The 576716-nt window shown below is 36.5% G+C and overlaps 7 protein-coding genes and 1 pseudogene across 10 annotated transcripts; 5 read left to right on the top strand and 3 right to left on the bottom strand.

The window, feature by feature from the left end:
• The first annotated feature begins 93516 nt into the window (after positions 1-93516).
• LOC145662256 (uncharacterized) lies at positions 93517-105169 on the top strand. Its single transcript, XM_081727637.1, has 6 exons — positions 93517-93996; positions 97126-97386; positions 97846-98046; positions 99639-99850; positions 102021-102165; positions 104916-105169. Exons 1-6 carry the CDS (start codon positions 93783-93785, stop codon positions 105035-105037), a joined length of 1155 nt encoding a protein of 384 aa, XP_081583763.1. The 5' UTR covers positions 93517-93782; the 3' UTR covers positions 105038-105169.
• A 7468-nt stretch (positions 105170-112637) lies between these two features.
• LOC145662255 (uncharacterized) lies at positions 112638-124271 on the top strand. The gene is made up of 6 exons (XM_081727636.1): positions 112638-113107; positions 116228-116488; positions 116948-117148; positions 118741-118952; positions 121123-121267; positions 124018-124271. Exons 1-6 carry the CDS (start codon positions 112894-112896, stop codon positions 124137-124139), a joined length of 1155 nt encoding a protein of 384 aa, XP_081583762.1. The 5' UTR covers positions 112638-112893; the 3' UTR covers positions 124140-124271.
• Positions 124272-150119: 25848 nt separating this feature from the next.
• On the top strand, positions 150120-158924 carry Nup133 (nuclear pore complex protein Nup133). The gene has a single exon (XM_081727635.1). It carries the CDS (start codon positions 150260-150262, stop codon positions 153731-153733), a length of 3474 nt encoding a protein of 1157 aa, XP_081583761.1. The 5' UTR covers positions 150120-150259; the 3' UTR covers positions 153734-158924.
• A 15168-nt stretch (positions 158925-174092) lies between these two features.
• On the bottom strand, positions 174093-252890 carry LOC145662252 (uncharacterized). The gene is made up of 17 exons (XM_081727634.1): positions 252698-252890; positions 246883-247037; positions 240598-240789; positions 236638-236722; positions 233422-233626; positions 223640-229513; positions 221400-221488; positions 212672-212902; positions 210772-210922; positions 203022-203285; positions 201859-202069; positions 198647-198894; positions 196011-196157; positions 193826-193965; positions 189979-190246; positions 183505-183690; positions 174093-178556 (listed from the first exon to the last, which is right to left on the bottom strand). The coding sequence occupies exons 2-17, from the start codon at positions 247025-247027 to the stop codon at positions 177984-177986; spliced, it is 9009 nt and encodes a 3002-aa protein (XP_081583760.1). The 5' UTR covers positions 247028-247037; positions 252698-252890; the 3' UTR covers positions 174093-177983.
• On the bottom strand, positions 183712-189964 carry LOC145662253 (uncharacterized; annotated as a pseudogene).
• Positions 252891-255834: 2944 nt separating the features above from the next.
• On the top strand, positions 255835-302130 carry Arp6 (Actin-related protein 6). 3 transcript variants are annotated; one of them, XM_081727632.1, is made up of 7 exons: positions 255835-255881; positions 263373-263490; positions 267349-267541; positions 274184-274376; positions 292546-292765; positions 296913-297175; positions 301940-302130. In XM_081727632.1, the coding sequence occupies exons 1-7, from the start codon at positions 255850-255852 to the stop codon at positions 302067-302069; spliced, it is 1149 nt and encodes a 382-aa protein (XP_081583758.1). In that variant the 5' UTR covers positions 255835-255849; the 3' UTR covers positions 302070-302130. The 3 variants fall into 3 exon arrangements, with proteins under 3 accessions (XP_081583758.1, XP_081583756.1, XP_081583759.1); XM_081727630.1 differs by lacking the exon at positions 255835-255881 and adding an exon at positions 256073-256239; XM_081727633.1 differs by lacking the exon at positions 255835-255881 and adding an exon at positions 256889-256907.
• Positions 302131-305222: 3092 nt separating this feature from the next.
• Trhn (tryptophan hydroxylase) lies at positions 305223-424474 on the bottom strand. The gene is made up of 12 exons (XM_081727629.1): positions 424385-424474; positions 382823-382933; positions 340953-341166; positions 339040-339137; positions 336608-336675; positions 334275-334325; positions 327810-327908; positions 326026-326072; positions 322357-322492; positions 319024-319150; positions 317015-317244; positions 305223-313406 (listed from the first exon to the last, which is right to left on the bottom strand). The coding sequence occupies exons 1-12, from the start codon at positions 424472-424474 to the stop codon at positions 313163-313165; spliced, it is 1515 nt and encodes a 504-aa protein (XP_081583755.1). The 3' UTR covers positions 305223-313162.
• Positions 424475-499940: 75466 nt separating this feature from the next.
• On the top strand, positions 499941-572525 carry Aplip1 (JNK-interacting protein Aplip1). 2 transcript variants are annotated; one of them, XM_081727627.1, is made up of 8 exons: positions 499948-500116; positions 511790-512202; positions 525665-525829; positions 536243-536359; positions 550862-551038; positions 556505-556788; positions 567038-567216; positions 572160-572525. In XM_081727627.1, exons 1-8 carry the CDS (start codon positions 500034-500036, stop codon positions 572230-572232), a joined length of 1491 nt encoding a protein of 496 aa, XP_081583753.1. In that variant the 5' UTR covers positions 499948-500033; the 3' UTR covers positions 572233-572525. The 2 variants fall into 2 exon arrangements, with proteins under 2 accessions (XP_081583754.1, XP_081583753.1); XM_081727628.1 differs by lacking the exon at positions 525665-525829 and having other exon boundaries at positions 499941-500116.
• Positions 572526-576716: the final 4191 nt, after the last annotated feature.

Raw genomic sequence — 576716 nt, 5'->3', positions numbered from 1 at the left:
TAATATTGTCCTCCCATCTGCGCCTAGGTCTTCCTAATGGCCGTCTTCCGATTGGTCTTCCAGTCAAGACTTTGAAAGCGTTTCTACTTTCTTCCATTCTAGCTACATGACCCGCCCACCTAAGTCTTCTAGACTTGACGACCCTAACAATGTTGGGTAAACCATATAACTTATGTAGTTCCTCATTATGAAGTTTCCGCCATTCCCCATTCTCGTTCCTCTTCGGTCCGAATATTCTTCTCAGGATCTTGTTCTCAAATACTTTCAGTCTATGTTCTTCCCTCAGAGTAAGCGACCATGTTTCGCAGCCATACAGAACAACAGGCATAATTATCGTTTTGTATATTTTAAGCTTCAAATTCCTCGACAGAATTCGCGACGACAAGAGATTTTGAACCGAATAGTAACACGAATTCCCTGCATTATGCATAGCGAATTATACTTTACTACATACACAATATGTTTATAAATGTTAATAATACATTTCATATAGCCTTCATAAAATGTGTGGGTAAGCTCGTTCGTGGCTAAGTTATTAGTGTATACGCCTTTGGCGTGGGAGACCCGTGTTCGATTCCCGGTGAGAGTTCATGTGGTTCGAATTCCACGTTAATCAGTAGGTCCCGTCTCATATAGTCTCGTTGCTGAAAGGGACGTTAAACTCAAAATCGACTCAACTTAAAATGGGTGGGTGGAAAACCGTGAAAGGTAAGTACGTGGAGAAGTATAAGTTTTACGTCACATTAATGTGCAAATTACAAACCAATTATAGAAAATAAACTTTTATAAAATACATATTACCCTCGTTCTTTCTTTGCTAAAACAAGATGCATGGTTTGAAACTCCAGGATGGTGCATTAGATTCAAATAAATGCGTTAATGTTACTACAACAAATGGAATCATACCAACATCCTTCAGAAAACCAAAAATGAAACTAGTTCTCAATTGTACCATAAGAAACTTTTTCACCTAAAAAAAATTAGTGTCTCTTGTAATTGATGACGATAAAAGCATGGATGACTATAATTGCAAGCAATGGAGATAAAAGCTTGCGAAAACAAAGGAAGGAAACGTGATAATGAATACAAGGATGTTCTTTCAAATGGAGTATTTATTGGGCTCATTATGCATAGTGGAAGGATTTCACAAACAAAACAAGAACAACCTTTGCAGTTGTTAGAGTTACCGGGAAGCTTTCAACCATTTATCATGAAGAACGTACAGAAAAAGAGCGGCCTCCTGCAAAGGGCAAATTTATTGCATTGAAGTGCACAGCGTCTGACAGAAGGGTGGAAAAAAGAAAGAAGTAAAGACAGAGAAAGCCAATAAAGGAAAATGTACGAAAGGTAGAAACACGGAAGGAACAAAATGTTTGTTCACATCAGCTGCTGTAAAATATTTTTCGGCGTAAACCCCGCGAGAGCTTAATGAAAGTTTGACTAAGGCAAAATTGGCAGATGGCATCCCGGGTTCAAGAGCTTTCGGATTCTGTTTGTTTTACTCTTTTTCTACTGAAGGAGGAAATTTGCTATCCTAAAAAGGTCTTCCATCAATTCCAACTGTGCCAAGAGATCTTGGAAGCCTAAGAAATTTAATGTTGGTTGATGGAAACCTAAGAGATTGGATTCAAACTTTGTGAGAAAAAGAAAGAGGATTGAAGATACTAATTCAAGGTGTCTTGAAGTGACTTCTGCACTTTTGGATTAAATACAGACGATTTTATAAAGTATAAAATTAGAAGATAGCACTTTTATCACTTTTGAAAATATTAAATTTATTTTATAGCTTTTAGTTAATTTTCTCAGTAGTATATTACAGATTAATTGTCAAATCTATCCATCACGACTCTCGGACTCATTAAAGGAATAATAAACACTTTTGACCAGAGTATATACACTTATTTATTAAAACTAATATACAGTGTAACGGTTTCGACAACTTATTGTTATCTTGATCAGACGCTAACTCTGATGAAGATAACATTAAGTTGTCGAAACCATTTCACTGTATTTTATTTTTTTTTTAACAAATAAGTGTGTATATACTCTGGTCAGAAATGTTTATTATTTCTTAATTGTCAAAATAAAATGTTTAAATCGCCTATCTTCAGAAAGAATAAGATACCTGAACCGTCAATCCTTCTCAAGGAGTATAAAATGGCGATAACCACAATACGTTTGTGTATACTGTGTTAAATGGTCTCTTCAGCATTGTCTGTGTAATTTTATGGTTCTCAATAAATTTGCTTTCAACCAATAACTGTGAAGTTGTCCCAACCTCTCTACATGGGACTCAAAACGCAAGTAATATAAATCTCATAATTATATAGAAGAGTAAAGTCTTCCTTGTTCGTCCGAGCTTGAATTTTAGTTTCAGCCACGAATAAATATTTGTTCTCTAATAGGTGTTCAGTGTTTTCAACTTTTTTCGAAAAACAAAAATATTTAAAAAGCTTAATTTGCAGGACAAAGTTTGCGCTGCTTTTAGCCCCTCTCCACACAGGTTAAAATATTCACTTCAAGTATACTTAACCCTAGGAAGTCCAACGAGGGCTTCTCGAACCCAGTCGTTTGTATTTCTTAAAAAAACCCTGTCGTAAGTCTTCATTAAAATATTGAGAATTTTATTTATTGTCTATTATTACTTCTTTGATAAATCCACATCATTAATGTGCATTTTTATTTAATAACTTGTAAGTTAAAAATTATTTCAAAGTAGTGGGCTCATCGAACACCCTCCTTGGACTTCCATGTGACATATTTTCTACAAATATATTTCCTGAAGTTAGATTTTTTCGTTTGTGTTTAAAAAGGACTGTGTTCTTATGTTGGAAAACAGCATATCAGCCACGAATAAGTTCTGAACGCTTATTCTATATTCATTTCTTGTTAGATGGCGTTATGTGAGTTATAGTATGTTATACTGTGGGTTCGAGGAACCCTCCCTTGGACCTATTTGAGACAAAAAAAATCTTAGATTTCGTAGGGTTAAGACGTAATCCTGGAACGGATGACGCCAATTTATAATGCAAGGTCCACAGTTCATATATTTATATAAACAAGGTTAATGATTTACCAAAATTCGTATAAATACTGTATCATGATATCACCTTTTTATTTTAGTATGTAACAAATTAAACTTGTACACATCTTAAAAATTATACATGTAGTTTTCACGAGATGGATCCTTTGTTATTATTATTTATTATTTTTTGTTACTATGACAACTAACTCACATCGTCAAATCACTATCATAACAAAATATCATCGCATAATGACCAGCAAATGAAATTACTTCTACTTCTCTCTTCATATTCTTTTCTTCCTTTCTTGAACAGCTTGTGCATATTTTAAAAGCACATTTTGCCCATAAATACAAATAAAGATATAATAAAGATGTTAAAATAAAAGTACCGTTGTATACTTAAATAATTTGTTGGGTCCACGGTACCTCAGTGACAGAGCGCTCACCTCTTGCCTGATGGATTCAGGCCCGTATCCATGGGGTGCTACAGGACCAGGTTCTCCCTAAAATTTTCACGGTAGACTTGCAAACGAGCTATAATATGGTTGGATCGGACCTCCTAACTTATATCGGCCCCCCTACATTTTGGGGCGGGTCTCTGGTTTGATCCCAGCTCCTGCCAAATAGGCTTTGTAATGCACGAGGATTTTATTGCAGTGCTTCCACTTTCGTCACTCTAACATTATCATCAATCACATCATCTCTCTTAGCTTCGGTGCATTATCATGGGACGTTAAACTTCCCAACATATTTCTTTAATTATTTATTAATTACTTTAAGATGAAAGTAATTCGTTTTGAAAAACATAAATACATATTTAGAAAGCAAAGTTGGGAGCTGCCTCTCCTGTTGAAGTATTGGCTCAATGTACATAATAATATTTTGCTTTTCGTAACGTTATATAAATAGTGTAATTTTCTGCTTATGCAGATATAGGTAGAGCCAAATTATGCATGAGAAAGTTTCTCTTACTACCGGATTTAATTTTTAAGATCTTATCATTAAAAATGCTGTAATACAAAATCACTCTAATATAAATAGTTCACTAATGCTGGGTAAAGAGAGGCCAAGGGAAGGATTTCCACACAGCTTCAAGTATGCTAGGTGGAATGGATTTAAGATTCCCAACGCTCCACGCAAGCAGAGGGAGGGAGTTGAAAACCACAAAGATCCACATAAGCTGGATGCCTGGGGTTAGGAGTCCCATAGAGTTCCGAACAAACTAATAGGGTAGGAAGGGAGGCCTAGAGCTCCGCAAAAGACAAAGGCATTTGGTTAGCAAGGGAAGTTCAGGAGAAAGCACTTTCCTGCAGAGAAACTAAAAATGCCATTTGAAAGACCAAATCATGCTTACTACAACAAGGTAATAAATAGCAAGCAACAAACTGTACGGTTGAGAGCTATTAGAGAGATTTAACGTTAAATGCGCGATTGCGTCTCCTAGCGACCTACCGTTATTATGCAGTTTTGATGGTTTGAACTTGCTACTGCTTGATAACTGGGGTCCACTCAGAGACAATTTGTCCATTGCAAGTTGGATGACGGATGGCAAAGACGTAATGGTTGAGAATACACCAAAGAACTGCACATGATTTGTACAACCGTTTGATGTATTTGGATTTCGACTAATTAAAGATTTTGGCAGGAGTTTTGTACATAGTATGAATCTTCTTCATCCGGGCGTCATGTTATACCAACAAGACAATCAAATAAAGCTCGTGTCCATGCAAATGAATCAATTCCGATCACCGTGATACATTGCATTGTTTCAGTTTGCGTTCCACAAGGCAGATTACCGAACAAATTATATACTCTTTGAATCACCTGTCGAGTTTGCTTTTCGCTTTGGTTATGCGAACTGTTTTTTGATATATGCAACACAATTGCACATGTAAAATGTACCTAGTGCAAGGAAGTCTTTTGCCTGCGCCATAGAACAGAAGAACAACAGCAATCTAGTTTTACCTCTAACTTATCATTATTATGAACAGTATAATTACTAACTTTAACTAACAAGCCCGTTAGGTATTGCAAACAGTTTTTTTCTGTTACCTCCGATAGATTTCAATTCATATGTCAATATTTCTTGCTAATGATGTTGTACCCAACATGTTTAAATGCGCATATACTCGTTTTTCATACACACATCCAAGTTGAATCTAACAAACAGTTCTCAACCGTACAGGAATTTTATTAGCTTGTTGTAATCAGCATGAATTGGTCCTTCTAATGGCAGGCTTAGTTTCTCTGCCGGCGAGTACTTTCTCCCTAACTTCCCTTGTTAGGGGCAAAAGTCGCTGAACACTGATTGTAACTGTCAGAAAGGAGCGCAAATAGAAAGTTTTCAAAGGTGACCGCTGAACTTAATCAGCAGAGTCCGACACGACTTGCATAACATGAACATTCATAGTCGGGCAGCCATTTCCAAATCACTGATTACAGGCAACAAAGGAGTGTCCTTGTAGATATATGGTCAGTGTACGCGTCTTCAACGCGGGAGACATGGGTTCGACTCCAGGCGGGAGATCATGTGGTTCAGATTCCATGTTAAGCTGTAGGCTCATGTTTCATATAACTTCGTTGTTGCAAGGAACACAAAACCCTAATGCAACCAATCAGCCGCCACCAAAGATTCAGCGCGGCAAAAATAATACCAAGCACCGTTGATGATTGGAAATGTTTAATATGATCTGATTTTCTCTTATTTACAACAACAAGGTGATTGTAGACAAACAAAGATATACTACGAACTGTCTTCTCTTTACGGTTAAAGGTATTGTCGGCTCAGTGACTCTATGGGCCGCAATTTCCTCACATTCCGTGAAGTTATGAGTCTGAAATAAGCACCTCATAAAGTGGACATTTTAGGTAACCATAAGTATCCTATTGTCCAGGAGTTACTTTCGATTAATGACGCTATTGTCCAAGATAAATCAAGGTCAATTAGAGCTAGGAGCATGTACTTCGAATCTCACGTTAAGCTGTAGATTTACGTCTCACATAGCCTTGCTGCTGAAATAGAACTAAACTGCAATTCTTCGAGCTATTTCCAAGATGACAATACCCCAATCCTCACTACTCGAACTATTAAAGGTGTGGTTTCATGAACATGAATACGACATAGAACTCCTTCTCTGGCCTGTCCGATGCCCCGATCTGAAGACTATTAAACATTTATGCTCATGTCCGGATATCAGTCTCCGGAGCAAACCTCGTTATTCACACTGACGGAAGCGAATGCCGTACTGAATGAGAAACGATAACACATCCCTCTGGAAACCATTTATAACTTATGCGCTATTTATATGGTTTATCAATCATGTAAGTTGCAGCTTCTTCAGGTGTTTCCATTATTTTGATCATTACCTCTATATTAACTGTGTTCTTTAATAGGTAAATAATGAGATGGGTCTAGTGTGAATTTATAATGTATATTCAAGGAAAATCTACCATACACTGATCGAACAAAGGGGACAGGAATAAAAACAGAAGAAAAAAGAAAATTTTGTGAGGATGACAGACAAAATTAAACTTCCATTTTGAATTCTGAAAGAGGAAAGTGTAAAAGAAATATTTTTTTCTGAGTCACCATCTGCATATTCCTCCATCAGCTTGCAATATAAATAACTTACTAGTTCTCTACATTTTCAATATTTCTACAATGTTCACGTTTTTATTCTTTTCCTTAAAACTCTAACGCTTCTTTTAAAAAACCTGAAAAGAGACCAGAAAAAGAAAAATCACTTCCTTCTTTTCTCTTCACTTCGGTACTTCTTAAAAAGACCGTTAGTAGTTTCTTGTAACACTAAGCGTCTTCTTTTTATCAGTGAGATATTCTGAACAAAGGAACGGGGATTTAAAGATAATATATTCTTAGAAAAATACGCTAGTAATATTCTGAAACAAAATGTTTACCGTTAGATCTTCGAAATTCCACAAAAGCTCATAGCAAGTAGTTATATTATTAATGTTATCAAGTGACAAATCAATTCTAAGGACCCTTAACGAACTGTGTTTCCACAAGGAACAATTTTTATTTTACTTCTTAGACTAGTACGATAGGCTTCCAAACTATACGATTCAGTACTCTAATTTGAAGTTTTAAACCTATAACTATGGATTGCAATAGAACAGGCTTTCTCAACCTGGAGGTCGCGACCCGTAGGGGAATCGCGAGAGGGTTTCATGGCGGTCGCTAAGATAAACGGAAGAGATAAATATAACTAGAATCTAATACCGGAAAATATTTTAAACATTGTTCTGAATTTTTTTTGTAATAGGCATATTTTTGTTTTTACACATACTGTTAAGAACAGCGAAAGAAATAGATCTACTTAACATTTTCAACAGTTTTTCTTTTATTATATGACCCAAAATCAAGGGCGTTAGGGAGTTTAAAATTTTCGAATGACTTCCATTTTGAAATCGTATGACGGATCGGATTCGATATTTGTAATACGAATGAACTGACAAATTTGGTTTTACTCTATTTGCTTTTAGGGAAGTTATTGTACCCACTATATATAAGAAATGAACTGTATTATTATAGAAATAGATGGATATTGTGAGATCTCCGCAATAGGTATATTAAAAATCCCACACAAGCTTATTACAAACCAGAAATTATAAAGGGATCGCTGGAAGAGGATGTAATAAAATGGGGGTCCTGATATTAATTAGATTGAAAACCACTACAATAGAGGAACAAGCCTAAAGATAGAGAATGTTCCTCGGATACTGAATCCAAATAATTTAAAAAAAAAAAACATTACTGGCTATCTCTTACCGTTTTTGTTCCATGAAAATTAGTCTTGAAACCGGAAGTACCAGTAAATTTCAACCACTTCAGGATTTGGTAAAGTATTGTACATGGTCAGGTATATTATTTTGACATGCTGAATTGATTCTTAAAAAAACAACCCTTATCGGTATCTATTACTATTTTTGTTCTACAGTGATATACGTTGAAACCAAAAAACGATTGATTTCGACCACTTCCGGTTGGAATAAAGAATTAATGGAGGAGATGGAATATATTCTTGGGACACTGAATTGATTTTAGAAAAACACCTTCTCAAAATCTCTTATCTGTTTGGTCTATGGAAATCAACATTGAAAGCGGAAGATACAGTAAATTTCAATTATTTTCGGTATCCGCAGAGTGATATGAGTACTCATTGTATATCATCTTGAGACGCTAAATGAATTCGCAAAAATAGTTTGTTGGTTTCTATTACAGGTTTTGTTCTATGGTGAAAAAACGAAGCCAGAAATAGTTCATTCTTACTATTTCCGGTTTTAATTTGAGGGTTAACGGAGGAGATGAGACTTATTCTTAAAATGCTAAATCGACTGCAGAATATGACTTCTCAATCAGATTTACCGTTTTAGCTCTATGGCAATCAATATTTAAAGTGAAAATACTTGTATGTTTCAATCACTTCCGGTTTTGATAGCGTAGATGTTTACAGAGACACTTTAATGTCTCATCTGCATGTTGCAAATGGTCGAAAGTTTGCGGCTAGTAGAAGAAACGACACCGACGAGGAACGCAGTGGCCGACCCATCATGGCATCAACAGATTTGAACACAGCTCGCCTAGAAGGGCTGACTCATGACAACAGGAGGATCACGTTACGACATCTGATGGAAGAATTGGGAATATCATTCGGAAGCGTTCATCACTTCAGACGAGGTGAAACATTTCCTGAAACGTGGCTGAACATGCAAAGGCAGTATATTTACCAGGAGGAAATCTTCAAACTCCTCCCACGATGTGACAAGTGCCTCAACCAATATGAAGACTAGGTCCGAAAATAATCTAATATGTATTGGCTGTATTTGTTGTATGAAATAATGTATATTGGCTGTATTTGTTGTATGAAATAATATATATATTGGCTGTATTTATTGTATGAAATAATGTATATTGGCTGTATTTGTTGTATGAAATAATATATGTTGGCTGTATTTGTTGTATGAAATAATATATATTGACTGTATTTGTTGTATGAAATAATATATGTTGGCTGTATTTGTTGTATGAAATAATATATATTGGCTGTATTTGTTGTATGAAATAATATATATCGGCTGTATTTGTTGTATGAAATAATATATATTGGCTGTATTTGTTGTATGAAACAATATATATTGGCTATATTTGTTGTATGAAACAATATATATTGGCTGTATTTGTTGTATGAAATAATATATGTTGGCTGTATTTGTTGTATGAAATAATGTATATATGCTGTAATTGTTGTATGAAATAATATATATTGGCTGTATTTGTTGTATGAAATAATATATATTGGCTGTAATTGTTGTATGAAATAATATATATTATATTGGCTGTATTTGTTGTATAAAATAATATATCGGGTGTTGCAAAATAAGTGTTACAACTCTTGGGAGATGAATCCTGCCACTGAGACAAGAAAAAAAGTTCTCTTGAACTTTCGGCTATCGGACATAGTTTCAGATCTACAAGATGCCGAAAGCGTGCGAAAATGACTTTCGGACGCCAATAGTTCGGAAACTATCCAACGTAAAGAGGGCGGGTAAAAAATTCACTGAAGAAGTCATACCTGCTGTATTGAATTTTGCATGTTTCACAATCCTACCATGCACGCGCAAGGGATTCCCCAAAGGAACGTAGGGAGTCCCGGATAATCTGCTAAATGAAAGTTGGTCTAAATGGATATGAATTGATGGGGTTTCTACCAGGTAACAATAATTCGTTTGTATTAAGTCGATATCTGAAACAAATACAAAATGGCGGACCTTTCATGCCCGTTGTGTGTGCTTGCATAATCGCCAGGTACGCCAACAGTGCCACAATGCTGGCCAACAGTGAAGTTCTGAGTATTAAGTGTAGCGAATTTGTACTCAAATGCTCTAGAAAGACATCTGGAGTGTCAGTAGAGCACAACAGATGGAGCCGGGTGATTCACATGTGTGGAAACACGTAACGAAAAATGCTCAGAAATGCACTCATACTCAGTAAACGTGAGTTCAAAGCGTCGGTAATGTAAGGATTAGCGTCAAGAGCATGAAAGTCAATTCACCAATAATATTTCCTCAAACCGACGCAATATGATGTGCACGGTTGCATACCAGTAAGGATGCAACAACTCAGGACAAGTTGAAATTGTGCAAGGGAACTCACTAAGAAACTGGGAAAACTAATGAATGTCTCTAGTGGGATCACATGATCGATATTGAAATGCGGACAATTTGTGTGTTGATATCGATATGTAGCTAGTGGAGAAATGTCAACATGTGCCACTACTGCTGGGACACCGTTCCACGTGGGAAAAATAGAAAAATAAATACTCGGGTCTTAAATCTGAGGCCGTGGGCTCCCAGTAGGTTGGAAACTGCGACCACGCGAGCGCTCTAGCCCTGAGGATCGACGGAGCCTGACTTTCTCTGTATACATTTCTTTGAGGAGTACCCACTTTGTTTGGCAAGCGCTCTTGTACAGCCTCCCGACATGCTTGTGTGTTACATTTTGTTACTCCTACTGCGCAGTTGTAAACAATCGGAGCTTTAAGACGTTTCTTCCTATTTCTCATGTTGTTTTATTTTCCATATGTATGGTATTCCAGCTGTAGTGTTACATGCGCCAAATTGGTTCATTTTCGTCTTTGTCTTGGCATGTGTACTGTGTGTAAGATACATATTTCTGGAGGTATTTTGATATCGAGTACGTCATATGTCCCAGAAGACGTGAGACATGATACAAGTTTTTTATTTTCACGCTCTATCACAATTTGAACCATGGATTAAGAGATTTCTTTTCATATGTGTCGCTGTGGGACAATGTCCCAAACAAAGTGGGACATTGATACAATCTTTTTCTAGTTACGTTCTACCAAAAAGTGCACCAGATGTAATAGCAGAATGTACAATGTTATTTTCCTAGTTTTCGCATGTGAGACGGTGTCCCAGCAGTAGTGGGACATGTTGACATTTGTCCATTAGCTACGTCACACACATTGGCCACATTTCAATATCGATCATGCGATCCCACTAGAGACATTCATTTAGTTTACCCACTTTCTTAGTGAGTCCCTTTGCACAATTTCAACTTGGCCTCAGTTGTTGCATCCTTATTGGTATGCAACCGTGCACATCATATTGCATCGGTTTGAGGGAATATTATTGGTTAATTGGTTTTCATGTTCTTGACGCTAATCCTTACATTTCCGACGCTTTGAACTCACCTTTATTGAGTATGAGTGCATTTCTGGGCATTTTTCGTTAAGTGTTTCTACACATGTGAATCACCCTGCTTCATCTGTTATGCTCTACCGACACTCCAGATGTCTTTCTAGAGCATTTGAGTACAAATTCGCTACACTTAATACTCAGAACTCCACTGCTGCCCATCGTTCGTACCTGGCGATTATGCAACCACACACGAGCGTAAAGGTGTCCACCATTTTGTATTTGTTCCAGATATCGACTTAATACAAACGAATTATTGTTACCTGGTAGAAACCCCATCAATTCATATCCATTTAGACCGATTTTCATTTAGCAGATTATTCGGGACTCCCTACGTTCCTTTGGGGAATCCGTTGCGCGTGCATGGTAGGATTGTGAAATATGCAAAATTCAATACAGCAGGTATGACTTCTTCAGTGAATTTTTTACCCGCCCTCTTTACGTTGGATAGTTTCCGAACTATTGGCGTCCGAAAGTCATTTTCGCACGCTTTCGGCATCTTGTAGATCTGAAGCTATGTCCGATAGCCGAAAGTTCAAGAGAACTTTTTTTCTTGTCTCAGTGGCAGGATTCACCTCCCAAGAGTTGTAACACTTATTTTGCAACACCCGATATATACGTTTCAGTGGAGGCTTTGTAACCTTAATTTCTGATCAGTCCTCGTACTTCTAAAAATGACACAAACACACACACACACCCTAAGAGTGACACACACATTCCTAACAGTGATGAATATATTACTGCTTCTGTATTACTTTGTGCTGTCCACACCAAGGATGTTATAAATAGAGGATCTGCCCATATGTATCTTCATCCTATTAAATCGGTGAAGCCAAAAAGCAACGAAGCATCGACACGTATGATTGGCTACTCTCGTTTCTACCATCGTCTGATTGGCTACTTTCGTTTCCGCCATGATTATTGGCTCAAAACATTGCGATCCTATTGGGCGGAGTGGGCAAAGTAGGAGTGGCAAAACTGTGACGTATGACTTCAAGATTTTGTTGTAAGGGCAAATCCTCTATTTTATAAGATCCTTGATCCACACTTCATATTTCGATTGACTTTTGTTTCATTTTCCTTGACAATGTTGCATATTTCTTTCTAATGAAATTAGAGAGACATTCTCTGTATGTCAGAGTACTTTATATTCATCACTTTGAATTCGGATCATTTCTCAAGGAAATACAAATATCAGTGTTTGAAAAACTTTTTCAAAGGTAATTTTTTTATATTGGAAATTACAATAAACATGAATTGGGGAATCTTTTAATTAAAGTGTATGAAAACTTATATAAATTAATTGAACTTGCTTCGAGAGTATTCTAAAGGGGATAAAACCTCATGTATTCCGCTAACGGATTAGTATTCATCAAACTTCTGCTCAAACATTAAAGAAAAAGAAGAAGAAGAAGAAGAAAACCTCTTTTAAAACTTTACTTAAATTGAAGGCCTGAACTTTGTAAGGAAGTTACTGCAAAAAGAGGCAAGAAAATTCAAATGGAAGGAAATCACTTTTGTTTTAAAAGTTTCGTCAACATTTCTTAAGTTAAAAAAAATGGAGAGAACCAAATGCATTTGGACAGATAAACAATAATTTTATTCGACGTATATTAATTTTACTTCAGATGTTCTTTTTCTTTAAAACGATAGTGAAAAAAAACTAACAAGGTACATTCGCGTAGTGTCCCCTTGGGAATCGTGAAAAATGTATTCAAATGCAAAGTACTCCACGGTCCATTGTGTGTTGTACTAATTCTAGCGGCCCATACCGGTAATCTACATATTTATGGGTCTTCATATATCCGGAATTCAATCATACACTCGGACATTATAATGCTCGGACACAAAATTGCTTATACTTTCTTTAGTACTAACTGGATATGAATGTGGGCATATGCAAAACAAATTGGATCAAGTACTGCTTCTCTGACACATGCTACCCACCCCAGACGCCATAGTCAGGGATTGAACCATGGACCCCACGTACAATAGATAAACGCTCTACCACTTTTTTTAAAAAAAAAAGTTAGCTGATTTACCGAACGTTCCTCAGTAACTTATTTTTACTTAATTATCATTAAGTTTTACTACATTTTACTCGTTCGTTCAGTAACGAACACACAAACATCGAGGACACTTAAAATTCCAAGCACTCTCCCATCGGGAATAGAACCCGAGACGCCGTAGCGCGCCTGAGCCTCGTATCCCTTGTAAACGACAAGATGTGTAACTTTCATTATCTCCTGTAGTAGCAGAAACAACTTGCAAACCACTTGCTGTAAACTTGAATTGCAAGTTGGCCAAGCTTCTATCCAGCTTGATTGGAAAACGTGCAAGCATGCCGCAAGCTGGATTCCAGTAACAAAGTTACATGGGAGCAACCTTGCATTCCGTGTTCCATTCAACCTTAACACAAGCGTTTTGCAAGTCAAGTCAAATCAATATCAATTGAACGGCCAGTGATGCTATGACGCTTTGCGAAGGATCTAAAGCATTGCTTGCAAGTACAACAAAAGCAGATTGTATGAAAGCATGCGTTTCAAATGCAAGCGTAGAAAGCCAAAAGCAAAGCACGCGCCACGTAGCTTTCTTGCTACTAGTGTCTGCTTTAATAGCAGAAAATGGGATATGAATAACTACGGTTAAAATACTATTACTCTTGAAAAATGTTAACTAAATTAATGAACTCTGCCCAAATAATCGCTCTAGCTATCCGTTGAAACAAAGAAACAGAATTTAAAAAGTCGCTTCCGTTCAAGAGTTATCGTGTGGAGTAACGGACGGACGGACGTCAAAATTGTATATCTATAATAAATACAATTTAAAACACATTATTTTTTTTACATGAATGAAAACAATTTATTAAAGAAAAATGCATATAACAGCTTTAATACTCTAGACATCTAATTGTATAAAATTAATAGGATGCTGATAATCTAATTATACAAACAGGAAACAACTTACAAATGATAAAGAGCAATAAACAAAGACGAAAGGCGAAAATATTTAATGAAATTGATAACCAAAATTTTATACAATATATTTTTTGGATCAAAACATCCAATTTATTTCAATCAAAATTTTCTTGTAGGCCTTATATCTGCAGAACTATAAAGGTAGCCAACAAACTTCTATTGCTTTTCATGAAGGTCTGTGTTCAATTGGCCCTCACACCGTGAGTTTAATGCGAATGGAGATAAGGCGAGGGTCAGTTGCTGGTGTAGGTATGTCCAACACACTCAATGGTTGTGGTAGTTCAGTTACACTGTGAACTTGCGTAAGGACGGAGTGAACATGGGACCTCCACTGAGCATCATAAGGGCGTGTATGCTGTACGAGTTCAAACTGGGATCAAACGCCGCTACAGCAGGACGGAAGATACGCCAGGCCTTTGGTGAGGGTGTCGTGACTACACGGATAGTGCAGCAGTGGTTTAACAAGTTTAAGGACGGTGACGAAACACTCGAAGACGCAACAACGAACCGGAAGACCAACACACGTACAAAAGGAAGATCTTCACACAGCGATTAAGGCGAACAGTGGCCAGATATGTGAGGAACTGGAGCAGAGAAACCATTCGGTAGCACATCTATCAACTTGGGAAGAACTACAAGTTGGGTCCCACATGATTTAACTCTGTGCCAAAAGGCAAGCAGACACCAGTGCTTCTTTGTTGTCTCGTCTGAAGAAGAAGGCAGGACAGAATGTTGACATGTGATGAGAAGTGGGTCCTGTATGAAGCTCCACGGCGCCGTCTTCATTGGTTAACATCCCATGAACCGGTTCCGAAACAGCCGAAACAAGCCTTGCACCAGAAGAAGGTCCTCTTGTTTGTTTGGGGGCTGTTCGCGGCATCGTGCATCTAGAACTGCTACCAGCTGATCAGAGCATCAATGCAACTGTGTACTGTTAGCAGTTGAGCCGTGTTCAAGAAAAACTCAAAACTCTGGAGCTAACACTTCTGAATCGCAAAGGGGTCCTTCTGTTACAGGACAACGATAAGCCCCACTTGGCTAGGATGACCCTGGACACTATTCTACGCCTTGGATGGGAAGTACTATTGCATTTACCATACTCCCCGGACATGGCAGCGTCCGAATATCGCCTGTTCCATTCCTTGGACAATCCCCTTAGAAGACCCCAATTCAAATCCCTAGTAGAGGTGCAAAATGTACTTGACACTTTCTTCGCTTCACGGTGAACCAAATTCTACCGCCATGAAATTCATGACCTTCCAGAACGTTGACAGAAGGTCGTCAATGCTGATGGAGTTTATTTTTGATCTTCCAGGTACGTCTTAGATAATATATCGATGTTCGAAGTGGTGTCTGAAGAAGCGATAGAACTTTCTTGGCTAACTTTATACATATAGTGTAGCCAAAACCAAACTATCACATCACTCAGTATGGTGTGCTTATTGCGTAAAGTATACGGAAACTCGATTTAGGGGCCGTTCAATAATCTTGTGGTGTCTGATTCAAAAACTAATTAAAGGCCAAAATCACAATCTTTTGATGCATTTTTTGGATCATTCCTAAAATTCTTGGCCAATATCGCAATCTTTTGATCATTCTTAAAATTCTTGTTAATAATAATTAGTTACACTGTAATAATTATGTAGCAACAGAAGTTTCCCACTTTTATATTGGTTTATTATTATTATTATTATTATTAAAGTTTAATTACCCTATATTATGGACGCTGATAATGAGACGAATGATAAAAATAAAATGACGAAAGTGGAAGGAAACGGTAAATCCCAAAGAAAACACATGTACACTGCATTTCCGCTTTGCGAGAGATTGGATCAAACCATGGATATCACGCACAAGAGATGAGCGTTAAAACACTAAGCTATCGCAATATCTTCATTGCTTTTATCAAAGAGTATTGGTTGGTTTATAATTTAAATATGTTATATGTGACGGGTAATGAAGATAAGGAATGTTAGTGCTCAATTAGTGCTGACGACCTGTAGTGTTTTAAAGAATGTGCTATTACATAGACGTAAAAAAACGGTTTTGGGTTATGTTCACCCTAGTCCCACCCATTCAACCGATTGAAATTAAATTAATCCACAAAGTTAGTGTTAAATTAGTGCTGATGATACCGCATAGAAACAAAATTACTGCTATTTATCTCAGAATAACAATGAGAAATCAATTATTTTCTTTGATGATACCGTCATTAAAGAATTTCATGTGTCTTTTGGCTTTCTGGTAAGAGCACTAATTTTCTTTCTATGTCGTATTGTCAGCATTAATTTAGCACTAACTTTGTGTATGGGTTTCATCTGAATCGGTTAAGTGAGTGAGGCTAGCGTGAATCTAATCCCACCCAGAATGCTTTTTGTATTTTGACGTTTGTGGAACAGTACCATTATTTTAAAAATTATAGGTCATCGGCACTAATTGGTCATTAATTTTTGACGTTTTAAAATTAGTGCGGATGTGGGTGGGGTCAAGCTCACGGACATAGATTTGAAAGGTTAGGAAGGCGCAGAGTGTTAGGTTGTCCCAACAAGCATTATCACATCAAGGGACTGCAGACTATTTACTAACGAGAAGGGCTTACGTTATTTGTACTCTGTAATATTTTTTATATATATATTTTTGTATCAATATCTTTACCTTGCGCGTTTCATTATAAGACTTTATCCAACATACTTATTCCATGCAGGGGCGTACCCAAGAGAGTCCACCGGGTCCCGAAACATCATAATTTCTTAACTCAACATAGTGGTAGCGGGGAAAGGTCAACGACACGTTAAAGTCCATTTTCGGTTTTTGAGGTATGGTCTATACTTAGATGTCGTCTGCTACTCCGGGTAGTTATCTGAGTGCTATTCCGTGGTGTCATTTGAAACCCCCGTGCGAAAAGTGGGCGAGCCCATACCTACGTCACACTACTTTGGTTCTTCTCGTCATCTGTGAGCTGTATTTTACAGCTACTTATCGGGTACAGAATAATATCCGTTCAAAACTACATAGACGTAGTGGCTTTTACTACTAGATCCCCCCAAAATAATTCTGGATGCGCGCCTGATTCCATGTATAAATTTCATAGTATTTACATTTTTTCTTCCACTTTTGTAGTTACTTTTTGGCGTATCTGGTAATGAATTTTCGTGGAACAGAAACTGAAAACATTTATTTTTGTAACACGACTCATGGTGGAGACACAATTTGTCATATTTGCCGCCTTTAATTGATTCTATGCTTTAATTACCAAAGTGCTCCTAAAGTCAATGAATTGCTCTTTAATTGCAGCAGGCGGATAAAATGTATATGAGCAACGCAATAAACTGCTATAAGAAACTATTTTATGTCCATGAGACAAATTCGCTGCCAATGCTGTCACGAAAAGGGACATATTACAAAATAACGGAAAGCAGGCTAAAAAACACTTCTCTTGAATACGAGTGTTGAAATCACTAGATCTATTTTGATCCTCATAACATGCTTTCCCTGTGATTCCCCTCCCCTTTCCTCTAAGACCCCTGTCACAAGCGATTAAATATTCCTTCCGAGTTGATTAATTATTGAAGGAAGACATTACCAAGTTCTTAAAGCACCGACTCTGATGATGAGGCATTTCCCCAAACACCGATGTGGTTTCACCCACCAACAGCGCCTCGCTACGGTTAATATTCGAACTAACTCAACACAACCAAATCCCCTCCTTCTTTAATAATAATAATAACAACAACAACAACAAATATTACTCGTTGCTATTAATCAAGCCAATGTTTGCAAATGTCGTCTCACTGTAATAAACTTCTTCCATGTTTTTTTTTTTTCTTTCATCCTAGTTTTATTTTCATTTTTCGAAAGCGTTTCGTCAAAATATACTCGGAGCAATTTTCATAAGCCCGATCTCTTCTGGAAATCATTTTCGACCCCCCCCCCCTAATTTTCTGGATAGCAACGTTGGAGGAAGATTCTTTTGGGCAACAACTTTTCTTGATGAAACCTTTGTTGTGTGTATTTATAATTAAGTGGATTTCGCAATGTGTACTTTAGATAGAGCACCGTTTGATAGAGATAATAAGAGAAGAAATAGAAGTAAACAGTATAAAACAGCTTCGGGTTAGAAAACAGAGGTTGATCAAACGCTTGTATAAGAACACTGAAAAACACAGCTGTAGTTTATAAAGAGCTTTTAAAAAATTCGAATAAGGCAGTTTCTGTACAATGTTCGACATAGTACATGAAGGAGATACAAGGAAGTGACCTTTCATTCAGATTATATACAGGGTGTTACAGAAATGTGTTACACTATCTTAAGAATAAATTCCTCACATCAAGATAAGAAAAAAGTTCATATGGACCTGTGCTCAAAAGTGGATAGTTTCGGAGTTATAGGATGCCAAAAACGTGAAATAAATGAACTTTAAAAGTTCATAGTTCCACTACTATTCGACCTACCGTAGTCGGGCCAAGACATCGCTGAGGAACTGGTATGTGAACTATCCAAATGTTCATGTTTAAGAATGCTCCAGTACTTGCACACCAATTTTTAGAGAGGTAGGTGGAGAGTTATTAAATACTCCCAAACAGCCTCCCTAAAAATGATTGTGCAAGTATCGAAGGTTCTGAAAAATGATTATTTGGATAGTTCACACACTAGTTCCTCAGTGATGTCTTGACCCGACTATGATCGGTTCTATAGTAGTCGAACTATGTAATTTAAAGTCATGTATGTTGTTTGTTAGTCTTCAGCGAATAAAATTCAACACTTTAAATTTTACTATAACTCACCTATAATCCTACACACAAAAAAAGGCGTTTAAAATATACAATGTGAGTTATAAGTTACCAGTTCACAATCTAGCCACTTTTTGCGTAAAAAAAAGTTTATTTCTGAAGGCCATCTAGCCTATTTTCTTCAGAGGTTGTTGGCAACACTGCAAGAGTGTAACACCAACCTGGCGGATGAACGTTTGAGCTTTGACGAGCGAGAAGCAGGTTATAAAACGGTACAGGAAGTTTGGGAATGTCACTGTGATTCAGAGACTGGAGACTTGAGTATGGAACTGATTCACCATCAAGTCTAACAATTACCCGTCTGGAAGACAAATTCAAGATTCATGGAACAGTGTGTGATGTGTAGAAAGACCGATTAGGGCGACCTCGCACGACTGCAAGTGCTGAATCCTTAGTTGCAATGCCGGGACTGTTTCAACGTTCATCACAAACAATTTTTAAGACAATAGTCATGTCAGTGGCGGATCCAGGGGGGCGACTGGGGCAATCACACACACACCCAGAAGAGGAAAGTTTTTTTTTAACTTTATGTATAAATAAAACCTATCCCAGAGTTAGGAGCTCTTAAAAGTAGCTCTAAGTAGCAGCATTACAACCCACCGTCCCCCAGAAGTTCGTCCAGAATCAGCCCCTGAGCCACGTGAGAGCGATGTAAGTGCTTGTAGTTTGCTACGCAACGTAAATTGAGTGTGTACATTCCAAGGCTGGTGCAGTAGGTAAGTGACGACGACCCAGATCAGAAGATACAATTTTGTGAATGGATTCAGGAGATGGTTTCACGTGAACCGGAATGATCGTACGGGTAGTGCCATGCTGTGAGGGTGGGCGACGGCCCCGGAAGCCGAAGTAAGGGGGCGCAAAATTTGGAAGGAAAAAGTAGAGAGGAAATTACTTGGAATATTTTAGATCAACAACAGTATTTTTCAATCTAATATTTTATTTGACCAGGGTCAGATTTATACTTTTTGTGTCCCTAGACACTTGCTAAAAGCACCCGACCCGTATATAAAATGAAAGGGAAAAATAATAAAAATGCTCAAAATCAAAGAAAAGCAGAGTTTACTTTTGAAAATTTTCTTATGGTTCTTGCCAACTATGGTGACGCTTTGCAGCTGGTCTGTTGACTTCATTCATATGTACGGGGGTCCGTCGTAGACTCTCGTAACGGGTGCTGATTTTCCACGGCACGGCATTGTGGGTAGCATTGTTCGGTCGGATGAAGCACAATTCAAATTTAATGGAACTGTCAATAGATATAATTATGTGTATTGGGTTCAAGATAATCCCTACATTACAATTGAAAAGGCTGTGAATGTGCCTGGTGTAAATGTATCCTACGGGACTAATTGTTCTTAATGTTTTGACGGTATTGTAACTGATAAAAAGTACCTAACAATGCTTGCTGATTATATTTTCCATGCAACTCATGCAATGTACGGTAATAACAGATGTTATTACTAACAAGATGGCGCCCACTGCAATATCTTAGGGATTTGTGCCTTACTGTTGAGCCCAAATGGCTGGTGTGATTTGATAAATCCCACTATTTTAGATTGAGAACTACTTGTTTCCAACAAAATTTTCTCTCATTTTTATATCTTTACTCATAACTAATTTTGGCTTATAAGTCCGTGCTTTCCATGATATATATACGAGGTGGTAGGTAACTCCACCGACAAACTTTGGGAGGAGATTCCTTATACGAAATGAAAGAAAAAAGTTCTAATAAACATAGGCCAAAAAATGACTCCTTTCAGAGTTATGATCCATTGAAAATTCGAAAAATCATTTTTCAAAACTCCCTAACTTAAAAACTATAGGACCTATCCCAAGCGGTTTAAGGAATTACACAGGAAATAGTATGTTCTCTATCTAAATATCCTTGTTTTGCCATCCTCCGTTATCGGTGAAAGGAACTGTAAAAAGGAAGTTGAAGTATAGGAATACTCCTTTAAGTAGTAATGGTGCGTTCGTTTCGCTGATACCGGTGAATTCTGAAACATCGATATTCGTGAAATGTGAAGATTTCGATGGGCCGAGACTAAAATAGACGGTGATAGTGAAGTGGACAATAATGGTGGAAGAAGAAAGTTGGAGGAAAAGAGACAACTCTAGAAAACCCACGCTCACGTTGTTTGTCCACCACAAACTCCAGCGACCTCAGTCGACAGATATAGAAGTAACAAACAAATCATGGTACATTTATATAAAGATTCACAGCTTTAATGATTCTTCCCATTGTGTTTGTATGTTTATTTTGAATACAAATCACAAAGTTACTTGTAGCAGAAACTTATAGAAAATATATTACAAAACTTTTTATCCTGAAAATAGAATATCGCTTTAAGTGCCCAGCTTAAAATAAGAGAGAGAAAGAAATCCTCATGCGCAGTAAAATTTATTCATTTTTTAATTATTATTTTCTCCTCTAGTATATTCTATTGTAAGGAACTTTATTATAGGATGCAGATTGTAATATTGACATGGCAAATAATTGTGATTTTGACTTTGTTTCTTTAACTCTTCAATCCTTTTGGAAACAAAATCCAGTTTCCTCTTAACCTCCTACATAAAACACAGGTAGAATGAATCACATCTTACTAGAGTACATTTGTTTTATCTTGGCACTCTTCCTGCTTAAAGGATAGATCTGTCGGCAACGCGTTCTTGCCACGCCGCAGTTAAGTTGCGAGTTACAATACGATAGGAAACACAGCAAAACGCCACACCACTCACAAGTCACTGAAAAGCGCTTCTTCGCGTGTGGCAACTAAGCACTTCAAGTACCCGCCAAATAGCAATGATTTCATTTGATGGGCTGACAGGCAACTAGCGTCACCTACACGACAAAGGCAATAAGACGTCTATTGTATTAAAACGTTCACGTGACTGCTAGCAGAAAATACTTTAAAAGTCAACCAAGTGCGTTGGCGGAATGTGTGCTAAGATAAAACAAACGTACTCTAGTAGCGTTATTTCAAACATTCTTTTTTTTTTTTGTGTGTGTGTGTGTGTGTTATTTCGATGGGTTTTTCATAAGCTAATTCTTAGTTTTGTTTCCAAGAAAGTTAACTGGACGAACGCATCTTTTCAGGATACTTGAATCGGCATGAAACAATTAACAAATCGTGTAAAACAGATGGTTACGTTAATCATTGCAGTCTATTTGTAGTTGTGATAACATTGACCCTACTTTCATTGTTTCTTACTTGTTCTAAATTTTTTTTTAAAAAAAAACATAAATAATGTATGAAATTTGCCACTTAAAATTACGATAACTTTCTGCCTGGTAGATGTTTCTTTTTATCTACAACGAAATTATCGTATACATGTACTTCAATATTATCGTTGAATTTCGACCCTTGTCTGTGACAAAAATGCAGGGGAAATGATCCAAACCTAAAGAGAATTCGTAAGGGTCTAGGGCCACTTTTTTGAATTTAGTCTCGGGATGGGAGTCTAGGCTTTTGTGAACAGAACTGCATAATAATATTGAAATGAAATCTTTAGCTTAATGTTCCACGATAATGACCTTTAGGTTAAGGGAATCGAATGATTAAAGCAGGTGAATGAAGATGGATGAATTGGTGGAATGAGAATGTGGGAGAAACGGGAGTACAACGACAAAATTTACGGATACGAAATTGCCCACCACAAACTTACTTGACTGGTGATCGAACCTGGGACCCCACACATCAGAGGTAAACACCACCGTGCCCCGAAGTGTATCAAGTTGTGCAAAACCATAATGTGCTAGCAAAAAATTCAAATTAACCAGGGGTAAAAATGCGGGGGGAACGCAGGGGGACGTCGTCCCCTCACCTGCAGAAAATACGTACTGCCTCCCCCAGTTTCTAAAAAATTACAATGGGCAAAGACAGTGGCGAATTTACGATTTTGTTTCGGGGGGCTTTGCTAACTTTCGGGGCTGGCTTTGCCTGAAAATGTGAAAATTCTGCAATATATTCCATATAGCTACTTTACTATAGTAAGCAAGATTTTGGGGGGCTTAAGCCCGGAAGCCCCTTAAATACGCCACTGGGCAAAGATAGGCAGGAGTACAACGTGACGTCATGCTGCTATCTATCGCCCCCCCCCCACTTTTTCTGACCCACCTTTTCAGATCCCTGACATTAACTAAAAATGAGGAATGAATAGATTATCCACAAAAATTTAAGAAATGAAAGGTCATCTGTAATTTGGAAGCTGTAAATATTAGTTTTGTTTATTTTAGTATATTTTCTATAGTTTTATCTAAAATTCTCCAACTTTTATTTTTTACCAAAAGCTTTCTAATCTTCGACAACAGTACATTTCTCTTATACAGTGGCGTCATCTGGCCTTTGTAAAACAGAGCACTTTAATAACATCACATGTCGCAAGATGGAGCTGGGCTTATTTCGGATTATTGTTAAGAACAGCAAAGAAGAATAGTTTCTTTCTGTATATCTTTTGTCTCCTTTCACGCAAATGTATTGCGTTAGTGGACGTGCTTCATACAACGCAATTGTAGATAAGAACAAGAAATTGCTCCAGTTCGCTAACAGAATACGACTCATTCAATTACTTTTGTCAGGCGAATCCAGAAGAAGCATTCCAATCTCAGCTAGACTTGGATCATCTACGCAGCGAGAAGAAAGAGGAAAAAAAGATGAAAAAGAAACGATCGTTAATTTGACAGAGTGTACGAGGTTTGGTGCTTTTAACTGTAGAACGTCGAGGTCGAAAATTTTACAACCGTGTTTCACTAGTTTCTGCTGATAAAGAGGGCAAGTTTTTTTAATACGTCGAAAGTTGTCTGTACGAATTTTTATTTCATGAAAAACCATTATTAATGCATGCCTTGAAGTTCACCCCTTTTTTAATTTTAGATAGCAATCTTAAAAATATTTTGAAACATAGTCGCAATGAATACAAACTTACACGATAACACGAATTCAATTAAGTTTCAATTCGTTGGTTGAATGAACTCAAAAGACACTCTTTATAGTCTGTGCTAACAGGGTAGTTTTTAATAGTAACTTTATTAGGTGCTTAAACCGTTTTTTGTTAGCTATTTGTAACGTGGACAGCAATTGACTGCCAAATGTAAACTTCAAAATAGTTTATTCTTCGTTGTAAAAAAAAGAAATTGAGAACATGCTATTAAAAAGTGTGAAAAAAATACAGTTTGACAAAGACTTGAAAATCTTATATGGATTATATAACTCTCTTGGGGTTGAAATATAACATAAAAAGGAAACATTAAATTTCGATCACAAATGAAAGCATTTATATTAAGAAATATTACAGCGAAAAAAAGATCATTACATGCAAAACGATCCCTGGTGATATCACTTGAAATGGCTATCATTTAAAGATATAATTTATGATTTAAAAGCATGGCAATATAGTTGTTATCGCACAATTTTCAGAGGATGTCTACGTTTAAAAAAAAAAATCTTTAAACAAATGTTACTATATCATATACGCTAAACACACAGTGTAATAAATAAATACACACATACCTATCTTTATCTACATTTTGACAGTATTACGCGTACATTCAATTTGTGTGATTTAATCGTCATTGGTGAAGTTAGTTTTATTCCCAAACGAAATAAACCAACATCAAATTGCAAACAGTAAGTACTTCGCTGTCACGAAACAAATTAGACTAATGCTTTGGCAACTGGTTATCTGTCAAACACAATGAACACGACATAAGCATTCTTGCATATTTCTCATATGACTTTTATATAAAATAACAAATTCTATCATTATATTAAAGAGACTAAATTTAAACGGAAGACATAATGCATTTGACGGTTTGAAACTACGAATATTTGTAAACTGAATTTCTGTACGTTCGGAACTAATGAGAAATATGACATGAATATTCTAAAAGGTTTAAGGCTTTCAGAGAGTGATGTGGGATAAAAGTCCTTCCTCCGGGAGCTACAAAATTCCACCCGGGGCATATCACTGATCGTGCTCAAAGTAGCTACCAGTAAGTCCACGTCTTACATAGTCTCGATGCTGAAATGAACGTTCAATTCTAATTGAATCAACTAATCTTACAACATGTATTGAAAATTCCGCCGGGACTAGTGATGATTTCAAATTTCCCCCGCGGGGAGAACTTTCAATACGTAAGGGTGAAACCAATCTGTCAAAATATTAGCCCATGTTGAATACTAGCGGAGATATGGCCCGGGAGAAATTTCGTCTCTTCGGGGGAGAATTTCCTTCACGTCACTTCCTGAAATCATCCTTGGTTAGAAGGAGGACTCGTTTTAGAATTACAGATGAAGGCAAGGAGATAACACAGACAATACTTCTTTACCCAATACCTATTATAGGTGGGTAAAACCTCTTACTTGTTTCACAATTCCAACAGACCCGATGAGAACACTAATTGTGAACATAAGAATCGGGTGTTCAGATTGTTTATTAATGCCTGTTTTGTATGTAAGGTAACTAAATAACTCTATGCCCTATGAGGTGCGAGCGTTCCCGGGTTCGATTAACGGTGGGGTCACTCGGTCGAAAAAGTGTAACACGCTTTTTCAGGCCAGTCACCCTGAATGAGGTTTTCCTGGGTTCTCTTCATTCACATCAGGTAAATGCCGGGATGGTACCTAACTTATAGGTCCCAGGCCGCTTGCTTCCTTCCCTAATCCTTTCTTCCTTCCCTTTCCCCAGATTGTGTGCTCGCCGAGGGACGTCATCCCTCCAATCGTGACCGGCTAAATGACCTTAGATGCCGAAAGCCCAGAAATCTAAATCCTAAATCCTAAATCTATGCCCTATGGAACCCGGAGACTCAATGCCGCGTTCACAAAAACTTCTGTCCTTAGCTAACTGGAACCAGTTTCTACTTTGTATTCCTACTTCTGCGAGATCCATTTAATATTGTTCTCCCATCTGATCCTATGTCTTTGTAATGGTCGTTTTTCGATTGAATTTACAGTTAAAACTTTGAAAGCGTTCCTACTTTCTTCCATCTTGGCTACATGACCTGCTCACCTGAACCTCCTAGATTTGATGACCCTAACAATGTTTGGTAAAGGGTATAAATCATGTCGTTCCTCGTTATGAAGTTTCCTCCATTCCCTATTCCCATTCCTCTTAGGTTGGGATATTACCCTGGGATTTTATTCTTAAATAGTCCCTGCAATAGCGAATGGGCGTATCTCGAAATTTGCGTTTTGACACCGATACATTATCTGATTTTACGAGATTTACCGATCAGTGTGAGAACCTGTAAGAATCATAGACGACGGCGCTTCATTGAAGAAAGGGCGGAGCGATCAGTGGATCTCATATCATGGAAGGATCGGTGTTAACTCATTCTCAAATTTTAAGATGCATTTATCGGTTATTCTAAAAACGAAATAATTACATTCAGTCTGCGTTTTGCAAACTTTAGTTGCTGAGCAAGAAGAAAGAAAAAAATTGATCTGCTAATGAAAGATGTTCTGAATTTAAATTTGGAGGGATAACATGAAATTGATCTTCAATTTTATTTAATTATTTCTGCCTAATGTTATTTTATGTACTTCGTAGAGTCATCGCAATGCGTAAGAGCAGCATCTGTCTACAAGTAGGGATATGCGATATTTCGATATATTGATGGATCAAACAATATCTTCAAATATCCAAATATCGAAACAAAATTGTTGTTAATCGACTTAACGATATTCTAATGTTTCAGTATTTTTCGGTACTTCCATATTTTCAGATATACTGGTTTTCGATTTTTTGATATTGATATTTAATATTGTTTATTATTTTAAGTATTTTGGTATATGAGATTTTGATAATTTTCGATATTTCTACTTTTTAACACTAGGTACATGGTATTTCAGTATTTATCAATATAGTTTGCAGCTCCCAGAAACACCCCCTCGGATTAGCTGCCTGCATTATTATCTATTTAAATAATTTTTAAAACTTGTATTAAATTTCACTCAATTTACTGACTCAATTCTAGAAACTTTTAATCTAACAAACATGTTTTAGATGATTAAATTCATTTCATCATTTTGTAAAGAAACGAAATAAAACCACAGACTGAATTCGTTTATTTCGTTATAGGACATTCTATTTGATTTTACTGCACAATGCAAGCATGCACAAACGTCTCATTAGAAAGCTACGTCACGAGTTTCTTCATACAAAAGCAATCGACCTCACCGCGTTGGGAAGTGACATCAAGCTGAGTTTACTTCCATACCCAATCATTTAAGAGCAAGAGGTTGCATCGAAGCCAAACAACCAAATAGGGCTTATAGAAGTTCATCACCGATGAAGCAGTTCACCCAGAAGTGACACAGGCCAATATCGAGTCACCATTATAGAGTTTGTTCTCAATATTTGATTCGTTGCCCTGGCAGTTTTGAGAAATCCATTCATTTATTGCATTTGAAGTTTATACACTTTAGCGCCAGGACATTATTTGGTAATTTGTACAAGTCATTATCACTTTGGAAACAACGAAGGACCATCGAAGGACAACAAGGATATTTTGAATATTTTAATTTTTTTGATATTTCAATATATCAATTGAGTTCTGCTATTTTAACTATTTCAAATTTTAATACCCAAATCCGGTTATCGAACAGCCTTACCTACCTAATGGTTTGATTCTGGCAGGGCTAGTTTCGTTACCTATTATAAACTCATTGCAAAGCTGCCCAGTGGTTCCAAAATGACTGACTAGGGATGATACCATACCGGGACCAAGTACCTGGGTAAAACTAATATATCATCTGAAAGCTCTTGCCATGAGAAGTACGAAACCATTTTCAAATCACGGGCAAATCCGCAACCTGACCCTATAAGCAGTGGTGAAAATTTTCCGGAAAAATTTGAAACGGAAAATTTTCCGATTCATAAAAACATACTCCACTTATTCCTACATCGTTATTTAGCCGTGATGTGAGGTGGAAAATTTTATTCTATATTTTTCCGGAAAATTTCCCGTTCTTAAGAAATATCAGTGATCAAGTAACAGTTCCTCAGTATTCAAAAAAATGACTGAAATCATGTATAGAAATGTTAAAAAAGTGAAAGATGTTATAAAGAATCAGAAAATTTTCATGGCTCAGACAATTTTCAGTATTATATAGGAACAAGTGAAGCAAGTTTTCATGAATCGAAGTATTTTTCTGTCTTGTATGGAAAAATTGAAGAACGTTTTATAAGTCGGAAACTTTTCATCATTTTGAAGCAAAAAGTAAAAAACTTTTTGTGAATCGGAAATCAGCTTTCTTATTATTTATATTTCACTTTCTCTTCTGAATGAATATATGAATAAATAAATGTTTATTTCCAAAAAATGGTCAGTATTTGCTTAAACTCTAATTTTGGGTAGTCAAAAATTTACAGTAGGCACTTTATATTATATCTACGTATTTATAAATGTTGCAGTATGTAAATCTATAAAAGTAGTAAAGCAATGAGAAAACCGTCTTATGCGTATTAAACTGTCGAAATCTAATATTGTAAGATCAAAGGTGGATTCTGAGGTAAGAACGTATTGAAGTTTTTGAAACATTCTTGAAATGAGGAATCGTTAGATTTTCACTCCATGAAACTTTTTAAGACAATATTTATTACCAATAAATTTTACGGCTAAATAACGATGTAGGAATGAGTGGAGTATGTTTTTATGAATCGGAAAAGTTTCCGTTTAAAATTTTCCGGAAAATTTTCATAACTGTACAGGACAGACAATTTTTCGATTCATGAAAATTGTTTCACTTGTTCCTACATAGTGCTGAAAATTGTGAGCCATGAAAATTTTCAGATTCTTTAAATGATCTTTCACTTTTTAACATTTCTATACATGAATTAAATCAATTTTATGAATACTGAGGAATTGTTTCTTGCCCACTAATATTTCTTAAGAACGGAAAATTTTCTGAAAAAATATAGAAGAAAATTTTCCACCTCACATCACGGCTAAACAACGATATAGGAATAAGTGGAGTATGTTTTTATGAATCGGAAAATTTTCCGGAAAATGTTCATCACTGATGTGCAGTTAAATATAATGGAAAATTTTTCACCTAACACCACTATACATAATATCCAAAATTGTCCGGCTTACGAAAAGTTTTATCCACGTGTTTCTACATCGTGATGAAACTTTTCCGATCTATGAATATTCCTTTCACTTGTTTCTACAGAGCAATAAAACTTTCCGATTCACAAAAAGTTGTTTTACTTTTTGCTTCAAAATGATGAAAATTTTCCGAATCATAAAAACTTCTTCAATTTTTCCATATAAGACAGAAAATGTTTATTCATGAAAAAGTGTTTCACTTGTTCCTACATAGTACTGAAAATTGAGCCATGAAAATTTTCTGATTCTTTAAACGATCTTTCAATTTTTAACATTTCTATACATGAATTTAATCAATTTTATGATTGCTAAGGAATTGTTACTTGATTACTGATATTTTTTTAGAACGGAAAATTTTCCGGAAAAATATAGCGGAAGATTTTCGAAAATTTTCCACCTCACATCACTACCTATAAGGAGCCAGTTTTTTGGTGTGTATCGAATATGTGTGGCATATTCGACAGAATAAAAAATGAATGTTACGACGCATCACGCGTAAGCGGCTGAGCCCATCATGCTCCTTTTATGGCTCATTGCTAGAATGTGACTTGGTTAAGGGTTTAATAGTATCACTTTGCACTCCTTTTATGGCTCATTGCTAGAATGTGACTTGGTTAAGGGTTTAATAGTATCACTTTGCACTCCTTTTATGGCTCATTGCTAGAATGTGACTTGGTTAAGGGTTTAATAGTATCACTTTGCACTCCTTTTATGGCTCATTGCTAGAATGTGACTTGGTTAAGGGTTTAATAGTATCACTTTGCACTCCTTTTATGGCTCATTGCTAGAATGTGACTTGGTTAAGGGTTTAATAGTATCACTTTGCACTCCTTTTATGGCTCATTGCTAGAATGTGACTTGGTTAAGGGTTTAATAGTATCACTTTGCACTCCTTTTATGGCTCATTGCTAGAATGTGACTTGGTTAAGGGTTTAATAGTATCACTTTGCACTCCTTTTATGGCTCATTGCTAGAATGTGACTTGGTTAAGGGTTTAATAGTATCACTTTGCACCCTGACGTACCCATTTGGCCGGTGTTGCCAACGAATTGTAAGTACAATGTGGCCGATGGTTTCTCTACCACTGGTGTATATCCATGTTACGTGGCATAAAGATCATTCGGCATTGGAGAAAATATACTGTGGTCGTATTCCTCTTCCAAGTATTTCAGTTTGTCAGTGTTGCCAACCAATTGTAGAAATGAGAAGGTGTAAAACACGTTCCACACGATAAGACATTTATGTACCAAGCTTGGCAGAAGCATCACATGACACTATAGCAAAAATACGTTGAGTGTGACCGCGTCCCAACCATTCTAGGTTTTCAGTGTTGCCAACCAAGTGTAAGCATCATAATGTTGCAAATGCCATGCGTGCCACTGAACTAATAGATAACAAATGTGACATAAGCAACATTGAACAATGGAACATATGGTATGAGTGTTCCCTCTCACAAGCAACCCAGTTTGTCAGTGTTATCAACCTATGCAAACATTCAAGATTTTTGCATGAAGTCTACAGCATTGGCGGACATAATTACACTGTCACCCATGCCAGGTTTCCCATTGTTCAATGTTGCTTATGTCACATTTGTTATATATTTGTTCAATTGGAAGCACGTCATTTGCAACATTGTGTTTTTTACACTTGGTTGGTAACACTGGCAACCTAGAATGGTAGAGAAATGGTCACACTCAACGTCGTTTTGCTATAGTGTCGTGTGATGTTTATGCCAAGCTTGGTGTATAAACGTCTCATCGTACGAACCTGTTTTACACCTTCTCATTTTTACAATTGGTTAGCAACACTGACAAACTGCGGTCCTTGGCAAAGGAATACGTCCACAGTATATTTTCTCTAGTGACGAATGATCTTTATGCCACGTTACATGGATATACATCCAGTGGTAGAGAAATCATCTGCCACATTGTATTTATAATTCATTGGCAACACTGACCAAATGGGTATGCCTGGGTGCAAAGTGATATTATTAAACCCTTGCACGAGTCACGTTCTAGCAATGAGCCAAAACGGGACATAATACTGTCAGGCGCTTACGCGTGATGCGTCGTAACATTCATTTTTTATTCTGTCGAATATGCCACACATAGGGTCACAAACACCAACAAACTGGCCCCTTATAGAGTCAGGTTGCGGGTTTGCCCGTGATTTGAAAACGGTTTCGTACTTCTCATGGCAAGAGCTTTCAGACGATATATAGGTTTTACCCAGGTATTTGGTCCCGGTATGGTATCATCCCTAGTGAGTAAAATTCTCATAGCTGGACAAAGTACACTTCCTACTCCTGCATGTGGCCATGACAAGAACATTGGGAGCCTGACTTCCGCATCATTCGTGCCTTATATCGGTCTGTCTCAAATGGTGTCTTTTATCATTATTATTTTTTATCTTTATTATGTTTTTCGAAGCAAATTACAAGGGGAAGTCGATAAGCTTCCCGTCCCCTTCTCCTGTGAAATAGTAAAGGAATAGGACAAACAAGTCATCGGTTTAATACGAGAACCATTCATACATCATTTGCTGACAAATGACCAAGATCCTGAAGATGGCACTATGGCAGTACTACCACAAAGTTCGAATAATCAGCAGTCCATTCTGTGTTCGAAAGGCATAGAGGTTGGAACAATTGACTATACCTAGGTACCGACAAACACTAATAAGGATGACGTGTTCTATCCGCGAGAAGCAGACTGCTCTTCTTACATCAGGTGCTCACTTTTGGATAACAAGCCAAGGTCACACTCAGTGTTGACAACCCAAAACCATCTTGCCAACCTCTATTGTTGGGAGCGTATTGCCAATACACCGAACAATCCCGACCACGCGGCAAGAGATATCAATCTCTTTCTGGAATTAAAGAAGGTTCTCAATGGAAGGTACTATGGAACAATTGACGAAATTAAGACAGCCGTAGAGTTTTTCCGTATTCAAGACAGGACTTTTCTCAGAAAGGGGTTATAAGTTTTAAGCAGCGACGCAAATCTGTTTTCAACATTGGGAGGGACGGGTAAGACCTTTCGCATATATATATACGCAATGTTCAAAATATTTATATTGAAAAGAAAACAATGGTGTGGATTGATTGGGAGGTGGGCAGATTTGAGGCTTATTCTGGGGGACAACAATTTCATCTCACTTTTCTTTGTGGCAATCGGACAGAAATCATCACATTTCTCCCCAAAAAGAATATTTCAAATCGGATTATCGCGGGGGACAGTCCCACTCAGTCCGAAGATTGGAGGGGACATGTCCCTCTCATCCCTCCGGGATTTGCGCCAATGGTTGTAAGACTATGTGATGTAGTATGACAAATAGACCTTGGTTCTTACCTGGAAAAATAAAGTAAGACTTGTTCTATATTTTTACAGTATATTATTTGTCTTGCATATACACTTTCGTCCATAGCTGCAAAGGGAATCATTTTTCGACTGCCCTCGTATATTGCAATATCCCACACATGGCTCTGTTTACTAACAACCAACACATACTCATATTTATAAACATGAACCATGTACGTTCTGCTACGAATTACTACAATAGCAGACGACAGGTACACCAGTGACACTACTGGTCATGAGACGAGAAAGGACCACCAGATTGCAGCAGCAATAAAACCAGCAGGACCTCAGAAACTACTATCAGTCTTGGGCTAGTCACCTCCAATCGTTTAGTTTACTTGAATCTATAGAAGCTACGTACCTACAAGGGAAGTTCTGGACTAGGGATGCACATGAGACAAGATTTGTGTCTCTCCCGTCTCAAAAATGTGCTGTAAAAGTGATGTCTCGACTCGAAAAATGTATATTTCTCTATTGGAAAAGCGGTGTCTCGACTCGAATTTTGTGAAGAAAATCCTGTCTCGACTCGTCTCGTGCGCTTCCCTAATCGGGACAAAGCACTCGCCGGCAGAGAAACTTATCATACCATTAGAAGGACCAACTCATGCTGATTACAACAAGCTAATAAAATTCCTGTACGGTTCGGAACTGTTTGAGAGATTCAACTTGGAAGTTTGTATGAAAAACTGAGTATATGTGCATTTAAGCGCGTTATGTACAAACATTAGCAACGAATATTGACTTATGAAATGAAATCTATTGGAGGTAACAGAAAAAACTTTTGCAATAACTAAAGGGTTTGTTAGTTAAAATTAGTCATTGTACTGTTCACAATAATGATTGGTTAGAGATGAAAATTGATCACTGTTGTTTTTCTGTTGTATGAAGAAATGTCGCAGGCAAAAGACTTCCTTGCACCATGAACATTTTACATGTGCAATTGTGTTGCATATATCAAAAAACAGTTCGCGTAATCAAAGCGTAAACCAAATTCGACAGTTGATTCAAAAGGTATATAATTTGTTCGGTAACCTGTTTTGTGGAACGTAAACTGAAACAATCCAATGTATCGCGGTGATCGGAACTGATTCATTAGCATGGACACGAACTTTATTTGACTGTTTTGTTGGTACATCATAACGTTCGGATGAAGGAGCTTCATACTATGTACAAATCTCCTGCCATGATCTTTGATTGGTCGGAATCCAAACATATCAAACGGTTGTACAATCATGTGTAGTTCTTTGGTACATTCTCAACCATTACGTCTTTGACATCCATCATCCAACTTGCAAATGGACAATTTATCTGTGAATGGACCCCAGTAATCAAGCAATTGCAAGTTCAAAACATCAGGTCGCCAAGAAGCGCAATCGTGCATTTAACGTTGAATTTCTCGAACAGTTCTCAACCGTTCATAAATTTTATTAGCTTGTCGTAATCAGCATGAATTGGTCCTTCTAATGACATGATAAGTTTCTCTGCAGGCGAATGCTTTCTCCCAAACTTCCCTTGTGACACTTCTTTTTCGTCCACGATTACTCTTCACTGATGTTGTTTTGTCATGAGTTTTGTAGCTTGTCATCACTTTGAACACCGTTCTACGAGACATTCTTAACGTATTGGTTATATTTGATATTTCCACCAACTAACCGAGACCCACAATTTAATTCGTTTGAAATTTACAGATGTCCTCCCTTTTGAATCATCACCACCTCACGCTTCTATCAATATACCCACTTCAGTCCATAGGTGCACATGTGCACCTCTGGTTTTCATTTTTCTGTTTCTATTCTGATGCTTGAGTCGTAGACGTTTGTGTATCTCCCAACTGTGTTTATTTCTAATCTTGTTCTTTAGATGGCATCAATAATCATCATATTTCAAGCGATAGTTGCAAAAACAAAATATGGACCGCTTGGTGCTAGGACTCTAGAGCAGAGGTTCTCAACCTGTAGTACGCGTACCACTGGTGGTACGTGAGACGCAGTTAGTAGTTCGTACGATTTATGGTAGTACGCGTTTGGTGGGACGCCGGTGAAAAAGATTGAGAAACCCTGCTCTAGAGGATACACCTCCGTTCCGGAAGAAAGAACAGTATTGTACAAAATGAATAGCAATATTTTTAAACTAAATAAGAATTTTATTTATCTTAATTTTGACAAATGAAAGAAATATTTTCGTGCGGTGACCCAATATAATATAGCTAGGGAAACATTTAGTTGTTTAGATAAAAGATCCGTTCAATAACTATTAACACGTACTGTATATTAGATTTTAGAAAACAAACAATATAATTGATTTTAAACAAAAGCGCGAAAACAGACAGTAATAAAGCGCTTAAAAGCAGAAAATTATTCATTTCCATTAACTATATTTAAAAAAGTCAAGTCTGTGCCAAGGCAAACAAATTGATATATCATAAAATTACTATCCAAACCAATTTTACGAAGCGCGTTCGGAAAGTAATCTCTGAGTGGTCACTGTGCGTGAAGTATGGGAGGCAGCGCTATCATCTTTGCACAGACGTGCGCGGTAAACCAGTCTGCATCCAGTCGTGAGAGAATTGAGATTATCTGATCATTAGTTCCAATTTTGGAGCGTCTCAAAATGTGTGCTGCAAGAGATAACCACGCCAAGTGTGAGATGCGGTTTTTTTTTTTTAACGGGGGACAACGATTAACAAGGATGTGTACTGTGAAATGTTGAAAAACTTAAATTGGGTTATACAAAACAAACGCTGTGATATGCTGACTTCTGGTAATTTATTTTTGCACGACAACCTTTATCTCACTCTACTTAGGTAACCGAGGACTTTCTGGGCCAGTTCAAATATGACGTTTTTAATTATCCGCCTTACAGCCCAGATTTGGCACCAAACAATTATAATGTCTTCATGTATATGAAGAAGTAGCTTGAATCAAAACGCCTTAATAATGATGAGCTGAAAGATGCGGTCGCAGGATGGCTCAAGGCAAAAGGCGGTAGATTTCTATATTGAAGGAATTTCTAAGCTAGTGCAGATATATGATAAATGCTTGAACGTTTATGAAAACTATCTCTATCTTGAAAATTAGAGCTAAGAACTAGTTTTCAAATATATATATATATATATATATATATATATATATATATATATATATATATATATATATATATATATATATACGCTAATTTTATCCTTTTTAGCCTTTTTAATATATATCTTATTTAATTTGGTGTATCCATTTTAGCCAATCGGGTGTTGCTTTCGAACGGCAAACATATATTAGATATTAGAAGTAAAATTCTGCCTGTTTTGATCTGTGAATCCGAGACATGGGTAGAAAGAATATCAGCCATTCACCATCTGCAGATTACGCAACAACACAAGGAAAGAAGTATGCTATGAATCAGCGCAAAAACAGGGAAAGATTCACGTGGATTAGAGAAATGGTAAGAGAAAGAGATGTTATTGTGAAAATACAAACATCCAACTGGCAATAGGACTGACATATTGCAAGAAGAAATTACGAACAGTAAAATAAGCCCTTACCAAATACTGAAAGACAAGAAGTGATCTAGGAAATGTTCTCACATAAGACAGTATTACGAAGTTGAAAAGTTTTTATTATTACTACTATATTTAGATATTTATATTGTTTACATATGTATATATAGTGGGTTCCACGAATAACACTAAGGTCCGTCTCCTGAAAAAACCAAGACAGATAGAAACATGAAACCTTTTGTAACCTTCAACGGACATAAAAGATAACATTATCCTGATAAGGAGAATCCTCATAACAGGGGCCCATTATAAGATGAGATTTTCCGGCCATCAGCGCGCTACATTACAAGCCGAAGCAGTAGGTCTGAAGGCCGTACGCATGTATTTGTGACGGTGCGTTTGATCCTCCTCCTCCCCTGGGGCCCCCTCATAGGGAGTTCTTATCAGCATAATGTTGTCTTTTATATGACTTGAAGTTTATAAAAGGTTTCATATTTCTGCCTGCTTTGGTTTCTTCAGGAAACGGGCCTTAGTGTCATTCGTGGAACGCACTATATATATATATATATATATATATATATATATATATATATATATATATATATATATATATATATATATATATATATATAATTTTATTATTATTCTAACTTTATCATAACCTTTATTTTAATTTGACAAATCAATTTTGTTCTATTGTATTATTTCCCTTAGCATACGTTAGATTTACATTTTTTTTAGGAATCCTATTCTTGATTACTGTACTCAGTGGCGTATTTAGGTAGGTGGCTTCCCCTCCCGAAATCTTACTTAGTATAGTAAAGTAATTGAAATTTCTTGCAGAATTTTCACATTTCCAGGCAAAGCCCCCCCCCGAAAGTTAGCAAAGCCCCTCCCGAAATAAAATCGTAAATACGCCACTGACTGTACTCCTTATAGAAGAGTACTTTTTCGAACAGCGTTTGTCGACAATTGGCATTTGCGACACATATTTATAAATATACAGCAGCGTTGGAGCTTACGTCCCCATTAAATATCTCAATTAATCAAACTGCGGAATTACAGGGAAAGTAGTTTCCAGAAGATAGTTGGTTCTGGAAAAGGGTTGAAGAGACATTCTACAAGCAGTGGACTAGTAATGGTTGTTTGTTATTATTATTAATAATATTAATAGTGGTAGTAGTATATAGTTGTAGTAATACTATTGATAGTAATAATAGTTATATTAGTAAAAATAGTTATAGTATGTTTATAGCTGACAATTGTATTTCTTAGGCAAAAGGAGCAGATCAAAATTTAGTTGTAATAATCACACAGCCACGCACGAGAAAAACAAAAGTTCTGTGAACCGGATTTCAGGGTATGGATTCGACGAATTTTTATGCACAGAATCCAAATTTCAAAGCCCCAGGAGGATTGATTGCATCATTTTTTTTTTAAGGAAAAACTTGAGCGATTTTGGAAAGGGAGGATACACGTAACAGAGGTATTCGAAAAACAAAATTTCTGTTCAGCGAACTTCAGAGTATGAATTCGATGTATTTTGTCACACAAAATCCAAACTTTGTGTCAATTTGGTTTTATGGGCGAAAACGTTGTGTCCTCCCTATCCAAAATCGCTGAAAACAATTTCCCCCATAAACATTTGGCACAATCAATCGCCCTAAACTTTCGAAATTTAGATTCTGTATAAAAATTACATCAAATCCGTACCTTGAGGTCCGCTGAACAGAACTTTTGTTTCTTTGAACTTTGGTGGGAAGGATGTGTTACGTATATTCTTCCTATCCAAAATCGCTCAAGTTTCTCGCCCGTAACAAAAATTGACACGATTGATCTTCCTGGGGTTTCGAAATTTGAATTCTGTGCATAAAGATTCGTCGAATCTCGGGTCCGGTGCACACAATTTTATTTATTTGTGTTTGTGTGTGTGTGTGTGTGGCTGTGTAATCAAATGAATTCTGGAAAGATAAAACATTAATGTCCTGAGGTTGTTTCAGACCAGTAACGGATAGATCTTGCAGTCTGTAACCTGATGAATTAGAATACCTGATGAATATGTAAGTTTTATAGATAACCCCAATTCTTACTGAGGTGAGTTAATATAAGACAAAAGGATATGTTTACAATAGTTCAAAATACGAAAAGAAATTAACAACTCCTGAGGCCATAAAGATACGTAATCTATACTCGTAATATACCGCGTAAAAAGAGCTTTTTTTTCTATAGCGTAATATTCCCCCTTATGTGATCTCGTAAGTTTTGTTCAGTAGAAAACAATATACGAGTAATTACTTTAGATATAATAGACTTTTTTTTCGAAGAAAATGGAAAGAAGATATAGGGATGTAGAGAGAAAAAATAGGCTCTATTTATGCTTCTTTCTTATATTTGCAAATAAAAAAGGTAATAAAAAGATCTTTATTATCTTAAGCATATTGTCTTTCAATTAATGAAGAAGCTGCTTTCTCTCCTGCGTCATCCTTCATTGTGAAATGATTGATGTAAAGAGTCATTAAGAAGAGATCATTTCTTCAGAGACAGTCTCTTGGATGTTTCTTTCTAATAATCAACACAGCCGTAGCCTTTGGGTAATGTTCTATATATGAGAAAAAAGAAGTAGTCTTCTTCACTGACTCGATGATAAGCTTCTAGGTCAAACTGCTTAAGAGGCCGTATCGCTGCAAAATTAAAGTAACGCTAATTTTACAGTAATTATGTGATATCTTCAAATAGATAAAAGATAATCGAAATGTGGAACAAGAGCGCGGTAGACAATATTATTTTGCATGAGGTACCGTTATCATGAGTCACCCATTACCTTTCCGTTTGCAGCCATTTATAAACGCGAAAATAAGTGTCAATTTTCTAAATGGTTGGAAATCGAAAGCAGATAAGAGTCACTTTAACGGTATCTCAGGTAAAATAATATTGTCTAGCGAGCTCTTGTTGCACTTTTCGATTAATTTTTATCTATTTGAAGATATCACAGAAAATTAACGGTATTTTAATTTCACAGTGATGGGTCCTCTTAACCAAGAAACTTAAAGTTGGACGCTAATTGCCTAATGATATTTTGTGACCTAAAGTAGAATAATGAAGGATGATTTTTTTTTGGGGGGGGGGGGGAATTGAACGTGGAAGCAGAAAAAATGTTGGTTCAAATTATTATATTAGCATTCCGAACCTCACACTGTAGCAATTTGCGACAATGCAACGCAAAATTTGCATTATAGTTTGCGATAATCGACATAGTAGTTATAATTGCTTGTAATTTTTTGCATTGGGTTGCAAATCGCAAATTGTGCGAAGTTCAATACGAAATACGGATTTATATCTCGAAATTCCTTAAGTTCAAAGACATGAAGTTTGAAATTTGATTCATTTAAAATAATTGAATCAGTAGTTTTGAAAAAGTCATGAGTCACGAAAGTAAAGCTATGGAAAAATCGAAGGAAAACCTGTTTAATTTTTTAGTTTGAGACCTCTGTTTGAAAAAGTAGAGTTTTCTTTTCATTGTATGAAATGAACAACTGTGTGAACAATTGGTGTTATAAAATAAATAAATAAATAAAAGTTAGACTAAAGCAAGATCGCCATTTTCTGACTCATGACCTATTCAAAACTATTGATTCAATTAAACATGTATATTTAACCTAGAAGAGATGAGAATGGAATGGAAAGGAAAAAAGATGTCATTCACTAATCTAGCAAACGCTGAAACACGTATTTATTTATTCTACTATTTCTAATTAATTATTAAACTTATTTGCGCGGGATCATTTATGTACGCCTGCCTTATAGAAAGAGTTTGTTCGCCAGCTTGTCTATTTATCTACACATATCAGAGGAAAAACTGTCAGACAAACTGTGATTTATTTTAATGGACTCAATGTCGCAATAATAGATTTCTACCCATTCTTATGAGTCAACTGAAACCGGATTATATCCCTACGGAGCTAAAAGAAAAAGAAATGATGAGAAATGTTTAATATTGTGAATTTCTGCTTGTGCAGGTATAGCTAGAGCATACGTGGAGCAAATTACAGTCCGGAATCGTTTTCCATTACCTACTTTTATTACAAAATCCTTTATAAACAGTATATTACAAACATCACTTTAATGTAATTTTTCTATTACTGGGTTAAGAGAGGTTATTCTAGGCCCGAGCAGTCTAGGATAGGATCCCCACAGAACTTCGAAGCAAGCTAGGTGGAGTAGCTTTAGGATCCTAATGCTCCACACAAGCAGAGAGGAGGTTAGAAGTCACAGAGCCCTGAAGCAAGCTAGTTGACTGAGGTTAGGAGTCCCAACGAAGCTCTGAACAAGCTGAATTGGAAGAGAGAAAGACTAGAGTTTTGAGCAAACTAGAAGCTTTAAATTAGGTATCTCTTAGAGCTCCGAAGAAAGCTAAAGTAGGGAGATGAACAGTTGCAGACTGATACTAGTCGCTGAAATCATCTCGGTTTTATATTTGCTCCAGGTGAGGCGGTGGCGCTGCTGTTCCTTCGTCGTCACGTGACCAGTGATGTTGTTGATGTTCCAGTCGTCTGCAGCTATAGTAATCCGTAATAAGAAGCCCATGGTTGATGTTTGTCAATATAAGCACATGTTGGTTGATTGTAAACAAAACCATGTGAGACACCCCAAGCCAGTTTAGAAACTAAGCCAAAGGGTATCTTTTTTCTTCTAGGAGAGAGATACTGGGGAGCATTAAGCTATGGAATACATAAAAACCACTGGAAAAAATGAATGCACAAAACACTCAAAAATTCACTTCAAGCACTGGAATGATGGTAGGGACCTCCAATTGTGAAGCAAGAACGCTAACCACTAGTTGGCGCATAATCGGTTATAGTATATGCTATGTGGTCATTTTATGGAGTTCCATATTTTTAGAGTTCTCGTACCATTAGATCTGAGGGATTCTTACAGCTTATGTATAGATGAGATTGGTTTTTGCTTTGATCTTTCTGACCAACATCTACGTGTTATCTGAGACGTGGGGTTACAAATTAGCATAAGATCCGCACCGCATAGACTTATATCTTGAAGCGAACATGGGTGTTCTGCGTGTAAGACAAATAAGCTGACAATATTACCACGAGGGAATTTGCCATGATTAAAACTAAGATATTCACTAGCATATGTTAATTAATATGGCAAAATACGTAGAAAGGACTTCTTCCTTTCTACATACCAGATTACACATATATGCAGGTTATATAATGTATATTTCTGTATAAAACTACATACTGTATTTTCCTTTTAAGCTCTGCTTCCAATAATGTGGTTGATCTGTCAGAAACTAAGAAATAACACGATTAAGTATGTTAAATATGTTTGAATGAAATGAATCATGGACTTGATGATCAAAACAATGCATGTTGAGTATATGAAACAGGATCCTCTAAAGCACTGGTTCCCAACCTGGTGCACTTGCAGAGCGTGCAGAGGAAGAGCAAGCTGCTGACAGAAATAAACTACATTCATAACTACGAAGACTTTTCTAAATGGTGTCTTTATTACGAATATTGCAACAAAGAGGCGTATAATTTAATACAGCGGGAAATCGATAATCGAAGCTTAAGGAAATCGATAAAAAAATTCGAGTTATCGAGTTTTTCGAGAAATTAAGGTTCGAAGGTATCAAGTTGACTACAACAAATATCCGAAATACAGAGGTTCCGTGTTCCTCATGAAAATTGATTATATAACTTCTATATCTCGAAGTTTTATTCATTCAACCTCTATAACTCAAAGTTGTGAAAGTTCTTTAAATTAAATAAGATGACAAGTCAAGGGCACCTATTAGGGGAGCAAGGTGGGGCACTCGCCCCTCCCCCTAGAGGAAATTCTGCTTCGGAATATCGAAAATCCAATAACATTTTTACAATAGTTATAGCAAAATTTTGAAACTATATTTGAAATGTCGCTTATACTTGCCCCCCCCCTCCTTGGAAACAACAACATGGGCGCCGTTGTAACTAGTAGAAATAAAATACTAGACACAATTATAGTACACACTATCAATAGTGACAGCACTAGCAACAATAACGATTACGTAAAATCATAGAGCTAGCTTCGAGTAATCGAGGTCACATCAAGAGAAATTCGACTTATAGAGATATGCATTGACTCGTAGAAGTTCGCAAATACGAAAATTCGAGTTACCAAGGTTTTCAAATATGATTATGAAACCTTTGAAATTCAACTTATCTAGGTTGTAATTTTTAAACATTTGACTTAGAGAGGTTATTTTAACATTAAATATCATGGAGAGTTCAAGAAAATGTAAAAATGTTCGAGTTATCGTGGTCCAACTGTATAGTACAAATAGAAAATAATTATTGAGTAAGAACTATGGCTTTAATGTAGTGGTTTAAAAAAAATAATACTGCACTACAATCATATACAGAAGTTTTTCTGGAAAAATATATAAATTTGTGCGAATACAGAATTACTATTATTATTATTATTATTATTATTATTATTATTATTATTACTATTATTATTATTATTATTATTATTATTATTATTATTATTATTATTATTATTATTATTATTATTATTATTATTATTATTATTATTATTATTTGAGAATTTAATGCTGCATCTGAATGCTTCAGACTAACGCAGTGGTTCCCAACCGATGTGTCGTGACACATTAGTGAGTCACGCAGTCTCCTAAGGTGTGTCGCGAAATTTTAGAATTTAAAAATCATGAAAAATTTAATAATAATTAGTTAAAATCGAGACAGATTGTACCAGCCAACACCTCCAGCGGTAGCAATAATTCTCACTGCATGACCGCCCGAAGAAATTTTCATGGGGGGACATCTCCCTGGTTGCTATATTACGTTTGGTATTTTTGCCACAACTGCCATTCCAGGTTCCAGTGCTAGAAATGTACATCCTACATTTTCGTGAGCCAGGGGGGACCCGGACGCCCCTTCTGGCATCCACGATGCTTGTGCTATATAGTCATTATAAAAACTAATAGGTTTCATTAATATAATTGATATTATTATTAATAATAATAATAATAATAATAATAATATCAAACAAATATGTTGCGCTGTTCTGGACATCGTAGTCCGATATAGTGTAGTAAAATATGCCGTTAGTCAAAAAAGTTTGAGAAACACTGGACTAACGAGCATCAAGCAGGGGGAACGTGAAGTATGCAGGATTCACAAACGGAGCGCGAGATAAACAAGGTTGAGAAACACTATTCTGGGAAGATGTAGCTAAGAGAATACGTATTTAAATATTTATAATTATGATACACAATTCAGTACATCACTTTGCATCTTATGAAATTATCAATATTGGGTTTACGAAAATTAACGTAACATTGGAGTTGAAAATATGTCGTGAACATATACGTATTCATAGACTCTTTTTTCGTGACTATAGATTCGCATATTGTGTACGCCCAAGTTTAGGATTGTCTGCAAAGTTCTGAGGAAAATTATTCCTGTCGGTTCAAGACATACTTGGCGCTTCGCCAGTAACAAAGTAATATGAAATTAAATCGTCTTCTGCAATATATTGAATCTAATATCTTCCAAGTATAAAATAATGAGAAGATAATTTTCCTTAAATCTAAACAGCATTAATTAGGAAATGATGGCTTACAGTGAGACAAAAAAAAGTTTGATTTTTATGACTCATTTACTATTTAAGAAATATATACAGGGTGTTTTAAAATAACACCGATAACGTTTGAGAGATGATCCCTGACACCAAGATAAGACAAAAAGTATAGACCAACCTGGGTGCACAAATGCTTCCATTCCGAGTTATAGGCTGCCGAAAACATGAAAAAAAAAAAAGAACTTTAAAGTCCATAGCTCCAAAACCATGGGACCTAACGTAGTTGGGTAAAGACTTCACTTAGGAACTAATATGTGCGCTATCCAAAAATGAATGTGTCAGAATCCTTTGGTACTTATTCAACAATTTTTTTGAGGGAGTTTAACTACGGGCATATAATCTGAAGTACTTACCAACTACCTCTGTAAAAATTGTTGCGGAAGTACTGCAGGATTCTGACATTGGATATTTGGATACGACATATACTAGTTCCTTAGTGAAGTGTTGACCACACTACAGTAGGTCCCATAATTTTGGAGCTATGGACCTTTAAAGTTATTTATTTCATGTTTTCGGCAGCCAAGAAAACATTTGTGCACCCAGGTTGGTCTATAATTTTTGTTTCATCCTTGTGTGATGAATCACCTCCCAGACGTTGTCTGTGTTATTTTGAAATACCCTGTACTTTTATTTGCGTTTACATATTGGCTTATTAATGATAACTACACATGTGCAAAACCTGAGAAGATTGTTCAAATCGTTTTGTCTCAATGTATCTCTACCACGGGACAATCTAAAGTGAGTTTTAACAACAGTACATCTAAAATATCGCTATAAAACTCTTATGGAAATAAAGTTGATACTTTGGAAACAACATTATAAAAGTAACTGCTTAAAATACGTGTAAATTGTAATGTGAACGTTATGGTAATTTCAGTCTGTTTAAATCATTAGATCATAATTGTTATTTATTTCCTAAATGAACACAAATCAAACAGTAAGTAGGATTTCCGTAATCGTTCACTAAACAAAGGATAGTTGATTCTATGTCCCATATATATATCTCATTATACCATTTTCTAGTTTGTTTAAGGGGCCGCGGTAGCTTATTTCTGTATCTCGTACGCTAGTAGATCCTGGTGTTTGGTGTACCATCAATCAGTAAGACGTTTGAGAGGATCTCAGTGCATTAATTTTGAGTGAGAAATGGAACAGAAAAAGAAAGCCTCCTACTCGACTAGGAATAATAGTAAAATTTACTTGCTGGGCAGCACAGACCATGTGATACTAGGTAGCAAACTCCCTTCCAATAAACAGGTCCTGAAATTGTTTCTCCATCATCACCTATTGTTGAAAAAGATTGTACGAGAAAGTTCACACTGTGTAATGCAAGAAGTTGATGAATTTTGGGAAAGAGCACGCATTCCAATTCGTGCGAGGAAGCACACGGTCACCAAAGTTGAACAGTTATTTGAGAAATTGTGCAAATTAAAGAAAAATGCCAGTAGGAAAACTAATACACAAGTGAATAATGAAAAGAGTTTGTGCGTGAATTAGAAAAAAATGTTTGAAATCGCTTGTGCTAATGATTTGGATGTAATGATGAATAAAGAAGACAAAGACTTCCTCATAGCGCAACGACAACCTGGTCGTCCAGGAACAATGGGTGGTGTGAATGCCGTGAGAGAGTCGAGATCTAGAGAGAGACAGGAAAGATTTAACAAAATGAAACAGAAAGAACTGGAACGTCAAAGCAAGGAAACAGTGGTGACTTTGGATGCAAGTATTTGTTCTGATGAAATCGAAGGTGACGACTCAAATGCAATTTCTAATGACACTTTTACTCACAACTTTCAACCAACTCTACAGAAGGTAACACCAAAGAAACGAGCAAGGCAGAATGTGTTTACTTCTGAATTGTGTGCAACATTAGATAGAACTCAAGTGAGTGTTAGGAAAGCAACGTATTTAATAACTGCTACTGCACAGAGCTTAGGACATGATACAACTAAACTAGCTATAAACCGCTCAACAGTTTCACGTAGTCGGCAACATCATCGTAAAGTATCAGCGGAAATGCTGAAAGCCAAATTTCAACCCGAGGGGCCACTTCAGCAAACTAATGGATGACGAGTACAACAATAAGAAAACAGAACGTTTACCTGTGGTTGTTAGGGACTTGTCTAGTAAAACTGAAGACGAAGTGCTAGGAGCCGCAAAATTAGAAAGAACCACTGGTCTTGCACAAGCTCCAGCAGTTGTTGAATTGTTAAAGGACTGGAAAATTGCCGACAGAGTAGCTGCACTGTGTTTTAACACAACTGCGAGTAATACAGGGAACGTATCGGGTACCTGCACGCACTTACAGCGTCTTTTAAAGAAAAAAAAACTTCTTAACTTTCCATGTCGTCATCACATTTTGGAATTAATGCTTGCTAATGTATTTAAAATTTGTGTTTGTGGTAGTGTAAAGACTGGGCCCAAAGTCGCATTGTTCGAGACATTACAACAAATTTGGGACAAACTCGATCTCATCAAATATGAGCCCGGTATCTTAAACAAAGTTATATCTGATTTACTGGGAAACAACGTAGAATCTGTTCTGGATTTTGCACAACGTCAATTGCAGTCAGATCATTACAGAGATGATTATCTGGAACCTCTAGAATTAACAGTAATTTTCCTTGGACAGCAACCACAGAGAGGAGTTCACTTTAGAAGACCAGGTGCGATTCATCATGCCAGGTGGTTATCGAAGGCACTACACTGTTAAAAATACTTTCTTAAATTTGAGAAACCGTTTCTTATCTGTGCACCGAGAATATCTTTTCTTAGAAACAAGAATTTGAAACTATCATTAATGAGAAATGAAGAAAAGTAGATGAGGTTGTATAAAGTGAAACGAGAAAATATACTGTTACTTTCCTTATGAATGAGAATGGCCAAATCTCATTTCTAAGTAAATATTGTCTCGGTGCACAGATAAGAAACCGTTTCTCAAATTTAAGAAATTATTTTTGACAGTGTATACAGCTTCAAAATTTACATGCTTAATTCTCAGCTTCGAATAACCAAACAGGAAGAAAAGGGAATCCAAGAAGTCTGCATTTTTTGACTATGTTTTATGTTAAAGCATGGTTTACAGCAACGCCTGCTGAACTTGCTCCCGCTTGTGATCTGGAACTATTTCAAGGACTTATTCAATTCAAGAGCTAGATCCCACGTGTTGCAGAGGCTGCGCTTCAGAAGCTGATGAGACATTTGTGGTATTTGAGTGAGGTGCTGGTCGGTTTGGCTTTTTTGACCAAACGTTGTCGCTAGAGTGTAAACGAAGAATGGTAAAGGTTCTAAAAGAACGTGAAGGGGAAAATACTCCGTCTCAACGCAAGATTATTCATAACCCAAGCAAATACTTGCATGCGGAAATTGATTCATTTTTGACCAAAAAATCGATTCTGTTCTTCCAGTGGCTTGGCATACCTACGAACTTTCTGCAGAGTGATCCAAGTACATGGGATGAAAGAGAAGACTTTAAAATGGGACTGGCAATTGTTCGGCGTTTGAACGTTGTGAATGATAATGCTGAAAGATCAGTTGCTCTAACACAAGAATTTAACAGAGTGATTGTTCGTGATGAATCTCAAAGACACTTTTTGCTGCAAGTTGTCCAAGAGCACAGACGAAATTTCCCCAACTGCAAGAAAGAACTCTTAGTAAAGAAAATCACTAGGGATGTATGAGTGTGTGTAATTATGTATTATATATAATGTATGTATGTGTAAAAAGTGTATTTACACCAAATGTGTTACGAACAAAATGTTTTCTTCCATTCGGTTACGTAGATCTGCGCAGGTAAGGCTCTCTTGTATAAATGGCTTAAAATAGAAAAAAGCTAATAAACTTTGTTGAGCTTGAGGGACCTCTAATTATTATCGTATCAAACTGAAATTTTGCTCAAATTCATTTTATATGGAAAGGAAAATATATAAGAGGTGGCCCAGTGATTATCTCGAATTTCGTTTTTTTTGGGGGGGGTTATGCATAAGGGACACCCTAATATATATATATATATATATATATATATATATATATATATATATATATATATATATATATATATATATATATATATATATATATATATACAACACTGAAGATCACGTTCGTAGAAATGTTGAATGTTTGTTCGTAGAAACATTGGACCTTATGCAGAATCGTTTTGACGTATAATTAGCGACATACTAAAGGCCTGGCTACTGCAGGAAACATATCTTAGTCGAACTCTTTAGTATGGCACTAATCACGCGTCAGAACGACTCTGCATAAGGTCCATTATCTTTATGCCTTCTACATTACCTTCATATCCTGATACATCATTTGACATAGGTTAAATTTGGGGTTGTCATAAGAACCAATTGTTCCGAAGCTACAATTCTTTCATTAATTATCCCTTAATGCCTTCCAGATTCTTATTTTCTTAGCCCCTGAACATCAATTCCCTACAAGTTTACAATATGCATGCATAAATAATATGTTTACACAATTATATGCTATAAATAATATACACGCAAATTGTATGCCATTAAAATGATTACGGAGGTAGTCATCGGGCCCCTCAAACTTCCATACTCAACAGACATTACACTCTTGTAAGAAAACTGTGGTTCCATTAGGAGAAAAATACTTGATGTATATTAAAGATTTGATCTTACACTATATATGTACTGTTTTTTTCTTATAAAAACGATTTAGTTTTATTATTTTTGCTAAGGATATAGGAGTCAGTACTTTAAGTGCACGGCTATTCGATGCGTTCGCAACGCGTTTTTATAGCTCATGCATACGCTTGCAATACACTGACCATGTATTTAAATGTGGATGGCTAATCACAATGCACTGCAAACGTGAAACCAATAAAAAACGCGCAGAATACGTTGGCTCGAGTGTATTTGGTGCGTTTTGGAGCAATAAACCGCCTGCTGTTTCGGAATCAGTAAAAGACTCTAAAGGAAAGAAAAAAGAAAAGACCTGTTGTCAGGCACGGAGATTTTAGCAAGAAACAGCTGCTTGGAAGATTTTTTGTGCAGGATATTGGAACTCTGCTATTATAAAGTGTGTGTGTGTATAACAAATGAAAATTCACAAAAATACAAGGAAATTCCGAAAAATTAACTAATCACAGAAAAATCGATGTTACACAATAGGCTTATTTCTCGTGATTCGCATATATGAGAATAAGAGTGTGAAAGTAAGACCTGGAACCTCTGACTGGCTCACAGTATGATTTATAGCTCTGGCGAAAGTAAAATTACCGAGTAGCCACCTAGGTCGCGTTCGCTACGGGGTGTAGCGCATCGGAAACGCATCCTTAAAAGGCCATACACTAATGTTACTTATCGCTTTATTGGGTGTAGAATAATACCAGTTTGACACTACATAGACGTAGTAACTACTAGTGGTGGACTCCTCCATACTTCAGACCCCCTCCAACACAAATTTCTGCATGCGCGCCTTCTCATGCGACAAGCATACACTACGTTATGCTAGTTAATCTACAAGATAGCTTTGTATTACGATTGGATGGAAGTGACTCACTTTTTTAACTGTTCTTATGTTCGCAAATGACTTTCATTTTCTTTGCCTATATAAAGCGTTATCATTCTTTTCTGAAGATTTTTTTTTTACAAAAACAGCCTCGTATTTTTCGTGTGTATCGATTTTTTTTTTTTTTTTGTACATACGAGAGTCGTCTGAAAAATAGCACAATCTTACGTAAGTGAAACCAAAGCAACACACTTAGCGATACATGTTGCCAGATGATAGCTACTTCTCCGAGTGCAAGTAACAGAAGCTTTCGTACAACTCTGGTCACTGGTTGTGTATAAGTATCCTGTGCAATGGGCTACCTGCTATAGTGATGTAGGTAAGATAAACTCTGGTAAAGGTAGTGAAAAGGATTAGCATGGATTCTGTAGTTGAAGCAGTCAGTTATTAATTTTGACAAAAGTTCCGTTTATTCATTTGTGGAAAGTAAATGTCAAGAATCACACGCAATAGAGAAATAGTATTTTGACCAATGAAATAAAAAAAATAAAAAAACAGCCAACTTACCGTCGAAAGGGATTACTTCATCTGGATTTCGGTATACTGCTCTCTGTCAAGGAAAATTTGTGGCGATTGACAACACAAATTTTAGGTGCAAATAACATGTTGTTTCTTACAAATCTGCCGAAGAAAGATCAAAACTGTTTTATAATATTCGGTGGGTCAAATACGTCATCCTTTTGGTGACGAACTTACTCCGTGAAATGGGGTAACTTCGTCATATGTGAGTACGTAGTTAACAAGACGAAATTATCCTGCTTATGAGATAGCTTCATTCCACAAAACCATTTTCAACATGAAGCACACTGAAGCCAATCAGGTCTCCTGTACATGCTGTATTCACATTTGCACATCTCACAGAGATATTCATTGGACGATTGCCCTGTACAGCTAGCTTTACCACCAGCACTTCCAATTTACAATGGCTCAATACTTTGACTGGGAACAATATTTTTATCTCTCTTCCTCCTCTGTGTCACAGTACATTGTAAAATATTATATGCCCATATTTACTGACTGATTACCATCAATTCTGGCTGCCAACCGATCACTCTAAAATTTTAGATATTATTCCAAAATGTATGGCTATAGGCCATAAAAGGCCCCATTTATGCCCTATTACCAAAACTTTAACCAGTGGCGTATTTAAGGCGGACTTCCGTGCTTAAGCACCCCCGAAATTTTATTTACTATAGCCTATTAAAGTAAGTGACATATCTTGCACAAATTTCACATTTGGAGGAATAAAGTTAGCAAATTCCCCTCGAAACAAAATCGTAACTACGCCACTGATTTTAACACTAATACCGTAAATTTTAAAAGTAATCGGTTGGCAGCCAGAATTGACGTAATCAGTCAGTAAATGTGACCGTAATTGTTTACAGTGATAGTAACGGTATTTGGATGAAAATTCTGTAACATCTGTGCTACAAATGCTATAGAGTCATCTATCGTTCGAATGACAATTGAAATTGCACCTGCGGTCGTGACGTAATGTCACCTGGTAATTAGTCCACTTTGACACCCAACTTTATTTATTTATTTATCTATTTATTTATTTAAGAAGAAGAAGAACACAACAGGTTATTCTACCCAATTACAGTGTTCATATCAGAGTTACATGGAATATCTATAATATATTTGCGAAATCTATTCTGACTCATACCGTGTACATCCAGAACTTTTTTACATTTACTCAGTTTGTTGTAGACTGCACCCATCCTCCACGTTGGTGACTGTTTTGTTGCATTTGTTTGAGATTTCTTGCAATAAAAGAAATTTCCATTGCCCACACGTATGTTTCCATTGGGTACCCTGAGATGAAAGGCAGAGACCAAATCCTTACTATTTAATTTGTTAATCTAATATTTTGTGCAAGAATACCATGTCATTTAACACTCTTCTGTGATTGAGAGACATTGTGTTAAAATTTTCATTAAGAGAAGTACTATTTTCATTTATTGATTAAAAACAGCGATTTACTTATGAAACATAACTGAGCGAGCGTCAGCGAGCGAATCGGGTTAGAAGCCCCGCATGGCTAGTTTTAATCCATCTTCGTCCCCATGATTATAACGAGTGACAATACCTCACACTCAGCAGGTGATGGAACTTTGATGTAAATCTAACGTAACCCTGTTACATGACCAATTCAATGTTTGTAAGAAAACGCTTTCATCTACACCTGGATAGTACAGAAATATATAAATCTATTGAACGATCTACATTGTCTTCATAAAATAGAATAACTGGATAAATATTATAAATCATCATCATCATCATAGGTATTCTGCCTTTATTGGCAGGTCACTTGCATCAGCTGAGAAGCTTCCATGCTCCACGGTCCTCCGCTAACCTTTTCGTCTTCGCGTATGATCTTTCTGTTTTAATATCATCCATTAATTGTAGTCTCCTTCGCCCCCTCCCTCTCTTTCCTGCCACCATACCCTCTAGGACGTCCCTCATGATACAATCTCTTCTTAGGCAATGTCCCAACCAGTTTCTCTTCCTCTTCCTAATAATATCTAGAAGTGTTCTTTTCTCATCCACCATTTCTAACACTCTCTCATTCGTTTTCCGCTCTACCCAACTAATTCTTTCCATTCTTCTCCACACCCACATTTCGAAGGCTTCCAGTCGATTTTCGTCACCTTTACGTAATGTCAATGTTTCCGCCCCATACAGTACAACACTCCACACGAAGCATTTTATGAGTCTTTTTCTCAACTCTTTGTTCAAGGTCCCACAAAACAGACTTTTCTTTCTTTTAAAGGCTTCTTTCGCCATTCCTATCCTTGCTTTTATTTCACGTTCGCATTTCATGTCATTACTAAGAATACTACCCAGGTATCGAAAACTATTCACTTGTTCTATTTTCTCCCCTCCTACTTTTATATTTGACCGAAAATTATTCACTTGTTCTATTTTCTCCCCTCCTACTTTTATATTTGACACAGACCCCTTCGTTCCAATCACCATGGCTTTTGTCTTTCTAACATTTATTTTCATCCCATATTCTTCAAAGCCCTTTCTCATTTTTTCTAACATTGTATTGATTTTCTTTTCAGATTCTGCAAGAAGCGCCATATCGTCTGCAAATCTTATGCATCTAATCATTCTACCTCCTACCGAAATGCCATCATCATCATATAGGCTCTTTTTCACTATCTCTTCTAGATAGACATTAAATAGTGTTGGCGAGAGGCAGCATCCTTGTCGAACTCCCCTTCCAATTGCACTCTCTTCCGTCAGTTCTTCCCCTATCCTAACACTTACTTGTTGGTTCATGTATAAGTATCTTATGAGTCTTCTATCTTTCCATTCCAACCCTATTTTTGTTACCACTCCCAACAACAATTCCCAATTCACGCGGTCAAAAGCCTTTTCTAGATCAATAAATACAACATACACCTCTTTCCGTTTTTCAATAAATCTTTCACCGATCGCCCTTAATAATCCAATAGCATCTCTTGTGGTCTTGATTCTTCTGAACCCGAACTGTTCCTCCTCAACTTCTTTATTTGTTCTTCCATATAACCTTCTGTTTAGTATTCGGAGCAGAATTTTAGCTGCATGAGATATGAGACTAATAGTTCTATAATCCTCACATCTCTTTGGGTTCGATTTCTTAGCCATCGGTATCATGATCGTCCGTCAAGCTGGCCCGCACAAATTTCATATTCAAACTAAAACAGTACCAAAAATTTGTACCCAATATGTACCAATTTGTACCACCAAAATTAGAATTTGTACCCCCACCAATTTCGAAAAAATTGAGTTTTTGATGGCGGGCCAGCTTGACGTCAAGCTGGTCCGCACAATTTATTTTTGTTTCCAATTCGAACAAAAACGGTACGAAAAATTTGTACCCAATATGTCCTAATTTGTACCACCAAAGTTAGAATTTGTACCCCTAACGATTTCGAAAATATGAATTTTTGATGGCGGGCCAGCTTGACGTCAAGCTGGCCCGCACAATTTATTTTCCTTTCCAGTTCGAACAAAAACGGTACCAAAAATTTGCACCCAATTTGTACCACCAAAATTAGAATTTGTACCCCCGCCAATTTTGACAAATTTGTATTTTGACAAATTTGAATTTTTGTCTTCGGTGTTTATACATTCAGTTTAAAAACAAAGCATTATTTATTCTATTTTTGTCAATTATTTGTTTAATTTTCCCATCCTGGATATAATTCCTTATCCGTCTTGAGCAATAATTTTACGGAACTGAGGTTCATTGTGAGATTTCACAATCTGAGAATTCGTCTATAATGTAATATTTAGTTCAGTCTTCCATTGTTAGTTTAGAGATAAGGTTTAAAGTTTTTGACTGTTTCTATACATCACATGACTTAGCAAGTGCGTACTTCATCCTCCTCCTCTTCCCTTTAAAAAAAAAAAAAACTTGTATCCAGTTCTTATTTCTGTTTAGAGGAATAGAAATAGATCAACCAAGAATTCATCATGCAACCAAAACGAGGCAAACCACCCTCTATTGAGAAGTGTTATATCGAAGAGGAAATCATGAATTATAAGGAGGAAGTAGTTCAAGATGATACGTACCGTATTCTCTTAATTAATAAAAACACCAACTTACTTATACGAAAAGAGTTGTGTTTTGAAGACTCGCATCATGAATTGTTCCTGTCAACTTAAAACCATTTAAATAAAAATGTATGTATACAATACTGTAATAATGAAGAACATTCTATTACTTATCAAATATATATTATAAATTTGAGTAGATACACATATGAAAACGTAGAAATATGTAGAAGCGTAAATGTAGAAGAGGAGTTGGGAATTGTCTGCTGGGGGTGGGGGACAGACCTACCGTACAGTCTCGCAAATTTTGACAGATCTTGGTAGATGGCTATCTTATAAATTTGCCCTTCCCTTGTCAAAAAGTTGGAGGGGCAATGCCTTCCGTGTCCCCATAGCTCCGCCCAGTAAATGAAACACAGAAAGGTTTCTGAATTAGCATAAGCAAGCTGAAAGAGGGAGCGAACCAGTTATATGGATCGTGCTGGCGTCGCAGGTCTGATAACCAACGTCGAGGGCAGTTTCCAGTGCAATGGGAAGGAGTTGGAGTGAAGAGAAGATAACGTTGGCCTCTGAGCATACTTTTTGTTAGCTTTTCAATTCTGGGGGAGATGCATGGAGTTTACAAAATTTCATATTATTTCGTTATCTTTTTTGGTATTTTACCTAAAAATTTTGGGGGGACGCGTTCCCCATCACCCCCGCTAACAGCTCCCATTATCTAAGTCTTATCATCATGGTCAAGTTGCAGAAGGGAAGTTGACTGACGTAGTTTAACACTATAGAATTGAGAGTTGGAAAAATTTCAATTTAGTATAATATATCACAAAAAAAAAAATCTATAACCGATCAACAGGCCTGACGAAATGGTTTCGAGGGCCGGATTTTGTCAGGGGCCCGACTGCTTTTAACCGTAATTAAAACCTAAAGTGTATCTACAATAGTCATAATAATTTTAACTAGATACTTAGTGTCCCCCGGAACTCTGATATGTTTTTAGAGGCTGACATGTTTTCCAGACATGTTTTTAGAGGCAAGTGCACCCCGGAGCTCTGTGAGTGCCTCCGGAGGAGATCAGAATAATACGTCTATAATATAATAATAAGTAGAACAGTACCATGTGAAAATAATAAGTGCTCCTCCGAATACCGTTGAGCCTCCCCCCGGAACATTATTTTCTGAAATAAACACTGCTCAGTGTCTGTTAGTATGTCTGAATGTTCTTACATAGACTGGTGTCTGTACTACTAATATGTATTCTGTGCATACCTTCGCATATTCTATTGAACGTATCATTTAACTTGGGAAAATAACTAAGTTAAAAATAATAATTTCGCTCTAATATAAAGCCAATCAAGAAAAAAAAGAAAGAAAATACATCTACCACGTCTAAACTACTGAAGAGATTGATTAAAGAAGGGAAGCAATACAAATCTCTGGGTGTAGACGAAATTCCTTCCTCGTTAATTTTAGCTGAGGGGGAAGGATTGTGAAACGAGTTACAAAAACTCATTTTCCTCATCTGGAAAAAAGGAGTAACGGCCACAAGATTAGAAGGGATCAATCATCGAAAAAATGAAATGAACTCTTTAGCTTAAAGTTCCACGTTTATGCAAGCTAAGTGCTAAAGGAGACGGAAGTGAAATTGTAAGTGAATGATGAAAGAAATGGTGGAATGAGAAACAGGGAGAAAAGGAGAGAATCCCGAGAAAACCCACGGATACAATTTCGTCCATCACGAATCAATTATTGTTCCGAATCACAAGAAATGCGAAAAGATCGACTGTAATAATTATCAAGGCCAGTGGCGTATTTACGATTTTGTTTCGGGGGGCTTTGCCTGGAAATGTGAAAATTCTGCAAGATTTTTCATTTATTTTACTATAGTAAGTAAGATTTCGGGAGGGATTTAAGCCCGGAAGCTCCCCCCTTAAATACGCCACTGATCAAGGCATCTGTCTTCTGTCAACATGCTATAAAATTCTCTCAAACATAGCAAGACTGACGCCATACGCGGGACATTATCATTGTAGATTTAGGTTCAATTGATCAATTTAATTATTAATCAATTTACCATTCGATTAATACTCGAAAAGAAATGAGAATATAATAATGAGGTTTTATTGAACGCTTGTAGGGACATGGGTTTAGAAATAAATACAGAGAAATCTAAATATATGGAAATTCGCAGGGATTATAATGCTGCATACGGATATGTCAAAATATGAAATAATAATATATATTACAATCAAAAATTGTATTTTTTTCGAAATTGGTGGGGGTACAAATTGGTACATATTGGGTACAAATTTTTGGTACCTTTTTTGTTCGAATTGGAAAGAAAAATAAATTGTGCGGTCCAGCTTGACGTCAAGCTGGCCCGCCATCAGAAACTCATTTTTTTCGAAATTGGTGGGGGTACAAATTCTAATTTTAGTGGTACAAATTGGTACATATTGGGTTTTGGTACTGTTTTAGTTTGAATATGAAATTTGTGCGGGCCAGCTTGACGGACGTGTATCATGATCGTTTTCAGAAAGTCTTTTGACCATTCTCCTGTTTCACATATTTCATTGTATTCATTGTAAGAAAAGGCTTTCATCTACACCTGGGTAGTACAGAAATATATAAATCTATTGAACGATCTACATTGTCTTCATAAAATGGAATAACTGGATAAATATTATAAAACCATACTGTTTTTTGAAATATTTTCAATTGCTGAAACTATTTTAATAAATTGCTAAAATTTTGAGATTTTCAACGTAAAAAATTTAGATTATTTTAGATTTAAAGCGCATCCAGTACGTATTGTGCTAGTACCCTCTATGAATGAGAAATTCAATTAAAAGACCTAAGTGAACTTGATAATAACGTTAATTAGTGAAGCATAGACGCCTTAAAGAACTAACTTACAATTTCGCAATTTATATTTATATGAAGTAATTGATTAGCATATCAAAAAGATTGGAATGTCTAACAGTCATTAAAAATTGTGTTCATAGAGATTGAGATCATTTTACTTCGAATAATAGACTATCCTACAATGCATTAAAATGACAGCTAACTTCTATTTTAAACTCTGTGTCCTAAAGAGAGCCAAACTTATTAGTATTGCGAATATTAATTTTGTGTGTGTGTGTGGTTTTCTCCTCATTGTAAGTTAATCTAAAACAATCTATATTAGTGTCGAAGTAATAGTTTTCGGGGTCGTTGAGTTAATTAGTGACAGCTCCGATGTCATTTACAACTCCAACTTCAGTCTCCAGTGGGGGTAAGACGTGTGGGAAGGGGGAACGTATAAAAATAATCAAAAAATGATCGATATTAGGATAGAATCGAATCCATAGTTTCCGGGTCGCTGAGGTAGATAGTCGCACTACCATTAAAGTTCAAATTCAGCCCCAATCAGGGCTGCAGTCGACGGTGCACGACGGTACACGCCATATACCCTCTGCTTAATCTTAGTCATTAGTGTGTACTTTCTGCTTCAAAGAATATGGTACTTTCTACTTTTGCTTTATTTATATTTATTTATTTATTTATTTATTTATTTATTCGGGCCATGACTCCAGTGATAAAGTGAGTACATAACTTCTTCCCTCCTTATATTCTTAGCAGGTGTTCAAATATTCCTGCATGATATTCCAGGGTTTTCATAGAAATAAAAAATCAATTTCTTCTAAGTACATTGTTTTCTTAATGTTTTTTTAAACTAAAATAGAGTGAAATTTTCGAACATTTTTTTTTATTTCTGGCAACATCAGTCGCGAGTTTTTCTGTTCCTTCTCGGAGTGAGTTGTTCCTTCTTCATTCCTATACCCATTTATGTTATTAATGGTGTGATTTAAGTATGGGGTGTCATCAAGAAAATATCATGAAATACTTTTAGACTATAAAACAGTAATGTAGCTATCCTTTATATATTAATTGAATTAATTAATACATGCATTGTACATTGTTCATTAAAAATGTCTTCTACACCTTTTATGACAATCATAGATCATCACAAAACAGCGTTTACCCTCCGAAAATTTTAGGACTACAACACTGGTCCCAATCGGTGAGAAGGGTTGAAAAAATAATAAAATGTTTAGGGTTACTGACATTCAATGGCGCATTTAGTGGGGGCTTCGGGGCTTAAACCCCCTCCCGAAATCTTACTTACTATGGTAAAGTATATGAAATATCTTGCAGAATTTTCACATTTTCAGGCAAAGCCCCCCAAAGCAAAATCGTAAATACGCCACTGCTGACATTATTACTGAATCCTTAGTTTTCAGGGTTACTAAACTGTTAGATGCCAATTCCGATGACATTATCCCTAAATTTAGGCAAGAACTGGCATGTCAACTAGCTTGGCAATATATATAAATTGTTCATTTATTATGTAGCCAAAAACCACTGGTGAAATCCTCTCATCTAAACAAATAAAAAAAAGCCCATATGGACATAGGGCGAAAACCACGTTGTTTCAAAGTTATGCGATGCCGAAAACGAGGAAAATGTAACTTTCAGGCTCCCTAGCTCGAAAACTATAATACATATTAAAGACGGTTAAAGAAATATCAGTGGAACTAGTACACTCTCTATCTAAATATCCCTGTTTTACAGTTATGTCGTACCGGTGCAACGAATTTTGTAGAGGGAGCTGGGGTACCGGAACCCGGATTTAAGCATGTATAGGAAAAAAGAAGATACGTTTTGATAGAAAATGTCTAATTATCGGTTTATTAAGCTGTTATGTCATATACATGAATATTATCATTCGTAAATTTCACATTATCACTAATTTTAATATCTGCAATTATGCAACCACACATAGCACTGTTTAATATATATATATATAAAGTGGTTGATAACACTTGCAAACCAAGTTCTAACACTTGTCATTTGATAACTTTGATCTAAGCAAGATAAATATCATACAAACAAAAATGATAAATAAATAACTGCAGAGATACAGAAATAGGAAATGCTGTGAAAACGAACATCGGGGCAAGGGATTCGAAAACAAAACTATTTACCGAAGGGCGGGTGTAGCATGGTACATTCACTAATATCTGACTTTTTCTATCCAATAGTAGATACGACAGATATTGGGCGAGTAAATGATGATGAAAGAAATGATAAAATGAAAAGTTGGAGGAAACGGGAGATCTCGAGTTAACCCATTTTGTCGTATTTTGGCTGAACACCCTGTATATATATATATATATATATATATATATATATATATATATATATATATATATGGTTGCTACTATTACAGTTTCAACCCTAATATATATATATATATATATATATATATATATATATATATATATATATATATATATATTAGGGTTGGAACTGTAATAGTAGCAACCATTTATTTACAATGGACACAAAATGGATTCATGTTACAAAAATATGCTGCCCTTCAATGCAGTCGGTTTAGATTTCCCCACAAGTAAACGTCAAGTGGCGTTAGTTCAGGAAACCTGGGTGATCATTCTGCAAAATTCTTGTGGCCAATCCATTAACTAGGAAGCATTGTACTGTACGGGCGTAATGTGCCAGTGCTGCATCCTGCTAGAAATAGAATAAACGTCTCAATGCCAAGGGAATGGCATTCAGATACGGCTGCAGTGTGGCCTCCAGATGATGTAGGTATTGGTTTGATATTGGCAGTGACGTCATTAGTGGGGCAAACGGGGCTTGAGCTCTGGGCGTCGGATTGGGAGTGCGCAAAATGGGCAAATATTTGGGAAAACGTTTTGGTTTGGTTGGTCAGTTGGGCGCTAAGGCGAGTTCTTGCCCAGGATGACAACTAGCGTGTTTATGTCGCTGGATATTGGCCTGTCAGGCAGCAAAACGGAGTCTAATAAAAACGTTACCGTCTATCTGATACCACACACTCATTGGAGGATTAGTTTGATAGTGAGCTTCCACAGTTATGTAGGGGTTATCAATAGACCAGTATACAATGTTGTGTCTGTTGACTGTACAGTTAATTTGTTAAGTAGCCTCATCATTGAATAAAATGTCAGCCTCTAGATTAGGGTGCTGTGTTTATGGCAGGTAGAGTCATTCACAAAACTCTGTTCTTCTGTCTTTATCACAAGGGAAACCTATAGAACAGAATTGCATTAAACTGTTCCACAGAGGTAGCATTAGACAGCCGCTAATGTTGCACAGAAACACAACTCCGATTGATACTTAATTTGATCGCCACTTTACTCTGGTGGTAACGATCAAACTCAACAAGACACTTAGCCTTTGTATACCGCTACGTTCCGACCTTTCTAATTTTGTTCCGTTACCTGACAAGCTTTGTCCTTGAGTTTGAAAGTGAAACAACTACGATCCAATCCTCTGATGGTACATTTCCATTACCTCTAGCAGTGTTTAAATGTTTTGAAACAAAATAATGATCAATGGTGGAGGTGAAAGTATCCCTTGTGCAAAGATCTATATCATGAAGAGATATAAAAGGGAATACGGATGTAGAGTTCAACACCTTAGCCATATTGCAAGTGAGTAGTCAACACGACTTCCTTGTTCTGGGTGGCCCCAGGTACTCACATTACATCGAGGCTGAGTGAACGCTAACACCTCTAGACGAGGAGACGATATTAAATGTATCCGTTTCTAATCATCCTGGAAATCGAAGCCCTATCCTCTGGCGTTGCAGCCAGATACTCTACTGCCTGGCCACTGAGATCAGTGCTGAAAATATTTTGAGTGCGTTACAATGGTAAAGTTATGAAAAGCTTATAGCTCGAATTTGTATCAGATTCAAACTTCCCTACAGAAGTTATTAACAAATTACATTTTTGGCCCTTGAAGAGAAGCGACATCTTGGGATCAACGGTCTAAAATTTGGCTGATACGAATACTTTTCAATGTCTAGTGAAGTGTTGAAAATCACATGTTTCTATCTATTACCGTTCCCAAGATAGCAAAGGTGTGATAGACAATGGAGACGTAATACACAGACAGACAACATAATAACAATAGCGTTCTCTATGGACTACTAATTAAAGAACATAAACTCATGACGGGTAGGGGGTCTTTAAAAATCTTGCAACCCTACAATATTTCTCCATACAAACATAGTATTGAAAGGGACAGGCAACAATTCTTTCATTTTGCAAGAAGTCAAACCATGTTCAACTTTCTGAGTCGTCTTGTTTGCTACCTGCTATCGCTCTCTTACCGACATAAAGAAAAAAAACAGTTTCGCCGCTTCCGGAGCGACGGATTCTTTTGGACGAGGAGGAGAAGAGCGCCAAAATACATGAGGAGGTTCGCTATTTGTCCACCAGAGCACAGTGCTGCGTGGATGGAGATATCTTTCTCGTTTTCAGAAAGTTGTGCATGGTTTACTAATGTATAAATAGTAAATAGTAAGATTTTTTAATGACAGCTACAAAATTCTTGCAGCGTGGCAACTAGCTTCCTAGCTTTATACAATTCAAAGATACTCTATGCAAAAATACCCACTTCTCAAAAATACCATTAGACCCTACTTCTTGTTTAGTGACACCAGTACGAGATAGTAATATCCATAATAAGAGTGTGAGTCTTTTGATGTTAGTATTAGTTAAAGTAATACTATTAGTGTTAGTACGTAACAAGAGGAGGCAATAGTTGCAATAATATGTAGCAATAGCAGCATTATTTTTCACATCATGGATACTTTTTTTTTGAACCAATTTTATCTCTCTACCCGCGCTCTCCTTGCATCCTATGATGCTAATGATTACGACCAAGATTTGCAGTATTCGTTTCTTCTCTACGGCATAATTTATACTTCCTTTTCGTTCAAAAAGTGAAATGAAATCTTCCTGAAGTGAAGTTTAACGTCCCACGGTTATGCCGGTTAGGTTAAAGGAGACGGTGATGATGAGATATGAGTGAAATGAAGAAGGTAGGAGGAATCGGGAGAACCCCAAGAATGCCCACAATCACGGTGTTTGTCCACCACAAGGTCCACACGGCGCGAGCTGGGATTGAACCAGGGACCCCAAGCACCAGAGGTGAACGCTCTACCACTGAGCCACCGCGCCCCCTACTTCCTTTCCGTTCAATTATTGTATAAACGAATACTTCTTTTGTAACACTATGACTGGTAAAGTCGCTTTTTATGTACCATTGGTAAGAATACAAGCGTGGAGCCAAAATTTGCTGGTCCGATTTGAATAATTCCAACACTTGAGATTAAGACCTACCATTTCAAGCAATTTTGCTCTCTTTACTTGTTTTTTTTTTTTTTTTCGTATTTACACTCATAACAAAATTAGCTAATCGCAAGGGACTTTTCTTACACCATGTATATGACTCACATTATGGTAAAAGATACTGTAGGAATAAATCACCCCAAGGATTGCGTTTTTGAAAAGGGTGACATGTGACAATATACCAAAACGCGACCCATAGTTTTCGACTGCGCTATAATAGTGCTAACTCTGACACATCCTTTAACAATGGTCTAACAGTTGGAAATTTTCACTATGGAAATACCTTTAGTAATACAATGTCCTTTGGTCTCGAATATCTTTGCTATTTTATCACAATATATATCTAATGCTCTTTTCTTTGCGGTCCTTGTTTCGATTCCCGGTGGGGACACTCGGTCGATAAAAGTTTAAAAGCTTTCCAAGACCAGTAATTCTGAGTGAGGTTTTCTTGGGATTTCCTCATTTACAAAAGGCAAATGTAGGTATGGTACCTAACATATAGGTCCCAGGCCACTTCCTTCAATTTCGATACTTTATATCTTCCCTTTCCTCGGATAGTGTGATCGCCGAAGGATGACGGGCTAATATGACCACAGATGCCGAAAACCCAAAAATTTAATTAATACTTCCTCTGAAAGTTTCTTCTAACTCTATTCTAAGAATTTTATTAACTTACGCATTTGAAGAGATAGATGCACGGTACCTAACGATATCGTTTTAATTTTGTTGAGAAAAACTGGCAGGATCAGCAAGTATGTTAACACTAAGCAATGACTAAGCATGCAGTAACAGATTTTGACCCATGTTCTAGTGAGTCGATGGCATAAACATTTTAATTTACGCAAAAAAAGAATATTCAACCGAGCAAGACAAATAAGTCGCGCTGGTTGCCTACCATTCAGTTATCTCGCATTCTCTGTACGTTGGCACAAATACTTTTGAACGTAACGTCCAACCCCACCCCCTTTCACAAATGGGAGAGTTTCAAGCCCGATACCGAAGAATCCTGCAGTTTTCTCTACATACAAGTTAGTATTGTATCCTCAAAGGTAATAATTAGATCTATAAATCGATACCCACTTTTGTTTTCTCATAAACATGTTTTTTTTTTTTAAAAAAAAAAAAAAACTTGTTGCTTTTTAGCTACCGAAATCTCACAGTTCGATTGATTCGTATTTACGTTCTTTGTCAACAGGAAGGCAATATAGAAAGGGGCATACTGTTTGAAGTGGAATCTGAAATATTGTAGTATGTTCGATGATCATTCACAGAGAAACGAACCAGCAACCTCGTGCTACAAAAACGCGCTCGTTAGACAGAGGGCTCAAGTGTGATTAAGTTGTGATGTTCCAATTAAGACAAGACAAGACAAGAAATAAATTTTTCTCGTCTCATCTTGTCCCACAAATTTTGTAGAAATATTGTCTCGTCTCGACTCTTGTAGAATTCTTTCTAATCATTTTTCGAGTCTCAAATGTCTTAATTTCATCTAGAAGTTATCACAGTTCCTTCGCTTCATGACAGATCCACAAAAGATGGGATATAACAACATTCAAACAATATTTATTATTGGGTAAATTGTGTAATGACATACGTATCTTTAAACATTGATAGATGCTCTTCATTTTGTTCGTGCAATCACTCCATCAATTTATAGATTTGTACTATGAATCACATGACACTAAAGCAGAGTTTGACATCTCAGATTTGGGTAAACTACTGTCGTCCCGTCTCTAATTTAAAAAGGCACTTCTCACTTCGGCTCTAGTCTCTGGGTATAAATGTGAACTTTGAGTTTAGCTTTCCATTCAGCACTGAGGTTATGTTAGGCGTGCACATATATAGCTTACAGCGGGATCCAAACCATATGAGTTCCCGCCGCGAATCGAACCCCCTTGTCTCCCATGACAAAGACGTATACGCTAACCATGTGGTCATGAGACAAATCTTTCTCCGCTTGTAAACAACACTGTGCAGAGTAGATTACCAAGAATTTGTTCAAAAAATATATGGATATTGATTCTAATTTCAAATCCAAGCAAAAGGGTAATTCTTAATCTTCAAAGGAAACACACTGTTCAATAAAGATTTTATCTTTTTTTAAAAAAAATGCCAATGTTAAACATCTCATAAAATTAGATAAATTTAACTTGTTTCTCCTGAACAACGTCAATCTAAAGCAATTATGGTAATACTTAACACATTCACGGCCAACGATTACATAAGGTTATTTAAACTCAGGCCACGTTGTTTAAATCCCAATGCCACTCACTCCTGATGTAAATCTCCCTCAACTGAAATTGGTTTTGCTCTAGCACTATAAATCACAAAAATTGAAATTTTGTATATATATATATATACCTTTCAAATTAAATCCCACCAAGGTCGGGTGTGGAAGCAATCATGTTAAATCTCAGACGACAGTGAGTAATGAAAATGGTTAACAAAATTTGGCATTTTCATGTTCTTGATGTTTTTTAGATACGTATATTTACTGTGTTTTTTTTATTTTTACCGATTTCAGCCCCAACCAATAAGGATGATAGAGAAAAGTAAAGCAAAATACATAATATAATTCCACAAAATCATATTTTTTTTACGGAAGTTCTCTGGAATATTTCTCTACATTAGTTATAAGCACAAACTTTCTTCCTGGAGTGAATTGGTTCCACTTTACGCCCTTTTGAGTAGCCTCAGAGAAAACATACACTAAGTGCTATTAAATTAAGATAAAATTTGAAACCAAGTCACTACGGTACATGTACTAACATCAACACATACAATATACGTTGTGTCCAAAATGAAATTAAAACTTCCCATGTTTATGCACTGTGGTCTACAGCAGTCGAATGTTCAGTGAAAATGAACTGGTAGCTGTGGCTATGAAAAAATTAGTAAAACAAGAGTGTGGGAGGAAACGAGAGAATGCCGAGAAGCACGGAAACGATGTTATTCACTACATATTTGTCTTAGTAGGGATCGAACTGGACACCCTTCAAACCAGAGGTGAGCGTTCTACTACCGTGATCCCTATGTCATGTCGAGTGGTAGAAGTTACTTTACACTAGCTTTAATAATAATAATAATAATAATAATAATAATAATAATAATAATAATAATAATAATAATAATAATAATAATAATAATAATAATAATAATAATAATATGTGACGGTGCTTCAATTAAGCTAAAATGAACTTCATTGTGTTAATTTTCCACGAGGATTCACTTATCTAGAGGCCAGTGTGTGTCTTTGGTGGGCTCTATTCCAGATAGGAAATCATTTAAAAATTTTGAATACATTACGATGATTCACATTCCATCTTAAACTGTAGCTCCGCGTCTCATATAACCTCGGCGCTGAGAAAAAACGCTATACGTCAATAAAACAAACAAATGGAAGATTATGGATGACCAGACAACTTTTAGTTGTGTCAGATGTAGCGAACACATGAGATATCTTTGTTTTGTTTTGTACCTAAACAAAGTTTTGTACTAATTAACAACTAACTACCAAAGTTTATGTCGTTTCTCAACTGCCTTACAATGCTGAGTAAACATCGTGAATTAGTCCTCAACACCAAGAAGTAAACACAGGACTATGCATAAATCGTTCGATTTCTTGGCACCACCGATGCAATATTTATTTATTAAGATAGTTTCAGATAGATATGTGAGGCCATTTTCACTTGAAACAGCTAAGAAACATGGAAAATAATTTTGTAAAGAGGGTCTCATCCGTAACTCTTAGGGTGAAACTGAAGGCAATAACTATCCAAAATCTTTCCTCAAGATAGATTTGTTCCTGATTCAACCTCAGGACCTCCCATTTGCTAATCTAAAGTATTAATCGTTAATCTGTTCATTGATTTATACTACATTTCATCTTTCTGCAACACCAAGGACATGAAGGCCTGAGTTTTCTATTTATATACAGTATCAACTGCACTGGGAAGCAATCCGAAGGAGTAGATCATTTGATCAAATGATCTATTAATGTTAGATCACCTCCAACACCACAGGACCTTTTTCACTACACTATATTGCCTATAAGAGCATCTGTGTTACAAAATTGAGGTGCTCATTTTATGTTTCTTCTGTTTCGTAACCACCATAACAACGAGAAAATATAATCGCAGTAATTTTTGTTATAGTCCGACACGCTTACTTCACCATGATTTAAGCGGAGACTTTAATTTAGAAGGTATTCCTATTTTATTTTTGTATTTTACTTTTGTAATACTTTTGATAAAGTGGATAGTTTCAAATATCTAGGATCAATATTAACAGAGGAAAATCATATTCACGGAAAAATTAAATGTCGACTAAAAGCAGGGAATTCGTGTTACTATTCGGTTCAAAATCTCTTGTCGTTGCGAATTCTGTCGAGGAATGTGAAGTTAAATATACAAAACGATAATCATGCCTGTTGTTCTGTATGGTTGCGAAACATGGTCACTTACTCTGAGGGAAGAACGTAGACTGAAAGTATTTGAGAACAAGATTCTGAGACGAATACTCGGACCCAAGAGGAACGAGAATGGGGAATGGCGGAAACTTCATAAAGAGGAACTACATAATTTATATGGTTTACCCAACATTGTTAGGGTCGTCAAGTCGAGGAGGCTTAGGTGGACGGGTCATGTAGCTAGAATGGAAGAAAGTAGAAACGCTTTCAAAGTCTTGACTGGAAGACCAATCGGAAAACGACCATTAGGAAGACCTAGGCGCAGATGGGAGAACAATATTAAGATGGATCTCACAGAGATAGGAATACAAAGTAGAAACTGGATGCAGTTAGCTAAGGATAGAAGTCAGTGGAGAGCTTTTGTGAACGCGGCATTGAACCTCCGGATTCCATAGGCCATAGAGTTAGTTAGTTAGTTAGTTTACTTTTGTATTTTTGTATTTTATTTTTGTATTTTACTTTTTTGTATTTGGATTGTACTTTTTGTTGAGCTTCATCTATAAACTTTCGAGGCTCTATGGTTAGAGTAAATGCGTTTGGTGTAGGAGATCCGGATCGCTTCCCGGTGGGAGCTCACTTTTTAGGTTAAGTTGTATATCCACGTCTTATAAATTCTTGATATTCAAAGGGACGTTAAACTCCAACTGACCAACCTTATGTACAGATTAGCACTTACGCTTTAGCCCTGGAAAGGGACCTTCTATCTTACCATAGAAACATTTATTCTTTTAATTCCTAAACGGTCCCAGATTCGATTCCCAGTGAAAATACTCTATCGAGAAAGTGTAAGAGATTTTTTTTTAAGCCAACCATCCTTAGTGGAGTTTTCCTGGGCTTTTCTCATTAACACCAGGCAAATGCCGAGATGGTACCTAACACACAACTCCCAGGCCGCTTCCTTCCTTCCCCAATCCTATCTTCCTTCCCTTTCCTCGGATAGTGTGATTGCTGAGGGACTCAACCCTCATACGTGACGAACTAACATGGACATAGATATTCCTAATCCTAATCCTGTTTTAATTCCTTACCAAATAACTAAAATAAAACAATTTTTGTATACATGTTCCTCTCTTTATATTTATATTTAGAGAACTTCATGATTTGTATTATATAATTTAACATTTAACATTTCAATCTACTTTTCAACTTGTTCTTAAATGTTAGTGTTCCATCGTTCCATACAGCGCTCCACAATCCACGGAGAAAGTCATAAAATGTCTGTAACACCCCCCCACCTAATCCAGCGTTCGGCCCTCTTGACGTTCCCACGTGACCCATAGCCACCTGATGCTTCGAATGGACCCGGGCAAAATGCAACAGTCCACACACCACTTACCTGGAACTCCAGCCGTCACCAGTCGTTCGAATTCGCCTTCCTCCCCAAACATTGCCGTCTTTTAATTTCTTCGACGCCGAGATTTGAGTGCTAAATTTGTGTTCTGTCGCACAAGAGGAGTAAAAGATAACTTTTATTTTTTTTCCTGGACTAAAAAATCACTTTTGAGGGAAGTGTTTTAACCGCGTTTATTCGTGGTTGTGTTCGACCGCGCACACTGCTCTCTCGTTGTCGACTGAATCAGGGGCAGGCGGCCGAGGCGCATGCATGCGTTTTTGCTCTGTCTCCATCTCACCCTGCGAGATTCAGTTGTTCGTTGCCCGGGGTAGCCACCACAAAGACAAGAGGGAAGAAACAGCTGCCATTTCACTTCCAGACAAGTAACGACAAAATATGACAACCTTTCCGATTGTCGATGACACAAGGCGCGACGAACACCCACTGTCACACAGACAGTGCAAGTAAACAACACACGATATAGGACACAAAACTCAGTTCTCTCTGAACCCTTGAAGGACACAAGTTTGGCAAAACTTTCTCTTTCATTGATTCTGCAGTAATATCCGGTCTGTAATCACGTAACTTTCTCTCTGCCAACGATCTAGCTAATTATTACTATAAGAGAAATATGAGTCTTTTAAACATTGATTTATAAACTATTTAAATACCCAGAAACATCTAAATATCGGTTATTTAAAGGATCCACATTTTTTTTATTTTGTATGTGTTAAAAAAATTAGTTGATATGAGCTGAGAAACCAGAAAAGAAGTGAAAAATTTGGATGGATTTTTGTTGAAGTTCTCATCTGGAAGAGACAGTGAAGAAGGAACTGTAGAACGATGGTACATCGATACGAAAATTAGATAGAAATTAAGGCATTTCCTTTTTAAGTACCTAAGGGGAACGGTGGTTCAGTGGTAGCCCTCTCTGCTGGTCTAGTGACTAGCACGCGCCATTGAGGTACGGGGTCTCGTGTTCGATTCCCGGTAGGAGAGCCTTTGGAATTTTAACTGTCCTCGATATTTGTGTGTTCGTGTCCATGTCGTTATCAGTTATTCGAAAAACGATTTAAATGTAGTAAAAACAACTAAAACTGTAGTAATATCGTAGTGATAATTAGATACATAAGTTACCGAGGAACGTTCGGTAAATCAGTTAACTTCTTTTTTTTAAAAAAAAAAAAGTGGTAGACCGCTTACCTCTGCTGGGTGGGGTCCCTAGTTCGATCCCAACCAAGTAAGTTTGTGGTGGACAACATCGTGTCAGTGGATTTTCTCGCGGTACTCCCGTTTCCTTCCACTTTCTCATTCTACTATCATTCACTTGCCTTACTCATCGTCTCCCTTAGCATAAAGGGCATAACTGTGGAACCTTAAACTGAAAGATTTCATTTCTTTTTTAAGTACGCGGCTATATGGGACATGAAACTACAGTTTAGGCTAGAATTCGAATCACAGTAATGTGTTTAATTTCCGATGTTGTTTCCCCAAAAACCAAACCCGGAAGAAAAGGCTGCTAGCCACATTTTTTAAAAAATGTCTCTAACCGGAACTGTTATCAAATTCATTTTTGTAATTAACCCAACAAGACAGAGGCAGACTCTGTGAGAATTGATCTTGCATGATGGTGTGTGCACCCATCTACTTCATAGTATTTAACCTCCCGTCGTGATTACGTCGTTCATATCTTTTGAGTTGAATAAGAACGCAAAACACAACAGCTCGAAACTTAAGAAAAGAACTCTTTACAAGAGAGATTGAATATTTGGCAAGATATCGCCATGAAAACATCTTTCAAATATTAAACTAGGAAGTCGTAAATCTCAGGTCGTTAACAAGTAAAGAAGAATTTATCATGAAGTCATGAGGGTAAACAGTACTCGTGAATAGCCAACTCACACACACACATGAAACAACAATCCAGCATTTAGTAAATAAAACGCATCTTCCGAGATATTGATATGATTAAAGTCACGTACAGTGGGTGAGATAGAAGACATCACAAACATCATCGAGAATCAACAATGTATCGTAGCTAAAAAATATGTTATTTGTTTGCTTATCCTCGCACAGAAAATTAGCTTAGAAAAACCAATTGTTAACATTGCGAAAGATCTTTACCTCGAAGTCCTTTATATATTATTCGTTCAGACATAGGCGATTTTTAGGTGTCGATGGTGGCAAAGTTTTGGTAATAGGTCGCTTACAATTGAGGTGGTCTACATGAAAAGGTCACATAGGAGAAAAGTATGCTTCGAGTAAACGCTAAAAGAAGGTATTAACACTGTATGCTGTTAATAAAATAACTGTTACTGAGTTGACAACAAGCTGCATAGAAAATACATCGTTTTCAAAATGACATTTCCCTATAACACTGTACTGCACTGGTATATTAATAAGTAATACGTACTAGAGAACGGATGATTGAAAGCCATATTAAAAGTTTCAGAAACTATCTTTATTTCTCAAAGCTTCCGCGCCAAAGACTGCTATGCTAACTATAGAGCCTATCACTTTCCTTTAGGTTATTGCATCTCTACAGTTTGGAAGTTTATCTTGTTGAGAATGTAAAACAAAACTTACACGCTTATTCATACGTTTGGCTCGCGGGCCGCTTGCAGTGCTGCCACCTCCCTCGGTTTACAGCTACATGTTCAGATGCTTATTGTTATCTGAGCACGGCGTCGTTAGCTTTGTAAATGGGGGGGGGGATAGTCGGATGAACCAAAATCAAAATCCTCTTTCCGACAAAAGTTATATATATAAAGTAATATTGTTTCTTTAAATATATTTGGGACTCGTTCCCCCCCCCCCGCTAACGACGCCCATGACCTGAGTTGGACTAATCGAAACGTGAATGACTTCAATACAGAACGTTACAAAACTCCACTGAGTAGGTAGACAATATTGTATTTGAAGCACTACCTCTACACCATTGCCATTACAGCGTCCGCAGAGACAACGGCAAGTGTGAAGAACACTAACGGATCTTCGATCAAGTAACCGCTACCGCAATTGCGAGGATAAAAGGACACTAAAAAGCATCATATTTTACATCTGAATTACTACTATAAATAAATGAGTATCGTGTGGAATTTTATGTATTAATAGCGTGTCGCTATAAGGAAAGGGTTACACAGTACTGCTGGAGAGATTTAAGTTCATGAACTGAAAACAAAAAAATCTACAATGCAAGACAAAAAAATGTCAAAAGACTAGACATGTACCAATCAATAGATTTGTATGAAAATTGTTGTAAATAAGATATTTGATAAAGTTACTCCTATCGATTTTATTACCTGTAACTAAAGAATTATAATTCTACATGAAATATGTACCAGCAGAAAATTTCAACAGAAGAATCCCTGTTCTGTTAGTTTGTCTCTCATGTTCACGTTCAAATCTTTCAGTACATTGTGTACATTTTATATGTACACAATATAAATTGTGAAAATAGAGTTGCAACAATCTATGAGATTCTTCTTTGCATAAAAAAAATGACAATCAAATAGCTGATTTTCAACCTTCGCGGCATTTATTACCATCTATAGCAACAATTTCTAACTGAGTGATCTGTGACGTCAGAAGTTACTGTTCCTCTTCTTAGCAAGTCACATAATGAGGAGAAAGAACACGCAGGGCACCTGGCGTTGACCAAGAACAGCGATGGTGACACGCAAAAACAGAAACATTGATAGCGTAAGTCGATTATTTTAGAGGCATACTGTTCATGGATTGATAACTGTTTGCACACTGCCAATATGTGCTTTATTCCACTTGCCGTATTTGGTCCTTTTTATGCTCTAATGATTCTCTCTTCCATTTCTCTGGTTATAAAAGAAAGTTCTTTACATCATACAGTAGTCGGTTGGGAGGCTACTGTAGCTCACTGGTAAAACGTTCACCTCTAGTGCGTGGGGTCCCTGATTTGATCCTAGCTAGTGCTAAATGAACACCGTACGCGTGGGTTTTATCACGGTTCTCCTGTTTCCTCCAACTTATTTCACTCCACCATTATCATCCATCTCATCATCACCATCTCCTGTAACCTCGATGAATAATCGTGGGACGTCAAACGAAAAAGTTATTTACAGCTAAACATACTAGAAGAACTATCAGTGTCACATGCACATCACATGAAGAAGTTTGGTTCATATGGTATAATTTTTCTCAATTAATATTCAAACCGAAAGTGCTACCAGATTTCTACCACTTCCGGTTTTAGTAGATATTAGAGTGGAGAAGAAGCATACTATGGAACGCTTATTTGATCCCAGAACACAAATTCTGTTATCTATTACCATTTTTAGTTAGGTGGGAAGGAAGTTAGGTGGGAAGGAAATGGATCTGAGAATTCCGGAAATTTTACGTTCTTTTACGGGCAAGGAAATAAAAATCACCAGTTAGGAACAGGGTTTTTCGTTCACAAACGAATATTACCAGCAATTAAACGGGTTGAATTTGTTACTGACAGACTTTCTTTTATTACTCTTAAGGGACGGTGGTGTGACATTATTGTTTTAAATATACATGCTCCAACTGAAGATAAGGGTGACGATATAAAAGATAGTTTTTACGAAGAAGTTGAACGGATATTTGACCAACTCCCGCGATACCATATGAAGATTCTATTAGGGGATATCAATGCGAAGGTAGGACGAGAGGATATTTTCAAACCGATTATAGGGGACGAAAGTTTGCATAAGGAAAGTAATGACAACGGTGTTAGACTCGTGAACTTTGCAACATCCAAAAACCTAATCGTGAAGAGTACAAAATTCCCACATCGCGACGTTCATAAATACACTTGGACATCACCAGACGGAAAAACACATAACCAAATTGATCACGTTTTAGTAGATAGAAGAAGACAATCTAGCATAATTGACGTCCGGTCGTTTAGAGGGGCTGATTGTGACACTGATCACTACCTGGTAGTAGCGATAATACGGGAGAGATTATCGTTGAATAAAGGTAATATTCAATGTCCAAAAACGGAGAGATTTAATTTAAAGAAATTAGAAGAGAGCCAGGTAAGAGAGGAATACCAGATTGAAGTTTCGAATAGATTCGCGGTTTTAGAAGACTCGGAGTGCACTAGTGTTGAGGATACTTGGATTGAAATTAGAGATAGCATTAAAAGTTCAGCAATAGAAAAATTGGGACACGCGGAAATACGTAGGAACAAACCATGGTTCGACCAAGAATGCATTAAACTAGCAGAGAAGAGAAAACAGGCAAAATTACGGTGGCTACAAAATCCGAATGAAACAACTACACAAAATTTCGCAGATATCAGGCGGGAAACTTCCAAAACTTTTAGAACAAAGAAACGGGATTTTTTGAAAGCTAAAATTAAGGAACTTGAAGATAATAGTAAAAATAAAAATATTCGGGACATGTATAAGGGGATCAGCGAATTTAAGAAAGGCTATCAACCTCGTGCTTATATATTAAAGAAATCTGACGGAACAGTTCTCACCGATACGGATAGCCTCTTAAATAGATGGAAAGATTTCTTTGACGATTTGCTGAACACGCAGCCAAAAACAAATGTGCATGGAGAAAAGGAGATACACACCGCAGAACCGTATATTCCAGAACCCAATCGAATAGAAGTGGAAGCCGCTATAAAGAAATTGAAGAAACACAAATCTCCGGGTGTAGATGAAATTTCGGCTGAGTTAATTTTAGCTGGAGGCGAAAAATTGTGGAACAAGATACACAAACTCATTCTCCTTATTTGGAACAAGGAAGAATTGCCACAAGAGTGGAAAGAATCAATCATTGTTCCAATTCACAAGAAAGGCGACAAAACTGACTGTAATAATTATCGAGGCATTTCTCTTCTGTCAACATCCTATAAAATCCTTTCAAATATTCTGTTAGCAAGATTGACCCCATACGCAGATGAAATTATTGGAGATTATCAGTGCGGATTTAGACGAAATCGATCAACTATCGACCAAATATTTACCATTCGCCAAATACTCGAAAAGAAGTGGGAATACAATACCCCGGTACATCAACTATTTATTGATTTTAGAAAGGCTTACGACTCGGTTAGGAGAGAAACATTATACAACGTTCTTACAGAACTTGGAATACCGAGAAAGCTAATTAGATTAATTAAGATATGTTTAAGTGAATCCCAAAGTAAAGTCCGGGTAGGAAAATTTTTGTCCACGAGCTTCCACGTCGAAAATGGCCTGAAACAAGGAGATGCGTTGTCGCCATTATTATTTAACTTTGTGCTGGAATACGCTATAAGGAAAATCAAAGATAGTAACCAGGGCCTAGAGTTGAACGGCATTCACCAGGTTATGGCATATGCTGATGATGTAAATTTAATAGGGGATGATAGGAGAACAGTAGAAATAAATGCAGAGATCTTATTAAACGCTTGCAGGGACATGGGTTTGGAAGTAAATGCAGAGAAAACTAAATACATGGAAGTGCGTCGGGACCGTAATACGGCAAATTGTGGAGGCGTTAAAATATTAAATAATGCTTTTGATAAAGTGGATAGTTTCAAATATTTAGGATCAATATTAACAGACGAAAATCATATTCACGAAGAAATTAAATGTCGACTAAAAGCAGGGAATTCGTGTTACTATTCGGTTCAAAATCTCTTGTCGTCGCGAATTCTGTCGAGGAATTTGAAGCTTAAAATATATAAAACGATAATCATGCCTGTTGTTCTGTATGGGTGTGAAACATGGTCGCTTACTCTGAGGGAAGAACATAGACTGAAAGTATTTGAGAACAGGATCCTGAGAAGAATATTCGGACCCAAGAGGAACGAGAATGGGGAATGGCGGAAGCTTCATAACGAGGAACTACATAGTTTATACGGTTTACCCAACATTGTTAGGGTCGTCAAGTCTAGGAGGCTTAGGTGGGCAGGTCATGTAGCTAGAATGGAAGAAAGTAGAAACGCTTTCAAAGTCTTGACTGGTAGACCCATAGGAAAACGACCATTAGGAAGACCTAGGCGCAGATGGGAGGACAATATTAAGATGGATCTCGCAGAGATAGGAATACAAAGTAGAAACTGGATGCAATTAGCTAAGAATAGAAGTCAGTGGAGAGCTTTTGTGAACGCGGCACTGAACCTCCGGGTTCCATAGGCCATAGAGTTAGTTAGTTATTACCATTTTTACTGCATAGCGATCAACGTTAAAACCGGAAGTTGTTGATTTCTGCTACTTCCGGCTTGAACAGAAGATTAAGAGAGAAGATGGTACCTATTCTTAGAATGTTAAATTGATTTTTGTTTTTTAAAATATTACCTCTTATCTGTTTTGCTGTATGTAGATCAATATTGAAACAGAAATTTGTAAACGATCTCAATCACTCCAAGTATTAGTAGAGATTAAATCAGTGGTCGAAGTGAGACGGTATGCGGTGGTATGCCATACCGCCTTTGTTTTTTCAGTGATGAAGGAATGCCGCCTCTGTTTTTTCAGTGGCCAAGAGATACCGTCACTGGAAAGTAGATGCTAAATAATCCATTTTTATCCACGTTTAATAAATCAATTTTTGTATGACAAATAGCTTTACACGTAAAAATATTATATTTCTTATGTAGAAATAATTTCTAAGTTTACAACACCGACATTTTTATCTTTTTTGTACCTTTTGTTTTTAAAAGAATGTGTCTTTGAAGAAGTTCATCTAGTTTATATTTTGATACATTGAATTGTTTCTTCATTATATATGTGTGTGTCTTTTTGCCTTAATGCATATAAATGTCGTATTTTGAGTATGGGCGGAATTAGGGTTGCCTGCTGTGGGGGCCGATCTTCCGGGGTTTGGATTTCCTTCAGTTGAGTGAGGATGCTGAAGTTTTCCCGCAGGAAATTGTTAATATAAAAACCCGGATTTTAAGAATGTTCGTGTATAATTCTCTATAATACAACATAAGGGAATATTTTTCTTTTATTTTGTTTTCCCAGAAAATTGTTAGCAAGCGATCAAAGTCTCCCAACCATCTTGCCCCCCCCCCCCCACGTAACTACAAAGAAGCTCTCTAATAGTTTTCAGTCATTATGTAAATAGAAATGCAATCCTTTAGGCAACATACTGTCACTGTATTTCAACATTTAGATAGCTGGTATGTCGAGTCAAAATCGTAGTAAAACATACCGCCTCTGCCTTTTTCCACTTCGAACACTGGATTAAATGTATCATTGGGACGCTTAAGCGATTGCTTTTCGCTATCTACTACAATTTTTGGTCTTTAGTGATCAACGTTAAAACTAAGTTTTTTTTTTTTTAATTTGTAGCACCACGTTTGACAAACACCTCTGTCAACGAAGTCAATTCTAAACTTTTGATCTTCTGTACAATCTGGCATATATCGATGATGATCTATTAAGTACCGTATTTCTTGAGATTTTTTGTTTCCCAAACGGACAAACACACACACACATACAGACGGTGATAAAGGAGCTTTGATAAACCAAACTCCTTAAAAACATGTCACCAGTGAGCAGGGGTGCACCCACGGGAGGGAGAGTTCACCGGAACCAGATCTCTCTCAAAACTTCCTAACTCAACAAATACATTTGTACACTTTCTTAATAAAATCTTACTTGTTTTATAGGGAAATGATTGATAGAACATGAATATTTGATCTTATATTTCACCTGTACTCTTTCTCTTATAAAAACAATCTAATTCTATTGTTTTTTTCTGAAAGTGGAAGTGGAAGTATTATATCATTACCTGTCATTTTCTCGGGTGCAGAGGGGGCGCGGTGGCTCAGTGGTAGAGCGTTCACCTCCGGTGCTTAGGGTCCGAGGTTCGATCCCAGCTCGCGCCGTGTGGATTTTGTGGTGGACAAACACCGTGCTCGTGGGTTTTCTTGGGGTTCTCTTGTTTCTTCCCACTTTCTTCATTCCACCATTTCACTCATCTCTCATCATCACCGTCTCCTTTCGCCTAACCGGCATAATCGTGGGACGTAAAACTCAACGATTTCATGTTATTTTTTTTCTCGGGTGCAGAATAATACATAGACGTAGGGGCACAGAGTATTGGACCCTGCCTCCAAAGGTTGAACCCCTCCCAATAAAATTTTCTGGCTCCGCGCCTGCCAATGAGACAGAAAATAAAAGGACTGAAACCTATCTGGTGAACAAAAAATGCCTAATACGAGGGGCAGTCAGAAACATTTCAGGAATTTTATTATAGTTTTTTATTAGGCTTTTACTTTATCACTTTCAAAGTACGCACTTCCGGAATACACACAGTTCTTCCACCGCTCCTGCCCATTGCTCGAAACACCAATTTGAAGTCTTCTTTCCGCATCTTCCGAAATTGAGCCATCGCGTTTGTTTTTATGTCTTCTGCGATGGAGAAACGTTTATCGAAGCTGTTTTCCTTAAAGCACTGACTTCGTAAACTGACTTTAAGGCTATCAAAATAGGTATCTGAAGCAGATTTCTCCAATTTGCACAAAAAGTAGATGCTTGAGCTGCAATAATGCAGTAACTGATAACCACAGAGACCTACTCCTCTGTTTAGCTACACTACTCGTAAACTGACTATTATGACCTGTTCACACCTGTCAGATTTATAATTAGGCAACCTAATTAAGGACTATATTGTATAAGATTCGTTGTAATTGCATCACAAATCCCAAAACTACAACATTCCGAAAATTTTTAATTGCTCCTCGTATATATAAATAAGATTAAGGTTACCACCAGCGGGTAAAAGTGAGGGAGAACGCTGCGGTACTCCGTCCCCCACTTTCAGAAAATGTCTATGACATCCTCCACTTTGTAAAAAAAAAAAATTAACAATGAGCAAGGATAGACACGGGGACGTTATGCGTCCCTCTGCCTTTTCAGATCCACTTTTACTCCTGGTTACCACACATACAAAAAAACTAAGTAATTTTGACTTCATTCCTCACATATTTAATTCCATTAGTTTCCCAAATCAATTAATATCCCTCCGATATGAAGAGAAAAAGCCAGATACTCTAGAGAGATAACTTCGAACATTATTAATTTCCAATTAAATAAATCCCACAATTATTAATTCATGATAAATTAGAAGACAAAGTAAAAATCCTTTTGAAACATTTTCATTCCAAAGATATTAAGAGATAAACGCAAAACAAAGTTTAGAAGAAAGAACCAAATATCTTAAGCTTTTGTCTTCTTTTGTTTTTATTATGTTACTTTTGTCGTATTGACCTATTGAAATTCTTTCGCAGGACATAAATGAGCGTGCTTCGTAGGAAGTAAAAAGCCTTTTCTGCCTCGAATAACAAAAGAAGCTTTTCGTATTATTACGTTTGATAGTAGGATGTTCTCGGGGAACAAATCCTCTCCAAAAGAGTGCTTTCAGCGTCTAAAAACAGAATCATTCTTCTCGACTTTCCTCTGTTGATCTGATGAAGAAATTTCGATTCGGTGCGTTATGTTATCTAATGCTATTTACCACTCTTCAGGTCACACCTTCCGTGGCATAGGGATACTGTCAATTACCTTTCCTCACAGTTTTATTCACATTTTCCTCTTCCATATATCTATACTTCAAACTGTTTTCCTTCCGAATCTTGAGATAAATAACTAGTTCCTGTGATAATTTTGATTCCGATTCCAGTGACGGGCTTACTCTCTGCAAAGAGCGAAGCAACAGCCTGCTGTTGATAGGCTGAAATGAGTGAAGGTTTTCCAGTGAATTCTCAAAGCATCACAAAAAAACTTTGTAAAACCATTATTTACATATTCAAATGTTAGAAAGTTTACGTTTATGGCCAATCGTTTCTAATTCAAATTTTCAAAAAAATAGTCACTATTTTTATATTCCACATTTTAGGCGTCGCGTCGTTTTGGCCCTATTGACCCTTGTGATAGGCAACCAGTTGAGGAGCTACGTACAGCGGGTTGATGGACATTTCAGGCGCTTTGCTTTAGTCTGAATGACAAAACCTATTGCAAGCTGGTATCTTCAAAGGCTTATGAACCCGCAATGAAGCGTCCTCGGATATGGAATTATAAGAAAAAATATTTGCATTTGGTATCATCTAGTACTTATCCAAGTTTGCCACAAACTCACCCCAACATTCTATATATTAAAAATTACATTTATATGTTTGTCTTAAGAGTCTTCCAGTCCTTTACTTGTTTTCGTAAAGGGACTTGCACAGATATAGTGAGAAGTGGAAAGGAGATTCACACTCATATTAGAACTGAGTATTGTGTAAATAGCACAAGTTTAGCTAGTAGATATTTATTTTGTAAATAAAATAGATGAAGGGCTAAATACCCGACTTTCATTAGCCTCCAACGAAAATATTGAAATATGAATACAGCTCACATGTGCTGAGAGTAGAACGTCACTTTCCAGGCTATATGAGAGTGAGCTTAGGGCTTCGAGCCACACATACAGAAGCCCCATCAGCGAATCGACGGTAGGATTCCCATAAACCATTAATCTATAAGTGAATTTTATAAGGATTGAATTCGAAGTAAAAATTACATCAAATAAGGTTAGTGAGCCCGTATTAAAAATAAGAAAGACTTAAAGAAGAAAGATCACGTAATAATTTTAAAGTGTACAGATCTACTCCTAAGATTTTTCAAGTGATTAATTTTCCAAAAGTTATTACCTAATTTATATACAATAAAATTTTGACCATTAAGTGACAAAAATTTTGGTGGAATTCAGTGATCATTCGGTAATTGACTACTGGATATAGCTCACAGCAGTTATGTCGTAATTAGTTAATTAATATAATTAAAGCTTAAATTTCCTTATCAACAATACTAAGTAAAAAAGATTTACAGTTCAGTGAGAGTAAATCAATACTCAAGTTAGCATCGGAGGCAGAAATCGCAAATGGGATTGAACCATCAGTCACACACAGTAATAAGCGATGTCTTGTATGAAATCTCATGTCAGAAACTCAAGATATGTAGGCTATATTACAAGCCCTTGTATTCTATACAAAGCTCACCATATGCTGTATCGCATGCTATGGTAAGCAATGTAGTTAGGTTTGATTTGAGTTTAGCGTCCGTTTCAGTAGCGAGGCTATATGAGACGTGGACCCAAAGCTTAACGTGGTATCTGAGCTACATAAGCTCCTGCCGGGATTCGAATCGGGGTCTCCTGCGCCAAGGGCCATCCACATAGCCACGAAGGAGCTCCGGAAATGTAGCTAGGATTCTCCTAGATAACCTCTTAATATCCTGTGATATTATCTCCGACCAAAAAAAAAATTCAAAGTCCCTCGTCATTGGTCCAGTTTGCTAGAGTGTGCACCTGTGGGGACAATTCCAGTGGAAAGGCCTTCAAATTTGAACTCATTATGGTAGTTCGAATTCCAGTTTAAACTGAAGATCTGTGTCTCATATAGCTTCAATACTGAAATAGAACGCTGAATTTAAACCAACGAAACCCAAAAATTTAAAGCCAATGATCATTTCAGGGGGTGGCCCGGGAGAATCCTCTACCAGATACGCAATACCCTCGTGCATATTTCCAATCGAGCTCAACTGCGTTACTAGTATTTTCGCAATCGTGTATTGAAAGTACCCCGGGAGGACAGGGAATCTTCTGAAATCACCCTTCTTAAAAGTACAGTGTGGGCGAAAAGTAACTCCCTATTGTGCATTGTGAGTGATTATTGATTTTATGTGTAGATAGGAAAGAAAGTTATCTTGTTTTAAAGACTAAAGTATCCCATTTTCTTCCCATTTTTTCAGATTATGGGAAGCTTTTGTTGTTCCAATGAAATCACAGAGGTGTCAGGACGGTTAAGCATCGAGAAGAGAGCCAAATTGCAGCAAGGTGTGAGGTGTGGCAGACTGTAATTCAGGTCCAACGGTAGCGGAGGGGTCAACATGAGAGGCATGCTGTTCTGGGGTGGGCTAAGGAAGAAGTGTATCGAAGCAAAATACAAACTCTTGTTGACAAACTTGAGAACAGTATCCTTGAGGTCATAAGTAGTGTTCTTTCTGATTTTTTGAGGAAAGTCGTAGCAAATGAAACTGGTTATTTGAGACAGTGTGTAGAAAATACAGAAGCACACATTCAGTTGTAACATTTGGAAAGGGTATGTAATAAACTACACGTGTGCAAAAAAAAAAATTGAGATTATACCTCCAATATTTTAGGAGAGAAAAATATTAAAAATAGGGAGTTACTTTCCGCTCTCCCTGTGCAACTCTTTAAAGTTCGCGCGAATCTACAATTCAAGCAATTGCCTTCTTAGTGTCTTGATGATATCACACGTATCACATGCGATGATATGTAGCTATTGTAGAGTTTAGAAATGTGTAACTTCTTTTTAAAATTTTCATTCCGTTCTTGTTCTCATTTTGCATTTTTTTAAAGTATTTCTGATATTTCCAGCCCAGTCTCTGTTCTTTCCTATGAGTACTCAACCAATTCTAAGATGCACACATGCAAAACAACCTGCAGAATTATTCTTTTACATATGTTTACTCTTAAAATCTCAATTACGATTATAATAATAATAAAAACAAGAACGTGAAAACAAGAAAAAACAAGAAGAGATAGTATCTGATGAAGCTAAAGTGAATAGTTGACGAAACAATTACACACTTAATAATTTTTACGATAAACGTATGGTTTTGCTCAATGAATAGTTCAAATCTTTAAGTCTATAAAAAGCAATGCTTGCCCAATGGAAAATATTATAAGAAGTTTTGAAAGAATAGTAACTTACATATTTTACCATTAAACCGTTTGGTGCCCAATTTAGGTTTTTTATTATTTATTAACATAATGTCTAAGTGTTTAATATTTTTAGCTCCTGGATATTATTGTTATTATTATCGAAATTGATATGTGTCTCACTGTTAAAAGTATATGCGTCACCAACAGGAAAGGAAAAGCAATCGAGACAATCTGTTCCTTAATAGAGAGCATTTTATTTACATAAACAGTGCGTTTCAACACAATAAATAAATAAATAAATAAATAAATAAATAAATAAATAAATAAATAAATAATAATAATAATAATAATAATAATAATAATAATAATAATAATTATTATTATTATTATTATTATTATTATTATTATTATTATTATTATTATTATTATTATTATTATTATTATTATTATTATTATTATTATTATTATTATTATTATTATTGTCAACAAACAACATATTAAACTTAAGGGTCTTTACTACACCGAAATTAAACTACCGCTAATTTTAGAGTTTTTCTGTAATATCTTCAAAACAAATAAAAAAAAATATACGAAAATCAGAAACGTAGTGAACTAGACAATATGATTTGGCATGTGATACCGTTATCACAACTCATCTATCTGCTTTCGATTTGCAACTGTACATAGATTTAACATTTTTTGCGGGTTCTGTAAATAGCGGTATACCAAAAGCAGATAGGTGAATTGTGGTAAAGGTATCACATGCAAAATCATATTGTCTAGTTCACTACGTTTCTGCTTTTTGAATATTTTTATTTGTTTTGAAGGTATTGGAGAAAAACTCTAAAATAAACGGTAGTTTAATTTTGCTGTAGTGAAGACCCTTAAGAGCCTGACTTCCTAAAAATAATACAAAATTTACCATTTTTCTTTTGCTTGTTTTTCATAGGTGAAAGGAGATAATGAAATGCACCTTATCACAATCATAGATAATGTTATTCTACAATAGAAAATGTGAACCTGAAGAATTTTCAGTGTTACCATACAGTCCTGCCAGAATAACAATTCCCCCCAAAATCTAAGTTAAGACAGCGACTAAAGAAACGATCTTAATTACATTTGATTACGTATCATGTTATTTAGGTATCCTGTGAACTACTTTTTAAATAACATTATTATTTAATTTTAGTAGCTGTATGTTAAAACTATTTTGTTTATTACAAACTAAATACAACTATTATTTAAAAAGTGGTTCACAGGTTCCAAGCCAACATGATACGTAATCAAATGCAGTTGACTTCGATCCTCTAGTCGCTGCCTTGACTTAGATTTTGGGAGAAATTATTATGGCAACACTGTAATTTCTATGAATGGCAATACTGAAAATTCTTTGAGTTCATATTTTCTGTTGTAGAATAACATTGTCTATGATTGTGGTAAGTTGCATTTCATTATCTTCTTTTACTTACGGAAAACAAGCAAAAGAAAAATGGAAAATTTTGTATTATTTTTTGTAAGTCAAGCTCTTAAGCGCCATATTTTTTTCTTGGTATATTGTAAAGATAAACATGACAATTTACTCTCAAGTTCGTGATTTTGTTCAGCTCGATTTAATGTATCGATTGATTTTATGCCTTATCTTTGAACAATATTGTACGTAAGCAAAACTTAATGTTTTTAAGAGGTAATGTCAACTTTGGGTTACATCTTATAAACCGTACAATACATTGTCATCTTGCTGGGATCATAATGAAAATCTTTATAATTATGCTTCAATATCAGTTTCATCCTTGGGCTTAGTGACAGAGCGCTTACCTCTGATACGTGTGCGGTTCCTAGTTCGATCCTTCCTCAATAAAATTTGTCGTGACAGTGGGTTTTCTCGAGATACTCTCGTTTCGCCCTAATATTCGGCACTAAGACACTTTTGATGTGATTTACCCCATACATCTCAGTTTGCGTTGTTAATATTATTTGAATATTTCTAAGACTGTAGCGTCTTTACTTTTTAACACTGTGTAAGATACGTATATGGTATTCTAACACTTCATTTAACACATAGATTTGAAATATGTAATAATCTGAAGCAGTGTCATTTAAAAAGTACGACTTTATATTAGGTTGCCAACAGTGTTTGTCTAGCAAATTATGGATGCGTTAAAAAGTTAAATAATAGTTTGGATAAAGTGGATAGTTTCAAATATCTAGGATCAATATTAACAGAGAAAAATCACATTCACGAAGAAATTAATTGTCGACTAAAAGCAGGGAATTCGTGTTACTATTCGGTTCAAAATCTCTTGTCGTCGCGAATTCTGTCGAGGAATTTGAAGCTTAAAATATACAAAACAATAATCATGCCTGTTGTTCTTTATGGTCCCGAAACGTGGTTGTTTACTCTGAGGGGAGAACATAGACTGAAAGTGTTTGAGAACAAGATCCTGAGACGAATATTCGGACCTAAGAGGAACGGGAATGGGGAATGGCGGAAGCTTCATAACGAGGAACTACATAGTTTATACGGTTTACCCAACATTGTTAGGATCGTCAAGTCTAGGAGGCTTAGGTGGGCGGGTCATGTAGCTAGAATGGAAGAAAGTAGAAACGCTTTCAAAGTTTTGACTGGAAGACCAATCGGAAAACGACCATTAGGAAGACCTAGGCGCAGATGGGAGGACAATACTAAGATGGATCTCGCAGAGATTGGAATACAAAGTAGAAACTGGATCCAATTGGTTAAGGATAGAAGTCAGTGGAAAGCTTTTGTGAACGCGGCATTGAACCTTCGGGTTCCATAGACCATAGAGTTAGTTAGTTTAATGTAACATAATTGTGCACAGGGGGCCGCGGTGGCTCAGTGGTAGAGCGTTCACCTCTGGTGCTAGGGGTCTCGGGTTCAAACCCTGCTCCCGCCAAGTGAACTTTGTGGTGGACAAACACCGTGTGCGTGGGTTTTCTTGGGGTTCTCCCGTTTCCTCCCACTTTCTTCATTCCACCATTTCATTCATTACTCATTATCACCGTCTCCTTTAGCCTAACCGGCATAACCGTGGGACGTAAAACTCAAAATTTCATTTCATTTTTCATGACTGTGCACCTAGACTAAGAGAGAGGATGATAATGAAATAGATGATAATTGTGGATTGAAAAATATGTGAATAAACGGGAGGACCCCGAGAAAACCCACGCAATGTTCTTTGTCCACACAAAGTCCACCTGTTTGGCACCTCTCTCGGGTCGAATGGGGAACCTCAAGTACCATCCTTGAGTGCTCTACAACTGAACCACCGCAGTCCCTGTTGATCTAATGCAGGCACGCATACAGATTTTTTTGTAGACAGGGGTCCAATATTACAAGACACCAGGGGCGGATCCAGAACGGACTTCTAGGGGGCGCGGTGGCTTGTAATACTGCTATTTAGAGCTATTTTAAGAGTTCCAAACTTTGGGATGGGTTTTATTTATATTGTAAAATAAGTTTCCTTTTCAGGGGGGGTGGACAATCCGCCTCTGCAATCCTCTAGTCTATGTAGTATTAAACGGGTATCATTCAGCACCCGAAAAAACAATAAGTAATTGTAAAATACTTCCATCTATATTTTCACACACAAAAAAGATAGAACTAGATTCTTTTTATAAGAGAAAGAGTACAGATGAAGTGTAAGATCAAATTTTTATGTTACATCAATCATTTTCCTGTTAAATAAGTACGAGTTTAGTTTTATTGAAAAAGTGAAAATTGAACAAATGTATGCTGAGTTAGAAAGTTTTGCGGAGGTTCGGAACCAATGGATATCCCGTGGGAGCGTCTCTGATCTAGCGGTATTGCAGAGCATGTAAAAGTCAGTTAATTTTTCCCACTATTGATATTTTTTTGTACAAATGTTCGGCGTTTTTTATTCATTAGTTTAACCCAATAAATGTAATACTAGCAAGAAAGGAGTTACGACAATTTGAAAACGCTTCCGGTAGATAGTTATCGAATACCAAACTAGGTGGCAATACCGTTAGAAGCAATACTAGTGGCGCCTTGAAACGGGGTCATCGAGAACTATATAGCACATACCTCATATAATAACTTTCGAAACTCTGTTTGAAATGTAAATGAACATCTTTTTTTAAAAAGTAAAACAAATTTGGAAAAAATATATTAGTCGACTTCAACAACAACGAAAAAGAAGCAGAAAATAATAGTGAAAAAAGTGCTAAAAATCAGACAATAATTTTTAAGAGAGATGAAAAATTTACTATTATCAATAAATAACTTTTGATGTATGCCAAACCAAATTAATTAATGCTTAATACGTAAAATTATCATTGAAGCTAAAGTTTATATATCAGGTGTTCTAAAAATGGTGAACAAGAACAACAGAGGGCTATTCTTCAGGTCAAAATAAAGCGAGAATTCTACACAAAAGGCATACTCTCCAGGGCCTCGAGCGTTCACCTCTGGTGCTTGGGGTCCCGGGTTCGATCCCAGCCCCCGCCAAGTGAACTTTGTGGTGGACAAACACCGTGCTCGTGGGTTTTCTCGGGGTTCTCCCGTTTCCTCCCACTTTCTTCATTCCACCATTTCACTCATCTCTCATTATCACCGTCTCCTTTAGCCTAACCGGCATAAGCGTGGGACGTAAAACTCAAAGATTTCATTTCATTTTCTCCAGGGCCTCCTTCAGCCGCCATAGGGAATCAAAATGGCAACGTCACAGATTAACCTGGAACCATTAGCATTGCTCTACGAACGCATCAAGCAGTTATATCAATTGTATGGCTAATAAGTGGTGGTAGTGTCAACCTATATCACTTTAACTGCCATCTGCAAATAGATATAGATGTAACTATTTGATAAATTGGTAGATCTACTCTATAGTTCTTTATTTGCGACGATGCCACATTGTGAAATTCGCGTCTCTAGACGAGAACCCGAAAGGTATACAATTATATATATATAGGGTGTTTCAAAATAGCACCGACAATGTTTGAGAGGTGATTCCTGACACCAAGATAAGACGAAAAGTATAGACCAACTTGGGTGCACAAATACTTCCTTTCGGAGTTATAGGCTGCCGAAATCATGAAAAATTGAAATTTAAAGGTCCAAAGCTAAAAAAAAAAAAAAAAAAAAAAAAAACTATGGGACCTACGGTAGTCGGGTCAAAACTTCACTTACGAACTAGTATGTGCCCTATCTAAAGTCCGGAGCAATTTATATAGAGGTAGTTGGTGAGTACTTCAAATTATATGCCCGCAGCCAGACTCCCTCTATAAAAACTGTTGCGGAAGTACCGCAGGATTTTGAAACATGGATTTTTGCATAGCGCACATATTACTTCCTAAGGGAAGTCTTGACCCGACTTCGGTAGGTACCTCTGTTATTGTTGGAGCTATGGACCTTTAAAGTTCTTTTTTTTTTTTCATGATTTCGGCAGCCTATAACTCCGAAACGAGGCATTTGTGAATCCAATTTGGTCTATACTTTTTCTCTTATTTTCGTGTCAGGTATTATCTCCCAAACGTTGTCGGTGTTGTTTTCAAACACCCTGTATATCGGTTTATTTTGACTTGTAGAATACTGTTCTATAGTCCGTAGGCACCATTCTTAGAACATCCTGTGTATATTGGCATTAGTTTCTTTTGGCTTAATACAGACTTAAATTTTTTATTAATACCAGTAATAAATACTTCAGCACTTTCCAAAAAATATTTTATGCTTTTAACGCTTTTTAAAATGGTTTTCTCCTTTCAGTGCTTATGGTTTTAGTCTTATTTATGATCATTTTCTGTTTTTAACGCTTTTTAAAAGTCTCTTAACACATTCTAAAATATTTTGTTGTATTTTTTCATGTTTTCGTTAGCTTAGTGATTTAGGTGCGTAAAGTACACTCATGTCCAAAATTATTGTCGCATGTCTATAAATATGTTGTAGGAATATAATTTGATAACGAATCCGCCTGGTATTTCTTATAATATTAGTACGTGTATAATCGGCAAAGACATGTATGTGGCAAATTTCATGTCAAAAGAGCAGTAAATAAGCACAATAAAACGAAAATAAAACTTTCTTATCCATTTAGCAACATTTTGTTTAACTCATTCTAATTTTCCTATTTATATACTTTTTCCCATGAAATTTACCACAAATATACATTTCCCGATTACACATATAAAGTTCATTCAACGAACCTTCTGATCCTGATATAAACATTGCATAATTGTGTTACTCCGCCAGTCATCGGATGATTGGTTATCGGTCAGCACTTCTTTCGAGAAGTGCGTGTTTGTACCCTGTCGATGTTTTACTTATTTCCCGCATGTGACCATATTGTTAACTGTAATTCGCGCTAAAGTTGGGTCAAAACCACTTTCAATGCATGCGTATTCTCTTTTATTGCATTAATTCAATTTAGTGCTTAGATAAAGTGTTGTTTTTGTTCTCTAATTCTAAGGAATCCTGGTAATGAGCCTTATAAGCAAGGACTATTTTCTTCTGCCGCATGGGTGTTCTAAGGCTCTCTAACCAATAAAATCAAACAATCATCACGTGTATTTTTTTTTTTTTTTTTTTTTACATGAGGTACTGGACGATCCTTGAATAAACTTTAGTATCAGTATTAAAAGTACCCTGCAGAGTCATTATCAAATTATATTTTTACAAGAAACAGTTATAAATATATGACAATGATTTTGGACATGACTGCACCTATTCTGCTGCCAAAATGACTTGAGCCGTGGCAAAAATGCGAACTAACGCTCACACCCTCACACACCCACGCGTTGAACCAATAAGGGTTCAGCTGTTGCTAAGCGAGAGAAAGCGAGTGGATTTCCTTCAGCCGATAGCAGCGCTTGCAACGGAAGACAAGGGATCAAGTCAATGTGGCATATCAATAGCTAAAGGTAAGACACTAATTATACCTATAAAGTAGGTCGCGAGGCATGAGTCAACAAATATTTTTCTTGTTTTTCAAATCGGTCAATTAATTACGGAGAGCTTGCTTGTGCCTACATGGTTAGCGTAGCAGGAGACAGATTGTACCAGACAACGTCTTCAGCGGTAACATCAATGCCGAGTACTACATAGTGTCATTAGTTCATAGAAACTTACAGAATTACACTGTTATAATATAGTTTATTAATAATTTTTTAAAAAGTCAAAAATTATGTCTCGATGTTGTGTGTGTTCAATAAAGTGTGTCGTGAGCCAAAAAGTTTCGTAACCACTGAGTTAAATGAAGGCCTTCTTGAGTGGTTCCAGCAGGATAAGACCCTACCCATTATGACGGCAATACACGCTGCATTTGATGTGGTTGTACGAAGTGGGTCTTACTTCCCTTTGGCATTAATTCTTTTACTTCTTGTGGGATATGCTGAAGAAAAAGTGTACTCAATGAAAATCACTTATGATAATTATATGAGGTATAGTATCATATATTTTTAAAAAAACGAAATTTTTAACATCCCACGATTATGCCGGTTAGGCTAAAGGAGACGGTGATGATGAGACATGAATGAAATGGTGAAATGAAGAAAGTGGGAGGAAACGGGAGAACCCCGAAAAGATCCACCCACACGGTGTTTGTCCACCACAAAGTTCACTTGGCGGGGGCTGGGTTTGAACCTGAAACTCTAAGCGCCAGAGGTGAACGCTCTACCACTGAGCCACCGCGGCCCCTTATCATATATCAAGTCCTCGGTTCAATGGAGGTATGAGATCATTGTGTGTGGTCCTCTAAATCTCGTCATGAAAAGAGAGTCCAACTTCGCATCGTAAATGGTAAACATATTTACTACAGTTTCGCCTTGTGTAAGCCTATGAGCATCCCTTGAAGTCAATACATCAGAGTTGCCAACACATTCTAATTACGTTGTTCCAGTGTCCGTACTTTGAGATTAGTAGGTAAATTTAGCAAAAAGGAACTTTTCTTTAGATAAAACGTGAAAATCTAGGAAAATTCTCTCGCTGACTGATTGACCGATATAAAAGCTGAAACTTTTCTTTGTTCTTCAGGAATAAACTGATATTTTGTTAAGCAAAGAGCCTACACAATACAAAGGATTGTTGCTATATTCAGATTTTATTTTACTTATTGTTTTCCTTATATTTTGGAAATGTACATCCAGTTTTCTTTTAATTTTGGGAGCCCCCAAGAGAGTGGGGCCCTAAGCTATAGCTTGTTTAGATTATACGTAAATTCGGCACTAAGTATGAATATGTGTGTGTGTGTCAAAGTAGCATAGTTGACACTCATTGTTGGCTCGGTGTATTTGTATGTATTTTTGGGGGTTAAAACAGGAAAAAAAAAGGGAACAGAAGCAAAAAGCAAATGAACAAAACAAATTTGGTGGACACTTCCTTTACTATAGTTAAATTAATCTTATCACATAACTTCTTTCGTAGGAATTGGACACTCAACAAAATAGGGAAATTTCGGTAAGAAAAGGGAAAATTTTTGTCAGCCAACAGAAATTTTCTTAAGGAAACCTAAAGTCCATTTGATGCAACTTCTGACAGTGGCTTTCCTTTGATTTTTCCTTCCTGCATGTGGCCATAACAATCAGGCAAAATGAACTGTTTCTATGGCAACAGCACGTTCAGCCTATTATATTGGCTCATTTCTCTCGCTCTGCAATGGTAAACATTCCATCCTTTCCGTACGTTGCCAGTTTGAATATAAACCAATGCACATTCTTTTAGTCGAATGTCAATTTGAGTAGTGGACCTGCTGGTTATTGAGAGCATTCTTTTCAGTTCTCTTTTGTGTCATTTAATTTCATATGAGATTTATTTGCAGTGAGTAATTTCGTGTTTCAATACCCGACGCAAAAGCTGGCAACACACCATTGAGTAGTGTTACCACGAGACGAGTCGAGACGAGACCTCAGGCTGTCTCGTCTCGTCTCGAGAGGTTCTGTCCCGTCTCGTCTCGTCTCGTCTCATCTCGTTTTGTCTCGTAAAAAATATAGCAGCATACCATGGGAACAAAAGTAAAATGTAGCAGGCTGCACAATGCTAATCAAGATACAACTAAGTTACAAACATTACCCAGAAAACACAAGACAAGAAATGTCACGGTAGCTACACCGTAAAGCCTTCACCTCTGGTGTATGTGGTAGTCGGTTCGATCTCGGTTAGTGCCATGTGAGCTTTGTGGTGGACAAACATTGAATGTGTGTGGGGACCGCGGTGGCTCAGTGGTAGAGCGTTCACCTCTGGTGCTTGGGGTCTCGGGTTCGTTCCCAGCCCCGCCAAGTGAACTTTGTGGTGGACAAACACCGTGGGTTTTCTCGGGGTTCTCCCGTTTCTTCCCACTATCTTCATTCCACCATTTCATTCATTACTCATCATCACTGTCTCCTTTAGCCTAACCGGCATAACCGTGGGAAAACTCAAAGATTTCATTTCATATTCGAATGTGTGTGTTTTCTCGAAGTTGTCTAGTATCCTACTACTTTCTTCATTCCACTAATTTTCCCATCATCATCCATTCGGAGTGGGCCAAAGTTGCCTAAAGATCTTAAAAATAAATTCAAATAAGCTCACAAGGCAAGGACAAAAGTTTACAAGATAATATATCTCTGCTGTTAGTTGTCTGAGGCTTCTCGACCCTGGCTTCTTCTTCTTCTTCTTCTTCTTTTTTACATTCTGAAACATTGAAATTTGTTTCACCAGTTTCAATACACGAATATACAGTAAATTGCTCATAGGTACGTCGAAGATGAAGACACTAATGTCAAATAATGTTTACACGACAAGCAAAGTTCGATGTAAAGGTGTCACCATCCCCGACACTATCGTATACTATCAGCCCATTTGCTTTATAGTGTCTGTATATATATATATATATATATATATATTATTAATTAATTTAGTAGGGATTAATTTAGTAAATCTATGTGGCACAGCAAATCTATGTGGCATCCTATAAGTTACAAAGATCCTCACTAAGTGGAAGGACATACACTTGGATATTTATAAAGGGATTTGGTCTTTTCTGTTATATGTACAATTGGCACATTTCATTGTTTATATTAATTGTTTTATTGTATTATTTAATGGATATGATGGTCTGAAGCCAGCTGACAAGGGAAGTTCGGGAGAAAGCACATCTGCAGAGAAATAAGCATGTCATTTGAAGGACCAATTCATGCTGATTACCAGGGACGTACGGAGGAGTAGTAGGGGTCCCCGTATATTGAGCCGAGTCAGCAAAAATTTTTGTGACGTCATAGGTCAAAGGTCAATGACCTTGGCCCGGGGTCAATGACCTAGGGGTACCTAGGACCACCCCCTCTAAATTTTGGCAGGGGTACCATGGCCCACCCCCTAAATTTTGGCAGGGGTACATAGGACCACCCCCCTTAAATTTTGGAAATTGCCAAATCTAAAAATTTGGTATGGTAGCCTGGGACCATAGTATGTACCTCTATCAGTATTGGGTGTCTATGTCGTTCCCTTTCATGGGTAAAAAATTGCCAAAAATTCAAATTTCGAAGGTTTTTGACCTAATTTATCCCCTTGGATGAGGTGTTATTACCCTATATGGTTATATGGGCGTATACAGGGGTCCATTCCCTTTCATAAGACATGCACGAAAGATAGTGATCAACCAATCAAATTGCATCAACAATAACTTTGCCAGTGTTGTAGCATGTATTCCCTTAAGACTATGAGTCATAAGATTCAATAAGGTTAGCCATGTATCCCTGTACACTACCTCATCAAGGTCAATCACGTGGTACATCGTATTGCTTACGTTTATATTTGGCTGTAATAATCAATAGCAATGACGCATTATCAAATTATCGTACAAAGTTTCAATGTACCAATGTCCTGGACTCCTAATCCCATCATAGGTCAATAACTGATCACGTGATCACAATGATTTACCCAATGAATGAGATACTATCCAATTACCAATTATTGATATGACAATAAGAAATGTACCCCCTCCCAAAATTTAAGATTGGTACACAAATACACCTGTGTCTTATGAAAAAGTAATAAAGCCAGTCAATAACCTTTAAATTTTGAATATTTGGCCATAAGAGGAACACCAATGGGTCCTAGAAAACGTTTACCGAATTTTGTTACCTGATAATTCCCAAATTTAAAAGGGCACATAAACATATAAAGGTAATAAACCATATAACATGCTAAATAGGGGTCAATAACCTCCGAAATTTGATTTTTGGTAGTTCTTTACCTATGAAAAGGGAACGATGTGGACCATCCAAATTTATAGTGGTACATATTGAAGTCCTGTACTATGATACCAAATGCTTATATTAAACAATTTCTAAAGCTGAGTGGATGAGTCAAGATACCCCTCCCAAATTTTTAAAGGGTGCGTCAATGTACCCATGTCTTATGATAGGAAATGAACCCATATACATGACCATATAACCATATAAGGTAATAGAGCCTCATCAAAGGGGAGAAATTGGGCCAAAAACCAAACACGTGATACAACGTATTGCTTACGTTTATATTTTTGGCAATTTTGTACCCCTAAAAGGGAACGAGGTGGACCACCCAAATTTATCATGATACATGTTGAGGCATGTACTATGATACCGAATGCTCAAATTGAAAAATTTCCAAAATTTAAGGGATTGACTATGGTACCCATCCCGGGGTGCATCAATGTACCCATGTCTTATGATAGAAAATGGACCCCTATACATGACCATATAATCATATTAGGTAATAGGACCTCATCCAAGTGAATAAATTAGGTCAAAACGAAACACGTGGTTGTACTAAAATTTGGCAATTTTGTACCCATGAAAGGGAACGAGATGGACCACCCAAATTTATAGTAATATATATTAGGGTCTTATACTATTATACCAAATGTTTAAATTGGGCAATTTCCAAAATAAAGAGGTGGGCCAAGGTACCCCTCCCGGGGTGCATCAATATACCCATGTCTTATAATAGGGAATGGACCAATATACATAACCACCCAGGTAACACAAACCAGACCATGAACGTCTTTCTATAGTACCAATATCTTGGAAGACGTCTTTCTAGATATTTAGGCCACCAAAAAACGTACCACTAATGGCATGGTGATGACAACTTTTATTGCCGATGGAGGTACGAATCTGGAACGTTCCATAATAGTCAATATGAATGACGACATTTTTCAATACGAACCATGAACGTCGTTGCATGGACAGTGTGGATCACGTAACCTCTAATGTTCGAAACAGGAAGTACCATGTACGTCTACAAGGTACCATGTCTGTGTCGTGCGCTGTGTGCATGATAACCGCGCATGCGCTGGCTTCGCAGTTTTCGTAGGCGGCAAGGTGGAAGATTACCGTATATGTAGTTGCACCATGTCTTTTCTCGTAGTGGAAGAAAACTCTTGTAGTGATGGTATTCCCATTGTCATCATCCACAAATCGTGGCTCACGCCACGCAAGAAACAAGCTTTCTGGCCGACAAAAGCAAAAGTAAGAAGAAATTTTGAGGCTATACTACTCAAGGGGGAAGAACCAAACGAAGAAGATTGGACTTTGTTCGAAATAAGGAAAATCAAATATGAAACAGGTTAGTATATTTTAATTCAATAATTTGCATATTGTTTTGCGTAAGTTAGGATAAGGTGTTAGTTTATCTTTAAAGAAGTTTTTTTTAGTCATGTTACCGGTCATTCTTAAGATGACAGTCTCGCCACTCGTGCTTGATCATCCCTACCAACAAATGCTACTTCTGCATGTACAGACACACAATCATAGTCAATGTCTTGCGAATAAAATCAGAAAAATAAACACACTGCTGAACAAGACTGCACTTATTTAATATAAAAACACGTGTAAATGTGTTTTTATATTAAATAAGTGCAATCTTGTTCAGCAGTGTGTTTATTTTTCTGCATGTACAGATGATGAAACCGAAGAAAAATGTTGCGGAAAACAGATTCTTCCATATGCATAATCTCTGATGAACATTGACAGAATCAGTTTCCTCCGCTTGTTTCCCTCGCTTGTATCACCTGTAAACACAGAAAAAGTAACATATGCGGGTAGAGATAAAGCAGAAAACATCATTAGTACCTTGCTCACATACACCACTAAACATTAGTACAAGGGAAGAATATGGCAAAAGTTTGCTTTAAGCAGAACACTGATAGGCTCACATATAGGCCTACTTGAATCTATTTTTCTTAAGTACAAGGGTAAAAATATTACTAAATACCATTCCTTTCATCATCATTAAAGAGAACTAACCAGCTTAACCAGACCCAAAAGAAGGAAAGTTCTAGAACGCTGGCCCCCTGTTACAAGAACACTGCCTTAAACAAGGTTTTCGTAAAAAAAAAAAAAAAAAAAAAAAAAAAAAAAAAAAAAAAAAATCCAAAATAATGTTAATTTAAATTTGATTAGAGGTTGGGGTTAAGTGCTGTATCGCCGGACCAATTTTAGGAAATTTACCGGGTCAATTGGAGAATTTATTTAAGTTTGTGAAGAGGAATGAGTGAATAAGATAAGTAAAATAGTAAAACTGAATAAAGTTGCCGTTTTTATTGGTTGTGTTTGATGTAAGCGGCACTGTATTTGGAGGCGGAAGGACTATTTCGCGGAGAGGTGCATTTCTTATGATATAGTAGCACGAAAGGCATGGCGTTGGGGAAGAAATAAGAGAACGTCGAGGGCTATTTAGCGGAGTATTTATTTAAGGAAAAGAAACTCCAGGAAATTGTTGTACACGATTTTTTTCCTGAAATTGGAAAAGTTTACAAGCCTCAGTTTTGAAGGTAAGTGACTCCTAACTGAGCGGGAATGAATTTTTGCAGAATGTACAGAAGCTGTATTGTATGTTAACAAGTGAAGTGTTGTTAGTATGGAACGATGACAAGTGTTATTTAAATTTTTCTGACCGTCAAAACCCACATGTTGTCACTGCCCTCGCTTACGCGTATACCCACCTTCGCTGACACGCCTGCTTCCTTCGGACGCGCCCCCTTGCTCCGCTCGGGCTCTCCTGCTGCGCTTTTGCCCTGACTCGGTTAGATAGAATTCGTGCTTTTAGTGGCCACCTAGTACAGGTTGAGTTGTTTCTTTGGACTGTAGTTTATATGCCCCTAACGTAAAGTAACGTCTTCTAACGTAACTTGATGTAATCCAACAGAATATAGCCGAATGCAGTATATTTTGGTGCATTTTTTCAGTTTTCAAAGTAGTCCGACGATACGGCACTAATACAGGAGGTTGAATATGTTAGGTAGGTTAGGTCAGGCCAAGTTAGTTAAGTTCGGTTAGTACCCCTTGTACAGGTAGGCGGGCCAGTGTTCTAGAAACCTTCCTCTAAAGACAGTAATAGGATTCGTTGTGCTCAAAGTAAACTCTTACCGAAATTAACAAAATAACACCATTCAGCGTCAAAATACAAGTTTCAAAATAGGGTTATTCCGCAACAGCACATGAATATGTGACCATAACAAGAGCAGGTAATTTCCAAATCCCTTTTGGAATTTGAGAGGCATTTTATATTTCTCACTCAGACGTTTCGAGTGGTCTGAGGTTTTACTTTCTAGACTACGTCATGAGTTTTTTTTCACAGGTACATGGATGTAGGCAGTTGTAGAAACGTCAACAACATACTCTCTGAAAAAGATAGTTTGTCAAATTTTTATTACTATTATTATTCCTGACAATCTCGGTACTATTTAAGCGATTCAACGACTTGTTTGTACCTTTCAGTTCCAAACGGAACGTCAGACGTATACTGGATAGATGCAATCTCTGACTAAAAGAAACTGTAGTACAATCTACGCGAATTTTAAATTTCACATGAGGATTATAAGTTTATCGCGGGAGTTTCCCGATTTGTATATAATTCTGTACAAATTTTTTACTTGTGTAACTGTTTATCTTTTTGTCCTTCTGATATGACTCTTGACAATTACATTAACAACCAGGCCTATTACAACGTATCTTTATAAAGAGTCCTTCGTGAGTGAGTCGGCAATCGCATTTATGACCAATTAGTCCCTGTTTCGTGTCCAATTGGACAATTTCTCTTGGATGTAAGCCGAGAAGCGGTTTGGATTCCGCTTTAAGCTTATGTGACCCCTTCCAGCATAACCTTGTTGTTGCATAATAACGCCAAGGCGAAACAAACTAATTTCTGTCCATATTTAATATAAATACGTAGAGTAAATTATTTAAACCAAAAAAAAACTGGTTTAAACTAAAAAACCGGGTTTAAACCAAAAAACCTAGTTTTTTGTTTTTTTCAATAAAAACCATGGTTTTTGCCAACTCTGATAAATAGTGAGTGGGTGTATCTAGCAACACTGGCCAGATTAGCTCCTCCTCTCATACAGCGTTGCGAACGGTGTAAATCAATGTTTGCGCCTACTAGTAAAGTTTACAATCGTAAACACGAAGTACAACCATGTTCAAATGCGGTCACATCATCCCTTGATTTTGCAGGATATTGAGAGTTTTAGCCATCCGGAAAGGCAGTAACGATACTAGTTAAAGTGCATTGCATTTGATACAAGAACCAACTGTCGAGCTTAAAATACATAAGAGATTCGGCTTCATGTTTATGCATATGTACCTGCTTTTAAAACACCCAAGAGAATTCATTTACCATATACTTGACATTTTGCTCACTGTTTCACTCTTTTCCAGGGGCAATCATTAATATTTTTTCCCTTTCTGTTTTCAGATGATATAGAGAAGGCAAGGTCATATGCAAAGAGATTGGAAGATTGTAGTGGCAGTGACATCACAGAGTCAGATGCTGAAGATCGTGTTGGAAACAACAAACGACCTCAGAGGAAATTAAAACCCGTGAACCTTTTTCAACCAAGCAGTATACCTCCCTTACTCTCAGCTGGCACTAGTGTGCCAGAGAAGAAAGCTACAAAAAGGAAGCTTTTTGACATTCAGGGAACGCCGATATTTGAGAACTTGGCTGATGAGGCGGGTAAGAGATATTTTAAAATTATTCTAAGCTGGATATACTTTTTGGCCGTATTGTTAACAGGTTTTAGAAAGCAAGAAATTATGACAGATTTTGAACAGTTTTAGTGAAGCATAAAATTGAAATATGACTTTCTGAAAGTTTATATATGTTCAAGTTAAATAAAAAAGACAACTCAAGTACAAAATCTGTTAACTTTGCTTCTTCACCATGTAACCAAATAATAATTATCGGAAATATTCATTCATTATTAACATACCTTCCAATAGTGGGGTCCTGGGTTCAACTTCTTGCGGGGGCACACATGAATCTGAACCAGCGTTAAACTTTAGAAGCTCCACAGCTCGTTTAGGACTGAAGGGGAGACTATTACTCATTTTTTTTTTAAATATTATCTATTGTTGCTATGAGTTGTCTTGTTATTGTCAACCTCGTAAGTAAGTTTGCTTTCTTTCTTTACAGCTCCTACAGCTGAACACTCATCATCTGTTTTCGTCGTGAGGGAAGAGGAGAGGTTTGCGTCTGGAGACAGAGTGAGCAGTGAGTCGAGTAGATCCCCCACTGGTGACGTGTCTATTCTTGTAGCAGAAGTAAACTCATCGCCTTTCAGTTCGTTGTCTTCACGAACTTACAGCAGGCCAGAGGAAAATAACGCTGGCTTAGGTAAGTTGATGATCTAAGGTTCACAACTGATATTTAATTATGCCCAATGACGTTAGAACTTCTATGCATTGTTCCTCTTTACACTGAACTTGAATTTGATTTAACGTTTTTGAGCATCTGTGACAGGCTGGGAAAGAGGATGTGGGAAGTTTGTCGACCAGGGCCAATTTTGGAAGGTACCATTCCGGCATTTGCCTAGTGTGATTGAGGGAATGTCTGGAAAAACCTCAATCAGGATGGGCGTCCTCTGGGATCTATCCTAGGACCTTCCGAATGGTAAGCTTACACTTTACCAAATGACCAAATGAGATATGACACATTGGTGCTACTTATTGTTTTCCTGTACCTATGCTTGCTTCTGTTGGTCAAAAAAAAAAAAAAAAAAAAAAAAACTTTGAATATTTTTTTTTAACATATTGATTGTTTTCGCGTAACTATTGTTTAATTTTCTGCTGTCTCATGGAAATTGTGCATAGATGTTTAACTGTATGTGTTTCTTTGCATATAAATACTGTAACTAAACAATAATTCTTCTGTCTTCATATTTTGTCGCTATACTTTTCTTTTCCAATTTCATTATCCACTTATATACTTCACTCATCGCACATAAGCCTCCACTTCCTTGTACTTTTCTTGAAAAAAATCCTTTTTTCTAAAGTACTCTGTTTAACATTCTAGTGAAAACAGTTTTTTTTTTTTTTTAACTTTGAGCAAATTTTTACTAAATCAGTTTTCAAAATTATGGAACTAATGACTTAATTATTTGAAGTGTGGAAAATGGACATAAGCACCACTGTTATAATACCTGTAGAAATATTTAATGTTGAGTATTGTTATTGATCTAAAATAAAATACCATGTTTATGATCTAAAGAAAAGGATATTCATGAGATATGATAACTTTGCCAATTTCAAATATTAAATTTGTACTAACTTGCCGTAATTAACACATCCTACTGTATTGTTTTAATCGAGGGGCCATAGCTCAGTTGGTAGAACACTGGCTTCGCATTCGGAAGACCGAGGGTTTGCGCCCACCGGCCAGTCATCGTGACTCAGGATTTTCCAGTGTTTTCTCTCAGTCGCACCAGTTAAATAGCAGGATGGTACCCACAAAACTAGGCCCTGGCCGACAACCTTCCCATGTTCTCCCCTTCCCCATCCCGACCTGTGACGAAGATGCTTAAAAACATTAAATCGAATTTCAATTTAATCTATTGGTTTTAATTTTCTTTTACTACAACACATGTTTGTTTTCCTGAAGATTTCGCCAACTTTTAGAAACTAATATTCAGTATGTATTCCACCGTTATTAAATTTCCGATGTGTACATTGTATGTTTTCACTTATCATACTTTCTTTTTCGTACGAAAGTACATCTTCAACATCTTTATCTCAAGTCAACTTTTGCATTGTACTTGATCACTTCAGTTAGCCATTTACATTAGCGAGTGCCATCTATACTGGTCTAGGATGTATTGTTCTGTTAAAGCCCAATAGTTGGTAAGCAATTCTGTATAGCAATTTGATTTGTATTACAGAGATCTTTTCTATCTGACACTGAAGTCTTTTCCTCCTGACTTTCCATTTCAGATCTACAAAAGAAGCTCCTGTCTTACCTCATAGAAGTTAGACAGCAGAATGTTCAGATTTACAGCTTACTGGAGAAAGTGAACAGCAAGCTTTCCTCAGACATCCAGCGTATACCAATTTGCAACCTACCAGTGGATTTCCCTTTGAAAACACAAGGAGATGTGGAAAAGTTGGAAGAGTTCCTGAAAGACGACCAACATTTCTCAAACGTGGTAAGCTTGCATTCTCACTTCTACGTACCTGTGTTTCATACGTCTTCATAGGTGAAAGTTAAAGAATTCAAAAGCAGCGGAATTAAGGATAGTAGGTAAAAAGAAAAGTCATGGGTAGTTAAGAGAAAGTGATGCAGTATATAGCTGTTAAATGATTTTGTTTCCACACTTCGTCATTGTTTACAGTGAAATTTCTTGTTCATTTTTCCTGCTAGTAAAATAAATTATGGCATGAAATATTGGAGAAAGTCTGTTGTCGAATGGTAGGAGACCAGTTAAATAGCGAGTAATTTCACATACAAGTTACATTCCTACAGGTACAGCAAGATTTTCAACCTAAATCTATACCACTGCGAGCGCGCGGCTTCGAAGACTCAACAGCTGATGTGAAAGACAAAAATTCCGGAATTTTTCCGATCTAAATCCCGTGTTTGTTTCAATTTTGCACAGCTTATAACATTTATCGACTGCTTTTTTTTTTTTTTTTTTCTCAAGAAAATTGTACGAGAAGGCTCAAATCACTTGAAGGTTATCATTTTAAGTACATTTTTGGAGGTGGATTTTTATGGTTTTATTGTGGAATTTAACCGAAGAAACGCACTTTTTCTGGGGGGGGGGCGACTATGGACTGTTGATGCTCATGCAACATATACGAGTGTCTTTATTATACTGGGTTCCCTGTTCTGCGTTCATGTCTGTCTGGTTTCTCTAGATGTCGCCTTGGACGCTTCGTCAGGTGACCTTCGGTAGAACGCGGCGAGTGTCCAGCATAACATACACTGTAATACCACATTAGCTAAAGGAACAGTTTACGGTGCATACAGTTACTGACATAACCATATCATGTTTAGTATGGACCACTGTGATGGGAATATTGCAATCTCGTAGTTTACAGTGTAATTGTCGATGGCACATTCGCTGCGCATTTTTGTCATGTACATGTAAACCTCTTACAAGCAAACCAAACCTTTGTTGCAATAGCGATCGCAACTTGCGCTGATTCCCTTGTCAACTTAAGAACGCTTCGGTGTGGAAAAACAACAAGAACTGCGTTGTGCTAGCTACTTGTCACTTTTTTCTTCGTGGTATCATGTATGTTTCGTAACGGCAAATGTAAAAATATTCAATCTCCATGATGCAAAGGGAGTAGTTGGAAGAAAAGGCAGACTTTGTGTGTAGATCGCCACTACTACAGCGTTGTTCGCACTCACTTGAAATAGCAAATCCAGCCTGGTACTAAAAATTCCTAGAAAAGTCAGGGAATTTGATAGTTTGTTTAGAATTCATTTAGCAGGTATTTCTTATGTAATGAAAAATGTTTCAAAGAGTTGAACAGCTATTACTACTGATGTCAGCAGTTCAATATTTCCACTTTTAAGAAAGCATAGCAGGGCATTCCTGGCATAATGCATGAAGTTGCTTGACTTCTGCATTTCTAATTTTCTTCTATAGTTTATTTTTTAGTAATGACAGAAAAAATTAGAAAGGTTTTAGACTTTTTTCTTACAGAATTCTTTTTTTTTTGGGGGGGGGGTTGATTTCAGTGTTAGTTTTATAGTGATGTATAATTCTTGAAAATAGATCATCCCTGTCCTGTTGCTAAATGAATATACTTGCTTTTGTTGTTACGTTAGCCTCTAGAGATGAGACGATTCAGATTCCCGGAACGAAAGTTAACATTAGACAGTTTTTTTCTTGTTTCCATCAGTAATCCCTTTATTTTTCAATTATTATTATTTTCTAAAAGTTTAAAGAACAATCTATTTACATTCTCCACATATGAAAAGAGACAATATTTTTTTCTTTAAAATAATCAAATACAACATGAGTAGTTCGTTTCAAATATATGAGTACGTAGTGTTGCATTTGCTGTCATTTTTCTTTCGCACTTCTTGTTTTAACAAGTTACGAAATATATTATAAAGAAAATAAAATTGACCAAAGTGAGAAGGAAAATCGCATTATGTGGAGAATCGTCAAGTTACATGTGCAACCAGCATTACAAAATTGAAGGAAAATAGTTTTCCCTCTAATCAGGCCTGAGGGAATTACGAAGGATCTAGTTCACTTTTTTGACTTCTACTCTGAACGACTGTCCAGGTTTATAAGTACTATAACATTTTTTACAACTATTTCCATCTTCTATATATCTCCTGCTTCTTCCTTTCAGTGTTCCTACTTTGCTTCCCTGGGGTCTGGAGTGTGTGGCATTCTACGCCACGTAATGAGCAATGAAGTCGCCATGACCTACAATTTTCGCGGAAAAAAGGAGAAGAAAGCTTTCTGCAACCTGACATTGAAGGCAGCTGTGGTTCGTAAGTGGATTTCCTTAAAGATATTACAAATTACTCCTTAATTACCTAAGTGACAGTTTGATTTTTTATGCATCTATAAAGCATTCGAGCATTTGTTCAGACGATATATAGGTATAACCTAATTTCTTTCTAGAACACAGTTGACGGTTTATGGTAGTTTTTGTCTGTGTATTTATTTGTTTATTGAAAGTACACAAGAAAGGGATCGGGCCTCTAAATGCTAGATCACATTGGCCCTTTAAGTCAGGATTTAAGAAGGAAGGGATCCTGGCCTGTTTAGAGAAGGTACTATCCCGACATTCGCCTGGTGATACTGAGGGAAACCAGGGAAAACCTGTTAGGATGCCGCTATGAGCAGGGTTCGAACCCGCGCTTGACTTGGTCAGTGCCGTGTGGCAGGTGGACGCTGTTATCCTATACCACCGCTTGGATATAAGTAATTTGAGTACAGCATTGAATTTTATGTGCATCAGGCAGGGAAAGGGGGAGGTTGAGAAAATGAAACTGACGATCATAGTTTGCGGCACTGCAGGAAAGTTGTACCGGCATATAAATATTATCTTCGCAAAATTTCAGAACCTGGAGATGATCTGTTATGGCACGGAGTCTGAAATTTCGAAAATTTTATAAATTAATAAATAAATGAAAATAAAATTTTATGGTTCTTAAAAAATTCACAATGCCTTCGCAGTAGTGAGAAGTTATATCTAAGTATTCCCTTTACAAAATTTCATAACCCTGGAATAATATCTTTTGATAAGATCTGAGGTTTTGAAAAAAGATGGAAAAAAAATGTAATTTGAAAAATATATCACATTAATGACAGTATCTCTTTTGGTAGAGATGAGAAATTGCATTCACAGATAGTTAATTTCTGTTGAAAAGTTGAGAAACACAGAACCTATTTTCTGTTCTGACAGTGGTCTGAAATTTAATAAAATACCAAAAGTACGGCTTTACAACATCAAAGGGATTAAGTTTGAAATGTTCAATTTATATACTAGGGTCTAAAAAATTGTAGTTTTTATGTTAACAAACTGAAACGTAGGCCTATTATACTAGTATGTTAAATTTACAGTAAATCGGTTTCGAAAATTGGTAAATGTGTAATTTTAACATCCGGCAATTGTGCCAACGATAGGGCTAAGGGAGACGATGAAGGATGATAAAGGTGAAGGATGAATGAAATGGTGGAATGAGAAAGTGGGATGAAACGGGAGTACCCCGAGAAAAACCACGAGCACGGTATCGTCCACCACGAATTCACATGGTGGGGCCGGGAATCGAACCCGGGACCTGTAGAACCAGAGATGAGCGTTCTACCACTTTTTTTTTATTATTTTAAAGTTAACTGAGCCACCGAACGTGACTCAGCAACTTACTTGACCTAACTACACTGGACTTGCTTTACGTGCTTTACTCGGTTAACTGGCTTACCTAGGAACGACAGGGACACGAACACAGAAACATCGAGGACAATTAAAATCACAAAGGCTCTCCCACCGGGAATCGAACCCGGGACCCCGTACACCAAAGGCGCACGTGCTAGCCACTAGACCAGCGGGGAAAGCTACCACTGAGCTATCGTGCCCCCCTATCGGTTTCGAGTTGTAGGACCTTCGCTTGTAATATCGTTCCCCTCCAAAATTCAAATGAAATTTACAAATACAACAATATTACGACAAAGATTTGGGTACCAAGTCAAACCACTGTTGCAGTAGCATGAAGCATTTTGTAAGACGTAATAATCAGTGCATTGGAAACATTGCTTGCGGTTTACAAGAGCAAGGTAGCTTCAGATAGGCTGTGCACCTGTATCTGAGAATCTGCAAATCGAAATGCGGTTTGCCTATGTGCATTACGGCTTACGGATTTGCCCCAGTAGATTTTATTTGCTTCTCCTGAAAAAAATTATCTGGTGCATTAGCGCGTTTTGATCCGGAGGTCCTTATTTGATCTTAACATTAACAGCAGACTTGTCAAAACATTGTCAAGAAGAAAAAAAATCACGGAGGGAAGTAACGACCGGAGAGCAATAATAGAAGATTAATCTCTCTTGAACGACCCCTATTAGCTCTATGTAGGTGGTGTGGCACCTAACTCGATCCAATCAGGTCATTTCGGAAAATATAATTCTCTCACAACCAAGGTGCTCGTTTGAGTAGGGATCAAAAGTATTTGGTGGATGTGTTTTTTCTTATTCTGTCAAAATTTATCCTACAGATCTGGCTATATGCAATCGCTGAGTGAAAACGCGGAACGTGTTCGAGAGTTTGTTTACACAACGAGACCTTTACACACCATATTGGAATTCATTCATTATGAGAGTGGATACTATATTCAGGTTCCCCATTGAAGTGCAACACTCAATTATAAGGATCCAGCTCGACACATTCACCAGTTCATTATGACCTTTAGGTGCTTGGATAAAATTCATGTCTTCTTCTTTCTCACCACAACCATAGTTTTGTGGACAACATGGAAAATTTTACAACTTTTCTCTTACTTGGCAGAGATGTTCTATAATTTGGTATGGTTTTTTCTTTGTAAGCGCATCAAAATATTCTATCCTGATCTTCCTTTTGCTGGTTTCCCTTCCGCCTTTCCCTCTATCAAGTTGAGTTACATTAACATAATTTATCTAAATATTTCTTACACATTTAAAAAAATATTTGAAGCATATATTTAAATGATATGCAAATAATGATTTTCTCTCTTTTTCTACTTACCATTATATCTTTTCTTTTTAGGAGCAGCACGAAAGCATGACCCAAACTCTACCGAACGAACTTTAGAGGACACAATTAAGACGTGGCTGAAGCATGCCCCACAACGGTTCTCGAAACAAATGGTTCAGAGAAGTAGTCAGTGAAGTTTTTGTTCATAAACTGCTTTTTGTTGGAAAGTGCTTTCACATTTATACTTGTTTGTACATTAGTTACATTTACATTTAATGTGATTTCATATTTGTACTTGTTTTTACATTAGTTGTATTTACATTGTAACATGTTTAGAGTAGTTTCATACAGGCAGCTAAGAAGAAGAATTGCCAGGGAATTGAATGAGGCAGTCAGTGAAATTCTTGGCTCTGGCAATTCCTCTTCTAAGCAGCCTGGTGAAGATTGTCCCAACGCGATAAATAGTTCATCTTCACAGGATGAAATATTTTGGGGTGAATGCCAGGAAGCTGACCCAGAAAGGAGTACAGAAGAGACTTCAGGCCAAATTCCAAATACTGTCTGCACGCCCATAAATTCTGACGAGGAATTGAAATCCTTCTTGTGCACCTGGTCTCTGAAATACAGAATTAGTCACGAGGCCTTAAGTTCATTGCTGAGAGGACTTCATACATTGCACGCGTCTTTACCAACAGATGCTAGAACTTTATTAAGAACCCCAAGGGGAAAAATACACAAGAAGATTCTTGAAAATGGAGAGTATCTCCATATTGGACTTGAAAGCTGCCTGCAGCAGCTTGTGAAGCAAAATGAGGGTGCTCTTAAAAATGATTCGAAACTCCAGCTTATTTTAAATATAGACGGGATACCTTTATTTGAAGCTTCCAGCGTCTCCTTTTGGCCAATCTTGGGACTTGTTTATGGTTTGGAGATTCCTCCGTTTGTCATTGGGTTATTCTGTGGAAGGGAGAAACCAAAACCCTTGGAAATTTTTCTGGAGGACTTCATTAATGAAATGAATGTTCTCAGGCGAAATGGACTCACTGTCAACAGCAAAACATACGCAGTTAATGTCCATAGTTTTGTATGTGATATGCCTGCCAGGGCTTACTTAAAATGTGTTAAATCACATGGGGGTTACTCCTCATATGATAAATGTGTATGTTATGGCACATATACTGAAAGACGTATGGTTCTTGACGACTTGAATTGTCGAATGAGAGATGATAAGATGTTAGAAAACCAGGAGGATGAGGAGCACAGTTTGAGAGTTTCACCCTTGTTGAGATTGGGTATCGGTCTTGTTTCCCAGTTCCCGGTGGAACCCATGCATGCGGTGGATTTAGGTGTAATGAGAAAGTCACTTCACACGTGGGTAAATGGACCTGGAAATGTCAGAGCAGAAGATCGACACTTACAAAGTGGGGCAAAGTTTAGTGGCCAAACAATTCAGTTGGTTTCAGACGAAATAATAGCTTTTCAGAATCATTTTCCTCTGGAATTTAACAGAAGACCTAGGGGTTTTAAGGATTTGGAGCATTGGAAGGGCACTGAATAAGGCACTTTCCTCCTGTATCTTGGACCAGTAATTCTCAAGAAACACATGGAAAGAAATGTATATAATCATTTCCTTCTTTTCCATGTTGGAATAACAATACTGAGGAACTCTAAACTTTTACCCTTATATTCGCAATATGCTCAGATTGTGTTAAAGTTATTTGTTGAGGAATGTAAGAATGTGTATGGACTTTCTTATTTAGTGTACAATGTGCATTCCCTAATTCACTTGGCCAACGATGCAGAACATTTTGGGTCATTAGATTCTTACTCTGCCTACTGCTTTGAGAACTTTCTAGGGCAGTTGAAGCAAGAACTGAGGTCCCCAAGCCAGGCTCTGTCACAGATACACAATAGGATAGCAGAGAGGAATATCGTTCCTGTCGAGGAACTAGTCCGGCAACAAAGACCTACAAACCTTTTGGAGCACAAAGATGGGCCAACACCTTATGGGTTTACTGGTACGCAATATAAGAAAGTAGTGTTTATGAAATTTGTGCTTGTCGCATGTAGTGAGACCGACAGTTTCCTTCTCACGAAGAGTGGACAGGTAGCTGTTCTTTACAACGTACTTCAACCACGCAACAGTAGCTCCTTGCAGCTTGTTGTCAAGAAATTCAAAAATTACGAAAATTTATATACTAGGCCATGTGAATCAAAGAAACTTGACGTTTTTGTGGTGTCTCGATTGTCTGACAATCTTTCAGTTTTGTGTGTGAATGAAGTGGCTGCAAAGTGTGTACTGTTGCCATTGAAAGAAAAGTTTGTTTCATTTCCTTTAATTCATTGTTTTTAATTTTCTAAAGAAAGCGACTTAAATCTGTCAAGGAGAAGGTATAGTTTTGCCTCAGTTTTTTAAATTGCACTCTAGGTAAACTGGAAAATAATTTTCATGCATTAATGTGCATTTCTTATTTCAATAATCAGTACATTTTTAAAAAAAAACAAATGCTACTGGTAGATTCAGGATTGTGTGCGGACACTTTCAGGACATTGCTTTATCCAAAAAGTGTCTACAATCATGTATTAAGTCATTAATAGCATTTTGTTTAAAACTAATTGTACTCATTATTGAAGCACAAAACGAGCCAAAATTACTTACTGTTTTGCTGCCCTGGTATTTAAATAATAGACGTAACCCGAAAATGGAGCGAAAGCCTAGTGATATTCAGCCATAAGGCTACCCATTGAGTGGTGTTTAGAAACGGGTGAAAAAGGTTTCCCTCTGAAATTGGTAAAATTAATATTCATTTTTGTACTTACTTGTTACTTTTCCTTCTAAATTCTATATCAGTTTTCTTTCTAAGCTAAAATTATAAAGGTAAGGAAACCTAAGTATTGAACACGCTGCGTGGATAACATAATTTATACTTACGGCAGGATCCACGCTGATTAAAAACACTTTTAGAAAAATAGTAAAGAAAAAAACGAGTAGCTGCCCTTCTGGCATTAGCATTGGTCTACTCTCTTAGTCCAGACCAATGGTAGCAGCCATATGCCATTGGTCTGGACTAAAAGCAGATGCTAGTGTGTTTTTTTTTCTTTCTTTATATTTTAATCATTAATCGCCTACATTTCCACCACCTGAGGACGATTTTAGGAGAAAATCGAAAAGCTTTGTGGACTTTACATTTTAAAAGTGTTTTTAACCAGCGTGGATCCTGCCGTAAGGAAGGAAACCTGTTCTATTTATAAGTTAAAAGAGCTTGCAGTGGACAGCTTTGACCAACATTACTCTTCTATGTGCTCCTCATTCTTTATGTTATTATTATTATTATTTAGTGAACATTATGGTTGAGCAACCACATAGTATTTGACGTTTTCTTTATATAAAGAATGTAATATCTTTTGGTGATCAGTGTGTGAGGTCAAAAATCGAGAGAGCTTTGTTTTCATGATTCCCTCCACTCCCTAAAAGCAAACATCATGTATAAAGAATATGTAAGTTTGAAGCTGCTCTTATGTGTTTCGCAAAAGCACTTGCAAATTAATATTTGTATGCACGTATATTGATTTTTCTTTTGTTTGTTTCCTGAACGTTAGGGTATCTCTGTAACTTTAACAAACACACATGTGTATGAGTTTCATACAGTAAAACCACTTGTAATATTGTAGTATGTGTATTTAGTGAACATTATGGTTGAACAACCCCATAGTATTGTGACGTTTTCTTTATATTGCAATTAATATTTGTATATTATATTATATTATATGCACGTATATTGATTTTTTTTTTTTTTTTTTTTTTTGTTTCCTGAACGTTAGGGTATCTCTGTAACTTTAACAAACACACATGTATATGAGTTTCATACAGTAAAACCACTTGCAATATTGTAGTATGTGTTCCAAAATTAAATCAATGCATAAAAACAGTAAGTTTTTTTTATTTTGTACAAAGATATTGACCAACAGAACCCATAGTTATCTCAATCAACTCACAATTCCTATTTTTGTACCAGAAGACCTGAAACCTCCTTTCATCTAACATTGATTGGGATTGCGGTTGACGTAACTTTCATCGACCTTAGAAGTTCCTTCGTTAGTACTCTCAAATAAAAATGAAATGAAATCTTTGAGTTTTACGTCCCACGGTTATGCCGGTTAGGCTAAAGGAGACGGTGATGATGAGTAATTAATGAAATGGTGGAATGAAGAAAGTGGGAGGAAACGGGAGAACCCCGAGAAAACCCACGCACAAGGTGTTTGTCCACCACAAAGTTCACTTGGCGGGGGCTGGGATCGAACCCGAGACCCCAAGCACCAGAGGTGAACGCTCTACCACTGAGCCACCGCGGCCCCCAGTACTCTCAAATAAATGAGTAGTTTCGGACAGAGTCGATCCATTTGTTGTGGGTCAAATTAGGTGGCTGGGAATAGTTTATGCTGATACTTCATTGCATGGGTAGACGAGCCATGGAAAGTTCAATTCTGACCCAAAATCCATGCAATGAAGCACGAAAATAAATTGACCCTACCTACCCATTTTGACTCATAACCCATTAGTCGAATCCGTTCCAAATCCACCCATATATTTGAGAGAGCACTTTTCAAGGTACCTCCAAGGTCACCAGACGACTTAAAACGTACGAAGCAATGGGTACCAGGATAACCAAAAGGGTACCTCAAGTAAGTACCAGGATGACGTGATTGAGGTTAAAAAGATGACGTACCATGATGGTACCATATAGGTCATCAGTAGACGTCTACGGACGACGAAATCGAGGTGAAAGAAATGACGGTGCACAAATCGTCCTCTGTAGACGTCTACTGCACCTTACAGAAGACGTCGCAGATCACGTGATATTTGATGACATTATCACCAAAAAAATGACGTAATGTGATACCCTTTAAAAAACGTCTTCTGTTCCAATTTGTGTTACCTGGGCATATAATCATATAAGGTAATAGGACCTCATCCAAGGGGATAAATTGAACCAAAATACCAAACACGTGGTTGTAGTAAAATTTGGCAATTTTGTACCCCTAAAAGGGAACGAGGTGGACCACCCAAATTTATCATAATACATGTTAGGGTCCTGTACTATAATACCAAATATATAAAATGAGCAATTTCTAAAATTTAAGGGTGGGCCAAAGTACCCCTCCCAAATTTTTAAAGGATTGCACAAATGTACCTATGTCTTATGATAGGGAATAGACCCCTATACATAACCATATAACCATATAAGGTAATAGGACCTCATCCAAGAGGATAAATTGGGCCAAAAGAACAAACACGTGGTACAACGTATTGCTTACGTTTATATTTTGACAATTTTGTACCCCTAGAAAGGAACGAGGTGGACCACCCAAATTTATTATAATACATGTTAGGGTCCTGTACTATAATACCAAATATATAAAATGAGCAATTTCCAAAATTTAAGGGGTGGGCCAAAGTACCCCTCCCAAATTTTTAAAGGAGTGCACAAATATACCGATATCTTATGAAAAGTAATGGACCCCTATACATGACCATATAACCATATAAGGTAATAGGACCTCATCCAAGAGGATAAATTGGGCCAAAAGAACAAACACGTGGTACAACGTATTGCTTACGTTTATATTTTGACAATTTTGTACCCCTAAAAAAAACGAGGTGGGCCACCCAAATTTATTATAATACATGTTAGGGTCCGGTACTATAATACCAAATATATAAAATGAGCAATTTCCAAAATTTAAGGGGTGGGCCAAAGTACCCCTCCCAAATTTTTAAAGGAGTGCACAAATATACCCATATCTTATGAAAGGTAATGGACCCCTATACATGACCATATAACTATATAGGATAATAACACCTCATCAAAGGGGATAAAATCGACCAAAAACCAAACACGTGGTATAACGTATTGCTTACGTTTATATTTTGACAATTTTGTACCCCTAGAAGGGAACGAGGTGGACCACCCAAATTTATCATAATACATGTTAGGATCCGGTACTATAATACCCAATGTTGAAATTGGGCAATTTCCAAAATTGAAGGGGTGGGCCAAGGTACCCCTCCCAAATTTTTCAAGGGGTGCATTAATATACCCATGTCTTATGATAGGTAATGGACTCCTGTATACGGCCATATAACCATATAGGGTAATAATACCTCATCAAAGGGGATAAATTAGGTCAAAAACCCCCGAAATTTGAATTTTTGGCAATTTTTTACCCATGAAAGGGAACGACATAGACACCCAATACGGATAGAGATACATACTATGGTCCTAGGCTACCACACCAAATTTTTAGATTTGGCAATTTCCAAAATTTAAGGGGTGGGCCAAAGTACCCCTCCAAATTTTTCAAGGGGTGCATTAATATACCCATGTCTTATGAAAGGGAATGGACCCCTGTATACGCCCATATAACCATATAGGGTAATAACACCTCATCCAAGGGGATAAATTAGGTCAAAAACCTTCGAAATTTGAATTTTTGGCAATTTTTTACCCATGAAAGGGAACGACATAGACACCCAATACTGATAGAGGTACATACTATGGTCCCAGGCTACCATACCAAATTTTTAGATTTGGCAATTTCCAAAATTTAAGGGGGGTGGTCCTATGTACCCCTGCCAAAATTTAGGGGGTGGGCCATGGTACCCCTGCCAAAATTTAGAGGGGGTGGTCCTAGGTACCCCTAGGTCATTGACCCCGGGCCAAGGTCATTGACCTTTGACCTATGACGTCACAAAAATTTTTGCTGACTCGGCTCAATATACGGGGACCCCTACTACTGGAGGGGGGACACGGGGGTCCGGACCCCCCCGAAATTTCGACTTTTTAAAAATTTAGCCTAATTTTAGGGGCAATTTTAGCAATTTTAATATAAAATAGCTTCATATTTAGTTTGGACCCCCCCCCCCGAAATAAATTCCTGGGTACGCTACTGCTGATTACAACAGGTAATAAAACTCCTGTACGTTGAGAACTGTTCGAGATATTCAGGTTGGAAGTTTATATGAGAAAATGAGTAGATGCACGTTTCAACGCGTTAAGTATTCTCTGCCATGGCGAAGCCTGATGGTTTGAACTTGCTATTGCTTGATCACTGGACAAGAGCGCCGATTTCTCTGTAGGGAGGCCCATTCAGATACAGGAGGATTTTAAGACAAATTGCATTCAAATTATGCAAAATATTGTATATTCATAAATACAGTACGGGGACCCACATGAGCTTTTGGGGACCCCTCGGCCCCCCAGGATCGGCGCCCTTGTCACTGGGGTCCATTCACAGACAAATTGTCCATTACAAGTTGCATGACGGATGGCAAAAACCTAATGGTTGAGAAGATACCAAAGAATTGCACACGATTTGTGCAACCATTTGATGTGTTTTGATTCCGATCAATCAAAGATTACGGCAGGAGATTTGTACATAGTATGAATCTTCTTCATCTGGACGTGTACCAACGAAACAATCAAAGAAAGTTCGTGTCCATACGAATCACTTCCGATCACCGCGGTACATTGGATTGTTTAAGTTTGCGTTCTACAAGGCAGGTTACGAACAAATTATAGGCCTATAACTTTTTGAATCACTTGTCGAATTTGCTTTTTGTTTTGGTTCTGCGAACTGTTCCCTTGACGGATGCAACGCAATTGCACATACCCAGGTAACACAAACCAGACCATGAACGTCTTTCTATAGTACCAATATCTTGGAAGACGTCTTTCTAGATATTTAGGCCACCAAAAAACGTACCACTAATGGCATGGTGATGACAACTTTTATTGCCGATGGAGGTACGAATCTGGAACGTTCCATAATAGTCAATATGAATGACGACATTTTTCAATACGAACCATGAACGTCGTTGCATGGACAGTGTGGATCACGTAACCTCTAATGTTCGAAACAGGAAGTACCATGTACGTCTACAAGGTACCATGTCTGTGTCGTGCGCTGTGTGCATGATAACCGCGCATGCGCTGGCTTCGCAGTTTTCGTAGGCGGCAAGGTGGAAGATTACCGTATATGTAGTTGCACCATGTCTTTTCTCGTAGTGGAAGAAAACTCTTGTAGTGATGGTATTCCCATTGTCATCATCCACAAATCGTGGCTCACGCCACGCAAGAAACAAGCTTTCTGGCCGACAAAAGCAAAAGTAAGAAGAAATTTTGAGGCTATACTACTCAAGGGGGAAGAACCAAACGAAGAAGATTGGACTTTGTTCGAAATAAGGAAAATCAAATATGAAACAGGTTAGTATATTTTAATTCAATAATTTGCATATTGTTTTGCGTAAGTTAGGATAAGGTGTTAGTTTATCTTTAAAGAAGTTTTTTTTAGTCATGTTACCGGTCATTCTTAAGATGACAGTCTCGCCACTCGTGCTTGATCATCCCTACCAACAAATGCTACTTCTGCATGTACAGACACACAATCATAGTCAATGTCTTGCGAATAAAATCAGAAAAATAAACACACTGCTGAACAAGACTGCACTTATTTAATATAAAAACACGTGTAAATGTGTTTTTATATTAAATAAGTGCAATCTTGTTCAGCAGTGTGTTTATTTTTCTGCATGTACAGATGATGAAACCGAAGAAAAATGTTGCGGAAAACAGATTCTTCCATATGCATAATCTCTGATGAACATTGACAGAATCAGTTTCCTCCGCTTGTTTCCCTCGCTTGTATCACCTGTAAACACAGAAAAAGTAACATATGCGGGTAGAGATAAAGCAGAAAACATCATTAGTACCTTGCTCACATACACCACTAAACATTAGTACAAGGGAAGAATATGGCAAAAGTTTGCTTTAAGCAGAACACTGATAGGCTCACATATAGGCCTACTTGAATCTATTTTTCTTAAGTACAAGGGTAAAAATATTACTAAATACCATTCCTTTCATCATCATTAAAGAGAACTAACCAGCTTAACCAGACCCAAAAGAAGGAAAGTTCTAGAACGCTGGCCCCCTGTTACAAGAACACTGCCTTAAACAAGGTTTTCGTAAAAAAAAAAAAAAAAAAAAAAAAAAAAAAAAATCCAAAATAATGTTAATTTAAATTTGATTAGAGGTTGGGGTTAAGTGCTGTATCGCCGGACCAATTTTAGGAAATTTACCGGGTCAATTGGAGAATTTATTTAAGTTTGTGAAGAGGAATGAGTGAATAAGATAAGTAAAATAGTAAAACTGAATAAAGTTGCCGTTTTTATTGGTTGTGTTTGATGTAAGCGGCACTGTATTTGGAGGCGGAAGGACTATTTCGCGGAGAGGTGCATTTCTTATGATATAGTAGCACGAAAGGCATGGCGTTGGGGAAGAAATAAGAGAACGTCGAGGGCTATTTAGCGGAGTATTTATTTAAGGAAAAGAAACTCCAGGAAATTGTTGTACACGATTTTTTTCCTGAAATTGGAAAAGTTTACAAGCCTCAGTTTTGAAGGTAAGTGACTCCTAACTGAGCGGGAATGAATTTTTGCAGAATGTACAGAAGCTGTATTGTATGTTAACAAGTGAAGTGTTGTTAGTATGGAACGATGACAAGTGTTATTTAAATTTTTCTGACCGTCAAAACCCACATGTTGTCACTGCCCTCGCTTACGCGTATACCCACCTTCGCTGACACGCCTGCTTCCTTCGGACGCGCCCCCTTGCTCCGCTCGGGCTCTCCTGCTGCGCTTTTGCCCTGACTCGGTTAGATAGAATTCGTGCTTTTAGTGGCCACCTAGTACAGGTTGAGTTGTTTCTTTGGACTGTAGTTTATATGCCCCTAACGTAAAGTAACGTCTTCTAACGTAACTTGATGTAATCCAACAGAATATAGCCGAATGCAGTATATTTTGGTGCATTTTTTCAGTTTTCAAAGTAGTCCGACGATACGGCACTAATACAGGAGGTTGAATATGTTAGGTAGGTTAGGTCAGGCCAAGTTAGTTAAGTTCGGTTAGTACCCCTTGTACAGGTAGGCGGGCCAGTGTTCTAGAAACCTTCCTCTAAAGACAGTAATAGGATTCGTTGTGCTCAAAGTAAACTCTTACCGAAATTAACAAAATAACACCATTCAGCGTCAAAATACAAGTTTCAAAATAGGGTTATTCCGCAACAGCACATGAATATGTGACCATAACAAGAGCAGGTAATTTCCAAATCCCTTTTGGAATTTGAGAGGCATTTTATATTTCTCACTCAGACGTTTCGAGTGGTCTGAGGTTTTACTTTCTAGACTACGTCATGAGTTTTTTTTCACAGGTACATGGATGTAGGCAGTTGTAGAAACGTCAACAACATACTCTCTGAAAAAGATAGTTTGTCAAATTTTTATTACTATTATTATTCCTGACAATCTCGGTACTATTTAAGCGATTCAACGACTTGTTTGTACCTTTCAGTTCCAAACGGAACGTCAGACGTATACTGGATAGATGCAATCTCTGACTAAAAGAAACTGTAGTACAATCTACGCGAATTTTAAATTTCACATGAGGATTATAAGTTTATCGCGGGAGTTTCCCGATTTGTATATAATTCTGTACAAATTTTTTACTTGTGTAACTGTTTATCTTTTTGTCCTTCTGATATGACTCTTGACAATTACATTAACAACCAGGCCTATTACAACGTATCTTTATAAAGAGTCCTTCGTGAGTGAGTCGGCAATCGCATTTATGACCAATTAGTCCCTGTTTCGTGTCCAATTGGACAATTTCTCTTGGATGTAAGCCGAGAAGCGGTTTGGATTCCGCTTTAAGCTTATGTGACCCCTTCCAGCATAACCTTGTTGTTGCATAATAACGCCAAGGCGAAACAAACTAATTTCTGTCCATATTTAATATAAATACGTAGAGTAAATTATTTAAACCAAAAAAAAACTGGTTTAAACTAAAAAACCGGGTTTAAACCAAAAAACCTAGTTTTTTGTTTTTTTCAATAAAAACCATGGTTTTTGCCAACTCTGATAAATAGTGAGTGGGTGTATCTAGCAACACTGGCCAGATTAGCTCCTCCTCTCATACAGCGTTGCGAACGGTGTAAATCAATGTTTGCGCCTACTAGTAAAGTTTACAATCGTAAACACGAAGTACAACCATGTTCAAATGCGGTCACATCATCCCTTGATTTTGCAGGATATTGAGAGTTTTAGCCATCCGGAAAGGCAGTAACGATACTAGTTAAAGTGCATTGCATTTGATACAAGAACCAACTGTCGAGCTTAAAATACATAAGAGATTCGGCTTCATGTTTATGCATATGTACCTGCTTTTAAAACACCCAAGAGAATTCATTTACCATATACTTGACATTTTGCTCACTGTTTCACTCTTTTCCAGGGGCAATCATTAATATTTTTTCCCTTTCTGTTTTCAGATGATATAGAGAAGGCAAGGTCATATGCAAAGAGATTGGAAGATTGTAGTGGCAGTGACATCACAGAGTCAGATGCTGAAGATCGTGTTGGAAACAACAAACGACCTCAGAGGAAATTAAAACCCGTGAACCTTTTTCAACCAAGCAGTATACCTCCCTTACTCTCAGCTGGCACTAGTGTGCCAGAGAAGAAAGCTACAAAAAGGAAGCTTTTTGACATTCAGGGAACGCCGATATTTGAGAACTTGGCTGATGAGGCGGGTAAGAGATATTTTAAAATTATTCTAAGCTGGATATACTTTTTGGCCGTATTGTTAACAGGTTTTAGAAAGCAAGAAATTATGACAGATTTTGAACAGTTTTAGTGAAGCATAAAATTGAAATATGACTTTCTGAAAGTTTATATATGTTCAAGTTAAATAAAAAAGACAACTCAAGTACAAAATCTGTTAACTTTGCTTCTTCACCATGTAACCAAATAATAATTATCGGAAATATTCATTCATTATTAACATACCTTCCAATAGTGGGGTCCTGGGTTCAACTTCTTGCGGGGGCACACATGAATCTGAACCAGCGTTAAACTTTAGAAGCTCCACAGCTCGTTTAGGACTGAAGGGGAGACTATTACTCATTTTTTTTTTAAATATTATCTATTGTTGCTATGAGTTGTCTTGTTATTGTCAACCTCGTAAGTAAGTTTGCTTTCTTTCTTTACAGCTCCTACAGCTGAACACTCATCATCTGTTTTCGTCGTGAGGGAAGAGGAGAGGTTTGCGTCTGGAGACAGAGTGAGCAGTGAGTCGAGTAGATCCCCCACTGGTGACGTGTCTATTCTTGTAGCAGAAGTAAACTCATCGCCTTTCAGTTCGTTGTCTTCACGAACTTACAGCAGGCCAGAGGAAAATAACGCTGGCTTAGGTAAGTTGATGATCTAAGGTTCACAACTGATATTTAATTATGCCCAATGACGTTAGAACTTCTATGCATTGTTCCTCTTTACACTGAACTTGAATTTGATTTAACGTTTTTGAGCATCTGTGACAGGCTGGGAAAGAGGATGTGGGAAGTTTGTCGACCAGGGCCAATTTTGGAAGGTACCATTCCGGCATTTGCCTAGTGTGATTGAGGGAATGTCTGGAAAAACCTCAATCAGGATGGGCGTCCTCTGGGATCTATCCTAGGACCTTCCGAATGGTAAGCTTACACTTTACCAAATGACCAAATGAGATATGACACATTGGTGCTACTTATTGTTTTCCTGTACCTATGCTTGCTTCTGTTGGTCAAAAAAAAAAAAAAAAAAAAAAAAACTTTGAATATTTTTTTTTAACATATTGATTGTTTTCGCGTAACTATTGTTTAATTTTCTGCTGTCTCATGGAAATTGTGCATAGATGTTTAACTGTATGTGTTTCTTTGCATATAAATACTGTAACTAAACAATAATTCTTCTGTCTTCATATTTTGTCGCTATACTTTTCTTTTCCAATTTCATTATCCACTTATATACTTCACTCATCGCACATAAGCCTCCACTTCCTTGTACTTTTCTTGAAAAAAATCCTTTTTTCTAAAGTACTCTGTTTAACATTCTAGTGAAAACAGTTTTTTTTTTTTTTTAACTTTGAGCAAATTTTTACTAAATCAGTTTTCAAAATTATGGAACTAATGACTTAATTATTTGAAGTGTGGAAAATGGACATAAGCACCACTGTTATAATACCTGTAGAAATATTTAATGTTGAGTATTGTTATTGATCTAAAATAAAATACCATGTTTATGATCTAAAGAAAAGGATATTCATGAGATATGATAACTTTGCCAATTTCAAATATTAAATTTGTACTAACTTGCCGTAATTAACACATCCTACTGTATTGTTTTAATCGAGGGGCCATAGCTCAGTTGGTAGAACACTGGCTTCGCATTCGGAAGACCGAGGGTTTGCGCCCACCGGCCAGTCATCGTGACTCAGGATTTTCCAGTGTTTTCTCTCAGTCGCACCAGTTAAATAGCAGGATGGTACCCACAAAACTAGGCCCTGGCCGACAACCTTCCCATGTTCTCCCCTTCCCCATCCCGACCTGTGACGAAGATGCTTAAAAACATTAAATCGAATTTCAATTTAATCTATTGGTTTTAATTTTCTTTTACTACAACACATGTTTGTTTTCCTGAAGATTTCGCCAACTTTTAGAAACTAATATTCAGTATGTATTCCACCGTTATTAAATTTCCGATGTGTACATTGTATGTTTTCACTTATCATACTTTCTTTTTCGTACGAAAGTACATCTTCAACATCTTTATCTCAAGTCAACTTTTGCATTGTACTTGATCACTTCAGTTAGCCATTTACATTAGCGAGTGCCATCTATACTGGTCTAGGATGTATTGTTCTGTTAAAGCCCAATAGTTGGTAAGCAATTCTGTATAGCAATTTGATTTGTATTACAGAGATCTTTTCTATCTGACACTGAAGTCTTTTCCTCCTGACTTTCCATTTCAGATCTACAAAAGAAGCTCCTGTCTTACCTCATAGAAGTTAGACAGCAGAATGTTCAGATTTACAGCTTACTGGAGAAAGTGAACAGCAAGCTTTCCTCAGACATCCAGCGTATACCAATTTGCAACCTACCAGTGGATTTCCCTTTGAAAACACAAGGAGATGTGGAAAAGTTGGAAGAGTTCCTGAAAGACGACCAACATTTCTCAAACGTGGTAAGCTTGCATTCTCACTTCTACGTACCTGTGTTTCATACGTCTTCATAGGTGAAAGTTAAAGAATTCAAAAGCAGCGGAATTAAGGATAGTAGGTAAAAAGAAAAGTCATGGGTAGTTAAGAGAAAGTGATGCAGTATATAGCTGTTAAATGATTTTGTTTCCACACTTCGTCATTGTTTACAGTGAAATTTCTTGTTCATTTTTCCTGCTAGTAAAATAAATTATGGCATGAAATATTGGAGAAAGTCTGTTGTCGAATGGTAGGAGACCAGTTAAATAGCGAGTAATTTCACATACAAGTTACATTCCTACAGGTACAGCAAGATTTTCAACCTAAATCTATACCACTGCGAGCGCGCGGCTTCGAAGACTCAACAGCTGATGTGAAAGACAAAAATTCCGGAATTTTTCCGATCTAAATCCCGTGTTTGTTTCAATTTTGCACAGCTTATAACATTTATCGACTGCTTTTTTTTTTTTTTTTTTCTCAAGAAAATTGTACGAGAAGGCTCAAATCACTTGAAGGTTATCATTTTAAGTACATTTTTGGAGGTGGATTTTTATGGTTTTATTGTGGAATTTAACCGAAGAAACGCACTTTTTCTGGGGGGGGGGCGACTATGGACTGTTGATGCTCATGCAACATATACGAGTGTCTTTATTATACTGGGTTCCCTGTTCTGCGTTCATGTCTGTCTGGTTTCTCTAGATGTCGCCTTGGACGCTTCGTCAGGTGACCTTCGGTAGAACGCGGCGAGTGTCCAGCATAACATACACTGTAATACCACATTAGCTAAAGGAACAGTTTACGGTGCATACAGTTACTGACATAACCATATCATGTTTAGTATGGACCACTGTGATGGGAATATTGCAATCTCGTAGTTTACAGTGTAATTGTCGATGGCACATTCGCTGCGCATTTTTGTCATGTACATGTAAACCTCTTACAAGCAAACCAAACCTTTGTTGCAATAGCGATCGCAACTTGCGCTGATTCCCTTGTCAACTTAAGAACGCTTCGGTGTGGAAAAACAACAAGAACTGCGTTGTGCTAGCTACTTGTCACTTTTTTCTTCGTGGTATCATGTATGTTTCGTAACGGCAAATGTAAAAATATTCAATCTCCATGATGCAAAGGGAGTAGTTGGAAGAAAAGGCAGACTTTGTGTGTAGATCGCCACTACTACAGCGTTGTTCGCACTCACTTGAAATAGCAAATCCAGCCTGGTACTAAAAATTCCTAGAAAAGTCAGGGAATTTGATAGTTTGTTTAGAATTCATTTAGCAGGTATTTCTTATGTAATGAAAAATGTTTCAAAGAGTTGAACAGCTATTACTACTGATGTCAGCAGTTCAATATTTCCACTTTTAAGAAAGCATAGCAGGGCATTCCTGGCATAATGCATGAAGTTGCTTGACTTCTGCATTTCTAATTTTCTTCTATAGTTTATTTTTTAGTAATGACAGAAAAAATTAGAAAGGTTTTAGACTTTTTTCTTACAGAATTCTTTTTTTTTTGGGGGGGGGGTTGATTTCAGTGTTAGTTTTATAGTGATGTATAATTCTTGAAAATAGATCATCCCTGTCCTGTTGCTAAATGAATATACTTGCTTTTGTTGTTACGTTAGCCTCTAGAGATGAGACGATTCAGATTCCCGGAACGAAAGTTAACATTAGACAGTTTTTTTCTTGTTTCCATCAGTAATCCCTTTATTTTTCAATTATTATTATTTTCTAAAAGTTTAAAGAACAATCTATTTACATTCTCCACATATGAAAAGAGACAATATTTTTTTCTTTAAAATAATCAAATACAACATGAGTAGTTCGTTTCAAATATATGAGTACGTAGTGTTGCATTTGCTGTCATTTTTCTTTCGCACTTCTTGTTTTAACAAGTTACGAAATATATTATAAAGAAAATAAAATTGACCAAAGTGAGAAGGAAAATCGCATTATGTGGAGAATCGTCAAGTTACATGTGCAACCAGCATTACAAAATTGAAGGAAAATAGTTTTCCCTCTAATCAGGCCTGAGGGAATTACGAAGGATCTAGTTCACTTTTTTGACTTCTACTCTGAACGACTGTCCAGGTTTATAAGTACTATAACATTTTTTACAACTATTTCCATCTTCTATATATCTCCTGCTTCTTCCTTTCAGTGTTCCTACTTTGCTTCCCTGGGGTCTGGAGTGTGTGGCATTCTACGCCACGTAATGAGCAATGAAGTCGCCATGACCTACAATTTTCGCGGAAAAAAGGAGAAGAAAGCTTTCTGCAACCTGACATTGAAGGCAGCTGTGGTTCGTAAGTGGATTTCCTTAAAGATATTACAAATTACTCCTTAATTACCTAAGTGACAGTTTGATTTTTTATGCATCTATAAAGCATTCGAGCATTTGTTCAGACGATATATAGGTATAACCTAATTTCTTTCTAGAACACAGTTGACGGTTTATGGTAGTTTTTGTCTGTGTATTTATTTGTTTATTGAAAGTACACAAGAAAGGGATCGGGCCTCTAAATGCTAGATCACATTGGCCCTTTAAGTCAGGATTTAAGAAGGAAGGGATCCTGGCCTGTTTAGAGAAGGTACTATCCCGACATTCGCCTGGTGATACTGAGGGAAACCAGGGAAAACCTGTTAGGATGCCGCTATGAGCAGGGTTCGAACCCGCGCTTGACTTGGTCAGTGCCGTGTGGCAGGTGGACGCTGTTATCCTATACCACCGCTTGGATATAAGTAATTTGAGTACAGCATTGAATTTTATGTGCATCAGGCAGGGAAAGGGGGAGGTTGAGAAAATGAAACTGACGATCATAGTTTGCGGCACTGCAGGAAAGTTGTACCGGCATATAAATATTATCTTCGCAAAATTTCAGAACCTGGAGATGATCTGTTATGGCACGGAGTCTGAAATTTCGAAAATTTTATAAATTAATAAATAAATGAAAATAAAATTTTATGGTTCTTAAAAAATTCACAATGCCTTCGCAGTAGTGAGAAGTTATATCTAAGTATTCCCTTTACAAAATTTCATAACCCTGGAATAATATCTTTTGATAAGATCTGAGGTTTTGAAAAAAGATGGAAAAAAAATGTAATTTGAAAAATATATCACATTAATGACAGTATCTCTTTTGGTAGAGATGAGAAATTGCATTCACAGATAGTTAATTTCTGTTGAAAAGTTGAGAAACACAGAACCTATTTTCTGTTCTGACAGTGGTCTGAAATTTAATAAAATACCAAAAGTACGGCTTTACAACATCAAAGGGATTAAGTTTGAAATGTTCAATTTATATACTAGGGTCTAAAAAATTGTAGTTTTTATGTTAACAAACTGAAACGTAGGCCTATTATACTAGTATGTTAAATTTACAGTAAATCGGTTTCGAAAATTGGTAAATGTGTAATTTTAACATCCGGCAATTGTGCCAACGATAGGGCTAAGGGAGACGATGAAGGATGATAAAGGTGAAGGATGAATGAAATGGTGGAATGAGAAAGTGGGATGAAACGGGAGTACCCCGAGAAAAACCACGAGCACGGTATCGTCCACCACGAATTCACATGGTGGGGCCGGGAATCGAACCCGGGACCTGTAGAACCAGAGATGAGCGTTCTACCACTTTTTTTTTATTATTTTAAAGTTAACTGAGCCACCGAACGTGACTCAGCAACTTACTTGACCTAACTACACTGGACTTGCTTTACGTGCTTTACTCGGTTAACTGGCTTACCTAGGAACGACAGGGACACGAACACAGAAACATCGAGGACAATTAAAATCACAAAGGCTCTCCCACCGGGAATCGAACCCGGGACCCCGTACACCAAAGGCGCACGTGCTAGCCACTAGACCAGCGGGGAAAGCTACCACTGAGCTATCGTGCCCCCCTATCGGTTTCGAGTTGTAGGACCTTCGCTTGTAATATCGTTCCCCTCCAAAATTCAAATGAAATTTACAAATACAACAATATTACGACAAAGATTTGGGTACCAAGTCAAACCACTGTTGCAGTAGCATGAAGCATTTTGTAAGACGTAATAATCAGTGCATTGGAAACATTGCTTGCGGTTTACAAGAGCAAGGTAGCTTCAGATAGGCTGTGCACCTGTATCTGAGAATCTGCAAATCGAAATGCGGTTTGCCTATGTGCATTACGGCTTACGGATTTGCCCCAGTAGATTTTATTTGCTTCTCCTGAAAAAAATTATCTGGTGCATTAGCGCGTTTTGATCCGGAGGTCCTTATTTGATCTTAACATTAACAGCAGACTTGTCAAAACATTGTCAAGAAGAAAAAAAATCACGGAGGGAAGTAACGACCGGAGAGCAATAATAGAAGATTAATCTCTCTTGAACGACCCCTATTAGCTCTATGTAGGTGGTGTGGCACCTAACTCGATCCAATCAGGTCATTTCGGAAAATATAATTCTCTCACAACCAAGGTGCTCGTTTGAGTAGGGATCAAAAGTATTTGGTGGATGTGTTTTTTCTTATTCTGTCAAAATTTATCCTACAGATCTGGCTATATGCAATCGCTGAGTGAAAACGCGGAACGTGTTCGAGAGTTTGTTTACACAACGAGACCTTTACACACCATATTGGAATTCATTCATTATGAGAGTGGATACTATATTCAGGTTCCCCATTGAAGTGCAACACTCAATTATAAGGATCCAGCTCGACACATTCACCAGTTCATTATGACCTTTAGGTGCTTGGATAAAATTCATGTCTTCTTCTTTCTCACCACAACCATAGTTTTGTGGACAACATGGAAAATTTTACAACTTTTCTCTTACTTGGCAGAGATGTTCTATAATTTGGTATGGTTTTTTCTTTGTAAGCGCATCAAAATATTCTATCCTGATCTTCCTTTTGCTGGTTTCCCTTCCGCCTTTCCCTCTATCAAGTTGAGTTACATTAACATAATTTATCTAAATATTTCTTACACATTTAAAAAAATATTTGAAGCATATATTTAAATGATATGCAAATAATGATTTTCTCTCTTTTTCTACTTACCATTATATCTTTTCTTTTTAGGAGCAGCACGAAAGCATGACCCAAACTCTACCGAACGAACTTTAGAGGACACAATTAAGACGTGGCTGAAGCATGCCCCACAACGGTTCTCGAAACAAATGGTTCAGAGAAGTAGTCAGTGAAGTTTTTGTTCATAAACTGCTTTTTGTTGGAAAGTGCTTTCACATTTATACTTGTTTGTACATTAGTTACATTTACATTTAATGTGATTTCATATTTGTACTTGTTTTTACATTAGTTGTATTTACATTGTAACATGTTTAGAGTAGTTTCATACAGGCAGCTAAGAAGAAGAATTGCCAGGGAATTGAATGAGGCAGTCAGTGAAATTCTTGGCTCTGGCAATTCCTCTTCTAAGCAGCCTGGTGAAGATTGTCCCAACGCGATAAATAGTTCATCTTCACAGGATGAAATATTTTGGGGTGAATGCCAGGAAGCTGACCCAGAAAGGAGTACAGAAGAGACTTCAGGCCAAATTCCAAATACTGTCTGCACGCCCATAAATTCTGACGAGGAATTGAAATCCTTCTTGTGCACCTGGTCTCTGAAATACAGAATTAGTCACGAGGCCTTAAGTTCATTGCTGAGAGGACTTCATACATTGCACGCGTCTTTACCAACAGATGCTAGAACTTTATTAAGAACCCCAAGGGGAAAAATACACAAGAAGATTCTTGAAAATGGAGAGTATCTCCATATTGGACTTGAAAGCTGCCTGCAGCAGCTTGTGAAGCAAAATGAGGGTGCTCTTAAAAATGATTCGAAACTCCAGCTTATTTTAAATATAGACGGGATACCTTTATTTGAAGCTTCCAGCGTCTCCTTTTGGCCAATCTTGGGACTTGTTTATGGTTTGGAGATTCCTCCGTTTGTCATTGGGTTATTCTGTGGAAGGGAGAAACCAAAACCCTTGGAAATTTTTCTGGAGGACTTCATTAATGAAATGAATGTTCTCAGGCGAAATGGACTCACTGTCAACAGCAAAACATACGCAGTTAATGTCCATAGTTTTGTATGTGATATGCCTGCCAGGGCTTACTTAAAATGTGTTAAATCACATGGGGGTTACTCCTCATATGATAAATGTGTATGTTATGGCACATATACTGAAAGACGTATGGTTCTTGACGACTTGAATTGTCGAATGAGAGATGATAAGATGTTAGAAAACCAGGAGGATGAGGAGCACAGTTTGAGAGTTTCACCCTTGTTGAGATTGGGTATCGGTCTTGTTTCCCAGTTCCCGGTGGAACCCATGCATGCGGTGGATTTAGGTGTAATGAGAAAGTCACTTCACACGTGGGTAAATGGACCTGGAAATGTCAGAGCAGAAGATCGACACTTACAAAGTGGGGCAAAGTTTAGTGGCCAAACAATTCAGTTGGTTTCAGACGAAATAATAGCTTTTCAGAATCATTTTCCTCTGGAATTTAACAGAAGACCTAGGGGTTTTAAGGATTTGGAGCATTGGAAGGGCACTGAATAAGGCACTTTCCTCCTGTATCTTGGACCAGTAATTCTCAAGAAACACATGGAAAGAAATGTATATAATCATTTCCTTCTTTTCCATGTTGGAATAACAATACTGAGGAACTCTAAACTTTTACCCTTATATTCGCAATATGCTCAGATTGTGTTAAAGTTATTTGTTGAGGAATGTAAGAATGTGTATGGACTTTCTTATTTAGTGTACAATGTGCATTCCCTAATTCACTTGGCCAACGATGCAGAACATTTTGGGTCATTAGATTCTTACTCTGCCTACTGCTTTGAGAACTTTCTAGGGCAGTTGAAGCAAGAACTGAGGTCCCCAAGCCAGGCTCTGTCACAGATACACAATAGGATAGCAGAGAGGAATATCGTTCCTGTCGAGGAACTAGTCCGGCAACAAAGACCTACAAACCTTTTGGAGCACAAAGATGGGCCAACACCTTATGGGTTTACTGGTACGCAATATAAGAAAGTAGTGTTTATGAAATTTGTGCTTGTCGCATGTAGTGAGACCGACAGTTTCCTTCTCACGAAGAGTGGACAGGTAGCTGTTCTTTACAACGTACTTCAACCACGCAACAGTAGCTCCTTGCAGCTTGTTGTCAAGAAATTCAAAAATTACGAAAATTTATATACTAGGCCATGTGAATCAAAGAAACTTGACGTTTTTGTGGTGTCTCGATTGTCTGACAATCTTTCAGTTTTGTGTGTGAATGAAGTGGCTGCAAAGTGTGTACTGTTGCCATTGAAAGAAAAGTTTGTTTCATTTCCTTTAATTCATTGTTTTTAATTTTCTAAAGAAAGCGACTTAAATCTGTCAAGGAGAAGGTATAGTTTTGCCTCAGTTTTTTAAATTGCACTCTAGGTAAACTGGAAAATAATTTTCATGCATTAATGTGCATTTCTTATTTCAATAATCAGTACATTTTTAAAAAAAAACAAATGCTACTGGTAGATTCAGGATTGTGTGCGGACACTTTCAGGACATTGCTTTATCCAAAAAGTGTCTACAATCATGTATTAAGTCATTAATAGCATTTTGTTTAAAACTAATTGTACTCATTATTGAAGCACAAAACGAGCCAAAATTACTTACTGTTTTGCTGCCCTGGTATTTAAATAATAGACGTAACCCGAAAATGGAGCGAAAGCCTAGTGATATTCAGCCATAAGGCTACCCATTGAGTGGTGTTTAGAAACGGGTGAAAAAGGTTTCCCTCTGAAATTGGTAAAATTAATATTCATTTTTGTACTTACTTGTTACTTTTCCTTCTAAATTCTATATCAGTTTTCTTTCTAAGCTAAAATTATAAAGGTAAGGAAACCTAAGTATTGAACACGCTGCGTGGATAACATAATTTATACTTACGGCAGGATCCACGCTGATTAAAAACACTTTTAGAAAAATAGTAAAGAAAAAAACGAGTAGCTGCCCTTCTGGCATTAGCATTGGTCTACTCTCTTAGTCCAGACCAATGGTAGCAGCCATATGCCATTGGTCTGGACTAAAAGCAGATGCTAGTGTGTTTTTTTTTCTTTCTTTATATTTTAATCATTAATCGCCTACATTTCCACCACCTGAGGACGATTTTAGGAGAAAATCGAAAAGCTTTGTGGACTTTACATTTTAAAAGTGTTTTTAACCAGCGTGGATCCTGCCGTAAGGAAGGAAACCTGTTCTATTTATAAGTTAAAAGAGCTTGCAGTGGACAGCTTTGACCAACATTACTCTTCTATGTGCTCCTCATTCTTTATGTTATTATTATTATTATTTAGTGAACATTATGGTTGAGCAACCACATAGTATTTGACGTTTTCTTTATATAAAGAATGTAATATCTTTTGGTGATCAGTGTGTGAGGTCAAAAATCGAGAGAGCTTTGTTTTCATGATTCCCTCCACTCCCTAAAAGCAAACATCATGTATAAAGAATATGTAAGTTTGAAGCTGCTCTTATGTGTTTCGCAAAAGCACTTGCAAATTAATATTTGTATGCACGTATATTGATTTTTCTTTTGTTTGTTTCCTGAACGTTAGGGTATCTCTGTAACTTTAACAAACACACATGTGTATGAGTTTCATACAGTAAAACCACTTGTAATATTGTAGTATGTGTATTTAGTGAACATTATGGTTGAACAACCCCATAGTATTGTGACGTTTTCTTTATATTGCAATTAATATTTGTATATTATATTATATTATATGCACGTATATTGATTTTTTTTTTTTTTTTTTTTGTTTCCTGAACGTTAGGGTATCTCTGTAACTTTAACAAACACACATGTATATGAGTTTCATACAGTAAAACCACTTGCAATATTGTAGTATGTGTTCCAAAATTAAATCAATGCATAAAAACAGTAAGTTTTTTTTATTTTGTACAAAGATATTGACCAACAGAACCCATAGTTATCTCAATCAACTCACAATTCCTATTTTTGTACCAGAAGACCTGAAACCTCCTTTCATCTAACATTGATTGGGATTGCGGTTGACGTAACTTTCATCGACCTTAGAAGTTCCTTCGTTAGTACTCTCAAATAAAAATGAAATGAAATCTTTGAGTTTTACGTCCCACGGTTATGCCGGTTAGGCTAAAGGAGACGGTGATGATGAGTAATTAATGAAATGGTGGAATGAAGAAAGTGGGAGGAAACGGGAGAACCCCGAGAAAACCCACGCACAAGGTGTTTGTCCACCACAAAGTTCACTTGGCGGGGGCTGGGATCGAACCCGAGACCCCAAGCACCAGAGGTGAACGCTCTACCACTGAGCCACCGCGGCCCCCAGTACTCTCAAATAAATGAGTAGTTTCGGACAGAGTCGATCCATTTGTTGTGGGTCAAATTAGGTGGCTGGGAATAGTTTATGCTGATACTTCATTGCATGGGTAGACGAGCCATGGAAAGTTCAATTCTGACCCAAAATCCATGCAATGAAGCACGAAAATAAATTGACCCTACCTACCCATTTTGACTCATAACCCATTAGTCGAATCCGTTCCAAATCCACCCATATATTTGAGAGAGCACTTTTCAAGGTACCTCCAAGGTCACCAGACGACTTAAAACGTACGAAGCAATGGGTACCAGGATAACCAAAAGGGTACCTCAAGTAAGTACCAGGATGACGTGATTGAGGTTAAAAAGATGACGTACCATGATGGTACCATATAGGTCATCAGTAGACGTCTACGGACGACGAAATCGAGGTGAAAGAAATGACGGTGCACAAATCGTCCTCTGTAGACGTCTACTGCACCTTACAGAAGACGTCGCAGATCACGTGATATTTGATGACATTATCACCAAAAAAATGACGTAATGTGATACCCTTTAAAAAACGTCTTCTGTTCCAATTTGTGTTACCTGGGTATAAAATGTTCATGGTGCAAGGGAGTCTTTTGCCTGTGTCATTTCTTCATAAAACAGAAGAACAACTGTGATCAATTTTCATCTCTAACCTATGATTATTGTGAACAATGTAATGACTAATTGTATCTAACAAACCCGTAAGTTATTGCGAAACACTTTTTTTCTGTTACTTCCGATAGCTTTCAATTCGTATGTCAATATTCGTTACTAATTATGTTGTACTTAACGCGTATAAATGCGTATATCCTCATTTTCTCATATCAACTTCCAAGTTGAATATATCGAACCGTTCTCAACCGTATAGGAATTTTATTAGCTTGTTGTAATCAGCATGAATTGGGGATTCACATGGAATGCTTAGTTTCTCTGCAGGCGAGTGCTTTCTCCTGAACTTCCCTTGTGAGGGATAGCCAGCAATGCTTTTTTGATGGAACTTTCAAGGGCTGCTCGAAACAATTTGTACAGCTGTACACAGTTCATGCTGACATAGGGAGTTCAATTGAGAACACATAAATCGTACCAATTTTGTACGCACCGCTCCCTGACAAAACTGAAAGTACACTCATGTCCAAAATTATTGTCGCATATCTATAACTGTCTTCTTGTAAGAATATAATTTGATAATGATTTTGCAGAGTACTTTTAATACTGATACTATGTGTATAATCAGGAAATGTATATTTGTGGTAAATTTCATAGGAAAAAATATAAATACGAAAATCATAATGAGTGAAATAAAATGTAACTAAATGGACAGGAAAATTTTATTTTCCTTTCTTTCTTCTTATTCACTGCTCTTTTGACATGAAATTTACCACATACTTGTCTTTGCCGATTATATACATACTAACATTATCTATATATATATAAAAGAGAACGTACAAAATCCTTTGTCCGCTCATCACGCTAATACGGCTGAACCAATTTCTTTCATTTTTGGGGGGTTATTAGGATTTGGACCCTAGATGGTTTTTATCATATCACTTTAATTTTTAATTACCAGTGTCTTGAGATAATTGACCATTCAAGTGTCCATAACGTACAAATCCTTTGTTATTAGTTCATCATAGGTAAAAATAAACGTATTTATATGCAACCCGCATGACCGTGTCACTCGGCGGGTTAACATAAATGACAGGCGATATACAGCGGAAAATAGCTTGAATCTTCTGTTTAAAATTTTTTAATTGATTTGCTTATTTTTACAGACACTTTTACAATATGCCAGCACCGGGATGACCGCAGCGAAGCGGGGCGGGTTAACATAAATGACAGGCGATATAATGTTAAGATTTACTGCAATCTTCTATGGTTTTTATCATATCACTTGAAAGCGAAAAAGTAAAAATTATCTAAGTAACAAAGTTTATTGCGTTCCGGGGTGACCGCAGCGAAGCGGGGTGAACGCTGCTAGTAAGAAATACCGGGCGAATTCGTTATCGAATTATATTACTAGAACAACATATTTATAGTCATGTGACAATAATTCTGGACATGAGTGTACATACAGAGACATGTTTACTTTTGTTAGGAGTTGGTCTGAACAACACCATCCTAAGGTTCATCACGTTTCTTTCATGCTTCTTGGCGTCCGGTAATGTTACGTCTACCAACTTTCTCTCAGGCTAGTGGCAGTCAGCACGCCATCGTGGAAATCAGCACCTTGATATTGACAATCAGCGCCAGTCGTGGCAATCAGCACCAATAATGGCAGTCTGCACCCGTGGCAGTCAGTACCCCACCCATCTTCATACCAAGCCGAGCGGTCTGCGGCGATAGACCATCGGCTTGAAGGCCCCGGGTTGAGTCCCGGAAGGGTCATGTGTATGGATTTTAACAGCATTGGTTTTTTCGTATTGTGTCAGGGGAGAATCGTACGGGATAAAAGGATTTCAGTCAGAAAAAATTGGAGAGAATATCCTCCCCAGGATACTTTCATGGGAGTAAGGAATTAGTAAAAATATAGGATATACATTTTATTGCAGATTTAAAAATATGGTTTGGGTATCCTACTTCTTTTCTGTTAATTATGTTCAATGTTCGAATTTTGATCATTCACATGTTATTTTCTGCTTTCAACGGAGTTCCATGAGTATTATACCAAATATTCTTTACACTCTGCAAGAAATCATTTCTGAAGATAATTCAGGTCCTAATGAATATTATTCACTAGAAAAGGGAAGTATTCCCCTCCTCTCAACATGGAAGCAGAGAGCAATTTCACACTCTGGTCAGATCAAATATTTCTGCGTAACAAAACGAAGGTCCCCCTGTAAAACCTCTTCACTTAAAATGTTATTATTAGTATCATAAATTTGCTGAAAGCAAACAATTTGAAGGGTTCGTCGATAATATCTTTGCTTTCTTTGTCCTTTGCCCGCCTTCCAAACAAAGAGGTGAATTTTACAACATGACTGCTGTATAATAAGCGAGCGATTGGTAAAATGGTAAAAGTGTGTTTTTATGTGTATGTGTGTGTGTGTGAGAGAGAGAGAGAGAGGGAGAGAGAGAGAGAGAGAAGACAAAATTCTAGTTGCAAGATGACATACTTCAATTGCCGTTTTCGGTTCATATAGCAAAAAGAATACCGCCACCAGAGAATAAAGACAAGTGTAGTCTGTTCTGTTCTCTTCCGCCATCTCAGCCGGAACTTTCAACTACAGCCTGTAATGAGTGTAGACCTTACCCAGTTTTCAAATTGAATAGATGGTGGTGGTAGTTCGGTTTCTTGACCTTGTAAAAATCTTTCCTGTCTTTGATTTTGTTTGTCATCATTCCAGCCAGAAATGAAAACAATGAGAATTCCTCAGTTTACAGCAAGGGGCATTGGGGACAAGACATTAAGGATGATATTCCTGGAAGCTCATGTATCACGATTGTTTCATTCAATAGACAGAGGACACTTTTCTATGAAGGCTTTTCAACATGTTTTCTCACAAAGGGGATTTTCCTTTTGCAATCTATATGATTACTGGCAATTTCTATCTTGGCCATTCCCGCCAGCGTTTTCATTTTCGAGACACGAGACGAGACTAGACATTTCACGAGACGTCCCGTCTCGTGTCTCGTCTCGCTTCCGAGACGGGACAAGTAGTCTGTCTCGTCTCGTGTCTCATCTAAAAGGGTTCTGTCTCGTCTCGTGGCAACACTAGCATTGAGTACCACGTGCAAATTGCGAGCTGTCAGAAAGGACAAGTAATATCAAAAGAACATTGCTTCGATTCTTGGCAAAAATAAGTAACATTGTCTCGAGTATACCCTATGATGTAGTTTGATATGTACAGCGCAATATTTTCTCAATTGATATTAAAACCGGAAGTAGTACTACTACGACTTCTGCCACTTTCAATTTCAGAAGGGAGAACAGAGTGGAAACGAAATTTATTCATCAGACGTTTAATTGATCTTTTATTGCTTTTACTCTACACCAATTAGCGTTAAAAATGGAAGTGGTTGATTTCTGTCACTTCCGATTTAAATAGAGGGTTAATAGAGACAATAGTTCATATTCTTAGAACGCTAAATCGATTCCAAAAGACAGCTTCTCGCTACCTGTTAACGTTTTAACTGTATGCTCATCAATATTGAAACAGGAAGATTTAGTGGATTTGTGCTAGTTCTGGAGCTCCCTCTTAACTAAGAAGTTAACGTACACGCTTGTGGCGTTAGAGATCCTCGGTAGGTTCGATTCTCAGTAGGAGCTAATGTAGTTCGGATCCCACATTAAGTTATAATTCCACATCTCACATAGCCTCGCTGTTGAAAGGAACGCTAAACTCAAAATAATCACAATCAGTAATAATGTATTACAATACAACCTCGTTTATCCGGACTAACTGGGACCAAAGGCAATCCGAAAAATCGAAAATCCAGATAATCCGGGTACACTTTATCATGAATAGTTCAGCTACAGTCGTGTCGGGCTGACGCTTCAAGCACGCTATGATGTTTTTTCAGGTGGTACGCAGCATCTACATGTGTCGTCCGCTATTGTGGTGTGATCACTCCCTCCTCGTCTACGTCATCCTCTTCCTCACTTTTAGCTGAAGACGTGATTGCCACTACAATTTCTTCTTCCGTCATAGTACCGTGTCCACCGTTATTGTTGTGTTTCAGCCACTCACTGATATCTTCCGTATTGTTTCGTAACTTTAAAATGGAGAAAGACTTATGTTTTTGTAATTTTAAATTTGTTATTTTTGAAATATTAATTAACATTAAGATATTTAAGGTATTTGATGAAAGATAACGGTCAAATAACTTGATTAGGTTATATTTCTCGGTAGAAATAAAAGAAAAGAGTTATATGCATCTTTCTATTTTCCTTTTTATATAAACTTATATAAAATACTAGAAGAACATTAACATACTGCATATGAATAAAACAACCTGCACGGATGGAGACCTCCTGAATTGCTTGTCTCTTGATTTGTTTTTATAATAAAATCAAGGGTTTTCACTTAGACAAAGAACGGGAAACAGCCTTTTCCAGCATCGTAGTTGACTATTAATTTAACTAACATGAGTCTTTTAGAAAACCACCTCAATTCGAACGAGCCTTTAGTCAGTATTTCTCCCCTTCTTTATCTTGTATGTGTATCCCGTTTATATATTCTTGTTAGGCCTTTCTCCAGTTGTTGTTTTTAACTTGAATCTGTTTTTGTTTTTGACTTTCAATATTCCTCCTAGTCTTTGCTTCCTGGAAAGTGAAAAATCGCCTGTTTTCCAGGAAGCCTTTCTTAAACTTATTTTTACAATTGTATACTTTTTTTTTTAAAAAAAAAAATACACATTAAAGAATTTTTAAAATTAAATCACAATATCAACATCTGAGCAATTATTCCTAACATTTTCAGAAGGTCGTCTGCAGCCACTTGCATTAAATCATCGCTTGCCATTTCGTTTGTAGCACAAATAGCTAGCCACACTTTTTTTCCACGACTTTTTCAAAGAGCTTTTTGTGATACAATCCCAAGCGTCAGTAACCAAGTAAATAACGTCTTTTATATTGATTGATTTCAATAAATCAATCACACTTTTCCCCACCTTCCCCTACAATTATTTTACTAAGCAGTTGTTTAAACTATTTTGATGTTTTCAACGTTTGGCGTACTTATAGTTACGTTCTTGCTATAATAGTTAAGAATTGCTATCTATGTGAATCATTTTAAAAAATGTCTACAAATCTGATCCGGGTAAACGAGGGCTGGATAAACGATATTGTACTGTACTTCCTGATTTAGTAAAGGGTTAAAGCTGGAGATGAAATATGCTGTTGGAACGATTAATCGATTGCAGGAATCTACCTCTCGCTATCATTTATCGTTTTTACTTTATAGCGATTTACGTTGAGAGTTTTGCAGGGATGAGATGGCGCTGTAAACAATAAGTATTGGGGAGGCTTTGCTCTCAATTTTTATTCAATTTTTATTATTTATAATTCATTACTTTTGACAATTTTACTATTTGTGACAATCTTCATACACTGTTTTTTCTATTTTAATATATTAATGTGCCACTTATGCTTTATTATTACATTAACAGTGTGATAAACAATTATATTTCAAACAGGCAAATTCGGCCATTTTGGCTCGTGCCATTTTAATACGTATGCTTACTGCAAACAAATTTGCTTTAAAACAAAGTTAGTGAAACAGTCCACAAGGCTCTACGGCTGGGACTTCCTTTATAAATCTTCTATTATAAATATTATTATTATTATTATTATTATTATAATTATTATTATTATTATTATTATTATTATTATTATTATTATTATTATTCCCCCCAAGTCTCCGGCTCATATGCAAATGTCCTGCATGCTAGCAGCATATCTTGGGATCAGGGGCAGAGCAGATAGTGACATCTATTAACCGACTATGAACTATTAGAAAATAGCGTGACTGACAGACTAGAGTGTCTTGCGTTTAGAATAAGTATTAAGAATATTTTAATATTTTCTCTAGATATTTATGCAACCCGTAACTCTTAAATGATTTGGAGTTTACATATTAACATTAATCGCAAATCAAAGAGCTTGTATTGTAATTATTATTACTAGCAGAAGACCCGTTTTTCGCACGGGGAAAATACGTTTCATTTTGGACATAAAAGGTTAAATTTGAATTTTAACGGTATCAGAAGTGTCACCGTTCATCTCAGCGACCCCGAAAACTATGGATTCGACACTAATATTTGTCATTTTTGATTATTTTTATATATGTTCCTCCTCCTCCAAGTATCGGAGCTGAATTTGGATCTAAATTACATCAGAAGTCACTTTTTGTCTCAGAGAGCCGGAAAACTATTGATTCGACATTAGTATCGGTCATTCTCGATATGTATATATATCGATCATTTTCGATCATTTTTAAACATCTCCTCCTCCCCCTCACCTAACTTCCTCCGTCAAAGTAAAATGATAAAAATCATCCGATACTCGAACCTAATCTATATTGAAAATTTGATCGAGATCGGTCGGGTGGTGGTTCGAGAATTATTAAATCACAAACGAGTCACTTTAATTTTTATTTATTTTTATATGCCTCCCCTTCACCTCCCCTAAGTGGCACCATCAAAGAGAAATGATGAAAAAAAAAATCCACCCCGACACGAACCTAATCTATGTTGAAACTTTGATGGAGATCGGTCGGGTAGTTCAAGAGATAAGAACTCACAACGATAGTCACTTTCATTTTTATAATAGAAAACTATAGAGTAGTAGAAAAAGTATTAACACCTCAATTATTCCCTTTTAGTGCTTCTTATATAAATGTAAGAAAGGAAATTTCGAATATTCCAATTGAAGTTGATAAATTTATTTTGCTCCTAATCATCTTATTTAAATGGCAAATGGACTCTTTTTCTACAACGTACCTTCAATATTTGTTGCAAATAGTCTAAAATAAAATGTTTTTTAAAAAAAGAAGAGAATGACACATGTAGAAAAAATAAATATATGTCGATGTGATACATGTGTTGAATTCGAAAAATGTTTTGTTGTTTAAGGTTGTAAAAGTACGGTAAGAAAACAAATACATTCTCGCTGAACGTGGAATGAAAGTTTTGGTGGATGCTTTGTGAAGAATGCAATACATGATGTCATGAAGACTATTCTTAAAGAATACAAACCAGAATTTTCCTTCCTGTCGACTGAACAAAAGTCGCGAAATGAGAAAGGTTTCTGGGTTTGAATGTGCAACAGGAATCTGTTTGTGTTATGTAGTAGAACACCTTTCGTCTTGGCATCTTTCTATGACGATGGCCTACATCTACTTCGCCACGCGATGTGAGTTCAGTTGGAAGAAATGGCCACACCACTCAAGCTTTACGATGTCATAAAAATACTGTTTCCATAGCAACGACAAGTACACCAAGGAAGGAAGAAGGAAAAGGAATACCAGGAAAACTTTTCCTACTTACCTGAGAGAAGTCACAGGGGTCACAGGAAGAAATGAACTAGTGACAAAGTCACAGATCAGGCAATGCTACCAACATTAAAGCAAATAAGAACAAGTGTATGTTATTCTTACATTGCCCTCCCCGTTGGTCTACTGGTTATCATCTCCTTTAGCCTGAAGTAGTGTTGCCACGAGACGAGACTTCGGATTGTCTCGTCTCGTGTAAAGCATGTCTCGTCTCGAAAAGTTGTGCTCGTCTCGTGTCGAATGGTTCTGTCTCGTCTCGTTTACGAGACAACACTAAGAATGTTTCGTCTCGTTGCAACACTAGAACGGGCTGATGCCCACAAAAAAAAATTTGTTCTGCCAAGTGGTTAAAATTACAACTTTTAACCAAGTTTTTTTTTTTTTTTTTTTTTAACAGAGCACAATACACAATACAACTACAATCTTCCAACAACGATTGCTTAACAGTGTTCATAGGTTTCCTGAAAAACTTCCCCTCGACTGACACAAAATTTTCCCTTTTCTTATCAAATTTTCCCTTTTTTAATTAAATTTTCCCTTTTTTAAACAAAGTTTCCCTTTTCTTATTAAATTTTCCCTTTCTTATCAAATTTTCCCTTTTCTTATTAAATTTTCTCTTTTCTTATCAAATTTTCCCTAGTTCATTCAATGTCTAATTCCTACACGACAAGTTATGTGATAAAATTTATTTAGCTACATTAAAGGAAGCGCCATTTGCTTTTTATTTGGATTTTGCTTTTTTCCTTCAGTTACTTTTAACAAGGGGTTGCGGTGGCTCAGTGGTAGAGCGTTCTTCCCGGTGCGTGAGGTCCCTGGTTCCATCCCAACTCGCGCCAAGTGGAATTTGTGGTGGACAAACACAGTGTTTGTGGGTTTTCATGGGGTTCTCTCATTTCCTCCCGCTTTCTTCATTCCACCATTTCATTCATTTCTCATAATCACCGTCTCATTTAGCTTAGCAGGCATAAGCATGGAGCGTAAAACTAAAATATTTTATTTTATTTTATTTTTTAACAAAAAATACACACAAATACACCCAGCTAACAATACGTATAAATTATGCTACTTTAAACTTACACAAACTATTGCTATTGCATTGGTTTATTTCTGAAGAACAAAGAAAATTTAAGCATTTCCATTGGTCAATCAGTCAGAGAAAAAAAAAATTCCATGGATTTTTCACGCTTTATCGAAAAATTCCCTTTTTCCCTTTTTCCTAAATTTACCTACAAAATTTCCCTTAGATTAGGGAAATTTCCCTCAAACTACGAATACTGTTGCTTAGTTTAGACTGCACAGTAATGAATTACTGCGACAGAAATATTTGTCAATGTTATCGGTACAGTCGAAAGGCAAGAATTCCCCACTTATTCTGAAATCCTTTTGCCAGAACCTGTGGCACCACTTCAACAAATAAGGAGGTCTATGTGACTTTCCTATTTCAAAAATGGCTTTATTTTCGAATAACATCATAAGACAATATAAAGACTAAATTTTATTGTCAAAACCAGCATCTTTTTAAAAGTAAAGAAAAGGGCTGGCACGTTTCTGTCTTTGTTCGGAACGAGGAAGATAATGAAACAATGGTTAATTACTGATGAAACTGCTAAAGACAACTTGTACGTCTATAACAGGATTTTTATACATAGATATCCACACCAGTACCCTGAATGAAATCTTCTGAAACACTGATCTCGATGAATGCATTAACGTTGTACTTAAATCTGGAGCATTATCACAAAACATTAAACTTTAATCGATTGGAAAATGGAAATAAAGCTGTTTGTGAGAATCATTTTTAAAAAATAACCTTAGCTATTCCCTGTTCTTTGTAGGATAGTCCTCATTTGAAATAATAAACGCTGGTATATACTGTATTTCGAAGACAAATAATTTATTCCCAGTTAATAAATTTATAAACAAATTCAAAAACTCTTTGCATTTTTGACACAAGAGACTAGACGAGACACTTCAAGAGACGTCTCATCTCGAAAACGAGGCAACACAAGTAGTCTGTCTTGCCTCAAAAGGTTCTGTCTGGTCTGGTGTCTCGTCTCGTTTACGAGACAAGATAAGACGAGACACGAGAAATGTCTCGTCTCGTGGTAACACTAGCCTAAAGTTATGTAGGGCGTTAAGTTTAAAAAATGCAATTAATACTAGTAGTAGTATTATTATTTTATTACATTGAACTATAAACATAGTAAAGGCTATTGTAAATTACCCGCTTCGCTGGCTTAAAATAAAAAAAATTATTAATATGTTCCGTTAGTCAGTCACTTTTTACTATTACTTATACTAAAACTACAAATTGCTGATCAAAGCAACATTTATTTGTAAAATAATACAGTGAGACAAGCACATTTGTAGTAAAAAATACAAATCGCTGAACAGACAAACCATCGTTAGCTTCGAAATAAGTGCATTGATTTTTTTTAAATTAACATCTTGAATTGCAAGATTGTGTTTTAAAAAATGAGTGACAATAACTTAACAGATGTATCAGTAAGTGAAATAGTAGTTTTGTACCACCCCAGACGATAGTAGCAATGGTCATAGCTATTCTGATATTATTGGCAGGTTACTCGCTGCAACTGAGAAGCTTCGATGTACGGTGGTCTACAGCTAGTCTCTTCGTCTTGACGTAGCAATTTTCTGTTTTAATACCTTCCTTCAACTACACCTCCTTTAATACGCTGGTGAAGTAAACGTCATTTCCGCTTCCTGTTCAGCTAGCTGGTTACAAACAAACCGCTTTGAGCGGGTTATATGAAGAAGTTTACATGGTACTCGTCTATGAAAATGATTTGTTTCGTTTTCGGATCTAACCATAACAGTTTAAGAGGTACATGCAATGCTTTTTTGTTTTCCCAAGAATGAAATTAGAAATATTGTACTATATAAACATATTAAAGAGAAACAAAAACAAAGCCACACTGTACAACAAGCGATATAATGATTAATTATTTATTGGGCGAACAGATATGTCTCAATCTTTTTGAAGAACACTTTCTCTCCTTGCGTATTCTGCCGGAAACAAATTAAAATACACATATTGTTACCACAGCTCCCTTGCTCTATCTTTGTTTGTTTGTTTGTGACATTTTTAGGCTACTCGCTGTTTAATATATACTAATACTCAGTACACTGTAAAATCGTTTCTTAGTAAACTGATGATTGAATCATACATTTAAAGTCATACTATAACCTTCGAACAGTGCCTGCCCCAGCATGGAGTGTGTACTTGCGTGCCTGCTCTTTCTGATCCTCACCAGCGTAAGTTCGTTAACAATTTTACCTTTGTGATTACATATATGTGTAAAAATTTGAAACTCTTGATACAATTGAGATTTGCAGGCAATGGATGATTTTAAAATTGGTAAATCGGTATTACACATATATGTAAGACAACCGCATTTAAGTAATCACAAGTTAACCTGACAGCACCTTACCGCATATAAATTTTGGTAAGAGTAGGTAATATAGTGAAGTTTAAGGCGGACTTGTTAATTTGTCTCATTCCGTTTGACATAAAATATAATTGTTCCATCGTATCGATCTACGCTAAGTACGCATGGAAAATACGGGATCATTATTTGAAAATTTATGTATAAAATTTGTCTAATCTACGAAAATACTTCTGTGCAAGAAAAATATTTATGTAGAGGGAGAACATAGAAACAGCGTTAAAAATGTACCATGGTTACTAAGAAATTGAAATGCAAATCCACTTATAGTGATTATTAACCCTGGCTATTGTACGCTTTTCGTACCTGTCTTTCCTTCACGCATACCCAACTTCACTGATCCGCCTGCTCCCTACAGATGCATCCTTACATTCGCTTGAGCTTCAAGCTGCCCTTTATCATCATAGATGTAGTGTTACGTGAAGTGACCACCCAGCGTAAGTTGGTACGTGTTCTCCTTTGAATTTTAATACATGTATATGCTGGCATGTTACAAATCTGTACGTTGTTTGTGGTAGACGCAAAGAAAATAATTCAGATAACATTAGGACATTATATAGGATAGTTAGAGAGTTATACATTTTAAATTATTTAATTAAATCTGGTGACGCATTTCAACTTTACCAGTGCCAAGCAAAGAATAGACACCCGCTAACAAAAGTATGAAGAATAAATTAGGAAATTATTTCCACGAAAATGCTAAGTTTCTGAGATTATGTATTCGTAATTGTATGCTTTAAGATGCATTGGTTATTCTAGCGCTGTACTCTTTTGTTTCGAACATCTGATCACTAATTTTATAAAAATCAAGTTTCTTCAATATTAAACATTTTCACTGAAGCTAAACAAACAACTGACAGAAGTATATAGCATAACAATTTTCAATAATGTTAATTAAACTCAATCTAAAATTATTATTAAGGAGCGCTCATGTACATGCTTGGGATTTTCACTCACTTGTTGTCCAGCAAGTCATTGGCGATTGAAGGGATTAAAATGTCGAGTAATTTTGTTTCATATTATGATAAATATAGCCTTAATATACGTATAAAGTAAATATATTCACTGCTATTTGTGAAAATGTAACCTTTTATTCATGATTTTAAGTTTGTCTTTCACAAGACTCATAGCTGCCACATACAACGCCATTGAAACTGCCTTAGCAACCACCTTAGCAACAGGTTGTTTGTAACCAATATGGCTGCGCCCAGTAAAATTCACAGCAGACGACTTCAGCAGCGTATACCTAGCGCGTCCCTCATAATACAGTTCCTCCTCAGCCAATGTCCCAATCGATTCTTCTTCCTCCTTTTAATTACATCTAAAATTGTTATTTTCTTCCCCAAATGCTACTATTTTTAACCCCTTCTCGTTCATTTTCCGTTCAACCCCGTTAATTCTCTCCTTTTTTCTCTATGCCAACGTTTTGAAACCCTCCATTTTTTCATCACTTCAGCGAAATATTCATGTTTCTGTCCCACACAGTACGTATTGGAATCAGTAAAACAAACTCTTAATATTTGATTGGAAGTTGGTTCAATACAGAGATTAGTTAATTGTGGTTCAAAAGAAAAAAAACTTGTAAAAATAACTTTGCAATTCATGGTATTTCAGTAATCTATGCCGTCTTGATTTTCTCTCATGCGTCTCAGGGGTAGCCTCCTCTGCTTGGGAACCAGTGGAGTATTGGATGTGTTAAAAAATACAAAAAGATTGCAAAATTGTGATTTATGTTATAAGTAGTGAACCGTGGGCATACATTGTAAAAAAAATAAAGGTCATCGCCTATGTTGTACATTATCATCATAATTATTTACACGAAAGTAAACTATATTACATTTAGAAACAGACATTGTATTTACTTTACTATTGGCGCATTGTAAAATGTTTTATCCCTTATATCCAGAATAAAATTTACCTATGAAAAGCATAAGATTTCTTAAAAGCAAGAGTCTTGCATGCAAGACCAAGACCAAGATCAAGGGTTCCAGTGCAAGATGAAGACAGTCTAAGTCTTGGTCTTGGTCTTGCATTTGCTCATCACTAAGGAAATTTATGAAGACTTCTAAAAAATGAATCTGAAGCAGTTAACACTGAAGTGTTTCGAATAAAAATGTTTATGAGCGTTTTGTGTACGTATTGGAGCAATGACTGGAAATGTACATTAATAATAAAAGGATAAGGTATATGCATGTAACGAATTATTATTCCACGAGGCACATTGACTTAGGTGTCACCTCTGCTGTGTACATTCCCTGCTTCAATCCATGTCTTGGGAGTTTGTGGTGGACAATATCGTGTCTGTATTTTTTCTCGGAACTCTAACATTTCCTCCCACATTCTCAGTCTACCAATATTAATTCACTTTCATTAATCATGAGCCTTATTTTACCTGAAGTACACAAGAACGAGGTGGTTAAATTGAAGGTTTTGTTTCATTTGACGAAACGGATTGAAATAAGAAAACTCAATAGGCTTAATTCCAACTTCTTGCATGTTTAGAAAACAATTAGGTCTCCAGTAATTTAGAAAGCAGTGTGCTGTAGAGCAAGATTACATGAAGGTGTATTGTGGATTTTACACAATTGCGAGTCAATTTCCTTTACAAATTCAAACTCAGACGTGCTGCACATCTGGAATGGTGGTGTATAGTGAATAAACACACTATATGGTGTTGACTTGTGAAATTTAGTGTCGTGCACAATACTGAAATGAGCTCTGTGGCTACCGACCAACAATATATGCTGATAAGCTGTTCAAAAACACCGTGGAAACACACCCTCAGAAAATTGTTCTTGCAGTCACAGACGAATCAGACATACAATATATTCAACCGCTATTCAGCGGCTCTGAGCAATCGGCATTAGACTCATGGGCATCATATGAATTACACAGACCAATAAGGATTGCCATTTGAAGGCACGCCATTCTCTGAGTGAACGGAATAACCGGAAAACATTGGATTGACCAGTCGCAGACGAGTTAGGAATACACAATACCACGCTATTCAGCGGCTCTGAGCAATCGGCATTAGACTCATGGGCATCATATGAATTACACAGACCAATAAGGATTGCCATTTGAAGGCACGCCATTCTCTGAGTGAACGGAATAACAGGAAAACATTGGATTGACCAGTCGCAGACGAGTTAGGAATACACAATACCACTGCTATTCAGCGGCTCTGAGCAATCAGCATTAGACTCATAGGCATCACATGAATTACACAGACCAATAAGGATTGCCATTTAGAGGTGTGCAGTTCTCTAAATGCAAGTAATAACCGAAAAACAACGCACACTTCTGATGAAAAAATGGATCGGCCACGACAACCGAAAACAATCAGGGCAGTTACTGATCATAATCAAAGAACAGAACTTTTACCATAGCCTGCAGAATGTGTTGATGCTGTGCGGAACATTACAATACTGAACTCCATTTAATGTACAGCAAACGGTCCGCAGTTACACAGCAATGATGATTCTCGTTAAGATTAATCTTTGCGTTAAGCCTGGTTTACATCCACCGGTACATACATTCATGAAATCCTGGGATGAAAATAGTCTAATTGATATTTTTTTACCCGGAAAATTCATTATCTCACGAATCTCCAAAGCTAGTAACATGAAACTTGGTACATAAGGTGCCTAGTATCAAAATCCGCCATATCCATTTCGCTTTCAAGGAGACTTACGGAAGTGTCACTCACCGAATCGAATGAAATTTGGCATACTTGTAGAACATCGAAAAATAATCGACACGTATTTTTTTTGTTTCGGCAATGGTGAAGATTTAAGGGCAGAAACTACCCTTTGAACGTTAGAGGTAGTCTCCAAGAATAGACAGAAAACAATCATTTAATATAGGAGAAAATATCCTACCAGGGCGGTTTTAGGACAGCTGAGTCAGAATCTGACGTCAAAATTACAATATTGAAATGGTGGATCCAATGTAGTGAAACATTTACACTACAATTATAAAATGTCTTCTGGTTTGAAATTCTCTGCACTTATCCAAGAACAATTATAGGTGGCAGGGGTTACTACGAGAAGGTTGCAGACCGATTTGAAATCTCTTTCTATTGATTTGAAACACCTTTATTTTAACAGAATGTTTGATTACAGTGAGTCTCTCACCTCTCCCTATTCGGGGTCCTTTTTATAGTGAGTCCCCTCACCCTCTCCCTACGTCAGAACTTCTCATACCCTCAAGTGTTATAATTATGAATTTATTGAGAAAAAGCTTCTCAGTAATGATATTTCGTAAAAGAAAAAAAGAAAAGAAAAAGAAAAAGGTGTGTGATGCATAAACATTGTTTACACCAAGCTCACCTTATTACAGCAATAACTGTGACAAATCGCAAAATGCAGCACAATCTTCCAAATAACTGTTTTCGTATCACGCATATCTAATAAGATTTGCAAATCTGGGAGAAGAAAACTGATTATGAACCAGTGATTTGGATCTAAATTATATTATTACGGAGATGTAAATTTATGTTATAGTTGTAGAAGACAATATCAGTAAAATGTCTCAAGAAGTTTTTCCACGACCTAAAGACGAACACATCAAGAGGCTGAATCCTACCAGTTGTTAGTACTGAATAGTTTCTATTTTGAAGTACTCTTCTGTTCGTAAAATAGGCTGAAAAGTTGATTAATTGTGACCACTCTATGAATTTAATAACAACAAAATAGACTTTGCATTAGGCGCTGGGAGAAAAACTTCTTGAAACTATGATGTCACAAGGCCTGATGTTAATTTTCCGAATTTGATGTTTTCACAAGGACATTTTCAGACTAAAAGAGGTTGTTTTGGACTATAGGACCAAATGTTCCATTCTTTTCCTCCAAAAATTTTAACGACGGTGATAACAGAACACTATTTTCAGAAGTTAAACACTGCATGGTATAGCTGTGAGTCATAGATTTATTGACGGTGCACACTTTCTATTGTTTGTGTCTCTGTAAAGTGTATAGTGAGAGGTGCAGAGACTCACTTTAATCAAGCATCCAATATAAGCACAGAAAGGGGTTTCAAATTGGTCTGCAACCTCCTCGCAGTAATCTCTGCCAACTATAATTGTTCTTAGCTAAGTGCAGAGAATTTCAAACCAGAAGACATTTTGTAATTATAATCACTATATTGGATCCGCCATTTTGAATTTTGTAATTTTGATTTCAGATTCTGAATCAGCTGTCCTAAAATCCCCCTGGCAGTGTTTTCTTCTAAATTTAATGGTTGGTTTCAATCTATGCTTAGAGACCACCCCTATGTTCAAAGGGTCGTTTCCACCCTTAAATCTTCACCATTGCTGAAATATATATATATATATATATATATATATATATATATATATATATATATATATATATATATATATATATATATATATATATATGTCCATTACTTTTGGATGTTCTACGAGTGTGCAAAGTTTCATTTAAATCTGTAAGTGACACTTTCGTAAGTCTCCTTGTTATTTTCGAGTAATCTTGCAAAATGTGCAATGAAACTCCATATACACGCGCACAAAGTCCTATATTTGAACTAGTTTTTTAGCATGAAATATTAAGCTTTTAAACGAAAATGTGTTTCCACCCTATTACTCTAGATCAAACATATACCAAGCGATATAGGCCTATAACTCAAGTTCGGTTAAAAAAAAAAAAAAAAAAAGAATTTGGCGGCTTTTTATACTAGGCGCCTCATATAAACTCCTCATTAAAAATAAACGAAAACGTGTCCCTGTGTTTTTTTAAATTTTTGTTTTAAGGACCAACGGAACATTTCATATCTATAGTATATACAGAGTGTCCCAAAAGTAATGGCGAAAAATTAAACCAAATATTCCTGACACCAAAACAAGCAAAAAAGTTAACATGGCATATAACCTGGAAGTGGATAGGGGTGGAACTATACAGATTCGAATGTGGGGGAAAGGATCTTCACACCTACCTACCGAGAAAATGATAGGAGCTGGATAGGACACAGTGGCCATATAGCTTGTCCTCCCAGATCACCAGATTTGAATCCTCTTGATTTTTGTGTTTGGGGACACCTCAGAAACGTTGTTTACAACTCTCCTATTGACACACTTGCCGATTTACAAAACCGCATTGAAGATGCTTGTGAACAGTTACGCAACACACCGAGGGTAATGGAACGTATTCGAAACTCACTGCAGCTAGAATTAGCTACTTTGCATAGATGTAGGAGGACAGCACTTTGAACATCTGTAGGTACGTTTATTGTCAGCACGTATGACCTAGTAGTTTGTTGTGCTACTCTGTGTTAGATACTAACAGGAGCGTCATTTCAGATTTTCCTTGGAGGGAGGCAAAACCCCTTTATATAAGTAATATCTCGCATTTTCTCTGATTTACTACTATTCTATTGATAAATCTATATACATCTCAAACTCAGGGGAGGGCAAATGCCCCTCCCTGCTCTCCCCCCTAAATGACGTCCCTGGATACTAAGTTACAAGTACAGAATGTCGTCGTGTATTCTGCTTGTTATTTCATTACATTACACGACTATTCACTTGTTCTTATTTCTACCTTCTCTCTGCAAGTTTCTATCTGGAATAGTATTTTGCATTGCTCCCTGCGATCATGCAACCATCCTCAATGGTCTTTGTTTTGACTCTCATTGTACATGTGGCGTGCAATCGTGCCATGGATAACAACTTCTTTCTGAATGTTTTCCATCTTTACTGCACCGTTTCATTATCTTTGCCATACAGACATTCGGTGAATCCCTACATGACGTATGGAGAATGTAACATGTTCTGTCGTAGTTATGTAAGATGTGTTTAACAGATGAAGCTGATATGATTTTTACGCATTTCTGAACCCGCTTCCTAGCTTCTGTCATTATTCCGGTAGGCATGTGTGAAGCTCCTTTCCTCTCATATTCGAAGCTTTTTAGCTACGCTCTTGTCCACTTCCGGATTATATGTCAAATAAACATTTTTTTTAGTTGTTTCGGCGTCAGGAATCTGTGGTTTGATTTTTCGCCATTATTTTTGGGACACGCTGTATAAATGTATGTTCGTATGTATGTATGTTCCAGCACAACTCCGGAACACCTGGAGCAATTTCTCAAGACTTACAAATCTGGAATCAAATATTGTGGACTGGTACAAAGGGTACAAAGGGTGACATGTAAAAATAATCTAAAACGACCGATATTGGTGTCGAATCCATACTTTTCGGGTCGTTGAGATAAATATTGACACTCACCCTTGGTGCCGTATTGTGGGGGTTAGACACCTTTATCACCCTAGGAGGTGACATGCAAATATTATCGGAAACGACTGATATTAATGCCCAATCCATAGATTTTGAGATCGCTGAGATGAATAATCACACCCTCGATACTGTGTAAGTTCAAAATCATTCCATATCTACATGAAACTATGGGAGAGGAGTAGAAATTGGTTGAATTGTAAAAGTAATCGAAAACGACCAGTATTAATGTGTAATCCATAATTTCGGTGTCGCTGAGATGAATAGTAACTCCCGATGACATTAAAATGCAAGCCTTATCGACATGGTGTGAAAAGCTGGTATTACGAATTTTCCAAAAACCCATACTCCTGTGCGAAGAACGGATGTTTCATCTAGTATTATAACTTATAATCAAGCTACTTTAAATTGAAAGATACAGAGGCTTTATACATGCCGTAGAATAGAAATTATAGTAGGTTATGAAATAGACCTACCTGTAATTTTCTCCAGATACCTTCTTTCAAAATTTCTTGTTTCCAAGATTTCATAACTCCGAGTAAATTGACATTTTGGAATGGACGTATGTATCATTCAACATCGCGAGGATTAATTCTCTTTTATTATTAAGTTACAACTGCAAAAATTGAACTCACCAGTTCTTAATACTAGGGGCAAGGTGGCTCAGTGGTAGAGTGTTTACCTCTATATGTGGGCACCCTGGTTCGATCCCCGGCCAAGTAAATTTGTGGTGGACAACATCGTGCCCGTGGGTTTTCTCGAGGTACTTCAATTTCATCCCACATTCGCATTCCACCAATTAATCCATAACCATTCACTTGACTTAATCATGTGTCTCCCTTAGCCTAAAGAGCATAATGGTGGGACGTTAAGCTGAAAGGTTTAATTTATTTTCATTCTGAATAGAGAACTGAGGGGTACAACTAATAATGAAATTATTGAGTCTGTATCCCCCCCCCAATCTACCCTTCTCGATGAAGAAGCTCTGGATCCACCCCTAAATGGACGTACTAATTTTTGTATTTACCTCAGTGTTTTCTTTCTTTCTTTCTTTCTTTCTTTCTTTCTTTCTTTCTTTCTTTCTTTCTTTCTTTCTCTCTTTCTTTCTTTCTTTCTTTCTTTCCTTTCCTTTTCTTTCCTTTCCTTTCTTTCTCTCTCTTTTTTTTTGGGCGGGGGGTCTTTATTCAATAAGAAAAGGACAGCTTAACATCTTGGTTCATTAATGTGGGTTAATTTCTGTAGACGGAAGCCCTAAAATACTAAATTCACGTAGAAATGAACAGAATCAGACGAAATGTCACCATAAGAGTAACAAAAGAGGTAATAAAGGTCACCAGTGTAGGGTGATTAATAGGGGGAAAAACGAAGTGAAATTCTGGACTATATGAGTATTGATGAGATATTAGGTAAACAGGCAATAGAGCGAAATATGGCAGTGTTTTAATCTACTGTCTTATTAACAACCCTAGTACGCGTATACTGCACTAGTGGAGGGAAATATAGAAATATAGAGCGGAAACTAATAATAGTAACAATAAAAGAGAATTGTATCTGAACCAAATATGGTGAAATTTGGGAAAATTTTAGAAGCTACCATATTTTACGGGCCAGAAATTTGTAAACTCCAGTTGTTACTTGATTACGTCCAGGGAAATATGTTAGGCCTACTTGATTTCACAATAGGATTGCACTTTGGACAAATAATCAAAATATATTGGAACTTTATCTCTTATATGTGTAATAAGTTAGAAATAGGAAATGGAAAGACATAATGAACGGAAGTGTTACGTGAAGACAGTATACAAAGTATTCATAGAAGTGTCGCAAAGCTGTGCCATACGTAAGGCGTGTGTTGCATGCCATACAAGGTGTTTTTCCACTACTAGTTTATGGTATACCCAACGTTACTGACGTGTCTGTTCCCTGTGGACGCAGACCCTCGCTACTATTCGAGTCCCTCTGCTGCACTCCTGCCCTGTCTCGGTTAGATAGCATTCATACTTTTAGTAGCAACTTAGCACAAGTTGATGTGTGTTTAAAGTTAATTCGTGGTTTGTGCACTGTATTTTAATGCCGTATGTGCACACTATGTAGCTATACTCAGTCCTCCTGAAGTCAAACTGCATCCATAAATGCAACTTTTCCCTGAAGAAACACTTTCTAAGGCAATAAGAATGCATTTCCTGCTAAGAAAAAAAATCATATTTCATTAATATAAGGATAGGGAGATCCACCCACAATTCCCCCTAAAAATATATTTACATAATATTGTAGTAGGGTGTTGTTTATAGTGCTGGTGTTTTCGTTATTTCTGAATAGTATAGTTTGCAACACTTGACAGTTGAAGTTGAAAGAGGACTAGCTCGGAAGAGTAATGCTCCCGGAAGTAGAAACGAGAAACACATTTCTGATTGGTTGGCGTTATCCACTTCTGCAAGCCACGTTGCATTCAAATAGCAGACAACAAACACTTGCTGTTGTCGGCCTTACTGGCCGAGTGGGCTAGCGCTCTCTGTTAGTAATAAAATCTTTTTTTTGGCGCGAGTTCAAACCCCGCCCGAGGGAAGTTTTTTTTTTTACATTTTTATAACACTTATTAAATTAAAATAATATGAAAATAATACTTTAAAAAGTTATTTATTTATTTTTATGCAGATAAGTAGTTGTAGTACTTATGACCTTGTACTCCATGATATAGGGTCGTTTTGTTCCCCTTGTACTTCATGATATAAATTTTGTGACCAACTTAAAACAACTGGTAGGATAGCGCGTAAAACAGCTGTCTAGAGTAGCGCGCGGAAAAACGTACTTCCGGGAGTATTACTCTCCCGAGCGGGTCGTGTTGAAAGATATTCGTTTTGCAAAGTAACACAATACAAATGAACTCAAATTTAGCGAAGAGCAAAGAAAGCATGAAAATAAAAAAAAAACATGTGATTAACAGTTAAGAATCTAAAACAGAAACAAAAGAAGAGAATTCTAAGTAACATTTTAAAGTTTAAAGCCCTTACACCGAATTGTCCTAGCAAGCTCGATGAAAGTTACGGAAAGAAAGAACTATAGCACTTTCATCACACCATGAATATAACCGTACTGGTACTGGTGAATAGTCTGTGATGCCAGGTGATTCGTTTTTTCAGTTTGTGCCGCCAAATATTTATTGTGGAGTGCAACGTAAATAATTTGGTAAATTAACACATGATAGTATTGTTAATATAAATCTTAAAATGGAAAGAAATATATTATTTTCTGCGAACTCGCCAAATCTTGTAAGATCTCCTAGTTTTGGATCGAGGACGGGAAGACCGGGCATTACTCCCACAAGGAGAAGACCTATTGTGCATGGTTTGAATACCGGCAGACAAAGTCGAGTCAGTTTGAATTCTTCTCACTTATCTACCAGTTCCACTCAAGTAATATACAAAACTGTTCGTCATGCTGTAGAAAGATTCGGTTTGTCTTTGCCTGTACTTGTGACAGAAGCCTTGCACCGTGTAGAAAGAAGTGCCACCGTTAGTGTACGAGTATGTGCGTCAGGATGGGCATGGTTTGTATGTGGACGTCGGCTTCTGATTTGGCAGTATCTACAGGATGATCAGCGGCGTCATGTAAATAGTCAGTGTCGAGAGTTAACTTTACCCCCAAGCGATCTTGCACATCGTGCTGAGTTAGTGTGTGTGTTTACAAGTAAAGATAAACAAGTACCGTCTTGCATTGCAGTTTCACCTGAAGGAACGGTGAGATTCTGGCCAAGCATTGCGCATGAGGGTACATCAGTTGAAGGAAATGCCGAGTTGCAAGGACAAGTGTGTGATTCACTAACAGACATTTCTCCTATTGGCTGTATTTTGGCTACCACCACGACCACTGTAGTGTTAGTGCAACCTCTTCTGTCCGGAGGTCGTTACACAGTAAGCTGTCGAATGCTGAAAACTCCCCAGGGTTGGTTAGGAGGCATTGGCCGTCGTGTATCGTCATTTTTATTTGGTTCTATGCAAATATTGGAAGCAAAATTGGTGAAAGTAGTTGCTATGAACAAACGAGGTATTGGGTTTGATTCTGATGAGTGGCATTTATTTATTCTTGCAGGTCAAACTTTACAGAAATGGGTGCTTACTGATAGTGAGTATGAACGCCTTGTTTATGAATGTGATATTAATCGTATGGTACATGAGGCGTTTGATGCTCATTTAGGACATTATAATGTTGGTTCTCCTGCTGATCAAGATACGTTCCTATTAGATATGCAGCCTGCAAGAAAGGGTATAATGGTATTGGCAGCGGGTGGAAGTAGTCATTTGTCTTCGCAGAAGTACTATGCATTAGGTTTGTTAAATACTGATGATATGAATACACCAGTAAAATTTGCTCACTTTTATGTACTAAAAAATATTGGCAATTATCAAGATGATAGGCGTAATGAAGATTTGGAATTTCAATTTCTTTTGATAGATAACACGGCTCTTCTGTATAATCGCGAAGTTGTATTGGCTGTTCCGTATACATCTTCAACAGATGAACACGAAACTATAGAATTCGCTTCGTCTGGTGATTGTATTTTAGGTGCCGGAATGTCGGGTAATGTACCTGTATTTTTCTCGAAAAAGCATGGGTTGGTGTCTATAACAGTGGACGGTAACAGGGACCTAATGAATTCCAGTCTGAACATGAGCGAAGGGCCTACTTTCGATCAAGCGTCTTTTTCGAATTTGTCAGAATCCTTGAATATGTCTGTGTCAGTAGCTGATCTGGAAGAGTTAAGTGTTCACAAAGATAGCTCTGCGCGATTGAAAGCTGCGTTTCTGCACTATTGTTGTAAGAACCCATCACAAGCGGAAGCGCTTGTTAATGACATGTTTCCGATGGAAGAAGAACGCGTGATTGATATCGACGCCGCGTTAGACAAAATAGTAGTGAAAGTGAGTTACGAGATAGTGAATGATTCTCCTGCTGGGGACCCTCGGTGGGCTGAAATTGAATCCCAGGGATTTACAGGAACTGTTGGAAGTTCTACTTCATTGCAGATACTTCAGCAGTTACAAGACAAACAAAAAGCGCACGAATTGTATGTTACGTTCCTTAAAAATATCGGTCTGTGGAACAGATTTTCAGCAGTAGCCCTTGATGGAATTGTAAAGGCAACTTCTCTTGTACTTTGTGAGCACGCGGAGAAAATTGTGGCAGCCATATCATTACGGACCCTGCAAGCTAAACTGGGAGGACCAGTGGATACGGCTATCAAGTTCGTTCTTGCCGAAAGAAACGTTAAACCCATCGGTGGTCTAACACACCAAGATTTCTTCTACAGGGATGTTTCGAAAATTCATGACATTATTCAGATGTTGTGTAAAAAATGTGATGATTTGGCGCATAGTGATGTACAACTTCAGAATGTGGCCAAATACATAGCAGAAGCAAACACCATCATTCTGACAGTGCTTCAGGACGTAATACAGTACCGACAGCAGAAAGCGGCAGTGTTTACATCCAATTCGTCGTCTACATTGTGTGAATACTTACCGTGGACGTCTGCTCCTGGAAAGAGTGGACTTCGTGATTATTTAACTTCACAGCATATGTTGACATTAAATAATGGTGCTCGCTCGATTGGTGATCTTACGCTGAAAAATCAACTTTATGATCAGGTAGTGAATATTGTGGACATCATTCTTGATGGTCGCAAGTCCCATTTGGAAAGCATATCTGGTACAGAAAAGTATGATACCTATTTACACCAATATGAAATTGATAGAAATGGCCTAATCATGCCATTCATTGAAGACCAAGAATACGAAAGAGCAGCAATTCTTGCCGAGAAATATTGCGATTTCCAGATTCTTGTCCAGATATGTGAAGTGACCGAAAACAGAGAGAGATTAGAGCACTACATGGAGAAGTTTGCTGAGCAGGACTTTTCCAAGTTTGTGTTCGGATGGTACATTCGGGAACAGAAACAAGGACGTTTATTAAACCAGTTTCGTGGGGAGAGAGGCTCTCGTCAGCAAGAAGCCCTGATTGAATTTCTGGATAGCCATCCATCACTTTCTTGGCTGCAGAACGTGTTGGCGGGTAAATATTCACGAGCGAGCACTACACTGCATCAGTTAGCCCAAAAAGAGACAGAATTGTTGAAGCGCAAGAAAACTATGCTAAGCCTGTCAAAATTAGCCTTATTAGCATCTGATGAATCTGGAGAAACCAAAGAGAGGAAGATGGAAGCACTGAATACGGAAATAGATTTGACGCGTTACCAAGAGGACCTTCCAGAATCTGTTCTCACAGCCTTTAGTTACGATGCAGAAAGACAAAAGGTTCTGTCGCCTCAGGAGTTGGTGAGGCTTTTCGCTTCCGACGAAAATAAGGACGCCAACGAACTGGACTTCAAAAAAGCTTTAGATTTGTTAATGTACGTAACCGATGACTTTGAAAAACAAGAGCTACGGCAGTTTATTTGGTGTCAAGCTGTGTTGAGAGACACATGGACTGATATTGATTTGGATAATCCGCTGGAAGTTTGCCAGAAAACTCTTTTCTTTCGGTTGATTGATCTCATTATATTAATGGGTGGTGTTTTGGAGGATGTAATAATACCTTTGGAGAAACTGTTGGAAGCTCCCGAGTTAGAAACTCTTACAAGTAACAGTAGTTTCAAGTATCTTATCAAACTTGGTTATGAACACATGCAGAAAACAGTTTCATAAGTAGTCTTTAACAATGTTCATTTGACAGGATGAAATTGATACAGGTTCATATGATTAGAATGTTCTTTCCTTTAGTGTTTTCTTTGTGTTATGAGTAATTTTTGTTTGGTTTGAAGCAGCTGGAGTACTCCCCCCTTTTTTTTCACATCTTAAGTGCAAGGAAGATTGTTACATTTACTAATTGAAGATATAAGGTACATTATAAAACCTGTAACTTACCTTGTACCTCCATTTTCTTCTTTTGATTGACATTTTCAACCTACGCGGAGGTTTTCAGCAATCATTTATTCTGCGTCATCGGACCATTTCTTGTACAATCACGAACATTAATAAATGGAGGTTGGAGCCGTAAGAAATAATCGCTTCAGCCTCCATTTATTAATATTCGTGGCTGTACATCTCCTTTCAACTTTCCTATAAAATACGGTTTTACACAGAGGATTCCGTAAGTAATAGTCAGTTGGAAGAACTAGTTCTTTCACATAGTAGCGGATGAACTGTTAAAATTACAGTGATAATTAAGAAATCAAAATAAAGTGTAACGTAACGGAATACCCTGTGTGAAGTTATATTTTATACGAAAGCTAAAAATCCAGAATTGGAGACGGAAAGAAAAGGATCCGCTGATGCATAATAAACCGTTGGTGAACAGATTCTCCGTGTAGATTGATTTTTTTTTTTTTTTATTTAATTAAAGGAAGAATATCGAAAGAAATAGGTCAATTACGTTTCTTAAGATTAGTTCTTGTTTTGAAATTCATATGTACAGCAAGATGGTGTGTCATTTATTTTTTCTGTTAATGATTAGTAATACAAGGTGATCCGTAGAAAATCATAAGACATTTTGAAGCAAGTCAACAATTTGAAAAGCCGTGCTACTTCTCTCAGTGACCATCATAATATGGTAATTTCAGTTAGCTGACTGCAATTTTGCAATAATCATGATCAGAAGGTTTTTCAATCCAAAATTTACTCCATTTCTTGAAAAAACTGCTACCCTAGTGTTATACCTAGTCTTTAATTTATACTGTAGTTTTAATTTGCACTGAAAATTCACAATTAACTTCTAAAAGTTTTCTTTTTCTACTGTCAAAATAGTATCTTTTGTTCTGAGTTGAATATTTATGTTTTCATTGCGAGTAAAAAATACTGTTGTTAATACAGGGTGTCTGTCGGTCACGAAATCAGAAAACGGTGATGAAAGTTAAAAGAAAAAGAAATTTACCTTTTGGGTCACGGTTTTTTTAAATCTTACAAATGTAAGTACAGACTGGAAAACGTAAAAATTCACCACCAAAAATGTCTATGGTCGGCTTTAGACGCTAGCAAATCGCAAACAAAGCACGCTTCTATTGCATGCATGAAAATTCGTCCTTGAGAATGTTACGTAATTTTACGGTTTGGTAAAGAAAAAGTCACGAAATTTCAATTTTGAATTTTAGTAGACCCCCTGTAATACCAAAGATACAAAATTTGATACTAGAAAAAGAAAACAAGAAAAAGTTAATTCATTTTCAATGTTAACAGTGAGTACACATACATAGAAATTATAAAATTCTTTTATAGTTAAAGGGGAATGTTTATCTTTCACCTGAGAGTTTTAATGTTTGAAATTGTAAAAGGAAATGGTTTGCATCGGTCGAATAACAAGGTGATTTCTTAGATTATACGTTATAAGACATTACTTTGGCTCATCTTTTGTTTCAGAGTAACATGGCAACTCTAGGCGTTCTATAGAAGGGCAAGAAAAGATTGCAAAATCAAATACAGTAGACTCTCGAGTATCCGGCTCGCGACTATCCAGACTAGTTTCCGGACTACCTTTTCATATGTGTGTGCTGTAAAATTAGTTTGAGTCAATTTTCTTAAGAATTAGACCTACGATTTACGTTAATGTTTTTATCTTTCCTGCATTTAAGTTAGACATTACAGAATTTATGTTACAATGTGAACAGTTTATGTTTATGTAATATATATACTGTACGTATTCTTTAACTTACTCTAATAAATTCTTGAAACGTGCAGTGTAGTACATAAGCATTTATAAACTACCAGCACGGAGCCAAACAAGAAGTGCGAAAGTGCGTACTGTATTATAACAGTGAGTTTTGGTATAAATACTTTGTCTTCAGGTATTGGTGGACCAAAAAAACGAGTTCGTAAGACTCCCTCCTGCCCTTCCGCCACATTAGACCGGATACTCGTGAGTGTACTGTATTGAATTTCGCAGTAGCTCTTTACAGTGAAAAAATTTGGTTTCAGCACTTTTATCAACTTGATTGTTTACCGAGACCACAGAAATACAGTTTTACTGTAATTTTCTCCATTTATCATATGTGAGGTTTTACTGTAGTTCCAGATATAAGGAAAATTGGTAAACCCTAAAGCAGAACGCTTTTCAACTTTCTGCGACGACAGGAAGAATCCAAAAACTTTCTGTAAGCATTTCAGTAATGGTGTAGTAAAGGTTTTAAGCGCATTAAAGGAAAAAAAAAAGTTACAATTCTATTTTTCTAGACTTTTTTTTTTTTTAAATTACAAGGCTTTTATTTATGGAGAAATATACAGGAAGCTTATATAGCTGTATAATAACTAAATAAATAGTCAATCAAAAAATCCGCACATATATTTACTCAAAAAGAATTACAAGTATTTACTTATATATATATATCTTATACCATGAAGGTTAACCATTTCGGTCTCCTTGAATCCTTAGAAGTTTGAATGTCATTTCTTTAGACATCAACTTGTCTCCAGAAATAGGCTCGAAATGGTTGTGGCATTGACTACCACATTTCTGAGCCATTTTCAAAAATTTCCTGTTACTCTTGTAACTAGCCGGCAGTTGTTACATTTATCTGGATGTGTGCGAACATATCAGTTGCCCCAATTTTCTTGAAACGAAAAATCACTGGCTGCAGAGCGGTTAATTATAATATTGTTACTGTCAGCTTTCAGGTAGTCATTTTTTAAGTATCTTGATTACATATAACCATGATGGCAATGCGCAGTGGCTCAGTAAACCAACCCAACACTGAACAGCTGTCTGCTAAAGTCTCGATTCGGCTACAAGCACTGTAGCATTGGCGACTGTGTGTGTCACGTACTCTTCCCTTTTCCGCCTCTCAAGTTCATCGCTATATTATTATGACTATCAAACGTGAATTGTTCTGAATTGTGTTTTATTTACGGAGTACACTATCTTTCTGAGGCAGTCTAGAGATTAGGTAGTGTTTCTGCAACTTTTTTTTTTTTTTTTTTTTTGACATTGTCGCGCCGTCACCTGTTCTGCTTTGGGGTTAGTAAATACTATCTTATGGCATTAATTCGTTTTTCTAGCTCAACGTTGATGATGATCTAAATGTGTTATTCATGGAAATTACATCGCAAGTATGTCAGCAGTTTCTCGATTTTTTTTTTTTTTTTTGCAGATAATAATAGATATGCATGCAAAATATATTGACAAGTTTTAAATTGTATTACATAGTATTATTTATATACCAGTTGAACATTTCTGTCTCTTGTCTATTTCTTTATCAAATATCGTTAATCTGTAAAGTTGGCAGAGTGGATTAAATTTTTTGAACACCATCCGTTAGTAAATATTATTCCGTAAATTTTTGTACACACTGGACTTTTTTCCCCTCATACTTATGATCTGAAATTAGCATAAGGTTATATTTTCTCCGTAGTGTCTTTGTAAATTTTCAAGTGAATTGAGATCTCACGAGTCGTTTCAAGAGCTAAAATGTATTGAAGACTGACGTACCAACTCTTGCTTATTGGTCCTTGCACTTAAATTTAAAACAAAACGAATTCTCTCTCTCTCGTGATGTTCTTTTATATATTTTTATAAATACTGTCTTAAGTGTTCGAATTTAGTTGATTTTCTTGTCTTTGTATCCAATTAAGTGTAATTTCATAATAAATACATATTTCAACACACGTTGGTGTCTTTCTCAGTAGGCATACCTCGTTACATACTGAACTCTTACAACGGTTTCTCTATATCCTGAAGGACTTAACGAGTCGTGAATCATCACAGAAATAAATGTGCGCAGTATACAGGAAAACTATGATCGAATTTTACGCTTAGCAATATTTGAAAATTGTATTATTCATTCTGAAGAATAGTTATTCAAAACGTTCCTCGCATTTTCTGTGGCTGAGTGAGAGAATTTGCTAAAAACTTTCAAAATTGACTAAATGCAAAAATCGATCAGTTTTTCTGTATACTTTCTACAGTTGCTTTTCGGATGATCCACGTGTTTTTTAACTACTTCATGATACAGAAAATCCTTAAATGAGTTAAGTACGTAATGAGGTATAGATGTTGAGAAAGACACTATGTATGTTAAAATATATACAGAGTGTTTCAAAGTCCCCTGACACAGAGTAACTGTTATTAAGATAATTACAACAACAAAATGTAAAGTATGATGTTTTCAATTTAAAGTGACGGATTTTTTTTAAATCGGACGAGCCGTTTGGGCTGTACAGTCTTTATGCGCCCAATGTTAAATGAAGATGCAACGTTGCCATTTATTTGGACCCACAATATAAGTAAATAGTTACTGTTTGAAATGGGGCTGGCCATCGACACGTTAGCGTAAAAGACAATAACTTCATTCAGGTATGTTGTGGGTTCAGGTAAATAGCAACGTTGCATTTTCATTTCACATTGGGCGCATAAAGAGTGTACAGCCCAATCGGCTCGTTCGATTTAAAAAAAAAAAAAAATATCCTTCACTTTAGATTAAAAACATCACATCTGAAGACGGTTTTCCCTCTTACATTTTGTTGTAACTGATAATAACAGGGTTACCCTTATGTCAGGGGACTTTTTAAGACACCCTTTATTATAAGAAATTGCAGAGATTCTTTTTTATTGTTCAATATGTATCCTATAGCATCTTTAAGTAAATAATTTTTGTGTTCATATGAGTAGCTGATTAGTTACGTATACCAATTACATTCAATGGCAATCCTTGATCTTTTAAGTACAATTGTGACATTTTGAAATTGAAAGCAAATGCAAAATGTTGATTTTATGTTCCGAAAGAAAGAAAAAGGAAAAAAAAAATAGGTAATAGCATTTTCTTAAAAATCTTTGTAATCGTTTTGTAATATTTATAATGAGAATTGTTATGTAGATTTTGTGTTAAAATTTAAATAAAGATAGAAAAATATATATTGAAAAGCGTTAATTATACAGTAGTGTCAGTCTGTTGCTTGCTTGTAGACTCGTTAAAAAACTTGTTCTTAAGCATATTTATTTAATGATATAATTTAACGCATATTTTGTATAACTTGTGAAAGTGTGTATTACTAACTGCATAGAAAATTGTACTGTACTGTTTCGACAAACCTTGTCACCTTCATCGGTAGCGCAGGGTAACTTGTGTCTCTTCTCGGGTTGGACTAATTGCGTGTGCCCAATTGAACAGTGATCACATTAAGACTCTTGCTGATGTAGTTGCTGAACGATTGAGGTGTTAAGTTAGAAAATGTGTGAAGTTATAAGTTGATGATGATAACAGTAATCTTTCAAGGCGTTTTCAATGTATACATATGTACTAATGGAAGGAGGAAACAACTGTTTTTTTTTTTATTTTTTATTTTTTTATTTTTTTTTTTCACACCAGATCATCCTTTCATTTTATATATATATAGGATGAGGCAGCTAAAAGTACCACCTGAAATAGCAAAGAAACTAGAAACACTAGCGATGTAAGGTTTGCGAGAAACAATAATAGCAGTAGGGGCATGTAAGACATCTCAGGTGTCTGACAGGCCTTGATGCCTGTATCACAGCTGACGGCCACCATTTTGAGCATACACTTTGACAGGTTTTCGCTTATTACACATACTGTAATGACCATTGTCATTATGCTGTAACACTGTCACATAAATGGTGCTGACGATGTCTCCTCGATTTTTTCTTCCCTGTTATCACACCCTTTCTTCATCTTGTCCGATTTGTTCTGACAGCTCATACATACTTGCCGTGGTATTGACGGTCAAGTGGGCCATTTGTTATTTTGTTTACACATATTCACATGGCCATATCTTCGTTCCTATGTGCAGTACACACATAGGGCCAACGGCATTGTGTTTCTCTGCGTGTGCTCTTTTATATTATGCATGTTAATGTATATCGTTCCATTTAACAAAATATAACTTTGCTCCAGATGCACCATTTGCCGCTCTTTTTCGAACCACCCCATACCTCCATTTTTCGAGTCCTTACTGCTATTATTGTTTCTCGCAAACCTTACATCGCTATATATATGAAATCACAACCGTCATAAGGTGTTCGGTATATGGACACAGGATTATCCAATCACATCAGTCTCTGCGGTACTTCCCCCGTGGTCCGAGATGAGAGCATCGACACGGTGTGCCGGAGGTCCCTGTCCAGTCAGTCACTTTTTTGTATGTTACGGGTATTCAATGGTTTGCACAACTCTACAAAATTATACATTATAGTTATACATTAAATTATATGTACTATTATATAACTAACTATAATTATACATTATAGTTATAAATTAAAGTTATACATTAGTTTTGTCGTTACAAAGGTCTCTAGTGCAAGGTTTATATACTGTATTAGCGGGGCCGGACATGATGTTTCGGCGCCTCTAGGCCAAATATGTGTCCGTCACCACGACCTACAAAATTTTAACACAATAGAAAGTAAAGCAAGTAGCAGTATTACGCGTACAACACGTAAAGGAATTTGGTTTGAAGACTGTATGTATAGTTGGGTTGCATACTGCAAAGGGGTCATAAGGCTACAATTTCCAAAGGGACATATTGGTTCCCCATGTAGTATATACATATATAGTAGATGGAGAACCAATTTTTGATAGTGTTCCATCAAGTAGATCTTGAGACTTCGTTTCCCGGACGGACGGAGACAGGGACAGACAGAGTAAACCTAACACTTTAATAATAAGCTTAGTTTTGTTTCATTGTTTTTATGTAAATTTTATTGAATTTTCATTTTGAATCTGCTATGAAGAAAGATTCGAGTTGAGTTGACTTTCAGTTTAACATCCCGTTCAGTAGCGAGGCTATGTGAGACGTGGACCTACTGATTAACGTGGAATCCAACCTGGATTTCCCACGCCAAAGACGCGTATCCTAACGAACAAAGATTTGCATGTGCAAAAAATTTGTTTCTTGTAAATAAATAAATAAAGTTATGGAAAGAGATTAGTTTTAGCGTAATGGGCATCGATCAGTGATTAAATGCCAATACACTCGGTAAATGAGTTATTATTTGGAGGGTGTCTACTCTATATTTAAATTATGTTTATTATTATTATTCAAATTTTGCAATTTTTTTCGCCTTGATATTAAACTTTTACCCAACAAGCGCCCCATGGCCCGTGCTAGTGGTAAGTCCGGCCCTGTGTAGTAGTATGAACAAGAAGAAATGATTGAAAAGACAAGAGAACGACAATCATTGTTGTAGTACGAGGGATTATTGCTCAATTGGTCCCGTACAATTATGGCAACACGACATTCTGACAAGGGTAAAATTTAGACGAAGCACTCTCGCTGATGTCTTATAGTGTTTTACCATTTTGGCAATGATTATTTTTCCCCTTTGTCGTCCTCCTGGAACTAATAGAGCAGAGGTCGGCAACCCGTGACCAACAACTGATGAGAAGCCAACCGTCAGTGATTTATGAAGTGAAAAGTAGTCTCCAATCTAAAAAAGGTAGGCCAATCCTGGTATACAGGGCTGTTCAAAAAGAATGTTTTTTTTTTTTTTTATCAACTGGCCTTCTAGTAGGGGCTGTTAGCAATAACATTTTTTCTTTGTATATAAAAAAATGAAGATTGGAAAATAATGTGAAAACCTGAAATGTAAAAATATTTAGTACACACGCTGTTCTGTCCTTCATTAAAATCTTTGCAAAGAGAAAAGAAGTAATTTGACTCCCAACTTTCTACATGCATCGACTACAAATGTAGACACTACATCACATGGAAAGCCGTTTCAAGGCAGTAAGATATTTCACATCTTGATCTTAACGAAATACTTTCTTCTGAAATGCCGTTAATTGCGAATGGCACAAATGTAGAAAGTATTGTCACAAATACTGTTTGATAGTGAAATTATTTTATTAAACTGAAATTTCCATGAAGTACATTGCACGAAAAGAAAGAAAAAAAATCTTATGACCGTGGTTTAGTTGGTAGTGTAGCGTAAAAAGATACATTGATTTTAGGATTTAGATTTCTGGGCTCTTGACATTTATGATCATATTAGCCCGTCACATTTGAGGGATGACGTCCTTCGGCGATCATACTATTCGAGGAAAGGGAAGGAAGAAAGGATTGGAGACAGAAGGAAGCGGTCTCAGACCTTTATGTTAGGTACCAATACGTCATTTTCCTGTTATGAATGAGGAAAACAATCAGGATGGTCGACCGAGTGTCCCCACCGGGAATTGAAGTGGGACCGCTCGCACCGAAAAAAAGACATTGATAAAAGGGCCAGAGCAGCCTTGAACCGTTTCTTTGGATGCTAAATTCCAGGGTGCAAAATAATAATAATAATAAAAAAGCTACTAAATATTACGTATGCATCCTACAGCTTCCATAAGTGGACATCGAATAACATTGCTTCTAAACACATATTGTAAATCTCATTTACATTTTTGACTCTATTTTAACTAAAATTAGATTTGGAAATTAACGAACACTCGCCTCCAACGTGCTCTAGCAATCCTAAAAGGAATTTTATATTCCTAGTAGAATTCCGGCAACCAATCCTGTTCGGCTGGACAGTAATGAAGGGCGTCTTTAGAAATACCTTTTACATTTTATTCGGATTAGTCCGTTTTCCACACTTAAATCAGAAGTAAGTTTTTACCGACCACTACAGGCACTAGCCTACAACTAGGAGTCAGTTTTTTGTCTTTCTTTACTCTTATCTCCAATTCACAACGTTGTTCAGTGTGTGTGTGTGTGTGTGTGTCCATTTTCAATTCCTTTGTACGAGCTATTAAAGAGAAAACTATGTTGTTCATTTGTAAAACGAACAACATCCAAATAGTTTTATTTTTTGGATTAGCTCATTTATTTTACTATTAATTTACTTAAAATACAAACCTATTCTTAACCATCTCTGACGATAGACAAAAGCTAAAGTCCGAAAATTTTGTGTGTTACAATGTAAACGGGACTAGGAGTTTCTTAATATAAGATTTAAGTTCATTTATTTGGCAACTAACCGGCAAAAGAAAACCTATTACCTGCAGTCTGTGAATTGACGGGGGAGGAGGGCTGCTAGGACTTTGCTCCGTGACAAACATTTCGTTCCCCTCTAGAGAAGAAAATTTTCGTCCTCGGCACAGACATCTTTTTCCTTGTGTAGATTTTTTTAAAGTGATACATAAAGGTGGTAACAAGGAAATGCTTTTATTCTATGTAGACATTTTTTTATTTTTTTTTATTTACATTATTTGAATGAAAAGAGTTTATGAAGCATCTCGATCTCTATCATTCTGTAGTCGCTTGAATCACATACTTTCGTTTCTTGACATATTTACCTATTCATGCGAAAAAGTTTTTTTGGTCAGAAGTAAACTAAAGAGGCTTGAAGGGGGTGGAAAGTTCAACAAATGTTTTGGTCTGCAATTCCTGGAAAAGCATCCTTGTGTACCGTGTTAGTGTCACGACAGTCATTCAAACGGGAGATGAACTAGTTTCACCGAGAAGCAGCTATTACTATCTAATACGAAGAAAATAATAATAACAATGTGTATAACATTCTTGATTTTATATAGATAGATAGCTCCTTCGTGGCTAAGCGGTTAGCGTACGCGCCGTTGGCGTGGTAGACCCGGTTTCGATTCCCTGCGGGTGCTCATATGGTTCGGATTCCACGTTAATCAGTACGTCCACGTTTCATATAGTCTTGCTGCTGAAAGGGACGTTAAACTCAAAATCAAATTAAATCAGATAGATAGATGGTTATGTATTGTGTGTGTATATTTTTGTATGATGGCTGAGTGTACATTATCAGGGTGTCTATCGGTCACGAATGTCACGAAAAAGCCCCGAAATCAGAAAATGGTCATGAAAGTCACGAAATTTAGCTTTTGGGTCACGATTTTTTTTTTTTTTTTTTTTTTTTTTTTTTTTTTAACTGTTCAAATGTAAGTACAGATTGGAAAATTTTATTCTATAAAACGTCAAAGTTCACCACCAAAAATGTCTATGATCAGCTTTAGACGCTACCAAATCGCAAGCAAAGTTCTATCGCATGGATGAAAATTCGGCCTAATTCGCACCCAAATTCGCTCTTGAAAATGTTAGGAAATTTTATGATTTGGTAGTCACGAAATTTCATTTTGGGATTTTAGTAGACACCCTGATTATTAAAATTCATACCCCCTTTTCCCCCTGGAAAAAATATTCAGTTCACTCACTGAATACATGGATTGACTTTTAAAACATGCTTATAAATATTGTGTTGTTTCCAAGGACTGTATAATCTCTTTGCAGAGTATGCAGTTATCAATTCTGTACTTTTTTTTTTTTTTTTTTTTTTTTAAAGTTCAACTGGAATGGACTAATTTGAGTTCATTTGCTTTGATGTAGAGAAAGAACTCTCAGTACATTGCGAGAAGTTGAGCTTAATTTTGGTCTTTTCGACCCCAAGTTATTAGCAAAACTCATGTTGTTGAGTAAATGCTTCTGATAACCACTATATAAATACTTAATGACGTAATGGGATGAATATTTAAATAAAAATGTAGTCACAAAATCATCTAAATACCAATTCAACGAAAATGTTTCAGCGATAAGATTTCGTCATCCTCAGTGCGTTCCCTTAAGAAATCTACGCCTCATAAGATCATGTAGTCAGGGCTCCCAGCAAGCAACCATTTGCCACTTTTTGCAAAATTTTTTCAAGGATGCAACTATTTTTATTATTGTGCAACTATTTGCATCTACCTGCAACTTTTTCCAGTGTTGTAGCCTATAAATTAAAACAAACAAACAAAAAAAAAAAAAAAAAAAAAAAAACTAAAGCATGTTGAAAACACAAGTTGTTTATGAACAAACCTGCATTTGAATTTCCCTCCATTGTGTACATTCTCTCCTCACTGGTGTTCTGGGAGGGAGTGAATCCGCTCTGTGGAAAAGCCTGCTTCCAACTTGTTGAATCTACGAATTTGCGTTTACTAAGTGAATTGTTTTATTTGTTATTCTTTATATAATATGTTAAAAATTACCAAGCTTTACAGAGGCCATTCTTTTTATTTTATTTCATTGTGTGAATCTTCTAGTTGGAACAGCCATATTGTGTTTCTGTGCAGACTTTTTTAGTGCAAAGATTGTAATTTGAGCGTTGCAGAATCTTTAAGTCGAGGTATCACGTTTTGGATTATTGGTTTCATCGAACTAATGCTTTAGGACACAAACTGTCAACTTGGTTATCAAAGAAGAGTAAAGTGGAAGTATTCTGTAGCGTTTGTAGTGCAACATAAACATTGAAATTGAGTGCAACAAAACCTCTCGAGCATAGACACACACAAGCCCCTGCAGACGAAATTCTAAACAAATGAAGTCTTTATTCCGTGCAGCGCTTCAGGAAGAACCAATAAGAACACGAGCCACAGCAATGCTTCCGCTGAACATCGATGTAAAAACAAACTTGGTTGTTTATCATCGGGACTAATAATTCACCCTCGCGGTCGACCTCTAGGTCGCGATGTAGCGTACATCTTCGGCATGCGCTTACCCATTTGAATCCATGTGTTTGTGCCAGTATCGAGGGTACGACCGCAACTTAAACCTCGACCTCGATCGCTAGGTATCTTCGGCATGCCCCTACCCTCAGAGAGATTAAATATCATTTTCACGTTAAACTAAAGATTTCGCTTTGAACACAGACTATGTAGGCAGAATGCACGCATATTAATCACTGGGCTATTTGAATCCCAATCTAATATTTTTTGGCAGATGAATGATAATGGAGCTGAATTGGAAAGGAGAGAAAAGAAAATATTGAATTATGAACTGTCTTACCTGGTATCACGAAGTAGTTATATTTGAAACAATTTCAGAGTTCACTGACATCTTTCTCGAGACTTCTACATGTTGCTAAACCAGATACTTCCGGGAAGGTTCCTGCCTCACTGTGGAAACTTTCTCTGCAAGAAAGTACGTAACCTTACTTCTGAAAGCTGTAACAAACTGGATGTCAACTGAAAAAGTAGATTTCAAACTTATACTATTAGGATAAGGCCGGCCTATATTAACCAGAGAAAAGTACAACCGAGTCTATGTTCAGTACTTTGAGCAATGCAACAAAGCCTCGTGCGGCATATTCACTCGAGCACGTGCTGGACAAAGGACTCTTCAGCATTGTGACAGACGCACATTGCATTTAGGCCTCTCTCTCTCTCAGCATTCTCCGCTTCCCGCAGTTTGGTTGGCTTTCCTTTTGGCAATATGCGGCCAGGACACACGGTGGTTCAGCATTTACCTCTGGTGCGTGTGGTCCCTGGTTCATTCCCGGCCAAGTAAGATGGTGGACAACATTGTGACCGTGGGTTTTCTCGGAGTACTCCAGTTTCCTCTCATTTTCTCATTCCACTAGTTCTTCCATCATCATACGCTTGCTTTAATCATCATCTTTAGCCTAAAGAGCATGATCGTGGTACGTTAAACTGAAATATTTCATTTTCAGCTTGGCTGGCCTTTCTTTTGTCAATATGCGATCGGCCTAACAGTGGATTCAGTTACCTTGCAATTCATTCTATTTTTTACTCAAGAAAGGGCAGCAAATTAAAACAGTAATAAACATATATTTTCCCCAAGAAGCCAAGTCATTATTATTACGAGGAAGTGAGGTTGTTTACTTTCTCAGAAAGGTTCCACAGAAAGGCAGGAATCGTCACATCCCCAAACTAGTACGCTTGTCAACTTTCTGTGACGACTTGCGAAAAATCCAAAAACCTGCTGCAAGCATTTTTGTAATGATGCAGTAACATTATAACCTAAAATTTTTAAGCGCATAGAAGTTTTTACAATCAATTCTATTTTTCTAAACTTTTTTACTTACAGGCTTTTTATTTATGGAGAAATACAGGGAGCTTATAGGGCTATATAATAACTAAATAACTAATCAAGAAATCCCAACATATATTTACTCAAAGAATTACAGATATTTTTTTAACATCTTAAAACACTGCAATGAATCATTTAAGTTTCCTTCAATCCTTCTTATAACTTTGGATGTCATCTCTACACATTAATTTGTATCCAGAAATAGGCTTGAAATGGTTGTGGCATTGACTACCATATTTCTGACAAAGTCATTGTCAAAAATTTCCTTTCCCTTGTATCAGCCGGTAGTTGGTCCATTTATCTGAATATAAGCCAACATGTAAGTCATGCCAATCTCTTCAAACGAAAAATCACTGGCTGCAAGGCGGTTACTCATCCCTAATTTGAGACGACCAGCTTTCATAAATCATGCGGAGGTATCCATTTTCTAACTTGTAAGTATCACAATGACGTTATATCAACGAGGGCAGTGCTACCAAGCAATGTGCAATAAGTCAGCATACATACAACCACCAGAGAATTGTCTGCTAGAATTTCGACTCGGGTGCATACAGACATAAATAATTATTCTTTGTCTATGACTGCATGCACTGTAGCATTGGCGACTGTAGGTATCGCTTACTCTTCCCTTTCGCGGCTCTCAAATTTATCAGTATATTATCGCGAGTATCAAACGTTGAATTGCTCTGAATCGTATTTTATTTATGGAGAAGAAAATCTTTCTGCAACCGTAATTTTTATTTATAGAGAAGACACTCTTTCTGAGGGAATGATTCTCGTCTAGAGGTTAGCCAATCTTTCTGCAGCCGCAATATCTTTCTACGACATTGTCGGACTGTCGTCTGTTGTTCTGCTTTGGGGCGTCACATATGGCTCACTTTACCAACATTTCAAAGATATCGACAAAAGTCGAATGCTTAGTTTTCGGGGCCGCTGAGACACACGGAGGCACTTCTAATGCCGTTTGAATCCAAATTCAGCTTCGCAACTTGGGGAGGGATATATATATATATATATATATATATATATATATATACAGGGGTGAATATGGATTTAAACGGCATCGGAAGTGTTACTGTTCATATCATAATGAATTCTTAGTTTTTAGGGTCGTTGACATGAACAGTAACACTTCCGATGCCGTTTAAATCCAAATTCACCCCTGTATGTTCAAAGTGAAATGTATTCTCCCCGTACGAAGAATGGGTATTCTGCCAGTATGGTATAAATACGAGGGAGTCAAAAAGTTCCTGGAATCCTGTTGTAGTTTTGGCATTTATGATGCAATTACAATGAATCTTATACAGTACACTCCTTAGGTTGCCTAATTACGAAATTTGACAAGTGTTAACAGGTCATAACAGGCAGTGTACGAGTAATGTAGCTGAATGGGGGAGTGTGCGGAGATCAGTTGAAGCAATCTCACAGCTCGAGCAACGCGCAAACATCAACTTCATGTGCAAATTGCGGAAAATCTGCTTCAGAGACTTTGATAGCCGTAAAAAAAAAAAAAAAAAAAAAAAAAAAAAAAAAAAAAAAAAAAAAAAAAAAAAAAAAACAGTTTAGTATCATCGGATGTTTGACTTTTTCCATAGCTAAAAATGGGCCTTTTCCGTTCCTCCAACGTAGAAGAGATTAAAACTAAGTCGATGCCTGGTACTTATAATGTGATAATAAAGAGTTACAATAAAATTCCGAAAACTTTTCAACTGCTCTTTGTAGTATTTCTAGGAAAGTCCAAAAAGATCAGTTTACTCTATTAGGTGATTTCGTTCGGGATAATTAAAAAGAAAAGAAAAAAGTCAAGCTATTTTGTTTACATTTCATAAATATTTAATTAACCTTACAATATGGCGTAAGTCTTTTATATTGAAAAAATTCTCGAGGACTTGACAGGCATTTCATTAATAATCCTTTACTGTGCCATAAGACGTTTCTATCGAGTTATTGACGAGTAATAGTTTAGACTTGGGGATGAGTTCATTTTAGACTATTTTCTTAGAAGTTGCTGAAGTGAATTTTTTCATATTTAATTAACCCGTAAGCAGTGTTCGAAGTGGAGTAAAAGCAGAGGCGGTATGTTTTATTACGATTTTGACTCTACATAACAGGCAGAGTGAAAACCGAACCGGTTTTGGAGAAAACCGAAATGTCGGTTTTTCGGGTTTCGGTTTTTATGAAAACCGGTTTTGCCCATCCCTAGTTGAAATGGAGTGAGGGTATGTTGCCTAAAACAACTGCATATCTATTTACATAATGACTGAAAGCCATTGGAGAGCTTCTCTGTAGTAACGCGGAGGGAGGGGGATATGGAGAAACTTATTCCATCCAACAACTTTCTGAAAAAAAAAAAAAAAAATATTCCCTTATGTTGTATTACAGCGAATTATACACGAAAATGCTCAAAAATTAAATGAGGATATTAACAATTTCCTGCGGGAAAACTCCCGGTCCCCCACTCGACTGTGGAGTATTCGAAACACCCGGAAGGTCCGCCTCCACAGCAGTCAACCCCAAAATCAGCCCATGCTCAAAACATGGCATTTATATACATCAAGGCAGGAAGACACACACATACACACCAAAGAAACAATTTAATATGGCACATCAAAATATAAACTAGGTTAATTTCTTTGAAGATATCACATTTTTAAAACAAAAGGTAAGAAAACTGTCGCTGCTGTCAACTTCGGAACTACTTTTTTTTTTTTTTTTTTTTTTTTTTTTTTTTTTTTACGTGCAAAGCTACTCTTTAATTACTGGTACTGTATATAGAAATGGATTTATTAAAGGTATTTAGCATGTACTTTCCAGTGACGGTATGTTTTAATCACCGAAAAAAGAGACGGTATGCCTTCATCACTAAAAAAACCAGAGGCCGTATGGCATGCCACCGCATACCGTTTCACTTCCACCACTGCCCCTAAGTACTCGCGCTCTTTTTTGTGACAGCAGTACTCGCGCGGGGGTCCAATAGAACCCCATATTGATATTTTTTTACAATAAAAATATTTTTAAAAAAATAATTTAGACAATGTAGCATAACTCTAGAAGTTTTTAAAAAACATTTTTTCATCAGGACTTCTGGCTAGCAACACAAAATTTACCTGTTTGGGGGTCTGTGAACACTTAAGGCTTAACAATCCTATATTGTGGCGTAATCAATTTCTACAATGGGTATTTTGCACTTCAGACGATTTTTTCAGAAAGCTGTTTCTCCTGAAAAGGTCCACAAGCGGTAGTTTACTCTTGAGGTAAGTTTTCTTGGAGGTCCTCCGAAAATGCATATTACAATTCTGTTCATATTCCATAAATAAAAGCTTCAGTAATAAGGCAGCATAACGTGATTTAATTTGAGAATTCACGTTTTAACTTACTGCTACTCGCACCTGATGATTATATCTCTGTTATAGGCACAGAATAGTAAAAGTGTGTTTTCGCGTATGCGCACCTTAATCAGTGTTTGCCAGTTTAAAGTTTTTTTTAAAAAATCGGCTTTTTTCTTTGACATGCGTCTCGTAGGTCGTTTTCGAAGAACCGTCAACTCCAGGAAACGCCCGGAATATCCACATTGTTCTAGGTCTGTCAATCTAAGACAAGAAAGAAATTGAAATCATTGAGTTTAACGTGTAGACTAAGGGAGATGGATGATTAAGGCAAGTGAATGATGATGGAATAATTGGTGGAATGAGAGTGTGGGAGTAAACGGGAGAACCCCGAGAAAACCCACGAACACAATGTTGTCCAAAATAAGCATAGTTGATTGGAGGGTACAAAATCAAGATTTGTGATTTTCTCGAAAATTGCACCAACAATTATTTTGTTTATATTTCAATTTGTTTATATTACAAACTTACTTGATTGGGTATCGAACCAGGAACCCTACGCACCAGAATTGACAAGAGAGAAAAATCCCTCTCCTCTGCAAAATACTTTCATATCTTTATTTTCACTGATGTGGTGGTAACATTCAGTACCCACTGTGCTTGCAAGACTTGCGCTGCCTTTGTAACTGGTGAAAGTCAAATACTTTTATATTCAAAAGGACTATGCCAACATTCACACGGTAAGATCTGGTAAAACTGTCATGATAGCAGGCCGTAGACTTTGAACGTGCAATGTCTCTTTCATAAAGCATGAACAAAACCTTTCACGCTGAACCTAAAATGGAGTGGGTGTCCATACATAAATTTGTAAGTTCTACTAACACATACACGAGAAACATTCAGAAAGTAATGCCTCCAAGTCTCTAATAGTCCTGCAAAGATTCTGAACTGTTTATCGTTAATGCACTGATGTTTAAGCTAAAGAATGTCACTTGGTTTCACCTTATTTTTTCTCGTTCCAGAGTAATGGACCAATCCATGGCATACAATGGTGACGTCCGGATGAAACAGCGGGCTGTTACTTAATTTCTGACTGCGGCCCAGGTACATTCATCGCGTATGACTGCAGTTTACGAGGATGCCTGTGTTAATGTTAGCACTGTCAGTCGATGGAGTACCGCCACACATCCTCTCCTCCGCCAAAAAATTCAAGGTTGTCCCGTCTGCTGTCACAGTGTTGTTGACCCTCTTCTGGGATTAGAATGGTGTCGTGCATACTGAACTTCTGCGAAACGGTCAGACAATAATAAACTCAAGATTGCTACGTTCACACCCTAAAACGACTGCGGGCCAAATTGCAACGTACTCGCAAAGATAAACAGGCAATTTTGCACCATGGCAATGCTCGTCCGCACACAAACCACAAAACTCAGGAAAACAGGTTCACGGACATTATGCCTCATTCTGCCTATAGTCCAGATCTTGCGCCCTGCGACTTTTGGCTCTCCTTCCTCAAACTTAAAGATCACCTTCAGGGCGCAGTTGTGACACGGAGATAGAAGCAGCAATTCGGCAATAGTGTCGCTAGCAGCCACCACAATTATTCGCCAACAGTATGAAAAACTTTGTTTTGTGTGGGCGCAAGTGTGTTGCCCGTAATGGGACAACGTTGAAAAATGATACTATCATTTGTAGCGGTCATTGCAGGCTTTCCACTGATACCTGATCGGTGCCATCTGTCGAACACAAATCAAGATATCATCTTGGAGGCATTACTTTCTGAATCACCCTCGTACTTAGGCCGTGTCCAAAAGTGCATAGTGCACACTTCGAGGATGCACACTCGAAGTCTACAAATGGAGTGCACACTAAATAGTGTACACTTCGTAAAATTAGCTTTTGATCAGCACTTGGTTACAGCGCCTCGTTGTGGTGGAATATGGAACATTGATGACAAAAGAAGGGAGAATTTCGCGTACTAGAAAAAAATTAGCATGCTTTTTTTTTCTTTGAATGAATGACTTTCCAGTTATATTAAAGATAAATAAACCGTACAGATTGACTATATGGGGTAACCATAAAATGATTTAAGAGTTTTTTTCATGTATGCCAACAGCTTCAGCTTTGCCGTGCCTGCAAATATTTGTCATTTTGGGTATTTCACGCGCAGATTAACAAGAGCGGAGCATAAATGCAATACATATATAATATATGTGTGCGTTGTCTTATGTGCACAATAAACTCGTAACAGCATAAAAAACACTAAACTATTGGCGATATTCTACTTTATTAGGCATGCTTGCGGAGGGAATATTTAATAATCTCCCGAAAGAAGAGTAGCACTGGTGATTAGGGCGCTGAAGACACTTTTGCGAATTAGTTTAGGAATTTTATTGCAACTGAAAGTAGGCAACGTACAAGAGCGTTAGGACACCGAGGGGAGCGGTATTTACAATAATGTGGCACAAAACTACTTTGGGAGAGGGTTGATACTGAGTATAATTGCTTCCTGTACGGTAGATTACACAACAATGACAGTATAATTGTTGTAGTTCTACTGTATTCTTTCAGTTCAGGCATACTGATTGAACTCTTTCTACCATATTGCGCTAATATTGAAGTTCCTTAGATGTTATTCTTTCACTGTGAATTTATTGATTTTACCTAGAAATCATCGAAATAGTGTCTCCGTATTCTTAATCTACAGCAAAAGTTAACACATAGAAGGATGACAAGGAAAGAAATGGTAAAGTTGAACAACATGAGGACCAAAATTACAGGAAAAAGCTATTATGTCGCTATGAAATACCAATTTATAAGGATAATGCATACTCAAGGCGGATAACCCTAATTAAAGTAGTATGGTAAAAATAACAAAAAAAAAGTGAGATTACTATCTTATAAGCCTGCTTGAATGGAGTTCTGTATATTGTATACACTTCAACATTTACGTGCATTTTACTACGCTTTCGGCGCCCTACATCTCTCTTGAAATATACTCTCCTACATGCTTCCCACTGCGAAAATGGTTATTCAGTAACGAAACAAACGTAAAATAAACTACTAAAAATATAATAAGAATTTTATGAAAATTAAGAGACGGTTTTATGAAAAAATACAGTATGTAATGTAATGGCTCTCATTGTTCAACTATACGGAAGAAATTATTTGTTCATAATCTTTTAATACTGGGTACAGTAATGGGATTATATGAATTAAGAGGAAGGCAAGTCTTTACTTTGGACATTTCTTTCAATGAATCGTTCAATGAACCGATTCATAACGAAGACGGAAAAGAAAGTGCTCCGCGGGGTTCCAACCAGCCTTCACTCGCTAACACTCGCTCGTCAATATTATGTGAATTAAATATTATACTTTGGTACAAAAAGGAACCAACCTAGCTACTACCTTATATACAGTATATGGGTGAAGAGGCAAGTTCTTAAAACCGGAACCGAGAGATCAAATCGCTAAATCGAAGAATAAAAAAAATGAAATGGCCATAGTAAAGACTTACCAGGAGTAATTTGTGAAATCTTTGATAAATGTGGAGAAAGGAATTTTTGATCTGTATTTCACTTTTCGGTACCTGTCAAAAATACACAATGTACGGTAATTGGTATATTACAGTCTCTCTCAAGTGCAAGGAAATATGGTATCGTTGAAAGGAATTCGTTTAGAATCAAAACTATAAAATTAGGCTTATGTGTCTATGAATTAACATTTGCGGCTGCGGCTGTAGCTGTAGCTATAGAGAAATGAATAATCTATGTATACTATGCTAGAACTTAATATATTCATACACCATTAAAATTTGTCATTTACGCGCAAATAGCCGCATTACCGATAGTGCAACTATTTCAATTAAGCTACATAAACCATGTAATATTTAAGCACAAATGTCTTTATAGCATTATTAAAGAAACTATTTGTTTGTTTACCCTATACTATTTTAAATTCTATTGCATACTCAAAGAACATAACGTAAAGACATTTGTTATTTGCGTAATATTTTTATATTCGACTTGTAAAATCACTAACTTGTATGTTTATCAAGTAAATTATTATAAAATCAGTCCACAAATATATTTACTTAAACAAAAATATTAAGAATATGCCTATTAAAATTTTATTAGGTCATTCTACGAGAAATCGCCATATTAAGCACACAAGTATACTAACGTAGTGTACATCCTCGCACACTACGCACTATGCACTCGCACACTTGTGAACTTGGACCTTTTGACGCACACTAGGTGACGTCACTTCCGGAAATAAGCGTACTTCAAATGTGCACTTGTATCTTTTGGACACGGCCTTAGTAAAACTTCTATCAACGGGGCATCTAATTCTAGTGCATTCAATGAAGATCCATTATTATACTGAAAACATGTAATTACTTTATGACAAAGACACATATACAAAAACAAGGACAGAAACAAATAAAAAAAAAAAAAAAAAAAACTATTCATCCATTTCAGCAGTAACAAAATTCACTAAATAATACTAATAAAACATACTGATATTACTTATAGTAGTCTCTGTACATTATTTTACAAAGAAAAGTTTTTTTTAAAACTGGATCTTTCATTTGTAATAGGTATAATACATAAAGAGAAATTCTGTATACCATTTTGATAATTATTTTAAACATACAACACAAAAGAATATATGAGTCTATTCCGTTTCGACGAAGATGATATAGTCTTTTTTCGAATTAATGATTTCGTGTGAAACACGGCTGTAAATTTGATTGATATCCATAAATTATTATAATGTTATTGAAATTATACAATGTTAGCCAATCATTATAATATTACTATTATTGAAATTCAATTTTAACCAATCTTCTCTTATAATTAAGTCACTTAAGATGCAAAAGTATTTCGTTGATGAACCCAAGCACAAATGTTCATCTGTATTTATATCATGAAAATGTCTTTTTTGGCTCAAATGTACCGAGTCCTTAACTCCTTGCGTACCAATGACATCCATGTGGATACCAAGAAAATATATAACTTATTAAACGTTGTATTAATCCTGGAGATGCTGAAATTTGTTAGTGGATACAAGGCAAGACTTAGTTCTACTATTTCTTCATAGGTGACAGCACCTTACTGACAGAAAAGACAAAAAAATGTGTTGTCTCAGTAGATAGCAGGCCTAAGGGAGCATTTAATTAGTAATACACATGTGTCTGTTTTTACGTTAAACAATTAGCAACTTCGAGATCGAAAAAGGGAAATCTTTGTTTTTGATCTCCGGCCAGTGTTGCCAACCTAAACGGCATAAAATCCCTTCAAAACATCATAATTTCCCTTTTTCACTCCAAATGTTCCACAATCCAAATAATTGTATTTGAAAGTAATGTAAATGCTCTGCTCAAACGCGCACAATAACTATACCCTATATAACGGTCTAGACAGTATTTTAACAGTAAATGAAACCGGTATTACAGCACGCACATAGGAAAAGGACACCTGGAACGCAAGGGGTTAGTTACCAATTCCAATATAATGCTATAGCACATAACCTTTATTTCTTTTCAACTAGAAAGGGCTTAAGTATTATAACTTTCTAAAAATAAATCTCTGTACATCAATTAAGTAACAGAATAATATAGGATAGATAGACTCTATCCATTAAGTAACAGAACAATATAGGATAGATAGACTCTATCAGTTTTTTCATTTGTGGCAGTCAACTTAGCATTATTCATATTGCTATTATTGACTCCCGATATTTGTACACAAATCTGTATATTTTGAATATTTTGGCATTTAACGGATACAATGTATCTGATGAAGGCAACGATGTATTACCAAAACTGTAACAGACGTCAGTAATAATAGTAAGTGTCTGCTTTGGTCAGATCTTATTTTTATTTAAGGTACGAGGGGCTATCGGAAAATAAAGTTACAAGGCTGATATTTCTTGAGTTTCGTCTGTTATAGAGGAACGAAGCGTGTGCGGTAATTTTAATACATGGAATTGGCAACTGTACAGTTTCACCACCCGCCACCTACGGCACTACTTGTCGATAAACAAATAGCGACTGGTTTGAAAAACGGTCTTGCGAAGAAGTCCGCCCAGTTATTCGATTTTTGTCGGCGAAACATGTAACCGTGGCTGAAATTCACCGGCAACTGGTAGAGGTTTACCTAGCGATTATCAGGGCTTGAAAAATCCACTCGCCTGCCTGCCAGTGGCGAGTACTTTTTAACATTTGGCGAGTGAAGTCACGGAAAGTAAAGTACATTTTAACGAGTATAAAGAGTAACAGCAAAATGGTCTGGCTAGTAGATTTTTTTGGCTGGCTAGTACTTACAAGCAAGATTTTTCAAGCACTGGCGATTATAATGTCTCGTCAGTATGTTGCAGAATGGTGTCGAAAACTTGCGGCTGGTAGAGAAAACGTCACCGAGGAGGAGCGCACAGCCCAGAAGAGCATCACGCTGTTGAAGCAGTTTTTCTGGGACATCATCGACTATCCTCCCTAGAGCCCAGACCTCGCTCCAGGCGACTTTCACCTGTTCCCGCACTTGAAGGAGCACCTAGGATCCCGCTTCGCTTGAGACGAGGAGGTAAAACACTTCGGGACAACGTGGCTAAACACGCAAGAACAGGATTTTTACCAGGCGGGAATCTTCAAACTCATACCACGATGCGACAAGTGCCTTAACCGATATGGTGACCATGTCGAAAAATAACCTAAGGTAATACTATCTGTTGGCTGTATTGCATGTATGAAATAATATATACACGTTTCACTAGAGGCTTTGTAACCTTACTTTCTGATCTCTCCTCGTATCTAATTTCAATAAGTATTCAGCCATTTTCATCTAATTGTTTAAGAATGACTGAATTTCAATACTAATAACTAAGTATTCGTATAACATATTTACAATATCAGAATGCTTGATCATATAATATTCATTAAGTTTTACTCACCTAGTAATGTCATTTCAATTTTTCTTCCAATATTTCGAATGGGCGACCATTCATCCTCATTCAAAATATTAAAATTAAAAGCAACATTACTACGTGAGTAATTTGATGATATTACAATGTGTTCCATACGCTCTATAAGTAATTCATCACGTTATTTCATTTTATATTTCTAATAGACAAATACTATTATGTTTACTGAGTACAGCATTTGATTACAATGTGGAAAAAAATTATCTTTATTTGCATTTTTATAATAAAGTATTAATGTGGATCAATATTCAATGAAATTGTATAAGTGTTCCTTATTTCTTACATAATTATAACTGGAAATATATATATATATATAATGTACAGCATATCTGTTCACACTTCTGACAATTAAAAAGAAATATTACAAATGAATAACACGAGTCAACTCTCATGAATCTTCTCATTATTACCACACAATGATCGAAAAGTAAATACAATTTCAAAATTACTAAAGAAAACATGTTTTGTACTTTGGTAATTAATGAAAATTATTTAGTTATTTTTACATATCTTCACGTTTCTTTCCGAAACTTGATTAAAAAAAAATAAGGTTCATATACAGGCTCTGATGACTTAACAATTATTTTAGATTCTATTAACAATTAGAGATTATTCTCCTGTCCCTCTTACATAAATCAATTACCTTTTTCAACGAAAAAAAAAAAGATATATATTCATAACTCATAAAAACGTGGCATGGAACTATGCCTATCACAGTTGTGTTTGTAATTGGATCCGTATCACAGCATATAGAAACGTAAATTTATTTTATTTTTGATTTATAAACACACAATAACGAGTCTTTATAGCACTATTCAGCAACTTGCACACCCAATACATCATCCGTACTCATTTTCCAAGTCTAAAGGCGGACTTTCATCTTCAACTTGTGTCAGTTTGTCTAATATTTTCTTCCTTGCTGGCAGAACTTGCTTCCCGCTGTTTTCGACGCTTACTGTCACTGGCGGCTTAAAATCTTTTCTTACTCGGTTGGTAGGCTGTCCTAATGTAAGCGTTGGAGCTGGTAGATCTCCATACATTTCTAATTGTTTAATTCTTCTTTGGATATCCTTAGACACCTTCTCCGCTGGCGAATTCGGAACAATTTCAACTTTCCTACTGGTTGTGGGAGTAGTTCTATACGTGGAGGATGAAACGACCTGAGGCGAGTTCCACTTTGATGCACTTCCTCGTTGGACCACATTATTGATTACCCGTTGTTGTATTCTCTGTGCACTTAGGAACTGTTTGCTGGGAACGCTGGAAGGAGACTGCATTGACGTTTGTTGAACCACTGGAGAAAACGGCGACACCGAATTCCTGAATGACCTTCCGATATGATCTGCTTTCTGCTTCCCACTTAACACCAATGAAATTTTTTCCTGGCATAAGCTAACGAAGTTCTCCAAGTCCTAAAAGAAAACGCTGATGTTAGTCATCTTGTATATTGTTCATTATAGCTTTGAAAATATTCGGCATGTATTATTATTATTATTATTATTATTATTATTAACTGCTCAAAACACTAAGTACAGTACAACCACATTTATCCGGACTAACTAGAACCAGAGGCAATCCGGAAAAGCAAAAATCTGGGTAATATGGGTAACAAGCAAAATTAATCCTAAAATAAACAGACTTACCGTTTATTACACGCCATGATGTTTGTCAGCTAGTGTGCAGCATCTGCATGTGTCTTCCGCTGTTGCAGTGAGGGGAAGTGAGGTAGGGATTCAAGGTGAGCTAAAGTCACACTTATTTATAGCTTGTGAGTCAATGCACTTCAACGCCCAATGGCACTGTACTAAAGCTTTCTTAAACTCGATAAAAAGCATTTTATGTACAGTATTACCATAATTTATTGTACAATCTATGCAGGAACTGTACATTTATTCAAAATAATAAAGCGAATGTTTGGCGTACTTATAGTTATGTTCTTGCTAACATAGTTAAAAATTATTATTTATGTGAACATTAAAAAAAAAAAAAATGTCTACAAATTTGGATTATCTACGGATTACAGATCCGAAAAACCGGATAAACGGGGTTGTACTGTACACTATTAGCACTTACGTAACAGTTTCAACAATCTAACAAGTCTGATGAAGGCAAACTAGAAAATAAAGATTCTTGCAAAGTTTACAAAATATAATTGGTGAGTATAAAGAATTATATACGTGCATCTACAATAAGAAAAGGCATTGTTAGTAAATGCTAGCTAGTTACATTATCAATTGATTAATTCCAAATAACCCACGAGTTTGTGATCATCAACTTTCTTATAATTTTTTTTTTTCTGATTGCTTTCATTCCACATGTTATGTGCAGTTGAAAACATGTAACTAATATATAATTAACTAGAAGCTTTTTCTGTTAAATTAAAAGAAAATCGCTTTGTTTTTCAAAACATTCAGAAACTACAATTTATTTTCCTGACCAACGAATATGGAAGTAATATATTCAGTTTGGAACAACATCTCGTCATCAAAGTGAAGAAAAAATACTGTATAAAAACAATACAGCCATGTGTCACGGTTGACATTAATACTGGATGAACGTGTGACTAGGACAAAGTCTGAGTAGATATCAGAAGAGAGGAGAAACCGAGAGGGCACAAGCCGCAAAAAATTCTGTGAAAAAATATAGATATAACGGATGTATTGGGGAAGTGGTAAAGGCAGAATAGATATAATAATTTGTACCTGTACTCTTATGTCCTGCGTGTAATGTTTAATACACTCGTAACTGTACAGTTTCGGCGTTCGCTAATACCTTTTTCAGTAAAGGGTAACTCAAATGCAGTAGAGACAACTAACACTAGAAGGACCAAAATTTTTACCTCCATAGAAGTACCAAGCCGTGCAAGATATATATATATATATATGTTTCATGTAAGTTGTTCTCGTGACAGTACAGGGTGGGCCACGAAAACCCGCCAATATATTAAATATAATTTTAATATCGTTAGTTCGCCTAGAGCACAGTTACATGAAAAATTAAAATAAAGGAAAAATAGTACATTTCTACGTATATAATAATTTTTTACCAATCACGTGATCACTCTACCTGTCCTGTCGACATTGGCTGGGTTACTTCTTTTATAGTTACCCTGAGTATAATACACCAAACTAATTATTTTTATTTCGAACTTTTTATTACATGAAAATGAATTTATGTTTACGATACATTTTATTTCAATTCAAGTTGTGTGCATTGCACTCAATACAACAATAATTTTCTCGCGCTTACACTTGTATACTGTGAGTGGATTTCCTGATTGATCTTCAAATAAGTTTGTACTGAACATATTTCCTTTGTTGTGATTCAAGCATTTTTTGGAAATTCTCTTCTATCTGGACGCATACTACTAATCAAGGTCGCCTTTTTCTTTTCCAAAGATTTGGCTAATCTGTACTTTGTAAGAATTCAGTCCTCTGTAGAGAAAGTATTCATCGTCTTCAGAACAACATATTCGCCTAGCTGTTAAGTCCTGACGTTGTTCTTGGTCCTTTCTCAGGTAGGGAATGCCATTTACTACATATCTTGCCTTTTCACCTGCAAGCAGCCAAACTTTGAATCCAAACTTGTCAGCCTTGTTAGGCGTTATATTGTATGAATTTACATGTCATCTTCGTAGGTACCTGGTCACCGACACAAAAGCTTTCGTGGAGTGTATAGTGCCTGATAGAATTCTCAATAAATAAGTTCCACACAGATACCAAAGCAAACTTAACAGCTTTCAGCCTTGAAGAGCTAGGACACTTTTCATCAAGTCGAAGATACTTCATTATTTCAAAAAACACTCTTTTCATAATTTTTCTGTAAAACATTTGGTCATAGCTTTCGTTCCACAGCTCCTTCACGAGTATATTTGGATTTACACGAAATATCAGTATTGCTAGAAATGAAACGAGTTCTGCAATTGACAGCAGCCAAAGAGAATCTTAATGCTGTCTATGAGCTTCAATAACGGTGCATTTCAGAATATTTCTCAAGATTGTTTCATCTACGAGCAAGCAAATGGCACTAACAAAATCACCATCTTCAATATGATGTAATGCATAATATAATAAACAGGTTTCTCTCGAAGGATTTGTGTGAGGCTGTAGGTCCAACATTATTTTCTGTCCACTTTACTCCAACGTATCCAATCAGCTGCTATAAAGATTGATTACTTCTGGAAGCTTCTGTGTCTGTTTCCTCCCTTTTATCCGAACAAGCAGCTTCAGACACTGCATTCTCGCTACTACTACTGTCTTCATCGGAGGAACCTCTCTATTGTTCTTCCAAGCGAATTTCATTTTCACTCAAATCTTAGGAATCACGCAGCATTTTATCAGGTCTCATGTTGCTTTTTTTAATTCCTCACATGCACCTTGAAGAGAACTTTTATTTCTACAGAGAACAGTATTACCAGCGAAATACGAACATTGTTGAAGAAGAAAATCATCGAAAGAAGTACCATGTATTTTATATTTACAGCAATGAAAAGCAGATATGAAACATATATAAAATAGCAAACTCCCTTAAAAAAGTAACGTAAAATATTTCGAAAGTTATTATTTCCAACAGACACACTAACATATAGCGTACAACCTATAAAACTGTCCACATCAACAACAAAATATAGAGTTTTAAATGAGACAGTCAAATTGACGGTCTGGTCCTTCTAGGAGTACACAATAAAATTATATATTATTTCAAATACACACGTACTGTTTATATGCTATATCAAACCTCTCTTTTAAATAATAAAAGTCCTCAAGTTTGGTTGCGTCAGTCAAAGAAATATATGAGATATAGAAAATTCTTTTAAGCGATGTCATCAACATGACGGCTTGGTCCTTCTAGTGTAAAGGAAAAATAATTGCGAATCATGCTCACTCTGTGTTTTCTCTTCTCTTAATATGCACTTAAAATTATAACCTGGCCACATATTTGTCTGTCATCATATTTAACACAACACAAAATCGCCAATCGTGACACATGACCTTCGTTCTTGTGCAGTATTCTTTTTATTTTCTTAGTTCTTTTCTACAATCTGAAAACAAAATTTTAAAACCTGAAAGTTAGATGCCTTCATTTATATATAAAGTATAGCAAAACCTACCTACCAAGCTAAACTGCAAATAACTACTGAATGAAAATATATGAAGTTCTCATTTACATTTTAGTTCCGACTACATATTCTGCCATATATATTACATTTTCAAAGCTTTCCTTGAACTTCAATAATTTTATGCAATCTTATCTCAAACTTTTTGAGACGACTCTGTGAAGAACATCCGCTGAAATGACAAAAGCTGTACGTTTTATAGGTTCTTCAACTCTTCCGAAATTTTCGGCTTGCTCTACAAACTGATTTATAAACCGCCTGTTACACAAAAGGTGTCCCGTATGTTTAATATAATTTTAAACAGAGAAAATTGCTTTTAAACTTGGTAGGTAGGTTTGGCGCCAACCTATATTTCGTTTTTATTTTTAATGTATGTTGATTTATATCTTCTGTTTTGATTATCTTCTGTCCACGTTGAATTTAGTTTGTTCTTACAGGGTTCCTACTGATCTGGAGAAATCTATTTCCCTGACCTTTGGCAGGAAATTCCCTGATTTTCTGACATTGACATATAAATAAGGAATAAATAACGGTGAATATTTATATATGAAAACATTTATTCTATAGACAAATAGTAATCAATTGCTCGAGCAACGTCCCATACTGTGATCATTAATATCTACCCACAAACATCTGACAATCAATTATTCTGAAGATACGATACTTCTTCTACATTCATTTAATACTAAGAAGGCTTTTTTTTAAAATATCCATATCCAGTTTCAATAAAAATATGTTACTTATCCAATACTGCAATTGAAGGGTTGAACGCAAGAACCAGGTAGGTCCATTTTTTTAGTGAATTTGAAATTTTCACATGTTTCAGTAGGAAAAAATCACTCTACATTCTGTGCAAGAATCGTGTAGATCCAATGATTATATTCAGTGTTATAATGTAAAAGGAAGTACCTACATACAGTGTTCATCGTAAACTTAAGAGTAAGAAGCAGGCAGCTCCAGAAAAATTTCTAAAAGTAGACATACTGGTTCTTGCATCCAATCTTTCAATTATTATATTACCTACGAACATCTGACACTGAAACATACACTACATATGAGAGATCTTATACATTCAGCAATAAAAAGCAAATGGTGAAATTGGCGTACAATTAGTGTTGAAAAAAATATATTTTATAAAAATCCCTGATTTCCAGTCTTTTCCCCTGAGTTTTCCCTTACTTCCCTGACCAGTAGGAACCCTGTTCTAACTACGAATATATATTATTGTAAACACAACTCCTTACCTTTCCTATTTCTTCTCGCAGTTTAGTCACTGCAACTTGCAGATGAGTGTCTCTGGGATTTTGTGAGAAAATGGACAGTTCAGTTGCATATGCACAGGGAAACTTCCAAGAAACGCTCTGCCTCCATTGTAAGTTACTTGCTGCTATAATTGATCGAGGAGTCAACACATCTTCTGCTCCGAATTCCTATATACAAACAAAACATTAGAGATACAACTGACAGTATACAATCCGCTAATTGGCGGTACATTACACCATCGAGACCATGTGAAACATGGGGTATTCCCACCGAACCTGTCTGCCGTTAAGATCATAATGCTTATCCCAGCTTCAAGAAGTAAATTAGCTGAATTATACTGAAATATCGGATCATAACAATCATATTTGTACTTAAATATAAAAACTACTTCAATATATACAAATATAATAAATAAAAACACCATGAAAATAACTGAACCGGTTATTATGTACCATTTAAACATAAACACATTTCCTTTGAGCATATCCATAATGACTGATTCGAATGGCTTTCAATTTCTACTAATTATCAGCTATATTTGGGATACCCTAAAATACAGATAAACTTGGCTTACTTCAAGATTTCAAAGAATATAGTATTACTAAGTTAGATAATTGATCTATATAATACGAGGGTGACTTGGAAAGTTTTGAGATACAGCCAAATGAGACACTGCAGAAATAAAACTTTGCTTGCATGGGAAACACTCTACCTTTGTAAGTGTACTCGACCAGTTTTGCAACGATCATACCATATAATGCAGTAAGCGGCGTTTCAAGCGGCCGGAGTTGCCATCATTATTTGCACCGCAGACATGGAATTAGAAAGAAGGGATTTGCGAGCCATGATTCTGTACAGCCTTAAATGTGGTTTAAATGAGTAGAAGTCGCTGAAAAGGCTGACACGAGCTTTTGGGGAGAGTGCACCGAAGTGTGCAATAGTTTTTTTTTTTTTTTTTTTTTTTTTTTTTTTTTTTTTTTTTTTTTTTTTAAATGGGGTGTAGTGGAAGGCCATGAACAGCAGTGACTGAGGAAAACATTCATGCCGTGGAGCAGTTGATTAGGGACGATGCGTGAGTGACATACAGTGACATTGAGTGTGGCCTTGGAATTCGTGCGCCAAGTTTTTCAACCATCCTGCATGAACACTTGCGTGTGAAGAAGGTTTCATCTCGGTGGATGCTACATAACTTGACTGAACAGCAAAAGCAGACAAGAGTGGAATGCTGTCAGGACATGCTTCAAAGATTTCAGAGTGGGGACTCTAGAAGGGTTTCAGACATTGTGACAGGTGATGAAATCTGGATTTGTCAGTTTGACCCAGAGACAAAGCACCAGTTATCTGGGTGTTTCCTGGTGAAGCTCCACCAATGAAAGTCAAGGGGCCATGGAATGTAGAGAAGAAAATTTTGGTCACATTCTTTTCAAAAAGTAGATATACGGCTACAGTTATTCTAAAAGTTCAACGCACAGTTACTGCCAAGTGGTACACAAGCATTTGTCTACCTGAAGTGTACAACAGGATCAGGAAGAAGCGACCAAGGGTTGGTTGCGAGGAATCCTGCTGCACCATGACAATTCTTCAGTCCATTCTGGCAACCAAACAGTTGATTTCCCTGACCATATCCCTGTTAAACTTTTATTCCATCCGCCCTGCAGCCTCGATCTGGCACCATGTAGACCTTTTTTGTTCCCTGTGTTGAAGAAGAAACTTCGTGGGTAAAAGTTTTCCATCCCCTGAAGATATTGTGAATGCCTACAAAGAACAGTTAGGTGCAGTGCTTGAAAACACAGTGGCACCAATGCTTTCAAGATGGTTTAGGAGGATAAGACGTTGTGTGGAATGTCAAGAAGAATACTTCAACAAGTTAATAATAGTTGAAATAAAGATGTGTGTACCCGGAGCTGCATGTTTCAAAACTTTTCTAGTGACCCTCGTACAGCACACACACTTTTTTTAAAAAAAAAAAAAACACGTGTTATACGTCGTGGAGTTTGAAATAGCTGTTATATTTCGTGAACTTTTGCACGACGTACTATATACAGGGTATCCATCGGTCACGAAAGTTACGAATGTCACGAAAAAGTCATGAAATCAGGAGACGGTCATGAAAGTCGAGAAAAAGCAACGAAATTTAGTTTTTGGGTCACGATTTTTTTTATCTGGACAAATATAAGTATAGGCTGGAAAATTTTGTTTTATAAAACATCAAAATTCACTACCAAAAATGTGAATGGTCGGATTTAGACGCTGCCAAATCGCTAGCAAAACTTGCTTCTATCACAAGCATGAAAATTTGCCCTAATTCGCATCCAAATTCCCTCTTGAGAATGATTACGAAATTTTATGGTTTAGTAACGAAAAGGTCACGAAAAATTCACGAAATTTCATTTTGGAATTTTAATAGACTCCTTGATATAGGTAAAACTGATTTTTAATATAAACTAGTGTGTAAATATGGATACGTTTATGTATTACCACAAACAATTAACTCATTAGTCTAATTTTTATTGCTTTCGAGTTCTATTCTAATTTCTCCACATTTTTCTTAGCCGACCAGCAGCTCAATTTAATTCCGATTCCACGCTAGACAAAGCAACCAATTGCACTGAATAAATATATATGTACAACTCGCATATTTTTCCTTGTTGGCTAGTTCAAGATGAATATAAGCTTATCAATAGATACAAATAATCTCCCCGTGCAGCTCAATAGCAAATTTAAGATCCAAGTCTTGTTATATGTGCTTCGTATTCGACAAACATCGCTTAAGTATGAAAAAAATAGTTATTGGAAGCTCCTTGTTTCCTTATTAATGTTCTACTACTCGTAAAAGTTTAGTCGTTGACTAAAGAGTGGAGACATGTATGCGAAAATGGGTTAGCACATTACATTTAGGGACGGATCCAGGATTTTCTGAGGGGGGTTGCACCAATAACTACCAAAATAATCAAACACACTAAAACTCTTAAAACTGACATGCGATAATATTGTTTATATCGAGCAAGGCTGATACATAGAACGGGAAGGGGGAGGGGTAGTATTTTAAAGAGGGTCGCAACTGATACGCTGGAAAAAATTTCTTCTCCTGGCTTCTGCTTTCTTCCCCTACTTGATAAACGTTTATTGTTTTGTTTGTTAAATCCTTTTCCTTCAACCTTAAGAAAATTGACTTAAAAAACTATTGCTTTTGCAAAGCTCTGCTTTCTCTTAGGTCTCAAACGGAAAAATAATGGCAAAAAATTTCGGAAAGTGTTGCTATTTTCACTTCTAGCTTCTCATTTTAGATAGTGTATATTTACAAAGGGAGGTGCACCCCCTAAATTCGACCCTGTATATTGAGAACAAAATAACATCCGCGGAAAAAGGAGCAGAGACGGAAGATATAGAACATTTAATGACGATTGAACATTATGTACACGTGAAGACAGACCCAATACAGGATATCATTCTATGAAACCATCTGCCGCAATAACAGCCTCTAAACGGTGTCGAAACCGTCGGCAGGCATCATTGAGGTGGGTCCTGGGAATGTTTGTCACGGTATCCACAATGGCTGTCCTGAGAGACGCAACGGTGTTGTCTGGATGCTTATTAGAGGCCCTCTCAACCACAACCCAAACATAAAAGTCCAAAGGGTTGACATCAGGGGAGCTGGGGGCCACATGTCTGGGGTAACGTGGTCGTGAAAATTCGTAGCCAACCATTCTTGGGTTGAATTGGTGAGCCCCGCTGGAAAACATATGGCCTGCCACGTGCTATAGCAGTAATCTAGGGCTGCACAACGATCTTCAACACCGATGCAAGCAACGGCGTTGACTCTGGCACCTTGACTAAAGAAATGTGGAGGCATCACGTCGCCCTCACGACTCCCAGAACCATCACGGAGGTGGGGAACTTGGTGTGTATGACGGTCGGAACCTCCTCGGGTATTTTACACGGCCACCGATCATTTCTGCGGTTCGCCTGCTGGTCCTGGACGAAGATTTTCTCATCCAAGAAGAACCAGAGCATTTCTGGCTGCTCCGGATATTTCAGCTTGTTCAAAAGGTGCCTGGCGCGGGTCACTCTATTCTCCCTGGTTCTCGCGGACATGAACTGGTCTCTCCGCATCACGTACGACTTGTAACGGAGGTCTTCATACACCACACTTCGAATGGTGGCCTCGTCAACCTGCTTCTCTCTTACGAGTGCCCTCATGGACTTTCCTGAGTCCGCTTCGACAACAGCTTGGACGGAAGCGATGAATTTGGGTGTCCTGGTCCTGTCCGAGCGCTAATAATGTCGCTTTCTGCGGGAAACGGTTTCCACATCCACACTGGCGGCCTCCAGTTCTCTCCGAACTTTAAAGACGAATGACAGGGCGACGTTCAGGAAGGAAGCGATCTTGGAATCGGCGTGTCCTGCAGCCAAGGAGACGATGACTGCATGCCTCTTCATTTCCTGGATTAGCGTAGGGTTTGCCATGTTTAGTTGCAACAAAAAGGGATGTGTTAGACATATAGGAAACTGTGTCACTTATACTGTGTGTTCTTAAATAGCTGCCGCACCCTGTATATATCAGTGAAACACTTCGTTAATTGCGTTTGTCAACTTTTATGTAGTTTCAACCACTTGTTATATGACCCTGTTCACCAGCTTAAGTCGTTCATATGAGGATTAAAACACTTCATAAAACACATTTTGCACTTTTGGTGCAAGAGTTCTAAAATTGAAATAAGACCTCGTGATAAACTAGATTTTTAACGGTGATTTCCTTATGAACAACTCTTTAGCATATGCTAACAATGTAAACTCTTGGAAACACTACCAATGTAAGAATCTCTCTCTTAGGTACTACTTCTTCTAGTCTACATGTAACTTATACACATAATTTTGAATGAATGTCTATGCAAAAAATAAATTATAATTGATGATATAAGTATACTACTACTAAAATTCTTTGACATTTAATGTTAACACGTTGTATGTCGCCTTGAACTACGTCATAATCGTTTTACAAAGCGTGTACAAATGAAACCTGCTCGTAATAAAAAAGAAAGTACAGGCCAACACGGGGGAGAACGACATATGCACAAAAGAAAGAGTCAAATGTCTAACAGATGTTGGGGATTAGTAGTCATCATAGGGATCCCACTGCTTCACCAGGAGTCGAATTTCGGCCAAGAAAAATGATTTTACCTGTCCACAGAACCATTCTAGCACTGCACCTTTCACCTCATCATGGCTGTGCAACCTTTTCCTCTTGAGAACTTTCTTTCAATGGCTCGAACAAGTGGAAGTCGCATGGCGACAAGTCTGGGTTGCTGGATGGGTGAACCAGAACCTCCCGTCTTAATGCCTCGTGCGCAATGCCCGCCACATGAGGCGAGCATTGTCATGAAGAATAATGACACCAGACGTTTCTTTCGAATGGAAGCATGCAATTTGTTGAGCATCGTGCTGTAGCGCTCTGCATTTACTGTGCTGCAGGATTCTTTGAACTCCAACAATGGTCCTTGATGGCCGAAAAATGCCACAAGCACAATTTCGCCGCCGGAGGATTGGGCCTATTTTCTTCCCTTTTGACGATGACACATGTCTCCACTACATAGTTCTGTTTTGGTTCAGGGTTCGAAATGGTAGCATTATGTCTCATCACCTGTCACAACGCCCAGAAGAAAAAATCGTCACCATCTTTGTCATATCGACACAAGTGGTGGAGACACGCATCTATGTGGAGATGCTTTTGGTATACAGTAAGAGCTACAGGGACTCATTGTGCACACATTTTACGATACAACAGCTCTTGCCACACAATAGTGTACATTGTATCGTGAGGAACATCAAAACTTCATGGTCAGCGTACGTACTTTTCCGCCGTTCCTGGCGTATGACAGTATCAACCCTCGCTAGGTCATCATCACTCATGATGGCATGTGTCTGGCTTGGAAGTGAATAGTCTGTAAGTGTTCTCGACCTTTCCGGAACATCCGTGTCCAATTCTTTATAGCTGTCTTCGATCCATGTTTCTCCTCATAAATTACTCATTTTGTTGTGAATTCCACTAGGGTGACACTCCTCTCATGACAAGAATTGAATCACAGCGCACAGATCAACACAGGGTGAGTTTGCAATCGGTGTCATACCTTTTCCGTGCCATCATGGTCAAACGCCACGCATTAACAGTTGGTTTGGGTCTGGTTTGTACGCATGTCTATTACTAACTATTGTGTCACTCGCCCAACACATATTTTCCTTGATGTTCAATAAAGTGCGCAGTTACCCGGGCCGGTTTCATTTTGACACATTTCGTACTTTTCTTTGTTGCCAGGTCAAGCTGTAGACAGAAAACAATTTTGAGAAATCACCAAATATTTTATGGAGATTTAATGATGCCCGAAAATCGTCTTCTGTCTACTATTATTCATTAACATCCATTTATTTCAAATATATATCCAGTGCAACTTGCTTACCGTGACTCCTCCCCAGAAAGCAATTCCTATCACTGACAAATCACTGCCTGCAATGTAGACAGTTTGGAAATTGGATGTACCATAGGGTCCTGGGCCAATGTGAGCAACCACGCCTGCTGTGTCGAATTCCCCGTACCATGGGCGGAAATCAGGCGAACAAGCTTCTTCTAATGTTGTATATACACGGGGATGAAAAATAGTGCCAGTGTCGACACTCAACTTCTTGTATTGAGTCTGTCGGCCAGCAGTGACTTGTAGATCAGAGCATCTGAAAACAAAGAAATTGTGTCATAATAATGTTGTGTATAAAGTTAAACCATTATTATTGTCAAGGAATAATTAAGCGTAATGTTATTCAAAGCAATAACGGATAATGATTTGCATGGTCTAAATGCAATGAAAGTAAACCTGTGTCGGTCACCATCGGTTCAAATTTTGTTTTATAGGAAAATGGCAATTGACAGAAGCTCATAGGTTGCCAGGGTCTACGTTGGTTGCTCGATTTGGAAAAAAATGAAATGAAATCTTTAAGTTTTACGTCCCACGGTTATTACGGTTAGGGTAAAGGAGACGGTGATGATGAGAGATGAGTGAAATGGTGGAATGAAGAAAGTGGGAGGAAACGGGAGAACCCCGAGAAAACCCACGAGCACGGTGTTTGTCCACCACAAAGTTCACTTGGCGGAGGCTGGGATCGAACCCGGGACCCCAAGCACCAGAGGTGAACGCTCTACCACTGAGCCACCGCGCCCCCTTGCTCGATTTGGAGTTTAACGTCTTTTTGAGCGCCGAGGCGATAGGGAACGTGGACCTATGGCTTAACGTGCAATCCGAACCACATAAGCTTCCACTGGAAATCGAACCCGAATCTCCGGCACAGAACGAGCGTACGCTAACCAGGTATGGAGAAGGTCGTTAGAGCCTAAAAGCTCGCAACTTAACAACTAGACTAAAGAACAGAGCTCGGTGAAGAAATTAAATAAAAGGAATATATCCCTATGGCCCACCGTAAGTAAAACACTAGTACTTAAAATTGGTACGTATAGTTTACCTCTCCTCATAGGCTGTATCCTGGGTCTATGACTAAGGGACTACTGGAGATGGGGACGCGGCACAAGTCCTAAATGGCACAACACCTAAAAACCATTTCGCGGCACAAGTCCTAAACGGCACTAGACCTAAAAATCTCTTGTGGTGCTACCATCACGTCCGTGCCAAGAATACTATCAATGTGTTAGTTAAAGTTTTAGATATACTGTTTTATATTACAGAAACAGATTCTAGCTTAGTTCTTCAAGTAATTTGTATAAGTAAATATTCTATCGTTCTGAAATAAAAAATAAATAAATAAATAAATAAAGCCTATTGTCCTTTCTTGCTCTTTGCATGATAGCATTTGTATGGTCACAAAATTTTAACTGCCTATCAAATGTGGTTCCCAAATCCTTCATAATGCCTGTTTCTTTCTATTTACCTGGTATTAGTAACATAATGTTGTGTTTTAGTTATATATGTCATAAATTTTGCTTTCTTTGTACTGATTTGAAGTAAATGATTTTTACACATATATTTATTGTACTGAACTCTTTCTGTAGCAAATAATTGTCATACTCGTAATTAACTATTCGTTACTCGTTACCATTATTAATAATAGTTTTAGTATTACTAACATAGCTGTTACCGTTGGAATTATTATTATTATTATTATTATTAATAATAATAATAATAATAATAATAATAATAATAATAATAATAATAATAATAATAATAATAATAATAATAATAATAATAATAATAATAATAATTCAGATATGCTACATATTTGAGACCTAAGCCTTGATTGTACAGTCTGCTGCAAAAAAAACCTGCAACATGAGCATGTAAGTTTATTGTGAAACTACGCCTAAGGGAATCAATGTCTAAGTGACACAAATCAAGCCAGGAGAAACCTCGGCGTCCTCAACTGCACACTTATTTTGGAACAAAAGACTTCGTCGTTTCACAATAAACTCACATGCTCGTGTTGCAGGTTTTTTGCTGCGGACTGTACGTGAAGTTAAAATCAAAGATTGTCACGGACGGCAAATGATGGCTTAACATCCAAAATAAACTCATGGCCCCCAAATGGGGGTTAGTTTGTTTTATGTTTATTAAACGTGTTTAATAATTACAGCACATTAAGAATGTTTTTAATAGAATGTGTAAGAAAACACTTTTTAAAAAAATTAAACTACGTCAACATGTTAAAATAATTAAAAGAACCTAATTAATCATCCACTTTGTACTATAATTGTTTAACTGGACGAATCGAGCCTTAAAGGAAAAGAGTTTTCTGTCCAAATCTCATAAGCAGTGGGAAATTTTAATATTGTAGAAATTGCCCTCCTTCAATCTTAGAAATGTAATTATCAAGACGTTGAAACATATATTTTATTACTTTTAGTTAAAAGTTGAAATACCGAGTTTCACACATTCAGCTTAAGCAACTCCTTTCTTAATGGAAAATTCGAACATTAAAGAAAGTGCCCCCTTTTTCTTTCCCTTTTATGTGTTGAATTTTCAATTTTTTTTCAGTAGAAAGTTTATATGCCAAGTTTCATTTTACTAGCTTCTGAGATTTGCGAGAATTTTGAGTTTTACGTCCCACGATTATGCCGGTTAGGCTAAAGGAGACGGTGATGATGAGAAATGAATGAAATGGTGGAATGAGGAAAGTGGGAGGAAACGGAACAACCCCAAGGAAACCCACGCACACAGCGTTTGTCCACCACAAAGGTAGGAGATTCAGCGATAGTGGCTGTGAGCGGTATTGCTTGGTGTTAACAGTTTTAGAGGCTAAATTTAGATAAAACTGAGTTGGAGGACATGCGGTTCCAACAAGACAGTGCCACATGTTACATTGCACATGCTTTTATCGACGTAATATGGAAGAAGTTTGGTGTAAAAATAATTTCACAAAATGCAATTGTTAGTTGGCCTTGATCATTGCGATTTAACCTCTTTACATTACTTGTTATGGGGTTATTTGAAATCTGAAGTCGATGAAAGCGAACCACAATCCTTAATGATACATGTTAACGAAAACTGCATTCGCCACATCAGTGCCGAGTTATTGTAAAAGTCATCCAAAATTGAGTTCACCGAATTCGCTCGTATGTACGCAGTCGAGGTGTACACTTAAATCATGTGTTATTCAAAATATAATGTCACTAACAATGCTTCAAAATAAAATTTTAAAAAAGTTTGATTGTATCTTACGTAGTTTGACTTCTAGTCAAATCATATTATTCTTACCGAAAAACCCTTTATGTATTTCCTTATGTTCTTTAACTAACTAAAGTATAAATTACAGAACTGTTAGACTATTGTTCGGTTGAATAACTTGGATTTTGATCGGACACACTAAATCTGGATTTTTTGGTTTATATCAGCTGTGTATATTCTTATGTAATGATTTCCATATGATCTCAGGCAACATTTTGTATTTGACTCATTTAATTTTAGACTGATATTAGACAGCTAATAAATCCTATAATGAACACCGTAGCGCAGTGGTTAGAACGCTGGACTCACGTACACGTGGTCCCGGGTTCGATTCCCAGCCGCTGCTTCCCAATTTTCGGCGTCAAACTGGGGAGTCACGTGAAAACAAGGCGTGACGGCCACTAGGTCTATAAAGCTCCTGATGCGCCAGTTAGTGGCCGTGCTCGTCGCTAGACTGGACGTAGTTCAGTCAGTCGTTAACAGATGGCGTTGGAGCTGCTTTGGCCCACAAAATGGGCTGTTACGCTAAGTGGTTTGGTTTGGTTTAATAAACCCAATAATTGTAGATTAACTTATATCTTACCTGACACCCGACGCTGTGACATGATAAAGGCGAATAGCTGTACCTTCTTTGAAAAGTCGTACCACGTCTTCTGATGGATGCCAAATAGAGAGAACAGCTCCTCGTTTTGACTCGGGTTTCTTCGGATCCATTAATCGAACCTGTACAATGCAGCAAAGAATTCTAGAGTAAAGAACCACACAACACAATCAAAAAAATTAGACTAGCTACATAAATGGGACTGGTATAAAATGACAATTAAACTGAAATACTTTATGGAGAAAAGTCATTTAAGTACATTAGAGTTAAAAGGAATAAGAAGAGTCTCTCGATACCAGGAATGTTTGAGGCATTTCCCTATAATAATGAGAAGGAACCTTAATTCAAATTATTTAATTAATTAATATTTTCTCATACAGAGTTCCCATTTACTTGACGAGTACGAATTCCCAGACTTTTCCAGGTGGTGATTTACAAAATTTCAGGTCTACATTGTAATGTAATAGTAGAGACGGTACACAGATTTGTTTCTTTCCCTCACCTTTTTATTACAGAAGTTCTATACAAGTTATATGCTACAAATAAGTAGTTTCCTCTATACAATATTCTTTTCTCTGAGAAGTTGGATCTTCTGCCCGAAGCAGCGCGGAGGTGGCTTGATGTCTCCTGTCCAGTACAGCGCGGAGACAAAAGAAACCTCTTGCTCAAAACAGCAAGGAGGTGAGTTGGTGTCTCCTGGCCAGTGCAGCGCAGAGAGGGAAAGAACCTCCTGCCCAGTGCACCGCGAAGATAGGATAGAAGCTTCTTGCCCGACCAACGCATAAGGTTAGGAATTCTTTCTTGCCCACAGCAGCGCGAAGAGAAAGATAGGAGTGATCTCTTTTTGCTGTCGTCGTGCTCTGCTATAGCCGTCCTTTCTAAGGGAAAGTCTTTAGAAGGGTGTTCGGAGTCCTTCGTGGTTCTTCGTGTCCTTTTTCGTAGATGGCTTCTGTCGACTGCTTGAAGATCTTCGTGGAGAAGCATATGCTGTTGTTTACAAATATGATGGGATATTGCAATATATAATGTAAATATATACATCCGATTAAGGGAACATATATGTATATAATGTGCATGTAGGTACAGATTTTACAAAACAAACTAATTTATTTTATAAAATATCGCCTGCCAAATAGACAAGGCAAAAAGAAAAATGGGTTGTACGTAGTAAAAAAAATCGTATTTAAAATTTCTCGACTTTTCGAGGTTTTTTTCATGAACTTTCCTCACTTTTCCTGGTTTTCAACGTTTTCCAGGTCGGTGGGAGCTACTAATTAAAACATACTGACAACGTATATATTCCATATAATTTTCATGGAAAGTAGCTGAACCTGCGCTCTCTACACAGCGCTTCATTCACATATGAGCATGAACACAACATCTGTACATATTTCTTTACAGACACAAGTGAAAGACGTCCTGGTAAAAATTGGAAAGGGGTACCATAAAGGTGAGATTTTTTCGATTATTTTTTCAATATCTCGCACCGTTTGCAAAATTTGAATTTACTTCCGGTTGGAATTTCTAATTCATGTATGATCAGTGTTTTCATGTGTGGTGTTCATTGGGCAAAACACTCCAAACATTGAAGATTCATCTTGGACTGAAGAAATAGTTGTCCTTCGATTTTCATTATCATTTTGTCACGAAACAAACGCCTGAGAGATATACTAACCCCATAGACAAATGTGTGGTCTTGGAATGTATAATTTGTAGGATATGATGCTTTACTGTTTTAAAATTTCAACACTTCCAGTGTACCCCTAAAAAATGTAACAAAGAAATAACGGTCATTTTTTTTTTCAAATATTCAATTAGAACTTAACAATCTACACAAAATTTTCAATCGATCAGTGAAAACGGCATCTTTCTAGAGCCTATGGTTCCCGAAAACTCACTGTTGAAAGGACCGGCCACAAATATATAAACCTTTCTTGCCCACAAACATATAAACCTAGCATTTTAATATATAGATATTTGTAATTCAACAAATAAGACTTTCAACATTCCAGTCGTGCTTATTTTATTTGACTGACGCCCGAATTGGTACAGCTCTGAAAATCAACGCAGTCAGTGAGTTTGAAACGTCATTCAAGTATAATAAATACGGATCGAATTATTGAATTCTGACAACATAACTAAATAAACTTATCATTCAGATACTAACCTTTAACAAGGGGACGACGTTTCTGGTGGGAGCAGAATCAGTATTGATCCTTTGCCTAATTTCATCCTCCACCTCCTGATGTAGTCTATCTTGCAGATCTCTCTTATATTCGTCAAGAATATCCTGCTGCGTTCCACTCAATATTGACTAAAGGGAAGAAAATTGAGGAAAATCAGTGTAGTGAAGAAGATATGATTTCACCAAGTTCGGGAGAAAGCACTCGCCTCACAGAAACTAAGCATGCCATTTCACGGACCAATTTATGCTGATTACAACAGATTAGTATAATTCCTGAACGGTTGGGAACTTTTCGAGAGATTCAACGTTAAATGCAAGATTGCGCCTCCTAGCGACCTACCGTTACTATGCAGCCTGATGGTTTGTACTTGCTACTGCTTGATCACTGGGATCAATTCACAGACAAATTGTCGATTGCAAGTTAGACGACGGTTGGCAAAGATGTAATAGTAAGGCGCAAGAGATATACTAAAGAACTGTACACGAATTGTACAACAATTTGATGTGTTTGAATTCCGACCAATCAAAGATTCTGGCAGGAGATTTATCTTCTTCATCCGGATGTTATGATGTACCAATAAAACAATCAAATAAAGTTCATGTTCATGCTAATGAATCAGTTCCGCTCACCGCGATACATTGGATTGTTTCAGTTTGCGTTCCACAAGACAGGTTACCCAACCATTTGAATCACCTGTTGAATTTGCTTTTCGCTTTGGTTATGCGAATTGTTCCCTTGAGGATGCAACGCAATCGCACATATTAAATGTTCATGGTGCAAGGAAGTCCTTTGCCTGCCTCATTTCTTCATAGAAGAGAACAACAGTGATCAATTTTCATCTATAAAATATCATTATTGTGAACAGTATGACTAATTTTAGCTAACAAACCCTTTAGTTATCCCGCATATACTCATTTTTTCACATAAACTTCCAAGCTGAATTTTTTGAATAGTTCTCAACAGTATAGGAATTTCATTGGGTTGTTATAAATAGCATGAATTAGTCTTTCAAATGGCATGCTTAGTTTCTCTGCAGGCGAGTACTTTCTCCCGAACTTCCCTTGTCACAGAAACGGATAAAGTTTTGTAAATGGAATTTTGCTTCCCTTCTTAAAAAAATAATGATCTGTCTACAAAATTTTTATCCTCAGTATGCTATCAATATAATACTTTTCTCTTCCAACAGTAATATAAACAAAATTAAGATATCTTAATATGTGCTTAATATGAATTTCAAACGATGGGAACATAAGTTTTGAGGAATTCTTTTTTATGGAATGCTACGTCATAACTTCTATGACTTAAAAGCTTTGAAAATCTGCATGCATCTATGCCCTAAAAAATCACAAAATAACCTACAAAAACATATATGTTTAAGAAAAATTCCTAATAACAACAATTTATTAATAAATTTTCAAAGTTATTTTGTCCTGAACAAATATCTTTTAAGCCCTGAAGTATCGATCACACCACATTGTTGACCCCATAAATAAGAAAACTGAATGGCGTTTTATTAAAAAGTTTACAAAATTATTTTTTCCTTAATGAATGTCTTTAACCCGTGAAGCGTCCATCACAGCACAATGCTGGTCTTATAAATATAAAATATGAACGGTAATAGTGTATATTTTAGGGTGAAAAGTAAAGTATAGTGTGCTAATATTTACACGTGAAAAATTTATACGGGACCTTAATTTATATGGTACCGTACCATAATTCATTCAGTACGGTACAACACGCAATAAAGAAAGTGGACTGCAGAGGAAGAAAAAGAAATTGAAATATTCCATGATTATGCCCTATAAGCTAAGGGAGACAATGATTAAAGCAAATGAATAATGATGGCAGAATTGGTGGAATGAGAAAGTAGAAGGAAACGGGAGTACCTCGAAAAAACCCACACACACGATGTTGTCCACCACAAACTTACTTGGCCGGGAATCAAAACCATGGATGCCATGCACAAGACGTATGCGCTCTACCACTGAGCCACCGTGGCCCCAAGAGAAGAGAAGAGAAACAGAGGTTGAAGTGGCGATTTCTGTTTTCAAAGGGATTGATGGTACGCCAGGTCAAGAACCGTTACCCTTCCTTAAAATCCCGCTACACAAGGCGAATTTATTCTGAAAATGGGAATTCCAAATAACATTGTTGCCAACAGTACAAATATATTTTTCAGCAATAAGTAAAACTTGCCTAAAATGTGAACAAAAATATCCTCTTCTACCACTCCGGGCAAAAAATGATGATTCAAATATGCAGTTAGATGGCCAATAAAAACCACATTTTCGTGTTCACAAGAGCCAGTGTGTTTATCTTCCTTACATTTTTGATTCATTGAAGATCTTTTACGTGTATCATTTATGAAACTTATAAAAAATTAACAAACTTTCAACTTGCTGATGTCAGAAGTCAAACGACACAGTAAACAGCCAAGTACATGTTCTGTATTAGTTTAAAGAACGGAATTGCTTACTGATAGCTGCGTCTTCGAGTTTACAGTGTATTTTCATCAGCCGTTTATAACGTTTACTCAATAAGAATTTGACACAAAATAAAATAAAACAGGTGACATAAATTATTAAATCAGTGGACAACACTGCAACAAATAAACTACCTGTATTCTTGAAGGGTCACTGGCATTTTCTAGCAACTCACACAGCTCCTCTCCGGATCTGATGGCTTTGATATTTCTTTCTGCATTCAATGTACTAAATCCTGAAGTCTTACTTCTTTTGCCAGCGTACTCTCCATGCTTCTTCTCAAACTCAGCGTTCACCTGACTGCATACTGTTTCAAACCATTCTTGACGTTTCCGCTCAAATATCATGACTTCCTTCGCTTCACTTCTCCCGTTTCTTATTACTGTAAATATTACGTCAACAATATATTAAAAATAAATAAATAAAAGTATTTTAAGTTAGTGCTCGTGTTGGGTAAAGAAGAGTAACTAATGAAGTTAACAATGGAAAGAGTATGGCTGCCGGAGAGAACTAAGCAGAAATAAATTGGTATTAATTATTTGTGTGTGTTTTATTTTTGAAGTCAATATTTTGAAATAATCGTGTATTAAATCTCACTTATCTAAACGAAGAAAATGTTAATAAAATCGGCTTGCTATCGGTATCTACTTATCTACTTGGATTTTCTTTAGTTTAACGTCTCACGTTTATGCTCCGACGGTGATGATAATCAATTAAATGGTAGAATGAAGAAAGCGGGAGAAAAATGGAAAACCCAAAGAAAACCAATGACACGATACCTCCAAACCCACACTTTCAAAATGTTCTAATAAAGGGATAGTTTGTAAATTGTTGAAATTATCAACCATATAAGCTGAGAAGAAAACACAATATTGGTGAGTTGATACGTTTAATTGTGTTCTTTGTGTATCGTACTTTACACAATAGACCCAGAGAACAATATGGCTGCTTCAACCGAAAATAATAGAAAAATTACTAACAAGTAATTCAAAATATTCTTGCACCTTAATTAAATCTTAAATGCACCTTCCTCCTTTTCATATCCTATACTAATTGTTTCTAACGAGTATGTCGCAGAATCCCATCAGATATGTTGCGAAATTTTAGAATTTAAAAATCATCAATATTTAATAAGATTATAAGTAGTAAAAATGAATTTTCAGACAGACTGCATCAGTCAATGTCTCCAGCGGCAGTAACAGTGCACAGTATTTCACAATCACTCCTTTACAGAAATTTGTTAAGATTATACTATTATAAGCAAACAAATGGGTAACGAAGTCGTAGGCGTTCAGTAAATTGTCATGTGTAAAAATATATATACAGGGTTATTACAAATGATTGACCCGACTTCATAGATTCACTGTATCGTCATTATTGGGCATATTGTCACAAAACTTTACAGACGTATTAAAAATCTGAAAACGTTTTTTTAATGTCATATTACAAGTGCTCTATATGTGACTCCATTGCGATTCAAGTCAATAATCAAGTTCTTCCATAAGCTACTGCGACTGTGCCGAAAATTCAAAGCGTCTGACTTTGTCATCAGGCGTCATGGCTTGTAGCAATTGCAAGCGGTAAGGCTTCTGCTTCAACAGGGTGTCTACTAAAATTCCCAAATTAATTTTCGTGACTTTTTCGTGACCTTTTCTTCACCAAATCATAAAATTTCCTAACATTTTCAAGAGCAAATTTGGGTGCGAATTAGGCCGAATTTTCAACCATGCGATAGAAACGTACTTTGCTTGTGATTTGGTAACGTCTAAACCCGACCATAGGCATTTTTGGTGGTGAATTTTGACGTTTTATAGAACGAAATTTTCCAATCTGTACTTACATTTCTACAGTTAAAAAAAAAAAAAAAATCGTGACCCAAAAGCTAAATTTCGTGACCTTTTCGTGACTTTCATGACCGTTTTCTGATTTCGTGACTTTCGTGACCGATTGACATCCTGTTCAATCATTTCCGCAAGACTTTCCAAACGGTAAGTTGTGGAATGTTTAGCTCTGATTGTTCTGTTCATCAACTTTTGTGGGCTTCGTGCAAAACTCGCTCGCACGCGTCAATCGTTCTATCAGTCACTGTAGACCAACCACTTGATTTCCCCTTATAGAGCCTGTAAATTGTGTATAAAATCTCTGAATGGACTTGACAGTTGGTGGATCTTTGTTGAACTTCGTTCCAAGTGTCGGTACAGACACTGCTGCACCATTAGGACAGTCTGATGTGAATAAAACTCGAACAAAACATCCGTTTTCTCTGCGCCTATCGCCATTTTATGCCCATTGCTGCGCTCTCGCGGCAGAAATCAGAGGCGAACCCGCAACAACAATAAAATAAAAAGTTTTTCAATACGTCTGCAAAGTTTTGTGACATTATGTTCAATAATAAAGCTGAAGTGAATTTATGAAATCTGGTAAATCATTTGTAATAAACAGGTAATTACATATATATATATATATATATATAATGTAAGAGGAAAAACCGTCTTTAAATATGATGTCTTCAATCTGAAGTGTAGGAATTTTTTGAATCGGAGGAGCTGTTTGGGTTGTACACTCTTTATGCGCCTATGTTAAATGAAAATGCAACGTTGCCATTTACCTGGACCCACAACGTACGTGAATGAAGTGACTGTCTTTTACGCTAACGTATCGATGGCCAGCCTCCATTTCAAACCTGCCCCAAAAATGCCCCATCGACACGTTAGCGTAAAAGACAGTCACTTCATTCACTTACGTTGTGGGTCCAGGTAAATGGCAACGTTGCATTTTCATTTAACATTGAGCGCATAAAGAGTGTACAGCCCAAACAGCTCATCCGATTGAAGAAATTCCTTCACTTCAGATTGAAGACATCATATTTGGAGACGGTTTCCCCTCTTACATTTTGTTGTAACTTTGATAATAACAGAGTTACCCTACGTCAGGGGACTTTTGAGACACCCTGTATAAGAGGAACGAAGTTGACAAGCATTAATTTACTTTTGGACACTTATTTGGTAAGATTCGTTTTGCCTACAAAAAAGCGTGTTCACCACACAGAATCCCAAAACAGCATTATTTGTTTAATCTAGAGCTGAAGTTTGTGATAAGCTTCACATTAAGTGTCAAATATGTGTTCCACCATCGTCTGTTAGCAGCAAATAATAATGAAAGAGAAAGACTCTAATAGCTGAACTGGAAACTTATCAGAAAATCTTACAACTAGCACTTATTTTACAACATATACATTCTGAAATTGTTTGAAAAATGTTTTACTTGCAGCATTATTATAGTTACAAATGCGAAAAGATATACAATGCATAGCATTATAGTTACAGAAACGCCTCTATATACATACCATTCTTATTATCAGGTAACTTTTCAACATAAAGCAGCGGATACACTCTGAACACTAAAGCATCCACGCAACTTGCTGGACCACCTTGGGGAAGGAGTGAGGATAACGAAACAGGAAGAAAAGATGAACGATGATAAAAGCCTAATTTTGTGTCCCATTTTACTCGTCGAGTGGAGTTTGTAAAGATTTTTAATACCACATTTGATGGCATCTGCAAAAAATAAAACAAAATAAATAAATAGTAATACATTACATTAAACTTACATTGTGGTAAACAGTATGCTTAATAGAATATTTCCCACTATGAAACAAACTACAATTCAATTCAACTTCTTTTTCTCACTTTTTGTTTTAATGTACAACAATATAAACGAATGAGATGGGTGAAAATAAATATATTTGGAATTTGTGTGTACTACAACAGAAGCATTCTTCCAAATATCGAGTTTGGTACGAATAACTTTTAAATTACTGACCGAGGAAGATAACGAGAGATCTTCGCATATGATCGAAAATTGTTTTCTTTTTGAAGCGGAGAGAGATGAGCAATAGAAACATTCTTCCGTGTTGTAAGATAGGGTGTTCTAACACAGGGTGTCTACTAAAATTCCAAAATTTAATTTCGTGACTTTTTTTCACCAAATCATAAAATTTGCTAACATTTTCAAGAGCGAATTTGGGTGAGAATTAGGCCGAATTTTCATCCATGCGATGGAAACTTACTTTGCTTGCGATTTGGTAGCGTCTAAACCCGACCATAGACATTTTTGGTGGTGAATTTTGACGTTATATAGAACAAAAGTTACTCCAATCTGTACTTACATTTGTACAGTTAAAAAAAAAAAAAAAAAAATCGTGACTCCAAAGCTAAATTTCGTGATTTTTTCGTGACTTTCATGACCGTTTTCTGATTTCGTGACATTCGTATCCAATAGACACCCTGTAACATCTAACCCTTGTCATTAGGATAAAAAAAGAAACACGAAAAGCAATAGTAAAAATAGCGAAGATATGATAAAAATAGCGAAGATATAAGGTTCCAGAAAAGAAAACAAGTAATATGACCTAAAACAAAGATACATTTGAAACAAGTAAAGAAAAATTCTCACATATTCATATTTTAGAAGTTCAGTCAAACAGTTAAAGGTAAAAATAATGTATACCTCTAAAGGAGAGCAACCATCTTCGCATCCAATTAGCTCTGCTCCATGCGTGATTAATTTAGTACCAACTTTAACTACATCTTTATTAATTAATGAAATCATTTCCTGATCAACTACAGCTTTCACACTGTACCACCCATCCGTCAGTTCCAGATACACAGTTTCCTTTGTTGAACAAGTCTTGTCAGGATTCACCTTCTCATCTGTTTTAGCGTTATCTTTTTCTTGTTGTTGCTTCGTTCTTTGAAGACTATAATTACTTTCCTAAAACAAATTGAAAACTAAATAGTAAAATCTTCCAACAATTACAAATAAAGAACATAATAAGTAGCAGTGTCATATGTACACCACACGAAGGAGTTTGGTTTATGAAATCTTTCAGTTTTACGTCCCACGATTATGCCGATAGGCTAAAGGTGACGGGGATAATGAGAAATGAATGAAATAGTGGAATGAAGAAAGTGGGAAAAAACGGGAGAACCCTAAGGAAACCCATGCACATTGTGTTTGTCCACCACAAAATTCACTCGGCGCGAGCTGGAATCCAACCAGTGACCCCAAGCACTAGAGGTGAACCCTCTACCATTGAGTCTCCGCAGCCCCACGAGTTTGGTTTACATGGATGATATTATCTTAATATTTAAAAAGGAAGTGGTAGATTTCTACTACTTCCGGTTTTAGTAGAGATATTACAGTTGAGATGGAATCTATTCTTGGGATGCTTAATTGGTTGCAGAAAACCGGTTCTCGTTATCTACTACCGTTTTGGTTCTATAGCAGTCGATCTTAAAACCGGAAGTGGTTGATTTCTGCTACTTTCGGTTTGAATACAAGGTTAAAAAAAATATGGTACCTTTTCTCAGAATGCTAACTCGATTCCCAAATAACCCCTTCTCGCTATTTCTAATCGGTTCTGCTCTATGTGGATCAATATTGAAACCGGAAAGTTGTAATGGATTTCAACAAACTCCATGGTTCTGGATAATCACAATAACATTTAAAACACAGTTTCTGACCAGAACAAATGAATTATATGAATAACTATACGTTTTTTTGTTACAGTTTCAAGGACCTAACGTCCTCTTCATCAGACATTTAGAAAAGACAGATGACAGCAAATCTTATATCTTCCTCAGCCGTTAGTTGGCATATTCATTTATATGATTTTAATTGTTGTTTTTTAAATAAATTTAAATTTGTAATATGTAACAATATCATATTATTACATTGTTAATACCTGCAATTTTACAATTACATTGATCTTTATATATATATATATATTTTATCTTTATATAAAATAAAATAAAATAACAGAAATTTGGAAATTATTCAAATTGCATTAATACCCTTTATGCACTTTTCTTTTTACTTTTCTGTAACTTCTAATAATTTCTCGCATTGCTCATTTATATTTATACCACTTATCCAGTTCATTAAGTTCTCCTATTGTTCTTTCTTTATTCTTCTCGCTTCCTTCCATTTCCTAATAATCTTTCTTTTTTCTCTTTCTAAACCTCTAGCCCCTTACCAATCTATCCTATGTCCCGTTTCTTTCACATGTTTATAAATAGCATTATTTTCTCTTTTCATTCGAACATTATCTTTATGTTGTTTTAATCTGTCCATAAGCATTTTTCCCGTCTCCCCTATGTATTTCATGTCACACTCACTACATTTCACTTCATAGATAACTGCTTCTTTTTCCTCCTTTATATTGCTTTCCCTCCTTTTCTTTTTCCTTATACATCTCAACAACGTTTCTCCTCCTTGTCTATATGTCTTAATACTCCTTCTCTTAATAACTTCTTTAACACTTCCGTCTTTTCTCCTATCCTCTGAATTCCATACCACTTCTTGTTTTATTCTTCTTTCTTTTTTTATAATTTCTTCTTTTCTCTTTCCCTTTATCTGGTCTATCCTGTATCCATTATTTTTCAGTTGTTTGTAGAACTTTTCTAAATCTTTCTTCCTTCCTTCTTCTTCATTATTAATGTTTTCTATCCTCCTTTCCATGTTCCTAATGAAGTTCTTCTTAGTTGCTTTGTCTACATCACTTCTCCAGTGATAATAAATACCTGCCCAACACGTTTTTTGATACCAATTGGTAATTATTTTCTCACCTTGGCTCTCTATCTCTATATCCATGAAATTGATAGATTTGTTTTCTACTACTTCTAATTCTAACCTTATACCTTTTTCTTCGTCTTCTATGATTTCAACATATTTCTCCAGTTGATCTCTACTCCCTATCCATATGCCTAAACAATCATCTACATACCCGCTAAAGATGATTAACTTTCCCTTTGCTTCCTTTGTCACTTTTTTCTCCCACTTGTTCATCACTATTTCCGCTAAAACTGGACTCAGCTTGGATCCAATGCTTAGACCTTCTTTTATCCTTACTAGTCTTTCTCCAATTATACAGTAACTATTTTCCCATAACGTTTTAAGCGCTCTTATAACTTTTTCTTTTTTCATTGACCTATAACTTTCCATTTCATTTCTTCTTCTATCGCCTTTGTAACATAATCTCTTCTTGTACTTGTGAACATGGCTTTAACATCTACACTAAACATTAACGTGTTCTCCTGATTCCATTTAATTTGATCTAGTTTCTTCTTCAATTCTTCTGTGTTCTTAATTCTTGCTCTTCTCTGATTTCATCCATTATCTCTCTTAATTTTTCCTCTAGTGGCTCAAAATAGTTACCTCTGCAGTCCATTACTGGTCTTAGCTTAATTTATTTCTTATGTATTTTAGGAAAACCTTTCATGACAGGAATCCTTCCTTTTTCATTTATGAACTTTTTAATCCCTTCCATTTTCCCTTCTTGTACTATCTTCTTCATTACTTCTTCTTTCATGTCTTTGTTACCTATTTCCTCGTTATGTCTGATCACATAACTCTCCTAGTTTTTCTTCGTACCACCTTTTCTCCATAATTACCAACTCTCCTCCTTTATCTGCCTGTTCCACTACAATGTCTTTTCTTTTCTTTAGGCTTTTAGTCCTTCCTTCTCCTCTTTTCTTAAGTTACTCTCTTTTTGTCCATATTCTGTCTAACGATCGATAATGCTTTTTTCCTTATTTTCTCCCTCTTCCCTGTCCTTTATATGTGCAATTCCTTGTTCTACTGTGTACACTAATTCCTTTTTGTCCACTTGTCCACTCTTGTCCTTTTGTCCACTCTTTCGCCTTAAATTTATGCCCTAGACTTAAGCACTTCTTCTCTTCTTCTGATAATATTATATACCTATAACTACCACTCTGTTTCTATTATCCTATTGTTAGGTTGGAGAAGAAAAGGAAAAGAAAAAGGTATAAGGTTAGAATTAGAAGTAGTAGAAAACAAATCTATCAATTTCATGGATATAGAGATAGAGAACCAAGGTGAAAAAATAATTACCAATTGGTATCAAAAAACGTGTTGGGCAGGTATTTATTATCACTGGAGAAGTGATGTAGACAAAGCAACTAAGAAGAACTTCATTAGGAACATGGAAAGGAGGATAGAAAACATTAATAATGAAGAAGAAGGAAGGAAGAAAGATTTAGAAAAGTTCTACAAACAACTGAAAAATAATGGATACAGGATAGACCAGATAAAGGGAAAGAGAAAAGAAGAAATTATAAAAAAAGAAAGAAGAATAAAACAAGAAGTGGTATGGAATTCAGAGGATAGGAGAAAAGACGGAAGTGTTAAAGAAGTTATTAAGAGAAGGAGTATTAAGACATATAGACAAGGAGGAGAAACGTTGTTGAGATGTATAAGGAAAAAGAAAAGGAGGGAAAGCAATATAAAGGAGGAAAAAGAAGCAGTTATCTATGAAGTGAAATGTAGTGAGTGTGACATGAAATACATAGGGGAGACGGGAAAAATGCTTATGGACAGATTAAAACAACATAAAGATAATGTTCGAATGAAAAGAGAAAATAATGCTATTTATAAACATGTGAAAGAAACGGGACATAGGATAGATTGGGAAGGAGCCAGAGGTTTAGAAAGAGAAAAAAGAAAGATTATTAGGAAATGGAAGGAAGCGAGAAGAATAAAGAAAGAACAATAGGAGAACTTAATGAACTGGACAAGTGGTATAAATATACATGAGCAATGGGAAAAATTATTAGAAATTATAGAAAAGTAAAAAGAAAAGTGCATAAAGGCTATTAATGCAATTTGAATAATTTCCAAATTTCTGTTATATTATTTTATTTTATTTTATATAAAGATAAAAAATATATACAGTAGAGCGTCGATTATCCGAACGTCGGTCAACCGAACGACCGCTTAACCGAACTGTGTACTCGCTCGCACCTGTTACTCTCCCACCCTACCGTCCATCATCCCCCTCACTCCCAAACCAAGTTTCCCACAGTAGTCGCCGCACTGAGCCACCGCTGGGGGAACATTGCTTCTAATGGGGCCTTCATAAGGCGCTGCTGACCGGCCAAGCCGCCAGTCGCTGTGTTTCAACAATCAGCACACTTCTGTCGGTTTGCCACTGGCTGTAGAAGTAGCGGCAGTATCAAAGCTGTTCACAGCAACAGCTGCGCCAGCTTAGAGTTGAGGGTGCCGCTCCGCGCATGGCAAATAAACATGTACAGTTCGATTATCCGAACAAACTAGTTTTCCGAACACCCATGTCCCCCAATTACTTCGGATAATCGACGCTCTACTGTATAAAGATCAATATTATTGTAAAATTGCAGGTATTAACAATGTAATAATATGATATTGTTACATATTACAAATTTAAATTTATGTAAAAAACAACAATTAAAATTATATAAATGAATATGCCAACTAATGGCTGAGGAAGGTATAAGATTCACTGCCATCTGTCTTTTCTAAATGTCTGATGAAGAGGACGTTAGGTCCTTGAAACTGTAACAAAAAAACATATAGTTATTAATATAATTTATTTGTTCTGGTCAGAAACAGTGTTTTAAATGTAGTGGATTTGTATCACTAAATATATTGTTGGGACGCATACTTGAGTGCAGCAATCCACTTTTCGCTATCTATTACTGTTTTTGCTCTATAGCGATCAATGTTAAAACTGGAAATGCTTGAGTTCTATTTCTATCACTTCTGGTAGGTGAATCACCTCCATCGACGAATTTGATTCCTAACTTAAGGGTCTTCACTACAGCGAAATTAAACTACCGCTAATTTTAGAGTTTTTCTATAATATCTTCAAAACAAATAAAAATTTTCGAAAAGCATAAACGTAGTGAACTAGACAATATGATTTTGCATGTGATACCTTTACCACAATTCACCTATCTGTTTTTGGTATGCCGCTCTTTACAGAACCTGCAAAAAATGCTAAGTCTATCTACAGTTACAAATCGAAATTAGATAGATGAGTTGTGATAATAGTATCACATGCAAAATCGTATTGTCTAGTTCACTACGTTTCTGCTGTCTGAATATTTTTTTATTTGTTTTGAAGATATTACAGAAAAACTCTAAAATTAGCGGTAGTTTAATTTCGCTGTAGTGAAGACTCTTAAGACTAAACTGATGGTGATCCGTCGAGTGTTCTTGAGATTTCGTGTCTCCTGAAAGAACGGACAGGCACGATAAAGAGGTCTTGGGTTCTAAACCAAACTCCTTTAAAAATGAACTGAGAGTTGTACCTTTAATACAAACACATTTCAACATTATTTTAGAAATCATACATGCAGTTTTTATCTTTGTCTCTTGCATGAGGAAGATATGTTGCTGGCTGCAGAATTTCGCAAGTTCATTGCATTATTCAGCTCTGATTTTAACATAATCATTAATTGATCCTTTTACTTTTTCTTTAACTAAGTTTCACTTTTTCTTTTAAAAAGAGAGAAAGAAAAGAAAACAAGTAACACTTGAAATAACACACATCTACATTGTGCCCTGTGAACTCCTGACAGAGTAACATTCTACTTTACTTTTATATTAGTACCGCTAACTAGCGATTTAGTGTGTGTAGTGATTACTAAAAATTTTAGTAACTTGTTGTTCATTTTAGTGTTTTGCATGGAACAAGGATTAAGTTGAATACCAGTTGGGAATGTTCCAAGAGAGTTGCCAGAACGAATTTAAAAAGAATGGAGAGATGAAGCGGGAAGGATAACTGTGATTATTCCTACATGTAAAAATAAATCTTTTGATCCACACCTCCTTACCTCCTTCTCTTTCTCGCAAAAATTCGCAAAATATCATCTCTCTATGAGTTATGGTTCCCAAGATATGGCTTCTTAAATCTGCGGAAATCGGCCATTTTTTGGCCGATATCTCGGAAACGGTACGACTGACGCAAAAAAGTCCATCACTTTCTCAGAATTTTTGATACTATATCAAATGGAGGACTCAAAATTGAAAAAAAATCGCAAATAACAGACAAACAGAGAGAGAGAAAGAGGGAGAGACAGAATTCAGTAACGAACTTTTTAAGTTCGTTGATAAAAATGTAAAAAAAAAAAAAATTATGAAAAGTCAAAGTTCTTCATTACTGTCTAACTGTCGAAGGAAAAATGAAATGAAATTTTTGAGTTTTACGTCCCACAGTTATGCCGGTTAGGCTAAAGGAGACGGTGATGATGAAAGATGAATGAAATGATGGAATGAAGTGGGAGGAAACGGGAGAACCCCGAGAAAACCCACGCACGCGGTGTTTGTCCACCACAAAGTTCACTTGGCGGGAGCAGGGTTTGAACCCGAGACACCAAGCACCAGAGGTGAACGCTCTACCACTGAGCCACCGCGGCCCCCAAAGGAAAAAGGAAATGAAATGAAATCTTTGAGTTTTACGTCCCACGGTTATGCCGGGTAGGCTAAAGAAGACGGTGATGATCAGTAATGAATGAAATGGTGGAATGAAGAAAGTGGGAGGAAACGGGAGAACCCGTGAAAACCCACGCACACGGTGTTTGTCCACCATAAAGTTCACTTGGCGGGGGCTGGGATCGAACCCGGGACCCCAAGCACCAGAGGTGAACGCTCTACCACTGTGCCACCGCGGCCCCTCGAAGGAAAAAGGATTGGTTGACGAAATTATATGAGGAATATAACAAGCCTTTTAGAATTCTCAGGGGACATTAAACGTAAATGTTAGTTAAATCTTAACAAAATGTGCTAGATGGTATTTTGTGTTAATAAAACTAAAAACTTGAATAGACACTTTTACAGGAACTTTCCACTATATTAACAAAGTATGCATGTTGTCAGGAACGAAATGAGTTATCGTATTCATATTACAGAGAAATTCCGCAGGGTTTAACTATAGATGAAAAGGAGTGTTCATTACTCTGTACTTTAAATCACAATCGTCCTTATATTTTAGGTTATTCTACCACTCTTTTCCGAATAAGGTTAGTAACAAATATTTCAAAGTTCATTTTAAATGCTTATACAGGGTGTCTACTAAAATTCCTAAATTAATTTTCGTGACCTTTTCTTCACCAAATCATAAAATTTCCTAACATTTTCAAGAGCGAATTTGGGTACGAATTAGGTCGAATTTTCATCCATGCGATAGAAACGTACTTTGCTTGCGATTTGGTAGCGTCTAAACCCGACCATAGACATTTTGGTGGTGAATTTTGACGTTTTATAGAACAAAATTTTCCAATCTGTACTTACATTTGTACAGTTAAAAAGAAATCGTGACCCAAAAGCTAAATTTCGTGACTTTTTCGAGACTTTCATGACCGTTTTCTGATTTCCTGACCGACAGACACCCTGTTATACAGATACTGGAGTTGCTTACCTTGATCACAGAGGCTACACACAATACCATAGTTCGCACTGACGTATCATCTCTTTCCAATATCTTCCTCAAAGCAGATCTCTGATTTCTGTCTATTTCCCGGTCATATCTGTACTTGAGTTGTAGCAATACATTGTCTAGTGTTAAGCACCTGCGAAATAGACAAGGGAGAAATTAAGAAAGAATCCTTAACAGGATAAAATAACGTCATAGGAAAGAAAGTAAAAAAACCACTTAAAATATAAGTTCCTCATCGCGCAATGAGCTGTGTAAATACAAAAATGAAATCTTTCAGTTTTACGTACCACGATTATGCCGGCTACACTAAAGAAGACGGTGATGACGAGAAATGAATGAATAAAGTGGGAGGAAACGGGGAACCCCGAGAAAATCCACGCACACGGTGTTTGTCCACCACAAAGTCCACTTGGCGCGAGCTGGGATCAAACCACGGACCCAACGTACCTGAGGTGAATGCTCTACCACTGACCCACCGCGGCCCCCGGAAAAAGTTACAGTGAGACGCTCACTAAAAGATGTGAATGTATGTACATGAAACTGGTTGTTCCATTTAACGACATTTAACGACCACCGTAATACGTTCAATGTTTTTCCACCGGGAATCGAACCCAGGACCACGTGTACCAAAGATGCGCAATAGCAACTAGGGCAGTAAGAAGGGCAGGCCTTATATATACAGTATGTCGGAAAAGTAACAGAACTTCTTTCTTTATAGATAACCACTAACGCCATCTAATGAAACAACACATCATCGAAAAGCTGGATATCTGTTCAACGAAACGAGACCACAATTATGAGAACCGATTAACGGAGTGTCAAGTTATAGCAAGAAAAGTGAATGTATCTGGTGTCATCGCGTTCACAAAAACATGAAGGAGCAAAGAGTCAATATTAAATTTTGTTTCAAGGTAGGTAAAACATTTACACAAACATTGGAAATGATGAAACAAGTGTATGATGATAAGTGCTTATGTCGTACACGTGTGTTCGAGTGGTATACGCGATTCCGGGACGGTCGAGAGTACTTGGAAGACGACCCAAAGCCACGCAGACCGAAAAATAAAAATCGCGATAAGTTAGTGGAATAAGTGCGTGAAATGATCGTCGCGACTTCGACTGTGAGATGAAGGCGGAGGAATTAAATACGACGAAAGACATGATTCACGAAATTTTGACAAAGGATTCACAGAAACGGAAAGTCTGTGCTCGATTTGTTCCGCACATCTTAACTGGCGACCAAAAAAAGATCCGTCGCAGTTAGTGTCTTTTTGGATTAAAAAAAAAAAACTGTGCGCTTCCACATCCTCCGTATTTGCCTGATTTACTGCCGTGTGACTATTTTCTATCCGCCCCCCCCCCAAAAAAAAATGACCACGAAAGGAACATTTTATGACAATGTTACACACGTCCAGTCTGTCGTGACGAGGGTCATTGAAGCAATTCCCAAAAAGGACATTAAAAACTGTATGCTAGCATTGCTTAAACGAGCCCCGTGGTGTATTGACGCGGAAGGGATATATTTTGAATAAAAATAACTACAGTTAGTAAAATACCTCATTCTCTTTAATTTAAAAAGTTCCGTTATTTTTCCGACGTACTGTGTATACATTTGATATCTAAAATAGAGGTTAGAATGCTGTTTTCGAGTAAACCAATGAAATCATAAAAAAAATAACCACATGCTTAAGGTGTCGGAAGCACTAATAAAAATTTAATTTTGTTTTGGATATTTAAAAAAAGCACAAAATTTCTTTACAATTAGAAAGCAGATGAGTACTTCCCTATTACTGATATTAGCAACTACCGACAACATTTACACAAAAAAAAAGAAAAAAAAAGAAACACTATAACCAAAAGTATAATCATATTCTTTACTTACCTTCCACCGAACACATGAGGAAACCTTCTTTCCATCGACGCAAATTTCCAAACAAGCCAACGGTAATGGTTTCGTATCCATCCTTCGGGAACAAGACGTGGATCAACACCAGGACTTGCCAGAAATGCATCCGAGATTTCTTCCACGCCAGCTTTACAATCATCATCCAAAATTACAAAAACACCGTCGCCAGCTGGTATGCCCGAAATATTTTCACGGCACGTTGCATTACTATAATAAACCAAATAATAATAATAATAAAAATAAAAATAATACTAATAATAATACAGCTCTATTTTTGTTGAACCTACAATACCTCATAACTAGGGGCCGAACATATATAAGCACTTTACGAGGCAGGAAGTCTAATAGGCATGAAAATAGATTTGAACTGGCATTAACAAGCAAAATAGACACTATAATTTGCATTAAAATAGAAAAATCTCGAAGTTTCGTATAAACACCTAAATTCCTATGCGCCAAATGCTTAGCTGTTTTTATATATTTTATTCAGAAATAGCAAATTTATTTATTTATTTAATAATCACCAGATACAGCTCAGGGGTCATTTTATACTGGATATCTAACAACAATAACAACGGAAAGGATTTGGGAAGGTATCCGCCAGGGCCTATTTAGTAGGTACCATTCCGGCATTTACCTGATAAGACTGAGGAAAACTCTGGAAAACCCCAGTCAGGATAGTCGGCAGTGGGAATCGAACCCACGACCTCCCAAATTCGAAGCCAACGCTCTACCACTTCAGCTATAAATAACCCAACATACATACATGATTCTTACTTGTTTGGCGAGCAGGAATTATTTAACTTTTCCAGGTTTTCCAGGTTACGATTTACAAATTTCCAAATCTATATATAATGTAAAAAAACAACTATACTTTTCCTGACCATCTACTATGCATGTGCATGTATTTAATAGGGTTAAGATTAGGAATTAGAGTTTTGGGCTGTCGGCATCTATGGTCATGTAACCCGTCACTATCTGAAGAATGACGTTCCTCGGCGAGCACACTACCCAATGAAAAGAAAGGAAGGAAGCGGACCGGGATATTATGGTAGGTACCATCCCGGCATTTGCCTGGTGTGAATGAGGGAAACCCAGGAAAAACTTCACTCAAGATGGCTGGTTTGAAAAAGGTGTTACACTTTTTGGGCCGAGTGTCCCCACAGAGAATCGAACCCGGGACCGCTCGTACCAAAAAGTGAGAGCGTTAGCGACTACGTCACGCGGGGCCACTACATGTATTTAGCTTGTGTGTGTGTGTGTGTGTGCAGGTAGAGAAGTTTTGCAAAGCATACTAACTTATTTTATAAAATATTCTTTACCAAATAGCCAGGTAAGGGAAAATTAGAAATGGGTTGTAAGTAAAAATCTGTACTTAAAATTCCCTGACTTTTCTAGAACTCTTCAACCAGCCGACCGATCTCAATCAAATTTTCATCATAGATGAGGTTCGAGCCTGGAATGGTAACGATGACAGTGCAGCTTAGGGGAGGAAGAGGGAAAGGATATAAATAAAAATGATCGAAAATGACCGATACTAGTATCGAATCCATAGTTTTCGGGGTCTGTGAGATGAACAGTGATACTTCCGATGCCGTGTAAATTCAAATTCAGCTTACAATAGTAATATTTAATTTTTATTTATACAGATTACTTACTATTTTCTGATTTTTCGTTGTATTTTCTTTGTTTCTATCGATTTGACAGTGCTTCACTAATAGTTAAATATGACTGACTAACGGAAAAGAACATATTTAACCCAGCGAAGCGGGTAACTGACGCTAATCCAAATATCTTAATAAAGGTACTAATTACAACATTGAGTTACACAAAACAAAAAGCGTGACTGGGAACAAGAATACACAAATTTTAATAAGACATATTTGGTTTTTCGCTTACCAACATTTGTGACAGGCGTGCCTTTATTTTCCATGAATCATACTTTTGGTGAAAGTAGAAGGAAGCTGTACTCTCATATAACTACGTTTTAATGTTCACATGTTTTCTGTTGCAAATAATCCCCTACAATCTTCTCTAGACTGTCAAGCTGACTATGGACGTAACGTACTGAATCTTGCTTACATATTATGTTGGCTTAGTCTTACAATAGTATTAACTATTTTGTTGTTCATAGTTTGTTCGCACCAAGGAGAACTAAACGATTCATATTCTACCCTTCTTCTTTATATGTGCTTCTCTCTACTAAGTTCATTAAGAAGTTATATAACATGCCAATTCTGATCTGAATACTCTTTGGTATGTATGCATATTCAAGTCCGTAGCCCGTTTGCATAGCCAAGTAGTCTAATAAGGTACATTCGCGAAGTATCCCTTCGGGATTCGTGTAAAATGCGAAGTTCTCCGCGGCCCAATGTGTATTGCACTAATTTTAGCGGTCCATATCGGCAATGTGGTACTTATGGGCATTCATATATCCGGAATTCAATCACACACTACTATAACGCTCGGACATGAAATTACTTTTAGGTTTCTTTCGATGCAACTGGAGGTGAATGTGGGCATATGTAAAACAAATTGTATCAAGTACTGCTTCTCTGACATAAGTGCGTAACCACTCCGGCCGCCATCTTGGATTCAACTTTCGGTTTTACAAATGGAAATAGCTACAAGTGATACATCAAATTCATGTACAATTTTCTCGGAAATTCACTGGTGTAGTGAACTTTGCCGTAGCTTGTACCGTTTGGAAGGTATTGCTTATTAAATCCCTCCAGACACTTCGCGAATAGGCATTGCAAAGTAATATCAGTTACGCTTACGTTTTTGATGCTGACAAATCAAAACAGTTTCTAACTGGAAAAATACTGTAGTATAAACAAACTCTTTACAACACTGGTGTCATAATCTTATTACATTTCAGTAATTGTAATTATTATTTTTTCTATGTTATACTATAACAAGAAAATATATTACGGTCAAAATGCCTAATGTAAATCCAGATACGACGAGATTTGGGATAAGACCTACCATTTCCGTATTGACGTCTGAGTGTCTGTATGTATGTACGTTTAGAGAATATTTCGTTACCGACAAATCACGTAAAAGATTACACATAAACACGGAGCACTGCACGACTTTTCATTTGGTTCAATATTCGTGAAGTGCCTCACATTTAACATGCAATACCTTGCAAACGGTACAAGCTACTGTACAACTCACTACACCAATGAATTTCCAAGAAAATTGTACATATATCACTTAAACCTTTATCTTTGCAAAACCGAAAATTGAATCCAATTTGGCAGATCGAAAATGTCGGCCGGGGTGGGTAACATGTGTCAGAGAAGCAGTACTTGATCCAATTTGTTTGGCATATGCCCACATTCATGTCATTACATCTAAAGAAACTAAAAGCAATTTTGTGTCCGAGCGTTATAGTAGTGTATGATTGAATTCCGGTTATACGAAGACCCACAAATATGCAAATTACCTATATTGGGTCGCTAAAATTCGAGCTTTGCTGGGAATCGAACCCGGGTCTCCCACGCCAAAGGCGCATACGTTAACCGCTTAGCCACGAAGGAGCTCAGTAAATTTGTAGTAGGGTCATTCCATACGAATTCACCAGATGCATGTTGCTTCATAGTCACAGATTTGGCTTTTTTTTTTTTTTTTTTTTTTTTTTTTTTTTTTTTTTTTGTACTGAAAGGTAGTGTGGTCTAAGTAACAGAAATGCAATATGAGAACTTTTTAATAGATACTGCGGAAAATACAGGGTGTTCAAAAAGTAACGAATTTCTCCAAATTGGCCGTTTCTGAAAAACACCCTACGACAGAAAAAGAGCCATATCTCAACAACTATTTGACCAATTGTAATGATTTTGGTCTTGTTTGAAAATGGAAGGTCTGTACAAACCGAAGATGTCATTTTTGCATGCGTAACTCCAAAAATCTCAGAAAAATCTTGTGAACTAGACAAAAAATACTAACCAAAATATCACCCGAAATGACAAGTTTTTAAATGGTGAATCCCAGGTGATAAAACAAAATAATTTGGTACATCACCTTACCAATACATACAAAATAACATAAATAAAAATTAAAAAGGTATTATTTCTGACAATGAAATTATCACAATTTTATTGTACCCTTACCTGGTTGCTGTCTGACGCTTTAGAAGAGTCCATATTTCTGCAAACACAACACATATGTCACAAATTGAACAGTTCTAGCACACCAGAAGATATGTGGAAGTGCGTCACTACTGTGTAAGAACTAACACTCACATAATAGAAGGCAAAATGCTCCAATTATACATCGTTATGAACTAGGATATAACATAATAATCACAGTATGTCCAAAAAAGACAATGGTATGAAGGTACAGGATGTAGAAGCTCCCACCGAGAAATACTTACAAATACTGCTTCTGGAAGAGGGAAACGATATTGGCAGTATCTTCTGTACTGATGTAATATGTTCGTCCTGTTGATGTGATGGGAACATTGATGATCTTCAAGACATGGCCTGTGAGGATCCAGCATGTGTCAGGAGTTGAGGGCCAGGTGTAAGACATAGATGGACCATTAGGATGCATGAACTGTACTTTTACATCACCATTTTCTTGTGAAACATCAATGATCTTTCCGAACCACCATTTTCCACAATAAACACAAGCTACGTACTGCTCTACTTGTAACTCAGTAACTTGTGACTGTACATGCTCCCTTTTACCCAAGTGTACATTGTGTGAATGAAGAGAACCATAAACTCTGTGCACTTGAATTGTTAGTGAATTCGGTATGGGGATGAAACTATGATAGTGCCTGATACCACGAATTGGCTGTGTATTAGTGTACCTTTTCTCCAGAGCAATGGAAGAAGCAGATATTTCTGATGATGAAACATACAATATTTTGATGCCAGTGATATTCTTGTCTGCATAATTGAAGAGATCTTCAGGAGTTAATATCATATTATCTTTTGGGTGTTTAAGACTGTTGTGAGTAGCCATTCGTTTCACAGTGGCACCGATACCATCACATGCCGTTTTTCCATGGCTTGTGCCAAAGAAATGCCACTCCGCCATTGTGCCATGATCTTCCAGATGGTAGCACAAATTTGTGAGGTTTTTGTAATTTTTATACTGTGCTGCTGAGCCGTCACTGAAATACAAAATATGGGCCACTTCCGGAACAACTTTTCTAATATGAGCAACAATGTGTTTCTGAAATGACCAAAATGTATTTGTATCATGCTGCAAGCAGTCACTTATTACGCACATACAGAGGTGACAGACAGACCCAGAAGCATCTCTGTAATAGACCAGAAACGGATGAACCGTAGCTTGACAAGTACTCCAATGAAAACTCTGAATGGAATCCTGAATTACAACGGAATAATTTTCAGAGAAATCAGCAATAATGATAACTGTTTCTTGTGTTATGTTTTCCCTTGATATTTGCAAAAAAAGTGCTCTGACATTTAGAAATGAAATGATGAGCTGTAAGTTTTGAAAGATTGGTAACCAGTTTGTCAATAAAGTCATCCCATGGCTGTTCTATGCATGCAATAGTTGATCTGTCCGTTTCTTCCCACTGGTAGTACTTTATAGTATCTACAAGGTTAAACATTTCGGATTGCAGCAGTTCCGACTTGACAAACTCTTCTGATGGACAGTTTTTGCAGCGATGAATCATGCATTCTTCATTCTCTAATGTACAAACCAATTTTTGGAGCATACCCTTATAATCTTGTATGTGTATGGCTTGTAGCATCAGCTTGACATTTTGATGATATTTACATACACAAACGGAATGTATTCCACGGCTTACAGAGGTCACACACACCTTGGGACGTAACTGGCAAAATTTAGAAAATCCAATTTTTTCTGTTGGATGCTTTTCCTTAAAATATGTAAAGATTTCCTTCAAGTTGAACAATAACAGCCTCTTCTGTTTCAATTCCCTCCCATTCTCAGTCGGCATAGACACACAATCCTTTTTACCAGCACAAACTCGACTTATATCATCATGTAGATAAAATTCTTGAACACATTTTATACTATCATTGCTTACACTTGCACCTTTTCTTTTGCCAGGTTTGGATAGAATACCTTCTGTGTTTCTGATCGTACATGCTTGTCTAACCATGTATTCAGTTGTTTCAAAATATTCCATAGTCTGTGGTATAGTCCATGAGTTAGGAACTAGAGTCAGTATTTGCACCTTATCCGGGATGGTAGATACAGCAAATTTTCTCCTGAGCCCCTCCATCAATGTGTCACAGTCTGAACATGTGGTAGTGCACGGCGTTGGAACACTGTGTAACTCATGAGGAGGAACATGTAATAGATCTGCTGCTGTTTGAACACATTTTGTACTTAAATCTAACAGTTTCTTTTTCATGTATGGTGTACGCCTTTTTCTGGATAGTTTCTTAACTTTGAGAGGTGAACACCCAACAGCAGTGAGGGAGGTGTTCAGTCCCTCCAAAGACGTACTTGGTTCACAAAACTCTATATCTTCAGACTGTGAAGCACATGTATCTTGTTGCTCCGTTTTACCTGCAGTAAAAATATTTTGGTAGCATGTAATGCACACTTTCTGTCCTGGTGCAATGTTCAGATTTGTAAGATTGACTTCACACAACATTTTCAGTGTTATAGTTTTAAGAGATTTCTTTCGTGGTTTATGAGAATGCAAATTCAGAGGGTCACAGCATCTTCTTTGGTTATGTTCATATCTTGTGAGATATTCTATCTTGTGACGCTCACAAATATGTAGTGAAGCAAAGTCACCTGTTTCATTCTGGACAAGTCTTGCTCTTAATTTAAGAAGTTCTTGGTTTTCTGCACTTAAACTAGACACAGAGTACAATGGCTGTATCTCCACATGCTCACCACTACAAAGGAAACAAGTCTCCATTTTTACCCACTCAGACAATGTCAACACTCACTATACTATACAATTTTGGAGTTGTTTCTCATGTAGCTAAGTAGTTTTGTTAATTACCCACAAATGGCAGAACTGAACAATGTACATTCTTCACATATTCAATAGATGGCTCTGATTCATCCAAACCTGGGAAAAGAAAAGAAGCAAGTATACGCCAAGATACTATAAGATGTATATATTTTATATCCTTTATATATTTTAAGGAGAAACATTCACTAGAACATTATTGGATTTTCTAACTTTTGCCAGTTACGTTTCAAAGATTGTGTGGCCCTACATAAAATGTCACGTTGATGCTGCAAACAATTCACATAAAGATTATAAGGATATGCTCCAAAAATTAATTAAAGGGAAACGAAAGAGTACATGTCTTTGCGAAAATACAGACTCTTCTAAAGCGTCAGACAGCAATCAGGTAAGGGTACAATAAAATTGTGATAATTTCATTGTCAGAAATAATACCTTTTTAATTTTTATTTATGTTATTGTGTATGTGTTGATAAGGTGATGTACCAAATTATTTTGTTTTATCTCCTGGGATTCACCGTTTAAAAAATTGTCATTTCGGGTGTTATTTTGGATAGTGTTTTTTGTATATTTCGCAAGATTTTTCTGAGATTTTTGGAGTTACGCATGTAAAAATGACATTTTCGGTTTGTACAGACCTTCCATTTTCAAATAAGACCAAAATCATTACAATTGGTCAAATAGTTGTTGAGATATGGCTCTTTTTCTGTCGTAGGGTGTTTTTCAGAAACGGCCAATTTGGAGAAATTCGTTACTTTTTGAACACCCTGTATTTTCCGCAGTATCTATTAAAAAACTCTCATATTGCATTTCTATTACCTAGACCACACTACCTTTCAGTACAAAAAAAAAAAAAAAAAAAAAAAAAAAAAACAGCCAAATCTGTGACTATGAAGCAACAAATGTTCCTTCAATCTGGTGAATTCATATGGAATGACCCAGTAGACAACATCGTGCTTGTGGGTTTTCTCGGAGTACTCCCGTTTCCTTGCACTTTCTCATTTCACAAATTCTTATATTATCATTCACTTGCTTTAATCATCGTCTCCCTTAGCTTAACAGGCATAATCATAGCACGTTAAACTCAAAGATTTGATTTCATTTCATTTTCATAATACAAATTAAGCAGCAAAGTAGGAGCACGCTGGCTTAATGGTAGAGCGCTCACCTCTGGTGTAAAGAGATCACAGTTCAGTCCCAGGTCATGTGAGTTTGTGGTGGTTGACATGATATCCGTGAGTTTTCTCGTTTTCTTCCACATTTTATATCACCAACTCTTTCACAATCATTCACTTCCAATAATCATCCGTCTTCTTTATTAACGTGGAACGTTAAATCAAAGAATTCGTTAAGTTTTTTCAAGCTGTGAAACTAGGTTTTATCCTTTAAAATTAGAAATTTTGCTTCCCGTGGAATGTACTCGAGAACAGCAAGCATGACAGTCACGGTTTGCAACGCTAGAATATTGAGTTGGGGTTTAGCGTCCCTTTTAGCAGCGAGGCTATATGAGACATCGACCTATAAGTAAACGTGGGAACCAAACCATATGAGCTTCCACCGGGAATCGAACTCGGGTGTTCCACGCCGAAGATTCGTACGCTAACCATATAGCCACGAGAACGCTAGAATATTTTTCATGACAGCATCAAAAAATCAACAACAGAAAAGTTAAACAAATTCACACACGAACTTTTTTTTTACAGCTACATTAACCGAAAACATAATGAAAAAAAAAAAAAAAAAATTGAATCTGACACATACCTGAAAAATTCCCACGCGGAAAATTTAAAATCTTGTGCGTTGTCGGACGAAACTTCTAGTACCTCTTTGATTATTCCATGCTTCAGAAGCTAAAAGGAACATAAAGAATATAAAAGTATTGTCCAATTGCAAGTATTACCCAATAAATTATATCAGTACCTTATCATTTACTGGTGCACTCTTATGATTTTATAAAAATATATTTACTAATATTAGAACGCAAGAAGCATCTAAATATTTGGATGTTAATAAAGAGTGTCTATTTGTTTGTTCTACTAACTTCTTAATGGACATGTCAACTTCCGAGAAGTGAATAAGAAATACCTTTTCAATTTTGGCCGCAAGTTGAACCTAGTTTTACCATAAATGCTATCCCAACTCTTGAGGGTGGCTGTACTTCCGTTCCTACAAGCGAGTGACATCAAGATTGAAGCATGAGTCATTGATTGATGAGCTGAAGAAGCATAAAGGTGTCAGTTGTAAGTGTTCAAATAGAACGGAACGAGCATGAAAATCGTGTGGCCATGATAGCGTTTCACAAAGTAGATAAAACAGCAGGAGAAATTTTCAAAACCCTCCAGAAGCTGCAAATTAGTTAAAAAAAAAAAAAAAAAAAAAAAAAAACGGTGGGGTGTGAGCTACAAAGGCACAATGGAACTCCATTTCCGTGAAAAGGAGGTCAAAACGTGAGCCAAAGTATACCAGAAGACAGTACTTGAGAGAGACCAACACCCTTTTCCACGGACAGAACTGAAGTTTCCAGCAGGACTCAGTCCTAGCAAACAAGGCACGGACAACCAAGCAGTGGATGGAGGCAAACGTTGCGGACTTCATTTCCACTTCAGATTGGCCTTCTGCAAGTCCGGACCTAACAATCTGGACTACAAATTGTGGTCCAAGTTTCAGGAGATGGCTTGCAAGAAGAGACGTCCCAATATTGAAAGTTTAAAGCGGTCTTTTCGGAAGACAACTGCAGATTTTTCAGTTCATGTGTTGTGTAATGCAATTGATCAGTGGCCACAAAGACTTAAGGACTGTGTGCATACTAATGGTAACCGTTTTGAATAATTATTTATGATTTTGGTTTATAATACATCCATGTAACTCATGTTATTAGAATATTAAAATATCTCGTAATCATTTTGTGTCCAAGTACTTAAAACTTTGGAACAGGATTTATTGGAAGACTAAGTATTGCTTTGAGCTTACAAAAATATTTTCTTCCAGTTCTTAAAGCGTAAATCAGTTCCTACTTTAATCCCTAATAATCATCTGAACTATACAGTTAAGATAATTTCTGTCTCCTTTCTTTCATTAGAAGTGGATGTTGAAATGAAACGAAATTTCTTTTTTAACGTACCATGACTACGCACGGAGGCTAAAGCAGACGGTAATGATAATAGCAAGCCAGAGACCTCCGAGATCCACGCACACGGTTTGTCCACCACAAACCTCTGAAAAGTATCCGGAAAATGTTTGTACTATTTGTGCAAACAAAAATGACAGAGAAATAAGAAATTAACCCATTAATGCTATTTATTTTTCACGTTTTTTTTTTTTTTTTTTTTTCAAATAAAATTTTAACGGTTGTTATTTTTGGATGTTATTGCCTTTTGTAATTTTCAAGATTATGCTCAACAGTAATAAGTCACTTTAAAATCCCGAATATATTCGTTCTGTTAAAGTGTGAATATACAGTTTGGAAAATAATTCCTTCACTAAGCATTTCACACACATTTCACGCCATTTACAATACTTTAGGATAAGCCACTTTAAAATCCCAAGAATATTAGTTTTCTCACCGCCACTGACGGTACTCTCACTTTTTGATCCACTGTACTCTACGTCTACACCTACTAAATGAAAATTCTTCGAAACAATCAGAAAAATAAATCGGAAAACACAGCTAACAACCAGGTGTCGATAATCTATTTTCCCCTCTTAATGTTTGAACTTAGCAACAATCAGTTCATTGCAAGAGTGAACATAATCGGCGTGGAATGCTACCACCTTGAAACTATAAACGTAACAAGTAGGAGCATACAATGCAAAATGTGCAAATGCGTGGTTTAAACAAACTTTACAGAATACTTCAAATGCCTCTCGGAATTTTAAGTTAAAGGGTCAAGCATTGAGAAAATAATTATATTCTTTCTTCTATATATACGAGTGACACAGTTCATAGAATTTCAGTTATAATCCCACTTCTTCATATGAATAAATAGAAGTAATCCACCTACCTCATTTGTACTATAATTTACAAGGCGGTGAGAGCCCAATGCTTCTTTCAGTGTCATCTGTTCCTTCTTTCTTCTCAGTTTCATTGATAAAATACTTCCTTTAGACGGCCTCACGAGCTGCTTCTCCACTATTTTCAGTTTTTGTTCTTCCCTAGCTGATTTTCTCCCTTGCACGACAGCCTGAGATAACTGCTTTGTTTCCAGCGGAATCGGTTCTTCGAAGCGCATATCACTACCACTACTATTCACTTCTTCACTTTGCTTTAGCCTCTTTGATAATGGAGACGAAAATAAACACTTGGTTGTCCTTTTCTTTGGAAGACGAGCAACAGCACCATTACCACTGGCTTCCGTTGAGTTACAACCTTCCCGATAAGGTACTTTGAAAGACTTTTGCTGACGTGCATTCTCTTGAGATACTGGTTTCACTTCCACTTTTGTGTTAGATTGTGACTGGTGACGTTTCCGAAATCTATCATGCCGGCCAAGAACGGGACTAGTTTGAATCTCGACGCCAAATTCTTTCTCTTCCACGTCCTCTTCTGAGCACACAAATGCTAAGAATCTATCTTGAATATTTCGATCATCCATAACAGAAGGACAAGTAACGTAGGTTGAAACCCACGAAGGAATATCATTCTCCTCTAAAGAGAAATCTTCTTCATCAGCCAAAAGAGCAGCTGTACTTTCTGACACTTCGTTAATTAGCATGGTTATACTGTTACCTTCTGAGGAGGTAGTTGATACATCATTCTGTTCTAAATTTATTTTTTTATCTCCCATTTCCTTCTGCACTCTTTCTCTACTTAAAGTGCGTACTGTTTTGTCAGCATCTTCTTTAACGAAATAATTGGTCCTTTCTTTCTTTCGTGGATTCTGAATCTCACAAATATTGTTGTTCCTTGATTCATTAAGAATAGATTCATCTTTAGTTTCTGAAAACAAACGCTTGGCTCTCCTCAACGAATCATCAGAAACAGAAACTGTTTGACCACCAGCTGTTGAAAATCCTTTAAGCTTATTAGCTAGTTGGTCTGTTTCTTCCGAAAATAATTGTTTTGCTTTCTTCAGCGAATCTTCCGAAACAGATATTTTTTGACCGTTTCCTGTTGAAAATCCTTCGAATCTATGGCTTGATACTTGATCTGTTTCTTCCGAAAGTAGCTTCCTTGCTTTCTTCAAAGAGTTTTCACTGACTGATATTTTCTGACCATTAGCTGTTGAAAATCCTTCAAATTTATTGCTTGATAAGTTGTCAGTTTCTTCTAAAAACAATTGCTTAGCTTTCTTCACAGAATCTTCTGAAACGGAAATCTTTTGGCCATTAGCTGTGGAAAATCCTTCGAATTTATTATCTGATAACTTACTGGTTTCGTCCAAAAACAATTGCTTAGCTTTCTTCACAGAATCTTCAGAAACGGAAATCTTTTGGCCACTAGCTGTGGAAAATCCTTCGAATTTATTATCTGATAGCTTACTGGTTTCGTCCAAAAACAACTGCTTAGCTTTCTTCACAGAATCTTCAGAAACGGAAATCTTTTGGCCACTAGCTGTGGAAAATCCTTCGAATTTATTATCTGATAACTTACTGGTTTCGTCCAAAAACAATTGCTTAGCTTTCTTCACAGAATCTTCAGAAACGGAAATCTTTTGGCCACTAGCTGTGGAAAATCCTTCGAATTTATTATCTGATAACTTACTGGTTTCGTCCAAAAACAACTGCTTAGCTTTCTTCACAGAATCTTCAGAAACGGAAATCTTTTGGCCACTAGCTGTGGAAAATCCTTCGAATTTATTATCTGATAACTTACTGGTTTCGTCCAAAAACAACTGCTTAGCTTTATTTACAGAACTTTCTGAAACGGATATTTTCTCCCCATTAGCTGTTGAAAATCCTTTGAATTTATTGTTTGATAAGTTAACTGTTCCTTCCGCACACAATTGCTTAGTACTTTTTACGGAAGTATCTAAAAGGGGAGTTTTTTGGTCACTCGATGTTGAAAACCCTTCTTCAATATTTAATTTATCAGTTTCTTCTGAAAACAACTGCCTAGCTTTCTTCAGCGAGTCATTACTAACAGATATTTTCCGACCACCAGCTGTTGAGAATCCGTATTTAGCACCTAATATCTCATCGGTTTTATCCGAGAACAGTTGTTTTGTTGCTTTTAGAGAACTGTCAGAAAGTGATATTTTTTGGTCATTAGCTGCTGAGAACTCTTCGATTTTATTACCTGATAACTTATCAGTTTCTTCTGAAAATAACTGCTTGGCTTTCCTTAGTGAGTCTTCACTAACGAATATCTTCTGTCCTCTACCTGTTGAAAATCCTTCAAAGGTATTGATTGATATTTGATTAGTTTCGTTGGTTGATGCCGAACGCTCTCTAAAATTAGAACTGAAGTCTTGTTCACTTTGATGTGAATATAACTGTTCACTCTTTGCTACAGTGTCTTCAGAGACGGAGAAAGTTGTTCCATCCTCGTTAAACTCACAAGCTCGCCGCTGATCTTCATTTGACAATTCTAGTGGTTTGCAGCATTCTTCTGATATTTGTCTAATGTTTGCTGACACATTCCGGGATTTATTGGCACTACATTTTCTATCATCTTCTGAATAAATGCATTCACGTTTGATTGAAGAGTTCCTACTTACAGAGGAAGATTTTCCATCTCTTCGCAATTCTTTAATATTAGAAATTAACGAAGCTTCCATATCTTCTAGCAACATTTCATTCGCAATTTTTAATGATTTTTCAGACACAGTTATTGGTTTCCCTCCAGCAGTACTAAACATACATTCTTTACCCGACTCTATACCAGCAATCATTGGTTTCGGAGCTGCTAAGAAGGTTTCTTCATTATCTTCTAGCAAGAAATGTTTAGCTTTATTCAGTGAATCTTCGGAAATGTGTATTGACTTTCCGCCAGCTGTAGAAAATCCTTTAAGAATCGGTGGAAAACTATCTTTGGGTAATTTTACAGTTGTCTGAGGCTTTTTAAATATTTCTTCCATATCCTTCCTGTCCTCTGAAGAAATCAGCGTTTCATAATCTCTAGAAACATCCTGTTTTGGTCCCAATTTTCTTGCTCTATTCCAAGAATCACCAGAAACACTAACTACCTTATTACTAACGGTAGCAAGTCTAATATTAGCTGTAGATGTATTCTCAGGTTCAAAAACTTTTGTATTATTTCTCGAATCATTCTCATGTCTTAAAGATACTAATTCGTCACTTGTAAATTGATCATGCTCTAGAAATAATTTCTGTGCCTTTTCCAAGGCATCTTTAGACACGTTTATCGGTTGTCTAGCTGCCGTTTTAAATTCTGAAATTTCAGTTGCCATTATTTCGCTGTTTTCTTCCACGAAAGTATTATTGTCAGAATGTACCGATCTGGGCTGAGATAGCACATATTTTTCACTTGACATTTGAGACTTGACATTTCCACAACTTCCTCCTAATTTATTACTATATCGTTGTAATGACTTAGAATGCTTGGAAGAGCTACTTGAATTAAAATTATTATTAATTGCATTCAACTGCATATTACTGTGCTCAGGCCTTTCAATGTCCTCAAGAAAATAATTATCTTTGCATTTGTTGCTTAAATTATTTCGATTAGCGTTAAAATCACTGAAACCGTTGCTCTGAGAAAGCTTATCAGACTTCTTGCCCGAGCTGTAAATCTTTGGTTTTACAAAACCCAATTTTCTTTTCAACACTGGACTATGGTGAAGATCTGACGATGTTCGAGATTTATTTTCCGAATGGTCATTAGATGCTTCTGAAGACTTCTCCCCAGTGGAATCTATCGTAGAAAGATCATTGTCTATGTTTCTAGTACCGTTTTTGTAACTTGACAAACTACTGATTCCTGAATCACGAAACTGACTCTCTTTTGTATTAGAAGAATATTTTCCCATAAGTTTAGGATCCTTATCCATTTCCTTAAACTTTTTATCATTTTCAACTGTTTTAGGGGAACACGTTTGATCTTGCATTTCACTCAAAGGTTGCCACTGACTGAATGCTGTAGTGGCTAATGATTCTAACATGTTTTGTGTATTTTCTCCGATCATTGGAAACTGGCTTTCATCAGAAAATGTCACATTAGATGGTGATGCACACGTAGGTACTTTATTTTCATTTAAGCCTGTCAAATTTTGCTTACATGTTTTATTGGATTTGATAACACTTTGACTAGTAGTAGCAGGTAATCTGTGTTCAGTAATACTACCACATCCCTGTTTACTAACTGAATGGTTTGAGTTGTTTCTTGTGGCAATGCTCAATTTCAAAACAGGGTTTTTCTGTGAGGAGGGGATTTCTTCTTCGTTGTCGTCTTTTCGCGTTTCTGTTACAGTAAAATTATTTTTCCTATTACTGAAACTTTTTTTACAATCATAAGAGATAACTACAGACGTGTCTTTAAGATTAACTTTTGTGCTCAGGGAAGTATTTTCTTTTTCCTGAAGTAAACCGGTCTCACAAACTGTCTTCGATTTACTTTTATTTCTGCTAACGCTTGTCTTACTAATTTGATTATCTTTTACAACGCTAATGTCCTGTAAATTATCATTTCTTTTATCAGGATCACACTGTACCGTCTCTATCTTAACGTTGTCTGTATTACATTTTTTAACTTTCCTAGTTTCTGGTTGCAACTTTTCTGAGGTGCACGTTCGCTCACCTTGATTTGGATTAGTTTCAGTCAGTGTTTCCTTAAAACTATTAAATGGTACAAAATCTTGAATATTTGCTTCGTTTGTACTTTTATTCACTTTAAATAATGTACTCATGTTTGCTGCATTTGATTTTGGTTTCCAAGTGCTGTCCTCGACGTATGACTTTAACAAATCATCTAGCACCATAGCTTGTCGTGAACAAGCTGAAGGTAAATCACTGGATGGTTTCACTTGTATCGCATACTGAAAAGTCCTCGCAGGTCGAGAGGCTTTGATTGTCTGAATTTTATCTTTTACTGACACACAACTTACTGGGTCTAAACGTGAACTTGGGTCCATTTCCGATCGAGAACAATCACTTTCACTATTTTCTGGGACTGAACGTGAATTTGGATTAATATTTGTGGAAACTGCTTCCGATCGAGAACTATCACTTTCAAGTCCTGACTCATGACCATTGACGTTTTTAATCTTGTCCTTAAAAATGGATCTAAATAACAGTTTCTTCTTTGTTTTGGAATTTAAAGCGGAGGATTTATTAGCGATATAATCAATAGGTGTTGAAGTTTTATTTGTTGAAATCTCCTTTTCTGTGGTTAAGTCATTAAGGAAACTTGTTTCTGGAGAAGGAACATCTTTCTGTTCACCTTCATAGGCCATCAATTCAGAAGTTTGACAAATTTCTTCCAATGTGGCCATGGAAATATCATGTCCAAAATAGTCTTGTGTCGTCTTCTCAGCACTTTCAACTAACATTGCAGTTTTGCTAGATTTTGGAGTTTCCACTGAACACTGGGTTTTTCTATTGTGAGATGATAAATTCGAGTTTTGTAACACTTCATTCTCAAGCACGGTTCTTTCACAAGGTTCTTGGAGCGCAAACGATGGTGAATGAACACGGGATACACTTTTCACTACGCACGGTGATATACTATTCAGGTCATTCTTCACATTATCTTCGCTGTTTATTTTGGAACAAGTTGTATTACTTCGTCGTCGTCTTCGAACAACTTTTCTCTGCAATTCTGGTGATGATAGATACTCGTTATCGCTAACACCACGTTCAATATCACTGGTTTCCTTCTTCTCCGAATGTGCCAACAAGCTGTCCTCAAAACCTGTAATTCCATGGATATCACTTTGGTCAGATTTCCCTTCAGGTGTGAACAGTGCACGAGATAGGACCTAGAAATAGATAAGTTTATGCTCTAGTTAAAAATCATAGTGTTACATGGACAAATATTTTTAAATTAAAAATTTATCTATATAATAAAGGGGTACATTACGAATTCTTTTACTCAATGCTTCATCAGATAGAAAATAAAGAAAAATCCAGTTGAGAATGCTCCAAGAGCATTGCCAGAACGAACTTAAAAAGAATTATTTTTTCTTATTAACTGCTACAGGCTTTATACCAATTATTCTATGTACTTTATTATTATACTCATTAAACAATTCTTGTAATATATCTATCCATTTATAATTCCCTTGAATACTAAATTTTTTCCACATATTTTGTTTAAGAGTTCTATTAAAACGCTCTACGATATGTTGTTTTACGAAGACAACAAACATTACAAATATGCAAAATTTGCAAAATATAATAATAATTACAAATATATATTATGTATTGATATTTTTGCACGATATCTATCTTGTGTTCCGTTAAAAAGAAATGTCATGAAACTGTAAAAACAATAACAAAAATAATAATAATAATAATAATAATAATAATAATAATAATAATAATAATAATAATAATAATAATAATAATAAGAAGAAGAAGAAGAAGAAGAAGAAGAAGAAGAAGAAGAAGAAGTTCCCCGTGTTAGCATACAAACAGATTTAGGTTGCGAGACGTGTTCATATTTGTACATTAAATACTTAATACGATAAGAAATCAGAATCACTCAGTGGAAAAAGTGTAAAAGTTTTATCAGGCTAGCCATCCTGAATGAGGGCAAATCCCGGGATGTAAAATGTGTAACACGTTGGCCGCCATGTGCATACTTCTGATGCACAAATAGTGGGGTACAAAATACTCTGAAATATGGCTTGGCGGCTAACCTGTGTCAAAGAGTGGTTGCTTGTGCTAGCATATAGGTTCTTGAAAAGTTAATATTAACTTTCTGAAAACGAGGCGCAACATTTGACAAAACAAGTGTCAAATATAGGGAGTTTTCAACGTGTACTTCTGATTTATTATTATTATTATTATTATTATTATTATTATTATTATTATTATTATTATTATTATTATTATTATTATTATAAAAGTAAATGCTGGTCTTTCAAGATACAATTTCTGGCAATAAATTGTGAAGGTTTGGGAGCCTTCGGTAAACGATTTTGAGGTGAGTACGGAAAGCCTTTTCGGTTTCAGATCAAGGCAAAATGACATAAGTAAGATCCATTGAGCGTAAAATACCGTACGCACGAGCAAGTTAGTATGTGTGTACGCAAGCTAATATGTGCTCTGAGTAGAAACTAGCTTCAAATATTCAGTAACAGATTTTCTACAAATCGATATTTCAAATGTGACACTGTATCTCATCCTCGGAGTATTTGTAAATCAGTATCCTAAAACTTCTTTCCACACCTTACATCTTGAAAAAATAAACTTGGTTCTTATTAGAAAGTATATAAATGATTGAGGACAGAATACAGAGAAATAGATTGAATTATAGCCATATTAACACTGAAAACCATACACTGGTCTATCTATAATTATCACTTCAGTTTGTAGTGATTTGCATACTGTAAATGGTACGGACAAAATCACACAATTAAACATTACTTTCAATCTGTTTTCCTTTTACTCACTCATTTATTTAATTTTCAAGAATTAAGTTTATTAGTTTATTATTATTTACATACACGATCTAAAAAGAAGTTTTAGGACACTCATTCACAAGCACCCTGAGGATTTCTCTTGTATATTTCAACTGGCAGTCTGCTAAGTGGCATTAATGTAAGTGCTCGTGTTTTTTACTTTTTGCTGGTTTCGTGGCGTAGCAATTTTCTCTACCATTTCCAAAAATTCTTCTTTATACTTGACTTTCGTAACAAAATGAACTTTCTATCCAAATTTCATGTTTCTACCTACAGTAATATCGCGTAGGCGATGGCTACGCCACTCACACTTTTGTATATAATAGTACTAACCTTAGGCTAGCTGGGGAGACTTCGCCTCCAGACCTTCACATTTGCTCTACGGCCTCGCACCTCATATTTCAGCTTTTGATTCCGTTCTTCGCATGGGAAGAATAATTACTACCCCATGTCTACCCTTTTTTGTTGAATTTTCAAAAATCCTTCCATAATGGTACCTTACAAATCCTACGCATTGTCAAAATTTCAAGTTTATGGTCTAAGTGGTTTACCCTGGGCGCAGATCAGTCAATCAGAAATCTTAAGAGATTTCGAGATATGGCCATCCTATTGCAACAATTGTAACTTCACTCTTTTTTCTTCTCTTCCAGAGGAAATATCACAAAACGCTGAAACACGTGTATACTTATTTTAAATAAGAAATCTGTATGCCAAATTACATGTCTCTAACCTTCAGAGATTCCAAGATGGATTTTAAAATAATAATTGCCTCTCCTATGCCCCTTTCCTTGTCAATTTTTTTAAAAAAATTCTTTCTTAGTGGTACCTTGCGTCATAAATCCTATGCCCTGTCCAAATTTCGAGTTTCCAGCTTAAACGGTTTGGCCTAGGCGTTGGTCAGTCAGTCAGTCACTCAATCACTCAGGACTTCCTCTTTTATATATATATATATTTTCTTGTTCACCTCAAGCATAGGGTGGTGGGCAATATGGAAAGTTTAAAACTTTTCTCTCCCTTGGAAAAGCTGTTTTATATTTTGATAAGGTCTCTTCTTCGTAACTGCATCTAGATATTTTATCCTTGGTCTGTCTCTTCCTGGTTCTCTTTCTGCCTTTCCTTCTATCAACACGGTGATCCAATCAGAGTGCCGAATGAAATGGCCAAGCATGCTATTTTTTCTTTTTTCCTATTATCTTCATGATCTGTCGTCCTTCATTAGCTTCTTTTAGTACGTTTTCATTCCTTTTCCTTTCGGTCCATGATATACGCAGCATTCTGCGGCAACATCACATTTCAAGTGTTTCTAGCTTGAATATTTCAGATTTTCTCAACGTCCACTTCTCTGATTCGTAAAGCGCCACGCTCCATACCAGTGTCTTAATAAATCGTTTACGAACGTCCAACGACACATTTCTTGATGTTAGCAGTCCTCTTTTCCTATGGGATGCTTCTTTAGCCTGCACTATTTTGGAAGTTAAGTCTTTTTCACTTCTTCCATTCGAGGATATTATACTTCTTAAATAGGAGAACGTCTTAACGTCTTCCATTTTCTCTCCATCTAGCCATACGTTTGCCCCTTCCTGTCCTGCTCTTGTGCATTTTATCACTTTGATTTTCCTTTTATTTATCTTCATTTTGCATGTTTATTCTAGATGCCAGTTTTTATATAGAGAGATAGAAAAATATCAGTTGATCAATAACAATCAAAAACTTACCTAGTCTCTGTATTTAAAAAAAAAAAAAAAAAAAAAAAAAAAAAAAAAAAACGTTTCGACGAATAATAACCGTCATCACCAACCGTGTTGAAGGATTTTTTAAAGAAGATTGTGTTTTCAGGTTAATTAATTATTCGGATTTTATATAAACTATACCACAAATGAATTTAAGGGAATGCACCATTCGTTTCTTTGGGATATGCACTACAACTGCATGAGTATGGTGTTAAAGTGATCAGTTTTTATTTCAGATTTTTTTTAAGACCTAATTTTTAATTTGCCTCATATATACAATATGATAAATGTTTTTACGCTCATATGTTTCTTGAACATGGTTGATAATGACGGCGGTCATCCGTCGAAACGGTACGGTTATTTTTAAAACATAGACGCTTCAAACGTAAGTTTTTGATTATTATTGAAATATACGTCCATTGATACTTTTTTAAAAAAATATTTGTGGATTTTTATAATGAATATATTTTCGCCTAAAATAGATTTAGTATTGAAAGCATCTAATTCAAATTCATTATATGAGGTACTCACTTCTTTGTTCGTAGGCAGTAGCACTTTCCTTTCTTCTGTATTCAACTTACAGCATGGTGACATTTTACTTGTTACAGGAGTTGCGAACGAGCTAGTCCACGACACGTTTGGTGCTTCAAGATGAGGCTGGAGGCTTGGTGGGACTTCTTCGTCCACAACGCTACCAGCCACAATAGGCGACGGCACTGGTAAAGTAGCATCAAGGCTAAAATAAAAGAAAGCGAAAAATCATTGACACAACTAGTTCAAACTTAGACTGTATTTGGCGCACACTGCAATACCTGTAGAACAACTTTAATTTTTTAAAGTTCTCGATAGCCTTTCTGTTGCTTGCTTCGATACGATAAAAGCTTTCAATACTGCAAAGAGAGTTTTATTCAGTTAGATGTAAAAGTGAGAGAAAACAGTTTCCTATTGAGAAAACTCTTATAAGGTAGATAATTGGACACATCTAATAATCTAAGTGGGTAATTGTGAAACGCCGTGGCTTAGTGGTAGAGCGTTCATCTCTAATGCATGGGGTCCCTGGTTCGATCCCAGCTCGCGACAAACAGTCTTTGTGGTGGAAAAAACATCATGTGCTTTCCAGGGATTCTCCCGTGTCCTCTCACTTTTTTCACTCTAGTATTTCATTCATTTTCATCATCACCGTCATCTTCAGCCAACATAGCATAACTATGGGATGTAAAACTGAAAGATTTCATTTCATTTTCTAAGTGGATAATTTTTAAGGAAAAATATTTCCAACTTGTGTCTTATTATTGTTTTAATGTCACGTAAGCCACTGTTGACAGTGTCTATTTTTCTTCTTGTGATAATTTTGTCTTCAATTACTGATCAATTTTTGGCCTGAATTCAGGAAGATCGCTTTTTAAAATACTAATTTTCAAAGGAGGTAAATATAACATTTATTGATTGTATCTTTAAGAGCTTTCCTAAACAGTTTCGACCACTTATTCTGTGGCCTTGTTTACAAGGTTAAGTCATCCACATGAAAATCTAAATCTATATACCGGTATATATAAAAATGACTATGTTTGTGACTTAATAACCACCGCACCGATCTCGATCAAATTTTCAAGATGAGGTTCGGGCCTAGGATGGTTTTTATCATTTCACTTTGACGGTGAAACTTACGGGAGAGAGGAAGATATTTAAAAATGATCGAAAATGACAGATATTAGTGTTGAATCCGTAGTTTTCGGGGTCGCTGAGTTGAATAGAGACACTCCCGGTGCCGTTTAAATCCAAATTAAGCCCTTTATGCCCAAAATGAAACGTATCCTTCCTGTGCAAAGAACAGGTATTCTGCTAGTTTTTTTTATAAAAACATTCTTCTTTAGCTGCATGAGTTCTAAGTTTGAAACGAAACCTCTTGATAAACTGATTCTTATGAAATACACTAACACAGTCACGTATTCTTACAATCATTTTATTTACAGGTAACTAATTCCTGAAAAAAATTCTAATTTCTAGCTTTCGGCTCTCTCCTGGAGCCTTGATCACGGAAGTTAAACAGAAGACAGGATAATAATAATAATAATAATAAAAGTAACCAGGGTAGAGCAGTGCGAAAAGACACATTATTCGAACTTCTGATCCCTCATCTAATGGCGGGGCAGCAGATAGCAACATGACAGATTCAATTTGTGTGTTCTTTTGTTTGTAGTGGAAGGCTGCCAGCTCATAGCTTTTTTTTTTTTTTTTTTTTTTTAAATGTTGTTTGTATTAGTTCATTACAGCCTCTCATTTCTTACTCAATTATCCCTTGTCTAAATTAAACTTTGGATTTCTTAAACGAATAAACACGTTTTCGAAAACAAGACTCAATTTAATTTTTAAGCCCCTAATAAAATTCTTGAATTATCAATATTGTATTGTGTTTCTTTCAAACGTTTCGGAAACCGGATGTTCTGCTCTCACATCTCTAAGCTGTTCTTTAAACCATATTTTGAGGTTTCTAAAAAAACAAAATGTATTAATATGGAGTTTCAATCTTCATATAGTGACTTAAGAGCGTGCCTTACTAAAAATAATACAAAGTTTACCACTTTTCTTTTTCTTGCATTTCATAAGCGAAACGAGATAATGAAATGCACCTTACCACAATCATACATAATATGAACCTGAAGAATTTTCAGTCTTGCTATCCACAGAAATTACATGAAATGAAATCTTTCAGTTTTACGTCCCCGCTTATACCATGTAGGCTAAAGGAGACGATGATGATGAGAAATGAATGAAATTGTGGAATGAAGAAAGTGGTAGGAAACGGGAGAACCTCGAGAAAACCCACGACCACGGTGTTTGTCCACTACAAAGTCCACATGGCGCGAGCTGGGATCGGACCCCAGACACCGGAGGTGAACGCTCTACCATTGAGCCACAGCTCCCCCCCTTAGATATTACAGTGTTGCCAGAATAAGAATTCCCCCAAAATCTAAGTTAAGGCAGCGACTAGAGGAACGAACGCAACTGCATTTGATTACATATCATGTTATTTTGGTATCCTGTGAACTACTTTTTAAATAACATTATTATGTAATTTTAACAACTGTGTGTTAAAACTATTTTGTTTATTACAAACTAAATACAACTATTATTATTTTTCTATGGACAGCAACACTGAAAATTCTTCAGGTTCATATTATGTATGATTGTGGTAAGGTGCATTTCATTATCTCGTTTCACTTATGAAAAACAAGCAAAACAAAAATGGTAAATGCTGTATTATTTTTAGTAAGGCACGCTCTTGACTGGTGGAGATCAAGGTGGTACAGAGTAAGGTTTGAAACTGTTCAGGAACATGAAACGAAACGAAATTCGTTAGAACATCTCGTTCTAATGTTATTTTTTAAAAAATAAATGAAATCTTTGAGTTCTACGTCTCACGGTTATGTCATTCGGGCTAAAGGAGACGGTGACGATGAGAAATGAATTAAATGGTAGAATGGAAAAAATGGGAGGAAACAAGAGAATGCCGAAAAAACCCACGCACACGGTGTTTGTCCACCACCAAGCTTACTTGGCGCGGGCGCTAGGATTGAACCAGGGACTCAACGCATCAGAGGTAAACTGAGGTACTGTGCCCCCTTGAAAGTAACCGAGTATATCAACTTGTAACCCGTAGTAATAAATTGGCAATAGTACGTTTTATTGGACACCCCCATAACTCTAAAAAGTGCATTTGAACTCCGCTAAATAAAGTAAACTTACCCGCTTGATTTTTGACTAGAAAGCAGAGCTGGAGACAAAGTTGTGTTTCGGACGATGTCTAAAATGGACGGAGATAAACAATCATCTGAAAAGCAAAACGACTTTTAACAAGACAAGAAACACAGAGAATAATAAAAAAAACTTATAAGAAAATTAGCTGGTAAGTTGGCTAGATAAATAAAAAGCTATAGTAACACGTAAATGAAAAGAATGTCGTACTTTCGTATCTTGTTCAAAAGAAAAAACACATTAGAGTATGCTGAAATGATTTAATAACAATTCTTCGAACTGGATACAAATTCTTTATTTAATCTTTATTTATTTAATTTAAATACACCTTATAGCATCTATAAGTAAACTAACACATCTTTAAATCCAGATACTCAAATTATTTCTCATATTACATATTAAAATGCTAGGTTTATATATTGTCTCCAAAGAAAAATTTATATGTTTGTCTCCAATCCTTTCGACAATGAGATCTCGAAAATCAAAAGTGCTAAAGTACGGCAGTTCCGCACATGGACAAAATAATATTGCCAATTTGTCCTTTATACATTCCTATTTTCTTTGGCTTCAGTTCTGAAGAACTAGCCATTGTCACCAATTAATAACAACACTATTCTTAACAGCACACCTAAACACAAAAAGAAAACAAAAGATGTCCCAATAACCAAACACCATCTCACAAGACGTTTCACTCAACTATGCACAAACAAAAGGAAGAATACGGAGCGGCAACAACGTCTGGTTTCCATGCCAGCGCGGTGTCATCTTGGTCACTCATTAGGCCTTAGGGGGGGGGGGGGGGTCAGTGTAGTATCAACCCTCACTCTCTTTTTCGCATAGCTGTCAGAGCCAGAGATACAGTGGCCGTACTATAGAAACGTGCCGTTTTCGCTGGTTGATTCCAAATTTTCTGTAGATTGTCCAGTTCTAACTGAATATTTAAAAATAAATATATATATGGCAGTATTTCTTTATTACTTTTTTTTTTCGGGATACACTGGAAGTGTTGAAATTTTAAGAAAGTGAAACATCATATCCTGCGAGTTATGTAGGCGTTTGTTTCATGGCTAAATGATAAAGAAAAACGAAAGATAACCATTTCTCCAGTCTAAGATGAATCTTTATTATTTGGAGTGTTTTGCCCAATGAACACCATACATCACTGTGTTGTTCTACAATATAATTAACTATGTGTGTAATGCATTTGTTTATTACAAACTGCATGCAAGAAGAAAGAAAACACTGGTCATACATGAATTAGAAACTCCAACCGCAAGTAGGCTTAAATCTAGCAAACGATGTGAGATATTGAAAAAAATCTCCCTTTATGGTACCCCTTGCCGATTTTTATCAAGACCTGTTTTACTTGTGTCTGTAAAGGAACATGTACAGATGTTGTGAGGAATGACAAGCAGATTTAAGCTCATATGGAACGATGTGCTGTGTAGAGAGCGCATATTAAGCTAGTATTACACTAAAAATTAAACCAACGTTGTACGAAAAAGTATTTATAAAATTTTGACATTGAAACTTTGGATTGAAATACATGAGATCACTAATATAATTCGCATATACTCTTGCAGCTGCTAGTTTAATTCTCTTATCATTAGTGTGACAACAATTTTCTTAATAAATTCTACTGAAACTTAAGAAATAATATATAAGGACGGAATACATGGTCAAATATATTTGATGGAAGTGTTGAACTTTACCTACAAGCTTGCACAAATAATAATAATTCTTATCTATCAGTAAAGAGTTCACCTATTTGTACTCCTTAATGCAGAATAAACTTTCCATTTAAAAAAAAAAAAAAAAAATACAAAATCTGATTGTAAATATACAGTTTTAGAGGGTCAATATTTACATAGCTATATTACATGGTAATTTATGTATACAATATATTTTCTCAGAGATTTCTATCTACAACTTCATAATTACGTGCAACTCCATAATCACAGACTACTACGAGTTTGGAAACAAAAACTGACAACAATGAACTGCTGTCCGAAAAAAATGAAATGAAATCTTTGAGTTTTATGTCCCATGGTTATGCCGGTTAGGCTAAAGGAGACGGTGATGATGAGTAATGAATGAAATGGTGGAATGAAGAAAGTGAGAGGAAACGGGGGAAACTCGAGGAAACCCACGCATATGGTGTTTGTCCACCACAAAGTCCATTTGCCGGGGGCTAGGATCGAACCCGGGACCCCAAGCACCAGAGGTGAACGCTCTATCACTGAGCCACCGCGGCCCTCGAACAGCTGTCGGAATCCATATTGGCTGTTTTAAGAAGACGGAAAATTATATCAAGATTAGCGGAGAAAATAATAATTCTTCTACATAGGCCTGAAAAGTTAAAAATAACAGCTTCAATAGGTATAAAGTATGTGAGAGTGCACTCTAAACACATCATTAACTTAAGAGGAGCCAATTGTTTTGACCATCCTTTACATAGAAAGGGAAATTCTAACTAACTGTATGCCCTATGGCACCTGGAGGTTCAATGCCGTGTTCACAAAAGCTCTCCATTGACTTCTATCCTTAGCCAACTGGATCCAGTTTCTCCTTTGTATTCCTATCTCTGCGAGATCTATCTTAATGTTGTCCTCCTATCTGCGCCTAGATCTTCCTAATGGTCGTTTTCCGATTGAATTTCCAGTTAAAACTTTGAAAGCGTTCCTACTTTCTTCCATTCTCGCTACATGACCTACCCAACTGAGCCTCCTAGACTTGGTAAGCGGTATAAATTGTGCAATTCCTCGTTATGAAGTTTCCGCCATTCCACATTCCCGTCCCTCTTGTGTTCGAATATTTGTCTCAAGAGCTTCTTCTCAAATACTTAAAGTCTACGTTCTTCTCTCAGAGTAAGCGACCATGTTTCGCAACCATACAGAAAAACAGACATAATTATCGTTTTTATATATTTTAAGCTTCAAATTTCTCGACAGAATTCGCGACGACAAAAGGTTTTTAACTGAATAATAATACAAATTTCCTGCTTTTAGTCTACATTTAATTTCTTCCTGATATGATTTCGGTCTGTTAGTATTAATGCTAGACATTTGAAAGTATTCACTTTGTCGAAAGTATTATTTGATATTTTAATGCTAAAAGAAGCTAAAACATTTAATTCTTTCAAGAAAATGTTAAAAATTTATTTACTCAGCCAACAAAATTTAAGTTCAGGTACTCATGATTTGTACTCTATCACTTGAACCACGTAAATGAAATCAGACTTGACTTGGTACATATTCTTTATTAAATAATCATGCATTGTAAAAATATTTCATCACCCTCCTCCCTGCATTGTGAATCAGAAGCATATTTTATTTTATCTCTATGTTATTGATCGGTATGTGTTTGTTTTCATGTTCGTATTTTATGCTTTCTTTTTCTTTCTTCACTTGTCATACTTGTGCGTGTGTGTGTGCTTTGTTAAAAGTACCACTTTTTTCTTTTCTTTTTTCTATCATCTTACTGTATACCTGTATTTTTGTTGTATATAACCGTATCTTTTAATTCAGGAGTATAACTCAAAGTACTTCCTTGACAAGGGTTAGGTGGTAGATTAGCAATATGCTGAACCTCGCCCACTTGAATAAAGCCTTTTTCAATTCAATTCAATTCAATTAATGCATCCATAATTTGCTGTAAAGGGAAATTCTTCAAGTTGAAACAATGCGTTACTTTAATTAGAAATGTCCACTGATATTAAAGTAATAAGCAGCTGAAGATATCAATATATAACATCTATTAAGCCTTATTAATCCTCGCTAAATGTTACTCCTGTATGTAACCGAACTGTATGAAAGTTTATTCCGCATTAAGGAATACAAATACATGAGTTCTTTAGTTAAATTGAAGCATGTATTCTATACGTTCTATATAAAAATATAAAAATAATAAGTGTGTTACCTTATACCGTCAATATAAAAATAAGTATGTTACCTTCAAGAACAATGCATCGTTTCGGTGCTGATAGCCCATTAATACCAGCTTTTGACGCCCTTAGGCCTTTGAGTGTCCCCAACGTAGGCGTTTTGAAGATGGGGCTACCAATTGTTCCATATTCTTCGTCAGAACTACCACTATTTTCATTCTTTGAAATATTCGCCAAATCTTCTCTCTCCGGATCATGACCTACAAAATAAATAAAAATATTTAGGTTTATGCACGCATGTTTCGGAATAGTCTTCGATTATATGTGACTTAATGTACCTGAGGAGATATTTAGTAACGGACATTTCATCGTCTTTTGTAAGCAGTAACAACAGTAATAACTAGAGAAAGATTAGAGAACAGCAAAAGTAAAAATTACAGTTATTTGCCACCAGCATTATACTTTTGGTATTAATTCACCTGAACCTTGGGTTCCCTCTGACTTTACTCACAGCTAAGTAATGGTTTCCTTATAGAGCAAAGCATCATAAATTTTCTATGTTTATTTTTGTTTCATTGTCCACTTCGCAATGGTCACAGTTATTATAGATAGCTGACAAACTTTATCAGGCTGTATTTTTGAAATACTGCAACTAAAGAAAGAAAAAAGCCAATTCCCTTACTACTAAACAGAGAAAAATGAAATAGAATCTTTCTGTTTTACGTCCCACGATTATGTTGACTAGGCTAAAGGAGACGGTGATGATGACGAAACGAATGAAAATGGTGGAATGAAAAAAGTGGGAGGAAACGGAAGAACCCTGAGAAAACCCACGAACACGGTGTTTGTCCACCACAAAGTCCACACAGCGCGAGTTGGGATCGAACCAGGGACCCCAAGCACCGGAGGTGAACGCTCTACCACTGAGCCACCGCGCCTTCATAATAATACTGTGATATGATTTAGACTATTAAATGTGTATAAAAAAAGGAGTGAGAGAATTTAATATTATTGTAAAAATAGGATTCACTTTCTCGGAAGCAAAGACTTCTAAGATTAGAGTAAGTCAAACACAAAAACAAATACAAGTAAGTGTACAGCAGGTGAAAGACAAAACGATATATAAACTGAGTGCAAGACAAACAAAAAGGGATTTTTGTTCATATTGGATTGTTGTTGAGTATTCATAATCATAGTGACTCTCTATTCAAGAGCAAAGATGGATAAGGCTGTACTACCTTCTAATTTCTTTCCGTAAGTTGAACCTTAGTTTTGGTTATAGAAAAGAGAACAAATTTACAAGGAGTTCATATGCCAGGAGGTCTCCCTCCATGCAGGTTTTTAATTTAAAATTAAAATGTAAGTATCTATTAAAAATTTCTTGTATGTTAGCATAAAGAAAATAGAAAAAATGCATCTCATTTTTTTCTTTTATTTCTACCAATAGATACAATCTATTTCAGTATTTTGTAATTATCCAACTGCTACTTAAATTATCTGGCTATTTATTTATTATCTCAGAAATTAACTAAACTTAATTCAAAAAATGAAACAATTAGAAATAAAAAGTACCGAAACAATTGAATCTATTGTCAACAGATGGACAGACTGTACGAAGCACTGCGATTAAAGGGGCCAGCCTTATCAACTGTCAAGGAGCCATCATTCAACACACAAGTCTATACATGTGGCTGCCATGAGGTTATTCCTATTCGCACAATACGAACTGAGTTAAAACCCTGGTATGAATTAACACCCTCATCTTGAATGTACACGACCGCTAAGTTTTTATACTTTCAGAAGTAATGAAGATTTTTTTTTTTTTTTTTTAAAAAAAGTCAGTCAAAGAAGAGCAAATGGATGTCTGAATTCACACAACGTATAAGTACCTCCTTCGACAATTTATTAATTGATTATAATGTGTTTTATGTTTTACTTGGAACTGAAATTCAAGAGAAGCATATGCTGACTAGCATTCTTGTTTTAGGCACAAATGCAAGGAACGCATATTATATTCAACAGAAACTACTAACATTTGCTAACGGACCCTATACGATACATCTATCTATTAAAATGCTACAATAGCAATTAAAAACTCCTGAGCTCCAACCTATAACTTTGGCTTTCAAATCTTTCATTTACGGTTATATGTGATTTCACGTATAGCGGGGACTAACATTTTAAGTGTGTGTACTTTAAATAAATTATTTAAATACACCTTTTTCATTAAGTTTATGTTTTAAAATTATTGTTCAAAGCCTTTGTGTTTTAATTAGCCTTCTCCAAAATCAATGCAAATGAACTGTGCTGCCATCTTTGGAGTTCTTTTAGAATATATGTTTCTGGCCAATCCTTTCGACAATGAGATCTCGGAAACTACAGGCTCTAGAAAGATGACATTTTCACTGATCGATTACAAATTTTGCGCAGATTATCCAGTTCTAATTCAATATTTAAAAAAACATGGCCATTATTTCTTTAATACATTTTTACGGGTACACTGGAAGTGTTGAAATTTAAAAAAAAAAAAAAAAAAAAAAAAAAAAAAAAAAAAAAAAAAACCTAAAACATATCCTACGCATTATACATTCCAACACCAAATTGTTGTATATTGGGGCTGTATATATCTCAGGCATTTGTTTCATGGCCAAATAATAATGAAAAAGCAAGGGTAACCATCCTTCCAGTCTAAGATGAATTTTTATTTTTGGAGTGGTTTGCCCAATGAACACCATATATAACTGACATTATAATTAATTGTGTATGTAATGTATTTGCTTATTACATACTGCATGCAAAAAGAAAGAATACATTTATCATACATGAATTAGAAACTTGAACCGAAAGTAGGCTCAAATCTTGCAAACGATCTGAGATATTGAAAAAATAATCGAAAAAAAAATCTCCCTTTTATAGTATCCTTTACGGTTTTTATCACGACATCTTTAACTTTTGTCTGTAAAGGGACATGTACAGATGTGAGAAATGGCAAGGAGATTCATGCTCATATGCGAATGATGCGCTGTGTCCAGAGCGCAGGTTCAGCTACTATTATTAAATTAATTTTAAATTAGAAATTAATAATCTTTAATATTTCAGACTTCTTGAATTCTTTGCAATTGTTTCAACTGTTACGCCTGTATTCTTCTTCAGACAATGAAGTGAGAATTGGTTGAGAGCTATGCACTACAATTTTCTATACACAAAGGATATTATAATGTCCCACGTGCATGTGTTTACAAACATCCAACATATGCTCCTATATACAAACAACCACCACGTGTATTTGACTACGGAGTACTATAGATGCAGGCGACGGAGATGATAGCGACACCCCCGTCACATGACGACGAGAGAAAAGCAGCGCCACCCCCTCACTTGGAGCATCTACATAACCGAGGGGAGTCCATGGGCAGTCATCAGTTTTGACTGCTCAAATCCCCTTTCTTGACTTGCCATGGAGCCTAGGAACTACCTCACCCAAACCCAAACACTTAGCCTGCAGTGGAAAAAATGAAATGAAATCTTTAATTTTTACGTCCCACAATTATGCCGGTTAGGCTAAAGGAGACGATGATGATGAGAGATGAGTGAAATAGTGGAATGAAGAAAGTGGGAGGAAACGGGAGAATCCCGAGAAAACCCCCACGAGCACGGTGTTTGTCCACCACAAAGTCCACATGGCGCGAGCCGGGATCGAACCAGGGACCCCAAGCACCGGAAGTGAACGCTCTACCACTGAGCCACAGCGCCCCCTAGCCTGGAATGGAGTTAACGGTTTCTTTTCTCCTAGCTTGCAGTAGAGCAGCGAATGTCCTACAACCTCTCACGTAGTTTGCTACTGAGGAATTCTCGAGACCATCAGGTCGAAGGGACACCTATACTAGAGAATTTACATTGTTGTAGTATTTCTGTAAATTATTGTTTATAGAGGAATTTATAATAAAAACTGGTAGTGGGAAACGATTCCAGATTGTAATTTGATCTACCTATGCTGTACCTAGCTCTGCACAAGCACAACTTTACAATATACTTCTTATAAATAAATCCTAATTTCACCTTCAAGCTTCAATTTATCACTGGTAATCACGAACTAACTCTCCCTTTAAAAAAAAAAATAAATAACATAATCACTAATAAAATTAAACTTTTTCCACTGAATGGCCATTCAAACTGTTTAGCGTTGGTAAAACTTTTGAAATAACTAATTTAGTACAATCTATAATGCAATATGTAACTCTTTAATAACAGAACTACGGTTGACACACAAGGTAAAGAGGTTCGAATTTCAATACAGATAGTGGAGCTTTGGATAAGGATTGAAAAAATGAAATGAAATTTTTGAGTTTTACGTCCCACGATTATGCCGGTGAGGCTAAAGGAGACGGTGATAATGAGTAAAGAATGAAATGGTGGAATGAAGAAAGTGGGAGAACCCCGAGGAAACCCACGCACACGTTGTTTGGATAAGGATTGAAACACCATTACAAAAAGCCTTATTAATGAAAACAAAATTTAACCAACAAAAGTTTGTAGTTTCATAAACATGTTTTTATCACTAAACATCTAAATACTATATTATAGATCATGCTACGCTATTTGGTCAAACGACTTACCAACACTGAAAAATATGAATGGACAAGCAGTACAGGACGAAAATCATGTACATTTTTCTACCCAGAAGACCATAGTTGCAATAACAAAAGTCTGAACAACTCAAATTAATAATACTATTACAGAGTATTGAAGGTTACTTAGTGGCAGGGTTGGCAAAAACCATGGTTTTTATTAAAAAAACCAAAAAAAAAACCGGTTTTTTTGGTTTAAACCAGGTTTTTATGGTTTAAATGATTTGCTCTATATATTCATATCATATATGGACAGAAATAAGTTTGTTTCGCCTTGATATTATTATGCAACAACCGGGTTATGCTGGAAGGGGTCACATAAGCTTAAAGCGGAATAAAAACCGCTTCTCGAGTTACATCCGAGAGAAATTGTCCTCCATTTGAACTCAGAACCAGGATTAATTGGCCACAAATGCGATACGTCTGCCGACTCACTCACGAAGGAATCCTGATAAAAAAAAAAATACGTTGTACTGATCTTTACATGCTTCTTAATATAACTGTCAAGAGTCATTTCAGAAGGACAAAAAGATAAACAGTTGCACAAGTGAAACCATTACACAGAATTACATATGAACAGTTTCAAAGTACTACGGAGTACAGAAGAACTAATTTAGTTCAAGTTAGTTAACAACGACTTTTATTGGTCCAAATTAAAGAAATACACCGACTTAATCTGCATATTAATAAGAAAAGTGAATAAAGATACGAATTATTTGAGTCCACTTTGGCTCAAACTCATTTATACACAAATAGATACCAAAGATACTTATTTCACTAAATGCCTCTCGTGGGATCTGTATGCCCCCCCCCCACACACACACACAAAGTATGGCATTTTCGATGTATTTTATCAATAGTAAACATTGAAACGAAACAATATTTAGAATTTTTCTTCGATTGCAATTACATAACAATAACAACTACAAAAAATTCACAAAATAAACATTTATAAACTTGTAAAAAAAAGTTGCTTTTGTAGTATAATCTTTTTGAGTAATGAATGGGGAATTTAGGTCTGAATATAATACGAATAATATAGGGAGTGAACGTGATAACCCACAAATGTGTGTTCATCAAGATTTTACAAACACTTACACTTTTAAGAACATTTTTTGTTTTTTGGTTTAAACCAGTTGGTTTTTTTGAAAAAACCAGCTGGTTTAAACCTTGGTTTAAACCATGGTTTAAACCACCTTGGTTTAAACCAGCCAACCCTGCTTAGTGGGGCACGGTGTCTCAGTGGTAGTGCGTTCACCTCTGGTGAATGAAATCCTGGTTCGATCCCAGCTCGCGCCAAGTGGGCTTTCTGGTCGACAAACACCATTTTCGTGGGTTTTCTCGGGATTCCCTCGTTTCCTCCCCCTTAATTCATTCCACCATTGCATTCATTTCTCATCACCACCGTCTCCTTTAGTCTAGCCGACATAATCGTGGGACGTGGGGGACGTAAAACTGAATACTTCATTTTTTTAAGATTATTTATTCCTATTGGATGAATAATTACAGCTAAAAATGTAAAAGATAATAATAACGTAAATAGTTCTTGCTGAAAAATGTATTATGCTAGTAATTCTCTTGCCAAATCATATGACAAAAAATATTTTTAAAAATCCATGTGAATTTCTAATGAAGGATGTATTTGCTACGTTACTTGGTGTGTCACAGAACATGATGTAAAACATCAATACAAGCATACATAAGAAACTATCTGCTAAGACTTACCAGTGATTCTTTCCTCTGGTTCTATTGTGCATAAGTTTCCATTTTCCTCATAGTTAAACGGAGAACTGGATAATGGTCTTTTATCTGTCGATACAGTTACAGTCATTTTCTCTTCATCGGGATCTTTTTCAGAATTTTTAGACATCGTATTTAACCTGAAATAAGACTATATATCAGTAGAATTCAGATATTACCAAAAAAAAAAAAAAGACAACTAAAAGTCACATACCGGTATTTAAATGGTGACTAACAGCAATGAAATAAAAAGTTATTTACTTTTACGTTGTATTGATTTTTATTCAACTTATATTTCATCCGTCTATCTCTCTGCAGTCTTCATCAGAGTTGCAGCTTTCTTAATTTTAAACCGTCTTTTCTATTAGAGTAATCCAAATCAAAACAAATTCACGTGGTCGATTTATATCTGTTCATCCACAGCAATCGAAATGAAACACAGAAAAGATAGATCAAAAGAAAATAGATCTAATTTTAGAATAAACAATTAAATACTCTTTCTACTTATTCCTATTAAATACCACGATCCAAACATGGAAATGGTAAAATGTATTATCCTCCTATATCATTAGAAGAAGGCAAATTAACAAGAAATTTCAACAGCCGTGTATTACGTAATTATGAAGTCTCGTCACCAATCGCTGGTCTCTCACTTAAGTTCAGGGTTTACAGAGCTACAGATAGTTTTGTATTATTGTGTATAGCGAACAGCCACACAACTTTTTCTGAACAAGTCTCAAAAAATTCGCTAAATTACATCGTTGGTTATATAACGATTTATTTTTCAAAATTAAAACCTAGCACATTAACGTTATCTACTAAAACACGAGTAAATGCAAGTTTAACTATTGTCCACTAGGCAACACTTGACATTGGATGCAATCAACTGCAAAAAAAACATGTCGAACATGAGTCGACATCGAACTGGAATGGACAAGCTTAAATGTCGAGCCCAACTCAACAAAGGACCGGAAAAGGTTTAACTCTCCGATTGATGAAAAGCACCGTTTATTGCGTATGTTATTAAGATTTGTAATATCTTTGAATGCTACAAGAAGAAATTACTTCATTTGCCCTGTTTCAGCATCTACTAAATAGGTCTACTGTGTTGAAAAAGTAGCAGAAAGCTGAGGTAAACATACAGGGTGTCTCAAAAGTGTCCTGACATAGGGTAACTCTGTTATTATCAGAGTTGCATCAAAATATACGAGGGGAAACCGTCTCCAAATATGATGTTTACAATCTAAAGTTAAGGAATTTTTTAAATCGGACAAGCCACTTGGACTGTACATTCTTTATACGCGCAATATTAAATGAAAATGCAAGGTTGCCATTTACCGGAAGGTGGATAAATTTTGTAAGAGTATGGTGAATGGGGGCGTCATTGAAATAGGGTGCTGGCCATCGACACGTAGCGTTAAAGACAGCAATTTCATTCACTTATGGGTCCAGGTAAATGGCACTGAGTTTGTTACTTTATCACCGTCTAGAACATATATTATGAAATCCAGTTGTCATCTACCCAGTCTGTTTTATAGGCAAAACAATAAGGTTTGTTACCTGGTATGGATAACCTCAATATTGTTTTTGGTATAGCAGCAATAGCATGCTGAACATTAAGAGCGGCCTTTTGCCCCGCTTTACTCTACTAGAGAAGAAATATCTCCTCCAGTTCCCTCCCAGGCGGCAACGTACCAAGAACTGACGAAACGTTGCCACGTTGGACCTCAATGGAAGGTAACGCATTTAACCAGGCCCCAGCATGGGGGGATGACGCAGCAAGAAGTCTAGCTTTTCCTCTGGAACAGTAACAGATTGTAAAAGAAGTTCATGAAAATGTGCTGCTATTGGTGTGTACCAAGATGCCTGAAAACCTATTTTGCTGATTTCTGGAAGGTCCGTATCTGTTATATTTATCCATTTACTTGAGCCTTCTTGAACTATTTCATCTGGGTCCAGGTGGTAACCTTGTGGAAGGACAGCCTCGATTAAACGAAGAGATCCGTGGTAGGACGCTAAAAAGGTAGAAATGCAAACTATATTGATTTACCAGATATATTAAGTGCTCACCCAAGAAAAATAAATGAAAGTAATGATTAATCTGAATGATCTGATTATGATGATTGATTGAATGACAGAAAATTTAATCTGAATGTTATGTTTTGAATGATTCTTTAATAGATTTCATTTCATTTTATGAAGTTTTCGATTTTTGGGAGGTCGACTTACAATCGAATAAATACAGTAATTTCCAGAATACATTTAGCAACACAGAATTCTTGTCCTTTCATTTCATTTACAATACCCATCTAAGAAGAAACAAACACACATACCGTTAATGAAATCTTTTCATATTGTCTGTAATATGATTCAAATATTACATTTACTTCATCCCCGTGATAAGTTCATCTGACATAGGACACGGAAAGTTCTCTGTTCTTTCTGTCTATAAAATGTGGTCTCATAAAACATAGAATAAAACATCAGACCATAACTAATTGAAAATGCTCGAAGAGCATTGCCAGAACGAAATTAAAAAGAATTATTTTCTTCGAAATTTAAATGAAATTGTATATTAAATTTATTTGAAAATTCAATAAATAATACACCTATATATTTGAAACCCGGAGCGGTTTGGGCGCGGCCGTTTCGACGCGAAACGTTAGGGGCGCATAACAGTCCACGTTGAACTGCTTTTGCGTGATTGTTCGTTCTTGACTGGTCATTGAGAACTCTGTCATACTGTCATTCAGATTTCACATCCTTATTGCAAATAATGTTGTTGTTCTTTCGCCGCCCAATCGTATCGTTCCTTTACGTTAGGACAGAAATTTGTTTTGGAGTATCACAGGCTGCCTATAGTAAATTGTATTTGGCCCATTCTTCCTATCTCAATGTATAGCTAATGCCTATTTTTATGAAATCTGAAATAACTTTCTATTAATACAATAGAGTATCAATTATACGGCCTAATGGACAGATCAAATAACAAAAACATTCAATAAATACTTACATAGTACTTCCCGAACCACCCACAGCATTAAAAACACCATTTTTATTTCACAACTAAATTTTATTTATTTTTTCTGGTCTCTTTGGTACAGGCCAGTTATTGAATAAACATTTCTTATGTTTTTGTACATACCACGCATTTTAATAATTTATTATAGAAAATGAAAGTATGTACAGTATTGATGTCTAACTCAACAAATCAAGTGTACAATGCAATATGAATATCTAGTCTCATCTTTAAAATAACTGAACATTAACGAAAAACGTACACCCTTTTCCACAAATTACATGTCTTTATTACATATATCTTATTTTATTAAAAGAAAATATTCTTTTAAAACTATGCCGCATAGTACGGAGACCGGATAGTCAATAGTTTGCTGCGATTTCTTCCCATTTCTTGTCAACTGGTAGAGACAAGTTGTGCATGATGTGCAGAAACTTTGTGGTGTTCAAGATGTTACTTTTAGTTTTGGCAAAATTATTTGTGGAAGTTTTTTGAAATTTTCAGTGCCTATTTTCATATTTTAGTACCTAAACATCCGGGCTCTAGTTACGAAATACATATGTAGATAAGTAAACCTATTTGGATAAAAGGTTTTGTGCTCAAACGTCTCGCGCCCATACGGCCGCGTCCAAATGTCTGCGTCCGAACGGCTGCGCTCAAATGTCATGGACCCTTTGAAATCTGCGTATTAGGGGATCTATAGAATTAGCTATATTGAACTGTTACTTTTTATGACCGTATAGGCTATATACTGAAAATGCAGATATAAGTTGTCACCGGTTACTACTTGGCACCAAAATGTTCACCATCCTCTTAGGTATTGATCAACAGCAATATCACCTCTCTATGAGTTATGGTTTCCGAGATATGGCTTCTTAAATCCCCCGAAATCGGAACTTCCGCCAATTAGAATCGACTACTTAATATACTGCTAAAAGAAAAAACTGCATGGTCACACTGATCTTCTTTTCTTTTAAATTATAGGCTATACTTTGAAGCTATGATTATGCTATGAAGCTAAAGGAGATGACAGAGAAGATGATGATAAACAAAATGAACTGCGAGAACCACGAGAAAGCTTACCCACGAGCTCATTCATCAGAAAGTACACTTAGTACTAGTTGGGATCGAACCAGGAATCCCCCGCGTCAGAGGAGAGCGCTCTACCACATAGCCACCGTGGCTCCTTCAACCGGATCTGTAAGACTAAGGACCGAATATTCAAACAATATATAAATAAAAAGGACGACAAATTGACCACCAACTTCCTTTGAGGTTGAAGAGGATAGGCCATCTGCTTCGTGTTTATGTAGTACACGGTACATTTCTCGATCCATGCACTAAATGAAAGTGAACATTTTGAAATCCAAATGCTTGCACTTATTTTATTTTATTTATTCATTTCAATAGTTTTGGCTTATTCATTTGGTTATTTCGATTGTATTCTTTTCTTTTCTTTATTTAGGCATTTATTTCGTTAATTCTCGCCAGTGTTTCAACATGACAATAATGTCTTATGAATAGATTAAAATAGGTTTGGTTTCTTTCATTTACTTAGTACATAGGTTTGACGCGTCGGGGCTTGTCGAAACTTTTATTTATATTTAAATAAAATATAACTTTTATTTATATAATATGGTTATAATTGGCTTTCTAAATCCAGGATATCATTGTCTTCTCTGCTGGATGGTTAGTTACCCATTTCCTTCATTCTTATCATCACTGTTTTCTTTAGCCTACACGGAATAACTGGGCGTAAGTCAAAGATTTTCATTTCATTTTATTTACTACATCCCTGTATTCTGTTATTTTAATGTAGAATCTGTTAAAGAATGTAGACATCGAAAGAAATCCTCTTCGTGTTATCTAAATGGGCACCAGCCACAATTAGCTTGGTTTCCAGAACCATCAAGACATAGAAGATTAAGTGCAAACCAAACTATAGAAAACAAACAGCAGAAAGACACACACAATTTAATGGTAGTGCATTTTCTCACGTTAACAACATTCCATGCTAAAGACACACACAATTTAATGGTAGTGTATTTTCTCACGTTAACAACATTCCATGCTAAAGACACACACAATTTAATGGTAGTGCATTTTCTCACGTTAACAACATTCCATGCTATCTTAGTTTAAGTATTCATACTTCATCTCCGTAAAATGGATTACTAGTCCCTTATAAATTGTTTGTTATGGGGAGTGATATACTCCTTGGTGCAGATTCGTTTTAGTACGGCTTAACATATCCTGTAAAAATGAGTGCAAAAAACACGAACTGTATCTGAACCGAGCAAGGGCAGCGCTAAGCTGATGGTCTTGAGCGTAATAGCGTCCTTGAGGAGCAGTGTCGTCAGCGAGAATAATGAAAATACATTGTGTTTCTCTTGTTAGTAGATGCCTTACATGTCGAAGAGCTTTATCATTACGAATTATGACTTAACACATAGCATTTACACAGGGATTCTTAACATGGCTTCCTTAATGACTACTACGTGCTTATTAAAACCATACAATTTCGATTACTAAAACCATACAATTTCGATTACATTTTTAAACTTTATTTGTAATGTCACAGGTAAGACTCCCATGTATTTTAATAACTTATATACCCCTCTTTTGAAATAACATTCAGCATTTCTTTTCAAATTTTACAAGTCTATGGATACCTAAAATAGGATAGCACTCAACATTATATTTCTTTCTTTAGAAAGGATACTGAATTACTGAAGTCTTCCAAAACAATACTAGGATATAGAGACAAGCGGAAAAACGTACCTATTTAAATTCGAAGATCAGCATATCACAATGAAGTTTGTAAGAAACGCAGATCCTGAATATCATATTTATATAGATAAGCATCTGATTACAAATGAAGCTATACAGTTCAATAAATAAATTTGTCACACTTTAACAATATTAAGAAATAAACATTAACTTGTGTCAATTTCCATATGTTTTCTTCCTCAATTGTCGCTTTTCCCGCGTGCAAGTATTCACCTATTGCTCATAAGTAGTTCTGCAATTTTTCTTTAACCAAATAAAAATGTGTTTCTTTCGTAAAATAAAGAAATAATCAAATAAATTAAGAACATTCATTTTTGTAACATCGACGTACTGCATTATTATTAAATAATGGATATTAGGAAAACTTTGAAAGAATTTTATCAAAATATTTATAAAGGTTTAAGAGGTGAGAAACTACATTTTGCAAGTTGTATGTCATTTGTTCCTTAGATTGAATTAGTGATGGGAATTCTGATTCCTTTCTGGTATTCGATTCCTTTGGATTCGTTGAGTTCAAGGAATCATAAAAAGTAACGACTACTTTCGTTACTTTGATTACAAGGACTCATATGTCCCTCTGAATCCCTGTACTCAGTTGCCTTTTGGGTTTCTTTCCCTCAGTTCTGATTACCCGTACTCAAACACGTTTTCAAAAGCTTGATTCCTCGTTTTCGTCAATGTATTCAGTTTGGCTTCGTAGTAGTTCGTGTATCTTCGGCAGCATACTATTCATAAAGCAATCAAGTAGAATTCTGCTTGGGTGGGTGAAAGGGAGAAAAGGAAAGAATATATTTAGGCAACTGACTTTAAAAGAAAATAGCACCTCCCGCTTCATCCTCTTTAGAGGGAGTGACACCAGCGAGCGGTGGAAAATAGTTGTTTTCATTCTTCCTAACTTAATGAATACCCAACGTAGAACTGCCATAAGTTTGATAGTACTATTGTGAATAACTGTGGGGCGGCTAAATAAGACAAAGAATGAAGGGCTGTGTTTCACTATTTTAATATACTTTAAAAAAAAATAGTGTTGATTATTTACATAAATTTGAAGTGAATTAACATAATATCCTTCGAAAGTAAGAAAATATCGGGAAAACAGAATGAAATTTGAGATTTAAAAAATGTAGAACGCAAAACTTTCTGGCCTCCATTACAAATCAAGCCTTTACAAACAATAGCTACAAGTAATGTGCGGACTGCTTGGAGAATACCTTGGATTTCCTCCCCCGGAAAAATTGAAATCTTCCGTGACTAAATAGAACTTGGGTTCTGTCCTCCTTAAATAAATTAATTAGCATACTGACTACAAGTGTCAAATTCGACAAGGTTCAAAAAATTTAAGGTACCGTACTTTCTGCGCAGAATTGTAAGAGTGGCCTCGCATAGCGTAGCCGCTAACACTCTCTCGCCTTTGGTGCGAGCGGTCCCGGGTTCTATTGCCGGTGGGTACACTCGGTCGAAAAAGTGTAAAATCTTTCTGAGGCCAGCCATCCTGATTGGATTTCCTGTTTTTCCTCATTCACAGCAGACAAATGCCGGGTTGGTACCTAATATATAGATCCTAGGCCACTTAATTCCTTCCCCTTCCCCCGGATAGCCGAGGACGTCATCCCTCATACGTGACGGGCTAACGTAGCCATAAATGCTGAAAGCCCAGAAACCTAATCCCTAATCCTATAATCCTAAGGATGAAATAGAATGTTTGACAGCAGGTAATACGTCGACTCTGATGACATTTTAACGTTTTTTTTTTCTTTTGTCTATTAGTTTGTCAAGAATGAAAGCAAATACTGGAATGTGAATAAACACAATCATAGATAATGGTGTTATGCACCAGAAAAGATACATAAAAGCAACCATTAGCGTTGATATATGTAGACATTTGCAGTGTTACCACAAATTACGATTCAAAAAATCTATGTGAAGAAAACGACTAGAAAAATGAATTTAACGACATTAAATGAGAAATTGTGTTATTTTTGCGGTATTTTAAAATATTACATCTACTTAATTCCAATAATTGTATTTCAAAACGATTTTGCTTATTACAAATGTAATAAAAGTACTAGACAATTAGAACACAGCCGTATATTTGACAATTAGAACACAGCCGTATAAGGATTCAAATTGAATTGGAGCTGCTCAAAATGGCAACAGATGGAGACATTTTGTTTCTGCTGCTGTGAACTATCTGGTTCCTTTAGCCATAGCCGGAGAGGGGGCTAGCGTGTAGTTAGCCCCCTACTAAATATACTAAATTTATGTTACTAAAACTGATCAAACGTTAAAAATTGGTGATCAAATTATTTACATAAGAAAAAGTCGAATCGCGGTGTAGGAGGACTGGCCCCCTCATTTTCTAACCATTATTTCTAAGTTAGTAAAGTTGATCAAACGTTGAAAATCGTTGATCAAACCTGATCGAACAATTGGCACAGGGGCGTCATTTAGGGGGACAGGGAGGGGCATTTGCCCCCTGAGTTTGAGATTTATTTAGATTTTACCAATAGAATAGTAGTAAGTCAGTGAAAAACGCGAAATTTTACATATATCAAGGGGTCTTGCCCCCCCAAGCCAAATCTGAAATGACGCTACTGAATTGGCATCGAAAAATTCAGAATCAGGCGTGCAGGGGACTAGCATGTAGTTACTCTCCCCCTACTAAATATAGCTCATATTTATGTTAGTAAATCTGATCAAACCTTAAAAATTGTTGAGCATACCTGATCACACGATTGACATAAAAATAATTTTATTTTTTTGTAAGGGGGGGTGCTAACTGCACGCAGGTGATTGCAATCTTCCAAAGTCTCCCAAATTCTGTTTTTATATGCAAATATGTAAGAAAGACTGCCAGTGCAAATACATTTAAAAACAATTTGTATATCACTAGAGAATAGACGGCACCACACTTTTTTTTTTATTACTTTGTTGTTTGTTCGCTTGTATGGCTAAAGCCGTGGATTCTGACCGCTGGATGTTAAAAGTTGTCATGCCGTGAGAAAGGGGAGGGAAACAGTTTAGCTTCGTCGTCCTGTTTACGAAGCGTGCATAAGGGCGAAGAGGAGAGAGCACTCAACAAGCAGAAGAATCAAGCAATGAAGATTTTTTTTTCTTAACGCATGCGCACTAGTAATACCCATATGCTTCCAACGTGTCTTTTTGTCTGTTTCGTGTGAGTATTCGTTACTAAATCTTGTCAATCTGTCCAATGCAGACGCGAATTGAATCCAGGAATCATATGTCTAACTTTAAATCCGAATCCAAATGAATACTTTGAGTCCTTGGACTCAAAAGATTCTGAAGTGAATCCGAGTCCTTTGAGTTCTTTTCGGTATTCGTTCCTTTGAGTATTCAAGAAGAGTCGTTACTTTGTAACGACTCCGCAAGTAACGACCCATCACTAGATTGAATTTCGGAGTCTGCTTTGTTTTGGAAGTTTTGGTTATCTCTATGATGGATAATAAGATATTTGTGTTTGATAATGGGGCTTACACAGTCAAAGCTGGCTATTCACATCAAGAAGAACCAAAGTAAGTTTTACGCTAGTAAAGATACAATGTTATATTTACTGAATCAACAACGTACCAGCGTCAGGCATTCTGATGTGCGCTAGTAGCTTTTTTCTTGGGCTAGTAAAATTTTGTTGCTTATTTACATCCGTGTGTAAGGTTACTCGAAAGTTGAATTCAGACGCGCACACATTGTTCTTAGTTCAAGAAAATTTTTGCGCGAATACTCACTGTCGCTAACGCGCTTACTCCCAAGGACATACCGTCGCGCTACCTTATATCCCTCCAGATTCGCCCTCCCCTGAATCGGAATAGAAGGAAAGCTAGCTTATGTCTGCCTAGCGTATGCTGGTCCATATTTTACACACTTGTAGGAAGGCTTCTACAAGTACGGGGCAGTGAAACACTACCATTAGTGTGCTGCTATATTGTTAATCTGTGCGCAGTTGGTGGGAAAGCGCCAAGAGAATGAGGGGTAATAGTATACATGAGAACCCCCTGATCTGCGTTTCTTCTGTGTTCTATTACCACTTCTACATGAAATACCATAAATTTTCTACGTAGTGCAATAGTAAGAAGTATCCATGTGCAGAAGACATGCGATATGCGCTAAATTCACCCCCACCCCACACATACACACAGTCATAGATAAAGTACAAGGGCACTACACATGCAGATATAAAGTACAGGTACGTTCTTTTTTATTTTCGTATTAGTCGATAAGTAAATAAAAGTCACTTTGTTACCCCTTTTGTAAGTTTGTACATACTCAATGAATAATCCCTAAAAGTGTGAGCGTCCTGCTCCTTCGGGAACTGATGCAGCTTCATGTATACTATATCCGAATTATGAGGGTTTGGAACGCATTAGGATATGATTGTCGTTAAGAAACGTAATCAGTTCGTATCCTAAAGTGTTCATATATTTAAGTATTGCATCAACATGTGCGGACAATTTGGACTTTTTATGGCGCAGTGGCTCAGTGGTGGTGTTCTTACCTCTAATGTGTAAAGTCCATGGTTTCGATCTCCGGCCAAGTAATTTTGTGGTGGACACATCATGTTCCTGGGTTCTTTTATTGTACTCCCACATTCTTGCGCATAATTGTAGGACGTTAATCTGGAAAATTTCATTTCAATTTACGCATATTCATACTAAGATCTGATAACGCTGACCCATGATACGCATCATTACTAGTCTTGGTTGTACTGTAAAGAGTGTAAAAATTGTAAATATTCTTTTCCTTGTATTTTAGTAGTTTGAATAACTGACAACTTTCGAAATGTGGGTGTGGAGAAGAATGGAGCGAATTAAATGCGCGGAAAACGAATGAGAGAGTGTTAGAAATGGTAGGGGAGAAAAGAACAATTTTAGATATTATTAAGAAGAGGAAGGTAAACTGGTTTGGACATCGGCTTAGAAGGAACTATATCATGAGGGTCGTGCTAGAGGGTATGGTGGCAGGAAAGAGGAGGAGAGGGCGAAGGAGATTGCAATTAATGGACGATATTAAAACAAAAAAAATCGTATGTGAAGACGAAAAGGTTATCGTAAGACCATAGAGCATGGAAGTTTTTCAGTTGCGGCGAGTGACCTGCCAATAATGGAAGAGTAACGACTACGACGACGACGACGATGGTGGTGGTGGTGGTGTTGTTGATGATGATGATGATGATAATAATAATAATAATAATAATAATAATATAATAATAATAATATAATAATAATAATAATAATAATAATAATAATAATAATAATAATAATAATAATAATAATATAGTACTTTAGTAGTTCTTTCAATATGGTACTTTGTTGAAGATTCACCGTAATTGTATTATGCACTCAAGTGAGGTATTTAGTTTAATTAATATTGTTATTTTAATTTTCGTATAGTATATTATTAACCGAATTTACGACCATTGTTTGTTTCCTGTGGTCTTTAGCAGAGTGTAAATGTATGTTTAGTATATTGGGGTGGCCAAAAACAGCGTATCCAACTTGAATTATATTAAAGAAATTTAACATATCGCTCCCGGAAAGCAGAAAGGTGCTAAGCGCCATTCTCCTTGATTTATAACTAGGATATCCTGAATTCCCATTTCATTTTAATGTTGGCAGGAGGGAGACAAGTGGCAGGAGACAATATGAAATGTCTGCAGTGAAAACTGAATTCTATAGAAGAAAGAAAGAATGGGAATTAATTAGTATTTCATTCGTTTTTATGCTCTCCTGAGAAATTTGTAGTTTAGCGCTTAGCACCTTTCTGCTTTCCGGTGGCGATATTTAGGAGGTTAATGACCATAATTCTTAACTGAAATGAAGACTACGACATACGAATTTGAGATTTAGAATGCAATTGAATGTGTAGATTTATGTCGAACGGCTAAAGGAGACGACGGCTGATTAATGAAAATGAATGATTGTGAAAGAATTGGTGGAATGATAATGTAAAGGGAAACAAAAGAACTCCGAGAAAACACTGTCTCGATGTCCACCAGAAGCTTGGAAATGAAAGGGAAAGGAGTTTAACGTCCTACGATTATGCTCTTTAGGCTAAGGGAGACGATGATTAAGACAAGCATCGATGATGGAAGAATTGGTGGAATGATAAGGTGGGAAGAAATGCGAGTACCGCGAGAAAACCCACGAGCACTATGTTGTCCACCACAACCTTACTTGGCCACGGATCGAACCAGGGATCCCACGCACCAGAGGTAAGCGCTCTACCAATGAGCCACCAGAAGTTTGGATTGCCTGGGACTGCTCGCACTTGAGGTGAACACTTTACCACTAAGCTACAGTGTCTCCAAATTTTGAATATGATTTCTTTTTTTTTAACGAAGTTCTGCCTAATGAAGATGGTCATACCATTCACTGAGACCATTATACCTCTTAAAATAACACGATACACCGTGCAATTATTCTTTTCCTTGATTGTGTACCTTTGCTAGTTTGCATAAACTTCTCTACAGCAGAAATACACGAAGGTTCATCCATACGAGCTATGATGTTATTGCTATACCATAGGCGTGCAGGAATTTTCTGATATTTGATCTTTTGTATTCCTGAACTTTTAGGTCTTTTTTTTTTTCAATTATTTTACTTTTCGATCCGTTTCCAGTTTTTTCTCTTCTTTTTCACGCGTCAAGTCACATGACCTGACAACATTGTTTCCCGTAAGCAGTTTTTTTTTTTTTAATCTCCTTTCCTTTAAGGCTAGTTTTATTTTACATATAGGAACTCATAACCTTCCTAACATCTACTGAAATACAGTGTAATTTCAACATCGATATTTCGCGTAGTTTAGTCGAGTATCCATTGTGAGGATCAAATGCAGGCTTGACTCATATTTTACCAAAAAATAAATAAATAAAAAAATAAGCTTAGCAACACGGTGCAAATTTTATTGAAATTATAAGGTAAATTTAATTTGATCATTATAAGGTACCGGTATCAAGTTTTCATTTGATTAATTTCTTTCAAGGTATTCTCAAACTATGTTAAAAGCAATAACTGTAACATTTACTTGGCTTGATTCTGTCAAGACTTGTTTTAATTTTTTAGAATCCTTGCACCAAAAGTGTAAAATAGAGGCTGATGTAACTGAGTGTTAAGAGCGTTCACTTTTGGTGCATGGGGGGGGGGTCTAGTTCGATCCAAGTTCCTGAGCTCCTCCGTCGCTAAGCGGTTAGCGTACGCGCTTTTGGCGTGGGAGACCCGGGTTCGATTCCCGGCGGAAGCTCAGGTGGTTCGGATTCCATGTTAATCTGTAGGTCCACGTCTCATATAGCCTCGCTGCTGAACGGGACGTTAAACTCAAAATCAATCAATCGATCCAAGTTCCCATCAAGTAGGCTTTATGGTGGATAAATACCGCCCTATTTCCTGCCACTTTATTTATTCTACCATTATTATTATTTCTCTCATTTTTACCGTCTCCCTTAGTCTCGGTGCATAATTATAGGATGTTAAACTATATATATATATATATATATATATATATATATATATATATATATATATATATATATCTGTGTGTTTGTGTGTGTGTGTGTGTGTGTGTGTGTGTGTGTGTGTGTGTGTGTGTTTTTATTAAGTTACTCGGTCTTCATGTGAGTGATTTACGGGGGCGCGGTGGCTCAGTGGTAGAGCGTTCACCTCCGGTGCTTGGGGTCCGTGGTTCGATCCCAGCTCGCGCCGTGTGAACTTTATGGTGGACAAACACCGTACTCGTGGGTTTTCTGGGGGTTTCTCCCGTTTCCCCCACTTTCTTCATGCCACCATTTCATTCATTCCTCATTATCACCGTCTCCTTTAGCCTAAGCGGCATCAGCGTGGGACGTAAAACGGATTTTTTTTTTTTTTTTTTTTTTTTTTTTTTTTTTTTTTTTTTTTTTTTGTGATTTACCTGTTGAAAATGCAGAATAAGTGACTGAAAAAGAGTTCAGAAGAATCATTGTATGGTTCGTGTCTAACTGACCTAAATTCTTTCCTTCTGATCTGAATTTCATCAACAGTTTTTGAATTTAATATTGTCAAGTTCTGCTTGTAGAGCAAATTATAGTCTGGAATCTTTTCCCACTACCGTTTTTTTTTATTATTATTATTATACTCGTAAAATCATCTATAAACACTATTTTACAGAAATACTACAATAATATAACTTCTCTAATATAAAGTAGAGAAAGTCCCGAGCAGCCTAGGGTAGGATCTCCAGAAAGCTCCGCAACAAGCTAGGTGGAGTGAGTTAGGAATCCCCAATGCTCCGAAGCAAGCAGAGGGAGAGAGTTACGTCATAGAGCTACGAAGGAAGCAAACCGACTGAGGTTAGGAATCCCGACAGAGCTCCGCAGCAAACTAGAGGCTTTGGGTTATTTTATCTCCTGAAGTTCCAGACCAAGCTAAAGGAGAGATGACCAATCGAGACTGATAGCTGTCGTTGAAATCCTGTCGGTTATATAGGCGCTCCGAGTGAGGTGGTGGCGCTGCTGTTCCCTTGTCGTAGTGTCGCTGTCGTCTATGTTGTGTGCAGCTGTAGTATCCCATAATAAGATGCACGTGGGACATTACAAAATGTTGAGTTATTTCATATTACAACTATATTGAAGAAATGTCGAAGTGTTAGATACGTAGCTTAACAGTACAAAAGAAGTTTGGTGATTGTACATACAGTCTTACGCATTATTCATAGAAATAGTACCTGGCAACAGTGAACAAAATGGACTATCCCATTCAATAAGAGATACTTTAACTTGTATTCATACTTTCCATAATTAAAATATAAATTACCTACATAGGGAAAAGAAGAGGAAACTATAATTATATATATATATGGCTTATGTTTACTATAAGTATATTTTACCTGGAGGATGGGCAAATAAATGAAGTGGCCTAAATATATTAGAAAACTTAATAATCACACAAATATAAGGTAACAAAACATTATTATATTTATGAACTAAGTGCCAATAGAATGGAATAAATCAAAGAATGTTAATGTTTATTGATTCATTAATTGTAATTTTTAGGTAGCGTAAGAAATACGAGGGGGTTGAAAATTTCCTGCCTTTGTTCTCTTTAACTTGAAGTAGAAAAATAAAATTGTAAGCATATGAAAGCCTCATATTTTAATATGTAACTATGTTAAAATCAATTGAATCCTAATTGTACTCTGTCATCGCAGGTAGAAGGTGGGATGCAAGAGGTACGAGGAAGTTCACGTCGTTGGAGCTGAGGTCCGTTATGAAGTTCTTATGGCTTAAGGGAAAATCTGCAAAGGAAATTCATATGGAGATGTGCCAAATACTTAGGGAGATATGTCCTTCACAGAGCTGTCTAAAAACTTGGGTATTACGTTTTAAGATGGGCATTTCACGGTGGAAGATGATCCCCGCAGCAGACACCCCTCAACTTCAAGAGACCAGCAGACATACGACGCTGTCCAGATACTTTACATCTCCAGGGAGCGACTTGGTTGTATTATTACTACAGACCTAAACATGCGCAACCTTTCACCGAAATGGATGCCGAAACATTTGAGTACGGATCAAAAGAAGGAATGTGTCGAAGCATCCAAAGCCACCTTAGCCCATTTTGAAAAGACAAATTACTTTTTGGCTAGACTAGTGAGAGAGGATAAAAACCTGGCTCCATATTTATGATCGGGGAACCAAGAACAGTCAAGGTAATAGCGCCATAGTGGTTTACCCGCCCCCTAAAAGTTCCGTATCCAGAAATCGGGAAAAAAAAAGAATGATGGCGTCCGTTTTCTAGGACAAACATGCCATTGTAATAGTAGACTACCTACCAAATGGCGCCTCTATCAGCGGAGAGTATGCGAATCTTCTAGACCAGCTGAAAGAGACAATTAAGAGTAAACGCCATGGAAAGCTCACAAAAGGAATCATGATGTACGATAATGCACTCGTGCACAAGTCCTATATTGTTGCTGGACTCCAGTTGGTCCACCACCCACCTTACTCACCAGATCTTGCCCCTTCTGTCTGTTTTCTATTTCCCAACCTGAAAAACCACCTGAAGAGTCACTGTTTTGAGGACATTTCTGACGTCACACAGGCTGCTGAGAGTTGATTTGAGGGACAATCAAGTTTTTTTTTTTTCCATGAGCTAGAAAATTTTAACAACGCTGTCAAAAGTGCATTGATCTCAATGGGGAATATCTCACACTGGTTTTTTGTGGTAAAGCCAGGAACTTTTCAGCACCCCCTCGTATATTTTATGTATTCAGTTGCAATGTTATCCTTTCCTCCAACTTCTATAACTTTTGTTGATAATGCACCACGCACTCGGTATCATGCAGAAACAACACACGGTATATATATATATATATATATATATATATATATATATATATATATATATATATATATATATATATATATATATATATATATATATATAAACTTTAAGTGTTCAATTTTTCATCTTATTTCACTTTTTATGCTATTCATCAGCCCCTTTTAATCTTAGCCTGATGATAGGAGCCTATAGTCCTAAGGTTCCAATTAAGACATCACAGAAATGTAACCGTTTTTAAAAAGTAGTTAAATAAGCACATAAAATATACCTAGTAGAATATACCACGATTAACATTTTATTATATTAATTATATTAATAAAATGCTTACCTTTCAGGATAATCCCCAATTGCATTATGAAGGCTAAGAGCGAAAGACGAAGACCCTTCATAGGAGATCAAATTGAAGACTGTAGAGATGCTTCTGGGTTGTTTTATATACTGCCATTTCAAAAGGTTAGTCGTCAAAGAAAACATGGTATATTTGATCTAATACAACCTATAGGAAGGTTTCTTTAGTGCCAGTAAATCAGTTCCATCCATTTCATTTCTACCTAGTAAGCACAGAATTTGAATTTCAATTAAACTTATCTTGTACGTCTGTGTTGAATTTGACAGTTAGATGTTGACTCTTATGATAAACATATCGAGAGAAGTGTTACCGTATTTTCTTGTGCCCTGTTTGTAAATCAAATTGCTGAATATTTGTGTGATATTGTACATTTATTGAGGTTTACTGAATATTAGGTTTGTTGTGAGAAAGAAAGGCTATAAATTCTAAGATAAATGCCTTTTCTATATTTGACACTTGTAGCTATAGAATATATATAGATAAATGTAGATATAGAATAGACCAGAAGCTTTGGAGCGTAAAGAGACGAAAATACGATTGAATGAAGAGAGTTACATTACATATATCAAACAAACCACAAAAGTAAGGAGAATTCTAATACAGGGTGTCTCAAAAGTTCCTTGACATGGTAACTATTATTATTAGAATTACAATAAAATGTAAGAGGGAAAACCGTCTCCAAATATAACGTTTTAAATCTAAAGTGAAGGGATTTTTGCGAGCCGTTTGGGCTCTACACTCTTTATGCGCTCAATGTTAAACAAAAATGCAACGTTGCCTTTGTTGCCTTTTACCTGGGGCTGGGCGAGGGAAGGATAGGACGGGAGGTGGACAAATTTTGTAAGAGTATCCTGAAAGGGGACTGGCCGACACGTTAGCATAACAGACAATAATTTCATTCACTTATGTTGTGGATACAGGTAAATGGCAACGTTTCAGTTTCATTTAATATTGGACGCATAAAGAATGTACAGCCCAAACAGCTTGTCCGGTTAAAAAAAAAAAATCTTCACTTTAGATTGAAAACATTATATTTGGAGACCGTTTCTCCTCTTACATTTTATTGTAACTCTGATAATAATAGTTAGCCTATGTCAGGGGAGACGCGGCACTAAACGACATAAGACCTAAAAATCCCTTGTGGCGCTGCCATCGCGTCCGTGCCAAGAATACTGTCAATCTCTTAGTCAAAATTTTAGATGCACTATTTCATATTACAGAACCAGATTCTAGCTTAGTTCTTACAAGTAAGTTGTATAAATACATATTCTATCATTCTCAAATAATAAATAAATAAATAAAGCCTATTGTTCTTTCTTGCTGCTTGCATAATAGCATTTGTGTGGTGACAAAATATTAATAATCTATCAAATGTAATTCCCATATCTTCTATAATGTCTGTTTTTTCTGTTCCCACACCATTTGACCTCGTATCAGTAACATAATGTTGTGTTTTAGTTATATACGTCATAAGTTTTGTCTTCTTTGTGGTGATTTGAAGTAAATTATTTTTACACATATATTTATCATATTCAACTCTCTCCGTAGCAGATAGTTGTCATACTTGTAATTAACTACTCTTTACTCGTTACCATTATTAACAACAGTTTTAGTATTACTAACATAGCTGTGACCGTTGGAATTAACTATTATTATTATTATTATTATTATTATTAATAATAATAATAATAATAATAATAATAATAATAATAATAATATATTTCATTTATGAGACCTGAGCCTTGATTGTACGTGAAGTTAAAATCAACTGTTATGTCACGGACGGAAAATGATAGCTTATAACCCAAAAGAAACTTGCCCCCACCCCCGCAAGTGAGGGTTAGTCTGTGTTTAATAATTACAGCAAATTAATAATGTTTATAATAGAATGTGAAAGAAACACTTTTTAATAAATTAAACTACGTCAACATGTTAAAATAATTAAAAGAGCCAAATTAATCATTCACTTTGTACTCTCATTTGTTTAACTGGACGAACTCAGACCTAAAGGAAAAGAGTTTTCTGTCCAAATCTCATAAGCAGTGGGAAATTTTAATATTATAGAAATTGACCCTCCTTCCCTTTTAAAATTTTTAATTTTCAAGACGCTAAAAGATATATTTTATTACTTTAAGTTAAAAGTTGAAATACCGAGTTTCACGCATCCAGCTTAAGCAAATCGTTCTTTACTTTATAAATATTTTCTGAATAAGTAATGGGGAATTCGAACACTAAAGAAAGTGCACCATTTGTTCTATCCCTTTTGTGTGTTGAATTTTCAGGGTTTATTTTGTTTGTTTGTTTTATAAATATGTCACGTTCATAAATATGTCACGTTTCATTTTACTAGCTTCAGAGATTTGCTAGATACGCTACTCTTTTTTTTTTTAAAAAAAAAAAAATTACTCCACCCTTTTTACGATACGTATTTCCAAAAATTATTTTTTATATCCTGCTTTCGTAAGAAAATGATTTTTAAAATTAAAATTTAACGACTCTACTTGTAGTAGTATACCCAGAATCACTTATCTTAACTCTTTTATATAAAAGTACAGAAGATAAACACTGTCAAACTCATTGAATTTCATGAACAGTTTCCGATTTCTTTTGACTAACTTATTCGTACATTTCTCACAAGCTGTAGTTTTAAATTCACGCACTGCCAAGACACAGGTTTCAAAAAGGTAAGAAACTGAAAATATAATAATAATAATAATAATAATAATATATGTATTATGTACGTGTGTTATATGTATATATTTATTATCTTAATGAAGCTTTCGTAATTTGGAAATATACCTTTAGTTTACTTTTAATATGTTAAAAAGCCTACTTCCCTAGAAAAGTTTGCAGGCTACACCCCTAAATGACTATGTATTGGTTTCTTCAAACGTATTGCGTTTCATATTACATTAGTAATTTAGCGTTATTAGTTGATTTTTTTCTGGCTTATACATATAAACTCTATCAAAACACTGTGAAATATAATAACTGTCTGCGTTCTTAATATATATAGTCGGTATTTAGTGTTCACTTGTGAAATATCTAGTGGGCTTTTGTCCTACCTTTGCAAAGTTAGAGTAGGCTTTGTTCTACTCTTAATAAAATACGCTCCACAGAGTATATATACGTATATTGCAATTCTGAGTGCTTGCTTGACTTCAGAAAAATGTGGTAAAATATGCTTTTTAAACCTTTTTATTTAATTCTTTTTTTAAGAATTGGTTGTGGTATTCTTGTATCTCCATTTGAAAAAAAACTAATTTCTTAATCAATTATATAATTAATTCTTAGAATTAATTAGGTTATATAATGTAATTCATGTACAACTCCAGAACAGATAATGATAATAATAATTTTAGTAGTACAAACATAGCTGTTACCGTTGAAATTAGCTACGTTCGTAACATTATTGCCAACTAGTTACTGCATTGTCGGAATTTCGTGTGGTGATGGTGAATTTCAGAACTAAAGCAGGTGAATGAAAACGGCACAAGATCTAAAAATCATTTCGTGGCACTAGTCCTAAATGGCACAAGACCTAAAATTTAGACCCAGTGCCGTTTAGAACTTATGAATGTTATCCTGTCAGGGGACTTTTGAGACACCCTGTATAAACTTTATTATATCCAACAATTATTACAGCTACGATAGGTAATAGTACGCAAAGAAAACATATTATCCGAAATGAAATTAGTTCCTAAAATTAAATGTAAAATTTCCCCACTGATCCACTCTTTAGCTCTTCAAAGAAGATAACAATAAGTACTTGTCGAAATTATTAGCTATAGATACAACATTGAATACAAGAATAGTGTAACTTTGTTACAATACCGTTTAATTATCTTGAATAATTTCATTTCTTTATAATTTTTCATGAAACGTTAAACTTTTACAGTTTTTCTCTTCTTGACACTTTACTGAAGTCGTAACTGAAATTTTTAAATTTATTTTTATTGCAGGGTTATCTAGTTAATTGGGATGTTGAGAAGAACGTCTGGGACTATATCTTCGGCAAAGAATGTTTTGATGTTAATTTTTCAGAAACTACGATGATAGTTACAGAACCCTATTTCAATTTCCCTTCCATTCAGGAAGCAATGACCGAGATTTTCTTCGAAGATTACGAGTGTCAGTCATTATTACGAATTAATGGTATGTAATCTTGAAGAAGCCTTAAGTAATCACGGTCTAAAGAATGAATTGTAAGTAGTTGTGAAAATGATTTTGATTGTTGCTTGCCTTGCACACTTTCCAACTTCTTGTAGGATACTCGGCTAAATAGGTAATGTTCACGCCTTTGGTGTAGAAGATCTAAATTCAATTCCTGTTGAGAGCTCATGTAGTTTGGATCCTACGCCAAGCTTATATGTAAGGTTGTCAACTTTTGAGAATGGAAATACCGGACACCCTCCTGGATTACGTATACTCTTAAGATTGTGACATCATCTGGTGTCAACAATGTGAACAACCTGGAAGTGGTTACTTCACATAAAATTGAACGATTCGGAGTTCTAATGTAATAACTTTAGTTACTTTTCAAGCATTTATTAAACTTTGGCACATGCAGTCTACGATCAATAATACATCATATTTAAAACAGAAAAGTAAATATAATTGGCAATATAATTACGGCATGCACAAAATATACTTGAAAAATAAGTAAGTCTTACCAACTTCGCTGGGGGTGGTAATGTCTCATAATACATACATACTTTTACTGAATCTGGATGCATTATTTAATTGAAAGATGTAGCTGAGGATGAAGCACTGCTAGCTGCGCTCTTGAAAATGTATTTTTGTTGACCTTTAGCATTTTTGATAAGTTATTTTCTTACCTTCAACTCTTCAGCAAATTCCGTGCACGACAGGTCGATATCAAAGCGAATTATAAGCTCTGCTTTAACTACGTTCTTCGACAAATGATCGATTTCTTTCTCACTTCAGTGTAATCTGAATAGAACAAAGAATAGGACTAGTAAGAGGAAGAATTACCTGATGTTTAACGTCCGGTTTTGAAGTCGTACCGGATACCGGACAAGGAAGTCAAAACCGAACTGTCTCGTAATATACCAGATGCTTGGCAACCCTACTTATATGCCTCATATATCTTCATTGCTGAAATGAGACGTTAAACTGTTTTAAAATAGACTGTATTTTCACTTAAAGTATACAACATTTTCAGCGATGGAAAGGCTCGTTAGATAGTAAATAAAGCGATTTCTTGTCTGTATCATAAGGAATAATTAATATATTATTATATATATATATTTTTTTTTCTTGTTTGCATATTTTTAAAACTAGAATATTCAGTGATATTCAATGAGCAGCCTCGTCTTTTTGTAATTACGATTACGGATTTTATTTTCTCCCAGAACATAATTAGTTAATTACCGTAAGTAGCCTCCTTTGTGTTTCCAGTGTTGCATTAAGGACTTGCCTGTCGTGATCGAAATGAGAGGCACCTAAGAAGTGCGGGATAACAATACCTAATTTGTATGAAATGAAACACATGGTTCTGATAATATCGAATGGTAGCTATAAGAACGTTAAAAAAAAATAGATGGTAGAGCAAGGATTTGCAACTAATTTGGAATAGTCTCACCCTAATACAAAGTAGATCCAATCTTCTCTCTCCTACTCGTATATGATGATAGGCGTAGACTTGTAGGTAGAGGCGTTTTGAAGATCTCCATGACGACTTATCTGACAATCGACCAAACCATCAAATGCTGGACCGAAGGCACGGTGACGTCTATGTGTTCCCCGAAGTGGTTGAGTTCGAAAACCAAAAGACCAAATGACCACGATCAAGCTTTCTCAAGTGTATTTGTTTCAACTGTCTCTCTGATGTCATGCAGGAAGCGAAGGTTGTCACTCACTTAAAGTCATGCACAGTCAATTACCCCAAATTGACACAACTGAAGTACACATGTCGTCCTGCCGATAACACAGCACCAAGCAGCTATACTTCCTACTGAAGCTGCAAACGTCGTCGGGATACACAGACTCAATATAGGAAAAGAATGACTTCCCAGAGTCAAAGTACTTACTCATTCATCAATATTATTTCCTAGTTGTGTCAATGGTTCCCAGGTAGATGTACGAAGCGTGCATTGATACGATGTTGGTGCAGGGCAATGAGAGCCCAGTAAGAACAAACTTATTGAGAAAGCATCTGATCTAAACAGAACTAAATTTTAGCTAACGCGTGTGAGACTTAGGGGAAAAGGGTAATAGAAAGTGCTACCAATGTTTATTACATTTTATTTACAAATACAAGGACTTCCTTGTAATAAATCAAACAGAAGGTAATTAGTTATTTCCTAGATGAAAATACAATATCAGCTGGCGATGTCGATGGTCGGTATAAATGACATCTAACAGGCGATGAACTCCAACAACGAAGCCTGTTAAGCTGTCAATGTATGATTGACTGGTTTAGATGTAAATAAAGTTGCTGGTCCTGACTTCGCATCCTGTAACACTAGATACCTGGTTATGTCCAAGAACTATTACAATTTCAGTTAGTAGAGAACATGTTTTAATTGAAAATAAAATTTTCTTTCCCGTTCCCCCGTTCTTACACACTTTCCGAACGTGGTAATGGAGTTATCAAAATTATTAAGTACAGATATAACGTTGATTCTACAAAGATAGTTTAATTTTATTAGAGATGTAATTTGAATATCTTCATTTCTTGTTAAAACAAGAATTTGTGAATGATCGCAAAAATGTATAAAAAGATTGCGATCTTGGCCAATAATTAGTTTTTGAATCAGGGGTTACAAAATTTTTAAACGGTCCCTAAATCAAGTTTTCATATTTTCTACGGAATGAGCACATCATACTAAGTTAAGTGATAGTTTTCGTTTGGCTAACATTATATGTAGTTCTTCAGATATAAGACTTACAAGAAAATTTTTGATGAAAATATATTGGATCTTTTGATTTTGATTTTGATTTTAAAAAAATATATTGTAATGAAGATATCACAAGTGCATCTTTTCTCTTGTTGTTTCGTTTATGACATTAGTTTAAGGTTGCAGCTCGTATTTGGGAACAAAGGCATTGTTGAAGATGAAGATTTAACATGGTGTCTACGAGATCGGGTTAATGACAAAGTAAGATAGAAGAAAAAAGAGAATGAGTTTGTAGAGATCTGTGAAAATAATTAAATAATTGAATTGATGCTTATGATTATTGATGGTGAATAAATATTGTAAAGCTGTTCTTTACTGATGTATAATTACTGTAAAAAAAATTAATAGTATTTGACAAGTGCGGAAGTTTACAGGGGCTAGATTAGAATTTCGAATGGGTTTCCTACGATCATTAACTAACTATTGAAGTTACTTTTTAAATAATAGTAAACGCCTGTTTATATTTAAACTGCTTTCTTCACAAGCGTTTCATAAATGTAGTGAAGGCTTCATAAATCCCGTTTATTTCGACTGAAGCACGCTCATTTGTCAAGGTGAAATAGATTATGTATTTTGAAACCAAACTGGATTTTCATATTTTGAAAAAATAACCCGATTTCTACTTGTGAGGTAAGTAATTTAATTGCAAAATAATGTGTTGACAATGTTCAGCTTCCAGTTCTGGTCACATGTTTAGTCGTCACTTACATTATGATGTTTTATATAGATGTTGGGAAATTTAAATATGAAGTTTAAAATCACTATTTCATATCTTAGGGTGTATTTAAAGAGAAGAAGAAAGGAAAGAAGAAGTTAGCATGTGTGTCCCATATTATTCTCGCTTAATTTTACATTTGTCGTGATTTGCATTTTACAGAAGGTTAATTCTATGTGTCCGATCTATTTGCCCTGCTCACAGAAGCGACTAATCCAAATAAACATCAGCAGAAAGCCAAAAGGACTCTAGTATCGCGCCAAGTTTGCATGTGTGTGTTATGTGCATAATAGCACCCAAGGTGAACCCATTGGGAAGACTACGTCTTACTATTTTTCTATCCCAAGTTTTCCATAACACAGAGTCGAAAACAGTGCAGGGAAAGTGAATATGCATTGGGGAACAACGACCATCAAAAACATATTAATCGATATAAACACCACGACGTTTCAACACTTTGTCCACTCAATAAGGGGAGTAGAAAGCGACCGTTTACTGCATTAACTCCACGTGTAGCTCGGAAGTTGTGCCGAATGGCTCTGCAGGAAAACCAGTGTGATGGCAGGACGATTGAATGTGGCACAGTCAACAGTGAACCGGAACAAACATAGCAGATTAAAGCTCCTGATGGTGTTTAACTTGGGCGTATCCTTACTGCAGCCCATCAGAGGGGAGAAAGACCAACTGCAAGCTTCTCTACGAACTCCATCTATCCGGAGGAAAGTGAAAGATTATTGCCACACTCGATGAAGCATGGATTTATCTATCAGTTTGTGACAAAATTCGAGCCGTAACGTACACACCACGAGACGCAGAAACCCGTCCTGACTTCATCCGTCAATGAAAAGCAGATTTCTCGAATGGATTTCTGATTACTGCGGGATACTGCTGTGAAGGCGTGTTAACGATTCGGCAGGTGCGCAAAAGCTGCAGAATCAACTCCGCATTTTATCAGTAACATGTCCTCACACCAATTTATACAGCAGATCTGCCTCGTTTGTATGGAAATGCAATAAGTCAAGTCCGTGCGCATATAGCTAAGGCCTCATCACATATATTCCGTTCTACACAGAGATTTCTGCAACAGATGACGGCAGACACTGGTCCAGGTTATTCCCTTCCACGACAAACCAGTGAAGTCACCTGATGCAATCCCGCGGATTTTTGCGGGTTTGGCGTATTGAAAAGAGCACTTGCATTTCGTCGTGTCAGTACTGTCCGTGGCATCTGGAAAGCCTGCTAGGAGGAGTGCCTCAAGATTCTCGTTCTTGTACTTTAACGGAGCCTCCTACAATGGAAGTTACGGCGTAGGGTTATTTCCAAGACATATGGTGCTCACATTGAGGGCAACCGATGGTGATTTTTTTTTTTCGTAAGGTAGGTAAAACGTCAAAATCGGACACACATACACGGTCATTCTTTTGTATCAAGTAAATACCTTTGTACCCTGAAAATGAGCATCGAGGTTTTACTTGAAACATAACAGTGTGGTTATGACATTAATTTTTCGAATTTATATTTTTTAGTTTTGGATCAGTCCGCTTGCTCGCTAAATCTTGTACAAGTAATATGTATCTTACTAAAGAAAGTTAAATCTAAGCCTCCCTGGCACGAAGCCCCGTACGAAATAAGTTAGCCGGTGACTTGAAATTTGGGACATTAGCATCACCTGTTTCCTCAACCATCTTACCATCTGCTTAGCAGTTACTTTTGTATTTCGTTTTTCTAACTAATAAGATATGTATATGCTAGCTGAAATGCCCGGTCTTGACACGGAGAGAATAGGTTTATAAAAACAACAGATAAAACATCAATTTTGAACGTGTTATCGCGACATGGCGATGAGTCCTGAACTTGGACGTAAGCGGTATCGGAGGTGTCACTTTTAATCTCAGCAACTGCGAAAAATATGAATTGAATTAATGTTGGTCGTTTTGATTATCTTTCCTGTCACACTCGTGCATCACGAATCAAAATCGGTGAAGCGGTCTAGAAGAAGTTAAATACCAAACATCGTTACATTAAGCTTTACTTATATAGATAAAAGGCCTGTCTTCGTCTTTTTCGCTCCTTGATTGATTGGTTGACAGTATGAAAACAGAAAACAGGAAAAATCATATGTGAAAACAAAGAAGTTAGCTGAAGACAGTGGAGAATGAAAGCATCTCAGTTGAAGCAAGTGACCTGTCAAAAATGCAAAATACAAATATCTGTGATGATGATGATGATGATTGGTTGACTGTCAGGTTAAATGTGATAAGTCTGTTTGTCTCTTCGCGGTGGTTCAATGGTAGAGTTCCCATCTCAGGTACATAAGATCCTTGGTTCGATCCCAGCTCGTGCCAAGAGGGATTTGAGGTGGACAAACTTCCTATGCGTGTTTTTTCTCGATGTTCTTCTGTTTCCTCATTCTGTCTTCATTCTACCATTTCATTCACTACTGTCTCCCTTAGCCTCAGACTATAATTGTGGGACTTTATAATTGAAAAAATATCTTTAATATGGATCGGATGGTGTGATTGTCATCCACTTCATAGTTTGGTGGACAGCCAGTGTTTTGTGTTGGGTTGATCGTGTCGGTAGGTTTCGTACTGTCCTTACATAGTTCCCTGTAACTGAAATGTATTTCAATAAGTACACGATTCAAAACAACGACTGTCTACCAGACCCTGAAGTGTGTGTTGATAATGCCGTCTCATGATTGTGTTCTTGATGGATAACCCATCACCGCGCGTAGTGTTGGTGTCCTGCTATCGTTACTTTTTCCAGAAAAAAATTAAGATTGGATACTTTAGAGAGTCACTGTATACACTTCTTAGGTACGCAATATCAAAGCTTTACCTGCTGTTTCAATAGAGACAGCAGGAATTATGCTTCATGTAATTTTTGTGCTTCTATGCAGCCGATAATAATAATTATTGAGCGTGTCTTTGGAGCACTATTTCTCGCTTGTGCTCCATCATGAAGCTATTGAGAAGCTACTTTAATTAAGAATTACGTACACAGTCGAGAAACTCTGAAATAAACATGAGTTTCCCAGCTAAAAGCTATCTGGCCGAACATAGCCCTTTGCCAGGGAGCTTCATGTATTGTTAAGTTGATTAAAATATGAAATGTCAATGAAAATATTTTTAATGTTTTGTGTATTCTTCTTTGCAGCTGGAGACCTGAGTAGTTACCACTACAAAAAGGAATTTCCCAATGAATTGTGTTGTCTGTTGATAGACTGTGGCTATAGTTTCACTCACATTGTTCCTTACATCAAAGGGAAAAAACTCAGACAAGGAATCAGAAGAATTGATATCGGAGGAAAAGTTCTCACAAATCATCTCAAAGAAATAATATCGTACAGGTAAGAAAGATTATCCAATTTAAAATCATAACTTCAATTATTGACGATATAAACGAATTGGAAAGTCGTAGATACAAGTTTAAAGTATGATCTGGTCAGAAAGTTTACAGATAACATTTTACAAAATGTGACTGTCTGTAAGGAAGAACATGGATGGAATTTTTCCTAGTTTTTCTCAAATTCTTGAAATAATTGGCTGTGCGTAGGAAATTTGAGTTGGAATTTTTGTACAAATATTCTTTTTAAGCCGTCGAGTTTGGGAAGAACGGAATTTCTAAACTTCGACCCTTGACAGAATGGGAGGGACCGCGGTGGTTCAGCAGTAGAGCACTCGCCTTTGGTGCACAGGATTTCTAGTTCGTTCCCAGCTGGCGCGAAGTGGGCTTTGTGGTGGGCAGACAACATGAGCATGGGTTTTCTCGGGATTCTTCCACTTTCTTCATTCAGCCATTTAATTCATTATCATCGTCACCGTCTTCCTTAGGCTCATAACATAATCGTGAGACACTAAACTTAAAAAGAAAAGATTGAAAAGAGGTGTTACCTATTCTGTCGTTCTTCACTGCATTATCGCAATTACTTAGGCGAGGAAGTTAAAATTCTATAGAAACATTCTCCTTTCATCCTCAACTGTGGGTAAAATAGGGTTTTCAGAAATTTCATTCAAAAGGCTGGGTAGCTGGATTTAAGTGTTTTGCGGGGCTGCGGTGGCTCAGTGGTAGAGCGTTCATCTCTGGTGCATCTGGTCCTTGGTTCGATCCCATCTTCTTTTTGTACAGAATATTAATATCTCACATCAAGGAGGCAATTTGGCTAAGTTTAAGGAATTGGAAGAAACTACTAAACTGTGATTCTTATTGAAGACTAGCTAAGAACTTTGATTATCAATTTACATGATCTTCCGACTTCAGCTGCAATAATGCATTTTTACTTGATTTTTACTTTGACAAAGTTCATTTAAAAGCACCTTTGGGGAAAAAAATAATTTTCCGGAGGAGGATGGACAGAAGATTTTGTCTGATTTGCATTATATATATATATATAATAAGAAACCGACTTGTCTTGATCCTAACCTCCTGAAAAACTATTTAAGAGCGGAATTCATGTAACTCAGTGAAATCAAAATTTCGACAACTATTATCCTGAAATCAACAACTAAAAAAGTTTGATGTTGTCATTAAAATAATAATATTTAAAAAGATTAATGGTTGACGAATTGAGATTTAGACTTGTGGTCAGTGCTTACGTGAATATTTTCTTCGTCAAACTACAAATCTGATAGCACAGTTTCAGTTACAAGAAATTCCATGTCACGTGAAACTAATCCTGACCGAATTGTCTTTTTAATATTTAAATCTGTTTACAGGGTCAAAAAGAATTTGGTCAACTTACGTAGCGTTGTACAGATGGTGGTTTCAGATTTGTGGTAAGGAATTTGGGATCCTTACCAGCTTAAGAAACACTTCGATGATACCACGCAGTTGTGCTCGATGTGCAAATACTATCTGTTTGTTGTCACTCTTTTTCTCAGTTTCTACTGAAGGAGACAACTTTGAACCACAGTTTGATCAGGTGTTTCCTCGTGGCGAACTTCCCAAAAATCGTCAAGTGTGCGTGGCTATTGACGGCGCAATGCTCGTTTTCATAACGGGAACACTGAAATATTCATGGAGGATGGATGAGGGACTGTAAAAGGCGTTATAGGAGGCATCCATTCCATGCACGTCTCAGTTTACTTCGCCAGACAACTGGACAGCTTCTCCTAGTGAATGACAATGTGAGATGTATCGCTCCCGTGTAGGGATGAAATACCATGGCACGAAAAATTCATGAGCTCCTTCGTGGCTAAGCGGTTAGCGTACGCGCCTTTGGCATAGGAGACCCGGGTTCGATTCCCGGCGGGAACGTGGTTCCGATTTCACGTTAATTAATAGATCCACGTCTCATATAGCCTAGCTACTGAAAGGAACGTTGAATCTACTCAACTCAACGAAAAATTTGTCGCCTGCTATTTACTATTTGGCTATAACTAATGTCGGAAAAGACACATGTGTAGATAGCCCTTCGAGAGGGAGTGATCTTCTTAGCCATGAAACCACACACAACAACCATTCCCCCTCCCTCCCCCTGCATGTTAACACAGCAATTTCAAACTACCTGCTAACTTCTTGGGTATATTCACGCGTCCTGCTACCTAGAGTTTGAATTCGTTAACATAAAGAGGGCTGCTGTGGCTCAGTGGTAGAGCATTCACCTCTGGTGCATGGAGTCCCTGGTTCGACCCCGCTCAAGCCAAATGAAATTTGTGGTGGAAAAACACCGTGTGCGTGGGTTTTCTCATGGTTCTCCCGTTTCCTCCCACTTTCTTCATTCCACCATTTCCTTCATTTCTCATCACTGTCTCCTTTAGCCTAGCTGGCATAAGCGTGGAACGTAAAACTTAAAGGTTTCATTTCATTTCATATTTGAATATCCGAAACTACTAACTATATTGCTGAGACAACATGTTCCTGTCCTAGACTTGTAACCACCTCTGTAGATAATTTGTTGTTGATAAAAGACAGCGGTGACAGGCGAACAAGAACTTCGATAACGTAGTCAATGGTTTGCAGATATACTACTCGTGAGTACACTGCCAACCCTTGCTTTCCTACCTCATCCTCTCCCCCTTCTTTTCTAAGTGTGTTTCTCTCTACTTTTCTCAGATTGAAAAAAAAAAAACTTGCTTCTACGTCATCCATTGGCCAGTTGGAAATGGTTTGTTTGTAATATGCCATTACAGCCTAATGATATTATGTTTTAATAGGAGGGTGCCCGAAATTTTTTGCACCGACTGTACTTGACGTTTAACAAAAAATTTCTGGCTGCTCATATAATTCGTAATATTGTTCATTATTCTATTTCAAATTAACATGGAAAACTGTAAAAAAAAAAAAAAAAAAAAAAAAAAAAAAAAAAAAAAAAAAAAAAATTCATTACGGATTATAGCTTTGGGAATCAATATCTTTATTTATATTTTAAATTAGTTATAAGTCTTGTATATGGATGTGTAAATGGATTATTACAATTCTTACGGTGTCAGTGCTATCCGAAAATATAGATCCACTATTGGATGGAACTTTCAGATTAAATAACCAATCTAAAATTCGACAGAATTTTCAGGACCACCCTTCACCTCTCTTTTAGATACCTAGGTCCTTCTAAAATCTAGTTTAATCCAGATTTTACCAAATTTTATTCGTTTCAAAGCCCCACCGCCAAAATGCTTAGTTTTGATTGGCTGATAAACCCACGCTATGATATTAGGGCGCAATTATTTCCATTCCATGCCGGGAAGTGTTATTGAAGACATCAGTTTTTTTTAGCTCGTAAATGGACTGATTCCTGTAGTGGTAAACGTCAAAATTCAGGTAACATTTGGACCTTATTAACGTCTAAATATCACTGGAAGTCTTAGGAGCCATAAACTATTAAATTTTCAGGAGAAAACTAGACTAAAAAAGGCTGAAATAGTAAGGGCAAGATACTGACGCCATGATTTCATCTGCCGATCGTGATGGACAGAATTCAGGATAGTGTGTGCATTTAATCTCCTTTCCCAAACTCAGGAAATTCAATTCAGTGATTATCCTTTTCACCCCTCCCAATATCATTTACAGTCAAGACCTGTCCGTGCAGTAATTTATTAATATAGATAGTGATTTTTTTTTTTTTTACTAACTCACATGGCGGTATTTTGCATTTTGCAATCTTGGTAACATTATAATGATGGCTTAAGTTAACGCTCAGGGCTCCTATCTGACTCCCAAATTGGGAGTACGGCTTCCAGCGGGATGAGTTGAACATGTAGTTTGTTTCCGGGTTCCTGCCCCTTCAGGGCAGGGGTCCTATTGTTAGCCAATACTTCGATATGTCCCCTCGGGGCATTGATTAAACAGGTCGAGTAAAGAATGTGATTTAATAAATATAAGGGCCAGTTGGCCCTGTTCATTTCTTTCCTTTCGTTACCTTTCATAGAGCCGATTTAACATAGTAAAATATGGGTGCTTTTTGTGTATATTTATTAGTATAACATGTATTAATGTAGTGTGTAGTATGGATGTGGCATGTATGTGTATATTTGTAATGTAGAAACATGTTCTAGTATCAGTGGTAGTGGTAGTTAAGTGATGAAAGAGTGTGTGAGATGGTTGAGCATGGACGGTGTAGTATTTACTATGCAATAAAATTTTTATTATTCCGTCATTAAGTGAACTCATACACAATATTTAAGAGTGAACGTAATATAGTACAATAATTCCGTGTACAAGGTCACATTCGGTGGTTCAAGGGTTGATCATGTCGTCGCTAGCCTCCTAGTGTCGAAAGTCAGTACTAACCGTCATTCTTCTGTCGAGGTACTTAGTGATTTAGTTTTCATGAAATTGACCTTTCTTTCCGAAATAAAACCTAGAAGGTATAATTCCCAGCCCATATGAATGTACAGTTAGGTCAAGTGACCCAAAATTAATATATTCTGAAAATTTCAACATTCTGCCTAGTCTAGAAATCGAAATATTTAAATAAATAAACAATACGTAAATTTTTAACAGAAGTCGGGCGATATGATGCTAGTTCTTCGCTTTGGAATTATATTAGATGTTCATTTTTCTTCGTGGCTGCAGAAGTTCATTGTTACTGCAGAATTTTATAAACATTAAACATTATCGCAGATAATTCTATTTTCAGTGAACATACGTAGGATTTTTTTTTTCTTTCTTCTTAATAAAGCTACCGAGTATTACATAGTATTGTGTGTGGGATGAGAGTCTTGGGTTCGAGTGAGGTTGTCGTGCGGTGATCGGAATGGGAAATGTTTGTAGTGATTATAGATTTTAAAGTGTTAGGATGAAATGCGTATATAGGCTGGGCGTAGATAGAGGAAACAGGGTGTTTGTAGAATATAGCGTCGTGGCAAATGAATATTAATGTGAATATGAATATAAAGTATATGAATATTGTAGTAAATGAATATAGAATATAGGACACCCATATAGTTAAATATATAGTAGCCCAGTGAATACTTCGCCGTGTGTTGACATATAGATATTGAATAGATACGTGTAGCTACAAACATCTCAGGTTCTGACCCCTGCACCATAATATCACGCGGACAGGAGGGCGATATATAGTCGGACTATGGTAATACTTTGTAGTTTTATGTGTTATAATATTAATCAACCATAGTAATACCATCTGATAGAATGGGTAGCATCATATAATCGCTGACTAGACATATTGAATAATAAATTATGAAAAGACAATAGTAGTTATACAACAGGGCTGTAGTGAATTATATTTTCTGGTCAGTTTTAAAATAGAATATCCTGCTCCGTGAGATTTTTTTTTTTTTCTTCACGTTACCTACTCGGGCTAGCTTACAATGTTCATGGAGGCGACAGCTCTGACAGGGTTACAGAATCAAAACAATTAATTATTGAAATTTATTATCGCGTACCCGGATGTCGACCCCTAGTCCCTTTAAGTATTTTCATTTCTTTTCTTAGTTTAATTAGACGAGGGAAATTAACGACATCCCAGACTGTGGCGTGTCTGCGCAGGGTAGCTATCGGTGAAGTTTGGCAATAGAAATCACCGATCCGAAATTCAGTTTATTTAATTTTTTTTATTTTGGCAAATCATTAATTAGGGATATCTTAGCTATTACTCTAATTTCATTACTATCCTGGAATCTTCTAGTTTCCAAGAGGTCGGAAGATTTTTTTTTTCCTCTTTTGAAATCCTAAATTAACGCCGTCTCTAACCTTCCGGAGGATTTCGGGGTCTGCAAGGGTGTTGACCGGATACGGTGAGTGGTGGGATTTCCCTAAAGCCTTTGTCTTTCCGAAAATCCCATCGTGGACACAGACTTGTCTCATCTTCGCAGACAGTTTTATCGGCTAGTTATTTGGTAAGCCGAACCCCTTTTGGCATGTTAAGAATATTTTGGCTATGGATTTTGTTGAGAGCGAAATTCGACTTCCATCTTTGTAGCGTTAGTTATTTCTCACTTAAGTCTTTGGCGCCCCTATTCTTCGTCTTCCTTCTTCTCTATCTCTCTCTCTGTCTTCATTTCTTCAAGTTTTTTTTAACTTTTCCAACCTTCCCCCCCCCCCCCAAGATTTTGAACTTGTTACTTACGATTTATTTAACGTACAACTCTGATCTGAAATTACCGGCTGAGACATTGCAAGACACAATTCATGGATAGAGTAGATAGTGATTGGGTCCTCCATCACATTTTGACCTATCGCCGAAATGAACAAAGACTTCGTAGTTGACGACACTTCGATTACGTTCTGTCACCGTCGTCCTCTTAAGTTATTTTTTAATCCATTGGTCACTTTCCTTCCGTTTTGGTTTTTGTTTACCTTGTAGTTGACCTGGGCCCAGAAATTGTATTTTAGGTTATCTAGTTATATCTTTAGGAATGCTCTGTGTTACGTGCCTGCCTTCCAAAGTTTTTTTTTCTTCATGATTTAAACACGAATTGATTATATAAGAGTGAAAAATTTATAGATGCGCGGTATCAAGTAAAAATCAATTTTCTTTTTCATATGTAATGTCGGAAGTCATTTGTTTTGGGACAATGTTTGCAACCTTGTAAAAATATTATTATTGGGGTGATTAATTTAAATGTGTGCGCATTTATAATATATATATATATATAAAGAAATGAATACGTCGAAATGTATATGTAAGTAGTATGTGAATATGATTTTAAAGTAAAAGTATGATATTAAATGTATTATGAATATATGTAAGAGCGCTCGTGTCTGTCCCCCTAAAACGTGTATTGGTTGCTATAGTTTACCACTGAGTTTCCGACGAATTTAAGAATGTAGTTTTTGTCAAGAATACCGCCGTGCACTCAAGTAATTTTTCTTTTTTTCTGAATAAATGTAAATGACAACTTATGTAATTATGTAATGGCATGTATTGAAAAGTAACGGCAGGTCTAAACGTAACCCACATCATAACGAATATTATCCCTGAACAACTAACCTAAAACCATTGTGGAAAGTGCACCTTGAATCCTTCTCACCATTCATATGTATCCTGTGACTTGACCAGTTTTTTTTTATCCTCAATTTGAACCATCATACTTCGTACACCTGTGGAAGATTTTTTTTTTTAAATCCGAACCATGTATACATATATCCAAAAGTGATCTAAAGGAAAGGTCTCATGACGTGTCCCTGTGTTGAACAAATAAGTAACTTGAAATTATTCGATTAATAAATTTGTGAATGGACTATCTAAGAGGAGAAACATCCTCTGGCGAAAGTGATTATTTTTTTTGAAATCCCAAGATGGGTATAAACATCGCAGTGTGCGAGTGCAGATATAAACTGCGAAGAGTTACAATCGAAATATAGTCGATGAATGTTTTTTTGTAAACCAATAGTTTATATATATATATATACATATATAGAGAGAGATATATATAAACACAAACTAAGTTAAATGGAGCGAAATGTTTTGGACACTATGAGTAGTGCGTGATCTGTGATTTGAACGCTCAAAATTATTAATATTTTATTACCCGATGTGAGGTAGAGACTCATATAAGTTCTAATACAGCTAAAAGTTTTTTTTTCCACTTTTCTTTCCTCTTTGTCCAAATTTTTTTTTTTTTTAGTGAAATAAGTGTCTTTTTGCGTATGTCGCAAATTATAATTTTGCTTTAGCATGCCTAAGATATGATACATGTAATTATATTTTTTTTTTTCATTTGTTAATAGGATTGAATATATAAAAATTTACTAAAATATAACACTTTGTATTCTATTGATATATAACCAAGAACTTGTGCTTTTAATATTTTCTTCATAATTATTTGTTTGTCTTTTCTTTTCACTATGAATGTAATAAACTATTTGTACCCTTGTAGCTAGTTGATTTTCCTTTAAACATATATACACTGTCCTGAGTGAGTGAGCGTGTGAATGCATGATAGATTTAATATAAGTAATTTTAGTGATATCATTTGTTGTATTAACATCTATAATATATGTGTCATGTTTTAATATATGTGTTAAGGTAAATAACCTAGGTCATGAAGGACCGCTACTAATGGTTTAAATCGGCTCTAAGAGTGAAACAAAAATAGCAGGATGAGCCTAAATACGACATCTTTCTTCCAGGAAGTTGAAATTCTTATTGATACGATACGTAAAGTTATATTGAGTTTATAAGTCTGATTTTTTTTTTTTTCCTCTTGGCTAATTCATATGTGTGGTCGATCCTAGAGAACAGAGTTCAGATGCTGGATGGTTATCAATCACCGGTTAGAATAACAGTACAAAGAATGATTTCACTTTTCTCATTTCCAGGTCTAGGTCTGGGCAACCCCACGATCGTGGTGCCTGGAGCTAGGTCTGGGTGGTATGAGGGAACATGTGTCTATTCCGAAGCATTCCCAAAATTGATTAGTCGTTAATAACGTTTAGAATGATTCATCTTCCAACTACTTTCCCGACCTTTTACTATATTTCCAGAATTATCCAGTAATCTGCTTTCTTATTAAAATACCCTATTTCTTTTCTTTCTTCTTTTCCTACCTCCTTCTTTTACCCTTCTACTTTCTTCTCTTTCTTTTCTATTTCTAAATGAAAGAAAACGGAGTCATGATTGAGAGTAGTCGCTATTGGCACGGTCAATAAGTTGTTTAGATGAGTTTTCTTCGGGAGTCCGATATGGAATAATCAACAATAACAAGAAAGTTTATTGGAATTTACTTTATTGGAAAATAATCCGGATTTCAATCAGTAGGTGATGTTTCGTAATCGTCCTCGTCAAAGAGAATTAAATTTAGCGACTTCTCTCCAGTACATTATTATTATTATTATTATTTTTAACGTTTTCTTTCAATATTGGCTAACCGTGACAGGATCTGTTGCCCTGGAAACGGCGGTTTCTATGGCAACGGACAACGTTTTCTTTCAAATTGGCGACCGTTGACATCGGACAGTTACCATGGAAACAATTGTTTTCCCTGGTAACGAATCTGAAATTATTTATTAAACACTGTTAGGATCGAGCACATATTGACTTGGCCACAAAAGGTGCATAATTAAAAAGTTACAGTGAGATTAAATAATTATAGTCATTGGCTGTTCTGCTATCTTTGTCTCTCTCTGTAGAAAGGGGGAAATGAAGGAATTTGCTAAAGTGACTTCTAAAATTTGAAAATGCTGGAAGTTGACCCAAGGAGGGAATTAGATAGGAGTCCCTTAATTTATGAATAGTATCTGATTAATAAGTATTGTTAGTTTATAAGGATATACTTGCATGTGTTTATATTGTGTCTTTTTATATGGAAACTATGGCAACCAATAGGGAAGTAGTATCACACGAGAACGCGGAAGTCTCATGTACACAATGTACTTTAGAAAGTAGTGAGAAAAGAGCTCGCGTCTCTCGTAGGTTAGTGAGGTGTCACGAGTGTGGGCTGAAATGGATACATTTCAGTTGTATTAATTTAGAGGATACTGCTGAAAATGCAGAAAAGGTTCGGGCTGGTGAAATAGTTAAATACTGCAAAGAATGTGAGGGGAAGCTCCACCAGTCGCGTGAACCCATGAGTTTATCCTCTGAGAGAGAAAAGGAACATCCCGATTCGGACGGTGAGCGAGGGTATAGTACCCCGAAGAACCGAGGCCAAATATCTCCAGTGGAGATATCTGACCTCGATGATGATGAAAGAAATGGGGATTCAATTGGTGATAAAACCAAAGAAGAGCAAAGGAAGACTGTGTCATCTAATAATGACGCTCTCTTCCTTTCATTGCAACAAATGCTACAGAAAATAGATCGGGATAATCAACAGATGAGGTATGAAATGAATGAAAATAGCCGGGAGATGAGACGCGAAATAAATGAAAAAATAGATAAAAATAGCCTGGAGATGAGACGCGAAATAAATGAAAAATTTGACACCTCGAAACGAGAAACCGAATCTCGATTCGAGGTGCTAACCCAGAAAATCGACAACATATGTTTGGACTTTGCTTCCTCAATAACCACATTGAGGGAGCAAACATCTACTAAAATTGATTTGGTCAGATGCGAGGCTCAACAGTCCCTAAAGCAATTTCAGCAGGAGACTGAGGGTAAATTAGAGCATGTAAATTCTGAAATTGAACAAATGAATACCAAATTGCATAAAATCGACAATAAACTAGAAACACAGCAGGCCGAAATTGATAGTTTAAAGTCAACCTTGTCGGACTTATCATTGGAAACCAAACTGAAAGTAACTGACCAGAAAATTTCGAAAATTCAAAACGAGATAGTAAAGATTCAAAAAGAAATAACGAAACCTAGTTGCGAAAAATCAGAGGTAACCTATCCTTTCCCCGGTAGCGATTCCTCAGAAATATTACCTGCTATAACAACTACCTGTAGCGCAGGAAAAGAAAATTTAATGTCAGTTGATGCACGGGATATTGCGACGCACTACCCCATGCATCAGTCAGAACCAAAGTCGTGGTTCAATTCCAATAGTGTGCCGAATCAGTCGAGTGTTGTGACGACTACGGTCACTAGCGTGAATGCTCCCTCCTTACATGGAGGTATACAATCACATAGCGTGTTGCCGGGAAGAGGAGATGGGTACCATTCTGAGTCGTCGTTCACGGGTGCGATTGGTCCGGGGATGGAGCCCAACATATTCAATACGACCAACGAAATCCCTTTCACTTACATGGGTAATTATAACACCGCTACTACGTCGTCGGTGGTAAATCCGGTGACGACTCCGATTGTACAGGATAATATGTTAATTCCCAGTAACTATTCCCCTGCTTATGTTAGTATGAGCTCTAAAGTGTCCCTCCGGGATATTGAACATTTTCCCACTTTCGATGGGAACATTGCGAATTGGTTACCTTGTGTTTTCCTGTTACCTAAAAGGTGAACTCACAATTTCCAAAATCTTAAGCTTTTCAACTGTACTGAGGACAAAAAACGGGAACTTCTATCTCAATACCCAAAGTGAATGTTACACTGTCTCATTTGAGTGCATGAGAGTATGAGTGAGTAGTTAGTTTATTAGTATTAATACATGTTAATTCTATTCAACAAAATTTTGTTATTCAAACAAAATTTTTTTTAACGACGCCGGGGAACTGTAATATGCCATTACAGCCTAATGATATTATGTTTTAATAGGAGGGTGCCCGAAATTTTTTGCACCGACTGTACTTGACGTTTAACAAAAAATTTCTGGCTGCTCATATAATTCGTAATATTGTTCATTATTCTATTTCAAATTAACATGGAAAACTGTAAAAAAAAAAAAAAAAAAAAAAAATTCATTACGGATTATAGCTTTGGGAATCAATATCTTTATTTATATTTTAAATTAGTTATAAGTCTTGTATATGGATGTGTAAATGGATTATTACAATTCTTACGGTGTCAGTGCTATCCGAAAATATAGATCCACTATTGGATGGAACTTTCAGATTAAATAACCAATCTAAAATTCGACAGAATTTTCAGGACCACCCTTCACCTCTCTTTTAGATACCTAGGTCCTTCTAAAATCTAGTTTAATCCAGATTTTACCAAATTTTATTCGTTTCAAAGCCCCACCGCCAAAATGCTTAGTTTTGATTGGCTGATAAACCCACGCTATGATATTAGGGCGCAATTATTTCCATTCCATGCCGGGAAGTGTTATTGAAGACATCAGTTTTTTTTAGCTCGTAAATGGACTGATTCCTGTAGTGGTAAACGTCAAAATTCAGGTAACATTTGGACCTTATTAACGTCTAAATATCACTGGAAGTCTTAGGAGCCATAAACTATTAAATTTTCAGGAGAAAACTAGACTAAAAAAGGCTGAAATAGTAAGGGCAAGATACTGACGCCATGATTTCATCTGCCGATCGTGATGGACAGAATTCAGGATAGTGTGTGCATTTAATCTCCTTTCCCAAACTCAGGAAATTCAATTCAGTGATTATCCTTTTCACCCCTCCCAATATCATTTACAGTCAAGACCTGTCCGTGCAGTAATTTATTAATATAGATAGTGATTTTTTTTTTTTTTACTAACTCACATGGCGGTATTTTGCATTTTGCAATCTTGGTAACATTATAATGATGGCTTAAGTTAACGCTCAGGGCTCCTATCTGACTCCCAAATTGGGAGTACGGCTTCCAGCGGGATGAGTTGAACATGTAGTTTGTTTCCGGGTTCCTGCCCCTTCAGGGCAGGGGTCCTATTGTTAGCCAATACTTCGATATGTCCCCTCGGGGCATTGATTAAACAGGTCGAGTAAAGAATGTGATTTAATAAATATAAGGGCCAGTTGGCCCTGTTCATTTCTTTCCTTTCGTTACCTTTCATAGAGCCGATTTAACATAGTAAAATATGGGTGCTTTTTGTGTATATTTATTAGTATAACATGTATTAATGTAGTGTGTAGTATGGATGTGGCATGTATGTGTATATTTGTAATGTAGAAACATGTTCTAGTATCAGTGGTAGTGGTAGTTAAGTGATGAAAGAGTGTGTGAGATGGTTGAGCATGGACGGTGTAGTATTTACTATGCAATAAAATTTTTATTATTCCGTCATTAAGTGAACTCATACACAATATTTAAGAGTGAACGTAATATAGTACAATAATTCCGTGTACAAGGTCACATTCGGTGGTTCAAGGGTTGATCATGTCGTCGCTAGCCTCCTAGTGTCGAAAGTCAGTACTAACCGTCATTCTTCTGTCGAGGTACTTAGTGATTTAGTTTTCATGAAATTGACCTTTCTTTCCGAAATAAAACCTAGAAGGTATAATTCCCAGCCCATATGAATGTACAGTTAGGTCAAGTGACCCAAAATTAATATATTCTGAAAATTTCAACATTCTGCCTAGTCTAGAAATCGAAATATTTAAATAAATAAACAATACGTAAATTTTTAACAGAAGTCGGGCGATATGATGCTAGTTCTTCGCTTTGGAATTATATTAGATGTTCATTTTTCTTCGTGGCTGCAGAAGTTCATTGTTACTGCAGAATTTTATAAACATTAAACATTATCGCAGATAATTCTATTTTCAGTGAACATACGTAGGATTTTTTTTTTCTTTCTTCTTAATAAAGCTACCGAGTATTACATAGTATTGTGTGTGGGATGAGAGTCTTGGGTTCGAGTGAGGTTGTCGTGCGGTGATCGGAATGGGAAATGTTTGTAGTGATTATAGATTTTAAAGTGTTAGGATGAAATGCGTATATAGGCTGGGCGTAGATAGAGGAAACAGGGTGTTTGTAGAATATAGCGTCGTGGCAAATGAATATTAATGTGAATATGAATATAAAGTATATGAATATTGTAGTAAATGAATATAGAATATAGGACACCCATATAGTTAAATATATAGTAGCCCAGTGAATACTTCGCCGTGTGTTGACATATAGATATTGAATAGATACGTGTAGCTACAAACATCTCAGGTTCTGACCCCTGCACCATAATATCACGCGGACAGGAGGGCGATATATAGTCGGACTATGGTAATACTTTGTAGTTTTATGTGTTATAATATTAATCAACCATAGTAATACCATCTGATAGAATGGGTAGCATCATATAATCGCTGACTAGACATATTGAATAATAAATTATGAAAAGACAATAGTAGTTATACAACAGGGCTGTAGTGAATTATATTTTCTGGTCAGTTTTAAAATAGAATATCCTGCTCCGTGAGATTTTTTTTTTTTCTTCACGTTACCTACTCGGGCTAGCTTACAATGTTCATGGAGGCGACAGCTCTGACAGGGTTACAGAATCAAAACAATTAATTATTGAAATTTATTATCGCGTACCCGGATGTCGACCCCTAGTCCCTTTAAGTATTTTCATTTCTTTTCTTAGTTTAATTAGACGAGGGAAATTAACGACATCCCAGACTGTGGCGTGTCTGCGCAGGGTAGCTATCGGTGAAGTTTGGCAATAGAAATCACCGATCCGAAATTCAGTTTATTTAATTTTTTTTATTTTGGCAAATCATTAATTAGGGATATCTTAGCTATTACTCTAATTTCATTACTATCCTGGAATCTTCTAGTTTCCAAGAGGTCGGAAGATTTTTTTTTTCCTCTTTTGAAATCCTAAATTAACGCCGTCTCTAACCTTCCGGAGGATTTCGGGGTCTGCAAGGGTGTTGACCGGATACGGTGAGTGGTGGGATTTCCCTAAAGCCTTTGTCTTTCCGAAAATCCCATCGTGGACACAGACTTGTCTCATCTTCGCAGACAGTTTTATCGGCTAGTTATTTGGTAAGCCGAACCCCTTTTGGCATGTTAAGAATATTTTGGCTATGGATTTTGTTGAGAGCGAAATTCGACTTCCATCTTTGTAGCGTTAGTTATTTCTCACTTAAGTCTTTGGCGCCCCTATTCTTCGTCTTCCTTCTTCTCTATCTCTCTCTCTGTCTTCATTTCTTCAAGTTTTTTTTAACTTTTCCAACCTTCCCCCCCCCCCAAGATTTTGAACTTGTTACTTACGATTTATTTAACGTACAACTCTGATCTGAAATTACCGGCTGAGACATTGCAAGACACAATTCATGGATAGAGTAGATAGTGATTGGGTCCTCCATCACATTTTGACCTATCGCCGAAATGAACAAAGACTTCGTAGTTGACGACACTTCGATTACGTTCTGTCACCGTCGTCCTCTTAAGTTATTTTTTAATCCATTGGTCACTTTCCTTCCGTTTTGGTTTTTGTTTACCTTGTAGTTGACCTGGGCCCAGAAATTGTATTTTAGGTTATCTAGTTATATCTTTAGGAATGCTCTGTGTTACGTGCCTGCCTTCCAAAGTTTTTTTTTCTTCATGATTTAAACACGAATTGATTATATAAGAGTGAAAAATTTATAGATGCGCGGTATCAAGTAAAAATCAATTTTCTTTTTCATATGTAATGTCGGAAGTCATTTGTTTTGGGACAATGTTTGCAACCTTGTAAAAATATTATTATTGGGGTGATTAATTTAAATGTGTGCGCATTTATAATATATATATATATATATATAAAGAAATGAATACGTCGAAATGTATATGTAAGTAGTATGTGAATATGATTTTAAAGTAAAAGTATGATATTAAATGTATTATGAATATATGTAAGAGCGCTCGTGTCTGTCCCCCTAAAACGTGTATTGGTTGCTATAGTTTACCACTGAGTTTCCGACGAATTTAAGAATGTAGTTTTTGTCAAGAATACCGCCGTGCACTCAAGTAATTTTTCTTTTTTTCTGAATAAATGTAAATGACAACTTATGTAATTATGTAATGGCATGTATTGAAAAGTAACGGCAGGTCTAAACGTAACCCACATCATAACGAATATTATCCCTGAACAACTAACCTAAAACCATTGTGGAAAGTGCACCTTGAATCCTTCTCACCATTCATATGTATCCTGTGACTTGACCAGTTTTTTTTTATCCTCAATTTGAACCATCATACTTCGTACACCTGTGGAAGATTTTTTTTTTTAAATCCGAACCATGTATACATATATCCAAAAGTGATCTAAAGGAAAGGTCTCATGACGTGTCCCTGTGTTGAACAAATAAGTAACTTGAAATTATTCGATTAATAAATTTGTGAATGGACTATCTAAGAGGAGAAACATCCTCTGGCGAAAGTGATTATTTTTTTTGAAATCCCAAGATGGGTATAAACATCGCAGTGTGCGAGTGCAGATATAAACTGCGAAGAGTTACAATCGAAATATAGTCGATGAATGTTTTTTTGTAAACCAATAGTTTATATATATATATATACATATATAGAGAGAGATATATATAAACACAAACTAAGTTAAATGGAGCGAAATGTTTTGGACACTATGAGTAGTGCGTGATCTGTGATTTGAACGCTCAAAATTATTAATATTTTATTACCCGATGTGAGGTAGAGACTCATATAAGTTCTAATACAGCTAAAAGTTTTTTTTTCCACTTTTCTTTCCTCTTTGTCCAAATTTTTTTTTTTTTTTAGTGAAATAAGTGTCTTTTTGCGTATGTCGCAAATTATAATTTTGCTTTAGCATGCCTAAGATATGATACATGTAATTATATTTTTTTTTTTCATTTGTTAATAGGATTGAATATATAAAAATTTACTAAAATATAACACTTTGTATTCTATTGATATATAACCAAGAACTTGTGCTTTTAATATTTTCTTCATAATTATTTGTTTGTCTTTTCTTTTCACTATGAATGTAATAAACTATTTGTACCCTTGTAGCTAGTTGATTTTCCTTTAAACATATATACACTGTCCTGAGTGAGTGAGCGTGTGAATGCATGATAGATTTAATATAAGTAATTTTAGTGATATCATTTGTTGTATTAACATCTATAATATATGTGTCATGTTTTAATATATGTGTTAAGGTAAATAACCTAGGTCATGAAGGACCGCTACTAATGGTTTAAATCGGCTCTAAGAGTGAAACAAAAATAGCAGGATGAGCCTAAATACGACATCTTTCTTCCAGGAAGTTGAAATTCTTATTGATACGATACGTAAAGTTATATTGAGTTTATAAGTCTGATTTTTTTTTTTTCCTCTTGGCTAATTCATATGTGTGGTCGATCCTAGAGAACAGAGTTCAGATGCTGGATGGTTATCAATCACCGGTTAGAATAACAGTACAAAGAATGATTTCACTTTTCTCATTTCCAGGTCTAGGTCTGGGCAACCCCACGATCGTGGTGCCTGGAGCTAGGTCTGGGTGGTATGAGGGAACATGTGTCTATTCCGAAGCATTCCCAAAATTGATTAGTCGTTAATAACGTTTAGAATGATTCATCTTCCAACTACTTTCCCGACCTTTTACTATATTTCCAGAATTATCCAGTAATCTGCTTTCTTATTAAAATACCCTATTTCTTTTCTTTCTTCTTTTCCTACCTCCTTCTTTTACCCTTCTACTTTCTTCTCTTTCTTTTCTATTTCTAAATGAAAGAAAACGGAGTCATGATTGAGAGTAGTCGCTATTGGCACGGTCAATAAGTTGTTTAGATGAGTTTTCTTCGGGAGTCCGATATGGAATAATCAACAATAACAAGAAAGTTTATTGGAATTTACTTTATTGGAAAATAATCCGGATTTCAATCAGTAGGTGATGTTTCGTAATCGTCCTCGTCAAAGAGAATTAAATTTAGCGACTTCTCTCCAGTACATTATTATTATTATTATTATTTTTAACGTTTTCTTTCAATATTGGCTAACCGTGACAGGATCTGTTGCCCTGGAAACGGCGGTTTCTATGGCAACGGACAACGTTTTCTTTCATGTTTAAAGAACATTAAAAGAGTGTATCCGGTAGACCGTCTATTGCTCTATAGTAAAATGAATACACCTGAAATAAGTAAATGTGGCACCCCCTTTTTCGGGAAAATGCGTTCAATAATTTAATATTTAAGGTTGTCATACTGAATAGTTAGAGGAAGTGAGTTCATTATATTCTGAGCCTAAAGATGGCGCAACAATCATGGGATGACGAAACAAGGTGAAACGATTGTATCATCCTTCCTTAGCATAAAACCAAAAATAGAAGGCGCTGCCATTTATCATGCGGTTTCAGTAAGATGTGGAACTTGATATTCAGCGATTTACGAAAGCTATATGACAGTGCTTCTGTGCACAGAGTAGTCTCCAAAGCTGCTACTCAACAGTGTAGATTCTAGTTCTTTCCCATTCACCCTAGATGGCAACTTTAGGCTTAGAATGTAATGAATGCTTTTAGTTAGTACCTTCTAAATTTTCAAGTGATGATAATGATAAACTTTAATTCAGTAAAATAATTGATGGGTTAATACCAAAATAAGGAATTTGGCCTGTCTATGTTAAAAGTATAAGGTAATAGGATACATAACGAATGCTATCCTGATACCAGCCTAAACTAAAAAAAAAAAGCCTGGGATTTTGGTATGAAGAGAAATCGTTCACCGTTCTCCTAGACCACCTAATTAAGTATTATCAGTAAAGTTTATTTGTATTATTTTCTTACAAATACACTTTCGAATTCTTTATAGCGTAAGTATACTGTATGGAAAGTAATTATTGATTGTTTCTCCTTCCTTTTAAGGCAGCTACACGTAATGGATGAAACATATGTAATAAACCAAGTGAAAGAGGATACCTGTTTTGTATCTCTTCAGTTTTATAAAGATATGGAGATAGCGAAGAAGAAGGGCCCTGAAAATACAATAGCCAGAGATTATGTACTTCCAGATTACACTACCATTAGGAGAGGCTTTGTTCGAACTCCAGAAGAAACAAGTGAAAAGGGCACAGATGCTGAGCAGGTACAATTTTTTCTTCTTTTTTATTTGAAGATTTTAAGACATAGTCAATAGACTGCTTCATAAATATTTTAAAATAAAAACTCATGACTAGGGTTCGTATTTGTATAACGTAAAAGCTTTTAAAATATGTCCTAAAAATGGATAAGTATAACTTAAAAGAACGATGCAACTTCATATTACTGAAGCACTTCAATTTAGGTATTTGGAAGTGAGGTGAGGTGATTTTGAGTTGATCGTCCCTTTCAGCAGCGAGGCTATAGGAGACGGGACCTACTTCTTATCCTCGAACATTAGCTCCCTCGACACCTCTGCGCATGACAGTAGTAGAAGAGTTCACTAAAAAAAAAAAAAAAAAAAAAAAAAAAAAAAAAAGGTATGTGTATGTACGGACAACAAATGTTCGATGTCTCCTCTGGGAGCGAGAGAAAGAAGGTTGGAAGTTTAAACATAGTTGCCAGCCTACGTAAATTGGTTCCAGGTCAGCAGTACATTCTGGTCAGGCGATGATGCCACGCAGTGAACAGAGCGCGCGCATTTTAAATGCAGCCTAGCGTTGTATTTTAGGGGCTTCGATATTCGGTTGATTGCGCCAACAACTCGCGGGAGGATATAAGTTATTGTCTTTCTCTACAGTAGACATACGTTTGTGCTTGTGCAGTTTACTGTACTTTTCTAGTTCTTTCTCTTATTTGTTTACTGTTTACGCTTTCGTTAGCGCGCGCGTGTGTGTATGTGTACGTGCGTAGTTTTGTGTATATTTTATTATGATAGAGCCAATACCGTCAACCAGTGAAGGCAAAATATTGTGCTTATCCTCTCCTCATTTTTTTTTCATCTTGCACCGTAGATCCCCAGTCATGCCCTACTGACAATAATTTCCGATTATCGTGCTTTCAGTGCTGTAGACCCACTTTGATTTCATTCTCATATTATTATTTATAAAATCTTATCAGGTATAGATTTACTGTGCCGGGTTGGTAACACTGCAAACAGTGCCTTTACCACTAGTGATGGGTCGAAGCAGTTCATTTGGTGGAGCTAGCTCATTCGCTCCGGCACCGATACGGGAGTCGTTCAAAGGTGCCAGTTCCTTTTTGAACGGTTGGGAGTTGTCGTTCAAAGAGGAGCCTCTTCTTTTATTGAATGGTTGGGAGTCGTCGTTCAAAGGTGCCAGTTCTTTGTTAACTGGTGTTGTGTCATTCAAGAGATAACGCAGGGGTGCCCACAAGGGGGGAGGGGCTATGACGCAAACTGCGTCATTGAAATTTTAGGGGGGGGTTAAAAATCTATATAAATATGTTTGAGGTGGTATAAAAATTAATCGAAAAGATTTTTTTTTCATGGAAGAACACCTATGGATAGACAATTAAGGGGGGGTGCGTCATGGACATAAGGGGGGTGGGCACCACTGGGTAACGACTACGTTCACTGAGTTCCCTGTATGCATTCTTACTGGCTTCTGGCTATATCGGTGTCGATAGGCGTGTGCGGTAGTTTCGTGCATTCTTATTGGCTGTTTCGGAGCGGAGTCGTCGTTACTTTGAACTGCTGAAATTGTGTACGGTGCTCTCATGACTCAACTGCTGGTGTCGTCTGCGGAGCTGTCGTTACTTTGAACGGACAGTTCCAAATGTATGAACTAGTTCCATACTAGTTCACATGATGGTGTCGTTCAAAAGAGTCAGTTCGTTCATGAACGACCCATCACTATTTACCACCAACGCGAATAGCCAACACCTTTCTTTCTTTTTAACATTTCTTTCCTTTCATTAAGATAGACTCTCCTTGCCCCTCTGCCAACTAAAAGTCTCAGCCGAATGGGCAAACAGTACTAAGGTGGAATCCGAACCACATGAGCTTCCGCCGGGAATCGAACCCGGGTCTCCCACGCCAAAGGCGCTTACGCTAACCGCTTAGCCACGAAGGAACTCTTAGGCGTTTGGGAAGTGTACTCAGTGATGCCAGATTCTTTCAGACACAAAAACCCTCCAACGAATGTCTAATATTCGCCCGTTCTCTAAAATATCTCTACCTTCAGTGTTTTTAAATAATAATAATAATGTCTTGCCATAAGTGCCAGTGATGATATCTCTGAGAGACTTGCAGGTGAATCCCGTTGTCTCCAATCATACTCAGTGTGTATTATCACTCTTTGAATAGTAGTACTTTTATCCCCCCGTGTATTTATAAAACACCAAATAATGCTTCCGATAAAGTTGATACTTTGAAATATCTAGGATCAATATTAACAGACCCAAAACCATATTCTGGAAGAAATTAAATGTCAACTAAAAGCAGAGAATTCATGTAATCATTCAGTTCAAAATCTTTTGTCATCGCGAATTCTGTCCAGGAATTTGAAGCTTAAAATATACAGTATAATACGATAATCATGCCTTGTTTTGTATGGTTGCGAAACATGATCGCTTACTTTGAGGGAAGAACGTAGACTGAGAACAAGATTCTGATACGAATATTCGGACTCAAGAGGAACGGGAATGAGTAATGACGGAAACTTCATAATGTGGAGCTACGTAATTTATATGGTTTAACGAACATTGTTAGGGTCATCAAGTCTAGAAGGCTCAGATGGGCAGATCATGTAGCCAGGATGGAAGAGAGTAGGAACGCGTTTCAAGTTTTAACTGAAAATCCAATCGGAAAATGACCATTAAGAAGACCTAGGCGCAGATGGAAGGATAATATTAAGATGGATCTCGCAGAAGCAGAATATAAAGTAGAAACTGGATCCAGTTGGCTAAGGATAGGCGTCAATAGAAAGATTTTGTGAACGTAGCATTGAACCTTCGGGTTCCGTAGGCCATAGAGTTAGTATTTACAGTTTCCTCTAGTTGCGGTTAAAAATATTTTCCACCAATATGTAACAAATAAACCAGACTTCAAATGTTATTACAGAGGAGTAGAAATAGAAACAGAGACAGATAAAGGCTAACTAAGGTGGTGATTTCTCTTTTCAAAGGGGTTGATGTTGCGCTAGATCAAGAACCATTGACTCTCACAGCATTCCTTCAAATTGCGTTACCTAAGGCCAAGTATTTCTTAAAAAAGGAAGTTGCAAATAACATAGTTAACAATACTGTCAAATATTTTTCTGATCAACAGTTAAACTCGCGTAAAATATGATAAAAAATTTAATAGAGGATGATAGAACAACGTTATATCCGTGGGATTTGTTAGATTTCTCCCTTTTTCTCCCATGTTCAACGAAGTTAAAAAGTTCGTTACTGAATTCTCTATGTCTGTATGTGTGTCCGTCTGTCTATTATTTTAGATTTTTTTTTTTTTTTTCAATTTTGAGCCCTCCATTCGATAGAGCATCAAAAACTATCTGAGGAAATAATGAAATTTTTCGCGTCACTCTTACCGTTCCCCAGATATTGGCCAAAACATGTCCGATTTCCGGAGATTTAAGGAGCCATATCTCGGGAACCATAAGGTATAGAGAGATGATATTGATGTTGATCAATACCAAAGAGGATGGTGAACATTTTGGTACCAAATAGTGACCAGTGGCCACTGTCCAACTGGCCACTGGTTTGGCCAGTGGCCACCAGTGAATATTGGTACCAAAATGTTCATCATCCTCTTTGGTATTGATTAACACCAAAATTATCTTCTATGACTTCCCGTTCCCGAGATAGTGGGCAAAAAATAGTTCCGATTTCGGGAGATGTAAGGAGCTATATCTCGGGAACCGTAAATCGTAGAGAGAACATATTGGGTAGATCAATACCTAAGAGGATAGTGAACATTTTGGTACCAAATAGTACTGGTCACCGTTCCACAGATGTGTGCCAAAAAAGTTCGAATTTCGGGAGATTTAAGGAGCCATATCTCGGGAACGGTAAAATCATAGATGGGTGATATTTTTCAAGAAACGGAAGAAGATGCGGATTAAAAGGTTTGTTTTTACCTGTAGGAACAATCACAGTTATCCTTCCCGTTCCATCTCTCCATTTTTAAGTTTGTTCTTGGAGCATTCTCAGCTGGTTTCATTATACCATTGTTACCCTAATCATTTACTAACATTCATAATACCTAGGTATATATATCGTTTCATCCACAGGAGATAATCATAGAAAGTAATGGATTTAAAACATGTGTTGTTGTTTTCTTTCCATTACAGATTCTACGGATGAATAATGAAAGATTTGCTGTGCCAGAACTTCTTTTTCATCCCTCGGATGTGGGAATCACTCAAATGGGAATTTCCGAAGCAGTTGTCCATTCCATTGCCAGTTGTCCTCCAGAGACACATCCTCATCTTTATAGGAACATCTTGCTGGTGGGAGGTTGTACGCTGTTCCCTAACTTCTGTGAACGTGTAGAAATGGATGTCAGAAGTTTAGCCCCGGAGGAATATGACGTGAAAGTGTATTCGCCAAAAAAGTACGTACACTGCTTTTGACCTATGCAGCAGCTGAATAATTTATAAATTATTATTTGATATATTTGTTTCTGATTAAGATGTCTAAATTCAGATATGGGATCATTGGGATAACGTGTTTCTTAACGTTTCCGTAGAAGTATACAGAGTGTTTCAAAACAACACCGACAACGTTTGGAAGGTGATTCCTGACGTCAAGGTAAGACAAAAAGTATAGACCAACCTGGGTGCATAAATGCTTCCTTTCGGAGTTATAGGCTGCCGAAAACATGAAAAAATGAACTTTAAAGATCCATAGCTCCAATACTATGAGACCTACCGTAACCGGGTCAAGACTTTATTTACGAACTAATATGTGCGCTATCCAAATATCCATGTTTCACAATCCTACGACACCTTCGCAACAATTTTTATAGAGGTAGTTGGTGAGTACTTCCAATTATATCCCGTAGCCAAATTTCCTCTATAAAAATAGTAGCGTGAGTAACTTAGGATTCTAAAACATGTATTTTTGGATACCACACATATTAGTTCGTAAATAAAGTCTTGATCCGACTACGGTAGGTCCCATAGTTTTAGAGCTATAGACCTTTAAAGTCTTTTTTTTTTTCTTTTTTCATATTTTCGGCAACCTATCACTCCAGAAGGAAGCATTTGCGCACCCAAGTTGGTCTACACTTTTTTATCTTATCTTGGTGTCAGGAATCACCCTCCAGACGTTGTCGGTGTTGTTTTGAAACACCCTGTATATACGAGGAATATTCAAAAAGTTGTGGAACTTGCTTTGTCGCTGCATAATACAGTGTTAGTAACTCATGTACAGTCAAGTCACAGTATATATGTTCAGCCATATTAGTCAAGACGGAAGTGGTGGAGTGATCCTGTAATTTTCTCTTGGAAGCGAGATAGTGTGGTGGGGAAGGGCCTGTACTGCATAACGGTCTGTGCACCCGTCAAATGCACTGAATTAAGCCCCGGTCGTGGTTCGGAGCCCCTGTTATTAGTAGGTGTTGCCCTTCATAACCTTGGGACTAGGACAGAAACTGCACAGATCTGGCCAGAGTTATACACTCATTACGGGATCTTACGCTGGCAACGAATACTAATTGACGAAACGGGTCGCATGTTAAATTTGGGAAGTGGCACAGATCAGAAGCAGGGACTCCACTTAAAGCACACTCTGCTACTTCAGTTTGTAAGGTAGTGATCACGGTATTCTAGAGTTGTGTTGTGATAATCTTGGTTTATTACATACCAGTCCACTGTGGCAAGCGCTTATTTGTTTGTTTGTTTGTTTATTGAAATGTGGCACCTCTTTTCCAGCACCGAGACTATATAAGACGTAGACCTACAGTTTAAAATTGAATCTGAACCACTGTAATGTATTCAAATTTTTCAAGACTCTCCCGGAATCGAACTAACCAGAGACCCCGTGAACCAAGGGAGTGCGCGCTAATTACTAGATCAGCAGGGGCGACAAGCGCTTATTAAATAATCGATCTTGGAAAGCTTCATAATCGACCATTGCTGTAATATCATAATGCAAGACTATATACAGTTTCTCAAACGAAGTAAGTTTTGAAAGACGCGCGCAGGAAATCACTTCTACACATGCTTTATTTCCCTGATTTAACTCCCAGGAACTATAGTTACTTTCCCAAAACTGAATAAACTTCTGCGTGATGTGCGATTTCGTAATTAAATAACTTCAAGCGTTCTATACACCAGTAATTAAAATGGCTTTGATGAAATAGTTCTTTGGAGATGCCTTGAAATATTTAGTCTCGTGCTGGGAGCAGATACAGTTAAAACGTAAGTTACATTAAAAACTACAATATAGTATAGGCAAAGATGATTAAAAATTAATAAACATAACACAAAAGTCTGAGAATTGTGGAAATATTCCTCGTATATTTCTATGTTGGTCAGTTTTCGGTGGAAATAAATCCGTAATTCACAATCGCTATATTGCTAGTAGTACTACTGTTGTAACTTGTTTTCTTTTCTTTCGAAAATGGTCACGATTAGCGATCGAAGCATTTGATGTAATAAGAGAAATACGAGACGCATGTCAAAAAAGAGCCAATAATTTTTATGCGAGGTTAGCAACGCTGACAACGTTGACATGCACAGGAGCATGCCCTAGTATTCTGTGCTTCCAATAAAAATAAAATCATCTGAGTAGAATTGCCTTACTTGCGAGTAGCAATAAAGCGACATCCATCTGGAATCTGACTTACATCCATTGGGAATTGTGTGCCATTTATGGACCGACAGTAATAAGTGAAAGGAAAGTCAGGCAATGGTGCAGAGAGTTTCGAGAAAGACGTTCAAATTTCAATGACCGTGAGTGTAGCGGAAGGCCTATTGTTCAGACGGACGATTTGGTGGAACGCTAACGAAGAATTGTGATCCAGTCGCCGATTCACAACAACTGAACACGCCGAAGAGTTTCCAGAACCAGGATGGGGGAAAAATCATGTTTTTTTTTTTTTAATCATTTTTGTTGATTTTTTTTATTTAAATCGACTTTTTTTGTTTTAAATCATTTTTCTCCCGTATAATACAAATCGCGAACTGAAGAAAAACATTAAGAATTACTATTAAATGTTAATGCCATTTAAATGAAAGTATTGGAGTTGAATATTGAATTAATCTTCAATCGTTAACCTATTTCAATCCCAAACAATGTTACTTAAGCATGAAGGAAAAAGTACAGTAACGTTTATCAACTTAGCATTTTTTCTACAAAAGTTATTATTTGACAGGGACATATTTTTAAAAAATCGAGCTTTCTAGAAGTAGCACGAAATACACATAAAATAATAAATTTCGCCTAAAATTATGTAGTTTCGGAGAGGGGATCGGACTCCCCTAAATACGCTTCTGTTATCTGGAAACAAACTAACAGACGCGCACACAAAAGAATTTTCGTGTTAAATGTCGATGGTGATTTCCCCGTTGGAATAGTTAACGATTTACAAACCCTATGTTACAAAGAGAAGAAAGCAGGATTGCCCCGTTACCCGTTCAAAGCGAGATTTGCCTCCTCTGCATGAAAAACTCGTTTTCATACTGTACTGTACGTACATTTGCGTACAGTATTCTGATTTATACAGTATCACTGTATTCTGATTTTATCTTCCATGATCGAAATAACAGAACAGAAACGGGATTTCGTTATCTTCACTTCAAATTAGCTAATTTATTTCGGAATTAGATTTAAATCAACGATTTTTATTGAAAAAATCAAGTGATTTAAATCGTGTTTTAAATCAGACTGATTTAAATCAATTCACCCTGTCCAGAACCATCTGTGAAAACAACCGGATTGTGACTTACAAGCTGGGTTATCACAAAATTTGTACGAGGTGGCTGCCAAAAATGCTGACACACGTCCACAGTCACAAAGAGTAAAGAATTACATCTTCATTTTTTTTTTTTTTTTTTTCACTGGGAAGATGGGAATGATCTCTTTCCACACGTAATGACGGGGATGAGACCTGGATATCTACGCCACTGAGAAGTCGAAGCAACAGTGAATGCATTGGCGGCACCCTTGTTGTTTTAAAGCGAAGAAATTCAAACAGGCACTACCAGTTCACAAAATCATGGCAACCCTGTTTTGGGAACAGATGGGTATGATTCTTGTGGAATTCTTGAAATCAGGACGAACAATTACAACAGATGTGGATTGTCGAACACTGAATGATCTGCTACGTGCCATCCAAAATCGGCGGAGAGAAATGCTACGCTCCAGAATTCTTCTGATACATGACAACGCCCGCCCATACACAACTGTTCGTACTGTTAAGAAAATTCAAAGATTTCAGTGGGAACTATTCAGTCATCCCCTTACAGCCCAGACTTGGGCCTCAGCAATATATTTTTCTTCATCTGAAAAAATAGCTTGGATCGAAGCATTTCAATGACAATGAAGTGCTCAAAACATTAGTTCTGAACTGCCTGCACTCTCAGGCGACAGATTTTTACAGAGAAGGTATACGGAAGCTGTACCACGCTACCAGAAATGTCTGAAGGCTCATGATGACTACATCGAAAAATAGATAAGATAAATCAGTCACAATATTTTTTTTTCTATTATTTTCTTGCTTTTTAAAAAATCGACGTTTTTTTGTATGCACCTAGTTAGGAATTAGATTTCTGGTCTTTCGGCATCTATGGCCATGTTAGCCCGTCACGTATGAGGGATGACTTCCCTCGGCGAGCACACTATCCTAGGAAACGGAAGGAAGGAATGGAAAGGAAGGAAGCGGCCTGAAATCATTATGTTAGGTACCATCCCGACATTTGCCTAGTGTGAACGAGGAAAACCAAGGAAAAACTTCACTCAGAAAATCTGACATGAAAAAGGTGTTACATGTTTTCAACCGAGTGCCTTCACCGGAAATCAAACCCGGGATCGCTCGCAACAAAGGCGAGAGCGTTAGCGACTACGCTGCGCGAGGCCATTATATGCATTTCGTAGGATAGTGAATGTATAATATACATTTTATATATATATATATATATATATATATATATATATATATATATATATATACAGTGGCGGATCCAGGATATGATCAAGGGAGGGGCTAAACCATAGTTTGCCGTTTTATCCAGTGTAAACCTGAGCGTCAAGGGGGGGGGGGGCTAAAGCCCCTATAGCCCTCCCCTTGGATCCGCCACTATATATATACTATAGATATATATATATATAATGTGTAAATGTGACTTGATGAATGTCTCTTTTAATTTTCTAGCCCTATTACATATTCGTGGAAAGGTGGTGTTTTGTTGAGCAAAGACCCAGAACTAAAGGAGATGTTGGTCACCAAAGAAGAATATGAAGAACAGGGACAAGGATTGTGTTCAGAAAAGTTCTCCATCTAACAGCGTAATTGTATCTATTGTACTATAAACTTCGTAAATATAATGTTTTATATTTTGTAAAGTTGGTTTTTATTGTTTTTAATTTTTTTAAATCTTTAGCCCTAATAATTTTCTTGTTCTTAAAGAAAGAAAAAGCTTTTTAAGTGTTAGGATATTCTGAAACAGTTTCTCTGTGGCAATTGAAATGGTTGTTGGCCGTGAGAACGTGTTTTCACAATGAACGTAAGAGGTTACAAACTCACCATTCGAAGTTCAGGCTGAGGCGACTGGTAATTCAATTTTTTTTTCTTTCTTTAGAACGAGAAGGTATACCCAGGGGCATCATTTAGGAGGGAAGAAAGGGGCAATTGCCCTCTCTGAGTTTGAGATTTATATAGATTTTATTAATAAAATAGTAATAAATCAATGAAAAACGCGAAATTTTACTTATATCAAGGGGTCTTGCCCCCCCCCCCACCTCCAAGTAAAATCTGAAATGACGCTCCTGGGTACACCCATACTACAGACTGATTATAAAAGTGGCAGGTTGCAGTGGAAAGAGTGGAAGACTTAAGTACGGTACCGTACTCTGTATACATTAACAACTGAGAATTTTATGGTAAATAGAGAGGAAATAAAGGAAAATGAATTTTTCTTTAGTATTCTGCGAGCAAAATACACTTCATGCTCATTTGAAAAGACACATCAATGTTTCGCTAAAAGAAGTCAGTTATCCAAAATATTCCAACCAATTTCAAACAGTTAGTGAATTTAGGTTGGCTAGGACTTGTAATCTTCTAGGAGACTTACAGATTTAATAATAAGGTATGGTTGTTGGAAACAGTGACTAATAATAATTTTCGAACGGAATGTCACTTCTTATATGTTTTTCAGGGTTCCTACTGTTCAGGGAAATCAGGGAAAATTGTGCAGGTCAGGTAAACTCAGGAAAAGACTGGAAATCAGGGAAATTGTATAAAATATCTAAGATTAATTGTACACCAATTTGAGCTTAGCCAACCATTAATGATCACAGTATGGAAGGTTGCTCAGATTTTTATGGGTGGTAAGTGGAATGTACGTATGAGCAATTGATTATTATTTGTCTCTATAGAATAAATGTTCTCATATATAAATATTCACCGTTATTTGTTCCTTATTTATATGTCAACGTCATGCGACACCTGTCATGAAAGTCAGAGAATTTCCTGCCAAAGGTCAGGGAAATAGATTTCTCTAGACTGTAGGAACCCTGTTTTTCATTCAAACAAAATATTGCCACAAGCTGTGTCGAGTCTCAAGAAGCTGATGTATCGGATTTAGAGTTTTAATGCTCTGAACTGAAGATCAGTTATGCGTTATTTCTTAAAATACGTGGGTGATTCAGAAAGTAATGTCCAAGTCCATTAGCTTGACCAATAGTACTGCGAACATTCTGAACTGTTTATCATTAATGCACTGATGCTTAAGCTAAAGAATGTCACTTGTTTCACCTTCCTATCTCTTCTCGTTCCAGAGTAATGGAGCAATCCATGGCATCCAGGGGCGACGTCCGGTTGAAACAGCGAGCTGTCATTGAATTTGTGACTACGGAAGGTTGTGGGCCCAGGAAAATTCATCGCCGGCGACGAGTCGTGGATACACCATTACGATCCGAAAATGAAGCGTCAGTTGATGGAGTACCGCCGCACGCCCTCTCCTCCGCCCCAAAAAAATCAAAGTTGTCTCATTTGGTGGAAAAGAGTTGTTGAGATTCTGCCTCATCCTCCCTATAGTCCGGATCTTGCGCCCTGCGACGTCTGGCTCTTCCTCAAACTTAAGGAGCACTTTAAGGGGTTAACGCTACAGTTCTGACGCGGAGGTGGAAGCATCAGGTTGGCATTGGTGTGTCGCCAGCATCCACCACAATTCTTTGCGGATGGCATGTAAAGTCTTGTTTCGCGTTGGCGCAAATGTGTTACCGTAATGGAGACTATGTTGAAAAATGATGCCACCATTTATAGCTAGCATTACAAGCTTTCCACTGATACCTCTAGCGGGCTATTTGTCAAACACATAAAGGTATCACCTGCAGACATTACTTTCAGAATTACCCTCGTATATACTTTAAACTTGTTTATACCTTAATATAATATTATACTAAAGTTTGTTTAGATTACCTTGGTCCATATTTAATTTAGACTTTTTCTGGGTATGTTGAATATTCCCAAAACATTTTCTTTCTGCTTACTTTGTTGTTTTATGTAATCTGTATTCCGTCAATTGTATGTTGACTTTCAATAAATGTCCAGACAGCTGTGATTCCCGCATATGTATTTTGTATCCGTACTGTGCTCTTTTAATCTGGTACATACATCCTATAAACAGAATACAAGTACTGTATTACATAAAACAAAATCGCAGACTGAAAGTACGTTGTTTCGGAAGCTTCCAACTCAGAAAACATCCTAAAATAAATTTGCACAGTCAATCTCAACAAACTTCACTATGTACAGTCAGCGACAGAAGTTTTTTCCGTTTGGTAAAATTTATTTTGGGAATAACGGTGCAACGTTTTCTCCTACTTTTTATATTATCATTCAATTCATCATCACCGTCCTCCTTAGCCTCAAAGCATAATCATGGAACGTTAAACTAAAAAAATATCTTGGACTGAATACAGTCTATGGCTATACTGTGTTTTGGCTTAGACATGGAATGAGGTAGAACGTAGCACTGCACTCCAAATTGTGTTGGTTACTTTTTCTTAGAATCAAGGTTACAAGTCCTTACCAGTCAAATTACCAAGGGTGAAGTAAAATGAGTGTAGGTTAAAGCAGACAGTGATGATGAGAAATGAAAAAAATGGGAGGAAACAAGAGAACCCCGAGGAAACCCATGCACATGGTGTTTGTCCACCGCAAAGTTTACTTGGCGCGAGCTGCTATCAAACCAGGGACTCCATGCACCAGAAGTGAACGCTCTATCACTGCGGCCTAACGGGTGAAGTATTTTTGATTTGGTTGTGTATTATTTCGCAGTGATTGCGGTTTGGGCAATAGTGCGTTTTCAGGAAATTGTGCAAATTTCAATATGTCAACGGCGCTGAAACACTGTAAGTAAGGGATTTTTTTTTTAATTATTATTATCCATGTGCACAGAGTAATAGGTGTAGTAGCATCGAGCCAAGGGCATTTAAATACAATAGAAAAGCATGCGTTACTAATAATGTTTCGACATCAAAGGAAGCAAGGCAGGATATGATACCTTTCAAAGGATAAATAAAACAATATTTTGCTTCTGTACGTTGCAAGTTATTTATTACATTTCTATTGCATGATCGTTGCTTGCACATCACATTTTGAACCTCGTTAACATAAATACTATAGTACATTTGAATAGAGATCTGAATAGTTAACTAGTATATATATCTTACACAACACTTCATCTCGTGGTAGGGTTGCCAGATCTCCGTGCGCCGCCCTGAGTACCCAGACTCGAAATGCATTCTACGGATGTAGGAGTTAACGAGCTAAATATATGGGCTTAAGAGATCTAATCATTGCGAAATTAAAATAGCGCTAATTTTACAGTAATTATGTGATATCTTTAAATAGATAAAAGATAATCGAAATGTGGAACAAGAGCGCCCTAGACAATATTATTTTCCATGAGGTACCGTTAAGACGAGTCATCTAGTAACTTTCCGTTAGCAGCCATTTATAAACGCCAAAATAAATCCCGATTTTCTAAATAGCTGGAAATCGAAAGCAGATAAATGAGTCGTGATAACGGTATCTCAACTAAAATAATATTCTAGAGTTCTTGTTCCACTTTTCGATTATCTTTTATCTACTTGAAGATATCACATAATTACTGTAAAATTAGTGGTATTTTAATTTCGCCGTGATGTGGCCTCATATATTAAATTGCCTATAATTAACTATGTATGTCATTTTCGCCTTTAATATGTACTCACGAGTTGTGTTAGTTATTTACAAGTATTATATTTTTATTGTAATAAAAGGCTACGTTTACTTTCATTGCATTGTTGTGCCCTGTATTATCGCGCGACACCAACATTTAATGATTTAACAGAGGTGGGAATGAAACTTAAAATAATTTCCAAGGAAATAGGCTGTACAATGAATTTGTTACTTTGAAATCCGTAGTATTAAATTGATAGGAATGATGATGATGAGTGTCAGTTATACAGTGCGTTTTGCGAGAAAGCAGATGCGCTAAACCTGTTTAAAATAATGCAGTATATTATCGCTGTAGCAGTCGGTAGTCCACTTGTCGAACGAGGGTTTAGTGAGTGTAATGAAAGCTTTATGGTGAGATGATGGAAATACCATGTGAACTGAACGAGTGATGGTGAAAAATTGTGTTCAGATGAACTTGAAAATGATCTGTGGAGGTCTCTACAAAACGGTTCTGAAAATGATGACTCTTCCTCACACAGTGAGGAGCTCTAAAAATATAAATAAGATAGACGTCTATAATCAATTTATTTTCATTTAATTCGTTACAGTATAAGCTTGGTTAAGTATATACGTGATTGATACAGTGAGTATATATAATTGGTAAATCTGTCTTTTGCCACATTAGCATTCCATTCATTATGAATAAATCACTTAGGCAATAGTAATCTTGTTCATGATAAAATCATTCGAGCCAGAGCATTGTGGTTGGTGGTATGTGCACCGCCAACGTTAAAGTTATGAACAATGTCTGTTCGTCAATTATTATTCCGTGAATACATTGATAACTAAAGATGTATTTGTTAGTATCAGTACTATCTCCTGTGAACCTCTAATAAGATGTAGCAAAGCAGAACTGTGTGGTGTTATGTCAGATATTTAAAGATTGGAAAACCCACTCATCTAGTCGATCATATTAATGATTACTTTAGTGTCGAACTGGATATGACAATTGTGTAAAATCACAAGGCAGAAACAATGTTAAAATGCTTGGTGAAAAAGTACAATGCAGTAATGGTAGTGTTAGTAGTTGCTAAGTGTGGCTATAAGTGTTAAAAGTAATGATGGTAATACAACAAACATACAAAAATATTTAGTTTCAAATTTGCGTTACTAATTACATAAATTCTGCTCGTATCTGGGCTTGGCGTCAGTTCAATTTGGCAACCCTGTCTGTTGGATATATACAGTAGATGTTACTAATATAATGAAGTTATTTACGTTTTAAGTAATAGATAGATCTGTTGCTCTCTGATACATACATTGGCTTACATATGATTATCACCAAAACATAAAATAAAAGCACGAAGTGTAACAGGCTTCTGTATTGTCAGAAACTAACAGCATTTCTTGATCAGTGAATTTAGTTCAAAAGCTTGTAAATTACTCATTTTACATTTTTCTTTTTTCTTTTTTTCATTTGCTTTCTTCTAGATCTGTAACAACGAAGAAAGTCGTATTCTTTTTATAGATTATTGTTCGTGTTTCAAGAATGTGTGAATTTCATAATTTTAAAATTTACTTTCTTTTTCATCAAGCTTCCATCTGACGTAATATTACTTTAACTGTAACTTTAAATAAATAATCCGTGAAGCAACATATCGAATATCTTTGCTTTGAGGCTGATAATCATCCGTTTTTTTTTAAACATTTTTCAAAATATTGTGATAATCAAAACATAGTCCTAAACATTTGTGCTAATTAATAAGTATTTAGCGAATACTACTTAGTATTATAGTTTGTAGTGTTGTATTCTCAAAGATTGCATCTTCAAATCCAAGGGTACTTTTTTTTTTAAATATATTTCTTTAGCTTCCGTTAAGTCACCAGAGAAGAATCACGTGAGCTATTGGCAAACGTGGATAAGACAAATGTATTCATTGGACGTCGCACATCCTCCCTCTTCGCACAGACTCTGACGTTCGATCATTGTGGTATAGCCAGCCTGGAAGTATATCAAATGCAATCGAAGCGCCCACCAAGTGTGAACTGAATAACCTATTAGACAAATTCTGCCGTTCACTCATTGTACAGTTGTGAGCGTGAAAACATATAAGTATAATCGAAGCGCCCGCCAAGTGTGAATACGTGATGTGATTTGATTTCTCCAAGCGGCTCCTGAGTTCTCTGAAATTCTAAGAGACGGTTTAGTAATCTTAATCTATGGCTTTCACAACCAGAGATTCACGCGTTCAAGGTCGTCTGCCACCTTACCTTTCGTCGCATACTTCGATGAATCCTTGTTTAAACTCTACAGCGGTCATGCACACAGTCATCACTTATAAAACTCCCGCCGTATTCTGTATTCATTCGAGGATGAATGACGGCTGTATTCATCGCCTTTCCGTCTGGATCAATCAAATAAATTACATTACGTAGTTAACGCTTTGTGGGCGCTTCGATATCACTCAATATGTTTCCACGTTCCTTGCTGCACAACGATTAAACGGCAGTGTGTGTCTGCTATTGTAGGGGATGGACGATGTCCAATAAACAATTTCTTTAATCTCACGTGGTTCACTTCTGATAACGAATGATGAAAAAACAACCCTCAGTATTTCCCTTTCCCTTGTAGAACACGAATTGGTAAAAGAGAAACGGTGACCATCTTTTAAAACATTGACTAGTTTACTCAGGAGTATTTCTACTTACAGAAGATTAAACAGAAATTTTATTCTCTGAATTTTAAAATTCCCTGTAACATGTGAAAAGTTGAATATGAAGCTATGAGTACTTTTCATACCACATATAAGAATATTAAAGGAACAATGAGTTTTGAACTTTCAAATATATTTATTTATGTATTCTACCTTCCAGTGTCATGAATCAAATAAATTTACTTTTACTAATTAAGTTGAAGTTTTCTAATATTACAGATTTTGTTATTTTTAGACTTTCATTACCAGGTTTCTTTCGCTTTCTTCTAAACTTTGAAATTGGTCACATTTGATGAAGCCCATCGTCTGTTATAACAATCTTAAACATTAAATTAATATAGTCGCTATGTAGTTCACGTTTAGTGTTAATTAGTGTCACGATAAGAACGTAAGAACAATCAGTGACGGTTCGTGAGGGAAGTCATATCAATATCAGTTATAATTTTATCACTACAAGTTATCTCTAACGATAATGTGACACTGTAAAGCTCAAAACTTCTTCTATATATGGTCTAATCATAATAACTAGTTTATTGGGTAAATTGCAAAACAAACGAACAAATAAATGTCATAATTTTGTATACAGTAAATTTTAACAACTCAAAAGTGTAAAATAAACTATGTCATTACAAAGGGCGAAGTAATAATTGAAATAATCAGAATTAATTCACTATATTTATCTTTAGTGCAGAAGCAATTAACTTCGAGACCGACGATGGAGCTAAAGTTTTGATATTAACCCTTTGCGTTCCAGTGACATCCATAGGGATGTCATGAAAACATACCCTTTATTAATCCTGAAGATGATGAAACTTTTTAGTGGCTGCAAGGCACGAGTTAGTTCTACTATTTCTCCTTAGGTGACAGCACCTTACTGACAGTAAAGAAAAAAAACAGTTTTGTCTCAGTAGATGGCAGACCTAAGGGAGCCATGTGTTTGTTTTGACGATAAACATTTCGCAACTTTGATATCGTATTTTGAGATCGAGAAAAAGAAAAGAAATAACTTTGTCAATGGTCTCCAGTCAGTGTTACCAACCTGAAGGAGCATAAAAATCCTTTCAGAACATCAAAATTTCCATTTTTCAGTCCAAATGTTCCGCAATGCATCTTTTTCAATCAGTAATGTGAATATTATTATCGCGCTTGCGCGACAACTATGCCCTATATAACGGTTTAGACAATCTTTTAACAGTAAATGAAAATCTGGTATTTCAGCACTCACATAAGAAAATAACACTTGGAACGCAAGGGGTTAAACCTTTAAAAGCTGCTTCAGTTAAGAACATCAACCGAGGTTTAATACCAAAAGCAAACCATAATGATGATGGTCTCCAAACTACTGACCGCTCACTCGAGTGAAAACCCTTACGAGATCTGTAAATAAAGTAATAAGACGAGTCAGAAGTCGCGAACTGTCAACACTGTGCGTCTTTTCCCCCTCTCCCAATTAGCATGCACACGCCAATATCTCATACAGTCTCAGTGCGAGTAACGAGTTCACTATGTTAACAGGTGAAGTGGAAGAGTCAGTCGTGTTGTGGAGTGAATTGCTGTGCTGCGTCCCGCAACGTAGCCAACAAAGTTACGAACAACGGTGTGCCATCAATTTCTGTTTCGGATGTCGGTACAACGCAATCGAGACTACAAAAATTCAAATTGGCTTCAGTGATACTGCTTTATCGCCATTTGAGGTGTTTAAGTGGGTTCAAGGCATTTTCCAATCAGTGGAAGATGGTCTCCGGTTCGGAAGGCCAGCAGCATCCTGAAATTATGCAAATGTGGAACGAATTCGAGACATTGTTCGGACTGACCGTCAGTTAACTGTCAAATTAACAGCAGATGAAATGAATTTTGATCCGCACGCGACCGTCCATCGGATTTTGGCCAACAAACTGAGGATGAAACAACTCTGTACATAAATGGTACCAAGAAATCTGTCCTGAACAAAAGTGCAATAGGAAAGATACGTGCTGTGATCTTTTGAAGCGGATTAAAAATTAACTTTTTTTTTGTGCGTGTGTGTGAAGAATGTCATCACAGGTGACGAGATTTTGAGCTTTCAGTACGATCCCGAAACCAAATGACAAAGTGTAGAGTTGTACCCTCCATTCTCACCATGGCCGAGAAAAGCACAAACGAGCAAGCCAAGAATCAAAATCGTACTTATTTGATTTCTTAACAGTGGAGGTGTTGTCCGCAAAGAATTCGTGCCTTAAGGACAAAGAGTTACCATGTGTTTTCAGTATCAAGTTCGTGAACGGTTGCTCGCGTGTAGTGAGGCATCTCAAATGCTTGTTACATTGCTTTCGGTTGTGGAGTAGGAAAAATCTTTGTCGTTCCTCAGCCTCCATATTCGCTTGATTTAAGTCTCTGTGACTTCTTTCTTTTTCCAATCGTTAAAACACGCCTCAAGGACCAGCAGTACGGGAGAACGGAAAACATCAAAGCGGCTATAACTAACCAGCTGAAGGCCTTGCCGCTTTTTCAGTAACAAAATTGTAATAAAAACAGGAAACAATGTCTCCATCGTTGCGTGGCTTCCCAAGATAACTATTTTGAAGGTGACAGAGTCCAAGTATAGATATAAAAAAGATGAATCCCGAAAGCGCCTCATTTCTTTATTTACAGACCTCGTATATTAGTGTGTAATCGTTGAAACAGCTGTTGCGTCAACAGTAATTACTTGACTTTTGAAAGATTGATTTAATTGTTTAGGACTAATTTTCATAACAAGAGACCTGCAGTGTTCGGTGTGTTTTTCGCTTTTGTACGAAGAATTGTAGAAAGTAATTTTATTCATCTTTTACAGTACACTCTTTAAGTATTTTTCTTCCTAAAAGACATAGATCTGTTCCAGTGGCGTCGCGAGAAATTTCCTTTTTGGGTAGTTCAACTACAGCCGTTCTAATCAAAGTCAAAAACACCTTCTTGGGATAATACATGTAATTTTAATATTATTGTTATTATTTGGTGATAGTGGTTAAAAAAAAATGCTGATTACTATTAGCAGTAGGGTACGCAGAATTTCGTTAAGAGATGTTCAAGATTGCAATTTCATATCATTTTAGATGTTTGTATACATATCTTCGCCCTAGAAAGACCAAGGGGGAGGGGTCAATTTTGCCCACGAGTTCTTTTTTTATTGAGTTTATATGGATTAATAGTGTCTATGTACACTCATGTCCAAAATGATTGTCTCATATCTATAACCGTCTTCTTGTAAGAATATAATTTGATAATGACTTTGCAGGGTACTTTTAATACTGGTACTATGTGTATAATCGGGAAATGTATATTTGTAGTAAATTTCATAGGAAAAGAATTATAAATACGAAAATTAGAGTGAGTAAATTAAAATATTGCTAAATGGACAAGGAAGTTTTATTTTCGTTTTATTGTTCTTATTTATTGCTCTTTTGACATGAAATTTGCCACATACATCTCTTTGCCGATTATACACATACTAACATTATAAGAAATTCCCTGGCGAATTCGTCATCAAATTATGTTTCTAAAACAACATATTTATAGACATGCGACAATAATTTTGGACATGAGTGTACATTCATCATTCTCTGTGTTTTTGTTATTGTTTCTCTTGATGAAAGATTCATTTCTCGCTTTATTTCAAATGTACCGGTAATATACTGCATTTTTTTTTTTTTTTTTTTTTTTTTTTTTTGTAAAAAATCATGTGCGGGCCGATTTGATCCCCCTTCCCTTGGTCATAGGTGCTACCCATGTTTGTTTTCCGCAAAATTCATTTCATTTGTTTTTATATCTAAAACTTGTTAGTTTTTTTTTTTTTTTTAATGTTACTTTTCTCCTTTATATAAACACTTAAGCTTTCATAGAATGAACAAATATACTCTGACAGCTACTTAAAACGAGCGCGGGCAAATTTGAGCCCCCCTTGGTTCTTCACGCAGCAGATGCGAGCACAGACTTTCTAGGGTTAATAGAGTTGTTCATTTTTTATAATATCTTGCTCAAGAGGGGATTTGGTTTAAAACCCAGAGTCCCCTTTTCGAGCCCCTGATTGTTGGTATTCAGCTGATTTAAAATGAATATTTATTTTTTGATCTAGGTAAAAACAATAGTAGTAACCCATTTGAGGGTACAATGTTGAAGATCTACACATTTTTCGTATGATTCTCAATCCAAAAATTGTATCCTATGAGTAACAAAATTATTTATTTTAATAATGAAAAAAGAGATTTTTCATATTTTGTGTTAATCGGTTCATATCTACCATATATTTATTTCTTGTTCTTAATTTTATGCATTGAATTTTCTGTTGCAGATGTTTAAGCCCCCTGTGAAAGAACCCCACGACGCCACTGCTCTGTTCCATAAAATTAAAAGAGCCTTATGCTTGTAAATTAATAGAACAGTTAGGAAGTTATGCGTGTGATAGCAGTATGTTCTTTGTGTTACAGAGAGGATTTACTGTGACATATATTACATTAGTTAACTAAAGCCGTAACTAATTTCAATCTTTCTCAGTTTTGTCGTTAAAAGCGATGCCTTCATGTAGCATATGAGTGATTCCTTCGACATCTACCGTTTCGTCTTGCTCGTGGATCTTCTTCAGAGCGTTGCTGACGATGCATAAATCACCTCGAAGCTCCGAGACCAGTGCTGCTATCTTCTGAGCCGTGCTGAGAACTTCTACGCTTTGTGTGTAGGGATTATATCTTACTCCAAACGGCCGTTGAATGTTTCCAGCAAAAGTCCTGACAAATGAACAAAGAATATTACATAACAATACTGTAAGACTTACTTTACACAAGATTTAAACCATTTTAACCAAGATTTAAAGAAAATCGCATTTAACTTACAAACGTAATGATTTATGACACTATATTTTAAACATATAATAGCTAGATATATAAGGAAAACATTAGTGCAAGTTCATTATTAAACATTCAGTATGACCATAGTTATTGAAACACAAACTTTGGCAAAGTAACCCTATAGCTGGGGTTACTTTGCACAACATACAAAGACGTATATTCAACATACGAACATAACGTTTCTGTGCAATGTTTTCCCTTCAGTATTTATACATTTTACTTTCTACAAATCTGCATACAGTTTACAAATATTGATATTAGAATGATGGTACAGGTATCAGTACTTACTTTGATTTATCGATATTTGTAAAGAAAAAGAAAATTATGCATTTTCTAGTACCGGGACAGGAGCCGCTTTCTAATAGTTTAGCGTATGTTCCAAAAAAAAAAAAAAAAAAAAAAAAAAAAAAAAATGCCAACTCAAGAACAGAAGAGAAATTCCCGTGAACTGATTTGGTTTGGTTATTCCTTATGTCCAAGAATATCATCCCAAATGTAACCAGTGGAAGATTTTCGGGATTTGGGACTTTCAGGCTGAAACCCACCCAAATTGCATGATTTCTTTTTAAAAAATCTAATGCTAGTCATTCCTATGCGTATAAGCTGCAAGCCCCCCCCCCCCCAAAAAAAAAGATAGTAATTTCTAAAGAAAAAAAACGAAGTTGTTGTGAGTGAAAACTCAAACTAGTTTTCTGGATTCGCCACTGTTCATAATTTATTTTCCAACAAGAAATTCATTCCGACCTCTTCCACAGGAAATGTGCCTAAATTTAGAATGCAGGAGGTTCCAGTAGTAATAATTTCCTATCTAAGCGGTATTTTGGACCGGTGGAAGAATTGAAATCGTCTTCTCCCAGTTTTACTTTTTTTATGACTTTAAAACGTTTTACATTTCAATTTCAACTATTGCATCAAAGTCCCATTATACACAGTAGTATTCTACGAAACTGACTTAACTTTAACGGAAAGTCTTGTACGTGATATCTTTCAAATTTTGGCGGCCTTTCAGTGACTGCTTTCCATACCTCTACAACAAGGAACCCTCCCGGTAATTAGAACTGATGTTAACCGCCAACATTATAACCAAAATACAGTTAGATGTTCTGCCTTAGGGTGCCAGTTGAAACTTCCTGTTTTCTGTTCATAGTTTTGCCGACAGAGGACTGTGAAACTCTCTTCATATTTTGTGCAAAGTAACCCCGTTTTACGGTACCATAAAATTTCTCAGTTTGTAAGTTTGGATATACCACCTTTTTTATTAGATTGCTTTTTCACACCTGTGTTAAATCTAATTTCTCGTATTGATGAGCATCTCGGCGCGGGAGACCCCGGTTCGATTTCCTGTAGGTACTCTCGTACTCATGAGGTTCGGACCCCACGTTAAGATGTAAGTTCACGTCTCACATAGACTCGATGTTGAACGGGACGCTAAATCCATACCAACCAACCAACAACGACGACCGTCGAAAAGGTTCGTGTCCAGACGCCCTTCCATTTGAACCCCAGACTTTAAAATGGCTCTACATTTAGGTTAACGTTTCGTAAGTAGTGTTTCCAAAGGCCAAGACTCAAACTTTCCTGTGGGACCGCGGTGACTCAGTGGTAGAGCGTTCACCTCTGGTGCATGAGGTTCTGGGTTCGATCCCAGCTCGCGCCAAGTGAGATTTGTGGTGTACAAACACCGTGTGCGTGGGTTTTCTCGGGGTTATCCAGTTTCCTCCCACTTTCTACATTGCACCATTTCATTCATTTCTCATCACGTCTCCTTTAGCCTAGCCGGCATAATCGTGGGATGTAAAACTTAAAGGTTTCATTTTTTTCAAACTTTTGTGTTCAAAGATACAACATTGTGGCATTACGTAGCAAACTGGAAAAAATAAAGTACGATTGAATGAGTATGCCATAACAGAGTCGTGGTAACGCGAAACAAACGACAGATTATACTGTTTGCATAATCCACAATTAAGAAATATCACTTTGTGTATGGTGTGTGTGTGTGTGGAAGGCAGTTGTGCTATTATGAACTGCTCTGGACTGAAAATTATATCAACCTCCAGAATTGTGGAAAACCACAATGTGAGAAAGAACTGATTCAAGGCTACCACGTACAACTTTACAGTGCTAGCAGATATTGTTGACATACCACGTGCTAGCACTGAGTCCATTTTAACTGAAAATTTGAGAATCAAGTAGGTCAGCTGTTGCTAAGTGCCGTGTTTGTTATCAAAAAAGTTGAGCTGCCAATTTGTCTCTTAATTCTACACCCTTTTAGCTTGATGGAGTGGACAGATGCAAACTGAGTGCAACATTTTGAATCTCAGACGAAGCAAAAAAAAAAAAAAAAACTATGATGTGGAAGCAGGCACCCTCGTAACGCCATAAAATAATTCGTTCACAGATCTCTGGAAAAGTGATGGCTACAATTTTCTGGGATGTTAAGGAGGATGTACCCTTCGATGATTATGTACCACGTGGTTCTACTATTTTATTCAGTAAATGGATAACTTGAGTCGCAAAACTCACATCTCTGTTATTATAAAATTATACCATAAGACTTGATTATATATGTATTGAGTCATACTGAAATATGTGTAAACTTAGTACATATCAGCCTTTCCCAACCTGGGGTCCGCAAGACAATCTGAGAAAGGCACACACGATGGTGGAAAATGCACCATTTTAGGGTGGGTAGGCTATTGTGGTTTAGTTTTGTTTACGTACTGGATTTATTTTTATATATATTTACAACTTCTTATTCAAGGTATCCGGCCCCAAGTTTGAAACCCAGGACCATCCAATTATGGAGTAGACATCATGCTACTCTACTGCAAACAAAAAAAAAAAAAAAAAACACACATCCGTATATATATGAGTGTTTCAGAACAACACTGACAACGTTTCGGAGGTGATTCCTGACACCAAGATAAGGTGAAAAGTATAATATGGTTGGTGAGTATTTGCTACTTCAAGATATATGACCGTAGCTAAATTATCTCTATAAAAATTGTTGCGTGAGTACCTTAGGATTCCGAAACATGTATTTTTGGATAACGCACATAATAGTTCCTAAGTGAAGTCTTGACCCGACTTCGGTAGGTCCCATAGTTTTGGAGCTATGGGCCTTTAAAATTCATTTTCTCATGTTTTCGGCAATCTATAACTCCGTAAGGAAGCATTTGTGCACCCAGGTTGGTCTATACTTTTTGTCTTATCTTGGTGTCAGGAATCACCTCCCAAACGTTGTCGGTGTTGTTTTGAAACACCTTGTATACACTAACACGCGGAAGAAATATACATTCTCACCGTATATATTGCAAGGGGTCTTTCACTTGTACACTCTAAAGGGGAGCGCGGTGCGGAAAGGTTAGGGAAAGGCTAGTATAGATTATAAATAATTATCTTGTATTAGTGAAAGAAATTGATCTGTACATTTAGAAATAATTTATATGTGTACAAAAGAATGTTAATTAAATAAATAGGCTATTTACCTCATTTTCTCTTTGGCTTCTTCAAATGAATCTGTGTAATAATAAGCATTTTGGAATGCCGTAATGATACACTCTTCCTTGCACGTAACTTCAGGGTCAAATCTTTTAATCTTTTCATTGGCTGTCACTGCATGTCGAAGTTCAGCAACGGACGAGAGAAGACCAGCACCATACACTCGCAGTTGTCCATCCTGTTTGCACAACCCAAACTCCACTGTGAAGAAGTACAACTAAAACAGAGGAAAAAAATGTTTTACTATTATTGAAACCACTTTCAGTAATCCGAAAGCAAGTCCCAAGCATTATTAGAGGAAGGTTTCGTAGTGTATGGCAACTTTCCACTTCACTACCAAAAGTTATCTCTAGGAAACAGAAACAAGTAGATGGAAATTGCTGAATAATCAAAATAAATAAATAAATGTTTACACAACGATTGCTTCTTTGAAATTATTCAGTATTATAAATGGTGTCCCATAAAGAACGGAACTTTTCAAATGCCCGCCATTTCTGTTCTAGTTAGTTGGCAGCACTGAACGTTACACGATTTTCATCTGTTGTCTTTTGTAGTTAGTAATCGCGGAGCGCCAAAAAGCGCATGATATCGTCATCTGTTTTCTGTACGGAAGGAATTGAGTGCTTCACAACGGAACTATGTGTTATCATAGCGGAAACATTACAAATGTGATAAATGTTGTGAATTCCTACCCGCACAGCGTTCTGTGACTACTAACTAAAAGACAACAAATGAAAATCGTGTAACGTTTAATGTTGCCAACTTTGTAGAACAGATTTGGCTGGCATTTCAAAAGTTGCGTTCTTTCTGGAAAACCCTTTATTACGGAGCTAGTTTAGGGGAGGAGCATGTAAGATGACGAAATGGGAATAAGACAAGTTGGCCATTGGATGTCACTCATCTCCCACACCGATAGGCAGATTCTGCCATTCAATCACTGAAGTAGCAAGCGTGAAAATATATCAAGTAGAAACGAATCGTCCGCCAAGTGTGGACTGCGTGATGTAATAGACAGACTCTGCCGTTCAATCAATGTGAAATAGCGAGCGTGGAAACATATCGAATCCAATTAAAACGCCCGCCAAGTGTGAACTGTGTGATATAATTCCATTTCTCCAAAATTAGGTGAAAGGGTATAATACAGCCAGAATTCATCGTCGAATAGTAAGATTACGGTAGAACTTTATAAATTATGGCTGTGTGCGCGAGTGCTGCAGTGTGTTTCAAGGAGGACTTGCCGACATACTTGAGAAGGGTGGAAATTTGTAGTGGCAAACGACCTTAATGAACGAATGAAACTTGTGATTTGTGAAAGGCGTAATTATGATTTCTGAACTGTCTGATCTTAGAATTTCTGGGAACTTAGCAGCTGCGTGGAGAAATTGAATTGCCTTACTTACTTCATACTTGGCTAGCGCTTCGGTTGTACTACGTACGTTTTCACACTCGCTGCTTCACAATGATTGAATGGCAGTCAGTTTGGGAGATGAACTACGTACAATAAATCAAATGTATCGTATCTCCATTTCATCTTACGTGATTTTCCTCTGGTGGCTTACCGAGGTTGAAAATAAAAGCTCTCGTATATTATATAATATGAGATGTTTCTTAGAATAACACACTTCACATCGTAAGACTTTTTTCTTTCTTTCACTACCAATTAGCAACCATAGCCAACACAACGTGAGTACATTGTTTTACTAGTTTCTATACAAATCGTTTAAATGTTTTCTGATATTTTATTTAACAGAGTAGAAATAAAATACTGTAATGTATTGCTGTACCAAATTTCGTGCATTTGTTTCGTTAGGTGTATTCACAGTTATATTCATAACGTTCAGCATTCACACACATCTGCGATGTAGCCATTTATAATTCAATAGATTTTAAAATACAATCGAAACGTCATTAATTGGAAAATCTTTCGGAAACAGAACATTACCTTCTACCTTACACGCATGATATCAAGAGAAAATATATTTTTGTTGATACTTACCGTAGCAAGTTTCTCAACGTCTTCATCCAACGCCCCTAAAGAAGCAAGCCCCAGTTCTTGTGAGAACTGAGCAAAACTTGGATTAGCTAGAAGTGGCATGTGACCCAGAAGTTCATGACAGCAGTCGCTACATAAAAGAATACATTTCAAGTTAAAGTATGTGTAGTTAGAGAGCACTAAGGGTGCACAACGATAATAATTGAAAACTATTTTTTGGATCAAAAGATGTATTATATTTCAGTCAAAAATTTTCTTGTAGGTCTTATAACTGCACAACTACATATAGTGTAACTGAACCCAAACCATCACTTAACACAGTATGATGTGCTTATTCCGCAAAAAAAAAAAAAAAAAAAAAAGGTTCGATTTATGGACCATCCAAAAATTTTGTGGCTCCTCATCCAAAAACTAAGATCGCAATCTTTTGATTCATATTTTTGGATCATTCGTAAATTTCTTGTTCAAAAATACGGCATTTGCATGCTCGTAGTTTTCCTCAAAATCTTTTAAAATCTCTTCACGGGATTCTTAGGTTATGATATCAACACCACCACATTATTAGGTATAAATGAGTGAAAGGAAAGAAACGTAATCCGTATAACAAAGTATAATATTGAAATAGAATAAATGAACACATAAGGAACTCTAAAACACAAAAGGATGAAAATCATCTGATCTTTTTAAACAATTAAAAGCCGAAAACTACAATATTTGTACATGTCGGGATTTATGTAAATGAAAGAGCATAGTAAAATTCGAATAGATTTTTACTAAAAGAAAAAAAATTCAAAAACAAACAAATTGTAACATTTTCCTCGATGACAATGCATGCAAAACCAAAAGAAGAGCTCACAGCGCTGAAAATTAAATTCTCATTTATCAAAGAGGCTGTTACGCGTTCACCAATGATTTCGACAAGTTTTCATAATATCTACATTAAAATATCCCCTAAGTCCCTTCTTCAATCTTTAAGTCAATTATGTAACCAAAACCTAACTACAGCCAAAATACATTTCAATATGATGATTCTATAGGTAAGCTTTGTGTTACGTTTCGAGTTTACTAATTATCAAACACAGGTTTCTTTAGTTATTTCATGGTGCCCCGTTAGTACTCCATGGCTAGTTTCTTGAACTCACGATGACCACACGTTCCAGAAGTGGTGCTGGTCCAGGTTGACCCGACGATGGGTTTACTTGTGCCTTTTCGTTCCATTTGAACTGTGCCATAATTCTGTTAACAGTAACTAATGATGCACGTAAGGCTAGGGTTGCCAACTTTTGAAAATGGAAATACCGGACACCCTCCTGAAGTACGTATACTCTTAAGATTGTGACACCATCTGGTGTCAACAATGTGAACAACCTGGAAGTGGTTACTTCGCATAAAATTGAGCGATAAGGAGTTCGAATTTAATAACTTCAGTTATTTTTGAAGCATTTATTAAATTTAGTTATTCCAGTTTTGGTTGAGTCGGCATATTATCTAAGTTTTGTTGTATACAAAAAAAAATCTTGTTTAAAATAGAAAAGCAAATCTAATTGGCAATATAATTACGGCATGCAGAAAATATACTTGATAAATAAGTCTTACCAGCTTCGCTGAGGCTGGTAAATGGTAAAAGCTCATAATGACTACATACTTTTATTGTATCTCTATGCCATGTGCACCCGCAGGATTTTTCCAGGGGGAGAGGGGAAAGACACACACCAATTGCTAGAAATAAACCCAACAAAATAAAACTTCATTGCTATCAGCACCACGTCAGCAAAAGAAACAACAAAGAGCGAAATTATCTTTTCAACTTAACTGACGGATACCATCATTCAAAATACTTAGCATTGCATGCAGCATCAAGCTGAATATAATTATTACTGAAAAAATATGAAACATCACATGAGGGAGAGAAGTAGATTAAAATCTTAGGGATGTATTTGACTAAATTTGTTACTCTAAATCATTTAGTGAATGTTGATTTTAAAAGTATACTATTGTCACCAGAAGAGCCTATAAATGTTAACTTTTTTCGAAAATCCAGGGAGGAGCAATTGCCCCCTCTTGCACTCCTCTGTGGACGCCCATGCTGTATAACCCTATGCATTATTTAATTGGAAGATGTAGCTGAGAATGAAGCAGTGATATCTGCGCTCTTGAAAATGTGCTTTTGTTGACCTTTAGCAGTTCAATAAATAAGAGTTGACTTTTCCAGCCTTCAACTCTTCAGCAAATTCTGTGCTTAACAGGTAAATATCAAAGTGAATTATAAGCTCTGTTTTAACCATGTTCGTCAACAAAAGATTCCCTTCGTTACTCAGGACTAGTACGAAGAAAAATTACTGGACATTTAACGTCTGGTTTTGAGGTCGTATCGGACACCGGACAAAGAGGTCCAAAAGTGAACTGTCCGATAAAAAAAAAAAAAGACGGTTTTCAACCCTACGTAAGGCAGCGCTAATGATCTGTTGACTTCTATTACATTCCGAATGCCCAGTGATGCTTCCTCACAGCCACATTCGCGAGTAACGATGGCATTTGATGTATTGCATGTTCACAATACCATCTGCGTCATATTCATCGGCCGTTCGTATCCGTGCTATGTTTTCGTTGCCCTGTAGATGTCTATTTACCTACATCAAAGGAGTATAAAACGAAAATTGCCATGAAACGGACAATCTTTGAAAAATGTACAGGGTGTCCGAGAAGTCCTTCCCTGATTACAGAAATTGATAACTCAGGCTAGAAATAAGATAGAAATATGAAACTGGTGTTGAATTGTTTACAAACTATAAAAGTTTTGGTCACATCAGTACACTTCCACATGAGCGCCCTTGGTAGCACGTAGCACATCTAGGCGATATTCAATTTCCATCCACACATTAGCCAACATCACTGGAGGGATCGATGCAACGACTGTGGTTATTCGTTGCTGCAGGGTTTCAAGATCTGGTACGCGTGTTCGGTAGACCTCATCCTTGACATAACCCCATAAAAAGAAGTCTAATGGGGTTATGTCAGGAGAGCGTGGAGGCCAAGCTGTTGGTCCATCACGACCAATCCATCGCCCAGGAAATGTCCTATCGAGATAGGCACGGACGTCCAAATCCCAATGAGGTGGTGCACCGTCTTGGTAAAACAGAACAAACCTAACACAGACAAAAACTTTTATAGTTTGTAAACAATTCAACACCAGTTTCATATTTCTATCTTATTTCTAGCCGGAGTTATCAATTTCTGTAATCAGGAAAGGACTTCTCGGACACCCTGTATTTTGTTCCTATATGTTGAACACTACAAACTATCTTGAAGTATAAAAATCCTTTGCATTATACTTACGGTTCGGGCGTGTAGAAAGGATCCGACGAGTGTCTTATATATTGTGTGCAGTGAAACACTCGAAATGCTAGACCAGCCAAGAAATCCCGAGGTGAGAGATAGCCAGCCACTGGTCTTAACTGGAATCCAGTCTTCCCTGTTATATAAAAATATTTACTTTATTATTAATTTTATTTTTTTAAACTTTACACATATTTTGAGTAATTGAACTGAATAAAAGCAATGCTGATTTACTGTACACGGTAAATGTCTGTAGTTTTAATCAACCTGGAAGAGGTAAATCTCAATATGAGTAATAAACGTCCGTGTGCATAAACCTACAGGCAGGGGTAAAAAATGAGGGGGAAGGCGGGGAACACCCCCACCTCGAAAAAATGTGTACGGCGTCCTCCCAGTCCTAAAACATTACAATGGGCAAAGATAGGCAGGGGGAACGGCGTGACGTTATGCCGATTTTCGGATCCACTTTTACGTCTGCCTACAGGTATTCGTACTACACAATGCAATATTGAATACCATTTTCACCAATCGTCGGCCGACGATTTAGGGTGCGTTACAGCATTTACAGTATTCTTTTCATATACAGAAGTGTTTACGAGGGCAATTCGAAAGAAAAACAAACTCTGCGCATGTTGGAGAAATGGCCGAGAAGAGCGACATCAGTCCTGTGGCGTTGTGTGCCGTAGTTCAGTACAGTGAGGAGTAGAAGAAGGTTGTGTTATAGTTCACTTGTCCGCTCTAACAATTGAAAATGAATGTTCCAATATAAAAACCCACCAAACGTGAAGTGCGTGCGGTAAGGGGTCGTCCACATATTACGTAATGCGGTAAAGGGGAGAGGGGTTTCGGCCTTGCGTTACGTAGCGTGACAAGGGGAGAGGAGGAGGTTTAGGTCTTCGTTACGTAACGCATATTTTTTCTGTAATTCTTATTTTTATTCTCAGATTTATATGTAATCTTTTAAACAAATAATTTTATTCAGTCCTTTCTTTTTTATAAATAAACTAGCAGAATAACCGTTCTTCGCACTTTCATTTTGGACATAAAGGGTACTAAAACTGTCACCAGTCAACTTAGGGACCCCCAAAATTATAAATTTGACACTAATATCTGTCATTTTCAATATTTTTACATGCCACCATTCACCCTTAGGAGTACTAATGGAAGCTGAATTTGGATTTAAACAGCATCAGAAATGTTAGTGTTCATCTCCGCGAAACCAAAAGCTATAGATTCGACGCTAATATCGTTCCTTTTCGATCATTTTTATACACCTCTCCCTCCCCCAAATTATGGAGATAAATTTTAATTTAAACGGCATCGAAAGTGTCACTGTTTATCTCAGCGAGTACTGAAACTATGAATTTGACACTAACATCGGTCCTTTTCGATCATTTTTATATATCTCTCCTCCCTCAAGTTGCACCTTGAAAGTGAAATGATTAAAATATCTCAGGCCAGAACTTCATGTATGTTGAAACTTTGATCAAGATCGGTCGGGTGGTTAACAGTTATTAAGTAACAAACTTATATATATATATATATTGCGAACTATAGCCTATGTAAATTGAATCATTCAGAAGGGATTCGAAGGCGCACTAGACATCACCATAACTAGTATCGAACCCTGCATGTATTACAATAAAATAAAACTCCGTTTTGTGGCTATCGCAGTATTGGATTTAAGGAACACGCTTTTCTGGAGTTAGTTGTTAGTGATCGTAACCACTGCTTTAAAATTCCTTCGCGTTCCCACTTGTATCGCTATTTCTGAAAACATTATCTAAAACCTTTGATTTGACTCATTATCAATCCTTTCTTCTAAGGAGTTTTGCATGTGAAACAGAAGAAATTCCTTTTCGCGAAATAATATTTTTCATGACGGAACGATCCACGATTTGCAGATCAAAATGAGGAATTAAAAACCTAATTCGTCGGGTATTCATCTCGTACTAAATCTGATCTTTGGATTTGAATATTTCTGAAGAACTCGAGTTTATTCGCATTCTCGCACTGATTTAGGACAAGAAGAATTGGAAAAGGGGTAAACTGAAGTCCAAAGAAAATGTTCGAAACTTTGTTCACAAACGAGATGTCCCTGTTCTTTCACGTATGCAGCCATTTCGAATCTGTGGTCGACGAGGAACAGAATTTTGCATCGTCGACACTAACGAAGTTCAAATGCACGAAGCATCCTGGATCCCTGATAAAGAGGTCGATGTCAGTTGTTTAGATCCTGTTTCAACTATATTTCCTCCTTGTCATCATCGGTGACTTAAAAGGATGGATGCGATCTTCTTGGGGAAACGCAAGTATGCAATTTCGAAGAATTAGAAGTGGTTAATTAAGCAACCTTATGGATTTAAAATATTACTACGGTTCTATGATTTTCTCATATGTACTTTGATTTATTGTCGAAAAGGACTGCAAATACATTCAGAATACAAGTATTTTGTAATAAAATGTTCTACCTTTAAAATAGATTTTTTGTATTGTAATAACCCCCAAAATAAGTAAAATTGGTCAGAAAACAAAAATCAAAAAGTGTTACACAACGAAGGGGGAGGGGTTCGGCCTTGCGTTACGAAGTGTGACAAGGGGGACGGAGGGGGTAAAAATTGGTCAAAAATAGCGTTACGTAATATGTGGATGGCCCCTAATACGATTTGCGAGTGCTCAAAAACTTTCGGCAACTGCGATTGATCGTAAACTGTGTGGTGTTTACGAACCAAATTTGATGAGTGAATGTGTCGTACGTGAATGGTGTCGCATGTTGAAAAATGGACGAACTGACGTGCACGATGCAGCAAGAAGTGGGCTCCCATCTGTAGTCAGCAATGAACTCGTGCAGGAAATTGACAAAACTGTCCACGAAGTCTGTCGGTTCACGATGTCTGAACCTTTCTGTTTACTTGCCTCAAATTTCTCATACTGTTTTGTACGAGGTGGCTTCATTCCCAGGTGGGATATTTTTTTGCAGAAGAAATTTCAAATCTTTTAAAACAATGTGACAAGTGCCTCAATTTGAATGGTGAATACGTAGAAATTTATTTCGGGAGGGTTCCAAATTCAATATAAAGATAGTTTACATTAAAATTCCTAAAATTGCCCCTAAAATTAGGCTAAATTTACACAAAAGTCGAAATTTTGGGGGGGTCCGGACTCAATGTACTTTTCTACTACTAGTTGTACTTTTCTAATGTGTGTAATTAAAATCCTGTATCTTTGAGTGTGTGTCATTGATAACCAAACGGCGTATTTTTCGAATCGTCTTCGTATATTTCTTTCATCTTACGTTAGTAGCAGCACCCTTTCCGAAATTTCAATTATATCTTCTATTAAAAAGTTACAGACGAAGAGGCCAATCTGAATTTGTTTTCTGTTATGGATGTAATTTTGTGTAAATTACTGGAAAGTCTATTGATTCCCCTAATAATGATAAGAGAATCTTGGTTAAGAGTGTGTATCATATTGTTGATGAATGAATGATAGAATATAATGCTAAGAAGAACCTGGTGAACAGTTTGTCTTGATTTTCCAAGCATCTGAAAACTAAATGTCAAGAGGTAGATGAGTAGAAAGCAGGGAGTTTGTTTAACTGGCTGTTAATTTTTTTAATTGTAATAATAATAATTACCTGTAAAACATTAGAATGTTTTTAATACTTACTTTTTAGAAACGCGCTAACATCCTCCAGTTGAGGAATATTGTCCTCCCTGAAAAAGAAAACACCAATAACTAATATTTTAAGATAATTAATAGACTGACAACTCTCTTCACATCGAATCTCATCTAATATACACACACATACAGATAGATAGATAGGTAGATAGATAGATAGATATAGAGATAGATATACTAATGAACAACTTAAATATAATAATGCATGCTCTGTGACGGAGAAGCTATAGTGATAACAGAACGACCGAATATCTAATTTCAAGGTCACATTATTTAACTGATAATGGTGAAATAACATAACGTACTCTGAATACTTGGAAGTTTGGAAAGGATGTGGATGGAGCTCAAATTGTAGCCATTTCCACAGCATGAGATGTGAGTCATGTTAGTAAAGATAAGTTTGAGAAATGGGCGAAAACCTGCTAGCTAATGATTTCATCTCAAATTTGACTTTATAAGGTCACTTTTAGAACAAACAAATAAAAAAAGACTTTATAGGTATTTTTTAATATAACATATTTTTGCAATTGTCAAACAACTATATAACAAACTCTGATTTGAAGTTTCTTCATAAGATTGTAAATGGGAACCTAAGATCAGAAACCCTAATTCGACAACTATCCTTCCATGTCCCTTCCCGCAAAACCCGGAATACCCACCTATTCCATCTTGCACGCCCTAGGTTGACAATTATACAGAGGTCTCTTTTTCACCGAGTACCCAACTATTATAATAATCTAACAAGTGAGGTGGACATTTTTTCGAGCTACCCAATGTTTGAAAGAGCAATAAAACGCGTGCTAATAATATTACTTGTGCACTCTTTGTGAATACTATTGATGTTACTGTTGTTTATTTTTTAAATTCTTTTTCTTTTTTCCCGCTTGTTGACATTACCCTGTGTAAAATGGCACAATTATGCTGTATCTGGGAATTTGTTCAATAAATAAATAAATTGAAGTAATGTCCTGCTATTCGAAGTCAAGAAACTTACTCTTAAAAATTCGAGCATCAAAGCAATAATCGGTGTGTTTGGTCCTTACTTTTTTAATTTCATGAAAACATTATGAGGGTTTTGAGACAAGTTGAATTCAAATTATGCAAAGGGTTCGCGGTGGCTCAGTGGTAGAGCGTTCACCTCTGGTGCTTGGGGTCCCGGGTTCGATCCCAGCCCCTACCAAGTTAACTTTGTGGTGGACAAACACCGTGCGCGTGGGTTTTCTCGGGGTTCTCCCGTTTCCTCCCACTTTCTTCATTCCACCATTTCATTCATTACTCATCATCACCGTCTCCTTTAGCCTAACCGGCATAACCGTGGGACGTAAAACTCAAAGATTTCATTTCATTTTTTTTCAAATTATGCAAAATATTGTATTCATAAAAATACATATACTATAACAATACATGTAACAATAAAAATTACATATTCATAAAAATACATGGGAGTCCGCATGAGCATCTTGAGGCGGGACCCCATGATCGACGTCCTTATGTAAGGCCCCAGGTAATGTGCTGCCATCTCTTGACAAACTGTCATATCAAGATGTCCAGTAATACCAGATGCTGAGAGACACACTTGCCTCGCAATATCAAGCAATAAGAAAAGTGATTCTTGGAAAGAACTCGTGACGTACGCAGATATGTCACTGGTGCGCAAGAAGTTAAACAACTTAGGTCCTACAATTGTTTACCCATTTAGCTACTAAACAATATTTTTAAAATAAAAATGAACATAGAGATGATTTTCGACAAACAAAAAATATTACTTTTACCTGTATCCACAATATTTGACTAGCTGAGGCCAGTTTTCCAAGTATTCTCTGCAAGCATGTTTAGCGTACAGTTTGTGTAACTCCCTGAACACAGTACCCCTGAAAATAATGAAAATTTATTGTATCTTTAAGTCGAATTGAATAGTGTTTGTAAAGTATGAAACTCTGATCAAAAAGTATCTGCTCTTAGGTAGTAAAAAGAAAATATTTTACTTGCGAAGTTTGACTTCAAATTTCCTTTAAAGTGGGATCCCTTCGAGTATTACTTATTCTAAAGACTCTTGAATTGTTTGTAGCAGTTTTGGAAATAATAATTTGATATCACTGAGATGCCTCGTCCAGGGGCGGATCCAGGGCGGACTTCGGGGGGAGGGGGTCGCAATACTGAAACTTCGAACTACATTTAAGAGGTCCAATCTCTAGTATGGGTTATATATATATATATATATATATATATATATATATATATATATATATATATATATATATATATATATATATAACATAAGAAAGTTTCCTCTCCTGGGGGGGGCGATCGCCTTCTGGATCCGCCACTGGCCTCGTCTTATTCGTCGTTACTCTTTTATGCCTTGAAAACAGATACCAAAAGCGGCTACTATACAGGGTGACCCAAAAGTAGGTATACACCCCTGCAGGCTCGCAACTAGAGGGGACCAGGGGCCTGCCCCCCTAAACTTTTCATCGCCCCTCCTGACCTCAGTACAAAATGCTATTATTAATACAAAAATCACAATTTAGATATTTATAAGAGAATTTTTAATGACTTGCCCCCCCTATCTTATTCATGTTGCCCCAAACTTCTTTATCTGGTTGCGGGTCTGCACCCCTGCAGTGATCAAGTATAACATTCTAGCTTGTAGGTTTATTTGCTTCGGCTGTTCCGAGCTTAAGATGTAAGTAAAAAGACATTAAGAATAAATAATAAGAAAACTAAATCTACCTGATGGATAACAATAAGAAATTATATAAAAAGCAATGAGTTGATCAGCACGGGACTGTATACCTACTTTCGGGCCACCCTGTAGTTCGAAGAAAGCCAAAAGTCACATGGAGCCATATCTGATGAGTAGGGAGGTTGACAGCTCTGTGGCAGTTTTTCTTTGGACAAAAATTCTTGAATTATACGTAAGTTATGGTTAGTAGTATTATCGTAGTGAGTCTGCCAAAGCCCTAATCTTAACACAAAGTCCGGTCTCCTGTGACGAACTGCATTGTGAAGTCCTCGAAGAACATAAAGGAAGTAGTGATGGTGAGTGACTGATCGTCAGAAGTGTACTTCTGTTGGACCGCATTTCAGAATATAGCAACCATAGACGGTACCGTATGATTCTGTAATTCGTCTATATTGATAGACTATACGCACGTACAAGGTATGATCAAAAAAATACGATGAATATATATATTTTTAGAACAACTGCCGACGCTACAACCATTTGATATAATTTGTCCGATAGCCTGATCCGCTGAGACAGACAGCGTCAAGTTACAACACATTCTGGCTTCTCAGTCAGCGTCCACAGCTGCTAGAGCGAGGTTGTGTTTACCGTGTCTGTCGTGCATCAACAACGCGTGAACACTTATGGGGCGTTTGCACTTGGTCGATTTAGTCGCACGACTAAATCGACTCGCTGCATTTGCCACTAAATCGAAGCAACTAGGCCGAATCAGATCGATGGATGTGTTTAATTATTTCAACCACAGAAAATAGAACGTCTTTCAATTTAGTTGCCAGTCGATTCGTCGCCTTCGATCTACAAGCGATTAAGTTGAAGTCCCGTTTACACGGTCGATTAAGTTGAAAGTAACGTCAATTCAACTGAATCGAACGCAAATCGACTAAGTGTAAACGCCCCATTAAGTTCTGTTTCAAGTTGCAAAATAGTGCCAAACAAACTCACGTAATGTTAAAATTGGTGAATGGCGAAAATGCTGTAACTCTGAAGATTGTTTACAAGTGGTATGAGCGATTTAAAAGCGGAAATGAGTCGGTAGAATACGAGCAACATTCGGGACGTCCATTAACCTCAAAAACAGAAGAAAATGTGCAGTGGCAAAGAAACCATTCAAGCGTTGGTTCAAACAGCCGAGAGCTTTCCAAAGAACTAAACATCTCGTACGGGTCCGTACAAAGTATTTTAACCACCGATTTGGAAATGAAGAGAGTGAATGCAAAATTCGTCTCCCGACTTTTGTCTGACGAACAGGAGTTTTTGGCCGTATTTTTTGATCACAACTTGTACGCGTACAAGCAAAAGTTCCGCATAAGTTATCAACTACCATATATTAGTAAATCAAATGTTCAGTTTAGTGCAAAGGGTTGAGTTTTGTCATCAATTTCATTTTGGAGACTATTGGTGTACCCAGGGGTAAAAGTGAGGGGGAAACGCGACGTCGTTCCTCCACTTCTAATATATATAATTTTTTCAATAATTTTTTCACTATATATAATACTTCAATATTTTTTTCACTCGATGATATCTTAAAAACTTCAATAAGACCTTTTTATACTGTATTGTGTGTATTTCTCATTCTTAATTTGGATGCAATATGGACAACCATAAACACTACTCAATACAAATAGTTTGCAAAAGTGGTTCAATCGGGACAGCACAGGATAGAATTGGGACAGCTTCTCATCCTATGGTTACTTGAAAACTTAAGTAAAGAAGAAACCATTGACCTACATATAAATATGTTTCTCTCTCTGAGTCTTTTTTCCTGCGAAGGTCTTCGATAAAAAAGGAGAAAAAACTCAGTACCTTTGTCGTGTGTTTGAACAAGCCATGAATGTCATACGTTCACTGTTTGTTCACCAGATGGCTCTCAGATAGTTCTCAGAAGAGGTAATAAAGATTTTCATTTAATCAAGGAAAAGGAGATCGTTATTGAGCAGTTCTTTCCTCTACACAAAACCTAGCTCCCTTCTCTTTTAATTTTCGTAAACATTCAGTGCAAGGATGTAGAATGTCCATTTCATTTTCTTCTTATAAGAAGTGATCTTTTATGCATGTGTGTGTGTGTGTCCATCGAATTACTTCCTCAAAGTCTAAAAATTGTATAAAGTATCTTCTAATATGCGTACTTTAGACAGAAACAGTCTTTTGCGAATTATTTTCTTTTAACGAAAGAAAATGGAGAATACGATAGATATTTTATGTTTTGGCTCAAAAGATCCAATATATTGCAATCAAAAATTTTCTTATAGGCCTTTTATCTGGAGAACTAGTGTAGCCAAGCCCAAACTATCAGTTAACTCAGTACGATGTGCTTATTCCGTAGAAAATACGTAAACTCGATTTAGGAGCCGTTAAAAAATATTGTGGCCCCTAATCCAAAAAATATTTATTGGCCAAGATCGCATTTTTTTTATCCATTTTTAGTTTTCCTAAAATTCTTGTTTCGTCGGAACGCCATATTTTACATAAGATTTCTTTCAGAATCTTCGACAGAGAGATTATTTCAATATATAAAAGAAACGAGATTTGAAAAATGAAATTTTTGTCCCCATTGTTTCATCCAGGCATAGTTCCGAGAACTTTATACCTTCTTCCCTCGGAATTAAAAATAACTCTTGTGCATTCTTTAGCAAATGATGTTCCAGCGAAACTCCTTTATACTTTGCTTTTGCCCCACCCTCCCGGACAAAATTTTCTGAAAGAAAGCCTGCTTGTCACTATTTGTTTTCCAGAAAGATTTTTCTCATTCTCAGAAAATGTTTCCCTGGGTCCTTCTGGAGGTCAAAAAAAAAAAATACATAGGACGTAGCTGACAACGAAAATATGCAGAATAGGTGTAAAATTTAAGTAGACATTGGTAATCTTGTGAGAAAATTATCTTTGGGATCAGGTAGATGGGAGAATATAATAAGATTCATGATCTTATAGGTCCTGATCCTAAGTACAATCACCAATCAAATATACTGCAAAGATAAAGAAAAATGATTGGATGTAGTTGCACCTTTTTAAGAGCAAGGCTAGTCATAAATATAGTTTCTAATCAATCGTATTAGAAAGCTGAAAAATGATTTGATATAATTGTTATGATCCGTCTCCTTTAGGCTAAAGAGACGTTAAACTGGAAGTTTTCTGAAACGATGTAATTGTCCTTTTCAACATCAAGGATAGTCCTAAATACTTAGTTGCGACACACATACACACAAAAAAATACGAATTGTAGCTGTATTACTAATAATAATTAACATAATGCATATTGTTGTTGGAAGGATAAACTACAATACCTCCCCTACCTAGTACAGTGAACTGGATTCACCCGACCCAACCATTCGCGAGATAAGCGATAAAGACTGAACACGTGTGTAAGTGCGTTGGTGGAAAATGACAAGCGTAAAAGTACGAGAACAAAAGATAAACATCAAGATTCTCGTAAAACTTCAAAAATCTGCCACTGAAACATTTCAAATGTTGAAGGAAGTTTACAGTGAAGCTTGCGTGTCAAGGACAATTGTTCGAGTGGCACGGAAGGTTTTTGGAGGGTAGGGAGAGCTGTGATGATGATGAACGAACAGGCCACCAGCGTTCTTATGTAACTGAAACAAATATCGAAAATGTTCGCCGTGTTATGAGAAATGATCGCAGATTGATAGAGCAATTGCTGAGTCTGCGAACTTGGACAGAGAGTCAGTTAGACGCATCTTAACGGAAAAATTGCAAATGCGAAAAATTTCTGCAATGCACCCGCTCACAAAGCCCTATCCGTACAGAAATTTTTGGCTCAAAAAAACATTGCAGCGTTAGAACACTCACCGTACTTGCCTGATTTGGCACCTTGTGATTTGTTTTTGTTTCCGAAAATTAAATCTGAACTGAAAGGAACACACTTTACCACTGTTAATGAAGTTAGAAAAAAATGGAAAAAGTACTAAAAACCCTTACAGAACATGACTTAAAGGGATGTTACATACAGGTATACACCCCTGCATTAATCAAGTATAACATTCTACTTTATGGATTCATTTGCTTCGACTGCTCCGGGCTTAAGTTATAAGTAAAAAGATGTTAAGAACAAATAATAAAGAAACTAGGTCTACCTGTTTGATAAAAAAATAAGATACAGTGAGTTGATCAGTATGCAACTGTATACCTACTTTTGGGCCAACCTGTACAATGGCAGCAGCGAATGAAGAAATGTGTTGAAGCAGAGGGGGACTACTTTGAAGGTGACACCACCGACAGCAACCAATAATGTAAGTACTCTGAGTTATTACTTCAGTCCGTTTTTTTCTCGAACCTCGTATAATCTCCAATCAACCGCCTTTGTGGTGTTTTCTCAGGGTTCTCCCTTTTCCTCCCACTTTGTTCATTCCACCATTTCATTCATTTCTCATCATCATCGTCTTCTTTTGCCTAGCCGGCATAACCGGGAGACGTAAAATTTAAAGACTTCCTTTCATTTTTTTTCAATCAACCGTACTACGTACAAAGCTAAGAAACTATTGGATGTGATTGGCTGTTTTCAGTCAGGGTCGTGCCGTGGGGATTGTGAGCGGGGTGACGGCCCCGGGCGCCGAAGTAAGGGGACGAAAAATTCGGGAGAAAAAAAGGAAAAAAGATAGGAAAAATTGCTTAGAATATATGTATGGAGGCACCGTCGTACACTCTCGCCCCGGGCGCTGATTTTCCTCGGCACGGCCCTGTTTTCAGCCCTAAATAGTCTCCAATTAACCGTACTAAAAAGCTGAAAGATTATTTGATGTATTGCCCCCTCTTCAGTACCAAGGCTAAGAGCCGCGATATGAGTGGTAGAGCCCTCAACTTTTGTGCGTGAGGTTCCTTGGTAAATCCCAGCTTGTACCAAATGGATTTTGTGGAGGACATACTCCGTGTATGCAGTTTTATTGGGACTGTCAATTTTTTTTCATTCAACCTTTTCCTTAATTATCATCACTGTTTTCCTTAGCCTGGGGACATAATCGTGACTCCGTAGTGCTCTCAACGGGTCGGGTTGAAGACCGACCCAACCCGACCCGTGACCCGATTGACCCGACCCGAGCTGACCCGACTGACCCGACCCGACAACCCGACCCGAGTAGCCTGACCCGAGGTGACCCAACCCAACCTGTTTGAGAGCACTAATCGTGAGTCATTAAACTTTTTTTTAAAAAAAACTATAGGACGGGGTCTACTAAAAGTGGGATTTAAACTACCACTTGGGTTTATATTCGAGGGAAGTTCTCCCACAGGGAATTGAACCACCTGCACGGAAAGCAGAGTACCTACTTGGCCACCAATGAGCTCAGGATACTAAAAATCTCACGTAGCTACTGCAATGCATTTCACAGTTCAATTAATTATTTTCTGTAAGAGAATTTCAAATAATTTTACAAATACATTTCTTACACTTTTAGTTTAACTTTACTACAATGTAAAATAATAGAATCTGCTTGAAAGAGGCTACAATAATATAAATATTAAAAGAAAAACTTACCATGTTTTTATTTCCTCTTCTGTATATTCAACTCTTGGAATTGGGTGCCCACTAGAACGAGACAACATCCAATATATTTAAAAAAAAATATCAGAGGAGGTAGTACATACAATCGACTGGGACATGCTGACTGTCATTGAATACTATATTCCATTCATATTTGGGGGCGCGGTGGCTCAGTGGTAGAGCGTTCACCTCCGGTGCTTGGAGTCCGTGGTTCGATTCCAGCTCGCGCCGTGTGGACTTTGTGCTGGACAAACACCGTGCTCGTGGGTTTTCTCGGGGTCCTCCCGTTTCCTCCCACTTTCTTCATTTCACTCATTTCTCATTATCACCGTCTCCTTTAGCCTAACCGGCATAACCGTGGGACGTTAAACTTAAAGATTTCATTTCATTTTTCCATTCATATTTAAACCACAGCAGACATTGGTGGTAGTTCATAAAGGAAATTACAATTTTATCGCTATGTTATCGTTATCATAAGTATTCTGCCATCCTGCGGAACTTTATTTTGAGCGCAAAAGAAATGTACACTCATGTCCAAAATTATTGTCGCATGTCTATAGGGGGAATATGTTGTTCTAGGTATGTAATTTGATAAGAAATTCGCCCGGTATTTCTTATAATGTTAGTATGTGTATAATCGGTAAAGACATGTATGTGGCAAATTTCATGTCAAAAGAGCAGTAAATAAGAACAATAAAACGAAAATAACATTTTCTTGTCCATTTAGCAACATTTTATTTTACTCATTATAATTTTCGTATTTATAATTCTTTTCCTATGAAATTTACCACAAATATACATTTCCCGATTATACACATAGTATTTGTATTAAAAGTACTCTGTAAAATCATTATCAAATTATATTCGTACAAAAAGACAATTATAGATATGCGACAATAATTTTGGACATGAGTGTACATATGCATGTTCTCTTTCTTTTGTCAACGAACTAGGGAAATATAGGGTGGCGATTTCCCGCAGTATCTCCTCAGCCTTCCATCCCGTAATATCCCAGCCGTTAAAGTCACTCTGACCACGCCTGGGACCAATGTTAAGTTGCCGTACCAATCACAGTGATTCCCGCCAACTTGGCTACTGGAGAATTGATACCTTCTCCCTGTATCCCTAAAGCACTGAAAAAAAATTCTGCCAAGATATCTGTCAGCGGGATTCAAATTCGGAACTCCCAACTACGAAACAAGAACTATCTGATCATCTACAATTGCTTGATAGCTATAATTAGTCGCACTAAATAAGTTTATTTTTGCAGGAACAATAACTAATTCTAATAGTTCATTCATTGTATAAGATGTTAAAGGTTTTACAATTACTCGCTTGCTCTTGGCACTTTCGTAGATGTGGAAAGAGCCTTTCATAATATATACATATAATTCGGAATATATCCTCATTTGGATATAGCATGTCCTGAATTTAACTTTTCGTGAATTATATATTTTCAAATTTTCTGGATATGATTGTTTCACCGAGAACTTCAGACAAATATTTTTTTTCATCACATTTACAGTAATATTTCGTCAGAAGGCTGCAGCTACTTACCGAGCCCGCGTATATAAATGTTTAACGTTTACACCTCGATTCAAGGTTCGATTCAAGGTTCAAGGTTCGAATTGCGTGTCAGATCTTGACTGAGAATTTATGTACTTTATCTCAGCTCCACCGAACGAATTTTGGGATAGAATATTTAATAAATAACTTCTTGTTGCCCCTAAACATTTTATCCTCGTTCCACTGTTAATATACAAGAGGCAAAAACCGTATGGGGCGTACGTAAAAACATATGTTACATATGTAAATTCTGTAGTTTTTGGACTAAACGTACAGTAAACGTATAGCTGAAAAGGCACGTTTTATAACATCTTCCGTATAAGTGCTCCATCCATACGTATTTTCCGTATGAAACAATATAGACAGACAGGATCTCACATACAAATAGACGTATATGACATATAGCTGACGAATGTAACATACGTATGTGTATGTAATATACGGAAGACTGTTAGATGTCAGACATCCTGCAACGGTATGATGTAACATCTAAAGGCAGTGCGTATGTAGCATATGGATGACGTATGCTGCGGTCTGATTTCCGTAGTAAACATAAGGATTCCATATGTTTTTACAATATACCGCTGTCCGGATTACGGGTTTTTCTCAGTGTAGACTATTCAATATAAAATTTCCTACGAATTTGTTTGAAACATTTTAAATAAATAAATGACTACGCAAAATGTAATTATGTTTACAACTTATTAGGACTTGTCAGTTTGGTTATTAAAACAGAGAAAATAATTAACGTGTGTACTTACTGTCTATATGAGCTTGCAATGTCAGCAAAATGTATTCTCCTTTTTCTGTAAACAGGATCCTTGAAACCCTGAAAACGAGTTGGAGAAGTTAATAATTTTGGAACCAAATAAGCAAAATAATACACCGTTTTTGTAATAGTGCAATCAGTCATAAAAGTAACCCTATCCACCAATGGAAAGCAAAGTTTTGAAACCCACATATACTAACTAGCACATTCTAAGCAACCATTGTAACTTATGTATGTTTTCAATGATTGTCGGAAAGTTTATTTCCACCAAGCACATACGAGGGCCATTTTCTTCAACCTCCGATGGACAATAAAAAACGACAAGAGCATAGAACAAAATGAATTTATTACGAATATACAAAAATAGTTAATTTTCCACAATGGCCGTGAAGATTGAGACATTTGTCATATAGGTCAACGAGCTTTTCGATCACCCCTTCTAAGAACATTGCTGCCAGTGACGTGAGATGAGCCTGAACGTTGTTTTGAAGCTCCTCATTGGTCGGGAACCCATTGAGCACATAGCCTTTAATGGCGTAGGTCTTATGTAACGATCGTATAAAGCAGTGATCGCCAAACTGTCGATCGCGAGCTACTAGTAGCTCGCGGAGACATTTCCGGTAGATCGCGTTAATGCTCCGTTGGCTAACCTTGATTACTCCACTGAGCTGATGCTAACGACAGGAGGCGCTGACGACAACAACTGCTTGTTTCTCCCGCACAATTGCCAATGTCAGCCTTATCTCACAGTTGATTGTATTCGCGTGGGGTTGTCCACGTTATGTTTTTCGTGTGTATATTAGACATTTGCTAAACGTTATGTTTTTCGTGTGTATATTACACATTTGCTAAACGTTATGTTTTTTGTGTGTGTTTTACACATTTGCTAAACGTTATGTTTTTCGTGTGTATATTAGACATTTGCTAAACGTTATGTTTTCCGTGTGTATATTAGACATTTGCTAAACGTTATGTTTTTCGTGTGTATATTAGACATTTGCTAAACGTTATGTTTTTTGTGTGTGTATTAGACATTTGCTAAACGTTATGTTTTTTGTGTGTATTAGACATTTGCTAAACGTTATGTTTTTCGCGTGTATATTAGACATTTGCTAAACGTTATGTTTTTCTGTGTGTATTAGACATTTGCTAAACATTATGTTTTTCGCGTGTATATTAGACATTTGCTAAACGTTATGTTTTTTGTGTGTATATTAGACATTTGCTACCTTGGATAGTTGGTAGTTCTTTTAGTTGGTAGCCCACAGTAGGATTAAAAATGGTACAGTAGCTCAGAAGATTCATAAGTTTGGCGAGCTATGGTGTAAAGAGATGATCTCGATACTTCAGGAAATGTCACACACAACTCACTTATACTAAACCTCTATTTCTCTCGAACCATTTAGTTAACTCGTTGAAGAAGGCCTTCTGTTGTGACAGACTTGCATCATTATCCTCCTTCATCGTAAATGTCTGTTCGCTAACCCTTAAATTATCTATACCATCATTCATAAAGTTTACACCACATACCCGGCTAATTCCTCGATGACCTTCAGTTGCATCATTCCCTTCTGTTTAAAGACAACGCATAACACTACGCAGCTCGCACTTGGCGGGAACTTCAATCATATTTAAGTGCTTACAGCTCAGCTCAAACTGGAGAGTTGGCGTTGTTATTAGCAAAAGTTATAATTACAGAGATGCACAGTCGCCTACCATGCATCACCAATTCCTCAAACTTGGCTATTTAGCAGCTAGATCGGAGATTTTTTAAAAAAAGTGACCCTCGTATAACAAGAGTACAGAAAAAGTTAAGCTCAATGGCGGCTAGTGTAACCCACGAGACGTGATTTGGGGTTGTCTCGTCTCGAAAAGTATATATATATTGGAAGAGCTCAGTTCTCACAAAAATTCTCGTATCGTAAGCACTGCTATTGGCGGTCCTTCAGGAAAGTTACGTCGGTAAAAATTTATATTTTATCGCTAAAGGCTAAGGGAAGAGAGTTTCATGCAGATTCAGAAAGCTGCATACAAGAACTACAGGGGGGCCAGCAAAAGAAGGTCTCTAACAGTTCGCACCGGCCTTGCTCCTACTCACGTATCAAGGCTTTTTCTGTGCATCTATAGAAAAATAATGACAGATTTCTTAATGGTGTAAAACAGAATGACCATGGTTGGTAACACTAGCACCAAAGTTGGGGCTCCATTTTCCCTCTGCGCATGGTAAGAAACTTTAGGAACCATCTCCTGATGGCTCCTCTATAGTACGTCAAGTAAGATCTCTTCTCTTAGCTTCTGGCGGTAAAATTTACATTTTTAGGTCTGACTTCTCTAAAGGGCCTCGACTGCTAAATCTTTATTTCGACTCGTAGAATCATAATAAGTGGTTTATACAATACCTATGGTATATTTATGAAACCTTACCGGATGATCTGCATCAAGCTCTGTCCCATACATAAGTACTCTTTGTGCGCCGTCGAGGTCTGATATTTTCTTGGGGAACCATGGCATATCTCCAAAGTCTAGAATAAATAAATTAAATTTTAATACAATAACAAACAGAAACATTTAATCAACTCGAATTTATTGTCAGAATTAATTCACGGAAACGCTAAAGTCTGGCTCAAACCTCTTGACATCTGTCGAAAGCCAAACTGAAATGTACACGTGCGACGTTGTGTGATTTCACTTACGTTCGTATACAGATGTAACGTGAAACATTAACGCGAGAAATTAAGATATTGAAAAACACTTTCTTATAAATTTATTAACGCTATAGTGACATACATTATAAGGACATGGTTTGAAATTGCTTTCTCTTAATCCAGGAACAAAGCTATTGGACAACATCGCTCAACTTGCATTGGATATTGTGAAAGGAGGACACGTCTTATACGTCAGGAGGTTTGAGCCAGACAGTAGTTATTTAATATACTTAAATTGGCTTTTCTTAATCACTTCAAAGAACAATAAAAATTAGGGATAGGCCGATCCCAGAATTCATCGATTCCGATACCGATTCTAAAATTTTACTCCCGATTCTCGATTCCGGGCTCGATACCGATTCTGAGTAAAACAAGTAATAAAAACACATTTGAATCCAAAAACATTTTATTAACCTATTGCAAATGAATAAAAACTCTTTCAAAACAATGAAGAATTGAAACTGAAATGTTCAAAAGCTGCAAATATGGAATTAGAATGAAAAGAAAAGTATCGGTATTATGTCTTGAAAAGTATTAAAAACTAGAAGTTTGGATTGTATTTCAAATTTCTGTTAAGAAAAACAAGCATTTGAACCCTCTCTGGGTCCAATCTGTTTCTATGGTTTGTTTAATACTTTAAACAGATAATCTGTACATTTCTTAGTGTTTTCGTAACAAACCATCATAAAAATACATGATTTTGAGAGTTTTCATTACTTTTTCGTCGGAATCGGTATTGAACCCGACGATTCCTCGATACCGCCAGTATCGAAGAGTCGAGAATCGGAATCGGCCTATCCCTAATAAAAATAATATAATATTGAGGAGTAAGACTCTTCACTGGTGGTAATTAATTCATATAATATCCGGCTACAAATCTATTTTGGCGCCTTTTTTTTTTCTTTTTACGTGTTCAATAGGTATACTCTCTGATAAGGCTGCTTATCGTAGATATTTTGTAGAGCATTATCTCCGTGTGAATAGAGGGGATTTGGATTTCTGAACTGACATACAGAAATAGGATGGCTCTATGTGGTGGATACTATGTTTATTGTGAGCCTTTTCATCGACATAGGATAAAGAAAAAAAATTACTTTTTGAAACACAAAGCAAATCTTTTCGTAATTTCGAATATCTTTTAATTAATACACAAATATGTTATATATATACTGCTCCCATTCTTACTAAAACACACAGAAGAAGCAAGGAGCAGACAGAAAATTTGGCATTGATAAATATTGTGGTGGCAGGCAAGCAACGCTACTCATGGATCGATAATTATTGGTGCACTGCCAGCACTTCTTTCTTAAATTCTCCTACTTCATCTGCTCGTCTCCTCTGTTCTGCGAGTTTATCTCTGTCATTTCTCCGATTACAAAAGCGCGCTCTTACGTCATACATCGGCTCAGAGGCGGTTCGCGAAGGAAGTCATATCTGTAAAAAAAAAAAAAAAAAAAAGTAATGTTTTATGATTTCAAACTGAGAAAATAATGATTCTTGTATGCAACAATTAATGTATTGGATAAGTTTTCTTCTCTTGATTTCGAAGGATAAACTTTTATTGATGTTACCTCCCTCACGAGCGGCCTCTTTCATATCATGCAATGAATAATAACGAATATGTCCACTTACCAAAACTGCTGCATGCAGACAATGGAGTTGGAGGCGGTAAATCCTCTCCCGCGTCATAAGAGGAGAGATTGATACAAGCGACCTCTCTTCGCAGAAGACTCACCAGTTGTTCCATTCGTTTATTGTCACACTCTACATCCACCAGAATCTCGAACTCAGAGTCCTTGCGAGACGATGGTCGGGACTCAATGTGTACCACATTCACACCAAGATCCTTTAAAATTAATTCAGACACGTATAAACAATACGTAAATTGTGAAGAAAATAATAATAATAATTAATTAACACCTTAAACATGTTTATCAAAATGTTTAGAATGCAAGCAAGTTGATGAAAATACCTGAATATTGCTTTTTCTTGATCATCATGCTTACTTATCTTAATGTTAAATCAAACTATTATTTTTACTATTACGCTGACTATTATTAATAATAGTACTCCTACTACTGTACCGGTATATCTTTGTAGTTCAGGCTGCATGACATACCTCCGTAAAAATGAAAAAAAAAATGTCCACAGAATTTCATTTTTGACTTGTAACTTGGAATCATTATTGAATAAATTTAGTTTGGGTAGACATTTCTAGTCTGGGCCGATTACATTTTGGAAGCCATTTTTTAAAATATCGACTGTATTTTAATGACCAATTAATATTGTGTGAATCAGGAAACCCACATTCAACATCATGGTGTCAAAACATAGGTTCTCAGGGTCAAGTGGTCTTACAAACATATAAAATAATATATTACAACAATACTGTCATTTTACAAAATGACTGCTATCAGGGGCGACATTTCAGACTTTGCTTGAGGGGGAACAAGAGCACCGTCGACATAAGAATTTCGCGTTTTGTACTAGTATATTAGTAGACAATCGATTGAAGGATATGTATTCCTCAAACTCTTGAAGGGGCAATTGCCCCCTAATGTCCCTCTAAATGACGCCCCTGGTTGCTATTATATAGGAAACTATATTACAGAATTTTGTAATGGTAGCTATAATATACAGAGAATAGACGTGTATTGACATAATGAAAATGAAAATAGATTATAATCCATTTAATGTACACGTCAAACAATGTTTGACATTAAATTAAATAACAAGCGCTTTCCAACGGTATCACTCACATGTCCGTATCGTACATCTGGATTGGAAAAATCGGGAAAAACCGGAAATGTTTTTTTGAAAAAAAATCACCCCCTCGGAACACTTGCGCCCCTCGGTCCCGGCCCCGGTTTCATGTAGGGATCTCTCAGAAAAAAAAATGAGAAATATCAAAATGTACACACAATCCGTATGCAAAGTTCCAATCTAATATCGTGAAAACTAAAGGCGTGATTTAAAAAAAAATGCCTTAAGAAAAAATTAAAAAGTCACACCCCTCCGCCCCCACTTGGCTCCGCCAAATTGACCATCCGCTTCTAAAACGCATCTGGGGTGTTCTTTGGTCCATCCTTGACTTGACTAATAAAAAAACCGGCTTAAATATCTGTTTGAGAACCTAAATAAGCGGTCAAAGACGATACTACGCCATGGTAACAAAAGTTACCAAAAATCCTAAAATGGTTAAACCTATTGCAAATAGACTTCGTATTAACGTGGTTTTGCATAGCGCGGACGTTTCTTGGAAGCAATTGACCGAGTTATCCAAAGGTTATTACTGTAATATTGGTATAATGAATAATCAGTGCACGATTGTATGTAACACTGTATTTGAAATTTTTGCAATGATTCATGTTTGTTGTTATAAATAGGCTGTGTTAAATCATATTGTTGTTGGATATTGTTTGCGTTTTCAAGAAAAGGTAAAAATCTTCAGTGCGGCAAGGGTTTTGTAATGGTCACACATGTCAAAACAGCACTGCGAATAATAATTGAAAGTAAAAAGAAAGAAAGCGAAAATGAATTTTTTTTTTTTTTGGAAGATTATCAATTTATGGAACTCTGCGGGGTTGTCGATTCGACAATCGTGAGAGCTGAAAGGACTTGCATGAAATACGAGAGGTTATTAATGGAACCCCCAGATGGACTTATTTTTTTCATGAGAGATCAAGTTCGTCTGATGAAATACCGCATTGTTGTATCACAGCAGTCTTCACTTGGACTGAATCCCGAGGAAGGATGGAAGGACAAATTGTCAGCAGGAATGAATTTGTGAACGATGACCAAGACGACTATGCAGATGAAGTATTTGATAGTAAAGCTGATAATGAGCTCGATTATATTTATGTGTCAGAGTCCGAAGAATCTAAAGAGGAGGAGGAGGAGGAAGAGTTTGATGAATTTACCAATGATCTTATAAAATAGAGGATCTGCCCTCACAACAAAATCTTGAAGCCATACGTCAAAGTTTCGCCACACCTACTCTGCCCACTCCGCCCAATAGGATCGCAATGTTTTGAGCCAACAATCATGGCGGAAACGAAAGTAGCCAATCAGACGATGGCGGAAACGAGATAGCCAATCTGACGTGCCGATGTTCAGTTGTTTTTTGGCTTCATTTATTTTATAGGATGTAGATACATATGGCAGATCCTCTATTTTATAAGATCCTTGGAATTTACAACCATATTGTATGTACATGTACTTTGTGAATTTCTTCCTTTTCATATCTTGATTTTGGGCAACGGTGCTTAAAAGTACACAATCTGTCGTGTAGAAGAAGAAGAAGAAGAAGAATAAGAAAAAGAATTTATATGTCGTTGATTATGACAACCGAAAAAGAAAAGTTTTGAAAATAAAAGGTAATAGTGATACAAGGTGGTGCGTCTGATTTAGTGTAATTTAATCGTGTCGATATCTTTAAAATATACACGAACGTGTAAAATAAGAAATAATAAAATATAACGTTACAAATTTGACACGAACGAAGTATATTATAGTTCGGATGATAAAAACACTGTGAACTCTGAGCAACATGCTACCTTGTCCAGTGACGCTTATCATATAGACGTTGCCTTTCCTCTTTTATCAATTGTAGAACTTCCATTTGTAAGTTCCACCGAAGTTGAAGAATGTTATTTGAATGAAGTTTACGAAAATTCGGATGAATTTGACAGTACCTCGGATTCTGATTACGGAGAAGTTAGTGCACCTGTTCAAGAAGCTGAGAACTTGTTCAGTCAGATTGAAGATATTGAGAATGAAACATCCTCTCCAATTTTTGAACAGAGTGCGTCAACTACATCAGCTTTTCCAGCCATTCCAGGGGCAGAGATCGAAATTATTTCTAACTCATATGCGGAAGAAGGGCAAAACTCAGAGCGAAGGCAGCGGAAATAAAATTTCGTCTGCACCTGCTGTAGAGAACATCCCAAGCATATCAAGTCTTCAAGATATTCCAGACTCAGAAATAGAAACCAGTATTAGTCCACATAATGGAGTAGCATCAGACAATCCACCAGTTAATAGAATCAGAGCATTTTGAAGGAGTATTTGAAGTTCTGTTGTTTCAGGACTAAATTAAAAAAAAAAAAAAAATGTTCCAGTGAGCGCTACTAATACAGCTTATGTAGTGCAGGGCCTTGCACTCACAGCAACTACCAACCACGTCTGTGCCATTGTTTACAGTAAGCCCTAAAAAAAAACATTACAGCCCGTTAAGTACTTTAAAACTTTCGAAACGTTAATACAAGAAGAAAATTTATGGTACAGATGATTACTTTTTGGATTGAATTAGCAATTTGAAGTTTGAACTGAGTGAAAGTAACCTCTCGAGACCGTCATTTCATGATGATTTGGGAAAGGCTTATGCCTGGACTACGGATTGAAAAACAACGTAACAAAATATTACAGCCTCGTATTCTTGCTAATCCTGTTTAGAAATAAGAAGTTATTGACTAAAAGACACACACGTCTTTCTCCAAGCAGCTAAATAAAACGACCAATCGTAGCACACCAGTAAACAACTGTATATTACTTGGATTGTTAGTGGACTAAAAGTGCCTATCTTCATCATCATTTTTTTTTTTTTTTTTTTTTTGGTCAATTAATGTATGTTTAGAAGCTTTTCTTTGTACTGAAACTAATGTTTCACTTATTGCCGTTGTGTAATCAGATGATGATGCTTTGTGAAGTCGTGTGGCAGTTTATCAGCAATTTGACAGGAAGTAGTGTGGGCAATTCTTTATGTTCGAAGGCTGTATTGCCAAAAGCTTTGTGGAAGAACCAATCGATTTTTTAAAATATATATATTACGAGGGTTTCGACATTCATTTACCAGCCAATCTCGTAAAGCTCAGAAATGAAGATAAGCGTTTGAAGATTAGTGACCTCCTCAGTATCAACAAACATTAAACGCTCAACAAGAGTAATGAGTTTTTTTTTTTAAATAATATTATCACTTTTTTAGAGATTACACTCTTTACGTCAGAAAATAAAGGACAAAAGCTGTTCTTTTTGAGTTGCTTTTAGTTATGGCATCACTGGAAAGAACAGAATACGCTTGAAAGTAGTCTGTGGAAGATTGTGGAAGATAGATGTTCCAAGCACTGTTCGTATAGAGACAAAAAATGTAGGCTGATGAAATTAGAACTGCTGCTTCTGCACTGCTGCTGCTATGGACTGCGTCCCAGCTTATACAAGATTAACTAAGGTCTTCAGCAAGTGCTTGTCCAAAAGGAGAAAAAAATGGACCATCTACATCAACTGCTCAAGTTTCAACAATTTCTATATTTTTCGCCCAGATGACACGAAAAAAAATCACTTTATACTAGGAAGGAATAACTTCTTTCCAGTAAACATTACAAATTTGAAAGTTTCCGACTTGCGAATATGGTGATATGGTACTTGATTACGTAAAATTGAACACATTCTTTCGAGTATGAAATTAATAAACAACCAACCGTTGTAATTGTTTGACTTATTTCTAGTACAGTATTAATAGTTAAATAGGTTAAGGCACAATGTGGAGGAACTACGTGGGGAGGTCTCCAAGTTTCCGCTTGACGAGCTTTGAGAAAGGATAGAAAGGAAACAGCTGGATTACTTCATAACTTCCTTTGACTTCAATACACTTTTGACGTCCTTTGATTAACACATGTTTCCTCGTGAAAAAAAAAAAAAATTACATTCTGCAAAATGGATTATAACCAGGGATAAAAGTGAGGAGGAACGCTGGGGATCTCGTCCGCCCACTTCCAAGAAAATATCTATGCCGTCTTCCCACTTCCTAAAATATTACAATTTGTAAATGTAGGCACTGGGGACGTCATGCGTCACCCTGCCTTTTCAGATTCACTTTTATCCCTAATTATAACGGTGTCTTTCAGTTCATTGTCGTAAGAAAATTTTCTTCCTCGGAGGTCTTTCTTATGTTTGGAGATTGATTGGTGTTAAATCTGAGCTGTTGAGTGGGTGCTAACTTTCCTCGAAGCCACAGACAACAGCTGCATGGATTGGAGCATTGTTATACAATATGTGAGGCGGTGACTCAGTTTTGTCACAGTGACTCATTCAAATGACAGCCTCCAACGAACTGTCACAATCAGACAGTGTAAACTAATACATTATTTCATCTATAGGTGACACTGCATATGATGAACGGCTTATTATCAGTGACGCAATATTTCAGTGTGAGGCCGGACACTTTTGTACATACCCTTGAAACAATTAGAAGAAGTTAATTTTGTCATTGCAAATCTCCAAGGATGTCACTATTGCAGTCTCGGTGGAATAATGTATCGGTGACGAATACATAAGCCAATATGACGCTTAAACGCATTTGTATACGATGTACTGATGAAAACGCATTTAACAACCTCAGACATTTCGTCCGATTTTAACTAAATTTGCACCACAGAATACAAGAGCATTTAAACGGTTGGAATGCAATTCGAGCGTAACTATATGGTACGACTGGGAAAATTCGGATGGTCATTTTGCAGAATTACTGCTCGCGTAGGTTGTGAGGTGCCACTGATCAATCGATAGTAGAGAGTACCAACAGCAAATGCACTCGCGAATTCGCCCGCAATTCATCAGCAAGGGTTTGAAAATAAAGATTGTTCAGGTCATCCTAACTGACAAGTCAGCGACTGCCAGTGCAACCAAAACTACCGTGGCTCGTTATGTAAGCACGATGAACACCAAATAATTGATTGCTTGAGGCATTTCTACAATCCCGCTTCTCCTTGAACGTCTCTGGAAGTTTCGAGAGAGTCTAGTGTGATAAGGCAAATAGACAGCCGTATGCACATTCGTAGACGCATAAGTGAGTAGAAAAATCCAGTACCTTTTCTCATTTGCTATACAATACCACGCCTGGAACTCTAGTAAGGAGTAATATATTACACATCCTGCTCGCCTCTGCTCTTCGGTCAGGAGACAATGACTAATGCGTCGCCCATTCGTCACGTTGTTAACCCTGTCCTCTGACCTTACCTGAATATTTTTGGGAACTCCATTTCGTGCAGAATAATGTGCGTTCATGTACTGCCATGCTCTACTCAATGTACGGCTTCAAGTTTTGCCTGGTAGAACCCCAAGTCTGAGCTGGGAATCGACTATTACCCGAGATCTACAGCGAAAGTGGAATACCATACCACAGACAGGTTGCGTAACGAGCTACTTTCACGAACAACTCTTGAATATTAAGGTCTTAACTTCATTTTTTTAAAAATAAACGTTCCTCGTTATCATGTAGGAGAGGTGGCCAATCTTTTTATATTTAATTGCTACCTTTCATTTCAGAGATCATTGCTGGTGTAGTTATCTGTTCACTAACCCGATAGAGGGAACCACTACAGACCATCGCGAGCTACCTTTCGACTAGTAGTCCGCGAGCGGCGCGTTGGCCACCCCTTGATGTAGGGGATGTTCTATGGGTGCTATCCATGAATACTTGTCCGATATTCTTAAACTCTGTAAATACGAGTATGTGGTTGATTGGTGGTCTTTTCTTAGTGTTTCAATTTTAACGGCTAGCAGTGTCTTAAGCAGTTAACGTATTCCTAGTATTTTGGAACTTGTCAAAATAGTATTTTGAAATTTATCAAACGTTTCTTTCTTTTATTGTGCAATATCGTATTTAAATACTTATAAGTGAAGCCCGGATTTCTGTGACCTAAAAAATTGAAAATATCAAAGACTTTATTACCTAAAAGAAATTGAAAATATGACCAAAAGTATAGCCTAGAAAAGTGTGATTGTTCTTTCAATCAATAACATATTAATAAAAACCGGACTCGTGTTGGAGAACCTTCTTCTCAGCATCACCATTGAATGCTGCTAAAGTCACGTAACTTCACTTGTCTTTAGGTATTTTGAAGCTCAGTAGCATCTCGATCTATAACAAAAATCCTTCCATCGTTTGTCAAACATCCCTGACATACCAAAAATATCCGTACGTTCAGCTTTTATCATAAGTCGAGTAATGATTTCAGTAGATGGCACGAGCAAAAATTCTTCTGCATTCATGACTGATCGTGCTCAATAGAGATTATCAGTATTTTAGCAGTACCACTTTTCATCTTTAGTGCATTTAAAATCTCTCCTGCTACGCGCAGCGTAGTCGCTAACACTCACGTCTCTGGTGTGAGCGGTCCCGGGTTCGATTCCCTCTGGGGACATTCAGTCAAAAAAGTGTAAAAGCTTTTCTCTGGCCAGCCACCCTGAGTGAGGTTTCTGCAGAGTTTTCCTCATTTACAGCAGGCAAATGCAGGAATAGTGCCTAACACAATGTTTCCTGACTGTTTCTTTCCTTTCCCTACTCCCTTCTTCCAACCCGTTTCCCTCGATTGTGTGGTCGTCAAAGGAGGTCATCCTTCATATATGATGGGTTAACATAGCCACATACTCCAGAGGCTCAGGTAGGCAGGTCATATAGCCAAGATGGAAGAAAGTAGGAACGCTTTCAAAGTCTTAATTGGAAAACCAATCGGAAAACGACTATTAGGAATGCCTAGGTGAAAATGGGAGAACAATATTAAGATGAACCTCACAGAAATATAAATATAAAGTAGAAACTGGATTCAGTTGGCTAAGCACAAAAGTCAGTAGAGAGCTTTTGTTAAGGCGGCATTGAACCTTCGGGTTCTATAGGCCATAGAGTTAATTAGTTAGTTAACATAGCCACAGATGACGGAAGCTCAGAAATCAAATTTCTAATCCTAATCCTAAAATCCGGATGTAGATGCATTTTTTTTACCAATATGCAACAAAGATACGGGACTTAAGGTATCGTTGTTGCAAGAGAGGAGATATATAGAGACAGAGATAGACAGAAGCTGAGATAGCGATTTCTCTTTTCAAAGAGATTGATACTACGCCAGATCAACCACTTTGAGCCCCTCACATTGATTCTTTCAAATCCTGTTACATAAGCCATGTTTCTTTTTTAAAAGTTCCAAGTAACCTCGCTGCTGAGCAATAAGTGAAATAAGCCTATAACAAAAAATTGATTATATGTCACTTTGAACTCGCTAAGGAACAGAAGTCAATGGAGAGCTTTTGTGAACGCGGCATTGAACCTCCGGATTCCATAGGCCATAAAGTTAGTTGAATAAATATAAAAATGAACAAGAAAATGTTTGATTGAATGAAATATAGACTATTGAATTTTTTTGAGTCAGGACCTCAAAATTTTTGAACGGCCCCTAAATCCATTTTTCGTTTTTTTTTTTTTTTTTTTTTTTTCACATCATACTGTGTAAATTGTTAGTTTTGGTTTGACTACACTATATGTAGTTTTCAAATGATGGGGCGTACAAGAAAATGTTTGATTGAATAAAATATATTGAATTTTTTGAATCAGGGGTCACCAAATTTTTGAACGGCCCCTAAATCGAGCTGTTGTATCTTTTACGGAATAAGCATGTCATACCGAATAAACTATTAGTTTGGGTTTGACTACACTATATGTAGTTCTCAAAATATAGAGCGTACAAGCTTGGGGTCCCGGGTTCGATCCCAGCCCCGCCAAGTGAACTTCGTGGTGGACAAACACCGTGTGCGTGGCTTTTCTCGGGGTTCTCCCGTTCCCTACCACTTTCTTCATTCCACCATTTCATTCATTACTCATCATCACCGTTTCTTTCAGCCTAACCGGCATAACCGTGGGACGTAAAACTCAAAAATTTCATTTTAGAGCGTACAAGAAAATGTTTGAATGAAATATATTGAATTTTGTGGCCACCAAATTTTTGAACGGACCCTAAATCGATTTTTCTTATCTTTTACGGAATAAGCACATCATATCGAGTAAATTGTTAGTCTTGGTTTCGGTACACTATATGTAGTTCTCGAGATATAAGGCCTAGAAGAAAGTTTTTGCCTGAAATATATTGGATCTTTTGATCCAAAAATAATGAATACAAATAGATAAATTATATAAAAGCATGCATATTCACAAGTATAGCTACATATACCAAATATAAAGAATACACAATAGAAATAATGCATAATTGTATCTTAATTTAAATGATTTACGTATGTATGAAATATACCAAGCTAAATTAGATCAATAATGATCCAAAATCACAAATCAAAAGTTAATTCTGTGTACCAATTTTTTTCAGAAGTATATCGTAGGATCTGGATCAATTACGTCATTTGCAATTACATACTTTTACAGTCACTCCCGTTACATTTGCAAAATGTCGAACATTTGAGAAGAATGTTCCAATAGGAGCATCTTTTCGTAGGACACATTTTCGAGTTACATGTTCGTGTACTTTCACGTGGTAGAAGCTTTAAGGATTTCGTAGGTTTAAGAATATCGTCAATGTTTTCTGATCAAAGCTCACAAGGATCTTTTGGTATATGCGCACGATTTAAAACACTTAGGTCTATTGATATTCCAACCAAGTAAAACGCCCTTTTAATGTGTATATGCACAGACGATGACGTTCGCGGAAGATCATTTAGCTGGAGTTGGGTTGATTTTGAGTTTAATGTCTCTTTTAGCAGCAAGGCTATATGAAATGGGACCTTCTGATTAACGTGAAATCCGAACCACATGATCTTCCCGGGGCTTTCCCCCACGCCAAGGTGACCAGATCTTTTACTTTTAAAAACGGGACGCACACGAATCGGCGACGGGAGGGGGGGTGACTTCCACATTGCATTTTGGGACCCAGCAGTCTTTTCAATTTACAAAATACACAAGTAAGAATGATAACACAGCGTTTGTAACTTAAGTACTACCCAAAAATGCTTTTAACTACTTCAACACTCAGAATTCCCACTTAAACCACAGAACACTCAATTCTCATTTGAACATTCAGAAGTTCTAGGCACGGTTGAACCTTCCCAATGCGTGTTGGTACGGGAGAGTGTAGTATTAGCATTGACCATTTATATTTTGAATAATAATTACGGGACACCTGGGTCATGTTTGCTTAAAAACGGGACATTTAGGCGTCCCGTTTGAGAATCAGAAAAAACGGGACAACGGTTGAAAATAAGGGACTGTCCCGGCTAAAACGGGACGTCTGGTCACCTTGCCCCACGAAAAAGGCGCGTACGCTAACCACTTTGGAATGAACGAGCTCTATCATCATTTAGCTGAACTCACTGTACCGAAGTTCACCACGAGTGTCAACGTTACACTTCGTTCCTCCTTCCAGGGAAAGTTTCTCCTTCCTGGGTTCCACGAATGCTTAATGACGATCAAAAAGACGCAAGGATTCAATCAACAGTTGCAAATTTGACACGCTTCAGAAGAGAACGCAATTTCTTGGAAAATGTAACAGTGGATGAATCACAGATTCCATTATTCAACCCAGAAACAGAAAGGCATTCGATGCAGTGAAAATACACAGATTAATCCCCCTGGAAAAAAAAAAAAAAAAAAAATCAAGTGGCATTCAATGCGAAGGTGTTGTATGCTATCTTGTTGGATTCCCAGGGAGTGGTGTCCCATTCTGTTCCAAAATGTCATATAATTTTCGTACACTTTTGGATACAGAATTTCCACCAAAATGAACAGAAACGACCACAAATGGCAAGTGGCAATTTCATCTTCCCCACGAACAAATACAACGCCACACCGTGCTCATGTTATGACATCATTCTTGACTGACCACGGTATTGAACTTCTGCTATGCCCAACCTGCTCACCAAATGTGGCCCCGAATGACTTCCGGTTGTTCCCAAACCTCAAGGATTCTCTTCGTGGACACCATTTTGACAGTAGATCATCCCTGGGAAGTGCTATTTTCCAGTATCAAACATATCTCTAAATATGACTATGTCACATGCTACACAAAAATAGACGGAGCGATAGCAACTGTGTATCAACAAAGAGCGAAAGGTTGTTGAGAACAGACACAAGCCAGTGGCGTATACTGGTTTCAAGGCATAGGCTGCCACTTTTTGTTCATTGTTATGCATATTATTATTATTATTATTATTATTATTATTATTATTATTATTATTATTATTATTATTATTATTATTAATAATAATAATAATAATAATAATAATAATATGCATAACAATGAACAAAAAGTGATTGGTGTGTTTTCTTTCCACTTTTGCTTTAAGACCATTAATATTTTCCACCGTAAATGAAATCTCATCATATATTTGCGCTGTTAACTTCTCTTGGATTGCATTCGTAAAATGTTAATTTTTACCAATGTACTTCCCTCAGGAGTCGCCTCTGTTACTGACGTTGGCTGTCATTCCGTACCAATTTTCTCAAAAATTCAGACTAGATCAAAGTAACGCAAAAATACAGACAGTATTATAATTGTTATGTCCATTATCGCTTCTTAATCGCAAATTTTGAGTTGTGTTAACGCTAACGGTTACGGAATATGCCCGGTTATCCCATGCAATATGTTTCGTTCATCAATTTGCATGAAATATGTATATTGATTTTGCTATTTGGTCTTAGTGTAGTGTGAAATCCATTAATATATTGATTTTAGCCATACAAAAATCGTTCAACAATCAATTTACTTGGTAACAAAAATAAAAATTGATAATTTTCTTCGTAGGATTTCATTTTCTTGCTAAATATTACTCACAATGCTCACCAGAATAATAGAAGTTAACACATTCTCCAATCTACAATACTGTCTGCGGGCCTCATTTCGTAATGGTTGGCGCAAAACCAGCGGATTCAATTAAATGCAAATAACGCAATAAATAATTATAACTACAACAACAAGAATCGCAAAGTAAAACACACATTTTGCATTGCGTTGACGCAAAGCACTACGATATGATGCCCCGAAATTCTCAGCTAGCCCCAAAATGGCTGCTATGTCATTGTTCTTAACTTCAATTTACTCACTCCGCCTACAGAAACCTATCCACAGAGAAATTACCTGCTTCGTTGCTATCCCATGTCTCGCTAGTAAAATGTTACGGGGAACCTACGTAGGCGTACTGTTGTAAAAAAACGATTTTTTTTCTGTGAAGTTTTTTTTCAATAAAAAACATCGTTCTTTTTCATGTTTTTTTTCAAATCTCTGTTTTTTTTTCTGGCAACTCTCATTTATTGATTTACATTGCAGATTATTGAAATAATCAACAGAACTTGAGTCGAAGCCCTCGTAACTTAGAAATCTTTTGTTTCTTTGTACCTATATACGAGCAAAATTGTGTGATTATTCCTTTCGGCCCCAGGTCATTTTTGGCGTTTTCCTACATTTCCAGTTAGTGACTTATTGCTCAAAAACCATTCATTCGATTGATATGGTTAAGTCCTTGTTTTTTAGAAAATGGATGTGGCTAGTTTTTGGTGTAAGTTGCATTGCAGTGTTGCCAATGGGTGGGAAATTATTGAGGGAAATGTAAGGGTGAAAATTTACAAAAAATTCCCTAACCGAATTTCAATTTTTTTTGTATCTAGTACCACTACTGCTATATGGGTTCAAGTCACCTAAAAAAAATCTTTGGTGTATTGACAAAGTACAGTGAAATCCTGAAGTCGCTTGCTTCCATCCAAAGAGAGAAAGAAAATATTCTGTCATACACATGAAATTTTGACACTTTTTACGCCTCACAAGCAAAAATCAAATATGCCAGGGCTACAGCTTCTCTAATTATCCTATTGAAACTTTTTATGGTGCGTTCTGTAGGGCAAAGAGAAAGCTTTCAGGTAGTGGTACGTTTGTTTCAATGTAGCCAGTAAGAGGGTAATAATAGAGGGGAAAGGAAATTTTCCAAATTTTTCACCTAAAAGCGGGAATTAATTGTTTTGGCTGGAAACACTGCCACCAGACATACGCAAACTATCTTAAAATAAAATTGGTACACCACTAATATATCCTACGAATATTATGACGATATTTAAGGAACAAAACTTCTAATTACATTCTACCTCAGAAATTCACCATTTTCTTACCATTTCCAGAACATGGTTTATTATAAACCTCAACTGTACTTTCCCTAATTATTCTAGTGAAACTTTTTATGATGAGCTGTGTAGGCTAAGGACGAGGCTTTTAGACACTGGTAGTTTGTTCGAGTGTAGCCAACAAGAGGGAAATAATAGAAGGAAAAAGGGATTTGTTAAAATTTGCCCCTAAAATCTGGAATTAAAATTTTCTGTAGCTGGCAACACTAGTATCAGACACACACAAACTATCTTAAAATAAGCTTTGGTATCCCTCTAATATATCCTACAAGTATTGTGACGATATCTAATAAAGTAAGCATGTCAATAAAAAATAGCTCATTCTACCTTTTTAAAAATCACGGTTATCTTCCCAATTAGAAAACAAGGTGTACTGTAAACCTCAACTGTACTTCCTCTAATTCTCCTATTGAAACTTTCTATAGTGCGTTGTGTAGAGCAAAGATGAGACTTTCAGATACTGGTACGTTTGGTCCTATATAGCTAAGAAGAGGGAAATAATAGAGACAAAACAGATATTTTTTTCCAAAATTTCCCCCTAAAATCTGGAATTAAAATTTTCTCTAGCTGGTAACACTGCTACCAGACATACGCAAACTATCTTAAAATAAACATTGGTACACCGCTAATATATCCTACGAATATTATGACGATATTTAAGGAACAAAACTTCTAATTACCAAAAATATATTACGGTAAACAGAAAAGTAGGGAAAACTAGATAAATCGTGTTAAAACCTAAATACGAATTTTTCGTGCGTTTCTTAATTACCCCATTGTAACGATCTGTAGTTGCATTTGTTAAGTAAGGACAAATGTTCGATTGGCGTAAGTTGACTTGCACTCGGACGTATAGGTACGGATTTATAAACAAAAATTTCTAATTTTTTGCCCAAACTTAGGAAAATTTTAATTTCCCTAATTGGCAACACTGCGCGCAGGCCCGTCCAATTGATGTCAACAATTAGGTATCCATCTGAGGTATCTACCTGGCAAGTCTTAAGGAGGTCTTTCTACAACGAAGGAAGCTACAGGGAAAAAAGAAGTAAAGGAAATTCGAAATTAGAAAATTCTCGAATTTTTGACTGAGGTGAAATTTGAGAAGGAGATTCGACACCAGAAGAAAAAATTACTATGATAAACTATAGTCCAACCATATTTTGCAAAAATAATATCTCGATATCTTAATTAGTGTCCACACAGGAGCGGATTAAACAAATGCACCCGTGTGTGCCACTTTGGCCACCTGGGCCACCGAGTATACATTTGATTAAATTTTTTTGACTACTAACTGGTGTTGTTGTTGTAGTTATAGTCTCGACTAATAATAATATCGTTGTAAACAATAACTTTATCAGGAAAATTTTCTCTCCTTTTTACATTTTAGTTACAACACTGTTGGTGAGAAATGCAGGGTGCTTCAAAATGAATTTTGGGGTTTTAAGTCTTCGTAGTACTTATTACATTTTACGTACAATTATAAGCAATGCATCAAGTAAAAGACCTCAAACACCAACTCAAAGACCAAACCTCAAATGCACCTCAAACAATCTTTGCTACAAGTGTCCAATGTGAGATTCATTCGTCACACGGCACACATCTAGTCGATAGGCGAGAAAGGCCCATAAACTTTCCGCCATATGGCACTAGACACATTCAATTTAGGGGAGTCTCGTTTCAAGTGTACCATCTCCTGAGGATTTGCTGACGGCCAGATACAAACATTATGAGTGTTCACATTAGCTCTTAGGTGAAATGTCGATTTATCACTGAAGATGACACGATCCAGAAAATCTTCATTGTTATGCAGCAATATTTCACTTGCGAAATTGGCACGTAAACCGTATTCTGTAGGCTTTAGACCAGTAGCAACTGCAAACGATAAGGACGTAGTTGCAAGCGTCTCCTTAATATTCTTCACACAGACCGTTGCACTGTACAGATTCAGTTTTTATTAAAACACAAAAAAATTTCTGCTCTCTAGTCTACATCTTTGCTGCTTGCTCTTTCTAACGGCAGACAGAAGAAACAATGCATGCACATGCGTGCGTACAAAATTGTTTGAGTTGCTCTTTCATTTGATATAATATTTATAATTGTAAGTTAATTGTAATAGATACTACAAGGTTTCAAAACCCTAATATTAATTTTGAAACACCCTGCATTACTTCAAACTGTGTCATCCTATATTCATGTCTTTTATATACATATCGTCAGAGCCGGTCCTAGTCAAATTGTCGCCCCATGCAATGGTATAATTTGCCGCCTCCCACTTTCTCCAGAAAGAACAAATCTTAAAAGTCATGATTTTAAGTATGCTACTCCAGCATGAACAACAAAGGTGAAGGTAAGTGCAGTCGCACTCAGAAAGGCTTAAATACTTATAAAAATGCAATCCCGTTGTGTCTGTTTTTTTTTTTTAAATATTAATCTATTATGTTAGTGAAAGATAAAGCAAACACACCTGCAGAGGAAAGATGGTAATCCTTTTTATAGAATTCACTATCGAGCTTCAATTCAATGTATCAGTTTGCAATTCCAGTGCAACTAGCTCTTTTATCTTTATATCTTGATTTCTCTTCTATATCTGTTAACATTTTTTTATAAAAACTTGTTTCTATCTTCAATAATAAGGAACCTGTTTCTGACAAAAACAAGACTAGTTGTCATATCAAAACCGTGATAACTTACTAAATGGAACAAATATTTACTACTGTTCGAGAATTGAATTCTTGCATTTGGCAACAATCAAGCAATTTGTGCTCGGATTTATTTGACCATTTGCTTTAGCATTGTCCATGTGGCCTTAAACTAATGCAACCTAAACATAATTTATGAATGTAGTATTCAAATAGAATGTCAGCTTAGTAAATGTAACTACCATCATCATGAAGTCTGTTTCCAACAAGAAATATTTAATTTAGATAATATACTTATGACAGATTTTGCCGGACCATCCAAACTTGCCGCTCCACGCAAATGCACGTGTTGCATATATGGTAGAGCCGGCTCTGCATATCATATATATCTAGTCGACAAATTATTTATATATGACATTTAGAAAAATACTATTAGGCAAATTAGTATTAGTTTTTACCTTTAGACAAGTTATTTGAATTTTATACTGTTCGTGACATTATTTTCGTACTTATTTAAGGCCTGCTTTCACGAAAAAACAAAATTTCATTTCTACTTTTATTTCTTAGTTGATATTGATGAAAACTGCTGAAACCCGAATTGTTAATAGGTATGGTATTCATGTAAATTGTAAAATATTTGTAGCGTATCAGTATCTAGCGTTTAATTTAAGTTGCATTTTACGGTGATTGCACGTACATAAAAATATTTCATAGTTAAATAGGCGTAAGATGCATTAAAAATGACTATTTGAAAAAAAAAACGAAATTTAGAAAAAAAACGAGAGGCAATGTTTTTTTTCTAAAAAAACGTACATTTCTGAAAAAATACGAACGGTTTTTTTTCTATTTACAACACTACGTAGGCGCGCAAGCAGTTACACGTTTCTCTGCTGGCAGACGACTACAGTTTCTCAGGAGTTGTCAAATCATCAGTGTTTACGAAAGCGAGAGAGATTGCGTTCTAAGCGTTAACGGCTGCCTTAGTACGCATTCATGTTTGCGAAAATATAGAGAATCTAGTACGATGAAAAGAAGATAATAAACTGTAAACGTATTATTTTTAATTAATTTATACGTGTTATATTAACTATCTTTATTGATATTACAGGGTTACCGCCAGTAGCCTCGGTTGCCCATGTAATACGCCACTGACATAGGCATATTCCCTGTATTTCCTTATTCTTGGAAGTTAGAAAAAATGGTACGTACTTTTGATGTGTACGTCGTAGTACATTTATAACTACTGGTTGCAGTAGATTAGTAAGATCAAATATAGAAGTTGTTCCTTGGAATCCATTTAAAGAAAACATTACTGGTATACCTTACTGTTTTTATTTAACAATTTATTTATTTAACAATCAGATACAGCTCAGAGGCCATTTTATACTGGATATTTAACAAGAACAACAACAATGGAAAGAATTTGGGAAGGTATCGACAAGGCCCTGTTTAGTAGGTACCATCCCGACATTTGCCTGGTAGGACTAAGATAAACCCTGGAAAACCCCAGTCAGGATGGTCGTCAGCGGGAATCGAACCCAAGACCTCCCGAATGCGAAGCCTACGCTCTACCATTTGAGAGCTACTTCGATCGTTTTTTATTCTATGTCGATAAATGTTGAAGCCGGAAATCGTTAAAATGTGAACCAATTCCAGATTCAATATTGGGATGCTAAACTGGTTGCAAAAAATTGCATTTCGATACATATTATAGTTTTTACTCTACGGAAATCAGTACTGAAACCGCAAGTAGTAGTAAATTCAACCACTTCCGATTTTGTTGAGTTTTGCGGCTTGTGATGGTATACTCTCTTGACATCCCAAATAGGTTTCAGAAAACCGTTTGTCGCTATATATTATCATTTTTGTTCTATGGTGATTAAGGTTGAAAATGGAAATCTTTAATTTGAACCATTTCCGGTTTAAATCGAGTTAATGGGCAAGGTGAAAGCAATTCTTGAGAATCTGAACCACATACCGAAACCGCATCTCGATATCTCTTTTGATTTATGGAAATCAATATTGAAATCGGAAGTAGTAATACATTTCTACCACTTCCGGTTTTGTAGCATGTTGCGGGTTGTGACAATATGCTCTCTTGAGACAATGAATCGATTGCCGAAAATCTCTTGAACCTATCTATCACAATGTTTTGTTCTTTGGCGATAAGTGCTGAAACCGGAAATGACTAATTTGACCCACTTCCGGTTTGAATAGAGGGTTCATTAAGAAAATGGAAACTATTCTTGGAACAATGAATCTATTGTAGAAAACTGCATCTCGATTTCTCATACCGTTTTTGCTCTGTAAAAATCAGTATTGAAACAGGAAGTATACCTATTATTAAATTTGAACCACTTTCGGTTTTGATGCTGTGTTCAGGATAGTCATGGCAACTTGCCTGAGACACTGAATCGTTTGCAAGACATACTTCTCGATATTTGTTCACATTTTCGTTCTATGGCGATAAACGTTGTAACCGGAAATGACAAATTTGAACCACTTCCGGTTTGAATAGAGAGTTAGCAGAGGAGACGTAATATACATTTGAGACGCTGAATCGATTGCAAAAAACTCATCTCGATATCTCTGTTTTAGTTTTAGTTTTTATACCTGTCTACAGACGAATTGACGGAGAAAGCCTTTCTATAAGGTTCTGTCAGACGCATAGCATAGTTTCTGGAAGTCTAATGAAAATGCACTTTGAGCGTGAGTGGAACGTTTCAGTGAAAACTTGCCTTAATTATATAGTTCGTGAATTCAATTATAATTCTCCTGTTAACTAAATAATGCTTACTATTAGAGCGGGAGTCTAATTCTCTGACAAGTTTGTGTTTGATGATGAAAACAGACCTTAGACATGAATCAAACAATCAGACATGTTGAAGTTGTTTATGTAACTGGTTGCTAGCAAACCAAGCTTTTACTCATGGGCTTCCAATCTTTTTTTTTTTAAATATGGCGCCCGAATTACATGTTCCCGCCCTTCCAGTTGATCTAGTAGCTAGACTTTGATGCATGTTGTTCCACGTTCGATTCCCGCTGGGAGATCATTGAACACATTACGGTGGTTAGAATTCTACCTTAAACTGTAGGTCCACGTCTGATATAGCCTTGGTGCTAGAAAGAGACGCTAAACATAAAAAGCAAAATAGTAATAACTCATTACGATTATCTACTTGAACACACACCACTGGAAACTTAAAACTTTTTCGGTTGTAACATCACGACTGCATTCCCTTAACCCTCTTTATTTACCATCATTGATTTCCTAGGAATTTTTCCTCCTCTCGAAAATAAAGGTCACGCTGAAAATATCTAACAAGTAAGTTGAATACTTGAGGGAAATACATCACGAATGCCAGGAAATGCTTAACATGCATCTATGCATCTTTTGCATGTTACAAAAGCGTACAAAGGAAATTACTGGGCAAGGAAACTACTTTGAAGACAACTGTGGATAAGTTTAATCCAAGCGAGTGCTGTGGCATTTATAGCCCTTGTCTCGCAACGTTTCGTAACCACTACCTAAAGTAATTACGTGTATTTCAGGAAACAGTAATTATGGCGACTGCTAGTACTTATTTTGGATTTGCTAACAAACGCATGGCGCTTTTCTTGTCATTCTTTACGTGCGAACCACTACACAAAATGAGCTCCTTCGTGGCTAAGTGGTTAGCGTCCGCGCCTTTGGCGTGGGAGAGTCGGGTTCGATTCCCGGCAGCTTATGTGGTTCGGATTCCCCGTTAATCAGTAGGTCTCGTCTCATATAGACTCGCTGCTGAAAGGGACGTTAAACTCAATATCAACTCATATCAACTCACTACACAAGCTATGAAGAAATTCTAGGATCTCAGCTGGTGTCTAGCGCAGTGGTTCTCTACCGATGCTCCGAGACCTCCTGGTGTGTCACGCAGTCCCCTAGGTTGTGTCGCGAAATTTTAGAATTTAAAATCATGAAGAATTTAACAATAATTAGGTAAAATCCAGTCAGATTGTACCAGTCAACACCTCCAGCGGTAGCAATAATGCTCAGTGCTACATAGAAATTAAATGAAATAAAATGAGTTTTACGTCCCACATTTATGTCGACTAGGCCAAAGGAGGCGGTGATGATGATAAATGAATGAAATGGCGGAATGAAGAAAGTGGAAGGAAACGGGAGAACTCCGAGAAAACCCATGCACACAGTGTTTGTCCACCACAAAGTTCACTTGGCACGAGCTGGAATCAAACCAGGGATCCCACGAACTAGAGGTGAACGCTCTACCACTGAGCCACCGTGGGCCTTTGGTGCTATATAGAGTCATTATAAAAATTAAAATTAATATTTTAATTAATATTAAAATTATAATTGATATTATTCTTGTTATTTATAATAAAAATATGAAACAAATGTGTCGTGGATGTTCAGTATAGTGTGCCTCTAGTCAAAAAAGGTTGAGAACCACTGGTCTACCGTATCACAATCACTGGTAATTTCAATCAGTGAAACTAATAACAGCATTACAAATTATATATGACTAACTCTTGACCATAACATTTATTGAATGACTCGTGAACTTCTCTCCATTTAGTGCTCATGTTTTCCTTCTAAATATATGAATGAGAATGTTGCTCTATCAATTCATAAGTATTACATTTCATAAACATCAACACATCACATAATACCTAAACAAAAGGAACACTTCTTTCTCAAAACACTTTCTCCGATTATTCAGTTATATGTTAAATTACCGATATCCTTAAAACTATTCTTTCACTCAACAGCGACCTTGCGTGTTCTACTTAGAAAGTGTCCGCATGCTATTAGAGCAAGACCATAGCGTACCTTCGACCGACCATCGGTGATTTTGTACTTTCTATGTGCCGTGGTACATGTAATAACGGGTTCGATTTTAGATGATAGTACCGAATAGTTAACGTCTTCTTAACTCTGGAGGGTATAGTAGCTCAGTGCTAGATCGCTCGTGCGACGGGCATCTGGTTAGATTCCGCGCCATATGAGCTTCACGTGGACAATATCGTATCCATAGATTTTCTCGGAGTTCTCTTATTTCCTCGTACATTCTTATTCCACTATCTCTCTCATAATTATTGAAGCCAATACAGTATAATATTTCAATAGCCTTGCCCTACATTTTGCTGGTAGATAAAATAAAATGAAATATTTTAGTGCGTAGCTTTCGATACGTTCGCAACGCGTTTTTATGGCTCATGCATACGCTTGGAATACGCTGACCATATATATAAATGTGGATGGGTAATCACTATGTGCTGCAAAAGCGAAAGCAATAAATACGCGCAGAATACGTCAGCTCGAATGTATTTAGTGCATTTCGGAACAATAGACCGCCTGCTTTTTTTTTTTAATCAGTAAAAGATGTTTAAATGAAGGAGGAAAAAGGAAAGACAGGTTGCCAGGCAAGGGAATTTTAGCAAGAAACAGGTGCTTGGAAGATGCTTTGTCCAGAGTATTGGAACTCTGCTATTATAAAGTACTAGCAGCGTTCACCCCGCTTCGCTGCGGTCACCCCGGAACGCAATAAACTTTGTTACTTAGATAATTTTTACTTTTTCGCTTTCAAGTGATATGATAAAAACCATAGAAGATTGCAGTAAATCTTAACATTATATCGCCTGTCATTTATGTTAACCCGCCCCGCTTCGCTGCGGTCATCCCGGTGCTGGCATATTGTAAAAGTGTCTCTAAAAATAAGCAAATCAATTAAAAAATTTTAAACAGAAGATTCAAGCTATTTTCCGCTGTATATCGCCTGTCATTTATGTTAACCCGCCGAGTGACACGGTCATGCGGGTTGCATATAAATACGTTTATTTTTACCTATGATGAACTAACAAAGGATTTGTGCACACCTGAATGGTCAATTATCTCAAGACACTGGTAATTAAAAATTAAAGTGATATGATAAAAACCATCTAGGGTCCAAATCCTAATAACCCCCCAAAAATGAAAGAAATTGGTTCAGCCGTATTAGCGTGATGAGCGGACAAAGAATTGTACGTTCTCTTTTATATATATAGATGAGTGTGTATAACAAAAGAACATTCACAAAAACACAAGGAAACCGTGATTGGCTCACAGTATGATTTAAAACTCTGGCGAAAGTAAAATTACCGAGTAGCCACCTACGTCGCGTTCGCTGCGAGGGTTAACTCAACGGAAACGCATCCTCGAATAGCCATATAGCCTTAACGTGCCTCACTTATGCCCTATACGGTAGAGACCTGCACGGGCCGGGCTTGGGCGGGCCGACACTGATTTCTCTTCAGGTCGGGCCGGGCTGGGGCCAGTTAATTGCAATTCTTTAATAATTATTGACTTCCGTTAAACGATAATTGGAATGAAGCCAAACGTTGAAGAAGTGTGCCCGTGAAAAATGTTGCAAAGAATGCAATAGCTATTTACAGTTTGTGTTGCTTAGCGGCTCCACTTTCACTATAGAAGATTGCAGGCATTTCGCGATAAATCGAGCTCTGACCTTGACCTTGACTGAACCCAAAATATGGCAAGAAGGGGTGGGAAAGTTTTGCCTGTCGCTAAACAATATTGCCACTTTCACTTTATGCTAAAAATCATTTAAGTTAGATTTTTGTTACAGGAAAAAAAGTTTTTTTTCTCTCTCTCTCTCTCGTTGACAGGCAAAGTTCTGGGAGGCAATGGTACCATTCGGGAGGCAAGCGTCAGGTTGTGAACCAAAGTTTAGAAAATGTTTCTGAGGGTTAGGTCAAGTTTAATATTAAATTTTGAGAAAGATTGTGACACGAGCTAATTTTTTTAAAAAAATTATCGGGTCGGGGTCGGGCCAAAAACTTTTAAAATTTATCGGGCCCGGGCCGGGCTTGGGCCAAGAATTTTAAAAACTTATCGGGCCGGGCTCGGGCCGAAAATCTCCAAAACTTTTCGGACCCGAGCCGGGCCGGGCATAGGTACATTCGGGCTGGATTGGGCTCGGGCCGAAACATTCGGCCCTTGCAGGTCTGTACTATACGGTCTATGCTAAAGGAGACGGGTATTAATGAGAGTGAATTATTTCTAAAGGTTAGGTAGAATGAGAGTGTGTAACGAAAATGAGAACCGTGAGAAAATCCATCAGAAGTTACAAGGTCTAGGATTAAACCAGGGATCCCTTTTACCAGAGGTGAGTCCTCTACCACTGAGCCACTATACTCCCTTCCCTCTTATTAGTCTTTTACGTTCTCGAAGGAAACATGTTTGTTCCCCTCTTCTTTTAGAATTCCTAACAAAAAAAAGTCCCAATGAACTTGAACTATCACTGCTAAGAAAGAATTGGATTGGAAGCTGTGTGAAACGGCGTAATTAGGGTGAAGAGCAAATTAGTGTCAGAGGAAAGAGGCAACTTCTGTTCTCCGTATCTTGTTAGGAAGAGCACCGGCTGAAAAAGGTGTCACAATCAACGAACGAAGAAGGCTCAATAGATACGAACTGAACAATGTGAAGGAAAAAAAGTTATCGATATAATCACACAAGTTTCACTCTTTCTAACATTCCGCCTGAGGTTGTAGTTAAGAAATCGTTACAAGTTCTTTTTGTAATATTATTTTGAGAAAGAAAATATCAAAATAACTTCGTAAGTTTCCCGCGCGAGATGTTAGTAACAAAGTAAAAAGAAAGTGTGTGCATAATATTAATATTGGTAGAAACTTTTGTAATTTGGTAGAGCTTATAGGACTAAAGGATGATTAACTAAAAGAATGAAGCTATGCATATTAACTTCATCATAGAAAACTTATTATGTATTCATACAGGCGCGTACCCAGAAATTTTTGTTGAGAAGGGACGAATGTGTAAGGGGCCTGTGCATTATTGAGCCTATGTTGCTCCCTACACGAAACAACGATGCTAGATTAATAATTTCCTTGCCAAACAATATTATTAAGAAAGTGTACTAACACGGGAAGGTTCCACAAGTTGTTGCTCAAATCTGATTGTTACATAGCACATCTGATAGAACATCATGAGAAATGAAAGTGAACAAAATTTAAGGTGCTATGGACCACAAGGATAGGACCTACGGGGCTACAAATTTGAATATCCAAAAAAATTATATCATGGAATTATGTACACTCATGTCCAAAATTATTGTAGCATGTCTGTAAATATATTGCTGTAGGAATATAATTTGATAACGAATTCGCCCGGTATTTTTATAATGTTACTATGTGTATAATTGGCCAAGACATGTATGTGGCAAATTTCATGTCAAAAGAGCAGTAAATAAGAAGAATAAAACGAAAATAAAACTTTCTAGTACATTTAGCAACATTTTGTTTTACTCACTCTAATTTTCGTATTTATAATTCTTTTCCTATGAAATTTACCACAAATATACATTTCCCGATTATACACATAGTATCAATATTAAAAGTACATTGCAAAATCATTACCAAATTATATTCTTACAAGAAGACAGTTATAGATATGCGACAATCATTTTGGACATGACTGTAAGTTTAAAGTAAATATCTTGAAAACCGTTAAAGCAATCAAAACGAAAGTTGTACACTCTGCATAAAAAATAGCGACACCTAACGCCGCGCAGCTAGGCCACCCAATATACACCTTATTATCCCATAATCGTGTCTGGTAAAGAGAACCCTCTCTCTCCTCCTTTCTTCTCTCCAATACTAAAATTAGCTAACAACACCAACGCAATTCTAAATTCAAACTACACATGTATTAATATCGATAAGATGAAATAACAAAACCGAGACGAAACAAGATTCATAAGTTGATTTAGGGAGAAACTGAAACACACACAATGAAAAATTGAAACCAATCGATATATATTATATAGAGGTTCAGAAATGAGGCAGAGAGAAAGTATGCGAGAGAAGAAGAAAAAGAAAAGGGAGAACAGATAAATATGTGGAATTTTAAACTTACTAAGAAAAGAACCTAGCATTATAAAGTTCCATTACCAGAAATCCAACAGTAATATAGAAATAACGTTTGTTTTATATATTCTTTCAGGACTATTCGAATATATAGAGGATGCTTGAAACATTCATTAAGCCACTTTCAAAATGGATAACATACTCAATTTCCAGTTGAACTGTAGATCTCACAGACATCTAAGATAATGTCAACAGTTTAACAAATGCTTTGTTTCCGCGTGGATCGGTTGTAAATTCGGTAGTGTTCATTGGACGTACTGATGCAATCTACATTCTAATAAACCCAGTAAGTAGCGTAGGTCATATCTTCCATTCCAGACTACTAATGCAAAGTGAACAAAAAAGAAGAAAGAAACGAAACGAAAAAGAAAGAAAGATAAAATTGAATGAGTGCTATTTTACTGCTAAATTTTTATCAGAAATATCCTATATTAAAAGTCCAAACCGTATCATAATGAAAAGTTACAAATGTTCAAATGGAAAATCGGATGGCCCTTATAGATGTAGCAGACCTTGCATGTTTCAAATTTCAACGTGAATAAATCACATTGAATTATAGGATGGAAAACAGATTTGAGTCGAACTAGTATAAATAATATTTTGTTTTCAAATAACCAAAGAGGTTGCCATTTTCTAGTCTTTTCCGAAGATTTATCTGTTCCGAACATCCAGCATCACTTTCATCTCTTGCGAATATAACGTTGTAATTTGCACAGATAGAATAAACACGCTAGAGCTCAAACGGATCATAGTGTCAGTTGGATGATGTTGGTTAGCTTATGGACCATTATTGGCTCCAGGATTCATACCCGTAGTGACCCGGTAATTCGACTGAGACTCGATAACCCAGATGATAAAAAAGATATTTTGCTTCTTCTCTTGCGTTTAAACAGTATTCTTTTCAGAGATGACCAGGACTGGAGATGTTATGGCCAGATCACGAAAACTCGACGCTGAAGTTGCCAGTTAATTACCGTTTTAGCTATCGATCTCTTGCTCCGTTTTAACTTTGGAACACGCACACTCACATGAAGTGCGTTTGTACGTGAGAGAGAGAGGGGAGAAGTGAAAGATGTAGACATAATAGGGAAACGTCAAGAAAGAGAGAGAGAAATACGTATATAAATATGAAACGTACTTATCATTACAGTGTATAATGACAAACGTACACACTGTTTATTCGAATTCTCGCCAGTGATGCTTTGTAAATTCACCAACAGAAGATAAATCTGTTTGCAACCATTATTTTATGCGAAAAAGTTATACTACCTGGTGGGGAATCGAACCGAGATTTTCCGCTTGGAAGTCTGGTACTTTACCACTACACCACCGATTGCTTTACCCAAACTTTGTCAAACAAATACTGTAATATTTTGTTCTGAGAACGATAACAAGGAAAGTGTTTACTGCAGATCAATGAAATGTTTCGAATATCCTGGTAAATCCCTTGCCCTTTCCCAACCAACATTCGTAAATCGTCTCTATTATGATACAGATGTTTGCTTCCACACTCTTAAGCATTGAATGTCTGATATGAGAAATCGATTCTTCACTATCACTTTGTAAAAATGCAACTTGGGCGTGAACAGGATTTGTACCTATGCTGGACAGCTTTATTAATTGTAACTTCATTACGTTACCGCTACACTATCAGTTTTATTATTTCCTTGCAGAAACTACAAACTGGAAACTCAACTACGTGAGCCAAACATAAACAACTTATAATTAAGTACAAAAGGTGGCTGAAACCTGCTTACTATATTACATAATGACAAAAATGAGAACCAAAAAGAAACGAAGACGTGAGAGAAGAACGTGAATTATTACAAAACCACTTCTAAAAACCGGCTGAGAAAAGTGCCGGTCCCTGTCCGGAGAATATTACTTTCGACGTGTGCGTTTCAAAAAATCAAAATACGTACGTGCATCCAACAAGGTTGTGTAGCGCTGAAAATATACTAGAGTGCTTGCAACAAGAAACAGCATTGCTCGATGTTTAGGGGGGGATAAAAATGAAAATCATGGAATAACATATGTTGCACCGTGAACTGTGGAGGCGGTCGGCGGGTAATACGTCCCAACACCTCCTGCATGGCGTGCCAAATTGGTTGTGAGCCGACACAGTGGGAATAACGGTGAGCTAAGGTGTCCTCTAGCTGGCAGTGCTCGCACAAGGCATCTGGGGCTCGTTGAATCTCACAGAGACGCGCCCGTGTGGGGAGAAGTTGGTGTACTACCTGGAACCAAAGAACCTGCATGTACTCAGGTATAACAGGATTCGATATATTAGACCACACTTGCGGCCAACCTACTTGTGGATACAGCTGTGTCACTCGCAAAATAGTGGTAGAGTAAGAGTTCTCAGTGAGGGTCCTTAATAACGAGCGCGCATTGTGTTGTTGAGGGTTGAGGAACACCCCGGAATAATTCCAATATCGGATAAAAGTCTTGATATATGCCGGACACTGTTCGATGAATTGAATAAAAGGGGGGTTGTGCGGTTGGCCATAATCTTTCCAAAAACAACTTACCCAATGATTAGTGATAGATCTGTGAGATGAGAGGTGTCAGCCATGAACAACGTTTGACATTTGATACGAATATTGACTAAGCCTAACCCGCCAGCGGAACAGGGTAAATAAAGGGCTGTATGGGGAATACGAAAACAAAAGCCACGCCAAATATGCCAAAGTAATAAGGATTCAAATCGTTTAGCATAGATTTCTGGGAAATGAAAAACACGCGCTCTGTACCACAACTTAGGCACAAAGTTGATAAAATGAATACGGTGGAGTAAATGGAGCCTACGGAAACGCTGGAGTAGAACAACTTACGAAATTGCGTTAAAAGGGGAGCCCAGACTTCATCATAGTTGGGAGTTGGGTTAGACGTAAAGAGGATGCCTAAAATAGTGAAGTGACATGCGGTAAGGCCGGAGAAACCAAGGGGTCCGCAAGTAGCTGGAAACTATTAAAAAGCAACACCTGAGTTTTCCTGTCGTTATACTGCAAACCCGAGCATCGGGAAAAAGGGATCAGTACAAGAAACACGCCCTGTAGGGAGACAGGATCAACTCCGGTTATGATTACATCATCGGCTTACCCAAAAATGCTTTGACTGCGGAAAAGGGAGGGTCCAATCGACGACAACATTGCCAAACGATGTAGAAGCGGGTCTAAAACAAAAGCAAAAAGAACGGTGCTAAGACAGCCCCCTTGGCGCAGTCCATGTCGTAAAGAAATATTTGGGGACAGATGTCCATTTATTTGCAAACGGAACTGAGCCTTATCATATAGATTAAGAATAACCTGTCGAAAAACACAAGGAAAACCCCAAGAATCAAGCGTCAGATGAAGAAACTGATGGTCTACAGAAACATAAGCTGTGGCTAAATCCACGGCGAGTGCGCCAGCGGGAACTTTACGAAGATAATAATACGAAAATAGATCTCGCAGGGAGCGAAGAGTGTATTGGATGTTATACGAGTCATGTATCGCAGCCTGATACTGGCTAATGTATTTCTGAAAAATAGGACGTAGTCTGGCAGCAAGAACTTTCGTAAATAATTTAAGGTCCACTGGTGGCAGCGGCCGATAATCAGTCACAACTCGCGCAGTGGAGGACTTTGGAATGAGTACCACAATGTTTTGAAAAAAGGGTCCCCAGATAACCATGCGTTAAAACGGGAAACTAATGTGTTGCTAAGAAAAGACCAATAACATTTATAAAAAGCAAAGCTCAGACCGTCAACCCCAGGGGAGCTACGGCCTTTGGTTCGTCGAAGAACATAAAAAAATTCATCTACAGTGATGGGACGTATTAAGTCTTGACAGTCAGTCTCTGTCAACTTGTGAGGCAGAGCAGATAAGAATTCAGGGGCGAGAGAGAGATCCGGAGTCTGCGCACACGTAAAGGCTGTATAATGCCTTGTGAATTCTTGTAATATTTGTAACGAGTCGGAAACAACCATTCCATCCGCCGTTAGAAGTGATTCAATGTACGTTGCTTTCCTCATCCAAAACAGGAGGTCAACTTGATATATGGAGGCAGTTTCTTCCGGAAAACAATGATAAAAATCCTCCGAAAAATAGGCTCTTATTGAAGCATGTGAATCTATATGACTCAACCGACTTTTAAGTCCCTGAATTCTGGTCCTGTTAACCAAGGACGGGGGGGGGCAACCCATAACTCGCTAAGAGCTCGATAGAAACATTCTGATAACGTACGGTCTTGTTTTCGCGCCAATTTACCGCGCCATTGGAAAAAACTACGGATTTTAGGTTTACCGTATAAATGCCACCATGTATCACCATTGGGGAAATGTCGTTGCATCTTACACCAATACTCAAAGCGTGTCGTAAATTCGTCTATCACTTCCTCACGAGACAAAACAGCGTTATTAATCTTCCAATACGATGGACCTCGTTCAGCTGGAAGAGAAAAAGGAAGCTTAAAAGCTACTTCAACCGCAGCATGATTTGACAAAGGGGGCAAGAGGGTTAAAACGTGAAGCACCGCCTTGCATAAAAGATCTGTGACGTATACCCTATCGAGTCTGCTCTGAGTAGTCGCACAACGATATGTCATCACATGCTGAGAATTAGAGACGATAAGAGCATCATATAGCTTCATGGCACTCACAAGCTCAACTAGTGAAGGGCAGGGGGTGAGGGAATCTCTGGGATCTATCACCGCATTAAATTCACCCACCATTATACATTGATTGACACCGGGGGGATCAAAGACGGTATGGTTGTTGCAAAAATCTCATTCCTCTCTAATTTTAAGAAATCCAGAATAAGCGTACAATAAAATAATACAAATGCCTGAGATATAACATCTGATTGCTCCAACGTCAGGTGAGAGCATGACACGGTCATAAACAACCTTTTCTCACAAGTATTGCTACACCAGTCGTAGCTTCACAATTGATAATTGCATTTTAATCACTGAGAAAATCGAAAGAATGAAAAGTTAATTCTGTGAGGCGACATACGTCAGGGCGTCGATGCTCTATAAACTGCTTGAGTAACGCTAAATTTTGTGCTGAACTGATCCTATTAATATTGAGAGTTATAAGGGTAAAAGCATTTAACATGGGCATGCTCTTAGTCACTATAGAAAAACACTCGTAACAGTACTTACTTGAAAAATACTTAGAAATATGGAGAGAAATGACCACATCAAATCTAATAATCTGACCCACTTGTAAACAACTAACAAGAAAAAAGAAATGAAAAAGAAAACCACACATAACATGCGAGGTGATTGAACACATAAAACACTATTGTGATCGTATCGTGAAAAGGAGTCAATCTATTAACACTCACTGCAGTTCAGAGTCGGAGGTAGCTCGTTCATGCGATAACTTGTCACGTGAACTTCACTGTCTCGATCTTTGTGAAGCACACTGGAAAGCAGTTTGTTCATTCTTTTTATTTGCTGACCTTGAAACTCTGCGACGTTTTTGTTGCGATAGAGAGTCAGACTCCTCGGAAATAACACTGATAAAGTAGGAAGAATAAAGGTTTCAGAACCAGTAGTATTAGACTCTGCCGAAATCGTTGTAACATTTTGATTTGAAAACTGTACCGACATCTTCGAAACTTCCAGTGGCGTATCGGAAGGTTGCTTCAGGGGCGCCAGTAGTGTGGGCGCTTCCAGCTCGGACTGCAATGTTTTGTAAGACGAAGGGTCAACTGAACGGCGGGGTAGTTCAGGAAATCATCATCATCAAGGAAAGGAGTAACCTTCGCAGGGCCGGGCGAGGGGTGCAAGGGTGCCCCTGCCAAGCGATCCACAAATTCAGGGGTAGGAGCAGGACGCGTCACTTTCCCTATTTCCGTCATTTAGACAGGTACGGGGTTAGGTTTCACACCCAGTGAAACCGATTTTTTCTTGACTGGGCACGAAGACACAGTGTGGGAAACACTCTGGCAAAAAAACAGGTTATAGGTTGTCCCTCATACGAGACGCTCACCTTATATCCCTGCACGATTAAACGGGAAGGAACGTGTTTCATCAGTTCCATGTGTATAATTCTATCACCACTATCTATTCCAGTAGGAAATGGGCCAGTCCAATATTGCGGTTCTACTCGACACACTGTACCATATGCCCGAAAATGGTCTTTTAACACCTGTAAGGGCACTTCAAGTGGAAAATCGTAAACACGAATCATTTTCACTGGGTCTTCAGCTGGCACAATATGCACAATACTTGTATTACCATCAGCATGCTTAAAGGGCACAGTGTCCGGTACTGTCGATGAAAACTGATCATAAGCCGTAACAGTTTTAAATTTGATATAGATACTATAAGACTCTTCGTGGAGCTGTACGGCACAGATTTGCTCGAAGATACCTGGAAAAGTGTCAGTTAAACATTGGTAGACAAGGCTCGAATGGGGTCGAGAACTCCGGTAGCGCTTATCAAACATGAACTTGTATTGCAAATCTTTCTTATATGGCATCGCACCAGAGTAGTAACAAAACTTACACTAAATACACTAGAATATAATAACACCAATCAGCCAAAATAGGCCTCAACTAACGTCTGCTAACAATACACAACAGGTGTGGATAAAGGAAATAATCACTTCCTACACTCGCTGCGATCTGCACTGCTCGAAGGCTCGAGCGAAACTGACTATTATGCCACCTGTAACTAGAACCCAAATATTACTTATTTTAGCCTTGATATTTCGAATGATCAAGCTTCTTCCTGTAGGGCTATTTGCACCTAAGTGCACAACAAAATTAGTTTATTCGACGACCTAGAGAGAAATTAGTGCCCACTAATAAAGGAAACAACATACAATCCGGGAAAAGATACAGAAATAAAAACATATTATGAATTAATTTTGTTCTGCAAGTTCAAAAGTACGCGAATAATAATAATAATAATAATAATAATAATAATAATAATAATAATAATAATAATAATTATTATTATTATTATTATTATTATTATTATTATTAGTAGTAGTAGTAGTAGTAGTAGTAGTAGTAGTCATACTAGCATCAATTGGCCGCTTTCCTGGGCGAAATTGAGAGAAAATAATAATATGCTCCGTTATTCAGTCACTTTTTATATCTCTCCTCCCCTTCTCATGTTGCGGAGCACGGCATCTTCAGTGCCATTGTTCATCTCAGCCACCCGGAAAACTATGAATTCGACAATGATATTGGTAATTTTGATCATTTTTATATGTCTCCCCCTCCTCCATGTTGCGGGATGAATTTGGATTTAAACTGCATCAGACGTGTCACTGTTCATCTCAGCGACTCCAAAAAGTCCAAAAAGTATAGATTCGATACTAATATCGGTCATTTTTCGTTGTGTTTTAAATGTTGGTATCCTTCCCCCTTCCTTTAGTTACACCATCAAAATGATATGAGGAAAACCATCTCGGGTTCGAATTTCATCTAGGTTATAATGTTATCGAGATCGGTCGGGTGGTTCAAGAGACTGTAAGTCACAGTTACTTTCAATTTTAGATTATAGGTTATTATTATTATTATTATTATTATTATTATTATTATTATTATTATTATTATTATTATTATTATTTGCGTACTTTTGAATTTGCATGGCGAAATTACTGCATAATATGTTTTTATTTCTGTATTTTTTTCCTGGATTGAATGTGGTTTCCTTTATTAGTGGGCACTAATTTCTCTCTTGGTCGTCGAATAAATTATTTCGTTGTGCAATTAGGTGCAAATAACCTTAAAGGAAGAAGCTTGATCGTTCCAATGATTAAGGCTAAAGTAAGTAATACTTGGCTTCTAGTTTCAGGTCCCTTGATACTGTGGCGGTAACGTAGTGGATTTGCGACTAATACAGCTATCCAGGAGAGGTTCGAATCCTGTTCACGCCCAAGTTGCATTTTTTACAAAGTGATACTGAAGAATCGATTTATCATATTAGACGTGCAATGCTTAAGAATGTGGAAGCAAACACCTTTATCAGTTGCCGTCCGTGACATAACCTTTGATTTGAACTTCACGTACAATCAAGACTCAGGTCTCAAAAATGTAGCATATTTGAAATATATTAATAATAATAATAATAATAATAATAATAATAATAATTCCAACGGTAACAGCTATGTTAGTAATACTAAAACTATTGTTAATAACAGCGGCGGTCCGTGGGGGTAGGCTGCAGGACTGCAGCCCCCCCAAAGTAATTCCATATTTCCGATCCGAGACTTCATAATCAATCTTTATATGTATGCTCTTTTACCCCGCGTTTTGTTGTTCGATTTTTCGCCTGCTTTTAGCAAATTTGTTGTTCCACTTCACTCCCTGGGACTGTCAGTACAATCTCCTGGCCTTTCTTACGACGTTGTGATTCCACTTCCTCCCCTTTTAAGCATGTCTTTCCAGATAACGTGTGGACTGCTTTCCTTGCAGTCCTTTCGCAGTTTTGACAGTTTGCGCAAGCGCATTCTTCTCAATTTGTGTTCGTCTGCTTTGCTTGACGATGCGCGAGTATATTCAGACTTGCCAACTCTAGGGAAATCTCCCCTGGCTAATCCTATATAAAATCTTCAGTTTCTGATTTTTAGCTGCGAGTGGCATAATCTGCCTTTCTTTGATTAGCAACGCTGAGTATACTTGTGTTGTTTGTCTACTGGCGGGGTGTTTCTAGTAGGCAAGCGATTTATTCTGTGTAATAGTGGATTATATTAATTCTTTGAAAATGCGGTATTCCGTTCAGTGAGTACTTGCGTTGCGTCGTGCGAGTGGTCTGGTGTTACTTGTGAATTTTGTGTTCCGCATCAGTGTTCCCAAAAGACAAGTGAAACTATACAACTATGAAACTATACAATTAGAATTCCTGCAGTTCTTTTAGGGTGGTCTGTTTCGTCCTTGTCTTCTTGTGAGTGCATTGGTGTTCTGTGACGACGTGCGTGTATTTTTTCGTACTTTGTTGTGGTTCCACATGTTGTATTTGTAAAGGGAAAATGAATAATTCAGTAGAATATTTAAAATCTATTCGATTTGGTAGTTTAACATTGGCAGAAAAGTGTGAAATTAAAGCACATGGGAGACCAACTCCTGTACTAAACATAACACAAACTGCTGTAAGTCGTCAAAAACAGTACACTAGGTGTTTCAATACTGAAATATATAACAAATATGAGTGGATATGTGGGTGTGAAATAAGAAACGCACTTTTCTGTTTCCCTTGTCTTTTGTTCGGGATTGACGATGACGCAGCGAACATAGCGTGGGTTGAAAAAGGGGTATCGGATTTGAAGCGACTTCATGACAAAAGCCATAAACATGAAATATCAAGGAAGCATGTTAATAATATGTTAAATCTAGCCACACTTGGTTCTGTGAACGTCCAGACTTGTTTAAGTCAAGCCTATAAAGACTCGATTGAACGTCATAATAGTCAGGTGCAAAAAAATAGGGACACTCTTTCAAAAATCGTTAACTGCGTAAAATTTTGTGGTTTTCATGAACTAGCGTTAAGGGGGCATGATGAGCGTGAAGGATCGAAAAATCAAGGCGTGTTCATGGGGTTGATTAAATATACATCTGAACTAGATTCTTTATTGAAGTCTCATCTTGACAGTACATCAGCATTTAAAGGGACTTCTAAAAGTATTCAAAATGAGTTACTTCAATGTATGCTAGAAGTCACCAGGGAAAATATAATAGAAGAAATTAAAGCTGCCGAATATGTTTCTCTTATGGCTGACGAAACAACTGACATTGCAGATATGTTTCAGCTTGTTATTGTCTTAAGGTACTGTACTGCAGAAGGTGTTCCTGTAGAAAGATTCTGGGGCTTTTTTAATCCAAATGGCCAAAATGCCGACTCCATTGCTGAATGCATACTTTCTGAAATTAATCAAATCTTAAAACAAGAAAGTAAACTTATTGGGCAAAGCTATGATGGCGCAGCTGTAATGAGTGGGGCTATAAATGGAGTTCAGGCCAAAGTGAGAGAGGTATACCCTAATGCTTATTTTGTGCACTGTTTTGCTCATCAATTGAATCTTGTGATGGAAAGAGCCACCAGACAAAACACTAAAGCCAGAATATTCTTTTCTAATCTTTCTGCTATCCCGGCTTTTTTTTCTCGCTCTCACAACAGAACAGCTGTTTTAGATTCCTGTGTTGCCAAGCGGATACCCACTGGTGGACCAACTAGATGGAATTTTAAATTTAGGACTGTTAATGTAGTGTATGAAAAGCAGGAAGAACTGAAAGAATGCTTCCAAATTTTGTCAGAATCCGAGACCTCAAGCACCGCAACAATAAATGAAGCGTCTGCTTTGTTGAGTTATCTTCAAAATGAAGAATTTTGTTTCTGGCTAAATTTTTTTCACTTAGTTATGCCACATCTTGATATTCTATATAACCAACTACAGAGTCGTCAAATAGATGCAGCAAAAGTCCAATCATATTTATCTGCCTTTACTACTGAAATTAATAAAATCAGGGAATCAGTAGGACTAATTGATACCGAAACGCAAAGTCAAAACAAAAGGAGAATTGTTTCAAACGGACAATCAAGAACAGCCGCAGCCAAAGAAGTGTGTGATGTTATTTTAAACCAAGTGAACCTGCGCTTCCATTTCACAGACCACTTATCCATATCTTCACTTCTGCAGGAATCTAATTTTGATCAGTTTAGTGCTTCCTTTCCCGAAGAAATCTTCAATAAATGTACAGAACTCTTTCCTGTGTTTGATAAAGATAAACTTCATACAGAACTTAGTGTAGTTTATGCAAGAGAAGAGTTGAGGAAACTTGGTGGTGCTGTGAATTTCCTCCAATATATTATAAACAATAGTCTTGCTTCCACTTTTTCTGAAGTGCTAAAACTTTTGAAAATATTCATAACGTTGCCCTTAACTACTAGTGAACCTGAGCGATGCTTTTCTACGCTTAAAAGAGTGAAAACTTTTCTGAGAAATACGATGGGAGAAGAACGGTTAACAGCACTTGCCATGTTATCAATAGAAAAGGAAATGGTTGAAAAGATCCCTAACTTTAATAATAGAGTTATCGACAAGTTTGCTACAAGGAAGGACCGTCGTGTGGAATTAATTTTTAAATAAGGTAAGTGTTTTATTTTATGCAGCCCTCCTAAGTATAAGTAGTACGAGCCGCCACTGGTTAATAATGGTAACGAGTAAAGAGTAGTTAATTACGAGTATGACAACTATTCGCTACGGAACGAGTTGAATATGATAAATATTATATGTAAAAATAATTTACTTTAATCAACACAAAGAAAGCAAAATTTATGACGTATATAACTAGCATTATGTTACTAATATGAGGTGGAAATAGAAAAAAAAAACAGACATTATGAAAGATCTTGGAATCACATTTGAGAGGTAGTTAATATTTTGACACCACACAAATACTATCATAAAAATAGCAAGAAAGAATAATAGGTTTTATTTATTTAGTTATTTTATTTCAGAACGATAGAATATGTATTTATCCAAATTACTTGTAAACACTAACCTAGAATCTTGTTCTGTAATATGAAACAGTATATCTAAAACTTTGACTAACAGATTGACAGTATTCTTGACACGGACGCTATGGTAGCGACACAAGAGATTTTAGGGTCAAGTGTCGTTTAGGAGTAGTACTGTTTAGTAATAATGCCGTTTAGGACTTGCGTCGCTCAGGTCTTATACTGTTTAGGACTAATGCCGTTTAGGACTTGTGCCGCGAAATGGTTTTTAGGTCGTGTGCCGTTTAGAACTAGTGCCGTGTTCCCCACTAAAGCACAATATACGTCTTAAGTTTCAGGTCGTTCTCTTTATAAAATTTGAAAGTCTCGCAGCATTCTTGTGTAAAATCTCTGTTAGAATGCTCAGGATTGTTTTTTTGCCATTTATAAACTTGAGTTCACCCACACCGCCTGCAGATATGCATCCCTAAACCAGATATGCAAGGTTACCTCCACCATGTTTCACTGTTTCTTGTAAATTCACTTTTCCTAGTTCTTTATTTGCCTTGCGCTATACTAGAACCCTGACATCTGACTTAGAAACATTGAATTTGCTCTCATCAGCAAAAATAACGTCTTTTCACAATTATGGTTCCTTTTTACGTAGATTTTGGCGAACTGAAGCCGTTTCACTTTGTTGACTTTTTTTTTAAAAAAGCTATCCTTCCATGGTAACCTTCGTTTCTCAGTACTTTCAGAACAGTTTCCCACTGTACATCCTTTGCACAATCCTGCAACAATCCGCTGCAGTTTTCGGTGCACTTTATTTTGGGTTTTTCTTCACTTTTCTCACAATCACACTTTAGTCTCGTTCATTTAGCTTGCTCGGCCTAGCTCTCTGCTTCATGGATTCTATCCTGTCTTCGTTCTTGTAACGTCGCACGATGTCACCAACTGCACGTTGTGGTATATTCAAGAGACGTGTAATACACCTATTGGAATTGTGATTAAAGATAACCAACGTTCGCTACTCTAACGTTGTGTTACAATTTTTTGGAAGTGTTGCACTGCAAAGCCGATACCCATTCGCACTCTCTAATACGAAGACGAGAAATGAGTTCTACATACTATGTTCCTTCTCCAAATCCTATTATTCCCTAAACCAGAGATTCATAAATAAGACCGTCAAATCACTTTTGTGGCCGAGTATTAATGTGGCATGATATGAAGGCAACAGGAGTTAGTTAGGCATAATTTACATTTACAACTTTTGTGCATTATAAAATGGTACACGAGATATGATAGTTGTTTCATGTCATCGCTTGCTGATTCCTATGTATTTACAATAATGCATCCTTCGACATAAATGACAATAATATGGGGTGGACAAATATTAAACCGCTTACACCTGGTTCTGGGAGATTACATGCTTAAACCTGCAGCTGTAAGAATTTTTGAAAACAAAAGTACTTAAAATAAAATTTACCGATACCCCACCCCACCATTAATCTTCTCGTATGTACAAAGCAAAGCAAGATTCTTTACATTGGTCAATTGTTTTTGACTGGGAAAATTTTGTATCCAAAAAGCTTCTCCTTCCAACTGCGTGTGTGAGTTTATGACTTGGTATAACAAACGGTTCTGCTAACTCGAAATATTTTAACAAACTGTTCTAGCGAACCTGCGCGAACCGGCTGAATAGCACCACTGATGCTAACCTACCATGAGCAATGAAGTAGTGGGTAAGTGCACTCGCATTCAGAAAGACCTAAACACTAGAAATACAATCTCGTTGTGTCTGTTTTTTTAAAATAATAATCTATTATGTAGGTGAAAGATAAAGCAAACACACCTGCAGAGGCAAGATGGCAATTCTTTTTATAGAATTCATTATCGAACTTCAATCTCAATATATGTATCAGTTTACAAATCCATGTAACTATCTCTTTTGTCTTTATTTCTTGATTTTCCTTCTACATATGCGCTAAAATATTCACTAAGAAAGTAACATTTTAATTACCTACAAAAATATCCTTCGTTAATGACCTCTGTTACATTGAACTATGAAGGACTTTCTTAGGTTTTCTTCTGTAAACCCCTTGCCTTTATCAGTGAGAAAGCTTTTGTACTATACATCGAAAAGTTCCTTTCTACGTCAACAGAAGCCACTGGTGTACGTGAAAAAAACCAACTGTGTTCTTGTGTTTGGCCCTTTTCCAATTCCTTATTTTTCAAGATAGTACATTTGCAGTGTCACAGTTCGTTTTCTATCCGGGATTTTTGCCTAATATTTGGCAAAGTTTATCTGACTCTATTTTTGCAACACCATGAGTTTCACTGGACAAAGTCCGCGATATTCGTTCAACAAGGACAGTGAATGCTGCAAAGCAGTGTTACGGGGTTCCAACTGTCTAATAATTTCAGGTATTCTCTAGAAGTGGCTGTGTTGCCACTTGTAGAAAAAACATTTTTGTGACACATAAATAGTGACTGCATCATCGGGATTTAGTGAGTCTTGATTTAAGTTATCTGCATAATACGACGCAGTTTCTAGCCACAAGCTTCATCGGGTTAAAACTGGTTGGGGAGGTAGCGGAGAAATTATCCAAGTTCGCAAAAGACACGAACGCGTGACGAAGCTTTCACAAATATTTTCTTTACATTTGGTGCAAGCGCGTCTACTTCCGGATACTAGCATTTGATTGCTTCTGCTACGCGATGAACATCATGAGCAAGACAAGTCAGGGGACTAATTCTATGCATTATTCTATACAATTATTTATTCTATATCTGCGTTTACAAAATGATTCAATTCACTTTAAACATAACCTACTTTCTTGTGACATACTGTGAAATAAGCTAGTATGCAGAAATAAAATTCGGAAGTATTCAGTATCGTGCAAAGTTTACGGAATATGGATGCACATCGAAATTCACTCAAGATATCCACTTATATGCACTATTATATGTGTCTCAAATGAGTCCTTACAAATCCGTCGTAAACAAGAAATACTTTCCATACGTTTCTGCATGTTACTATAAACATGCATTTTGCATATAAATCCAGACTGTAGTGATAACTAACTAAATGAAACAGGTGTTCGATACTGTTCGAGAATTGAGTTTTTATATTTCACAACAATCAAGCAATTCATGCTGAGATTTGTTTGATCATTTGCTTTAGCACTGTTCATATGACCTTAAACTAATGCGACCTAAACATGATTTATGAATGTAGTATTCAAATAGAAGGTCAGCTTAGTAAATGTAACTACTATCATCATAAGACCTGTTTCCAACAAGAAATATTTACTTTAAATAATATATTATGAGAGATTTTGCCGACCCTCGAAACTTGATAACCAGTGCAAATGCATGTGTTGCACATTTATGGTAGAGCCGGCTCCGATTATGGTCACGGGAAACGGCTGAACCGCTGAACCCTTTGAATTGAATTTTTAAATATAGTTAGTCCTTACATTAAATTGAGCTTTTGTTATGTGAATTTGATTAAACGGCATATGTTACTACCAGGTGTTCAAAATTTATGCCAAAAATTGACTATCTAATGAAACCCTTAAGTTAGGAAAATGTAACTTAAAATGTAAACTCTTCATTAAAAAAAAAAAAAAAAAAAAAAAAAAAAAAAAAAAAAAAAAAGCGAGCATGTATCTGAACGTTTTTGAAAATTCTACGTTTAAGGGTCAAAGGGGGCAATTTCTATAGGTTTTCTCTTCCAGATTCAAACGGATGTTTTCTGTCTCGTCTTGACGAGAAAACAGTTGAACTATTTGAAATGAATTTTCTGTCTGTGTACTGCGTTCACATGTACTTTTGAATTTCACAAAGTGTTTTCCGTCCTAGATAGGTTTGAATTGTGAATAGTTCCAGTCCGTTATGAAGAGTTAACTAAAATCTTGGGAAAGGGGGGGGGGAAGAAGCCTGCCTCTGTTCATACTTGAGAATTTTCGTGAAATGAGGAATCTTTCCCTTAATAATACGTATATTTTTGCGCGAAATAAAAACCTACCCATACAATGGAGGTATCCGTTAATGGAGGTCTAACTGTAAATGTTATTTATAATATATATGTATATTGGATATATATTGGATATTGGATATACACTGAAGAAATTGCCATGAAGAGATCTTCTCCAGCGAGATTCTGGCCAGACAAAATTTTGTTCCTAGAGGTTTTGATCAAGCGAAATTGTGACCCGGGAAATTCTGGCTACAGGGCTTTGTACTCTAACCGGAACACCCTGTTTGGTTTGTCCGAGACTTGCTTATTCAATATATTCGCAGCTAATCTTCATATATACCTTGGAGCAGGGCGCAAAATTTCCGTTCACCAGGTCGCCAATGCCGACTAGAAATTTAGAGCTGGCGACCAGTGTTCAGTAGGTTTCTGCCTAAACTCCCAGGGCTGCACTGTTTCTGTTTCGCACGGATATAATTGTCACGGAGTGAGTGAAAACATGGAATGTGAAGTCTTCTAATTATCCTGAATTTAATTAACTGTCTGGATTTGAAATTTTGAGCCCTGATGTAATCTCTGTCTGTCAAACCAAAGCCTTGGGGGAGGGGGAATTCTCATAATTTGTACGTGAGAGATACTGGCGACCATTATTTTTGGATTGGCGAGTGCTTCTGACTTTGGAATTTTGCGCCCTGCCTTGGAGGTCTTTCCCTTAATCAACAATCAAAGGGCGCATCATGTCGTCGACCAATGGCAAAAGGTTTTATTATGAAGGCCCTGTAGCAACTGAATAAAAATTAAAATTATCTTAAGTGAAGTCTTAGTTGAGTTTTAATGAATACCTTATAAAAGCACGAAGGACTTTCGCAGCTTTTCTGATTTTCAATAAAAGCTTGAAGTACGTTTCGTATCAACTTAGAAGTTTTGCTATAGTATACCTCTATACAGGCTGTTTCAAAACAACACCGACAACATTTGGGAGGCGATTCCTGACACCAAAATAAGACAAAAATTATAGACCAACCTCGGTGCACAAATGCTTCCTTTCGGAGTTATAGGCTGCCAAAAACAGGAAAAAATGAACTTTAAAGGTCCATAGCTCCAAAATTATGGGATCTACCGTAGTCGGGTAAAGACTTCACTTAGGAACCAAGTGCCCTATCCAAATATCCAAGTTTCAGAATCCTGCGGTACTTCTGCAACAATTTTTATAGATGTAGTTGGTGAGTACTGCAGATTATAAGCCCTTAGCCAAACTTCCTCTATAAAAATTGTTGCGTGATGTACCTTAGGATTCAGGTATAAATATTTTTGGATAGCGCACATATTAGTTCCTAAGTGAAGTCTTGACCCGACTACGGTAGGTCCCATAGTTTTGGAGCTATGGACCTCTAAAGTTATTATTTTTTTTTTCGGCAGCCTATAACTCCGAATGAAGTGTTTGTGCATCCAGGTTGGTCTATAGTTTCTGTGTTATTTTGGTGTCAGGAATCACCTCCCAAACGTTGTCGGTGTTGTTTTGAAACATCCTATATATATATATATATTCTAACCACTCACTCACCTGAAATACTTGCAAAGCTTGGGCTAATCCTCCCACTTGGTTCTTCAAAGAGAAAACAACTGAGTTACGGGTTCCATGGCCTTCCTTCTCCAATTTCAATGGAGATGATTTCTGGCAAGGAGAAAACAACAATTAACATTTTATACAAATAACTTGTTTGATGCAAATATTAGAAAGATTTTCGTAGATAACCGAAACCGACTTAATAGAAAACCGAAACATGTTTTGATAGAATAAAGAACCGGTTAAAGCCCGAAACTTGTGTTACCAACAGTCAAGTCTCTTCAATATATATATATATATATATATATATATATATATATATATATATATATATATATATATATATATATATATATATATATATATATAGTGAAACCTGTCTATGTTGGCCACCATTGGTTCCATTGAAAAGTGGCCAACTTAGACAGGTGGCCAACTTACAAAAAATAATTGTGATTGGTGTATTTTTAGAATAGGATTTCTAGTATTACTTGATTGTAAAATTTTAATAAGCAGTGGCACGACAACTATCGTAAAAATATATAGTACTAGAAAATATTAGTATAGTATGTTTAATATATGTGCATACCTTTCTCTTCCTGAAAACTAGTCTGGTATATTGGATTATCCGGATTAAAATCACAATAACACAAACAACCATGAAATAGAAGCGTATGTCGCAGTTTATTGAAGTTGATATTGTAGCACACTCAGGGGCGGATCCAGAGGGGGGCGATCGGGGCGATCGCCCCCCCCACAACAGGAAACTTTCTTATTTTATATATAAATAAACCCATCCATAACAAGTTTGGAGCTCTTAAAAGTAGCAGTATTACCGCCGACCGCCCCCCCCAGAAGTCCGTCCTGGATCCGCCCCTGAGCACACTGAGTTATTCAGATTGAAAACAAGAAAAGCTAAGTTATAAATTGAGAAATTCATATGCAATTTATATGACTTCTTTTCAGTTGTTACTGAATGGTGGTTCATTCTAGACGTATTTCTTTTATTCTTTTTGGCATATATGCACATTCTAATATTGTAGTTAACTACCTCTTGTTAATGAGCTAGAAGTGTTTCCGTCGGAGCAAAAGATGTTTTCAGAAAGTCTTAAGGGAATTCATATCTCAAAACCTTCGCTATCTTTTGACAAGCCGACAGGTGCCAATAGTTGACAACTGAGATGGTTAGTTTTAACTTCGAGAATTTTCCGGGATTACTAAAGCTCCCCTCATGAGAGGAGCTGATATAGCTAATGGTTTTACCAAAACAGACAGGGTAAACAAATACGTACAACCATTTCCTGAATTCCTGTAGGCTACATGCTTTTTCTTATTCACATCTTCCTTCACCACCCCTTTATCAGAGTAGTGTTCAGGCCATTGACCTCCAAGAACAAATCGCGAGAATCCTTGCTTCTTTTCTCCAGTTACAAATACAGAACATCTGCCTCTCATATGGGAATACGAAAGAGTTAAGAAAAATGACAAAATGGTACTTTGCGTGGCCAAGATACGCAGGTAAATTTATCATTACCATCATACGATAAACATTGCTTCAGTGTGGCCAACTTCCAAGATAGACAGGTGGGCCAACTTATAGAGTAGTAAGTAACGAATGCCTTATGGGAAAATGCAGGTTCAAGACGAACTAGGCCAAGATAAGCAGGTGGCCAAGTTGACAGGTTTCACTGTATATATACCGGGTGACTCAATAAGAACGTACCAGGCCTATATCGCAGCTAATACTACGCGTAGAACCTTCAACCAAATCCAGTGGTGCCCACCCCCCCTTATGTCCATGACGCACCCCCCCCCAATTGTCTATCCGTAGGTGTTCTTCCATGAAAAAATCTTCTTTTCGATTAATTTTACCCCCCCCATCAAACATATTTATATAGATTTTTACCCCCCCCTAATATTTCAATGACGCAGTTTGCGTCATAGCCCCCCCTTGTGGGCACCCCTGACCAAATCGTATGTGTAGAATGCAATAAAAATAGTACCAAGACCAGTGGCGTCTCGTGAATACCTGCAACGGGGGGCAACTTCAAAATTTGCAATAAAAAGTGGTATAATTGTTGGAACCGTTCGAAAGGACATTAAATGTAAGGCAACTTTCAGAGGACAAATTTTGTCATATCCTTTCCCATTTACCCGCTAGAGGTGTTGTTGCAGACTTGTATCTAACTACCCGTAGCAGGCCTTTATCTCAGCTAATAATGCACATAGAGCTGTCAAACGAACAATTGAACTACCAAATCGTATGTGTAGAATGAAATAAAAATAGTAGCGACACCAGTGGCGTATCGTAAATATCTCCAACGGGGGTCATCTGCAAAATTTGACATGGAAACAAGGGTTGGTTGTGCCTCCATTGAATCAAGCGCACAATGGGAGAAACGTCGAGAGGAAACACCCTCGCGCCATCTGACTTTCACCTAGTAATGCGATCGCGTTGCTACCAATGAGGAAGAAATATGCCAAGGTGTTTCCTCTCGACGTTTCTCCCATTGTGCTCTTGTTTCAATGGAGGCACAACCAACCCCTATTTCCATATCAAATTTTGTAGTCTGGAGGAAATCCATCGAAACTAAAAATTTCAGTATGTCTAATGTTTCTCGGTGGCTTTTACCTAATTTGTGGGTGCTGAATCTGAATCTGCCGGGTGTACAAATGTACACCTTGAGCGTTTCGAGTAATTCAAGATGGCGGCCAATATGGCGGCTGTAAAATTGATAGGAATATTTTTGTATATTTTATCAAGATGGGTATCAAATTATATGTTTTTTGGGTTGCAGATTCCAATAATAATGTCAAAAATGTTATGAAATTGATATAAATCGAGATATTCAATATGGCACCCAATATGGCGGCCGTAAAATTGACAAGAATATTTTTGGAGTATTATATCGGCATGGGTATCGAATTATATGTTTTTTGGGTTGCGGATTTCAGTAGTTACTTCAAAAACCTTATAAAATTGATAGAAATCAATATATTCAATATGGAATATTCAGATTCGCGACCCTCGAACTAGGTACATACTTAGAGCAATATCTGATACACTGAAATTTTGGATTGAGTGTTGATGCTTTCTCCGTCACCGCAACTCACCTTGTTTGCGCTCCAGAACATTTTTTCCACATTTTGGGCTTCTCTATATTTATTTACAAAACCATTCCTTTCTGTGTGCAAAAGAAAACAAACAACACAAGCTTAGGTTTGAAGATTTTCTTATATTTTTTTCCTAGACGTTTTCTTAATCAAGAATTATGTTGCTGGCCACATGAATGCGAAATATGTACATTTACAATACAAAATACCGGTGTTTCTATGTTACTCCGCAACAAAATAATAAATATCACAGTTCAGTCACTTGTCAGTCTTCGTCAGAAGAAGTATCCATGTTTTCGTCTTCTAGATTCCTAGTATTTTGACGTGTGAAGATATTCTGGCATCGTTTAGAGGCTTCACAATTGCAGAAGTCAGTGCAGTTATTATGATTTGCCACACAGCCACAACGTTCTTTACACATGTTTTCAGAAGAACAGCTGCAACTCACCATCTTCAAGATGTCTTTTGGTGACATCACAGTTCCCGGTGGTACAGTAACTGGTTCCAATGTTTTGTTCAACTCATCACGATACCACCCAAAATTTGTCGGATCCATGTCTGGTGGGTCTGGTTTTCTGCTTGTTTGCAAATACAAGCCTGTAAATGAGCTCTTTTTACATTTTCAGAGAATGCCTCCGTAGCTGGTGGCAAGTTCTTCAATTTCGGGATATGTACGGCAGACTTCTTTGACAATTTCTTCAGCCAGACATCTCTTCTGACATCAGACATTGTAGGGCCAGTTATCCTACTACCATAGCAAGAAGTTATAAACTCAGTTGCCTCCTGAATCACATCTTCAGGTAGGGATGTCTTATTTCCAAGCTTTCGAAGCTCCTTCCCACTTTGTAGTACTTTCATTGCCTTCTGCTTTCCAATGCCATAAAGAGTAGGAACTGTATCGCAGCCAGAAAGAGAATGAAATGCTAGTAAGTTTGAAACAATATCAAGATGTTTAGACACAGACAATCCAATGCCAATAATTCCTCTATGACTTTGAGTTGCCTCCATAAAAATGTTACAAGTAAGTTTTTGTGTGTGGTAGTGGTGCATCAGGAGGATAAGAACATCCGTGACATCACTAATTACATTTATTGTACAATTTCTGTCCAGCTGATTGGCTACCATCACTACTTGTGTGATAATTATGACATCAGCCTCTTCGTGAGTGTTTTTCATATCTGGACGTTCCTTGATACAATCAGCAGTTATTTCTGTTGTAACATCTTCTGGTCCAGTGATGAATAGGCTTTTGGTGGAATCTTATGGCAACCCTTCTGTCATTAGATACTTGCAGATCAGCTGTACTAGTTGTACCTTATTCTTCGTAACATTCAGCACAACTTGTTGGGAGGGCAAGGACGTGTTGAAAGACAATTTATGATACCTGCTACATGTTGATCCTGTTCTGACGCTTCTTATTCCTCCTTTGGTGCTGTACTCCTTATACAGGGTGCGGCACGTAAAACCGGCCCGTCGTAATATTCTGGTATATTGTGTTTTTGGCAACACTTAAATAATCTACCTTCCTAGCAAGAGATGGCGTATCGAGGTCGGGTCGACTTACGTGACCTGCAGCAATCACTTGCAGCCGCAGCCAGTGAAACTTGTCGAAACCAGTTGAGAAAAAGGCCTCGTTGTGTTAAGCCGGGTAAGTGTCAGTGTGTGATAATGCCGTATTCGATACCCGAGCGTGTTGCCATTGTTGAAGGGTTCATTCTCACTGGATCTTTTGTGAAAACAAAGAATTTGTTTCGGGAGAAATTTCCAGGACGTTCTGTGCCAGCAAAAAGCACCATTCAGGAATTGATTGAAAAATGGCGGCGTACAGGATCGGTTCAAAATGCTCCTAGGAACAGACGACCATCTGTCTGCACACCTGAATTAAAGATGCAGGTAGAGGAGATAATGACAAAAAGTCCTCGAAAGTCAACCAGGAGATTGAGTCAACAGATTCATGCGAGTGAGAGAAGTTGCAGACGTGTTTTAAGGGGACTGAAGTTAAAACCGTACCGGATAAGTGTTGTGCAAGAACTGAAGGAGCCTGACCTGCAGAAGAGGGTGCATTTCTGTTCATGGCTGTTGAGCAATGTTGTCAGTGGTTTCTTGGATCCACTAATACTCATCATGAGTGACGAGGCGTGGTTCCACCTGTCTGGGTACGTAAATTCCCAAAACAACCGGTATTGGTCGACAGAAAATCCACACGCAATCCACCAGGTACCCTTGCATGATGAGAAGATTGGTGTTTGGTGTGCCATTTCCGCCACACGAGTTATTGGGCCCATATTCTTTGAGACGACAGTGAACAGTGACGTGTATATGGGAATCCTGGAGGAGTTTTATACACACTTGACCGAAGAGGAGCGTCAGTTATGTTATTTTCAGCAGGACGGTGCAACATACCACACATCAGCTGCATCATTGTCCCTTGTGCATGAGATGTTTACACCAGAGAGGACAATCAGCAAAGGCTTGTGGCCTCCTCGGTCACCAGACTTGTCCACGTGTGACTTTTACTTATGGGGACTGTTAAAGGGAAGAGTATACGAAACAAATCCACGCACAATTGAAGAACTCAAGACCAGGATCCAGGATGTCACCAATAGCATTACAACACAAGAACTGACAAGGGTATATATGAATCTCTTCAATCGTGCTCACATGTGTGTTGAAGTGGGCGGAGGACACTTTCAGCACCTGCTGTGAAGGTGAGTAGTCATATTCAATACATTACATTTCATTTATGTGTTGTAGTTAATCATATTCAATACATTACATTTCATTTTATGTGTTCACTTTACGGGCCGGTTTTACGTGCCGCACCCTGTATTAGTCAAATATCAGGTACACGTTGCCTTTGTACAATTTTTCAAGCACATATGACCGATACAATTTTATGAAGTCAAGAACAGTTCCGTTAGATGGCCAGTTGATCATCCACAAAACAGCACAACCATCAAATATGATAGCATCTTTGTGCTTGTACAATCTCATAGACTTCTTTACCTGTAATATTTGTTTCAGCTTTAACTTACTTTTGCAGAACCTGGGAGTCCCATATTCATCAAACAAAGATGTGAGGACAGCGGCAAGCTCATATGAAATCACTCCTTTAGCATCAATATCTCTTGTAGATGTTAGGCACATTGCATGCGTGTACAAGAGTTCTGTGTCAATGACACCAATACTAGCTGTTCTTTTGACGTCATCGCAGGAAATATTACGAACCGCTGTTTAGATTGGATCGTGGAAACCAGTTAGTAGTTTTTCTTCGTAAGAACACAACGCCTTCTCACCTATCTCAACAGCATTATCAACATTCACTTTCTGGGAACAAATTTTCCCTGTCACAATATTCACAATAGTTTTTGGGTGATCATCGGTCTTCAGAGGATCTATACGGGACAGCTTTTCCTTTAACTTAATTCGGTCTGCAGTATCTCCTTTTACTCGAGATGGGATTCCTTCCTTATGCTTAGTTATTTCCATATCTCGTCCAGCATCTCTCATGACATAAATGTCACTTACTAAACGACTGCAGGTGTGAAGGCTGAAAATCCATCGCTTCACTGCTGATGGATTTAGTGTAAGTCCGATTATTCCTCCTGGTCCATGGCCATAACGCATAAATATATTCTCAATGAACATGTCTGACCATATAGCATTCCAGATACCTGGTTTGTGACGCAGAACATGTTCTTCTTTCATAAATCGTTCTAGTATTTCAGTTTGAAGTATCTCTTATTTTGTTTCTGAGATATTTTCCCTAAATTCTATGAAAATGTGTGAGCCATCTGTGAGCACATAATTAAGATTTTACGATTTATTATTACTCGTCAGTATATATTTTTTTTCAAACATAGGTTTCAGAAATGACAACATAAACTTCTTTTGCAGCCGCCATATTGGGCGCCATATTGAATATCTCGATTTGTATCAATTTCATAACATTTTTGGCTTTATTATTGGAATCTGCAACCCAAAAAACATATAATTTGATACCCATCTTGATAAAATATACAAAAATATTCCTGTCACTTTTACAGCCGCCATATTGGCCGCCATCTTGAATTACTCAAAATGCTCAAGGTGTACATTTGTACACCCGGCAGATTCAGATTCAGCACTCTCAAATGAGCTTAAAACCGCTTAAAAACATTAGACATACTGAAATTTTTGGTTTGGTCCAAAAGTAGGGTTTTTCCTCCAGACTATTGTAGATGACCCCCGTTGGAGACATTCACGATACGCCACTGGTGTCGCTACTATTTTTATTGGATTCTACACATACGATTTGGTAACGCAATTTGAAGGCTCTATGTTTGAAGGCTCTACGTGCAGTATTAGCTGCGATATAGGCCTGGTACGTTTTTATTGAATCACCCTATATATATATATATATATATATATATATATATATATATATATATATATATATATATATATATATATATATTGTCTACTTTCACTTGTTTTCTTTTTATTTCAAAAAGAATAGTTAGTTTTTGGATAGTCCTCGTATGTGTTGAGTGCTTGAAAGTGTGATGCCTTGCTTACCTTTACATTACGCATTGATCATTTCCTTGTTTGGAGAAGTAACTTTACTTACCATATAATTCAAGTGCATATAATGAATATCATACTCTGGGTTTAAAGATCCTATGTAGTAGAAAGGGTAATTAGGGAAAGTTAGGATGGGATTACAGGCATGAAATTTAATAATTTATTTATTTATTTATTTATTTATTTATTGTAACAACAACACAACAGGCGTCCTGCCCATTTACAGTGTTTGTTTACATATATGGTAAAATGTCATTATTTTTACAGAAGAAAAACATACAGAAATTTTTATTGTTTCATTAATTAACTCAGCTCGTCATACTACAAATTGTGTTCCTAAACATTTTTTCAGACATATTGAATATGTCTATCATTTCACACTTTTCTTCAATATTATTGTAGTGAGAGCTCATTCTCCATAAAGGGGATTTATACAGGATGTCAGTGCGTGCTTTCTTACAGTACATGGTACTACTATTGCTTAACCTCGTTCTAGACGTCGGAACATGCAGAAATATATTAGAACTTAGTTCTATGCAATTAATTTTATTATTTATTATTTTATGTAGAAAAACTAAATCATTAACATACCTACGTTGCTCTAATGTCGGTATATTGAAATTGTTTGTTAGTTCTGGGTATGATATGTATGCTGGGTACATTCCAGTTTTTTTTATACATTAGTAATCTCAAAAACTTACACTGCACTCTTTCAATCATTTGGATATATTTTCCATTATGAGGAGTCCAAATAACAGAAGCGTATTTCAGTTGGGATCTGATATACGAATAATATAGTTTTAAAATTGTCATGTGGCTACGGAAGTCTCTACTTACACGACAAACAAATCCAAGACTCTTATAAGCATTGTTTGCAATAGTTTCAATGTGATTTGCGAAAGTCAGTTTTGGGTCGAAGGTAACACCAAGGTCTTTAACAGTTTCCGGCCTACAAAGATTTATACCGTCAATAGTATAATCATAATTTATGTATTTTCCTTTTCTAGTAAAAGTAATAGCTTTACATTTAGTTATGTTTAGGCTAAATTTATTCACGTGGCACCAGTGTTTTACATTTTCCAAGTCTTCCTGGAGGTTTTTACAGTCTTCAATGATTTAATTTGAGCATACAATTTTAAGTCATCTGCAAAGAGTAAAGTATGCGATTTCTTGATGTGCTTAGTTATGCCATTGATGGTGATGAGGAATAATAAAGGTCCAAGGTTTGATCCTTGCGGTACTCCCGATGTAGCATTAAAATTGTTGGAGATATGACCTTTGTAAACTACAGATTGTTTACGATCACGTAAGTATGATGTGAAAAGTACTAATGCTTGCTTAGAAAGATTCATAAGAGCTAGTTTTTCAAGCAAAATGTCGTGGTTAACTAAATCGAACGCTTTCTGAAAGTCTGTATAGATTACATCCACCTGCCCTCCTTTGTCTAGTTCTGAAGCTATAAAGTTTGTTATAATTGTCAAAATTAGTTGAAGTGGATTTATTCTTGAGAAATCCGTGTTGGTATACAGAGATACTGGATCTAACATGATTAAGTAAGCGATTGTGTATTATATATTCATAAATTTTTGCAAATGGGGATAGAATTGCAATTGGTCTAAAGCTTTCTATATTTTTAGCATTGCTAGTTTTTGGAATAGGACATATCAAGCTTTCTTTCCATCGGTCTGGAAAAACATTATAATTTACGGACATGTTTAATAGTATATGTATAGGATGTTTTATGATATCAATAGTTCCCTTTATTATGTAAGGTGGGATACCATCAGGGCCACACGCTGTTCTAGATTTCAACCTTTTAATGGCATGTTCTATTTCTGATATTGTTATTTCAGTGATTTGGAAAATATCGAGTAATATACTTCTAGGTTTGTGTGACATTAGAGCATCAGTGTTATAACTCACAGGTTCATGATTGTAAACAGACTTAAAATAATGTGCAAAAGCCTCCGCAATATCCCTGTTACACTGTAGACTTTCACCATTATACATAAAGGGGCCATTAGTCAAATGCTTTGTTTTATTTTTGATAAAATTCCAAAAGTTTGTTGGAATAATTGACTAACGTCGGCTGTTTGTTGCGCCTAAAACAGGTTGCATAGCGTGCATACATTTAAATTTTGTTTTTTGTGTAAAATGATATGCTAGATAACCGTGTAAAATTATAATCATCAACGATTTATTTGGGTACTGAACAAGTATAGATTCCTCTTTGACGAAATTGTAATACTGCAGAAATAAAAGAAGAAATTAGAATTCCACTGAAGACCATGTTTGAATGGCAGGTTGGGATATGCATTTCAAGTTGCTCCTTTCCGAGAATATAGATGCATTTATTAGATTTCGTGCTGTTATTTATTTTTTGTTTGTATTGTTAATTTTCCCTTTTACTTTTTTGTTTACAATAAATATTTATTATGGTTGTTTTAAATTGAGAATTCGTCAATGCTACGAATTAAAAAAAGTTCGAAATTTAACGTGAGATTGAAAATTTTTAATTTTTCTGGATGCGATTACCGATCCTTTCATACAGTACGGTGAAATTTATCTCTACGTTTTTCTGGATTATTTCCCGGAGGTTGGATCCGTGATTGAAAGGCAGACTTGCACTTTTTTCCTTAAATATTTTTTCCTTTACAATTATGCATTTTTACTTTCGGGGTGGTCATCCCGAGAAAGTGGGACCAAGGAAGTTTCGTTACAGGCTGTTCGCGAGTTCTCATGGTTACTCTTTTAAATATGGGGAATAAAACAGTGAAACAAGCAGCAAAGGACAAAGCGTGTGAGACCACACCTGATTAAAGATATCGGGTTCGTAGGGTGTGAAGATTGGTAAAGTAGGTGGTGCAAGCCGTGGCACAATTAACAGCAGCCTGTAGTAATAGACAAACTACGAGTGTGTCTCAGCACACAGTTCACTGTACACTGTTATATATGGGCTTCCGCAGCTTTGCCCTATGCATGTACTCAGTTAACTGCACAGCATCTTTGATTACAGCTGCACAGAGAAAAATCCGTTCTCCGGACAGCGGTATATTGTACAAATATACGGTATCCTCTTGCTCACTATAGATATCAGTACGGAGCATACGTTATCCGTATGCTACATAGGCACTGCCCTTAAATGTTACATCATGCCGTTGCAGGATGTCTGACATCTAACAGTTTTCCGTATATCACATGCATATACTTATGTTACCTTCGTCAGCTATATGTTATATACGTCCATTTGTATGTGAGATGATTCTGACCGCCTACATTGTTTCATACGGAAAGTACGTATAGATGGAACACTTATACAGAAAGTATTTAAAAAAACATGCGTTTTCAGTTATACGTCTGCTGTACGTTAAGTCCAAAAACTACAGGAATTACGCATGTAACCTATCTTTTTAAGTACGCCTCTACAATTTTTTCTCAGTGTGGAATGGGAATGTGCTTGTCGTCATTGGACCGCATGATCCGATTAATTACGATACTACATCGATGGTTGTTTCAGAATCCGTCTTGCAGGAGAACAGCTACTTGATTCTTACACAGTAGGACGACGAATGGCCTGTGGTGGTTTTATTATGATCTGAGGAACCTTCATATGGCCCATCCAGGTACCCAGTAGTGTATGAGGAAGGTATAACGGCGGCTCCTAGTAATCGGTAGGTCATTGCTGATCATCTACACCCGTTCATGTCGGCCATATTTTCAGCTGGAAATGACATCTTTTAGCAGGACAGTGCTTCTTATCACAAGGTAAACATTGTGTTGCAGTAGTTCGAGGTGCACAGTCGTGAATTTCAACTGCTGCAAAGGCCACCAAACTCACCTAATCTTAACCCAATTGAACACCTTTATAATGTCATTGAACATCAGAGTTCATCGCGGAATTTTGAGAAATTTTGTTACTTGTGTCTGGAAATGTAGTGCGCTGTGCATCCAGCCACCTACCAAGGCCTCGTTACTTCCATGGTAAATAGCATTGCTGCTGTTCTATGGGCCAAAGGTGAACATACCAAATATTAAGTAAGTGGTCATAATGTTTTGGCTGATGAGTGTATACTTTAATTGAATAGCTGTCAATAGCAAATATTTACTTGTGTACTAAGCAGGTAGATCGCTCTTTTGTGAAATACTTTGATTTTAGTAGCTGCAAACTTCAACATTGATGGCTAATAGCTCGGGAATCAAAGATCTGACAACCGTAATATTTCAGATTCCTATTAAAGTCTTCGAACCCATCATAATGATGAGTTTTATTAATAGCAGATAAACTTTACCTATTGCGTTCGATATATAGTATTCTTGTGTTTGATTGATACTTTATTAGAAAAATAAAATGAAGGATGAAAGATTTGTCTTGATTTTCAGTTTAGCGCCCCTTTCAGCAGCGAGGCTATATGAGACGTGCATCTACAGCCTAACATGGGATCCAAACCACATGAAATGCCGCCCAGAATCGAACCCGGGTCTCCGACGCAAAAGGCGTGTCAATACTAGTGGTCTGCACGGGCTCGGGCCTATACAGAATAGATCACTTCAGGCTCGAACTCCCACACTGTAACTTGAAACTCCCACCTAAAAGTCTGATTATCATTGTGCAATTGAAAGTAAAACTAAGTGTGTCTCGGTGAGAAAAACTAAAAGTAACAGAAATGAACATGCTTAGCTTATTTTTGAGTGAAAGTTTGAGGAATCAGAGTGTAGATTCCATTCGTTTTCTTCACAGCAATCGACAATGACTGCTTTGAGGACTAAATGTATAAGTTTAGTACACATCTATCTGCATAAGAATTTACACACATTGACATTTTGTTTTAAAGATTTGAAGTATTTATATTTCCATTTCACTAGAATTTATATAAATGAAATGAAATGAAATATTTAATTTAATTTGCACCGAGGCTAACGAAGACGGATTTTATGTAAATGATCATTTTCTTTAGAGAATTCATATAGTTAGTAAGTGTAAGCAATAACCTTTATTTTGTTGTTCTCTCTGAATCACGTAAGCTTTTAAAATGCAAAATTAAACCTCTAATTAAATAAAAATACAGTTTTGCGTTAATTATACAGTTTCTGTACATTCGGGCTTATTTCAGGTTGATTTGATTATCACATGAGCAGGGATGGGCTCGTCCTAAAGGCTAAAACATATTTCAGACTCGGGTCGGGTCTCATATTATAAATTCACTGGCCTGGCCGGGCCCGGGGTAAAAATTCCGGCCCGTGCAGACCTCTAGCGTACGCTAATCACTTAGCTACTAGGGTGCTCACGAAGTACGAAAGAAATGGATTAAAATTTTAAAGTTTATTTTCATACTTATGACAAATGGAGAGAGAGAGAGAGAGAGAGAGAGAGAGAGAGAAAGCATATTTTTCTAGAATGTTGTTTGATCTATGACAGAGATCCGAGGGTGCTTGAAGAACAGGGTTTCTTTAAGTTGTTTTGTCTTTAAAGTGTATCGCGCATTACAAGTTTGAACCTGACAGAGGTCCTTTGAACCAGTTTACAGCACATGGGCAATGACTGTCATAACATCTTGTTTACTGCAAGATGAAGGAGAATCAATTAATTACTTCGCTCCATTAGCCGCACTGAAATTGATGATGCCCACTCTGCATTTATCGATGACCTTGTTTCCAAGGTAACAGCGGAAGAAATATCCAACCCTTCAGATGGACCCAGGTTGAAACGTTTTCAATGGCAAGAGTGCTTGTTTATAACTCTAAAGCAGAGAGTATGAAACGTCAGGAATGAATATGTGACAGTAATGGCGTCACGCGGCAATTTCTTCTGTTGCTACTTGAGATATCTATAGGACTACCACTTATATAACAACCTTTGTGCACAGGAAGTTTCTTCCCCACCCCTTACTTAACGTAGTAAATAAAATAATAAGTAGATATTATTTCAAATGTTCCCAATGAATAGGTCAAGCATGACGTATTTGCCCGGTACTTTCGGCATTTGTTAGCTCCCGAACGTAAGCATACGGAAGTTTATAGTTTCATTCCAGGTGTAGGTATATGTGTGTGTGAGTCTCACTTCATTTCTCGATAGGTACTGGTGGGATCCAGGGGGCGCACCCACGGGGATTTCCACTAGGTCCGACCCCCACCCCCCAAAAAATTCTTAAGTCAGCATATATTTGTACACTTTCTGAATGAAACTATAGGATAACAAGGCAATGATCGACGTGGCATGAAAATTTGATCTTTCATTTCATCTGTACTCTTTCCCTTGTAAAAGCAATCTAGTGCTATCATTTGTTTTTGTAAATATAGGTGGAAGTATTTTACAATTACTTATCGTTTTTCAGGTGCAGAAATATACTGATTTAATGCTATATACTAGACTTAGTGGCATATAGTATTAGGCCTTCCAAGGATCTTATAAAATAGAGGATCTGCCCTTACAACAAAATCTTGAAGCTACACGTCACAGTTTCGCCATCCCTACTCTGCCCACTCCACTCAATAGGATCGCAAAGTTTTGAGCCAACAATCATGGCGGAAACGAAAGTAGCCAATCAGACGATGGCAGAAACGAGAGTAGCCAATCAGACGTGCCGATGCTCGGTTGTTTTTTGGCTTCATCGATTTAATAGGATGAAGATACATATGAGCAGATCTTCTATTTATAACATCCTTGAGACCTTCAAACAAAAATTTCTGGGTGCGGGCCTGGTGGACTATAAACCTAATTTGAAGGGCAAGTAATCCATCGTCCAAGAAATAAAAATCACTAGCAGAGAAGGTCAGAGTAAGGAACTCTTTTTTTTTTTTTTTTTTTTTTTTTTTTTGAGTTTCCACTATAAATTGAAAAAATGGTGACTGAATATTATCACGTATGGCAAAGATAAATTTACTATTTTATATTTGCATTCCCGAATGTATATTCAAAACCGTACACTAAGTATTAACTTATAAATCTTCCAAAACCTCTTGCAAAATTGAGGGGTTGGAAATGGAGTGGTAATATGAAATAAGGATACATTTTAAAGTAAAAGTCGAGTTCTTTCATCTTTGTCTGTCTCTGTACGTTGTTTCGTTACAATCTTTTAAGTACTTTAGCTATTTCTGAAGTACCTTCATTATAAATGTTGATATTTCGTGATCATAAGTTTGGAGGGGCTTGTGGCCACTAGGGATGCGCACGAGACAAGTTTTGTGGCTGTCTAGTCTCGAAAATGTGCCGTAAAAGTGATGTCTCGACTCGAAAAATGTATATTTTACTATTGGAAGAGCCCTGTCTCGACTCGAATTTTGTCAGGGAAATCCTGTCTCTACTCGTCTCGTGCGCATCGGTAGTGGCCACCCAACCGTTTTGACAAAAAAAAGTACAGAACGTTTATTCCATTATTTTACGTCTACTACCTCTATGTGCAATTTCATTCGCTTTGGCCTACTTTTTCCTACGCTTTTGGTGCCCACCTTTAAAGTTTTTGTTTGGGCCTTTTCCTTCAAGAACGTTTTTAAACAGAAAATTTAAAAAAAATCTCGTATACCTTTATTTTATGTCTAGTATCAACCTATTAAATTTGTTCGAAATTGACTTGGATCATTATGATATTGCTCCTTACAAGACATGTCTTCAACTACCTTATAATTTTCATGGGATTTCTGAATCAAGAACAATGTATTAGAACTAGGGATGGGCAAAACCGGTTTTTATAAAAACCGAAAACCGGTTTATATAAAAACCGAAACCCGAAAAACCGACATTTTGGTTTTCTCCAAAACCGGTTCGGTTTTCACCGAAACTGAACAAATAAAACTATTTCTGTGGAAATGGATTCGGTTTCCGGAGAACAACGAAACACCACTCTGGTCAGAAATAGAACAAATTTTGGAAAGAAAACCGGAATCGGTTTTTAAGAAAACCGAAACCGAATCAGGTGAAAAACCGAACCGGTTTTGGAGAAAACCGATAACCGATTTTGAAGAAAACCGAAACCGGTTTCGGTGAAAAACAGAAACCGATTTTTTGAAAATTTTCAAAACCCGGTTTCGGTTTTTCTAAAAACCGAAAACCAAAAAACAGATTTTTGTGCCCACCACTAAGAACCCCGCTTATTTATAGAAGTGTGCGAATAACGTTATTGATATAGGCAGATAAAACGAGGCCCAACAGGAGACGAAGATTTGAAGGTCATAGACTCAAAATGAGACAATGACGCCCTATTCTTTCTCCTCAAAATATGATTACCTGGCAACATTAATAAACAAGAACTTTATTAGATCAATTAACTTAATAACAATAAGTAAATTAACTAAATATTGCCTTTAATATCCGCACCTAACCTCAGGAATGTGTTAGAGTACAGATTTGAAATTATCTTACATTGTATAACCTACGTAGCATGTAAGACGTTTGCAAATTCATACATTTCTCTTCGTTATACGTAGTTAGCGCAACTCCGTGCCATACGAGGAGGAGGGCGACGACCACGGGCGCCGAAGTAAGGGGCGCAAAATTCGGAAGGAAAAAAACAAAAAGATATACATATAAAATGGAAGGAAAAAGGTAATAAAAAGTGCTCAAAATCAAGGAAAAGCAGGGTTCATTTTTGAAAATTTTTCTTACGCTTCGCGCCAGCCATGGTTGCACTTCGCGGCTGGTCTGTCGACCTCACTCATATATTCAGAGGCGCCGTCGTATACTTTCGCCCCGGGAGCTGATTTTCACGGCAAAGCACAAAGTTAGTGAGTGTATCATTGTCATCCAAATTCACCTTTGATGATGAATTGGAAGGATGAGAATACGGGCAACTGACAACTAAAGACACAATAAAATAGCTAAACTGGACGACGGTGCAAACAGGGAAAAAGACTATGAATATTGTGGTACCTGTAAGTATAAAATTACAAGATGGCAAAAGTAAGTAGTTTACTTCTTTCCATTTTGAAATACAGTTAGCCATTTTGATAAAACACACCCAGTATTCTCCACATTCTTTGAGGGCCACCCTTACGCCGCCTTTGCACCACGTCCAATTGTGAATCTACGACTAAAAATAATAAACATTACCTTTTACCCAACTTTGATCCAATATTATTGATTCTCGAATTATGGCTGTTTTTTTTTTTTTTGGCATGTTTACGACAAATGTTTGGCTGGTCATAGTGCTGAAAGAAAGCATTTTTGACCTATGCTCTTTGTCTTATCTTGATGTCAGAAATCGCCTCTCAAACGTTGACGGTGTTGTTTTGAAATACCCTGTATATAATCTTAAATAAAGGCAAAATCCCACCAAAGCAAAGCAAATCACTTTTAAATAAACAATAGTGTTACGGTGTAAATAAAAACTTATTTGCCAAATTTATTCTCTAGTATTTGAAATCAATGTCAAATAGAAGATGTGAGAAGTTCCAGTTTACGACTTCCAAGAGCGAAACGTAAACGCAGGAAATAATTTGATTACATTCTGCACGTGATCTATTTCTGGGCTCTCGTTTTCTCTATTCAAACGGATTAACTTAATTTTCCTTCTTCCCTGGAGTCCAAGAATACAAGCAAAACTAATTAAAGATACGTTTACCTTTATAAGGAGCTACCTATATAAGGAGGATAAACATAAGGAGGTACCTATTATTATTATTATTATTATTATTATTATTATTATTATTATTATTATTATTATTATTATTATTATTATTATTATTATTATTATTATACATTGATAGGAGTAAACCTTTTGACTTAGGAGATCATAGGTTACTTTTAAAGAAGCTGTCAAAGCTCGGAGCATCTCCCCTCTACCTAGAAATCTCTGAAAGTTATTTGACAAGTAGAACATAGTACAAAATTAAAATTGAAAATGCTTGTCAGACTCATCCACTATCAATAATGGAATTCCTCAAGGTTCTTCTCTGGGACCATCATTTTTCCAATTTTCATTAACGACTTGCCAACACTTAAACCATTTTAGTATTTTATTCTATACTGATGCCATAAAGCTTTTTCAGAATAGTAAATTACATCGAGGATAATCTTGTGATACAAGAAGGCCTACTAGAACCATTTTATGGAGTTAAAATAATAGTATGATCGTAAATTGTTTTAAAATATGTGTATATCACGTACTTTAGTTTTGAGCGTATGTGTATTTAAATTTCTCCCCGTGTAAAATCTGCTGACAACACCAATGCAGAAACCCTTTAGTTGGGATTGAATTTATCGGTTTTTGTCGTCTTATCTTGAATAGATTTGAAACCTAAGGAACGTTAATTATTGTAATCCTTTATAGAAAATTACCCTATGACTCATCAAATTTGAAAGAAAAAGCACCAAAAGTTATAAAATATTTTATCATATCATATATTATTATTATTGTTAAGTATTCTGCCTTTCGGCAGGTCCTGCGACTAATGTTTTTTTTTTATTTATTTATTTTATTTTAGATTTGGGCCTGGAAATGTTTCTTCCATATTTCTCGATCTTCAGCTTCCTCTTTTAACTCCCAATATTTTCTTCTATGTACTTTTCAAAGTTAGGGAAGTAATACGTTTTGGGAAGTAATAAGAATAGAAAGAGTAATTCGGGAATTAATATCTTTCATTATGATGGTCAAACTTTGAGTAACGATGCTGCTATTACAAACGCGTTTATGGTAAATTTTCAAGTGACATATAATAAATCGAACTACAATCTTAATCCTATGGAGCAACACAATAATTCGGAAATTCTGGATAAATTAAACATTAACTTTATAGAAATCGAAGATGTTGAGAATGATATTTAAAAACTTAAACTACGGTCATCTTGTAGACTGAACAAAATACCACCGTATATCATTAAAAACTGCTCAAAAATGCTGAAAATCCCCTACAGGTTATTTTTAACAAGTCAATAGCTTCCTCTACGTTTCCTACGAAATGGAAGATTGGTGATGTCTGTCCCGTTCCCGAAACAGATTGTCCTATTGGCCAAATAATAATAATAAAAAATATCGACCGGTAACACAGCTATCTGCCTCATTTAAGGTACTGGTATTTGAAATTATCATATACGAACAAATTTACTCATATGTACAGTAAGTAATATATTCCTTTCAACATGGTTTCATGCCAAAGAGGTAAACTGTAACTAGTCTCTCAGAACTCTCACATTTCATAGCTAATCAAGTTGATAAAAAGGAACAAGTAGATGTAATTTATACAGATTTCTCCAAGGCGTTCGACGTAATTAATCATGATATACTTCTCAGCAAACTTGTGACATTCAATTTTTCACAAAATCTTCAACAACTTATAGCGTCCTATCTTTGCCAACGGAAACATCGCGTTCGATACAAGAATATTTTAACTAAGGAATATGTCGTAGACTCTGGTGTGCCTCAGGGATCGAACTTTGGACCTCTATTATTTATACTATTTGTTAACGATTTACCATCTGTAATAACATCTTCCCACAAACTATTGTTTGCCAACGCTCCACGGCATTAGACGCAATTTCTTTGCAAAGTGACATTAATGCTATTTTTCAATGGTGTGAATCAAACAAGTTGCTGCTAAATATTAGAAAATGCAAAGTAGTATCATACACCAGGAAAATAAACTGTGTACGCAATGTGTATACTATTAATCAAACGCCAATTGGGAGAGTGGATTATATAACTGATCTTGGAGTCACTCTGCAGTCAAACCTATAATTTGACATTCATGTCAACATAGTTGGTGAGGCCTTTAGGGACATTGGCTTTGTGATGAGATTAGGAAGTGATTTTTCTAACACCTATGTCCTCAAAACACTATACATTGCCTATGTAAGGTCTAAGGTGGAATATGCAGCGATAATATGGGGTTTTGATAGTAACAAATATATATACAGTGAAACCTCTCAATAACGGACACCAATGGGACATTAATTTTTGTCCGTTACTGAGAGGTGTCCGTTACAGAGAGGTTACAGTAATTTAATTTCTCGCAACGGTAATTGTATGGAGTAATATACAGTAGATATATTATGTATGAGCGTAAATACGTAAAATTCAATATGAAAATACTCTATTTAGTACGTATTTGAATTACTGGAAGGGATGAAGGAGAAATTAATTTATGTTAAATAGTATTATTGCTGGGGGATGTGTTAATATATTCGTATATTGCAAAAGATAATGCATGTATGATCATTTTCTTCCTACATTGGAGGGGAAAACGGGAGGTAAAGAGTTTTTCATTTATTTCAAATTTTCAGGACTTTCTCAAAAGATGGGTTAGGAACCAACTAACCGGCTAAACTCATTAGCTAGTGTCCACTGAGAATCCTCAGTACGGTTGAGGAAAAATATCTGTGTGTGTGTGTGTTTGTTTGTGTACTGGCGGAATGGATGAAAAGGCAAGTTATTGGGAGTGCATATGTTTGTTGACTCAGCCCCAATCGCAAAGAATATCATCTTAAAGAAAGTTGCTTTACTAAGAATGTAAGAGAAGAAACATTGTTTGTTGAAAATGTTATTGTAAAACAAACAACGTTTGTTTTGTTATCTATGAAATTGTCGGAAAGATGCAAGGTCCAGAGGAAAAAGGGCTAAATTTGTTAGGGAAGGGAAGATCTTTCGTATAGAATTCTTGGCCATACGACTGACCCTGCATGAGTGTTATAGCTTATTGAAGGTTTTCTAGAATTTCCCCCAGAAAGCAATTTATTGAGGGCAAAATAAAAGAATTTGAAGTGCAGCTTGAAGGTGTTCTGTTTGATGGTTCACCGGTCTAGATTCATGATAGATACACTTGTGGAGAAAATACTTTTGTCTCCTGTACTATATCGCAGAATCGAGAAAAATTCCTGTCCGTTATGAAGAAGTTATTGAAATGTTTGGGGGAAAAAAGGACTGTCCGCGTCCGTATCTGAGAGTGTCCGTAAAAGGGAGGGTTTTGTTCCATAAGAGAACATATATTTTTGCCGGGACAAAAAAAATCTGTCCGTATTATAGAGGTGTCCGTTAAGGGAGGTTTCACTGTAAAATCAAAAGTATTCAAAATAAATTTGTGCGCTCTTTAAAATATAAAGAAACAAGGATATATCCAAAATTTGAGAACTACGAAGGTCTTCGAAACAAATATTCATTACAATGAGTTGAAAACAAGAGGACGCATTTCATTTTATCTTTCTTACATAAAATGATTCATAGTACAGTAGATTCAGAATGTTTGTTGTCAGAAATCAAAATCCACGTCTCACATAGAACGAGACCCCATCTCTCAACGTAAAGGACAAATGGATTGAATGTATCGCGTGTCAGAAAAATGTGTTTATTGTACAGTGAAACCTCCGAATAACGGACACCAATGGGACATGAATTTTTGTCCGCTATTGGGAGGTGTCCGTTACACAGAGGTTACAGAAATTTAATTTCTCACAATGGTAATTGTATGCAGTAATATACAGTAAATGCATTATGTATGAGCGTAGATACGTAAAATTCAATATGAAAATATTCTATTTAGTACGCATTTGAATTACTGGGAGGGATGAAGGAGAAATATAATCCTGTTAAATAATATTATTACTGGGGAATGTGTTAATATATTCGTTCTTTGGATGAAAAGGCAACTTATTGGAAGTGCATATGTTTATTGACTCAGTCCCAACCACAAAGAATATCCTCTTAGTGAAAGTGAAAAGAAAGCCGGGAAAACCCCAAACCCAGACTTGTTCCAGTGTCATAAGTGAAAGAAAAATGTTACTTTTCAAAAAAAAAAGTAAGAGGAAACATTGCTCGTTGAAAATGTTATTGTAAAACAAACATTATTTTGTTATTTAAGAAATTGTCGCGAAAGATGCAAGGACCAGATGAAAAAGGGCTAAATTTGTTAGGGAAGGGAAGATATTTCGCGTAGAATTCTTGGCCTTACGACTGACCTGCATGAGTGTTATTACTTATTGAAGGTTTTCTAGGATTTCCATCAAAAAGCAGTTTATTGAGGGCATAAACAAAGAAGAATTTTAAGTTCAGCTTGAAGCTGTTCTGTTTGATGGTTCACCAGGTCTAGACTCATGATAGATACACTTGTGGGGAAAAGATTTTTCTGTCTCCTGTAATATATCGCAGAACCGAGAATAATTCCTGTCCGTCATGAAGAGGTTATTGAAACGTTTGGGGGAAAAGAGGACTGTCCGCGTCCGTATCTGAGAGTGTCCGTTAAAGGGAGGGTTTTGTTTCATAAGAGAACATATAAATTTGCCGGGACAAAAAACTCTGTCCGTATTATAGAGGTGTCCGTTATTGAGAGGTGTCCGTTAAGGGAGGTTTCACTGTATAATAAGATGTCATAAGAGCACTCAGAAATAGACAGTTATAGACAGAATTTTATTTTAAATAAATCAGGTGTATATGATGTTATATGTATTTTAAAGTATTTTGCTATCGCATTATTAGACTATTATGTTATGGTATTATTATGTTATCATATGTGTAATTTAAAGTATATTATTATGATGGAAAATTGTAACTAGGCATTCGCCTGTTGTTTTCTGAAATAAATAAAACGTTATAAAATCATTCTTCTTCTTCCTATTCCTTCCTTTCTTCTTCTTCCTATTCCTTTCTTCTTCCTATTCCTTTCTTCTTCTTCCTATTTCTTCTTCTTCCTATTTCTTCTTCCTATTCCTTTCTTCTTCTTCCTATTCCTTTCTTCTTCTTCCTTCTATTTCTTCTTCTTCCTATTCCTATTCCTTTCTTCTTCTTCCTATTCCTTTCTTCTTCTTCCTATTCCTTTCTTCTTCTTCCTATTCCTTTCTTCTTCCTATTCCTTTCTTCTTCTTCTTCTTCCTATTCCTTTCTTCTTCTTCTTCCTATTCCTTTCTTCTTCTTCCTATTTCTTCTTCCTATTCCTTTCTTCTTCTTCTTCCTATTCCTTTCTTCCTCCTATTTCTTCTTCTTCCTATTTCTTCTTCCTATTCCTTTCTTCTTCTTCTTCCTATTCCTTTCTTCTTCTTCCTATTTCTTCTTCTTCCTATTTCTTCTTCCTATTCCTTTCTTCTTCCTATTCCTTTCTTCTTCTTCTTCCTATTCCTTCCTTTCTTCTTCTTCCTATTCCTTTCTTCTTCCTATTCCTTTCTTCTTCTTCCTATTTCTTCTTCTTCCTATTTCTTCTTCCTATTCCTTTCTTCTTCTTCCTATTCCTTTCTTCTTCCTATTCCTTTCTTCTTCTTCTTCCTATTCCTTTCTTCTTCTTCTTCCTATTCCTTTCTTCTTCTTCCTATTTCTTCTTCTTCCTATTTCTTCTTCCTATTCCTTTCTTCTTCCTATTCCTTTCTTCTTCCTATTCCTTTCTTCTTCTTCCTATTCCTATTCCTTTCTTCTTCTTCCTATTCCTTCCTTTCTTCATACCATGTATACGTGAAAAAAATAATTCAGCATTTCTCTAACTATGGTTCCTCGTGATCCTCTTAGATTTGAGATTAATCCAAAAATGAGAGAAAAACTAAAATTCAAGTGAATTCGTACGCGCTATAATTGAGAATCGAAAAGCATATGGATTGTATAACTAATAGTTTATATAATTAGATAACGCAAATACATACAAATTGTAAAATATTCGTGGTAACTTTCAATCCTATACAAAATAATTCTCTTCTAAACGACTTATACAAATGCACCGTTCGAATATACTAACAGTACAGATAAATGGGACAATATCCATTTTCTGAAACTGTTACAAATCTCAGGGTAATAATAGATCAATTTCTTGAGTGAAAACCTCACATTAACGCTGTATGAAAGGAAGCGCTTTGGTCTCTGCATTCACTCACTAGGCTAAAGAAAATTCTACCCATTGACACTAAATTACTTCTTGTAAAATCTCTAATATTTCCTCACCTTGAATGTCCTGAGATAGCTCTGTCAGACTTAAATGAAGAATTAGTGTACCGGTTACAACGTATCCATAATGCCTGCATATGGTGTGCTTATAATCTAAAACGATCTAATCATTTAACTCCATACTACAGAAAGCTAGGCCTTTTGAAACTTGACCATAGACGTCATCTGCATCGACTCACACTTCTCTTTAAGACTTCGAGATTTGAACAACCTTCTTAGTTATTTCAACGTTTCCAACCATTAAATACTCATCACGATCACGATACAAAATCAGGTGTAAACAGTGGTGCGTATTCTAATTTTTTAACAACCGGTTCTCTCTCTCTCTCCATATACATATATATATATATATATATATATATATATATATATATGTGTGTGTGTGTGTGTGTGTGTGTGTGAGAGAGAGAGAGAGAGAGAGAGATATGAGATATAGTGGACGAATAGATATAATCCTCTTGTGACATGTAGCGAACTACACAGCGTACAAATGGTGTGACGAAATTACGTTACACTTCGAATATCTTGGAAACGAATTATCGAAGATAGATTGTTGTCAAAAAGTATTTAAAGGACCTTCATCCAGCAATGGATCGACAATCGTTAATAATGGTATGTATGAGTTTCAAATATGAATAACACTCACTACTTCACTCATATGATCCCAGTTCTCATTCTTGATATCTGGGCATTTGAGACTAAGGAATAAACGTCTATACCTTCTTCTGAGAGATCGTACTTCCTGTAGCTGTAAGAATTTCTAAGAACAAAGACACTTAAAATAAAATTTACCGTTTCCCCCGTTGTCCATGAATCTTCTCGTATGTACAGAGCAAAGTAATATTCTTCAAATAGGTCAATTATTTTTGGCTGTGAAAAATTTACCAGCTGAAATTTGCAATGCATACACTTACTATGCTAATAGAAATACAAAAGGTACATTGGGGTCGCGGTGGCTCTGTGGTAGTGCGTTCACCTCTGGTGCTTGGGGTCCCGGGTTCGATCCCAGCCCAAGTGAACTTTGTGGTGAACAAATACCGTGTGCGTGGGTTTTCTCGGGGTTCTCCCGTTTCCTCCCACTTTCTTCAAACGGGAGAACTCCGAGAAAACCCACGCACACGGTATTTGACCACCACAAAGTGGACTTGGCGCGAGCTGGGATCGAACCAGTTATCCCAAGCACCAGAGGTGTTTTTTTATCATAAGAAAGGTAAAACATATTTAACGTATAAAATTTCTAATCATTTTTAAAGATTGCTACTTGGAATCGTACTAACATATAAAATTACCGCGGTTTCACAATATATGAAATACAGCATAAACATTTTTTTTTTTAAATAATGAATCTAATCTAAACATTCTTGTAGTTTATGAAGTCATGAATAATTCAAGTACACTTGTCACAATATCCACAAAAGAATATTCATTCGTACAGAACATCCAGTACATTACGTTAAAAAAACACGAACTACACAAAGAAAACCACTGTGCACTAGAGCAAATCTCTTATTAGCAAACGCCTCTCGCACGCGCACTGGGCAAATACTCACAGCCTAAGCCTGAGCGTGAGTTCAAATTTAACTCAATTGGGATTGAGATTGATGGAGATGTAGCATTTTACGTTGAATATAACAACACTTTATCAACAAAGTCGTCTTAAATTTTTCTCCTATCCAAAAAAGCGGATGGTTCTTTTTGTGATTAAGTGATTATTAAGCGGGGGACGAATATAGGACCTGAGAATCGGGTGGTACCCGCTAAAATCGGGTATATGGCAACAATAATTGTGACATATGAAACCCTTTATCCACAGAAGTTCGGATCGCGCCAAAGACTGATTCAACGTTGTTAGAAACCATATCGGTTAACGCAACTGCGTGCATAAAAGGGAAGACAGAGGCAAAACGGATTCATGGTGGTCGAGCATCCGTGTGCATAAAAGCGGCCTTATTTGCTCTTTCTGGTACTACCTGTACGGACTATTTTTACGTGGGCCACCTTTACTTTCGCATACTACTAGGATTTTTAAAATTATATCAAATAATTACCATGCATTAATTTTCGTATATCGAGAGTCAAAATAGTATGATTCGGTCATTATCGAATATTGAGGGGGAGAAGTCAGATGTCGGGGTCTGAGGTAAGGGCGCCGATTTCTCTGTACATTTGGGAGGGGGCATTCAGATGCAGAAAGTATATATGAGGATTTTAAAACAAATTGCATTCAAATTATACCTAATATTATAAATTTCCAAATACTTTAAGGTGGCCCAGATGTTTTGAGGAGGGTTGGGCCCCCTCGGCTCCCCGGGATTGGCGTCCTTGGCCTGAGGACACAAAATATGATAAGCTTAAGGTGATAATTGAAATTATATCCATCATGCAAACCCTTTGCTAATTTCCTTCTTGATTATATTATTTTTTGTCTAGCATAATTTAATGGTTAATTTATTATAACAATGGTTCACGGTATACAGGAGGAAAAAGAAGCAGTGATACTTTATTACAGCTTGTAAAGTTCGGTCAATTTTTATGTCGGCAAAAAGCTATTGTTACAAAGTTATCAACTCCATCAGGTTACACTCTTGTCACAGTATGTCTTCTAAAAGATTATAGAGTTCCCTCGTCGCTAAGCGGTTAGTGTATGCGCCTTTGGCGTGGGAGACCCGGTTTCAATTTCCGGCGGGAGTTCATGTGTTTCCGTTCGCATGTTAAGCTGTAGGTTCAAGTCTCAAAAAGCCTCACTGCTGAACGGGACGCTGAACTTTATATCAATCAAAAGATTATAAGCTCTGTAGGAGCATGGTGGCTCAGTGGTAGTGCGCTCAAGTACTACGTTGCAAGAAATCCCTGGTTCGATCCCCAGTCAGATGTTTGTATTAGACAACATCATGTCTATGAATCTCCTCGTACTTCTCCCGTCTCCTCCCACATTTTCATTCCACCAATTATTACATAGTGATTTATTTCCATTAATCATTCGTCTCTTTTGGCATAATTGTGAGACGTAAAACTAAGAATTTAATTTGATTTCATTGTTTATAAGTTGTGTGAAATAGCAGTGGACAGTGGCGGCAAAACCTACCCTTTTCTCTTCCAGACAAGTAAAAAGACAAGTCCTATACGATTCCAGTTTTATAACTTACAGCGATTCCTCACACAGAACGTTTCACAAACGCGACGTAAGACGAAATATCGAAGTAAACATGGAAAATATGTGTGATGCTACTATAAAGGTAACCAAGAAAGTTCTGCCGCTTTCTCACCCACCACCTTCGAACATCGGCATGTCACCTAAGACGTACCTGGAAGATCAAAAGTAGTCCTCATTAGCATCGACGACCTTCTGTCAAAGCCATGGATACCATTGCGGTAGAACTTGGTGGGCCGTGAAGCGAAGAAGGTATCAAGTGCATTTTACACCTCTACTAGGGATTTGAACTACCGTCCTCTAAGGTGATTGTCCAAGGAATGGAACAGGTGATAATAAGACGGTGCAATGTCCGGGGAATATGAAGGATGCAATAGTGTTTTCCATCCAAGGCGTAGAATGGTGTCCCGGGTCATCTTAGGTACGTGAGGCTTAGATTTGTCCTGTAACAGGAGAACCTTGGTCTCACTTACCAGCACGGTGTCATCAACAAATAGCATATTCCAAGATGCTAACTCTTTGATATCCTTTTAAGTTCGTCCATCACAACTGCGAAAAGGTATTTTATTCATTTTTGATTCTTTATTGATCAGCTCACGTATAAAATAAAAATTGAAATTCCTGTAAACGAAGCATACATTAACTGTAATTTAATTTTTAACCAGTAAATGAACCACAAACTGTTTAATAGGAACCAAGGTAGTTCAGTATTAGAGCTCTCACCTCCAGTGTGTGTAGTCCCTAGTTTGTTCCAAGTAGGCCAAGTAGGCTTTGTGTTGAACAAACCCTTGTCCGTGGGTTTTTTCGGGGTTCTTCCGTTTTCTCCCATTTTCTAAGTTCCACTATTGTTATTGTCTCCCTTAGCATCGTAAACTTTCTAACCACACTGTGAAAAATCCGTTCTCCGGACAGCGGTGTATTATACAAATATACGGAATCCTCTTGCGTAGTACAGAAATCAGTACGGAGCATACGTTATCCGTATGCTGCATAGGCACTGCCCTTAGATGTTACATCATGCCGTTGCAGGATGTCTGATATGTAACAGTCTTCCTTATATTACATTACATACATACATGTATGTTACCTTCATCAGCTATATTTTATATACGTCCATTTGTATGTGAGATCCTGACCTCCTACATTGTTTCATATGAAAAGTACATATAGATAGAACACTTATACAGAAATTATTATAAAACATGCGTTTTCAGTTATACGTCTGCTGTACGTTAAGTTCAAAAACTACAGGAATTACGCATATAACCTACCTTTTTAAGTACGCCACGTACATTTTTTCAGTGCATAAGTAATACGTATATTGACTACTTACAGCAAGAAATATTTTTAAAATTTTGTTATAGGCTATTAAATTTTATTATTTTCGACTTTAAAAAAATCTTACTACTAACTCTCCCGAAAAAGGTTTCGTTATTCAAGTTACTCACCGTTTCTCTATGATAAAAGTTTGGCAAGAAAATCAATTAGTTGTAGGTTCTTGGTCTTGGTAAATTTAATTATTTTCTTTTTTAAAAAAGAAGTTAATATTGGTCTGATTCTCGAACTATTATTTCTAAACTTAAGCTCCTTTCCCTTTAAGAATTATCTTTAATATTTAAAAGTAAATTCAATCTGTTAAGATGAATGATTCCAAGTTTTTAGTTACCATTTCTGGGATAGAAATTTAATGAAAGGAATAGTTTAAAATCCATAAAGAATATTATCAGTATCGTGGTGGTACAGCGGCGCAAATCTATCTTCAATATTGGGGGGGGGGGATGGGAAAGACAGTTCCCACTACTTTTTTTTAAAGCGATGTTCAAAATATTTATGAAGTTGAAAAACAATGCTGTGGAGGATCCGGGGAGCAGAGTTGTTGTCTTCAACCTTGGGAGGTGGGAAGATTTGAGGCTTATTCTGGGGGGGGACATCAATTTCATCTCACTTTCCTTTATGGCAATCGGACACAAATCGTCACATTCCCCCCCCAAAAAAAACATATTTCAAATCGGATTATTGGGGGGGACAGTCCCCCAGTTCCAAGATTAGGGGGGCATGTCCCCCTCATCCCCGGGATTTGCGCCAGTGGGCTGTAGAATTAAGGATTACTTTGAAAAGAGTTAAGAACCTATATCACTTTTCCACTATCAAATTGCTTACGAGGTGTTCAAAAAGTAATGAGACCGATGAATTTTATTATTTTTACAAATCAAGGCTATTCCCTTCAAAAATGTCCTCTTGGGCAGCTATACAGCAATGGAAGATTGATTCCAATCTTCTTAACAGGGCTGCTGGAATACCTTTCAGTTCGTGACTCATGCTCTTCTGGTTGTTAACCAAAGTACCAAAACGGTACCTTTTATGTGGTTTCTCAGCAACGGAAATACGAAGAAATCACAAGGAATGAGATTGGGCTAAGAAACCACAGGAATGCTTTCTTCTGTCAAAAATTCATTGATGGAGACTGCCGTGTGACATAGGGATGCCAACTGTCAATTATTTTACCGGACAGTTCGGCTTCTGACCTCCTTGTCCGGTGTCCGGTACGACCTCAAAACCGGACGTTAAATGTACGATCCGCTCGGGAGAGTAATGCTCGCGGAAATACGTTTTTTCGCACGCTACTCTAGCCAACTGTTTTACGCGCCATCCTAGCTAGCTGTTATATCATGGGGGTCAAGGTGGAACAAAGTGAGTCCTGCGGGGCTTCTAACCCGTTCCTCCTCCTCCTCCTCCTCTTCCTCCTCCTCCTCCTCCTCCTCCTCCTACTACTACTACTACTAATCTGCACAAAAGTAAGTAAATCACTTTTTTGAGTATTTTTTCCTTATTTTAATTAAAAAAGTATTTTGAAAATTTAAAAAAGAAAGTAATTTCCCTTGGGCCGGGTTTGAACCCACGCCAAAAGCGATTTTTTGTTACTATCACGTGGGGCTAGCACGCTCGGCCACGAGGGCCGACATCAACCAACCTTTGATTTCTGCTATATGAATGCTACATGGCAAGAAATGGATAACGCCAACCAATCAGAACCGTGAATTTCGTTCCTATTTCCGAGACCATTACTCTTCCGAGCTAGTCTTTTAAATGTCCAGTAGTGTTTGACTCTTACTAGCTGTAGTCTCTGTTTTATTCAGATTATTTTGTCGTGACTAAAGGAATAGTTTTTCATGTCGATGAATATGGTTAAAGCAGAGCTTATAATTCGCTTTGATATCGACCTGTCGTGTACGGAATTTGCTGAAGAGTTGAAGGTAGGAAAATAACTTATCAAAAATGCTAAAGGTCAACAAAAATACATTTTCAAGAGCGCAGCTAGCAGTGCTTCATCCTCAGCTAAATCTTTCAATTAAATAATGCATCCAGATTCAGTAAAAGTATGTATGTATTATGAGACGTTACCACCCCCAGCGAAGTTGGTAAGACTTACTTATTTTTTAAGTATATTTTGTGGATGCCATAATTATATTGCCAATTGTCACTATTTACTTTTCTGTTTTAAATATGATGTATTATTGACTGTAGACTGCATGTGCCAACTCAACCAAAACTGTAATAAGTAAGTTTAATAAATGCTTCAAAAGTATCTAAAGTTATTACATTAGAACTCCGAATCGCTGAATTTTATGTGAAGTAACCACTTCCAGGTTGTTAACATTGTTGACGAGAGATGGTGTCACAATCTTAAGAATATACATACTCTAAGAGGGCGTCTGGTATTTCAGTTTTCAAAAGTTGGCAACCCTACATTTTTCATGTCCAAATCCTATCTTAAAATTTTATGCATGGTAAACACACTCAAATTTAATTCACTACTGATCATTCTGACCGACTTCACCCTTTCGACATTGTCATCCGTTTTTGAGGTTAAGGTCTTCTCGTGCTCGTCCTCTTCTTGCTCTCGGCCTTCTAAAAAGGTCTTCTGTCATGTGAATGGTTGTGCCCTGGTAGAAGTCTGCACGAGCCGGAATTTTTAGTCCGAACCCGACCCGACCCGTGAATTTATAATATGAGACCCGATCCGAGTCCGAAATACGTTTTAGCATTTAAGCCCGAGCCCGGCCCGACTTCGTGAGATAATCAAATGAGCCCGGAATAGCCCGAGTTACAAATACTTAATAATTAACGCAAAATTGTATTTTTATTTACAGCAATTAGAGGTTTAATTTTGCAGTTGTGCTTTAAAAGTTGTCCAGAAAGAACTATCCAATAAACATCGTTGTACAGTATACTTACAAAGTTAGGACCGAAAAGGCCCGAGAAATATGGTTGCATATTTAAAACTTTACGGCCCGAGACCGGCCCGGGCCCGAAGTGATATATTCTTTGTACGCCCGAGTCCGCTCCGCGGGCTCAAATTGAGTCCGTGCGGACCTCTTTGCCTTGGATAGGGAATATTCTCCATCTTAAAATTTTGTAACTTGGCAAGTAACAGTTGCAGATTCGCCAACCTTTAGACAAAATCTGATGGCACAAACTTTTCCCAATCTATTTTCGTAACGCGCCTCAGAAAACGCGATTTCAATTCAGAAGCTTCCAACAATCGTGTAAGGTTAAAGACATACCGAAGATGCCTCGCGGTCGAGGTTTACGTCGACGTGACCACCTCGATGTCTAGCTTGCGGTGGATGAATAGCGCACATAGCGAAGAGATTATGTTCTCACTGTACAGCTATTTATTTAACTTACATCAGTAACAAATTTAGAAGAAATTATTTTTTATTTATTTCCGAACTGGGAGGGATTGAAGTATTTAAGCATAGATATGATTAACAGTAGCTTCTTTTTTCTTTAGAAATTTCGGAATTTGAGAGATTCAGTCTGAAAGCTTACGTAACCCCCATTGCCTTATATAATAATAAGCTATAGTATAATTCTCAAATAAACAAGAATAGCTTACCTGACGTTTTCATTTGAGTTCTTATTTTCTTCCATTCTCTATTTAAAACATGCATATTATGATGTTTGTGCTTCTTATACCATATTGTTGGAACACTCCTGTTAGTTATATTAACTCTTACTATGTCTGTCATAATCAAATTGCAGCACAACCTCTCGAGCACAGACACACACACAGTCCTGTGCAGACGAAATTCTGGACAAATGACGCTTTGATTCTGTGCAGCACTTCGAGACCGGGGAGAACAATGACAATACCTCTCGAGTCATAGCGATGCTTCCACTAATCATTGATTAAAAAAAAAAAACATACTCCGTTGTTTGTAATCGCGCAGAATAATTTACCATCGCGGTCAACCGCTAGGTCGCGATGTAGCGTATATCTTCGGCATGCGCTTACCCATTTGAATCCATGGGTTTGTGCCATCATCGAGGCAGCTACCGCGACCTAAACCTGGACCTCGACTGCGAGGCATCTTCGGCATGTCTTTACCCTAACAACTCGAGCAAGTTCAAACTTGTACTGAATCAACGGCAAAGGTTATCTTAGTTGCTTTCTAAAGGTGCAGAAAGCAACGTTGTCGGTTCGTGCACAGCGTTAGCAATCTCATAACTTCTGTAACACATCTCGCATTTAAAGCCAAGAATATTTAAATCTAGTTCCAAGTAAAGCCTAGTCATGTAGTCTAAAGTAAATATGTAAAAAGAAAATCAATGTAACGATGTAACTCCTAGAGCGCTGCACTGATTTTTATGATTTTCGGTGCATGAGTGGACTGTGACCTAACTTACATTTCATCACATTTTTTTTTACAAAGGGGATGGGGAGGAGAGCTGAGGGGTATATACAAATAATCTAAAACAACTGATATACTGGTGTCCAATCCATAGTTTTCGGGTTCACTGAGATGAATAGTGACAAACCCAATGAAGTTTTAGTTCAAAATCCATCCATAATGTGTAGTAGGGAATGTAGTTCAAATACATTCAATAAACTTATTCTGCCCATGTGAAGAACGGACGCTTCAGCAAATATACTTTAAACCTCCCTGTAATTTACTCATGTGTTAAGTTCTAGAATATTATTGGCATATGACGGAAGAAGTCCCATCATAACACGTACCGATAGATAAGTCTTATTCACCTGAACAAAATGACATACGTGAGCATAAATCCTCATGCGTAGTTTCTGAGGAAATTGAAGAAAAGTTCATTTTGTCTACAAAAAAATGTTGCTGTACTACAGAGATTGATTCAGTTATATTCAGCCCAATTTAAATGTGCCTCTTACCTGCAGGCCAGTCAACGAAACCAAAATATAGGAGTTTAGAAGGGGAAAAAATAGTTGCAAAACGAAAAAAATAAAATTTTCAAGTTTTACGTCCCATGTTTATGCCGGCTAGGCTACAGGTGACGGTGATGATGAGAAATGAATAAAATGAAGAAAGTGGGAGGAAACGGGAGGTCCCCGAGGAAACCCACGCACACGGTGTTTGTCCACCACAAAGTTCACTTGGCGGGGACTGGGATCGAATCGCTCTACCACTGAGGCACCGCGGTCCCCAGCTGCAAAACGAAACCCATCCTAGTCGATAGTACTATGCAAGTATTTTTGAGGATCAAAAGTTCTCACTCCTTCCCATTCTACTTAATTCCACCCCGTCAAAGTTGAAAAACATCATTTTTATGTAAAATGTAGCTACAGACAGTCTAACACGATGGGTTATACTTGGTATTTTAACCTGCTTTCATTGTAATCTATAAATATACAAGTCTGTTGTGAACCAGATTGTATTGCAAGACGAATGACTCTCCTTACTGCTACTTTCAGCTGTAATACACGTATAACAAAATACGAAGGAATATTTTTAAATATTACTGCAACGCAAAAACTCAATTTCGTAATATGCTTTACAGCTAGGGCACAGAATGCATATTTTTTAATCACGCTACCCTAGCTATAGGAGCTAAATACGCGGTTCTGATTGGTTGAAGTTATCCGTTTCTTGCCACGTAGCGTATATGTAACAGAAATCACATGTCTTCTGTTGTTAGTCCTTGTAGCCAAGCGTGGTAGTGTAAGAGGCTAGTAATCATAATCGCTTTTGGCGTGGGTTCAAACCCTACCCAAGGAAAATTTTTTCATAACACTTTTGTCATTAAAATAAATACAAAATAATACTCATTTGGGATCTAGTTCTGTATCGCCGGACCAATTTGAAAACCGAAAAAAGATCGAAAATATGCTGCATTCCGGCGTGCAGTATTACTATACGGATCCATAGTATAAGTAGTAGTAGTAGAAGTAGTAATAGTAGTAGTAGTAGTAGTAGTAGTAGTAGTAGTAGTAGTAGTAGTAGTAGTAGTAGTAGTAGTAGTAGTAGTAACGGGTTAGAAGCCCCACAGGGGTTGGTTGGTTTCTGTTCTCGACACGAAATGGGCAAATTAAAGATTTGGCTAAATTTTTTCTGTACATTTTACAATCTATGGATTCATATAGTAAAACAAGTGTACCTCTCCGCGAAATAGTCCATCTGTCTCCACACACAGTGCTGCTTACAACATAAAAAAAAGAACCACTTCCTTAACTTTTATTATTACCCTTACCTGACTTTCATTCATTCTTCCTCACAAACTGAAATGAATTCTCCAATTCATCTCGTAAATTTCCTAAACTTGGTCCGGCGATACAGCACTTAACCCCTCATTTGCCCTTGTACGTGATGTATAATGCATACAAAAGTGATTAATTTTCGTTATGAAACATTGCTGAGCGAACGAATGGGGTTAGAAGCCCAGCAGGGCTCGTTTTGTTCCACATTGACCACCATGATAACACCATGTGACATTACGTCACACTCAGGTGGTCCAACTTCGAACCTCACCCGCTTCCTTGTGACAAAAATGCATATTTTTTTTTAGGGTAGCGGTTGAAAAAAAAATGCCTCATGTTCTTACGAAATGTAACCGAAACATAATTATATTTTTATTTTTATCAACACACAAAGTGAATTTTCTTCTATTACTTTAATACACAATACATGCAACAGAAGGTTTGGACAATCGCAAACTGCAACCAATCAGAAACGTTGATTTAGTTTATATGGCTAGGGTGGAGTGTGAAAAAATGTGTGTACAGAAACATATTTTGCGATACCAATAGTAAAAACATTAACTAAATGGTTAATATTTACATAATTTGTACATGCATCGCTCACTAGATGGCTCTTAAAATACAAGTTAGAAATTTAACTACATTTCGTACTTCAGATCTAAGTACCATTTTAAATGCTTTTTATATGGGGAATTTCTTACGAAAATATGAATTTATGCAAGTAGAGGACTGCCTGTAGAGATACGCTTTCTTCTCTTCTTCTGTAATACTTTACTCGCTGGGAGGAAAGAAAGTGTATCCCCCCTTATGACTATGACTAAATTCCACTGTACTTACGAAACGTTCTCAACACCGTAGTGGAGAGTAGTCGTATTATGACCAGTAATGCCAATTTAGCCCATTTGGAGAGGCAATTAGCCATACAAATCTACGAAATTCATATAGCTTTAAGTATAGTTTATTTTATGAAAACTGTTTTGCCATTTTTGGCTTTTTTTTATTAGCCGTTATATTAATTCAGGGATGTAAATAGCCACTCGCCCACTCGCCCGTGGCGACTGGTTCATCGGTGCGGGCGAGTATTTAATAACATACCGAAGGTGAGTAAATGATTTCTATTGTGAGATGTGGGCTAGTAGCTTTTTTCTTGGGCGATTAAAATTTTGTTGCTTATTTGCATCCCTGTCGACTAAAAGAAGGGAATTCGTGTTACTATTCGGTTCAAAATCTTTTGTCGTCGCGAATTCTGTCGAAGAATTTGAAGCTTAAAATATATAAAACGATAATCATGCCTGTTGTTCTGTATGGTTGCGAAACATGGTAGCTTACTCTAAGGGAAGAACATAGACTGAAAGTGTTTGAGAACAGGATCCTGAGAAGAATATTCGGACCCAAGAGGAACGGGAATGGTGAAGGGGAGATCGTTGTACCAAGAGCATAGTGTACCTTGAGCCATTTCCAATATCTCGGAAGGTGCTGCTTTCTGGTGATCCAACACCGAAGTACAGTCTTCTTCGATGTGCAATTGTCCACCAGTGCGAGTCCGGATGTGTTTCAGAAAGTGTTGTTTATGTGAGGAGAGAAAAATAATTTTCTACGGTCAAAGTAAAATTTTCAGTGTTAAGTTGAATGAGTGTCGACTGTGAATAAACAGACTAGGATTAATTTGAATATTGTCATCGGATGCCTCATCCATTGGTAAGTAAAATATTGGTGAGGTTCTGAATCTTAGCTGTATTGTAGCGTTTAGGTAGTCATCTTTGTTGAAATGTAGATGCTCATGTACCTTGGGCCAAAGCTACGTCGTGTACCATGGACCAAATTGATTGTTGTACATGGTTCAAGAGGTTACAAGATACTTTCTTTTTTTTTTAATTTCAGGAAGACTTGTTGCCACAAAGATGCCCCGTAGCAAATCTGGAAAGAAGACAGGTCCTGTGGATCCAACTGCCTTACGAAATGCGCTTGAAGCTATTCATTCCAATGATCCAAATAAGAAGATATTCTATAGAGAAGCATCGAAAGTGTTTAATGTAAGCCGCTCTACTCTTACCCGACATTTACATAAATTTAAAAACACTAAAGAGAAAGAATTCAAATATAAAGTGAATTATGCAGTGAAGAAAGTTTTTACAGAAGCCGAAGAAGAAAGCCTTGTAAATTATATTCAAACTATTGCGAAAATGCAATACGGGCTAACTAAGAAACGTGTTAGAATACTTGCATATAAATTTGCTAAGGCGAATGAGAAGAAGTATCCAGCAAATGGGAAGAAGATCAAATAGCCGGAGAAGAATGGATGCGTGCGTTTCTTAAAAGACATTCCACAAAACTTTCGATAAGGAAACCCGAAGCAACTAGCCTAAGTCGGGCTACCAGCTTTAATTGCCATAATGTTCAATGCTTTTTTACCAATATCAAAGACGTTCACAATAGATTTTGTCCCATTCCTCCCGAGAAGAGCTGGAACTTGGATGAAACTGGGCTCAGCACTGTCCAGGGACAGTCCAAAATAGTTGCCCCTAAAGGTGTCAAGCAGGTCGATTGTGCAACATCAGGAGAAATAGGTACCCTGGTCACTATGATCACGGCCGTCAACGCAGTTGGAAATTCAATTCCACCAATTTTAATTTTCCCCCGGGTACACTTCAAGGACAGAATGTTATTTGGCAGCCCCCAGGAAGTATTGGAGCCACCAGTGTATCAGGATGGTCCAATGAAGAAACCTTTCTGAAGTTTTTTGATCATTTTCTTACCTTCGTCAATTCTTCAAAGGAAAACGGGATTTTGTTAATTTTAGACAATCATGAAACTCATCTTTCTCCAGAATGTTTAGATAAGACTTCAGCTGCTGGTGTAGTGATGGTAACATTTCCACCACACACTTCTCGTAAGTTACAACCTTTGGATATTTCTGTTTATGGGCCACTGAAGACATTTTATAATCAGGCTGTTGAGGAGTGAATGTATAAGAATAAAGGGAAAACATTTGATATATATATATATATATATATATATATATATATATATATATATATATATATATATATATATATATATATATATATATATATATATACACAGTTGCAGAGCCCTGGGAATAGTACTTCCTAGGGCATTTACACCAATCAACATATTATCCGGTTTTCGTAACACAGGGATATTTCCACTAGACACGGGTGTTTTCAGTGACGACGATTTCCTGAGTTCATATGTCACAGATCAAGTTACGGAAACGAAGCCATCAGAAGAGGTTACAGTTGGCCTGGAGAATGAGAATGAGAACATGGTGCACAAAGCTTTCAGTTCGAAACATTTGGATGAATCAACTGCTGAGACATCAAATGCACAAGACTACTTTATTGAATCGGGCACACCTGAGGCCAACAAGAGAACAGAACTTAGCAAAACTGTCACTCCAGAAGAAATCCAGTCGTTTCCAAAGGCTCCAGAAAGAAAAGCCAATGTTACAAGGAAGAGAAGAAAAACTATGATAGCGACCGACACGCCCGAGAAACAGGCTATAAAGGAGCAAAAAGAGAAGAAACGTGTGAAGAAAAGAGCAAAAATATGAAAAAAAAATCAAAACTCTATCAAAGTGGCCAGAAATTTAGGGGATATTTTCAAAACGAAGTCTGACAAACTTAGCAAGAAGAGCTTTAGTCATAAGACACGCCTTAGCGCGGAAGGAATGATGAAGAGAAAAAAACAATGGAGATACAATCATCATCATCGTCATATTCAACATCATCTGAGAGTGAAGATGAATCTACATTTTCTCTTGTGCCTGCAGATGATGAAGATAGTGCAGAGGAAGAATGCCTATATTGTTGCAGTTCGAAAGGGACTGATTGTAGTGGAGAAAAGTGGTGTAGGTGCATTAAGTGTGGACGGTGGACTCACTATTTATGTGCTGGGGTAGCAGGCGTGAGTGGAAAACTTATGTTTGTGACTTTGTACATCAAACTAAGGTAAACATTGTTTTGTTTAATGTTCGAAGAAAAAACCTTTGTTTGAAAAATATACTAAATAAATTAATGTGTTAAATATAAGTTCGTTAAATACAGGTCGTGAGTGGGAAACTTATGTTTGTGACTTTTGATTTGTATCTACGTCGTTTCTCAACAGCAAGGTTATAAAGAATGTTTGTGACTTTTGTATATCAAACTAAGGTAAATTATGTTCAAAGAAAACTTTGTTTGAAAAATATAATAAATAACTTATTGTGTTAAATGCATTATTTTCTCTCCATTTAACCTTCTTTTTAGTGTGGCCCAAGGTACAGGATGGCTGTCCCAAGGTACATGAACATATTGTACCATGATCCATTATGCAGAGTAATTTATAATTTGCTATGAAAATTTTGTAAGTTGTGATTTGCGATTACTTCCAAGGTAAATAGATCAAAGAAAGATTGAAGATTTAATTGACCTCGAAAACCTTGCATATATGATATTAGGAACGACGTCATTTCAATTATTTTGAAAAGTGGCTCAAGGTACAACGATCTCCCCAATGGCGGAAACTTCATAACGAGGAACTACATAATTTATACGGTTTACCCAACATTGTTAGGTTCGTCAAGTCTAGGAGGCTTAGGTGGGCAGGTCAGGTAGCTGGAATGGAAGAAAGTAGAAACGCTTTCAAAATCTTGACTGGAAGACCCATCGGAAAACGACCATTAGGAAGACCTAGGCGCAGATGGGAGGACAATATTAAGATGGACCTCGCAGAGGTTGGAATACAAAGTAGAAACTGGATGCAGATAGCTAAGGATAGAAGTCAGTGGAGAGCATTTGTGAACGCGGCATTGAACCTCTGGGTTTCATAGACCATAGAGTTAGTTATTTGCATCCCTGTATTAATTCTAGAAATACTTTTTCATTGAAAATAAAGCGTGTTTTAAAAATTAGTGATTCTTCTAGAGAGAGGGTGCTTTATGTATTACGCAACAAATACTTGTTTTTCATTGTTCTTCCGTCTCCCCACTTACAGATTTACAACTACTTAACAATACTTATCGACTCAGAAAGAATTTTAATGTCGCTTCCGTAACGCCCTGTTTGCTACTTTTTAATTATTTTAATTTCCGCATTTCATTGCAAGAATGAAAGTTTTCTAATACAAATTTAGTAACTGTACGCTTCTTCAAGTCACAGAGATCGTTTTTTTTTTTTTTTTTTTTTGTTTATTAAAGGAAACAAATAGGATATCTAATTAGCTAGAAAACTCTCAATACAATCATGATGACTCATGTGGATATACGGATAAATAAGAAGTGTTTTTAAGGACTATGACCTGCCTAAAGAAGTACTACTGAAAATTGAGACAATGGCAGTCTACACAAACACAACTAATCTACAATATAACGATGGTACATCCAATTTCAGCGCCTCGGCTAGCTGCGACGTCATCGATGATGACTTATTTCAATTCAACTGATAATATGGCTGTTGACTTTTACAAATCAGATAAGTTGGTGGTGGATATTATTGTAATTTAAAGTCATGTATGTTGGGTGTTAGTCTTCAGCGAATAAAAATCAACATTTCAAATTTTACCATGACTCACTTATAATCCTTCACACAAAAAAGGGGTTTAAAATCTAGAATGTGGGTTATAGATTAGCAGTTCAAAATCTACCCTTTTTGCGTAGGAAAGCTTATTTCTGAAGGCCATCTAGCCTTTTTGTTTCTTCAGAGGTTGTTGGCAACACTGATTCTGAGGGATAATAGTTAATGAGAAATGAAGATTATATTATGTTACGTTTTTGAAAGGAATTGAGGGTGCTGGAACTAGACAAAGAGCTGTTCTTGAGATTAAAAGACCTTCACTTCCACTCATTTGTACGTAGAAACTTTCGTTGCCGATTTTCTGATAACGTCATTTGCAAGTTTGGAGCATTAATTAATCCATTGCGTGTTTTAGTTTTCACAAAGCAACGAAGTATTACAATTGTCGTTAAAAAAATCAGAATTAAGCATTCTGTTTACAGGTTAATCTCATGTTTCCTCCATAGCCATTCATATCACAGTCATTGGTCATTTGTCTCCCTTATCGTATGATGTAATCGTGAAACAACAAATTGCATATTCTTTCGTTTTCTTTCTTTCTTTTCTTTTTTCTTTTCACTTTTAAGAAGGGTGTTAAGTTAGCGATTTAAGAAAATAAAGTTAATTTGTCATTTGCCGTTTTTCTTTTTGCTTTTATATCGCGTTCTAGAATCTTTTTCTCGAAACATACACGGAATCTATACTACTTTAGGGTTGTGCACACCCACTTACATTATTACTGAAATGAAATGATATTTCTGCAGATATTTATGAATTTAATAAAACCACCTGGAGTTGTAAATACGTCAGATGTCTGGGTTGGCAATGGACAGGCGGCAAAAGCAGCGCCAAAGTGCTTGTGGTGGTGTGATAGGGTAAACCGTATATACGTACATGTTACATCCGTATGTAGAATTTACCATTTTACCTTAAAATAAAAATTTTAAACAGCCAACTTGGGATCAGGTCACAGGAGCGACATGACAAATATGACATATTGGAAAATGGTCATAGAAGTCACTACCGTATACTTATTCATTATGAGTCATACGCAACTGGTCACTAGCAAGTGCTGCCACATTTATAAGATAAATCAGACACATAAGCTACATTAATGTTCGGTCATACCCGCTATATGTCACAGCAACATCACGCAGAAAGTTCAAAGTTAGTAAGACAAGCCACTGGTCAAAGACGCCAGTGATCATACGTGCCAGTGATGGGTGTGTTCAGTAGCTTCTATGAACATTTTTGAGAAGTGGTATATTCGTTAAGTGGCACCCGTAATATAAACCTTGTGATTTGACTCCTACGACATGTGGCAGGTATTACCAAATGCGTATTTTGCTTGAATGGCCAATTTCTCTTATAAATGTGACTGCATTGACCAATGACTTGTATGACCAGTGGCGGATGGGGCCAGTGGCATCTGTGATCGTTTTTGAGATGCAGTTCTTCGTCTGGCACCTGTGATTTACACTTCTTTACTTCCGTTAATGGATATCATCACAGAACTCTAGCCCAGTGGCGTACACAAGGGGTGGAAGTTGGGATTTTAACCAACTTTTGCAAGATGTTATGCAAAAATAAATATTTACCATTTAATATGTTGTATGTCAGACACTTCAAATTATATGAACTTGAGACTTGAATACCACTTGATGAACTTTCGCGCGCACCACGACTCTAAACAACGATGGTATGCCAAGATTTATTCTAAAATGCCTGTGTGTTTGCTTTTGTACAAGTCGTAAAGAGATAATGGCGCAGTAATAAGTCAGACAAACCATTCTGGTTCTTAATATAATTTGAAGTTGCACTTACCTCATGCTTTGTCATTCCCTCTTTCAAAGACCATTCCTCGCCCATTCGATATAACCAGAGACCAATCAAACTCTTCCCGGAAGCACTCATTGCTAACCTACAACTAAAAATAACAGAAATAATCATATGAATAGATCATATTCTCAAATAATTGTCATAACAAAGTATATGGCACACAATGAGAAAAAAAATTGTAGGCGACGTACTTTAAAAGATATGTTACATGTGTAATTTCTGTAGTTTTTGGACTTAGCGTACAGTGGACATATAACTGAAAACGTATGTTTTATAATACTTTCTGTATAAGTGTTCCATCTATACGTACTTTCCGTCTGGAACAATGTAGGCGGTCAGGATCTCCCATACAAATGGATGTATATAACATATAGCTGACGAAGATAACATAACTATATGCATGTGATATACGGGAAACTATTAGATGTCAAACATCCTTCAACGGCATGATGTAACATCTAAGGGCAGTGCCTATGTAGCATACGAATAACGTATGCTCCGTACTAATTTCTATAGAAGCAAGAGGATACCGTATATTTGTACTCAATCCCGCCATGGCCGGTCCCAAGCCCGTGCTGAGAAAGGGGTATGTGATCCCTACTGGCTGAAAACCTGTGGCATGCATTGTGGCCACACTGTGCCAGTGGGGGAGATCGGGCGTCTCGTGGAAGGGCGTAGTAGCGTCTTTAGCTGCACGCTTCCTAGCGAGACTACAACCTACCGGCGGAGGAGAGCCTGGGCATCCTCCGAAATGGGCGATTAACTCGTGCCATTGGATCTGGGAGAGTATGTGTGACCCCATCACGTCATCAGTGGGGTAGATAGTCTTTGGCTGCCGTACCTACCGGCGAGGGTGAGATTTCTGGTATCCCCCGAAATGGGCAACTAGGCCGTGCCCTTGGGTCCAGGAGATAAGGCTGCGTCGTACCCCAACACGCTAAAAAAGAGTGGGTAGCTGGTGTGTCCAAGAGTGTGGGCGGATCCAGCTCCCTACCGGGAGGATGATGTAGGTACTCCCCTCAAAGAGAGTGTAATGCGTTCTCTTGGGTCCGGGATGGGATACCTAGAATCCTAACGCATACTCGTACCTCAGGTGCGCTGAGGAAGTGAGCAATACACGACCCTACCAGAGGAGCCACCGCTCCTAAATGGTCATTGTCTTTAAAGGCAGAGAGTCTACATCAGGCATTGGGTCTGGTAATGTACGGTGTACCTTTATCGTAATTAGAGGTAGTTCCGTATTGTTTGAACGACCCTACCGAAGGAAGGGTGTGGGTGTCCCTTCTAATGGTGGGTTACACGCACCATTGAGATTCGGACAAGTAGCTTAGCTACAACGTGTACGTGGTTCCCAAACACGTAAAAGATAGGTAGCCCCGTATTATTTGGGCGGGCCTACCAGGGGAGACACGGCTCCCAAATGACAATGTCTGCCTTGAGCAAACGGTCTACATCAGTCATTGGTTCTGGTAATGTACGGTGTACCTCTACCGTAAATAGAAAAAGTCCCGTATTGCTTGGACGACCCTACCGGGGGGGGGGGGAGTGTCAGATTCCTTCCTGAGGGGGGACCAAACGAAGGGGGGGAGGGGCCAATTCCAGGAATCTGGGTAACGGTTCTGATCCTGCCAAAGGGAGGAAACTCTGTAGAATATGGGCTGGCACCAAACTCAAATGGTGACTTAACACGTACCATTGGGCCCGGGACGAGATACGAGAGTATCTCGACGTGTGCGTGGTACCTCTACACGACAAGGCGGTTGTCAGTTGAACGATAGAGGTAGGCAGGGCCGGGATTGAACAAGCCCCATCGGGCATTGCCTGGGGCCCCGGACTTGGATTGGACTCTGCCGGGCTGTGGTCATACCGTGGGATTCGGTAGCTTGTGGGATCCAATCCCAGGAATCTGGGTAACGGTAAACATGGGCGGGAGGTGAGCTTGCCTTATAATGCTCGGGCACCATACCTGCAGAGCATGGTAGGACTGACTCGCTAGCAGTCTGCCTCAACCAGTAGGTCAACTGGTAGGCACTCAGGACTTCGGTCTGGCCGCGCAGTATCCCACTCCCTCAGAGAATGGGGGTTACATCGCTTAAGCGAGTCAGGATTAGGGGACAAATTCTGACGGTGCACCTTGTGCACGAGCATTAATAGCGTATTGAGGAACTACGGGCGGGGTGCGATACATTTGAGCGGTACCTGTCCATCAAATAGACAGAACGGTCGCGGGTATGCTCCCCATGCATGTAATTAAGCGTGAACCAGTAGACCACTAGCATCAAAGTGTATATTTGTACAATATACCGCTGTCCGGAGAACGGATTTTTCTCTCCGTTCAGAACTTAACAGAACTGAATACCTCTAATTGTTTTTATTCATCCATTGATTTATTTGAAGAACTGTTTTTCTGTTTTCTTTAAAACGAATTGGACTTCTGTTTGATTGAAATTATTTTTATTTCAAATCTATTTAAATGTTCCTTACCTTATAAAAATAAAATTTGTTTTATATGATTTTAATATAGGGTGTGTTTAAAAAAAGACCGAACTTTTGCCGTTCTTGGTTCATTGGTTGTCATACAAACTATCAATTGATATTCCCTTCAAAGTACTTCCTTTTATTGTCAGTACGCTGTTGCCATAGTTTCTTCAAATTTTCGAAGGCCTGCTTGAAATCACTTTTTTTCAATGGCATGCAGTGTGTGGGATCCCTAGTTCGATCTCCTTCCACTAAACTTGTGTTGAATAACATCATGCCCATGGGTTTTCTCAGGGTATTCCAGTTTCCTCTCACATTATCATTCCACCAATTCTTCCATCATAATTCACTTGCCTTAATAGCATAGAAAAATTAGACCAAAAAGTGGCTCTAAACGGGAAAAAAATTATTAGAAAGCAAATTTTCATTTTAACACGTTCTATGGACTTCCCTGATACTCCATAGAAAAATCCCCAAAAATCCCACGTGGGCAATTACCTGAAACGAGGTCATCAATATGGCGGAAACGCAACTACGACTACTAATGCTTAGATATGCTGTAATATATCATCACAGAACTGAGATAAAAACTTCGTTCTGGTGCCAAATTAAAGATAAAATATTGTTTAAGTGATTTCAGCTAATATTATTTTAAGTGTTGCCGCCATTTTAAAACATGGCGGTTATTATATTAAAAATTAATTTTCTCCGTTTCATTTTATTTGTTTTATAGTAGATTACTATGAAACTATCAGATATACGGAAAACATCTCGAAGTAAACGTTATAGAGTAGAGTCTCGCCTTTCTAAAGATACCAATATTATTTCTGTATCTTAACAATCAAGCGAACTAGTCCATTTTATGTAGCGTAAGGTGTTGAATTTTCGGCACTTAGATTACGCTGAACACGTCAGAATATTTTTTCTTACAATTAAAGGCAAAAAACGTTTGGAAAACAAACTTTTAACACATTTTTGAAACCGCTGAGACTCCTGAGAAAATCGTCAAAAATGGCACATGAGCAACCATCTGGAATGACGTCATCAATATGGCGGCCATGCGAATACATTCATTTATGCTTATACGACAATATCTCATCATAGAACTGAGATACGAACGTCGTTCTGGTACCAAGTTAAAGATATATGATTCAAATGATTTCAGGTTAATATCGTTTTTAAGTGTTACCGCCATTTTTAAATATGCCGAGTATTATCTTAAAAATTAATTTACTCCGTTTCATTTTATTTGTTTTAAATCAGATTACTATGAAACTACCAAATACATGTATACAAAATATTTTTTAGTATTTTAAAGTAATATCGATATCGCTAATTTACTTGGCTTTGTAATGGCAAAAAGTCTGCACTTTTATAGGAGAAGCGTATACTGTGAAGTTGTGCGGCGTAAAAGTAACAAATGGACTGGACAGGATAAAATTTAAGAAACATATCCAAACTGTTGCGAAAAAAAAACACCGAATTATATTATGAACCTCGCAAGTCTCCCTCCAAGTTCAGCTGTAGCGCGCCAGCAAAGTTTTCGAGTGTACCATCAGATACAAGTTCGGAAGGGAAATCACTTTTCGACTGAGGAATGGGGATGGGAAATAGAGGCGGGACAGTACGTACCCGTGGCATCAACTTTGCCAACAGCGAAAGATAATCTACTGTATCTCGTACAGTGTGGACAATACTGCACATCAATGTGTGGAGAATGCAGGCGAATCATGCACAAATAAACTAGTATTAATTTCATTAGAAGACGACGATTATATTTGTGATGATATTGAAGTAACTCCAAAACCATCTTCTAAACAATTCAAAAACATTAATGAATGAAATAGTTAAAATGCAGTTGTAGAGAGCTACGTTATGTAATTTGTAATACAGTAAATGATTTTTAAATTTTCATTAAATATATGTGTTATATTGTTAAATAAAATTTTAAATATGTGTTATTTTATAACAGTAAAATTTTAATATTTACTATTTTAAATAATAATTTTGTTTGATAATATCATTAAGTAAAATGCAGACTTTTTGCCATTACAAAGCCAAGTAAATTAGTGATATCGATATTACTTTAAAATACTAAAAAATATTTTGTATACATGTATTTGGTAGTTTCATAGTAATCTGATTTAAAACAAATAAAATGAAACGGAGTAAATTAATTTTTAATATAATAACCGCCCTGTTTTAAAATGGCGACAACACTTAAAATAATAATAGCTGTTCTATGATGAGATATTACCGCATATCTAAGCATTAGTAGTCGTAGTTGTGTTTCCGCCATATTGATGACGTCATTTCAGGTGGTTACCCACTTGGGATTTTGGGGACTTTTCTATGGAGTATTAGGGAGGTCAACTGAGTTTTAGCTTGTATTATCAAATATACCAGATTTGTAGATATGTATTTTAAACTTATGTATGCTTCCAAAATTTGTTTACCACTATACGAAAATATGTTAGAAGGTAATGTTAAGGTAATGCAATGTAATTTAGAATACAATCCTAGCTTGTATTCTACCGTTAGCTTGAGGACCGTCAGTTTATTAGTGAAACGAATGTATAAGAGATGGTGCTGCGTTTGTAAGTAAAAACTTTAAGTTATGAGTATCTTTCGTTCAAAAATCGTACAAAAAGTACCAAAAACTTAATAAAAGAGTAAGAGCTTATTAGCGCGCTCTCATCGCTAAGTTCAGTGGTTTCAGAAGATCACTTCTAAAGGGAGTAGTTTACAGTACCTCTGCGAAGAAGAGTACTAAAAGATGTCATAATGAAAATGTTCTTGGAGTACAGTAATACATAGAAATAAAATACTATGAACAAATTAAAATGCTTTAGGAATTAGTATTCATTGTTCTTGATAAAATCCAGACATTCTAATGCAGAATGGAGAATTAATCACTAGTCAATTGGACTTTGACTCAACGCTTTTTCAGGCCAGCCACCCTGAATGAGGTTTGCCTGGATTTTTCTTATTCACACCAGGCAAATGCCGGGGTGGTACCTAACTTATAGGTCCCAGGCCGTGTCCTTCCTTCCCAATCCTTTCTTCCTTCCCTTTCCACGGATAGTGTGCTCGCCGAGGGACGTCATCTCTCAAAACGTGACGGGCTAAATAGCCTTAGGTTCCGAAAGCCCAGAAATCTAAATTCTAAATCCTAAATCAAGTGAAATAATATTGCGATCACTCAGATTTAAGGTTAGTGTTGTTAATCAAAAGTCGCTCATGTACAGGCATCGGGTACATTATATATATATATATATAAACGGTTCGAGATATGTACAAACTGAAAAACACGCGTATCCCATTAGTTGCAAAGGACAACAGAGCGAAGTAAAATCAGGGACCCAGACGGGGTCCAACTCAAAATTGTCAAATGGAAAGAGGGGTCAAGTGGTATATCGCTTGAAAGCTCTTGTAAAAAGAAAGAAGCTACAACAAGTCCCCATTCGCTACGATCACCCTAAGCAACATGGCGGCGGGTCAAAATGTCATCAAAAGTTGCATTGAAATGAATGTGAAAGAACACATATTACAGTGGAATTGGCGGTAAAATTGCTGGACAGTGCCCGGTAGCCCTGGAGAGTTGTGGTGTTCATAATAAAAACACATCAGCGAGTGGTGCACACAGCCGAAATATTGAGTCAATGATACTAGTCGGTCGGGAGAAAACAATTGTTTTCACTTTGCTTGCACAGAATTCTTCGAGATGTGGAACGAGGCAAGCATGCTCTACCAATGTTTCCTGCATCTGTTTTGTAAGAGGTCTGGGGCTCTTCCCAGATATTGACCTTGATGTCCGCACAGGATGTGTGTTTGAAAGCCCTTTGTCGGTAGTTGTGATGTTGCTTCTTAGGGTGGCCTCTCCCCTCCCAGACCTCCGACACTATGGGATCAAGGAAATTGAACACTGTATCCTCCCGACTGGCTAGTGCAACGGACGAAATATTTCGGCTGTGTGCACTACGCGATGATTTGTTTCCATGATGCACATCATAGCTCTCCAGGGTACAGCAATTATACGGTACACCCCCTCAATTCCCGACCTAGGTTTGAATGATGTCACAGCCTGGTTCGTCTGTATACCTATCTTAAGCTCAGTGTTCCTAAGTAACAACAGGCGAATAATGGGATTGACGCAAGGTTCCAGCCCTGTCCTTACCTGCCCTTTTCTTCCCTATGCGTCGTGTAAAAATGAAATTCATGAGACATTAATGTCGTGAAACGTATAACTTCAAATGAAATACCGAAATGAATAAACATACACATCTTTGATAACGATTACTGCAACTGGATTGTGCTGTTTGCTGGTTTATGTTTGTTGTACAAAACATACGCCTTTCGAGAGAAACAATCGCAGACAACCTTGAATTGAAAGGCACGAAGGTGAGGTACGCTGGAACACAATTTTTCCACAATAAGTTGAGCAGGCTTTGCTGAAGGGTCGTTAGTACGAATTGTAGTAAAGTACTTGTGCTGTGCAAAAGTAATACACGCTACGAATTGAGTTGTGTGTGTGTGTGTGTGTGTGTCAGAAGGCTTCCATTTCTTTGTAGAAGGTGGCACGTACTACCCTAATATCGTGTGTTAGTGCAGTGTCGGCTAAAGATAGCATTGTATTGGAACAATGCCATATACAAACGAGGGAGGAGGCATTTGACATGTTAATGGTGTTAGGGGAATATAGGCAAGAAAAACTATAGAGCTGCAGCCCGAATTTATAACGCAAGGTTCCCACAGCGACAGTCAATTTCCCATAATGTACTTCGACGGTTAGCAAATCGTCTGAAACAAACAGGGCGCATACCTCCTCAATATGGGGGTCTTAAACATGTTCCAATTGTAGATCCTTGTGCCAGGTGCTAACAGATGCCGACCGTAATAAGCGCCTCCAGTTTTGTAATTGGGACCGTCAGAAATTGAGGACAAAAACAACGTTTTTCAGTATGTACGTGCTGTGGACAGAGGAAACAATATTTACAAGTGATGGCCATGTCAACCTACACAATGTGCATTATTGGGCTGCGGAGAATCCGCACTGGACACTACAGATCGACCGACAAAGACGTTGGAGCATCAATGTGTGGGTGGTATCATTGGAACACATGTAATTGGGTCCTGGTTTATTGATGGAAATTTAACGTCGGCTCTGTTCTATCAATTCTTGACAGAACATCTACCGCAACTCCTGGAAAACATCCCACTTCATGTGCGGCGTAACATGTGGATGCAATTGGATGGTTGTCCAGCACATGCTGCTCGTATATGCAGAGGTGCATTAAATACTTTATTTCCGCACCGTTGGTTAGGAAGAGGGTCCAATACTCCTTTCCCTCCTCGCTCTCCAGACCTTACGTGCATGGACTATTATTTCTGGGATCGACTCAAGAAGCTTGTTTACACGAATAGAATAACTACACCAGCAGATATGAGGCAACGTATAATGACCGCATTTCGAAGCATAGGAGAGAAAAGCTTGAAGCTGTGGGCAATAATTATTATCGCCGTCTGGACCGTTGTCTTGCAGTACATGGACGACAATTTCGGTAAAACGTGATGTAAAACGTGCTGTGTGAAGTGCACATCTGTTACATAACGGACAGCAGCCGTCTTCAAGGTAAATATGATATATCCTTTGTACGTTATGCGATGGTAAATTAATTCTTAGAACAACGTTACACGTTTCAATATAATATGCTTACCTGTCCACCATAACGCTTCCATTTCCATACTGTGTATGTTACCACTGTTGACTACGAGACGAGACAAGACAACACTTTTCAGTAGTGTCACGAAAGAAGACTGAAGAGTCTCTGTAGTATTGTACCCGGAAAACGTATGTTACCAAGGAAATATAGCTGTTCAAAATGTTCAGGGTCTTCCCTCCAGCACAATCAAACAACTGCTAATTTGGAGGTGGACCCTGTCTGGATATCTAGAACTGGTTACCGTGATATGTTGTACTTTTGAAATAATGAGACACTTGTTTTTCAGTTTTTACGTCTGGCTGCCCGTTTCAGATCTATAGGGGTGGCTATATTGTTTTCAATGCAACTTTTGATGACATTTTGACCCGCAGCATGTTGCATAGGGTGATCGTAGACAATCGGGACTTGTTGTAGCTTTTTTCTTTGTACAAGAGCTTTCAAGCGATATACCACTTGACCCCTCTTTCCATTTGACAATTTTGAGTTGGACCCCGTCTGGGACTCTGCGGGGGACACTGGGACGAAACTTTTTACTTCGCTCTGTTGTCCTTTGCAACTAATGGGATACGTGTTTTTTAGTTTGTACATATCTCGGACCGTTTTCGATAAATTATCCTTTGGCTAGCTGGGGGCTCCCACCAGACCCCCGAGTTCGCTCGGCCTACGACCTCCGCCCTTTCCATCAACAGTGATTTTCGTGAACTTGTTCTTCATATTTCCTGAATGTGCCCTTTGCTCGGCCTAAGGCCTCGAACCTCTTGAACCCACAATTCTATCGTATCTTTTAGATAGTTGAAATAGGAAAAGAAAAGATTGTGTTTCCCAACAAAAGTCCGTTTAAATAACATTAGAATTTCTTCATCCCCCTTTTAGACCCACAAAAAATTAAAAATATTCACTTTTGGCAAGTTTCCTGTCGGTTAGCCCTTTAAGGCTACAATCATGCCAAATTTCATCATTCTAATCCTGCCGGAAGTGCCTAAACATTTTGGGGTGTTGAAAACGTTCCATATAGATAACATGGGAAAGATTTTTCAGTTTCCCATAAAAACACTCTACGATTGGAATTTTTTATTTCTGATGATTTGCTTAGGTATCGCTAACGAAAACGTACAAGCATACTGAATTTCAAGTTTTTATTCCTATTCTAAGTACTTAAAACATGAGATTATAGGTCCAAAAAACGACTCATTTAAATAACATGGAGAAAGTCTTCATCCAATCTTTAGACCCCCTAAAAATTAAAAATATTCACTTTTGGCAATTTTCCTGTGGGTTTGTCCCGAGAAGCTACAACCATGTCAAATTTAATTATTGTAGCCCTACAGAAAGTGCTCAATAATTTGGGGTGTAAAAGGTGTCCCATATAAATAACATGGGAAATATTTTTCAGTTCCCTATAAAACCACTCTAATGTCGGATTTTTTATTTTTACTGATTTACTTAGGTAGTGCTAACGAAAACGTACAACCATACCGAATTTCAAGTTTTTATTCCAATTCTGAGTACCTAAAACATGAGATAAGTCCAAAAAAAGGCCCATTTAAATAACATGGAGAAATTCTTCACCCCCTCTTTAGACCCCCTAAAACTAAAAAATATTCACTTTTGGCAATTTTCCTGTTGGTTAGTTCAGGAAAGCTACAATGATGCCAAATTTAATCATTGTAGCCCTACAGGAAGTGCTCAATAATTTGTCAGCTCATGTAGTTTTAGATTTTAATACAAATTGCACTCATATTATGTCAAATGAGCTTTGTGGGAGCCCGGGCCCCCTCGGCCCAACAGGATCGGCGCCCTTGTTCTCACATTCTTACGAAGCGAATTTTATTCATTCTTAGGGAAAAAATAATCAACAATATAAAAGCATAGTTATTTGATAGTAGAGTGCTAATTTCTTATATGCAAGTTCATCGTGGATTCGATAGTTATGCGCCCAAGGAAATTAATACATGAAAAAAACATTTCTCTAAGTAAAAGTAATCTAAATTCTCTATTGAGTACAATACAAGGACGCACAAACTTACGATGATAATTATGTTCATGAGCATTCTGATAATTTACCAGTGTTATTATCGAACTATTTTACACATTAGCAATATTATTTCATCATAATATCTTCGCGCTTATTGTCGTTTTCTTTAGAAATGGAACATACTCGTAAATTGTTTATATTAGTCCATATGAACATTTTCAAATTGGCTGAAGTGTTTTGAGCACATGAGTTTACATTTAAACTAACAAATAAACAGATGTGGTCTCACAGTAATGATGATAAACTAGTTACAGTGGTTTATTACTGAATAAAATAAAATGAAGATTCTATTTTTATGTTCCACGAATATGTCCTGTAGTCAAAGGGAGACGAATGATTAATGAGAATGAATGATTATAAAAGAATCGGTGGAATTGTCATGTGGGAGGAAACGTCTGAATCGCGAGAAAACCCACGGACACATTGTTGTCCATCACAAATTCATATGGCTTGAATTCGAACTAGGTACCACTCATACTAGAGGTGAGCACTTCGCTATTGATCCACTGTGTCCTTTGATAATGAATGTTTGTGATTTATGTCATGACGAGTAATGAATACAATATAGACTGAAATAGTGTGACGTCACATCCTTCTCGTTGCCATGGTGATCGCAGTTTTATTTTCTAAACAACATGGCCTGAGAACCTAACTACAAAGCGAAAACAGTGACGTATTAACTTCTGGATTGTAAACAGACTAAAAGGAATACTTCTATATGTAAAAAAAGATTTCCAATGAATGAAACTACGAAAAGATAGGAAAAGCAAGCAGTTTGATAAATGATATGTTAAAATATGACAAGCGTTGAAAGTGAAATGTTTCCTTTGTTCCTGAATATTTTGTGTATTTATCTATACATTTGGAGGTTACATTAAGTGACAAAATACTTAACTTGTTTATTATCAGATATTAACCTTAAATAATTCTGGAAAATCTTTATTTAGTACCATCAATATCACACATTACATTGCATATGTTTAGGGTTACAGTATTAGTGTTTAAAACTTAACCGATCAGAAATCGGTCCAGACTGAAAATTCTCAGCACGCATATGGCTATAAGCCTAGTGTCCTTTTTTGTTTTGATTGTTTGTTTCTTTATTTTGTAGCCACTGTAACCATGCACTCATATTTTAAAGCGTGGGTGTAAGAAATCTGAATGCGCCAATATAATTAACATTATTTTCTAAGTAGACAGTGATTTTTCCTTGTAGACAAATCATATATTTGTTCTAGTTTCATTGTGCCGACAGCTCGTCAGTCTCTACCTTAGGGTTTCTACATTGCGTATAATTGCTTTTGTTCATTATGGATTAAGTGGTAATGACGCTAGCATTTCTTATGCAATTTCTATCTTATCATTTTACGTAGAAATGTGGTCCCTGTAGAAGATTCCTTAGATGTTACTTCATGAATTACTGAATTTCACTCGTAAATTTTCTAAATAATGGCCCCATATTCTTAATCTGTACCTTTTCTTACTAACTTTACTGTGTCTTCAAAATATTTTACAATTGTCTAATTAACAGTGTGTGATTATTAACAGCAGACTTAACAGTATTCCTTTCGGTTCATGTATTTGTTTAGAAAAAAAAGCATGGCGACCACCATGGTAACGAGGAGGAAATGATGACATCACTATTTCAGTCTATTCTGTTCCAGTGAGTGAAACAATATAAGAGAAGTCAATTTACTGAACGAAACTTACCAAAGGCTGAATGCTTAAAACGTTTGCTTTTATTTATTTATTTATTTATTTATTTATTTATTTATTATTTATTTTTTTTTTACTTGTGGACCTCAGAACTCAAAACACAATAGTTTCACGATATAATCTTTTGCAAATGTACTACAATATACCAAACATTAATCATCTTAGAGCTGAGGGAAGGCTTGTAGCCATCCCAAAAATGTAGGGGGGCTGTGGAAGTTAGGGGGGGTTAATCCAACCATATTATGATTTATTTGCAAGCCTACCTTGAAAAGCTTAGGGGGCAGTAAAAATTTAGGGGGCAACCTCCTGGGGATATTGGCCTATCTGAAGGGAAGAAGACTATAAATAAATTTATGTTTGTATACTTAGAACACTATTTCGTGTGAGGTTATTGAAAAGAAACAGCTGAAGTCGTAAAGTAACAACATACGTAACACATAATGAATTTCTGTCAATAGTCCTCTTGTTTAAGCTCGAAAAAACTTGGACGCCATTAGTCAAGCCGATTAGAAACAGGAGACTGGCTCATAAATAAGTTAAATCAAAAATAAAATTATGAAGGCCCATGTATGAAATTGTATTATTATGGTGCCTAGGTTTGAGAACCAGCGCCTAGGTCAAAGAAAAATTCTCGAGCACTTATCTTTTTTATGATGGTCTTTCGGCAGCCTAACCATCTGTCTGCATCTATTCTCTACAGCTTCCTTCAGCTTCAAACCACCGCGGTGACCACAAAAGCATTTCTCTTGTAGAAATATATGAAAGTAAAGCGCTATATAATACGATTCTTGTAGGATTAAGATAAGAATAGTTGTAGCAATGGTGTGGGGTGACCGATTGTTAATATGCAGAGTAAATAGTAGAAAAATGAATGGATGTAATAGAATATAAATATTTTTCAAGGGATTAAGAGCTTTTTGGCGCATAAAGTGGTTATTTGTAGCCGTAGCATAATAGCATGGAAATTAACGACAAATCTTCAAAATAAAGGAAAGCTATATGATGGCCTAGATATTCTCAATCTGCGCATGAACTGATATACTGGTTAGGCTCTAATGTTTTTGGGGTAATACAATAGTAAAGTAATCCTCCTTAAGTGACTATAAACAAGTTACTGTTTTGAACGAAAAGAAAATACGCTTTATTTAGACGAGCCAGAGTAAGTAACGCTTTAGGTGAATGGTTAACATTGTGACTTGCCAATTTCCTGGCCCGGGTTCGATTCCCTCCCGCCCCGTTTAGTCTTTTTAAAATGTTTCATTTACAAGGCTGAGCTCCAAATCGATGTTGCTAAATCAAAGATAATCTCCAGTGGAGAAATTCAGTGATGATGTAATCCTGAGAATAAAGAAAGAAAAATAGATGGAGAAAACGAGTTGCAAAGTTAATTCTGTCAATGGTTCTATATTTAATATTATCGATTAATTTCATGCATTTTTAAATTGTTGTTTATTGACACTATATTCTCCCTCTTTCTCTTTGTATTTCAATATCTAAATTTTCCCCCCAAAAAATATACAAATCAGGAACCCTTAATTATGTTTGTAACCTAACGGGAAATATGTTAATACGGATAAGTTCTCCAATTCGTTTGAGTGTTATTGAATTTTGCACTATTATATTTACAAATAAATTACTGCATACCAATATTTAGCATTTTTTAAAACTCATTTAACGAATAAGGAAATCGGACAATTTCTTCTTTCGAAGTATTATTACGTATCAATCAGTGGCGCCGGAACTTAGAAGCTCAGGCCCTGTTGGACCCCCAAAATTTTCATTGGGGGTTGGGTTCTTCCATCCATATTTTTAATTCATTTGCAGTTAGGATCATTGTTGACAGTTTCGAAGCTCAGCGCAAAGCTTTCAGTTAGTTAAAAAAAATAACCTACGATATATACCGCATAATCTATCCGTATATTATTTGATACGCGGATATGTATAGTTATTTGAACTAAGTTAACTTGTTTATATAATCCCTTATTTGAGTTAATTACAATATAAGATTAACTAAGTCTCTCGACTGTTATCTACTCATCGGCGTCTTTGGTATCCGTATATTTTTACGTGTGTATCATACAAACAAGAATTATTGTGAATACAAGTATCCAAAGACTCCCTTTTGTCATTTCGTCAGCCAGCGTTTTGCTCCACTTCTGCACAAAAGCACTCTTTACGATTTGTTCTTTTAACAGTTGGGGGCAACTTCACGCTGCTGTGCTTCCTACTACCAGGCGTAATTAATCTTGGAGCAGGAGTTAGTTGGGTTGCCTAACTCACGGACTTTGTACATCAAGAATCTCTGTGGCCCACTGTACACCTCCTGTCCACCAACACTTCTGCCCTGCAAGCATTTCGTAACTGATGTTCTTTTTCTATCAAAGACTATAAGAAAGCCTGTTTAACTAATGTAGGAGCCGCGAACTCTGGCGCACATAAAATACTTAAAGTTAATTTTGAACACAGAGAGTCTTTAGATACAGTCGCGGTTATTTTTTCTGATTCTATTCTGCACCATCGCCTCACGGATTGGTTCGTCAGGGTAGTGTTGCCCATGAGGCGAGACGTGACAGACAGAATTTTTGTGTTGAGGTACGAGACAAGAAAGAGGCATTTTAATACAGTTGGACTTCGATAAGTCGAATTCCTTGATAACTCAATTTTTTTACATTCTCTTGAACTCTCCATAACACTCAATATTTAAAATAGCCTCTGTAAGTCGAATGTTCCAAAATTACAACCTTGATAAGTCGAATTATAAGGGTTTCATAATCATATTTCAAAATCTCGGTAACTTGAGCTTTCGAATCTCGAACTTCTATAAGTCGAATTTCTCTTGATGTGAACTCGATAACTCGAAGATTTTTTTTTTTTTGCAATTCTCATTGTCAGTCCTGTCATTCCTGCTAATGTGTACTGTAATTGTGTTTTACTCATGTCTAATATTTTATTTTTACTATGTATCTTATTTATTTTAAGGAACTTTCACAACTTCAAGTTATAGAGGTTGAATGAATAAAACTTCAACTTATAGAGGTTATATGCTACTTTTCATGCGGAACACGAAACTTCGATATCTCGATTTTTTGATGCGGTCTTGATAATTCGAACCTTGATTACTCGAAAAACTCGATAACTCGAATTCTTATCTACTCCCTTCAGGTTCGAGCTATCGAGATTCCTCTTTTGCAAACAGATGTGCTTTTCAAGACAATACTGCACTTTTAGGTCATTTTTTTGACACGAGATAGCTCCATATCTTGTCTCGTAAGCAGTTCTACGCCATGGTTCGTGGCTGCTCCACGACAGGCACACACCCAGAAATTTTTGTTGAGTGAGATCCAAAGCTTGAGTGAGTCCAATACTATAAGACATACGCCTATAGTTGTTATTCTTCGTCGGAAAAGAGTATAAGTAATTGCTAAGTACTGTTATCTATGTTCTTCAAAAAATGACAGAACTAGATTGTTTTTAGTAACATGAAAAGCAAGAGTACAGATGAAGTTTAGGCTACAAAGGATCAATCTTTAGGCTATAAGCAAGGGTGCCGATTTTTCTGTAAATTTGGTGGTGATGCAACATTCAGATGCAGAAGCCATGTATATATGAGGATTTTAAGACAAATTACATTCAAATTATGCCAAATATTGTTTATTCATAAAGACAATGCGGAGTCCACATGAGCTTTGAGGGGACGGGCCCCCAGTCCTCCCAGTATCGTCGACTTTGGCTACAAGGGTACATCAATAATTTCTCTGCTACATAAGCGTAGTTTTATTAAGAAAATGTACATAGCATATCGAGTTACGAAGGTTGGGTAGGCAGTCCGAGTCCGGTGGACCACGATTATAAAATAAATGCAGATTTGGATGAAAACGGCTATAAATTATACTTGTTTCTGGACACCTTTCAGATATATATGCTTCGTTTTGCATTTCGATGATGAATTTTTCAAGGTTATTAGTATATCTAAGATAGTTGGTCAATCCTTCCAATGACGACGTTCGCTTACTCTTTAATAATAATCAAATCAATCAGCTTTCTTCATAGAAAGATATTACCTTGAACAACCAAATTTTTGTATATGGATAGACCTTCACCAGATCAAATCGTGTGCAAAGTTTTTTGTTATTGTTATTATACTCTGTCCGGGGAAAACGATTGGGGAATCAAAAATGGACGGTTCTGGTTACTTCTAACAGCACCTTAAGATATGCAACCAGCACTACACGTTTCTTATGGATTTTAGGATTTAGATTTCTGGGCTTTCGGCATCTAAGGCCATGTTAGCCCGTCACGTATGAGGAATGATGTCCCTCGGAGAGCACACTATCCGAGGAAAGGGAAGGAAGAAAGTGGCCTAGGACCTGTATGTTGGGATCCATCCCAGTATTTGCTTGTTATGAATGAGGAAAACCCAGGAAAACCTTTGCGTTTTACACTTTTTTGACTGAGTGCCACTACTGGGAATCGAGTCCGGGACCGTCCGCATCGAAGGCTAGAGCGTTAGAGACTACGCTACGCGGGGCCACTACACATTTCTTATTCTGGCTTACATAACCGCACAGGATGAATACCAGGGCAATGGGAATTATTGTCGGGACATTGTTTCCTTTCTTTCCATCCAGGTTATGAATTAAGATCCGGTTGGATAGGGCTACATGATTGAGAAATAAAAACCTTAAGTTTTACGTCTCACGGTTAAACCGGCTAGGCTAAAGGAGATGGTGATGATGAAAAATGAACAATATAATGGAATGAATAAAGTGAGAGGAAGCGGGAGAATCCCGAGAAAATCCACGTACATCATATTTGTCCACCACAAAGTTCACTTGTTGCGAGCTGGGATCGAACCAAACATTCCATGCACCAGAGGTAAATGCTCTATCACTGAGCCACCGCGACCCAACGTTTCATTGAGATCCTCTCAAATGATCACATTAGAATTTCATCTCTGATGCTAACTGTGTAGAAAGGTTAACGGAATATAGTTTCATTCCTCCTGTTCAACACAAGTTTACGTTCTGCTCCTAACATATCTTGAAGATCAATCGGCGAGAAAAATAAATGAACAGAAAAAGTGGTGATAAATTATGTGTACGACCACAGACCTTTATTTTACCTGTGATCCCTGGTTCTAAATACAGTAAAAGATTTTTTTATAATATTACACCGAATTTCTGTCATCCTCTCACCATTAAATTATAAAAATAGGATTGTTACGTCCTTGAAGTTTTAGGCATTTGTGAAAAAAAAATTAGTTGAAGCAAATAAACAAGTTATTACGGTGACAGATCTTGGGGGAAGTAACATTGCTAAAAATTATAATTTTATAGCTATAGTTGTGATGGAAAGAAAACTTACCTGATGCAGAGATCGCAAATTTTACCGTTGTGATTTCCCTTACAAGCGTCCACTGCAAGTTAGCAACTTTAAAGTTGTTTAAACTTATGTAAAAAAAATAAGTTTTAATCAAAGTTGGAGATCAAAACCACTAAGTTTCTATGTTTAAAAAATAAATTTGGAAGGTCATATTAGCACGGTAATTTCTTGGGGGTGTGAATCGTGATTTGGGAAAATGAACAAATACCGTTTAAAAATGCTAAAAATGAACCTAATTTCTTTAAAAATGACTAATAATAATAATAATAATAATAATAATAATAATAATAATAATAATAATAATAATAATAATAATAATAATAATAATAATAATAATAATAATAATAACCCTATGGCCTATAAGGAGCCGCGGTGCTTCAGTTGTATAGCGTTTCACCTCTTTTACGTGGGATCCCTGGTTCGATCCCAGCTCGAGCCAAGTAAAGTTTGTGATGGACAAACAGCGTGTGTGTGGGTTTACTCGGGAGTGTCCCGTTACCTCCCACCTTATTCATTCCACCACTGCATTCATTTCTCATCATCACCGTCTCCTTTAACCTGGCCGGCATATTCGTATGACGTAAAACTGAAAAAAATTCAATTCATTTCATTTCTATGTCCTATAGAGTCTAGTGGTTAAATGCCGAGTTCAGAAAAACTCTCCATTGATTCATGTTCTTATTCAACTGGATCCAGTTTCTACTTTGTATTCCTATTTCTTCGAGATCCGTCCTAATATTGTCCTCCTACCTGCGTCCAGGTCTTCCTAATAGTTGTTTTCCGGTCGTATTTCAAGTTAAAAATTTGAAAACGCTCCTACTTTCTTCCATCCTAGCTACATGACCTGCCCATCTGAGCCTTCTAGACTTGACGACCCTAACAATGTTCGGCAAACCGTATAAATTATGCAGTTCCTCGTTATGAAGTTTCCGCTATTTCCCATTCCCATTCCTCTTGAGCCCGAATATTCGGCTCAGGATCTTGTTTTCAAATACTTTTAGTCTATGTTCTTCCCTCAAAGTAAGCGACTATGTTTCGTAACCGTACAGTAGAACAGGCATGATTATCGTTTTACATATATTAAGCTTCAAATTCCTTGACAGAATTCGCGACTAGAAAAACTTTTGAACTGAATGATTAAAGGAATTCAATGTTTTTAATCGACAGATAATAATAATAATAATAATAATAATAATAATAATAATAATAATAATAATAATAATAATAATAATAATAATAATAATAATAATAATAATAATAATAATAAAGAAGAAGAAGAAGAAGACGAAGAAAGAAAAGTACGGACCACTACACTAAACTTTCTAGCTTTAATTTCTTAAACTAAATCACAGTCTATTGTACTCATTACTGAACACTTACATTTGAAATACTAACAGAATTATTAATCGTTTTTTCAGAAACTTCATCTGAAGAAAATCCATCTCCCAAAGTAAACTGTCCCTTGTCCATTTTTTTTCATGACAAACAACTTACGTCATTTATTGGGATTATTAATGAAATATTCGTTTATGAACTATCAATAAAATAACGAAAGTCGTATTTAACGAAATTGTAAAATAAATAAATAAATAAAATCTAACAGTAAACTATCCCTTGTGAGTTTTTTTTACAAGAAGTATTTTACGTAACATTATTAGGTTATTAGTGATGATTTCGTTTCATTTACAAAAATTTTAAATTAAAAATTTGGTATGGACACGTTGAAAGGAATGACCTCTAGGCGACGGACAAACAGAGGGACATTAAAACCATTTTATGGCATATAGAGACCATAAAAGGTTCTATTTTTCTACACTTATCATATTTTCTTAGCATAAATGGAAATTATAGGAGAAGGAAAGCAAACACCCTATTTTGTATCATGAAATACGTTTCTACTCAAAAGAGATACTTTTTCTAAACAACGAAGCCTCTTCATGCCCATGTGACCAGCGCGTATACTGTAAGTTCGTATAGTTTCTGGTAGGATCTCCAAAAGAATACTTGTACCGTATACAAGCTGAAGTAGATTCCACGTTAAACAGGACCTATCTGATACAGCTTTGGCACTTGCGCTTTAAAAATGAAAAGAAATCTTTAAGTATGGCGTGTAGCCTAAAGGAGACTGTGATCATGAGAAATAAATGAAATGGTGGAAATGAAGAAATTGGGAGGAAACGGAAGAACCCCGAGAAAACCCACGCACTCTGTGTTTATCTACCACAAAGTTTACTTGGTGCGAGCTGGAATGGAACTAAGGACCCCATGTATCAGAGGTGAACGCTCTACCACTGAGCCACCGCGGCCCCACTTGGGCGTTAATCCCCAATTGAAATGAAAACATTTAAATATTTCAGTTTAACGTCCCACGATTATTCCCTTTATGCTAAGGGAGACGATGATTAAAGCAAGTGAATGATGATGGAAGAATTGGTGGAATGTGAATGTGGGAGAAAACGAGAATACCCCGAGGGACAGATGGCATATATGTTGTCCAAAACAAACTTACCTTTCCGGGGATCGATCCAGGCAATCCACGTACCGGAGGTAAGCACTTTACCACTGAGCCAACGCTTCCCCTGCAGTAATCTCCAATCAATTAAAATAACTTATCATGACTCTATGGTTAGCGTATTTGTCTTTGGTGCGGAGATCTGGACTCGATTTCCGGTGGAACACCATGTCAGTGATGATTTTAGAATTTTTTTTAGGAAAGGGGGGAATTTCAATACACTGGGGGTGAAAAGTAATTACGAAAGTACTAGAAGTCTACTTTGGGCTTGATAGGATATATGATCCAGGGAGGATTTCTCCAAAGGATCATTCCCTGAAATCATCTCTGCATCATGTCGTTCAGATTTGACAGTAGGCTATAAGTTCATATCTTATATAACCTCGGTATTGAAAAAGGCACTAAATTCCAAAATTACCATCCAACCTATGCAATCAATTAAACAATATTTGTAAACATTTGGGTAAAAAAATTATTAAAAAGCTTCCGAACCTCAACCTTAAACATGATCTGTTTTTTAGATGAAAGTAACAGCTCCTCATTATGTATAAGAGAACTTACTATGTTCTCCGATGCTCCAAAATGTATTATTGTATTTCAAAAGTACAGAAAATTGGCCTAATATTATCTTGAGGATTCGTTCTTTGTATCTACAAAACTCTTATTCAACTTTATTTGACAGTTGGAGCCTTTGTAATGAAATAACGTGTAGGGACTTTGTATACACTTTTAGTCGCGATACTTTCAAGATATTTCAAGCACGAAAATCTTTGTTATCAGAAATAAAAAATCTCATTAAATCACGTCTATTAACTGTGTTTATGAATTGTCGAGAGCTCACCTACCTGTTGCTAGGAGAAACTTCAAGAAAGCGCAAAACAGATCCCGTCTCAGCTGCTACAAATGAGAACGGAGACTCGGCATCCGAAAGACGACTTTCAGCACGTCCAGAGGAAGCTCAAGAATCATGGGTGGGTGGAATCAGGTAGTCGCCTTACACGCTGTGTCGTGATTGGCTGAGAACAAGGGGTTGTCGACGTGTCTGATTGGCCCGGAGGGATAGAAAATCTACAACTTCTATTTTTTTCATACATCTTTCTACTCTTTTGTCCTATCAGCTGATAATTTCGCGATTTAAAGCTAGAGAGGATTAAATAAATCATGCTATAAATATTTCTAAAGTAATACTTATTCTAGTTTAAATCTTAAGGAAATATTTTATTTTCTTCTCAAAAAAATTACAAGTTATTAGCTCTTACTGGAGAACAGGACAAACGCTAAAATTTCTTCGAGAAACTTCCGGTTCAAACTAGAAATTTTGTGAAAATGCTAAGGTCACAAGTGTTTGATGGTTGTGCAAATGAAACCCAGAATTGAGGCAAGAAAGCCGATTTTTTTTCCCTCTAGAAAAACGCACCAAGGTCGCTCAATAACAAAATTGCAAAGCAGTAAGATTTCTTTTTTTCTTTAATACTTTTTTTTTTACTGTCCGCCTATGACGTCAAACTGACGTTAGAAGAATTCTACCCAATCTCTTTTTTTTCTTTTTTTGAGCTCAAAAGTTTTCCTTCGAAAGGTTTAGAAGCATTTCTTTAAATAATGACCTCAATTTCTTTAGCAGTACATGTTTTTTTTTTTTTTTTTTAAAAAAAAAAGACACAAAATTTACTGAAAGTTTATTATTTGGCCTCATTGTATGGGTTTTTGCGCTTCGTGGCTCTTCTTCTTAATAATTTTATACTTGCAACTACTTTCCGAAAGTCCTAAGTTAGATTTTGAAGGTAAAAATACTTCGTGGTCCTATCTGAGTCATATTAAACGCAAAAAAAAAAAAAAAGAAAAAAAAAAGGACAAACTTGAAAAAGATTTTGAAATTGTTTTTTTTTAAATCTTCAATCAGAAACAAAGCGACATGCCATAATTGAAAAATAATTTGTAAATATTGTATATTTTATGTGCAGACTTGTGTATTTAAATTATATATTCGAGATAAGAGAAACATATCAGTTCTTATTGCTTTTCATGGGTATACGTATCTTATTCTGTGTTGGATTTATCGCCTTCATACTTTTTTTGTTCCTTTTAAAGGTACACATTTTTTTCTAAGTAGAGGAAGATGGAGTAATAAGGGACAGAATGGCTGGTAGTTTGGTTTATCATCAGAAAAACCGAAAAAAATTCCACAGCTTAGTGTATCTTTTTTTTTTACAAGACTAAAAAATCATTGCTTTCAGGCAACTTCTTTACCTTCTTTTCTGCTTTTCAAGAAGTGTCTACCAAAAACTTTAACTAACTAACTCTATGGCTTATAGAACCCGGAGGTTCAATGCCACGTTCACAAAAGCTCTCCACTGACTTCTATCCTTAGCCAATTGGATCCAGTTTCTACTTTGTACTCCTATCTCTGCGAGATCCATCTTAATATTGTCCTCCTATCTGCGCCTAGGTCTTCCTAATGGACGTTTTCCGATTAGATTTTCACTCAAAACTTTGAAAGTGTTACTACTTTCTTGCATTCTGGCTACATGAGCTGCCCACCTGAGTTTTCCAGATTTGATGACCTAACAACGTTTGGTAAACCGTATAAATTATGCAATTCCTCGTTATGAAGTTTCCGTCATTCACCATTCCCGTCCCTGTTGGGTCCGAATATTCGTCTCAGGATCTTGTTCTCAAATACTTTCAGTCTATGTTCTTCCCTCAGAGTAAGCGACCACGTTTCGCAACCACACAGAACAACAGGCATGATTATCGTTTTATATATTTTAAGCTTCAGATTCCTCGATAGAATTCGCGTCGACGAGAGATTTTGAACCGAGTAGTAGCACGAATTCCATGCTTTTAGTCGACATTTAATTTCTTTGTGACTACCAAAAACTTTAGGTGCCTAAAGTCAGTCTTTTTCGTAAAGATTTTTTTTAATTTTTATAATTTGGTTATAAAAAATTGGTTACATAAATTTGTAGAGCACTAGTGATACTTCAAAGTGGAATTGTTCCAGTTTTTCTCTGATAAATGAGCTTGCCAGAAAATACGTGTCTCTTATTATCCCATTTTTTGTTTTGTCAGGGTAATAAGAGATAGTTGTTTGGTGTTTCCACTGTTCACTAACTGAAGATCAGAATTCCACAGGCCTCTTCATGATGATATTCTGAAATTGAATAAAGTGTTTATCTTTTATGGTCCTGTAATTTTATTAGGAAATGATCCGTTTATTGTTAAAAAAGTAGAACTTGTAAATATTAAGAGGTTTTATTCTGTTGAAAAGAGAGAATGTTTGGTTTTAAAAGTTTTGGTCTAGGCCTGTTTTCTATTTTAGGCCTTAAAGTTTCATTCCATTATTGTTAAAAGTATTCACGCAGGCTATTTTCATTTTGCTATAGCCTATTTAATTTTGTATAGCGTACTGTGTAAGAATTCAATGTAGCATAAAGAGTTGTTTTATGATGCAGACCCTACCTCTTTAATATTAAGAAAAGGTTTATATGATTACAGTGTGTAATTTTGTCATTCCAAAATGTTCAGAATGAGTGAAAAACTTTGCAAATTATGAAAGGCTGCAATTTATATAGTTTGTAATTAAAAGTATTCAACTTTTACGACTTTCACTAACCTTAATTTTCACATAGCGATTGACAGAAAAGTAGCCAAAATAAAACCATGTAAAAAGGTAGGGCAATCGAATACATCTTAGGCATATCGCTTGTAACCCCAGTTTAATAACAAGGTACAGCATGAAAGAAATCTCGAAAACGTCTCGTATTATTTCATATGGAGTAATAAGAGACAAAACTGAAATCTTAAATGAATATTTTTTTTCGATAATTCTGTAAATTGGAAAGAAATAAAATATTTTTCTACTGTGTTGCCCAGTAACAAAGTACATACAAAGAATCAGAAATGTGACTTGAAAACTGTTAACATTTTAAATCACTTTTGTCTTGTATTACCCTGGATGTCTGTTATTACCCCCTTCTTCCCCTATTAGTTAATTTGAGATTGTTTCCAAAAATTAGAATATTTTTAAACAACATTTCTGGTCGGTACGTTTAATGATCGTGTACCTACTGTAGAGAATAAAAGGAAATATAAATTTTCTTTTTCACCTTTCTGTTAATCTTACACCAGGCATCATGTCAGGGGTCTGATGTGAAACTGATTCTCGCTTGGATGTGTGTAATGCTATGAATGGTGCAGACATAAAAGCAACTGACATGCAAACGCACTTTAACATGCTTTTGTCACAGTATAGTGGTAACACTGCATTTGTTTCTGCACTGAACAAACTATTTGAGTTATCAAACAAAACGGTGAATCATTTAAGTACCGAAGTACCATCTGCACATCAGTCCCAAGAAATCCCTGCATTCTTTGTCAAACGCTTTCTAAGCGTTGTATTATTATTATTATTATTATTATTATTATTATTATTATTATTATTATTATTATTATTATTATTATTATTATTACTACTACTACTACTACTTAAGATTTTCCTTTTTACATAGCAATATTCGAAGGAAATTTGAAATAGCATTGCAGTTTCTAATTTTTGTAGAGCAGTTTTGGTAGCACTGGAAATGGAAAATTTTTATTTTGCTGTTTTACATGAACATGAAATACCCAGGTAGTAAACAAATGTAAAAATTAAAGACGTATGGAATCTAACTAACTAAGTAACTCTATGGCCTATGCAACCCGGAGGTTCAATGCTGCGTTCACAAAAGCTCTCCACTGACTTCTATCCTTGAGCCAATTGGATCCAGTTTCTACTTTGTATTCCTATCTCTGCGAGATCCATCTTAATATTGTCCTCCCATCTGCGCCTAGGTCTTCCTAATGTTCGTTTTCCGATTGGTCTTCCAGTTAAAATTTTGAAAGCGTTTCTACTTTCTTCCATCCTGGTTACATGACCTGCCCACCTAAGCCTCCTAGACTTGATGACCCTAACAATGTTTAATAAACCGTATAAATTATGTAGTTTTTGGTTATAAAGTTTCCGCTGTTCTCCATTTCCGTTCCTCTTGGGTCCGAATATACATTTCAGGATCTTGTTCTCAAATACTTTCAATCTATGTTCTTTTTTCCGAGTAAGCGACCATGTTTTACAACCACACAGGAAAACAGGCATGATTATTGTATTATATATATATTTTAAGCTTCAAATTCCTCGACAGAATTAGCGACGACAAAAGATTTTGAACTGAATAATAACACGAATTTCCTGCCTTTAATCGACATTTAATTTCTTCGTGAATATGGTTTTCGTCTGTTAATACTGATCCTAGATATTTGGAACTACAGTACAACCCCTCAAATCCGAACCCCGGAAATCCGAAAACCCAGCAAATCCGAACACGTTCTCAGGAGAAAAAAATAACTGCAGCTGGAAAATGAAAAAAAAAAAAAAGATTTAATCACACAAATTTAGTTTTTTTAAGGTTTTAACATTTTTAGACTTATTGCTTATTCTAAATCATTATCTAATTATATTCTTACAAGAAAACAGTTACAGATGTGCGACAATCATTTTGGACATGAGTGTACACCCGCCAGTCAAGGTCACTGCCCTTGCGACCACTGGTTCAACATGTCTAACCTCAGTCGTTGTTTTACCGTCAATCCAGTGACGAAATAAGTACGTAATATTATTTCCCGAGTAATCCGAACCTCCCGAAATCCGAACAGGCTTCAGCCCCAATTAGTTCGGATTTGAGGGGTTGTACTGAATCCACTTTATCAAAAGTATTCCTTTCAGTTTAAAGTCCCACAAATTTGTCCTTTCAGGCTAAGGGAGACGAACGATAATGTAACAATTGGTGGAATGAGAAAGTGGGAGGAAAGGGAAAACCCATGGAAACGATGTTGCCCACCACAAACTTACTTGGCTGATGGGGCACGGTGGCTCAATGCTAGATCGCTTACCTCTGTTGCGTGGGGACCCTGGTTCGATCCCTGGCTAAGTAAGTTCGTGGTGGACAACATCATGTCCGAGGTTACTCCCGTTTCCTCCCACAACCTCATTCCACCAATTCTTCCATCATCATTCACTTGCCTTAACCAACCTTCTCCCTTTGCCTAACAGGCATAATTGTGGATCATTAAACTGAAAGATTTCATTTTTTACTTTTCTGGGGATTGAAGCAGGGACTCCACGCACAAGAGATATGCGCTTTACCACTGAGCCGCCCTACTCCCCCCCCCACGTATGATAAAGGAAAACAAGGTGAATAAACATTAATAACAAACATGTTTAAAAGAGTATTTAACTTTTCATTCTACAGATTGTCTAAGATAGTAACTGGTTTCCATGTACCCATACAGAGCTTTCCTTGTTAATTTTTTAATTCATAATCCCGTCAAAAAATAGAAAATTGGCATTACGTAGCTCATAAAGGGGACCTTTTATCTATATTATAAAATTGAAAGTGACTATGTTTGTGACTTCTAATCTCTTGAACCGCCCCACAGATCTCAAATCAAATTTTAGACATAAATGTAGTTCTGGCCTGGGAGTGTTTTTAGCTATTCGCTTTGACTTTAGAACTTAGGGGAGGAGAAGAGGGGAAGATAGAAAAAATAAATACAATTTAATAACTCTTGAATCACCAGATCGATCTCATTTTCAACATAGATGAGGTGCGGACCTGGGACGATTTTGTTATTTTACTTTGACAACACAACGTAGGGAAAGGGGAGAGGGGAGATATACGTTAAAAAAATAAAAGCGACTGTCTTTGTGACTTCATCACTCTTGAACCAACCGACCGATCTCAAGCAAATTTTCAAATAGATGAGAATCAGACCTGAGATGGTTTCTGTCGTATCACTTTGATGGTGCAACTTAGGGGAGAGGGAGGGGAGATATAGGTAAAAAAATAAAAAGTGACTCTTTGTGACTTCATTACTCTTGAACCACTCGACTGATCTCGTTCAAATTTTCTACATAGATGAGGTTTGGGCCTGTGATGATTTGTATTTTTTTTTTGACGGTGCAGCTTAGGGAAGGGGAAGGAGGGATATATATATATATACAATAAAAATAAAAGCAACTGACTTTATGATTTCGTCACTCTTCAACCACCTGACCGATTTCAATTAAATTTTCATCATAGATGAGGTTCAAATCTGAAATTGTTTTGTCATATAACATTGACGATGCAACTTAGGGGAGGGGGAGGAACATTTATAAATTATCCAAAATGACAGATATTAATGCCAAATTCATAGTTTTTGGAGTCGTGAGATTATCAGTGACACTTCTGATGCCGTTTAAATCAAAATTCAGACCTGAACTTGAGGGAGGGGGAGGGAAAGATATATGAAAATGATTGATATTACCCTATCAGTGTCGAATTCATAGCTTTCGGTGTCGTTATGAAGAACAGTGATATTTTCGATCCCGTTTAAATCTATATTTAGCCATGCCACGTGAGGGAGAGGAGGAGAAAGAAATATAAAAATTCTCGAAAATGACTTATATCAGAGAGCGCTTTAGTAATAGTAAAAAGTGACTGACTAACGAAACATATTATTATTTTTTCTTAATTTAACCCAGCGAAGTGGGTAATTAATACTATTTTTTAATAAAAATTAAAAATAAAATTAAAAACTAGTAAATTTCACGCAAATATTAATTTTCTAACTTATGTTGTAGTCAAATTGTGAAATAATGTAGTTAATTTTTTTTCACATTTAAAAATTGGAAACCGAATACCAATTTTCTTTTTCCATTTGAGTGAAAGATAAGAAGACGTAGCAAAAGAATATTTCTGGATCAATGATATGAAATAACTATGTACTGTAGATGGTTCAATTATGAACTATTATCAGAGCCTGAAACAACAGCAAGGCAGAAAACGAGTCCTGCTAAAGTTTCATGCTTTCGACACTGATGAGTTTCTTAAAAATAATTTGAGGTCTTACATTTAGAAGGCCCATAAAGACACATTATTTTTATAGTAGTTCTAAGCAGTCGTCTTTACCGGGTTTTAGTTGAGAACCAGAAGAAAAATAGAGAAAGTTCCTGCCCAGGTATTTATCCTGTTCTGTTATGGTACTCTGCATACCCAGAATGCAATGCGGGTTGCATGCAGGCAAGGCGTTCTCAGAGACGAAGGAACGTGCAGTTTCATGATGCAGTTCCTTTTTAGCCAATTTCCCAACTAGTTTCTGTTTCTCTTCTTAATAATATCTAAAAATTTTCTTTTCTCCCCCACTATTTCTAACACCCTCTCACCCAGCTAATTTCTCCACTCTTCTCGATACCCACATTTCGAAAACTTCCAGTCGCTCTACATAATTTTTGCGTAATGTCCATGTTTCTGCCCTATACAGCACAATATTAAACACAAAATATTTTATGGATCTTTTTCTGAACTCCTTATTCAAGGTACCACGTGGATATATGGTTATGTATAAAAAGGCGCCTTTGATATGGGACAAGAGGGTTTGATTTCCAGTAGAAGCAGGTATGATTCAGATTCTACCTTAAACATTAAGCCAATCTATTGGTGCTCAAAATGAATGGTCAAATTAATTACTCGTTTGCTTTACCTATCGCAATCTAATGAGTACTTACATTTCAATGAATCATGAAAAAATTATTGTGACTCTATTTTACAAGTTAAAAAATTTTATAAATATACGAGGAATGAAGTTTATTAAATTTTATCTTTACTTAGTTTCTTTCTATCTTTTATGTATATTAATAGATATGTAACCGAATAACTTACAACAGCGGTTCTCAATGTAATTCCTATCACGACCCCCATTTTATCACACCCTCTTGCCAGCGATCCCCTTATAATTTCTGGTTTGGAATAAGCTTATATGTTTTTTAATACACCTATTGCGGAGATCTTATGATATCCATCTATTTCTATAATAGTAGAATCCATTTCTTGTATATACTGGATACAGTAACAGTAATATATTCTTACGATGATTGAAGATGGATATTAAACCCTTTCATTGAAGAGGCCATCAAAGTAGCTGGTCTAAGCCCACAACTTCTTGACAAACAAATAGAATTATCGTGCGTCAAGTCCTTAAAATTGTTTTTTCTGTAACGAAGACTTGAGCAAGTTCTGGCTGAAGAAGAGAGAATATCCTGATCTAGTACCTGCTGCTTTAAAAGTAATAATTCCATTTGCTACATCATACCCGTGCGCAAGTAGTTTTTCTTCCCTAGTAAGCATTAAAACAAAGACAAGAAATCGCTTATAAGTTGAAAATGACCTGATTATGTGTGTCACAAAGATTAAACCGAACATTGCCGCACTAGTAAAATCACACCATGCTCAGGTATCTCATTAGCTTTCAATTTTAATTGTATTTCAATACGCAGGTTTTGTTGCATTTGTATTTTTCTGGTATGCAGTTCTCATTAGTTTCATATTGTATCTTTTTCATATAAATTGATTTTTAAACAAGTCTGCACTCGTTGAAAGTTTTTAGTAAATTTACTTTTTGTTGTTCTTAACAGTGTGTATAAAATTACTTGTAAAAAAATGCCTATTAGAATATAATTCAAAATAATATTTAAAAAATATTTTCCGGTATTAGATTTTAATTATGTTTATCTGTTCCGCTTATCTTCGCGAGCTCCAGATTGAGAAACCCTGACCTATAGAATCGATTAAGAAATTCTAATGAAAGAAATAGGTCGAGCAGTGTTACCAACATCAATTCTTCGTCAATTCTTGAATAGTTTGATTCTTGGATTAAAATGCTGAGTAAATTAAGTTCATTAATTCGGTATGTAAGACATATAATTACCGGATATACGATTATGCAATGGCAAATTATTTCTTATTTTTCTGTGATATTTGTACCTCTAGTTAGAATCTAAAGAATGTCTTCAAATTGAAAGATCATTGGACGTCCCAAAGCCAGGAGAGAGAGGGGTGTATTGAAGTAGGTTTCGCCGCCACTGCCGATTTAACTTCAATCTTATATAACTCTGGAGACGCTACTGGTAAGATATTTAATTTACACAGTTGAGAAAAAAATCAAAAGTGTAGTGGCGTACGCAAGGGTTTTATCCACTCTTACAAGATATTATGGAAAAATAATAATTTATTGTGTTAAGAATATGAATACAAGACTCACGGGTATCCTAACGTATTCCCGGCGGGAGATCATGTGGTTTGAATTCCACGTTAATCAGTAGGTCCACGTTTCATATAGCATCGCTGCTGAAAGGGACGTTAAACTCAAAATCAATGAACCAATCTTAGTCTTCAGTACTGAAAATAACATATAATACCATGTCTTTTTAAAATTAACTAAATATGATGCTGATTATATACATTAAAGTGGAAATGCAAATATATATGTATCCTGGCTACTATTGAACTAATAATTATAATGTGCTTCAGTTTAAAGACGAACGAACATGGTTTGTCCGTTCGAAGTTGAATATCCTGTTATCAGATATAAATTCTATATTGGCTGTAAAAGGTATCCTCCGTCATAAGTACGATTCAGTTAAAACGAGCAAAATGCATTGGGTTCATTACTAGATAGAGTGGATTCGATATCATGGCATCTTTTAGGGTGAGTTTAATACTTGAATTGATTCAATTTTGATACCTTGGTCCTGTAAGGTTTTATGTGTAAGCATTTTCAGTAGTTTAGAAATAAACAAATAATTGATCATGAATATAGTGGTGCGAGTGTTTCGAGGTTCGATTCTGGTAAGGAAACTCTGTCCAGAAGGGATAATAGGTTTTTCAGGCTAGCCATCCTGACTGAAACCCACCAGGCGAATGTCGAGATGGTACCTAACATACAGGTCCTAGGGCGCTTTCTTCCTTCCCACTTTATCCGAATATTGTGCTCGACGAGGGACGTCATCCCTCATACCTGACGATTTTTAAGGCAATAGATGCCGGAATGACCAGGAATACCGGTATATGTATAAATAAATATATGATAATTTGTGTAAACAATAATGATGTAAAGACATATTGCATAAGCTACCGATATATCAAACTAATTCACTTTTAAACGTTATTATTTTTATTATTTAAAATATCAGCGATGTGAACTCGGGGGCCTCTTCCCCTTGATGTAATTCTGCGTATACAAGTAAGGGGAATGTGGTTTAGTGGTGAAATACTTAGCTCCTAGTGGGAGGTTGATGGCTCATTCTCAGGCCATGTGAGTTCCATAGAGATGGAATGGATCAGTGCGTCGTGGGTCAAGATTTATAAGTGGGTTGTGGGTCAACAGGACGTGACTTACTGCGACTTATTACCCACCGACCCACCATGACCCGCTCTGCCCAGCACATTGTAGGCAGCATCTTCTCAACACTGATGAATTTGTCTTTTACTTTCAAGGCCTCTATTTTTCTTGCTTTTTCATTTATTTCTATTTACTTACCTGAGATGAGTATAGTTAAGTGAAGAAAGAACTTCACGCACTTTGAATATTGATATTTGTAATTGTAATAGTAGCAATAGAACTTAGTACTTAGCTTTTGAGACACATTCGAATTTTACAGTTTTTTTTTTTTTTTTTTTTTTTTTTTTTTTTTTTTTTTTACGTTGGCCTACTTCACTTTGATTTGAGACTTTCAAATTTCATTCTAATTTTCCATGAAAAGTATCTGTAATTCAACAAGGAAATAATTATATATGATAAATAAATTGAAATTCATCCTAATATGGCCCATGACAAACACTTTATCATTTTATATCGTAAAAGTCAGATCCACCGGTGTTGTTGGGCGATTGACCATTCAAATTTCAACTCCGATTATTGATAATTTCACAGTCTTGTTTTATTACAAGTGTAAACTCTTTAGTCAGTTTAAAGGAGGGCGTGGATCATGGGTCAGAGTTGATGATGAGTTTTGATGAGTTATGCGCCAGTGGGTCATGATGAGTGGTGGCTCGGATTAGGTCACAGTGGGTCAGAGTACGACATGGTGGGTAGTGAGTCAGTAGGTTATGGGTCAAGTTTCCATTGACCCGCGCCATCTTTGGAGTGTGGTAGACAACATCATGTAGGTTGCTTTTCCTTACCTTCAGTTTGTCCTCCCCATTCTCATTCCACTAATTATTTTAGGGCATAATCGTGAGGTGTTAAACTAGAAATTTCACTTTATTTTTCATTTCTGTGTACGCCACTGCAATAGTTAACCTAGAGACTAAGAACATCCCTTGTACGTATAGAAGAAAACGTGAGCAGTGAATTTGTTTCCGGAGAAGCCCATAATCTTCCCGTTGGCTGATTCTTTCCGACCGCTCTTCCTTTTATCTACGTGTAAAAGAAAACAAAAAGAAAGCGTCAATGGTTGCTATTGGGCGGTTGAAGAAGAGTATTAAGTAGATACAGCACATCAACTCACATGAGAAGACAAAACGCTCCTCTGGAGAAATGAGAGCCTTTTCAATTATATACTTCTACCATTCAACTCTTACGAGCTGCCTTCCAACATCAATACCTTCCCATTTCACACTATTTCACAAGAAAACAGGCGCCATTCTTACTTATTGGCTTCATTCTCTTATATTCACGGCTACACAGGAAATCAAACAGATGGATTCGAACGTTAAAAAATAACAAAAAAACATTATTTTTATCACATGTACAGTCGTTTGCAAGTAGTGTGTGTGTCACCGTTAGAAAAATCAAACAACAAAGTAAACTATCTGCTAGTGAACAGTTTATAATCTTTCATATACAGTACATAAATACATATGTACGTAATCGATTCCTACAGAATAAAAACTATCAAATGCATCAGATTGGCAATGAATTATACAGGTATACATTATAAACATCAGATACTGTTGACTTCAAAAATTACGCATGAGAATTCATTTTCAAACATGTAATTTTGTTCAGCTCAATTTGACTTATACCTCATCTTTGGAAGTACACAGCAAAAAAAAAAAAAAAAAAAAAATGAAATGTCAAAACAATGCACAAAGTGACTAATACCATAGCGTGTTACTTAGGTGTTTATTGTTCGTTACTTGGCGTTATTACACTAAAAAGTAACGACCAACGCATTATTGCACTAAGTTCTTAGCATATAAGATCAACAGATGACAGCACTGCTATATGTAAATGTTTTAAGGCAATTTATAGCTTTACAAAACTATGTTCCTGACCGATTACAAAAAAAGATAGTACGTTTCGTTATTTGGTACAAATGCCAGATATAATGCGTAAAGCTTTGCTCATAACAAACAATAAAAACCAGCGCAAATTCTCACTGCACGTTGCTAATTATTTATGATATGCTCAGAAGGCTCAACAGACAAGTAGATACTGAATCAAGTAGCCTAACCTCTCTTCTGTTAGTTAATGTGCCAGCTAGGATGAAGTGTTGCAATACGCATTTGTGACAGAGCACGCATACGACACTGTAGAGGGTTAACGGAAGTTTTCGCTTTCGGAGAGCACCTTGTCTTTCGAACCTATTTCATCATCTTTTTCATTTTCATCTTCGTTTGGGCTTCGGCCCGAGGCTGTATCATTACGATAGCACACTCTGTCAATATCAGTGGACAAACGCATCTTGACAGACAGTCGGGCTTACCAGCTATATCTCCTATTCACAGTACTTCACTATCACAATCTGCACACATCGGTCAATCCAGTCGCACTCGACACTTTTCTTGGGGTCATGAACCAATCAGTGTATCGCGAGATAGGCATCCATCAAACGAATCTACGCAATCCGCGAAACTCATTAGGCCTCGATCATCAGTAGCATCAATAGACATCGAAGTCGATCAACGATAACATACAGGTGCATCATCTGCGGTATCTCCCACTATTTCATCTCACGCTCCTCTTTTTCATTATATTCTTACTGATTTTGACGCTAAGTACACAAACCCTAAAATGATTTTTCTGCAAATCGTTGAGTATATTCCTCGGGTACGCGACACAATTCAAATCGTTAAAACCAAAAATGATTATACCCAGTGTTTGAAGTGGAAAAATGTCGAGACAGTACGTTTTAGTACGATTTTGACTCGACTTACCTTCTATCTAAATGTTGAAATACAGTGAGGACATGTTACATAAAAGATTGCAATTCTATTTACATAATGACTGAAAGCCACTGGACAGCTTCTTTTTAGTTACTGGGGGCATTGAGGAACTTTGATTCCCTGCTAACAACTTTCTAAAAATAAACTCCTCTTAACAAATTTCTGCTGGAGAACTCCCGGACCCCCTACTCGATTGAGGAAAATTCCAAATCCCCGAAGATCTGCCGCCTCACAGCAGACAACACCTAAATTCGCTCATGCTCAAAAACACATTTATATGAATTAAGACAAGAAGACACACACACACACATACATACATACGAAAGAAACAATTCAACATGACACATCAAGATATAAACTAGATGAACTTCTTTGAAGACATTTTAAAAAACAAAAGGTAGGAAAAAGATGAAAGAAACATCCGCGTTGTCAACTTAAAAATTATTTCTGCATAAGAAATAAAATCTTTTTACGTGAAAAGCTCTTCTTTAATTACTGTATATAAAAATGGATTTATTAAATGTATTTAGCATCTACCCTCCAATCTTCATCACTGAAAAACCAGAGGCGGTATGCCATACCACAGCATAGCGTCTCACTTCGACCACTGGCTATACCTTGAAATCTAAAGATCCAAATTTTGGTATCACAGTCCGAAATAAAGCTTCTTACGAAATTTTTGGCAGGAACGCTAAAGTTACCAAACTCGCGGACAAGCAACCAAAACACAGCCACCTTGAAAATCCCCATTCCTATTGGTTGTCAATAGGGATGTCTCCCCCGATTTAACTAATGCAGAAATTCAGAAGGAATTGGCATAAGAAGAGATTTCAGTGGATAAATATTCACATTCGCAACAATGATGGACCTATGGTACGAATTCTATTGCAGCGGCAAGATTCTATTAGCGATCTTCTTACATTTACTGCACCCGTCTATAAGAAAATTCATCGTGTTGAACCATCTAAAACGCAGGGTCCGCTACCAATTCATTGTGAAAAGTGTCAGTTGTACATCGACCACACTACGGCCTATGGTCGTAATCAACCAAAATGTAGTTACTGCTCCGAGCTTCACGATACTTAAAACATGCCCCAACTTACAAGGATCACCTAAATGCAATGTATGTGGCAGTAGACTTCATTCTACATATAGCTATCGATGTAAGGCTAAACCAGCACCCACAACCTGAGCATCCGGAACTAACTGTTCCATTAAAAACAGCAAATAAAGCTATGCCACCTACATAATAAATAGTGGCTCCGTTAACAGTCGAAAATCTCATACGCTATGTTAGCCTGGTGTTACAAAACATATTTTCTTTTCAGCGAGCTCATATTATTTAATACATTATTTCTGCCACTAAATCAATTTATTACTAGAAAAACAAATTAATGTTTCTGCTTTAAATGGAACCGACTTAAAACCGAGTATGTTTGCTCGTATTCCTGGATATGAACTAAAGCGCTGCGACTTCCAAGATCAAGCTCAACGGACCCAAGGAGGAGTAGCAATAGGATATTTTACTAAGTATCCAGTTCGAGCATATACTCCACATGCTTTAGCTAATCTCCCGGAGTACCTACTTATCAGCATACGTATACTTTCCATTAATCATTATCAATTTCAGTACAATCTGTATCAGACCACATCAACCTATACCATTAGAATATTTCCGATACATAGCCGCCAATTTTTGAAATGTTATCATCATGGCGGTCATTAATATCCACAGTCGTACTGCTTTCGAAGAAGCAGACTTTCAGGAGTACTTAAGTAGCAATATTCAGCTCCAACTTCATGTTCTGAATGCACACACAAGACCTATCAGTCAAACTACACCAGATGTTTTCATTACCTCTATGAATTTCCTTAATGACTGTCAGTTTGCACCACTAGACTCTATTGGCAGTGATCACCATCCAATTAAATTAACATTCACTCGGGGACAATCCCGACGCCCTGTACTTGCACCTCGTCGAATTCCGAGGTTTGATAAGGCGAATTGGCGTCATTTCTGGGAAGACCCAGAGCACTTTCTTTCTACCTCCTCCAGCTATTGAAACTGAACTTGCTTCCTTTCTTACTGCTATTACTACGGCAATTCAAACCAATGCCCAGCAGCGCATTCCAATGCAGCAGGTACATCCTCACAAATCGACCCTACCACCGCAATATCTTACGTTCATACAGAAAGCCCGACATCATCTTCGGGAATATTATCGAACCAGGAATTACGCATGTCTTGGTCAGCATCGCCAATGGCAACGAACTGCTCCATAGTTACCTTGTTGCATATAAACGCCGCAGTTGGATCAAAACTTGTAACACCTTATCCGAGGAAGCGCATCCATCTCGCTACTGCAAGCGATTTAATCAACTGACTGGAAAGAACTTCACAATAGCCTGTCTGTTAGTTGCAGATGGTATTCCTCTGTTTTCCGACGAAGTAAAAGCAAATGCCTTTGCTTCACAGCTCCAGACTGTTTTTACACCAACAGTGGCCTCTAAACGCTCTGAACAGAAAGACCTCTCTTCCCTTCCTGCTTTACAACCTTCAACAAACCATGTCATTGACCCAGAGTATCCACTCAGTGCACTCATTACTAAAAATGAACTCCATACTACACAGCACCTGGGATTGACAACTTCTCTTATTGACACATAAAAGAAGCTCCATACTCATTTCTGCTCATCGTAGTAACAATATATAATTTCATACTTCAAACTGGTTTCTATCCCTCTGACTGGAAAGTTTCAAAAGTTTGTATGTTTCATAAACCAAATAAGCCTGTGTATTCTCTTTGTTCATACAGATCAATCCAACTCACCACAGTATTTAGCAAGATCCTGGAAAATTCTTGTCTGCCGACTTCATAAATATCTTAGGCCTTTTGCAGAGTCGTTTTGACGTATCATTAGTGTCATATTAAAGGCCTGACCACTGCAGGAAACATATGTTAGTCGAACTCTTTAGTATGGCACTAATCACGCATCAGAACGACTCTGCATAAGGCACCTTGAAACTACTACTGGAATCCGAACCACACGAGCTTACGCCGGGAATCGAACCCGGGTCTCCACGCCAAAGGCTCGTACGCTAATCGCTTAGCCAGGAAGGGGCTCCACATACACTTATATACAATACAGATTCACTCTTTAGGATATACATGTTTGCAACTAGAAAAAACAACAAAAGACAAGGGGGAAATAAAGACTATCGCAATTTTAACTATTTTAATCAGTCCAAATTGACTCGTGATATAGAACACATAGACTGGAAACAAATTAAAAACCTACCTGTTGTAGATAAGGAAGTCGAATTCTTGGAAAATATCATAGTTAGTATTTTTGACAAACATGTCCTTCTATGTTCTTCGAGAATTACAAAAAAAAAAAAAAAAAAAAAAAAAACAGTCCGTGGTTAACTGACAACATTAAGCTACTAATAAAATTAAGGCTGCATATCAAATTCAAAAGAACAAGAACCGATATTTTTGGAATGAATACAAACAACTACGGAACTTTACTACAGCTGTGATACAACAAGAGAAAAGGGCATATTTCACACACTTTTTCAATAATAATAATCTGTTCCAAGGATGTATGGAATAAATTAAGAACCCTCGGTATTAGTAGTCGAAAAAATTCTCAAGCATTACCAGATGATCTTGCAGACTGCAATGAGATCACTTCCTTCTGCCTTCTGCCCTCTTCTTTCTTGTTATTCTTCTCAATCTATCCTCATTATATCCATTCTGCATTAATAAACTGTGAAAATGCTCTATGTTCTCTTTTCTCTTCTTGTCACCACTGTCTATAATTTTTATCCTTCTCTCCATGTTTCAAATAAAGTTCCTTTTAGTTCCTTCATCTACATCACTTCTTCTATGGCAATAAACACCTGCTGAACATTGTTTTCTATACCATGTTGTTTCAAATTTTCCTCCTACTTTCCTTATTGTCATATCTAAAAAGTTTATTTTTCCCTCTTCTTCTAAGAAAAGATAGTTTATTAATGCAGAATGGATATAGTGAGGATAGATTGAAGAAGAATAGCAAGAAAGAAGAGGGCAGAAGGCAGAAGGAAGTGAGAGAAGATAGAGAAGAAGAAAAGAAAAGATGGTTCGGGATAGAGAGCATAGGAGAAAAAACAGGAGACTTATAAAACTTATTGAGAAAAGGAGGAGTAAGGACGTACAGAAGAGGAAGCAGAAGAATGTTAGATGCGTTGTGAACGAGGAAAAGAAAGGTAACACAGATTCAAATAAGTGATGAAGGGGTTGTATATAGAATTAAATGCAAAGAATGTGATATGAGTTATATAGGAGAAACAGGAAAGAGGTTACAAGAAGGATTAAACAGCACAGGGACGACATTAGATTGAAGAGAGATAGTAACGCTATATATAAACATGTAAGGGAGACAGGACATGAAATAGACTGGGAAGGCGTAGAGGGGCTGGAAAAGGAGGAAAGAAGCATTATGAGAAAATGGAAAGAGGCAGAATGAATAAGAAAGGAAGGAAGCGAGAAACTTATGAATTGGAATAGCGGACTAAATATACATGATATATGGAGAAAGATATTGGATAAAACAGAGAAGAAAGAAGAGGTAAAAACAAGTGTATTGAATAGCGGATAGACAATTAGAAGTTTATGTTTTTCAAAAGTGAAAGTTATTCATACACAGGTGTGCCAATTTAAAGTTTGGCTTTTAAGTGAAAGTTGATCTTTAAAAGTTGCATATGTATTAATTAAAAATTGTTAAAGGATAGGACGAATATGATTGGTTCATGGAATGACCTCCTCTCATTTTAAGAAGTATATAAGCTGTAATCTTAGAAATTGTATTTCATAATGTGTCTGATGAAGGCAAAGTTAATTTGCCGAAACTGTAACGCTATTATTTATTAGTTAATATATGCTATGGTCAGAATTTGTCTTTTAATTTATACAAGAAGTTCCAAAACTAGAATGAGTGGTATTCACTTGGAATGCTATTAAAAACTTAAATTCGAATGCAGCTGGGCACGAAAGCATTACAAGAAAGATGCTTAGACTTGTTTTACCACACATTATAAAATCATTAACACATATATAATAAATTACACATGGTCCTTTCCATTATCCTGGAAAAAAAGCATTTGTAATGCCTATAGCAAAAAAGCAAAATGTATAATCTCTAAACGACCTTAAACCTATTAGTCTATTGCCAACACTGTCCAAAGTCATGGAGAAATTTATGGATAACCAGCTCAATGATTACGTCATTAATATAATATCTTACCCCTAAACTAATCAGGCTTTCACAATTCACATAGCACTGCCATAGCTCTACTTCATATCACCGACGACATTTTTCGAGCATTAGGTAACAACCAGATATCATTCCTGGCATTATTAGATCTTACTAAAGCATTTGATTCACTTCATCACGACTTACTCTTAGCTAAAATGAAATACTATGACTTTTCTCCCAGCACGATCCAGTAGTTCAGGTCATATCTTCAGATAAGAAACAAAGAGTGGTACTAAGAGATCCTAAACTTGCAGTATCAAACCGAATCAGTCTTTAAAGAGGAGTGCCGCAGGGATCAATACTACGACCCCTGCTATTTTGTCTTTATACAACAGATGTACCAAAGCTACACTCTAGAATACATCTATATGCGGACGATACACAACTCTGCTTAGCCATGTCTCCAGTGCATGCCTTATACAATACAGCCCTGATTAGCGAGGACTTAGACAATATTTAGTGATTGGTGGTTGTCCAATATCTTGAAAATAAACGCAAGCAAATGTATTTTTACAGTTACGGGAACAAGAGAAAATTTCAGAAAATTGGAAAATGAACAAATTAATATTTCCATTCGATACACGCCATTAAATTGCTCACCTTCAGTACAAAAAAAAAATATCTCTGATTAATACTAGATGATGAGCTAAACTGGAAGCGGCACATATCTACTGTATCTAGTAAATCAATATCAATTCTCAGATTATTGTATAAATATGATGATTTTCTACATCAGAACATAAAATTCTATTTTGTGAACACGCTTATTTATCCACTATTCGACTATTGCGATTCTGTATATGGACCAGCCATTACTAAATCCTTAGCAATATCAATTCAAAAAGTTCAAAATGCCTGCATGACATTTATCTATAACACGCGAAAATCTGAACATATACATATACCCTTACTAAATCGAAACCATATTCTAACAATGTCAAGGAGGCGTTTGTTGCATCTGTACTGCCAGATACATAAGGTCATACACAATAATGCCCTCCTTTATCTTAAAAATAAGGTGACGTTCCGAAACGAAATCCACCCACATCAAACAAAACGTTCCCGTAGACTTGACATCTCGCAGCATACACTAACAAATGCAGTGAAATCTTTCTCTATTTCAGCTGTGAGAACCTGGAACTCATTACCTTCCGATATAATCGAGTGCAAAGGATTCTTGACCTTCAAACGTAGGGTAAAAGATCATCTTTTATATCAACAAAAACTTAGGTCGAGTACCTACACCTTGGACTGCAGCAAGTAAACCAATTTTGTATGCATATTGTAGTATAGAGGACAAGTATTAGGCTTACTGTATCTGAACAACTATTATATTCTTACTTTATATTGGTTTAAATCATATATATATATATATATATATATATATATATATATCATTTTGTAGACAACTAAACGCTGCTGCACTGTAAAAAATCATTGTGTTATTTCAACGACATGCCTATGTGTTAATACGATCGTGTTCCAATATAACACAAACTGGTGGTTAGAGCAACTCGCTCTCCATTTGGAGTTGTGTGTCAAATGCCAGTAGTTGAAATGACACACAGTCTCTGTGTTAACACAAGTGTAGAATCTTCGGTGTTGCTTTCTGCATGATTGCCAAATATGTTGGGCATCTAATTTATAAAGGCTTATGAACTGAAGCTACAGTCAAACACAGTAGAAAGAAATACTTAAACAAATCCAGGTATACGCAAAATTTCAACATGCAAACCCCGCGCGATGTGTTCTCAATTGTTTTACATAATGTTTCTGAAGAAATATGTCAACAGCGAGAAACAACGCCGTATTACTGTGTCACTTTTACACTGCACTAGAGCTCGCCAGACAACATCCGGGACTGTGTTTCTAAAATGGTGGAAAACAAGTAGAAACATGATTAAGAGGCGAACATAATATAAGGATATAGATAAGAGTTTCCTATCATTCTTAAACAAGACGGTGGTGAAGGTTGTGTTTTGCACCATCAAGAAATACTTCACAATAAATGTTGGGCAAAGACGACAAAAAATTTATGAAGATTTTCTAAAACAAGTGTTCTGTACTTTACTATTGTTATTTTAAAATTAGAATCTTCGTAAGCATGTACACTACCAGCTTTTCTAACACAGAAAAATAGTTACATTAACGCCAAACACAGAGTTATTACAACACCGAATTAGGCGTCGTAGTAACACAGAAGTGGCGTCGAACTAACACCAAAAACGGTGTTAATCTGGTGGTCGGACCTTGAATTTTAACACAGGAAGTATTGAATTAACATCAAAACGGTGTTACTTACACGGCTTTGACTTTGAATCATGACACAGATTGTGTGTTGAAATAATAAGAAATTGAGTTGAAATAACACAGGGGCTGTGTTATATTGATACTTGACATGGTATAATATTAACACAAAATAATTAACAGATTACACATTGTGTTACTTTCTTCGTGTTGCTGCAACACCGCCACAAGTAACACTCAACACTTTTAATGAAAGTAACATGATAAAAATTAAAGAAAACAGCTCGAGGTAGGTGACAACTGTATCCAAAAATTTATTTCAATTGGTTCAGCCATTTTCACGTGATTAGATGACAAGATCCTTTTCATTTTTAGATAATATATAGACCTATAAAATATAGTATTGTTGTGATTTAAAAATCACACTCTGAAGCTGTATTGAGAGTATTCTATTAGACCTCGTACTTCTTAGTCTCCTTCTGTCTACTAAATTTCAACTCGATCGACTGAGTACTTTTTGCTGCAGCGAGGTGCAATTGATCCATTCGTCATTCCCTGGGAAGATTTTCCTTGCAATCGAATCAAAAATAAACTTATTTGCGAAATACGTACTATTTTATAAAACGAACCAGACTATACGGTTTCCGCTGATGCCCAGAGTAGAACGGATTGCTAGCAGCTCTTTGGAAAAATTTTGAATATCGTAAGTGTTCCTTATTTAGGAATCCTCATTCCTCTCCCAAAGCTTTCAATAGATTGGAAATCTGATAGTTGGTGGTCTCTTTTACATCTTTTCTTCCGATCTACTGGGACAGTGACGACGTCATTATTTCCACTTATCAGCCAATGCAGATTCCTTGTCAAGCTCTTTGGTCAACACAACTTTTTCATTCCTCTCCGCTTTCAATTCCAACGTTGCCACGTTTCTTTCTAAACTTTTGACTTCTAATTCTTTCCTCTGTTTTCTAGTCTCTCTCTCTATTCTCTTCTTCCCTCTTTTCTCTCTTTCTCTTTCTGCAATGTTTGATAACGGATTGAAATCACTTCAAACGGAAAGATATATATCATAAATTGTAAGAAGTCAAAGATGGTTTTATTTTCAATGCAGTAGATGCTGCAATGACTGGCCCACAATTCGAAGTAGCTTCCCCCATCGGCTTTAACGCTGAAAAATGGTTAGTTTCATTGGATTTTAGCACTGGCGCAAATCCCGGGGAGATGAGAGGTACATGTCCCCTCAATCTTGGAACTGGAGGACTGTCTCTCTCAATAATCCGATTTGAAAAGTGTTTTTTTGGAGATAAGTGTAATGATTTGTGTCTGACTGCTAATAGACTAACAATAATTAATGACAAATTTAATGTAATTAATTTTCAAACCTTTATATCATTAAAAAGAAATGGAAAAGTCAAGAAAAATTGATTTCATCTCACTTTCTTTTGTATAGTCCAGGACCCATAGTATACCCCCGTAAAAAAATCGAGGTCCAGAGAATTTGATTTTTGATTTGTGTTCTCGGATCATTATTGAATTAATTTAGCTTGGGTAGACATTTCTAATCCGGGCCGATTAGGTTCTGAACGTCATTTTAACCCGTTCGATAGGGTGCGCTTTTTGATGTTTACGTCGACGAAGTTATGCAGGTGCTGCAGCTTCCCTAATTATCCTATTGAAACTTTCTATGGTGCGTTGTGTTGGCCAAAGACAAGGTTTTCAGATGCTGGTATATTTGTTTCAATTTAGCTAATAAGAGGGAAATTATAGAGGGAAAAATGGGAATTTTTCAAAATTTTCACTTAAATCTGGGAATTAAAATTTCTCATGGCTGGAAACACTGCCACTAGATAGATGCAACTCATCTTAAAATAAACTTTGGTACACCACTAATATTTACAAGAAATATCATGTCGATATCTAACAAACTAAGCATGTAATTTAAAAAACATATCATTCTATCTTTTAAAAAAATCGCCATTTTCTGGACGTCATTTTTAAGAATGGCGAATATATTTTAATGATGACTTAATATTTCGTGAATCATGAGATCTGCATTCAACATTCTTCTGTCAAAACGTAGATTATGAAGGTCAAATATCCTTATAAACAGAAAATAACCTATCACAGCAACCTTTTAGTCATTTTACAAAATAGCGAATATTATATAGGAAACTATAATAAAGAATGTTAATTTTTTTGGTTTGTTTGAGTTATGCCATAGTGGTTAAAGGAGACGGGGACCTATTGATTATAGACGAATCCAAACCACTTTTTAGTTCAACTGTACCCCCACCGGGAATCGAACCCGGGACTATACACTCAAGGCATGCATGCTAGCAACTAAATTAACTGTAGGTCTAACGGAAAGTTATGATAGAGGCTATAATAAATAACGAATAGACATGTATTGAAATAAACTAAATAAATAGGTTCCAATTCTTTTATTGTAATCAGCAAAGAATATCTAAGATCATGAATAGAAGTAATTAACACAAGTAGATAAAATACATAAGTTTGCCTATGGGTACCCAAGTATACAAATTCAAATTATAAAGAATACTCATTATAACTAATGAATATATGTATATAAATTTGTTTGATTTACATTTGTATGAAATACGTGACAATTTTCTTAAGCTATATTAATTCAATAATGATGCAAAATTGCAAATCAAAAATGAAATTTTGTGAAACACGATTTCTTTTTACAGGCGTATATCGTGAAGCTGGATTTTATTATGTCCATTTGCAATTACGCGTTTTTACAGTCGCATTACATTTCCAGCATGACGAACATTTCAGAAGAGCGTACCGACAGGATCATCTTTCCGTAGCAGGTTTTGCAGTTACATGTTCACTGAGTAGAGGCTTTAAAAATTTAATAGGTTTAAGAACACCATCAACGTTTTCCCATCGAAACTCACAGAGGTCTTTTGGAACATACGAACGATTCAAAACATTTACACATCTGAGTAAATAAAATATTCTTTTAATGTGTCCATGCACGGACGATGACGTTGGCGGAAGGTCACTTAGTGGGGCTGATCTCTTGAACTCATTGTAGGAAAATTCATCAAAAGTGCCAACATCACACTTTGTTTTCCACACTCGCACAAGATACTTATCGACGTCTTTGAATCACATAAGATACTTATCGACGTCTTTGAATCGCACAGGATACTTATTGGCACAGTCGTCGTCAATCTCAGCAAATTCTTTTAGAAACTTCACTGGTTCAGCGGCTAAAGCTCCGCGCTTAGTTCCTATTTTGCTCATAATGTCATTACCTGTAAGAATAAGGGCCTTGATGAGAACATTGTAAATCTCTGAGTTGAGTCTATGGTATAAAATATGAAGAGGGATGAAGCGTCTTTTTACACCTGTTCCATAACATATCCATAATTCTTCCAATCCTTGACTTATAAGAAGTGCAACAAAATGAAGTAACAGAATAATTACATCTGTGTTATTCGATAGAACAATTATTCACTTCAAACCATTTCGAACTGCCCACTCTACATGTGGAATGAACGAAGGTCAGCTTCCTCCAATTTGTATTTCAGTTCTTCCACAATATGGCCTGCACCGTTTGAATATATTTGTGCCGGCATCAATTCCTCATTAACAATCATTCTACTAGCAATAATTGGAAATTCTGAGTTTGCTGAAACATCAGTAATATTTCGCCGCATTAGCATCTCCAGATTAATCTTGTTTGATGTAGATGACCATAATTATCATGTTGCAAAGGCAGAGGTGTAGAATTTGTTATACATGCAAGTTCGATTCATCCAGTTGTAGACATTCGCCTGATTTTCTCACACTCTTTGAGCGAAAGTTCAAGACAACTGTCAAATATGGTATGCAGTTCTTGCAGAGTACATACTGATTTTGATATCTGTAGAACTCTCTGAATAACCTCTCCAAAATTTTTCATGGATGACAGCTTGACCGTTCGCAATTGGGACATATAATCCACAATAACAGCAGTGTTTAGTGCAGAGATATTTTCGAAATAAAAATCGCCAGATGAAAGATATTTTTTTAATTCTTTAAAGAGTGTGTATTTTACTGGTATTGTCGCAGCATCTCCATCAAATAACGCATTTGTTGGAAGAAGGTCGTGAGACATAATGTTCTTGATAGATTCCCCACTTTCTTTTGCCAGATCTGTCTCTATGTTGACTTGGGAAAGAATTTTATTTGAGAACACCAGTGGAGCTTTTCTGGTTGCTGGTTCTGTTACACTGTTCCGATTAAAGCGTGGAAGGTTAGCTTTATTGATTACGTCAAAAAACGATTTTATTTTCAATACAAACTTCTCCTGCTTCAGCTGTGTATATAATTCTGACCCATGTGAAAAGATATCTAATAGACGTGCCTTTACATCATTATTCAAATGTTGTTTTGTGACAAACTTATGCAGCCTCTCAAGCTCAATCATTTCAAACTGATTTCCTCATCGCTGCATAAAATGAACAAGGCTCTCAACATTTCTATTGAAACGTTCTCCTCTCTTTCCCATTAGCTCATGGTGAGGAACAGTTTCACGGTGGTCTATTAATTTAGAATTAGTCACCTCTTTGAAAACGTTACAAATAAAAAGTACTTCGTGGTAAACTAGTTGCCATTGAGCAACATAGTCACTTTTACGTGTTTGACCGACAATTCCTTTGAAACTTTTTTTGACCTCTGAATGGTTTGTTCTAATTTCATGTCAGGAGCTACAGCATTGAATCGTCTTTCTCTGTCTTTGATAACGAAGTGTCCTTGAACAAATTTGTTGTGAAGGTACTTGTTTTCTACTTCTAGTTTTTTATTCTTTCCAAATATCAGTAGCCATATCTCACATAGTTTATACAATCGAATTCACGAAACACAGGAATGAGTGACTCCACAGTTTTTTCTGCAGCTCCTAGACCCTTTTCTATAAGCGTGTACTAGGTCCTTCACTAGACCGATTATAATTACATTTCCCCAGTACTTGCAAAGCTCTGACTTATCCTCGCACTCTTTGATAAACTCTTCAAACTTGGCTCTTAAGGTTTGTGATATTGAACGAAGTGTAGTAAATATTGCCTGGCTTTGCATTGTGTACCTTGCACAGTTCTTCCATAACATCTGCGGAATCTAATTTGTTATTCTTCTTCCAGAAGGCCATCCAACGCAATGTTTCTATAGTCTCAGAGATGGTGAGCATACCCTGTAACGATCGAACATAATGAGTTCCGCTCAATACAAATTGCACACTTTTGGCCCCAAAGATTTCAGTCTCAATGAGTGCATCTTCTATGCCACATCCTGTTAGATAACTTCCTACACACCGCAATGCAACTTTTGTCATGTGAACAATGCCCATCATTGGATAAAGTCCACTAAATTCTTCTGGATTGCCCATACAGATCTCAGCGACAATACGGAAGACACCTTCGTCACAGAATATTGGGAGGATTGGTTGATCTTCAAGCTGAGGACCCACATTTTGGAAATTTTTTTATAGCCGTATATACTGTTGCGTAGTTTGTGACAGGAGATGGTATTACTGGTAAAAAGCCAATCTTTTTCAATAAGACGGTACTCTGGGAGATTAGAGCATGAATTCCAGCTCATGGAGGAACTGGCTTGTGCTGATCTTTCAGTCCACAGTGAATAAGAGTAATAACAAATTCAGTTTCCTTGGTTTTACAGATTGCAGTATCGGGCACTACATGATGCATATCCTCAGCCACTTGGAAACTTTCTGGTAAATCGGGACGTGTTTTTGGCTTGTAGTAGTTTTGCACACACTGACAAGGCAGCTGTGATATAAGTTTACAACTTCGTTTCTGTATATTTAATGCTGACACTGATTGTTTCCCTGCATCTAACTCATTGGCACGGTCTTTAAAAAGCATCATTGCCGTATTATGTGTGCCATATGTGCCGGACAAAGAAGAGCTGTCTTCAAAGTCAACATTATCAAAGGCTGCAATTGTAAATGCTTTGTTAGTAAAGTGAATGGGGAGTGGCCTTGGCCAGAGATATGAAAGACATTCATAACCTAGTCTGACACAAGAATGTGAATGTAGGTCTCATGATTCACGAAATATTAAGTCATCATTAAAATATATTCGCCATTCTTAAAAATGACGTCCAGAAAATGGCGATTTTTTAAAAGATAGAATGATATGTTTTTTAAATTACATGCTTAGTTTGTTAGATATCGACATGATATTTCTTGTAAATATTAGTGGTGTACCAAAGTTTATTTTAAGATGAGTTGCATCTATCTAGTGGCAGTGTTTCCAGCCATGAGAAATTTTAATTCCCAGATTTAAGTGAAAATTTTGAAAAATTCCCATTTTTCCCTCTATAATTTCCCTCTTATTAGCTAAATTGAAACAAATATACCAGCATCTGAAAACCTTGTCTTTGGCCAACACAACGCACCATAGAAAGTTTCAATAGGATAATTAGGGAAGCTGCAGCACCTGCATAACTTCGTCGACGTAAACGTCAAAAAGCGCACCCTATCGAACGGGTTAAAATGACGTTCAGAACCTAATCGGCCCGGATTAGAAATGTCTACCCAAGCTAAATTAATTCAATAATGATCCGAGAACACAAATCAAAAATCAAATTCTCTGGACCTCGATTTTTTTACGGGGGTATACTATGGGTCCTGGACTATACAAAAGAAAGTGAGATGAAATCAATTTTTCTTGACTTTTCCATTTCTTTTTAATGATATAAAGGTTTGAAAATTAATTACATTAAATTTGTCATTAATTATTGTTAGTCTATTTCGAATCATTTGTTTAATTCATGTAACGATTCCTATGAGGCTATTGAGATCATCATCATTTTGCTCAAGTAAGACTATTGTTGCGTCATACATTATTGATTTTCTTTCTTCACAGTTTTAGGGAAGTCATTATTTATATTATTATAAAACAAGTGTCTTAAAATTTTAATGTGCATCACTTGTGGATGCTTAAGTAGAAACATACCGTACAAATTATAAATATGCATGTATTCAGATTTCAGAATGTGCTCACGGCATTGATTGTAATACTGATATGTACCACTACTTCATCTACATCGCCTGATATACTGTATAATATACAATATTTTCACCTGAGAAATCAGATTCATCTACCGTAATATGAGACTAATCTCCCTCTCACCCTCTAAAATAAGTCTATATCTGCCTGCCTACCAATGTTGAAGAAAACTCTGCTCCCCTGATTCTTCACAACATTGTTTTTCAACTTCATAAATATTTTGAACATCTCTTAAACATATAAAAATCTACGCTAAAATCCATCGGCGCAAATGTGTCTTCAACATTGGGGGTGGGGTGGGGTGGAAGGTAAGACCATTCCCATATATAGGCCTATATATGGGAATGGTCTTACCTTCCACCCCTCCCCACCCCCAATGTTGAAGACACATTTGCGCCGATGGATTTTAGCGTAGATTTTTAGCACCGAATTTATATAAGACGTGGATGTACAGCTTCACGTGGGATCAGAACTACATGGGCTCATGCTGGGAATCAAACCCGGCTCTCTCACACCGAAAATGCGCAAATTAACCATAAACCCACGAGGGAGCTGTTAAGGTTGGAAAACTGAATATTCGTATGTTTCCTAGTGGCATTCTCGCCTTTGAAGTTGAAAACTGGATTTCGAATCGCATAGCCAGGGTAAGTATTAAGTTGTAGATCTACGTCTTATACTGCCTCGGTGCTGGAAAAAGAGTCTAAATAAATAAAAATAAAATCAAGAGATGTTCAATCAAAATCAGAACTGCACAGTGTGAGCTTCTGAGGTAACTTAACCCTTAAAAATAATTTGTATCTCCTCATATACATCTACATTATAGCCCAGCATTCATTGTGCAATGGAAATTTGTGTTTTAAGGTGCTGCTCAGCTACGTATCATTCTGAATACTAGTCGTTGCTGCCATCTTATGAGCTTAATAGGGAACGCTATGAATAAGCGACTGTATTGCTTTGTCATCATGGCTGAAGAGAAGGAAAATACTGTCAGTGGCTCTAAAAATAAAATAGTTTTTAGGAAATATAAGTAATATTATTTGCAGTGTAATTGTGTGAAGTCTTGCTAAGAACACTGAATATTATTGTTTATACATGAATCCAGTTAGTTCTCAATAATTATTCAACAATGATTTTATAAACTTCAGTGTATCTAGAGGTATACAAATCTACTTCAGGGGTATATTAGTAAATTTACTAACAAGGAAAGGACATAAACCTGTCAACAGGACTTCCTAATCAAACCTAGCCCATTCGATAAACATAACAAAGATATGTTCGTGCCCAAAAAATTACGTGCCATGGACAACAGAGTAAGTATGATAAACTTAAACTGTGGCCCATTAACCCTGTTAAACTTCCCTGGGGCCCATTAACCCTGTTAGTATAAAGAAAATGGTAAACTCGCAGTGAAATAGCTTTTGCATCAACACTATTCATTAGAAAGTCATGTTTTATAGTTCATTCTCTTCAGCATGAAACAAGCTTTCCAGGGGTACTATGTATTGGGATCCATAACGTACGTGAACAGAGAAATTGGGAGAATGTCGGGAAATTCCTTTCAGGAATCCCTCCCATCAACTTTGGACCCCTCTGGAGTGGCCCCGGGTAAAAGCACACAATCCAAATGCACCTCAAAAAATAGTATAGAGGATAAGAAATGCGTATTCCAAGTTTTGTATTGATAGACGAAATAGATATGAGGGAAAAGCTTGTATAACAATATACGATTTCCCTTCATACCTATTCTAACAGTAGGCTGCAGACGTTGACAGAAAGTTAATTTTCTATCCAGAGTAATGCCAATGATTATGTTGGCTTGCTGCAATGCTTATTGGTGACAGTGTAAGAGAACAGGGTGTGAGCGACGTTTCTCGGAAAATGGATTTATCTTGGTTCGTTATTTCGTTATCCAGTCTTCCAACTTGAGATGCTATTGAACCTCGAGATGAGACAGCGACTGTATGGATTGTTGTCTTGTCTTGATTCCATTCCTAAAGTATTGCATTGTCTATTTATTTTCTTCTTAAAGGGATTTCATTCACGCAAAAATGGAGGACTAGAAAGTTATGGCTTCTCTCCAGACAGAGACCTTTCGATATGATAGAATTTGACGCGACCATTTTATAGACGTTACTTTAAAGACTGACATTTTGCTATTTAAAAAAATGTACCTTACTGCATGAATATGATATTGTATTCTTTAGAATTTGTCTTTCATCAATAGTAAAAGTCTTTCATACTAAAAATCACATGATTTTATTATATTTTCACTTTACGCTTTAAAAGTACATGTGCATTTCTTATGTTCATAAAGCTAAATTAGTAATTTAAAGTTTATTAATATAGGATATATCGCTGTCCGGATAATTGATCTTTCTCGGTACAGCAAAGTGACTTGGGACAGCCAGAGAACTCAGGGAGGACGGAAAATAAAAAAATAAAAAGCATTTGGAACAATTCTTGTTGTTAAATTACTATTGTAACGTTTTACATTTTGTTTGGTTTGATTACTTAATACTGGTCAGAGAGCGTTGTTTCATGTCATCTACTAAGCTGCTGACCCCAAAGATATCTTTATATGCTAAAAAGTAAATGTACTGTAAAAGTATGTGCCTAAAGCAAACCATTCAAAGATATACAGTGACGAATTACGAGTGGGTGTAGTGGGAAATTATGGGTCACTGGCCATTAATTACTTTGAGCCGCAAGGTGCCTAAATCCCACTGTTAAAAATAATTTCTTAAATTTGAGAAACCGTTTCTTATTTGTGCACCGAAACAATATTTTCTTAGAAATAAGATTTGGCAATTCTCGTTCATAAACAAAGTAACAGTATGTCTTCTCATTTCGTTTTATACAACCTCATCTTTTCTTCATTTCTCATTAATTACAGTTTTAAACTCTTGTTTCTAAGAAAAGATATTCTCGGTGCACAGAAAAGAAACGGTTTCTCAGATTAAGAAAGTATTCTAACAGTGCTACCACTAATCGTAATCATCCCTGATCATCATCGGAGAAATGCTCAGTAGGGGGTTTTCTAACTCCGGGGGATGATTTCTCTCCTGAGCCACTCTTGAATGTGGATTTTGAGTTAACCGTTCCTTTTAGCAGCGAGGGTATATGATACGTGGACCTACAGCTTAACATGAGATCGAACCACTTCAGCTCCCACCTGGAATCGAACCCAGTCTTCCTACACTAAAAGCAACAAAAGTGTACCATAAAATACATAAAATACGGTTTATTTTTCAGGATTAACCATTGGCTATACAATCTTGTTTCCAAGCTCAATTACCTTTACTATACAATAGGAAGAAGAGGAAGAAAAACAATCTAATAACACAACACCTACGAATGCATATACAGGGTGTTTCAAAACAACACCGACAACGTTTGGAACTTGATTCCTGACACCAAGATAAGACAAAATGTATAGACCAACCTGCATGCACAAATGCTTCCTTTCGGAGTTACAGTCTGTCGAAAACATGAGAAAATGAATTTTAAAGGTCCATGGCTCCAAAACTATAGGACCTACCGTAGTCGAGTCAAGACTCCACTTAGGAACTAGTATGTGCCCTATCCACAAATACATGTTTCAGAATCTTAAAGTACTCACATAACAATTTTTATAGAAGAAATTTTGCTACAGGCATATAATTTGAAGCACTCACCAACTACCTCTATAAAAATTGTGGCGGAAGTACCAGGACCGATAGCAACTGGCATATGCAGGGGTAAAAGTGAGGGGGGATGCGAGGGGACGTTGTTCCCCACTTCAAAAATTATCTGTGACGTACCCCTACTTTCTAAAAAAAAAAAAATACAATGTGCAAAGATAAGACGGGGGACGGCGTGACGTCATGCATCCCCCTACCTTTTCAGATCCACTTCTACCCCTGGCTATAGGCTATGTATGCTACGTGACGAGAAACGGATAACTTCAACCAATCAGAACCGTGTATTTAGCTTCTGTGACTAGGGTCGAGCGTCATTAAAATATATGCCTACGAATGCGACCTATGCATGTGATATTTTTTTTAAAAAGTTTTTTTTTTCGGGTATAGCAACATCGATATCAGAACGTGTTCAAAATTTTATGCTACATCAGTTACTTTTTTTTAAAAAAAATCTTCCAATTTTATCACCATAAAGTTTTAATTTATGTCATGTTATAATATATTAGTACACAAGGCTGAACTTAGTACACAAAGCTAGAAGATTTCATAATACGCAAGGAAATGCATTCATTGTTCAATAGGTTTATAGAAGTAGTGTCTTCACCTATAAAGGTGTAACAGGCTATAGGGATAAGAAATTATACCACCCAAATAATAATAATAAAATAGCAAGTTGTTATTAAATTCACTTAATCGAAGACATCTACTGAAAAAAATGTTTTTATACTGTTGATGATCTCTGTAATTTTAGCTCTAATAACTTTAGACGCGCTCCGGGGGGGGGGGACCCGGTAGACTCCCTGTGGGTTCGACCCTGAGTAAGGCGCCATTTAGATTTGATGATAAATCATCAGGGGTAGAGATTTTTTTATCATATGCAAGAGAGATATTTTCTATTCACACACGGCGATATCGCTCGGAGATATCTCTCGCAGAGGTCAATAGATTCTGACATCTCTCGGAGGTTATGCGAACTAGTTCAGAAAAAACAGGGCCACGATGTTTGGTTGATGTGGTGTGTGTGTGTGTGTGCGTTTCTACCTGTCACTCGTGAATGGACAATTCCTGTTTCTTCGTATTGTGTTCCCGCCGTAGTAAAATAAAGAGCTTGAAATGGAAAACAACGATTATGCGGCTTTTGCAATTATCACGTCCGTGACAATGATATAATTGTGTTTGTTTAAAAAAGAAAAGAAATATAGACAGGGCCGGATTTCCCAATAGGCCCGGTAGGCCCGGGCCTATGGGCGCAAGCTCCCAGGGGGCGCACGACCGAGAGAAAAAATAAAAAATATCTAGAAATAAAAATAAATAGCCATAACTTAACATATTTTTTGAATTGATTTTAAAAAATCAGGCTAATAAAGAATTCTGATTTTGAAGTTCATTGGAACAAATAATTGTTGGTAAAGTTAAACTATTTTTCAACATTATGCACCAACTTCGTTACAACATTGATCTCAAACACGGGAGAACTGGCTGTAATTTTTAAATAAAGGTTTTTAGAAAAGTAACTTTAACCAGACTAGGGGGCGGAAAAAAATATTGGGCCTAGGGGCGCCAAAATGCTAAATCCGGCCCTGAATATAGAACGGTGTTACCTATTTAGACACTAAATTAAAAGATAAACTATACGTTCTTGCCCCAAATATTTAAACACACACACACAATATATATATATATATATATATATATATATATATATATATATATATATATATATATATATATATATGTATAAAAATCCATAACTACGCAACTTCGTTAAACCTTTTAGGATTCATGGTATCTTTAGATACCATGGCGTAAGTGTTGTCTTTGACCGCTTATTTAGGTTCTATAACAGGTATTTAGGCCGGCTGTTTTATTGGTTAAGTGAAGAACACCCCAGATGCATTCTGGAACCAGATGGTCAACTTGGTGACGCCAAGTGGGGACGGAGGGAAGTGACTTATCCTTAACGAAATTTCAAAACTTTTTCAAACCTTTAGTTTCCAACATACCAGATTGAAACCTTGCATACGGATTGTGTGCACCTTTGAGTATTTCTCAATTTTTAAAATGCCTATGTGTACTCGGGCCCGAGCCTGAGGGTCGTAACTATTCCGAGAAGGCTACTATTTTAGAAAAATTTCCGATTTTTTTCAATTTTTCTTCTTTAGGTATACGATACGCACATGTGAGTCATACCGTTGAAAAGGACTTGTTATATTGAAGAAAATAGTGTTTGAACTATGACTCTAAGCCAATTAGTAACGACGCAGTAAATTTTTATATGAGTTGAGTTGATTTTGAGTTTAATGTCCTGTTCAGCATGTGAGACGTGGACCTACTGATTAACGTGGAATCCAAACCACATGAGCCCCCACCGGGAATCGAACCCGGGTCTCCCACGCCAAAGGCAAGTATGCTAACCGGTTAGCTACATGTGTGTGTGTGGCCTAAATTCAGATTTTCAAAAAATCTTTCATTCCTTGGTTTTCAAGATACAAGATTGAAATTTTGCACACGCATTGTGTACGTAAGCATGTATTTTCAAGAAATTTTCAGATCCCTACGTGAACCCAGGGCCGGTTCAGAGTCAGTGTTAGATGTAGAAAGTAAAAAAATCGGGGAGCCAGCCAGACCCCAGACTATGATAGGTAAATCATGACTTTACTATAAACTTTCAAACATATATAAATAATAAATATTTTTTCACTCAAAAAACTGGGGCCCTAGGCAGGGCTGGATTTAGGGGGGTGCAAAGGTGCACGTGCACCCCCGCTTCGTTGTAAATATATCGGCCGCTGTGGCTCAGTGGTAGAGTGTTCACCTCTACTGCATGGGGTTCCGGGTTCAAACCCTGCTCTCGCCAAGTGAACTTTGTGGTGTGGCGTAGGTTTCCACCCACTTTCTTCATTCCACCATTTCATTCATTTCTCATTCTCACCGTCTCCTTTAGCCTAGCCGGCATAACCGTGGGACTTAAAACTCAAAAATGTCATTTCATTTCGTTGTAAATATACACTACCTAAAGTGAGAAACTGGCAGTGAGTTTTGCAAAATAAATAGTTTAAGTCAATTTTCTGAAGCTCGAAGGAAAAGAATTCATCGAGACCAGACACTTAGCATTTCCAAAGGAATTTCTCATTCACATCACAGATGCCTAAAGTACTTTTAAAAAACTCAAATTTAATTCAAATGTACTGGTAGTTATTGGTGCACCCCCTCAGAGAATCCTGGATCTAGGCCCCCGGCCCCGGGCTAGATCCGCCACTGGCCAAAGTGGTGAAGTGTTTCGGGGGGAATTCTTTTAAAAAATCTGGGTTTTCCCGAATTTTCCGGTTCAGGTGTATGATACGGACATGTGAGTGGTACCGTTGGAAAGGGTTCGTTATACTGAAGAAAATGGCGTTTGAACCATGACTCTAGGCGAAATAGTAACGATGCAGTAAATTATATATATAATTTAAATTTTGCACACGTATTGTATGCATAACTCGTATTTTCTTTAAAAAAATCATATCCCTACGTGAACCCAGGCTCGGATCAGAGGGACGCAAAAATTTCGAAAAATCGTAAAATCTCCTGGTTTTCTTCGATTTTCCAGTTTCTGGTGTATAATACGGACAAGGAGTGGTACCGTTGGAAAGGATGCTTTACTCTGAAGAAAATGAGGTATAAACGATGATCCTATGGAAAATGATCCCATGATCTTTACATATTTCAGATTCTATCGAGAATCAAATTCATGGTGTATATTTTAAAGTGAAGTTTCCCTATCAATTCAAGAAATTTGTATTTCATCATATAGAGGCAAATATTTTTGCTAACTTCACATACCCTGCATTTAATTGCAGTTTATTTCATTATAAACCATTGCTTAATTCTATTATAGAATTGCTCATAATATTTGTCAAATTATTTTCGACATTTTCAAGTATAAATGTATTATTTTTTTTTTCATTTCTTTATATAACGAAATGTAATGCCATAGTGACATTTTCCACTATGCTCATTGTTTCGTTAAGAGCTAAAGGTGACTTATTTCTAAACGAAAAATAAAATTAGTTATATTTAGTTCCAGAATTAAAGATGATGGAAGCCAATGTGCTGACCACACAGAAAACAACTTAAATCCATCTTCTTGACCATAGCTAATTATGGACTACAATTGAAGAGCATTCAATTTATTTTTGAGCTGTAAACTTATTCATAGTTTTTATTAATAGTAAAATCTAGAACAGTTTTACGCTTGTAAAATTCTACTTCATTTTGTTCGCTTGACAATAAATATATAAATAAATACTAGCAGAATATCGAATCACACCAACTGTAACAATATTTTCCTCTTTACTGGAGTCCTATCTGATTGATGAAAAAATAAAAATAGTAAAAAGTAGTAAAACGAAGACTCGAACACGGGTCGCGGGAATTTTATACGGATCCAATGAGCTACGGAATAAGACACACCAGTCATTCACTATATATATGGTAATAACCCTAAGCTTCACGCTGTGAAAGAACGTTGTGTCACTTTTTTTTTTTTTTTTTTAAGAAGAAATTCAAACCTTATAAATCGTTATGACAAGTGCCTCAATTTGAATGGTGAATATGTTGAAAAGTAATGTAATGTGATATTTTTCCCATGTGTATAATAAACATTTTGTATCTGCGAGTGTATGCCATTGATATCAAACGGCAGTCCTTTTCCGAATTGACCTCATAGTATTTAGTACATTGATCTTAATTTCAAAGTGATTGATTACTCAAGCGACTCTCCGAAACCAGGACTGGAAGTCAAATTTATCTTGACATAAATTTGATTTCTCCAGTCATACAAACAAATGGCACAACCGAACAGTGGCGTAACTAAAAGCTTGGGGCTCTCCTGCAGACAGCGTGGAGTGGGACCCCTTCTCTACGTCCCACTTCACAATTTTGAGCTCCTTGATGATGTGGGGCCCCACAATGCAGGGTCCGCGGGGCACTTATTTACGCCCCTGCAACCGAGTACTGGAACTACGATAAGCGCATTAATTAGATTAATAATGCTGTGAGTTATAATGTAGATAGATATAGATATAATCTATTTAAAACAAAACATTTTGCTTGATTTTTCATTTCCGAAGTTTAGAATTTTGCAGTATTAGTTTCTCAATGAATAACTGCAAATTAGAACATTAACTTTTAGCATAGAAATGAACTATGACTATTCATTTCTATGAACTATGAACTATGTAAAGCTCTTCAAGCGTTGTGAGATATAGTTGTAAAATAACCATCAGCAGTGTTTTGTCTAATTTTGTTAATTTTGAGGAGAATCTAACACTCTAGAGGATATTCATGACTTTTTAACTTTTGTTGCAGATATTTTCAAAAATCTTTGGAGGAATTCTACAACTTTTTTTTGGGGGGGGGGGGATCGTCTAGAAAACACTGTACTGTAATATATTTGCAAATTAGGTAGGTTATAAGCAATGGCAATAGATTTTTATTCATAAGTTATTTTATACTAGATGGAAAATCAATCTAACAACTCTGTTTAATTTGAATTATCTGTATTATCTGGGGAATCAAAAATATTATATAAAGTCATAATAACTATTATTTGCAAGCATTGTCAGTCAATCCAATGTTTGATAAAGATCTTTCAACATTTCTCCAGAACATTCCCTCTTGGGTAACCCTCTTTCAAATCATTCCTCAGTGCTTCTTAATTTCACCATACCATACGGTATCAGGGCCTCTTCTAGGTCACTTCTTATCATTTACACAGAAAATAACAGAACATATTATTGAGAGTGGTCAAAAGAGCAGGAAATATTTCAGACCAAACTAATGGAGAAAGTGGCCAGTGGACATCTTCACAGAGGATGAAATGGCAGATGGATATAATGCTGGGTTTATAATTACAAGTAAATTGCCATTTAATTGAATTTTACATTATAAAATTTCTAATTTATTGTATGCGCACATTTAATCATTGTACAAGTATATATATATATATATATATATATATATATATATATATATATATATATATATATATATATATATATATATATATATATATATATATATATATATATATATATATAATGTTATTACATATAATCTTAGAAGTTCTAGGGAAAAGATTAACTCGACTAACATAATGGTTAACGCGGTGACTTTTAGTTCAAATATTTTAATACGATATTTTAAATTAAGATACAATTTATATAGAAGTAAAGTAAGTATGAAATAACTATAGAATAAATTCAAAATTCGAAATTTTAATTATGAAGTATCTATATACAATTTTGGAATTCGAAATTGATTATAATAACATGAGATAAGCACTAAAGCGCTTGATTGACAAACCAGAGTAAGAACTGAAAATAAAACAATATTGAATAGATTTACAACAGGGGTGGCTAGGCTTTCTTAGGTTTGAGGGCTACTTCTCATTTCTGAAATTTCTAGTGGTCTACTAATCAAAATATAGATTAATAATGAGGACGTGATGGACAGTAAAGAAGAAGTAAATACGAACAATAAAATTAAGATTAATTAAATATTTTTAAAAACCTAATTAATTCATTTTTATTTTCTCAGAAACGTTCATTTGTTATGAGAAACTAGAAATCAGTCCATCGAGACTGATTGATACAGATAGTGTGACACAGGCCGCCGCGGGCTACCTCTCACGATTGCCGGTAGGCTAGTAGAGACTATGGTTGATGTGTTGGCCATCTCTGGTCGGTTATAATGACTTGTTTCGAAGACATGAAAAGGGTTTCAATCAAGGACGCGTCGCTTCTGGTGTATGTGGTCCAGGTTTCAATTTCCGGTGCTAGTCGGTTTTATCTCATTTTAAACTATGGATCTACATTTGCTTTAGCCGAGGTTAAACTTCAGATATCAAAGCAAACCAAATTGAACCGGTTAATTTGTTGTAGGTTTCGTAGTTTGGAAGGCTCCTCGCATTTCATGAACAGAAACTGGGGAAAATATATTTCTTTCCTTTTTGTCAACAGAACAAACCACTGGACGACAGGTATAAACAAATTCTTAACAAAACCTGTTTCTAACCAGATATTTCCCGCTTTCCTTCCAAGAAGCTGGCAGCCAAGAAGGGTTGGAAGCGGTGACCTATTCATTCCTTTGTTTCTCTACGGGGGGCTATACCTGGCTTGCATGCGATAAGTTGAACATGCCCAACTTATCGCATCGTATCATATGCAAGAGAGATATCATGAGATAAACTAATTTAGACACGATGATTTCTGAAATTTATCTCTACCCTTGATGATTTATCATAACGTCTAAAAAGGGCCTAACATGTAACCTGACAAATCCAAAAACATAAACATGATCTAAGGCCCTTTTTAGACGTTATGATAAATCATCAAGGGTAGAGATTTTTTTATCATATGCAGGTGAGATATTTTCTATTTACACACAGCGATATTTTCCGTAGATATCTCTAGCACATTGTCTATAGGGTCTGACATCTATCCGAGATTATGCGAACTACTTCAGAAACTTTGAGTGTCTCCTAGACAAACAAAAGATGACCACGCTGTTTGTGAATGTGTGTGTGTGTGTGTGTATGTGTGAGCACCGTGTCAGTCAGAAAAGGACAATTCCTGTTTCTCGCTAATTTGTTCCCGCCGTAGTGAGATAAAGACCTTGGAATGGAAGACAAGGATGCTGCAACTTTTAGTTTTATCACGTCTGTGGCAATGGTATTGTATTTATGTTTAAAAAAAGAAAAGAAATCGAAAAGTCTGGGTAAAAGATTGGATTAGAAGACGATACGGACATGGGATTCATGCTAACCTCGTACAGGTAATCAGGACTGAAGACAGTATAATGTACACGAACTATTTTAGAATGCCGGATAAATTATTTGAAGAATTACTTGAAATGATAAAGCCAAAAATTGAAAAGAGAAACACGGTTATAAGAACCATGTGTCCGTAGTATACGATTTCCTGACGTGTTTACAAGTGCAGTATACGAGTAAGCTACTGCGTGGAAAGCGGGATCATACAGTTATTGTGGAAGAAGTAGGGAAAATATTTTTTTTTTTTTTTATGAATAAAGAAAACATTATTGAAACTTAAAGGTCACCTATTACACTTTTAACTTTTAAAATATTACTTCTCATTAAGATTTTTTCGTTCGTGATACCCACGGCATTTTCCATTGTCATTTTGTGTTCGAGTTGGTTTGCTGAAGTGGGCAGAAAATATACAGGTAACTTGTATGTGTGATTTTATGCTATAAAAAGAGTCCAATTTGTTTTATAAAAACGCAAAAATCTTTGATTATATTCCGGTGATGACAAAACAACAAAGTTATATCCTCAATCTGGTACACTGACAGACGATATTCATTTACACTAGATTCAAGATTAAAAAAAAAAAAAAAATCAAAACATTCTTCTACAATAATGACAAATTCCACATTAATTGTAAAGCATATTTACCTTCTTCCCGTACGTCCCTGCGAAGAATATTTATCGTAAATTACATGAATTTTGAAAGGGTGGCTGTAGCCCAATATCAGTCACTGGTACATGCAAAAAGCATCGGAATATTAATTTTGTATCATTTGTGATTAATCTAACGCTTCCTGAAATTTCCAAAATAAAATTTGAAATTTTTATAAAGATCCACCAAATTATGCTTCGCCCCCTCTGCCCCCCTAAGATGGTGCGTTATCAAAATAACATTCCAGATTTCATAAACGCATACTTTTTTTGCTACAATGCCGCCAAATTTTTGATTAATTAACAAAGAAATACCTTCTTCTCGTATGTCCCTACTAAGGATATTTATGGAGTTTTTTTTATATATTTTTGAGAGGGGCTATAGCCCCATATAAGTCCCTGGCACATGCAAGGAGCATTGGAGCATTAATTATGTGTCATTCGTGATTAACCTGACGCTTACTGGCACACCGAAAATAAATTTTCGGATTTTGGTAACATATCACCTACCACCTTTTTACGCCCCTTGCCCCCAAAAGGGGGGCCTTCCCAAAATAATGTTTGAGACAGCTTTATTAGCTTTGTTAATGAGTGTTTTTGTATTTTGTAACAAATACAATTCATTTGCCCCAAAATCTTTACGAATAATTATTGGAGAAAACTGCTTCCAAAATTTAACATTGAATCTCCCATAAGGAAAATGAACTTTTGTGTTTACACCCCCAAAAGGGGGGCTAAACAGAAATTTTCTCTTATTTCCTTTAGAAATTCAAAAAATTAAGATATTTCTCAATAAGAGTGCCAATTTTTACATTAATAGTGTGAAAACTTCATATTCTCCCAGTGCTGTAGAAAATTGCATGAATTATGGAACAGTATATTATATATATATATCTTGCAATTTTTTTTTTTCCCGACCTTAATTTTCAAGATACAGGATTGAAATATTGCACACGTATTGTCTACGTAACTACGTTTAAAAAAAATAAAAAAAACAGATCCCTACCTGAACCCAAGCCCGGGCCAGAAGGACGCAATAATTTCGAAAAAATCGAAAAATCTCCCAGTTTTCCTCGATTTTTACAGTTTCTGGTGTATAATACGGACAAATGAGTGGTACTGTTGAAAATGATGCTCTATCAGTGGCGGATCCAGGATATGATAAAGAAAGGGACTAAATCATAGTTTGTAGCTTTATCCAGTGTAAATCAGAATTGAACCCCATTTTATCCAGTGTATACCTGAGCGTCAAGGCTGGGCTAGAGCCCCTATAGCCCCTCCTTCCAGTGTGCGAATTAAATAATCTATATTCGGGGGAGATAAAATTAGGCCAAAGGACATAGTCTGAAGGTTCAAATTTCAAAATGAGACAATAAATGCCCTACCCCCCATATATATATATATATATATATATATATATATATATATATATATATATATGTGTGTGTGTGTGTGTGTGTGTGAGTGAGTGAGTGAGTGACATCTGTAATAAATAAGAGATTTATTAATTTAATAAGACTACCGACAATAACTATGCACATATATATTGTCTGACATACACACACCCCACTAAACCTTTCTGAACGTGTTTTAATGTTGTACTCACTCTTGTCCCCGTAGCTCTCTAAGGTTTATTTAGTTAATAATTCGGCTCGAGCGATAGCCATGATCACAAGCATATGTTAATTTTTCCACTCATATTGAAAGCTTCCACTTTGCATTAATACATACAGGTTGCGAAAAGAAATCTACTTCAGTCTTGTGAAAACCACTAAAATTATCAGTTAAACCGGACATTTTTTTTTTTAAAGAAAATCTAGATATTAGCCTATCAAATAAATGGATTGTTGCTGGTCCCGATTTCTCACATCAAGGTCAAATGGAAGGCCAAATATTTAAAATCTCTTAATTCAAATTTCGAGCTTGTGCTTCTACTTCCAGCTAAAGCTGTGCTCATCACGACTTTTTTTTTCTCCAAATATCGATTCCGTGATGGGCACAGAAAGTCAACACTTAAAAATTACTTTACTGTTAGGTTGAAGATGAGTTGATTCACTATGGGCTACGTTACTCAAATAAAGTAAAACATTGAAGTTTTTCAGATAACATTATTAGCGTGGACAGCAAAATGTACAGCGAAAAGATGGAAAAATGAAGGGTTAACTTTAAAAAAAAAAAAACGCTCCAGTTGAAATGCTTATACAGACACGGATAATGACACGGAGAACCAGTCGTATTAACAAATGCTGAAACAAATCTTTAATTATTTGCTTATTCACCTAAAAATCACCATCATTAACATGTCTGCTCACTACGAGCGTATCTCTCAGCGTGTACGTTAACATATACTTACGAGAGAATACTTATATCTCAGATTTTGAGTACAGTTTCAAAAGTTCATTTCCGTAAACTGTAAAAGCAGTGATTATTATGCTAATTATCACAAATTAAATGCAACTTTTGAGTTGCATATACACAACCTACTAGGGAATGAAGACCATGTGCTAACAAAGAGTACACTGGAAAATGAAATAACATGTTATAACAAAAATTAAAATAAGATGATAATCGATACAAATATAGAGGATGAATATGACATATCCGAACTTCGCCAAGTATGGTAGAAGAAGCTATTTGTTTACTTCTTCTTGGCCAACCGCTAAGAACATTTATAAATCTATATGTGGCTTTGTTATACGCAATTAGTACATTCAAATTCACAAACGATGACGAACTGAAGGGTACGAAGGTACAGTTGCAAGTAACAACCGTAGTCATAATAATATAGTTCTACTAAACAACATTGAAAATAGTGGGTAATTAGGTGGTAAGTAGAAATGACCAAAACTGAACAGTTTACATCGATCATTTCGAAATACAGCTAGAAAATTAAATTTACAAGAAATAACAAAAATCAGTGAAATTTGGAGTTATACTAAGCATAGTTTGAGGGGGAAAGCGAGCATCCCCGGTGGGGATACTTCAGCTGACTTCTTTGGGGGGGGGGAACAAAATGTAATTGAGGGGGAAATTCCCCTCACCCCCCTTCCGGTAATTCGCACCCTGCCTCCTTCGATCCGCCACTGTGCTGAAGAAAATGAAGTATAAACTATGATCCTACGATAAATAATCCCATGATCTTAACATATTTCAGATTCTATCGAGAATCAAATTCATGGTGTATATTTCAAGGCGAAGTTTCCCTATCTGATCAAGAAACTTGTATTTCAGCATATAGGGGCAAACATTTTTGTTAACTTCATATCACCTGCATTTCATTGCAGTTTGATTTTATTATAAATTATTGCTTAATTCCATTATAGAATTGTTCATAATATTTGTCTAATTATCTTCGACATTTTCAAGTATAAATGTACTTTTTTTTTTCATTTCTTTACATAACGAAATGTAATGCCATAGTGACCTTTTGCACTATGCTCTCTGTTTCGTTCAGAGCTAAAGGTGACTATTTTATTTCTAAACGAAAAATAAAATTAGTTATATTTAGTTCCAGAATTAAAGATGATGGATGCCAATGTGCGGACCACACACAAAACAACTTAAATCCATCTTCTTGACCATAGCTAATTATGGACTATAATTGAAAAGCATTCAATTTATTTTTGAGTTGTAAACTTATTAATAGTAAAATCTAGAACAGTTTTACGCTTGTAAAATTCTACTTCATTTTGTTCGCTTGACAATAAATATATAAATAAATACTAGCAGAATATCGAATCACACCTTTAACTGTAACAATATTTTCCTCTTTACTGGAGTCCTATCTGATCGATGAAAAAATAAAAATAAAAAAGTAGTAAAACGAAAACTCGAACACTGGTCGCGGGAATGGGAATTTGCACGGACCCAGTGAGCTACGGAATAAGACACAAATCATACTATATATATGGCAATAACCCTAAGCTTCACGCTGTGAAAGAACGTTGTCACCTTTTTTTTTTTTTTTTTTTTTTTTTTTTAATTTTATTTTTAAGAAGGGATTCAAACCTTATAAAACGTTATGACAAGTGCCTCAATTTGAATGGTGAATATGTTGAAAAGTAATGTAATGTGATATTTTTCCCATGTGTATAATAAACATTTTGTATCTGCGAGTGTGTGCCATTGATATCAAACGGCAATCCTTTTCCGAATTGACCTCATAGTATTTAGTACATTGATCTTAATTTCAATGTAATTGATTACTCAAGCGACTCTCCAAAACCAGAACTGGAAGTCAAATTTATCTTGACATAAATTTGATTTCTCCAGCCATACAAACAAGTGGCACAACCGAACAGTGGCGTCTAAAAGCTTGGGGCTCTCCCGTAGACAGCGTGGAGTGGGACCCCTTCTCTACGTCCCACTTCACAATTTTGAGCTCCCTGATGATGTGGGGCCCCACAATGCAGGGTCCGCGGGGCACTTATTTACGCCCCTGCAACCGAGTACTGGAACTACGATAAGCGCATTAATTAGATTAATAATGCTGTGAGTTATAATGTAGATAGATATAGATATAATCTATTTAAAACAAAACATTTTGCTTGATTTTTCATTTCCGAAGTTTAGAATTTTGCAGTATTAGTTTCTCAATGAATAACTGCAAATTAGAACATTAACTTTGAGCATAGAAATGAACTATGACTATTCATTTCTGAACTATGAACTATGTAAAGCTCTTCAAGCGTTGTGAGATAAAGTTGTAAAATAACCACCAGCAGTGTTTTGTCTAATTCTGTTAATTTTGAGGAGAATCTAACACTCTAGAGGATATTCATGACTTTTTAACTTTTGTTGCAGGTATTTTCAAAAATCTTTAGAGGAATTCTACAACTTGGGGGGGGTCGTTTAGAAGACACTGCACTGTAATATATTTGCAAATTGGGTAGGCTATAAGCAATGGCAATAAATTTTTATTTATAAGTTATTTTATACTAGATGGAAAATCAATCTAACAACTCTGTTTAATTTGAATTATCTGTATTATCTGGGGAATCAAAAATATTATATAAAATCATGATAATTATTATTTACAACCGTTGTCAATCCAATGTTTGATAAAGATCTTTCAACATTTCTCCAGAACATTCCATCTTGGGCAACCCTCTTTCAAATCATTCCTCAGTGCTTCGTAATTTGACCATACCATACGGTATCAGGGCCTCTTCTAGGTCACTTCTTATCATTTACACAGAAAATAACAGAAGAACATATTATTGAGAGTGGTCAAAAGAGCAGGAAATATTTCAGCCCAAACTAATGGAGGAAGTGGCCAGTGGACATCTTGACAGAGGACGAAATGGCAGGTGGATATAATGATGGTTTATAATTACAAGTACATTGTTATTTAATTGAATTTTACATTATAAAATTTCTAATTTACTGTATGCGCTCATTTAATCATTGTATATATATCTATATATCTATATCTATATCTATCTATCTATCTATCTATCTATCTATCTATCTATCTATCTATCTATCTATCTATCTATCTATCTATCTATCTATCTATCTATATCTATATATATATATTATGACATGAAATTGCATGAATTATGGAACAGTATATTATATAATGTTATTACATATAATCTTAGAAGTTCTAGGGAGAAGATTAACCCGACTAACATAATGGTTAACGCGGTGACTTTTGGTTCAAATATTTTAATACAATATTTAAAATAAAATACAATTTATATAGAAGTAAAGTAAGTATGAAATAACTATACATAAATTCAAAATTCGAAATTTTAATTATGAAGTATCTATATACAATTTTGGAATTCGAAATTGATTATAATAACATGAGATAAGCACTAAAGCGCTTGATTGACAAACCAGAGTAAGAACTGAAAATAAAACAATATTGAATAGGTTTACAATAGGGGTGGCTAGGCTTTCTAAGGTTTGAGGGCTACTTCTCATTTCCGAATTCTCTAGTGATCTACTAATCAAAATATAAATTAATAATGAGGACGTGATGGACAGTAAAGAAGAAGTAAATACGAACAATAAAATTAAGATTAAATATTTTTTTAAAAACCTAATTAATTCATTTTTATTTTCTCAGAAACGTTCATTTGTTATGAGAAACTAGAAATCAGTCCATCGAGACTGATTGATGCAGATAATGTGACACAGACCACCGCGGGCTACCTCTCACGATTGCCGGTAGGCTAGAGACCATGGTTGATGTGTTGGCCATCTCTGGTCGGTTATAATGACTTGTTTCGAAGACATGAAAAGGGTTTCAATCAAGGACGTGTCGCTTCTGATGTATGTGGTCCAGGTTTCAATTCCCGGTGCTAGTCGGTTATATCTCATTTTAAACTATGGATCTACCTTTGCTTTAGCCGAGGTTAAACTTCAGATATCAAAGCAAACCAAATTGAAGCGGTTAATCTGTTGTAGCTTTCGTAGTTTGGAAGTCTCCTCGCATTTCATAAACAGAAACCGGGAAAAAGATATTTCTTTCCTTTTTGTCAACAGAACAAACCACTGGACGACAGGTATAAGCAAATTCTTAACAAAACCTGTTTTTAGCCAGATATTTCCCGCTTTCCTTCCAAGAAGCTGGCAGCCAAGGAGGGTTGGAAGCGGTGACCTATTCATTCCTTTGTTTCTCTACGGGGGGCTATACCTGGCTTGCATGCGATAAGTTGAACATGCCCAACTTATCGCATCATATCATATGCAGGAGAGATATCATGAGATAAACTAATTTAGACGTTATGATTTCTGAAATTTATCTCTACCCTTGACGATTTATCATAACGTCTAAACGGCCTCTAAGGCTGGAATGGAAATAGAATTCCAGAACTAAAGGGATAGACGCTAATACATGCAGTGCGATCGCTGATCGAGTCTGATTCTTATAATTTTCTCCTTATTTTTCTCTTATTTATTTCTTAAGGTTTTACTAAGCCAACATCGTTTCCTCGTGTCCCTCCTTCTAATTAAAACAACATTTTGATTACATTTAAACTAAACGAACTGTCCATCGGAACCTTTTTTCCAATTTTAGTTTATAGTTTACTGTAAGAGGCCTCTACTGTATTGTATTCTTTTCGCGGATGTAGTTCATGCTATTGCCATCTGTTAGCAAATTTTGGAACTTGGTGAACGTATGCACAGCTGACTATGTCCTTTCAATTCAGTCTAAAAGTAAGAGAAGCGAGGGAAGGGACGTGAGTCTGCCGTGGCATATAACAGAGAATACACCGTTAGAAAAAAAAAAAAGTACCACGTTTATATCGGCTATAGGTTAAAGGAGACGGTGAAGATGAGAAATGAATGCAATGGCGGAATGAATAGAGGGAAGAAAACGGGAAAATACGACAAAAACCCACGAATACAGTGTTTGCCCACTTCGACCGAGCTGGAATCGAAGCAGGGGCCCCACATACCAGAGGTGAACGCAATACCAATGAGCGACCGTGCCGCCTAAACCGTTAGCAATCCAAAAAGTTATTAGTTTATGTTGTATGGAAGATATATAAAAAATAAAATAAAATAAAATAAATTGTAAGATTTTAATTATCCTTAAGAGAGAGACAGGGAGCAGTAGCGGATCCAGACTTCTACAAAAGGGAAATCAGATCGACAACGGCGCACTCTTTCTCTCAAAATCAACCCCAGACTTCGGAACATTCAATGATTTTTTTTTATTTTCAAGGCATTCTCTGATGTGAGCAGTGGTTTACTAAGGTGGATAGGGGTTTAACTACCTCCTTGAGCAAGATATCATTGAAAAAAATATGTATTACATTAATATATATATATATATATATATATATATATATATATATATATAGGCTAATATACAAGAGGAGATATCGTAATGTTTTAATTAATGATGAAATTTTTTCAGTGTTATGGTTGGTTCTTATGTGTGTGATAAGGAAATTAGCTCTTAATGATTATTTTTTTTTTTTTTTACAGGGTGTCCAAAAATGGCCAAAGTGCAAGATGGATAAGATTGAGGCTGGCACTGTACGTAATTACCCTTCTGCATTTGAAGGGTAATAATTGACAGACAAATTTCATGACGAGATGAAGGCTATATATGACGATGATTGTCCATCTTATGACATCATTGTGAAGTGGAAAAGGAAATTCCAAACTGGTCATATGTACCTCACATACGACCCAGGACCTGGAACACAATCCCTGACGGACGATGCGGCCACTGTGAAATAAGTATGGAGTGTACGACGAACTTCACATGTCTAAGGTACACAGAAAGAAATGGTTGTGTTAATTCAACTCAATTTTAACACAGGGCAGTGGTTCCAGCGTGACTACCACTATGCGGTGTTAGTTCAACACATACCCCGCGGTGTTGGCGTTTAACACAGGGGGTGTGTTACGTCTTTAACACACAACCGGTGTTAAGCCGTGCCGAAAGCGTTAATGAACCACAAAATTACTCCCTCAAAATATGTTAAATCGCCTATATGCGTAATGTGTTTACATTATGCTGAAACTTAAAAAAAAAAAAAACACACACACACACACACTTTAAACAAGTAAAAAAAATGTACTCCAGTAGCGGGGAGAGCACGAACCACCAACCTTTCAATTACTAGCCACATGCTCTTCCGACTTGGCCACGGAGGCGATGAACAAAACGAAGCTTTTAGAGGGATAAATTGTTGAGGTCTTTTGAATTTGACTAATCAGAGTGCTCCTTTAAGCCGCGTATATTGGACGATAACCGTTCGGGATAAGACAAAATTTTCTCGCCATCTAGACCTAATTTTATAACAAAATGACGACTGTCTATTTACTTTATTTTATAGTTCTTCCATATTCACTTTCAAATGATCGGCGCCAGTTGTCATCTAATAAAGTTGATGCGTTTGTTGCTTCTAGTACACAATCGCTTAGAAAAAGAAGCAATAAATGCATCAAATGTGGGAGATGAATTTAGAACACCTAAATGCCACATGCCTAGCACATCTTGTGCTGTTAGGGTTTCTTCAGAAACATTATGTAAAACAATTGAAAACACATCGCGCGGTTTGCATTTTGAAATTTTGCATATACCTGGATTTGTTTAATTATTTTTTTCTACTGTGTTTGTCTGTAGCTTCAATTCATAAGCCTTTATAATTAGATGTCCAACATATTTGGCAATCACGCAGAAAACAACACCAAAGATTCTACACGTGTGTTAATTTTACACAGAGACTGTGTGTCATTTCAACTACGGGCATTTGACATATAACTCCAAATGGAGAGTGAGTTGTTCTAACCACTTGTTTGTGTCATATTTTAACACAATCGTGTTAACACATAGGCATGTCGTTGAAATAACACAACGATTTTTTTTTACGGTGTGCACATACACACTGTATGTGCACACTCGGTTCCTCGTTTGCTGACACCTTTTCAGAAGCACCAACTACTTCATCTCAAGCTGCTGTTGACAAAGCAAGGGCGTCTGGCTTCCCGGCATTGCAGCATCCGTCTTATTCTCTAGACCCTGCACCCAGTGACTTTTCTTGTTTCCCCTAATGAAGAATTCCTTGCGTAGTCGCCATTTTGACAACACAGATGGCGTCATTCATGAGGTGGAAGAGTGGTTTCCTTAATCTTATCAATACTTTGGTCACTTTCGGCACACCCTGTAAAAACAGTAACAATCATGAGGAACTAATTTTTCCTTAACATCATGAACATAAGAACCAAACATAACATTGACAAAATTCATCATCATATCTTAATAACTTCTTGGTAATAATTAATACTTTACGATTTTTCCTGTAAAACTTTACGATTTTTACTTTACGATATTTATACTTCGCATTCAGTGGCGTCGTAGAATTTTATCAAGAAGGGCACACACACTCAGTCTCATATATTTGCAAGACAAATAATATATACCAACGCAAAGGTTACTTGACCTGCAAATATATGAGACTGAGTGTTTGAGTCCTTTTTAATGAAATCCTACCCCTATGTATGCAACTGGATGTGAAGTATAGATATTACAAAAAAAAAAAATAATAACGAATATGTCTTTGCATCACCTTATATAACCAATACATACCCCACATAGGCTCTAAAATTACTTAGCTTAATTTTACATATTTTCCTTCGCTCAAGGAGTTCAGGGTTCTCAAGAAGGGGAAAATAATTGAGTTACCAACACTGCTGAAACCATTTCTTTAACTTGGATTTCTCAATCGATTGTCTAAAAATCATTTGGTTACATATTCATGGACACACTTACTTAACAGTGTGATTTTAAACGGATAGGAAAAGCTAACTATACTGAGAAAAAAGAAAGCGAATGTGGCGTACGTAAAAACGTAGGTTACATGTGTAAATCCCGTAGATTTGGGCTTAACATACAGCAAACATATAACTGAAAAAGTATATTTTATAAATACTTTCCGTATAAGAGTTCCGAACAAACGTACTTTCCATACGAATGAAAGAACTGAACTTAGGCGGTCAGGATCTCACATACCGATGAACCTATGTGTTATATAACTGACGTATTTAACATATGTATACGTATGTAATACACATGGAAGAGTTGAGTTGAGTTGATTTAGAGTTTAACGTTCAGTTTAGCATCGAGGCTATATGAGACGTATACCTACTGATTAACGTGGACTCCGAACCACTTGAGCTCCCGCCGGGAATCGAACCCGAGTCTCCCGCGCCAAAGGCGCGTACACTAATAATACACGGAAGACTGTTAGATATCAGACGTCCTGCACGGCATGATGTAACATCTAAGAACAGTGCATATGTAGAATACGGATAACGCACTTTGTACTGATTCTTGTAGTAAACATAAGGATTCTGTATATTTGTACAATATACTGCTGTCCAGATAACGTATTTTTCTCAGTGTGATGATTGAAAAGTCAATCACCTTCATTTGTCGTATACCAGCAGAATACCCGTTCTTCGCACGGGAAGAACAGTTTCATTTTGGACATAAAGAACACCTAAAAGTCACCAATCAACTTGGGGATACCAAAAGCTATGAATTTCATACTGATATCGGTCATTTTCAATTACTTTTACATGTCAACATCCCCCTTAGTAGTACTAATGGGGGATGGATTTGGATTTAAACGGCATCGGAAATGTGACTGTTCGTCTCAGCAAGCACGAAAACTATGGATTCGACACTAATATCGCTCATTTTTTAAAAAGTCATTTTATGTATCTTCCTCCCCCCCCCTTCTCTAAGCTGCACCGTCAAACTGAAATGATAAAAACACTCCCGCCCCGAACCTCGTCTGTATTGAAAATTTGATCGAGATTGGTTGGGTGGTTAAAGAGTTATTAAGTCACAAAGATAGTCACATTCATCTTTATATAGAGAGAGATTTATAATATCCATTAAACTGCAAAACAGAAACACGATGATGCGTTGAAATTCAAGTATTCATTCAATATCGATCGCTTCTAAAACATCAATTTTCATTTTAAGCACAAAGATGTACGCCGACTTTTTAAAGTAGAATTTTCTGAATCACACGTGCTTCTACTGGGAATCGAACCCTAGTATCCTGTGCATAAGACGCATTTGCTAACCATATATTTACGTGAAAGCTTCAAAATATGGATGAGATTCCAGAAGTCTAGGAGGGACCAAATTTACTTATTCCTCCGAGAGCTTTCTCCGCCTGAAACATACCCTACATGACTTGACATTATTGACTATTCTTTACGTATTGGCGCTAATACCCTCCTCTTCGGTACGAGTGATCCTTGGTTCAATTCCTAGTGGGGACACTGGTTGAAAAAGTGGAAAAGCTTTTTCAGACCAGCCATCCTGAGTGGGGTTGTCTTGGGTTTTCCTTATTCATACATGACAAATGCTGGGATGGTACCTAACATATAGGTCCCAGGCCGCTTCCTTCCGTCCCCAATCCTTTCTTCCTTCCCTTTCCTCGAATAGTATGATCGCCGAGAGACGTCATCACTCATATGTGACGGGCTAACATGGCCATAGATGTCGAAAGCCTAGAAATCTAATTCCTATTTTGGTATTCAGACACCCAACCAGATTTTTTTTTTTTTTTTTTTTTTTTGCGGGCGAGCCAATATTACAAGACATTTGAAGCGTATACAGTGTACACCCATATAATATTTATATAGTATAGATCTGTGGTTCCTAACCTTTTTGTTTGATGAATCACTTGATTGAATGCCTATGACATCAGTCGTGTAAAAAGACTAAATTTCTATAATGTAGTAATTCTGAGAATTTTTGCTTCAAGTAGCGTCATTGTAGGTTTTGCCACGGAGGGGCCAAGATAATACATCGACATGAGATGTTTACGTGTTTATTATATATTACTATACAATTTATTAAGAAGAATGTTCGCGGTGGCTTAGTGGTAGAGCGTTCATCTTTGGTGTGTGGGATTCTTGATTCAATCCCAGCTCGCGCCAAGTGAACTTTGTGGTGGACGAACACCGTGTGCGTGCGTTTTCTCGAGACTCTCCCGTTTCTTCCCACTTCTTTCTTCATTCCATCATTTCATTCATTTCCCATCATCACCGTCTCTTTTAACCTAGGCGACATAATCGTGGGATGTAAAACTGAACGATTTAATTTAATTTCATTAACAAGGATGTGCACGGTGGGGGCGATTGCCCTTCTTGCCTTCTCCAAATGACGCCTCCGGTTTTTGCTGCTTTGGGCGTTGACTGTTACAGTCTATCTAAAAATTGATTTTTAACTAATTATCAAATGCTTCATGATTTTTAAATCGTAAAATTTCGCGACACACCGGTTGTGAACCACTGGTTCACTTATACTCAGTCGTGGACGTCCGCAAGGAGGAGCGAACGTGGAATTCATATCTTTTTTTTTTTATTTAATTCTGCATATTTTCTTTCTCCATATTTTCTATAATTCTGTATATTCTCCATATTTCTTTATGTTTCCAAATTCTGTTTTAAGTAAAAGTATCGGTACCTGTTGTAACCCTGCGCAGTGTAGTCGCTAAATCTCTCGCCTTCGGTGTGAGCGCACCCGGGTTCGATTCCCGGTGGAGCACTCGGTCGTAAAAGTGTAAAAAGTTTTTTTTTTTAGGCCATGTGAGATTTTTCTCATCTACACCCAGGCAAACGTCGGGGTGGTACCTAATTTATAGGTTCCAGCCCGCTTCCTTCCTTCCCCAATTGTTTCTTCCTCCCCTTTCCCCGGCTGGCGTGATCGCTGAGGGATGTCTCCCCTCATATCCCAGAAATCTAATTCCTAAATCATAAAAGTACCTGTTTTACATTAGGTGGTCAGCTAACACAAGATTGTTTTTCTTTTTGCTGAAAACCATGTCATGATTATTAAGGCTTTTGAACAATTAGGTGCTATTGGGAATTGCAAAACAGAGTAGGATTAATCATTTTTTAGTGCTGGAACATTGCCTGTTCATTGTTGGATTAGTGATATAGCAGTGCAGAGTGAATTTCTGGAGCCGAGCCGTTTGCGAATGTATTTCGAAGTGTAGGTAGAATTTACCTTCACTCACATCAAGGAATAGCGAGATAATAGTCACAAGACCCTGAATGAGTCGTTTCCATTTTTTTTATTTTTTTAACCCGTTAACCTTAGATGCGAGAAGGTCATTAAAAAAAAATAGCATTACAAACTTTGCCCACCTCTGCGAAAACTCGTTCGGACACCTATCAGAGATTTAAAGGTTATAAGAAGATTGGGTTATGGTATATTTTGAAAGTGTTCTAGCGTATATGTATCAAAAATTTAGCAATATATTACTGATATTAATATAGTTAATGCAGAAAATAATAAGCCGGTTGGTTATCTTCTTAATTTGGCCATATATCTGAGTATGCTAATATTACTTTGTAAATTGGCCACTCGTGTAGTTGGACATTTCCTATCGAACTATGCATGACCAACTTATGTAAGCTACAGTGTAATTAACTTCCTAGTGAAGGATTATGGCCGGCTGGATGACGCACATTCAACTGAGTGATTTGTGGTCAGCGCATCAGCTTCCGACGCCATTATTTCTGAATTTAATAATAATAATGAACCTGTAAATATACATCAATCAAATAAAACTTTTTGTTAATATAATTTTGGATGAAAGAATTAGTTTGAATGTCGCTTTCGTTATTGTAAAAAGAATGTATAAATGTATTAGTGGTTCTCAACCTTTTTTTGACTGACGACACACTACTGAACTCCAGGACATCGCTACGCACTTGATTGATATTTTTATTATAAATAATAATAATAATAATAATATCAAATATAATACTGAAACCTATTAGTTTTTATAATGACTATATAGCACTGAGCATTATTGCTACCGCTGGAAGTGTTGACTGGTACAGTCTGTCTCGATTTTGACTAATTATTATTAAATTCTTCATGAGTTTTAAATTCTAAAATTTCGCGAGACACCGTAGGAGACTGTATGACACACAAGTGTGTCGCGACACATCGGTTGAGAATCACTGATCTGCTCGTCTTCCTTGGTTCATTCACTCTGTAATTATTGATAAAATCTCATTTCTATATCACTTTTTGCTGGAGACTATACAAATTAATTTTTTTTTAAAAAAATAGGTTTATTATTTTTTATAAAAAAGTATTGGAGTTACATTATATATATATATTTGTATATTTGCAATTTTTGTAAAATCGATTGAAGTTCAATACGATAATATAAAAACAAACATTGAAAGTAAAACAACTTCAACCATGTATTTACCAAATGAAAATGAAAGGAGGACGTCCTTGTGGTGTAATGTGCCGTGACAGCAATGTTTCTTATCACGAGACAATCTCGCGGCATTGTTTCTCCTTTTAAAACATAAGGATGCTGGAATTCCAATCTCCTCTTCTGTTCTGGAGATCGATACATTTTGCTACCTGGCTGGTGACAAACTGACAGAAGTCGATTCGGAGCGCAAGCGCAATCACGGCAGGTCTTCTCGCTAGCCACATGGATCATGTTACCAATTTTACCAACTCGTGTAACAAGCTTGCGTAGCTAGTCCTTACACGGGGCCGGTGAAACATGGCGGATACCGAGTTTGAAGAATTTAGGCAATATTTTGAAAAGTTGCCACAATATATCAAAGCACCGGCCCATAGCTACACGTACGTATCCTTATTCTGTATTATTTCCTTTTGCCGAGTATATGTTATTGTAACATGATCTTATATTGAAAAATGCATGCGTAGAAAAGAAGGAGGTATTATTTACGTATTTTTTTCCATGCTATAAGTCAGTTTACGGTATTCTGGTGTGCGGAGTAGTCTATGTAACAGGATACGACCAGCTGAACCATATGTTAGCAAGTGTCAATGACGTGCATTGCTGTCGTGTCACTTGCGAACAAGTAAAAGAGATTGGTGATTTGCTCTTACATTGTAACATGTAAACGCATTGACGTGCTCTTCTATGTATGTAGATAAAATGTAATTGCATGTGATTTATCACTTGTTATACGGTACCGTGTGTTTGTAAGTATTTTTATTCATTTTACTTTAAAAAAAAAATAGCTGTTACTAACATTTGTACAAGGGCAAAACAATTCTGACAGTTATGTGAACTTGACTTTGATAATTAGATTTTATGTTTGTATTTTCCGTGAATCCCCTACAGCTTTACACTTCCATTAAATACTAAATTTTAATCGAAACATATTGTTGAACTTCAGTAATTCTCAAGTCTCATTAAATGATCACAAAATAATAATAAACAACCATTGACAATGTTGATTTTACCGGTAATGACCTGAGAAAATAAACATTCAAGTGATTGTTAACTAAGAGCAGGAGATTGCTATTATTTTGTAGCAATTAAAATGTAAATTGTAATTAACGATGCGCGCATAATAAAATGCATATTAATTACATTAATATTAATCCAACAACTGGGTCACAAGGAAATAAGCGGAAAATTAACGAGAAATAGTATGGTCTGTAAATATGTCTTTGTTATGTGTATCAGAGCAGAAAATGATAAGTTCATGCGCATATTTGAAACAAAACCTGGAATTAACCAAGTCTCTCAATCGCTACAACATTGAGATTGCTTCCTTTGAACTACAAGAATCATCTTACTCTGGTCGAACGTGCTGAAAGACACAGTGGACTGGATCACACAGATTTTAATGCATTAAATTGCATTTCACTGTGGTTAGTTTGTGTGTCACCTGTGTTAGAAAGTCAGACTAATCTTATTTATCAAGAAAATAACAAAAAGTGTTAAAATGGAATTGACATGTTTGATTAAGAATAATTTTCTGTACAAAATGAGTGAAAGATACATCAGGTAAAGTTTTTTTTCTTTTAACGAAGCTTTGGTTATCATAAATTTCGTTTTCATTTTCTTGTATAGCATTCATTTGCATTATATGATAGATACATGACTTTGCAGGATTGGCAAAAACCATGGGTGTTTTTTTTTTTTTAATATATATAATAAAAACCCCGGTTGTTTGGTTTAAACCCGTTTTAGGGTAAACTTTACAAGACACACTCCAGCTGCGCATCGATAAGTAGGGCACTTTTAAAAAGTATAGTAGAATAGAGTAAGATATAAATTAGGGTAGGGGTTAGGAACGGGTTAGCTTAAGGTTAAGTAAGTTTTGATCAATTTTCATAAAATTATTAGTGTGTAATTTCTCGTTTCTGAGTGAGTATACCTGCTGGAGCGGGCGTTGTAAAGTTTTTTTTTTTTTTGTGTGTGTGTGTTTAAATAATTTGCTCCGTGTGTTTATATTACATATGGACAGAAATAAGTTTATTTTGCCTTGGTATTATGCAACAACGGGGTTATACTGGAAGGAAAATCCCGTTATTGCTTTGCATGTAAAATTTTATGGTCAACGTATCATAATCAGTACACTAAAACTAAGGTATTAAATTACAAATTTAGTATGTAGATATCATTTAATAAAATTAAAACTGAAAGTCGAATTTGAGCTAATGTTGGAAGCTACGTATGCAGTCGATAAATTTTACATGTTTCTATCAATATATTTAAGGAACCTTGGCTTCTTTATAAAACAACCCTGTAAGACTTTGTATGCGTGAAAATTTAAATTATATACCGATGTGACCTAACCTTGAACATTTGAAAGATCAAAAAGGGTGGTGGTATAATCCACTTCTCTTGGAGGCTAGATAGTATGGTGGGAAATGGCCTGATACTGTGGGAATTAATCGTGTTGATGATGTTCTGTATACCCACCAACTGCACCGGACCCGGTCAATAGTAGTTTCCGACCTTCGTAAGTATTACATACTGACACAAAATACAAAAGCTCAAACTGTACTTCGATCGAACGAAGTCTCATCGATGTTTGCCAAAAGTGTACTTTGAGCAGAACACTCATAGAGACCGATTCACAATAGACAGCAATACGAGGAATTACACTCTATTTTATTTATTTATTTTTTAAGAAAATGGGTTCAACTTCCCTAACCTTCAGGTAACCCAACCCTACCCTACTCTACTTATCCGTAAAGTCGCGGCCACCGTTAAGCGACCCTTACCCATACCCTTCGTAAGAAACACCTCCTTCCACAAGCATGACCACAAGTGACCACAAAAGTGTTTTCTGCACGTGCTGAGGGACAAGGTTGTCACATTTTTTGTTGAAAATGTCTGGACACCATATGTTCTTTCTTCTAGAGAGAGCCATTGAGAAAACCGTAATAGAAACGTATTGACTCGTGAATTGTGTAATAAAAAGTGATCTAAGAAAAATGTTATGATCGAGTGCCAACAAAATTCAAATAGGGCGAAAATACCAAAACTGAACACGAATTATTTATGAGTTTTTAAAAAGATATATACACTATTATATTTAAAAAATTAAAAAAAGATTATATCTAAAGTGACTTACTCATACCTTACTGAAACTATTATAGATAGAAACATGGATTTGTACAGAATATTCCTTTGTCAAAAGGCAAGGGCTAATAAAACAATTTTAAAAATATATGTCCTATAGGAGACAAAGAGAGTTCATTTTTTTTTTTTAACTAAAAATAGAATATATATCATAACTTCTTGAAGTTAAGAAGATGGAACTAAGGGATAAATTCTTCATTAAAATTAACAGAAAACACGTTTCAATGATTGCAAAAACTTCGCTCCTATAGGGGAAAAGAGGGGGTTTCTATTAATATTCAAATTTCCGATTATTTGTTTAGAAAATGCCGAATGTGAGGATTCGCTTAAGAAGGCGTAAAATTCAGCACATACACTTCTCATTAAAAAAAAAAAAAAAAAAAAAAAAAAAAAAAAAAAAAAAAAAACAGGCCGCGCCCTCGGATTTTCTTTCTTTCTTTTTTTAAATTCTGTTCCTGAGAAGGGGAAATGGGGTCAATTTCTATATTATAATTTTAGTTTTACTAAAGAAATATCCTCAGGTAATTAGAAACAAAGATTAGTGAAAAATGTCAGTAAAATTGCAAATTTGATTAGCGCTCGGTTGATAAATCTGTCAGTACCGAAAATTAAAATAAAATTGAAAACAAGCTGTTGAGAATGATATCTGTAAATACTTTACTTTTGTATTGAAATCAATGTAATTCAATTGAGTGCAAGTATCTTACATGAAAACGTATCCTAAGGTTAGTGACGTGGGTTGGGTCTATGGTTTCATCATTGAAGCCAATAAACTGGTGATATTAAATAAATGTTGTTTAGAATTATTTTATATTATTCCGATATGTGATCTTTGATTAAAGTAAGGTCACTGGTTTGGGACGCGCAAAAACTATTTAACTCAGCCTTGACTAGTGTTGTCCACGAGAGGAGACGTCTTGTTAAGGTTGAGGAAGTCTCGTCTTGTCTCGATTCTCAAATAATTCTTTATCCTCTCTTTCGAAAATGTTCTCGTTTTTTAAGTAATTTTATATCCTTGACTTTTGAGAATAATGTACGCCAATTTTTGCACTTAGTAATAAGAAAATTAAATGCTTTGTGGGGATAAGTGTTGAATAATTAGCATTAATTAAAAAAAGATACATATCGCCCGGATTTCTTAACCAATATTCATATCGAAACCAGACCCTAGCTAGGGGTAGCTAGGGTTTGAGCCCCTTTCGACCACCTTCAGCCCCCTGAAACTTTCATGTTTTGCTTCCTCTGCTTTGCTTCACTTCCAAGTACATGATTCTTGTATTTGTTACTTAGACTTTTCTGGCCAGAAGGACTAGGTTGCTTATCATCTGGTACCGCCGAAAGAAATTAGACATTTCCAATCAGCAAGAAAATACGTAGACACCACCAGCATACTACAATCTCTTCGAACAAAATCTCAAGGGAAAGTAGAGAACTAAAACTTACCAACTGACAACCGTGAAAAACATTGATGGTCATAAACAATAAATTGAAGCGTTCTATAAGGAATGAAAATTTTTGAGAAAGTATTCCAAGCTAAGATTTTTACTTCCTTCTCTTCGTTTCTTTAATTTGCAAAACAATACAAAAAACGTTTTAACTTTTAACTTCTTTTTGTGTTGTTACTCAATCGTGGATGAAGACGTAAGACATACTGTCTTTCTTTCTTTCTTTCTTCTATATGTATAAACTTCAAAAAAATCATGCTTAAATTTACAAATATGATTCATTTTATTATGGCTTGCAAAAATCGGAAAACTATAAAGGGGGGAAGGGAAAATCACCCTACTACCTGCCTTTAGTTGTAAACTATAGCGCCAAAAGTTAGGCTTTTGTAGAAATTGAGAATAAATATTTACCTTTTAAATGCGTAAATTTTTCTCTTCCCACACTTTTTTCCTTTAAAAAAATGTCATGCTGAAGAAAATAGAATCCGTTTTTAAAAAATGAGATACTTCGTTAGATCATTTTCCCTACAGATCTTTTATGAGCAATAAATAAACATATCACTTTATCGAAAACTTTCGAATACTAACATAATACAAGTTGGATCTAGGTTGAACTAAAAAATAAGTTTTTACTTCTGCTGTTCCCATATGACAATCTGGAATGGAAACCTTCAAAATAGAGAGGAACCAGTTCATTCAGTTTAGAAATCTGGCATCATTGAATCCTTCGCGACCTCCAGTGCAGTTTGCGGTTACTAAGCCACAGGGGGTAGAGGAAAGTCTTCCTTCTTCCAGGAAGAATAGTTGCTTATCCATGGCCCCGACTTTACCTTACCTTATGAGAACAATGCCACATCCTCTGACAAATTCACTTGTTCTGCTCAAAGTGCTCTCTTACCGATGTTTCTGTGGTTACATATGTACTACTATGGGCACCGGAATCTGGAGCCTCATCTCTGTCAACGTTACAAGGGATTTTCAATATGTTGTAATTTACATTTCACAGAAAGTTCTGCTTTGTAAGAACTTGTACGCTGTTTAAAGCTTTTCAGTATTATTTGATACACGCAAAATTAAGGCAACTCTGTAACTTCAAATAGTTTTTGTGTTAAAATTTCTCTTGTATTTTGATACAAGAAATTAACTTCATATGATTATTTTTAACGGCAAACCCGTTCATTTATTTGTTACTTATACGGCAGAAAGATGTGTGTTTATGCTTTCTGTGTATGACGATTTATATCGGATATGCCTTTCAACATCGATCAAGCCCCGCTCTCTAAAGTTTGCGTATTAAATAGGAAATTAACCTCTCAGTGGTCCATGTTTATTCCTCGCAGGTTAAATCCAAATGAATAATAATAATGAATTAATGGAGTAAACAGGAGTAGTACAAGGGAATTAAAAGGACAGGGCACATGCTTTTGTTAAACATACATTGGTTCAAGTTTACCCTGGTTCATCATGTCCTCAAACTTTGCAACCTTAATTTAACTCATTAACGTCGTACCATGATCAAATTTTCCACAGTGATGTGAGTCGAATGACAATACAATGGTTCATTGTTACTTTTATATATGGTAACTCTTTATTAATTATATATCCTATTCTGTTATGCAACCAGAAATGCTCTGAAGTTGGCAAGTACAGTATAACAACCAGGATATCTTCCTAAATTAATGAAATGAAATGAAATCCTTGAGTTTTACGTCCCACGATTATGCCGGTTAGGCTAAAGGAGACGGTGATGATGAGTGATGAATGAAATGGTGGAATGAAGAAAGTGGGAGGAAACGGAAGAGCCCCGAGAAAACCCACGCACACGATGTCCTAAATTAAGTTTCAGGTTGTGAAAGTACGATAAACTTAAAGAACTAATTGAAAATGAAATGAAATGAAATCTTTAAGTTTCACGTCCTAAGGTTATGACGCTTAGGCTAAAGGAGACGGTGATGATGAGAAATGAATAAAATGGTGGAATGAAGAAAGTGGGAGGAAACGGAAAAACCTCGAGGAAACCCATGCACACGATATTTGTCCACCACAAAGTCCACACGGCGCGAGCTGTTATCGAACCAGAGACCCCAAGCACCGGAGGTGAACGCTCTACCACTGAGTTACCCAGCCCAAAGAACTGATTAAATGTGAAAAGATCTTAAAATAAAAAGTTAAAAATAAGAAGCGTGAAAAAATAAAAAAAATCTCTTTTACTAAATTGCACACAAAAATGGAAATCCTTTTATGCGTAAAGTCAAGAAATATAAGACTATAAAAAACATTGGATGCAATTGATTGTAATAGATTTTAATAGATTTTAAGATTAATAGAGCGCCTAGTGTTCTTTAAATCTTAGTTCTATTATTATTAGGGTCAGTGAGGGTAATTCTGAGATACTGCCTATGGAGAGTAATTATGAGACACCCTCACTGGTCTTCAATCACTGTAGGATAAATACAAATTAAGAGCACAGGCATTTAGTAACACCCTTCACAATGCTCTGTCCACATTTTTAAGTGTCAGTGTACAAAAGTTTGGATGTACCATTTTTTTTTAAACAAACACATTCAGAAAAGTTGTTAGAAATTCGAAATCCTGCATTAACTTTTATATCTACTCCTTCAGTAATATCACTATTGTGAAACCAATGGGTGTTGCTGGAAGCCTTGTCGGTCAGCAGTAACAGGTTAAATTGGATTTGTCCTTTGGGCTTTTGTTTCAGAGTTTCAAATTTTGTATTGTATCTCATTTTGTTTATATGGAGGGTAATTATGAGATCCATGCTGTAATCTGTCTCTGTATTTCAGAAAAGCTGTATTCTGTAGTTTTGGTAGTCCTATAATCTTGTTTCTAAGTAACTTTCAAAGTTGTACACCTACATTATTTTGTTGAAAATAGCCTAGCTGCATATCAGTATACTAAAACATAAAGAAATAAAAGTAGCCTAAATTGCTTTCAGTGAACAGCCTAGAACTTGGTCTAAATTTGTTCCATAAGCCTGTTTTGTAACCCGAAACTCTAATGTAGTCTATTAGCCTATAGGTCCAGAGTTTAGTCAACTGACAGAAATGTTAGAATAACATCAGTAGCTATTTCCATGTTGTTTCTTAGTTATAATGTATTTAATTATGACTAAAAATAACTTAGAATTAATAGAAATAGGCCTAATAAGTAAATAAATAAGTAAATCTGTTCTGAAAAAAAATATAAATGTATTTACGCATGACTAGAAAGAAAAGCATGGGAAACGCTGTCATATACATAACTATATGAGTACGCTCCCCAGGCCCGTATCCAGGGGGGTTCTAGGGGGTGTCCTAAATTTTTGCTGGCCCCCTAAAATTTTCACGGTTGACTTGCAAATGAACTATAATATGGTGATGAAGTATAATATGGTTGGATCGGGTCCCCTTAACTTCAGCCCCCCCCCCCCCTACATTTTTGGACTGGCTACCGGCCTGACGCTCCCCATAGTTTTCTGGAACGCATTATTATTATTATTATTATTATTATTATTATTATTATTATTATTATTATTATTATTATTATTATTATTATTATTACGTTTCCGTGAGTAGTGTATATTTACACACGTAGGAAAAGCTTCCTTTAACTGGGTGAATGGTATTTTAGGACTGACGATGGCATAATAGTGTGGCAGTTATTAAAAATAACAACTGAAAAAGGAACAGTCTATACTTTTTGTCTTATCTTGGTGTCAAGAATCACCTCTCAAACGTTGTCTTTGTTTTAAAACGCCCTATATATATACATTTTTTTGTGAGAATACACTTCACTATAGTCTTATAGTTGAAGCACGTAAAATACTACAGAATACACATTGAACGGGTAACTTAGCTGTATACTTCTTTGTCTCCTTCTTTCCTCATGTTTAAATGGGAGTCGGGTTTCTGTCTTTAATTCTTTCCTTCCACTTTCTTCTAACCTTTGCATCCTCTATTTGAATACCACTCATTCTACCGTGGAAACTTGTAGTATAAAATAAAAGACAAATTTTGACCAAAGCGTATACTATTTAATAAATACCTAGGCAATATCATTACAGTTTTGGCACAGTATCTTTTCCTTCATCAGACACATTATCACATATCTGATGAAGTCAAATATACTTTGCCATAACTCTAACGATATTATATATTAAATAGTGTATGCTTTGGTCAAAATTTGTCTTTTATCACCTATTTACCATCCCCTCTCCCTCAAATCGTCTTGTATCTTGTCCTTTCGTTTGCTCCTGGGTCTTCCTTCTTTCCGGTATTTCTAGCTTTGTAATTCTCTTTTCCAGATAATCGTCAATTCTCTATTCTACAGTCCCAGCATCCATTCCCGAAACATTGTTTTCAAGAGTCTTATCATAATATTCTCATCTTCGCCACTTGCATTTTTTTTTCTTTCTTGTGATTGCGCACGTTTCACTATTGTACACTAATGTCCAAAATGATTGTCGCATATCTATAACTGTCTTCTTGTAAGAATATAATTTGATAATGAATTTGCAGGATACTTTTATTGTTGATACTATGTGTACAATCAACACACATACCGGAAATATATATTTGTGGTAAATTTCATAGGAAAAGAATTATAAATATGAAAATTAGAGTGAATAAAACAATATATTGCTAAGTGGACAAGAAAGTTCTATTTTCGTTTTATTGTTCTTATTTACTGCTCTTTTGACATGAAATTTGCCACATACATGTCTTTGCCGACTATACACATACTAACATTATAAGAAATACCGGTCGAATTCGTTATCAAATTATATTCCTACAATAACGTATGTATAGACATGCGACAATAATTTTGGACATGAGTGTACATCATGGCTAGCCTTATTAATGTTTTATATACGGCCTTTTAACCTGCAACTTAGTTTTGTATTACATACACTCCCCGCTCATCCTTCTTCAGTTTAGCCAGCCAGATTGTTAGGATTAGGATTAGGATTTTAGATTTCCGGGCTTTCGGCTTCTATGGTCATATTAGCCCGTCATGTATGAGGGATGGCGTTCCTTGGTGATCAAACTACTTTGAGAAAGGAAGGGAAGAAAGTGGCCTGAGATCTATATATTAGGTAGGGCATTTACCTGGTGTGAGTAAGGAAAACCCACGAAAACCTCATTCAGGATGGCTGGCTTGAAAAAGCATTTTCCACCGAGTGTCCCCACCGGAAATCGAACCCGGGACCGCCAACCAGATTGTGTTCTATGTTTGTCTTTCTGTATGTAATCTTTCACCCTGGTCGAGATGCGATTCAAAATACTTATTCGGAGGTAGATAGTAAGTATCTAAAAGAAGCTTCCGTCATCTTTGTTAAGTGCAATAAATTCTGTCTTTGTTCAATTTATCCTCATGCTTCTTATCATGTAGAAAGATGGACATTCTTAAATAATGTTTGACCCCAGCCTCATGATTGTAAGATTAAAGAGTTTCGAGGTTCAAATAGATCAGTAGTATAAGGTTGCGAAGTAAAAAGTGTAAGGTTGTAGAGTCATAAGGATTCGTAAGTTTGACACAAAATCAGATTGAAGATCATTGTTTTATATATCATCTTCTCAATCTTGTGGGGGTTGGATAGGATGGTTGTTCTATATTCTCAATTTCATTTGAGATTTTTTTTTTTTTTTTTTTCATAATTGTAAGATTTCCGGTTTAATATTCGTTGAGGAACTTTAATCGATATCATCCTCATTTCATCTTCCCTTACACTTTTCATTCAAACAGATTTCAGAACATCGATTGATTCTGAATGTCGTATTAGATAGGCAGCCATCGAGTTTCTTCCGTGGTTGTCAGAATCTCCCCTACTTTACTTTCTGCTCCTTTTCCAGTAATAATAATAATAATAATAATAATAATAATAATAATAATAATAATAATAATAATAATAAAACGTTCAGAGGCGAATAGGAGGCAACTCACACCGGTAACAGTGCAACAGTTTCCTCATGAGTTGCCTCTGATGATATCTAAAAAGCTTCCAAGTTTTGCTTCTTTCTACCTCAATGGCCATACCACCGACCCGTATTGCTCAATACAGCAAATAAAGGTCTTCATGAATCATATCTTTATTTCCATTAATTTTTATTTATTAATTTATTACAAAGTTTCTCGTTCTTTCAACAAAATGAGTAATAATTTACTCTACTTATTCGTTTATAATAATTACATTCTACATCTTCTGCTTTGATCCTTCATTTTATTTTTCTTTTCTTTTCTTTTTTAAAGTATGTATCATACGCAATTTACAGAGCTCGCCCGATCTTATCCAAACTTAGCATATAAATAGTTTGAGATTTGCGTAGTATATATATATGTGTATGTGTGAAATATTTTTCTATTATCTTTGATTTGCCTAGTATACAAGTGAAATATTTTCCTATTTTCCTTGATTTGCTTAGTATACATGTGAAACATTGGTTCCTATAGTCTTGGATTTGCGTAGTATACATGCGAAATATTTTCCTATAGTCTTCGATTTGCGTAGTATATATGTGAAATATTTTCCTATACAGACCTTAAATTTCACAGTTAGATCCATCAAAGTTGGGGTTTCGACTTGTTTTTTTTTGTGGGGGGGATGAGGGAAGAAGTATTAATTAATATTTAGAAAGATAATTATGAGAGGAGATGGAATTAAAGTGTTAAATGTTAATCAAATACGATGTGTATTTGCAGTGGAAGATCTGCTAAAATTAGTGAAGAACGAATTTTTCCGCAGTCGAAAACTCATTGCAAGCCTTTCCTCATTTTTAATACCGTTCATTTGATTTATTTTGCCCTTTCATGTACAATTCACGCCTCTTCTTTGTTTATTCTCAGTTTAAAGCTTTCCTTCAGTAGTTAAAAGGTTTCAGGAGGCCGCAGAAGCCCATAGTATTCAGCTGCTTATATTAGCTCATCAGAGATTCATACTCGCAAAACAGTTTGCCGTGTATGAATTATACAGGTTGAAAACAAACAGTGGGTCATCTCTAGTACTAAGAGGCTTGGTTAGATCCCAGACCATCTGAGATTTTTTTATATAGGTCTCGAGATTGTGACTTTTACGCTAAAAAGGAAAGGAAGGGGAAATTATAAAAATATAGGAATGTCACATTAACCTGTAAGTAGATTCTATCCTGAAGAAGGCCACAGTAAATGAGGCGTTGAAATATTGATCTAGTCATAAATCAAGCAAAAAATCCAGATAACAGTTTATTACCCTTCGCACAGTACAATTTGCGTGAAATAAAACCTTTCCCTGAGCTTCTATGTAACCACAACAATCGTTCCAACTTGGTTCTGCCACATTTACTCTTCAAACCACATCTATCATTATTGCAAACTTTCAGAAAAAATCGCGTACTTTTCTAAATTTTAGTGCAGTTTTAAAGTTTTTATTTAAGTTCATATGTGTTCAACCTCTGTTTTAATTGTTTCTTCGCATTTTATTTTCAGACTTGTTCATGACATTGTTCTAGACGACGACGCTTCCGAAAGTGCTGACAAAACGAAATCAGCTGATATTCAAGTAAATAATAATAATAACAACAATAACAACAATATCACTGTATTATCTGAACAAGAAGCTGTAGCACCTGCTGGCTGTGATCGTGAAATTGATAGCGGCTATTCCTCGTATCAGCCTTGTCCAAGTGAACAGAACCAATATTCCTGTAGCAATAGTGAGTGTATCAATTCAGTTCCTGACGTTGTGAATGGCTTCGATTCTTACTTGTCTAACCAACCTGTAAACGGGAAACCTCCACCATATCAAGACTACAGGGACAATTTTCCAAAGCCGTATTGGGACAGACCTCCGGGAGAAAGACGCCGAAGAAAACTTCCAGAAATCCCGAAAAATAAAAAATGTAAGTACATGTACTTTCTGTGTTTGAAAATGTATGTATTTAACCAGGATGGTATGGTATGTGTTGCATTATTTTTGATTATGATTTGAACAGCTGGAATTGAATTGCGGATTTGGATGTGTCTTAGTTTGATATAGGCTATTACGTGTGCAGTTTTGTGTTTTAGTAGTGTGCGAATTCTTTTTGATAATGGAAACTATGCACAACTGTACAGATTTACAGGTTCTGGATCCTCTGTTGTATTGAATCAGTTCCAACATTAGTGGTGGGTGGCTACTTCTACTTTTCAAGATATTAGTAGTAAGATACGTGGGCCATTCAATATATACGTTTCAATATTTATTTTTTTAAAATACATTTGTAAACTATACATACATGTGTAGGTAGGTCCTTGATCATCTCTCCATATAATATCCTGAATCCCACTGAGATTCAGGAATTTGTCCCACCGTTGCAGCAATTTGTCCAAACCCTTTGTAAAAAGTCGGGTATCTGGCTATTTAGCACTCTTTACATTCCGCTTCAGTTTTTCATCTGTTTCGAAACCTTCACTTTGCAATGCAGACTTTAACACCAGGAAAAAATGCAAGTAACTCGACGGTAAATTGAGGCTGTATGGGGGGCAGCCATTCCCACCCTAACTCTTTAATTTAGTATCTTTTTTCTGCGTGCTAAGTGGGGGTAGGCGTTATCGTGAAGAAGAGACCAGTTCGCTTATGTTGAATTGTGTTTCCCTGAAGAAGAGTTCAGGTTCGACATAAGTGACCTGGTCTCCTGTCAACTGGTGATGAAGAAGGGAAATAGAATGTGAGGAGAGAACTAAATAGCCAAAACCCTGTTTTTTTGCAAAGGATTTGGACAAATTGGTACAACGATGAGACTAATGCTTGTGTCTCAGTGGGGATTATGTGGAGAAGTGAGGAAGGATCCACCAACATATGTACCGGTATGGATAGTTTACAAATGTATCTGAAAAAATAAATATTTTACAGCTTAGGGAAACTTATACAGGATGGTAGGTAACTTCACCGACAAACTTTGGGAGGTGATTCCTTATATGAAATGAAAGATAAAAGTTCTAATAAACATGGGACAAAAAAAAAAAAAAAAAAAAAAGTCTCCTTTCAGAGTTATGAACCGCCGAAAATTCGAAAAATCATGTTTCGAAACGCCCTGCCTTAGAAACGATAGGACCTATCCCAACCGGTTTAAGGAATTACACAGGAACTAGTATGCGATCTATCTAAATATCTGTTTTACCATCCTCCGTTATCGGCGAAATGAACGTACCATTAGTACTTAAAGGAATATCCCTATACCTCAACTTCCTTTTTACAGTTCGTTTCGACGATAACGGACCACGGTAGAACATAGATATTTAGATAGAGTGCATACTAGTTCCTTTGTAATTCCTTAAACCGCTTGGGATCGGTCCTGTAGTTCTAAGACAGAGTGTTTCGAAACGTGAATTTTCGAATTTTCGGCGGTTCATAACTCTGAAAGGAGACGTTTTTGTCCCATGTTTATTAAAACTTTTTTCTTTCATTTCATATAAGGAATCACCTCCCAAAGTTTGTCGGTGGAGTTACATACCACCCTGTATATTGAACGACCCATGTTATGTTCGGATTTCCTTACCAATGTTTATATCTAAAAATTATCTGCAGGATTCTGAGAAATTAGTAAAGTGTCTAGGTTCGTCAATTAAGATTTAAAGTCTGAACCAATGTGAAGAGATTGTACTGGTATAATTAATGAACAGAATGTGTCCGTTCTTAACTTTCACTTGCTTCTTATCCAAGAAATATTCTCATAAAGGTTGTGTTATAAAGTAAATATAAATACTTAAGGTTCTTCCCAAGCTTAGCCCCCTATTTTACAACTGTTGGAAGAGAAAGCGTGCATTCATTCGAAGTCCATATCGATGCGAAAGAAAAGACGCAAAAATATTGAACCAAACGAGAAGAAAATGTGACAATACTCCACAAGAATCCAGTTCCACAATGCTGGACTCCATGATTAGGTCAATATGGTTCCGACAATTGAAAATACAAGTCATATTGAAAAATTGTAATAAATGTTCCAAGGGAGAGAAAGCTAACCAATTCTGGTATTCATTGCCTACCAATATCTCCTGGTTTGATTAAAACTAATTTCTTATTGTGGGGTTCTTTAAAATTCAGAATTTCTTTTAAATTAACCTCATACCTTGAAGAAATTAAAAGAAATCAAAAGAGCATTTCAAAAATCAATTTGCCTGTGGTGGAAAAATAAATAAATCATATAAATGGTAGTATGCAAACATATAATTGGATGTATTCAAATAGATCGTGACCTCCTCAATTTTATAACTAGAAAAATCATGTGAAGTGAAATGATGTTACGTAAATACGAGGGCTATCCAGAAAGTATCAGACGTTTTGGCCTTTCGCGGCAGTGGGCGCGGCTAGAGTAGCCATCTTGGTGTCACAACGTTGCTACACTCAGTACGCATCCAGCTGTGGTAGCGTGAGGGCTGTGACGCTCTTACTATGCTTTCTGTGACATCTTACAATGTGCACTGCAATAGAAAATCCCGCCTCTTGTGAGGTGCGTTGTGTGATTAGGTTTTCGTTGGCAAAAAGTCACAAGCCAACTGAAATCCATCGCCAACTGTGTGAAGTGTACGGACATGGAATAATGAGTGAAGGTCTAGTGAGGCAATGGCGCATTGATTAAAAAAAAAAAAATGACCGTTCCAATGTTCACGATGAGAACGGCAGTGGTAGGACTAACCTTGTGTCTGATGAACTGGTGAAGCAAATCGACGACAAAATTCGTGCAAATCGTCGTTTCACAATTACGGAACTTGCTGAACATTACCTCCAAATTTCACGGAGTTTGGTGCATGAAATTCTGGTGGAAAAGCTTGGTTACCACAAATTTTGTGCTAAGTGGGATCGTTCACCATACAGCCCGGATTTGGCGCCGAGTGACTACCACCTCTTTTCAGCGCTGAAGACATGGCTTGCTACACAGCGCGTTGATACCGACGCCGAACTACATGCCGGTGTAAGATAGTGGTTGAAATCGCATGTGGTAGCTTCCTAACGCGACGATATTGAAAAAATGTATGCCACAGTATGACCATGCTTCATGTGGAAAAATAGCTTAAGAGTGTACCTTTCAAATGTATGTAATACAATCTGGTTTGTTCATTCTATTATTTTTTTTATTTTATTTATTTATTTTTTTTTTAAATTTCAAAACGTCTATTACCTTCTGGACAATCTTCGTAGAACAGCAAATCAGTATGTTCAACTGCTGTCTAGCAGAAACCTTTAATCTCCACTTATTGCGTATGGTTCTGAGAAAGATAATGGTGTAATAGAAATAGAGGATTGTATTGACCAATTATCAAATTACATAACATTTTGCAACGAGTTTTGTATGCTAAGTACTTCGATCCTACTCCTTAAACCACAGTTATCAATAAAATTACATCTAACAACAATTTGTTGATATTTAATCTCTTTTTTTTTTTTTAACGGGAAATTACTGGATATTAACTTAACTCATATGGTTCTCACCAACTGTCAGACCTAGAACCACACCCGATGGCAGAACTTCCTTTGTCTTTCTGCGATAAGATTTTGCAAGTCAAAAATATTCTGTAGGAATTCCAAAATAAAAAATAAAGATCATACTACCACGTTTACATTACAGCGTTACATGAAGCATGGTAAACAAGGCTTCAGCGGTAAGCAGATTTAAAATATTATAAAATCACGTCAACTTTCAGTTCCAGCAGAAGAAACATTTCTGATTGTTAAAAATACACTTTACACGACGTAAAAATCAGTTCAAACTATATTTATGCAAGTAGTCCGTGCATTTGAGACATCTACACATAGCAGGCATGGTTTTATACCTTTCTGTTTGATATTTCTTTCTTTTTTTCTCTCTCTGACAATTTTTATGCACAGACGCGACAAATTTTCTGCGATCACATCGCAGATCGCGGCATGTTCTGCTATGGGGGAACCACATACGCATAAAATATACGGACTTTGCTCACAGTTGCTTCAGAGCTAACAGCTGTGCGAGATGTATTTTTACATGGTGAATTTAGGCATGAGTGTTGCTTTCGACCGTTTATTTCGAGTGTGCTCATTATTTTTTACAAAATATCCTTACATTTTTCAAGCTACTTTATATGAAAAATTATTATTTGCATCAAACCTATCAGAATTTTTGAGTAGTGGAAAAGCATATTCGGGGAATAAGGATAAATTTTGTATTATAATCCGTCAATTTGTCAGTTATTGAATAAAATGGTACCATTTGATTGTAGATAGAATAACCAAAATATTAAAATTAGTTATTTACTGAAAATTATTTACGCTACTATCACAAAAAACCAAAAGAGCAAACTAATTTGTGACTTTCATTGACGATTTACCAAACAGGGAGGGAAAGAAGTAAACAAGAAACAAATATGAAGGGCAATCAAGTCTTCCACTGTGTTGGTTTTTGGCACCGTATTAGTAGTGCGGTATCCTTTGTTTTTGGCACAGTTCTAGTTTTGTAATACCATATTGACCTTTGGCGCCGTATTGGCTTTGTGTCAGCATAAAGACCTGTGGTTTCGTGCTGATTTTGTGTCACCATATTGACCTTTCGCGCCGTATTGACTTTGTAGCAGCATAAAGACCTTTGGTTACATACTGATTTTGTGTCACCATATTGCCCTTTGGCGCCGTATTGGCTTTGTGGCAGCATAAAGACCTGTGGTTTCGTGCTGATTTTGTGTCACCATATTGGCCTTTGGCGCCGTATTGGCTTTGTGACAGCATAAAGACCTGTGGCTTCGTGCTGATTTTGTGTCACCATATTGGCCTTTGCCGCCGTATTGACTTTGTGGCAGCATAAAGATCTGTGGTTCCATACTGATTTTGTATCACCATATTGGCCTTTGGCGCCGTATTGGGTCTATAGCAGCATAAAGACCTATGTTTTCGTGCTGATTTTGTGTCACCATATTGACCTTTGGCGCAGTATTGGGTTTGTGGCAGCAAAAAGACCTGTGGTTTCATGCTGATTTTGTGTCACCATATTGATCTTTGGCGCCGTATTGGCTTTGTGGCAGCATAAAGATCTTTGGTTCCATACTGATTTTGTGTCACCACATTGGTCTTTGGCGCCTTATTGGCTTTGTGGCAGCATAAAGACCTGTGACTTCGTGCTGATTTTGTGTCACCATATTGGCCTTTGGCGCAGTATTGGGTTTGTGGCAGCATAAAGACCTTTGGTTACATACTGATTTTGTGTCACCATATTGGCCTTTGGCGCCGTATTGGCTTTGTGACAGCATAAAGACCTGTGGCTTCGTGCTGATTTTGTGTCACCATATTGGCCTTTGGTGCCGTATTGGCTTTGTGGCAGCATAAAGATCTTTGGTTCCATACTGATTTTGTGTCACCATATTGGTCTTTGGCGCCTTATTGGCTTTGTGGCAGCATAAAGACCTTTGGTTCTATACTGATTTTGTGACATCATATTGGCCTTCAGAGTCACCTTGTAAACCAACATGTCACAGAACCTGACGTTCCTCAGTTGCTGTTAGTTCCTTTTTCTTGTGGTTTATACACTCTTATCTAATAAAGCATTAGCGAAAGAACTCACAAAGTAGTTTTTCTTTTTGTGTTAGTTAATCGCGTTTTAACTAATTTCTAGTATTGCAAAACCACGCTCAGAAATTCTACTTAGCATTCTACTCACAGATTTCTGTAATACCTGAATTTTTTTAAGCTTTGAAGCTTTCGACTTTGCCCTGGAGTCTTGGTCATGGAGGTGAAAGACAGAAAGAAAAAGAATAGAAACATTAACCAATAGAAAAGAACGGACTTATCAAAGGAAGAGCTGTGTTGTACATAAAACACGTTGTCCAGTGCGTCAGCGATCTCCAAATGAGGTGAAGCGAACAAAAATATGGCGGAGTCAATTTGCGCGCCTTTTCTGTTCCTTGTTGGAAGGTTGCCAACTTATGTTGTTATTTTTATTGCTATGCCAATGCTGTGAATGGGAGGTGGTAATTGCAAATTGAGTGACGAATGGGAGGCGATAATTACAAAATTTTCACAGCATTGGCATGGTAATAAAAGTAAGAACATGAGTTGGCAACCTTCCAACAAGGAACAGGAAAGGCGCGCAAATTGACTCCGACATATTTTAGTTCGCTTCACCTGATCTGGAGATCGCTGACGCACTGGACGACGTGTTTTATGTACAACACAGCTCTTCCTTTGATAAGTCCGTTCTTTTTTTATTCCTTGATGTTTCTACTCTTTTTCTTCCTCTTTTTAACCTCTGTGACCAAGACTCCAGGGAAAAGTTGAAAGCTTGGAATTATAAAAATTCAGGAATTACAGAGATCTGGAAGTAGAATGATAATTTCTAGTAGGTAATTTGTTTGTTTATTTTGATTTTTTCTTTCGTTTTATCCACACATTCTAAAACTAGTGATTTATTAGCAGGGTTGACAAAAAACATATTTTTTATTGAAAAAACAAAAAACCCGTTTTTTTGGTTTAAACCAGTTTTTTTTGTTTGTTTGTTTGTTTGTTTGTTTGTTTGTTTAAACAATTTGCTTTCAGTATTTATATTACATATGGACAGAAATAAGTTTGGTTCTCCTTGGTGTTATTATGCAACAACAGGGTTACGCTGGAAGGGCTCACATAAGGCCTGGAAGGCCTTAAAGCTGAATCCAAACCGCTTCTCGGCTTACATCTAAGAGAAATTGTCCATTTGGACACGGAACCGGGACTAATTGGTCACAAATGCGATGAGTCTACCGACTCACTCACGAAGGACTCCTGATAAAACTACATTGTATTGCTCTTTACATGGGCCTACTTGTTAATATAATTGTCAAGAGTCATTTCAGAAGGACAAAAAGATAAACAGTTACAGAAGCAAAAACATTATACAGAATTATAAACTCCTGCCTTAGCCATTGGAAAATCCTGTTAATACTTTAAAAACTTTAAGGTCAACATATCATAATGAGTACACTAAAACTGAGGTATTAAATTACAAATTTAGTATGTAGATATCATTCAATAAATTAAAACAAAGTTCAATCGAAGCTAATGTTGGAAGCTATGTAGGTAGTTGATAAATTTTGCCAATTTCTATCAATATATTTAACCTTGGCTTCTTTATAAAACAACAGGCATTCAGGCAAGCAGAAATATATAATTTGGTTTCGTTTTATATGTTTAGTCTTGACATCCTTATGAAAAACCAAGGTTATCAAGAAGACTTTCGCTTAAATGGATACCCGAACTGCTACTTGGTTTACACTTGAAAGAAAGGTTGCGGTTCGACCGAGAATTGAACACGGGACCCCTTAATTAAAAGGTGAATAGGAGATAAAACTAACGTTGATGGTTTGATACGGTGAAACGTCAGCATGAAGTTCACACTATTTAAAGCATTTTTCGTTTTTTGTTTGTTTGTTTGTTTGTTTGTTTGTTTGGTTTAAACGATGGTGGTTTAAAGTGTTACGCCACTGCTTCGTAGTCTCCAACAAAAATACATATCTAACTCACAATCAGTATGTGTTTCTGTCAGTGGCTTAGAACGAACTAATTTAAGTGCTATATTTAAGAGTTTTACCAGAAGAAAATCACTTTTTGTTTTCCTACTTATGTCGATCCATTCTTATGAAGCTGGTGGCAAAACATATATACAGGGTGAGCATAAATGATTCATTCATTTTGAAAAGGCTATATTTTCAAAAGTATTAAACGTGTACACATGAAAGATATATGAAAAGAACCACAAACTCGCCAAGTTCATACACCCTCTACAAATGTTCAATATGTGTCCCTTTGGTGACACGACACACGTCCAGATGATACTCGAGCTCATTCCATACATTTTGTAGCAAGTCCTGTCAATTGTCCTATGCAGCACTGCTGCGTTCTTTAAGCTCGACTAAGGATTGCAGTAGTGGGGGATACGTAATCAAAGTCTTTAATGTACCCCCACAGGACGAAGTCGCAGGGCGTTAAATCAGGAGATCTGTGAGACCAAGTACTTTTCGCTTTACATAAGCAGTGTCCTTACCTTTACCAGCGCTTTTTTTTTTTTTTTTAACATGGCGGTTCTTTTCCATACCCTCTTCTGAAAGCGCGTTGCACAGCTATAACACACGAACATCTGGCATATTCAAGTATACAAAAACATTTTTCTTGCTTTCCCTCCATTTTCGACAAGTACTAACCTCGTACTGCCACACTGCCACACTCGATCGAAAAGATAATGGACTCGTGCTATCACACAGTTCAAACTTGGTAAGTTTGTGGTTCTTTTCATATATATTTCATGTGTGTACGTGTGACTTTTGAAAATATAGTCTTTTCAAAACGAATGATTCATTTATGCTAACCCTATATATTAGATGTACACTTCTACGAATGATCGTATTATAATAATAACAAACTTCTGCTTTTAATGTCTTAACATTTCCAGAATTGTTAAAGTCACTGAGAAGTTGTAATGTGTATACTAGAAATTAAATGTGATTCAATAAATGAAAGGATTATCGGGACAAATCCGTAAGGTAAGTCCACATATTTAACCTAAAACCTGGTAAACATGTATACTTCGTGGCATACTTGAAGCATTTTTCTTGTCATTACTTGTGAACACGCCGATTAAACGTCATTTAATAACAACAAACAGCTGTTGTAAATAACGACTTTACATAGTAGTAATTTTTTACGGATGTTTTTACAAGAATTTGGATTAATATTAACTTTTGTCAGGGCTGGATCAGAGAAGAAGAAAATTAAAAGAAATTTCTTTTCTCTAAAATTCTACAGCTAGGAAGCTCTTCAGACATATTTTACTTGAAGAAATGATGGGATACATATTAACTAGTTTATAAGATCATTCTCTTTCCGTGAAGCATTCAGAAGCGCTTATTTTTGCAGACGGTTTTGAAGTGTTATACACACCTTCATTGATGCATGTGGCGAAATTCTGTTGCTAAACAAAAGACATACTTGAAAAAAAAAAAAAAAAAAAAAAAAAAATCTCATCCGACTAATCCTGACAACCATTTCTACGAAAACATCTTTAGGGTTGTTTTTATACTCTTTTACTGTTCAAATTTTGTGATAAAAGGCAGGCAAATTTTATAAGATAGTTTTCTTTGAAACAGTTTTTAAAGTTGTTTTCCTGTAAGTCGTCGTCAGAGTTAGCCAGATAAGAGATTTCTTCATCATGTCTTTTATTTAGCAGAAAAGCTTTACCATGTGTACTCCAAAACTTTCTGCGAAAATACGCATCGCTGGATGCTTCACGTAAGAAGATTGATATCTACATTTTCTTCCTTTCCTCATTTTAAATTTCTTTATTTTTGTAGTACTTTTAACAACTATATTGAACCCACAAACGCCCCTTGTGCCACCAGTGACCCACTTTATTTTTCACTACGTTACACGGGCTATATCATTCATTTAGCCAAACCACCGTTGTTCCACTTCAGGCACACTACCCGTTCTCTTGTTGTACGAATTTCGTTCAGTTTTCTTCTGAGGTTTTCGATGTAACACGGTATTGTTCAAGACAGTTGCTAACGAATAAAACTGGTCTTGGGCGTTTGTGGGTTCACTCATTATCAGCACATAATTTTGTGTACAAACGAGAGAAGTCGATTATATACAAAAGTAATTTACCGAAGCATTTATATGAGAATCTGAAACTTCAAAATTGTGTAAAAAGTCTGTTTCATTTTGGTAGTGGAAGCTGACAGCTCCATTCACTCTACTAAATTATGAAACGTTCAGTTTCAAAACATTTCACTGTTATTTATTTATTTATTTATTTATTTTATAAAAGGAATAGTTTGGAAAGTAGGCTTTTTGAGACCTAGATGCCATCTCAATGATAACAGATGTGGGAAAATTCAGTTAGTCCGAATATCATTTCTCCTGACGGGTAAGTGTCCGTTAACTCAAGAAGCTGCTTTTAAGGCAGACACGTCAGTTGAGCACAGAGCCGGTACCTCCACCCAGAAAAACTTAACGGACCTAAGGCCCTCACTCTGACGGTGACTAGATCGTGTGCTTTTAGTAAACGTGGTTCCGGGTTTTGATTTCCGTTGGAAGAGCATTAAAAAATTGAACGCATTACAGGGTGGTTCGGATTCCATCTTAAATTGTAGGTCTATATCTCATGTTATCTTCTTCCGTGTTTTAAAGGAATGTTTAACTTCAAACAAACAAACAAACAAACAATAGACCTGAGTAAGAAACAATACATATTCTGTGGATTCCCCCGTAGTAAATGTTCTCTCAATCGGATTTTCGAGGCGAGACTCTTCCAGACCTGTAGGACAGGTAGATAAAGGAGAATAGGGTGCTAAGTTGAATTGTTCGGAGTATTACAATGTGGGAAAGATTAAGATATTAATGTTGATTCGGAAAATGAGATGAACTAGGAAGAACAGCTTTACTTTAGGGCAGTTCACTTTTTCCTACAGAAGAACCATTGTTTAGAAAAGGGATTCTTCGTTGGGAACAGTACCTTACTTACAAACTTGAAGTTTCAGTTCGTAAAGCGACAGATACAAATCATTCTGAGAGGACAATGGTACATTGTATTAATGACAAATGTCGTGTGCTAATAAATGAAGCGGAGGACTGTATAAAGACAGTTTTCATTGAGAATTGGTGCACTTCCGTGACCTAATGAAGTATAGCTTGAGAGTAGTTAATGTCTATTTCAGTGGGAAAATAGGGAAAGAGATGTTTCGACTGAAAAACATTAAGCTTACATAAGGTAAGAACAAGAAAGCGGCAAAACAAAGAAATAATTCTTTAAGCATCCAAACATATGGCTAAGTTGGCACATTTCGAATATAAAGATATCTGTAAATATAGGTGGACTTCGTGTAGGCTCTGAACCACAATCTGAGCATAGACTCCGTATGGGCTCTGAACCACAACCTGAGCGTAGACTCCGTGTGGGCTCTGAACCACAACCTGAGCGTAGACTCCGTGTGGGCTTTGAACCACAACCTGAGCGTAGACTCCGTGTGGGCTCCGAACCACAACGTGAACGTGAATCCGATGTAGTTGGCAGATGTATGATCAACAATTACACTATATATGGTCCCATCTCACTACTTCAGCTCCAAGACAATTGGATTACACCCTGCCAGAGTGGTTATTGAGAAATATCCACATCGTCGGCTACCTGCTACAAGATCTTGTCTAACGAGCTTTAGCACACTTAAATCTTTTATGTAGATGAAATAATTCCAAATGATCAAATGGCTTTACACGCAATAAGTGAACATTAGATCACATATTGTGTATCAGATAGAATATCTCAGTATTCAGAAATAAATTGAAAACGGTACGGTTCACAAACTATCCATAGACTTTAAGAGAGTTGTTTCTATTAAAGTACTGGCAAAGCTGGCAAAACTGAGTACTGGCAAAGCTTTTCTCTGTCTATTTTCTTGATGTATATTTTCTCTATTCTATTTTCTCTGTCTATTTTCTCTCTATTTTCTCTGCCAGTATTCAGCTTTGGAATCGCCACTAATTCTACTACTAACAACACTTTCGAAGAAAAAAGAAGACTGAAATTGTACTACTCTTTATGATATACTTTCGTCCTATTACATGACTTCAAATATAGCATTATGTTACAGATGCTCTTCCACGTATAGGCAACTAAATTGTTACGAAAATTCAACGTGCCAGATGCGGGAATGCTTGATGTATCTCCTTGGTTCCGAATGGGAATCCGGCAGCGTTGTTTCCATTGGAGAATTACGAGGGGGAATCCTGTTCCATTCCTCTTTCACAGCTTTCCTGAGTTCACTCATAGTTGTTTCGCGCTTCGTGCTTTTAAAGCCATTTTAAGCAGTCCAAGTTTACAAAAGTCCACTAGCACTTGCATCTGGAGATTTCACAAATGTCTCGTTTAGAATAAAAGCCTCTTTCGGTTATTCCAGTAGCCTCTTTCTTGTCGTGATAAATCGCGAAGGATAATCTTGAGGTGTTGATTAAGGTTTGTCGTGATAGATGCGGAGATATATTGATCTAATTTCAGTACACTTGTGATAGTTCTTTTTTGCTGTTCTGCCTCAAGATCTCCTCATGGTAGTACTTCGAGTTTTTTTTTTTTTTTTTTTTTTTTTTTTGCAGTTCCTCTCCTCCGCCCTGCATATTTTCGGTTTGCTTCGGTGACAGTGGCTGGCAACCAACGTGAACTGTTTTCGGAAACCCTCTTTGCATGTTCGCAGTCATCTTGTGAAGCGCTTCTCTCCATTATCTGTGTACACGATAGCGTTTTGTTTGCCACAATTCGGAAGACACATCCACGCGTCATCCAATGTTGCGACGTACATCAACCTTTGGTTTGCCAGATGCCATTTGTATAGCTTCCAAGCATTAACTTGGCGTTTTCATCGTAGACATTGGTAAAGTGCTGGTCCTCTAACTTTGAACACCTTTTCAAGATTGTCGTTGGCACAGGATTCGGTTGATAGTTCCCAAAGACACAGTTAGACAATTCGCTGTCTGTATAAGTCGGGGGATTCTTTTGCATGGCCATTACTTAAAATTTGCTTGCATGCTGGTATTTGCTTGTGTATACGGCCATATTTTCGTCCTCTTTGTTAGAGAACCGAACGCTGGGGCCACGCAATCCTTATCCTTGCCGATTACGTTCTTGGTTAAATGAAGATAATGTCACAGCTTTGTTCCCTAATTGAAACACTAACATTTAGGTCGTAAAAGGCTACAGTATAACCCTTCCTCTACTCGTAAAAGTGACTTAATTTGGGCCTTATTTTCAACCCGGCGATAAAACACAAGCAGTTGAATAAGTTATGTAACTTATTCCACCCAAAAGCAGCTCAGTTTGGGTGTGATTTTAAGCCCAACAAGAAACACAAACATTCCCGTATAGCTCACACACTACAATAACAGACGAAACTGACCAAAGTTAGGCGAGTTTATTGTGCGCGCAGGGGGAAAGAATTGCGTTTGGTCAAACACATGTGGAACAGCATTCTATAATTAGTGTATTGTCAGGGAAAAAAATCGGAAAAATTCGCATTTAAAGGAGTTTAAAAGCTGACTTAGAGTACTTTGGAAATATGGATCCCAACATGATATCCTCCTGAAAACGCTCTCGAAAATCTTAAGTTCTGTGTAACTTAGTTGTTGACTGTTTAGAGAAGGTTTGAATGTTGCTTTAATTTTTTCCCAACTGAAGATGACTTAATCGATAGATTCCAGCGTAATAGTCAATGTTTACCGATTTTTGAATGTTAGTGTGTGGACTTACCGTTGCTAAATGTTAGCATGTCCTATTTTTTGTTTAAGAAGTAAATTTTTTAATTTGATTTTTTGTGTAGTACCTTTTACTTTGTATTTTGTCCGTGCAGCTTCTCTAATTGCAATGTGTCAGCCGTCGCTTGCAGAAGAACTGGGTGAGGTGATAGACCGCGGGGAGGTGTGCAGTCCGAAGCTTCTTCCAGAATCTGTACAGTTCACGCTAAGTGGCCAAAACAGACCTTTACTTGTTTTGAAGTGTCATAGTTATTTGCGAGGTAGGAGTTTCTCCCAGTGAACTATAGTGCATATAAGTTAAATGTGGTAGTTTAACAGACGTTCTGTAATAATAGTTTAAGTGTGCACTATCTAATACTTTTAAGTGCATGATTTTGTCTAGAACTGAAAGTAAAGGTCTCTCTCTGACGCTCTTAGGACATTATCTTGCTTAAAGCTACAGCTTGGATTGTTCGCTTTTTTGATAGTACTTGAATGTGTTACTGTTAGTATTAGATAACTAGAAATACACCAGTGCTGCCTGTTAAGAAAATTTGGTTTCTGTTTTCAGGTCTTGTAAGTAGAACATTAGCTTTCCAAGTGTGATGATTCTAAAGTAATTTTGAGAAGAAGTATTATAAAAACCATGCCTCTTCTCTAAGAAGCTCATGTACCCATACACTTCATTATCCTCGAGATAATATTGAAATTCTTGTACAAAGAACTATGGACGACTATTATAGAAGGTTGTTTCAGGTTTACGTTAATGATTTGACAACTTCACCGGCTTAAAAAATACTGCAACATCACCTGCAATTGTGGTCCATTTCAAGTCCTGTCTGTTAGCTATCGCCCTACATCGCAGTTTCTACAGAAGGAGACTGTTAATCACGGTTTAATTAAGTTTGTCCCATTCCCCTTGACAGACTTTCCAAAGACCGTCGAGTTTGCGCGATTGTCGATGGCCTAACTGCCGTTTTAGCAATGTAAACCCATAGATTTCACAGCCGTAAAAGAATTGCATTATCTTTTCCGTGTCACTTTTCATCCTCTCTTGAGTATGCCACCATTGACTTCGCTGTATAATTAGACGTTTTGTTCTGGTAAATGACAACGCCAGGGTTGTATAGTAGCTCTAAAAGGTTTGTAATAAGAAGCATATATTTTTTAGCCCTTTTGTCTACTCTGCGTAGCGTAAGTTTGCTTTTTTAGCTGTAACCACCATCCACAGACCCAAAAAAACGTTTTACCACAGATTCACATACCCGAGCATAATCACCTCTGAAATTGCGGGGACAGTAAAGGATGGTCTTCTTTTTATCAAATTCCGACAGGTATACCAATGCCGCGTTTGGAGTCACTAAACTTACACCTGCCCTCTGCAAGATGCCATTCGTACAATCTCATGTTCGTACTGTTCGTCTCTCTCTTTTCTTGATTTGTGGTTAATGGAGAATATGAACTTAAGTCTTAATGCTTCTTACCAGACGTAAAACTTGTGCAATGCGATTTACAGTCGCAGCTGAACGTAGTACTACCCTTTCTTCGAGACGGCGTGTTTTTCAGTTGCACCAAGGAATGCACTTTTCACACCAGTTCGGGGATACACCCCGGTCTCCTATCTCAGCGTTTCCCAACCGGTGTGCCGCAAATGGACCGCAGGTGTGCCGCGAGGAAATCGAAACAAAATTATTAATTCTATAGCAACCAAATTGCAAGACATAGGAAAAAAAATATATTTTTGTATTTCACATTACTATGAATTTCTACCATGGAGAAAATTAATGTAATATATTATTCTACATCTATTACTGTGTAGTAGACAGTATTTCGGCTCGTACACATTTCGACGGTTAGCTGCGATATTACGCTTCAGTTGAGTCATACTAACACCGAGAAATGGAAGCACTTGTACGGTACGCGTCAAGTGAACGTTCGTAGAACACTCATTCGCACGTGAATGACAGAACAACACTTTGTTCAACAGGTGTGTTTTGACTTCGACGCATCGCAAGCTGTGTGATTGCAATAATATGCACCGGTTTTGGTTAAAACAGCAAAGTTAAAACTACAAGACATTTGTTTGTTCGTTCGTTATTTGTGATCTTCGTTCTTAGTGAAAGGTTGTATACATTTTTCGAAAAAGAAAGGGTATTTATAAAAATCTGAGTCCTATATTTCATTGCAATTGTGTTCTATTTTAAAATTAGAATAAAAAATAAGCACAATGAATTAGCATAGGGGCAAACCAGTGATCGAGCTTTCATCTCTGTGAGAAGGAGATCAGTAATTACAGAAAAAAAATTACCATAGATTTTATATTTGCAAATAATAATAATAATAATAATAATAATAATATCTATGAGTGTGCCGCGAGAATTCAAGTTACACCCGTAGTGTGCCGCAAGTTGAAAAAGGTTGGAAAACGCTGTCCTATCTACTAAGTCCAATATTGGAGAGCCCACGACAGAAGAGGTTTCCGCTTTGTTGTGATTCAACACAGTCTTGATCCCTTTCTTTGATATACAAAAACCTTTTGTTGTACACTCTTTATTTATTTAGCTATAACTATAACCGATGTCGGAAAAGGTACAAATGTAGCCTTTCGAAAACGCAATGGAGCCATCTGACCTCTCATACATATAACTATCATCTTTCCTCCAAGCTAATACACAACGCTTACGAATACCCGTAATAACTTTTCGGGTATGTTTACCCGTAGGGCTACTTAGCGATCGATAAACCTGAAACAACCTGCTGCATCTACGCCTGGTAAATGTATAGTAATCTGTACCTAACAAAATTACAACTTGGTGGTTAAATTAACTTAGTTCCTCACAGATAGAACGCATGGAACATATTTTAGAAATGCTAATATCACTTGGTATACTCCCAAATGGCAAAATATATTTTTTTTCACAGACTGCATTTCCAATTGTTCTGAATGTAATCGTCTGGGCCATTAAGGATACAAGACTTATAGCTGGATGCTCTTTTGCACTGTTGATGAATGTAACAGTTGACCACTGTTAGAAGATTGATGTGTGTTATAGAAAATATATATTTGGTGACCACTTCATGCATAGACAAGAATACATTCAGACAAACATCTTCTTATAGGCACTGTTCAAATTAGTTTTCATCATGTGCATGCCGAAGGAACCAATCGACGTTCGATTCGTCGCAAGGAGTTTACTCTGCCATCGGTTTTCGCACATGACATCATGGTTTGCCACAGTTATCAAAATGCTAGTAGATTCAGTGCGCAAAGATCAGATAGAAAATTAACCCTGCTGCATATTCAGTTTAGTTTCTTGGACCATTGTACCTAGGTTTAAACATTAATTTTCCTTCTTATTTTCTTTTCTTTGCACAGCAGGAATACACGATATCTTCACCACATGTCAGTCGAAGATTAAGTTCAAAATTTTCACACAGCTAACGTAAGATCGGCAGGTAGTTCCTTTGGCACTACTGTGTACTTGTCACGTGATATTTCAAGTTTTTCTCCGAGTTTTCTGTCTGTATATAGTCTTGTCTGTGACTTATAGTTTGTAAAAACACCTCACCAGTAAGAGTTGCTACCAAAGTTCATGGAGAACACCAGTACTACCTCTGCCAGTATTGAAGTTCCTTATGATACACGAACATTGACAACGAATCAAGAACATTTTTGTAACAAAAGGGAACTAGTACGGATCATATTTATATTAAGCAACTACGAAGCATATGCATTGAGCGTAAATATAATCCCTGTAGTATAGTTTTCTTTTGTTATAAGAGTGTGCTTAATTCGCTGCAAGTGGTTGTGTGACAGAAGGAATTTTAATAGAAGCAGAGCACGGAACACAAACTCTTGATTTATATTTTCAAAAAGCTGTGATTGTTATTTTAACCAGCAGGATGTTTTTGCAAACCGTAAAAGTGAATTACTGATGGAGTGATCATCAATTAAAGTTTTTTTTTTTTTTTTTTTTCATTTCTAGGATATTCTTCATTTTTCTAATAGTGGTTAAGTGTTTTATTTTTCGAAAATGTAAAGAAGAATCCAGCTATAAGTCTAGAATTGTGAATGGTCCAAACGATGAAATCCGAAAACTTTCGAAATAAGGCAGTAATGAAATATAACGTTTTGGCTCTTAGCAGCCTATCTTATAATAATTATTTAGTATTTTTAACCTGGTTCATACGTATTTTGACAAATCAAAATCATTATAAAATTCTGTTAATATGGCAATTCTACGGCTATACAAATTCATTAATAATGGTGTTGAAGGTGCATTGGTTCTAGTCGGTGGAGTTCTGTGTCGAGGTGATGAATAGAAACGATCTGGATTCTAACCGTGCGACCAGTCCCGGGTTCGTTTCCCGGTGGGGACACTTGATCGAAAATGTGTAAAAGCTTTTTCAGGCCAGCCATCCTGAATGAGGTTTTCCCGGGTTTTCCTCATTTACACCAGGCAAATGCCGAGATGGTCCCAGGCCGTTTCCTTCTTTCTTCCCTTTCCTCGGATAGTGTGATCGCCAAGGGCGTCATCCCTCATACGTGACGGGCTAACATGGCCGTAGATGCTGAAAGCCCAGAAATCTAATTCCTAAATTAATCTAACAGATCTCAGTTCGTGCTTTTTCCTTACTTTTGAAGTAGTTGTCATCAGAGGGTAACAAATGCACTTTCAACACTGAGATAAGAAATTTTCAGAGTGGCAAATTCCTATAATGTGAGAATAACTTTTTGCACTTTACCTCGAAACTATAAAAATATATTTTGTACTAAAACAATAAATATTATAAAGAGAACTCCTGGCACAATATTTAATCTAAAGAAACTCCCCTCTTATAATTAGCAATGAGGTCTAAGCATATATTACGTTTCATTGGTAATACTCTTTCCATATATAGTATAAAATAAAAGATGCCTCATAGTGTTTCGTTCGAATATTGAATGTAAGCTGTTTTATCACTGTTTTGTACTATGAGACGAGTTCCTTTATCCGGTGTATGGGTCTTGTATAGTATGTATTACCCTCCAGTCCTATTTGATTTATCAGCTTTACCGAATACAAGTACTTAAAAGTCGTAATATTAAAACCCTTGTACTATTGTGATACTTTAAGGGATTTAATTAGTGTTTTCCCTTCTTCTAATGCAATAGTCGCGGAATTTAATGTTAAATTTCCATAAAATTCTTCATCATTATGTTTGTGTACGTCATCATGATGCCATTTTTGGCAGTCCACTTGCTGCAGCTGAGAAGCTTGCATGCTCCACGGTCTTCCGCTAACCTCTTCGTCTTCTGGTCTTCATGTACGATTCTTGTTTTGATATCGTCCATTAATTGTAGTCTCCTTCACTCCTCCCTCACATTCTTGCCACCATAACTTCTAGCACATCCCTCATAATACAGTTCCTTCTTATCCAATGTCCCAACCAGTTTCTCTTTCTCTTCTTAATAATATCTAAAATTGTTCTTTTCTCCGCACCATTTCTAACACTCTCTCATTCGTTTTTCGCTCAACCCAGCTAATCCTACGTTTGTGTACGTAGGACTAATTATAATATATTTTTGAACTGCAATTTCCTTTGGAGTTCCTTTTGCTTCCGAAATTCTTTTCAACTTAGTAAACTGTTAACTCAGTATTTGAAGATAGTATTTCAAATGAAGAAAACTTTAAATAAATCAGTAGATGAAACAAAACTTTCTATGCAGATTACAGAGATTTAGAGTTTAAAGTTAGAATTATTACTTATTTGTTGTTCATGGGGTCAGCCGTAAAACTATTTCTAAGTTCCTTAATCGAAGTGAAGAGCGACAGAATACAGCGTTCTTCTAGTTTAAAATGGACAGCTCTATCAGAATACCTTTTCGTTTAACTAGATACTGATTATTAGTTCTAATTAATTTGTTTTACTTCATTATCTGTAACTCTGCTAACTGTTACGATATATTGAACCCTTTGTCGCCTCATTCATTTATTACTCGTAGGAAAATGATAGAGTAGATCACATATTTTCCTGTAGTCATTTTTCACGCATTCTTTTGCAGATAACTTCATAAACGTTAACATAGGTAACAAGTATAAGAAGATTATAAAAGAAACCAACTAGCAGGGTATCAGAAATACACACTGGGTTTTTGTTAATATTCCCTGTCGTTCGTTTCTGGTTTTTTGTTAATATTCCCTGTTTTTCGTTTCTGGGTTTTTGTTCATATTTCCTGTCTTTCGTTTCTGTGTTTTTGTTAATATTCCCTGTCTTTCGTTTCTAAGTTTTTGTTATTATTCCCTGTCTTTCGTTTGTGTCTGTATTGGGAAAGAAAGCAGTTAAAAAAAAGAAAGAAAACTCACAATAAAAAAAATTAAAAAGCAGTTTTGTTGGAAATAGCAATATGAAACAATAATTTTGAGTAAAGATTTAGTAGAGAAACAGTAAATTCCCCCAAGAACATATTTCCAAAAGAATGTATTTTCTTTTGTTAGAAAGATGCCTTGTTTCGCTGATAGTGTTAGTGTATTATAAGAAACTACAGTACTGGCAGAGCTACCACTAGTGTTTCCAGTGAATTCTTGTTACTAACGGAATTTTTTTACAAACCATACACGTGAACTACACATGGGATGATCATTGTAACATTTCTACAATACTCATCAATCTTCTAATAGTGGACAAGGTTTTATTCTTCAGAAATGTAAAGGTAAATCCAGTTGATGATAGAAAATCAGTTTTATTGTATGTGTCCTAATATATGGAGAGTGGCATTCGATAGAGGTCGCAGTTTTCCTTCACTGGTGATATTCAATCATTTTCTTTCATCTCATTCTGTTTCCAAAAATTATCGTAGATTATATTCAGCGTCTAAGTGCAACGTGTTTATATAAAGAATTTTTTCCCCATACAATTTCAGTATCAGAGGCAAAAGTTCTTTAAAACAACACTTAGTAGACAGTTTTACAGACTAAGTTACTGTTAGTGATACACCAGTCTCTTGAACCATACAATTCAAATTTTTAATAGTTTCTGGTTCCGAGGAAGATGAAGGTAACTCTGTTATGCCGCAGTGTTTATTCTGTTTCTTTTGTATGCAGATTAACGTTTCAGTGGAGTTAAAAATTTTCTTTGTGCATCAGGAACACTAACAATGAGTGCTATTTGCTGGTATCTATAACAGAATGACTTGAAATGTTCAATATAAATGAAATGTAGTCGAACTGAATCCAGTAGTAAGGTTGAAATTTAAGAACAAAGTCAATGTGCTACTTTTTTTTCCATTTCATAGGTTTGTATTTCTGATAGTTTTTTTCCAATAGTATTTTTTCCTTGCAAAAAGTTTACTAATGTATTTTTCAACGTTTGCATCTGTTTTTGTTTTCTTTTTATTTATATTTAACTGTAAAGAGGTAGTTAATCTTTAACCCTTTTGGGATTTGTGGTGTATATATATATATATATATATATACACCATACGTGTGTATTTTTTAAAACACTCATGTAACATCTATTACTGCTGGATTTTTTTATTGTTCAAACGTACATGCATTGCGAAACAGGTCACCTGTTTTGAGAAGAAGCTCGTCAAGTTGGTGGAGGTCATGACGTCATCTGTTTGACCTTCAAGTGTACAAAACAAAATATTTATTTTGTTCTCTCGCAAATGCTGTGTAAAAGGTTTTATGGTATCCAAGAACACATACATATGTCGCATCATCTCAATAATATTTTACACACACATTGCATACACCACTTAGTATTTCTCAAGTAATTTTGAGATCTGTGCGCTAACATAGGGGTGGTGTAGAAGGACCAACTTTTGAGAAAGATATTTTTTTTTTTTTTTCAGAAAAAAATCCCCATTTTCCTCGAAATCCCCTTTTTAGGTATATGATACAGACACGTGAATGGTACGTTTGGAAGGTTGCTTTATTCTGAAGAGAATGAGGTGTGAACCAAAATCGTAGGATAAGTAGTGATGATGCAATACCTGCTTGACTGAAAGTCTAAGATTTACCTTAAAAATCCCAAAAGGGTTAATTTTCTTTCACTGTTAAGTAATATAGATAGTGCACATTAGCGTATGCGTTTACACCTTTATAACTAAAATAACTAACAAGTATTAGTTGAAATAAGATGGTTTTCGTCCTTCATTTGATTGGTCTGTGAAAAGCCAATGACAAGGACACTGTATATCCTGTAAGTTCAACCGATCTGGATCAAACTTGGCATGGCTATACAAGCAAATAAATTAATATAGTGCGTAAACCTTTGGGTCCTAAGTATACGTAAAATAAAAATCAAATAAAGGACGTTGTTTTTACAGCTATTGCTTAAGTTTTACTAGTATTTGTTTATGAGTATTTAGAAGTAAGATGTGCTGGAAATAAAGAGCACCAACATTTACGTCATACAATAAAAATTTATATTTGCTTTAAGGTATGAAATATTGAACAAATTAGAGGTGAGAATGTACAGAATAACTCAAAAATCAGGTTGTCATTAAATTATTCACAATACCTAACGCAAATTGCATAGATCATTGCGGTCGCTTGCAAAAGTACCAAAAATCACGAAATTTCGCTTATTATTAGTAACCTACAGCGTGTGTCCTTTTGGTTGCTCGCATGATGTCAAGGGAACATTCCACATGTACTCATACACGCTGTAGTATGTCAACATCAACAGTATGTATAGTTTCAGTAATCCGCCTAACAAGTGTAGCAATATCCTAAGAGCTGGTAGGCAGTTCTGGGCTTGGAAGCTAAATCATATCCGTATTGACGGTGAAAGTTTCTTTGAATGATAATTCGGGTATTGGTTCCGGCGTACAATATAGTATACTGAGACTTCTGTCTATAGTATAATCATTTCCGTTTAATAAGCCAAGCTGAAACGTTACCAAACAGAACTAAAGCCCGTGACAAACATCTTGGCATTTCAGCTAAACGAAAAAAACACAAGCTCTGGCGCGACATTGCCAAGTGGTAAAGGGGTGTGGCTATAGCTAAGTAGACAAACTACAGCGCGATCAGGTGGCAGGGATCGACGTGGATGTTTACAATATAAACGTGGCAATACCGCTGGCCTCTCATTTGCTAGCAGCATTTAAAAGGAACTAGGAGCGCCGCCTTCAAATGCCAAGATGTTTGTCACGCCGTTTAGAAATTAGTTGTATACAAACAAAATTTAGTGAGTTGTGGTAAGTTTTGCAGGGAACCGCGTTATTCTGTGCCATTTGGTTTTTGAGTTATGACATCCAAAACTCAGTGGTAATGGTAAGGGGAATTTTGAGACATCCGGTATAGAAGCACAATTTTACCTTTTGTATAGTATGAATGCAAAAGGTAGACGCCAACTGTTAGGGATAAACATGAGATGGTGGTTTCTCAGAAACACTGCTTAAAATATATATATATATATGTATATATTGGAGCGAAGAGAGATAGTTGGTGAGTGGAAGGAAGTCGCATACTGGAGTATCATCACATATTAACGAAAGGTTAACATATAACGGTTTACGAAAAAAAAGTTACAAATAAGTAGATTGAGGCTTACGCATCCTTAAGTCGTAAAGTTAGTTAAGAATGAGTAAACAGAAATCCTAAATAGTTCATAATATGTTGTACTGTTTTCGCATCTATTGAAAAATGGAAAAGCAGCAAGCTCAAATTAATAACAATAATTGATTAAGCTAATCAGCGTAAAAAAAGACGATTTTCGATTATAATAGTAAACATACGTTACTCAATGAAGATCATATATCAATCTTCCGTGTAAACAAACAAACAAAAAAAGTCAGTAGTTAAAGAATATAAAATCAATAGTCGATTGATTATTTCTGAAACGAAGTGTTTTTCGAGAAAATATTTGTAACAGTCTGTAACTTTTGAAATTACCATTTCCGTGTAATTGTTCCTAATGGAGTTTCAGAAACTACACTTCGTTTAAAGCGTGTATACTTATATATATACACACACACCCGAAAGCAATATCAATTTATGGTTATGTTTGAAACATTTCGCCACATTTTTCCTTCTTAGTTTCATACTTTTAGATTCATATGGGCTTATTAAAATGTAAAGTTTTATCGAATATAAATATAACTGATTTGAATTCTTGAAAGGGACTGCGGTGGCTCAATGGTAGAGCGCTCACCACTGGGATCCATGGTTCGATCCTAGCTCGCGCTAAGTGAACTTTATGGAAAACAAACACCGCATGTGTGGGTTTCCTCGGGGTTCTCCCGTTTCCACCTTTACTGCTCAAAGGGGACAATTATAAGTAATTTTAAAAGGTCAAATGTAAGAATTAGATCGATATCGTGCATGACCTTTACTCCTCCATCCCGTTTCCTGCCCAATACCCTCTTTTACTTGGTACTTCAGGGTTTTAACCCCATTGACCTGAAGATAAGGATGATCTTAACGTACGGCCACATCAAGGTGGGTCTAAAAGTACATGATCAAAATAAATAAATGGCGAATAAAACGCGGAAGAAAACTGTTACAAGGCTGAAAATGAATCGGGTTTACTGGAGTAAGATAAAGTTAATGGAACTGGTGTATCTGAAAGAGTGAAACGATGAAACAATCAATGAAGAGAAATATTTATAAATAAAAACTGGAAGATGTTTGTCTTGTTTGTTCGTAGTTTTTGTACTTATATCTTTTATCTTTTATCTTTGTTGTGCTTATTTTCTACAGACGAAGATAGTTCTCCTGACTCAGAAAGGTTCCACAGTACGGACGTAGACTCAGGCAATTCGACAGCACACTCACCGGATGGACCAAAATCATCGTCTCCGCAGCCTACAGCAAATGGTAACTCTCTTTATTATAGATTGTAGAAAAAGTTTCAACGTACATTTGAAGAAAATTGAAGATAATAATAAAAATAAAAATAAAGAGAATTAAAAAATAAGAATTGTTCAAGTCAGAGTTTGTAGGTTAAAGTGTCAAGTTTCTTCATTGAATGACTTCTTTCCAGATCGTAATTCTACAGTCGGCAGCAACAGTACACATTTTTTTTTATATATATATATATTCTCTTGTTAATAACTTCTAAACGATTGCTCAATTTGAGTACATTTTTCGTTGGCTTAGACACTAAGGGCTTTATGCAGAGTCGTCCAGTGTTTCTTTCAGAAAAAATATTCCGGGAGGGGGCACTGCTGGTACTATTCTATTTATTATTATATTATAAACGTATTATTTTGGTCTCCTCCGGGGGCACTCTCAGAGCTTCGAGAAAAAACATGTCTGGAAGAAACACTGGATTTGACGTATGATTAGCGTCATACTAAAGGCCTGACTACGGCAGGAAACATGTTAATCGAACTCTTTAGTGTGGCACTAATCACGCGTCAGAAAGACTGCATAAGGCCCAAAGTGATTCTCTTGAAACTTCAACTTAACGAATACTATACACAAATGGGTTAATTTCTTTACGCAAGATACTATGTAGAGAAAGAAATTGTAAACTTTTGTTGGCGAATGTACAGTAATACTTTGTTTACAGAATGATGACTGGGTCATTAAAGTAATTTGTAACAGTGTCTGAGGTGTACAATTACGTTCACAAGTTGACACTGGAATAATAATAATAATAATAATAATAATAATAATAATAATAATAATATTATTATTATTATTATTATTATTATTATTATTATTATTATTATTATTATTATTATTATTATTATTATTATTATTATTATTATTATTAATGAGAATGACAAATTTCAATACCGTTTTTTGCTTAGTTTAATATCTTTCTAACGTGTTACGAGTATCAGTGGCGAGCCAACATTAAGATTTGTTCTAAACTGCAAAAAATGTGCCAAAGAAGCTCACGGAAGGTCAAAATCAGTGTATGGCGATGACGCGGTGGCACTGAAGACTATTTACAAGCTGTACGAGCGATCCAAAAGCAGCAACAAGCAGCGATCGAGACGTCCTTCAAAGTCAAAAACAGATTAAAACTTGCAAAAAGTGGCACAAATGATTTGTTCAAACAGGCAAATAATTATTCGAGAGCTTCTGAAGAACTAAAGATCTCATATAGATCCGTGAAAAGCATTTTATCTACCTATTAAATTTGCAAATGACTTCCTTCTTCAGCACGAAAACACGCCGGTCCACACTTTGCTTTTGATCCGCGAGTTTTTGGCCGAAAAAATTTGGTATGTACCGATGCCACTTTTTCCCCGGTACCCGATACCGATACTGAAGAGGCCGATACTGCCGATACCGATACTTTTAGAGACATTTCTTATATATTATCAGGAACTTTCAGAATAATGAAATGGTCAGCATTGTAATAGGGTATGTAAGATGTAAGGCAAAAATTTGACATACAAAGACCAAAAGCAGAATTTCATATTTGGTTCCATATAAAAAAATATGTCCTCTAAATATAATCCAGCTTACATAAAATGAACTAAAAAGCAGGAAATACTTATATAGTGTAAACTTAATTCTAAGAGTCAGTGATTGATATTTAGAGTGATAATGTACTTTCATAGATACATCGCATTTACTAGTCTCTATTACAATACAGGGACGTTAAAAGTGTAGGGAGCAAGACATGGTCTGAATATGTATTTAACAGTATTTTCCTGATTGTTTTTAACAGTTTGACGAAAGGTTGTATAATTAGTAGGACACTATTTTTCAGTTAAAATACCGTATATCGTATTTCATATTTTATTAAGTAAATTGGCAAGAGCAACGCAAGTAAGTACTAGCCCTTTATACTAACTATCTCTTTAAACTTAAACAACGAAGGTCTAAGAAAAGATTTGATTTCTTGCTCATGAACATCTTAAAAATCTGTATGGAAAATTGTGTGATTTGACCAGTTAGTCAGTGGCTACCGGTCACTATTTGGTACCAAAATGTTCACCCTCCTTTTAGGTATTGATCAACACCAATATCGTCTCTCTATGACTTACCATTCCCAAGATATTGACCAAAAAGTTCCTATTTTGGAAGATTTAAGAAGCCATATCTCGGGAACCATAAGTCATAGAGAGGTGATATTTGTGTTGATCATTACCTAAGAAGATGGTGAACATTTTGGTACTAGATAGTAAGCGGAGGTCACTGACCAACTGGCCACCGTTCCTCCAGATATTGGCAAAAAAAAAAAAAAAAAAATCCGATTTCAGGAGATTTAAAGAGCCATATCTTGGGAACCATAGTCATACAGAGATTATATTGATGGTGATCAATACCTAAAAGGATGGTGAACATTTTGTTAACAAATAGTAACCAGTGGCCACTCGTTATATCTTCATTTTTAATATATATATGGTGATAAGTGACAACTTAATATAGCTAATTCAACAGATCCCCTAATACACAGGTTCCAAATATGTAAATGTATTATGCAGGAGAGCGATCAGGGCGAAACTTTTTTATTTTATATATAAATAAAATCCATCCCAGAGTTTGGAACTCTTAAAAGTAGTTCTAAGTAGCGGTATTACAACCCACTGCGCCCCCCCCCCCCCAGAAGTCCGTCCTGGATCCGCCCCTGTTATCTATTGAATTTAATCAAATACATTTAACATATAATTTCATATAAATTTCGAAAAAAAAAATTAAGTTCGTTCTAGCAATGCTCTTCGAGCATTCTTAACTTTCTTGTTTTTTGTTCAAAGGAAAAAGCCAACAAAAAGGGCTTTGCTGCGTCTGCAAAAAGGGCATTGTTGTGTCTGCTGGTAAAAAAAGAAACATTTTTCCTTTCACCACTAATTTGTAACTGCGGAATATCGTAAATACTGAAGACAAAACAATGAAAAAGTAGTTGATTCTTATTACTCTTTTTTTAATGAATATTCCTTACTAATGAATATACCGTTTTCTTCTGAATCGAAACCTCTGTCTCGTTTTGGATTCAAATGACGAGTCTGTTATCCTGATCATGGGCTCCCGAAGGGGGAGGGCAGGGTGGGGTCCGGTCCCCTCTGGCTGACGAAAATGTATACGCAATATAGCAAACCACATATATTAAATACCAGACGTAATATAGCAACCATGGAATGTTCCCCCCTCTCCCTAGAAAATTTTCTTTGTGTGCCCATGATCCTGACTGGGGACCTTTAGCTTTTCTTCACCAGTATTTTGGCATGGAGTGACTAAAAATATCAGTTGGGTACGAGTAGTGCAAATCAAAGGCGTACTCATGCATAAAGAAATCGATTGTACAATTGATAATAATTTAGATCAACTTTAAGTCTAAAAGAAATCGATGAAATATAAGTGTCACTGTTAATATTAAACAAACTCAAAATAGTTCGGAAAATGTATCGGTAAAAATCGGTGTCCATTTGCCGATACCGATACTCCCAAAAGTAGCCGATATCACCGACACCGATACCGATATATTGATACATCCCTAGAAAAATATTCCTGACTCTCCATTCACTATGTTCTCCAGATAAAGCATCATGCAACGTCTAGCTCTTCCGAAAAATTAAAACCGTTCTGAAAGGAAAACGTTTTGACACCTTTCCTGATATTAAGAGAGCCACGACAAAGTAGCTGAACGCCCTTTCAATAGATGCCTTCCAGAAATGCTTCCAGTCATGAATTCAACGGTGAGATAAGTGCATTGCTAGCAAACGACAGTACTTTGAAGGAAATTAAATTAAAGGGTATATATATTTTTATCACACGACGTAAACTATACACAGTTGATCTTGGTTACAGCAATATCGTCTTCTACGACACTTCGTTTGTTGCGTCAGATTTCAGTGGAATCAATTAATTGCTTATAAGGCAAATTATTTTATCCTATGCTTACTACGACGTTCACAAATCCATCAAAGACGTGTATAATATATCCCAAACTCATATCTTAATACAGGCTTCATCGAATTTTCGAATCAGCTCAGGATTGTGGAAAACTCAGCTCAGCTGGGTAATGGATTTTACAATTCAATGTGTCCCAGCTTTTTAGTGTTTTTTTTTTTTTTTTTTTATTATTATTTTATTTAGGATTTCCGTTTTAAGTGGGGAAGAAGAGCATTTTCTATAATTTGAAAGCGATTTTACATGTAGTTTCTGATCGCAGGAAAACGGTTAAGCAGTTTGCAATGAATTTTTGAATATACAGTAGTTAGTTAGTACCTGCACTGAGCTTTTTTTCTTTTTTTTAAAATCATATTACTTTGATTCAAGGGCGCATCCTTGAGGGAAGGGGCAGAGGGAGTTCAAACTTACGTAAAAAGAAAATCCAGTATGTTACGAGCTCGCCAAATTAGGAAGGTGAACTCGGTATATAAACTCCTCATTATTAAAAAAATAAAAATAAATAAATAAATAAATAAATAAATAAATAATAATAATAATAATAATAATAATAATAATAATAATAATAATAATAATAATAATAATAATAATAATAATAATAATGCGCTCCAACGTTTTTGAAACTTTTCATTTTAAGGGGAGGGGGTGATTCTCCATAATTTTTCTGTTCAGTTTGGAAGTGATGTTGCATCTTGTTTCAGGGTGTCTATCGGTCACGAAAGTCACGAATGTCACGAAAAAGTCACGAAAACAGAAAATGGTCATGAAAGGCACGAAAAGTCACAAAATTTAGCTTTTGGTTTCACGAAATTTCATTTTGGAATTTTAGTAGACACCCTGTGTTTGTTTTCGCATCACGGGGAAGCTGTTGAACAGCTTGAAATGAGTTTTGTAACATAGTTTATTATGTTATATTATTTATTGTGTTATTTTGACTAAAGGGCCGCACTGAAAGTAGCGGGAATTTAAAATTTCAGGAAAAATTAGAATACCTCCTGAATACGTCTAGTTAGGATGATGAAATTGGGTTACATAAATACCTTATTAAAAATAAGGGAACATATCACTTCCTGTTTTTGAAAATTTCAATATTAAGGGAAGAAAAAAGGCGTTTTCTATAATTTCTTTCTTGACATTTAAAATCGACGATGCCTGTTATCCGGGAAAATAGTTGAACGGTTTGAAATGAGAGATTAAACGAAGTAAATACCTAAAGCTAGGATTTTATCATGTAACTTTCCTTAAGGGAGAACATAAACTGAAAGTATTTGAGAACAAGATGCTGAGAAGAATATTCGGACCCAAGAGGAACGGGAAGGGGGAATGGTGGGGACTTCATAACGAGGAACTACATAATTTATACGGTGTACCTAACATTGTTAGGGTCGTCAAGTCTAGGAGGCTTAGGTGGGCAGGTCATGTAGCTAGAATGGAAGAAAGTAGAAACGCTTTCAAAGTCTTGACTGGAAGACCCATCGTAAAAGGACCATTAGGAAGACCTAGGCGCAGATGGGAGGACAATATTAAGATGGATCTCGCAGAGATAGGAATACAAAGTAGAAACTGGATGCAGTTAGCTAAGGATAGAAGTCAGTGGAGAGCTTTTGTGAACGCGGCATTGAACCTCCAGGTTCCATAGGCCATAGAGTTAGTTAGTTAGTTAACTTTCCTTAAGGGGAGAAGGCGGTTCAAAATTCATGCCAAAAATAGAAAATGTTATGGAGTTGTTATTACTACACTTTCACTAATATACGTATTGGGGAGAGTTGAGTCAAGTATTTTCCATGAACCTAATTCTCCCCGTGCAAAGAACTGACATTTCAGCTAATATGAAAGGAAAAGTAATGCGACTACGTTCCCTTTGTTTTTGTAGAACATACGTAGGTATTAATATAAACAGATAATAAAATATCTTTTTCCATGTGTCAATTAATTTCAAATCGAGAACGTTTCGCTAAGTGGTTATCGTACGCACCTTTGGCGTTGAAGATCAGATTCGATTCCCACCGGGAGCTCACGTTAAGGTGTAGGAGCTGTGGGTCCACGTCTCATATAGCCTTGCTGCTGAAAGGGGCGCTAAACAAAATCACACCAGATCGCATCGAGAGAATGAAATTACTAAAGATATACCTTTGTCTTCTCAACACTAACGACAATCAGATCGTGAAACTTCCTAATTTTTCTTGCGAATCTAGTGGAATATGTGAAGCACTGTACAATTATTGTGTGTCACAAAAGCCCTTTAATCGTAAAAACCAGTTGTAAGAAAGTAAATTGGCAACTGAAAATTTAAAAAAAAAAATCCATTTCCAACATTTCAGGTCTTTTTTTAAGATACATTCAATCAAGTAATTTCTTTTTTTTTTCTAGCTTCTGAACTTGAGGCACTATCCCAGTATTTGCCTGACGTGTTTTCAGGAAACTAAAACACACTTCAGTCAGGACGGCTGACTCAGGGATTTGGATCCTAAATATAAGAGACGATTTTATCCCTGTTCTGTATTACGTAAAATTATCCACTCCTTTGTTGCTGCTTTAAAAAAATTGAATACTTACTTTCTTTCTGAAAATGAAAATTTAAGTGAACGTCAATGATGCAAAGTGTATCCCACGAAACACGAATAGAGCTTCACGGATTTATTGTGAGACATTATTTCTTCCTTTCTTTTCTTTCTTTCTTTCTTTCTTTTGTTGCTTTCGTTTGTTATTTTCACTTTTAATGTCTCATGATTATGCATCTGAGCTAAGGGACTGTGATGAAAAGATGAATGATAATGGTGGCATGACGAAAGTGGAAGAAACGAGATAGTGTATTTGTCCCCACAAAGCGCACTTGACGGGAGCTGAAATCGACCTATGGACTCACACCAGAGGTGAATCACCACGACTCCACCTGGAATTCCATAGTTTCATGTGTACAATAGAACATGAATGATTATATGGTAGTCCTGGGTTCGATTCCCGCTGGAGTCACTCAGTCGAAAAAGTGTAACACGCTTTTTCAGGTCAGTCATTCTAAATGAGGTTTTCCTGGGTTTTCTTTATTCACACCAGGCAAATGCCGGAGTGGTACCTAACTTATACGTCCCGGGCGGCTTCCTTCCTTCCCTTTCCCTGGATTGTGTACTCACCGTGGGACGTCATCCCTCAAATCGTGATGGGCTAGATGGCCTTGGATGCCGAAAGCCCAGAAATCTAAATCATAAATCCCGCTTACATGGTATTTTAAGTAGGAATATGACTTTAAATATAGCACAAAACTTAATAGAACCCAATATTGGGCAGTAAAATCCAATTTTACCAAATAAAATCCGCTGGACCGGGTTTTTAAATTTTTAAAAAACCTAGGTTTTTTAAACTGACACACAATCATAGTCATACGTCTTGCAAATAAAATAGAAAAATAAACACACTGCTGAACAAGACTGCACTTATTTAATATAAAAACACATTTGCACGTGACGTTTCGATCTTCTAGCTAAGATCCTCATCAGAGTGTACGTCTGATGAGGATCTTGGCTAGAAGATCGAAACGTCACGTGTAAATGTGTTTTTATATTAAATAAGTGCAGTCTTGTTCAGCAGTGTATTTATTTTTCTAGGTTTTTTACAACCCTGATTCTGAAACTAGGTGCATGTTGAGAAACACGATTGAAGAAAGTTATTAAAGTTATTAATTCAACCCAAGTTATGAAGTATATTTTTGAAGGTGATTTTTTTTTTTGGGGGGGGGGGGGTATTGTGGGCTTTATCCAAAAGAAAAACAACTGTGTTTTATTGGGCTGGAGAAAATTCCAACAACCCTGGGTCAGATAGTTAATTATTGCCAACCGTCAATGCTTGGTACTGAATATTAGACATATCGATTACAACGATCTTGTTTATAACGACATCATTATTAAGTCCCTTTGGTGTCGTTACAATTGAGATCAGTGGTTGATACAGATCTGTCACGAAGATACAATTATTTAAGGACTCCTTTTACAATTAATTTTTAAAATGTGAAATGGAAAAATAAGGAAATTTTATTTTTAATTCTTCATGCAGTACTCTATAAAAGAACTTCAGGGAAATCCCTCGTCAAGCATAGAGAAATTCAGAGCAATATAGTGCCCTCTGGCAGTTAAATTATTATCTGTCAAATATTTTATTTTTTAAAGTACTATAGCAAATCAAAGTGTCTGTTTATAGAAGGAGTGTTAATTAAGAGATATTCGTGAGTATCTATGTAATGAATTAATTACGTACTTGTTTTTTGTATATATGATGTTCATAATCTAAATTTTCCTAAGTTTTCAGTCGAGATTCACTCCTGTTTCTTATCAATTTTTCATACCTTTCTAAACCACAAGGAAAAGGTCTGGCAATCCCATTTGTTCTACTGGATTAATTGCTCAAACTCGTAGGATAATAAGTTATCAAAAATCTGCCTTTAGGAAAAAAGATTCAAACGAAACAAGTGTTGGGTTGTTAGGAAAGTCACAGAGGTAAAAAGAAAAAAAAAAAAAAGAAAAAGAAAAAAGAAACCTAATTGGTCTGTTAAAAATCGGTTATTTCCTCAATGGAATACAAAGCAGAAACTGGATCCAGTTGACTAATAACAGAAATCAGTAAAGAGCTTTTGTGAACGTGGCATTGAACCTTTGGGTTTCATAAGCCATAGAGTTAGTTTTTTCCTCCATTTGTTAATATAAAAGAAGGAAGTATTAATTGTTATATACCATCTATTCCTTTAGTTTTAGAGCTCATTCGTGACTAGGTGGTTAGCGTACGTGGCTTTGGCGTGGGATACCCGGGTTCGATTCCCGGCGGGAGCTCGTGCAGCCACGTTTGGCTGATATGCACTCCTTTGAAAGTTCTGAAGCTTTCGATACCGTACTGTTTTAACTGAAAATGGGAGTTTTCCCGTACACCAAGAAGTAGTCACAAGAATGTAAATATAAGTAATTCAGTATTATTCTGAGAAAATACCTGTGCGAAGAAGTTCCCAGAAAGGAGAGAGAACGAAATATAACAGATTAGAAATAAATAACCCATTACAAGTAAATACTTGTGCTTTATTATTTAATACATAAAACTACGTTAATATACAAACAGTAAAATAGTTAAATACTTACTAGACTTGTCTCTTGTTTATACTATTTCAGAATCAGTTTCAAATGCGAGAAAGTTTGCGGGAACTGAAAATTAACTAGATTTAGTTCACCATACTGATCTGAAAGTATTCCTGAAGTGACCAAAAGTCTTCAAATGATCTTCAAATTTTCGAGCACGTTTCTTTAGTACTTAACACTATCCTGAGGATCAGCAATCGAAAAACGTGCTCGAAATATTGATTATCATGCGAAGATTTTGGTCGTCACAAGAATACTTTCAGGTGAGTATTAGGGCAAATTAATATGTCTTTCTTACCTTCCATTAGCGATTATAACTAAATAGCGTTTGAGTCCTTGAAATGTAAGGGAAACAGAATGATATAGCCAATGAGGTAAAAATCTATTTTGATACATTTAACTAAAAGAAAGAAAGAAAAATGTATGATAATACAATATATTACAAATTATCATCAATATAAGAACAAATAATTATAATATTAAACCTATAACAAAGATGTTACTCATCATCATCATCATCATCATAGGTATTCTGCCATTATTGGCAGGTCACTTGCTGCAGCTGAGAAGCTTCCATGCTCCATGGTCTTCCGCTAAACTCTTCGTCTTCACATACGACTTCTGTTTTATATGGTCCAATTATAGCCTTCTTCGCCCCTCCCTGTTTTTCCTGCCACCATACCCTCTATGACGTCCCTCATGATACAGTTCCTTCTTAGCAAATGTCCCAACTAGTTTCTCTTCCTCTTCTTAATAATATCTAAAGTTGTTCTTTGTTTCCCATCATTTCTGATACTTCTCATTCGTTTTCCGCTCGACCCAGCTAATTCGCTCCATTCTTCCCCACACCGACATTTCTAAAGCTTCCAATCGTTTTGCGTAATGTCCATGTTCCTGTCCCATACAGTACAATACTCCACACTAAGTATTTTATGAGTTTTTTTTCTCAACTCTTTATTCAAGGTCCCACAAAATAGTATTTCCTTTACCTCCTAAAGGCTTCTTTCGCCGTTCCTTGCTTTTATTTTACGTTCATATTTCATATCATTACTAATAATACTACCCAGGTATCGAAAACTAGTCACCTGTTCTGTTTTTTCCCCTACTACTTCTATATCTGACACTAACTTTTCCATTCACCTTCAAAGATGTAACTAAACTCATTAAAAAGTACTTATTCTGAAAGCGGCCAGAATTATCGAACTGTGGACGTTTCGGTGAGAAGTTTTTGCTTTCCTCAGCACAGAATCTTCCAAGAAATTAACATCGTCTGTGGAACTACATCTGGCTGATTATCTCCCTCTGAATATTTCAGTAGTCTTTCATATCAGTGAATATCAAAATATTCCTGTAGTCACATAGAAAAATAGGACCGTATTCATAATCAGCCTTATGTATGAGGGGGTACCAAAAGAAACCGAATTTATTTATTTATTTATTTATTTATTGAAGTTATTTATTCACATTTTAAGTACAAACCTTCAAAAACCCGTTAAAATACTTTCCACTTGCACTAATACACTTGTCTCATCTTTTTATTCCATTTTTCAAAACCTTGTTTAAATTCATCTTTTGTAATGCTCCATCGTTTTTTCTTCACCTCAGCAACAACAGCAAAACAATTTTCTTTCATGTCTCTTTTCATTCTAGGAAACAAAAAAAGTCTGGATCATTTCGGGACCCTTCGTTCAAAGCGCAACATGCTTCCACGCGACCTTGTTTTTGTTCAGCAGTCAGCAGTCGTGGCACCAATTTGGCAGCTAACCTTTTCATTCCCATATCTTCTGTCAAAATTCGCTGCACTGAACTCCCAAGTCACTCCAGACAGCTCTACAATTTCTTCAATGATCCGTCGTCGATCTTAGTTGATGATTGCACAGTTTTTTCAACATTTTCAAGTGTTTTGGGTCGTGAAAGGACGACCAGAACGAGGTTTGTCATCAATTGACATTTCACCATTTTTGAAACGAGAAAAGCACTCAAACACTTGAGTTTTCCCTGTAGCATCGTCCTTGTACGCCGTTTGTAACATGTCAAGAGTTTCTATTTCAGTTTTTCCGAGCAAAAAGCAGAATTTCACCGCTGCATACTGTTCAGGAAGCTCAACCATTGCAAAAACGATGATTACACAGAACAGTTGTTACTATAAACTCTGCCGAAACTAGTTCTGACCTTCTTCAGCGACGACACTCGGCTTACTGACTCAGGAATGTTTGCTCTTTGCGCTCCTAGCAGCAAAACGCGGTACTACAAAAGCTATCCCCACCAAAAATTAGTTCGGTTTCTTTTGGGTACCCCCACGTATAAGGGCTCATTACACAGTTTAGAAAATTTCTTAACAAATATGAAATATGGCGTCTAAAGGCTGACAAAGGAGATCAATATGTAATTATTTCGAAACAAAGACATGCTTCCGGTATTTTAAAAATAGCTGAGAAATGCAATTTTGTTTCATATCCGCGTAACTCATTGCCACAGATCACAAAAGCCGTACAATCGATAATTGATTCTTCTCCACTATTGATTGACTCCTGAAAAGATAAGGTAAAAATACATGCACCTCGTCTCTCGATTATTTATGGCATTCCAAAAGTGCACAAGCTCGACATTTCCCTTCGTCGATCATATCAGGTTTTAACCATCCAGCGTACTTATTATCCAAATGGCTATACACAAAACTTAACGATTACAACAGTGGTTTTAAATATGTTGTTAAAAATAGCCTTGATGGTAAACAATAGTTGTCTTCACTTGTAAATGCTGATGCCATATTGTCTGCATCCATAGACGTTGGTATGTATCCGTTCATACCGTTGGAGCTTACTATCAATAGTACACAACCTTGGCTACTACAAAATGGTACATCTGCCTATGAAACTCATTTTTTATTACGACAGCTTGAGGTCTGCTTAATAACCAATGTATTTCAATTTCAATCCAAACCCAGAATGACGGTCTAGCCATGAGGAGCACACTATCTCCGATACTGTCATTGTTTCAAATTAACGTCTGTTTTACAACAGGGCACATGTAAATATATTAGATATTATCGTTATGCCGATGACATTTTACTACTTGTACATGATGAAAATACGGTTTTACGAATATTTGAACAGTCTTTCTTTTTTAGATTTACTGATTACCCGATCGCACAATAAATTTATAACAAATGTATAAAAATCCACTGCAGACACTACTTACATACAGCAGCAGTATGTGTATCCACCACTGCAAAGCCGATATTTGAAGGAATCTTTCATAGGGCATTACTAATTTGTTATTGTCCAAGTGACTTCAATGGTGAAATACAGTTTTAATATCAAACAGGACAAAAGAACGGTTATAAGTTGCTTACATTACAAAAATGACTTAATCAAATACGTAGATCGGTGCAAGTTCCTAAAACAACTATTCTCTAAAGAAGCAAAAACTTGGATAGAAATTCCTTGTTTTCCACAATTATCGACAAAAATTTAACGTATTCTTGCAAAGCATAACATATCTGCTTCCAGTAACCCCACAAAAAGTTAGAAAATATCACCAGCATTAAAAGTTATTTTATTTATTCACTAAGGAAGTCAGGTATTTGTTGTGCTGAGTGTGAATGTGAATTTTCATTTATAGATCAAACCAAGCACAATATTAACACCCAAATTAAAGGACACATTAGACAAACAAAAAAGTCACAAGAAGAGAGTATGTTGGGATTGTCACTTCTCCTGAAGCAATATACATATAATATAAGACAGGTTAATGTAATAGGTTCAGAAGTTAAAGAATCATTCTTTACTCATAAATATAAACCGGCTTCTGGCAAATTTGGAATCTGGCAACATTGAAATAATCTTACTACCTACTTTTGTATTTTTGTTCTCGCAACAGTGACATAACATAGACACCACTCTTCATTCAAGCTCAGTTCTTTCTTTCGTCCACTGTGCTCTGCTCTTTCTTTTTACTACTCATTTTTTACGTTACACTCATTTGGTGGTATGTATTTCATTTCCTATACCATATTTCTCTCATCCGTTTTTATGTTTGTTACCTTACCACTGAAGATGAAACTAGCTCGTTCCAATACGTTTGGAGAATATTTAGTTTTCCTACGAGTTAAATGGCAATGGAGCATGTAGAGTTGTGTAGCGGTTACATTTTTTTTTTTTTTTTTTTCGAATCCAGATTGTAAAACGGTTATAATTTAACATTTTAGAACTGGTCAGCGTTTGGCTGACTTTTTTGGCTAAATAATTTGAATACTTGAAAATGCAATAATTTAAGAGATGTTAAAATTGTATTGACTTCTCTCATGAAAATTGAAATTTAGAAAGAGGGATTTCCAATCAATGTGGAACGCGCAGCAGGTAATTTAAAGGAACAAACTTTAGTAGCACACAGACTTGTGTATGATTCAGTAGGTTCTTTCGGTAGCCTTGAGAATCTATTCCATAAGCAAATTCATGATTCACTATGCACGAAATGCTCAATGCTCATTTTGTAGAAATAACAAATCAACGACGTGAGCAAGAGGAAAAGAAAAGAAAAGAGGCTGAACATAAGAAAAATAAAGATGATCATTCTGAACAGGCTTGAAGCTAAGAAGACTAAAATATTGAAAAGGAAAGACAGCGTTTGTTTATTACTATTGTATTTTTCTAAAGATATGTCGGTATACCGGTTAGTTTTATGTACATACATGCACCCTTTTTCTATGAGTGACTTTATCCTTTCATATGTGACGTAACCTTCATCATATGACTGAAGTTACAGATTGAAGTTTCAGGGAAGTTGTTTAATTTCTTCTTTTACTCAGGAATTATTATTAGGCAAGTGATATATAATTTCATAATAATATATGCTGTATTTGTTTTTATTTTATAACCCGCGATCGGTCCTGCCGTTAGAAAAAAATCTAACAATAATACACTTTTAGCTATAACTTTTTTCGTCTCTTTTTTCACTGAAGTTATTTTTAAAATACCTCCCCATCTCATGCATTGTTGTTTTGGTACAATTGGTAGGGATTGGGCAGCTATACCGGAATGGATTTCGTGTTTGCATTAAAGATAAAATGGTGTGTTAGAAAAAATCTATACACGCGACAGATGGCGTTACTCCATAAGGCGCGACTGATCGCGGGTTAATTATTCTTGTTAATTAAGGAGAAACATGACTTATGTATCATCATGACTTTTTTTTTTTTTTTTTGTCTTTGTTTGTCCTTTAACATGAAACAGTCATGTGGCTAATTACGTATCAGCAAAAATGTTCTGGAAAACCGGGAAAAATCAGGAAGAAATTCTTTCCCGTAATTTTTGTCGCCACCATGTTAAAGGTTAAAGGACGACGTAATTTTTCTTAATTAATGGAAGCTTTTTCTTTTCCCCTTTTGCAGGTTCGTTATCTCCTACTTCCCCATCGAGTGGAGGAGTGCCTTTCACTCATCTAGAACTTCTAGAGGCTACTCACAGAGGGCTTCATAAGTTCGTGCCTCGACATCATGATGAAATCGAAATCGAAATAGGTGATCCAATTTATATGCAGAAAGAGGCGGATGATTTATGGTGTGAAGGTAAGGAGGCAGTTTCTGTTCTGTATTATTAAAGAACTCACTAAACTGTAGTTTCTATTCTGCATTAAGAAACCTACTAAACTGAAATGGTATAACCGCCACCGCTTCAGAATTAATTTTTATGGACGCTCTGTATATTTCGTAAAGACAGTAATTATTATTTTCAGTTTATACTTTGTTCTGCGACGCAAATTAAGTTCTTTCTTCAGTGGGAATTGCTTCTTTCCCACACAACTGGACAAAAAAGTCATTCATTTTTTTTCATATATATATTTAAAACATTGCTTTCTGGTGAGAACATTTCAGTGAGCCACAAACCTTTTCAGTGGATTTAAAAATATTTGTAATTATGTAGATTCAAGAAACGTCATCATCATCATCATCATAGGTATTTTGCCATTATTGGCAGGTCACTTGCTGCTACTGAGAATCTTTCATGCTTTACGGTCTTCCGATAACCTCTTCATCTTCACGTACGATTTTTTTGTTTTGATTATTATTATTATTATTATTATTATTATTATTATTATTATTAAGTATTCTGCCTTTTAACAGGTCCTGGAACTATTGGATTTCCACGTTCATCGATCTTCAGATTCCTCTTTTAACTCCCAATATTTTCTTCTATATTTTCAAATCATCAATCAGTTATGTTCTTCCTACTCGTCGCTTTCCTTTCATCTTTCCTTCTATGGCGACATGAGAAGACAATTTCTTCGCAAGATGTGTCCAATCCAATTGTTCTTTCTACGAAGGATGGTGGCTGGAAACGTCCTCTTCTCTCCTATTCGTTTTTAAACGTCTTCGTTTGTTACTCTTTCTGTCATTTTATCTTCTCCATCTTCCTCCAACACCATCTTCTTTCAAAGCTCTCTAAATATTTCTTCTCTAACTTCCGTAATTTCCAAGTCTCGGAACCATGAAGTCCAATGCTCCATACATAGCACTTGATCAACTTCTTCCTTAGGCCAATATTAAGGCTTCTAGTTAAGAGTGATTTTTTTCTTACTAAATGTTTCTTTGGCTATGGCAATTCTCGACCTAATCTCTCTGGTGCAGTACGTGTCTTTCGCCAAAATACTTCCCAGATATTTGAAATGATCGATCTCTTCAAGTATTCTTTGTTCTACTCTGACCTGTAAGGGCGAATTTCCACGTGATATTCTCATGACTTTCGATTTTTCGATGTTGATTTCCATTCCATATAGTTTTCCAGTGTCAATTATTTTGTCAATCAACTCCTGTAGTCCTTCTTCAGTTCTAGCTATAATAACTGTATCATCTCCTTACCTGTTCTTGTTAATGATCTGCCCTCCACTCTTAAAATCTCCAATTCCCGTTAATGCTTACTTCATTAACCATTCACTGTAAATGTTGAATAATTGGGGCGACATACTACATCCATGTCTTGAGTCCTCTTCCAATCTCCAGACTATTGGTTTCTCCTTCATTCAAGCGTATCTTGACTTGTTGTCCCATGTACAGGTTGCGAATGAGCCGTCCGTCTCTCCAGTTGATCCCTATTTCCTTAAGTATTTGAAAAAGTTTCGTCCAATTGACCCTGTCGAAAGCTTGTTGCCAGTCTATGAAGCAGAAACACAACTCTTCCTTTACGTCCAGAACTCGTTCTGAGATAATTCTCATCAACCCAATGGCATCTCTGGTGCCTTTTCCTTTCCGGAATGCGCACTGATCTTCCTCCAACATCTCTTCCATCTTATTTTCCAGTCGTCTATTTTGTATGTCGCGCAATTATCTTTCCATGTGGGAAATAAGTCTAATAGTTCTGTGATCGCTGCACTTCTTTGCTTCCTTTTTCTATGGTAATGCAATCATTGTAACATCAAGAAAACCCTTTGGCCATTCTCCACTCAGGTAGATCTTGTTAATAAGGGAAGTCAGTACTTTCAATGCATTGTGTCCTAATCCCTTGAGTAAACTATTGGTATGTCGTCGTCTTCAGTGGCCTTTCTCCTTCGCATGTCCTTGATGGGTGGTACTACTTCACTTTTCAATATGCTGGGTCCTTTTTCATCATCCACCTCTTCCTCTGCTTCAAACGCAATATCTTTGGGGCGATTCTTCTGGTCATATAGATCTTTTATGTATTCCTCCGAAACTATAAGAATCCTTTGATGGACAGTGACTACATGACCTTGCTGATCTTCGATTCCAAATGTGCGTATGCATTTATTAGCTTTCCCTCCTAATTCTTGTGCTTTCTGATACATCAGATCATATCTGCCGCGCCGTTGAAGTTCCATTATTTCTTCACATATCTGGTCCATGCACTTCTCTTTGGCTTTGTCCGTCTTTCTTTTCAATTCATTATTCAGCCTTCTGTATTTCTTGATGTCCGTGCTTTTCGCCCTTCCGCGTTCTTCAATTTTCTTAAACATCGCTTCAGTTATCCATGGTTTTCTCGATGCTCTTTCCATTCTGCCATTGTTATTGTGGAGTGTGTCAAGTAGAGTCTGTTTAACTTTTCCTCAACTATTTTCTGCATTGTCTACCATATCGCCAATCACACAGAATTTGTCCATACTTCTTAGACGCTAAGTTCCATTTTCGATTTCTCCTCTCACTTTCCTTGATTGTCTTTAACCAGGTTTGCGTTTCCGCCACTAGGAGGTTGTGATCCGAATCGATATCCGCTCCTGGTAGTGTCTTTACGTCTTGTACACTATTCCTGAAACGTTGCTTCATAAGAATGTAATCGATTTGGTAGCGTTTCTTATCTCCTGTGGACTTTTCCATGTGTACAGCTTGGATTTTCTTTTCTTAAACCACGTGTTCGTCCCCACCATATCCTTTTGCCTGCAGAAGTCGATAGGCATTTGGCCCCGTTCGTTTCTTCTACCTAGTCCAAATGGTCCTACCACCTTACTTGCGGCTCCTTCTCCTACTACACTGTTAAAGTCTCCCATTACTCCCAAAGTTGACCTTACCTCTTCCCTCCTGGTGCAATATTTCGCTAATCTCATCATATAGTACTTCTACTTCATTGTCATCATGGTCGCTTGTTGGCATATATACTTGTATTACCACAATATCCACTGGTTTTGTACTTTGTTTTACAAACATTAAGCGGTTACTGCAGCGTTCCACTTTGGTTTCACTTCTTGCTACTTCGTTCTCCATTGCTATCGCAACACCATTCTCGCCACCTTAACGCCACCCGAATAGAATATTGTGTAATTTCCCAATATTGTCTCACCTTTTCCTGGCCATCTCACTTCACTTAAGCCCAGTATGTGTCTTTACATTTGTCCATTTCCACTTTTAAATTTTCAAATCCGTCCATACGTCGTAAAGTCCGTACGTTCCAGGTTCCTATGCTGAAATGAAAGTTATTATTATTATTATTTTCTCCTCTGATGATTCTTCCCGGAGTAGTTCCACCCGGAGATTCGAACGGGGGACTATTTTACCTCCAGAATTTTTTACGTCAGGAAGAACCATCATTATATTTGTTCTCTTCCTTCGTCCCTTCTGGGAAAAAGATAATGTGGTAGTATTCCCTTTCCTTTCCACATCTCCATGCCGTTGACCACCTGATGGTTCATCCGCCTTTTAGGACAGTTCCCCTCCTAAGAACAAGAAGGTGTCCTGACCTCCACCTGCTTATCCGCCCTCCGAAAAGGCCGTTACACTTGGTAGAGGCTGACTCCTTATCCCGGGAGTCAGTCGATCCCCACCTGCGTTAGCCGCCTAAATCGTCCATTAATTGTAGTCCCCTTCGTCTCTCTCTCTCTCTTTCCTTCCACCATACCCTCTTGCACGTCCTTCGTGATACATTTCCTCCTTAGCCAGTGTCTCAATCAATTTCTCGTCCTCTTCTTAATAATAACTAAAATTGTTCTTTTCTCCCGCACCATTTGTAACACCCTCTCATTCGTTTTCCACTCAATCCAGCTATTTTTCTCCATTTTTCTCCACACCTACATTTCAAAAGCTTCCAGCCGTTTTTTGTAATTTTTTGCATAATGTCCATGTTTCTGATCCATACAGTACAATACTCCACACGAAACATTTTATGAGTATTTTCTCAGCTCTTTATTCAGGATCCCACAAAATAGAATTTTCTTCCTCCTAAAAGCTTCTTTTGTCATTCCTGTTCTTGCTTTTACTTCACGTTCACATTTCATATCATCACTAGTAATACTACTCAGGTATCGAAAACTAGTCACCTGTTCTATTTTGTCCACGCCTACTTCTATATTTGACACCGACCCTTCGTTCCAGGAACATGGTTCCTGATATATATTTCAACTGCTAATGTGCATATCATTATCAAAGATAATAAGAAACGAAAGGAAGATAAAATGGTTGAAAGAGTGTAAATATAAGATCTTACTAAATTTAACAATCATACTACCATAGAATTCCAACGCAACACCCAGTAAAAAGCAGTGTTTATATTATATTTTACCGTACTTTATTTTATTATTATTTTAGTGTACAATTGGAATTGATTTGTATTGCGGCGTTGGTATAATAGTTGAATTCTTATAAAATTTTGTCTTTACTCCTTTAAAATCAACTTACCTCGTTCTTGTACTCTTGATAACGACTCTCTATAAATTATCAAAAAATATACATTGGAAATGATGTTTCTTTGATCTACGAAACTTTAAGTAGGTTTCAGTGTTGAGAATGTTTTTCTGTGTGCACTCTGTCATAAAGTAAACTATATATTTTAATTATTATGTACTTTCTGTTCAGATTTGCAACGTCGTAGTACTTGGAACTGTTTTTGGTTTGGTTAATTTTTAAAGTAATGCTATAGATAAATTTGATCATATTATTAAACAAAATGCCAATATTGGTTACTCACTAATTAGTTACATTTCATAACTAGGTGAAGTTCCCGTTCTGATTCCGTGCAAAGCAGATTAATTGGCATATTCGGATTTGGGTAACTCTCGTACTTTTGGATTGGCTAACTTGTGAATTTGGAGTACATTTAATTTCTAGAAATCTCAAATCAAGCGGTTTAAAGTAGACCTTTCTCTTCGGCCTCCATCATATCGAATTCGTACAGTATTTCCAAGATTCAGAAGAAACATGTAATAATAGTTGAATTACAGTCTTCCCCCTGCTTTCTACATAATTATGCCACAATTTGTGCAGCTGAATAAATAAAGAGCTAATTATATCTTGCCTATGTTTGAGATAAAATAAATAAATAAGTAATTAGTTCGGAATTCAGTGTCTCTTTTCAGCAAATAAATGGGTGATGGGTTTGGAGTTCATTGTTTCTTGTTAGCAAATAAATGGGTGATTAGTTTGGAGTTCGTGATCTCATTTCAGCAAATGAATGGGTGACTAGCTATGGTCTTTCACCTCATATTTCAGCCTGTAAATATTCATTTATAACTTAGAGAAATAATTCTAGTGTAGTAGTATTTATACGTAGACTCGAGATTTATATAGTTTTTTTTTTAAATTTTATTTTAATTTCAGGAGTCAATTTACGAACGGGGAGACAGGGTATATTTCCTTCGGCATATGTAGTTGATATGGACTACAGTGACTTTGATCCGAATGTGACGAAAGTGAAGAAAGAACGGTATCTTTTAAGTTATTTGGGATCAATTGAAACGCTATATCATAAAGGAAACGAAGTGCTTTGTCAGGCTGTTAAGAAGATCGTCGAACGAGGGGACTACGGATCACAGAAACCTCACGCATGCATTCTGGAAGTGTCGGATCAGGGTATTAGGATGGTGGATAAAAGCAAACCTGCGGTAAGTATACATATATGGAATACAAGGTGTGACTATTAGTATCCAAGACTGACGTCACAGCACGAAACCGAACACTCGCCCGAGAGAGGCGCTGCTGGTATCCGAAAGGTAGCACATCTGCACATGCTCCCCGAGGCTCACGCCAGTTGAAAACAAGAGCTTGGGTGGGAAAGACGCGTGGAAACGTATCTGGTGCAGTATTGTTGTCGAAGTGATAAAGTGGTGTTGTGGAAGTGCAGAAATGGAGCAAAGGGTGAACATCAAATTCTGCTTCAAACTGTGCAAAAGTGCGATAGAAACACGTGCAATGTTGAAGCAAGTGTATGGTGAGCAAGCATTATCCCATACCATTTGAATGGTATGGACGTTTTCGGGACGGGCGCGAAAGTATTGAAGATTACGCCCACACCGGAAAGCCGATTTCCGTGCGTACGCCTGAAACAATTGAGAAAGTTCGCGAGCTTGTAACATCGGATCGGCGAATGCCTATTCGAATACTGACCAGTGAACTGAACATCGACAAAGAAATGGTTAACCAAATTCTGACGCAAGACCTAGGGAAACACATGGTCTGTTTCGCACTGTTTATCGGACGAACAAAAGCAACTTAGAATGAATGCGTGTGGTGAACTCATCCACAATGCTGACGCTGACCATGTTTTCCTGGATTAGATAGTAACGGGTGGCGAATTTTGGTGCTACAAATACGACCCTAAAACCAAGAGACGAAATGCAGAATGGCGTTCTCCCAGCTCCTCTAAACAGAGAAGTTTCGATTTCAAAAATCAAAGGTCAAAGTCATGTTAATCGCTTTCTTCGATAGTGAAGGATTTATTCATCATGAATTTGTTCCACCTGGCACGACTGTTACAGGACAGTATTACGCAGAAATTCTTGCCCGACTCCGACAAAGAATTCGCAGAGTACGTCCCAGATTTCGACATAATGGGAGTTGGTTTCTCTTGCACGACAATGCCCGCCCCACATTGCGTTGCCAGCAAACGGTTTTTTGCCAAGCATGAGGTCGTGGAGCTGCATCATCCGTCATACTCTCCTGACTTGGCCCCCGCATACTTTTATTTTGGTTCACACAACTCAGAACTGTGATGAAAGGAACATGGTTTGTGGATGTTGAAGACATCAATAACCACGTGATGTCGACATTGAAGAGCCTTACGAAAGAGGACTAAAAGTTGTTTCCACAACTTATACAGTGGAGCACAGAAGTGTATTACGTCAGGTGCGGATTACTTCGAAACATACTAAAAGGATACGTTTTTCACATAATCTGTTCTGGTGTTATTAGTGCAGTCCTGGAAATAATAGCCACACCTTGTATTTTTAATATACATAATACATTCTGAATACATTAAATTAAAAAAAAAAAAATGCAGTAAGGGTGTGCATACAAAAATTAGGTTTATAATACTGATTTAATAAATCTCGCAAGTGATTAGAACTACAAATCCAATTAAGAAGAATGTATATGTTAAAAAAGGATATAAGTAGTAGGTGAGTGCACTAATCTTAGTGTTTATATATATACACAGGGTGTTAATGAACTATACTAACAACCTCTAAGAGGCGATTCCTCACATTAAAATAAGAAAAAAGTTCACATGGACCTATGGCGAAAAAGTGCATAGTTTCAGAGCTAGGGCTGTCCAAAATCGCAAAAAAGCTAAATTTCAATAGGCCCTATTTCGAATTCCAGAAACTGTGGATGGCGGTTCTTATCAGTGTAAAGGAAGCCACGTATACACAATCCAAAAGTGCATATTTCATCAATCATGATATGTATTTCGTCACGGAATATTTCACGCTTTCTTAACTCATAAGCGTGAAAGTAAACGTCGCACCATGCTTTTTCCCGAGTGCGAGAGACCGTGCTGCTGACGATCCTTAACACTTCCGACATCGCGCCAAAGGATTCCGTGTTCACTGCTATCAAGGCTTATCGTTTTCCTGCTTTGGACCAATCATAAAGTCAGAGCATATCTCAAAATTCGATTGATGGCATATCTGAGAATTTCACCCTGCAGGGAATACTCTGCACACCCATTGAACATTAATGAAATATGAATTTTTGGATTGCGTATGCATGACTTCCTTTACGTTGATAAGGACTACCATCCGCAGTCTCTCGAATTCGAAATAGGGCCCCTTGAAATTTGGCTTGTTCGCGATTTTGGACAGCCCTAGCTTTGAAACTATGCACTTTCACCATATGAACTTTTTTCTTATTTTGAAGTAAGGAATCACCTCTTACAGTTTGTCGGTATAGTTCATTAACACTATATATATATATGTGTGTGTGTGTGTTTGTGTGTGTGTAGGTATACAGGGTGGCCCAAAAGTAGGTAAAACCCTTCTTTGATCAAGTATAACATTCTAACTTATAGATTTATTTGCTTCGGCTATTCCGAGCTTAAGATATAAGTAAAAAGACATTAAGAACAAATAATAAAGAAACTAAGTCTAGCTGATGGATAGCAATAAGAAATGATATAAAAAGCAATGAGTTGATCAGTATCGGACTGCATACCTACTATATAGATATAGATATAGATATAGATATAAATATAAATATACAGGGTGCATCATTTATAATGTCCAACCGTGATAACAGAGAAACCAAAAAAGGGAGAAAAGCGAAACTTTGTACGAAGCAACTATAAAAAGGGAGACATCTTTGCATGTATTAAATAGAAACACCCAACAAACAGTGTTGCCAACCCAACAAAGTTATGTTTTTTTTTGTTTGTTTTTTTTCAAATGGCACTGCGTCAAATTATTACATATTTCAAATCAGCATGTCAAACGAAAACTTAAAATTCCACGTTTTTTATTCGATTTTGCAAAACTAAGGATGTTACAGTATCAGAAACATCTCAAGTTTGGAAACCTCTATCACACATACAGCACAACTGAGATAGACAGGATAATGCACATTGAAAGTGCCTTAGCGTTGGATGCTATTGTTTCATATGAATAGGAACAAAGTTACAAAGGCTTGAAAATCTAATTTTTTTCGAAAGGTTTTATTTCGAAAACATATACTGAGACGAATATCATATTTAGTTACTTGGTATGGTTTGCAATTGGCAAACAAGTCATTTTGCCGTTTACAGCACTTCACTATCTCAAACCGTTCCGGAGATATGAAAAGTGTAGCTGATGTTTGCAACACTGCTTGAATCATGTAATTACGAAAACTTGTAACTACAACTACTAAAAGCCAGGAGCGGATTAAGGCTTTTGGGATCCTGGAGTCAACTTTTCAAGGGGGCCTTACGTTACGAATAATTCCAGCACATAAATTTTCTTTGACTCCCAGAGCCTCATTGGCTTATCGAAACGCCGAGAACTATGCTATTATATTTTAATGTGCTCCAAGTTTACAATAATTAGTTTAGTTACATTTATTATTAACAGTTAAGTTTTCATATACTGAAGTGGAACACAAATGCCAAACACAAGCCAAATGGTCAACACAACAAAATAAGTATTGTAAAGATTCTGGTGGAAGAAGACTTAGTTCTAGCGATACTGCCAGCGGAAAAAATAGCATGGGTCTGATGCCTATAAGTTGATTGCTATATTTTAGTACTAAAGAGTGGGATTTTTGGGGTCCCCGGAGACTAGGCTCTATTGGCTCCGCCCTTAATCCGCTCCTGCTAAAAGCTATTGCTGTAACACTATAAAAGAGAAGGAAAACAACAATCATTATAAATATTTTCACAAATATGCCATTTTCAGCAATGTTGCGAACTTTATCAATGTTTATCATATCTCCAGAACGGTTTGATATCGAAGTGTTGCAAACGGCAAAATGATTTGTTGGTCAATTGCAAACCATACGAGTAACTAGATATGATACTTATCGGAACCTTTCGAAAAAAAAAAAAAAAAAAAAAAAAAAAAAAAAAAAAAATTGGAAGCCCTTGTAAGTTAGTTTCTATTGATTCGAAAGAGCTTATTCCATGACCATGGCATCCAACGCTAAGGTACTTTTGACGTGCATTATGCTGTTAATTTCCGTTGTGCTGTATGTGTGATAGAGGCTTCCAAACTTCGGATATTTGTGATACTATAACATCCTTAGAGTGCAACACTGCATTGTAAACGTGGTATTTGAAGTTTTCATTTGATATATTGATTTGAAATATGTAATCATCTGACATTGTGCCATTTAAAAAAACAACTTTTATTGGGTTGGCAACGCTGTTTGTTGTGTGCTTGTGTTTAATACATGCAAAGATGTCCCCTTTCATATAGTTGCTTCGTGCAAAGTTTCTCTCTCCCTTTTTTGGTTTCTCTGTTATCACGGTTGAACATTACAAATGATGCACCCTAATAAAATAATAGGAGTAACCTACAATATACTGGGAACAGCAAGTGAACATCGGTGCTAATAATATTTTCATAATATTCTTAAAATGATACTCTTGATACTAAACGTGTGTGATCATATTGTAAAAAAGGGAATTAAGCCATTGTATGTCCCTGAGGAAGAGCAGAAGCTTTAAGTTGTTCAACTTCATGTATACCAACTGATATGGAAAAGAAGGGTAATCTTCCTGTGAAAAACATTAATATTGGTTTTCGTTGCATATGCTGCTTTTAGGAAATGTCAGCCAATAACAGATTTGTATTTTTTGGAGAAGTCACCTTTAAATTATAAATTGAATAGAGCTCTTTTGTGTTTGGATCGTAATGTTTCTGGATCTGATGTTGGAGTGAATCGCATGAACTAGTTGAAAACAATCAGTTTCATATCGGTAGTATAGATAGAGTTGTGAGACAGATCAAGGAATTTTATTCGAATCAAAATTGTAAAGCAATCATGCGTCATTATTCTAGAACTGGTCAGCGTTTGGATGACTTTTGGCTAAATAATTTGGATACTTCAAAGTGCAATGATTTAAGAGATGTTAAAACTGTCTTGATTTTTCTCATGAAAATTGAAATCTAGAAAGAGGGTTTTCAATCAGTGTGTAATGTGTAGCGGATTATTTAAAGGAACAAACTTGAGTAGCGTCCAGACTTGTGTACGATACAGTAGCGTCTTCTGGTGACCTTGAGAAGCTATCTGTAATGAAATCAATTATTTAATTATGCACGAAATGCTCACAGTCGTTTTGCAGAAGTAACAAATCAACGAAGATGATCATTCTGAACGTGCTTGAAGCTAAGAAGACTAAAATAATGGAAGATATGCGTAATATTGATGAGCAAATAAAGCGTTTGGAGAAGTGAAATGCATTACATAATTACATAATGCTATTGACTTTATTCTTAAGATATGTTGTTAATGATGTTAATATTAGGCACTGGGTTGATGAGAGTTGTATCAGAACGAGTAAAGGTAGAGTTGTGTTTATGCTTCATCGACTGGCAAAAAGTTTTCGACTGGGTCAATTGGATGAAACTTTTGAAAATACTTAAAGAGATCGGAGTCAACTAGAGAGACCGACGACTCATTCGAAACTTGTACGTAGGACACGAGTGAAGCTGCGCTTGAATGATGAAAAAACCAATAGTGTAGAGATTGGAAGAGGAGTCACATGACACAATTTTTCAACATTTAAAGCGAATGTTTAATGAAGAAATTGGAATTGGGGATTTCAAGATTGGAAGGCAGATCATTAACAAGATCAGGTATGCAGATGATACGGTTATCGTAGCTAGAACCGAAGAAGGACTACAGAAGATGATTGACAAACTAGTTCATATTGGGAAACTATATAGAATGGAAATCAACATCGAAAAGTCGAAAGTCATGAGAATATATCGAAGAAACACTTTCCTTATGGGTCAGAGTAGAACAAAGAGAACTTGAAGACGTTGATCACTTTAAGTATCTGGGAAGTATTTTGACGAGAGACTCTTAACTGCACCAAAGCGATCAGGTAAAGAATTGTCATAATCAGAGAAGCATTCAACAAGAAAAGATCGCTCTTAAGTAGTAGACTTTATATTGGACTTGAGAAGAAGTTGCTCAAGTGCTATATTTGGAGCATTGGACTGTATGGTTCAGAGACTTGGACATTATGGAAGTTAGAGAAGAGATATTTGGAGAGCTTCGAAATGTGGTGTTGGAGAAAGATGGAGAAGATAAAGTGGACAGAGAGAACAACAAATGAAGATGTTATAAAACGGATAGGAGAGAAGAGGACACTTCTATCCAGCATCCTTCGTAGAAAGGCCAATTGGATTAGACACATCTTGCGAAGAAATTGTCTTCTTCATACCGCCATAGAAGGAAAGTCAGGAATAGGAAGAAGAACGCAACTGATCGATGATTTGAGGAACAGAGGAAGATATTGGGAGTGAAAAGGGGGAGCTAAGGATCGAAAGACGTGGAAGAAACATTTCCAGTTTTTTTTTTTTTTTTTTTTTTTTTTTTTTTTTTTTTTTTTTTTTTTTTTTTTTTTTTTTTAAGTTCTAGGACCTGCCGAAAGGCAGAATACTTAATGATAATGTTGTTAATATAGAACAGCCTGTTTTATGTACGTACATCCAACCTTTTTCGGTGAGTGTCTCACTGTGACTTTTTTCTTCATGTGGCGAAACTTTCTAACGTTATGGGTTAAAGTTTCTGGGAAGATAACACACAAAGAGTGTAAAAGTGAGTGACTCGGCCGGGACTGGAACCCGGGATCTTTGGCATACTGTGTCGATACGATAACTACTACGCTGAAGTGCACTGGGTAGTCACTCACTTTTTCACTCTTTGTGCGTTATAGAATTCACACCTGCAGAGGATCTGTTGTGTAAAAAATTCCCAAGTTTCCTTCTTTCATTAATATATTTCATGGAAAATGTTTAATTTCTTGCTTTGTACAGGAATTTCTATTAGGTTAATGTTCTGTAATTTCATAATAATTTATTTGATTTTATATTATTCATTTCTCTAAATAATTATATTATTTATGTATCATCGTTGTCTGTTTTCTTGGTCTTGCTTTTCCATGAACTTGGAAAGGTCTGTGTGTGGCTCTCAGGAAAATTTTAAAAATTATACTGGAAAACCGGTTAAAAACAGGGAATTTTTCCCCGTAAATTTTGTCGCCAATCATGTAAATCAAATTATTGGAAGGTTAACTTGAAAGAGTTACTTTGTTGATTTCGTCTGTAAGAGTTTTCTTGTAAAGTTTCGACCATGTATCCTGTGACTGTTCACCAGGTTAAGTTATTCATATGAAGATTAAGAGCTCCTCCGTGGCTAAGCGGTCAGCGTACGCGCCTTTGGTGTGGGAGACGCTGGTTCGACTCCCGGCGGGAGCTCATGTGGTTCAGATTCCACGTTAATCAGTAGGTCCATGTCTCATATAGCCTCGCTGCTGAACGGGACGTTAAACTCAAAATCAACTCAACTCATATGAAGATTAAGTTGAATCAGAGTATCTGAACTTTCCATTCTTCACATGATAAGATTAGATTTATGAAATATATTTGAACCCGTTCCCCTTCTTAAGATATACATTTCAATGAAACTATAATGATATAAACCCACAAGATATTCTATTTTGGCATGAACTTCGAACCTTCTCAGTATACGTATTTTAACCAGTGACATGACAAAAACAAGCTGAAGTAGGTACTAAATATGTTCTAAAATTCATTTTAAGATGTTCAACCATTTTATACATAGACATAAAGCAAAGGGAGTTTACAACTCAAATTAAGACATTAAAAGCGAAATAAGCAATATTGCACAAGCAAGAGATCTTAATTGAAACATGTAGATATTTTAGTGTAGCCTTGTCACTTTATTGATGAATGTATAAGATGTCTCATATATAGTGTATGTTTCAGTGTCAGATGTTCGTAGGTAATATAATAATTGTAGTATTTGATAAATAACATATCTTTGTTGAAACTGGGTATGGATATTTTAAACGAGCCTTGCCATTATTAAATGAATGTGTAAGTAGTATCATATCTTCAAAGTAATTGATTGTCAGGCGCTCGTGCGTAGATATTAATCATCACAGTATGGGACGTTACTTAGATTGTTATGGCAGGTAAGTGGAATATACGTATAAGCAATTGATTACTACTTGTCTCTATAGAATAAATGTTGTCATATATAAATATCTACCGTTATTTATTCCTTATTTATATGTCAACATCATCCGACACCTGTCACGAAAGTCAGGAATTTCCTACCAAAGGTCAGGGAAAAGTCCCGGAAATAGATTTCTCCAGATCAGTAGGAACCCTGCATAGTGATGTGATCACAACGTCGATTTGAATATGACAGAAGTAATTAGAAACTGGTCTCTTTCCCCTCCTTAAAAGCAGAATTTTCAAAAAAGCTGGAATATCTGTCCGCTTATTTTTAATGAGTTTACATAATGAGCTTCATCTTCGTAACTTGAGCTGTTTGAGATACTAAATTTTTCGCGTAAATTTTGTTTCACCCGCTGTTTCCCTTAAGGTAAACATTTTAATCAAAGCGACAAAATAAAACCTCAGTCAGGTAGACGATAACTAGATTCAAAAATTCATTTCAAACTGTTCAGTCCTTTTCCCGTGATTTGATCCCGCACAAAATCAGTTTCATATCTATGTAGTAGATTTTGGATTTTGGTGCAAAGGTTCTAAGTAACTAAATCTATGACATATGAAACCCGGAGATTTAATGAAGCTCTGCACTGACTTCTGTCCTTAGCCAACTGGATCCAATTTCTACTTTGTATTCCTATTTCTGAGAGATCTATCTTAATGTTGTCCTCCCATCTGCTCCTAGGTCTTCCTAATGGTCGTTTTCCTATGGGTCTACCAGTCAAGATTTTGAAAGCGTTCCTACTTTCATCCATCCTGGCTACATGACCTGCCCACGTAAACCTCCTAGACTTGATGACCCTAACAATGTTTGGTAAACAGTATAAATTATGTAGTTCCTCGTTATGAAATTTCCACCGTTACCCTTTCCCTTTCTCTTGGGTCCGAATATTCGTCTTAGGATCTTGGTCTCAAATATATTCAGGCTGCATTCTTCTGTCAGAGTAAGCGCAACCATACAGACCATGTTTCGCAACCATATAGAACAACAGGAATGTTATCGTTTAATATAATTTAAGCTTCAAAGCTTCTAAAATTGAAACAGACTCTTGTTTATATTTTTTCCGGCGATTCTTTTATGGAAGAAGTAACTAGAGTTTCTCTTAGGCACTGTCTTCTTTTCTCTGTGTGACTTAGTACTGTGTACCTAACGATTATACATTATAATACACGTTGACATTCAACGTTAACATTGTATGTGGTTTGTGAATTGATAGGTTATGTCCTTGATTGGGTTCTTCTCGTAATCATCTATATAGTGTTCTTTCTCCATTTGTTCTGCATTTTTTTAAAATTTTGTTATTAATGTTTGTATTAGTTTCGATTTCTCTGCCACCTACTCATTATTATTATTATTATTATTATTATTATTATTATTATTATTATTATTATTATTATTATTATTATTATTAGATTGATAATTTGCTTGCTTTCTCGGTGTTGAGCAATATCGTATTTTATGGAGTAAAAGATGCACTTTTTTCTTCGAAAAATTGCCTCTAAAATTCTTGTGCGTTTTATACTTGAAATTAATATAAAAATATCCAGTGTTTGATTTAAAATTCCCATCAGTCTTATAAATAGTCATATATTCGATGCCGCAGGAAACCTATCTCTCTCTGGCAACATTGGATTAAACTGGCAGCAGCAGTGCACCGATTCGACGAACATGTCTTACGAACATGAGTTGCGGGGGTTCACAAGCTTGCTAACACTGTCTCCCTCCCGCTCCGCCATCACAAACTCAGAACCACAGAGTAGAATATATAGACCGCAAACTCAGCGATTTTTTTTTTTTTTTTTTTTTTTTTAATGCTTAAAAATTAAGTTGCGTCTTAGAGTCCTTAAAATACGGTAGTGTCTGTTCGAGTACCAACTTTCACAGGAAACTTTCGTGATTCTTGTTTCTTATTATAAGTTGTTTGATGATAATAGAGGGGAGAAGGAACTCATATTTACGAAAGAAATGTGGTCGTTGTCATGGTAACCATCGGAAGTGACGTAAGAGTCTTAAAGGGTATATTGTTCGATACAAAGCCTCTTAAATACTAATCACATACTTCACTAAATATTGAGTTAATTAGATAATATGATTTTTAATACTTTTATTATAGTCTGTGTTACTTAAAATAATTTACGAAGATAATTTAATTGATTTGGTCCTTTTTGTTTACAGCCAAATCACGTTCCATGTCACGATTATTTCTATTCGTTAAAAAATGTATCATTTTGTGGATTTCATCCTTGGGATCATCGCTACCTTGGTTTCATCACGAAGCATCCTCAGTTGCAACGTTTCGCGTGCCACGTTTTCATCGGAGAAGAATCCACGAGGCCAGTGGCGGAAGCCGTTGGGTAAGTTCTCATTTGTGTTGGTAATATGTGCTTCCCATTTTATTTTATTTTTTTATTATTAATGATAATAATGATGTTATTTTAAATGTCTATAATCTTTCAATATATTACGTTTGTGAATATTAATAGTCCATATTACGTGTTTACCAGATAATAAACCAGTGAAACAATCGTTTGGTCTTTTAAAATTCTGATATATATATATATATATATATTATGTCAGATATCTGGGTTGGCAATCACATGCCATGCTGTTAGTGATGGTACGGTAAGGCAAACTACGTACTATTTGAGAAGCAGTAGACGGCAGTGTGCAGTCAACTAAGCAGACGGCGATAGTGTAAAGTGGAGGACCTCTCTCATTTCCAAAGAGGGCGGATCATTAGCTCAGAGTTATATGGTAGGAGCGTTGCAAGTATGGTGGGTGTGTTCCGAGGAACAGTGTCCAACGTGTAGTTGGGCTACAAAGCCACATTGATGAAGAACAGTTGTCGGAAAAAAAAAAAAATTACTGGCAGGTCCCGCCAAACATGATCAGGTTGCACGGACAAAACCGATGATAAGGGGTCGTCACGACGCCAATGATGTCATCAACATGCATCAACCGCTGGTGACCGGAAATATATGATATGGTCGGATGAGTCTTCCTTCGCCTTATTTCAAACATGGGCCGTATTTATATATGGCAGACGCCCAATGGAGCGTGTGATCCGTAGTGAAATATAATGGCGGCTCTGTGACGCTGTAGGTTGCAACATCGTTGTCTTCATTGGATTCTGTGCTGCCGGTTATCGGTCGCTTCACTACCCGTGATTATGTTACCATTTTAGGGGATCATGTGCATCTTATGTCCAGTTGTTATTTCCGAGCAGTGACGCTGTATTCCAAATGATAATGTGGACATTCACACAGCTAGAGCTTTGGGACGTGATTTTAATAAGTATTCTCGGGGTATCAGCCAGGTGAAGAAATCGACATACGACTTGTTTCGAATGCGGACACTGCATTCATCTTCAGAGATTGCTGTGTCATGGTCTTCGGTCGCGTCACAATTCATGAAGATGAATGCAGGATCTTCACTCGAAATGTTGGATATCAATATCTTCACTGGATTTCCCATTGGTTTCACAAGTTCCGGTGTTCATATTGTGCGTGATCTTCCTTGCCGCGGGCGATCTTTCACAGTTTCAGTCTCAACGAAGCGCTGGATAGTGCGGTAAACGAATTTCTTACTAATTTGCAGCTTCTGAAGGGTTTAGAAAATCTTCCCTGGTGATTTTCCTACTTTGTGCAACTCTATCATAGCCACACGATTTTCATACTCACCCCATTCGATCTTAAACAGTTACAATTGACACCTTTACACTTCTTTAACTCATCCAGTAGTGACTCACATTTCACGATACCGCTCTTGACGTCGGTCGCTTGTATGAGCAGAAGTACAGCCGCCCTCAACAGTTGGGCCAGTATTTATGGTAAGACTAGGTAGAATTTATTTTTATTTTTAAGAACTGCAATTTAATGTGTATTAGAAAATATGATTGGAAAAGTTTATGGTAAAGATTTCAGAGACGAAAAGTGGAATACATTATTATATTTTGTAATTCTACGCAAAGCTATAAAAGTTACTGCAAGACCCCTTTCCTGCAAGTGTCACATAAGTCCGAAAAATTGGAAAATTTAGCTTAGCTATCCACTATACAAATATAGTAATTTATTTCTGCAGGTATCAACAGGAATAACATTCATACTTAGGTATTGACATTTAGTTGTTTGACATTCAATCAGTCTTCCATTTTCAACCATTTCAGAAACTTAAGATGAGGTTGGCACATGCTATATTTTTACTTTATTGTTTATCTCCTCTTCATCTTCTATCAACAGATTGGTTGTGTTTTTGAGTTACTCTTCCCTACAGCTAGCTCTTTGTAAATGAAAATATGGTAAAACTTGATTTTTATGTTTGCAATTTATCCAATACTAAAATTTTGCTATGGTAATTACTTCAAATTACCCAAACAGAAGTTCAGAAGTTCGATTTACTCACAATTTTTACCATTGTTTTCAATAGAATTTTAAAGGGGAATATTGTATTGTATTTATTTCGTCCTTTTTTATATATACATTTAGCACTGTATGACAATGCACATGAAGTGGACACGTCATTTATATATAAACACAAAAGTCAAAGAAACAATAATAATGTAAATTACACACACTAGGTTAATAATTATGTCTTACATCTTACATGATATTATTATTATACCTTACATTTTGCATGATACTATTATTTAAAATAAAGGTTGTGGGCCCCGCGTAGCGTAGTCGCTAACGCTCTCGCCTTCAGTTCGAGCGGTCCCGGGTTTGATTCCCGGTGGGGGCACTCGATCGAAAAAGTGTAAAATGCTAAATCAGGTTTTCCTCATTCTCACCAGAAGAATACCGGGGTGGTACCTAACTTATAGATCCCAGGCTGCTTCCTTCCTCCCCTTTCCCCGGATAATGTGCTCGCCGAGGGACGTCATCCCTCAAACGTGACGGGCTAAATGGCCTTAGATGCTTAAAGCCCAAAAATCTAAATCCTAAATCCTAAAAATAAAGTTAGAGTAAGCAATTATTACTTGCAGTGTATTTAGAAATCCTCAAACAAATACCTAATGCTAAAAACAAGTAATGACATTGGTTTACTGTACATTATGTAAAAAAAACTATTCAGTTAACAATTCATGTATTCCTCTATCGAGTAAAAGCATTGTTGTAATAAATATTTCTAGAGGTCTTCTTTAAATGTAGCAGCAGAGTCTTGACCCTTTATATCTTCGGGAAGTTTATTGTAAAGCATGATATCCGCGTATTTACAGCCTTTTACATATGATACAGTTCTGTGTTCTACTACAGAAAAATTTTGTTTGTTTCTTGTATCATGATTATGTTACTCTTCTACTCGCTTAAGGATATCCTCTAGGTGTCTCTTTACAAATATCAGTAAATTTAAGATATACAAACAGGGTACTGGGAGTATACGAAGTTTTTTAAATAATGGTTTGCAGTGATCTTTTGGTTTAGCAGTTGTCATCATTCTTATTATTCGTTTCTCTATTTTGAAAATTACTTTGGCTTTATGTGTATTTCTCCAAAATATAATGCCATATGTTAAATTCGACTGCAATAATCCAAAGTAAATTGTTTTTATAGTAGACTCTCTTAAAACGTTTTTAAGTACTTTAATTGCGAAATAAATTTGATTTAATCTTCTACTAAGCTTAATTATTTGCACATCCCAGGAGAGATTTTTATCTATTCAAATTCCTAAAAACTTAGTTGTGTTCACATAGTCTATTTCGTTATTTTCAATTAAAATACAGGCTGTGTGTATGTTTGTTGTGCATATAATAAAAATAAATTGCTTGTGTATTTTCAATATTGAATTTAAGCTTATTTTCTTTAATCCAGTGAGATAGTTTACAAAGGATTTCATTTTGCACTACCTTCAACATTCTCATTTGTTTTTCCTTTTACTATAAACGTCTTCTGGATAAAGAGATAGTTCTGCTGGAGCCTGGTTACCTGGTAGGTCGTTAATGTATATATATATATATATATAAAGAAAAATTTGAAAAAATAGCAGCCCTAATCGGATCCTTGTGGCACTTCACATGATATTTCTTGTTTCCCTTATATGTGGTTTGGTTTGTTTCTCTGTTCATTATTATTATTATTATTATTATTATTATTATTATTATTATTATTATTATTATTATTATTATTATTATTATTATTATTATTATTATTATTATTTTTATTCTGAATTTCGGCAGGTCCTGGAACTAATGAGGATTTTGTTTTTCAGCTTTAGATTTGGGCCTGGAAATGTTTCTTCCACGTTTCTCGATCTGTAGCTTCCTCTTTTAATTTCCAATATTTTCTTCTATTTTTCAAATCATCAGTCAGCTGTGTTCTTCTTCCTATTCTTCGCTTTCCTTCCATATTTCCTTCTATGGCAGTATAAAGAACACAATTTCTTCGCAAAATGTGTCCAATTCAATTGGCCTTCCTACGAAGGATGCTGGATAGAAGTGTCTTCTTCTCTCCCATCCGTTTTAAAACATCTTCGTTTGTTGCTCTCTCTGTCCATTTTATATTCTCCATTTCCCTCCAACACCATATGTCGAAGCTCTCCAAACATTTCATCTCTAACTTCCATAATGCCCAAATCTCTAAACCATACAGTCTAATGCTCCATATATAGCACTTGACCAACTTCTTAAACCCAATATTGAGCCTACTAGTTAGGAGTGATCTTCTCTTGTTGATTGCTTCTGTACCTATGGCAATTCTTGACCTGATCTCTTTGGTGCAGTAGGCGTCTCTTGTCAAAATATTTCCCAGATATTTGAAATTATCGACCTCTTCATGTTCTCTTTGTTCTACTCTGATCCGTAAGGGCGTGTTTTCACGGGATGTTCTCATGACTTTCGACTTTTTAATGTTGATTTCCATTCCGTGTACTTTTCCAGTATCAACTATTTTGTCAATCATCTCCTGTAGTCTTTCTTCGGTTCCACCTATAATAACCTATGATCCGCATACCTGACCTTGTAAATGATCTGCCTTCCAATGTTGAAATCTCCAATTCCCATTAATGCTTCCTTCATTAAATATTCACTGTAAATGTTGAATAATAGACGACATACTATATCTTTGTCTGAGTCCTCTTCCAATCTCCACACTACTGGTTTCTCCATCATTCAAGCGCAGCTTCACTCATTGTCCTATGTACAAGTTTCAAATGAGTCGTCGGTCTCTCCAGTTGACTCCGATTTATTCGAATTATACAAGTTCAAATTAATGAGAGTTCACTGTAGCTGTTTGTAGTGTAATAAAAATAAGTTCAACCTGTATGTTTAGAAATAAAACTTAATTTATTTTTTTCTTTCTTTCAGACGAGCCTTCCAGAGGTTCTACCAGAAATTCATTGAAACCGCTTATCCAATAGAAGATATTTACTTAGAGTAAAATGCGTGAGATATTCAACATCTTATCTTCCATGCCACTGCACAACGTTCAGTGAATTTACTCGTTGAATACTCACAATCAGTGCTGTCGTCTTTTTCATCGCAGCTTTCCCCTATTTTCCCTCTGCTATATATATACATATATATTAAACCATTTTAATAATAATTGACAAAAGAAAAATTTTGTCCCCTTTCTCTGTAAAAGCTCCCGTGCAATATTTGTTATTTGCGTATATCAATATATCTATATATACATATGTTATATTAATGCCAAAGTGGTACCAAACAGTATTATTAAGGAAAGAAAAGTGAACTTTAAGTGACATTAAATTCAGTTTATGAAGAACAGTTTTTAGAATCTTACCTGAAAATGGCCATTCCGAAGTGTATGTTATTTGGATTACTTTATTGCATTATCGAATGAAATCGAGGTATTTATGCACTGCAATTTTTCAATCTATCTGCTTGCTGCAGGTAGTGATTTGGTGACAGAATGAAAGTGCTGTCGTATGTAAAAAGAAAAAGAAGTATGTAAGATATAAAATCATGTGTGTATACTGTATATAAATACTATATATATATAATATATTTAAAGAAGACGTGTCCCACATGAAAAGACATTTTTTGCCTCTTTTTTTGAGGCATAGAAAAATCGTAGCTAGTCATTGTCTAGTCACATCTTTGTTGTTGATATTGTGATGCTCAATTGTGATTATTCCTTCTTTTCGTACTTATTTTTAATTATTTTTGAAGTATTATTTGCAGGTCACATGTTCTCCATTATGTTCTATGCAATACGCAACGTGGAACTGAATAATTTTCATTAAGATTCAGCTGTTTTTTTTTTTTTTTTTTTTTTTTTTTTTTTTTTTTTTTTAAAGCTAAAGGAAACTGCTATATTTTGGACATTATAAATATAGTCTTTACCTTGAATATATATGTGCATTTTTCTTTGTCAAGTAGAAATATAATTTTGTACTGAAGTAAACATGTCTTAATTATTACATGATTATCATCCAAGGAATAACCTATCCCAAGCTATGTTGACAAGAAGCACAGATTCTTTACAACAGCAATTTCTTGGCTTGGATTAACCCTTTGCTTTCCAGGTGTCATTTTCCTATGTGCGTGCTGTAATAGCAGATTTTATTTACTGTTATAAGACTGTTTAGACCGTTATATAGGACATGGTTGTTGTGCACGTGCGAGGAGAGTTTCATATTACTGGTAAAATATATATTTGCATTATGAAAAATTTGGACTGAGAAAGAGAAATTTTGATGTTCTAAAGGGATTTTGTGCTGCTTCAGGGTGGCAGCATTGAACGGAGATCAAAGACAGTTTCTTTCTTCCGATGTCGAAATACCATCTTGAATTTGCTTATTGTTTATCAACAAAATAAAACACATGTGTGTCGTAATTGAATGCTCCCTTAGGCCTAACATCTACTGGGACAAAACGTTTTTTTTTTCTTCTTTCTTTTCTGTCAGTCAGGTGCTGCCACCTAGGGAGAAATAGCAGAATTAACTCGTGCTATGCATCCACTGAAAAGAATTCATCCTCTCAATGATTAATATAACATTTAGTAAAGGGTACGTTTTCATGACATGACACTGGTATTATGCAACGGAGTATTTTAATGACATCCGCATGGATGTCACTGGTACACAAGGGGTTAATCAGCGACTGGTTTACAATTCAACCGTCCTTTCTTATTTTTGTTATCCCGACAGCCCATTTCTATATCCTTTGAGCCCATTTTTGTCTTAAGCTAATTTCATTACCTTTCCTTTGTAGAATTCTGTTACTTTATTTTGTCATTCTGTCCATTGTGTTAAGATGTCAAAGGCATTGTTTTTATGGACACAAATTAGAGTAAACTTTTATTTCGACAGTTATAATATATAATGTGCAGAAAGTACTACAGCAAAACCTCTGAGTAACGGATAGAGATGAGGCGTGATTATTTGCCCGTAAATGAGAGGTCTTCGTTATGGAGAGAGGTTACAGAAAATTAGATTACTTATAGCTCATGCGGTAATATACTGTGAATATATGAAATACAAGGATAAGTCACAAGTCTTGCAATATTCTGGTACACAACATACATGTATTTATTACAGTACAACGAAAGCACGTTAACGTTCACAGTAGGGCCTCTCGTGTTGGACTGTGTACAGCCACCTTCCCGCCAGTTCCTCGATACCACGTCTTGTCCTTAGAAGCAAAGGAGTCAGCCACTGCTGTTTCGATAACCTGATTGTTGATGAAGCATCATGATTTCAGGAAGTGCATCATTGACTGAAACAAGTTAGTAATCCGAAGGGGCAAAGTTAGGACTATATGCTGGATGTGGCATCAGATTGGTGCCATCAAATTGCTGGATATTTTGTGATGTTTTTCAAGTCGTGTGTATTTGTGCGTTATGCCGAATGTTCTGGGTTGTTACCGCAGTGCTGTGCCCGAGTAATATTTCACATATCAGACGTTGAACACATCGATACTGCCACTAAAAGCTGACTGAAGATACTGACGGAGGGGAGGCCTCCGTGTTAAATAGTCCGCTTACCACTAGGGCTGTGCGATATCAAAATTTCGATATCGACATTCGATATTTTTCTGATGTCGATATTGAATCGATATATCGATGATCGATATAAGCCGTTGAGTTGATTTTGAGTTTTACGTCTTGCGAGGCTATATGAGACGTGGACCTACTGATTAACGTGGAATCCGAACCACATGAGCTCCCGCCGGGAATCGAACCCGGGTCTCCCACGCTAAAGGCGCGTACGCTAACCGCTTAGCCACGGAGGAGCTCTCGATATAAGCCGATATCGATATATCGACATATCGCACAGCCCTACTTACCACACTACCTCTTCGGCAAGATTGACCTTATACTTATGATCGATGACGGCATGTACACGCTTCTGCTATTTGGGTTGTGGAAATATTGCAAGACTTACGAGTGATTTTTGTATAAATGCAAATATAGGCTAATGTCAAAATACTGTACTCATTGTTAGAATTATTGGATGATGAGAGGGAAATGTCTCTCTCTGTAAAGAAACATGTATCGTTTGGAGATGAGTTTTTATGGGCTACAAAACATACTGCATTAGTAATAACTTTTTAATTTCAATTTACATTTCATCTCCTGTCAAAGTTCCTTAATTCGCTTACTAGCTACACTCAAGATAATAATAGCGCAGCAACAACATGCAATGTTATCGTTAATCGATGAAATTTTTTCTGGATGCAGAAAATAATTCGGAATTTAGCTTTTAACTATACTGTGCAGTGGCTCACAGGCCATTAATTTACGACAAAGATATTCGTGAAGAAGGGTATTTTGTCTAATGTTCTGCATTCACAGATTTATCAAAGAAATTGGTGTTGTGGTGATGAACGTAAACACTTCATTTCTCAATGATTGTGCAGGAAGACAAGCAGGAAACTTTAATGGTATTAATTTCATATTATATGTTAAAACGTAAATATGAGATTTTTGGAATGTAATAGAATTGCAAACCTGTACAATCCGCGGGAAAAAAAAAAAAAACTGCAACATGAGCATATAAGTTTATTGTGAAATGAGGAAGTCTTTTGCTCCAAAATAAGTGTGCATGGGAGGAGGCCGAGGTTTATCCTGGCGTGATTCGTTCCACTTAGACGTTATGTTCATTCCCTGTGCTGTTAGGCGTAGTTTCACAGTAAACTTACATCCTCATGTTGCAGGTATTTTGCCGCGGTTGTACAAGAGAAGACAGCTATTGTAGTGAGGATATTCTTCTTTAAAAGAACAATTCATGAGTTAATTTTATCCTCTTCGTTTTAGTTGTTTAATGATAAATTGGCTTCAGAGTATCATTGTGCCAAGTGACTCGTTACCCCACGGTTTCTTTTTCTTCGTTTCTATCTTAGCGTAAAAAGTGCACAGAGGTAGTGCTGAGCGCATGAACGAAAAACGAAGAAATAAAAACGAAAAAAGTTTCGGAAATATTGAGAAAGTCTCCAAATTAAATACATTCTTCTATTTAGAGACCATGCCTGATGCTGATGTCAAATTATCGAGTCCTTTAGCCTCGTCAGCTACAAATATATGTAACAGGTTGTTTTATTGACATCCCTTTAATAGAGCAACAGTGTCTTCTCGACATGAAAGACCCTACAAATTCGTATAAGAGAGACAGTGAAGACAGCGCCTCCCCCTCCTTCATTTTTCAGAAAGAAGGAAGTAATCAAATGAATTTTACTGACCCTGGTTACAGTTATCTTCAAATGATATTGACACTACAATTAGAAATTGGCCAAAGTAGCGGGATATCTGTAGCTTGAATTTCTCCAATTCAAAGCGTGTTTACAATGATAAAACAAAACATGCCTCGGAACAGATGTTTTTCACGAAGTTACCTCATGAAGAGGTAAAAATAAATAAATAAATAAATAAATAAATAAAAGCGCGAGTGGATTCTCTATTGT

This window comes from Thermobia domestica, chromosome 10, assembly GCF_964235325.1.
Source record: "Thermobia domestica chromosome 10, izTheDome1.hap1.1, whole genome shotgun sequence".
Classification (NCBI taxonomy): domain Eukaryota; kingdom Metazoa; phylum Arthropoda; class Insecta; order Zygentoma; family Lepismatidae; genus Thermobia; species Thermobia domestica.
The sequence above is the reverse complement of the archived record's forward strand: the minus strand, read 5'-3'. Positions and strand labels throughout refer to the sequence as shown.

Excerpts from the sequence above, each read along its gene's own strand:
- LOC145662256 (XM_081727637.1), top strand. The coding sequence starts at position 93,783 with ATGTCTTTTCTCGTAGTGGAAGAAAACTCTTGTAGTGATGGTATTCCC. Across the intron at positions 98,047-99,638 it reads GGAAAATAACGCTGGCTTAG|ATCTACAAAAGAAGCTCCTG; the intron begins GTAAGTTGATGA and ends TTTCCATTTCAG. Across the intron at positions 99,851-102,020 it reads ACCAACATTTCTCAAACGTG|TGTTCCTACTTTGCTTCCCT; the intron begins GTAAGCTTGCAT and ends TCTTCCTTTCAG.
- LOC145662255 (XM_081727636.1), top strand. The coding sequence starts at position 112,894 with ATGTCTTTTCTCGTAGTGGAAGAAAACTCTTGTAGTGATGGTATTCCC. Across the intron at positions 113,108-116,227 it reads GAAAATCAAATATGAAACAG|ATGATATAGAGAAGGCAAGG; the intron begins GTTAGTATATTT and ends TTCTGTTTTCAG. Across the intron at positions 121,268-124,017 it reads ATTGAAGGCAGCTGTGGTTC|GAGCAGCACGAAAGCATGAC; the intron begins GTAAGTGGATTT and ends TTTTCTTTTTAG.
- Nup133 (XM_081727635.1), top strand. The coding sequence starts at position 150,260 with ATGGAAAGAAATATATTATTTTCTGCGAACTCGCCAAATCTTGTAAGA.
- LOC145662252 (XM_081727634.1), bottom strand. The coding sequence starts at position 247,027 with ATGTCTAAAAATTCTGAAAAAGATCCCGATGAAGAGAAAATGACTGTA. Across the intron at positions 240,790-246,882 it reads ACCAGAGGAAAGAATCACTG|GTCATGATCCGGAGAGAGAA; the intron begins GTAAGTCTTAGC and ends TTTATTTTGTAG. Across the intron at positions 229,514-233,421 it reads TACTGCCTACGAACAAAGAA|GTCCTATCTCGTGCACTGTT; the intron begins GTGAGTACCTCA and ends ATCTATTTCTAG.
- Arp6 (XM_081727630.1), top strand. The coding sequence starts at position 256,160 with ATGATGGATAATAAGATATTTGTGTTTGATAATGGGGCTTACACAGTC. Across the intron at positions 256,240-263,372 it reads TCACATCAAGAAGAACCAAA|GATAATCCCCAATTGCATTA; the intron begins GTAAGTTTTACG and ends CTTACCTTTCAG. Across the intron at positions 292,766-296,912 it reads AGGGCACAGATGCTGAGCAG|ATTCTACGGATGAATAATGA; the intron begins GTACAATTTTTT and ends TTTCCATTACAG.
- Trhn (XM_081727629.1), bottom strand. The coding sequence starts at position 424,474 with ATGAGTGCTTCCGGGAAGAGTTTGATTGGTCTCTGGTTATATCGAATG. Across the intron at positions 326,073-327,809 it reads GTCAAATATTGTGGATACAG|GGAGGACAATATTCCTCAAC; the intron begins GTAAAAGTAATA and ends TTTCTTTTTCAG. Across the intron at positions 319,151-322,356 it reads CCTTTCTACACGCCCGAACC|CGACTGCTGTCATGAACTTC; the intron begins GTAAGTATAATG and ends TCTTTTATGTAG.
- Aplip1 (XM_081727627.1), top strand. The coding sequence starts at position 500,034 with ATGGCGGATACCGAGTTTGAAGAATTTAGGCAATATTTTGAAAAGTTG. Across the intron at positions 525,830-536,242 it reads GTGTCATAGTTATTTGCGAG|ACGAAGATAGTTCTCCTGAC; the intron begins GTAGGAGTTTCT and ends TATTTTCTACAG. Across the intron at positions 556,789-567,037 it reads TGGATAAAAGCAAACCTGCG|CCAAATCACGTTCCATGTCA; the intron begins GTAAGTATACAT and ends TTTTGTTTACAG.